This window comes from Lepisosteus oculatus, chromosome 14, assembly GCF_040954835.1.
Source record: "Lepisosteus oculatus isolate fLepOcu1 chromosome 14, fLepOcu1.hap2, whole genome shotgun sequence".
NCBI classification, from domain to species: Eukaryota; Metazoa; Chordata; class Actinopteri; order Semionotiformes; family Lepisosteidae; genus Lepisosteus; species Lepisosteus oculatus.
Window position 1 is genome coordinate 25,913,337 of NC_090709.1, and position 529,910 is coordinate 26,443,246.

A 529,910-nucleotide genomic window follows, 5' to 3' on the forward strand; every position below is an offset into this window, starting at 1 on the left:
AATCATTAAATAATATTTTGCATATTTTATTATAGTGTTGATATGTAGAAATATATTAATAATTCCTAATTTCATTTAATTTGGAAAATTCCCTTTCTTCCCAAAACCAGGCAACCTAACATAAGGTTAAATACATTGTTAAAGATCCAGAGTGAAAGTACAGTATATAGAATATTGTTTTACACAATCTCTTAGTGTTTCACAAATTATATTTATTTTACAGGTGGCACCGTGGTTAACATTGCTACCATGCAGTGCTGGAGCTCTGTGTTTCATTCCTGACCTGTGCGCTATCTGTGTGGAGTGTGTATGTTGTCCCCCATGTTTGCATAAGTTTTCTCCAGGTGCTCCAGTTTCCTCCTAAACTCCTAAAACATTCTGATATTATTTTAGGAAGTGAGCTTAAAAGGCTCGTTCTTTCATGATCATGAGTTTTGTAATGTCAGTTTGTCACACCTATCAAAGTGTGTATTGTTTGAGCAAACTTTTAACTCTCCTGTGTTCCTGTCATTTGAATCCAGATGCTTTAGTAGATGTCTGTAGTTTTAGATTCATTTCTGAAGTTTTAGATTTTGGGATTCTGTGCCTTCTTGTAGGGAAATTTTAATACCAGGTTGTCTCATGTTGTGTCTGGTTTTGTCTACAGTGTCCTTTGTGTAGATCAATTTATATGACTAAGTTGATAAACATTTACATTTCCTCTTCCTGTGAGGTGGATATTATCATTGTGAGTGGCCAAGGGCTCCTTAATTTTTTATTGATACTTTTAATATCATACATTAGAAATAACACGCAGATAAAAATGGTTTTAAAAAGTTTATTGCAAAACATCTTTTTAATAACATTTATAAAAAAAATGTTACCATCAAAAGTGGTACATTCAGAATTGTACATCAATGAATGGTTTTATTTCTAATTTCTAAAACATCAAAATATAAAAAGAAGAAAGACTGAGCAGAATTGGGATGTTCAAGCCTCCCTTTTCTAAAACACAAGCTGCAGGTGCTGTAGACACAGACACCGAGGACAGTGTGGAAACAGTGGAGTGAAGTGAACTCAGGTCACAGACAGTGTCAGTGTGGAAACAGTGGAGTGAAGTGGACTCAGGTCACAGACAGTGTCAGTGTAGAAACAGTGGAGTGAAGTGGACTCAGGTCACAGACAGTGTCAGACAGTCTCAGTGCTCAGAGCTGCTCAAAGACTGTGTGCCTCTGTTGGTGAAGCTCTTCTGTGTCTAGACCTGCAGGAGGAGCTTCTCCCAGACAGCCCTGTCAGTCTCACAGCACCCATCCTCTCCCTGAGACTCGTCCCCAACATCATCGTAGTCAGCCCTGTCAGGGGCAGAGACTCCTTCTTCAGAGGGCAGTGTGGGCAAGACCCTGTCCACTCCAGGGCCAGTGTGAGGGACACCTGAAACAGAGACACAGAGTCAGAGACAGGCAGTGGACAACTGATGGACAGGGACGACACTCTAAGCTGATATTTTTGGTTTAGCAAGTCATTAAAATTGGACCCATCAATTTTTAATCACGGGTACAGTATGCATTTTTTTTAATTGTATATGTGTGATTTTAAAATCTATAGGAATTAATTGCCTATAAACAATGCTAGAAATAGATAGTCAGAATATCAGAAATGACAGAGTAGATAAATTAATAATTAAAAAAATCAAAGCCCCCACTTTGTAAAAATTGTTAAAATTTTGCTAAGAATATACCCAAGCTTTTGGTATAGTTAAAGGCAGATTAGTTCTTTGTTCTTTGGTACAGCTTTGGGAAAACAAGTAATATTTCAGACACAATGAGTTAAATATTTGTTAACAATGACAATACTCCCACTAAACAACACACAGAATAAACGTACAGCACACATGAATTGTACAAATTTACTAACAAGGTGTTTTAGGCAACTACTTCCTAACCACCCAGAGAAACTACAAAGTGTCACCAAGTATTTATCTTTTACAGAACACCTACACAGGCCAAAAGAAGAGATATACAGTAGCCACTTTTTAAAAATCAAACAGAATATGACCTACAGTTAAATGTCTCTCTTTATGAACCTGGATGCTACAAAATCAATATACAGAACAGTTGTTACAATCATTTAGTCAAAAGCCTTGAATAGGACATTTTTTAAATCAAATTGTATTTTTTAGGAAGAGTTGATGGTTCAGTGCAGATTTCACTTATGCTTATGAAGTTCCAGTGCTCTAAAACCACAGTGAAGAAATACTTTGACAGTATTTTCTGGACTTCTTTTTGCAGTCAGAGAACAGAATTCCTGGTCTTGGGGAATCCAGAGCTTTGCTCTGCCCAGACCTCACTCTCTAATAATAGATCAGCAGCTGATCAAACTCAAACATCTGATTGGCTGGGTATGTCAGTATTTGGGTTTCAATGAGACTCTGATCTATGAAGTCTAACCTTGTACCAGTACAGTCTCTCAGCCTGTACTGGCGAATATTGATCCCAAAATGCCTGATGCCCCCTTATCTTGAATGAGAGTGGCACTGACATGGATTACTGGGAGTCACCTTCCCCATTCCTGAACCACCTTGCCCACACTGAGCCCCCTTGCTGTAGCCCCCTTTACCTGAAGCGGGGTCTCCCTCACTGTCCCCCACATGACTGTACCCAGATTGTGTATCATCAAAGAGGAGTCTCCCTGTGAACAGAAGAGCAGGTCAGTAATGTCTCTGTCATTCTGACACAGACTGGCCTGTCAGATACCTCTTCTCTTCCAGTTAGTGTTTATTTACAGATGTGAAATTAGGTTGAGACTCATTTCTAAAGACAAAGGTTAGTACAGGCTGGTACAGGGGGTACTCATGAATCTTATTTATAATAACTCACCTGACACAGTGTCTGGATTCTGGGGCACAGTGATGGCATCATCATAGTACCCTGGAGCCTCTTCTTTTACAAGGGACATCAACTCTCCTAAAACACACAGAGCACAGCGTCACTGTCACTCATCAGAACACTGACTCATCTAAAGCGCAGGACTGCTGGAGCTCATCAGAACACACTGTTTAATTAAACATCATGTTACAACTAACATGATTTCCTCTACTATTCATTTCTGCCATAAATTTAAAATTAATCCTAGATTTTGAATTAAGATGTTGAGGGACAATAGGGCAGTGACGTATGAATATATTTGGACAGAGAGCAGTGATGTGAGCCCTATAATCCAGACTCAGTGTGATGTGCTGTGCAGTGCACAGTGAGAGGAGAGAGTCAGACTCACTGGGATTGGTACAGGGTTTCTCTATGGGACTGGACTGAAATAACTCACCTGACAAGGCATCTGGGCTCTGAGGTACAGTTACAGCATCATCATAGTACTCTGGGGCCTCTTCTGTCACAGGGGACATCTTCTCTCCTGAACCACAAAGAGCACAGATTCAGTGACACATATCAGAGCACTGAGTCATCTAGAGCACCGGACTGCTGGAGCTCCTCAGAACACACTGATTAACTGAATATCACAAAGGAACTAAAACTCCAGACAAGTACAGGAGATCAGGGAACCTGATTTCTAATCCTGTTCACTTCAGTGATATATTTAAAACAATTCCTAAATTTTAAAATAAGATGTTGAAGGACAGCAGGGGAGAGAAAGGTTGGTTGTATTTGGAGAGAGTGGTGATGTGGACACTCTGAGCAACTGAAGAGGAGCTGGACACTGGCAGCACAGTGACCCAGACTGCGTGTGCAGGGCTGAGATCACAGAGAGAGAGAGAGATAGAGAGAGAGAGTCAGATTCATGAGACAGGTGCAGAATAACACAGACTCCATATTCAGTGGCTGAGATCAAAGAGAGAGTCAGACTCACTGAGATCGGTGCAGAGTTTCCCCATTTGACTGGACTGAAGTAACCCACCTGACAAAGCATCTGGGGTTTGAGGTACAGTTACTGCATCATCATAGTACTCTGGGATCTCTTCTTTCAGAGAGGGTATCGAGTCTCCTGAACCACACAGAGAGACAGAGAATTTACACTTCTGGACTCAGACTTACTTTGACCATAGAGCTGCAAAGTTACTGTAAAGTGTGATTTTAAATGTTTTGTGGTGTATAGTTAAGCCAAAACTCTAGGATTGCTGATTAATCTGATCTGAAAGGCAGTTTTTACAGCATGCTGTTCCCCAGTCTCCTTTTCTATCAAAACCAATTAGAGCAGCACCCTGTTTACCACCCCAGTATTGACCAGGTCTAGTTTTGCTCAGCATCTATGATTTGCTGAGATAAGGCTAGTGTGAGGCAACACTGAAGAGCTGGCTTTATAAGGTATCAAACACATGTGGTTATATTTATATAATTCAGGATTTTCTACATAAGTTCTCTAAATAGCATCCTGGTTTGAGGTGAGAGTGAGTACTGGACTGAAGACCTCCCACTCCCACACTGAGCACCCTGACTCCATTTCCCTTACCTGGTACTGGGTCTCCCTCACTGTCCTCCACATCATCATATCCAGAGGGCAGCTCATCAGAGAGGAATCTCCCTGTGAACAGATCAGTATTACCTGCAGTCAGACAGCAGCCTCACTGTCCTCTACTGGAAGAGAAGCCAGGGTGTGAGTTTGTGTTTATAAGGCAGATCCAGATTCATGCTGTGTTGATTTTCTTCACTTAGTTTGACACCAGTTGAGAAAAAACCCTACAGGTTTAAGACTAAAAAATACTCTTTTTGTCAGAAACCAGTTGAGTGAGATTTTCTACAAGTGTAAGTCCTCAGATTTTCCTCATAGGTTAGAGATCAATCATACCTGAAGACTCTCTCCACTCACCTCTCCTGGGGGCACTGTAGGTTCCCTCTCTGGCCAGTTTGTACTCTATTTCCTCCTAGACGGCATCATGATAGGGGGTGAGTGCTCCCTTAGATAGGGCTGTATGAGGAAAGAGACACTCAGGGTTAACATGCAGGGAGCAGAGTTCAAGATCAAACATTGACTACTAAACCTTCTTTGGACATTTGAGCACATAAATGTTATGCTTCTGGATCTGCAAATTTCCTCATATCTCCATCCTAAGTTGTTGATAATCTTTCTTGAACTTCAGCTGTATTTCCCTATTAAAGTTGTTCACATCCAACAAACCTTTAAATTAGACAGGTTCACCTTGGCAATTGTGATGTTAAAGCAGCTTTAATCCTCAAGTTAATTATCAGTTCCATGTGAGTGACAGAAATGACCACTAGAGGTCACTATGTGGATGGAGAGTTCCCTCCCTACCTTTCCTCAGCTTCCTGTTCTGGATCAGCTGCCCCACTAACAGGGCCAGCACCACGAAGAGCAGAGCCCCCAGCAGCAGGAGGACCAGGGGCGAGGCAGATAGACCTCCTAGTGGCTGTGTCTGGGGTGTTGTCCTGGTTCTGCCTGAGAGAGGGGGAGATAATGGATGAACAGGGATCAGGAGAGGTGCTCTTGGGCTCATATACACTTCAACACATATCCTGTTCTCCTCCTGTTCCCATATGGGGCTATCATGGCTTCAGGGTGAACCCACGATCAATGAAGAATAGTTAAGGATTCCCAATCTAACCCATCAGGACTGTCAGTAAATCAGTGAGGAAAGAGAGGACACTAGCACTAGATCTACACTGGGAAGCTGAAATTACTGATTTTCACCCTGATAGAGGAGAGGAGACACTACAGCTACACTGGGAATCTGAAAAGACTGATCTTCACACTTAGAGAGGAGAGGAGACACTACAGCTACAGTACACTCAGAATCTGAAGAGACATTGATCTTCACCCTGAGGGAGGAGAGGTGACACTACAGCTACACTGGGAATCTGAAGAGACTGAGCTTCACACTGAGGGAGGAGAGGTGACACTACAGCTACACTGGGAATCTGAAGAGACAGAAAGACAGGAGTTATCAATGACAAGGAGGATTTCTGTTCACCTGTAGCTGTTGTTGGACTGGCTGTTGTCTTTGACAAACCTGTAAAAGAGATAGGAGAACTGTCAATATGTACTCTTCTTCGCTTCCTACACTGGCTATGTCCCTGAACTCTACAAACCATATATTGATGACTGCGTCGGTGCCGCCACATGCTCCAACGATCAGCTTGACTTCTTCCTGCACCATTTCACCAAGTTCCACCCATCCCTCAAATATACAGTTAACATATCTTCCACCACTCTTCCGTTTCTAGACATCCACTTGTCTATCATCTACCCCCGACTGTCCACTTCAGTTTATTACAAACCCACGGATTCACACAGCTACCTCCTGTACAGCTCATTTCACCCCAACCACACTAAAAACTTTTTCACAGTTAACTTTTTTTTTTTTTCGCAGTTCTTTAGGTTACGACGATTATGCAGTGACGACATCGTCTTCGAGAACCAAGTCCTCGAAATGTACTCATTTTTCATCAACATAGGATACCCCAGCAGTGTGATTGACAGGGCCCTTGCCCGAGCCAAAAACACCCCCCAGACCATCAACCCGATCAGGAACTCCCGCCGTAACAACCGCATTCCTTTGGTGCTTCCTTACCACCCTAACACACTTCCTATCCCCAGGACCATTAACCACAACTTTTCCATCCTACAGGATGATCCCTCCATTGGGGCCCTCTTTTCTGATCGCCCTATCATCGCATATAGCCGACCACCTAATCTGCATAACCTCCTTGTTCACAGCTCCCTTGACCGCCCTCAACAACCATCCACACCAGGCACTTTCCCTTGCAACAGAGCTCGCTGTATCACCTGCAAATACACAGCCACCACCACACTCATTCACGGCCCCTCAGGACAATTCCGGATCACCCAGACAGCATCTTGTACCTCCAGCAACCTCATTTAATGTATCTCTTGCAGTAAATGCCCATCCATCCACATTGGAGAAACAGGAAGGAGACTCGGAGACCGCTTCAGAGAACACGTCAGGGCTGTGAAGATTAAAGATCTCTCCAAGCCCATTGTTTCTCATTTCACCTCTGACGGCCACGACCACTCTAATCTCTCTGTCTGTGTTCTCAAAGACGGTTTTCCAAACTCATACATCAGAAAGACCACCGAAACTAAAATTATTCTGCAGCTAGGATCACACATTCTCCCTTCCCTTAACGACAGACTACTGTTCTTTTAAATTTTCTCCATTCATTGGAAGTTTCATTTCACACCTCTCTGCACCCATTCTGACCTCACACCTCTTGATTGGCCTCTCTTTCTGTCCCCTGCTCCCGCCTCTCACTCCTCCTCCCTCCCAACCTTTGTTCTCCCGCTACTTTACCTTTGCCTACTGCCCTGTCTCTCTCACACCTGAAGAAGGCTCCACGGCCGAAACATTGTGTTCTCTTTCTTCTTTTTTTCAGCATGGAATAAACCTATTACTTGTTCCTTTGCGAACTGTCAATATATTGACTTTGGTTTTACAGCAGGTTGAATCCACAGTGGTCTTAATAAAAAAACTTTACATTTGTTCCTTGAGGTCAAATGTAGGATTGCAGGATGAAAGGTGTCTTGTTCGAATTAAAGACTAGTGTTCACATACACAGGGCTACAAAACATCCCAATCTTGTGACTGATGATCTTAGCTGGTTCAGTTAGATATTAAACAGTGATAAAATATGTGTAACAGTGTATATTCTCCATCGATCTGCTACTTTGTTCATCTACAGTTCTAAGACTCTCCTCACCTGTACAGGTAACCCCTGCATCCTCCTTGTGTCGACAGTCACTCTGATTCAGTCCAGAGTGACAGCAGTCCCACAGGTGAAGCTCACTGCCTGTGCAGTTCACTTCGTCCAGCCAGATGGTGCCACTCCCTGGTCCGAATGAGGCCTCTATTGCTGCACTCACTGCATCCCCACAGCCCAGCTGTCTGCAGACCACCTGGGCATCCTGCAGGTCCCAGGAGTCGTCACAGACTGTCCCCCAGGAGCCCTCATACCGCAGCTCCACCCGGCCAGAGCAGTTAGTGCCTCCAGCCAGGCGCTGAGCCAGGGGGACTGAAAGACAACAGAAAGGTTATCAAGTCTCATTAGATCTGTGACTGTAGATGAGGGCAGAGAGGTTACTGAGTGTCTTCAGCTCAGTGACTGTAGTAGTGTCAAGGATGTCAGAGAGGACGAACCGTGGAGAGACAGGAGAGCGAAAAGACCCTATGAGTAGCGGCGAGACGGGTGTAAGCTCGGGCTCAGCTGTTCAGGGAATGCCGTATAGAAACCTATGCCCTCAGGTAGCGGACATGGGGCGACCTGGTGCTAGGCGGGTCACAGGACATCCGAACGTCAATGCTGGGCAGAATGAAAGACCCGGAAATATATAGCCCCAGAGAGAGAGAAACACCGGAAGGAGAGCAAAGAACCAGAAATGAGAGACAGGACAGAGAAGGGGCGCCAGTAGAGGTTAGTGAGGTACTGAGCGACTCTAGAAGAGAGCTGCATGGTTAGTGTTCCTCAGCTCAGGGCTGCAGTGTCTCTGACTGTTTTACACACTGAACTCACCTGGGCAGTACAGCTGAGGCTGCTCTTCCTGAGGGGCTGGAGTGCTTCTGTCAGCTTCTTTTCTAGGACCTTCAATGATTAATAATAATTATTTAATTTTAGACATGTTTGGAGATAAATTAATAAGAATTCAGTTTAAAGCTTTTGTATGTTCTAAATATGGCAAAACACTAATCCACAGAGCTGCTCAAGATAAAGACAGCTCTTCCCTCTGTACCTGAGCAGGTGATGTTAGCCACTTCCTGGTCTGTGCAGTCATTCTGACCCCAGGGGGAGGAGGGACACTGCCACAGGGTGGAGTCGTGTTTGCGACAGGAGACAAAGTCCAGCCATTTGGGATCAGGGCTCAGCCTGGAGTTTGTCTCTCTGATGGTGCCCTTCTCTCCACAGCCCAGCTGTTTACAGATCACTGCAGCTGTAGTGTCTGTCATGCTGTTGGCACAGATGCTGCCCCAGGTGCCATTGTAGTAAACCTCTGCCTGTCCTGAACAGCCTGCAGACAGCCTCAGTAGAGTATGATCTGTCAAGACAGCAGGGAAAGTCAAAGGAAACAAACCCTGACAAGACAGACCAACGTTTCATTCTGAACTGGTAAGAAACAACCAGCAAACAATGTGAACAGCAACCAGTCTCATTTCCTGTAATAATCCAGTTATAACTGACTCACGTAATGAAACAAGGACAGCTGTGCAATAACACAGTTGACATGAAGGTGACAGGAGTGAGTGGTTCTGTTCATTCAGAATCTGGACAGTGCATCACACAGAGCTTTAAAATCTGACCCAAAATGTAATTCTGATCAACTTGGCTATTCAGCAGCAGCACAACTAAGAGACTGAGGCATGAAAGTAGAACGTGTGGCTCAGGGTGTGTGGTGCTGCGCTGTGAAAGGAAAAAATATGGCTCATATGGCTTGATTTCTGTTCAAGTGGTTCATCAGTATCTGACAGGAAGATTCTTTGAACAAATCAAAATGAAACATTTGAGGCAGAAAATCATGAAAGATATTGGCCAAGACAAATACACCCAAACAGACAACAGGTCTTATTGATGTGAGAAGTTTAAAGTTTGGACCCTAGATTTTACTGGAGGACTGAGATTAATATATCCCCATTCACTAGTGGAGGGGAATTTATCTTGAGTTTCTTTCTCTCTTTATTTATTTTTGCTGGGATGTGAATATGTGCATTCACAACTGTGTCATAAATATAAATATTTATTTAAAATTAATTCTGCATCCAGCTCAGTCTTTTCCTCAACAAGATGTATTTAAGCACTCCAGATGAAAACCATATCCACAATGTGGAATTCCAGTATGTGGATTATTTTATTTAGTTAATTTACTGAACACAAGATTCTCACATTCTCACAAGTCAAACATATCTAGGCACTCTAGATGTAAGCCATATCCACAATGTGGGATTAAATAATCTGAATCATTGTAATTTTAATTATCTCCCCTACCTGAACACAGGATTCTCACATCCTCCTTGTGTCCACAGTCATGCTGTCCCCACCCTGCTGAGGGACACTCCCACAGAGACGACTTGTTCCCCAGACAGCCCAACTCGTCCAGCCAGATGGGTCCAGTTCCCTGGCTGAAGGAGGCTGGCATTGGGGCACTGAGGGCCGTCCCACACTGGAGCTGCCTGCACACCACCTGAGAGTCTGCCAGGTCCCAGGAGTCATCGCAGACTGTCCCCCAGGAGCCAGTGTGATAAACCTCCAGCCTCCCAGCACAGTCGCCTCCTGCCCCTACCAGCCTGATTGAGCGCTGGGCTAGGAGAGAGGCAGGACCTAGTCATAAAGACACATTTCCATAAATATTGCTGAAACAATCACCACCTACCTCATCCGGTCTGAGGGAGTGCCAGGCTAGGAAAGAGAAATATATCATTATACCTTGGGGTTATGTCCAATTCTGGCTTAACATTTGACCCACGTGTGCAGCATACTGTCAAAACATATTTTTTTTCACCTCAGAAATATCGCTAGACTATGCCCTATGCTATCACTAACTGTGGCTGAAAAGCTGATCAACACATTTGTGTTCTCTCAAATAGACTACTGTAATGCTCTACTCGCTGGGGTATCTATATCTACTTTGAACAAACTGCAGTATGTCCAAAATTCAGCAGCCAGAATCCTGACCAGGTCTAGTGCAAATGATCACATTACTCCTATCCTGGAGTCCTTGCACTGGCTTCCAGTCAAATTCTGTGTAGACTTTAAAATCCTCATGCTCTATAAGGCTCTGCATGGCTTGACACCTCAGTACCTGTCTGAACTATTATCGCCCTACTCCCCACCTCGCAACCTTCGCTCTTCTAATTCTGGTCTCCTTACTGTCCCCCAAGTCCATCTACATTTTAAGATCAATTAAGAATATTTAAGGATTCCCAATCTATCCCATCAGGACTGTCAGTAAATCAGTGAGGAAAGAGAGGACACTAGCACAAGATCTACACTGGGAATCTGAATACACTGATATTCACCCTGAGAGAGGAGAGGAGACATAATAGCAACACTGGGAATCTGAAAAGATTGATCTTCACACTGAGAGAGGAGATGAGACACTACAGCTACAGTACACTGGGAATCTGAAGAGACATTGATCTTCACCCTGAGGGAGGAGAGGAAACACTACAGCTACACTGGGAATCTGAAGAGACACTGATCTTCACACTCAAGGAGGAGAGGAGACACTACAGCTACACTGGGAATCTGAAGAGACAGAAAGACAGGAGTTATCAATGACAAGGAGGATTTCTGTTCACCTGTAGCTGTTGCTGGACTGGCTGTTGTCTTTGACAAACCTGTAAAAGAGATAGGAGAACTGTCATTATTTTGCCTTTGGTTTTATAGCAGGTTGAATCCAGAGTGGTCTTAATAATAAAAAAAAATATTTACGTTTGTTCCTTGAGGTCAAATCTAGGATTGCAGGATGAATAGTGTCTTGTTCAGAATTAAAGCCTAGTGCTGTTCACACACACAGGACCACAAAACATCCCAATCTTGTGACTGATGATCTTAGTCGGTTCAGTTAGATATTAAGCAGTGAAAGAGTATTGGGTAACATCAGTCTAACTTCTCCATGATCTGCTACCTTGTTCATCTACAATTCTAAGACTCTCCTCACCTGTACAGGTAACCCCTGCATCCTCCTTGTGTCGACAGTCGCTCTGATTCAGTCCAGAGTGACAGCAGTCCCACAGGTGAAGCTCACTGCCTGTGCAGTTCACCTCGTCCAGCCAGATGGTGCCGTTTCATGGTCCGAATGAGGCCTCTATTGCTGCACTCACTGCGTCCCCACAGCCCAGCTGTCTGCAGACCACCTGGGCATCCTGCAGGTCCCAGGAGTCGTCACAGACTGTCCCCCAGGAGCCCTCATACCGCAGCTCCACCCTGCCTGAGCAGTTAGTGTCTCCTGCCAGGCGCAGAGCCAGTGGGACTGAAAGACAACAGAAAGGTTACTGAGTGTCTTCAGCTCAGTGACTGTAGTAGAGGTTAGTGAGGTATTGAGTGGCTCTAGAAGAGAGCTGTATGGTTACTGTTCCTCAGCTCAGGGCTGCAGTGTCTCTGACTGTTTTACACACTGAACTCACCAGGGCAGTACAGCTGAGGCTGCTGTTCCTGAGGGGCTGGAGTGCTTCTGTCAGCTTCTTTTCTAGAACCTTCAAAGATTAATAATCATATAAAAACATTATTATTATAAAATGAAGAACAATGACATTGATTTCATTTTTATACGTTTGGATATACATTGATAATAATTTAGTTGAAAGCTCTTATTCTGTTCTGAACATGGCAAAACACTAATCTGCTGAGCTTCTCAAGATATAGACATGTCGAGAATGCTCATGACCAGACAATCACTGCAGAGCTGCTCAAGAGGAAGATAGCATCACTCTTCACTTTCTACCTGAGCAGGTGATCTCAGCTACTTCCCTGTCTTCACACTCATTCTGACCCCAAGGGGAGGAGGGACACTGCCACAGGGTGGAGTCATGTTTGCGACAGGAGACAAAGTCCAGCCATCTGGGATCAGTGCTCAGCCTGGAGTTTGTCTCTCTGATGGTTCCCTTGTCTCCACAGCCCAGCTGTTTACAGATCACTGCAGCTGTGGAGTCAGTCATGCCGTTCTGACACACACTGCCCCAGGTGCCAGCCTGCAGACAGTCTCAGGAGAGTGTGATCTGTCAAGACAGCAGGGAAAGTCAAAGGAAACAAACCCTGACAAGACAGCCCAACGTTTCATTCTGAACTGGTAAGAAACAACTAGCTATGAAATGAAATGAACATGTAATGAAACAATGACAGCTGTACAATAACACAGTTGACATGAAGGTGACAGGCAGGACTGTGTGGTTCTGTTCATTCAGAATCTGGACAGTGCATCACACAGAGCTTTAAAATCCCATTACATGATCAGGTTCTGATCCAAAACGTCATTCTGATCAGCTTGGCTATTCAGCAGCAGCACAACTAAGAGACTGAGTATGAAAGTAGAACGCGAGGTTCAAGGTGAGCGGTGCAGCGCTGTGAGTGGAGAAAACGTGGCTCAGGGTGACATTTACACCAAGTGGTTCATCAGGATCTGACAGGAAGATTCTTGGAACAAATCAAAATGAAACATTTGAGGCAGAAAATCATGAAATATAATGGCCAAGACAAATACACCCAAACAGACAACAGGTCTTATTGATGTGAGAAGTTTAAAGTTTGGACCCAAGAGTTTACTGGAGGACTGAGATGAATATCTCCATTCACTAGTGGAGGGGAATTTATCTTGAGTGCCAGAGTTTCTTTCTCTCTTTATTTATTTTCGCTGGGATGTGAATATGTGCATTCCCAGCTGTATCATCAATATAAACACCTGAAGAAGGCTCCACCGCCGAAACGTTGTGTTTTCTCTCATCTTTTTTTCAGCATGGAATAAACCTATTACTTGTTCCTTTGCAGTCTACGCATGCTGACGCAGCTACCCACCTGAACTCATCAATATAAATATTTATTTTAAAATTAATTCTGCATCCAGCTCAGTCTTTTCCTCAACAAGATGTATTTAAGCACTCCAGATGCAAACCATATCCACAATGTGGAATTCCAGTATGTGGATTATTTTATTTGGTTAACTTACTGAACACAATATTCTCACATCCTCACAAGTCAAACACATCTAGGCACTCTAAATGAAAGCCTTATCCACAATGTGGGATTAAAGAATATGAATCATTGTAATTTTAATTATCTCCCCTACCTGAACACAGGATTCTCACATCCTCCTTGTGTCCACAGTCATGGTGTCCCCACCATGCTGAGGGACACTCCCCCAGGGACGACTCATTCCCCAGACAGCCCACCTCGTCCAGCCAGATGGGTCCAGTTCCCTGGCTGAAGGAGGCCGGCACTGGGGCACTGAGGACCGTCCCACACTGGAGCTGCCTGCACACCACCTGAGAGTCTGCCAGGTCCCAGGAGTCATCGCAGACTGTCCCCCAGGAGCCACTGTAATAAACCTCCAGCCTCCCAGCACAGTCGCCTCCTGCACCAACCAGCCTGAGGGACAGCTGATCTAGGAGCAGAGAATTAGAGGTTAGGGGTCAGAGGTCAGTGCAGTACTAAGAGATCACCATGACCTGCTGTTACATGTTGAAGATTATCTCGGTCAACTAGGCACAGCAGATACAGTTCAAGTACAATGTTTCTTGACTTTTGATTAATTTAATATATACTTATTGTAACAGATTGTTCATAAGCAGTATACCAGGTAAGTTACTTTTCTGACCCACTGCTGGGCACAGAGACAATAGCTCCACCGGTGACAAATTGCAGTATTCAGATAGATGCGTTTGCTGTAGATCCGAAAGACCCTAGTGTGTTTGTGACACACAGAAAAAACTGCACACACACAGCTGTTGCCTCACTGACTGATCTGGGATTCCACTGAGCAACAGAGACATCAACACACACTGAGAGCCCTGGAGATACAGAACAGGGGATAATTCATACCTGGTGTTTTGGAAAAGGGAACAGCTGAAGAAGGGAAACCTGTGAAACAAACAGAGAGAGAGAAAACAGACTGTGAACCGTGTGTGAGAGGTGCAGTTTAGCACCAGAAATGAAACTAGAATTAAAACAGCACTGATGTGATTAAGACAGTCTTCAATCTCTCTTTACCTGCTCCAGGTGTATCTCTGGTCATATTTGAGTCTGTAAAACAGAAGAAAGGAGCTCATTTCTGTCCACAGGAGTGATGTTTCACCAGTGCAGGGTCAGCTGTGTGTGGGGCTCAACTGTACATAACATCTGTAATTATTGACTTTCTGAGACTCACTTTTTTTTCAGCCTCCTGTTAAATAGGGCTCCATTAATTAAACTAATTAAACAGTTCAGGTGTTAATTACGGGATACTGAGATCCAATACTTTCTTTCATTTTTAGGACAGTGATCTCAATATAAATGTAAAACAGATTTTTGTCCACAGTGAATTGTTGTACCTAATCATCTGAAAAAAAATGACAATGAAAATGATTACCCCTTTAGTTAATATTTGAGTTATATATGATATGATTCAAATACGCTCACATGCTTTAAGGAATATATTTTTACTGGCAGCGTGTAACAGAGCAGGTATTCAGTAAATCATGAAGACAGTGTGCTGCTGTGTGTAAGCACATGATTTTTAAACATAATTCTTACCAGAGCAGATGACACCTGCATCCTGTCCATGAGAGCACACTGCTCTTTCCCATGTAGAGACAGCACAGTGTGAGAGACGGCTCTCATTGCCCCGGCACTCAAACACATCAGCCCTTACTGGTCCACTGCCCTGTCCAAACCAGGCCTGTCCTGGTGCTGCTACAGCCTCCACGCAGCCCAGCTGCTGGCAGAGAACACTGGCATCTCTCAGGTCCCAGTACAGGTCACACACTGTCCCCCAGTCCCTGAAGAGCCACTGTAACTCCACTCGGCCAGAGCAGGAGTCAGAGCCATTCACCAGCCTGAACCCTGTGTATCCTGCATACAGGACAGGGGAGAGAGCAGAGAGACAGCTTCACAACACAACAACCAGCAATAACCCTTCAAGTATCCTTACAATACTGAGCTTTAAATTACTGTCATATAAGTATCTCACTAACGTGTTACTGTTCGATCCAATTCAATCTGAAATACTTTCTTCATCAGCAAGGCTGGTAATTTATGGTTTAATTAAGTTACTGTTGATCAGAAGATCATCGTATTGAGTTTTCATGGTTAAACACCAATCCCCAGTATTGAATCAGAGCTATAGCAACACTTATTTGTTTCTCTTCTAAGCTTCAGTTTTGAGCTCCATTAAAAACAAAATGAAATGAATTATCCCCCTCTTACCAAAACACTCCAGTCCCACATCGTTCTCATGGGTGCAGCTCTGTGTCTTTGTGGAGGACTTTGGACAGAAGGACAGGTGCGATTCACTTCCCCGGCACTGAAACTCCTCTGTCCAGACCTGTCCCTCCCCCTTCCCGAAATGAGCCCCCTTCAGCACCTGTGAGGGAACCCCACAGTCCAGCTCTCGACAGACAACTTCTGCGTCCTGCCAGTCAAAGTCAGAGTCACACACTGAGCCCCAGGTCTCTCCGTGCTGCACTTCCAGTCTCCCAGAGCAGAGATCACTGCCTCCAACCACTCTGACCCCTCGATGAGCTGGAATTTCAGAATAGGAATAGAGAGTGAGTATTCATTATTTTAACAAAATATTGAGGAATTCTAAAGAATACTAAAACTATGCACTGTTTTGGAATTTTGGGAAATTGCTCAGCCAAAAATTAAGCTGTAAATTATCAAGCACACATTCACTGCAGATCATTCACTGCAGATCAAGTCACTGTCATAGAAACACTGAGAGATCAATGAAAAATAAGTAAAATGACCAGACCCTCTGGACACCCCACTGTGTCATAGGAGCTGAAATCCTAGAACTCTGGGCTTCAAAGTGGGAATTTGGTTGTGAAACACAAGTAATTGACCTGCAGATATCTGAGACCCTGAACCAAGATGAAGAACACATTCTACCCCAAAGCTTCCTGATAAACCAGGAGAAAACCTGGGAACTAAACAATGTCCTTCAATATAAAGCAGAAATGAACACTTACATAAAAAATAAAGTTGTTTTAGACGTCACGTCCAAAGTGGTGCAGAGGTTATAGAAAACCAAGCCTATCACACCCAGTCCAGCTACTGTTGCAGCTGGACTGCCTGACCTGCCCCCTGACAAAAACTGTGAACAGGACTGTCACAACCTGGCACTACTGGGGCAGGACTGTCTGACCTGGGCACTGGCACACACTCTGGATAAGACCACAGACAGGCACTGTGAGTTGTCACAGACTGGCATTGCTGGGACATCTGTCTGATCTGGAACTTGAAATAAATTGCCTTTACTTCTACAAAGACAGACATTCTGGACAAGACCAGGACTGTCACAGCCTGGCACTGCTGGAGCAGGACTGTCTGACCTGGGCACTGACAGACACTCTGGACAAGACCAGGACTGTCACAGCCTGGCACTGCTGGAGCAGGACTGTCTGACCTGGGCACTGACAGACACTCTGGACAAGACCAGGACTGTCACAGCCTGGCACTGCTGGAGCAGGACTGTTTGACCTGGGCACTGACACACACTCTGGACAAGACCACAGACAGGCACTGTGAGTTGTCACAGACTGGCATTGCTGGGACATCTGTCTGATCTGGAACTTGAAATAAATTGCCTTTACTTCTACAAAGACAGACACTCTGGACAAGACCAGGACTGTCACAGCCTGGCACTGCTGGAGCAGGACTGTCTGACCTGGGCACTGACAGACACTCTGGACACATCCAGGGTTGTGCTTCTCCACATGAAAGCAGATCTCAGAGAATGACACACTCTCATGGAGTTCAGCTCCACGTACACACAGCTGGGTCTAGCAGTCAGCTCCTGGCTATGTTAGGGATTCCGTAAGAGAAACCGAAACCAGTGAATGAGCCCACTTGGAGGAGCTGATAAAGCCTAGCCGTGGTCCGAAGAAAGCCGTAGTCGAAGAAACGAGCCGAGAGTCCAGGGGAACCCAGAGATCCAAACAGGGAACGAGTTGGCAAAGCCAAACCGTGATCTGAAACCATAGACAATAGAGCAATCCAGGAGTCCAGGGGAAGCCAAAGATTCAAAACAGAGAGTGAGTACCGAACCCAAGCCGTGATCCGAAAAACCGTCGTCAAAGGGGGAAAAAGCGTAATCCGAAAACCAAGAAAGACACAAAGCAGAAGAAGGAGTAGCGCAACTAGGAAGCTCGAAAGGAAAACCAATACTGAGCCAGGAGGTAGGAACAGACAGGTGTTTAAGTACAGGATGAGACGGGGGTGTGGTGGTGAATAAGTAAACTGATAGGTAGACGGATGAAGTAAGGCTACGCCTTCTTCTGCCTCCTCCGTTGCCGGGAGGCAGGGATCGTAACAGGCTACAGTGCATCACAAGAAAATACATGACCACCAGGGCCTTAAAGAAGTCAAAATATGGCAGAGCAGTTTAGATGTTAGAGGTCTAGTCTGAAATATCAAACCTGAAATCATTAATTTACATAAATGAGCCAACAGAACTGTTTCTTCTCTATTTATATCCAAAGCTGCATTGGTTTCTTGAATTCTTAAATTCTGGGCTCATCAGAATCAGACCGACAGTCACTCCACCACCAAGGATCAGCCCTTTGGACAGCTGGTAGTGCAGCTGAACTCCACTACAGCACTGAGCCCCACAAGACCATTTAAACACACCTGAGACTGACCAGATCCACTGACACTGACACCAACGTACCATTAAAACACCCCTGAGACTGACCAGATCCACTGACACTGACACCAACATACCATTAAAACACATCTGAGACTGACCAGATCCACTGACACTGACACCAACATACCATTAAAACACACCTGAGACTGACCAGATCCACTGACACTGACACCAACGTACCATTAAAACACACCTGAGACTGTCCAGATCCACTGACACTGACACCAACATACCATTAAAACACATCTGACACTGACCAGATCCACTGACACTGACACCAACGTACCATTAAAACACACCTGAGACTGACCAGATCCACTGACACTGACACCAACGTACCATTAAAACACACCTGAGACTGTCCAGATCCACTGACACTGACACCAACATACCATTAAAACACACCTGAGACTGACCAGATCCACTGACACTGACACCAACATACCATTTAAACAAACCTGAAACTGACCAGATCCACTGACACTGACACCAACGTACCATTAAAACACACCTGAGACTGACCAGATCCACTGACACTGACACCAACATACCATTTAAACATACCTGAGACTGACCAGATCCACTGACACTGACACCAACATACCATTTAAACACACCTGAAACTGACCAGATCCACTGACACTGACACCAACATACCATTAAAACACACCTGAAACTGACCAGATCCACTGACACTGACACCAACATACCATTTAAACACACCTGAGACTGACCAGATCCACTGACACTGACACCAACATACCATTTAAACACACCTGAAACGGACCAGATCCGCTGACACTTACACCAGCATACCATTTAAACACACCTGAAACTGACCAGATCCACTGACACTGACACCAACATACCATTTAAACACACCTGAAACTGACCAGATCCACTGACACTGACACCAACATACCATTTAAACACACCTGAAACTGACCAGATCCACTGACACTGACACCAAAATACCATTAAAACACCTGAAAATGAAAAGGCATTTCACCCAACAGCACAGTGGAACCACAGCAGATTGTCACTTCACCAGTGCTAAAACAGTAAAGACAAAGTGAAGTAGATACAGACTCACTGAGCACAGCCTGCCTGTTTAAACTGAACAACACTGAAGTGCCTGGAGACAGAGGATGAGCTACAGGCTCAGTGAGACTGCATAAACACAGAGGAAACACAGAAACAAGACACACCAATCAAATTAAATATATTATGTTTATAACGTATATTGCTTTGAATTATTATTATTATCATCATATTATCAATACTAGATTTTAATTAATTTAATTTTAATTTAATTGATCATGATGATGGACTCTAGATCAGTGGAGGAGTTTTCATTGTCCTCAAGCTGGAGACTGGAGAGAGTCTCTGTTTCTTACCTGAACACCTCACTCCAGCATCATAGGCATGAGAGTAGCCATTCTGTTTCACTCCACGTTTTCGACAGTCCCTCAGTGCAGACTCTGAGCTGCTGCAGGAAACTTCATCTAGCAGGACTGATCCAGACCCTGGTCCGAAGTAAGCATAACCTGGTGCTGAAACAGCAGATCCACAGCCCAGCTGTCTGCACACCACTGCAGCATCATTGAGATCCCAACCAAACTGGGTTACTGTCCCCCACTCTCCACCATGATACACCTCCACTGTGCCCTCACAGGGACTGGCTCCATTCACCAGCCTCACATCAGCACTGCCTGCAGAGAGAGAGAAACAATCCCTATCACCATGTCTACAGGATATTTGTATATTAATATATTTTAGAAATACACCTGGAATTTTTATTTTGTTTTACCTGTTTGATTGGATTGCTAGTCTCTCCCGTGGGGAACAAGAGACAGTGGAGTGACAGGAAGTCCACCAGCAGCCATCTTACCTCTCCCTCCACACACCTGTGTCCAGATCCTGTTATATATCTCTCTGTCCATATCACTGTGTGACTGCAGAGGGCTGTTCTGCTATGGTTACTACAGTGGACAGTGGCTGTAAAGACTGTGCTCATGTGTTTCTAAAAGCTGTGGTCAGTATAGTGGACAGTGGCTGTAATGACGGTGTTCCTGTGTTTCTAGAAAATGTGGTCTGTATAGTGGTCAGTGGCTGTAATGATGGTGTTCCTGTGTTTCTGGAAGCTGTGGTCAGTACAGTGGACAGTGGCTGTAATGACAGTGTTCCTTGGTTTCTGGGAGCTGTGGTCAGTACAGTGGTCAGTGGCTGTAATGATGGTGTTCCTGTCACGGACGTCCAAAGGGACTAACCGTGGGGAGCAGGGGAGCGGAAAAAGACCCATATGCGTAGCAGCGAGATGGGAAAAAGGCCTGGGCTCATTAGTGCAAAGAGTTCAGGAATGCCGTATAGAAACCTATGCCCTCAGGGAGCGGACGTGGGGCGCCCTGGTGCTAGGCCGGTCTCAGGACATCCGAATGTCAATGCTAAGCGAGGACAGAGTGCATGACCCGGAAATATATAGCCCAAGGGAAAGAGAGGGACAGGAAGGACAGCAGACCGGAAACTAGGGACAGGACAGAGAAGGAGCGCCCTCTGGCTGTAAAGGGCGTGACAGTTCCTGTGTTTCTGGAAGCTGTGGTCAGTATAGTGGTCAGTAGCTGTAATTACGGTGTTTCTGTGTTTCTGGAAAATGTGGTCAGGACAGTGGACAGTGGCTGTAATGAGTGTGTTCCTGTGTTTCTGGGAGTTGTGGTCAGTAGAGTGGACAGTGGCTGTAATGACTGAATTCCTGTGTTTCTGGAAGCTGTGGTCAGTACAGTGGCTGAAATGATTGTGCTCCTGTGTTTCTGGAAGTGGTCAGTTGGCTGTAATGATGGTCTTCCTGTGTTTGAGGAAGCTGTGGTCAGTACAGTGGACAGTGGGTGTAATGAGTGTGTTCCTGTGTTTCTGGAAGCTGTGGTCAGTATAGTGGTCAGTAGCTGTAATGACTGTGCTCCTGTGTTTCTAGAAGCTGTGGTCAGAGTGGACAGTGGTTGTAATGACGATGTTCCTGTGTTTCTGGGAGCTGTGGTCAGTACAGTGGTCAGTGGCTGTAATAACGGTCTTCCTGAATTTCTAGAAGCTGTGGTCAGTAAAGTGGTCAGTGGTTGCAATGACTGTGTTCCTGTGTTTCTAGAAGCTGTGGTCAGAGTGGACAGTGGTTGTAATGATGATGTTCCTGTGTTTCTGGGAGCTGTGGTCAGTACAGTGGTCAGTGGCTGTAATAACGGTCTTCCTGAATTTCTAGAAGCTGTGGTCAGTAAAGTGGTCAGTGGTTGCAATGACTGTGTTCCTGTGTTTCTAGAAGCTGTGGTCAGAGTGGACAGTGGTTGTAATGACGATGTTCCTGTGTTTCTGGGAGCTGTGGTCAGTACAGTGGTCAGTGGCTGTAATAACGGTCTTCCTGAATTTCTAGAAGCTGTGGTCAGTAAAGTGGTCAGTGGTTGCAATGACTGTGTTGCTGTGTTTCTAGAAGCTGTGGTCAGTACAGTGGACAGTGGGTGTAATGAGTGTGTTCCTGTGTTTCTGGAAGCTGTGGTCAGTATAGTGGTCAGTAGCTGTAATGACTGTGCTCCTGTGTTTCTAGAAGCTGTGGTCAGAGTGGACAGTGGTTGTAATGACGATGTTCCTGTGTTTCTGGGAGCTGTGGTCAGTACAGTGGTCAGTGGCTGTAATAACGGTCTTCCTGAATTTCTAGAAGCTGTGGTCAGTAAAGTGGTCAGTGGTTGCAATGACTGTGTTCCTGTGTTTCTAGAAGCTGTGGTCAGAGTGGACAGTGGTTGTAATGACGATGTTCCTGTGTTTCTGGGAGCTGTGGTCAGTACAGTGGTCAGTGGCTGTAATAACGGTCTTCCTGAATTTCTAGAAGCTGTGGTCAGTAAAGTGGTCAGTGGTTGCAATGACTGTGTTCCTGTGTTTCTAGAAGCTGTGGTCAGAGTGGACAGTGGTTGTAATGACGATGTTCCTGTGTTTCTGGGAGCTGTGGTCAGTACAGTGGTCAGTGGCTGTAATAACGGTCTTCCTGAATTTCTAGAAGCTGTGGTCAGTAAAGTGGTCAGTGGTTGCAATGACTGTGTTGCTGTGTTTCTAGAAGCTGTGTTTAGTACAGTGAACAGTGGCTGTAATGATGATGTTCCTGTGTTTCTGGGAGCTGTGGTCAGTATAGTGGACATTGACTGTACTGACGGTGTTCTGGGTGGTCAGTACAGTGGACAGTGGCTGTGGTGTCAGAAGGCTGAATGACTGAAATCAGGTTTGGTGTATCTGGTGTATCTGGGTCTCAGGCCCCACATGTACTTAGCAGTGCACACTGACCACACGTCTGTATCAGACACTGATTTAAACACTGATAAGTCTTTTTAATGGTCTACTTTGAAAATAAGTTATAAAATCCAAAACAGAATCAATAAAAATATTTTCTTAATAGATGGATGCTTCACAACTTGTGCTGAAATATGTGAAGTGTAATGCTGCAGAAAGATGGAAAATCTGCAGCAGGAGATATAATTGAAACCCAGGAGCGGGACTTTGAGCTCTTTCAGAGTTTGAATGATCAGGGAGTAACAGACCGAATGCAGGCTGCTGGGCTGAATGAAAAAGGTGAGCAGAAAGAAACAATAAAGAGGGACACCCGTCTCCCAGCTGAAATAAACAAAAGAAAGGCTGGAGAGTCAGCGAGGAAAAGGAAAGAATTAAAACAGAGAAAATATTTCAGGATTGAAGAGCAGGAGTAGTGAGAAATTAAAATAACCGAGTGATAAACTTGACTATGAGAGGAATGCGATCGCTAGGTTCACAAGGTTTAGCTCTAATGATGGAGATTCGGTGTTCTGAACAGTTTCAAATAAAGAGGTGATTAGTGAGACTGGGAGCCTGAATGAAAGACTGAAGGTTTAATTGAAAGACGTCCTGACCCAGTCTGAATGACAGGGTGAGCGCTCGAGGGAATGTTGCTGCTGACGCAAGTCAGTCCCAGCCCAGACTGTACGTGAAGTGTGTATACTTATTTTTCCAGGGCACATTTACATAAACTAGATTTGTTCTTTTTGATTAAATATTCAATCACCTTCAGTTTGGAGTGTGAAATATTTTTTTCCATCATATACTACAATTCATTGTAATACTACTTTTTATTCATATATGATTTTTACTATGATAACATGATATATATGTGAACAATGTGTTTTAGCTTTTACCTTTCAAGATCTTAATCCATAATTCACAGATTGAATTATAGTTGCATTTAATAATATATTCTAAAAGCACAGTGCACAGGTTATTTTTATTAATCATTCTTTTTTAAAATTCCATGATGTAAAAAAATGATCCCTATCATTAGTTATCTAAGACTTACAAACAACAATTCATTTAGCTGTGAAGTATCAGACAAATGCAGAATAAACATGGAACAAGAATTAAACCTTTATCTTTTCAAAATGAAGGACTTCCGGGTCAAATACGCATTTCTTCCAACATAATAGACTCCAGTCTGAACAGATCCCAAACTTTTGTTTAAAGTTGAAAAAACTACAAGATTTGCCTCAGGACTCCTGTGTTGTTACTGAAACTGGACACTGTTGTCTAAAAGCACCCAGTATGGATTCAGGTCAGAAAACTACAGCACACTGCAATACAAATACCTACCACCTGAATGTGACTGTTATAACAAATAAACACAACTATATGTCTTGTCCTCAATCGTGTTACAATGTTAGATCCTTCTGTAATATAATTACTATAGTATCTAAAACTACTGTAATCATTCTCAAAAATAACCATGGATCAAAAATATTTTAATACATTTACCTTCAGTACTCTTATTTGTATTAGCACATTCACCTGCAATAGTTACTAATATTATTTGTTAATCGGAAACGTGCCTTAAATATACTTTTATCTCTGATCACCTGTCTGTAATAGCTCTTTGCACTAAAATTGTCACCTTCTCTCAAAATACTCTATTTTAAATAACATTTCCATAATGTTATAATGTTATTATTATTAATGTTACTTTAATAATACAGTAAATACAAAATGTGTCAATAGTAATAATACTGGAGTCTCAATAATAGTCTAAAAATACTCCAGTGTTTAATAACACATATTAATTCATCAGTGTGTAAAATAAAATATCAGTCCGATCAATACAACAGTGTTTAAAAACACACTGATCTCTGTTAATACACTAGTCTGTTATTATACCTGTCAGAGAAGGCAGAATTGAGCACAATGAAATAAACAACCCCTGGTAAATATTTTGAAGACCTTGTATTAGTTAAAACATTTGTATTCCATTTTGTTTGCAAATGGGAAAATTTCCACAAGTCCTAGCACATGACCCAAATTACAACCAAAATTTTGTATTTTATTATTGTGGTAATCGATAAGGGATTGTCAAGTTGTACAACATTTGTGATAAGGTTGCTAAATATCTACAATATTAATAGTTATAATAATTATATGTTAGTACTTAAAAAACATTATCCTTAGTCTGTGTTGTGTGTAATAGTGTATAACTGCATATAAAACTATTAATACAGCATTAATAGAAAATAGTTTAAAAAACATATAAGCTGAATTAATATTATGATTAATTGTCGAGGTGAAATTCTTGTTAATACTGCAAATTGTTTATTATTTTTCCTTATTTATAGCACCAGAATAAAATCAATTATAATTTTAAGGAATATCCATAAAGCTGAGTTTTAAATTAAACAGAAAAGCGCTTCTGCGTGCTGTGGTCACTATGGCGGGCAGTGGCTGTAATGACTGTAGAACCTCAGATGGCTGGTCCTGGGTTCCAGGAGACTGTGGTCACTATACTGGACACTGTACTAACTCTGTGGCTTCCAAGTCCTGGGACCAGTGATTCTGTGTTAGTGGGACCTGTGGTCACTACAGTGGTCAGAGGCTGACAGGTACTTCACATGTTGTGCTGAAATGTGTGTGAGGTGTATATTCCCATTGTCTGTATGTGAATTGTTGACAATGATTTTCTAGCCTTTACCTGCCAACATCTAAACTTAACACATGATCATCAGATTAAATTATAATAAAGAACAACATTTTTAAAAAATACCAGACAGGTTTAAAATATAGGCACAGATACATTTATTGTGATGTTGTCCTGAGCAACTGCTCAAAAATCTAAACTTGAGTCCTGTGATTACGAATTAATTTTTACATATTGCATTTGTATGATAACATGTAATTAAATATTTAATTTGTATTACTCATACTTATATAATTGCATTTGATAATAATTTCAGATTTCTAATGTAGTCAAAAACAAGAAAGAATTCTTATTAAAACTTCACAATTTACAAAAAAACCCTGTCATTAGATAACTAACCTAAAAACACAAATTAAATTATTTAGCTGTTAAATAATAGACAAATCCTGTATAAACACAAAACACAACTACCATTTTTTAATTCCTCCTGTAATGCCACAATATCTTGTAGCTGTTAAATTATTAATGTTACACCTCAGTTTCTGATGAGACCCCAGTTAATAATAATACACCTACAATACTAAGAATTTCCACAATTTTGTAAATATTTTTCATTTTGTAGCTTATAAACCAATAATGAATGTAACTTTTATCAGCCTGTGCTTTTCAATGTGAAAACAAGCAAACCTGGGCTTTATGAACCAAGTAATACATATATCGATTTTATTTTCACAGTATAAAAATACAAGAGCTAATTGTCCTATAACTAAAAATGCTTTACATTTTCAAAATGTAATTTTATGCCTTTAAAATGAAGAATTCACACTCATGACTTCCTATCATTTTTTACTTGTTTTCACAGCAACTGAATATCACACAGCCTAACGATACAAACCTGGATTGTCTGAATACACCAAAGATATAATGGCAGCATTAAAACTCCAGTCTTAATTCTCTAGCATAAACACTTTAGGTGGTGACAACACTGGTGTATATCTATTAATACATCAGTCTGTAATAATTTAATATCAGTCTCAATAATAATTCACTATTTAAAAACACGTGTATCTCTATTAATGCACCAGTCTGTAATAATACAATACTGAGGAGTCAGAATTGAACACAATAAAACAATAAACAACCCAGGGTATTTCTGAATCATCCTGTATAATATGATATTATTCTAGAAACATTTTTTATTGCTCACACTTTTTTTGTTTTCGAGTAAATGAAGACTTTTTCACGTGTCACAGCATATCACTCAAATTATCACTTATATATAAAGTTTATTATTACAGTAACGAGTAAGTTAAATAACTTTTTAAAGATTTTATACACTCAATGTTTTCACAAATTATCAATAGAGGGTGATAATGGCCAGCTTCTGCTGTATCCATCTATAACATTATTATTATATAATGTTTAGAAATCTTAAGAATATTTAAAAAAAATCCAATAAAAATTAAAAGCAACTAATTATATTTAGACAGCTAATTTTATTTCCTTACTTACAAACCAAGATAAAATACAGTTATAATATTTTTGATGAATACCCACAAAGCTGAATGTAAAATAAACATTTAAAAAATGTTCAACCCACTTATTGCTCCATTTACATCAAAACTTTACTTAATTTAATTCCAGTTGTTGTCTGTCTGTCTGGACAGGAGAAGACTGGACACTTACTGGCTGAGCTGTGCAGCACCAGGACAGCGAGAGAGAAGATGGACAGGCAGCTCTCCATTGTCATCAGGACAGAGTGCAGCTGAGACCCCTGTCTTCACCCCTGAGCCCACAGGGCAACTGAGCTACTGCTCCGCATCCTGGACCCCCAGTAACAACACAGCCCCCCGCCCCGCCAATCACACACAGCACTGCCTTTTCAGACTGACAGCAGGAACCTCTCACACAGGCGGGACACCAATCACACAGGGCCCTTTCAGTCTTCTCCATATATATCAGAGACACATCACTGTTTCCTCTACCTGAAGACACTCCCAGCAGCGCGGAGGAGAGGAGAGACAGGAGCAGCTCTGTGTCTCACTGGAGGAAACACAGATACAGATACCGACGGCAGGGCTGCAGGTGCTGCAGGAGCAGGAAGAGATCAGATATTAAACTAAAAAAAATTGTAGACAAGTATTATATTTTTAAATCAGTATCAAGATAATCAATTTTGTATATATGGTCCTGTAATTCTTGCAGTCTGTATCAGGAAGTGTCTAGAATGAGGTCCTGTCTTTCTGTCTGTGTAAGGCAGTGTCCAGTGACTGGTGTCCTGAATATGGTCCTGTCTTGCTGTCTGTGTCAGGCAGTGTCCAATGACTGGTGTCCTGCAGTGACTCACAGAGTTGTTGTGTCTCCAGACAGTAATGTCTTCTGGTCCTGGTCAAGGGCAGTGTGAGGAGAGCCTGTGCTCAAGGTGGCAGTGAGGTCATTCAGGTCAGCACAGGAATACAGAGACAAGGTGGACTGAATAAGAACTGGCTGTCCTGTGACTGTGATCAATAATTTAAATGAAAAAAAAGAAAAGCCCAGCAGTGATTGTCCCCTCTGTACTGAGCCTGGTGGACAGCAGCTCTTCCAGTTGAGTCCCTCAGACCCTGTGTCTGTCTCTGTTCAGCTACAATCCACACAGATGTTCCAACCCCTCCAGTTGTGGCCCCAGTGTCTCTCTGTGTGGAGCTGACTGTGTGACTGAGACTCTCTAACAGCACAGTGGAGCTGAACTGATACTGATAGACTGATGCACCACTGGGCTGAACAGTGTGAGGGCACAGCTCAAATCCTCTTCCTTATTATTATAGGTAGTAGGAGCAGCAGTAGGAGCAGCAGTAAAATATTAGTAGTAGCAGTGGCAGCAGCAGTTGTGGTAGCAGTAGTAGTATTAGCAGTTATGCTGTATTTAAACTCTCCTGTTCAATATAGCAGAGTTCTTGTGTTACAGCTTCACCATAATAGCTGCAGCAGCAGGAGCCACAGAGCAGGAGTCAGTTTCAAATTTGAAAAAGCAACAAAATAATGAAAAAAAAAGCTCAGTCCTTGTTAATTCAGTGGTGATTTAAGGCAGAGCTGTACTGGAGCTACAGGTCAGGCTCTGCAGTGAGAATGTGGTTTGTGCTCCTCCGAGCTCTTCCAGCACAGGAAGCCAGGCTGTACTGTGAGGCTGTGGGTGTCAGTGTGATGAGGCAGCTGAGAGCTGAGCTGTACAGAGAGACACACAGGGAGTCCAGTGTTCAGAGCTCCAGTGCTGCACAGGGAGACACAGGGGAGCCCAGTGTTCAGAGCTCTAGTGCTGCACAGGGAGACACAGGAGAGTCCAGTGTTCAGAGCTCTACAGGGTGACAGGTCCTCTCCCCACACAGCTCTCTCATGGTGTCTCTCAGGGCTGAACAGGAGGGGCTGTTCCTGTCAGAATGGAGGCTGACTCTCAGAGCTCCAGTGTCAGTATGAGGAGATGCTCTCAGACCTGACTGCTGCCAGAGCCTCTGAGCCTGAGTGGCCATGAGCACTGAGCTCCTCAGCAGCTGAGAAAAGCCTCCTGTCTCCTGTGCTCACAGTGTGGTTGAACACCTGCACTGTCTTCCTGCTCCTTCTCTTCTCTCTCCCCTTTCCTATCTCTCACGCTGTGTGTGCTCTTGTCTGTCCATCTCTCTCTCCTCTTCTCTCACTCTGACAGTCTGTGCAGAGTATCTGAAGGGGATGTTACATTGCTTGGCAAAGGAAAAGACTCTCAGAGGCAGAATAAAACAAAAATATTTTCTCCTCTCAGTCAGATTCACAGCTCAGACTCACACACAGAGCTCTGAGTCCCTCAGTACTTTACCCAAACTCCTCCCTCCTGAACAGACAGAAGCTCATCTCCATCCTTCTCTTTATCCCGACAATTCAGAACCAGAGGACATTCAGACAATCAGTGCTGCTCCATGAATAATATCAGACAGAACAGCCTGGACTCAGGTCACATCTCCCCCTTTTCTCCTTCCTCACAGCCTCTTAGTGTCAGAAGTGTTTTACTGAAAATTGAGCAATATGTGTTTATCTCTTATTATTATTTTTACTGATTTAATGAACAGCAGTATTGCCACTCTTATAAGTGTAATATGATTATCAGCAGCAGCAGACTGATGATCTTGTCTACAATAGTGACCAGTTGACCAGTCTGTACCTCTGAGCAGTGGGACTCAGATCACACAGAAGACCTGTCTGTGTGTTATTCCACACCAGCCCTGGGATACAGCGTCTCCCACACGTCTCTCACGGAGTCGTATAAATATACAGTTAAACAGATAACAGTTATACAGTTAATTCAATTATCAAACTGGCTGAGGAACTGAGAGCTCGAGTGGAAATAAAACCAGGAGATGCTCTTCAACCTCCAGGATCAGGAGTCTGATCCTCCTGGCTTCTGTTCTGTGGAGATTCGTGTAAAACGCTTAAAAGCGCTCATTACAGGAACGTGTGCCCTTTCTCTTCTGCTGTACGGGAGTATGCTATACAACGCATTAGTCTGTGAAGTAAACTATTTTTTTGTTAATAAATTGTATTCCTCGTTTGTCGGTCTCCTTCTCCAGCTGTTATGAATCGCCTCTCTTCACAGCCTGGTGTTTTTTCTTTTGGAGATGTTACAGTATATCTGTAAGAAAAGCCCCCCGGGCTCCGGACAGGAGTCTCCTCCAGCGGAGACGCGCTCTGCTCTGTCAGAAAGAGCGCTGTGACGTCACAGACACCAGCCAGAGCGCCGGGATCAGAGCGCGAGACCGCGGGAGGCGCGCGGAGCGCACGGAGGAGACTTATTGATCACTTATCTATCGACAACCAATTAATTCAACTGAAGAACCGTAGAATAATCGATTAACTTCACTGATTGGTGAGTACTAATTCTTTTCCCGTTTTGACCCTGTTTTAAATATCTAGAAAACAGTCAATACAGCCTGTATCGATCAATTTCAATAGCGCCTTAGTGTTAATAATGTTCAATCCAAAATTAAAGAATTATTATTCAAATGATTGTTTAGGAATTGTATGCTAGAGCTTATAAATTATATTCCAAGTTGATAAATTCTTAAAAACTATATTCCAAGTTGATAAATTTGTGTAAGTAAAAGCTTAAATGCATTTTTCCACTGTTTACAAATCATATGTATGGTAACCACGGCGACAGGCGAAACGTCACTGTGCACTGCTAGGTGTCTCGCCTTCGTCACAAAGAGCGGTGTGACGTCACGGATAGCAACTAATACTAATATTGTATTCATGTTAATATTAGTGTGAGTACAATCGGTAGTTTTAACATTAATGCTAGTGTTCATGTGAGTATTAATGATGCTAGTGCTACTGATTGTTTTAATGCTAGTATTCCTGTTAATATTAGTGATAATTATAGAGATAAGGTTAGATTATTTACACTAGTAGTCATGTTAGTTTTATTGATAGCATTACTGTTATTATTAGTATTATAAGTGTAGTAGTATTTTGTGTCAGTGTTGGTGATGATGATAGTGTAAGTCTTAGTGATAGTGTTACTGTTGCGATATAATTGGTATTTGTATTAGTGTTATTTATAGTGTATTTGTAGTTATGAGCGTATGTGTTTGTGAGTGTGTGGTGTATGTGAGGAGTGTGTGGTGTCTATCAGTGTGTGAATTTGTGTTTGTGAGTGTGTGGATGTGTGTCTATAAGTATTCGTAGTGTCTATGTGTGTGTCTGTGAGTCTGTGTAGTGTCTCTGTGTGAGTGTTTGGATGTGTGTCTGTCAGTGTGTGATAATGTGTGTGATTGTGTGGGTGTATATCTGTGTGTGTGAGTGTGTGTGAAGTTGGGCTTGGGCTCCACTGGTGTGTCTGACAGAAGTGATCCATCAACAGGTGTTGAGGTCCAGAGCTGTTTGCGAATGGAACCACTTTCTAGAGTCCAGACCCACATCCACAGATCTGTGAGTGCCCTGTTTTTATCACTATTACTAGTAATGACAGCAGTAGTAGTAGCAGGAGTATTAGTATCAGAATTAGTATAAGAATCTGAAGTCATGGTGGTAGTAGTAGTAACAGTAGTAGTATTAGCAGCAGAAGCAGTAACAACAGTGGCAGTTGGATTATCCAAGCAGTTACTTCAGAAACTACGGTTTTACACATTTATACTCTACTTTTCTATGCATGTTTTGTAAAGTGCCTTGATGCTCTGGATTAATTAAATTAAATTTATTTTTATATAGCGCCTTTCACAATAACTAGGTTGCCCCATGGCGCTTAACAAAGGAAGTGACTGTACAGTGGATATAAAAAGTCTACACACCCTTATTGAAATTGCAGGTTTTTGTGATGTTAACCCAGAAATCAAGATAAATCATGTCAGATGTCTTTCCATCCTTAATGTGACCTTGCAACCAACAAAATTCAAGAGAAAAATTTTGGAAAAATAATTGAAACTAATAAACCTACAACACCCTGGTGAGCCCCCCCAACCAATACTTTGTGGAAGATCCTTTTGCATTTATTACAGCAGTAAGTGTTTGTGAATAAGTCTCCATGAGCTTTGCACACCTGGACTTTGCAATTTACTCTGTAGACAAGCAAATCTGTTCAAGGAAGAAACTCAGTTTAGTGAACTACTGGTGAATTCAGCACAGGTTTTGTCATCACTTGTCAGGATGGCTGAGTGGTCTAAGGTGTCAGACTTGAGAACTGATGTCTTTCATCTTGGTTGGGTGTTCTGGTCTCCAAATGGAAAAATGGGATTAAATCCCACTTCTAACAGCTACTTTTTTATTTTGTGTGTATTGTTCCTGTCTTATTGTGCTGACAATGACAATAGGAGGAAAACAGAGAAACCGCTTATCAAGAACATGATGGGCAGGAAAATGCTTCGTCAACACTAAAATGTGATTAGCAGAAAGGAACTTTTAGATGGGCTACAATTTCTGCCTTAAGAACTTTTTGAGCTGTCTGTAAGTAAAGAAAGATTTCCGGTAAGGCATGCATTCAAAAGTCAAAGACCGAAATATAAAAGCAGCAACACTGCGATTTGTGAGTGTTCTGTAGTAAGATCCACAGGTTTCCATGCTTCTTGGATTTCTTAGCCCAAGAAGTGATTCCTGTTTCATTTTCTATTCACCAGTTCGATTTGCATTACGCTCCTCAAACCTCAAAACCGAATAACAAACGCTAATCAAAGTTGCACAAGGCCTACACTACTTTGCCCCGTCTAAATACCATAATGTGAAATTAAGAAACAGCAGTATTTTGACAAAGTGCGGTCTTCAAACAGTAAACGCTCAAGTGTTTATATTTACTTGTGAGCAGACCAACCTTGATTTAGGAAAGCCTTTGCTCGCCCCTTGCTTTAACAACGATATCTGAATCGAGCCCCAAAGTGGTAAGAAAGCTGAATTACACAAAGCACATAAGACATTGGGTTGTCACTGTATGCTATCACGTCCTGCTTGCACTGTCCTACTAAAAGATTAGAGGGATCAGAAAGGACACAAATGACCCTTGAATCCACAATTCTGAACTTAAGGGTCACCAGCTCTACTGACTGCACCTCTCTTGCTCCTCTACTACAACAGTAATATTACTAGCGTTGGTTGAACATGGTATAGTAGGCTGACAGCTGAAACACATGGCTCACAAGCAGTGACAGAACCATTATCATATATCACTGCAGCATATTGGTTTGGGAGCAGGAGTAACTATCCCATGTAAACATGTATGCCTCCATTAACATCGTATAGTAGGTGGACTTTTGGGCTATGAGGGTTCAAACCCTGTCCATGCTTCTTCATTCTGCGCCACGTTTCTTTATCTAGGTCTTCAAATTACTTTGCAAAACATTGGTTCTTGTTACTCTTTCTCTTAAGCGGAAGATTGGTAGTTCAAGCCAACCTAGAGGAGCACGTCTTGTGATTCCCATGTAAGCATAATATCTGCTCAAACTCGATTATTGTTCTCAGTGACACCTTAAACATCTTGATATTTGCAAGAAATGCAAATATTGTGCACGTTTCAAGCTACAAGAAGTAATCAATTTAGTACTTAAGTGAATATGATCTGGAATGCTCAATAATGACCAACATCAGCAGCTTCCAAGAAATTAATTAGAATTTGATCTTCATACTCACCTTGCATTCTCAGCTATAATACTTCAAAATTACAGTGTAGATTTGGTGGAGAACTTCACAAGGATTATTAGGTTTGGACTGTACAATTGTATTTTAATATCTTGGTATATGTACCTTCATTTTAATATACATGTTACCATAAATGCTGTTTAGTATATTGTACTTTTGTTGTACTTTTTAAAACATTTTACCTGAGGACCCAAGGGGACTGTTATATCTTGTGATACATGCAAGACATCTGTAAAAGAAGGTGAAATTTTAATAAAATTGGTGATTAAAAGAAAACCACAACTTGTATGATATTATCCCTCGATATCGAAGATCAATTGAAGGATTTGAAGAAACTATCAAAGAAACAACAGCAATACCAGATGATTTGGGTTTTGAACCAATGATTACACCTCAATAATCAATTCATCCTCAAAAAAAAGAAGAGACAGGCATGTTTTGAGCCTCATAATGATCCTCTTCTGGATCCACAAGAAACGTGTTTTGGATGTACTTATAACTTCCATCAAAGAGAGATCTCATCAGTTGCATGCAATTGAAACTTTTGACTTTTTGGATGGTATTGAAAATATTTTTTAAAAATAAAATAAACAATTTTCCAAAGAAGATCTCATGAAGTATTGCCAGGATCTATTCTTAGCGTTTGGTAGTGATAACACTGCTGATATTAATGGAGTAGAAACGTACGATGCGTTGACAGGATTTCTGAAGCGAGAAGTCCTAGAATGCCGCCTATAAATGAGCTAGGATTCATACCAAGAAATACTTTTTGTTTTCCACCCAGAAGGCTGCTATTGCATTACACATCTTGTGAAGATTACCAGTCTTGGTAGCTTCTGGGTGTGATTTTCCAAAACCGAAACTAATAACAAAATTATTTAAGATGCACCATGTCCAAAAATTGTAAATCGAGACTAGTATTACTACAGAAGAAAATATTTAACTGAAATATTAATAAGACTATGTAAGTATAAAAAGTAGAACAATTCAATTTATATAACTTATTTTTTATTCTTATTAGAAATGGGCTCACACACCGGAAGACACTAACGTTTATCTTTGTTAGAGTATGTGAATAACAGTTTAACCCAAAATGTTTGTAATTTGTGTAAATTGTGATTTTGTTAAAATTCAATAAATCACCTATCAACAATAAGAAATTATTAAGAAAGTAAACATTATTTTATTTCATAAACTATAAAACATGAAGAGAGTTTACAGGTCATATCCTTCGCTTTGTCTTTTAACTTAAGCATTCAGGATCCAAGCCTCTGTGCGGATGGTTGTGTTTCTCTTGTAATATCTTGTAATCATCAAAAGTTGTTGTTTAGTCCTTCAAGAAATCCCGGGTGAGATTCAACAGGTGTCTTCTTCAATTAGTTCAAATCATTTGTTGTAGTTAACAGAACTAAATGCTTTGGAGGTACATTTAAAACAGCAGAGCAACACTGTAGCACTTCGTGTGTGACTGAACTTAATTGTGTAAACCTGGATCTCTATGAACATGAGCAAAGAGTTCTCACTCAGCAGATTTCGATGTGAGCACAGTAATATAAAGCACTTGGAGATGCCAGGGATTGAACCTGGGACCTCATACATGCAAAGCATGCACTCTACCACTGAGCTACATCACACACTGAGCTACAGGACACACGCACACATTTTTTGTACAACTCCAGTGATAAAGCTCTGTAAATATTGTAGAAGAACCTAAAGGGGTGAAACAACGCTCCAACCACAGTAATGGTAACAGGAAGGATCGTGTTCTTATTTAATGTCCTTTTGAGATGCCTTGTCGATGCACACAGGCGTTAGAGCTGAATAATGTATTTTTAGTGATGTTTGTAAAGTAAGATGGAACATGTTATTTCTATACCAGGAAGAAAGGAGCAGACTCTTAAACTTTAAGAGACAGAAATGACACCTTATCATAGCTAACATTAATTAAAACGACATCACAACAAAAGAGTCGAGCCTTGAGTGAATCAAATTAGTTTTCATTGGATGTCTGTGTCTTCATAAGTTTGTAGGTGAGAGAGAGGTTTGCGAAAATGTGCAGGTGCTTCTTAGAAGTGTGTTGGTGGAACAGGGGCCTTCCAAATAATTGAGCTGGGTTTGATCACGGCCAGTGCATCCCCAAATCTTTTCAAGATAATCTGTCATCCGGTAACATCTTTTGAAACTAGCATTCGAGGTAGGAAGCGTGTTCTTAAACACCAAAAAATCCAATAAGGAAAAAGCAGACCTCTGGACACAAGATGGCAGTGCGATATTAGAATTCCTGTGTTCTTGACGGATTCAGACTCCTTCTCAGATGTCCTTGCTCGACAACTAACTTTGTAGTTGAGGAAGAGCAGCTCGGAAAATACCCACTCAACAAGTGAGTGCATTGGTTGCAAGGAGCTGTTTTTTTTCCTCGCAGTAATCATTATTAACCAGAAACAGCAGCACAGGAAGGTCACATTTGTGATTATGTCACTTCTCTGCTTCAGCAAGGTCAATAAAAGACTCTGAAAGTAGTAAAGCAAAACTGAACTCAAAATCATATTAGGAATTCTGAGCGATATCTCCATACAGGTAATCCAACAGAACGTTGAAATATTTGAATATCATCTCTCTGTATATTGCGCTGCTTTTAACCCAGAGTAAAACTATTGGATTGAAGGAATGCTAACCGCTGGGTTAAAATGTATAGTTGTTATTTGGAGAAATCTGTAAACTCGTGATCTTATATGTTTTAAAAGACAGCACAGGAAAAAACAGTCCTGATTATTTTCCGGAGACGGAGCACTGATGACCTATCCGAGCTAATTGATAAAACCCACCCAGTGGATACTCTAGCAGAACATCAAAGAACATTCACCTTTGTATCCAAAGAAACCACAGGAACAACATCAGGAAGCACAATCAATTCCCCTTTTAAATCTTTCCTGTAAGGTATGCTATGTGAATTCATGAAGTTAATCCTCTGATCTCTTTTGATCATGAACAAAGTACTTCTAATGGAGCGCTATGTTCAAAGATTTAATAAGCTTTACCCCTGCCAACGATTCGGCGTGAAGACAGACAAAAGCAGCTCACCACCACAGCCAATATTAAATGTACTTGCCGGTACACTATCATGTGCACTGCCTCAAAAGTGATCTCGGCAGATGTTGTTCCCTACATAAAGCTGAACGTGCCAAAGAGAATTTCTGTTGAGAAAACAAAATATTTTTTCTGCCTTGATGTCAAGCCTGTCTTTTAGAAAGTCTATCTCTAAACACGTCCCGCAGCCTAACAAAAAGCGTTTTTACTGATCGTATTGCAGGTCTTAAAACATTAACATTTGGCAGCAGTGGGATTCAAACCCACGCCCCCAGAGAGACTGGAGCCCAAACTCTAGTGCCTTAGACTGCTCGGCTACACTACTGCACCTTCCTCCATATCCATCTTCCTCACATTGCTGACTTGGACTGGGGGTCTTCAGCTCTTGTCGTCGGATCTAATGATATCATGTGGAAGTGACTGCACCTTCATCTTCTGAGATGCTTTCAATAGCACAAACGCTACTTTCACCGGCCCAAACATAGCAATAACGAAGGAGGTGGGTTTCATCCTTTGTGCTGTTTGTAGGGGCGCAACTGTCACGGACGTCCAAAAGGACTAACCGTGGGGAGCAGGAGAGCGGAAAAAGACCGATATGCGTAGCGGCGAGACGGGAAAAAGGCCCGGGCTCATAGTGCAAAGAGTTCAGGATTGCCGTATAGAAACCTATGCCCTCAGGGAGCGGACGTGGGGCGCCCTGGTGCTAGGCGGGTCTCAGGACATCCGAACATCAATGCTGAGCGAGGACAGAGTGCAAGACCCGGAAATATATAGCCCAAGGGAAAGAGAGGGACAGGAAAGACAGCAGACCGGAAACTAGAGACAGGACAGAGAAGGAGCGCCCCCTGGCTGCAGAGGGCGTGACAGCAACTCTACGGTGATCTACTGACTTGAAGAGCAAAAATCAAAATCCTCTGCTACTACTATTGCTTTTTTCATAGTTTCTTCAAATCTTTCATTTGAACGTAGATTTTGAAGGATATTGATGATAATACCACATAAATTGTGGTTTTCTTGTGATCGCCAATTTTATTCAAATACCAGCCTTTTTTACAGTTCCTTGCGTGTTTCACAAGGTATAATAGCCCCCCTCGCATCCTCAGCTAACATTTTAAAATTACAATAGATTATACAGCATGCATGTTTACATTTATATTAAAATTAAAGTAAATATACAAGAATACATACAGTGCTAACCCAATAATTCTTGTCAGGTTCTCCAACAAATCTGCGTTGTTATTTTAACATGTTTCAGCTGAGGGTGCAACAGGAGTATAAATGAATTTTCACACCAGCCATTCAAAGACCAAATTCCATGAGTGAACATTATTTTCTCAGAAGTTACCGGCATTGGACTTTGCCGGTGGTATTGAATTATGTCCACAACTGTTGTAGTAGTTCCTTCTTGAAATTCGACACGTGCAAAGCACTCGTAATATCATAGGTGTTAAAGTTCGCTGAGTCTATTCGAGTCATGGTGTGTATCCCTGCCTATCATTGGGAGACGGGTAGCTTTTTTACACTCAGATTCCAATCTTCAATGCTTTGTGGGAGAGATTACATAACTTTCATTTTCTCACATTTTCTGACGACTGTTCCAAAGGGGCACCCTGTCAATTCCGAATACTTTTCAAAAATCTGCCTGCATGTTTGATTATTGTCATTTAATTTAGAAAAAGTTCAATATTGATCATAACTAAAGAAAATAATGATCACGAACAAAAAAGGGATAAAGATGCAAGTCGATCTTGAATCACAGCTGGGTGACATGGGCTTCTGTTCTGATATGGTTGTACGAGAAACAGGAGGAATCGCCAATCTCCTATAGAACATGAGTTGAATCAGGAGTGAGACATTTCATATACTCGTGCATATGTCAACGCCTGACCTACATCGTAAAACTAACATTAAGTTGTCAGAGACATTCATTTATGTACAAACAAGAGACAGACCAAGTAATAATTCTACATTAGTTCAGGTGGGTAAACCTTAACTAACTAACTAATAAACCTATTAATAATTCTACATTAACGTGTCCTACACTGATCAGACTAATTGACATGGTCTGATTCAGAGCCTGTGCAGTTCGTGCTAATTACAACAAGGACAGTTCTGAACCCTCATCACCGAACTGAGCACAAGTTCAGCTGTTCTCCAGTTTTGTTACGCATGGTTTTTCATTGCAATTGAGTTCAGAGCTGGAGCTGATCTCCAGACAGTACAGTGTTTTGGGTAAGTTGTCGAAATTCGCATGAGGCTGCAGACAACTTACCCAAAGTGTTTTCTATAGCTTTCAGGTGGAGTTCATTTATATAAAAGAATGTAAGTGGTATAAACGCAACAAGCCAGACGGCAGGCCAACCTATAATTTTCTGACGCGAGGCCTGACGCGTTATTCATTACGCCACTGACCCTGCTATTGCAGTACTAAAAAAAACACATTTTCTACATTTATGTCTGTTTAAAAATCACTCTAAAAAAGACAAAGGGTTTGTGTGTCGCGCTAAAAATCCTTCGGCTGAGACGTAAAACCGAGGTTCTGACTCTCTGTGATCATTCAGGAGAATGGTGGTGGTGGAGGGGAATCCCCATTACCTGTAAAGCGCATTGAGTGGAGTATCTAGAACAGCGCTATATAAGTGTAAGCAATAATGATTATTATAATGTAAAATGCAATAAAAAATAAAAAAATATCAAACTTTGATTCAAAATAGATTAATGTAAAAACTGATAAAGCTAATGCTTTTTTCAGGGCTATATCTACTTTTTTTTAAAAAGCTAAGTCTGTCGCGATCGTGAAAGTTAGAGAATGTGTTCCAGCGGGTGCCTTCATATCGTGAGCGTCAGTCTCGCCCGTAGCTGCGAGAAAGTTAAAAGCGCACAAGTGATCTGTCTTTCGTCAAAGTAATTGCCGGAGCAGTAAGACGCAGAGCACCATCCAGCAGCTGTAGACGATGTTCTGGGAAGAGCTAATTCTGTTTTTAGCACAGGGAGTGAGAATGAGCTCAGTCCGGCTCCCAGCAGAATCCATCCTGGTTTGGTTACAGTGCGTCTGAGGCTCTTTGGATCGCAACGTAAAAAAAACAATTGCTCACATCGTGTGACTTCCACGACAGGAAGGAAAGATATCACTTAAAAAAATCAGAACTGAAGATTTGGATCCTGGGCCTCAATTTGATCAAATTATTAAAATAATAATTATCAAAATATCAGATTGTGTTTCTGCAACATTTCGTGCACAGTACACCATTTAAATCTAAAACAGTCACAACGAGGGCTTTACACGCAGTCTGGGGTATTTTCCCCTTTTATATTTTTGCCACTTTATATCGAACCTGTTATACTCCCAGATGTGCACAGTAGCTTGTACTTAATAAAAATGTACAATTCACCACTGGTATAAACAGATGTGTGCCGTGTTTGCCTTTGTAAGCATTTGTTTAAAAAATAAGTTCACAATACGATAAAAAAACAGAAAGCACAAACTTTATAATACAACGATACAAAATCAATACCAAATCATTATGCCAATTAAGTACCTATCCTTTGAAAACAGAGAACACCTTTATATCTACAAAAAACTTGACATTGTATGTATTTTTGAATTACAAAGCAGACAGAGTAGTCCCTTAATTCAAAGATCAGATCTTGGCCAAAACAAGACAATCAGACGTGGGCTGAATTCGGAACAGGAACCTCTACTTCGTCGTTTATTGAGCTTTTGATCAATGTCTGAATGAAACAGATTCGCTTTTTTATCTCTTTGATTAAAGTACACAAAAATTGTAAATATTGATTACAATATTGTATATAATGTATAATTTGAACTACATATTGTTCAGGTGTGAATAATTGTATATTTTAAGAATACATTTCTAAAACAAATCATTGGCTTTATTTACTAGTTTCTACACCTATAAAAATCTTTCTTTGATGTATAATAGCCCTTTAACTATATATGTATAATAGTCCTCTAAATGTATCCGTATAATAGAACTCCAACCATTTATGTATAATAAACATATAATCATAGATGTCTAATTGACGTATAACAATATACGTATATTAGAATTTAATTCTAGACCAGTTACGGAGCAAATTTACACGTCTAAGGTATGCGTTTAATAGTCGTATATTCTACATCTTTTGCCCACTGGGATGTGCCGATTTTAATTTAACAAAGCTAGATACACAGACAGTTTGTTTCTTGAAAGCGTGTTATGTAAAAAAGAGAAAAACGAAAATATTTAGATGACAATCTTTCAAAGCTGAAGATTTTACTTTTGAAAAATTGAGATTTTATGTATGCAGATGCATTTGCTGGTTTTAGAACTTTGCTGTGCTTCCTGAATCATTTTCAGCGTTATAAAGTGGGTGTAGAGGGAGCGATCTCTTTGTAGAGCAGTTGACAGGCTGGAGATGTTCAGACTACTCTCGTTATTTCTCAAATGTTTACATCATTTTTCTTTCACGCTAGGACGCAACTGTGTACATGGGTTTGGTTTTCGTTTTACTGATTCTCATTGAAGATTTGGGAATTAACGACGAAAGATTCAGTTTGGCAGAAGGTTTGGTTCACAATGGTCTTGAAGACATGCCCATGTAGAGCAGCATGTGATGATTTGTACTATAAAAGACCAAGTGCTCAAAGTGACGTCTGCGTTTACCGTTGAAACTTTTCATCTCGGGCGCACTTTTAGAAAACAATGATAGAGTAGTTGTGTTGTATCACCCTAAGACATCTGTTAGCAGAGTGGCGCAGCGGACCTGTGCTGGGCTTGTAACTCAGAGACTGACTGATTGAAACCATCCTTAGCTATGTACATTTTATGCACGATTGATAAGCACACCATCAGTTTAATGAAGTACATTAAAACTGATTTTTATCTCGTGTGTGTGCAAGCTTCACACTTACAGTACTCTTTAATCTTTACCAATAGCAGATGCCCAAATGTATCTTTGGTTGTTCTGAGATCCTTGATAGTTTCCTCAAATCCTTCAAATGAACATCCATTTCAAAGCAATTATGTTTAATTTTATTACAATTAAGGTACATATACAAAATATCAACGCACATGTGTATAATGCTCATTTAATAATGATTGTCAAGGATTTTCAAGTTCTCCAACAAATCTGTGTTCTAATTTTAAAATATTTTAGGATACAACGGGTGTATAAATGAATTCTCCTGACAGCCAGTTGAAGATAAAATTCCACACGTGAAAATGGTTTCTTGGACATTGACAGGTACTTAATTGTTTACTTGTAGTTCCACACGAGTAAAATAGATATTTCCTGCAAATTTCAAGAGGGCTTGCGAAGAAATCCCATCAAGCTTTAGCAGAGATTATGGTTACAGCGGAACAGTCTGAAGCTCGTCCCTTAGTGGGTTTGAACCACCAGCCCTTCATTTAACAGCTGCACAGAGACACACTCCCGTTGCTTTTTGCCATTCACACATTTGTAGTTAAAGAATTATAAAATACTGACATTTTCCTGCCAGCCGGCAGTATTTCTTCTGCACTGACCATGAATAACCAATAACTTTATTTCATCTTTCGCAGTCTGTAATCCTTAGAAAAGGAAGTGAATACTTGTATTAAGCTAAATCAAGCCGACGGAGATGCACTGCCGTTGTTTTTCTCCACTTTTCGTTGAAAGGAGAAAAATCACTGACATTTTCTTGCGGTATTTCTTCTGTCCTGATTAGCAAGACTTATATTTTATCTTTCAGAAGTTGTATGAATTTCTTGAAGTTCAGAAACAACTTGTTCCACAAAGGAAATGAACACTTGGTTCAAAGTAAATCAAGACGTATGTATCTCTCGCCGCGTGTGCTCTTATCTGTCCATTTCTCTACTTTTCTCTCACTCTGACAGTCTGTGCAGAGTTTCTGAAGGGGATGTAACACCACTTGGCAAAGAGAAAAATTATCAGAGGCAGAATAAAAAATCATTATTCTCTTCTCAGTCAGATTCACAGCTCAGAGACAATCGGACAGAAGCTCCATACTTCTTTTTATCCGTCAATCCAGAACCAGAGGACATTCAGACAATCAGTGCTGTTACATGAATAATATCAGACAGAACAGCCTGGACTCAGGTCACATTTTCCCATTTTCTCCTTCCTCACAGCCACTTAGAGACAGAAGAGCTCCTGGTTCTCCTCTCTGTGAACTGGGCTCAAGACTCACTGATCTGTCAGCTGTGGACTCTGTTCCAGGTCAGAAGCAAGAAGCTTCTATTAACCCTTTCCAGGACCTCCAGCCCTTCAGTATTACTTTCTTTACTGTATGTCAGTCTCCAAACATGTTTTATAAATGTTTTATAACACACGTGAGTGTGGAATTATCTTTTTATGTAATAAACACAAGTAGTGACACTTTGGTCAGTACACTGTATATTGATTATTAGTAGCCGATGGGCCGATGGTCGTGTCTACAGTAGTGACCAGTTGACCAGTCTGTAGCTCTCAGCAGTGGGACTCAGATCACACAGAAGAAGACCTGTCTGTGTGTGATTCCACACCAGCCCAGGGAATCACCAGCTCTCATATGTCTCTCACAGGTGTCTCACAGTCTTATAAATTTACAATTAGATGAATTATTGTAACAGGTAATCAGACTACCTATGGAACTGAGAGCAGGCTGGAAATAAAACCAGGATACACATTTTAACCTCCAGGATCAGGTTCCTGATCCTCCTGGCTTCTATACTCTGATGATTCGTTTAAAACATTTAAAAGCACTTATTACAGGGACTTGTGCTCGTTCTCTACTGCTCCACACGGGTACGCCTTGTAACACATTAATCTGCGAAGTAAACTATTTCATTCCTTGGTTTGTCGCTCTCCTTTTACAACTGTTATGATTCGCTTCTCTTCACAGCCCGGTGTGTTGTTTTTTGGGGGGGATGTTATATCTGTAAGAAAAGCCCCCCAGGCTCCGGACAGGAGTCTCCTCCAGCGGAGACGCGCTCTGCTCTGTTACAAAGAGCGCTGTGATGTCACAGACACCAGCCTGAGCGCCTGGATCAGAGAGCAAGACCGCGGGAGGCACAGGGTGCGCACGGAGGAGAGTTATTGATCACTTATCTATCGAAAACCAATTAATTCAATTAAAAAACCGTAGAATAAACGATTAACTTCACCGATTGGTGAGTACTGATTCTTTTTCTGGTTTTGATCCTTTTTTAAATATCTAGAAAACAGTCAATAAAGACTGTATCGATCAATTACCGTAGTGCGTTTAATGTAAAAAATGTTCAAACTGAAATTAAACAATGATTATTCTTATTATTATTTAGGTAACTGTATCCTAGAGCTAAAAAAATATATTACAAGTTGATAAATGTATGTAAGTAACAGTTTACCTGTATTTTTTCCCGTGTTTATAAATCATAAGTATGGTAACCACGGGGACAGGCGCCATGTCACTGTGCGCGTCTAGGTGTATCGCGTTCGTCACAAAGAGCGATGTGACATCATGGGTAGCAACAAATACTAATACTAGTGTATTCATATTAATATTAATGAGAGTACAACTGGTTGTTTTAATGCTAGTGTTCATGTGAGTATTAATGATGATAGCGCTACTGATAGTTTTAGTTTTAATGTTCATATTCATGTTAATATTAAATATAATTATAGTGTTACTGTTAGAGAATTAACAGTAGTAGTAGTAGTTTTAATACTACTGTTATTCTAGCATTACTGTTATTCTCTTTGGGGGAATTAAAAGCACACGTGGCGAGTGACCTCGTGGCGCAACGGTAGCGCGTCTGACTCCAGATCAGAAGGTTGCGTGTTCAAATCACGTCGAGGTCAGCTGATGTGTTTGCAGGTGCTGCAGGTGCTGCTGGTGCCGAACCCGGAATTTACACCATGCAGTTGGGTTTTAGCTGTACACCACCTAGGTAATCCGAATGAAGTTACAGAACACCCAGTCAGGATCTTATGCAGCATTTCATCTTGAACACGACAAGAGAAAAGGCACACTGCACATCCGCGAAACATCACATCCAACTTTAGAGACAGTGACATCAGAGAATGGAAGTTTCAAACCGCTTTCCTGTTACAGGTTCAAGCAAACCTGAAAGTTAGGGAGTGTTTGGTCACTTTTGTATGAAAAAGTGTCTGAAGCCTGTAATTATAATTTGCCCTTCTTTTAATTGTGGTTGAAATCCACTCCCATGTACCAAGACCTTACAGTATATTCATGTTTACTTAAATGACTAACTATTGGACTATTGGACATTAGTTGGTGTTTTTTTTTTTTGTAACGATTTGCTATTTCATGCAGGAAAGAAAGGAACCCAGACCCAACGTTTGCTTTCAGGTGGGGTTCATTTACATAACAGACATCTATTTCTGAGGAGCCTGATTTGAATCACACAACCCCGGTAGAAGTCGAATCGACAATCTTATAAACCGAAATCAGACGCGTTATCCATTAAACCACTAGCCCGTCACGTAAATTAATTGCACCATGGTGAGTTCAGTGCCGCTACTAGTAATACCCCACCCCCATCTTAAATTTCTAAGTGAGAAACGTGTTTTCTACATTTTTTTTTAGTTTTAAAAAATCATCACTTTTAAGCAGACAAAGCCTTTATGTGTCGCTCTGAATTTCTAATTGATTTAGAATTCCAAGACAAAAGCGTTTCGTTCCACAGCGGCGTGAAATGATCACGTCTTTCACTCTACTTCTCTCTAGTAGTAAAGCAGATCTTGCTTGGTGAGCATTTGCTCCGGTAAATTAGGTCACTTTTCATGTTAACTCACTTCTTCTAAACACAACATTTCCCGGTGCATGTTTTCTCCATGAAAAAAAGACATGTGCATGTGCATGTTTTCCCTTACATGTTTTCCCTTACATGATTTCTCGTTTTCTTTCATCAAAATGTACAGAAAGAAGAAAGAAAGGAAAAGTGTCGTTAATGAACTCTGTCCCCCTTGGGAGATGTCAAGCGCATTGGACATGAAAAGTGCCCAATAAAAGCCATTTCTCTTACGGTCAGGGCTCCTGTTCCGTGTAAAGGAGGCAGCATGCTCAGCCGGCAGACTCAGGGCTTCGTGAACGCAGATGGCTCAGAGCGGTGTGTCCAAGCGGCTATAAAAGAGGAGAATTCTGCCGGCACCGTAGCTGAGTCGGTTTAAGTACCTGTCTCGTTAACTGGAGATCCGGGCTCCACATCCCAGCTGTGCCTTTCTTCCTGTCTTTTTGTGCAGAAACTACCATCTTGGACAACCGCATAGGGCTTGATTTAGTTTAAAGCATGAATGAATACATTTCCTTTCTGCAACAACTTGTTTTTCAAGAAATTCATACAGCTTGTGAAAAATGAAATGTAATTCTTGGCTATCAGAGCAGTAGGAATATTGCCGACTGGCAAGAAAATGCAAGCAATGTTTATTTTTTGACCGGAAAGGTGCGAATGGAGAAAAGCCTCTCTCATCAGTCTCTGTGGCGCAATTGGCGAGCGCGTTCGGCTGTTAACTGAAAGGTTGGTGGTTCAAACCCACCCAGGGACGATCTTCTTATTATTGTCAATGTAAACACTGTCTCCGCTTAAGCCGAAACCTTAACCCTCTTTATATTTGCAGAAAATGCGAGTCTTTTGCCCGTGTCCAACAACAACACTTGAGACCGGGGAAGTCCAATAGTGATCAACACCGCAACTCCCCAGAAATCCATATTCACCCTTGGAAAAGTATCTTTGAATGGCTGGCGGGAGATATCATTTATACTCCTGTTGCGTCCTCTGCTAAAAGAGTTTAGAAATACAACGCAGATTTGTTTGAGAATTTGACAAGCACTGTTACAGTACGTTAGCACTGTGAAGTTGGATGTTGATATTTTGATATATTTACCTTAATTTTAACATAAATGTAAACATACATGCTGTACAATCTATGCTGTACAATCAAACACAGGTATATTTTGAGTCTCATGCTGATCGTCCTGTGGATCCAAAAGAAAATGTTAAAGCTGATACATTTTCGATTGGAATTTGCATCTAGCTACAACGTCCCTGGATAAGAGATTTTATTAGGTGCGTGCAATCGGTATCTTTTACTTTATGTATGGTAGTGGAAATAGTTTTAAAAATGTTTTCTAAAGAAGATTGTATTGCCAGGACCTGCCTTTAGCGCTCAGTAGCGATGACGCTGTTGATATAGATGGAGAAGAAATGTAAGATGAATTGATGATCTAAGCTAAAATAGCCCTAACACGCCTCCTGTAACAGTGTTTGTATTCATAGCAAGTAATATATTTTTTCAAACCCGAACGTTGCTTTTGCATTAAGTGTTATGTAACCATTAGCGGTTTCGGTAGCTTCTGAAGAGCGCACTTTTCCAAACTGAAGCCTATAAGAACATTATTCAAGACACACCATGGCCCAGAATCGTGCATCGGGACAAAGATTAACATCCATTGAAAGTACTCCCAAATAAAAGATTTGACCGAAAAATTAAAAGAGTAGGCAAGTATTAAAACAAAACCATAACTTCTTGACTTCCAATCTCTTTCCTGGTTCAGGCCATGTAAAATGACATATTCAGTGGACTCATGCCGAGGTTGTGAGTTTAAGCCTCACCTGGAGCAGCCTGGTTTTCTGTCTTGACAGGTAAACAGTGTTTTGTGTTATTTGCTAAATGGAGAGAGGATTCTGTGTTAATTGTGCTCCTCCTGGGAGAGGTCAAGATGAGAAGTTCACCAGGCTGGTGGTAAATATCCTGTCCAGGAATATTGGGGCTGTAGGGGGTCAGATCTATAGATGTAGTAAACACATTAGTGGAGACGGTGTGTCTGCTCTCCGTGAGAGAGCCGGGCGGGAAGAATAATCTGTGGTCTGGGAAGAAGAGACCCTCGTTGGAAGAGCGGCGCTCCTCACAGGAGAGAATGAAAACAATCTTTTTCAGGGACGCTGATTTTTCTCTTTGGGTGCATTAAAAGCACTTGTCGCAAGTGACCTCGTGGCGCAACGGTAGCGTGTCTGACTCCAGATCAGAAGGTTGCGTGTTCAAATCACGTTGAGGTCAGTGTTTGCAGGTGCTGCTGGTGCCGAACCCGGAATTTACACCATGCAGTCGGGTTTTAGCTGTACACCACCTAGGTAATCCGAATGAAGTTACAGAACACCCAGTCAGGATCTTATGCAGCATTTCATCTTGAACACGACAAGAGAAAAGGCACACTGCACATCCGCGAAACATCACATCCAACTTTAGAGACAGTGACATCAGAGAATGGAAGTTTCAAACCGCTTTCCTGTTACAGGTTCAAGCAAACCTGAAAGTTAGGGAGTGTTTGGTCACTTTTGTATGAAAAAGTGTCTGAAGCCTGTAATTATAATTTGCCCTTCTTTTAATTGTGGTTGAAATCCACTCCCATGTACCAAGACCTTACAGTATATTCATGTTTACTTAAATGACTAACTATTGGACTATTGGACATTAGTTGGTGTTTTTTTTTTTTGTAACGATTTGCTATTTCATGCAGGAAAGAAAGGAACCCAGACCCAACGTTTGCTTTCAGGTGGGGTTCATTTACATAACAGACATCTATTTCTGAGGAGCCTGATTTGAATCACACAACCCCGGTAGAAGTCGAATCGACAATCTTATAAACCGAAATCAGACGCGTTATCCATTAAACCACTAGCCCGTCACGTAAATTAATTGCACCATGGTGAGTTCAGTGCCGCTACTAGTAATACCCCACCCCCATCTTAAATTTCTAAGTGAGAAACGTGTTTTCTACATTTTTTTTTAGTTTTAAAAAATCATCACTTTTAAGCAGACAAAGCCTTTATGTGTCGCTCTGAATTTCTAATTGATTTAGAATTCCAAGACAAAAGCGTTTCGTTCCACAGCGGCGTGAAATGATCACGTCTTTCACTCTACTTCTCTCTAGTAGTAAAGCAGATCTTGCTTGGTGAGCATTTGCTCCGGTAAATTAGGTCACTTTTCATGTTAACTCACTTCTTCTAAACACAACATTTCCCGGTGCATGTTTTCTCCATGAAAAAAAGACATGTGCATGTGCATGTTTTCCCTTACATGTTTTCCCTTACATGATTTCTCGTTTTCTTTCATCAAAATGTACAGAAAGAAGAAAGAAAGGAAAAGTGTCGTTAATGAACTCTGTCCCCCTTGGGAGATGTCAAGCGCATTGGACATGAAAAGTGCCCAATAAAAGCCATTTCTCTTACGGTCAGGGCTCCTGTTCCGTGTAAAGGAGGCAGCATGCTCAGCCGGCAGACTCAGGGCTTCGTGAACGCAGATGGCTCAGAGCGGTGTGTCCAAGCGGCTATAAAAGAGGAGAATTCTGCCGGCACCGTAGCTGAGTCGGTTTAAGTACCTGTCTCGTTAACTGGAGATCCGGGCTCCACATCCCAGCTGTGCCTTTCTTCCTGTCTTTTTGTGCAGAAACTACCATCTTGGACAACCGCATAGGGCTTGATTTAGTTTAAAGCATGAATGAATACATTTCCTTTCTGCAACAACTTGTTTTTCAAGAAATTCATACAGCTTGTGAAAAATGAAATGTAATTCTTGGCTATCAGAGCAGTAGGAATATTGCCGACTGGCAAGAAAATGCAAGCAATGTTTATTTTTTGACCGGAAAGGTGCGAATGGAGAAAAGCCTCTCTCATCAGTCTCTGTGGCGCAATCGGCGAGCGCGTTCGGCTGTTAACTGAAAGGTTGGTGGTTCAAACCCACCCAGGGACGATCTTCTTATTATTGTCAATGTAAACACTGTCTCCGCTTAAGCCGAAACCTTAACCCTCTTTATATTTGCAGAAAATGCGAGTCTTTTGCCCGTGTCCAACAACAACACTTGAGACCGGGGAAGTCCAATAGTGATCAACACCGCAACTCCCCAGAAATCCATATTCACCCTTGGAAAAGTATCTTTGAATGGCTGGCGGGAGATATCATTTATACTCCTGTTGCGTCCTCTGCTAAAAGAGTTTAGAAATACAACGCAGATTTGTTTGAGAATTTGACAAGCACTGTTACAGTACGTTAGCACTGTGAAGTTGGATGTTGATATTTTGATATATTTACCTTAATTTTAACATAAATGTAAACATACATGCTGTACAATCTATGCTGTACAATCAAACACAGGTATATTTTGAGTCTCATGCTGATCGTCCTGTGGATCCAAAAGAAAATGTTAAAGCTGATACATTTTCGATTGGAATTTGCATCTAGCTACAACGTCCCTGGATAAGAGATTTTATTAGGTGCGTGCAATCGGTATCTTTTACTTTATGTATGGTAGTGGAAATAGTTTTAAAAATGTTTTCTAAAGAAGATTGTATTGCCAGGACCTGCCTTTAGCGCTCAGTAGCGATGACGCTGTTGATATAGATGGAGAAGAAATGTAAGATGAATTGATGATCTAAGCTAAAATAGCCCTAACACGCCTCCTGTAACAGTGTTTGTATTCATAGCAAGTAATATATTTTTTCAAACCCGAACGTTGCTTTTGCATTAAGTGTTATGTAACCATTAGCGGTTTCGGTAGCTTCTGAAGAGCGCACTTTTCCAAACTGAAGCCTATAAGAACATTATTCAAGACACACCATGGCCCAGAATCGTGCATCGGGACAAAGATTAACATCCATTGAAAGTACTCCCAAATAAAAGATTTGACCGAAAAATTAAAAGAGTAGGCAAGTATTAAAACAAAACCATAACTTCTTGACTTCCAATCTCTTTCCTGGTTCAGGCCATGTAAAATGACATATTCAGTGGACTCATGCCGAGGTTGTGAGTTTAAGCCTCACCTGGAGCAGCCTGGTTTTCTGTCTTGACAGGTAAACAGTGTTTTGTGTTATTTGCTAAATGGAGAGAGGATTCTGTGTTAATTGTGCTCCTCCTGGGAGAGGTCAAGATGAGAAGTTCACCAGGCTGGTGGTAAATATCCTGTCCAGGAATATCGGGGCTGTAGGGGGTCAGATCTATAGATGTAGTAAACACATTAGTGGAGACGGTGTGTCTGCTCTCCGTGAGAGAGCCGGGCGGGAAGAATAATCTGTGGTCTGGGAAGAAGAGACCCTCGTTGGAAGAGCGGCGCTCCTCACAGGAGAGAATGAAAACAATCTTTTTCAGGGACGCTGATTTTTCTCTTTGGGTGCATTAAAAGCACTTGTCGCAAGTGACCTCGTGGCGCAACGGTAGCGTGTCTGACTCCAGATCAGAAGGTTGCGTGTTCAAATCACGTTGAGGTCAGTGTTTGCAGGTGCTGCTGGTGCCGAACCCGGAATTTACACCATGCAGTCGGGTTTTAGCTGTACACCACCTAGGTAATCCGAATGAAGTTACAGAACACCCAGTCAGGATCTTATGCAGCATTTCATCTTGAACACGACAAGAGAAAAGGCACACTGCACATCCGCGAAACATCACATCCAACTTTAGAGACAGTGACATCAGAGAATGGAAGTTTCAAACCGCTTTCCTGTTACAGGTTCAAGCAAACCTGAAAGTTAGGGAGTGTTTGGTCACTTTTGTATGAAAAAGTGTCTGAAGCCTGTAATTATAATTTGCCCTTCTTTTAATTGTGGTTGAAATCCACTCCCATGTACCAAGACCTTACAGTATATTCATGTTTACTTAAATGACTAACTATTGGACTATTGGACATTAGTTGGTGTTTTTTTTTTTGTAACGATTTGCTATTTCATGCAGGAAAGAAAGGAACCCAGACCCAACGTTTGCTTTCAGGTGGGGTTCATTTACATAACAGACATCTATTTCTGAGGAGCCTGATTTGAATCACACAACCCCGGTAGAAGTCGAATCGACAATCTTATAAACCGAAATCAGACGCGTTATCCATTAAACCACTAGCCCGTCACGTAAATTAATTGCACCATGGTGAGTTCAGTGCCGCTACTAGTAATACCCCACCCCCATCTTAAATTTCTAAGTGAGAAACGTGTTTTCTACATTTTTTTTTAGTTTTAAAAAATCATCACTTTTAAGCAGACAAAGCCTTTATGTGTCGCTCTGAATTTCTAATTGATTTAGAATTCCAAGACAAAAGCGTTTCGTTCCACAGCGGAGTGAAATGATCACGTCTTTCACTCTACTTCTCTCTAGTAGTAAAGCAGATCTTGCTTGGTGAGCATTTGCTCCGGTAAATTAGGTCACTTTTCATGTTAACTCACTTCTTCTAAACACAACATTTCCCGGTGCATGTTTTCTCCATGAAAAAAAGACATGTGCATGTGCATGTTTTCCCTTACATGTTTTCCCTTACATGATTTCTCGTTTTCTTTCATCAAAATGTACAGAAAGAAGAAAGAAAGGAAAAGTGTCGTTAATGAACTCTGTCCCCCTTGGGAGATGTCAAGCGCATTGGACATGAAAAGTGCCCAATAAAAGCCATTTCTCTTCATTTCTCTTACGGTCAGGGCTCCTGTTCCGTGTAAAGGAGGCAGCTTGCTCAGCCGGCAGACTCAGGGCTTCGTGAACGCAGATGGCTCAGAGCGGTGTGTCCAAGCGGCTATAAAAGAGGAGAATTCTGCCGGCACCGTAGCTGAGTCGGTTTAAGTACCTGTCTCGTTAACTGGAGATCCGGGCTCCACATCCCAGCTGTGCCTTTCTTCCTGTCTTTTTGTGCAGAAACTACAGTGCCTTGCGAAAGTATTCGGCCCCCTTGAACTTTTCAACCTTTTGCCACATTTCAGGCTTCAAACATAAAGATATATTTTTTTTTATTTTATGTGAAGAATCACCAACAAGTGGGACACAATTGTGAAGTGGAACGAAATCTATTGGATTTTTGAAACTTTTTTAACTAATAAAAAAATGAAAAGTGGGGCGTGCAAAATTATTCGGCCCCCTTGCGTTGATACTTTGTAGAGCCACCTTTTGCTGCGATTACAGCTGCAAGTCGCTTGGGGTATGTCTCTATCAGTTTTGCACATCGAGAGACTGAAATTCTTGCCCATTCTTCCTTGCAAAACAGCTCAAAACAGTTGAAAAGTTCAAGGGGGCCGAATACTTTCGCAAGGCACTGTACCATCTTGGACAACCGCATAGGGCTTGATTTAGTTTAAAGCATGAATGAATACATTTCCTTTCTGCAACAACTTGTTTTTCAAGAAATTCATACAGCTTGTGAAAAATGAAATGTAATTCTTGGCTATCAGAGCAGTAGGAATATTGCCGACTGGCAAGAAAATGCAAGCAATGTTTATTTTTTGACCGGAAAGGTGCGAATAGAGAAAAGCCTCTCTCATCAGTCTCTGTGGCGCAATCGGCGAGCGTGTTCAGCTGTTAACTGAAAGGTTGGTGGTTCAAACCCACCCAGGGACGATCTTCTTATTATTGTCAATGTAAACACTGTCTCCGCTGAAGCCGAAACCTTAACCCTCTTTATATTTGCAGAAAATGCGAGTCTTTTGCCCGTGTCCAACAACAACACTTGAGACCGGGGAAGTCCAATAGTGATCAACACCGCAACTCCCCAGAAATCCATATTCACCCTTGGAAAAGTATCTTTGAATGGCTGGCGGGAGATATCATTTATACTCCTGTTGCGTCCTCTGCTAAAAGAGTTTAGAAATACAACGCAGATTTGTTTAAAAATTTGACAAGCACTGTTACAGTACGTTAGCACTGTGAAGTTGGATGTTGATATTTTGATATATTTACCTTAATTTTAACATAAATGTAAGCATACATGCTGTACAATCTATGCTGTACAATCAAACACAGGTATATTTTGAGTCTCATGCTGATCGTCCTGTGGATCCAAAAGAAAATGTTAAAGCTGATACATTTTCGATTGGAATTTGCATCTAGCTACAACGTCCCTGGATAAGAGATTTTATTAGGTGCGTGCAATCGGTATCTTTTACTTTATGTATGGTAGTGGAAATAGTTTTAAAAATGTTTTCTAAAGAAGATTGTATTGCCAGGACCTGCCTTTAGCGCTCAGTAGCGATGACGCTGTTGATATAGATGGAGAAGAAATGTAAGATGAATTGATGATCTAAGCTAAAATAGCCCTAACACGCCTCCTGTAACAGTGTTTGTATTCATAGCAAGTAATATATTTTTTCAAACCCGAACGTTGCTTTTGCATTAAGTGTTATGTAACCATTAGCGGTTTCGGTAGCTTCTGAAGACCGCACTTTTCCAAACTGAAGCCTATAAGAACATTATTCAAGACTCACCATGGCCCAGAATCGTGCATCGGGACAAAGATTAACATCCATTGAAAGTACTCCCAAATAAAAGATTTGACCGAAAAATTAAAAGAGTAGGCAAGTATTAAAACAAAACCATAACTTCTTGACTTCCAATCTCTTTCCTGGTTCAGGCCATGTAAAATGACATATTCAGTGGACTCATGCCGAGGTTGTGAGTTTAAGCCTCACCTGGAGCAGCCTGGTTTTCTGTCTTGACAGGTAAACAGTGTTTTGTGTTATTTGCTAAATGGAGAGAGGATTCTGTGTTAATTGTGCTCCTCCTGGGAGAGGTCAAGATGAGAAGTTCACCAGGCTGGTGGTAAATATCCTGTCCAGGAATATCGGGGCTGTAGGGGGTCAGATCTATAGATGTAGTAAACACATTAGTGGAGACGGTGTGTCTGCTCTCCGTGAGAGAGCCGGGCGGGAAGAATAATCTGTGGTCTGGGAAGAAGAGACCCTCGTTGGAAGAGCGGCGCTCCTCACAGGAGAGAATGAAAACAATATTTTTCAGGGACGCTGATTTTTCTCTTTGGGTGAATTAAAAGCACTTGTCGCAAGTGACCTTGTGGTGCAACGGTAGTGCGTCTGATTCCAGATCAGAAGGTTGCGTGTTCAAATCACGTTGAGGTCAGCTGATGTGTTTGCAGGTGCTGCTGGTGTCGAACCCGGAATTTACAGCATGCAGTCGGGTTTTAGCTGTACACCACCTAGGTAATCCGAACGAAATAACAGAACAGTACAGAACACCCAGTCAGGAGCTTATGCAGCATTTCATCTTGAACACGACAAGAGAAAAGGCACACTGCACATCCGCGAAACATCACGTCCGACTTTAGAGACAGTGACATCAGAGAATGGAAGTTTCAAACCGCTTTTCTGTTACAGGTTCAAGCAAACCTGAAAGTTAGGGAGTGTTTGGTCACTTTTGTATGAAAAAGTGTCTGAAGCCTGTAATTATAATTTGCCCTTTTTTAATTGTGGTTGAAATCCACTCCCATGTACCAAGACCTTACAGTATATTCATGTTTACTTAAATGACTAACTATTGGACTATTGGACATTAGTTGGTGTTTTTTTTTGTAACGATTTGCTATTTCATGCAGGAAAGAAAGGAACCCAGACCCAACGTTTGCTTTCAGGTGGGGTTCATTTACATAACAGACATCTATTTCTGAGGAGCCTGATTTGAATCACACAGCCCCGGTAGAAGTCGAATCGACAATCTTATAAACCGAAATCAGACGCGTTATCCATTAAACCACTAGCCCGTCACGTAAATTAATTGCACCATGGTGAGTTCAGTGCCGCTACCAGTAATACCCCACCCCCATCTTAAATTTCTAAGTGAGAAACGTGTTTTCTACATTTTTTTTTAGTTTTAAAAAATCATCATTTTTAATCAGACAAAGCCTTTATGTGTCGCTCTGAATTTCTAATTGATTTAGAATTCCAAGACAAAAGCGTTTCGTTCCACAGCGGTGTGAAATGATCACGTCTTTCACTCTACTTCTCTCTTGTAGTAAAGCAGATCTTGCTAGGTGAGCATTTGCATCGTTTATTGTTATAGACAACATGCTTCTGCATTAAGTTTAATGGAGGTGTTTATTTCGTTTTTGGCACAACTTGTTTTTCAAGAACTCCACACATCGCGAAAGCTAAAATGCTTGTCTTTGTTATCAGTTCAAAAGAATTACTGCCAGCTGGCAAGAAAATGACAACGATTTTTTTTTTACTTTAGCCAAAAATCTGTGAATGTGGAAAAATATGACATGTGTCAGTTTCTATGGCACACTCAGTCAGGTTGTGCTTCAGTTAAACACAACGTTCGTAGATCAAATGCACCCAGAGACACACTTCGAATTAATCCGATCTAAACATTACCTTCTCTAAATGTGATTGAGTTTCTTTGCACGTCGTTAGCCATCTTGATGTTTTCAGAGATTTTCAACTTTTGACACTAGTCAAACTACAAGTAAATAGTTGAGTACCTATGTCAATATCACCGGGAATGTGAATATAAATGTAAACATCAATATTTCTGCCTTCTCCTGAGAAACACAAGTATAGAGTCAAAACACAATAAATAATGCTAGAAAATTATTCAGTTAACACCCAGATGTGACAAAACACATTTAAGACTTACATCCTCTTTAAATATGTATTTCCTTAATATCAGTTCTCTTCCCTCCCCAGGATACCTGCAAATTCACTATATCATATTAAAAGCTGTGTGTAAGTCTTACATGTGTTCTGTCACATCTGGGTGTTAAATTAATAGATGTGTTGTGTTATTTAATATGATTTGACTCCACGCTTGTGTTTCTCGGGAGAAAGCAGAAATATTGGGGATTTGCGGCTACAGAAAATAATGTGAACTTTACAGGCAAAAGTTAGGTTACGTTAAAGAAACAAAAACTTATTGTCACCCTTTTCAACTTGATTATTTAAGACATTTGTTCGGAATAGTATATCTTCTCGTGTCTGTGGCTGTTATCCTACAATAACGGTGGTGAAATAGCAGGAATGTGCGGAAAGAATCGGAGATAGAACAGAAGACTCATCTAGTCGATAGTAAGGTTGTGTAGGACCGCACACACTTCGATGTCAGTGTTGAGTAGTGTGGTTTAAAAGCTTCTTCACGAACCAGGAAGGAGTAGAAATCTAAAGTCTTCTGATCCGTAATCAGACACGTTATCCATTGTGCCATTGGCGTTTGTATTGCATTCCTATACAGCACCACATTGAGTTCAGAGCCGCTACTAGTAATACATCGCCCCGGTCAAAAGTTTCTTCAATTAGATTCATGTGTTTTGTACGTGTGTCTAATTACTACGTCTTTCATTATGTCTGGTTTAAAATAATGTATCTTAAAAACAGAGAAAGGGTTTATGAGTCTCCCTGAAATTCACACACGAAGAATAAAAAATATCGCGTTTAAAAAGAATACAGAGATGCCGGCGATAGAAAACTTAAGTGCGCGCTATCACTGAACTAAACTCCCGATCGATAAGTTTGCCGGAGGCTTTTTAATTGTGTTAGGAAGAGCAAATAGTCCACAGTGTACATTTTAAAGGTCTGAGCAAAACAATCAGACGTGAGGATTATTCAGAACAGGAGCCTCTACTTCTTTGTATACTGAGCTTTCGGGTGAACGTCAAAGTGAAAGACAAATTCGCAATTCACTTTTTGATTAAGGAACAAGAAAACACCATCCTTCAAACTGGATTCAGACCAGGGACATAAGACATACTCACTGCTTTTTCTACAGTTTTAAGAGCTAGCAACTGAGCTATCGAGAAGTCTAAAATAAACGTTTTGTCACACGCGTAGCCCAATGTAGTGTAGTGTTCCTCTTTATTTAAATCCCAGTTCGACATCAAAATACTCACTCCCATAGTCTCGTTTAGTAGAAGAAATGGACCAGGCTTCTACTCTATAAACGTCAATAGTTCTTATAAAACATTTGAAGGGATATCAGTGCAGGTGGAAATTGACTCTTTTTCTTTATGATTTGGTTTTGATTTTGAATCGTTATATTATTAAGTTTGTGCTTTCTCTGTTTTTATCATATTGTGAACTTATTTTTTAAACAAATGCTTACAAAGGCAAACAGGGCACACAGTACAAGCTACTGTGCACTTTTGGGAGTATACGAGGTTCGATATAAAATCGCAAAAATGTAAAAGGAGAAAATACCCCAGACTGCGTGTAAAGTCCTCCTTGAGGTATGCTTTCAAAATAGCTGCACCAGGCACTTGGAGACAGATAAATATAGGTATTTAAAATTCAGGAATATGAATGGTCAATTGCTTACAGTTGGGTTTTTACGTTTCGTATTTAGCGATTTGTGTATAAATCTTTTAACAATTCATTAAAATGCTAACAATATGTAAAATAAAAACAACAGCAACGTTAAATGGCGGGGAGACGGGCAGTTTTTTTTACAATCAGATTCCAATCTCTAATGCTGTGTTTGAGAGCTGTGTGTGAGAGCTTACTGTACATAACTTTCCTTTTCTCACATTTTCTGAAAACCATTCCAAAGGGGCACCTGTCACGGACGTCCAAAGGGACTAACCATGGGGAGTAGGAGAGCGGAAAAAGACCCATATGCGTAGCGGCGAGACGGGAAAAAGGCCCGGGCTCATTAGTGCAAAGAGTTCAGGAATGCCATATAGAAACCTATGCCCTCAGGGAGCGGACGTGGGGCGCCCTGGTGCTAGGCGGGTCTCAGGACATCCAAACGTCAATGCTGAGCAACGACAGAGTGCAAGACCCAGAAATATATAGCCCAAGGGAAAGAGAGGGACAGGAAGGACAGCAGGCTGGAAACTAGGGACAGGACAGAGAAGGAGCGCCCTCTGGCTGCAGAGGGCGTGACAGTACCCCCCCTTCATGCCAAGCACCCTGTCAAGATGTGAGTCGCTCTTGAATCAGAGCGGGGTGACACGGGCTTCTGTTCTGATACGGTTGTACGAGAAGCAGGAGGAATTGCTTCACTCGTATTGCTTCATGAGCTGAATCAGGAGTGAGACATTTCGTGTGTTTGTGCATATGTCAACGCCTGACCTACATCGTAAAACTAAATTAAAAACTAACATTAAGTTGTCAGAGACATTCATTTATATACAAACAAGAGACAGACAAAGTAATAATTCTTCATTAACTTGTCCTACACTGATCAGACTATTTGAAATTGTCTGATTCAGCCTGTGCAGTTCGTGCTAATTAGAACAACGCCAGTACTGAACCCTCATCACCGAACAGACTATTTAGCACAAGTTCAGCTGCTCGCCAGCTTTGTTACGCACAGTTTTGCATTGCTATTGAGCTCAGAGCAGGAGCTGATCTTCAGACAGTACCGTGTTAAGTAGTCTGCAGCTTCGTGCAAAACAGTTCGACAGTTCATTGCAATTTAGCCAACGTGTTTTCTATAGCTTTCAGCTGCAGTTAATTTACATAAAGAAAATCTACTACTGGTTTAAAAGCAACATGAGTCAGACAGGAGTCAAACCTACAATCTTCTGATCCAAAGTCAGATGCATTATACATTACACCACTGGCCCTAACCTTATGGTGCTCAACAGCACCATAGTGACCTCAGTGCCACTACTAGTAATGCATCACCCCCATCCAAAATTTCTAAGTAAAAAAAAAACTTTTTCTATACTTGTCTGTTTAAAAATATGATATCTTTAAAAAAGACAAAGGGCTTGTGTGTCACGCAAAAGTTTTGATTCATTTCGAATGCAAAGTAAAACCATTTTCTTCCAAGAAATCATAAATTTGTCTCATCCTCCATACTATAATCCTCTCTTGTAGTAGTAAAGCATTTTGAATTCAACCGAACAATATATTAAAGGAACAAGTAATAGGTTTATTCCATGCTGAAAGAGAAGAGAGAAAACACAACGTTTCAGCTATGAAAACTTCTTCAGGTTTGTTTTCTCTCTTCTCTTTTCAGCATGGAATAAACCTACAATATTACTTGTTTCTTTGCAGATATGCATGCTGGAGTAGCTATCCACCTGAATATATTAAACGATTCATCTATACGATTAACATAATGTTCTCCTGAATAACTACTCAAAAGAAGCCACATCTCAGGTTTTAGAGAGATTTGAAATCAGATCGATGGATTTAGAGTCCAGACTGCGAACCGACAGCTGACACAGGTCTTTTACAGAACCGTTCTGATTTTTTCTACTTTGTCCCCGTGACATCATTGTCCTGCTTGCAGCCGAGCCCGACACACAGTACCATCTGGTTTCTGTCGCTGGGCGCTCACCCTGTGGTCCATGTGGGTCCTAATGCCCCAGTATAATGACGGGGACACTAAACTGTAAACAGGTGCCGTCCGTCGGCTGATAAGTAAAACTGAGGTCCTGACTCTCTCTGGCCTTTAAAAATCCCAGGTCGTCTCTTGAAAGAGTAGGGGTGTAACCCCAGCATCCTGGCCCAATTTTCCAATGGCCCTTACCAGTCATGGCCTCCTAATAATCCCCATCTATGAACTGGCTTCATTACTCTGCTCTCCTCCCCACTGATTGTTGATGTGTGGTGAGCATTTTGGCACAGTATGGCTGCCGTTGCATCATCAAGGTGGGGCTGCACATTGGTGGCGGTAGTGGGATTCCCCATTACCTGTAAAGCACTTTGAGTGGAGTGTCCAGAAAAGCGCTATATAAGTGTAAGTGATGATGATAATAATAATAATTATTATTATTATGTAAATTGCAATAAAATATATAATATTTGTTTTAAAATCGATTAATGTAAAAACTGATAAAGCTAATGCTTTTTTCAGGGCTATATCTACTTTAAAAAAAAAGAGAAGTGAAATTTGGAGAAGATGCACCAGCGGGTGCCTTCACATCTCCAGCTTCAGTCTCGCCTGTAGCTGCGAGAAGGTTAAAAGCACACAAGTGATCTGTAGACGATGTTCGGGGAAGAGATAATTCTGTTTTCAACACAGGGAGTGAGAATGAGCTCAGTCCGGCTCCCAGCAGAATCCATTCTGGTTTGGTTACTGTTAGACTGTGCGTCTGAGGCTCTTTGGATCGCAATGTGAAAAAAAAAACAATTGCTCACATCGAGAGGAAGGGAAGATATCATGTTTAAAAAATCAGAACCGAAGATTTGGATCTGGGGCCTCATACTTATCAAGTTATTAAAATAACAGTTATTAAAATATTAGATTGTGTTTCTGCAACATTTCGTGCACACTACGCCATTTTTATCTAAAAATAAAACAACAGCCACAACAAGGGCTTTACACGCAGTCTGGGGTATTTTCCCCTTTTAGATTTTTGCCACTTTATATCGAATCTGTTATACTCCCAAAAATGCACAGTAGATTGTACTTAATAAAAATGTACAATTCACCGCTGGTATAAACAGATGTGTGCCGTGTCTGCCTTTGTAAGCATTTGTTTAAAAAATAAGTCCACAATACGATAAAAACACAGAAAGCACAAAGTTAATAATACAACGATACAAAATCAATACCAAATCATAAAGCCAATTAAGTACAGATGCAGCCATTCAAAATGCGCGGTAAAAACCCGCGGTACAGTAACCTACCCACAAGCCACCGCAGGGCACCGGAGGGCACCGCGGTAAGTGATTGGCTGGCCAAAATGACCGACAGGGGCACTCGTGGTGCATTGGTTGGTAGTGCAAAGATTTAATCATTTAATGTCTTTACTGTGCACATTTTAATCCGCTTAGTTTTGAATATTTATATGGATTTTACCACTAAAGGGAAATTTTAGTAGCTGAGCATAAAAAGAAGAGGAGCATAACGCATCTGAAGGTCATGAACGATATTAATTTAGGAACATAAACATTACTGTATGTATGTAAACTGTACTGTGTATGGCTGGTCTTGGTAGTTGAAAGAAAAAATACACACCAGTTTTCCATTTCTCCCTAAACATTTTAAGCATGAAAGTTTTATGAAACGGTACCCAAATATGCGATTGCTGTATGGAATGAATTTTAATTTAAAAAAATTATTTAACACGAACATAAAGCTGTTTACATCTTCCGCCTGAGAACAGTCACCCGTTGCTACCCAACGCAGAAACACAGCCACTAACTAGCAAAGAGAGGACATTAGCTACCCAATATGATAAAGAAATAAATGATTATTTTGTTTATTTCTTTTGCACATTTATTTTAACATTTCCATCGATTGTACAAGCACTTGGAAACTGTCCAATCCCTAGTTCATCAGGCATTTTACTGGTCTGGCGCCGGTCTGTGTCTTCCAGGATATAATGCCAGCGAACTCTTGTTTTTATGTCCGCTATAACAGACAATCTCCTTTGCTTTTAACCGAGCGTTTAATAATTTCCTAAAATGAAAATGATTTGCTTTATTTCCCTCATGGGATCAATAAAAGTATCTATCATCTGTCTAAACTATGGGACAGAATTCTGGGGTCTCCCCATACCAGAGATTATGGTAGGGCTTCAGAATGGTGATTGGCTGACACCATCTGACACCCCTCTGATTGGAGAAAAAAGACGTGCTGGTTTGCTATACATACTGTACCAGGAAGAGGATTTCTTTCTATTCAAAACGTGTATTTTAAAAGTTTAAGAAGTAAAAACCTTACAGCGTACACAGATTTCTAAACTGATCAGGATCGTTATCTTTGTCTTATGCATAATAATGTTCACCGCTCTGTCCAGCAAATTAATAATAAACTTTATTTTATATAGCGTTTTAAACGAATAAGTAATTAGATTGCTCATAAACCTAATCACTTGCTTTTTCTTTTTATTTAGGCTCAGATTTCAACTATAGATCGTATTATTAATAACCATAATAACAACCAACCAACAAAAACAACCATATAAACATAATACCAACCAAAAACATAGATAACAACCACAATACAAAATCAAATATATCAAACAATTTTACTCTCGCAAATTCCTCAAATTATCATAATCCCGCCCCTTATGCAAAACCAAACCTTCCTCCCATCCCAGTTTATCCTGTTTATCATAAACAAAATCCACCTCAATTTTCAACATAAAGCATTACACAAAATCAATACCTCAACACTCCATACTCAACAACGATAATTCACAAACAGCCAGAACATGTAACTACACATTCCCAAACAGACCAAATTCCCATAGCCCCGCCCCTTATGCAAAACCAACATCCCTCCCCTGTTCTCTCTCTTGTAATTGTTTTTATTTTCAAATAAATTTTAGCAAAGTCATGTATTTTAAAAATCTTAAGATTTTTATATTTATGTCTTTATTTAGTGGTTTCATTAGTGACAAAGGCTAAACTTTCTTGGAAAAATGTCTTTTATGTAAACCATGTTTGCTATTAATTCATTCAGGGCTAAAATATGTTCATTGTCTTCTAATGAAAGAAGGGTTCCTTTCGCCGTAGTCGGGTTGAAATTAGAGGCTTGCCACGCCCGGACTGTTACACCAACGCATTAGCATGTTAAAGCGATTTCATTGAGGAGCCTAGCCTTTAACTAGTAAGTACTGTACTTACTGGGTTTTTGAGGGGGGGGAGGTGTCTTTCGCTGGAAATCTCGCCTCCTACTTTGAAAATACCCGTGAAACCGGTTCAGTTCGTCACAGCCAGCACTCCTGCAGAGAGGGGGGTTGTACTTGCAGTGTATACAGTACACGCGTTATGCTTTTCGTTAATGTCTAAGCCGGAACATATCATTATATCTCATTTTGTATTTCTTAAAAAAAAAACGTTTTCCCAGCCTAACAGTATTGTTTTTAACCTGTAAAGCGCTTTGAGGAGCCACCTTTAAAGGCGCCATATACAATAAAGTTCATTATTATTACTATTGTAAATTTGCTGGACAGAGAGGTGAACATTATTACACAGAAGACAAAGATAGCGATTTACGTTGCATTGTGTATCGTGCTGCTTTAATACAGTTTTAAATAATTAAAAGTCTAAACAGTATCAGCTTTATTTATGGGTTTTAAATAAAGGTGATTTAAACGCGATTTAAATCAATATAAATGTTTATATTGTAACGCATAGGTGACTATTCATTGTTATTAAAATGACTTAAATTCGATCATGTTGTGGTATTTAGAAATATACATTTGTTTGGTGTGAGTGAAGTTTTATTTAATCTCTGAGCCATACTGATTCTTCTGGAAGCCAGTTTCCACCAGGGAGTAAAAAAAAAAAACACACTATGGTATTCTCTCCAATGCAGTGCAGTTAAAAACATACCTCTGATGCTGCTCCTAAATGAATATCGTTTATGACCATCAGAAGCTTTATGCTCCTTTTCTTTTTTCCAGTGGATTGAACAGGGAGAGGCATTTCATGATGTACTCTTCACTGATGAAACAACAGTGGCTCTGGAACAGTTTTCAACCATGTCGTTTTATAAAAAGGGGAGATATGTACACGTTACTGAAGCTAAAAGTTTAGCCTTTGTCACTAATGTAACCACTAAATAAAGACATATAGAAATCCCTACGTTACAGACTGTATATGGCTGGTATTGGTAGTTTAAAGAAAAAATACACACCAGTATTCCACTTTCTCCCTAAACATTTTAAGCATCAGTCTTACATGTGGTTATTTCGGAAACGTTTGTACGTGCTCCTTCTGACCATGTTACTGTTTACTGTTACTGACCATATTAAGTTTAAGTGCCTGTGGGCACTTTTCCTGTCCGTGGGGGGTGGACCGTCTTTCATTAGAAGGTTAGTCTGTTCTACTCTGAGAATGTAGAGGGGGTGGAAAGTGCCCGCGGTCATTTAATTAGTATTAAAATTCGCACTGATTCCCTTGTGAAGATACGGACATAGGAATATTCGTGCGTGGTCAAAAAATGGCATAAAAACGACAAAGTGAAGGCTGTGAAAACATTCACAATGTACTTTATACACAAAGCAAATATACCCCCCCCCCTCTCTCAATTCAATTCAAGCTGCTTTATTAGCATGACAGATGGGTACAATCAGTGTTGGGTATTTACTTTGCTTTGAGATGCCACTTTTAAAGGTGATATATAAAATCAAGGCTTTACTTGCTTTAACTCCGCAAGTCTAAGTTCTTGTGTCTGTCCTATTCGAACCCGAAAGTATTACAATATGTATCTTTATAGCAGGTGGTGTACAGCTTTTTAGTATAGATTACACTTTTCTAAAATGTATTTAAAAAATAAAAACGATTACAATCTAATCTTTCCACGTTTGATCCCAAAATAAATCTAAACGGGGAGAAAGCTATGCTGAAAGTTTATTAAGATACTTAGAAGACAAAGATATCAATTTATGTTGCATTTGTCTGATTGTGAATCAAAAAACACATATATTTAAACCCGCATTTGCGATTTAAATCAAAACGTTATTTAAATCAATATAAATGTTTATATTGTAACACCTAGGTGACTATTCATTGTTATTAAAATGACTTAAATTTGATCATGTTGTGATATTTAGAAATATAAATTTGTTTGGTGCGAGTGAGGTTTTATTTAATCTCTGACTCAGTGATGGCCTGGCATGGTGAGGTGCGCTGGCAGCTATGTGGTGTTACGCAGTGGTGGCCTGACACGGTGAGGTGCCCTGGCAGCTCTATGATGCAGTGGTGGCCTGGCACGGTGAGGTGCGCTTGCAGCTATGTGACGCAGTGGTGGCCTGGCACGGTGAGGTGCGCTGGCAGCTGTGTGATGCAGTGGTGGTCGGGTATGTAGAGGTGCACTGGCAGCTGTGTGTTGTGACGCAGTGGTGGCCTGGCACGGTGAGGTTCGCTGGCATATAATGAATATATTTCCATGGATATAATACAACTGTTATTATTGATCACCGAATTATTGTACTTGACATGACTTCATTCAGCCTTTCCTGAACGTCTATGACAGGCAGAGAGAGTGCTGTTTCTGGTGCGATCTTTTGCAGCTGACATTTCACTGTTTTAAACGAACAAGAAATTAGATTGCTCATAAATCACTTATTCTATATAAACACAGCGTAATTGCCCTCCGAAAATCCTCTTTTTCTTGTTCGTTTTAGAGACCTTGATCAAAACTGATTTTAGATGTCAGAAAGGATTTATTTTCTCTGTATTTCCTACATTGCTTTGTCGAGATTTTAACTTTATATCTAACTTTATATCTAGGCTCAGATTTCAACTATAAATCGTACAGTGATTAATAGCAGTAAATACTGATGTTTTGCACCCTACTACCACAAAAATATATGTTTAAAAAAATGTCATGTTCCCATATAAAAGACATGCCTTGGAGTATAGACCCCCAAAGGAATGCCATAGACTCAAACTGCAAAATAAACACATATAGAAAGAAAGTATTTGTATTGTAATTGCAAATCCTGGTACTGTATGAGTGATTGAAATGACTTTCCTCATTACAAATCTCTTATTAGAATTTAAATTTCTCTGTAACTCCAGGTCAGAACAGAGAAAATGTAACTGCCTTAAGGAGTTTACGATTATGAAAAATAGAAGGATAAGCATGATACGTCTTCTGTCATTTTCTAAGTCATGTTACTGAGCACCAAATCTTATTGAGAATATGAATCCATTTAAGGTTTATACCATTAAAGTAACGGTTTATTCCATGCTGAAAATGTTTGTACCAGACTTTTTTGAGGCCTGTTTAATTGTGTCTGAAGTCTGATGTTGTAAATTTTATTGTTAAAAAGATCAATGAAAATGTCACTACTAAAGTTAGCTGGTACTGTTGGTACTGTAAGTGGCAAGTAGAGCTCATATTTTAGATTTTGTGTAGTTGCTAGCGTTGAACTGTGTGTTGGATGCACATGAATTGAAGGAATGGGCAAACATAGCTGATGCGGATCCACAGAGCCAGCATATTAAGATGTTTATAATTAGAGGCAATTTGTTTAAATAACTAGGTATGGATACTGATGTGCAAGAGAGGTGGAAAGGCTGTTTCCTTAAGCCAGCACTATAAAATATTTTATTCTCAGTGAGATGCTGCCATTTCATAGTGGGTTTCTAACACCGTGTATAGTTCCATCAGCACAGTGCCTTTACTTCCATTTCTAATCTCTTTATCCAGTACAGAGGATTTGGAGCCTATCCCAGTAAGCAACGGACACAAGGCAGAATACACCCTGGACATAGCGCCAGTCCATCACAGGACAGACAGACACAAACACACACACCAGGGCCAGTTTTCCCATAAACCAATTAACTTACCAGTATGTTTTGGAGTGCGAGAGGGAGTCATATCACACATATGGAGAAAAACCAGAGAGAACATGTAAACCCCACACACACAGGATGGCAGGAATTGAACCTAGGACCCCAGTGCTGCAAAATAGCAATGCTAACCACTTTGCCACCATTATAAATGGATGGATATCTTAGTTATCTTTCTAGTTCACAGGTTTGCATGCATAATTTAATTTTGAAAGCCACTGAGACATCAGGTACTACTGTTGTATTTATGAAAAAGAAACAAAACAAAAAACATACTAACAACTGTGCCATCCTACTCCTTAGTTAATACATTTTATTATTCATAAACAGTTAACATTGTTAGCAAAATATTTAAAATTATATTTAACCCTATTTTTTCTTTAGTTTTGTATTTAACTTATTATATGATAGTCAGACTTAATGTATATTTGAACAATGAAAATATATTTTTACAAGATTTTACATTAAGCACTTAAAATTAATATGGTTAATAATAGTAAACTGTAACATGCTGTAACAAGATCGGTTAAACTGCGAAGAAAATGCTTTCAGAGAAAATGCTTTCAGAGAAAATGTTTCAGGTGTGAAGAACATAGATCTCCAATGCAATTTCAACCAAAGCTGTTCCCACACACCCTGCCCCCACTACCATTAGAATATAAACAAACATTTTAGCGTTTCATTCTGAGCAGAAGACCCTCACATCTGAAGAGTGCTGGCTGTGACGAATTAAACCGGTTTTACAGGTTTCAATCACAGACCATGGATTTTTAGAAACATCCCATCAGTGACATCACTGAAGTCAACTCCTAGGTACTGTAACTGTCGTGTGGGTAGTTTCACAAGAATCAGACAAAGGTTTAAGCATCGCTTGTTCTAGATAAAACTGCAAAAAAAACAACAACAACCAATAATGTACTTCTTTGCGTCTCTGTTTGCCCAAATCATATATTCACAACGTGAAATCTAGAAAATAATATTACGTAACCAAAATCCGCAATATGGAAACAGAACCTGTGTAATTGTTGATAGATGATGTACTCGTAACATTTTTTCAAGACGAACTACAACATTTAAAAAATGACTTGTATGTACTTGATATCTCTAATCAATCCACGGGTCCCAGCACAAAACGAAACTAAAACGCATACCGTTTCGCGCTTCTTATTAGTTGCTCAAAAGTAATTTGATCGTATGAAATGCATAATATAAACCTAGAAACATATACGTGAGCAGTACTTAAGCACTGTAGTATCGGTGTTAAGACATACCTCTCAAATACTGTAAATCAAGTTAAAAATATCTCAAGACCGATTCTAGTCATAATGAAACCATGTTTCGTGTATGTTTTCTTTAAAGTACCGAGACCAGCCATATACTGTATGTTTATGTTCCAAAATTAATATCGTTTATGGCCTTCACACGCGTTGCAGTATGCTCCTATTCTTTTTATGCTCAGCTACTAAGATTTCCCTTCAGTGGTAAAATTAGATATGAATATTCAATACTTAAACGGGCACAGTTAAGACATTAAATATACATATACATACTGTATACAGTACAGTTTTCATACAGTAATATGTTTATGTTCCTAAATCAATCTCTTTTATGAGCATGTGAAAGGCATGGTGAATCGATTCTCAAAAATTACTGTACTTTGCATGATTGGAAACAAATGCGTGATTGCGAAATGCTGTGGTGTTACTTTTACAAAGACGGTCAATGAAAAAAAGAATGTTGACCAGGGCAATACTTTGAGTTTACACTTACAGCTTGTCCAAAGTCATTCATTATTAATACTATTAGTAATATCTTCGTTAAAGACTTTGATGGCCACAGCTCAAACATGAGAGGTTGAGCTTTATTAGCTCCACCTTGCCGAAATTCCGGATACTATTATTTTGCTTGTCATATTATAGGAGAATTTACGGTAACTAGCAGTATTTACCGGTAACTCGCGGTATTTACCGGTAACTTGCGGTAGACTGCGTACAGCGTACCGGAAAATAATGCGGTATCGCCCACGCATTTTGAATGGCTGCATCTGTATGTCCCCCAGCTCTGAGCCCATTGGGCCTGCTGGTGTGACCAGAGCTGCAGCGTCGCCATGCTGGTGGGGGTCAGTTCGGCTTTTCTGTTGGAATGAACAGGGGGGTTACATGATGGTGCTGTCTGTGGTCTGGCTGTCCTGCTGGTCTGGATGAGGGGTGCGTAGTGTGGTGCAGGTTCTTGTCCCATCCTGCTCTTGGTCCAGGTTGGAGGGTTGCACCGATTCTGAGTCTTGTTAGCTGGTATGGATGGGTTTGGGGGTGTTGATACCAGAGTGGTCCGAGGGGGGTGCAGGTGTCTCAGGGGCATTCTTGTTTTTCTGTGAGTTCAGGTTGATTCTGTTGGTTTTGCCACGAATCTCCCTCACGCAGGCAAGTGCTCCCGCATTCCTACGAGCTCTCCCCGTACCAAACATGCACGTGTCAATCAGGCCTCTGCTTAAACCTTCATCTGCCCCCCAGTCATTGCTCACGATTGAGATTCTCTCCCGGAGCTTACGTACTAACTACACCTTTGCCTTACTACGACCTCTCCCCTGGACCTCGACCCCGCTTTTCCGACTACCGCTTTAGCCACTCGATTTTGTACCTTCGCCTGTTTTACGCTTTCTCGGATCCTGACCCCAGCCTGACTTTTCGTTTACGCCTCTGCCTTCTGAATCCACACCGACGCAACTTCTACGCCTTCCCGGACTCCGACCCCTGCCAGTCCCTTGACTACACTTTCGCCTGTCGATTCTGTGCCTACGCCTGTGCTACGTGTGGAAGACCGAGTCAAAAGGTCAGGACAGTGACTATGCATGGGAAAGGTTTTCTGTTCGCACCTAAGACCACTGTCTTAGGTGCAAACTAAAGCCTGTGATTCCTCACACCCATTCAACCAGAGAAAATTGAAACAGATTGTAGGATGCCAAATGGCACCCCCCTGTCCTGTTTGTTTGACTTCTGACACTGCCCCTTTCCCTGTATGTTCCTTTGATATGTTAAAGTATTGCCTACTTTTAATGTATAAAAAAGGACAGTATAACTTCAGTCCAGTGAGCATGTCTTGAGTGCTAGGGGAAACCCTTTCTCTGTGATATGCTCCCCTTCAGCTGATTGTATTAAAGATCTCTGTTGACAATCTCCCAACCTGAGTGAAGACTGAGTTTTCTTCGACATACGCCTTCCCGGACTCGGACCCCTGCCTGTTTACTCCGAGTATGCCTGCGTCTCGCGCCAACCCTACCAAGGGCACCGCATTGGATCCCTATCCTCAGCAGTCAGCCCCTGCGTGACAGGTTCTGAGTGTCTTGGTTACATCCGTTTGTGTGTATAGATGAAAAAGCTATTGAAGAGCACCCCGACACCCCCCACCCATCTCGGTGGAAGTTGCCATGTTCAAAAAATCCTAAAAAGATAATTAAAGTTTCACACAACAAAGCATGACTGTGAAAGGTCAGGAGGCCTGCCTAATGGTGGTGCTGGCCCCACTAGCACCTCTTCCAGCAGCAACCTTAGTTTTTCCCAGGAGGTCTCCCATCCAGGTACTGACCAGGCTCACACCTGCTTCAGTACTGAAGGCTGCTGATTATGGCCAGCAGCCATATCACCCTGCAACTCACAACTGGCAACCCACTGAAGCTAAGCAGGTGTGAGCCTGGTCAGTACCTGGATGGTAGACCTCCCGGGAAAAACTAAGGTTCCTTAGTTCCTTAGTGGGGCCAGCAGGGGGCGCTCACCCTGTGGTCCATGTGGGTCCTAATGCCCCAGTATAGTGATACTGACGATATCCCCAAATTTCCCCATTGGCCCTTACCAATCATGGCCTCCTAATAATTCCCCTCTTTGAATTGGCTACATTTCTCTTCTCTCCTCCTCACTGATAGTGGTGAGTGTTCTGGTGCACTATGGCTGCCGTCGCATCATCCAGGTGGATGCTGCACATTGGTGGTGGTGGAGGGGAGTCCCCATTACCTGTAAAGCGCTTTGAGTGGAGTGTCCAGAAAAGCGCTATATAAGTGTAAGCAATTATTATTATTATTATTATTAATGAGCACAACACTTGATTACAGTAAAAAAATCATTAAAAAATAAAGAAATGTTCCACATCTCAAAGCAAGGTTGTATAAGGTTAGGGGAGCTGTCTGATGTGTAAAACACCTGTTTGCAGCACTGTGGCTGTTGTGCTTGAAGAGCTATTGACTCGTGAATAGCACCCTCCTATCACCATGTACGGCCTGTCTAATGGTGCCATATTGAAAACATCATAAAAAAATAAAGAAAAGGGACACAGCCACAGCAAGATTGTATAAGGTTAGGGGGCCTGTCTGGTGTGTAAAACACCTGGTTGCAGCACTGTGGCTGTTGTGCTTGAAGAGCTATTGACTCGTGAATAGCACCCTCCTATCACCATGTACGGCCTGTCTAATGGTGCCATATTGAAAACATCATAAAAAAATAAAGAAAGGGGTCACAGCCACAGCAAGGTTGTATGAGGTTAGGGGGCCTGTCTGGTGTGTAAAACATATGGTTTCAGCAGTGTGGCTGTTGTATTTGAATTGCTATTGTAGCGGCAATGCTTGTTAATAAGACAGAATTAAGTGTTGGTATGCTGTCCTAAAGGAGGCCCCATCTCACCCTCCATCTCTGTGGTGCAGCCACAGAGAAAGTATTCATGCAGGCTGATTTAAGATGTTTTGTTTTGATAAGGAACAAGCTCCCAGACAGGGATGCACTTAGCTAAGCCTGGCTATCATGATCAATGGTCATTCATTGGCGCCTATCAGTCTAGGGAGTGCCGAATGGACATCTGGACTGCATTCCTAAGTGTCAAGAGTAAGTGACTTATATCTCATCTTGACCAACCAATCAGGGACTGGCAGGGCGTGGTAAAACCATGTGGGTCTCCAATGCCCGCCAAACTCTCAACCAATCAGCACACATCTGGGTCTTGGTCAAAAAGGGAGCGCAAGCTCAGATCTGGGCTCTCCTTGGCCATTTTCGCGCATCCTCAGAGACAATCACGTGACAACTCCTGTTGTCTGCAAAAGGACTTGGACTTTGTTCTAAGCGCGAGGCCTAGGATCCCGTACGTACTCAGAATTCTACCAACGTGAATGCTCCGCTTGCTCAACGGCAGCCTACAGTTGGACCCTCGTCGACAACCTGAATAGCTTATTCAGAAGCAGCGCTGGACCGGGAACGAACCAGCTTCTTCCCAGGCAAAAGAGTGACTTGTGAGGACTCGCGGTCACATCTGTGCATAGAGACTTTCTACTAGCCAGCCGGACTGCTGGTAGATCCCCTCGGAGCAACGACTGACCTGCGCGCCGCAGTCAGATTCCTCCGCCCGTCCTACTCCGAGCTGCACCTTGACTGGTTGGCCGGTAGCCAGAGAACGCCGACACAACGCCCATTGGACAACCGCTGCAACAGAGGCTGCAACAGAGCCTGTCAGCTGGTTTGGTGTTTGTGCCGGGAGATTCCAAAACCATACACAGTGGATAAGTAAACCCCATGTTCTACATTGCGGCTCGAGAATTCAATTGTACCTCAACACAAGTTGTTATCAATTTAATTCATGAGTAATGTATTTACTTCCGAGTTTAGAGTAACAGTGGGTAATAACACTGATTAGCGATTTGGTAACCGAACGATATATATTGACATATATTCTCTGTTGTGTATCTCTTTGTGTTTGCATCTCTTCGAGATTATATACCTTGTATATTGATAACCCTCACAGTAAGGTCTGCCACTCGTATCCTGGCAGACTAGTATATGTTTGGTGCACAGTTTATATTAATAAATGTATCCCGTGTATTGAACCCGCGTGTGTGCGTTGTTAGTTGTTCTGACGATTGATTTTCTAAAAGCCCCAACGAACAACCTCGTGATTACTGCTACAATTAATAATTGTCTCAGTAAACCCATCAAACCACTACAACATTCAGGTACATTCAGCTCCGGCGGGAACGAGTCATTTGTCGGTCTTTTCAAGTGCTGGGAGCCGAGTAATCCTTTGCTTGTATCGTTTCTCCCCGGTGACTAGATCTCAACCTGCGACTCTCGACTGGGCTCACCCATGGCAGCCCAGCAGGTGTGAGCCTAGCCGGCACAGGATGGGAGATTCACCCCGGAAAAGCTCAGGTTGCTGCTGCTCCTGCAAGAGGTGTGACTGGGAGTAGGGAGCGCTCACCCTGCGGTCTGTGTGGCTTTCCTGATGGAGACACTCTGCTGCACAAACAGGCGCCGTCCTTCGGGGGAGGCATAAAACCGAGGTCCCGACCCTCCTTGGCCATTAAGAAATCCCAGGGCGTCTCTCAAAAAGAGACGCCGGGGGTGTCACTCTGGTGTTAGTGTTCCCCTTTACCAATCAGTCGGGGTCTCTTTCTAATCCCCGTCTCATATGTAACAATCAATGACGAGGCCCCCCTGTCTCGCGATATTGTACTTGTCTCCTGGCCGCTGGCTGGCGCCGTGAGATTTAGTACTCGCGCAAGAGACCGGGGGCAGAGCGCGAACGCGGTCCCCCGCCCCCCACAAAGTGTGCGCTCCAGGTTCCCTCTCGGGGCTCTGCAACACAGCGGAAAGGCAGCGAGAAGGAGCCTCTCGCTCTGACGCCGCAAGGCCACAAGAGGGCGGAGGCGCCGCGCGCTGAAATAAACACGCGACAGCCCAGAAATGTTTTGAGTGCTGTGCACTGGAGGTTTTTGTCTTGTGAAGACTTGCCTTGTGCTCCTCCGAGCAGTTTGTTTGTTCTCCTCCAGTGCGGGACAAGCCAACACAAGGGAGCACATTCGCCAACATCCAGGTACGCAATGCTATTTGGAAAGAGGCTCCTTTCCAAAGAGTTGCACACGAACGATCCTTCAGTCCAACTCGGGGGGCACAGAGCCCCAGCCACACACAGCTTCAAGTAGCGAGTTAGGTGCCACGACTTTCGCTTGCGGCCGCACCACCCTGAATGTGCCCAATCTCGTCTGATCTTGGAAGCTAAGCAGGGTTGGGCCTGGTTAGTACTTGGATGGGAGACTTCCTGGGAATACCAGGTGCTGCAAGCTATTGCTTTCTCGGCCAGCAGGGGTCACCGTTGGTGCCGTAGGCTTTGGGAGAAAAACCTGGAGGATGGAAAGGTGATCTATAGCCTCATCTCTAGAGATGTTTTGTTGCTATGGCATGTGTGTGACCCATATAAAAAAAAAAACGTTTGTAAAACGAATATCGAAGCTGCCTCTAAATCTGCAAATGAAGATGAGTCGATAAACCACTTGTTTATCGTATAACTATACATATATTCATTTATTACTGATTTCATTCATTGAACACGGATACAATAGAGGTACAGCCATTCACTGTTTGACATGTCTGCACTGGTACAGAACCTAGCAATCAGAAAACGGGTGAAACTGTCTTGAGAATTAGCATACAGTACCGAGGCCCCCATGACCAAATAAAGGCTAACCTCGATAATCAGCCTAAATAATGCAGACTACAGCAAAACGACTGACTTTGAAAAGGGAATGAATGTCCGGAAGGAGTAGTGTAACCAGCTTGAAATGCTTCTCCAGACCTCTAACTAAAAGAAACCGGGAACCAGCAGTGGCTTTCGAAATGGGATCCTATCGCAGCACGTGGTGTCGTAACTCTTCCGTATCCGATATTGGACCAAGCACATCAGGGGAGAGCGCGAACGCAGTCCCCCACTACCAGAAATAATGCAGTCGAGATTCCCACATTTGGGGAATTCGCAGGGGTCAGCACAGCCGGAGTGCAATGGCCGAGCCTCGCCCTGGGTGAATCGATTTTTTAAGAACTTTATTTTCTTTTCACAAAAAAATACAGGACATCACAAATTAGAAAGGTTTACATTAATATACATACTTAAAACAGTATATATGATCACATCTCATTACATTTTGACACGGTACCAGTTACATAGCAACAATTTCTTTTTTTCTGGTGTAAATCACATTCTTTACTTAAACATGATAATGTTTTTCACAGTTTCTTGAGATATTGACCTATGCTCTCTATTTCCCACAGATTTTCTGCTTCCTCCCTCCTTTCTCTCCACAGATCTCTGAGGTAATAGTTCTCTTGGGTGATGAACAGGGCCAGGCTACCTGCTGCCTTGACTGGGACCTCGATGCCTTTGAACAGCCCCATGTTCCTCACTCTCCACAGGGCGTCTTTCCCACTGTTCACCACGGCCCAGATCCTGTCAAACAAGTCAGGAGGAAGTTTGACAGGAGAGATGCCGTTGTAGCGGCAATGCTTGTTAATAAGACAGAATTAAGCGGTGGTATGCTGTCCTAAATGAGGCCCCATCTCACCTTCCATCTCTGTGGTGCAGCCACAGAGAAAGTATTCATGCAGGCTGATTTAAGATGTTTTCTTTTGATAAGGGACAGCTCCCAGATGGGGATGCACTTAGCTGAGCCTGGCTATCATGATCAATGGTCATCCATTGGCGCCTATCTGTCTAGGGAGTGCCAAATGGACATCTGGACTGCATTCCAAAGTGTTAAGAGTAAGTGACTCATATCTCACGCAGGGCTCCAATGCCCGCCAAACTCTCAACCAATCAGCACACACCTGTGTCTTGGTCAAAAAGTGAGCGCAAGCTCAGATCGGGGCTCTCCTTGGCCATTGTCGCACATCCTCAGAGACAATCATGTGACAACTGCTGTTGTCTGCAAAGGGACTTGGACTTTGTTATAAGCGCAAGGCCGAGGATCCCGTACGTACTCAGAATTCAGAAAGCTTTTAAGCGCAGGAGGCGCCCTATCCCCGCTCGCTCGCTCATTCCCCTGTTCACACGTGCAGTGCGGCTTGTCCGTCTGTTTATTTGTCAGCTTTGGCGAAACACGGGTGCTTGTGTATTAGCGTGAGCGTTTTTTATTCTGATCAGGAACAGTTTTACAAGTCCGCAAAGGATCGAGGAAAGGTTTATCGCCAGCTGAAAAGAGACACAGCGCTTCGGCTGCGGAGACTTGTTTGGCTGGCGTTCGGAGAGTCGCGTTTTTCAGAATTGTATTGAGATCGTTTTCCACAGAGCTCAGATGTCAAAGCACAGCAGCAGCTCTCCACAGCGATCCTCTATAGCGCCCTTTCTCCCGCAGCTCCGTCCTCATTGGAAGGAAGCAAGAGTGAAAGGCTGAAGTGAAATAGAGCGGGGACGAAGGCAGTGAAGAGAGAGAACGTGGGAAGAAGAGAAAAACGCAAGGGAAAAAAGCAGCGTCGTAAAAGAGGTGACGGAGCTGTCCTCTCAATAAGAAGGGTGCCAGCGAGCCTTGCTCTCGCTTACGGCCACACCCCCTTGAGCACGCCTGATCTCATCTGATCTCGGAAGCTAAACAGGGATGGGCCTGGTTAGTACTTGGATGGGAGACCGCCTGGGAATACCAGGTGCTGTAAGCTTTTAAGCGCAGGAGGCGCCCTATCCCCGCTCGCTCATTCCCCTGTTCACACGTGCAGTGCGGCTTGTCCGTCTGTTTATTTGCCAGCTTTGGCGAGACACGGGTGCTTGTGTATTAGCGTGAGCGTTTTTTATTCTGATCAGGAACAGTTTTACAAGTCCGCAAAGGATCGAGGAAAGGTTTATCGCCAGCTGAAAAGAGACACAGCGCTTCGGCTGTGGAGACTTGTTCGGCTGGCGTTCGGAGAGTCGCGTTTTTCAGAATTGTATTGAGATCGTTTTCCACAGAGCTCAGATGTCAAAGCACAGCAGCAGCTCTCCACAGCGATCCTCTATAGCGCCCTTTCTCCCGCAGCTCCGTCCTCATTGGAAGGAAGCAAGAGTGAAAGGCTGAAGTGAAATAGAGCGGGGACGAAGGCAGTGAAGAGAGAGAACGTGGGAAGAAGAGAAAAACGCAAGGGAAAAAAAGCAGCTTCGTAAAAGAGGTGACGGAGCTGTCCTCTCAATAAGAAGGGTGACAGCGAGCATCGCTCTCGCTTGCGGCCACACCCCCTTGAGCACGTCTGATCTCGGAAGCTAAACAGGTGTGGTCCTGGTTAGTACTTGGATGGGAGACCGCCTGGGAATACCAGGTGCTGTAAGCTTTTAAGCGCAGGAGGCGCCCTATCCCCGCTTGCTCGCTCATTCCCCTGTTCACACTTGCAGTGCGGCTTATCCGTCTGTTTATTTGTCAGCTTTGGCGAGACACGGGTGCTTGTGTATTAGCGTGAGCGTTTTTTATTCTGATCAGGAACAGTTTTACAAGTCCGCAAAGGATCGAGGAAAGGTTTATCGCCAGCTGAAAAGAGACACAGCGCTTCGGCTGTGGAGACTTGTTCGGCTGGCGTTCGGAGAGTCGCGTTTTTCAGAATTGTATTGAGATCGTTTTCCACAGAGCACAGATGTCAAAGCACAGCAGCAGCTCTCCACAGCGATCCTCTATAGCGCCCTTTCTCCCGCAGCTCCGTCCTCATTGGAAGGAAGCAAGAGTGAAAGGCTGAAGTGAAAGAGAGCGGGGACGAAGGCAGTGAAGAGAGAGAACGTGGGAAGAAGAGAAAAACGCAAGGGAAAAAAAGCAGCGTCGTAAAAGAGGTGACGGAGCTGTCCTCTCAATAAGAAGGGTGCCAGCGAGCCTTGCTCTCGCTTACGGCCACACCCCCTTGAGCACGCCTGATCTCGTCTGATCTCGGAAGCTAAACAGGGATGGGCCTGGTTAGTACGTGGATGGGAGACCTCCCGGGAATACCAGGTGCTGTAAGCTTTTAAGCGCAGGAGGCGCCCTATCCCCGCTCGCTCGCTCATTCCCCTGTTCACCCGTGCAGTTCGGCTTGTCCGCCTGTGTATTTGTGAGCTTTGGCGAGACACGGGTGCTTGTGTATTAGCGTGAGCGTTTTTAATTCTGATAATGAACAGTTTTACAAGTCCGCAAAGGATCGAGGAAAGGTTTATCGCCAGCTGAAAAGAGACACAGCGCTTCGGCTGTGGAGACTTGTTCGGCTGGCGTTCGGAGAGTCGCGTTTTTCAGAATTGTATTGAGATCGTTTTCCACAGAGCTCAGATGTCAAAGCACAGCAGCAGCTCTCCACAGCGATCCTCTATAGCGCCCTTTCTCCCGCAGCCCCGTCCTCATTGGAAGGAAGCAAGAGTGAAAGGCTGAAGTGAAATAGAGCGGGGACGAAGGCAGTGAAGAGAGAGAACGTGGGAAGAAGAGAAAAACGCAAGGGAAAAAAAGCAGCGTCGTAAAAGAGGTGACGGAGCTGTCCTCTCAATAAGAAGGGTGCCAGCGAGCCTTGCTCTCGCTTACGGCCACACCCCCTTGAGCACGCCTGTTCTCGTCTGATCTTGGAAGCTAAACAGGGATGGGCCTGGTTAGTACTTGGATGGGAGACCGCCTGGGAATACCAGGTGCTGTAAGCTTTTAAGCGCAGGAGGCGCCCTATCCCCGCTCGCTCGCTCATTCCCCTGTTCACACGTGCAGTGCGGCTTGTCCGTCTGTTTATTTGTCAGCTTTGGCGAGATAAGGGTGCTTGTGTATTAGCGTGAGCGTTTTTTATTCTGATCAGGAACAGTTTAACAAGTCCGCAAAGGATCGAGGAAAGGTTTATCGCCAGCTGAAAAGAGACACAGCGCTTCGGCTGTGGAGACTTGTTCGGCTGGCGTTCGGAGAGTCGCGTTTTTCAGAATTGTATTGAGATCGTTTTCCACAGAGCTCAGATGTCAAAGCACAGCAGCAGCTCTCCACAGCGATCCTCTATAGCGCCCTTTCTCCCGCAGCTCCGTCCTCATTGGAAGGAAGCAAGAGTGAAAGGCTGAAGTGAAATAGAGCGGGGACGAAGGCAGGGAAGAGAGAGAACGTGGGAAGAAGAGAAAAACGCAAGGGAAAAAAAGCAGCGTCGTAAAAGAGGTGACGGAGCTGTCCTCTCAATAAGAAGGGTGCCAGCGAGCTGTGCTCTTGCTTATGGCCACACCCCCTTGAGCACGCCTGATCTCGTCTGACCTCGGAAGCTAAACAGGGATGGGCCTGGTTAGTACTTGGATGGGAGACCGCCTGGGAATACCAGGTGCTGTAAGCTTTTAAGCGCAGGAGGCGCCCTATCCCCGCTCGCTCGCTCATTCCCCTGTTCACACGTGCAGTGCGGCTTGTCCGTCTGTTCATTTGTCAGCTTTGGCGAGACACGGGTGCTTGTGTATTAGCGTGAGTGTTTTTTATTCTGATCAGGAACAGTTTTACAAGTCCGCAAAGGATCGAGGAAAGGTTTATCGCCAGCTGAAAAGAAACACAGCGCTTCGGCTGTGGAGACTTGTTCGGCTGGCGTTCGGAGAGTCGCGTTTTTCAGAATTGTATTGAGATCGTTTTCCACAGAGCACAGATGTCAAAGCACAGCAGCAGCTGTCCACAGCGATCCCCTATAGCGCCCTTTCTCCCGCAGCTCCGTCCTCATTGGAAGGAAGCAAGAGTGAAAGGCTGAAGTGAAATAGAGCGGGGACGAAGGCAGTGAAGAGAGAGAACGTGGGAAGAAGAGAAAAACGCAACGGAAAAAAAGCAGCGTCGTAAAAGAGGTGACGGAGCTGTCCTCTCAATAAGAAGGGTGCCAGCGAGCCTTGCTCTTGCTTATGGCTATACCCCCTTGAGCATGTCTGATCTTGGGAGCTAAACAGGGATGGGCCTGGTTAGTACTTGGATGGGAGACCGCCTGGGAATACCAGGTGCTGTAAGCTTTTAAGCGCAGGAGGCGCCCTATCCCCGCTCGCTCGCTCATTCCCCTGTTCACACGTGCAGTGCGGCTTGTCCGTCTGTTTATTTGTCAGCTTTGGCGAGACACGGGTGCTTGTGTATTAGCGTGAGCGTTTTTTATTCTGATCAGGAACAGTTTTACAAGTCCGCAAAGGATCGAGGAAAGGTTTATCGCCAGCTGAAAAGAGACACAGCGCTTCGGCTGTGGAGACTTGTTCGGCTGGCGTTCGGAGAGTCGCGTTTTTCAGAATTGTATTGAGATCGTTTTCCACAGAGCTCAGATGTCAAAGCACAGCAGCAGCTCTCCACAGCGATCCTCTATAGCGCCCTTTCTCCCGCAGCTCCGTCCTCATTGGAAGGAAGCAAGAGTGAAAGGCTGAAGTGAAATAGAGCGGGGACGAAGGCAGTGAAGAGAGAGAACGTGGGAAGAAGAGAAAAACGCAAGGGAAAAAAAGCAGCGTCGTAAAAGAGGTGACGGAGCTGTCCTCTCAATAAGAACTCTGTTATACCCATCTAGAAACATGCAATCAGCATGTTATTGCTGAAGCAATAGTCACAACATTATTCCACACCTGGGTGAGAGGCGGGTTATGATGACAGTCATGCTTTCTACACCTTATACTGAGCTCAGAAATGGCCCAAGCGGACATCCCACGAGCAGATCCCTCCGCGTATAAGAAAGGCAACTTGTCTCAGCAAAAATACCACGGATTCACATCCAAAATATGATAAAAAGGCAAAAACCCCACACTTGGAATGCAAACGTACCCTAAAAAGGAAACACGGTTTTAAAACCAACTTGATTTTCCCCTGGAGAAACCTTTTTATGGACACACATCGCATCTATTACACATGTAGAACTAAATATAAAGATAAAACTTAATATAAGAAGTCATGACATATCACACATGACGAAGTCTGGTCCAGAATAAACAGTTTACACTGACCCAGCTTTATTTACCCTGGTCACTCACTTCTATTAACTGTTTAACTGGGTAACAAATTAATATTTGTTTCAATTTGGGATCTACACTTGGGAGCCCTGAAATGTTGGCCAGAGGGGAGAAGCTGATATTCAGACGTGAGAATATATTTAAAAAAAGGATCTGATGTTGTTTTTCACCTGTCTAATCAAAGCTTGTTCAAAAATTATCTGATTATAGGACACACGAGTTTATAATCATACTCATTCCACTTTTTAACCCCGTATATATGCACAATATGAAACGTATATACACTAAATCTCACGTGTGAGTCACATAATATACATTTCTTTACGAAAATTAGGAACACTTACTACAATTATCAACCCCCCATGACGAGGCAATATTTCATACCTTTGTTTCTTTGTGGGTTCAAAGTTCTGTCCTGTCGTTTCACACGTAATGTTTTGGTAGTTATCTCAATTTTCCTTTGCAATTATCTCCAAGATCATCAACTTTTTGTAAAACGCTATGCACAACTGATATTTAAAGAAAGTCCTGTACCAAAACGTCTTCGTAGGGAAAGACAACTTTTTTTCCCTTACGTTAGTCGCTACACGGTTACTCAGAAAATCCATTCACCGCCTTTAAAAAAAAAGTTTCGTTTTTTATTGTGGTTCACTGACATTTCTGTCACAATTCTTAGGGACCCCAAATAAAATTCACTTGCCGGTATAAAGACTCCGGCGAGGATAAGACAGGTATCGAGCCACCTGCGTATCTAGCGGACGTTTGAAATAAAAAAATGGCGTGTAATGTTGCGAAGGGCTACTGTTTTTTTATAGTTTGTCGATTGTAAGGGACGTGGGCCGCGACAGAAATACTGGACGGGGTGGGAAAAGGTTTATTTATGGTTTATTGTACCGCAACGGTCACAATTGACTCACCAGCAAAGATGGCGCCAAGGCCACATCGACTCCCTCCCGCCCTGCCTCGCACCGAAGCTCGAGCTGCGGAGCGCGACGCCAAACCGCCGGTCCACGGTCGCGGGCGCCGGACATAGACGTCATAAACCCTTCCGAGGCGCAGGAATTATAGATCACTGTAGTTTCTTCTGGACCCGGGTTAGGGACAGTGTGCCCTCCGTGAGAGTCTTCTGAGGAAGCCAGTGTCTCATGGGTGTCCAGGCTTGGTACCATCTGTCCATCACAGGACACACAGACACACACACTCACTCACACACCCTGGACAGGACACCAGTCCATCACAGGACATACACACACCCTAGATAGGACACCAGTCCATCACAGGACACACACACACTCACACACCCTGGACAGGACACCAGTCCCTCACAGGACACACACACACAACCTGGATAGGACACCAGTCCCTCACAGGACACTCAGACACACACACTCACACAACCTGGACAGGAACCAGTCCATCACATGACAAACACACACACACTCACACACCCTGGACAGGACAGCACTCCATCACAGGACACACACACACCAGGGCCAGTTTTCCCAGAAGCCAATTAGCCCAAAAGCCTGTCTTTGGACCCGAAGAACACAGGGAGAACATGCAGACTCCACACAGACAGTCCCCACCCCCCCGGTCCAGACCCGAGCCCGGAGCCCCCCCGCGCTGAACCCCTCCGTACAGACGTCCGCACACAGCTCCGTTGTTCCCGATTCCCGAGGTGATCTGTTAAAAGAAGCCGGTGTGTTGCCTCCAGGTGACATTTCCTACTGGAGTCAGGACAGGAGGCTCTTCTGTACACAGAAGGGGGTGGGGGTGGGGAACAAGCCGCCCAGCCCTGTGGTTGAAGCCGATACCCCGGCTTCTCTCCAGACACAGCTGGGTGAGCTCCTCCAGTCAGTACAGGGGGCTCTACTGTACACAGAGGGTGGTGGGGGTGTGGAACAACTCCTTTGTTCGGGGCCTTGGGGCATTCTTGTTGTGAAAGGCGCTATATAAAAAAACTGAATTGAAATTGAATCTTACAGGTTTGGGTTTTTCGGAGATCTTGTCAGAGATCTTGTCTGACGTGCCATTTCAAAAACGTAACGACACTCCTCACGTCCGAGCGCCGCCGGTCTGTGATGTAACGTATGCTTACACAACCATGACGGTTTCATCATGGACAGCACGAAAGCCCGAAAAGTGGTTGACGTTTTAATTTGGCGATGGATCCCAGTTTTTTTTTATTTTGGAGGCCAAAGAGGACAAAAAAGGAAACGTCTGGAGGTGGATCGATGGTCATCTCTGCGGTTGTTCTGATGTTCTGGAAAAAACAAAACAAAAAAAAACGGCTCGCTTGCCCGGTCGTGTAGTGTTTCCACACCCCACGCAAATCAACTTCTCTTCGCCCCCGGGGGCTCGTCGCCCGCCGCACCCCTCTCACGTGATAGGGGCTTCCCCCGGCTGTGACGTACTTACCCTACCCCCTTTTCCGCCAACGTCATACTGAAGGTCGCGCTTCGGGCCGCGGCGATGTTGACAGACTGTCTTGTAGCGTGAGAAGGGTTTAAATTTTGACTTAAGGAGTTGGCCATCGTTATATTTCGCGAGGTATCATACGGGGGGAAAAAGAACATTTATATTTATCAACCTACTAGTAATACTGGGTGGATGTCACGTTCCCCAAAGTTCAGTGCCTCTCTCTAATAAAGTAGAAACGCGACATTAAACTCCGTTCGAAACGGGAGAAATCACCAGGACACGATACAACTGACGTCCGGAAAAGAAAAAAAGAACTCCTATTCCCATTTGTAATGACCCTGTCGTGTTTTTCCCGGTGTGCGCTTATCTTTCGGAGACCGTTTCTCTCTGGTGTTGTTTTGCTGTTGGAATAAATGCCGAGGTGACCCTTCTGTGTGGAGTCTGCGTGTTCTCACCAGCGGGTCGTTTCCTCCACCGCAGGGGCTGGTCGAACCGGGGTCTCCCAATCGTCACAGAAGTGTGTGTCATTTTGGGTGGTGGTGGGGGGGTGCATCGGGGATACTGCACCCCGAGGGGGTGACCTCTCACCTTACTCCGGACGAAGGGAGAAGACCTGTACCTTCACGAGTCCGGGTTGTGAAAACTTCTTCTGGCAGTTCAAAACGTTTCGAAGGGACTACAGCGCTACCCTGTTTTCCATTTGTATCGTGTATTATTAGACAGTCATAAGTATCTGTACTGATCACAGAGTCCCCCTCTCACTGCCAGGACTGAAGCCCAGTGCAGCACGAATAATAATAATAATAATTAATAAGTCTGGACTCTCCACTCAGAGCTCCTCCCAGGTCAGGGGGATCCCCTCCAGCCCCCCCAGTATGCAGCCCCTACCTAGATGATGCTCCAGTCCGCTCAGCACACAGCAGCTCTCAGTGGGGAGGAGAGCAGAGGGATGGAGCCAGTTCAGAGAGGGGGGTGATAAGGAGGCCATGATGGGTCAAGACCAGGGGGGGAATCAGGCCAGGACACTGGGGTAACACCCCTACTCTTCTCCAGAAACACCCCGGGATTGTTAACGAGCACAGAGAGTCAGGACCTCGGTTTTACGTCTCATCCGAAGGACGGCGCCTGTTTACAGTTCAGTGTCCCCCGTCACTATACTGGGGCATCAGGACCCACACAGACCGCAGGGTGAGAGCGCCCCCTGCTGGCCCCACTCACACCTCTCCCAGCAGCAACCTTGGGGGGGGGGGGGAGGGAAAAAAACAAAAGCTAAACAGATTTTTTTTTAAAAAAATTTATTGATGCTTAACAAAAGGTCATCAGTCCAGTCTGGGGCCCCTCAGCTTCAGTCCAGACCAGTCTGGGGCCCCTCAGCTTCAGTCCAGTCTGGGGCCCCTCAGCTTCAGTCCAGTGCAGTCTGGGGTCCCTCAGCTTCAGTCCAGACTGGGGTCCCTCAGCATCGGTCCAGCACAGTCTGGGGTCCCTCAGCTTCGGTCCAGTCTGGGGTCCCTCAGCTTCGGTCCAGCACAGACTGGGGTCCCTCAGCTTCGGTCCAGACTGGGGTCCCTAAGCTTCGGTCCAGCACAGTCTGGGGTCCCTCAGCTTCGGTATAGCACAGCCTGAGGTCCCTCAGCTTTGGTCCAGTCCAGTCTGGGGCCTCTCAGCTCCAGTCTAGTCCAGTCTGGGGCCCCTCAGCTCCAGTCCAGTCCAGTCTGGTGTCCCTCAGCTTCAGACCAGCACAGTCTGGGGTCCCTCAGCTTCGGCCCAGCACAGACTGGGGTCCCTCAGCTTCGGTCCAGCATAGACTGGGGTCCCTCAGCTTCGGTCCAGCACAGTCTGATGTCCCTCAGCTTCAGTCCAGACTGGGGTCCCTCAGCTTCGGTCCAGCACAGTCTGGTGTCCCTCAGCTCCTGTCCAGTCCAGTCTGGGGTCCCTCAGCTTCGGTCCAGCACAGTCTGGGGTCCCTCAGCTTCGGTCCAGTCTGGTGTCTCTCAGCTCCGGTCCAGTCCAGTCTGGTGTCCCTAGGCTGCAGTCCAGTCGTCTGGTGTCCCTCAGCTCCGGTCCAGTCCAATTCAGTCCAGTCCAGTCCAGTCCAGATCTTAGCAGGCATAGAACCAGGAAAGGAACCTGGAAAGAATATTGTTATTGCAGGTGTGAGGGACACAGACACAGACGTCACCATGACATCAAACAGCAAGAGGAGACTCCTCCTTGAATCACAGACACGACCGGGCGGCGCCCCCCTGTCTGCTCACCTGCACCTCCTCTTCCTCTTCTTGTCCTTCCCGGCAGCCTGCTCCTCCTCTCCCTCGCTCTTCCTCTCCTGAGCTACGGTCTCCGCCGCCTCCATCGGCTCGTCCTGATCTTCTGTCTCCACTGACACGCAGCTCAGGGACTTCAAAAAGATGCATCGGCGCTTCTGAAGCAGAGACAGGAGAGTCACGTTAAGAGTCGGACTGGACACTCCAGTACATGAACACTGCACTGAGAGAGAGAGGGGTTCATACAGACACACTGACTGGACACTCCAGGACATGAACACTGCACTGAGAGAGAGAGGGGTTCACACAGACACACTGACTGGACACTCCAGTACATGAACACTGCACTGAGAGAGAGAGGGGTTCATACAGACACACTGACTTGACACTGGACAGGAGTAAAGAGAGGATCAGAGCATTACCCACCTTCTTTTTCTTCTGTCTCACAGGAGGTGGTGATTGGACCTCCTCCAGCTGGAGTCCGTGGAGGGAGAGAGGGGGCAGGAGAGGGACAGCACAGGGAGAGAAAGAGAGAGACAGGTGAGTCAAGTGTCCCAAGAGCACAGAGACTCTGCTGAGATCACACTCGCAGTGAGTAAGCCTGGGTGTAGCCCACTAATACTGACCCACTGGACACCACAGGACAGAGAGGAGGAGGAGGAGAGAGACACACTGCCTGGACACCACAGGACAGAGAGGAGGAGAGAGACACACTGAGGACAGAGAGGAGGAGGAGAGAGACACTGACAGACAGGGCTGAAAGAGAGAGAGACAGAGAGGCAGGGACAGGCAGACAGCAGGCCGAGAGAGACACTGACAGACAGGGCTGAAAGAGAGAGAGACAATGAGACCCAGGGACAGACAAGACGGCAAAACTCCACCACAGACAGGACAGGGGGCAGGGTGGGACCAGCACTGACCTCCTTCCTCTCTCCTGCCGGTAGAGCTGTCTCCACCTCCTCTTCCTCCTGCAAGTCAAGAGACAGGCTGAGAGAGTGACGGGCTGGCGGGACATCGGCGAACAGAGCTGAAGGCAGAGAGCAGAGGAGACAGGCCCAGCTGGGACAACGCAGGACAGACAGAGAGACAGACAGGGAGACACACGGAGAGACACAGGGAGACAGGCCCAGCTGGGACAACGCAGGACAGACAGAGAGCAGGGAGACACAAGGAGAGACACAGGGAGAGAGACCCATTTGGGATAACGCAGGACAGACAGAGAGCAGGGAGACACATGGAGAGAAAGAGGAGGGAGGGAGACACAGCTGGGACAACGCAGGACAGACAGAGAGACAGGCAGGGAGACATACGGAGAGACACAGGGAGAGAGACCCAGCTGGGACAACGCAGGACAGACAGAGAGCAGGGAGACACACGGAGAGACACAGGGAGACAGGCCCAGCTGGGACAATGCAGGACAGACAGAGAGCAGGGAGACACACGGAGAGACACAGGGAGACAGGCCCAGCTGGGACAGGGAGCAGGGAGACATGGAGAGACTCAGACAGAAGGACAGAAAGACAAAAAGAGAGAAGTACAGACGGACAAAAAGACAGAGAAAAGGACAGATGGACTGATGGACAGAAAGGCAGAGAAAAGGACAGAAAGACAGATGGACAGATGGACAGAGAAAAGAACAGAATGACAGAGGGACAGATGGACAGAGGGACAGATGGACTGAAGGATAGATGGACAGAAGGACAGATGGACAGACAGACGGACAGACGGACAGACTCTGCCCCACTTGCCTCGTCAGACATCTCAGCCTCTCTCCTTGCCCTCTGCACTGGGGAGCCCCAGGCGGGGCCTGGCGGGGCCGGGCGGGCGATGGGGGGCAGGACGGGCGGGGGCAGGGGCAGGGGCACCGCCCCGGGCAGCAGGGGGGGCTCGAGGGGCATGGCGGGGAGGAAGGGGGGGCGGTGGGGCGGGGCGGTCAGGGGCCTGAGGGGGCCGGAGGGGGACACCGGGGCCGGGGAGCGGAGGGGGCTCTCGGGCGAGGAGGGGGGGGACACCGAGCCGAACGAGCTGGGCGAGCCCGAGCGGGACGAGCCGGGCGACCCCGGGAGCTCCAGCTGCAGCTCGGCCGCCCTCTCAAGCTTCTAGACGAGCTCGGGGAAACACGAAGACACCACGGGATTCTGTCCAGCAGGGAGAGGGGGAGACACAACGCAGGGGGGATGAGGAGCAGAGACTACGCCTGGACAGGTGAGTGTGTACAGTGTGTCCAGTAAGAGTCTGGACAGGTGAGTGTGTACAGTGTGTCCAGTAAGAGTCTGGACAGGTGAGTGTGTCCAGTGTGTCCAGTGAGAGTGTGGACAGGTGAGTGTGTACAGTGTGTCCAGTAAGAGTCTGGACAGGTGAGTGTGGACAGTGTGTCCAATAAGAGCCCAGACAGGTGAGTGTGGACAGTGTGTCCAGTGAGAGTCTGGACAGGTGGTTGTGTACAGTGTGTCCAGTAAGAGTCTGGAGAGGTGGATGTGTACAGTGTGTCCAGTAAGAGTCCGGACAAGCGAGTGTGTCCAGTGTGTCCAGTAAGAGTCCGGACAGGCGATTGTGTCCAGTGTGTCCAGAAAGAGTGTGGACAGGTGTGTCCAACAGTAAGAAGCTGTCTTACCCTGTAACCTAGCTCAGGGGTGTTAGGGGGTGCTCTGTCTCCTCCCCAGATCTCACCTTCAGCTCTGGTGAAATGACGGACCACTAGGAGACGCTGGAAACGAGGACACAAGACAGAGGTTAGGTCCACAGAGCTCACTCAATCACTACAGCAAGCAGAGACCTCTCGGCCATCAGGACTGTGGGGGTCAGTGTGGGGAGCTGTAGGGTATTGGGAGTTTAGGGGTCAGTGTGGGGAGCTGTAGGGTATCGGGAGTTTAGGGGTCAGTGGGGGGAGCTGTAGGGTATCGGGAGTTTAGGGGTCAGTGTGGGGAGCTGTAGGGTATTGGGAGTTTAGGGGCCAGAGTGGGGAGCTGTAGGGTATCGGGAGTTTAGGGGTCAGTGGGGGGAGCTGTAGGGTATCGGGAGTTTAGGGGTCAGTGGGGGAGCTGTAGGGTAGATGTGGGGCACCGGGCCCACCACAGGGCGGCCGGTCCAGTCTCGCGGAAGGCGACCGGGTCAGACTTACGGAAAAGCACCGGGACTTGGGCCAGGACCTCTCCCGCTGCCAGTCCGGGTTCGGCCTGACCGGTGTGACCTGTGAAGACGCCAAACAGCCCATCTCCGAGACAGCTCTGACCAAATAGCCCAGCCCAGTCGTGTCGAGACTAGGGGCCTTGGGCAGTCTCTACAGTGTGTCCAGTGAGAGTTTGGACAGGTGAGTCTCTACAGTGTGTCCAGTGAGAGTGTGGACAGGTGAGTCTCTACAGTGTGTCCAGTAAGAGTCTGGACAGGTGAGTGTGTACAGTGTGTCCAGTGAGAGTCCGGACAGGTGAGTCTCTACAGTGTGTCCAGGAAGAGTGTAGGACGTCCAGAGGCAATCTGTGCTCTCAGAAGGCCATAATGGACTTGCAGCTTGGTTTTCCTCGGACCCGCGACCCTGTCTCTTGAGCCGAGGCGTGTCCTCAGTCAAGATCACCACTGGAAGTGTCTCTCCTCGTCTGGAGGTGTTACCTTGAGACCTGGTCTGTCAAGCGCTTTGCGCTGCTATGTGTGTGAAAGGTGCTCTATCAGTGAAGTTTATTATTATTATTATAATACAGCGAGCACTGCTGGGGGCGGAGAGGCCAGTCGGAGGAGGGCTGGACGCTGGACGCTGGACGGCGGGCGGGAGGGGTGGACTTACGACGCCTCGCCGGGCCCGGGTCCTGCTGCGACCGCGCACGGCCATGCGGCATCTCTGTCGGTGCATCGTCCTGCCGAGACAAGCAGAGTCACAGTGGGGAGGGGAGGGGGCGGAGCCACACAGCTGGGCGGTTTGTTCCCCACCCCCGCCCCCCTCTGTGTACAGAAGAGCCTCCTGTCCTGACTGGAGGAGCTCACCCAGCTGTGTCTGGAGAGAAGCCAGGGTATCGGCTTCAACCACAGGGCTGGGCAGCTTGTTCCCCACCCCCACCACTCTCTGTGTAGAGGTGCACCTCCTCTCAATATCTTTTTACAGCACAATCACACCCATAAGAGTGGAGTAACGGGAAAAAAACAACAACTTATTTCTCAACTTATTTTGTTATTTCTCGACAGCGGCATTTTTAACTGACTTGCCGATTTCACGGGGATACTTCAGAGTGAATCTGAAGCTGGAACTATTATTTGATTGAAGTCGAAGTAACCCACGAATCTTTTTTGGAAGAAACACGTGTTTAGAAAGCGCTATATAGTCCTTTCCTCCTCCTCTCTCTTCACTCCTCTGAGCTCACGGGGCTCCAGCGCCGCCCCCCGCTAGATTCCGCCGCTCTGTGACGTCAGGCGGCTCATTGTGACGCCCCCGTTATGTCGCCCCCGACGCGCTCACGGCTCGGCCGCGAAACAAAAATGGCCGACATTTTTCGCGGTTGTTTTTTTTTTAGGTGGACATTTTATTTTTCCAACTCTCAGCGGCCAGCCGGGTGTCCCTGTACGACCCCGGTAGTCGCCACCTCGGACAGGCAGGGGAAACGGGTCCAGGTGTTTCCGGCCCAATGGTTACAAAAGCTGCACTTGAATTTAAAAACAAAATCACGTCGAGGGCGCATTCAGCACCCCCACGTCCAACACGGGTTTCCGTTAGGTATGGTTCAGTGAAATTAGCACCCCCCCTACCCCCAAGTCAAAGAAAGACCAACCTCCACCCCCCTCTAGCGGCCAAGGGCGGAAATTTCGGGCCACGCCACGTCCAAAAAACACGGGTTCCCCCCCCCGTCCTGCGGGGAAAAGAGACGGCATTTTCTTTTCCGAGCGCTGCGTGGGACCTCACGACCCCCCCAAAAAAAACGGGCTTCGGAGACGAGGAAAACCAGGCACGTCAACCTCTCTACAACACCACCCGGCCGTTTCTGTTTCAGACCGTGGGAAAAAAGAAAATTTCACCCCTCACCGACCGCCGCGCAAAAAAACACAACTTCACGCTACAGAAACGGCCTGTGTGAGGGGGGGCACGGGAAAAAAATAAAACCTGCGTGTTTTCGGCAGAGTAAGCTCAGCGGGGAAACTCCCTGAATCTCGGGGTTGCTTCTTGAACCCCGAAAACGACCTTTTTTCTCTCTCTCGTTTTCTTGGTGTCTGGGACGTTCACGAACTCCGCCGCGTCAGTGCGATTCCCAGCGGGACTTGAACATAACCCCCCCCCGTGGAGCCACAGTGCCCCCGTGTGGCCGAGAGGACCACCACCCGCAGGGCTGAGCTTTTACTGCCGTGTCCCGCTTTCACTCTGGCGATAAAGGAGGGAATCAAGGAGGAGAATTAATATTGTGATCCACCAGTCCATCACAGGACACACACACACCCTGGACAGGACACCAGTCCTTCACAGGATACCAGTCCATCACAGTACACACACACACCCTGGACAGGACACCAGTCCATCACAGGACACACACACACTCACACACCCTGGACAGGACAGCAGTCCATCACAGGACACACACACACTCACACACCCTGGACAGGACACCAGTCCATCACAGGATGTTCAGAGCCTCTCTCTAATAAAGTAGAAACGCGACATTAAACTCCGTTCAAAACGGGAGAAATCACCAGGACACCATACACTTTGCTCCGGACGATGGGAGAAGACCTGTACCTTCACGAGTCCGGGTTGTGAAAACTTCTTCTGGCAGTTCAAAACGTTTCGAAGAGACTACAGCGCTACCCTGTTTTCCATTTCTATCGTGTATTATTATACAGTCATAAGTATCTGTACTGATCACAGAGTCCCTCTCTCACTGCCAGAACTGAAGCCCAGTGCAGCACGAATAATAATAATTAATTCGTCTGGACTCTCCACTCAGAGCTCTTCCCAGGTCAGGGGGATCCAGTGGGGAGGAGAGCAGAGGGATGGAGCCAGTTCAGAGAGGGGGGTGATTAGGAGGCCATGATGGGTCAAGACCAGGGGGGGAATCAGGCCAGGATAGTGGGGTAACACCCCTACTCTTCTCCAGAAACACCCCGGGATTGTTAATGAGCACAGAGAGTCAGGACCTTGGTTTGACGTCTCATCCGAAGGACGGCGCCTGTTTACAGTCCACTGTCCCCCATCACTATACTGGGGCATCAGGACCCACACAGACCGCAGGGTGAGAGCGCCCCCTGCTGGCCCCACTCACACCTCTCCCAGCAGCAACTTTGGGGGGGGGGAAACCAAAAGCTAAACAGATTTTTTTTTAATTTTTTATTGATGCTTAACAAAAGAACAAAAATTACAAGCTTCAGTCCAGACTGGGGTCTGGGGTCCCTCAGCTTCAGTCCAGTCCAGTTTGGGGCCCCTCAGCTTCAGTCCAGTCCAGTCTGGGGCCCCTCAGCTTCAGTCCAGTCCAGTTTGGGGCCCCTCAGCTTCAGTCCAGTCCAGAATGGGGCCCCTCAGCTTTAGTCCAGTCCAGTCTGGGACCCCTCAGCTCCAGTCCAACCTGGTGTCCCTCAGCTCCAGTGCAGTCCAGACTGGGGTCCCTCAGCTTCGGTCCAGCACAGTCTGGTGTCCCTCAGCTTCGGCCCAGCACAGACTGGGGTCCCTCAGCTTCGGTCCAGCACAGTCTGGGGTCCCTCAGCTTCAGTCCAGACTGGGGTCCCTCAGCTTCAGTCCAGCACAGTCTGGGGTCCCTCAGCTCCAGTCCAGTCCAGTCTGGTGTCTCTCAGCTCCTGTCCAGTCCAGTCTGGGGCCCCTCAGCTCCAGTCCAGTCCAGTCTGGTGTCTCTTAGCTCCAGTGCAGTCAAGTCTGGTGTCTCTCAGCTCCGGTCCAGTCCAGTCTGGTGTCCCTAGGCTCCAGTCCAGTCCAGTCTGGTGTCCCTCAGCTCCTGTCCAGTCCAGTCTGGGGCCCCTCAGCTTCAGTGCAGTCCAGTCTGGCGTCCCTCAGCTCCAGTCCAGTCCAGTCCAGATCTTAGCTGGCACAGAACCAGGAAAGGAACCTGGAAAGAATATTGTTATTGCAGGTGTGAGGGACACAGACACAGACGTCACCATGACATCAAACAGCAAGAGGAGACTCCTCCTTGAATCACAGACACGACCGGGCGGCGCCCCCGTCTGCTCACCTGCACCTCCTCTTCCTCTTCTTGTCCTTCCCGGCAGCCTGCTCCTCCTCTCCCTCGCTCTTCCTCTCCTGACCCACGGTCTCCGCCGCCTCCATCGGCTCGTCCTGATCATCTGTCTCCACCGACACGCAGCTCAGGGAGTTTAAAAAGACGCACCAGCGCTTCTGAAGCAGAGACAGGAGAGTCACGTTAAGAGTCGGACTGGACACTCCAGGACATGAACACTGCACTGAGAGAGAGAGAGGGGTTCATACAGACACATGACTGGACACTCCAGTACATGAACACTGCACTGAGAGAGAGAGGGGTTCATACAGACACACTGACTGGACACTCCAGTACATGAACACTGCACTGAGAGAGAGAGGGGTTCATACAGACACACTGACTGGACACTCCAGTACATGAACACTGCACTGAGAGAGAGAGGGGTTCATACAGACACACTGACTGGACACTGACTGGACACTGGACAGGAGTAAAGAGAGGATCAGAGCATTACCCACCTTATTTTTCTTCTGTCTCACAGGAGGTGGTGATTGGACCTCCTCCAGCTGGAGTCTGAGGAGGGAGAGAGGGGGTAGGAGAGGGACAGCACAGGGAGAGAAAGAGAGAGACAGGTGAGTCAAGTGTCCCAAGAGTACAGAGACTCTGCTGAGATCACACTCGCAGTGAGTGACACCGACACTAACCAGCCTCAGGACAGCACTGCTAGAGCACCACAACCCAGACTCAACCACATCACAGCACAGATCAAACAGCAATATCTCACACACTGGGACACACACACACAAACACAACATAAACTGGAATGCTACAGAACCTTAAACAGACAATACACACTAGCTGAATATTTGACCAAAATAAAAAATAACAAACAGAAACAGACCCTGACGAAGTACAGGCTCAGTGACCACAACCTGGCCATAGAAACTGGGCAACACAGGCAGACCTGGCTGCCCAGAGAGGACAGGCTGTGCTCCCACTGCCAGCGGGGAGAAATAGAGACAGAGGTGCACTTCCTACTGCACTGTGACAGATACTCTGGGATTAGAGAAACATTCTTCCCGAAATTCAGAAATCTAATCCCAGAGTTCCCACACCTGCCAGAATCACAACGGGTCCCAATCCTACTGGGAGAGGGAGGAGGGAACTCAGTTGATCTGGCAGCCCAGTATGTGATCTCCTGTCACAGCCTGAGGAACAGTGAGTCTGTCTCCCAATAATGCTCCAGCCGCCTACAGTATATGTCAATATTTTATAATATGTCTTTGTTGTAAATGTCTGTAACATCTCTGCTTTACGCAGAGAGTGGCGGGGGTTGGATGTCAAGGCCCGACGATACCGCATTACGCAGAGAGTGGAGGGGTGGGATGTCAGGGCCTGACGACACTGCTTTATGCAGAGAATGGAGGGGTGGGTGTCAGGGCCATACGACACTTCTTTATTCAGAGAGTGGAGGGGGTGGGATGTCAGGGCTAGATGACACTGCTTTACACAGAGAGTGGAGAGGTGGGTGTCAAGGCTATACGACAGTGCTTACCGCAGAGAGTGGTGGGGGTGTGATGTCAGGGCCATACAACAGTGCTTTACACAGAGAGTGGTGGGGGTGGGATGTCAGGGCCATATGACACTGCTTTACACAGAGAGTGGCGGGGCTAGGATGTCAGGGCCATATGACACTGCTTTACACAGAGAGTGGTGGGGGTGGGATGTCAGGGCTTGATGACACTGCTTTACGCAGAGAGTGGAGGGGTGGGATGTCAGGGCCATACGACAGTGCTTTACACAGAGAGTGGCAGGGGAGGGATGTCAGGGCTTGACAACACTGCTTTATGTAGAGAGTGGAGGGGAGGGTTTCAGGGCCATAAGACACTGCTTTATGCAGAGAGTGGAGGGATTGGTGTCAGGGCCATATGACACTACTTTACACAGAGAGTGGCGGGAGTGGGATGTCAGGCCCTGACGATACTACTTTACGTAGACAGTGGCGGGGGTGGGATGTCAGGGCCTGACGACACTGCTTTATTCAAAGAGTGGAGGGGTGGGTGTCAGGGCTATACGACAGTGCTTAATGCAGAGAGTGGAGGGTTGGGTGTCAGGGCTATACGACAGTGCTTTCCGCAGAGAGTGGTAGGGGTGTGATGTCAGGGCCATACGACACTTATTTACGCAGGGAGTGGCAGGGGTGGGATGTCAGGGCCTGACGATACTTATTTACGCAGAGAGTGGCAGGGGTGGGATGTCAGGGCCTGAAGATACTGCTTTTCGCAGAGAGCGGAGGAGGTGGGATACGACCTCTCAGTGGGGCCAGCAGGGGGCACTCACCCAGCGGTCTGTGTGGGTCTTAATGCCCCAGTGTAGTGACGGGGGACACGATCTGGCCCACCAGCGACGAGCAGGTTACCAGATCTAGACAAAGGGGGCAACTCTTAGTCGTATGAGCTTAGTCACACATCGCAGCGATTAAAAAAACAAAACAAACATATTATGTCTGTTACTGACGACTTTTTTTTCCTACATTGAAAGTCTCTTTCCCGGGTGATTTTCTAGCGCGACTGGGGCTCTTCATTTCTCCTCGGTGTCTCATCGCGGGTGGATTTGAAACAGACCACAGAAGGTGGTCACACACTATATTATTATTGAGAGACAGGCTCACTGTACCTCAGGCTAGGACAGTAGATCACACTGTATTATTATTATTATTAATAATATTATTGAGAGTCTGGCTCACTGTTCCCCAGGCTGGGACAGGAGATCCCACACTGTATTATTATTATTGAGAGACAGGCTTACTCTCTGTTCCTCAAGCTGAGACAGGACATCACATACTGTATTATTATTGATTGACAGGCTCACTGTTCCTCAGGCTGGGACAGGAGATCACACACTGTATTATTATTATTTAGAGACAGGCTCACTGTCTGTTCCTCAGAGTTGGACAGGAGATCCCACACTGAATTATTATTATAGAGAGACAGGCTCACTGTATGTTCCCCAGGCTGGGTCAGGAGCTCACACAGTATTATTATAATTATTGAGAGACAGTCTCACTGTCTGTTCCTCAGTCTGGGACAGGAGATCACACACTGTATTATTATTATTGAGAGACAGGCTCACTGTCTGTTCCCCAGGCTGGGACAGGAGATAACACTGTATTATTATTATTGAGAGTCTGGCTCACTGTTCCCCAGGCTGGGACAGGAGATCACACACTGTATTATTATTATTGAGAGACAAACTCACTGTCTGTTCCTCAGGCTGGGACAGTAGATCACACTGTATTATTATTATTGAGAGTCTGGCACACTGTTCCCCAGGCTGGGACAGGAGATCCCACACTGTATTATTATTATTTTGAGACAGGCTCACTGTTTGTTCCTCAGGCTGGGACAGGAGATCACACACTGTATTATTATTATTGAGAGAGAGAGGCTCACTGTCTGTTCATCAGACTGGGACAGGAGATCCCACACTGAATTATTATTATTGAGAGACAGGCTTACTCTCTGTTCCTCAGGCGAAGACAGGACATCACATACTGTATTATTATTGATTGACAGGCTCATTGTTCCTCAGGCTGGGACAGGAGATCAGACACTGTATTATTATTATAGTCAGACAGGCTCACTGTATATTCCCCAGGCTGGGACAGGAGGTCATACATTATATTATTATTAAAGAGAGACAGGCTCACTGTATGTTCCACAAGCTGAGACAGGAATTCACACTGTATTATTATTATTGAGAGACAGGCTCACTGTCTGTTCCTCAGGCTGGGACAGAGGATCACACACTGTATTATTATTGAGAGACAGGCTCACTCTCTGTTCCTCAGGCTGGGACAGGAGATCACACGCTGTATTATTATTATTGAGAGACAGGCTCACTGTCTGTTCCTCAGGCTGGGACAGGAGATCACACGCTGTATTATTATTATTGAGAGACAGGCTCACTGTCTGTTTCTCAGGCTGGGACAGGAGATCACACACTGTATTATTATTATTGACAGATAGGCTGACTGTCTGTTCCTCAGAATGGGACAGGAGATCACACACTGTATTACTATTATTGACAGATAGGCTCACTGTGTCTTCGCTTGGGCTTGAACAGGAGATCACACACTGGATTATTATTATTGAGAGACAGGCTCACAGTCTGTTCCTCAGGCTGGGACAGGAAATCACACACTCTATTATTATTATTGAGAGACAGGCTCACTGTCTGTTCCTCAGGCTAGGGTAGGATATCACACACTGTATTATTAGTATTGAGAGAAAGCCTCAGTGTTCCCCAGGCCGGGAAAGGAGATAACACATTGTATTTTTATTATTGAGAGACAGGCTCACCCTTCCTCAGGCTGGGACAGGAGTTCAAACTGTATTATAATTATTATTGAGAGACAAGCTCACTGTTCCTCAGGCTGGGACAGGAAATGACACACTGTATTATTATTATTGAGAGACAGGCTCACTGTCTGTTCCTCAGGCTGGGACAGGATTTCACAAACTGTATTATTATTATAGAGAGACCTGCTCTTTCCTGACTGTTCCTTAGGCTGGGACAGCAGATCATAATCTGCTTTATTATTATTGAGAGACTGGCTCACTCCTGTCTGTTCCTCAGGTTGGGAAAGGAGATCACACACTGTATTATTATTATTGAGAGACGGGCTCACTGTCTGTTCCTCTGACTGGGGCAGGAAATGACACACTGTATAATTAGTATTGAGAGACAGGCTCAGTGTTCCCCAGGCTGAGACAGGAAATCACACACTGTATTATTATTATTGAGTATCTGGTTCACTGTTCCCCAGGCTGGGACAGGAAATCACACACTGTATTATTATTATTGAGAGACAGGCTCACTGTCTGTTCCTCAGGCTGGGGCAGGATATCACACACTGTATTATTAGTATTGAGAGACAGCCTCAGTGTTCCCCAGGCTTGGACAGGAGATCACACACTGTATTATTAGTATTGAGATACAGACTCACTGTCTGTTCCTCCTGCTGGGACTGGAGATCACACACTGTTCTATTATTACTGAGGGACATGCTCACTGTTTGTCCTTCAGACTGGGACAGGACATTCCACACTAGGTTATCATTATTGAGAGACAGGCTCGCTGTCTGTTCCTCAGGCTAGTACAGGAGATCACGCACTGTATTATTATTATTTAGATACAGGCTCACTGTGTGTTCCTCTGGCTGGGACAGTAGATCACACTGTATTATAATTATTGAGAGGCTGACTCACTGTTTCCCAGGCTGGGACAGGAGATCACACAGTGTATTATTATTGAGAGACAGGCTCACTGTCTGTTCCTCTGGCTGGGGCAGGGAATCACATACTGTATTATTAGTATTATTAAGAGACAGGCTCGCTGTCTGCTCCTCAGGCTGGGACAGGATATCACACACTGTTGTAGTGTTCTCTCACGAAGCACCAGTTCTGTAGGGGTTTGGGCATTTACTGGGACAATTATTTTTGTGGCAGTAAATCACAAAATTGATTATTTTAATGGTCTTAGAATCCAACCATGCGACATAACTCAAACAACGCACACACAGGTACTAATACACGAGGATACATTTGTTAATATATAGAATATGCATGCAAACCTAACAGATCTTATCGTAAGGGTTATCAGAATTCATTCAGTTACAAAGAGTTACACATATCAAGAGGACATAAGTTCGGTATATCATTCATTTAGACCGTTTCGTAATTGAACTTGTTTACAACTTCTACATGAGATACTCAAAACAAGTACATAAGCCTTAGGAATTAAATTGATATCAACTGGTTGGGAGCAGTAATGCAATAAGCTTGAATACTCCCTGCTGGTGGGCCCCTTTTCTCACCGTTTCCGTAGTGCAGCGGTTATCACGTTTGCCTCACACGCGAAAAATCCCCGGTTCGAAACCGGACGGGAACAGCCTCCTTTTGTACGCTCCTGTACTTCACAGAGTTCTTGAGCGACTGGTCACATGTTCCTTTCCTTCTGAGTGACGTTCCTGCAACACTCTCCCGCTCCTCTTGGTGCGCTCATGCCGCAACACAGAAAGGCTGGAGCAGGTGGGTGTGGGCTTGGCGCACTGCTGAAATAGCTCAGTTGGGAGAGCGTTAGACTGAAGATCTAAAGGTCCCTGGTTCGATCCCGGGTTTCGGCATTTTGTTTCATCGCGCCCTTTGTTCCTCTCTCCAGCGCCCCCTGCCTAAAGTGACGCGTCCCTTTCTCAGCCCGAAACGCAAGCGAGACACCAGCAGCAGTCCCTGCAGGTTTCCGTAGTGTAGCGGCTATCACGTTCGCCTAACATGCGAGCGGTCCCCGGTTCGAGACCGGGCAGAAACAGCCTCGTTTTGCACACTCCTGTACTTCACAGAGGTCTTGAGCGACGGTCATTTGTTCCCAATGTATTTCCGGTGCCTTCGTGCACTCTTGTACCAAACGCACGTTCCTTCTGTACGCGGAGCCGATCATTTGCAATTGGGCTGTGCCGACAGACCAGGACGAGCTCTGTCGGCTCAAAAGCAGCGCAGGACCTGCAAGAACAAGAGAAAGATTAGCATCCAGCGGGGGCCTCTTAGTGAGCCCAAGAGCTCATCAAGAATCGGCTCCAGCAACAGGGCTGGGCGCATTGTTCCATTCTCCGCCCACTCTTGGTGTAAACAAGTCCCTCCTGGTCTCTGCTTGAAATGCACTTTCCTGCGTTTGCTTTGGTGTAACTGGCTTCCCCTGCATGGGCGAATGTGAAGAAGATCCTTAGTAAGTCATTGAAGAAAACCGAGAAGAGGTCGGAGTGGCCTCTGTCGTTCATCAACGATCCAGTCAGGCAGTACTCCTCTGTAAAGCGCCGTTCGTTCACATCGATTGGCTTTTTTTTGCCTTCATTCGTGCGAGTAGTAAAAGCGGACGCCCCTATTCTGCCGTGACCCGGATTCAAACCGGGGTTGTTGCGGCCACAACGCAAAGTACTGACCACTATACGATCACAGCGAGTTAACGAGACACACGCGGCAGGGCGGAAAGGGCTGTGCTCTCTTCGTGTGACATAATTCGGAAAAGTCCTGACGTTGCATTTCAACTGAGCCCCAGTATACATCGACCCTTCGACACTCTGAGTGACAACTCTCTTGCGTGTTTTCTCATATTTATGTAGTTTGCTTGCATGATGCCGGGAACAGCATGCTTGTTCGCTGCCATATAGTCTAGCGGTTAGGGTTCCTGGTTTTCACCCAGGCGGTTCGACTCGGTTTTGCCTCCTGCTTTCCAAAAGATCAGCACCGTGTACGAAAGAGCCGCATTAAAACTACTCGAACGTGCAAAACGTGCGAGAAGAGGGGGCGCTTGTTTCCAACCGAAACTTCTCGCGTGTGAGACGAGCTGATCATCGCTGTGGGAGGGTTACTCTGGTAGACAGGGCTGACCTTCGGCAATAGGATATATAGTCTCCAAGATGATATTTGCACTTTCTGGAGAGGCGATTTTCTCCACTTCAGTAGCCCGATTTCGTCGATTGCGTGGAGAGGACTGTAGAATGTGGCGCCGCCTTTCCTGCTCCGTCCATGACAGGTGTGCTGGTCTCTGGAGAGAGAGCACGATCCATCAGCGCACTCCAATAAAGGCACTGGAAGCAGCTGAATCGCATTGGCGAAGCTCAGCGCTGGGCCGCTGGGCACGTCTTACCACCGTTTCCGTAGTGTAGTGGTTATCACGTTCGCCTCACACGCGAAAAGTCCCCGGCTCGAAACCGGGCGGGAGCAGACATCTTTTGTCGCCAGGCACAAAAGGGGATTGGGGATTCGCCTAGCGCTGTGATCGAACAGACCCACTCACCTCTTAGTGTGGCGGGATCTGCACAGTGCATGTCACAGCGCATCCTGCTTTCACTTCAATGTGCTTCCTGATGTCGAGTCGTGTGCCGTGCGGAGGCTCTGAAAGCGAGAGCAATGAAAAGGTGCACGACGCTGTGAAAGAAAACAGAGAAGTGAAAGGCAGTCATTTCTCTAAGGAGGTGAAAGAAAAGCTACTCCCCGTCGGGGAATCGAACCCCGGTCTCCCGCGTGACAGGCGGGGATACTTGCCACTATACTAATGTAGGGAAAACCGGCTCAGGGCCGCCAAATATGTAATCATAGTGGCTCTCTGAAGGCACCAGTTCTGTAGGGTTTGGGCATTTACTGAGACAATTATTAATTGTAGCAGTAAATCACAAAGTTGATTCTTTTGATGGCTTTAGAATCCAACCATGCGACATAACTCAAACAACGCGCACACACAGGTACTAATACACGAGGATACATTTATTAATACATAGAATATGCATATAAACCTAACAGATCTTATCGAGAGGGTTATCAGAATACAAAAGGTATATATATTCAGTCAGTTACAAAGAGTTACATATATCAAGAGGACATACGTTCAGTATATCATTCATTAAGACCGTTTCGTAAAGTGAACTTGGTTACAACTTCTACATTAGATACTCAAACAAGTACATAACTCTTAGGAATTAAATTGATATCAACTGGTTGGGATAACAATTGAATTCTCGAGCTGTAATGCATTGAAGTTGAATACTCATCCAATCTCTGGGGATTCAGATCTCCTGCGGGCACAAAGAAACAGTTGCAGGCTGTTGCTGTCCAATCCGCGCTCTCTGGCTCGGTGCCAGGCTGTGCTGTGCGGCTTGCGACGGTGCGCTGCTGATGCTCATTGTTGGCTTTAACTAGCACAGTTTGTGCACAGGAGAAAAGATGACTGTGGGTCCCAGCAATTCAGGAAGAGGACCGGTTCGTTCCTGATGAAGAGCTAGTTCTGAATAGTAATTCAGCTGTCCACAGTTCCGACCTGTTCACGAGGCCTGCTGCTGGTTACTCTCTGGCAACCTCCACTCTAGACTCTTAGAACAAAGGAAAGTTCTGGCACTCGGACACACTGGCCGTTCCGTGGTTGTCCGGGCTGAGTCTCAGGATGGTCAGGAGGCGCGCTGCGAGAATGTCCTGCCCTTGGGAGCCTTCTGCTCCTGGGCCGTCCTGCCCTGGAATTTTCCTTTGAATTCCCTTTAGAACAGTCCACAGAATCTTGTTGAATCTGAATCTGAATCTGAATCTCCATCTGAATCTCTCTGAATCTCCCAGGCTCTCTGTGTTGCCTGTTTTTACCTGGAGGAACTTCAGCTCATTGATTGTCTGAAAGTTCCATGGGCATCAGAGTCCCACGTGGGTTACTCGGCCCTACCAGTCCCTGATTGGTTGATCAAGGTGAGATATGAGTCACTTAGTCCTGACACTTGGATGACCATTGATCATGATAGCCAGGCTTAGCTAAGTGTATCCCCCTTTGGGAGCTGTCCTAGGACCTTAAATCACCTTGCATGGTTTCTCTGTGGCTGCACCACAGAGATGAACAAAGAAATTAGGCCTAATTAGGGAAAGCTCAGAAACACTTAATTCTGCCTTATTAATAAGCCTCACCGCTACACTAACGAGGAAGACATCGCTCTCTCCAACCCCCGGCATCGTGTCCTGACCCAGCACGCTGGAAGCCGACGCGTGCTGTGATTCCTTTACGGAGCAGAAATGACAACCGAGGAGCCGAGAGATCATTTCAGCATTTCGCGTCTGAACGGAAAACACAAACGACCAACTCGGAATGACTTGCCTTTGACGCTTTTCAAAGCGTTCTTTGTGCACGACGACTGCGCCGCCTAGCAGATACAAATGGGTTGTACAACTTTGAACTAGCAAATGGAAGAGGGCTAAGCCCCCTCTCTTTTAGCCCAGGTTCGATCTGTCTCCCAGAATCACCAGGGCGCACACACACACACCCGTGCCGTTGAAGTGCTCTGCTTCATTTCTAAGGGCAACTCAACATTCACTCCTACCCCGAGTGCAGAAAAGACAGCATCCACAGCAACAACAGCTCAGGTCTCTACACTCTACCCAGTGTAGGGATATGTAGCGGCGAGGCTTATTAATAAGAAAGAATTAAGTGTTCTGAGCCTTCCCAAATGAGGCCCCATTTCTCTGTTCATCTCTGTGGTGCAGCCACAGAGAAACTATTCATGCAAGATGTTTTCTTTTGATAAGGACAGCTCCCAAAGGGGGATGCACTTAGCTAAGCCTGGCTATCATGATCAATGGTCATCCATTGGCGCCTATCTGTCTAGGGAGTGCCAGTTGGACATCTGGACTGCATTACTAAGTGTCAGGAGTAAGTGACTCATATCTCACCTTGATCAACCAATCAGGGACTGGTAGGGCCGAGTAACCCACGTGGGACTCTGATGCCCATGGAACTTTCAGCCAATCAATGAGCTGAAGTTCCTCCAGGTAAAATCAGGCAACACAGAGAGCCTGATAGATTCAGAAGGGGAGATTCAACAAGATTCAGTAAGATTCTGGAGAGGATTCTGTGGACTTTTCTAAAGGGAATTCAAAGGAGAATTCCAGGGCAGGACGGCTCAGGAGCAGAAGGCTCCCAAGGGCAGGACATTCTCTCAGCGCGCCTCCTGACCATCCTGAGACTCAGCCCGGACAACCACGGAACGGCCAGTGTGTCCGAGTGCCAGAACTTTCCTTTGTTCTAAGAGTCTAGAGTGGAGGTTGCCAGAGAGTAACCAGCAGCAGGCCTCGTAAACAGGTCGGAACTGTGGACAGCTGAATCACTATTCAGAACTAGCTCTTCATCAGGAACGAACAGGTCTTCTTCCTGACTTGCTGGGATCCACAGTCATCTTTTCTCCTGTGCACAAACTTTGCTAGTTAAAGCCAACAGTGAACATCAGCAGCGCACCGTCGCAAGCCGCACAGCACAGCCTGGCACCGAGCCAGAGAGCGCGGATTGGACAGCAACAGCCTGCAACTGTTTCTTTGTGCCCACAGGAGATCTGAATCCCCAGAGATTGGATGAGTATTCAACTTCACTGCATTACAGCTAGAGAATTCAATTGTTATCCCAACCAGTTGATATCAATTTAATTCCTAAGAGTTATGTACTTGTTTTGAGTATCTGATGTAGAAGTTATAACCAAGTGCATTTACGAAACGGTCTTAATGAATGATATACTGAACGTATGTCCTCTTGATGTGTAACACTTCGTAACTGATTGAATATATATCTTTTGTATTCTGATAACCCTCTCGATAAGATCTGTTAGTTTAAGGCATATTCTATGTATTAATAAATGTATCCTCGTGTATTAGTACCTGTGTGTGTGCGTTGTTTGAGTTATGTCGCATGGTTGGACTCTAAAGCCATCAAAAGAATCAACTTTGTGATTTACTGCTACAATTAATAATTGTCTCAGTAAATGCCCAAACCCTACAGAACTGGTGCCTTCAGAGAGCCACTAACATTACATATTTGGCGTCCCTGAACGGCTATGAATCACTACAGAGCTAAGCTGCCCTCATCTCCTCTGCTCTGCGGCTCCTGCGGAGTGGAGTCCTGCCTGGAGCCGTGTTTGCAGGCGGCGGCTCCCCGCGCCCTGTCTGTGCGTCATGTCCAAGAGCTCCTGGGAGGAAGAGAGAGCGCTCCCACTCGGGGGCTTTTCCACGGTCTGTGTGAGGAGGGGCGGGTGTGTCCAGTAGCTTATCGAGCGGAAGCCTGGGGCGGCGGAGAGCTGTGATCGTGCAGACCTTGAGGTGTCACCTCTTTGTCTGCTTTCCCGCCCCCCCTCCGCCCAAGCTCTGCTCCAAAGTAGCCCGGCAACCCCTCACACCTGCACGTGTCACAACCTAAGGTGCGGTCATGAGACACCCATGGGGTGCCGTTCTGTTCTTGCTAATTGTTTCCTGCCCGTCGCAGGCAGGAGTCCATGCGAGGAAGATGCGCTGGACAGAGCTCAGAGGGCGCAGCTGGGTGGCTTTCCTTCTGAGTGACGTTCCTGCAACACTCTCCCGCTACTCTTGGTGCGCTCATGCCACAACACAGGAAGGCTGGAGCAGGTGGCTGTGGGCTTTGCGCACTGCCGAAATAGCTCAGTTGGGAGAGCGTTAGACTGAAGATCTAAAGGTCCCTGGTTCGATCCCGGGTTTTGGCATTTTGTTTCATCGCGCCCTTTGTTCCTCTCTCCAGCGCCCACTTCCTAAAGTGACGCGTCCCTTTCTCAGCCCGAAACGCAAGCGAGACACCAGCAGCAATCCCTGCAGGTTTCCGTAGTGTAGCGGCTATCACGTTCGCCTAACACGCGAAAGGTCCCCGGTTCGAGACCGGGCGGAAACAGCCTCGTTTTGCACGCTCCTGTACTTCACAGAGGTCTTGAGCGACGGTCATTTGTTCCCAATGTATTTCCGGTGCCTTCGTGCACTCTTGTACCAAACGCACGTTCCTTCTGTACGCGGAGCCGATCATTTGCAATTGGGCTGTGCCGACAGAGCAGGACGAGCTCTGTCAGCTCAAAAGCAGCGCAGGACCTGCAAGAACAACAGAAAGATTAGCATCCAGCGGGGGCCTCTCAGTGAGCCCAAGAGCTCATCAAGAATCGGCTCCAGCAACAGGGCTGGGCGCATTGTTCCATTCTCCGCCCACTCTCGGTGTAAACAAGTCCCTCCTGGTCTCTGCTTGAAATGCACTTTCCTGCGTTTGCTTTGGTGTAACTGGCTTCCCCTGCATGGGCGAATGTGAAGAAGATCCTTAGTAAGTCATTGAAGAAAACCGAGAAGAGGTCGGAGTGGCCTCTGTCGTTCATCAACGATCCAGTCAGGCAGTATTCCTCTGTAAAGCGCCGTCCGTTCACATCGATTGGCTTTTTTTTGCCTTCATTCGTGCGAGTAGTAAAAGCAGACGCCCCTATTCTGCCGTGACCCGGATTCGAACCGGGGTTGTTGCGGCCACAACGCAAAGTACTGACCACTATACGATCACAGCGAGTTACCGAGACACACGCGGCAGGGCGGAAAGGGCTGTGCTCTCTTCGTGTGTCATAATTCGGAAAAGTCCTGACGTTGCATTTCAACTGAGCCCCAGTATACATCGACCCTTCGACACTCTGAGTGACAACTCTCTTGCGTGTTTTCTCATATTTATGTAGTTTGCTTGCATGATGCCGGGAACCGCATGGTTGTTCGCTGCCATTTGGTCTAGCGGTTAGGGTTCCTGGTTTTCACCCAGGCGGTTCGACTCGGTTTTGCCTCCTGCTTTCCAAAAGATCAGCACCGTGTACGAAAGAGCCGCATTAAAACTACTCGAACGTGCAAAACGTGCGAGAAGAGGGGGCGCTTGTTTCCAACCGAAACTTCTCGCGTGTGAGACGAGCTGATCATCGCTGTGGGAGGGTTACTCTGGTAGACAGGGCTGACCTTCGGCAATAGGATTTATAGTCTCCAAGATGATATTTGCACTTTCTGGAGAGGCGATTTTCTCCACTTCAGTAGCCCGATTTCGTCAATTGCGTGGAGAGGGCTGTAGAATGTGGCGCCGCCTTTCCTGCTCCGTCCATGACAGGCGTGCTGGTCTCTGGAGAGAGAGCACGGTCCATCAGCGCACTCCAATAAAGGCACTGGAAGCAGCTGAATCGCATTGGCGAAGCTCAGCGCTGGGCCGCTGGGCACGTCTTACTACCGTTTCCGTAGTGTAGTGGTTATCACGTTCGCCTCACACGCGAAAGGTCCCCGGGTGGAAACAGACATCTTTTGTCGCCAGGCACAAAAGGGGATTGGGGATTCGCCTAGCGCTGTGATCGAACAGACCCACTCACCTCTTAGTGTGGCGGGATCTGCACAGTGCATGTCACAGCGCATCCTGCTTTCACTTCAATGCGCGTCCTGATGTACCCCAGTCTCCCGCAAGACAGGTGGGGACAGGTGACAGGTCCTATACTGACGAGGAAGACATCGCTCTCTCCGACCCCCGGCATCGTGTCCCGACCCACCGTGCTGGAAGCCGACGCGTGCTGTGATCCCTCCACGGAGCAGAAATGACAACCGAGGAGCCGAGAGATCATTTCAGCATTTCGCGTCTGAACGGAAAACACAAACGACCAACTCGGAATGACTTGCCTTTGACGCTTTTCAAAGCGTTCTTTGTGCATCGAACAGACCCACTCACCTCTTATTGTGGCGGGATCTGCACAGTGCATGTCGCAGCGCTTCCTGCTTTCACTTCAATGTGCTTCCTGATGTCGAGTCGTGTGCCGTGCGGAGGCTCTGAAAGCGAGAGCAATGAAAAGGTGCACGACGCTGTGAAAGAAAACAGAGAAGTGAAAGGCAGTCATTTCTCTAAGGAGGTGAAATAAAAGCTACTCCCCGTCGGGGAATCGAACCCCGGTCTCCCGCATGATAGGGGGGGGAAACTTGCCACTATACTAACGAGGAAGACATTGCTCTCTCCAACCCCCGGCATCGTGTCCCGACCCACCGTGCTGGAAGCCGACGCGTGCTGTGATCCCTTCACGGAGCAGAAATGACAACCGAGGAGCCGAGAGATCATTTCAGCTTTTCGCGTCTGAACGGAAAACACAAACGACCAACTCGCAATGACTTGCCTTTGACGCTTTTCAAAGCGTTCTTTGTGCACGACGACTGCGCCGCCTAGCAGATACAAATGGGTTGTACAACTTTGAACTAGCAAATGGAAGAGGGCTAAGCCCCCTCTCTTTTAGCCCCGGTTCGATCTGTCTCTCAGAATCACCAGGGCGCACACACACACACCCGTGCCGTTGAAGTGCTCTGCTTCATTTCTAAGGGCAACTCAACATTCACTCCTACCCCGAGTGCAGAAAAGACAGCATCCACAGCAACAACAGCTCAGGTCTCTGCACAGGAGCTAAGCTGCCCTCATCTCCTCTGCTCTGCGGCTCCTGCGGAGTGGAGTCCTGCCTGGAGCCGTGTTTGCAGGCGGCGGCTCCCCGCGCCCTGTCTGTGCGTCGTGTCCAAGAGCTCCTGGGAGGAAGAGAGAGCCCTCCCACTCGGGGGCTTTTCCACGGTCTGTGTGAGGAGGGGCGGGTGTGTCCAGTAGCTTATCGAGCGGAAGCCTGGGGCGGCGGAGAGCTGTGATCGTGCAGACCTTGAGGTGTCACCTCTTTGTCTGCTTTCCCGCCCCCCCTCCGCCCAAGCTCTGCTCCAAAGTAGCCCGGCAACCCCTCACACCTGCACGTGTCACAACCTAAGGTGAGGTCATGAGACACCCATGGGGTGTCGTTCTGTTCTTGCTAATTGTTTCCTGCCCGTCGCAGGCAGGAGTCCATGCGAGGAAGATGCGCTGGACAGAGCTCAAAGGGCGCAGCTGGGTGGCTTTCCTTCTGAGTGACGTTCCTGCAACACTCTCCCGCTACTCTTGGTGCGCTCATGCCACAACACAGGAAGGCTGGAGCAGGTGGCTGTAGGCTTTGCGCACCGCCGAAATAGCTCAGTTGGGAGAGCGTTAGACTGAAGATCTAAAGGTCCCTGGTTCGATCCCGGGTTTCGGCATTTTGTTTCATCGCGCCCTTTGTTCCTCTCTCCAGCGCCCACTTCCTAAAGTGACGCGTCCCTTTCTCAGCCCGAAACGCAAGCGAGACACCAGCAGCAGTCCCTGCAGGTTTCCGTAGTGTAGCGGCTATCACGTTCGCCTAACACGCGAAAGGTCCCCGGTTCGAGACCGGGCGGAAACAGCCTCGTTTTGCACGCTCCTGTACTTCACAGAGGTCTTGAGCGACCGGTCATTTGTTCCCAATGTATTTCCGGTGCCTTCGTGCACTCTTGTACCAAACGCACGTTCCTTCTGTACGCGGAGCCGATCATTTGCAATTGGGCTGTGCCGACAGAGCAGGACGAGCTCTGTCGGCTCAAAAGCAGCGCAGGACCTGCAAGAACAACAGAAAGATTAGCATCCAGCGGGGGCCTCTCAGTGAGCCCAAGAGCTCATCAAGAATCGGCTCCAGCAACAGGGCTGGGCGCATTGTTCCATTCTCCGCCCACTCTCGGTGTAAACAAGTCCCTCCTGGTCTCTGCTTGAAATGCACTTTCCTGCGTTTGCTTTGGTGTAACTGGCTTCCCCTGCATGGGCGAATGTGAAGAAGATCCTTAGTAAGTCATTGAAGAAAACCGAGAAGAGGTCGGAGTGGCCTCTGTCGTTCATCAACGATCCAGTCAGGCAGTACTCCTCTGTAAAGCACCGTTCGTTCACCGGGGTTGTTGCGGCCACAACGCAAAGTACTGACCACTTTACGATCACAGCGAGTTACCGAGACACACGCGGCAGGGCGGAAAGGGCTGTGCTCTCTTCGTGTGACATAATTCGGAAAAGTCCTGGCGTTGCATTTCAACTGAGCCCCAGTATACATCGACCCTTCGACACTGAGTGACAACTTTCTTGCGTGTTTTCTCATATTTATGTAGTTTGCTTGGTGGTGCAGTCGTCGTGCACAAAGAACGCTTTGAAAAGCGTCAAAAGCAAGTCATTCCAAGTTAGTCGTTTGTGTTTTCCGTTCAGACGCGAAATGCTGAAATAATCTCTCGGCTCCTCGGTTGTCATTTCTGCTACATAGAGGAATCACAGCACGCGTGTTAAAAGAGGACTGTGATATTCGGTGCGTCTTGGATTAGACGAGATTAAAGAGTGAGTAGTTTTGTTTTTCTGTGATGTAATGGGACCAATGAAGAATGTGGCATTCAGACTAATGTGGAGTATTTGTTTCCTTAGGGATATTGCCACTACCATATACTGGGGCATTAGGACCCATATGGACCGCAGGGTGAGCGCCCAGCGACAGAAACCAGACGGTACCGTGTGTCGGGCTCGGCCGCGTGCAGGACAATGACTTCACTTAAATGTTTAACTGATAAAACCCAAATGAACCAAACCTGTATAAATTAGTGGTGGAAAGGAGTCTTCTTATATAGCAAAAGGTCTCTGATCCTTTGGTAAGAACGATGGGTATATAACCCATTGTCCTCAATATTAGAAATGAATCCTTGAGCACTGCTGTTGTACCAACGGTCCATAAAAGCCTAACATTACCCTTTCTTGCATAAATTGTAGAACATGCCGTCACATTTCAGTTGCACCTCAGTAGCAGTTTGATCTATTATCACCCTACTCCCCACCTCAGAACCTTCGCTCCTCTTATTCTGGTCTCCTAACTGTCCCCCAAGCCCATCTACACTGTATGAGTGACAAGGCCTTCTCCTGTTATGCCCCCAAGCTCTGGAACTCTCTCCCCAAGGATACCAGAGTCACCTTCCCTAAACTCCTTCAAATTCAGACTCAACGCCTTGTTCTGTAGAAGAGCCTTTACTGAACTGGTTCCATTCTTTACCCCTCTGCTTCTACTTTCCTTAGTACCACCATCCATGGTCTCCTCTGTCTATTGGAATTGTTTTATCCTGTGTGTTCTTATTGTAATTATTTCAAGTGCTTTGCGAAGCCACCTTTGGAACCATTATATAAAATAGTTTAGCCTAAATCCTTGAAGCTTTAATAGGGCATTGCAGTAGGGCTAAAAATTAGCAGTGTTAGTGGGCCAGCAGGATTTGTGCAAATTATAGGTAGTCACAACGGGAGACCAGGATTCACTTGAAATTCATGACATGGGACACTGAAACAGGGGAGAGGCTTTGTGTAGTAAGCGTTCAGTCTCAATCTACACAGTCTGTGCTGCTGGTAGAGGTGGTTGTGAACACTTGTCTTCCCAGTTAAGTACTGGGATCTCCAATTTCAATCCTAATACTTCCCGTGACTGTCCAATACTGTGAAACCAACACCCATAAGACAAGACCTCCAAGATTCTAACTGTACCTTTATTCACTGATGTTTGGGCACCAGAATTGTTCCTCTGCTAAGGAAGGGAAGGCCTACTTTACACCAAGCCCCTGTTGACAATCCCTTCCTTGTGTTTCTTTTAGTCAGTTTGTGCAGCCTAGAATAGGACATCAGATCTCACTCTTACTGGGCACTACAGTAGCAACTGACACTCCATAAGCACTACCCCTCTAGGAAACAGGAGGACTGCCAGTATATTGAACACCTCTGTCTCTCCCCCAGTAAAAAAGTCACAATGACCTGCCCAAGGAATAGTGCGGCCATCTTCCCCCAGTACAACGCTTTATTACTCCAGCCATTTTCAGTCCTCATTGGCAGCAATATGGGAAGCATTCTTGAAAGGGGAACCCCCACAAATACTTCCCTTGAATTCCTCCACCCCATTCAAACCTATAAACCATAAAGAAACAAGGGCAGGCACACAGCTTTATTGAGATGTTGCCATTACAAGGCAAGTGGAGGCAGGAGAGTCACAAGGGCCAGGCTGGAGCCTTCATTCAGGCACCTGGGGAGGAAGGAGAACAATCCAGCTACACTGCAGGACACCACCCCTACAGGAGCTCCTCCTTCCAGACCCTACCTGTCCACTGGCCAACATCTCCAAAGTCCTCTGCTCCCTCCACATCCTCACTGGTGCTCTCAGCATCCTCACTGGAGCTCTGAGGGTCTCCCTCCTCATCCTCAGTCCAGTCAGCTCCCACATCCAGAGGAGCTTCTACTGGTGCCACAGCCACCCGACTGCTGGTCACCAGGCTCCTGGTACCTGTGGACAAGCAGCACCCAGGAGTGAGGGATCTGCTATACCCAGAGACCCACAGTCTACTCATCTAAACAGTCCCTTTGTCCAGCACGGGATCATTCCTCAGTTGTCCAAGCATGGTTGTCTCTTGGGCAGAGATGCATCCACAAGGGATAGAGAACCAGACCCACCTTCATTCCAACTGCCAGCACACCTGGACTCACAGCAGGCACAGACCTCATGGTCACCATACAGCTCCTCCCACCTGGAGGAGAGGAGGAGGACAGGTGAGGCCTAAACCTGGCATGTCCCAGAGCACCCTCAGCAGGCTCCTTGCAGAAGTACCTCTTAGCCTCCCTGTTGTAGGTGCAGGACTTGGTCCCTGGTGTTGCTTTAGCAGGAGCCACAGCCATGACACAGTGCATGTACAGCTCAGTCACTTCATGCTGCAAGAGGGAAAGTCACAGCATTAAGGGATCAAGGCCAATAGAGGGACAGAGAAGGACCTTCTGCCATCAGTGAAGGCAAGCTGGGAGCTCTAGGCACTAGAGCTGCCACAGTCTGGTTCACATCTAGATCATGGATGAAAAAGCAGACAATGGATCAGTAGAGCGAGAAGGCTGAGCAGCCTTTGAGAGCAGTACCTTCCTGGACAGCTTCTTCTGGAAGAGGAAGGCATCAATTGTGAAGCGGAGCACATCCTTCTGCTTGGAGGGGACAAACCTGGACAGGCAGCCATCTGCCTTGCTGTCCACCATGCACCTGGGGACAAGGACAAGGATGAACCCCTGCAGGCTCTCGGGGCTCCTGCCCACCTCCCCTCCCAGAAGGGGCCGTACCCCAAGTTGTCGATCACGGGGAAACGGGGCTGGGAGTGCTGGTCTGGTTTCTCCGTTACGTAACACGAGTGGATGTACAGCCTCTGCTCCGCTGTGGCAAAGTAGGCAGTGGCCTGGAAGTACATGGGCTGACCCAGGAAGTACTCATCCTTGGGAGAGAGCCGGACCCAGTGGGCTGGAGAGAGAGGCAGCATTACACCTGCACACAGCACCCCCTGCAGGCAGGTGGAGCCACTCGCTCAAGGAGCTTACAGTTGGTGGTGAGCAGGACAAAGCTGTGCTTGTTCTTCAGGTCCTTGAAGAAGGTCCTTCTCCTGGCCCACGTGGGGACATAGCCAACCTTGTAGGAGTAGTGGAACCTGCAGGACAGAGGGGATGAGGGGCTTCTGGACACTTTCCCAGCGGCTTCTCAGCAGCAGCAGAGCCCTGCCTACCTGTTGTAGGAGCACTTGACAGGCACAGAGAAGGGAATGAAGCGATGCACAGGCGCACTGGAGGAGGGCGGGGCATAGCGGAGAGTGTTGGAGTACACCAGGCGGCCCTGGACAACCTGCAAGGTCACAGAGGAAGGGATATTCCCAGGAAAGGCAACCCCGATACCGGCCCTACAGCTCACATCGATACACTGCCTGTAGATGAAGACCCGCTTACCGATCGCTCGGTGCCGCACTCGTGAAGCCCGTAGATGAAGTAGAAGTAACTGCGTGTGGTTCGGCTGACGCTGCAGTTTCCCAAGGTCACCTCCGATGGCCGACAGCTGAAGCCGAACAGGAGCCGACTGACCCTCACGTACATCCTGCTGGAGTCGCACCACACAGCCACTCCTCGGGTGCCCCCGATGGCCGGGCGAGCCGGCTGCCGCCCTCGCTGGGGAGGAAACAGGACGCTCTTGATGTAGGCGGGTAAGGGGCGGCTGCCGGCTTCGGGGTTCATCTTCTCCTTGTCGAAGTAGGGCGAGTACGCGTCTCTGGACACGGGAAGGCGGCGAAAGTCGGGAGCCAAGGACTGCGAGTCGTTCTCGCTTGCAGACAGGTCTTCGGAGGGCGCATCTGCCAGGTTCAAATCCTCCGACTGGGCTGCGTCTTCAGGAGCCGGGAGGTCGGCCTGGAGCGCTAATTCCCGAGAGTCCCAGCCAGCCGGTCCCGCGGAGATCAGTGCGGGGAGCCCGGCCCCTGCGCACAGGCACAGCACAAAGAGAAACGAGCGCATCGCCAAATTGACGTCCCGCTAAACTGCTACAGAAGTAAGACACTTAAACCACCAAACTGTGTTGAAGCAAGAGAGCATAAAGTGTGAACGCGGTGACTAGGTTTTTATACTAGCAGGACTATGCTACCACACACATGGTCGCACTGCCGCTCAATCAACACAATCAATTACACAAAGAGACCCGAATTGTCCTCAGCGTCTAATTAGAACCTGCTTCCAGTCTGAGGCGGGACTCCGTGAAGCCGCCTGAACACTTTCCCATGTGTATCTGACCCCAGCGGAGGAGTTCCACGTAATTTCGACAGAATGAAATCATCCACACGTGTAAAATTTGCTCAGATTAATTTATTGTTCAATTCGTTTCTAATTTCCAAGGACAGTGTGTTAAACTCGCTGTCAGACAGAGTACGGAACATGCGACACGTCCGTCCACACTTTCTTTTATCGAGGGGGCTGTTCTATCAACACGTAATTTTACAATAATAATTTTACTAATTTTCATGTGTAATTGCATGTCATATTAAAATGTGTAATACAAGCATTTCTTTGCTTCCCAGTAAAGAAATACTGATCAGCTTTTGGCATGTTCTGATAATAATTTGTCTGATTTCTCAGAGATTGCTTTTGCTTCGCAGCACTGAGAACCAATGGAAGCCCGTTTCCGCCAGGGAGTAAAAAAAAACGCACTATGGTATCTCAGAATTGTGACTTAGAATCTCAGAATTGCGACCTAAAAACTCAGAATTTTGACTTTATATCTCACATTTGCGACTTCGAAATAGCCCCTATTTCATTGTCTGTCCTTTTGTTATTGTAACGGATTCGGGTTCTAGGGCTTGTGCCCTCGCCGCTCCCACCCTACTTCGTGCCTCACTGTATTGGCTTGAATCCAGGCCTTGCTAGCTGAGCTAAAGAACATTTTAGATATAAAGTCGGAGTTCTGAGTTACCAAGTCGCAATTTTGAGTTACTTAGTTGGAATTCTGCGATACCATAGCGCGTTTTTTTAACTCCCTGGCAGAAACGGGCTTTCATACATTTCAATTAGTCTGATCAGTGTAGGACAAGTTAATGTAGAACCATTGCTATGTCTGTCTCTTGTTTGTATATAAATGAATGTCTTTGACAACTTAATGTTAGTTTTTAATTTAGTTTTACGATGTAGGTCATGCGTTAACATATGCACAAGCATACAAAATGTCTCCCTCCTGATTCAGCTCATGCTCCATAGGAGAGAAGCGATTCCTCCTGCTTCTCGTACAATCATATTAGAACAGAAGCCCGTGTCGCCCAGCTCTGATTCAAGAGTGACTCGCATCTTCAGCCCTTTTTTTATTCGTGATCCTAATTTTCTTTAGTTATGATCAATATTGAACTTTTTCTAAATAAAACGACAATAATCAAACATACAAAGTATTAGGAGTTGACAGGGTGCCCCTTTGGAATAGTCGTCAGAAAATGTGAGAAAAGGAAAGTTACCTAAGCTCTCACACACAGCATTGGAGATTGGAATCTGATTGTAAAAAAAAAAAAAACTACCTGTCTCCCCTTCATTTAACGTTGCTGTTGTTTTTATTTTACATGTTGTTAGCATTTTAATGAATTGTTAAAAGATTGATACACAAATCGCTAAGAAAACGTAAAAACCCAACTGTAAGCAATTGACCATTCATATTCCTGAATTTTAAATCCCTGTGTTTATCTGTGTCCAAGTGCCTGGTGCAGCTATTTTGAAAGCAGAGTCTATGATTTATTGCGGAAGCGCATTGTTGCCACCCAGGAAAAAAATCTTAATTAATAAATACCAAATTATCTCCTAATTACGAGATAGCAACGATGTCATTTGTGTGTATGAACAACCTGTTACATTTGCAATGGCAGTACCTACAGGCTATCGAAAGGTTTGCTGGCACTGTGGGTTTAGTTTTCCTGACAATGTGCATGCTGAGAAATGCGCACGGACTGACTTTCTTCTCGCAATGAAAATGTTACCGTTTGTACCTCATGTAAACACAGTTCTAACCATTACCACACTCATATATATCCTGAATCAAGAACGAATGTGACCTAGAATCCATTGTACCGCTTCAAACTGAAAGTCAGATATGTAGTCTCAAAACTACATAACTCAGGATTTTTTTTTCCCTTGATGGCAGCATTGGCTTCTGTTATTTAGATTCAACCACTGAAGAGGTTGGTTTTGTGTTTTTAGCTATTGAACATAACTGGTAAGTTTAAGTCAGTTCTTGTAACTCTTTCTGCTCGAAAGCGCTGCATTAATACCGGCGCACCTGTCTCCACAGGAAATTTATTGCTGTTCCAAAACCAATGTACTGCAGCTTGTGGCCACGTGTTCCTGCTGTCAGCATGTGATACCATGTTCTTCCACCGCTAGAAATATTACTGCTCTAGTACAGGAGTAAAAAAAGAAACAAATGCAAACACCGTTTAGAAAAAACACACACGTCTCAGGCCTTAACTATGACAAGGATGGGATTTGAACCTAGACGAGCAGAGCACAGTGGATTAGCAATCCAAAAAAAGACTCCTGTTTAATTTTCTTTTCGCTTGCTCGATTTGTAGTACGCACCTCAATCCTTACAACCGGCAAACAAAAGGGCTTCATGTGCCACAGCATTCTGCTGCAGGTACGGTTTGCACCATGTATTGGGCGAACCCGAATGAAATATTTCAAATATGTGAAGAATTTCATGAAACCTGAAAAAAGAAGATCACAGCCAATGTCAACAATTCGGAGCCTGTAGGTAGCTTCAACAGAACAAAACGATCTGAAGCCGCAATTCTTTCATAGAGTATTGTGACACTCTACGCTGTTGCTATTACTGCTATATCTGCTGCCGTTGCTTAAAACTCTACTCAGCGGGCAAGTTAGTTGTACAAGGAATAGACTACTTTGAGCCGTCCAAATTCCATTATGTGAATTTCAGCTTTTTTTTATTAATAACAGCATTAGTAATACAATGCGTGCTCAGAAACCTTACTTATTAGCTTATGAAGCAACAGTGTTTCGACAATTTGCGGTCTTCAAAAAGTAAACGCTGAAGTTTTTATACTTCCTTGTGAGCAGATCACCTTTGATTTAGAAAAGGAAAACTTACTCCCCTGTTGCTTTCATTGCAATATCTGAATCGAGACCCAAGCGCTAAGAAAGCTGAAAAACGCAGAAGTCATAAACCCGATTTTAATTTAGATACACATTTTCTAATGCAGCCTTCATTACAAGACAGTCTATTTCTCGAAAGCGTGTTATGTAAAAAAGAGAAAAACGAAAATATGTGGATGACAATATTTAAAAGCTGAAGATTTTACTTTTGAGAAATTGTCATTTTATGTATCTAGACGCTTTTCAACCACTGCTTTTAGAACTTTGCTGTGCTTCCTGAATCATTTTCAGTGTTATAAACTGGGTGTGGAAGTAGCGATCACTTTGTAGAGCAGTTGATAGACTGGAGCTGTTCAGACTACTCTTCTTATTTCTCAAATGCTTCCATCATTTTTCTTTCACACTAGGACGCGAGTGTGCACATGTGTTTGGTTTTCGTTTCACTGATTCTCATTGAAGATTTGTGAATTAAGGAGGAAAAATCAGTTGCTTGGGAAAGCAGAAGGTTTGGTTCTCAACGATCTTGAAGACACGCCCATGTAGTGCAGCGTGTGATATTTGTACTATAAAAGACAAAGTGCTCAAAGTGACGTCTGCGTTTACCGTTTAGACTTTTCATCTCGGGCGCACTTTTAGAAAGCAAAGATAGAGCAGTTGTGTTGAATCACACTATGACAGCTGTCAGCAGAGTGGCGCAGCGGAAGCGTGCTGGGCCCATAACCCAGAGGTCGATGGATCGAAACCATCCTCTGCTATACACACCGTCAGTCTAATGAAGTGAATTTAAACTGATTTTTTTCTCTCGTGTGTGTGCAAGCTTCACACTTACTGTATTCGTTAATCTTTACCAATAGCAGATGCCCAAATGTATCTTTGGTTGTTCTGCGATCCTTCATAGTTTCCTCAATTCCTTCAAATGAACATCCATATCAAAGCAATTACATATATATATTACAATTAAGGTACATATTAAAAATATCAATGCACATTTGTATAATGCTCATTTAATAATGATTGTCAAGGATTGTCAAGTTCTCCAACAAATCTGTGTTCTAATTTTAAAATATTTTTGCTAAGGATACAACGGGTGTATAAATGAATTCTCCCAACAGCCAGTTAAAGAAAAATTCCACACGTGAGGATGGTTTCTTGGACATTGACTTAGGTACTTAATTGTTTACTTGTTGTAGTTGCACACGAGTAAAACACGAAGATTTCCTGCAACATTCAAGAGGGTTTGCGAAGAAATCCCTTCAATTTTTAGCGGAGGTTATGTTTACATCATCACAATCTGAAGCGCGTCCCTGAGTGCGTTTGACCCAGCAGCCCTTTGTTTAACAGCTGCACAGGGACACATTCCCATTGCTTTTCACAAATCACTGGCATTTTTTGCAGCATTTCTTCTGTCCTGAGAAGCAAGATTTGTATTTTATCTTTCAGAAGTTGTATGAATTTCTTGAAGTTCAGAAACAAATTGTTCCAGAAAAGAAATGAACACTTGCTTCAAAGTAAATCAAGACGTATGTGTCTCTTGCTGTGTGTGCTCTTATCTGTCCATCTCTCGCTCCTCTTCTCTCTGGCAGTCTGTGTAGAGTATCTGAAGGGGATGTAACACCACTTGGAAAAGAAGAAAAATTCTCAGGAAAAATTCTCAGGCAGAATAAAAAATCATTATTCTCTTCTCAGTCAGATTCACAGCTCAGACTCACACTCAGACAGAAGCTCAACTCCGTACTGCTTTCTATCCTCACAATCCAGAACTAGAAGATATTCAGACAATCAGTGCTGCTACATGAACAATATCAGACAGAACAGCCTGGACTCATGTCACATTTCCCCCTTTTATCCTTCCTCCCAGCCCTCTTAGAGACATAAAAGACCTCCTGGTTCTCCTCTCTGTGAACTGGGCTCAGGGGTCACTGATCTGGCAGTTGTGGGCTCTGTTCCAGGTTGAAAGCAAGAAGGTTCTATTAACGCTTTCCAGGACTTCCAGCCCTTCAGTATTACTTTCTTTACTGTATGTCAGCCTCCCAAAATGTTTATAAATGTTTTATAACACATATGAGTGTGGAATTATCTTATTATTTATATATAGTATTTATGTAATAAACACCAGTAGTGACACTATGATCAGTATATTGATTATTTGTAGCCGATGGTCCGATGGTCGTGTCTACAATAGTGACCATTTGACCAGTCTGTAGCTCTGGGCAGTGGGACTCAGATCACACAGAAGACCCGTCTGTGTGTGATTCCATACGAGCCCTGGGATTCAGCTACTCTAACAAATGTCTCATAGACCGTCTTATAAATTTACAATTAGATGAAGTCATGTAACAGTTTTACAGATAATTTAAATAATCAGACAGCAGTTTTGGCAGTGGATACATCTCCACATGGGGGAAAGAAACTGAAATATATGTGCTCACTGTGAAGTAGGAAGAGGTGGTCAGACAAGCAAAACAACTTTGCAAATAATGTGAAGTGACATTGTTTTGTGTCAATCAGCTCACAGATTTCGCTTCATGTGCCTTAAGCTGTGCAATTTGTATGGTTGTTGAATGAGATTGGTTTCTTCACAAGCCCAGTCAATTGCCCAGCTTGCCGACGCACACCTTCATGAAGACTCTCTTTAAGATTTCATTGTCAAGTCGCCTCCTTTGCATACAATAGTAGCACCGACACTAAGAGAAAGGATGAGAAATGGCGTTTATCAAGCGATTGCAGTGTTTGTTTGACTGAGGATCCTTGTGTGCTGAACTGGCCTCTGGAAAAGTGTAGTGCAGTAAAACAGAAGGTTTGTGTCACTCAAGATTGTTACAGAACAGAACAATACAATTACAATACTTTTGTGAGAGTAAATATTACTGGTGCATCACAGTTCTTATAATGGTGAAAACAGGAGCACCTTCTCTACATTTTTGACTGAAGTATTTAAACGGAAAGAAATAATATCACTATGCAATTCATAAATGCAATTGAGCTCCTCTAAATGTTCTAGTCTGATGAAACAATGTATAGAATTAGGTGACAATATCGGAATTAATTCAAATGCACAAGATTAATTTTCAGCAACAAAAAAAGTGCTCGGAAATATTTTACAAGAATGAAACCTAACATTCACCTAAATAAACATTCACCCTCTACATAAGTAGAGAACAGTAGGACAGAAGGTTAGTGTCACTGGACACTGCGTCAGAGAGGCCGATCTCTTCTCCCTCATTATGCAGGCTTACCCACTCATGATGAACTGTCCTCCAGTGATACTCAGCTGCCATCATCGACTCAGACATGACGTTCATGTACATATTATACCTTAATATGGCACTGCGTTACAATAATTTGATCAAAACAACTGGTGAAAAAATAATAATCAAATATTTCTTTCCTTCTTTTAGTAAAGATAAAGACTTTGTCCAAAAAAGAAGCATTTATACCTTTCCTCTCCTACCAGCCCTTACAAGTCACCCAGTTTTTAATTTAGAGCTGGATTAAAGCTCTAGTCTCTTTGGGGGGTGTGAGTTGGAATCCCACTGCTGCCAAATATCTCCAACTATCTCAGTGTTAAGAAGCAAAAAACACACATTTGCTGCAGAAGTAACAGGAGAATTTGTGCCATTCAGCCTTATAGCGTGATGTCATTTTCTCATGTTCATTTTTAGATGCTTGTGATCGAATCTATGATTCTTATGAGTGTGCCCTCCATAAAGGTAGCAGATATAACGTGCCACGTTTTCAGAGAATCGCATTAAATACAGTTCAGAAGAAGGCGACAAAGTGTCCGCTAGGCAGTTCAGCGATTTCAACAGTGTTCTCTGTTGTTTAGGTCCAGAATGACACCCGTTACAACACACAGTGTCAGGCATCAAAAAGACTTCCCAAAACCCTGATCCTCTCCTTGATCCGGTGATGGCATCCAGACATTTCCTGCAACAAAGCCAGGATACGATCTTCAACAACACGAGTGAAAGGCTAATTCCCAACCTTTGCAATCCTTTGCAAAGAAGGACCGCATGTGCTCAGTGTTAAATGCACTGTTCATTATTATTAATCATAATAATAATAATCTTTACATTATATAGTGCCTTTAAAGGTGGCTTTCCAAAGCGCTTTACAGAATGAAACCAATAAAGTTAAAAAAATACACAAGATAAGCAGGATGAGAATACACAGTTAGAGGAGACAATAGATGGTGGTATTAAATACAGTAGGAACAGAGGGGTAAAGAATAGTTCATTAAAGGCTCTTCTTTGTCAATTCAATGAAATGTTTCAGAAATGCTGAACGATTGATGTGTTTCACGCGCAGCGCGGGCTCTCCTTTGCTTACAAATATTTTTTTTCCACCAATTTACTCAACTACGATTTTTGCTGAGCATTTTGTTTGATTGCTTCCTATTGTATACTGCACTGATTTCTGTATTGTTCAATTTCCCTGTTGATTTTAATTTCTTGTTTTCTAAGACAATCAGACCAGCTGTTCTGACCATACCTTGCACTGGAGCCACTCTTTTCTTTCCAAAGGCGTGGAGAGAGATGCTACTGCAGGTAACACCCCATGAGAAACATCATGAGCATCTGTAAAAGCTCTCTACCTGCCCGCTCCCCACACCGACGTGTGTGAGCAGGGATTTAAAGGGACATTTTTGTCACGCCCGACATCCCTCCCTAGAGGGCGCTTCACTGCTCTCATTATTGTTCGTGTCATTTAGCTCTCCAGGTGTACCCTTTTAGTGTTATTATTTAAAGACCAGCTCCTCCAGTCCTCGGGGCTCATCATTAGGGTAAGATGTTGCGAGGCCCGCCTAGTACCAGGAAACCCTACGTCCGTCTCCTGAGGGCATAGGCCTCATCCCCGACACCTCCCGCTTCCTGAGCCCGGGGTCTGGAGGATCTCGCCCCGTCACCCTTGGACCTCCATGTCTCGTCTGTCCGTGTGCTCCCCCCTCCCGGGGATTTTAACTTTGTCGCGTTCCAGGATGGATTTCCAGTTTATGGACTTTCGGACCGTGCTTTGACCTGCCCTTGGACCCGTTTGGATTTGGATGCCGTTTTGTCTTCCCCGTACACTGTCTCACAGACTGTCACTATTATTTTGTGCACTATTAAACCCCTGTGTGTTCCTTTTGACCACGCCTCCTGTTTACTCCAGCTCTTACCGCATCGCATAGGGTCTTCTACAAGATCCGACACGGATTCCAGTCCGTGTCCGTTACAATTTTGAAGTGTAGAAACATTTTATTGTTACATGCTTTTTCTGTGCAGTTAGTTCTCCTTCAACTCCGCCCAACAACAGAGGTCAGTTTTAATACAGGAGTAAAGGCACATTGCACATCTGCAAAACATCACATACAGGTTTAGGGAGAGCTACATCAGTGATTGGAAGGTAGGAAGTTTCGGGTCACTTTTTTATTATAGATTCAAGCAGCCCTGAATACCTTTTCAAGAAACATTTCAGAATCCCAGTCACGTCCAGTATGATTGCTACACAGGTCTACAGTATACAATCAGAATACTGTTTGTGCGTTATATAAAAGACACCGCCCAAAGTATTTCTAAAACAGGAATTACACGTTTCTGAATGCGCCCTCCTTTATAAATAAAATAAAAGGTCTGAAGCCTGCTCCAAAGAAGCACTATATTCAGAGCTGACAAAGAAGTGATAGGAAACATCTCGGAAAACGAAGGTGCAGTCATTTCCAAGCATCGCACAACAAGAGCTGAACCCACCCGACGTTCTCCAAAAGAGTAAGGTGTTGGGAGTGTGGCTGGGTGGTCTAAGTGCTGGGTTTGTGCTCCATTTTCTTCGCTGGGTTAGGTTTGAATCTTGCCGCTGCTAAGTGTTGGTGGGTTAAGACCTTCCTTCTATTGCGAGTTCAATGGGTAAAAGCTTTGCTTGACAGTCTGTCGAGAGACTGAACTAGGTGTTTCAAGATAGTCTTTGTCAGCTTAACATCAAGGCATAAAAAAGCCTCATTTTGTGTTCCCAACAGCAATGCTCTTTGGTCCCTTCAGCATTATGCAGGGAACAACATCTGCCGTGATCACTTTTGAGTCAGTGTGAATCGTAGTGTGCCGCAATTGTTTTTTAAATTGGTTTTGTAGGCATGGTGCATTTTTCTGTGAAACTTGAATGCTGTGCTTTTTCACGCAGAATCATCGGCAGGAGCAAAGCTTATTCAATCTTTGCGCACAGCAATCCATCAGAAATACTTTGTCCAAGTTTTGAAGAGATTGTGGGATTCTCTGCACACGTTCACATCGCGTACCTCAGACAACAACACCATTCGATGGGAAGTTGATTCTGCTTCTTGCAGTTGTCCCTGTGGTTGCAGTAGTTACAAAGTTGCACTTTCCTCCACCTTCTGATATAGTATTCACTGGGTGAGCTTCATCATTTGGCTCAGAAAGGTCAACTGTGCTTCGGAAAAAATCAGCTGCAGTGTCGTTATTTTGTCGGTGAGTATGGCTGTCTTTTAAAGCACATGAAAAACACGAGTTTGTGGATTTCTCCAAATAGCAACGAATTCAGTTGTGCAGTGCTTTACTGCTTTCAGAGGGTCTTTTATCAACGCTGCTATAGTAGAGAAGTGACATAATCACAAACACAACCATTTGTGCTGGCTGTTTCACTAAGTATTAAGCTTTTTCAATTATCACATGATTTTAACTAATTTATCATCATCTCCAGGAGAGCACCTCGCACTGCTCACTGAGCTGATGTACAGTATGTGCCCATTTCTCAAAAATTAAATATCATCTGAACTGATTTTTTCTATTTTAAATGCTTTCCTACTCTTTTAATATTTCAGTTAAATCTTGAAGTACTTTCCATTGATATTAATCCTAGTCCCGATGAACGATTCTGGGACATGGTGTACCTTGAATAATGTTCTTATAGGTTTCAGTTTGGAAAAGTGCGCTCTCCAGAAGCTACCGAAACCTCCAATGGTCGCACAAAGCTTAATGCAATAGCAACGTTTGGGGTTGAAAAAGAATATAACTTGCTATGAATACGAACACTGTTACAGGAGGCGCGTAAGGACTATTTTAGCTCAGATCATCAATTTATCTTACATTTCTACTCCATTAATATTGCTATTGAGTGCTAAAGGTAGGTCCTGGCAATACTTCATGAGATCTTCTTAAGAAAACTTAAAAAAATAGATTTCCAGTGATGAACAAAAAGTAAAAAATATCGATTATGTGCAACTGATAAAATCTCTCTTCCAGGGATGTTGTAGCCACATGCAAATTACTTTATCAGCTTTAAAAGTTTCTTTTGCATTTATAAGACGATCAGCATGACACTCAAAACATACCTGTATTCAGTAAGCACTGAGTCTGCTGGCTGAGCAAGTTGCCTCCTCTACACACAACAGCAGCCCTGAAGCTAAGATAAATGAAGAGAAATTGCTTTTATTGGGCACTTTTCATATCCGATGAGCTTGACATCTCCCAAGGGCGATGGAGTTTTTTTGCGACACTGCTTTTCCCTTTTTTCTTCTTTCTGTACTCTGATGGAAAAAAAAAACGAGAAATCATGTAAGGGAAAAATGTATTTTTTTTCATGGAGAAAACCTGCACCAGGAAATGTTTTGTTTTGAAGAAGTGATTTAACATGATACATGACCTAATTTACTGGAGTAAATGCTCACACTGCAAGGTCTGCTTTACTACAAGAGAGAAGTAGAGTGAAAGATGTCATAATTTCACTGCGTTGTTCAAGAAAACATCTTTTTCTTTGAATTCTAAATCAATCAGAATTTCAAAGTGACACACAAACCCTTTGTCTGTATTAAAGAGATGATATTTTAAAACTGATAAAAATGTAGAAAACACGTTTCTCACTTAGAAATTTTAGATGGGATGGTGTATTACTAGTTGCAGCGCTGAACTTACCATGGTGCAATTCAGTTACATGATTGGCCAGTGGTTTAATGGATAACGCGTCTGATTTTGCATCATGAGATTGTAGGTTCGACTTCTACCGGGTTCGTGTGTTTTTAAATCAGGCTACTCAGAAATAGATGTCCATTATGTGAATGAACCGCACCTGAAAGCAAACGTTGGTCAGGTTTCCTTCTTTCCAGCATGAAATAGCAAATCGTTACAAAAAGCACCAGCTAATGTCCAATAGCGTTAGTCATTTTAATTAACATGAATATACTGTAAGGTCTTGGTACATGGGATTGGATTTCATCCACAATTTAAAAAAGGGCAAATTATATTTACAGGCTTCAGACACTTTTTAATACAAAAGTGACCTAAAACTCTGTAACTTTCAGGTTAGTTTGAACCTGTAATGAAAAAGGGGCCTGAAACTTCCATTCTGTGATGTAACTGTCTCTAAAGTCGGACGTGATGTTTCACGGATGTGTTGTGTGCCCTTTCTCTTGTCGTGTTCAAAATGACTTGCTGTGTAATTTCCTGAATGCGTGTTCTGTACTGCTCTGTTATTTCATTTAGATTATCTATGTGGTGTACAGATAAAACCAAACTGCATGGTATAATTTCCGGGTTCGGCACCAGCTGAACCTGAACAATCTGCCAATCTCGACATGATTTGAACACACAACCTTCTGATGTGGTATCAGATGCACTACCGTTGCACCACAAGGTCACTCCCCGTAAGTGCTTTTAATTCCCCCAAGGAGAAAAATCAGCGTCCCTGAAAAAGATTTTTTTTTCATTCTCTCCTGTGAGAAGCGTCGCTCTTCCAACGAGGGTCTCTTCTTCCCAGACCACAGATTATTCTTCCTGTCCGGCTCTCATACAGAGAACAGACACACTGTCTCCACTAATGTGTTTACTACATCTATAGATCTGACCCCCTTACAGCCCTGATATTCCTGGACAGGATCCCATATTGAGCAGTATTTCTCGCGTTGTGAACTTACAGTGTGTACACAATGTACTTTATACATAAAGTAAGTGTTTTCGTAACTCTTGGACGTTTTGTGAAAATATTACTGGCATGTAAAAATCGCCCCCTCAACTGAACAGTTCCACCCCCCTCAGTTTTGGATAAAAGGTTTGGATAAAAAGTTTTTGAACACTTTCACTTACTTAACTTGAGCCGTAAAAAATAGTTGTACTTTGTCAATGGTCAGATAACTATACTAACCCCGAATTCACAGTTACTACATCAGACTGTTTGATGTGCAGGGGGCTATCCATCCAGGAACAGCACGTTACATAGTGTCTATGTTTTGGGGTGTCAACATTATTATGACCTTATTTGCTCAGGTGGACCAATGGCTTGCAGTAGTTTATCCTTATACTTACAATCGTTATATAACTAGGACTGTAGTTATAGAAGTTTGTACTTTCTGTTGGTTTTACAATGATTTCTTAATGATTCAGATCCTCGTTACCGTTGATGTTGTTGAAAAAATGAACACATATGGTTGATGCTCCAGGCAAAAATAATCACGTGAGTTCTGATGAACGTGGAACTGTTCTTTATCACTAAATACCAGATTGCTTGTCGTTATCTTCTAACATGAAATACTAATCAGTGGCATGCTTATGAGAATTCACTTGGATGGTTGCAACGGCTCCTTTTAAACCAAAATATCACTGCCCCCCTCAGGATTTCAGACCCCCCCCCTACAGATCATTCCCCTGGCGCCAGTCCTGGGTATAATGATGAACATAGCTGCCTTGCAAGCAGTGAATCCGGGTGTGATTCCCACCTGACCCATCGACAAACCTTTTCCAATGAATCTTTGATCGATTTAAAAAAGTCTTGAAGCTGGTAGGCTAGGGAAGAAGCACTGTTTGAGTGCACTGAGGAAAATGTGCTACTGTGCTGTGCTGCTCCAGTAGCGCAATTGGTCAGGTTGTGGTGCTTTTGTTGTGGAGTCATACCAAGGTTGTGAGCTCAATCATCACGTGGAGTAGGTTCCGTTTTCAGCTGCAGAAACGTGCTGTTGAATTTAAGTTGGTTCTTGTGTTACTTTTTCCTCTCAATGGAGCTGTATTAATGCAGGCACACCTGCTTCCATGTCAAGTTATTTTATCATTGCTCACAAACCAACACACTGCAGACACCTCTGATATTGTCACTGTTTGTGGGCCACATGTTCCTGCTGTCAGCCTACCATGATCATACACCTATAGAAATATTATTGCTGTAGTACAGGAGCGAAGAAACGAAACGAAAGCACACCAAGTTTAAAAAGGTCAAAATGTGTCAAAGCCCTTCCTCGAGGAGGATGGGGTTCAAACCTACTTGTGCAGAGTATCATGTACTAAGAGGAGAGTGCTTTAACCACTAGGCCACCTCCATACACACTTTATCCCCCTCCGGACATGAGTTGGCCTCTTTCCCCATACTCAAGGGTAATTTTCCTCTTCCACCTACAATTTCAACATTTACCTTGTGAGATGTCAAACCACAGAGCCTGTGCTGCGCTTCAGTGTTAGCTGTAGTGGACAGCCCATTGAACATAAAAAGCATATTGAACTCCTTTGACATAAGCCATTTCTCGTCACTTGCTCAGCGAGCAGGCTCAGCGCACACTGAATGCAGGTGTCTCAGAGCAATTGAGATGTGTCCAAGTGGCTGTAAAAGGGATATCTGATGCCAATGCCATGGCTTAGTTCTCTGGTTGGAGTATTCTCGGTCGCATTTAATGGCAACGTCATGGCAACGTCAGCTCAAACCACCAAATGGAGACGGGCGTGCCGACAAGCTGACCCTGCTGATGCAGGATTAACACTAGGATGCGAGAATGCTGTGGCTTAGTTGGTTAAAGCGCCTGCCTAGTAAACAGGAGATCCTGGGGTTGAGTCCCAGTGGTGCCTGTCTTGCCACACAGTTTATCATTATGGACAGCAACATGCTTCTACATTAAATTTAATGGAAGTGTTCATTTAATTATTGGAGCAACTTGTTTTTAAAAAAATCCATACGAATTGCAAAAGATAAAATACTCATCTGTTTTGTCAGTGCAGAGGAATTACTGCCAGCTGGCAAGGAAACGAAAAAGATTTTTTTGTCTTTAGCCAAAAACCTGTGAATGTAGAAGAAAGGTGATGTGCGTTAGTTTCTATGGCACAGTCAGTCAGCGTATCCTTCAGTTAAACATAACGTTGGTAAATCAAAAGTCCCCAGAGACGCATTTCAAATTAATCCGACCTCAACACCGTCTCCCCTAAATGTGATGGGGTTTCTTTGGATGTCCTTAAGCATCCTGATAGTTGCAGAGATTTCAAACTTTTGGCACAAGTCAAACTACAAGAAGTTAATAATTGAGCGCCTAAGTCAATATCACGGGAATGTGACTATGTAAACTTAAATAGTATTCAAAATATTGCAATTTTGTTGTAGTTTAAAAAGATATTTTAGCTGGGGATCCTCAAATGATGAGGGTAGAAAAGAGAACTATTCGACACCATCATGAGTGCTTAACGTGATAAAAGTGTTTTTTAATCACAAAGTGAAAATAGTGAATTTGTCTTTCACTTAGGCGTTCATTAAAAGCTCATTAAACAATGAAGGAGAGGCTCGTGTTCCGAATTCTCTTCGTGTCTCATTGTCTTGCTTTGATTTTTAAAATGTACACTGTTGGCTATTCACTCTTCCTAACACAATTAAAGAGCCGAGTTTAGTTCAGAGGTAAAGCATCTCATGCATCGTTTTCTATCACCAGCATCTCCACTCTGGATTTCTTTTTAAGCGCGATATCTTTTCTGTGATTTCTTTCGTTTGAATTCCCTCATGTGTGAATTTCAGCGCGACACATAAACTCGTTTGTCTGTTTTAAAGAGATGCAATTTTTAAAACAGACAAAATGAAAGACTGTTTAACTAAATACACATAGAAAACGTACACCTAATTGAGAAAATTTGGACTGGGGCGATTTATTATTGTAGCGGCGCAAGCTCATAGTGGTGCACTTGAGGAATGCGGTACAAGGGCCAGTGGTGCACTGGATAACGCATCTGATTACGGATCAGGAGACTGTAGGATCGTAATGCTCTTAAGCCCAATACCATAACTGTAGTGTGTTCAGTCCTATACAACCTTTCTATCGACTGAATAAGCCTCCTGTTCCATCTCCATCTTCTTCCCACACATTCCGGCTATTTCAGCACCGTTATTGTTGGACCACAGTCACAGATACGTAAGGGACACTATTCTGAAGAACCGTCTTAAATAAATAACGTTGCAAAAGGTAACAATAAGGGTTTCTTAATGTAACCTTACATTTGGCCGTACAATACAATTTTCTGTACCCTCAAAAAACTAAAAAAAAAATATTACTGCTTTCTCCTGAGAAACACAAGTTTAGTGTCAAATCACAATAAATAATACAACAAATATACTAAATTAACACCCAGATATGACAACACACAGCTATGACAGAACACATTGAAGACTTAAAAGCCCTTTAAATTTTTATTTCCTTAATTTCCATTCTCTTCCCTCCCCAGGATAACTGAAAACTAACTATAATAAAGACTGTATATGCATTACTTGTAATACAGCTACTAATAAAGATATACAGTGCCTTGCGAAAGTATTCGGCCCCCTTGAACTTTTCAACCTTTTGCCACATTTCAGGCTTCAAACATAAAGATATAAATTTTTTATTTTATGTGAAGAACCACCAACAAGTGGGACACAATTGTGAAGTGGAACGAAATCTATTGGATTTTTGAAACTTTTTTAACTAATAAAAAAATGAAAAGTGGGGCGTGCAAAATTATTCGGCCCCTTTACTTTCAGTGCAGCAAACTCACTCCAGAAGTTCAGCGAGGATGTCTGAATGATCCAATGTTGTCCTAAATGACTGATGGTGATAAATAGAATCCACCTGTGTGTAATCAAGTCTCTGTATAAATGCACCTGCTCTGTGATAGTCTCAAGGTTCTGTTGAAAGCGCAGAGAGCATCATGAAGACCAAGCAACACACCAGGCAGGTCCGTAATACTGTTGTGGAGAAGTTTAAAGCCGGATTTGGATACAAAAAGATTTCCCAAGCTTCAAACATCCCAAGGAGCACTGTGCAAGCGATCATCTTGAAATGGAAGGAGTATCAGACCACTGCAAATCTACCAAGACCTGGCCGTCCCTCTAAACTTTCAGCTCAGACAAGGAGAAGACTGATCAGAGATGCAGCCAAGAGGCCCATGATCACTCTGGATGAACTGCAGAGAACTACAGCTGAGGTGGGAGAGTCTGTCCATAGGACAACAATCAGTCTTACACTGCACAAATCTGGCCTTTATGGAAGAGTGGCAAGAAGAAAGCCATTTCTCAAAGATATCCATAAAAAGTCTCGTCTAAAGTTTGCCACAAGCCACCTGGGAGACACCCCAAACATGTGGAAGAAGGTGCTCTGGTCAGATGAAACCAAAATCGAACTTTTTGGCCACAATGCAAAACGATATGTTTGGCGTAAAAGCAACACAGCTCATCACCCCCAACACACCATCCCCACTGTCAAACATGGTGGTGGCAGCATCATGGTTTGGGCCTGCAGGGACAGGGAAGATGGTTAAAATTGAGGGGAAGATGGATGCAGCCAAATACAGGACCATTCTGGATGAAAACCTGTTGGAGTCTGCAAAAGACCTGAAACTGGGACGGAGATTTATCTTCCAACAAGACAATGATCCCAAACATACAGCAAAATCTACAAAGGAATGGTTCACAAATAAACGTATCCAGGTGTTTGAATGGCCAAGTCAAAGTCCAGACCTGAATCCAATCGAGAATCTGTGGAAAGAGCTGAAAACTGCTGTTCACAAACGCTCTCCATCCAACCTCACTGAGCTCGAGCTGTTTTGCAAGGAAGAATGGGCAAGAATTTCAGTCTCTCGATGTGCAAAACTGATAGAGACATACCCCAAGCGACTTGCAGCTGTAATCGCAGCAAAAGGTGGCTCTACAAAGTATTAACGCAAGGGGGCCGAATAATTTTGCACGCCCCACTTTTCATTTTTTTATTAGTTAAAAAAGTTTCAAAAATCCAATAGATTTCGTTCCACTTCACAATTGTGTCCCACTTGTTGGTGATTCTTCACATAAAATACAAAATTGATATCTTTATGTTTGAAGCCTGAAATGTGGCAAAAGGTTGAAAAGTTCAAGGAGGCCGAATACTTTCGCAAGGCACTGTAATGTAGACGAGAGCACAGGTAACAGTACAGGACAAGCAGTGAGGAGCTCACGTAGCTTTCAGCTCAGTGCGGAGTCCAGAGGGAGGGCTATCTCACTGAACGATCTCTCAAGAAACCCCGATTGAGATTCAACAGGTGTCTAATAATCATGTTCAAAAGGGTAATACATTTTTTTTAACATAACCTTACATTTGCCAGTACAGTACAACATATTTTTTGTACCCTCAAATCCCCAACGTTACTACTTTCTCCTGAGAAACACAAGTATAGAGTGAAATCACAATAAATTATACAACAAATCTATTCAAACTCCCAGATATGACAGAACACATTTAAGACATACACCCCCTTTAAATATGTATTTCCTTCATTTCAGTTTTCTTCCCTCCCCAGGATACCTGATAATTCACTATCGCATATTAAAGACTGTACATGTAATACAGTACAACTACTTATAAAGATGGACATTAAAGTTAATTATGAATAAATTACACGTTTCATTAAGACATGTATTGATAACATTCATTGTGAATAGTTGTGGTGTCTGGAAAGCAATTTTAGTTAAATATAACAATAATTTTCAAGTGAGTGGTGCATAAGCTCGTCTTTGAGTGACTTTATAATTTCCACTATATTCACAACAGTTCTAATGTGATTGCTTGTTCTGCTTAAAGCCTGTGAAGAGGCTACAGTAACACCTAATGGGCAGCAGCTGTTATTTTAGGTTTGTTGCAATTGAGAACAAGTTTAGTACACAGCTGCTGACCAATTTCAGTGGCCAAGTTTGTTGCAACTGACCGGTTGTAGATACCAATCAGCCGCAAGAAAAGAAAAACATCACTTGTGCTTTTTTTAAAAAAAACAACAACAGAGTAGTAGTTATTAAGGAGATTTCAGGAACAATGTAAGAACTAAAGTTAATTAGTCCCACAGTAATGCGTGGGGCCCTATCAATAAAAAAAAAAATTGGTTGTAACCCAAAAACACAACAAACACAAAACGAGAAGTCTTCCGGGAACCTAGGTAAATCACTGTAGTAGTCTAACAACTATAAAAAAAATATAAAAATGAAACAACTTCAAAACAAAAAGAAAAAGAACATTAAAAACATAGATGGGGAACAAGAAAAACACAGAAACTAACTGTGAAGGCTTTTTCACGTTTTTGGTTCTCCATCGTGCTCCTCTCATCTGAAGTAAGAGACAAGATGTAAAAAGAGTTAATAACTTAAGTCAGTTCTGCCTGAAAATTAGACTTCTAAGCAACAGGGGCTTATGGGAGGAAAGAGGGTTAACTGATAAGGATTCCAGATGTGAGCAAGGAACCCCCTGGGGGCATAATCTTAAACTGACCATTTGGCCAGGGCCTCTTAACTGGCCAAATACCATGACACCCCCCACTTACCATAACATCGAATGACGTCTGAAGCAGCAAGCAAGGACTATATAACCTAAAAGTTTGTACCGGCACATCGAACAATACTTCGGTTTTGTTGTTTCTTGCGGGAAACAAGACTTCGGCTTTATTGTTCCTTGCATGCAATAAACTCATCTGTTTTACTTCATCTCTGGATCAAGAACCTTATTCCTTCTGTAAAAACAGATTTGGCGTAGTCGGCGGATGCTCCAGAAGGCGCAGAACTTCCCATCGGCAGGAGAGATGGTCAGCGCTCACATTACTAAGAGGTAAGGACTCCTCTTTTTTAAAAAAAAAAGTCCCGACTCTCTCTGACCGATTGGGAAGTCTCTGCTCCCTGCGAGAATCCCCAGAGATGACAGAGTAAACGTGAGTTCCTGAATTCCTCTGGCCTGGGGAAGACACCGGTGTATGTAATGGGTTGTTTGCTGTAAGCCCAGAATTTGGTCTGGCAGGTGGTCCGCGGCATTGTGTACAGGCGTTCGAAGCTGGTGTATGCCTTAATTGCGCGTGGAGTTTTTGAACGGGTTTTGGACCTTTACCGCGAAGTTCAGGACTGGTGTGGGCCTTAATTGCGCCCGGAGTTCTGAAGTTCAGGACTGGTTTGGGCCTTAATTGCGCCCGGAGTTCTGAGGCTCAGGACTGGTTTGGGCCTTAATTGCGCCCGGAGTTCTGAGGCTCAGGATCAGTGTGGGCCTTAATTGCGCCCGGGGTTCTAGAGCAAGTTGTGCATTAAATGCACGTAATTCAGGACTTGTGTGGGCCTTAATTGCGCCCAGAGTTCTGAGGCTCAGGATCGGTGTGGGCCTTAATTGCGCCCGGGGTTCTGGAGCTGAGTGGTACATTAAATGCACGTATAATCCAGGATTGGTGTGGGCCTTAATTGCGCCTGGGGTCCTGAGATTAGCTACGCCTTAATCGTGCACAGATTGGCGTGGCGTGGTTTTTTGTTTTAAAGGAAACAGAAGTAGAAGAGGTATATATATATGTATGTATGTTTTTGGTGTTTTCCTTGTTTGTAAATAAATATACACATGCATGACAATAACATAAACACACATCATAATAAAAGAGCAAAGCATTAAGTAGCAGAATTTAAAGGACGGTGAGACCCGAGAATCGCCCTGATTGAGATCAGTGTGTAAGTCCACCCCGGGGCAAAAGCAGTGATGCTGGCGTTCTGGGGATGGTGAATTACTGATCAAGAAAGGGTGTTTTCGAGGTCTCGTTTCTTACCTGTGAACAGTGCGGTGTAAGTCCTCTCTAAAGTCTCGGAGAGGCATTTAGATCTGGAGGTAACAGACGCCCTTAGCTGAATGAGTGCAGTAATGCACAGGTTTTTCCAAGTGAAAACATCCCCCTACTGAATGAGCTGTTACCTCACACACGACAAAAGTAAATCTTAAAGAAACCAAACATGTGTGCTAATTGGGTGTTTGAGAAAGTGGTGGAAGTATCTGATTACATATCGGAAAAGTGTAAGTTAACTGAAAGGGAAGAAAAATATAGGAAGAAGCTGAGTCTGTCAGATGGAGTTTGGGGCGAAGATGCCTGTAAAAAAGCGTATGAACATTGGAACAAAAACAAAGATTTAGCTGCAGCCCTGGTGATCGGCCGACACCTGAGGTGGCAGATTAGCATGAAGGAGAAATCAGAATGGGATAAAAAAGAGAAGGAGTTCACAGAAAAAATAAAAGCGTTAAATGAGAGGAAAGATAATTTATTCGCGGCAAAAGAGGTACTAGAAAAAAAGCTAAAAGAGGCAGTACAGGAGAATGAGAAACTAAAGAAGGAATTAACTCCTGGTCATGCTGCACTGGTTGATGTGCTACAGCCGGCGACTAAGTTATATCCTGCTCTCCCACAGGGGAACAAACAGGCAGGAAACGAAAATAATTGGGATCAATTCCCACAGTGGCCATATGGAGAAGGGGGGTCTGATTGGGATAACACTTGGTATGAGTGTGATAAAGACGGATCAGGGTCTCCCCTGTTAGAGGGAGGGTGCCCGCAGATCTGTACTCTCACTCGAAGTGGGAAAGGATTTGATGTAGCAGGGGCTGGCGCCGTTGATGACAGGGCCACTCTAACTCCGTCTCGCACCCAGCCGAGGGGGTCCGTTCTTGCACCTTCCTTCCCTGAACCCCTAATACGATCAAACCCAAAACCGGAGGATATTGACCGGTGGGCTAGAGAAGTACCGCACCCAAAATTAGGGATGCAGCGAACCTGGAGTGCGCTTCAGGAATTAAAAGATACTTATGGTATCTCCCCCCTGACTGCCGCTATGATCCTCAGAAGGACAAGGGAAAAGCGTGTCGGAGAACTTAAACGATTGTGTGAGGATAACGGCAGGGGAGGGCGATGGGAATGGGTTTGGCGATGGCTTAAACAAAATTATCCACCAAAGACAGATTGGAAAAAGATATCTGCGTGTCAGCAAAACGAAAGCGAGGATGTGGCTGACTTCACTGACCACTTCGTCACACTCTGGCTGGAATGCTCAGGACTAAGTGACGAAGATGATGTGAATAGCGATGCCTCTGCTGTGATTAAACAAATTTATTTGGGCGGTCTTAAGCCTGACATAGCCAAAGCCCTTCAGTTAAAAGAGCCCGAAATAGGGCAAGATACGACCAAACAATTTGAGGAAATAGTTAAAAATGGCACAGCAAATCGAGAGAAATATGTATGCTAATGTGCGGGCAATACAAACAGGGTGGACACCCCCCATACTGAAGGGTGGAGCTGGCCCTGACACCCGACTAAATCCAAAAGGCGAAATTACAAGTCGGTGCCATTATTGTAAAAATTTCGGACATTGGCAAAAGAATTGCAAAAAGCAATTAGCCAGTGAGGGCAGGATTGGAAGATACGGAGATCCCCCTTTCAATCCCTCGAATCGAGAGGGGCAAAAAAACCTGTTGTCACAATTACAGGATTTGAGCGAAGCAGACAAACGCGCTATCAGGGAGCTTTTAAACTAGGACTCCCCCTAGTGGACTCCCTACGCCTATCTCAGGAACTGAGTGAAAAAGAGCTCAAATTACAATGCACGATTAATGGGATTCAAATGTCACTTTTATGGGACACTGGGGCTCAATTATCTTGTTTATCTGAACAGTCAGCCAAACGGTGTGGTGTCATGCTCACAGGGAGGGAGCTGGAGGCCACTGGTGTAGGGGGCAATCGAATAACACTCAGAGAAACTCAAGAACTCAAGATTAGACTAGGAGATGGGGAGGTAACATTTAATGCTGTCATGTGGGTAGGATCTACCCCAGATCTGTTGGGATGGGATGCTCTGAAATACCTACAAGGGGTTACATTAACCGTACATGAGGAGAGGGTGGAGGTAAACATCTGGTCCCTCCAAAAAGATGAACTAAAAGGGCATTCAATTTGGACAATTAGTACAGAGTTGCTGACAAATTTCAGCGGAGTTTATTGAATATAAGTTTATTGCAATTGACCCATTGTAGCTACCAATCAGCAGCAAGGAAAAACAAACTTCACTTGTGCCTGTCAAAAAAAAGGAAACAGAGTAGTAGTTTATGTGGTAATTTCAGGTACTGTACAATGTAAGAACTAATGTTAACTACTCCCATAGTAATGCGTGGGGTCCTATCAATAGAAAAAAACAATTGTTGTAACCCGAAAATACAACAAACACAAAACAAGAAGTCTTCCAGGAACCTAGGTAAATCCCGGTAGTTGTCTAACAACTACGAAAAAAAAAACGCAACAATTTCAAAAGAAAAAGAACATTAAAAACAAATCTGGGGAACAACAAAAACACAGAGTCTAATGCGAGAGCTTTTTCAAGTCTTCAGTGCTCCTCTCGTCTCAGTAGACCTCTCTCATATATTTGTGTACAGGTCAGCTGGAGATACACAGCTGATGGTAATTTAAGTAGGGAGCTGCGTCAGCATGCATGGGCTTCAAAGGAAAAAGTCAAGGTTTATTCCATGCTGAAAAGAGAAGGAAACACAATGTTTCAGCTGCGGAGCCTTATTTGATTGTGACTCGAAGTAAACCTTTACTTCTTCATTTGATGTTAATTTATCTTCATCAGATACCTGATAGTATCTAAACTTAACAGTTGCTTTCAGTAGCTAAAGACACTAGGTGAGGCTTGAACTCACAACCTCGGCATGACTCCGCTGTGCACTACTGTGTAAGTACCGCACGCTGACCGATTGCACCACTGGAACTGTGCAAGGTGTGCAGAAACACAGGGTGAAAACGGTTTCGGTTGTGGATCCATCTATACATGGGGAACACTAAAATAGCAAGGAAAATACAAGAAAAGAAACTGAAAGAATTGTGTTAACAGCAAAGGGGGACGGAGGGAGGTGGTCGGACAAGTAAATCAGCCTGGCAGATTATTTGTATCTACATTTTTTGAGTCAATCAGCAAACATTTCTCTTCATGTGCCTTAAACTGTGCAGTTTATATCTTCGTTGTAGATAGGTTTCTTCAGAAGTCCAGTAAACTGACAATAATGGAGAACTAGCTGACGCACCCCGTCGTGAAGACCCTCTGTAAGGTGATTACACGTTTCATTTTCAAGTCGCCTCCTTTACACGCAATTGCAGCCCGGACACTGAGAGAAAGCAGGAGAAATGGCTTCAATTTCAATGTGAAAGCGCAGTACAGGCTCGATGGCTTCACATCTCCCATCAATCAAATAAAATTGCAGTAAAGCGATCTAAATATGACCCTGAAGTACTGGGAAAGATGATTATTTTGAGCGTGCCTCCCAGGGTCTGCTACGAGGCTGAAGTTACAGTAGCTTCTTATTCACCAGCTTCTTATGCGTGTTTTTCGTTCCACCTTAAATGGTGCTGCTGTGATGTTATGTCACCTTTCGCCTGTAGATGGCTCTCTTCAATCAGTACTAATCCGGCTGGAATACTGTAGACATCTTCACTGAAAGGGAATATCCAAATAGCGACTGTCCAAATTATATTTTTGTATGGAATATATTTCAGAAAATCGCAAACCAATTTTAAAAACTCACCACAACACGGACTTACACTGGGAAAAGGTGATTGCACTTTCTGCTTATTGCTACAGCCTTCCCCCCGATTATGAAAATGTCTCACAGTTCTGACACCGCCGTGTGAAAGACAATGTAACAGACTATCAAAATCCTGAAGTACAAGAAATTTTAATGCACCAGTTTCTTTAAATATGACCCTCTGATCCTGGCATGTCAGAATACATTTCGAAAAAGTATGGCACGAATTGCACGAATTGCAATGGCACAAATTGTTGAGAATATCACTGACCTTGCCGAGGAGATACGAGTGTTTTGCACATGTTGAACTACGACACGTCAAAATTGAGCTCCTTAGTCAATATCACCGGGAATGTCCAATAATGACGAACATCAGTAGCTTCAAGGAAACTTAGACTCGCACATGGAGTTTTATCTTCGAATGGAGGTTGGGAGAATTAATTTATACTCTCGTTGCTCATTAGCTAAACTATTTAAAAATATATGACACAGATTTGTTCGAGAAAATTGTAATTGCCTTAAAGAGAGTCTTCTTGAAGATGTGCACCAGCTAGCTCTCCACTGTCAATTGACAGGACTTGAGAAGAAACTGTTCTCATACAACCAACATACAAATTACACATCTTAAGGAACATGAAGAGAAATCCGTGTACTAAATAACATAAAACTGTCGTTGCAAATTATCACCAAGCTGTTTTATGTGTCTGACCACCTCTTTCCTACTTTGCAGCGAACACAAATCTTTCTGTTTCTTCATCGCTATTTTACTGTCTCTTTCCCCCATGTGGAGATGGATCCACAGCCGAAACTTTAGGTCAGTTCCTGTTATTCTGTCTGATTGAAAGAGCTTTATTAAAGGCACTCCCATCTCTGCAGGAAAGTTATTGCTGCTCTCAACACAATATACTGCAACCAAATATAGCGATACTGTCACTGCCTGTGGGCCACGTGTTCCTGCTGTCAGTCTATTATGTCATGTTCATCCACACCCAGAAACATTACTGCTGGAGCACAAGAGTTATATAGGCGCAGTCTATAGAGCAAGAATCTCTTAATCTCAGAACTGTGGGTTCAGCCCCCACATTGGGTCCCTCTGTGTCAATTTCATCCCCCCAATCCTCCTAGCATGACCTGATGGCGTAACAGTGATACCCAGTACCCAGCGTAATTCAGCTTTCTTTCCACTTGATTCAGATTTTGATCTGAAATCATCGGCCGAACAAGAGTTTGTCTAAATCGAGGGAGATCTGCTCACAAGCAAGTATTAAACACTTCAGCATTTACTGTTCGAATACCACAGTTTGTCAAAACACTGCCGCTTCTTAAACTAATAAGTAACGGTTTTTGAGCACGCATTGTATTGTTAATGCTTATATTAAAAAAGCATAAATTCACATAGTGGAATTTGGACTGAACAAAGTAGTCCAGCCCCTTTACAACATTACATACCCACTGATTAAAGCTTAAAACTACAGCAGCAGGAGTAACAATAATGACAACAACATGTTTGGAGTTCGGCATTTCATTTATTCTGCGGAAACATCGTATCGGAATGAACTGCCCTCGATAAAAGAGTAATTGCGGCTTCAGATCGTTTTTACAGAGCATTGCGTTGTTCTGTTCATGCTGACTACAGGCTTTAGATTTGTCATTTACTGCAGGCGTTGCTTTTCCAGGTTTTTCTGAAATTCCTCGCATTTGAGCCAGCACTAAAACATTTCATTCCCGTCGCTGAATACATCGTGGAAACGGTATTTGCAACGGAATGCTGTCACACATGAAACCTTTTTGTTATTCGGTTCTGAAGTTTGAAAATGAAAATAAAACGGGGGTCAATTCATAGGCTTGAAAGAAGTCCAAGCAGCATAAAAACCCGCGAATTCTCACAAAGGCTGCACCTTTCTTCTGCTGCTTTTATAAATCTGCCTTAAACATTTGAATGCATACCTTACTGCTGCTAATCACATTCACGTGTTTACGAAGCTTTTTTCTGTCCGTTATGTTTTTGCTAAGCAGTTTCTCCGTTTTCCTCGTACTGTGATTGTCAGCGAGCACAACAAGACTGAAACAGTGTAAAGGCAGGTAAAAAAGACAGGGTAAAACGCCTGATTGTCGGGAGTGGGATTTGAACCCGTGCGTCTATTTGGAGAGTGAAACACAAAGCTTAAAAGACACGAAGTTGTGAATTTGCTGTTTTAAACTGCTCGACTGTCCTGAAAAAAATGTGTGCTGATTGCTTCTTTCTTACCAAAAACCCAAACACACATTGAAAATCTGCCTCTACCATACATGTCAAAAGCTCACTCCCCATCATTTCTATCCCTTTATTTCATTCTTTTGATGCATGTTTTTGCACATAACCTGTTACCTTTTTGTTGTTTTGCACACTGCCTGTTGTTGTTTTTTGCACATCGGCTGTTGTCTCTGTCTTTCTTTTGTTATACAATTGTATTGTTGTTGTGTTTTTTTTCTTTGTACTACTTATGTCCGAGAGCTAGCTAAATAGCATTTCGTTATACCTTATACCTGTGTATGAGTATAATGACAATAAACTTGAACTTGAACTTGACATAGTCTTGCAGGCAGTATATTATTTTATCGTTTACTCGTTTAAAAAAAACACGGTCTTCTCATTCCTAAGTCAGATTTTTAGTGCTTTCGAACGTTACTTCCAACCTGGACTGACAGCTCACCAGATCTGTTTGTGATCAGACCATGGAGTCAGGGGCTGTACCAAGCGCACGTTCCTTCCCAATGCTGAGGCGATCATTCAGAAGATGGGTGTGAAGAGAGACAAGCTTTGTCGACTGAAAAACAAGGCAGGATATGCACGGATACTAATCACTGGCGATAGTTATGTTCTCTTACTATTGAGACTCCTACATTGCAAGTTTTTTTGAAGACTTCGAAATAGGCACAGGTGGGGTTTGATAAAACGATCGTCGATTTACGAGACTGACGCCTTACCACTTGGCCACCGCACCTTCGAAAAAACATGGGAATAATGTTGTTCAAATTATTTTTTTTCTGAATCTGGTTTACATCGCCTGGAGGTAGCAACAACAATAAAAGGGATACTTAACAAGGCGATACACTGTAGCAGTGTGACTCCAACAGATGCTCCTGAAGAGGCTGGAGGTTTAAGCCAGCTCCTTAGAGCGCTCGGCCGTGTTACTCTCAACAGCGGCTCTTCAGCTCTTGTTGTTTGACCTAGTGGTTTTATTAGGCGTGGAAATGACCGCAACTTCGTTTTCTGAGATGCTTTCTCTCACGTGGTGAAATCTCGACCTCTTTGGCATCTCTGGCTATAGTTCTTCTGTAGAGCACCTCTGCTTATAGTGCCCTTGAAGTCATTTTATTTTTACAGGAAGACGCATTCCCTAACAATCTCTCCTGTTTTAGAAATGCTTCATAAGGCGTGTTTGATTCAACGGACAAACAGTATACTAATTGTACAATGCAGATCTATGCAGCATTCGTACTGGATTTGACTGGGATTCTGAAATACTTCTTGAAAAGGTATTCAGATTTGAGAACCTATAATAAAAACACAGACCTGAAACTCCCTAGCTTCCAATCCTTTACTCTTCCTTTACTCTCGTAGTTTTCAAAACGACCTCCGTTGTCGGGCGCAGTTAAAGTGGAACTGGCCTGACTGCACAGGAAAGTACGGAATGCTAAAATGTTTCTACGGCTCAAAATGTCCCTTTAGACCCTCGTCATGTCTCTGTGAGGAACGGGTAGGTAGAGAGGTTTAATAGATGCTCATGATGTTTCACACGGGGTGTTACCTGTTGTAGTGTTTCAAAAGATGTGTTAGCGGACCACAGATTATCTTGAAAAGATTTGGGTTTGCACTGGCTGGGATTAAAAAACTGACTCAATTATTTGGAAGGCGCCTGTACCACCAACGCACTCCCGAGAAGCACCTGCAAATTATCACAATCCTCTCTCTCACCTACAAAGTTATGGAGACACAGACATCCAATGAAAGCTCAAGGCTCCACTCAAGGCTTTATTCACTCAAGGCTCCACTCTTTTGTTGTGATGTCATTTTAATAAATATTAGCTTTGACAAGGTGTCATTTTTGCCTCTTAAAGTTAAAGTCTGCTCCTTTCTTCCTGGTATAGAAAGAACTAAAAGTAAATTATTCAGCTCTACCGCCTGTGTGCATTGACAAGACATCTCAAAAGGACATATTAAATAAGAACACGATCCTTCCTGTTACCATTCCTGTGGTTGGGGCGTTGTTTCACCCTTTTACGTTAAATCATCAGTACTGCTGTTTTTCTATGCATAGTTTAATCAAGAGCACTTAAAAGATGCAAATAGGTTTCAAATAAAATAGAATTGAAGGACAGTCGAGTAAGGAGGTAGAAAAAAAAGCACTCCCCCGTCTGGGAATCAACCACCGTCGCCCATGTAACTGGATGCAAAAATAACAGATTAATTTGTGCCCAGCCTCTTGAAGCTTCGATGCGATTATTTTTCCTTCCTTATTTTTTCATTCCTATGAATTTACTCTGTAGTAGAAGAAACGCGAAAGTGGGAAACTGCAGGCATTCTTCGTGAGTGGTGTGATCAGTGAGCATTTGCACATCTCTAAGTCTGTTCCATAAACTTTTTCATCGGGGATGTAGCTCAGTGGTAGAGCGCATGCTTCGCATGTATGAGGTCCCGGGTTCAATCCCTGGCATCTCCAGGTGCTTTATATTACAGTACTCACATCGCAATCTTCTGTTGAGTGAGAACTCTTTGCTCGTGTTCAGAGAGAGCCAGGTTTACACAATTAAATGCAGGCACACTCGACGTGCTGCAGAGTTGCGCTGCTGTTTTAAATGTACCTCATTTAGTTCTGTTAAATCCTAAATTATTTGAACTAATTTAGTTAAGGAAAATGCAAAAGAGCATGACAAGTATTGATCGTATAAAATATCCATGGCACAACTCGAGAAAGTACTGAAGGACTACACATCGACTTTTGATGATTACAAGAGATTCAAGAAACACAACCGTCCGCACCTGGGTTTGGATCCTGAACGCTAGAGTTAAAAGAACATAAGCGACGTTTATGACCTATAAACTCTCTAAATTGTCTTATAGTTTATGAAATAAAACAATTTCTTAATAATTACTTACTGATGATAGACGATTTATTAAATTTTAACAAAATCACAATTACAAACTTTTTCGGTTAAACTGTTATTCACATACTCTAACGTAAATAAACGTTAGTGTCTTCCGGTGTGTGAGCCAATTTCTCCCAAAAATATTCGTTAGTCTGTCGGGAGGCTGTGCAGGGTGTGAAGAAATAGAATTTCTAAAAGACAGGCTCCCTAAGCTTAACATCAAGGCAGAAAAAATGCTGTTTTCTCTACAGAAATGCTCTTTACATTTCAGCACTGTTGCAACTCCCTTTATAAAGGGTGTGCACACGTATACAACCAAGGCATTGAAAGATTTTTTTTTTAATTATTGTTCCAAAAAATGTTCCATTTGTTTTCTTTTTAATGTTGTTGATTAAAAGATTTTATTAAATGAGAAAAAAATCTGAATGTGAAAAAGGTCCAAATGCTATTGAAAAAAATCAGTAATGTGAGGAAAGATGGATTGTGGGAGCCCCTTAACTACCCATGTCATGCTGTATTTCTCACTCATTCTACTGGGAGTGGTGCCGTCGCTTCATGATAAAGTCTGTCAGTGGTCATTCCAGACGGGTCAGGTATGACTGCTCTTCGGAACAAGAGACACGTGACTTGCGAGGATCCCGACAGTGTCGATTTTCTTTCAGAGCCCGGATAGCTCAGTCGGTAGAGCATCAGACTTTTAATCTGAGGGCCCAGGGTTCAAGTCCCTGTTCGGGCGGATGTGCTGTTCTTAAATCTATTGTGAATGTCATTCTAAATAGTCTTTTATCTTTCACTGTTCTAGCTGTACTGTGGTTATTTTAAATGTCCATTACTTGTATTTACAGTAGTGTATTTAGTGTTTCATTTCACAAACCGAAAATGTTCAAGTAGATCTTGTCACTCTATTCCACGTAATCATCTAAATTAAATCACAGTAGAGTACAGAACACGCAGTGAGGAGCTCACACAGTGAGTACTCTTGAATACGACAAGAGGAAAGGCACACTGCAACTCTGCAGAACATCACGTCCGAGTTTACAGTGACAGCAGAGGTTGGAAGCGACGTAGTTTTTTAATACTCGCTCACTGAAGATCTCTCAAGAAACCTCGGTGGAGATTTAACGGGTGTCTAATAATCACGTTCAAAAAGATGACGATAAGTTTTTTTTTTAACTAGGTAGCCTTAATGGCAACACGGTGTGAGTAGATCTTAAAGCAGCTGCAGAGTACCCGTAATGGCAACACAGTGCTTTGAGTTCGGCTTTTCTTATTTCTTCTGCAGAACCAGTGGAATCGGAATATACTGATCCGCATAAGAAGCGCTTTCGGTTTCTGATCATTTTTATTGAGCGCTGCGCTTAGTACCACAGGCAAGATGGCTGGTGGTCTAAGGCGTTGCGTTCAGGTCGCAGTTAACCCTGGAGACGTTTGTTAAAATCTCACTTCTAATAAAGAGGTCTTTCTCGTTAGAGTAGAAACAATAGAAGCCTTAAGCGGGGAAAAAATCACAACATCTCGCATTTCACGTGTTTAATGTTAACTGTCTCAGTGGTTGCCTCGGTGATTGATGGCTCTTCTCCCTCGCAGGGTGACGGCAAACGTCTTCAGAGAGGGAGTCTCCCTCGCACGGCTTTTCTTTATCAAGAGCTGAGACAACAGAAACAGACTTCCAACTGACATGAATTACTTCTTGAGCGTTTATGACTGTCTTTAAAAGCTGAGAGCAGGTGAAAAAGTCTTTGGAAATGAGGCAATGACTGCTGACAATAAACAGAGCTGACGCTCAGCTGCAGACAAGCGCTCCTCGTTAGTACAGTGCTGAGTACCCCCGCTTGTTGCGCGGGAGACTGGGGTACATTTCTGTGACAGGGCGCTGGTTTAATTTTTTAACAACCTGACTTCACTTAAAAAAGTATGTACTGTGTACTACGTTTCGGACTAGATAGTGCGGTAGAATATGGAGATCATCTCCAGCTTTGAGCTCAACTGCAACAAGAAGTCATGCTAAATGTAGTATAGTGAGTAGACATCGCCAGACAACAGAACGAGAGAGTAGAAGGCAGGAATATATGGTGTATTTCGAACGTTACTTCCAACCTGGACTGACAGCTCACCAGATCTGTTTGTGATCAGACCATGGAGTCAGGGGCTGTACCAAGCGCACGTTCCTTCCCAATGCTGAGGCGATCATTCAGAAGATGGGTGTGAAGAGAAACAAGCTTTGTCGACTAAAAAACAAGGCAGGATATGCAAGAATGCTAATCACTGGCAACAGTTATGTTCTCTTACTATTGAGATCCCTACATTGCGATTTTTTTTAAGACTTTGAAACTAAAGGAAAGCGGTGACAAATGAAACTGGCACAGGTGGGGTTTGAACCCACGCTCTTCGGTTTACGAGACCGACGCCTTACCACTTGGCCACCGCGCCCTTCAAGTAAGCATGGGAATAAGGTTGTTCAAATTATTTTTTTCTGAATCTGGTTTACATCGCCAAATGTAAACCGGAGGCAGCAACAACAATAAAAGGGATACTTGTCCTTAAACTCGGACGTGATGTTCTGCAGACATGTGCACAATGTCCTGTTTTCTTGCAGTGTAGACATTTTGCTGTTCACGCTCCGCATTCATCTGCTTTGTGCATTGTTAGTCCGCACCTGTAACATGTAATGTCAGCCGTCCCCCGTTCTTCTATTTCTCTAGCATGACTGTGTCCTGCTGCTCGGCTTTTGTTTGTAAAGTTTGAGCGAGCGCCCCGTTCAGTGTCACTTTGTCACTGTGGTCAGAAAGCATTCTTGATTCTGCTTGAGCTGCTTCATGAATTCTAGCGACTGTAAGAGCTCTTTCTATAGTCAGCCCTTCCTCCTGCAGCAATTTATAGTCTCTTATGTGCACATTTTTCCACAAGTTGATCTCTTAACATGTCAGTTTCCAATACTCCAAAGTCACAAGATTTAGCCAGTTCTCTTAGTGCAGTCACAAAAGCATCAACAGATTCGTCCTGAGACTAAGTTCTCTGCCTAAATTTATGCCGTTCCAAAACCACATTTCTCCGCGGTGTAAAGGAAGCGTCTAAGGCAGCTACAGTCTTTTTCTCCAGGGAGGTTGGCGAAAATCCGCTTCACGGGAGCCCCGATACAGTGCAGTAATGTAGCACGTCTCACGGCATCCTGAGCTTCTGTAGATCCACTGGCTATTTAAAAAAAATCTGTACGACTCCATCCATATCTTGTATTCCGTATACAAATCCGGGGCTCTGAGGTTCAGTAGAAGCGGTGGAAAAAGCTGGGCATAAGCAAAGCTTCTCGGCGCGGCTACCATATCTTCCATGGCACAAGCTAAACGAAAAGTCCGAAAATTCAGAAGTTTGTTTCTAACAGCAAGAGAACTAAAATCTGCACTGCACTCGCTTTGAGTCCGTCAAGCACTCATCTCTCGTCGCCTTCAATGTTGTGTATCTTAATAAAGAGACGTTTTTATATTATTTTAACTATTTTATTAACTACACAGATCACGCCCTTACACCATATATTCCTGCCTTCTACTCTCTCGTTCTGTTGTCTGGCGATGTCTACTCACTATACTACATTTAGCATGACTTCTTGTTGCAGTTGAGCTCAAAGCTGGAGATGATCTCCATATTCTACCGCACTATCTAGTCCGAAACGTAGTACACAGTACATACTTTTTTAAGTGAAGTCAGGTTGTTAAAAAATTAAAACAGCGCCCTGTCACAGAAATGTACCCCAGTCTCCCGCGCAACAAGCGGGGGTACTCAGCACTGTACTAACGAGGAGCGCTTGTCTGCAGCTGAGCGTCAGCTCTGTTTATTGTCAGCAGTCATTGCCTCATTTCCAAAGACTTTTTCACCTGCTCTCAGCTTTTAAAGACAGTCATAAACGCTCAAGAAGTAATTCATGTCAGTTGGAAGTCTGTTTCTGTTGTCTCAGCTCTTGATAAAGAAAAGCCGTGCGAGGGAGACTCCCTCTCTGAAGACGTTTGCCGTCACCCTGCGAGGGAGAAGAGCCATCAATCACCGAGGCAACCACTGAGACAGTTAACATTAAACACGTGAAATGCGAGATGTTGTGATTTTTTCCCCGCTTAAGGCTTCTATTGTTTCTACTCTAACGAGAAAGACCTCTTTATTAGAAGTGAGATTTTAACAAACGTCTCCAGGGTTAACTGCTAACCATCTTGCCTGTGGTACTAAGCGCAGCGCTCAATAAAAATGATCAGAAACCGAAAGCGCTTCTTATGCGGATCAGTATATTCCGATTCCACTGGTTCTGCAGAAGAAATAAGAAAAGCCGAACTCAAAGCACTGTGTTGCCATTACGGGTACTCTGCAGCTGCTTTAAGATCTACTCACACCGTGTTGCCATTAAGGCTACCTAGTTAAAAAAAAAACTTATCGTCATCTTTTTGAACGTGATTATTAGACACCCGTTAAATCTCCACCGAGGTTTCTTGAGAGATCTTCAGTGAGCGAGTATTAAAAAACTACGTCGCTTCCAACCTCTGCTGTCACTGTAAACTCGGACGTGATGTTCTGCAGAGTTGCAGTGTGCCTTTCCTCTTGTCGTATTCAAGAGTACTCACTGTGTGAGCTCCTCACTGCGTGTTCTGTACTCTACTGTGATTTAATTTAGATGATTACGTGGAATAGAGTGACAAGATCTACTTGAACATTTTCGGTTTGTGAAATGAAACACTAAATACACTACTGTAAATACAAGTAATGGACATTTAAAATAACCACAGTACAGCTAGAACAGTGAAAGATAAAAGACTATTTAGAATGACATTCACAATAGATTTAAGAACAGCACATCCGCCCGAACAGGGACTTGAACCCTGGGCCCTCAGATTAAAAGTCTGATGCTCTACCGACTGAGCTATCCGGGCTCTGAAAGAAAATCGACACTGTCGGGATCCTCGCAAGTCACGTGTCTCTTGTTCCGAAGAGCAGTCATACCTGACCCGTCTGGAATGACCACTGACAGACTTTATCATGAAGCGACGGCACCACTCCCAGTAGAATGAGTGAGAAATACAGCATGACATGGGTAGTTAAGGGGCTCCCACAATCCATCTTTCCTCACATTACTGATTTTTTTCAATAGCATTTGGACCTTTTTCACATTCAGATTTTTTTCTCATTTAATAAAATCTTTTAATCAACAACATTAAAAAGAAAACAAATGGAACATTTTTTGGAACAATAATTAAAAAAAAAATCTTTCAATGCCTTGGTTGTATACGTGTGCACACCCTTTATAAAGGGAGTTGCAACAGTGCTGAAATGTAAAGAGCATTTCTGTAGAGAAAACAGCATTTTTTCTGCCTTGATGTTAAGCTTAGGGAGCCTGTCTTTTAGAAATTCTATTTCTTCACACCCTGCACAGCCTCCCGACAGACTAACGAATATTTTTGGGAGAAATTGGCTCACACACCGGAAGACACTAACGTTTATTTACGTTAGAGTATGTGAATAACAGTTTAACCGAAAAAGTTTGTAATTGTGATTTTGTTAAAATTTAATAAATCGTCTATCATCAGTAAGTAATTATTAAGAAATTGTTTTATTTCATAAACTATAAGACAATTTAGAGAGTTTATAGGTCATAAACGTCGCTTATGTTCTTTTAACTCTAGCGTTCAGGATCCAAACCCAGGTGCGGACGGTTGTGTTTCTTGAATCTCTTGTTATCATCAAAAGTCGATGTGTAGTCCTTCAGTACTTTCTCGAGTTGTGCCATGGATATTTTATACGATCAATACTTGTCATGCTCTTTTGCATTTTCCTTAACTAAATTAGTTCAAATAATTTAGGATTTAACAGAACTAAATGAGGTACATTTAAAACAGCAGCGCAACTCTGCAGCACGTCGAGTGTGCCTGCATTTAATTGTGTAAACCTGGCTCTCTCTGAACACGAGCAAAGAGTTCTCACTCAACAGAAGATTGCGATGTGAGTACTGTAATATAAAGCACCTGGAGATGCCAGGGATTGAACCCGGGACCTCATACATGCGAAGCATGCGCTCTACCACTGAGCTACATCCCCGATGAAAAAGTTTATGGAACAGACTTAGAGATGTGCAAATGCTCACTGATCACACCACTCACGAAGAATGCCTGCAGTTTCCCACTTTCGCGTTTCTTCTACTACAGAGTAAATTCATAGGAATGAAAAAATAAGGAAGGAAAAATAATCGCATCGAAGCTTCAAGAGGCTGGGCACAAATTAATCTGTTATTTTTGCATCCAGTTACATGGGCGACGGTGGTTGATTCCCAGACGGGGGAGTGCTTTTTTTTCTACCTCCTTACTCGACTGTCCTTCAATTCTATTTTATTTGAAACCTATTTGCATCTTTTAAGTGCTCTTGATTAAACTATGCATAGAAAAACAGCAGTACTGATGATTTAACGTAAAAGGGTGAAACAACGCCCCAACCACAGGAATGGTAACAGGAAGGATCGTGTTCTTATTTAATATGTCCTTTTGAGATGTCTTGTCAATGCACACAGGCGGTAGAGCTGAATAATTTACTTTTAGTTCTTTCTATACCAGGAAGAAAGGAGCAGACTTTAACTTTAAGAGGCAAAAATGACACCTTGTCAAAGCTAATATTTATTAAAATGACATCACAACAAAAGAGTGGAGCCTTGAGTGAATAAAGCCTTGAGTGGAGCCTTGAGCTTTCATTGGATGTCTGTGTCTCCATAACTTTGTAGGTGAGAGAGAGGATTGTGATAATTTGCAGGTGCTTCTCGGGAGTGCGTTGGTGGTACAGGCGCCTTCCAAATAATTGAGTCAGTTTTTTAATCCCAGCCAGTGCAAACCCAAATCTTTTCAAGATAATCTGTGGTCCGCTAACACATCTTTTGAAACACTACAACAGGTAACACCCCGTGTGAAACATCATGAGCATCTATTAAACCTCTCTACCTACCCGTTCCTCACAGAGACATGACGAGGGTCTAAAGGGACATTTTGAGCCGTAGAAACATTTTAGCATTCCGTACTTTCCTGTGCAGTCAGGCCAGTTCCACTTTAACTGCGCCCGACAACGGAGGTCGTTTTGAAAACTACGAGAGTAAAGGAAGAGTAAAGGATTGGAAGCTAGGGAGTTTCAGGTCTGTGTTTTTATTATAGGTTCTCAAATCTGAATACCTTTTCAAGAAGTATTTCAGAATCCCAGTCAAATCCAGTACGAATGCTGCATAGATCTGCATTGTACAATTAGTATACTGTTTGTCCGTTGAATCAAACACGCCTTATGAAGCATTTCTAAAACAGGAGAGATTGTTAGGGAATGCGTCTTCCTGTAAAAATAAAATGACTTCAAGGGCACTATAAGCAGAGGTGCTCTACAGAAGAACTATAGCCAGAGATGCCAAAGAGGTCGAGATTTCACCACGTGAGAGAAAGCATCTCAGAAAACGAAGTTGCGGTCATTTCCACGCCTAATAAAACCACTAGGTCAAACAACAAGAGCTGAAGAGCCGCTGTTGAGAGTAACACGGCCGAGCGCTCTAAGGAGCTGGCTTAAACCTCCAGCCTCTTCAGGAGCATCTGTTGGAGTCACACTGCTACAGTGTATCGCCTTGTTAAGTATCCCTTTTATTGTTGTTGCTACCTCCAGGCGATGTAAACCAGATTCAGAAAAAAAATAATTTGAACAACATTATTCCCATGTTTTTTCGAAGGTGCGGTGGCCAAGTGGTAAGGCGTCAGTCTCGTAAATCGACGATCGTTTTATCAAACCCCACCTGTGCCTATTTCGAAGTCTTCAAAAAAACTTGCAATGTAGGAGTCTCAATAGTAAGAGAACATAACTATCGCCAGTGATTAGTATCCGTGCATATCCTGCCTTGTTTTTCAGTCGACAAAGCTTGTCTCTCTTCACACCCATCTTCTGAATGATCGCCTCAGCATTGGGAAGGAACGTGCGCTTGGTACAGCCCCTGACTCCATGGTCTGATCACAAACAGATCTGGTGAGCTGTCAGTCCAGGTTGGAAGTAACGTTCGAAAGCACTAAAAATCTGACTTAGGAATGAGAAGACCGTGTTTTTTTTAAACGAGTAAACGATAAAATAATATACTGCCTGCAAGACTATGTCAAGTTCAAGTTCAAGTTTATTGTCATTATACTCATACACAGGTATAAGGTATAACGAAATGCTATTTAGCTAGCTCTCGGACATAAGTAGTACAAAGAAAAAAAACACAACAACAATACAATTGTATAACAAAAGAAAGACAGAGACAACAGCCGATGTGCAAAAAACAACAACAGGCAGTGTGCAAAACAACAAAAAGGTAACAGGTTATGTGCAAAAACATGCATCAAAAGAATGAAATAAAGGGATAGAAATGATGGGGAGTGAGCTTTTGACATGTATGGTAGAGGCAGATTTTCAATGTGTGTTTGGGTTTTTGGTAAGAAAGAAGCAATCAGCACACATTTTTTTCAGGACAGTCGAGCAGTTTAAAACAGCAAATTCACAACTTCGTGTCTTTTAAGCTTTGTGTTTCACTCTCCAAATAGACGCACGGGTTCAAATCCCACTCCCGACAATCAGGCGTTTTACCCTGTCTTTTTTACCTGCCTTTACACTGTTTCAGTCTTGTTGTGCTCGCTGACAATCACAGTACGAGGAAAACGGAGAAACTGCTTAGCAAAAACATAACGGACAGAAAAAAGCTTCGTAAACACGTGAATGTGATTAGCAGCAGTAAGGTATGCATTCAAATGTTTAAGGCAGATTTATAAAAGCAGCAGAAGAAAGGTGCAGCCTTTGTGAGAATTCGCGGGTTTTTATGCTGCTTGGACTTCTTTCAAGCCTATGAATTGACCCCCGTTTTATTTTCATTTTCAAACTTCAGAACCGAATAACAAAAAGGTTTCATGTGTGACAGCATTCCGTTGCAAATACCGTTTCCACGATGTATTCAGCGACGGGAATGAAATGTTTTAGTGCTGGCTCAAATGCGAGGAATTTCAGAAAAACCTGGAAAAGCAACGCCTGCAGTAAATGACAAATCTAAAGCCTGTAGTCAGCATGAACAGAACAACGCAATGCTCTGTAAAAACGATCTGAAGCCGCAATTACTCTTTCATCGAGGGCAGTTCATTCCGATACGATGTTTCCGCAGAATAAATGAAATGCCGAACTCCAAACATGTTGTTGTCATTATTGTTACTCCTGCTGCTGTAGTTTTAAGCTTTAATCAGTGGGTATGTAATGTTGTAAAGGGGCTGGACTACTTTGTTCAGTCCAAATTCCACTATGTGAATTTATGCTTTTTTAATATAAGCATTAACAATACAATGCGTGCTCAAAAACCGTTACTTATTAGTTTAAGAAGCGGCAGTGTTTTGACAAACTGTGGTATTCGAACAGTAAATGCTGAAGTGTTTAATACTTGCTTGTGAGCAGATCTCCCTCGATTTAGACAAACTCTTGTTCGGCCGATGATTTCAGATCAAAATCTGAATCAAGTGGAAAGAAAGCTGAATTACGCTGGGTACTGGGTATCACTGTTACGCCATCAGGTCATGCTAGGAGGATTGGGGGAATGAAATTGACACAGAGGGACCCAATGTGGGGGCTGAACCCACAGTTCTGAGATTAAGAGATTCTTGCTCTATGGACTGCGCCTATATAACTCTTGTGCTCCAGCAGTAATGTTTCTGGGTGTGGATGAACATGACATAATAGACTGACAGCAGGAACACGTGGCCCACAGGCAGTGACAGTATCGCTATATTTGGTTGCAGTATATTGTGTTGAGAGCAGCAATAACTTTCCTGCAGAGATGGGAGTGCCTTTAATAAAGCTCTTTCAATCAGACAGAATAACAGGAACTGACCTAAAGTTTCGGCTGTGGATCCATCTCCACATGGGGGAAAGAGACAGTAAAATAGCGATGAAGAAACAGAAAGATTTGTGCTCGCTGCAAAGTAGGAAAGAGGTGGTCAGACACATAAAACAGCTTGGTGATAATTTGCAGCGACAGTTTTATGTTATTTAGTACACGGATTTCTCTTCATGTTCCTTAAGATGTGTAATTTGTATGTTGGTTGTATGAGAACAGTTTCTTCTCAAGTCCTGTCAATTGACAGTGGAGAGCTAGCTGGTGCACATCTTCAAGAAGACTCTCTTTAAGGCAATTACAATTTTCTCGAACAAATCTGTGTCATATATTTTTTAAATAGTTTAGCTAATGAGCAACGAGAGTATAAATGAATTCTCCCAACCTCCATTCGAAGATAAAACTCCATGTGCGAGTCTAAGTTTCCTTGAAGCTACTGATGTTCGTCATTATTGGACATTCCCGGTGATATTGACTAAGGAGCTCAATTTTGACGTGTCGTAGTTCAACATGTGCAAAACACTCGTATCCCCTGCAAATATCGGCAAGGTCAGTGATATTCTCAACAATTTGTGCCATTGCAATTCGTGCAATTCGTGCCATACTTTTTCGAAATGTATTCTGACATGCCAGGATCAGAGGGTCATATTTAAAGAAACTGGTGCATTAAAATTTCTTGTACTTCAGGATTTTGATAGTCTGTTACATTGTCTTTCACACGGCGGTGTCAGAACTGTGAGACATTTTCATAATCGGGGGGAAGGCTGTAGCAATAAGCAGAAAGTGCAATCACCTTTTCCCAGTGTAAGTCCGTGTTGTGGTGAGTTTTTAAAATTGGTTTGCGATTTTCTGAAATATATTCCATACAAAAATATAATTTGGACAGTCGCTATTTGGATATTCCCTTTCAGTGAAGATGTCTACAGTATTCCAGCCGGATTAGTACTGATTGAAGAGAGCCATCTACAGGCGAAAGGTGACATAACATCACAGCAGCACCATTTAAGGTGGAACGAAAAACACGCATAAGAAGCTGGTGAATAAGAAGCTACTGTAACTTCAGCCTCGTAGCAGACCCTGGGAGGCATGCTCAAAATAATCATCTTTCCCAGTACTTCAGAGTCATATTTAGATCGCTTTACTGCAATTTTATTTGATTGATGGGAGATGTGAAGCCATCGAGCCTGTACTGCGCTTTCACATTGAAATTGAAGCCATTTCTCCTGCTTTCTCTCAGTGTCCGGGCTGCAATTGCGTGTAAAGGAGGCGACTTGAAAATGAAACGTGTAATCACCTTACAGAGGGTCTTCACGACGGGGTGCGTCAGCTAGTTCTCCATTATTGTCAGTTTACTGGACTTCTGAAGAAACCTATCTACAACGAAGATATAAACTGCACAGTTTAAGGCACATGAAGAGAAATCTGTTTGCTGATTGACTCAAAAAATGTAGATACAAATAATCTGCCAGGCTGATTTACTTGTCCGACCACCTCCCTCCGTCCCCCTTTGCTGTTAACACAATTCTTTCAGTTTCTTTTCTTGTATTTTCCTTGCTATTTTAGTGTTCCCCATGTATAGATGGATCCACAACCGAAACCGTTTTCACCCTGTGTTTCTGCACACCTTGCACAGTTCCAGTGGCGCAATCGGTCAGCGTGCGGTACTTACACAGTAGTGCACAGCGGAGTCATGCCGAGGTTGTGAGTTCAAGCCTCACCTAGTGTCTTTAGCTACTGAAAGCAACTGTTAAGTTTAGATACTATCAGGTATCTGATGAAGATAAATTAACATCAAACGAAGAAGTAAAGGTTTACTTCGAGTCACAATCAAATAAGGCTCCGCAGCTGAAACATTGTGTTTCCTTCTCTTTTCAGCATGGAATAAACCTTGACTTTTTCCTTTGAAGCCCATGCATGCTGACGCAGCTCCCTACTTAAATTACCATCAGCTGTGTATCTCCAGCTGACCTGTACACAAATATATGAGAGAGGTCTACTGAGACGAGAGGAGCACTGAAGACTTGAAAAAGCTCTCGCATTAGACTCTGTGTTTTTGTTGTTCCCCAGATTTGTTTTTAATGTTCTTTTTCTTTTGAAATTGTTGCGTTTTTTTTTTTTCGTAGTTGTTAGACAACTACCGGGATTTACCTAGGTTCCTGGAAGACTTCTTGTTTTGTGTTTGTTGTATTTTCGGGTTACAACAATTGTTTTTTTCTATTGATAGGACCCCACGCATTACTATGGGAGTAGTTAACATTAGTTCTTACATTGTACAGTACCTGAAATTACCACATAAACTACTACTCTGTTTCCTTTTTTTTGACAGGCACAAGTGAAGTTTGTTTTTCCTTGCTGCTGATTGGTAGCTACAATGGGTCAATTGCAATAAACTTATATTCAATAAACTCTGCTGAAATTTGTCAGCAACTCTGTACTAAACCCGTTCTCAATTGCAACAAACCTAAAATAACAGCTGCTGCCCGTTAGATGTTACTGCATTAGGAGTCTAGCTTAAACCACCTCTTCATAGGTTTTAAGCAACTCAGTAGCGGACTAAGCAGAACAATTGATCACATTAGAACTGTCTTGTAATGGAAATAATGTACTCATTAAGTAACAAGGTTATGCACCACTTGCTTGAAAATTATTATTATATTTAACTAAAATTGCTTTCCAGACACCACAAATATTCACAATGAATGTTATCATTACACGTATTTATTAATAAAAGTGTTATTTATTAATAATTAACTTCCATGTACAGTGATTCCATGTACACTTTTCATTTTTTTATTAGTTAAAAAAGTTTCAAAAATCCAATAGATTTCGTTCCACTTCACAATTGTGTCCCACTTGTTGGTGATTCTTCACATAAAATAAAAAATTTATATCTTTATGTTTGAAGCCTGAAATGTGGCAAAAGGTTGAAAAGTTCAAGGGGGCCGAATACTTTCGCAAGGCACTGTATATCTTTATTAGTAGCTGTATTACAAGTAATGCATATACAGTCTTTATTATAGTTAGTTTTCAGTTATCCTGGGGAGGGAAGAGAATGGAAATTAAGGAAATAAAAATTTAAAGGGCTTTTAAGTCTTCAATGTGTTCTGTCATAGCTGTGTGTTGTCATATCTGGGTGTTAATTTAGTATATTTGTTGTATTATTTATTGTGATTTGAAACTTGTGTTTCTCAGGAGAAAGCAGTAATATTTTTTTTTTAGTTTTTTGAGGGTACAGAAAATTGTATTGTACGGCCAAATGTAAGGTTACATTAAGAAACCCTTATTGTTACCTTTTGCAACGTTATTTATTTAAGACGGTTCTTCAGAATAGTGTCCCTTACGTATCTGTGACTGTGGTCCAACAATAACGGTGCTGAAATAGCCGGAATGTGTGGGAAGAAGATGGAGATGGAACAGGAGGCTTATTCAGTCGATAGAAAGGTTGTATAGGACTGAACACACTACAGTTATGGTATTGGGTTTAAGAGCATTACGATCCTACAGTCTCCTGATCCGTAATCAGATGCGTTATCCAATGCACCACTGGCCCTTGTACCGCATTCCTCAAGTGCACCACTATGAGCTTGCGCCGCTACAATAATAAATCGCCCCAGTCCAAATTTTCTCAATTAGGTGTACGTTTTCTATGTGTATTTAGTTAAACAGTCTTTCATTTTGTCTGTTTTAAAAATTGCATCTCTTTAAAACAGACAAACGAGTTTATGTGTCGCGCTGAAATTCACACATGAGGGAATTCAAACGAAAGAAATCACAGAAAAGATATCGCGCTTAAAAAGAAATCCAGAGTGGAGATGCTGGTGATAGAAAACGATGCATGAGATGCTTTACCTCTGAACTAAACTCGGCTCTTTAATTGTGTTAGGAAGAGTGAATAGCCAACAGTGTACATTTTAAAAATCAAAGCAAGACAATGAGACACGAAGAGAATTCGGAACACGAGCCTCTCCTTTATTGTTTAATGAGCTTTTAATGAACGCCTAAGTGAAAGACAAATTCACTATTTTCACTTTGTGATTAAAAAACACTTTTATCACGTTAAGCACTCCTGATGGTGTCGAATAGTTCTCTTTTCTACCCTCATCATTTGAGGATCCCCAGCTAAAATACCTTTTTAAACTACAACAAAATTGCAATATTTTGAATACTATTTAAGTTTACATAGTCACATTCCCGTGATATTGACTTAGGCGCTCAATTATTAACTTCTTGTAGTTTGACTTGTGCCAAAAGTTTGAAATCTCTGCAACTATCAGGATGCTTAAGGACATCCAAAGAAACCCCATCACATTTAGGGGAGACGGTGTTGAGGTCGGATTAATTTGAAATGCGTCTCTGGGGACTTTTGATTTACCAACGTTATGTTTAACTGAAGGATACGCTGACTGACTGTGCCATAGAAACTAACGCACATCACCTTTCTTCTACATTCACAGGTTTTTGGCTAAAGACAAAAAAATCTTTTTCGTTTCCTTGCCAGCTGGCAGTAATTCCTCTGCACTGACAAAACAGATGAGTATTTTATCTTTTGCAATTTGTATGGATTTTTTTAAAAACAAGTTGCTCCAAAAATTAAATGAACACTTCCATTAAATTTAATGTAGAAGCATGTTGCTGTCCATAATGATAAACTGTGTGGCAAGACAGGCACCACTGGGACTCAACCCCAGGATCTCCTGTTTACTAGGCAGGCGCTTTAACCAACTAAGCCACAGCATTCTCGCATCCTAGTGTTAATCCTGCATCAGCAGGGTCAGCTTGTCGGCACGCCCGTCTCCATTTGGTGGTTTGAGCTGACGTTGCCATGACGTTGCCATTAAATGCGACCGAGAATACTCCAACCAGAGAACTAAGCCATGGCATTGGCATCAGATATCCCTTTTACAGCCACTTGGACACATCTCAATTGCTCTGAGACACCTGCATTCAGTGTGCGCTGAGCCTGCTCGCTGAGCAAGTGACGAGAAATGGCTTATGTCCAAGGAGCTCAATATGCTTTTTATGTTCAACGGGGTGTCCACTACAGCCGGCACTGAAGCGCAGCACAGGCTCTGTGGTTTGACATCTCACAAGGTAAATGTTGAAATTGTAGGTGGAAGAGGAAAATTACCCTTGAGTATGGGGAAAGAAGGCAACTCATGTCCGGAGGGGGCTGAAGTGTGTATGGAGGTGGCCTAGTGGTTAAGGCAATCTCCTCTTAATACATGATACTCTGCACAAGTATTCTCCTCGAGGAAGGGCTTTGATACATTTTGACCTTTTTAAACTTGGTGTGCTTTCGTTTTGTTTCTTTGCTCCTGTACTACAGCAGTAATATTTCTATAGGTGTATGATCATTGTAGGCTGACAGCAGGAACACGTGGCCCACAAGCAGTGACAATATCAGAGGTGTCTGCAGTGTGTTGGTTTGTAAGCAACGATAAAATAACTTGACATGGAAGCAGGTGTGCCTGCATTAATACAGCTCCATCGAGAGGAAAAAGTAACACAAGAACCGACATAAATTCAACAGCACGTTTCTGCAGCTGAAAACGGAACCTACTCCACGTGATGATTGAGCTCACAACCTCGGTATAACTCCACTATAAAAGCACCACAACCTGACCAATTGCGCTACTGGAGCAGCACAGCACAGTAGCACATTTTCCTCAGTGCACTCAAACAGTGCTTCTTCCCTAGCCTACCAGCTTCAAGACTTTTTTAAATTGATCAAAGATTCATTGGAAAAGGTTTGTCGATGGGTCAGGTGGGAATCACACCCGGATTCACTGCTTGCAAGGCAGCTATGTTCATCATTATACCCAGGACTGGCGCCAGGGGAATGATCTGTAGGGGGGGGGGGGTCTGAAATCCTGAGGGGGGTAGTGATATTTCGGTTTAAACGGAGCCATTGCAACCATCCAAGTGAATTCTCGCAAGCATGCCACTGATTAGTATTTCATGTTAGAAGATAACGACAAGCAATCTGGTATTTAGTGATGAAGAACAGTTCCACGTTCATCAGAACTCACGTGATTATTTTTGCCTGGAGCATCAACCATATGTGTTCATTTTTGCAACAACATCAACGGTAACGAGGTTCTGAATCATTAAGAAATCATTGTAAAACCAACAGATAGTACAAACTTCTATAACTACAGTCCTAGTTATATAACGATTGTAAGTATGAGGATAAACTACTGCAAGGCAGTGGTCCACCTGAGCAAATAAGGTCATAATAATGTTGACACCCCAAAACATAGACACTATGTAATGTGCTGTTCCTGGACGGATAGCCCTCCTGCACATCAAACAGTCTGATGTAGTAACTGTGAATTCGGCGTTAGTGTAGTTATCTGACCATTGACAACTAAGTACAACTATTTTTTATGGCTCAAGTTAAGTAAGTGAAAGTGTTCAAAAACTTTTTATCCTAACCTTTTATCCAAAACTGAGGGGGGTGGGACTGTTCAGTTGAGGGGGCGATTTTGTAACATTTTCACAAAACGTCCAAGAGTTACAAAAACACTTACTTTGTGTATAAAGTACATTGTGTACACACTGTAAATTCAGAACACGAGAAATACTGCTCAATATGGGATCCTGTCCAGGAATATCAGGGCTGTAAGGGGGTCAGATCTATAGATGTAGTAAACACATTAGTGGAGACAGTGTGTCTGCTCTCTGTGTGAGAGCCGGACAGGAAGAATAATCTGTGGTCTGGGAAGAAGAGACCCTCATTGGAAGAGCGGCGCTTCTCACAGGAGAGAATGAAAAAAAAATATTTTTCAGGGACGCTGATTTTTCTCCTTGGGGGAATTAAAAGCACTTACGGGGTGTGACCTCGTAGTGCAACGGTAGTGCATCTGATACCACATCAAAAGGTTGTGTGTTCAAATCATGTCGAGATTGGCTGATGTATGTTCAGGTTCAGCTGGTGCCGAACCCAGAAATTAGACCATGCAGTTTGGTTTTATCTGTACACCACATAGATAATCTAAATGAAATAACAGAGCAGTACAGGACACGCATTCAGGAAATTACACAGCAAGTCATTTTGAACATGACAAGAGAAAAGGCACACTGCACATCCGTGAAACATCACGTCCGACTTTAGAGACAGTTACATCACAGAATGGAAGTTTCAGGCCCCTTTTTCATTACAGGTTCAAACTAACCTGAAAGTTACAGAGTTTTAGGTCACTTTTGTATTAAAAAGTGTCTGAAGCCTGTAAATATAATTTGCCCTTTTTTAAATTGTGGATGAAATCCACTCCCATGTACCAAGACCTTACAGTATATTCATGTTAATTAAAATGACTAACACTATTGGACATTAGCTGGTGCTTTTTGTAACGATTTGCTATTTCATCCTGGAAAGAAGGAAACCCGACCCAACGTTTGCTTTCAGGTGCGGTTCATTCACATAATGGACATCTATTTCTGAGTAGCCTGATTTAAAAACACACGAACCCGGTAGAAGTCGAACCTACAATCTCATGATGCAAAATCAGACGTGTTATCCATTAAACCACTGGCCAATCATGTAACTGAATTGCACCATGGTGAGTTCAGCGCTGCAACTAGTAATTACTAGTAATACACTATCCCATCTAAAATTTCTAAGTGAGAAACGTGTTTTCTACATTTTTATCAGTTTTAAAATATCATCTCTTTAATACAGACAAAGGGTTTGTGTGTCACTTTGAAATTCTGATTGATTTAGAAAAAGATGTTTTCTTCAACAACGCAGTGAAATTATGACATCTTTCACTCTACTTTTCTCTTGTAGTAAAGCAGACCTTGCAGTGTGAGCATTTACTCCAGTAAATTAGGTCATGTATCATGTTAAATCACTTCTTCAAAAAAAAACATTTCCTGGTGCACGTTTTCTCCATGAAAAAAAATACATTTTTCCCTTACATGATTTCTTGTTTTTTTTCCATCAGAGTACAGAAAGAAGAAAAATGGGAAAAGCAGTGTCACAAAAGAACTCCGTCACCCTTGGGAGATGTCAAGCTCATCGGATATGAAAAGTGCCCAATAAAAGCAATTTCTCTTCATTTATCTTAGCGTCTGGGCTGCTATTGTGTTTAGAGGAGGCAACTTGCTCAGCCAGCAGACTCAGTGCTTACTGAATACAGGTATGTTTTGAGTGTCATGCTGATCGTCTTATAAATGCAAAAGAAACTTTTAAAGCTGATAAAGTTTTCCATTGTAATTTGCATGTAGCTACAACGTCCCTGGAAGAGAGATTTTATCAGTTGCACATAATTTGTATTTTTTACTTTTTGTTTAGTACTGGAAATATATTTTTAAAAAAATTTCTAAAGAAGATCTCAAGAAGTATTGCCAGGACCTACCTTTAGAACTCAATAGCAATATTAATGGAGTAGAAATGTAAGATAAATTGGTGATCTGAGCTAAAATAGTCCTTACACGCCTTCTGGAACAGTGTTCATATTCATTGCAAGTTAAATTCTTTTTCAACCCCAAACTTTGCTATTGCATTAAGCTTTGTGTGACCATTAGAGGTTTTGGTAGCTTCTGGAGAGCGCACTTTTCCAAACTGAAACCTATAAGAACATTATTCAAGACGCACCATGTCCCAGAATCATTCATCGGGACTAGGATTAATATCAATGGAAAGTACTTAAAAATAAAATTTTTAACTGAAATATTAAAAGAGTAGGAAAGCATTTAAAGTAGAAAAAAATCAGTTCAGATGATATTTAATTTTTTGGCACATACATCAGCTCAGTGAGCAGTGCGAGGTGCTCTCCTGGGGATGATGTTAAATTAGTTAAAATCATGTGATAGTTAAAAAAGCTTAATACTTAGTGAAACAGCCAGCACAAATGGTTGCGTTTCTGATTATGTCACTTCTCTAATACAGCAGCGTCGGTAAAAGACCCTCTGAAAGCAGTAAAGCTCTGCACAACTGAATTCGTTGCTATTTGGAGAAATCCACAAACTCGTGTTTTTCATGTGCTTTAAAAGACAGCCATACTCACCGACAAAATAAAGACACTGCTGCTGATTTTTTCCGAAGCACAGTTGACCTTTCTGAGCCAATTGATGAAGCTCACCCAATGAATACTATAGCAGAAGGTGGAGGAAAGTGCAACTTTGTAACTATCACAACCACAGGAACAACTGCAAGAAGCAGAATCAATTTCCCATCGAATGGTGGTGTTGTCTGAGGTACAAGATGTGAACGTGTGCAGAGAATCCCACAATCTCTTCAAAACTTGGACAAAGTATTTCTGATGGAGCGCTGTGCGCAAAGATTGAATAAGCTTTGCTCCTGCCGATGATTCTGCGTGAAAAAGCACAGCATTCAAGTTTAACAGACAAATGCACCATGCCTACAGAACCAATTTTAAAAACAATTGCGGCACACTACGATACACACTGACTCAAAAGTGATCACGGCAGATGTTGTTCCCTGCATAACGCTGAAGGGACCAAAGAGCATTGCTGTTGGGAACACAAAATGAGGCTTTTTTATGCCTTGATGTTAAGCTGACAAAGACTATCTTGAAACACCTAGTTCAGTCTCTCGACAGACTGTCAAGCAAAGCTTTTACCCATTGAAGTTGCAATAGAAGGAAGGTCTTAACCCACCAACACTTAGCAGCGGCAAGATTCAAACCTAACCCAGCGAAGAAAATGGAGCACAACCCCAGCACTTAGACCACCCAGCCACACTCCCAACACCTTACTCATTTGGAGAACGTCGGGTGGGTTCAGCTCTTGTTGTGCGACCTGTGGAAATGACTGCATCTTTGTTTTCCGAGATGTTTCCTATCACATCTTTGTCAGCTCTGAATACAGTGCTTCTTTGGAGCAGGCTTCAGACCTTTTATTTTATTTATAAAGGAGGGCGCATTCAGAAACATGTAATTCCTGTTTTAGAAATGCTTTGGGCGGTGTGTTTTATATAATGCACAAACAGTATTCTGATTGTATACTGTAGACCTGTGTAGCAATCATACTGGACGTGACTGGGATTCTGAAATGTTTCTTGAAAAGGTATTCAGGGCTGCTTGAATCTATAATAAAAAAGTGACCCGAAACTTCCAACCTTCCAATCACTGATGTTGCTCTCCCTAAACCTGTACGTTATGTTTTGTTGATGTGCAATGTGCCTTAACTCCTGTATTAAAAACGACCTCTGTTGTTGGGCGGAGTTGATGGAGAACTAATTGCACAGAAAAAGTACGTAACGATAAAATATTTCTGCGCGTGAAACACATCAATCGTTCAGCATTTCTAAAATGTTTAATTGAATTGACAAAGAAATCCTCTCCTTAAAGTTCGAAAAGGATTATCTGTTGAGCCAGCAGGCGTAACACTGCAGTTGCCCGTTTCTCACAGGTGTTTGAAGTTGTGGATAACATTTAGCAGGTTTGGCACCGTGGTTTAGCTGGTTAAGACGCCTCACTAAAAACCAGGAGACCCTGGGTGTGAATCCCAGCGGTATCTATTCGTAGACAACAGGCCAATCATTGTCAATATTTATGGAGCTTAATTTAAAGACAACAGGAGAAGCATGAGTTACAGCTTTCTGTAGCTGTTTTATAGAGCTATGTATTGGTTGGCTCTGTGGCGCAATGGAGAGTGCATTGGACTTCTAGGCTTTGATAAAATGAAGTAATTCAAAGGTTGTGGGTTCGAGTCCCACCAGAGTCATGTATCATTTTGATTCAACCTTTCAAAATCCTCTAGGGATTAGTGTTGATCAAGTCAAATAAAGGACTTCTTAAGAGTCCACAGTTGAAAATGAACCAGCAGCCACAAGAAAGAAATTAGCACTGGACTGTGATCACATTACTCCTGTCCTGGACTCCTTGCACTGGCTTCCTGTCAACTTCAAAATCCTCATGCTCACCTATAAGGCTCTCCATGGCTTGGCACCTCAGTACCTGTCTGGGTTATCGCCCTACTCCCCACCTCACAACCTTCACTCTTCTAATTCTGGTCTCCTATCTGTCCCCCAGTCCATCTACACTCTATGGGTGACAGGGCCTTCTCCTGTTTTGCCCCAAAGCTCTGGATCTTTATTCCCAATGATATCAGAGAGTCACCTTCTCTAAGCTCCTTCAAATCCAGACTCAAAACCCTCTTCTTTAGAAGTGCCTTTAATGAACTATTCTTTACCCCTCTGTTCCTACTGTATTTAATACCACCATCTATTGTCTCCTCTAACTGTGTATTCTCATCCTGCTTATCTTGTGTATTTTTTAACTTTATTGGTTTCATTCTGTAAAGCACTTTGAAAAGCCACCTTTAAAGGCACTATATAATGTAAAGATTATTATTATTATTATTATTATTATTATTATTATTATTATTATTATTATTAATAATAATAATGAACAGTGCATTTAACACTGAGCACATGCGGTCCTTCTTTGCAAAGGATTGCAAAGGTTGGGAATTAGCCTTTCACTCGTGTTGTTGAAGACCGTATCCTGGCTTTGTTGCAGGAAATGTCTGGAAGCCATCACCGGATCAAGGAGAGGATCAGGGTTTTGGGAAGTCTTTTTGATGCCTGACACTGTGTGTTTCCTGGTTGTAACAGGTGTCATTCTGGACCTAAACAACAGAGAACACCGTTGAAATCGCTGAACTGCCTAGCGGACACTTTGTCGCCTTCTTCTGACCTGTATTTAATGCGATTCTCTGAAAACTTGGCACGTTATATCTGTGCTACCTTTATGGAGGGCACACTCATAAGAATCATAGATTCGATCACAAGCATCTAAAAATGAGCATGAGAAAATGACATCACGCTATAAGGCTGAATGGCACAAATTCTCCTGTTACTTCTGCAGCAAATGTGTGTTTTTTGCTTCTTAACACTGAGATAGTTGGAGATATTTGGCAGCAGTGGGATTCCAACTCACACCCCCAAAGAGACTAGAGCTTTAATCCAGCTCTAAATTAAAAACTGGGTGACTTGTAAGGGCTGGTAGGAGAGGAAAGGTATAAATGCTTCTTTTTTGGACAAAGTCTTTATCTTTACTAAAAGAAGGAAATAAATATTTGATTATTATTTTTTCACCAGTTGTTTTGATCAAATTATTGTAACGCAGTGCCATATTAAGGTATAATATGTACACGAACCTCATGTCTGAGTCGATGATGGCAGCTGAGTATCGCTGGAGGACAGTTCATCATGAGTGGGTAAGCCTGCATAATGAGGGAGAGGAGATCAGCCTCTCTGACACAGTGTCCAGTGACACTAACCTTCTGTCCTACTGTTCTCTGCTAATGTAGAGGGTGAATGTTTATTTAGGTGAATGTAAGGTTTCATTCTTGTAAAATATTTCCGAGCACTTTTTTTGTTGCTGAAAATTAATCCTGTGCATTTGAATGAATTCCGATATTGTCACCTAATTCCATACATTGTTTCATCAAACTAGAACATTTACAGGAGCTCAATTGCATTTATGAATTGCATAGTGATAGTATTTCTTTCCATTTAAATACTTCAGTCAAAAATGTAGAGAAGGTGCTCCTGTTTTCACCATTATAAGAACTGTGATCCACCAGTAATATTTACTCTCATAAAAGTATTGGAATTGTATTGTTCTGTTCTGTAACAATCTTGAGTGACACAAACCTTCTGTTTTACTGCACTACACTTCTCCAGAGGCCAGTTCAGCACACAAGGATCCTCAGTCAAACAAACACTGCAATCGCTTGATAAACGCCATTTCTCATCCTTTCTCTTAGTGTCAGTGCTACTATTGTATGCAAAGGATGCGACTTGACAATGAAATCTTAAAGAGAGTCTTCATGAAGGTGTGCGTCGGCAAGCTCTCCACTGGCAATTGACTGGGCTTGTGAAGAAATCAATCTTATTCAACAACCATACAAATTGCACAGCTTAAGGCACATGAAGTGAAATCTGTGAGCTGATTGACACAAAACAATGTCACTTCACATTATCTGCAAAGTTGTATTGCTTGTCTGACCACCTCTTCCTACTTTACAGTGAGCACATATATTTCAGTTTCTTTCCCCCATATGGAGATGTATCCACTGCCAAAACTGCTGTCTGATTATTTAAATTATCTGTAAAACTGTTACATGACTTCATCTAATTGTAAATTTATAAGACGGTCTGTGAGACATTTGTGAGAGTAGCTGAATCCCAGGGCTGGTATGGAATCACACACAGACAGGTCTTCTGTGTGATCTGAGTCCCACTGCTCAGAGCTACAGACTGGTCAAATGGTCACTATTGTTGACACTACCATCGGACAATCGGCTACAAATAATCAATATACTGATCATAGTGTCACTACTGGTGTTTATTACATAAATACTATATATAAATAATAAGATAATTCCACACTCATATGTGTTATAAAACATTTCTAAACATTTTGGGAGGCTGACATACAGTAAAGAAAGTAATACTGAAGGGCTGGAAGTCCTGGAAAGCGTTAATAGAACCTTCTTGCTTTTGACCTGGAACAGAGCCCACAACTGCCAGATCAGTGACCCCTGAGCCCAGTTCACAGAGAGGAGAACCAGGAGCTCTTTTATGTCTCTAAGAGGGCTGGGAGGAAGGATAAAAGGGGGAAATGTGACATGAGTCCAGGCTGTTCTATCTGATATTGTTCATGTAGCAGCACTGATTGTCTGAATATCTTCTGGTTCTGGATTGTGAGGATAGAGAGCAGTACAGAGTTGAGATCCTGTCTGAGTGTGAGTCTGAGCTGTGAATCTGACTGAGAAGAGAATAATGATTTTTTATTCTGCCTGAGAATTTTCCTGAGAATTTTTCCTGAGAATTTTTCTTCTTTTCCAAGTGGTGTTACATCTCCTTCAGAAACTCTGCACAGACTGCCAGAGTGAGAGAAGAGGAATGAGAGGTGGACAGATAAGAGCACACATAGCAAGAGACACATACATCTTGATTTACTTTGAAGCAAGTGTTCATTTCTTTTCTGGAACAAGTTGTTTCTGAACTTCAAGAAATTCATACAACTTCTGAAAGATAAAATACAAATCTTGCTTCTCAGGACAGAAGAAATGCTGCAAAAAAATGCCAGTGATTTTTGAAAAGCAACGGGAATGTGTCCCTGTGCAGCTGTTAAACAAAGGGCTGGTGGGTCAAACGCACTCAGGGACGTGCTTCAGATTGTGATGATGTAAACATAATCTGCGCTAATAATTGAAGTGATTTCTTCGCAAACCCTCTTGAATGTTGCAGGAAATCTTCGTGTTTTACTCGTGTGCAACTACAACAAGTAAACAAATAAGTACCTAAGTCAATGTCCAAGAAAACCATCTTCACGTGTGGAATTTTTCTTTAACTGCCTGTTGGGAGAATTCATTTATACACCCGTTGTGTCCTTAGCAAAAATATTTTAAAATTAGAACACAGATTTGTTGGAGAACTTGACAATCCTTGACAATCATTATTAAATGAGCATTATACAAATGTGCGTTGATATTTTTAATATGTACCTTAATTGTAATATATATATATATAATTGCTTTGATATGGATGTTCATTTGAAGGAATTGAGGAAACTATGAAGGATCGCAGAACAACCAAAGATACATTTGGGCATCTGCTATTGGTAAAGATGAAAGAGTACCTTAAGTGTGAAGCTTTCATACACACGAGAGAAAAAAAACAGTTCTAATGCACTTCATTAAACTGATGGTATGCTTATCAATCGTGCATAAAGTGTACATAGCAGAAGATGGTTTCGATCCATCGACCTCTGGGTTATGGGCCCAGCACGCTTCCGCTGCGACACTCTGCTAACAGCTGTCACAGCGTGATTCAACACAACTGCTCTATCTTTGCTTTCTAAAAGTGCGTCCAATATGAAAAGTCTAAACGGTAATCACAGACGTCACTTTGAGCACTTGGTCTTTTATAGCACAAATCATCACCCGCTGCTCTACATGGGCGTGTCTTCAATATCGTTGAGAACCAAACCTTCTGCTTTCCGAGGCAACTGATTCTTTCGTCGTTAATTCCCAAATCTTCAATGAGAATCAGTGAAACGAAAATCAAACACATGTACACACTCGCGTCCTAACCTGACAGAAAAATCTACACCCACTTTATAAAACTGAAAATGATTCAGGAAGTACAGCAAAGTTCTAAAACCAGCGAATGCATCTGCATACATAAAATGTCAATTTTTCAAAAGTAAAATCTTCAGCTTTGAAAGATTACCATCCATATATTTTCGTTTTTCTCTTTTTTTACATAACACGCTTTCGAGAAACAAACTGTCTTTTAATTAAGGCTTCATTAGAAAATGTGTATCTTGGTTTCCCAAGTTAAAATCGGCACATCCCAGTGGGCAAAAGATGTAGAATATATGACTATTAAACGCATACCAGACGTGTAAATGTGCTCCGTAACTGGTCTAGAATGAAATTCTAATATACGTTTATCGTTATACGTCAATTAGACATCTATGATTATATGATTATATGTTTATTATACATAAATGGTTGGAGTTCTATTATACGGATAAATGTAGAAGACTATTATACATATATAGTTAAAGGTCTATTATACATAAAAGAAAGATTTTTATAGGTGTAGAAACTAGTAAATAAACTAGTAAATAAAGCCAATGATTTATTTTAGAAATGTATTCTTAAAATATACAATTATTCACACCTGAAAAATATGTAGTTCGAATTATACATTATATACAATATTGTAATCAACAAATGTCTAACCATCATAAAAAACACAACTAGTAAACTACAGTTACAAATTCTAGTTACAAATTCTAGTAACATGGCAATATATATATATAGTAATGACAAACACAAACTAATTACAAACTAATTACATGAACACGCTAATATTTAACTCAAAACCACATTTCGATTCAAATATAAATTTAAAAATTTACAACTTCTTTATTTCCACGAATATTAATAATTATTAATTATTAATTAATGTAATAATTATTAATGTAGCACAAACGCTACTTTCTAATAAAGACAGAAAGAAACTGTTTGTTTTGTGTCTCATGGTGATCCTCCTCTCGATACTAATGAAATGTTTAATATTATCCCTCGAGAAAAAAAAGGAGTCCATTTCCGCCTGGAATGATTGATGCCCCGTCAAACATTTTGTAATATCCCTGGAAGTTTATACAGTAGAGTCCTGGTTCGTGGCTTAAATTCAAGGTAAACAAGACTAAGGAAACGAGTTGGAAACTTGATGTCGAAGTGGGATTTTAATCACCCGGAACATTTCACTACATTGGGCAGTATGTGCCAGAGAGCAGCTCCTGATAGTTCAGTTGGTCGAGCGGGGGAGTGTAGTGGAATCAGCAGGGAGTCCTTAGGTCGCTGGTTCGAAGGAAGGTGCTTTTTGTGTACTTTAATCAAAGAGTTAAAAAAGCGAATCTGTTTCATTCAGACATTGATCAAAAGCTCAATAAACGACGAAGTAGAGGTTCCTGTTCCGAATTCAGCCCACGTCTGATTGTCTTGTTTTGGCCAAGATCTGATCTTTGAATTAAGGGACTACTCTGTCTGCTTTGTAATTCAAAAATACATACAAATGTCAAGTTTTTTGTAGATATAAAGGTGTTCTCTGTTTTCAAAGGATAGGTACTTAATTGGCATAATGATTTGGTATTGATTTTGTATCGTTGTATTATAAAGTTTGTGCTTTCTGTGTTTTTATCGTATTGTGAACTTATTTTTTAAACAAATGCTTACAAAGGCAAACACGGCACACATCTGTTTATACCAGTGGTGAATTGTACATTTTTATTAAGTACAAGCTACTGTGCACTTCTGGGAGTATAACAGGTTCGATATAAAGTGGCAAAAATATAAAACGGGAAAATACCCCAGACTGCGTGTAAAGCCCTCGTTGTGACTGTTTTAGATTAAAATGGCGTACTGTGCACGAAATGTTGCAGAAACACAATCTGATATTTTGATAATTATTATTTTAATAATTTGATCAAATTGAGGCCCAGGATCCAAATCTTCAGTTCTGATTTTTTTAAGTGATATCTTTCCTTCCTGTCGTGGAAGTCACACGATGTGAGCAATTGGTTTTTTTTACATTGCGATCCAAAGAGCCTCAGGCGCACTGTAACCAAACCAGGATGGATTCTGCTGGGAGCTGGACTGAGCTCATTCTCACTCCCTGTGCTAAAAACAGAATTAGCTCTTCCCCGAACATCGTCTACAGCTGCTGGATGGTGCTCTGCGTCTATAGCCCTGAAAAAAGCATTAGCTTTATCAGTTTTTACATTAATCTATTTTTTTACTTTTTATTGCATTTTACATTACAATAAAATAATAATAATAATAATAATCATCATCATCATCATTATTGCGTACACTTATATAGCGCTGTTCTGGATACTCCACTCAATGCGCTTTACAGGTAATGGGGACTCCCCTCCCCCACCACCATTCTCCTGAATGATCAGAGAGTCAGGACCTCAGTTTTACGTCTCAGCCGAAGGACGGCACCTGTTTACAGTTTAGTGTCCCCGTCATTGTACTGGGGTATTAGGACCCGCATGGACCGCAGGGTGTGCGCCCAGCGACAAAAAACAGACGTGTGTCGGGCTCGGCTGCGAGCAGGACAATGACATCACAGGGACAAAGCAGAGGAAATCAAAACGGTTCTATAAAAGACCTGTGTCAGCTGTTGGTTTGCAGTCTGGACTCTAAATCCTCCGATCCGATTTTAAATCTCTCTAATACCTGAGCTGCGGCTTCTTCTGAGTATTTATTCGTATACTTATTATGTGTAAGTGTATAGATGAAACCTTTCATATATTGTTCAGTTTAAATCAAAATGCTTTACTAATACAAGAGAGAAGTATAGTATGAAGGATGTGACAAATTTATGATTTCTTGGAACAAAACGGTTTTTATTTGCATTCGAAATGAAGCGGAATTTTAGCGCGACACACAAACCCTTTGTCTTTTTTAGTTTTTAGAGTGAACAGATATAAATGTAGAAAACGTGTTTTTTTTAGTACTACAATTGGAGGGTCAGTGGCGTAATGAATAACGCGTCAGGCCTCGCGTCAGAACATTATAAGTTGGACTGCCATCTGGCTTGTTGCGTTTATACCACTTATGTTCTTTTATATAAATGAACTCCACCTGAAAGCTATAGAAAACACTTTGGGTAAGTTGTCTGCAGCCTCATGCGAATTTCGACAACTTACCCAAAACACTGTACTGTCTGGAGATCAGCTCCAGCTCTGAACTCAATTGCAATGAAAAACCATGCGTAACAAAACTGGAGAACAGCTGAACTTGTGCTCAGTTCGGTGATGAGGGATCAGAACTGTCCTTGTTGAAATTAGCACGAACTGCACAGGCTCTGAATCAGACCATTTCAATTAGTCTGATCAGTGTAGGACACGTTAATGTAGAATTATTAATAGGTTTGTTAGTTCAAGTTTACACACCTGAACTAATGTAGAATTATTACTTGGTCTGTCAATTGTTTGTATATAAATAAATGACTCTGACAACTTAATGTTAGATTTTAATTTAGTTTTACGATGTAGGTCAGACATTGACATATGCATTAGTATACAAAATGTCTCACTCCTGATTCAATTCATATTCTACAGGAGATTGGCGATTCCTCCTGTTTCTCATACAACCATATCAGAACAGAAGCCCGTATCACTCAGCTCTGATTCAAGAGCGACTCGCATCTTTATCACTTTTTGGTTGGAGATAATTATTTTCTTTAGGTATGATCAATATTGAAATTTTTCAAAATTAAATGACAATAATCAAACATGCAGGCAGATTTTTTAAAAGTATTCGGAATTGGTCTTTGAATGGCTGGCGGGAAAATTCACTTATACTTCTGTTGCACCCTCAGCTGAATCATGTTAAAATAACAACGCAGATTTGTTGGAGAACCTGACAAGAATTATTGGGTTAGCACTGTGTGTATTCTGGTATATTTACTTTAATTTTAATATAAATGTTTAATTGTAATATAAATACAACATGCCTGCTGTATAATATATTGTAATTTTAAAATATTTTAGCTGAGGATGCGAGGGGGGCTATTACACCTTGTGAAACACGCAAGGAACTGTAAAAAAGGCTGGTATTTGAATAAAATTGGCGATCACAAGAAAACCACAATTTATGTGGTATTATCATCAATATCCTTCAAAATTGACGTTCAAATGAAGGATTTGAAGAAACTATGAAAAAAGCAACAGTAATAGCAGAGGATTTTGATTTTTGCTCTTCAAGTCAGTAGATCAATGTAGAGTTGCACCCCTGCAAACAGCACAAAGGATGAATCCCACCTCCTTCGTTATTGCTATGTTTGTGCCGGTGAAAGTAACGTTTGTGCTATTGAAAGCATCTCGGAAGATGAAGGTGCAGTCACTTCCACATGTCATGATATCATTAGATCCGACGACAAGAGCTGAAGCCCCCGGCATTTTCCAAGCCAGCAATGTGAGTAAGATGGACATGGAGGAAGGTAGCGTGGCCGAGCGGTCTAAGGCGCTGGATTTAGGCTCCAGTCTCTCTGGGGGCGTGGGTTCGAATCCCACCGCTGCCAAATGTTAGTGTTTTAAGACCTGCAATACGATCAGTAAAAGCGCTTTTTGTTAGGCTGCAGGAGGCTGCAGGAGGTGTTTAGAGATAGACTTTCTAAAAGACAGGCTTAACATCAAGGCAGAAAAAATATTTTGTTTTCTCAACAGAAATTCTCTTTGGCACGTTCAGCTTTATGTAGGGAACATCTGCCGGTTCACTTTTGAGGCAGTACACATGATAGTGTACCGGCAAGTACATTTAATATTGGCGGTGGCGGTGGTGGTGAGCTGCTTTTGTCTGTGAAACTCTTAACTCTTAATTCTTCACGCCGAATCATTGGCAGGGGTAATAGCTTATCTTTGAACATAGCGCTCCATCAGAAATACTTTGTTCGTGCTCAAAAGAGATCAGAGGATTAACTTCATGAATTCACATAGCATACCTTACAGGAAAAAATTAAAAGGGGAATTGATTGTGCTTCCTGATGTTGTTCCTGTGGTTTCTTTGGATACAGAGGTGAATGTTCTTTGACGTTCTGCTAGAGTATCCACTGGGTGGGCTTTATCAATCAGCTCGGATAGGTCATCAGTGCTCCGTCTCCGGAAAATAATCAGCACTGTTGTTTTTTCCTGTGCTGTCTTTCAAAACATATAAGATCACGAGTTTACAGATTTCTCCAAATAACAACTATACATTTTAACCCAGCGGTTAGCATTCCTTCAATCCGATAGTTTTACTCCTGGTAAAAAGCAGCGAAATATATAGAGAAATGATATTCAAATATTTCAACATTCTTTTTGGATTACCTGTATGGATATATCGCTCAGAATTCCTAATATGATTTTGAGTTCAGTTTTGCTTTAATACTTTCAGAGTCTTTTATTGACCTTGCTGAAGCAGAGAAGTGACATAATCACAAATGCGACCTAAAGCGCTATATAAGTGTAAGCAATTATATAATTAATTAAATTACCTGTGCTGCTGTTTTTGGTTAATAATTATTAAAAAAACAGCTCTTGCATTAAGAGCAAGAGCAACCAACATGCTCGCTGGTTGTGTTTGGTATTTTTCAGGGTGCTCTTCCTCAGCTGCAAAAACCTCTGAGAAGGAGTCTGAATCCGTCAACAACACAGGAATTCTAAGATCGCACTGCCGTCTTGTGTACAGAGATCTGCTTTTTCCTTATAGAGTTTTTTGGTATTTAAGAACACGTATCCTACCTTGAATGCTAGTTTGAAAAGATATGTTACCGGATCACAGATTTTCTTGAAAAGATTTGGGGATGCACTTACCGGGATTCAAACCCGACTCGATTATTTAGAAGGCACCTATACCACCAATGCACTTCTGAGAAACACCGGCACATTTCCGCAATCCTCCCTCTCACCTACAAAGTTATGAAGAGACAGACGTCCAATGAAAACTAATTTGATTCACTCAAGGCTCCGCTCTTTTATTGTGATGTCATTGTAATTAATGTTAGCTGTGATAAGGTGTTGTTTCTGTCTCTTAAAGTTTTAGTCTGCTCCTTTCTTCCTGGTTTAGAAATAACATGTTTCATGATTGTTTACAAACACCACTATCAATTATTTGTCCAGCTCTAATGCCTGTGTGCGTTGACAAGGCATCTCCAAAGGACATATTAAATAACATGATCCTTCCTGTTACCATTCCTGTGGTTGGAGCGTTGTTTCACCCTTTTTCGTTCTTCTACAATATTTGCAGACAGGACTTTATCACTCGAGTTGTACAAAACAAGTCGGTCCATGAAAATCATCTGTACTGCTGTTGTTCTATGCGTAGTTTAATCAAGGTAGTCGAGTGAGGAGGTAAAAAAGCACTCCCCGTCGATAAATCAATCATCGTCGCCCGTGTGTCTGGATATAAAAATAACAGATTCATTTTAACCAATCTCTGGAAGCTTCGATGCGGTTATTTTTCCTTCCTTATTTCTTCATTCCTATGAATTTACTCTGTAGTAGAGGAAACACAAAAGTGGGAAACTGCAGGCATCCTTCGTTAGTGGTGGATTGTGTTCAGAGAGCATCAGCACATCTCAGTTCCGTTAATAAGTCTTTTGGGGATATACCTCAGTGGTAGAGCGCATGCTTTGCATGTATGAGGTCCCAGCATCTCCAGGTGCTTTATATTTCTGTGCTCACATTGCAATCTTCTGTTGAATGTGAACTCTTTGCTCATGTTCATAGAGAGCCAAGTTCACACACATTTAAACTCAGGCACACTCGAAGTGCTACGGTGTTGCTCTGCTGTTTTAAATGTACCTCTAAAGCATTTTGTTCTGTTAACTACCAAATGATTTAAACTAATTTTATTAGTCTTCAGATGTGTCGTGGCTGTTGAAGAAGACACCTTTTGAATCTCACCCGGGATTTCTTGAGAGATCATTCAGTGAGCGAGTCCTCCCTCTGGACTCCACACTGAGCTGAAAGCTGCGCGAATTCCATTGTACAACCGAGAAAAAAACTGATGGACCAAACAACGACATTTGATGATTACAAGAAATTCAAGAAACACAACAGTCCGAACACAGGTTTGAATCCCGAACGCTTAATTTAAAAGACAAAGCGAAGGATACGACCTGTAAACTCTCTTCGTGTCTTACAGTTTATGATATAAAAAAATCTTACTTTCAGAATAATTTCTTGCTGCTGATAGACTTTTTATTGAATTTTAACAAAATGTTTTTTAATTTTTAACAAAAAAGTGTGCACACTTATAGAACCAAGGCATTGAAAGTTTTTTAATTGTTGTTCCAAAAAATGTTCCATTTGTTTTCTTTCTTAATGTTTTTGATTAAAAGATCTTATTAAATGCGAAAAAATCTGAATGTGATAAAAGGTCAAAATGCTATTGAAAAAATCAGTAATGTGAGGAAAGATGAATTGTGGGAGCCCCTTACCTCCCCATGTTATGCTGTATTTCTCACTCATTCTACTGGGAGTGGTGCCGTCGCTTCTGGATAAAGTCTGTCAGTAGACATTCCAGACGGGTCAGGTACTGTATGACTGCGCTTCGGCACAAGAAGAGACATGTGACTTGCGAGGATCACAGCAGTATCATTCACTGTACAGAGCCCGGATAGCTCAGTCGGTAGAGCATCAGACTTTTAATCTGAGTGTCCAGGGTTCAAGTCCCTGTTTGGGCGTTTGTGTTTTCCTTAAGTGTATTGTGAATTTAATTATAAATCGTATTTTATCTTCCACTCTTCTAGCTGTACTGTCGATATTTTAAAAGTTAATCACTTGTATTTTCTTTAGTGTTTCCTTTCACAAACCGAAAATGTTCAAGACTATTTTGTCACCACACTCCACGTAGATAATCACAGGAAAAGAAAAGGAAACGCAGTGAGGAGCTCACACAGTGAGTACTCTTGAATACAACAAGAGGAAAGGCACACTGTACATCTGCGGAACATCACGTCCGAGTTTACAGTGACGGCTTCTATTTCCACTGATGAATGAGACAGATTCATGAGGAGATCCTACGCACAACTAAGCGAACACATCGCTATTTCGGTCTGATGTAGAGGCTCCATTTGTGTCAGCAGTACTATAAATGTAAGTCTTATACACTTTCAGGAGCTGCATCTGTAGCGCTTCATCTAAGAAGACTGTTTTACTTTACCACACGGTTATATTCACCCACCCAATTTATTCTCAGAATACCCAATGGCTCAATAACCCTGTTTTCCCCTGGGAACCACCAGTGTACAGTCCCATTCCATTCAAAAATATAACAAATATATTAAATTAATATATTCAATGAACAAATATATTCAATGAGCAATGTAACACAGAGCTGAAACCGTTTTTCAGGATGGCTGAGTGGTTAAGGTGTTGATCTTAAACCCAATAAGCAAATGTCTATGTGGGTTCAATCCCTGCTCCTGTAATTTGCTTTTGAAGTGACAGAACACTTTGAAGATTACACTATTGAAATATGTATTTACTAAATTTCAGTTCTCTTCACTCCCTGGGATAACTGAACTCTCACTATCACATACTTAAGGCTTTACATGCATTAGCTGTGATACAGCTCCTAATAAAGACAGAATGAAACTGTATCAATAATAAATGACATGTTTTAAACAAACATGTATTGATAAACTTCATTATTAATAAAAGTGGTGTGACGGGAAAGCAAATTAAATATTACAATGATATTCCAAGCAACTGATGTGTGCCGGAACCAAATGTCATCCACTGTGGGCTTTGTAAATTGTTTAAAAATTGTAAGTGAAGTTGAGATAATTAACAATTTGTTGAATCCTGCAGTTACAGATTAAAATGTGAGAAGATTTTCTCTGGGTTTATCTCTGTCCGAGTGCCTGATGTGAATATGCTGAACGCAGTGTCTTTGATTTATGTACTCAAACAACCAAAGAATCCCATTCTTGTCATCCTATGGTTTGTCAAACGTGATTTTTTCAAAGTGGGTGCGATTTCGTTTAGTCTTTCGCTCTTGTACTAGAGCAGTAATGTTTCTAGACACGCATGAGCATGGTATAGCAGGCTGACAGCAGGAACACATGGCCCACAAGCAGTGACAGTATCAGAGGTGTCTGCAGTGTGTTGGTTTGTGAGCAGCGATAAAATAAAATGCCGAGGAAGCAGGTGTGCCTGCATTAATAAAGCTCCATCGAGCGGAAAAAGTAACAGAAGAACCAAACTAAATCCAACAGAAAGTTTCTGCAGCTGAAATCACAGGCAAAACCACCGCAGGCTTGAATTCACAACCTCAGCATGACTCCACTACGTACTGCTATATACAGTGCCTTGCGAAAGTATTCGGCCCCCTTGAACTTTTCAACCTTTTGCCACATTTCAGGCTTCAAACATAAAGATATAAATTTTTTATTTTATGTGAAGAATCACCAACAAGTGGGACACAATTGTGAAGTGGAACGAAATCTATTGGATTTTTGAAACTTTTTTAACTAATAAAAAAATGAAAAGTGGGGCGTGCAAAATTATTCGGCCCCCTTGCGTTAATACTTTGTAGAGCCACCTTTTGCTGCGATTACAGCTGCAAGTCGCTTGGGGTATGTCTCTATCAGTTTTGCACATCGAGAGACTGAAATTCTTGCCCATTCTTCCTTGCAAAACAGCTCGAGCTCAGTGAGGTTGGATGGAGAGCGTTTGTGAACAGCAGTTTTCAGCTCTTTCCACAGATTCTCGATTGGATTCAGGTCTGGACTTTGACTTGGCCATTCAAACACCTGGATACGTTTATTTGTGAACCATTCCTTTGTAGATTTTGCTGTATGTTTGGGATCATTGTCTTGTTGGAAGATACATCTCCATCCCAGTTTCAGGTCTTTTGCAGACTCCAACAGGTTTTCATCCAGAATGGTCCTGTATTTGGCTGCATCCATCTTCCCCTCAATTTTAACCATCTTCCCTGTCCCTGCTGAAGAAAAGCAGGCCCAAACCATGATGCTGCCACCACCATGTTTGACAGTGGGGATGGTGTTTTGAGGGTGATGAGCTGTGTTGCTTTTACGCCAAACATATCGTTTTGCATTGTGGCCAAAAAGTTCGATTTTGGTTTCATCTGACCAGAGCACCTTCTTCTACATGTTTGGGGTGTCTCCCAGGTGGCTTGTGGCAAACTTTAGACGAGACTTTTTATGGATATCTTTGAGAAATGGCTTTCTTCTTGCCACTCTTCAGATTTGTGCAGTGTAAGACTGATTGTTGTCCTATGGACAGACTCTCCCACCTCAGCTGTAGTTCTCTGCAGTTCATCCAGAGTGATCATGGGCCTCTTGGCTGCATCTCTGATCAGTCTTCTCCTTGTCTGAGCTGAAAGTTTAGAGGGACGGCCAGGTCTTGGTAGATTTGCAGTGGTCTGATACTCCTTCCATTTCAAGATGATCGCTTGCACAGTGCTCCTTGGGATGTTTGAAGCTTGGGAAATCTTTTTGTATCCAAATCCGGCTTTAAACTTCTCCACAACAGTATTACGGACCTGCCTGGTGTGTTCCTTGGTCTTCATGATGCTCTCTGCGCTTTCAACAGAACCTTGAGACTATCACAGAGCAGGTGCATTTATACAGAGACTTGATTACACACAGGTGGATTCTATTTATCACCATCAGTCATTTAGGACAACATTGGATCATTCAGAGATCCTCGCTGAACTTCTGGAGTGAGTTTGCTGCACTGAAAGTAAAGGGGCCGAATAATTTTGCACGCCCCACTTTTCATTTTTTTATTAGTTAAAAAAGTTTCAAAAATCCAATAGATTTCGTTCCACTTCACAATTGTGTCCCACTTGTTGGTGATTCTTCACATAAAATAAAAAATTTATATCTTTATGTTTGAAGCCTGAAATGTGGCAAAAGGTTGAAAAGTTCAAGGGGGCCGAATACTTTCGCAAGGCACTGTAAGTATAATGTACTGACCAACTGTGCCACTGGAGCTGCACAATGGGTTTGTTACATGTCTTAGATGTATTTATTGGAAGGTTGCAGAAATCATAAATCACTGATTTCATTATCTGCATGTTTAATATCCAGGAGAGAGAACTCCTTCAGGTTCTACAGCTCATAAGTGCACTTTAAGAAATCTGCTTTTGTGAGATGGATCTCCGAGGTGCAGCTTTTTTCTTATTACTAAAGATACCTCTACATTGTAAACTATTTGAAGACCTAGAAAAAGGAACATGGCGTTAGTTGAAATAAGCACTGAATGGGTTAAAACCCATGCTCTTTGAATTGCTAAAGCGATGCCTTGAGGAGAATAAATCAACATACTGTATTCACACAGGTCACTCGGCCACGGACAAGAACGATCAGCTACCACCACTATTATTATCATTATTATTATTATTATTCAACCATTTGGGGAACAATACAGTTGAACAATCCCACTGTTCTTATGGCAAGAAAAATAACATGAGACCACTGTAAGAGGACGAGTGTTGTAATTGTTTGAACAATTGATTTCTATTTTTCCCTCTTATGGGCGACCCTGTGGTATTTCTTTTTCTCTTCGTTGTTGTGCACGGGCTAGTTCTGCAGCGATATTTGCCGCAGAAATTTCTGCGCAGCTCCGTATTAAATCTGTTCTCAACTGCAATGGACAGAAGACGACTCCAGTAGATAGCTGTGTAGTTCTGTAGGACCACACACAACACAGTGATAGTGCGGCTCTTAATGGACTGGTACACAGACCACATGAGAGGCAAGCAAAACGCTTTTAAAATTCCAAAGGCTCACCAAGTCAGAGGAACAGCAATGAACTGAAAAGATCTGTTACAGACGTCTATGTCAACCTCTTTAGAGCTATAAATGCCATTTGTTTAATTTATCTGTAGATTAACACTCCCAAGTAACAGCACTTTACAGTATATTAATGTTAATTCCGCTGGTGGACATTAGCTGGTGTTTTTTGTAACAATTTGTTTGCTCTGCTGTAAGGAATAATAATAATAACATCACTTTATTAACCCTTTACAATTTATTGCATTAGGAATGATCATTTTGCATACCCCAGCTTGCTCTCCATGAGACACACAGATAAGGAGAGAGCCTGGGGTCAGAGCACAGGATCTGCCATTGAATGGTGCTGTAGAGGCGAGGCTTATTAATAAGAAAGAATTAAGTGTTCTGAGCCTTCCCAAATGAGGCCTCATTTCTTTGTTCATCTCTGTGGTGCAGCCACAGAGAAACTATTCATGCAGGCTGAATTAGGGTTCCTTTGATAAGGACAGCTCCCAAAGGGGGATGCACTTAGCTAAGCCTGGCTATCATGATCAATGGTCATCCATTGGCACCTATCCGTCTAGGGAGTGCCAGATGGACATCTGGACTGCATTCCTAAGTGTCAGGAGTAAGTGACTCATATATCACCTTGATCAACCAATCAGGGACTGGTAGGGCCGAGTAACCCACGTGGGACTCTGATGCCCATGGAACTTTCAGCCAATCAACGAGCTGAAGTTCCTCCAGGTAAAAACAGGCAACACAGAGAGCCTGAGAGATTCAGAAGGGAAGATTCAGTGAGATTCAGTGGACAATTCAAAGGAGAATTCCAGGGCAGGACGGCCCAGGAGCAGAAGGCTCCCAAGGGTAGGACATTCTCGCAGCGCGCCTCCTGACCATCCTGAGACTCAGCCCGGACAACCACGGAACGGCCAGTGTGTCCAAGTGCCAGAACTTTCCTTTGTTCTAAGAGTCTAGAGTGGAGGTTGCCAGAGAGTAACCAGCAGCAGGCCTCGTGAACAGGTCGGAACTGTGGACAGCTGAATCACTATTCAGAACTAGCTCTTCATCAGGAACGAACCGGTCCTCTTCCTGACTTGCTGGGACCCACAGTCATCTTTTCTCCTGTGCACAAACTTTGCTAGTTAAAGCCAACACTAACTAGCCGGTCAGTGAGCATCAGCAGCGCACCGTCACAAGCCGCACAGCACAGCCTGGCACCGAGCCAGAGAGCGCGGATTGGACAGCAACAGCCTGCAACTGTTTCTTTGTGCCCGCAGGAGATCTGAATCCCCAGAGATTGGATGAGTATTCAACTTCAATGCATTACAGCTCGAGAATTCAATTGTTATCCCAACCAGTTGATATCAATTTAATTCCTAAGAGTTATGTACTTGTTTTGAGTATCTAATGTAGAAGTTGTAACCAAGTTCACTTTACGAAACGGTCTTAATGAATGATATACTGAACGTATGTCCTCTTGATATATGTAACTCTTTGTAACTGACTGAATATATACCTTTTGTATTCTGATAACCCTCTCGATAAGATCTGTTAGGTTTATATGCATATTCTATGTATTAATAAATGTATCCTCGTGTATTAGTACCTCTGTGTATGAGTTGTTTGAGTTAGGTCGCATGGTTGGACTCTAAAGCCATCAAAAGAATCAACTTTGTGATTTACTGCTACAATTAATAATTGTCTCAGTAAATGCCCAAACCCTACATAACTGGTGCCTTCAGAGAGCCACTACATTACATTTTGGCTATGGCAACGTTACATATTTGGCGTCCCTGAGCTGGGTTTCTTACATATTCGGCGTTCCTGAATGGCTATGAAACATTACATTGCCCTGGAGCAGTTGGGGTTAAGGGCCTTGCTCAGAAGCCCAGTGGAGTAGGATTCCAACCACAGGCGCAGATCCTTAGCCACAGAGCCACTGCTCCACCCCAAGTATGTAAAGTAAAGTATTGTTGTAACAGAAGAAATAAGGTTCTTGATCCCGAGATGAAGTAAAACAGATGAGTTTATTGCATGCAAGGAACAATAAAGCCGAAGTCTTGTTTCCCGCAAGAAACAACAAAACCGAAGTATTGTTCCCCGTACTGTTACAAACTTTTGGGTTATATAGTGTCTTCTTCTCCGTTTCTGACGTCACTCGGTCTGATGGTAAAGAGGGGGGTTCATGGTATTTGGCCAGTTTACGATGTTCTGGACAAATGGTCAGTTTAAGATTACACCCAGGGGGGTTCCTAGCTTGCATCTGCAATCCTTATCAGTTAACCCCCTTTCCTGCCATAAACCCCAGCTTGTGACTTAGAAGTCTAAACCTCATACAGAAAGGATTAAATTCAAACCCCCATCTTCACATCTTTCTTCAGTATAGTAAAGAATATACAGTATATAAAGCACGCAAACTTAAATGTTCAAAGTTTTCAGGCTCTTTACCATTTTCCTTCACATATGGAAAAAGTTCGATGTGTTCTTGTCACATTTCTCCAAGTAAATAATCTACACAAGAGCGCATGTAACAGTACAGGACATACAGTGAGGAATTCGCGCAGCTTTCAGCTCAGTGCAGAGTCCAGAGGGAGGAATCGCTCGCTGAACGATTTCTCAGGAAATATCGGTTGAGATTCAACAGGTGCTTCTTCAACAGCTACGACAAGTTGGAAGACTCATTGAAGTCTGAAGAGATCAGCCTCTGTGACAGAGTGTCCAGTGACACTAACTAACTGTCCTACTGTTCTCTGCTAACGTAGGGTGAATGTTGATTTAGGTGAATGTAAGGTTTCTTTCTTGTAAAATATTTTCGAGCGTATTTTTGCTGCTGAAAATTAATCTTGTGTATTTGAATGAATTCTGATATTGTCACCTAATTCTATACATTGTTTCATCAGACTAGAACATTTAGAGGAGCTCAATTGCATTAATTAATTGCATAGTGATATTATTTCTTGCAGTTTAAATACTTCAGTCAAAACTGTAGAGAAGTTGCTCCTGTTTTCACCATTATAAGAACTGTGATGCACCAGTATTATTTACTCTCATAAAACTATTGTAATTGTATTGTTCTGTTCCGTTACAGCCTTGAGTGACACAAATCTTCTCCTTTACTGCACTACACTTCTCCAGAGGCCAGTTCAGCACACAAGGATCCTCAGTCAAACAAACACTGCAATCATTTCATAAATGCCATTTCTCATCCTTTCTCTTAGTGTTGGTGCTACTATTGTATGCAAAGGAGGCGACTTGACAATGAAAGGTGTAATCATCTTAAAAAGAGTCTTCATGAAGGTGTGTGTAGGCAAGCTCTCCTCTGGCAATTGACCGGGCTTGTGAAGAAACCAATCTCATTCAACAACCATACAAATTGCACAGCTTAAGGCACATGAAGCACAATTCGTGGGCTAATTGACACAAAACAATGTCACTTCACATTATCCACAAAGCTGTTTTGCTTGTTGACCACCTCTTCCTACATTACAGTGAGCACATACTGTATATTTCAGTATCTTTTATTTACCTTACTATTTTACTGTCCCTTTCACCCATGTGGAGATGTATCCACAGCCAAAACCCCGTGTTTCGCCCTACGTTTGTGCCAGTTTTACAATCGGTGTAGGAGCCTGCCTTACAGAGGTCCAGTGGCACAGTTGGTCAGTGTGTGGTATGCATGTAGCTGTGCACAGTGGAGTTATAATGAGGTTGTGTGTTCAAATTTTCCCTGGAGCATTAAGTCTTTTGAACGTTTTCCACCCATAAAACATTCATTCGCCGTAGTAATTTCACTGTGACTTTGCAGGTAAAATATTCTTAATGAGAATAATATTTCATATGCGATAAATAACTGAACTAGAAAATATTGGAGAGAAATGGCTAGTCACACTATTTGCAGCAGGCACTCAGACAGAGAAATGTCCTGTCATTAAAGAAAATTCATGAAGAAGAGGAGTGACATCATTGCAAAGGCGATATTTTCTGATGTCTGTCTCGGTTAATAATCATTTGCGTGGGAATTACTTCTGTCATTATTACTAATACTGATAAAAACAGAGAAGTTACAGCTCTCTGGAAGTTGGCCTGGACTCTAGAAAGTGTTTTTATTTGCAAGCGGCTCTGGAACTCAACACCTGTTGATGGGTCACTTCTGTCAGACACATCAGTGGAACCCAAGCCCACCTACACACACATTCACACACACTGACAGATATACTGTACACCTACACTCTCACACACATTTACACTCACAGACACATCACACATTTATACACACAATAAGACACTCACACACTCACATATATACACTCACAGACTCACAGATACACAAATAGACACTATATACGCACATAGACACCTACATACACTCTTAGGTACAGACACACTATAACTAACACTAATGCAGATACTGCTAATATTACAACAGTAACACAATCACCAAAACTTACACTATCATTGTTACTAACACTGACAAAAACTACTACTAGACTAATAATACTTATAATAACAGTAATACTGTCATGAAAACTAACATGATGATGATGAGTGTTAATACTCTGACACTAACACTATAAGTATCACTAATATTACATAAATACTAGCATTAAAACTAAAACTATCAGTAATGCTATCATCATTAATACTCACATAGACACTACACACACTGACAGACATGCCCACACATACACTTACAAATATAAAACTACACACTGACAAACACCACACACTCACGGACACAAACCATACACACATTCTCAGGCATGCATTCACAGAAACAAATAGACACTATGCATACTCATAGACACACACTTATAGACACCAAACACTCAGAGACCCCACACGCTCACACACTAACAGACACAACAAGCTCACAGACACATACCTACACACTCACAGACACACAGCCCACACACACAGACACCACACACTTCCAGACACGCACCCACACACGCACAGATACTACAAACTCACTTACCTACAGATACACTATAACACAAATATAAATACTACTAATACTACAACAGTAACACTATAATTATAATTAATATTAACATGAATATGAACATTAAAACTAAAACAATCAGTAGTGCCACTGTCATTAATACTCACATGAACACTAGCATTAAAACTACCAGTTGTAATCTCAGTAATATTAACATGAAGACACTGATATTAGTATTAGTTGCTGCTCGTTGCTCGTGACGTCACACCGCTCTCTGTGACAAATGCGAGACACTTAGACGCGTGCAGTGACGAGGCGCCTGTCGCCGTGGTTACCATTCTTATGATTTATAAACACTGGAAAAATGCATTTAAACTGTTACATACATTTATGAACTTGAAATATCATTTTCTAGCTCTAGGATACAGTTACCTAAATAATAATATGAATAATCATTGTTTAATTTCGGATTGAACATTATTAACCCTAAACGCACTATGGTAATTGGTCGATACAGTCTTTATTAACTGTTCTCTAGATACTTAAACAGGGTCAAGAAAAGAATCAGTACTCACCAATCGGTGAAGTTAATCGATTTTTCTACGGTTCTTCTCCGTGCGCTCCGTGCGCCTCCCGCGCTCTTTCTCTCTCTGATCCCGGTGCTCTGGCTGGTGTCTGTGACATCACAGCGCTTATTCTGACAGAGCAGAGCGCGTCTCTGCTGCTTTTGTGTGTCTTTTTCATGAATGCCAGAGGTACTCGAAATGTTGCAAAAAGAAAAGCGTTTTTTTTTGTTTTGTAAAAAAGTGAGTGCTGATTTTTATTTTATACAGGAAACGCATGCATGTTGAAACACTATTTAAATTCTATAAATAACTGAGAAATAATAAAGCAAGGAAAACATGATATATGTAAAAATACAATTTGATCACATAATTTACTTCATTACCTCTGGTGGTTATATGTTTTTTTTCTGTTGTGTTTTTTTCTCTTGTACATGTTTCTTAATCTTCTGGTTGTAGTTAAATTTGTAAATTCTATACGTTTAATAAAAAAAGTTTTAAAAAATAGTGCATCTCTGCTGGAGGAGACTCCTGGTTTTCAGACAAATATAACATCTCCAAAAAACTAAACCGGGCTGTGAAGAGAGGCGATTTATAACAGTTGGAGAAGGAGAGCGACAAACCGAGGAATGAAAATCATTAAACAGAAAAAAAATAGTTTACTTCACAGATTAATGCGTTACAAAGCGTACCCGTGTGGAGCAGTAGAGAACGAGCACGAGTCCCTGAAATAAGCGCTTTTAAAGGTTTTACACGAATCTTCAGAGTAAAAGAGCCAGGAGGATCAGACTCCAGATCCTGGAGGTGTATACTGGTTTTATTTCCACCAAGCTCTCACTTCTATAGGTAGTCTGATGATTTCACTTAACTTTATAATTGTAACTAGACTTCACCTAATTGTACATTTATAAGACTGTCTGTGAGACACTTGTGAGAGCAGCTGAATCCCAGGGCTGGTGTGGAATCACACACAGACAGATCTTCTTCTGTGTGATCTGAGTCCCACTGCTCAGAGCTACAGACTGGTCAACTGGTCACTATTTTAGTCACGACCATCGGCCTTTGGCTACTAATAATCAATATACTGATCAGAGTGTCAATACTGGTGTTTATTACATAAATACAAAAATAATTCCACACTCACTTGTGTTATAAAACACTTAAAAAACATGTTTGGAGGCTGATATACATTAAAGAAAGTAATACTGAAGGGCTGGAAGTCCTGGAAAGGGTTTATTGAAGTTTCTTGCTTCTGCCCTGGAACAGAGCCCACAGCTGCCAGATCAGTGACCCCTGAGCCCAGTTCACAGAGAGGAGAATCAGGAGCTCTTTTATGTCTCTAAGAGGGCTGGGAGAAAGGGGAAAAGGGGGAAATGTGACTTGAGTCCAGGCTGTTCTGTCTGATATTGTTCATGTAGCAGCACTGATTGTCTGAATATCTTCTGGTTCTGGATTGTGAGGATAGAGAGCAGTACAGCATTGAGCTTCTGTCTGAGTGTGAGTCTGAGCTGTGAATCTGACTGAGAAGAGAATAATGATTTTTTATTCTGCCTCTGAGAATTTTTCTTCTTTGCCAAGTGGTGTTGCATCCCCTTCAGATACTCTGCACAGACTGCACAGAGTGAGAGAAGAGGAGAGAGAGATGGACAGATAAGAGCACACACAGCGAGACAGACATACGTCTTGATTTACTTTGAAGCAAGTTTCAAAGGTAAACGCAGACGTCACTTTGAGCACTTGGTCTTTTATAGTACAAATATCACACTGTGCTCTACATGGCCGTGTCTTCAAGATCGTTGTGAACCAACACAGTGGGCAAAAGACGTATAATATACGTCTATTAAACGCATACCTTAGACGTCTAAATGTGGTCTACAATTCGTCTAGAATGAAATTCTAATATACGTCTAAAGTTATACGTCAATTATACGTCTATGTTAAGACGTTCATTATACATAAATGGTTGGAGTTCTATTATACGGATAAATTTAGAGGACTGTACATTATATGGTTGGAGTTCCGGATAACTTTAGAGGACTATTATATGTATATGGTTAGAGGTCTATTATACGTATAACTTTAGAGGTCTATTATACGTATATGGTTAGAGGTCTATTATACGGATAACTTTAGACGTCTATTATACGTATATGGTTAGAGGTCTATTATATGTATATGGTTAGAGGTCTATTATACGGATAACATTAGAGGTCTATTATACGTATATGGTTAGAGGTCTATTATACATCAAAGATAGGTTTTATAGGTGTAGAAACAAGTAAACCAAGCCAATGATTAGGTTTAGAAATTTATTCTGAAAATACACATTCACACCTGAAACATATGTATTTCAAATTATACATTGTATACAATCAATCAACAATCAACATATGGGCAATAATCATAAAAAACACAACTAGTCTTAAACTTCAGCTACAAATTCTGGCAACATGGCAATATACAGTATAGTAATGACAAACACAAAACTAATTACATTAACACACTAACTCAAAACCACATTTTGATTCAAATATACATTTTAAAATGTACAACTTCTATATTTCCAAGAAAAAAAAATATTACAATGGAAGTTAAGACGATTTTTGTCCACTATTTGCAAACCCTGTCTAATTGTCCTAACAGTTAGAACCAAAAACCTATTATTTTCAGTGTCCAGATCTCCTGGCCCCCTGCCTTGCATATACATTCTTCACGTAACACATTGCGTGCTCCTTTATTTCTTTTTCCGTTGATGTAGGGTGGGACTTCAGCACCGCAGCTAGGAGAAAATTATATAATATTACTTCCCAAATAAATGATGATTAATATCTTCTTTAGTATAATCTAAAAAATGAACGGTTTACTAAGCTCAAAGCTGAAATAAATGTATAAAATTTGGCTTGCATCATAGCAGTTGAGCAATAAAGTCTGTCCTAATCAAAGAGTACCCAAAGTTTGAAAGTACAACATAGAATAAGAATAGAGAAATGGCAAAACGATTTTGTGTCATCTTCCCCATTCACACTATTTTTATGTGCCATTTTCTGCTTATTCACGTACTATTTTAATCAAAATAATATTAAGAAAGATCTGTATGTATTCAGATAGTATTATTATTGTTCATACTTACTCGTCAAAAGAGGATTGCTGAGATATTTGCGGATATACTTCTACGTTTGAAAAACGTGTCCAAAATGGTGACCAACGAATACTAGCAATGCATTGTGGTATATAACCGGAAAATATGCTGGGTTCGATATTTTCTCAACGTATGCGTTTTTTAATGCTGTCGATATTATGGTTGGAATTTAACATTGATAATACATCGCGGCTATGTGCCCCCTGCTATGAGCTGATGTGCAATTATAACGCATACAGTTAGTAAGGATCGGTCACTGTTGTATGGTATTATATATAATGACATTATGGAATAGGATGGGGACAGGCCTGGCATCACGGGGGGAGGGAGAAATGTTGCCCCTTCAGTTTTGGGCAAAAAGATTTACCTAACTTAATTTGCACCCTAAAAAAATAGTTGTACTTTGTCAATGGTCAGACAACACTAAATGACACGAATAGTCACTCAGTCTGTTTGATGGGCAGGAGGGCTATCCGTCCAGGAACTGCACATATCAGTGTCGTTATTGAGTGTCAACATTACGATCCTGTTTGCTCAGGTGGACCGATTCCTTGCAGTAGTTTATCATTATACTTAAAATCGTTATATAACTAGGACTAGTTATAGCAGTCTGTGCTTTCTGTTGGTTTTACAACATTTTTTTCTTAACGATTCAGAACGTCCATGTAGCTGCAAAAATGAACGCTTATGGTACTTTTCGCTCCAGGCAATACAAACCGTGAGAGTGACGAAAAATGTGAAACTGAACTTCATCGCAAATACCAGATTGCTAGTCGTAATCTTCTATCATGGCATAGCTGCGAGATTTCATTTGGGTAGCTGCACCATACAGCTCCGTTTCAACCGAAATATCACCCCCCCTCAGAATTTCAGACGCCCCCCTAAAGATTTTTCCCCGGGCACCGCGCACTGATGGGGGACGGGGTGTCCAGGAAATGGTATCAACTTTTGTCAAGAAAATAAAAATAGAAACTCTATAGGCACTCAAACATTTTACTGTTTTTTTTCAGGCAGGTGGCAAGACCCCCTCAGCAAAACCCTTGTATGCCAAGCTGTGGGCATTGATTCGTCGAATATACGTATATTCACGGCGAAAATACGGCTATACGTATATATACGTCGCCTCGACGTATAATCAACGTCGAATTGCAACCGTAAAATCGACGACATTAATAAACGCATATATAACGTCGAAAACACATCTAACACAGTGCCTGAGGCTTTTTACAGTATGTATCGTGTGTGCCGCAACTAGGAGTATACGGCACTCTGCACAGTGTACGAAGTAAATTATTTTCGCAGTAATTAATTTACACGTGTATAATAAATATAGTAATAAATACAATAAATTAATTACTGCGAAAAAGTAATTAATTTACACGTGTATAATAAATATAGTAATAAATATAATAAATTAACTTCGTACACTGTGCTTTGATATGGATGTTCATTGGAAGGATTTGAGGAAACTATCAAGGATCTCAGAACAACCAAAGATACATTTGGGCATCTGCTATTGGTAAAGATTAACGAATACAGTAAGTGTGAAGTTTGCACACACACGAGAGAAAAAAATCAGTTCTAATTCACTTCATTAAACTGACGGTGTGTATAGCAGAGGATGGTTTCGATCCATCGACCTCTGGGTTATGGGCCCAGCACGCTTCCGCTGCGCCACTCTGCTGACAGCTGCTGTAGCGTGATTCAACACAACTGCTCTATCTTTGCTTTCTAAAAGTGCGCCCGAGATGAAAAGTCTAAACGGTAAACGCAGACGTCACTTTGAGCACTTGGTCTTTTATAGTACAAATATCACACGCTGCACTACATGGGCGTGTCTTCAAGATCGTTGTGAACCAAAGCTTCTGCTTTCCAAGGCAACTGATTCTTTCGTCGTTAATTCCCAAATCTTCAATGAGAATCAGTGAAATGAAAACCAAACACATGTACACACTCGCGTCCTAGCGTGAAAGAAAAAAGATGGAAGCATTTGAGAAATAACGAGTAGTCTGAACAGCTCCAGCCTGTCAACTGCTCTTCAAAGTGATCGCTACCTCCACACCCAGTTTATAACACTGAAAATGATTCAGGAAGCATAGCAAAGGTCTAAAACCAGTGGTTGAAAAGCGTCTTGATACATAAAATGACAATTTCTCAAAAGTAATATCTTCATCTTTGAAATATTGTCATCCATATATTTTCGTTTTTCTCTTTTTTACATATCACGCTTTCGAGAAATAAACTGTCTTGTAATGAAGGCTGCATTAGAAAATGTGTATCTAGCTTTGTTCAAATAAAACTGGCACATCCCAGTGGGCAAAAGATGTAGAATATACGACTATTAAACCCATACCTTTTAAATTGTAATCAACAAATGGCTAATCATCATAAAAAAAACACAACTAGTAAACTTTAGTTACAAATTCTAGTAACATGGCAATATATATATAGTAATGACAAACACAAACTAATTACATGAACACGCTAATATTTGACTCAAAACCACATTTCGATTCAAATATAAATTTAAAAATTTACAACTTCTATATTTCCACGAAAATATTATTAATGTAGCACAAACGCTACTTTCTAATAAAGACAGAAAGAAACTGTTTGTTTTGTGTCTCATGGTGATCCTCCTCTCGATACTAATGACATGTTTAATATGATCCATCGAGAAAAAAAAAGAGTCAATTTCCGCCTGGAATGATTGATGCCCCATCAAACATTTTGTAATATCCCCGGAAGTTTATACAGTAGAATCCTGGTTCGTGGCTTAAATTCAAGGTAAACAAGACTAAGGAAACGAGTTGGAAACTTGATGTCGAACTGGGATTTAAATCACCCGGAACATTTCACTACATATGTGCCAAGGAGCATTTGACAACCCTTTGATAGCTCAGTTGGTAGCGCAGAGGACTGTAGTGGAGTCAGCAGGGAATCCTTAGGTCGCTGGTTCGGTTCCGGCTCGAAGGAAGGTGCTTTTTGTGTACTTTAATCAAAGAGTAAAAATAGCGAATCTTTTTCTCTCAGTCATTGATCAAAAGCTCAATAAACGACGAAGCAGAGGCTCCTGTTCCAAAGTCAGCCCACGTCTGATTGTCTTGTTTTGGCCAATATCTGATCTTTGAATTAAGGGAATACTCTGTTTGCTTTGTAATTAAAAAAAAACATACAGTACAAATTTCAATTTCATTTTGGTTTCAAGATCGCAATTTAGTGTGAAACATAAAAGCCAGCTGGATAAGCTTTATTAATTTCCCTCACGGGATCAATAAAGTATCTATCTATCTACGTCATTTACAATGGCCTTTCAACTAATAGCCCGTGCAGGGATCAAACCCTAGCTGTTGGTACACTACGAGTTGCGTAAGGCTCTGTAACGCGCAGATGAGAAACTAACTTCTGCTTCTTCATTATATACACAGTGAGCTATATATATGCGAGCTTACTGCCTCCTACGGGCTCTGTATTTGTTAGCGATACAAGACCGGCCGTGGAGAAATGAAGTGAGGAGGGTGTGTACGTTAAAAGGCTCGTAGCGTCCCTGGAAGGGCTCAAACCACCACCCTTTTGGTTAACAACTGAGCCACAAAGACGCATGTACAGCTTAACACTTCTCGGTCTCAGTGAAAGTGATACACTCCGTAAAATTTCCAGAGATTCATTTATTTTAAAAGGAAAATCACAAACAGCGGCCGAGATCTACTGGAGTTTTTTCATTCTATACTGCGATTTCTGAAGGGTACCCTGTGAAAATACGAGTTTTGACGAGAAGGGATGGACATATAAGGTCAAAAGGCTTGGGGAATTGAACTTTAAGGTGAAGACTGCGGGTTCAGTAGCAGCAGAACCTGATCAGTATCAGTTGACTCCGATATACTTTGAAAATGAACTTGGGGATTTAGAGTCAGACGTGCTACCGTTGCACCATGGGGTACTTAATTTAAAAAAATAGAAAAAACAATCAGTGTTCCTGGATCTGTAATTGAGAACAACACCTGCACAAGAGCTGCGCAGGAAGAATAAAATGTGGTAAGAAGAGACTCTCTTCGGAAGAGCTGCGCACTTCACATGAGATTTTTTTTTTGTGAAGCTGATTTGTCTCCTTTGGGGAATTCAAAGGCACAGACAGCCGTGACTTCGTGGCCCAACGGTAGCGCGTCTGACTCCAGATCAGAAGGCTGCGTGTTCAAATCACGTCGAGGTCAGCTGTTACTTTTTCAGGTTCTGCTGGTCCTGAACACGGAATTCACACCATGCAGTTGAGTTCTATCTGTACACCACATAGATTAGTACATAGAGCAGTACAGGACACGCAGTGTGGAGCTCACAGAGGCTTACAGTCTCCAGCATTGGAGTGAAGGGGAAAAAAAGAACTTTGTATTTTTTTAAGAGAAAAGGCACAGTTCACATCTGCTTAACATCACGTCCAACTTTAGAGACAGCTACATCAGATAATGGAATCCCGGAAGTTTCAGATAACTTTTTTTAATACAGGTTCAAGCAAACCTGAAAGTTAATGAGTTTCCGGACACTTTTGTTTTATTAAAAAGTGTCTGAAGCCTGAAAATGTAATTTGAAAAAAAAAACCGCTATTGGACATTAGCAGGTGCTTTTTGTAACGATTTGCTATTTCATGCTGGAAAACAAAGGAAACAGACCCAACGTTTGCTTTCAGGTGCGGTTCATTACATAATATACATCTATTACTGAGGAGCTTGAATAAAATTTACACAAGCCAGGTAGAAGTCGAACCTACAATCCTATGATCCGAAATCAGACGCGTTGTTTATTAAACCGCTGGGATTTCACATACCCTGAATTTCCCCATAGTGTGCTCAGCGCCGCTACTAGTAATGCACCGCTCCGTCTAAAATTTCAAAGTGAGAAACGTGTTTTCTGATTTTTTATGAGTTTTAAAATATAATCTCTTTAAATCAGACAAGGGGTTTATGTTTCGCACTGAAATTCCGATTGACTGAGAATTCAAAGAAATACTGTTTTCTTTCACAACACCGTATAATTATCACATCCACCAGACTCTCCAACCTCTCCAGACCTTGCTGGTTGAGCAATTGCTCCGATAAATTAGGTCACGTATCATGTTAAATCATTTCTTCTCAACACAACATTTCGTGGTGCACGTTTTATGAAAAAAATACATTTTTCCCTTGCACGATTTCTCGTTTTTTTATCAAAGCTAGTGTCGCAAAAGAACTCTGTCGCCCTTGGGAGATATCAAACGCATTGGGCATGAAAATGCCAGATAAAAGCCAGTTCTCTTCGTTTCTCAGTGTCGGGTCTGCTATGTAAAAGAGGCAATTTGTTCTGAGCGCAGGTTCAGCGCTTACTGAACGCAGATGTCTCAGAGCGGTGTGTCCAAGCGGCTGTAAAAGGGGATGGTTGTCCTGTCACCGTAGCCTAGTTGGTTAAAGCGCTTCTCTGTTAAACAAAAGAACCGGGATTCAAATCCCAGCCGTGTCTTTCTTCCTATCTTGTAGTACAGAACGTATCATTTCGGGCAATCACAAAGGGCTTGATTTCGTTAAATGCATGTGTTCATTTCCTTTCTGGAAAACTTGTTTTTGATTAAATTCACACAGCTTGCGAAAAATGAAATTCAATTCTTGGTTATCAGTGCAGAATAAATATTACCGTCTGGCAAAATAAACGGTAAGAGAGCTTTTTTTTTAACCAAAAACTTGGCGCAATCGGTTAGCGCATTTGGCTTTTAACTGAAAGGTTGGTGGTTCGAGTCCACCCAGGGATGGGATTCTTCTGCAGTATAAACGTTGTCTTAAGTCAATTGGATTTCTCAGCGAAACCATAACCATTGTAATATATGCAGGAAATGCGAGTGTTAAACACGTGTCAGGGTCACCGGGAAATGTCCAATAATGCCCAACATTGCAACTCCCCAGAAAAAATTATCGTCGAAACTTCATTTATACTCCAGTTGAATCCTCTGCTGAAATATTTTAAAAATACAATGCAGGTTTGTTTGATAACTTGACAAGCATTGTTACGATAGCACTGTGCAGTTGGATTTTGATATTTTGACATATTTACCTTAATTTTAAACATACATACTATACAGTCTATTGTAATTTTAAAATAAGTTAGCTGAGGATGTAAAGGGGTGAAAGGGAAAGGTCAGAGGGTATAGTAAAAACAAGGATTAGGTTAGGATTGGTGGAGGTGGTAGGGGTGTTGATGGTTTTTCTCTGTAGAGGATGATTGAGTTTTTTATCCTTCTCTGAAGTGAGAAATTGGAAGAGTTGGGAGTTGAGGGATCTGATGAGGTTAGTTATAAAAGGAAGTTGATGTGGAGCTGTTAGCCGTAAAACTTCCTAAAGTCTTTAAACTGCAGTAAGCAAAGATAAAGGAAATTATCTTTGCTTACAGCCCTGTCTTTCTCACACCTGAAGAAGGCTCCACAGCCAACACGTTATGTTTCCTTTCTTCTCTTTTCAGCATGGAATAATCCTTTACTTTTTCCTATGCAGCCTACGCATGCTGACACAGCTACCCACCTGATATATAACATTCCTATAATCACAACTATGAATGTCCACTGTGGGTATTTTTTCCATTATTATTTATTTTGGCATTGAAGCATATTTTATGTAATACTGAAGTGTCATAATCACTGAAAAACATATTTTTTCATTTAGAAAGAATTAAAAAAATATAAATCACTATGAATTACATTTAACCTGTTCTGATCTAGGTTTTCTATATACTTTAACATGCCATGTTCAGAATGTCACAACGCAGAAATGCAACAGTGAAGTTTTGTAATTACAAATGTTCGTGATGAGTGATTTTGTCTCTCTTACCTTAGTGTCAGAATACTAAGATGTTTTGGTAACGAGGAAGGAGGGAAAAAGTAATTCAGCAGAAGGGGTGCTATTTTGTTGACTATAAATCCTCACATGCCATGTTCAGAGGGTCATATTAAAAAAATGGTACAGTAAATTTTCTTATGCTTCATGATTTTCATAATTTGTTACATTGTGTCTCACACCTCAGTGGCAGAATTATGAGACGATTTTATAATCAGGAGGGAGGGTCATAGCAATAAGCAGAAAGTGTCATCACCCTTTGCTCATCCTCCGTTAACCATATATTCTCATATGCCATGCTCTAAATGTCCCATTTTAAACTGCTATAATAACATTTCTTGCAAAATGCAAGATTTTGAGACTTTGAGAATTCACGTTTTGCCTTTGTCTTATTTACTTGTTGTCTAACATGCCAGTTTGTGTTATTGTGAGTTTTGAAAATTGGTTTTCGATTTTCTGAAATGTGTTTCATACAAAAATGCAATTTGGATAATCATTACTTACATATTCCCCTTTACTGAGGATATGTGCAGTAATCAACTCGGACTAGTATTTTTAAAAATGACTATAGAGAGCCATCTACAGGCGAAAGGCGGCATAACATCACAGCAGCAGCACTTAAGGTGGAACGAAAAACGCGAATAAGAAGCTGGCGAATAAGCAGCCAACTTCAGCCTCGTTAATGCAGCAGGATTGGGTGAGGTAGAAAAATATTTCTTCCTCTGAATCCTAACATTTTTGTAGGTGTTCTAGGACTTCTCGCCTCAGATAAAGCTGCCAATACATCACTTATTTCTACTCCATCAATATCAGCAGTGTTATCAGTACTGAGCCCTAAGTGTAGGTCCTGTCATCATATAAAAACTTGAACGTATCGACTGCATTCACCTGAAAAAATCTGATAAAATTGAAAAATACATCGGAAACAAATTTGCACTGTTTTTTTTTTCAGATCCAGAAGAGAATCATCATGAGACTCAAAACAGACCTGTTTTTAATTCTTTCCAGGAGGAAAGATTATTCAGATGCAAACATGGGTCCAAAATCAATGTACTCACCTATCGCTGTTGCTTCTTCAAATCCTTCAACTGAACGTCGATATTGAGGGATGATTTCATACAAATTTTGGTTTTCTTTTAAAGTAAATTTTATTAAAATATGAGCCTCTATTATAGTTGTCTTGGATGTTTCGCAAGGTATAATAGACCCCCTTGTGCCCTCTGCTAAAATATTATAAAATACAACAATCTTTATATATATATAGAACAGCATTTATGGTTACATGTATATTAAAATTAAGATAAATATACAAAAGTATTGAAATACAAATGTACAGTCCTAACATAATCATGCTGTCCAACTGTCTTTTTTGCTTTTCAAGTTCTCCAACAAATCTGTGTTGTAATTTTAAATATTTTAACTAAGGGTGCAACGAGAGTATAAATGAATTCTCCCGCCAACCATTTGAAGGTCAAAGTCCGTGACTGAATACGATTCCCTTGAATGTTGGCCATGACTGGTCATTCCCAGTGATAATGACTAATGTACTCACTTGTTTACTTGTTGTAGTTCGTCACACAAAAAAACTGCATTTCCTGCAAATATCAAGTGGGTTAAGGTTTTACTAAGAAATCCAATTAAGTAGAATAATGAGAAATGGGCTCGAACCACTAACCTTTCAAGTAACAGCTCCCAGAGACTCACGTGCATCCCTTTTCTCCATTTGCAAGCTTTTTGTAAAAAAAAAATACTTTATTCTTGCCGGCCTGTGATATTTGTTTTGTACTGATAAGCAAGATCTGTGTTTCATCTTTCGCAAGCTGTATGAATTTTATGAAAAGCAAGTTGTTCTAGAAAGAAAATGAAAACTTGCATTTAACAAAATCAAGCCGCACGTGATCATCCATAGTGATACATTCTATAAGACAAGACAGGAAGAAAGACACCACTGGGATTTGAACTCAAGATCTCCTGTTTAATAGGAAAACACTTTAACCAAATCAGCCAAAGTGCTGTCAGAGTATTAACATCATGTCTGATGTCAGTGATTGCAGCTGACTATCGCTGGAGGACAGTTCACTGTGAACAACTCAGCCTGCATAATGAGGGGAAGAGACCGGCCTCTGTGATGCACTATAGAGTTACACTAGCCTTCTGCCCTACTGTTCTCTGCTGCATTCTACCCTAGCAGATAAATATTGGTTTCCATGCGTGTAAGGTTTCTTTTTTTTTGTCAAATATTTTCAAGCATATTTTTGCTGTTGAAAATAAGTGGTTTGTGGTTTTGAGTGTTGTGTTCCTCTTCCCTTAGTGTCACCCAAAGTGATACATTGTGCTTTGGCAATTCTTCAGGCTATAGTGTTAAGAGGAGCTCAGTTGAATTAGTTTGCATAGATACAGTATTTATTTTCCTTTTAATCCTTTAAAGCATATTACATTGTCAATACATTGTATCTTTCTTCTTACTAATTGTCATCATTTTTTTTCTGGCTTGATCTCGTAATCAGATATTTCAGAATCTTCCTTAAAAACTAGTAAAAGAAGTGGGACAGATTCATGCACATTAAAAAATATGAAAGGGTAGCAGGACACAGTAACCACCAAACATCTCGTAGATTATGAATGTGCCTAAAATATTTCAGTACTTTAGAGGGTTCTGCCATTTTTGATGTTGTACTGTGCCTGTCTGATTTATCAAATGTGTCATTTAAATCTCCCGTCATTTCTATATCAGTCTCGCAGTAAAGATTGCAATTCATCCCAAAATGCCAAGTTTCCCACTGATGATACGTACAAAGAAATTAATGTACATTTTCCCCTAAAATCAACCAATTTAAAATCAAATGCATCCCTCCTCATCTGCTGTTGGAGAGAAAAATGTCAGAATAAATACAGGTTTTAGAAGTCAGGAGCATTGATAGTCCTATTTTAAAATTATGCTAAAATGCTCAATATATTAAAAAAGTTCTATAAAATGCAAAAAAAATTAAAACATATTAAAACAAGGTAAAAAGAAATGATACACAGTTATAAAGATCAGGAATTATCAATTTGAAGTTACAATCCACTTACAATATGCCAAAAATGGCAAGGATATGTAAAACAGGTGTATACATTTTTTTTAAAATAAAAAAAGTTAAAAATAAATACTAAATACTTTTAAAATTCAGGAATGTGATTGGTCAGATGCTTATGATGAGTGTTGTTGGTGTTTCGTGTGATTTAGCGAAATGAAAAAATATTCAATTTTAAAACGGCAAGAGCTCGTATGAAAAAAATAGTTCGTAAGTATCTTTGTTGTAACAGCTGCGCCAGAACTAGTGTATTCATATACATCAGAAAAGTACCTGAACTTGACTGGTTTATATTCAGTTATGTGCATTGGGAACAAAAGGGAGACTTACATGGATTTTATTAGGTTTTAGGAATCAGAAAATGTATTTTTACACGTTTATGCCTACGAGCAGAAATAACTTCCTGCTTTCAGCGCTTTAATTGTTTCCGCTTATAATCTCGAACAGAGAAACCCAGTACTGACTCAGTTCCTGGGATTTAAGAGGGATGTATGAAGACAGTAAAGGGGAGTTTTTTTTCCCGCTGTAGAAGGCGGTGTGACGAGTCTGGAGGGAGGAGACGCGCATTCCGCACGGGGAGCGCAGAGCAATGAGTTTCACCTGCAGCTCGCCGAGTCCTGTCCTATATAACCGCTGAGCCCGGACACACACAGCGTCTTCAGCCAGTGTTGGGGATGTACTATATCAATATTTTTTTTTTATGCAGAAGCTGGGATTCTTTTGCTTTTATAATAATAATAATAATAATAATAATAATAATAATAATAATAATAATAATAATTAGTGGATTATTGGAGTTAGTGGTTACTATGCTAAACTGGCGCGAATGGCGCTTCTATTTCTTCTGTCTGCTCAAACACTGCTGGGCAAAGTTTAAATTAAAACCCTTTTTCTGAAACATTGAGTGTGAGGGGTAACAGGTGGAGTTTAAAGCCAAATAAAGGGCTGTATTGGATTAGGTAGTAGATTGCGTGAGTGACGAGTAACGAGCTCGATCAGACCCAAACTCCATACGTGCGGTAAAGAGAAGAGTACAGATGCAGCCATTCAAAATGGGTGGGGTATTCCGCAGCATACCCCGGTAGGCGTGTCGCGGTGTCACGCAGTATCACGCGGTTAATCGCGTCATTTGATGCCATGCCGGAAACTATCCGCGTCACCTTGTAAAACCGCCGGGGGGAGCTTAACCTCTCATGTACAGCATTTGAGCTTTTAATTTTGAACTGTGTATTACAGCATGTTAATCATCAGTCATTAAAATGTTCGTATATTTTATTAAAGCAAGATTGCTCAGTTGGACAAAAATACACAACCTACCTTTATCAGAAATATTTATGCATCAAAGCCTTTACCGAAGATGTTACTAATAGTATTAATAATGAATGATTTTGGACAAGCTATATACTCAAAGTATAATTTCTTTAGCACATTTGTACAAGCACTTGGAATCTGTCCAAGCCATACTTTGTCAGGCATTTTGTTTTACTTCAACGGGCATAAAAACTTCCTTGCTTTTAACAGGGCGTTTCATAATTTCTAACTACGAAAATGATTTAAAATGCGACGCCTATCATTCAACTAGAGCTCAAAATATCACAAGGATCCTCAAGAGCACAGCAAAGACTGTATTAAAAGATACTTGTATGTATCAACGCTTTCTTTTCCGTATACCAGATTTTATGGAATCACTTCAGAAGGGTGTCAGCCAGTCAGATTCCAGGAATCGGTACTTTAAAGGAAAAATACACACTGGTATTCCATTTCTCCCTAACGATTTTAAGCATCCAAGTATTTAACTAGCATGTGAAATAGCATGTGAAAAAGTGGTAGTTTTAAGCTTTTCTGCTAATATAATATGGAATCGCGTATCAAAAAAATTGAATAACGATATGATTATATTCGTGTACTGCGACAGGGCTGTGTAGGGCTGTTTCGCCTCTCTCTTCATGTGACTTCCCTTGTAGCCTACTGGTCTACGTGCCCGATTACCAACTCACGGGTTGTGTGTTCAAATCCAGCTGGTGCTGGACTTTTCTCTTAACAAACATTACTTCAAAAAAATAGAATAGCGATAGTATGGACAGTCAATTGACTTTTTTTTTATTTCAAAATATCACAACATGATCGATTCTAAGTCATTTTTGATAACAATGAATAGTCACCTTCTTGCCTTCTGACAACGGTCCCTGCTTCTGCTTCCTGCTTCTATTGTGTGTGTGTGTGTAATAGAGTAAATTTTTATAGAGAAATGGAGGCTGGACAGTATGCGTTACAATATAAACATTTATATTGATTTAAATCGCAAACGTGTGTTTAATTGTGTTTTTTTATCATAATCAGGCTAATGCAACATAAATTGATACAGTATCTTTGTCTTCTAAGTATCTTAATAAACTTTCAGCATAACTTTCTATCCATTTAGATTTATATCTCTTGGGATTTTGGGATCAAACGTGGAAGGATTAGATTGTAATCATTTTTATTTTTCAAGTACGTTTTAGAAAAGTGTAATCTATACCTGCCCAGACTGAACGCCTTCCTATACCCCGCCTTTCATTCCTGTAATGCTCTTCCCCACGCACCCCAGCCGGGCGCTCTTCGGCCTCTGCCTGGGACGAATGTATATTTTGATATTTACACCCGGCGCGGCACCGAGGGAGCGTCTGCATTTAAAACTTAGTTTTTAAAATTAGTCAAGCAATATGAAGCATCTCCTTTTACTTTTAAGTCCCTTAAATACATTGAGCACAGCTTTCTCACCACTTAAGATTGCTTTTTGATACCATCCTTACACAAAGCAGAAACTTTCCGATGACATACAGTACAAGTGGAAAGATTACAGACTTTAATCGTCTTTAATTTTGTTACGTTATACGTTTCATCTAAACAAACACCACAAAACTATTCTCGATTGTACGTCTGAATGTTATGTTACACCTACAGTAGTTCACTGCTTTAAATACATCGAATTAAGAAAGTTATGTGTAGCACTTTAGATCTTTTTTTCTGAACCAGGGAAAATCTGATCATGTTTCTCTATAACAATAATAAAAAACTTTATTTTACATATCACCTTTAAAAGTGGCATCTCAAAGCAATACAGTAGATCGAAAAACAGTTAAAAGGGACCAAAGTAAATACCAGGCAAACGCGTTTTTAATAAAATGCTTTTATTCATTCAGCAGAGAGAGACACACACACCGGTTTCCATTGACAAAATTGTTTTTTTTCAATTCCTCTTGTCTAACAGGAATGTTGAATCAAGTAACAGGTTTATTCCATGCTGAAAAAAAGAAGAAAGGAAACACATTCCATAAGAATTGACTGAGCTCCTATTCTTTTTATGCTCAGCTACTAAGATTTCCCTTCAGTGGTAAAATTCAATATCTACAACGGGCACAGTAAAGACGTTTACTGTACTGTAAGTCTTTCTACAACAGACCAACGGACTACGAGTGCCCCTGTCGGTCAACCAATCACATACCGCGGTACCCCGCATCATCATGCGTCACGATGCGCGACGCCGTAGCCAATTACTTCCGGTACGTGTCTGTACCGCGCACTTTGAATGGCTGCATCTGTACCTCCTTGTGATGCATCAAGAATACACAAAACTACGGAAGCCCGTTTCCACCAGGAAGTGGAAAAAAAACGCGCTATGGTATCTCATATTTGCGATTTCGAAATTAACCCCATTTAATTCTGTCCTTTTGTTATTGTAATGGATTCAGGTTCTAGGGCTTGTGCACTTGCCGCTCCCACCCTAGTTCGTGCCTCACTGTATAGGCTCGAACCCAGGTCTTGCCAACTAAGTTACGGCAGCGTGGGGAGTCTGGTGAGGGCCACAACTTCCCGGGGTGTGAGCGCCAGCCGCGGCCGGGTATCAGACTGGTTGTCCGGCCAGCTGGCTTATATTCTACACAAGCCAGCACGTGTGAGCTTTAAGAGAAGCAGGACGCTGGTACCTGAAATGGACTGGCAGTGGCAGGCCGACTTGGTGAACATGAGAGACTACAGTGAGTTCAACGATGGTTTCTGTTACATCTCCTCACATGTAGACATGTTATAAGTCTGGAGGTGTCGTGACAAGTGATTTCCGAAATATATTTCAAGAGGGTCGTACTCCTAAAATGCTACAAACTGATGACAGAAAAGAATTTCTTAACAGGACCTTCCAAAATTTTCTCAAATGTGAGAATATTGAACAATTCATTATGGCCAGTGATGTGAAGGTTAGTGTAATAGAGAGGTTTAACAGAACTTTTTCCACAGCACGTTTTATTTCATGTATGAGCTGATCGATGTTGCAGTAGTACCCTCTAGGTAAGGTACATGTTCATCAGCGATTAGACTATATGGACAGAAAATCTTCATCTTGATCAAACGTGTTTAGCGTATGCGGATAGTGCAGCTCGACCAGACCCACTTCCCAGCCCCTGTCCAGGTCAATCGCCTTTGCCAGATGCTCTGTGAAGCACGCGCTGGTGTTCTTTGGAAACATCTTTGAGGATGAATTACTGGCCAGCGTAACCTAGAAGACATTGGGGTTCATTTTTCAGCACCTCTATATTTCTTTGACCTCGGAAGCCTTTACCCAACTATTGAATTTATCGCTCTATCTGCGCCACTTTACCAAAATCTGTTTGTTTTTTTCACGCCCCCAGGCTGCTTTAATCTTTTGGATGCGAAAGACGCTCTCAGAATTGGGGTTTATCTTCTGTAGCTGTTCTGTGTAGAAAGAGCCCTTAATGTCATCGCCTGCATAGTCCTGCAGTTTGTAATAGAGTCTCAGAGCCGTGGTCCGCTCTTTGACAATGAAAATTTCATCTGTGAAGGTCTGTTCATACCCCTTCTCAAACATTCCCTTTTATTTTGGACACCCGCACATGATCACCTACATTAAATGAAAACTTTGACGGTTTTCGCTTAAAGTGTTCGCCATAGACGGTTCTCCACATCTCAAGGGAGTTATCAGTTGTAACAGAAGCCGTGGGTCGTTTAATAGTCATGTGGTAACTATGATTATAAAAGTAAATAAGATCAGACAGATCGATATATCGAAAGGTGTTTTTGTGTGTCGGGTACCTCCACATTTTTGTTTTAATAGTTTGGTTAAACCTCTCTATCACACTACTGCTCTGTGGGGGAAGGAGGGACATCCACCCTATAACAACACCATTGGTTGAAAAGGGGGTGGGACATGGGGTTTTAAAGTTTTGACAGACGCTGCACACCACAGTGGGGCAGACTTGAGTTTTAGTAGCTCTCAGTTACCAGCATTGGCTAGCAAGGTGCCCGGTACGTTGATTTCGGCCATTGCCCCTGTGAACACATCCCAATCTTTTAGCTTCTTACCGGCTTCAACTGATTGCTGTTGTGTGAGAGCCCTGACAAGATCAATCATGTGAGAGCCCTCAACGGGTGCCCCTTTGTACACAAATTTTATTTAATTCCCGGCTATTAACGGTTTATTGTGTGCCATAGTCTTTAACAATATCTCGGCATTTCTCTGGAACCACTGAGACGCACTGTCTAAAATATACCCAAAGTCAGCGTCGGTCGATGACGGCTGTTGTGGTAATGCGTGTGATAGATCGGCGGGTGCATTTTCGGGTCGTACAACAGTTAAAGTCCCCTCTTCAGAAACTTCCTGGCATACTAATGTCAAATACCGTTGTAACAGCTGATTATATAATTTCACGTTTTCATATTCAGGCAGATGCGAGTTCTGAAAAATGTCTCTCATTTCGTCATCCAACCTGCGGGTTGTTATTTTTCTCACATCGGTTTCTTTGCCGGACCAGTCTAGGAGTCGAGCTGTTTTTGAGGTACAAGGTACATTTTTTTTCAGTGTGGTCCATTATCGGTGTTGTAGAAGCTCCGTAATCAATGGTACTACAATACTCAACAGTGTCCCGATAAAACTGCCGGACTGGTTCACCAAGAGTCTCTTTCTTTTAAGAGAAAGACCCCTTTGACTCAAAGTCTTTAAAAGCTTATGCTTTCTCTTCAGGGTCCCAAACTGCTTAGCAGGCTTAGCTATTGCCTGTACAAGATCATCTGAAGCCCCACAGAGAATAGCTTTCCGGTGACTGGGGCTGGCTTTTACCAGAAAATGCAAGTGTCAGGTTTCTCCGAACGCGTGAAGACATGACGACGGCCCGAACGTGTTTTTTTGACTGAGTCTGTGGTTGCGAGATCACCGACTTTTAGATTCTTTAAATACATAAGCCACGGGTACATCTGGGGGGAAAAGACCTGTTCACAAGCGATAGTCATCTGGGGTGTCGGCATTTAAATCCACCAACAAGTAACCGAAAGGTTTTTTAGTAGTGTCATCAAACGCTTCCAAAAAAATCTGGCTTTACCGGGATACATATGCCGTGACAGGGTTGTAATCTGTAGTTTATCTCTAGGGTTTTTAAACAGCACCATGTACTTTGTATTTAACGCTATGGTTCTACTTTTCCGGCCTTGGCAAAACACATTTTGGACTATATACATGATGCTGAGGTTTCGGTGGTGTACGTATTTTGTAAAAGCTTTTTCTATCTCATTATTTTCACATGCAGACTCCATCAAATCATCAACTATAATCAAATTTACTCTATCCGGTGGCAGTAGCTGGTCATCGGAAAACGACGTCGGTAGCCCTTCTATAAACTGAATGTATGGAAATTTCACAAGCAACTTAGCGGATAGAGGTTGCCAGCAGCTGTAACACCAGACTATGTTTTCGGGTTTACGAGTCATAACGGTATCACTCTTCTCCAAGAGCTGTTTTATAAAATAACTTTGACCGCAATTCGAGGGTCAGGAAAAAATGCATGAAAAGGTGTTTTAACCTGACATCCATCGTGTTAATATCCGTAGGGCAACGATGTCAAATTTTCTTGCAGCACCCGCTTGTCGTACACCACCTTCTGGGTTTTCTTTAAGGTCCGGGTCTCACTGCGCCAATCCTTTTTAACACGCACGATCATCGGCTGTTGAATAGAAATGTGTTTAAATTCCCGGCACTCTGCATAAGGATTAATGCCATAGTCAAAAACCAAGTCCCGCAGACTCTCAAAGTTAACTTTTTCACAATTGTTCACATTGAGCGTAATGCCTTTCACCTTTAAACAGGCTTTCCCACCAGACAGCTTGTACCCGTACGACTTGGGTCCTGTTGATACAAACTCGGTGATGTGTTGTCCAGCATCGATTTCGCTGGTCAGCTCACCCAAATAGTCACCCAGCCCCGGATTCCACTCACCCTCCCGGCTCACAAAGATAACGGAATCTGTGTCGTGGTACAGACAGTGGCCTTGCAAAGCGTTTAGCAGATTGTATAACTCCCAGCGGGCATAGGCGGTTGTAAAGCTAGCGATGAAAATGTTAGTGTTTGAATGGCCTGTATAGTGGTGTTTAGTGTTTAGTGTGTTTCCACATAACACAGGCTGTGTTTTCATTGATAAACTTGCAGGCTGACACCTCATGATATGGCGTAAATAAGTACCTGAACAATTCATCGGGGTTTCTCACAATGGTGGTCTGTGGTAAATTGTCTCTTTGTCCATAATTCCCCCACAAACTGTTCAAGGCAATTTTTGAAAGCTGTCTTTTGGCCGGATTCTTTTTAATGTTGCCGGGGTCCAGCCGGACACCCTCTTTTTCATAATATTCGCTGATATATCTTTGTTGTTTCACGACATCTGTACACCCCTCTGGAAACCCCAAAGCTTCCTGTTTCCCTTTCAGATGCAGTTTGATGTAGTCGGTAAAAAGATTGTGTGAGGACTTTTCGAAATGTCAAATTTCATAAATTTTACCCACTCTATACCCCAGATCTAAGGCCATAATTCAGGGGCGCACCAGACACCAGTCAAGGCGCGATCTTCATCACCGTGCTCACAGGGAGTGGTCTGTTTTGTTTCACCACATGTACGACAGTGTTGACAGTTTTTTTGTCAATTTTGGTTGGAAGAACTGGAAAGTACAAACATCTGGGTGGGTGAACTTTCACCTTTGCTAAACCGAAATATTGTTTTAAATCTCCAAAGTTTTTATAAATTATTCGGGGGTGCCCCAGTGGGTATTTTTTAGTTTTGTTCACAAATGGATACAGACTGGTGAAATCATAGTAATGGATTTTTTCACCGGGCTGCGCTGTGTAATGCAAACAAATCTCATTTGTTCTCCCCCCAAAAAGCGACTCGCTGTTAGAAATTTACCCAAGTCTCCATTTTCAACAAGCATGTCTCTGAACTCGTGCTCCCACAAAACACGCACGTTAAAACCTCTCATTTTGAGAAAATTAATTTTCACCATCGTCTTTCTGTACAACCAACCAAAAGTAGTGTTTGTAAGCGGATTAAAATCGTTTAAAATCGTTTTTACAATAACAAACGCTACAACCGTGAAAAAAGCAACCGTTGAACTCAAAGGCTGTCGGCACTCCGTCAATTACAGCATAACCATCCAGAAAATATGGGCCAACCTTGAACTCACTGGCCGTGGTTAACGCGTGTTGGATTTTAACGGGCTCTGTGTGTTCGATGTACATAAGCCATTGAATGCTGGGTGTAGAAAATCGTTTTTGCTGGCGGTGGTAATTTTCATGGGGTAGCAACGCAATCGTCTCTTCCTGTAAAAACATAAGTCTGAACATGGCCATGCAGACACTAACGATGGTCACAAACTGAAAGGGGTCGATGCAGACAACACAGGCGGCCCCTAACTCAGTCACGCGTGTCTGTCTGGTCATATTCATGACCTCGTCCCGAAACCTGATACAGCCTTCTCTTAGAATTGCCACATCCAACTGGCAGTAACGTTTCAACTCTCTCTGTAAGTTAAACACACTTCCCCTGTATTCTTCATACCAAACCAAAAACCCGGCTTTCTCGCTCGGCAGCATGTAGTTAACGCCGTAAAGTTCTGGCAGCGGCAGCGAGCCGTCATAATTTTGGTTTTCTGAAGTGTTCATCAAGTGTGGAAAATTCCCCTTAGCCCCAGGGAACCCCATTGCGGCCGGCAGTTTGCTTAATTTCATAGGTAGAACGTTTAAAGAATCGATAAATCTGATGTTCAGAGCTTTTACAGTCATACACATTATCTTACCACCCTGATTAATTAGTTCAACGTCCATCTTTTCAGCTAACAACTGTCTGATTACTAGGTAATTGTCATATCCCTTGCCATTGTGCGATATGAACGTATGGTTTTTGAAACGTCTATCAATAAATTTACACACAAAATCCTTTAGACAAGTTTCACCATAAAATTCCCAGCTTCGTTTATTGTGAATATGAAGGGCGTGGACGTAATTTGGTATGTGTGTCCCCGTTTCTTGCATGCATTCAAAGTAAAAAAAAATGTACTTGTTTGAAATTTTGGGGTTGTCCAAAGGCGGTATGTAGCACAAATGTGTGTCAGGGGTGTCGATCACGTTGTTACAACGCGAGCACATTTTCTCTTTACATTTGTGACTTGCGAGGTTATAAACCCCACATTTCTCACAAAAGACCCTGCGCTCACACTTACTCACACCCGTCGCCGCATTCCGCAAGTGTCTCGCCAAACACTGAGAGCTACGACAAAAGACCTTACAGGCCGGGCAATTCTGAATTTCTGCATCAATTTTGCAACATTGGGGATCTAAACAGGTTTTACAAGCTTTAACACAGGCGTGTGCGTTCTTGTGGCTATACGCCACATGGCAGTTAGTGTAAAAATACGCCGCCCCCACAAAAGCTTTAATATTTAAAACCCCATAAAAATGCTCTTCATGCAGTAGAACAAAAAGTATTTTAGAATTTGGTGGTGTGGGCCCCGTTGTAAAATATTTCCAATCACCCTGATCGTGGTACAAAATTTTTATGTCTGACAAACTAATTTTCCGATTCTCTGGAAAACCCAACTCTTTGTGCATTCGTTTAGCGCTCTGTAACATTTCCCTATCGGTACAACCTTCATTCAACAAACCGTACACACACCCGTCGAAACACAGATTACCACCAGTGTAATGTAAGTCGATAAGGTGTGCTTTTTTCTGAGCAATTACCCGGCTGTACAGAACGGATTTAAATCTTCGGCGGGCACCCCCCTGCATATTCCTAACTATCGTCACCACTAAGCGGAGGCTGTCATCGGTGAGAACCTCGGTGTGGCTCTGTAAGAGGTCCGAGATGTGGCTTAAAAAATCGGCAGCATTTAATTCTCCGGGGTGTCTCCTGCGTGAGAACAAGGGTTTGTTAAAACCACCCGCAGTCAAATGCAGCTGTACAAAATCATTCGCCCCGATGTTTGGAGAAAATTCATCCAATATTCTCTGGATTGCACCATGCACAGCGTCTATAGCCTGTACATATGACATTCTTCATGGTGCTCTGTTGCTCTAAAATTATTATAAGTCCTGTTATAACTACGTATACGCTCCAGGAAAACTAAGGGGTCTCTATTCGCCCCTGCACTGCCACCAACCTGATTCAGATCGTTCAATACAACCGGTTCTCGGTTACCGACATCCTGTTCTGCTACAACAGCCTCGGGCCTTAAGTTATTTTCTACCACGGCATTCTCATTGCGTGGTTCGGGCGGCTCTTGGGAAATCTGATGCCTCTCTCTGAATCTTTGACGACACAACAAACATGCTTTTGCCAGTTTAATTCTTTTATTTATGTACAAAAGCTTGCGGTTGGCAAGCGGTCGGTCTTTTAAACACTTTTTAGACCGCATGTTTAGTCATTTATCGCCGGGGATTTGCACCAATGAAGCATGAAATATCATCATCGTGGTCTGAAATCCTGAGCTTAGAGCTGCATCTTCTGTAGAAATTATATCTAAGAGGTTAGCGGTGAAAACCTGGATCTGTTTTGGAAACAAGGTCTGTACACCGGCTAAAACCGCTCTTAGACACTCTAAAGCTCGTTTTTTGGACACCTCATTAGTGATCGCCGTTGATAGTGACTGTGTAATACCGCGCACTGAATCTAGCACATCACCCAACACCAAGTCTTTAGGCGCGTTATTATTTCTCTCCGCAGGCTTGACACGTCTGGCTTTGGTCAGTGTCTTAACAGCCGTCTCCGATGCAGTCACCACCTTAGGGTCCGACGTTTCCGCCACATTTGTTTCGCCGCTCGTAGATACAGCGGCTGTGTGAAAAAATAAAATACTTTTTATTACCACGCCAATGCTCCACATCTTAAAATCAGAAAACTACACTGTGATAAAAATAAGACTTTTCAACACAACAATCAATGAAATCTAAACTGTCAAAATCAGAAAACTACGATAACTATGATAAAAACGCCACACATGTGGCGCATCCTTACACACAGGGCTGCGGGTGAATGGAACAAGTTACCCGGACATGTTGTTACACTGGTTTCCTTTACGGGTGTGGTGGCGCTACTAGAGCGTGGTTAACGGCCTATAGACCCGCGGACAGACCAGTCGCTTTTAACTTTAAAAGCTAAGCAGTTTTAAAATAAGGTTTTTAACACTCCCAAACAGAAAACTACGCGAAGTAGGATCTTTCAGCGAATTAACATCCTAACAAAAGAAGTAACGTTTGCCGTAAGTGGATCATAACACATCTTGACCACGCTTAAATTATTGTAACGCTTACGGCCGACAAGCACTGTGTGTAAGAGCCGGCGTACCAGAGCGGGTGACGTCACCGCCCTTCCCTGTGATAGCAGGACCACAGCTACTGGGCTGTGGAGAGATCTCTCTTTAGCTCACGGGGCTAGGTCGCTGCAGAGAGACGCGGAAGTCCCAGGTTCGAGCCTCCAGTCGGGATGGGACCGACCAGATGCGGCAAGGGCGCCCGCTTGAGCCCCCGTTGCGTTACATTATATTAACCTTTGCTTTCTTGATTTCAGACGTTTTGAGCTCGTTGACCCAGTTAACGTGTTGGTGCGTCGCAGTTTATTTTTTGAAGGTCCGGGGTCTGCACGGAGTGGGAAAATACCATTAGTGAAAGAACTCACCGCAAATTAACAAAAAACGGTGGGGGTTTTTATTATAGACACGTTTAAATGGTTATGCTAAAAAAATGTTTTATATAATACCGACGTCTTCTCTCAGGCGGTCTGATAATATGCCCCGCACCCTCTGGTATGGCGTGAACATCTGTCTCCACAAGGTTTTGCGGTGGGATTGTAAACCCCAAACGAGGTTTTTTAAATGTGTAGCTACTTGTCCCTTCGCCCGCGTCTGTGGAATAGACACATACGAGTTTTGGTGTGGAGTATATACCCCGGTGTCTTTAAGACTCACATATATATATTTTTGAATGGAATGGGACTGTACACTGGTGGTTCCCAGGGGAAAACAGGGTTATTGAGCCATTGGGTATTCTGAGAATAAATTGGGTGGGTGAATGTAACCGTGTGGTAAAGTAAAACAGTCTTCTTAGATGAAGCGCTACAGATGCAGCCCCTGAAAGTGTATAAGACTTACATTTTATGGTACTGCTGACACAAATGGAGCCTCTACATCAGACCGAAATAGCGATGTGTTGGCTTAGTTGTGCGTAGGATCTCCTCATAAATCTGTCTCATTCATCAGTGGAAATAGAAGCCGTCACTGTAAACTCGGACGTGATGTTCCGCAGATGTACAGTGTGCCTTTCCTCTTGTTGTATTCAAGAGTACTCACTGTGTGAGCTCCTCACTGCGTTTCATTTTCTTTTCCTGTGATTATCTACGTGGAATGTGGTGACAAAATAGTCTTGAACATTTTCGGTTTGTGAAAGGAAACACTAAAGAAAATACAAGTGATTAACTTTTAAAATATCGACAGTACAGCTAGAAGAGTGGAAGATAAAATACGATTTATAATTAATTTCACAATACACTTAAGGAAAACACAAACACCCAAACAGGGACTCGAACCCTGGACTCTCAGATTAAAAATCTGATGCTCTACTGACTGAGCTATCCGGGCTCTTGACAGTGAATGACACTGTGGTGATCCTCGCAAGTCACATGTCTCTTCTTGTGCCGAAGTGCAGTCATACAGTACCTGACCCGTCTGGAATGTCTACTGACAGACTTTATCCAGAAGCGACGGCACCACTCCCAGTAGAATGAGTGAGAAATACAGCATGACATGGGGAGGTAATTCATCTTTCCTCACATTACTGATTTTTTCAATAGCATTTTGACCTTTTTTCACATTCAGATTTTTTCGCATTTAATAAGATCTTTTAATCAACAACATTAAGAACGAAAACAAATGGAACATTTTTTGGAACAACAATTAAAAAAACTTTCAATGCCTTGGTTCTATAAGTGTGCACACTTTTTTGTTTAAAATTAAAAAACATTTTGTTAAAATTCAATAAATAGTCTATCATCAGCAATAAATTATTCTGAAAGGAAGATTTTTTTATATCATAAACTGTAAGACACAAAGAGAGTTTACAGGTCGTATCCTTCGCTTTGTCTTTTAAATTAAGCGTTCGGGATTCAAACCTGTGTTCGGACTGTTGTGTTTCTTGAATTTCTTGTAATCATCAAATGTCGTTGTTTGGTCCATCAGTTTTTTTCTCGGTTGTACAATGGAATTCGCGCAGTTTTCAGCTCAGTGTGGAGTCCAGAGGGAGGACTCGCTCACTGAATGATCTCTCAAGAAATCCTGGTCGAGATTCAAAAGGTGTCTTTTTCAACAGCCACGACACGTCTGAAGACCTCTGGATTTCCTGAATATGACATAAAATTAGTTCAAATCATTTGGTAGTTAACAGAACTAAATGCTTTAGAGGTACATTTAAAACAGCAGAGCAACACCGTAGCACTTCGAGTGTGCCTGAGTTTAATTGTGTGAACTTGGCTCTCTATGAACATGAGCAAAGAGTTCACATTCAACAGAAGACTGCAATGTGAGCACAGAAATATAAAACACCTGGAGATGCCGGGACCTCATACATGCGAAGCATGCGCTCTACCACTGAGGTATATCCCCAACAGACTTATTAACAGAACTGATATGTGCTGATGCTCTCTGAACACAATCCACCACTAACGAAGGATGCCTGCAGTTTCCCACTTTTGTGTTTCCTCTACTACAGAGTAAATTCATTGGAATTAAGAAATAATGAAAGAAAAATAACCGCATCGAAGCTTCCAGAGATTGGTTAAAATGAATCCGTTATTTTTATTTATCGACGGGGAGTGCTTTTTTACCTCCTCACTCGACTACCTTGATTAAACTACGCATAGAACAACAGCAGTACAGATGATTTTCATGGACCGACTTGTTTTGTACAACTCGAGTGATAAAGTCCTGTCTGCAAATATTGTAGAAGAACGAAAAAGGGCAAAACAACGCTCCAACCACAGGAATGGCAACAGGAAGGATCATGTTATTTAATATGTCCTTTGGAGATGCCTTGTCAACGCACACAGGCGTTAGAGCTGGACAAATAATTGATAGTGCTGTTTGTTAACAATCATGAAACATGTTATTTCTAAACCAGGAAGAAAGGAGCAGACTTAAACTTTAAGAGACAGAAACGACACCTTATCACAGCTAACATTAATTAAAATGACATCACAATAAAAGAGCGGAGCCTTGAGTGAATCAAATTAATTTCCATTGGACGTCTGTCTCTTCATAACTTTGTAGGTGAGAGGGAGGATTACGGAAATGTGCCGGTGTTTCTCAGAAGTGCTTTGGTGGTATAGGTGCCTTCTAAATAATCGAGCCGGGTTTGAATCCTGGTAAGTGCATCCCCAAATCTTTTCAAGAAAATCTGTGATCCGGTAACATATCTTTTGAAACTAGCATTCAAGGTAGGATACGTGTTCTTAAATACCAAAAAACTCTATAAGGAAAAGGCACATCTCTGTACACAAGACGGCAGTGCGATCTTAGAATTCCTGTGTTGTTGACGGATTCAGACTCCTTCTCAGAGGTCTTTGCTCGCCAAATAACTTTGCAGCTGAGGAAGAGCATCCCAGAAAATACCAAACACAACCAGCAAGCGTGTTGGTTGCTCTTGCTCTTAATGCAAGGAGCTGTTTTTTTAATCATTATTAACCAAAAACAGCAGCACAGGTAGGTCGCATTTGTGATTATGTCACTTCTCTGCTTCAGCAAGGTCAATAAAAGACTCTGAAAGTAGTAAAGCAAAACTGAACTCAAAATCATATTAGGAATTCTGAGCGATATATCCATACAGGTAATCCAATAAGAATGTTGAAATATTTGAATATCATCTCTCTATATATTTCGCTGCATTTTACCAGGAGTAAAACTATTGGATTGAAGGAATGCTAACCGCTGGGTTAAAATGTATAGCTGTTATTTGGAGAAATCTGTAAACTCTTGATCTTATATGTTTTAAAAGACAGCACAGGAAAAAACGACAGTGCTGAATCAATTCCCCTTTTAATTTTTTCCTGTAAGGTATGCTATGTGAATTCATGAAGTTAATCCTCTGATCTCTTCTGAGCACGAACAAAGTATTTCTGATGGAGCGCTATGTTCAAAGATAAGCTATTACCCCTGCCAACGATTCGGCGTGAAGAATTAAAAGTTTCATAGACAAAAGCAGCTCACCACCACAGCCAATATTAAATGTACTTGCCGGCACACTATCATGTGCACTGCCTCAAAAGTGATCTCGGCAGATGTTGGTCCCTACATAAAGCTGAACGTGCCAAAAAGAATTTCTGTTGAGAAAACAAAATATTTTTTCTGCCTTGATGTTAAGCCTGTCTTTTAGAAAGTCTATCTCTAAACACCTCCCGCAGCCTAACAAAAAGCGCTTTTAATGATCGTATTGCAGGTCTTAAAACACTAACATTTGGCAACGGTGAGATTCGAACCCACACCCCCAGAGAGACTGGAGCCTAAAATCCAGCGCCTTAGTCCGCTCGGCCACGCTACCTACCTCCATGTTCATCTTCCTCACATTGCTGGCTTGGAAAATGCCGGGGGCTTCAGCTCTTGTCGTCGGATCTAATGATATCATGACCATGTGGAAGTGACTGCACCTTCATCTTCCGAGATGCTTTCAATAGCACAAATGCTACTTTCACCGGAACAAACATAGCAATAATGAAAGAGGTGGGTTTCATCCTTTGTGCTGTTTGTAGGGGCGCAACTCTACGTCGATCTACTGACTTGAAGAGCAAAAATCTAAATCCTCTGCTATTACTGTTGCTTTTTTCATAGTTTCTTCAAATCCTTCATTTGAACATAGATTTTGAAGGATATTGATGATAATACCACATAAAGTGTGGTTTTCTTGTGATCGCCAATTTTATTCAAATACCAGCCTTTTTTACAGTTCCTTGTGTGTTTCACAAGGTATAATAGCCCCCCTCGCATCCTCAGCTAACATATTTTAAAATTACAATAGATTATACAGCATGCATGTTTACATTTATATTAAAATTAAAGTAAATATACCAGAATACAAACAGTGCTAACCCAATAATTCTTGTCAGGTTCTCCAACAAATCTGCGTTGTTATTTTAACATGTTTCAGCTGAGGGTGCAACAGGAGTATAAATGAATTTTCCCGCCAGCTGTTCAAAGACCAAATTCCATGAGTGAACATTATTTTCTCAGAAGTTGCCGGCATTGGACTTTGCCGGTGGTAATGAATTATGTCCACAACTGTTGTAGTAGTTCCTTCTTGAAATTCGACACGTGCAAAGCACTCGTAATATCATAGGTGTTAAAGTTCGCTGAGTCTATTCGAGTCATGGTGTGTATCCCTGCCTATCATTGGGAGACGGGTATCTTTTTTACACTCAGATTCCAATCTTCAATGCTTTGTGTGAGAGCTTACATAACTTTCATTTTCTCACATTTTCTGACGACTGTTCCAAAGAGGCACCCTGTCAATTCTGAATACTTTTCAAAAATCTGCCTGCATGTTTGATTATTGTCATTTCATTTCGAAAAAGTTCAATATTGATCATAACTAAAGAAAATAATGATCACGAACAAAAAAGGGATAAAGATGCGAGTCGATCTTGAATCACAGCTGGGTGACACGGGCTTCTGTTCTGATATGGTTGTACAAGAAACAGGAGGAATCGCCAATCTCCTATAGAACATGAGTTGAATCAGGAGTGAGACATTTCGTATACTCGTGCATATGTCAACGCCTGACCTACATCATAAAACTAACATTAAGTTGTCAGAGACATTCATTTATGTACAAACAAGAGACAGACCAAGTAATAATTCTACATTAGTCCAGGTGGGTAAACCTGAACTAACTAACTAATAAACCTATTAATAATTCTACATTAACGTGTCCTACACTGATCAGACTAATTGACATGGTCTGATTCAGAGCCTGTGCAGTTCGTGCTAATTACAACAAGGACAGTTCTGAACCCTCATCACCGAACTGAGCACAAGTTCAGCTGTTCTCCAGTTTTGTTACGCATGGTTTTTCATTGCAATTGAGTTCAGAGCTGGAGCTGAACTCCAGACAGTACAGTGTTTTGGGTAAGTTGTCGAAATTCGCATGAGGCTGCAGAAAACTTACCCAAAGTGTTTTCTATAGCTTTCAGGTGCAGTTCATTTATATAAAAGAATGTAAGTGGTATAAACGCAACAAGCCAGACGGCAGTCGAACCTATAATTTTCTGACGCGAGGCCTGATGCGTTATTCATTACGTCACTGACCCTGCTATTGTAGGGCTAAAAAAACACGTTTTCTACATTTATGTCTGTTTAAAAATCACTCTAAAAAAGACAAAGGGTTTGTATGTCGCGCTAAAATTCCGCTTCATTTCGAACGCAAATAAAAACCGTTTTGTTCCAAGAAATCATACATTTGTCACATCCTTCATACTATACTTCTCTCTTGTAATAGTAAAGCATTTTGATTTAAACTGAACAATATATGAAAGGTTTCATCTATACACTTACACATAATAAGTATACGAATAAATACTCGGAAGAAGCCGCAGCTCAGGTATTAGAGAGATTTAAAATCGGATCGGAGGATTTAGAGTCCAGAGTGCAAACCAACAGCTGACAGCTGATTTCCTCTACTTTGTCCCCGTGACGTCATTGTCCTGCTCGCAGCCGAGCCCGACACACGTCTGGTTTTTGTCACTGGGCGCACACCCTGCAGTCCATGCGGGTCCTAATACCCCAGTACAATGACGGGGACACTAAACTGTAAACAGGTGCCGTCCTTCGGCTGAGACGTAAAACCGAGGTCCTGACTCTCTGTGATCATTCAGGAGAATGGTGGTGGTGGAGGGGAGTCCCCATTACCTGTAAAGCGCATTGAGTGGAGTATCCAGAACAGCGCTATATAAGTGTGAGCAATAATGATGATGATGATGATGATGATGATTATTATTATTATTATAATGTAAAATGCAATAAAAAAATCAAACTTTGATTCAAAATAGATTAATGTAAAAACTGATAAAGCTAATGTTTTTTTCAGGGCTATATCTACTTTTTTTGAAAAAGCGAAGTCTGTCGGGATTGTGAGAGTTAGAGAATGTGTTCCAGTGATCTGTAGACGATGTGCGGGGAAGAAATAATTTTGTTTTCAGCACAGGGAGTGAGAATGAGCTCAGCCCGGCTCCCAGCAGAATCCATTCTGGTTTGGTTACTGTTAGACTGTGCGTCTGAGGCTCTTTGGATCGCAACGTAAAAAAAACAATTGCTTACATCGTGTGACTTCCACGACAGGAAGGAAAGATATCACTTAAAAAAATCAGAACTGAAGATTTGGATCCTGGGCCTCAACTTAAAAATAAACAGAGTTTAATGACAGGAAATTGATTTCAGTTGTCAGATCACGTATACGCATACCTTAGCTTTGTGCAACAACCTGAAACTTTCAGGTACCATAAATAATATTATTGCTAAACATATGCCATTATAATCTGCAAGCGACCAGAATATAGAATACAAATTTTTGTATAAAAATGCATTAAGTCCTGTTCTACACCTGCATGCTTTGGAAGCACTGGCCTACCTGTATCAGATTGTGTTTCTGCAACATTTCGTGCATAGTACGCCATTTTATCTAAAACAGTCACAACGAGGGCTTTACATGCAGTCTGGGGTATTTTCCCCTTTTATATTTTTGCCACTTTATATCGAACCTGTTATACTCCCAGAAGTGCACAGTAGCTTGTACTTAATAAAAATGTACAATTCACCGCTGGTATAAACAGATGTGTGCCGTGTTTGCCTTTGTAAGCATTTGTTTAAAAAATAAGTTAATTAATAAGTTAAAAGTTAACAATACGATAAAAACACAGAAAGCACAAACTTTATAATACAATGATAAAAAATCAATACCGAATCATTATGCCAATTAAGTAGCTATCCTTTGAAAACAGAGAACACCTTTATATCTACAAAAAACTTGACATTTGTATGTTTTTTTGAATTACAAAGCAGACAGTGTAGTCCCTTAATTCAAAGATCAGATCTTGGCCAAAACAAGACAATCAGACGTGGGCTGAATTCGGAACAGGAGCCTTTGCTTCGTCGATTATTGAGCTTTTGATCAATGTCTGAATAAAACAGATTCACTTTTTTAACTCTTTGATTAAAGTACACGAAAAGCACCTTCCTTCAAGCTGGAATCAAACCAGCAACCTAAAGATTCCCTGCTGACTTCACTACAGTCTTCTGCGCTACCAACTGAGCTATCGAAGGGATGCTGCAGTGTTGCTCTCTGGCACATACTGCCCAATGAAGTAAAATGTGAAATGGGTGATTTAAATCCCACTTCGACATCAAGTTTCCAACTCGTTTCCTTAGTCTCATTTACCTTGAATTTAAGCTATGAACCAGGATTCTACTGTATAAACTTCCAGGGATATTACAAAATGTTTGATGGGGCATCAATCATTCCAGGCGGAAATTGATTCCTTTTTTTTCTCGAGGGATCATATTAAACATTTCATTAGTATCGAGAGGAGGATCACCAGTAGACACAAAACAAACAGTTTCTTTCTGTCTTTATTAGAATAAGCGTTTGTGCTACATTAATAATATTTTTGTGGAAATAAAGAAGTTGTAAATTTTAAAAATTTATATTTGAATCGAAATGTGGTTTTGAGTTAAATATTAGCGTGTTCATGTAATTAGTTTGTGTTTGTCATTACTATATATATTGCCATGTTACCAGAATTTGTAACTGAAGTTTACTAGTTGTGTTTTTTATGATGATTAGACATTTGAATATAATATTGTATATAATGTATAATTTGAACTACATATTGTTCAGGTATGAATAATTGTATATTTTAAGAATACATTTCTAAAACAAATCATTGGCTTTATTTACTAGTTTCTACACCTACAAAAATCTTTCTTTGATGTATAATAGACATGATAATGATAATGTTTCTTTATTAGCCCTATACAATTTCTTGCATTAGGAATGCGTCTTTTCACATACCCCAGCTTTTTCTCCATGGAGACACAGACACAGAGACAGGGAGAGAAGCTTGGGGTCAGAGCACAGGATCTGCCATTGTACGGCACTCCTGGAGCAGTTAAGATTAAGGGCCTTACTCAGGGGCCCAACAGAGTAGGATTCCTCTGCCAGCCGCGGGATTTGAACCAGCAACCTTCCAGTCATAGGCGCAGATCCTTAGCCACAGAGCCACTGCTCCTCCCTTTTTTTTTAACAATAATGATAATGCTAAAGAAAGATGTCTATTATACATCAAAGATGAGCAGTGTGTGTCGTGTTCACAGCTGATAACTAGAAGATGTCTGGAAGAGGCAAAGGCGGAAAGGGACTCGGGAAAGGAGGCGCAAAGCGTCACCGTAAGGTTCTTCGCGACAACATCCAGGGAATCACCAAGCCCACCATCCGCCGCCTGGCTCGCCGTGGGGGAGTGAAGCGGATCTCCGGGCTGAACTACGAGGAGACCCGCGGGGTGCTGAAGGTGTTCCTGGAGAACGCCAAGAGGAAGACCGTCACCGCCATGGATGTGGTGTACGCGCTGAAGCGCCAGGGCCGCACCCTGTACGGCTTCGGAGGCTAAACAGGAGCGGAGCTTCACTACCGGACCCCGACGTATAAACCCAAGTGACCCAGTGACATTTGTCACTGCTGAGGTTGCTTTATGGGTCTATTTTCTATACTGTGCTGATCAATTGGAAATCAAATTGCAAAAAAGACCCGTTCCCACACCTAAGGTCAAATATTAGGAATCAAAACTGCTCGAGTGTATGGAAGCACACAGCTTTATCACGATTTCCAAGTGCAAGATCTTTTTATTCATAAAAGACCCTATTTATGTTGTATGAGAAATATTAATATTAATACAGAATCTTTTTTCACCAAATAAATGGGCTTCCTGACTTCAGAAAGCCTTCTAGACAAATACTAAAAGAGCAAAAATTCAATTTGGGAAATGAAATGAAAGCACATACCCTACCAAACCTTGAGTACAGGCCATTCAGGATGATAATACAAAACCATTTATAATTCAACAAATAAAACCTGTCAACTGGTAATCACCACTTATCATAAAAAAATAAGTAGCAATACACAGTAGGGGACTCTTGGGTGCAAGTTAAATCCATGCAAGAAGGGGTTTAGTGTTATATTTCCAAATCAGATATGCAAATGAGAGATCTGGCCCAGCCAATCTCAAAGCTCCCTTGGTCTGGAATGGAGCTGCTCCCCTCTTCTAGTTATTCACACTGGAGTTAGGTTACATATTAGCACATTTCATCTAACAGTTGCTGCAGGAACAAAAACGTAAACAAATGACCTGGAATGTGACCACACCTATTAGAATGTAGTTCAACAGATAACTTGTAAACCTTGTCATAAGATTTTTTTTGTTCTACAAAATATACTTTATTCCGCAAAAAAAAACATCTCAAAAGGAACATCTCACACATATTAACACTCCATGTAATAAAAAACAACGGCGAAACGGAGATTGATTGTCCGTTATCAATCTTTGCAAGTGGGGGCAGATTTGTGCAATTAAGAGAGTCCCTCCAAACCTACCACTCGCTATTGTCCTTTAATCCCTGTATAGGGCCCAAAGTCCTTTCCAGAGCTCCCTCGCCGTGGGGACACCCCATTTGGCGACGTGGCCTTGTCCTCCTCCTGAGATCCACCAGGATCCTCTCCTGCATCTCCCTCGCCCCCCACTTTATGTTGTGCCGGATGAGAGTGTTCCTCACCTTCCACAGTCCTTGTTTTGTGAGGGACAGCAGCAGCCCCCGCAGGTCCTGTGTCCCCTTGTCCAGTCCGGTGGGTGCCAGCCCTCAGCAGAATGTACTGGTAACTGAGCACCGCACCCGTTCCCAGGAGTTGCATAATGTTGTCCATTCTGCCCCACACCGCCTTGGCGAAGGGGCAGCTCCAGAACACGTGTTCCTGAGTCTCCTCGTCAAAACACGTGTCCCGGGGGCAATGCGGATTCCTGGAGATCGAGTGTCTGTAGAGGACCTTTCTGGTAACCAGTCTCTTGTGTACAGCCATCCAGTTGAGGTCCTTCAGTTGGTTGTCAAGTTCTTTGGGCTGTGTCCTTTCCCAGACTTGTCTGGGAACCTGCAGCCTTTCGTCAGCGACCAAATGCCCCCTCACCTCTTTGTACAGGGCTCTGTGGTTAGTAGAGCTCTGGCTGTCTCGTGGCCTCGTACCTCCTGCTCCACTTGACAGCATGGATGTAGAACTCCAGTCGCATCTCTGCCTTGGGCCCAGTGTTTGACCACTGGACCAAGTGCCTCATTGGGACGGAGAGCCACAGCCTGACAAAGTACTGGTACTTGTGGCCGATGGGCTCCCGCAGCGCCCAACAGAGCCTGCAGTAGACGATGCAGTCGAGTTTCAGGGGGAAATGTGGGACATCTCGACCCCCTTCCTCGACCGGCTGACACATCCGGTTTCTCGTGATGTACTCGTACTTGCCGCCCCAGACGAAGCCAAAGATCATCCCTTGCACCGCTCGTCTGAGTCTGGCCGGCAGCGGGTACACCACCGCCAGGTAAACCCATGCCTACAGGATGTCTGCTTTCAACACCATCACTTTCCCTGTGTAGGACAGCGACCGCATTTTCCACAGACCCAGCTTTGCGTTCACCTTGGCGATCCTCTTGGTCCAGTTGTTGGTCTCGTTGTCCTGGCTCTGGAAGGAAACCCCCAGTATTTTGAGGGGCTCCGTGCAGAGCTCGAGACCCTCCGGCGCCGTTGTCCTGTGCTTCCAGGGCCCGAAGAACTTCAGTTTGCTCTTTCGGCGGTTGAGTTTTGACCCCGAGGCTCTGGAGTATTGCTCCATGACCTGCAGGGCCCTCCTCAACCCTCTGTCCGACCTCAGGAACAGCGTCGTGTCGTCAGCGTACTGGGAGATCTTCAGGGTTTCCCCCACGCCTCCCGGTATCTCCAGGGTCCCGTCTCACCGTCTCTGCTAAGGGCTCTTGAAAAGCAGGGAGATGATGCCCTCCCTCATGGTGTCTCCCAGTTTCCCCCGGCGGAAGATCTCCTGCGCCACTTCCACCAGATTTGCCGCCAGGGTGTCCCAGAAGCAGGTGTAGAATTCCTTGGGGAGTCCGTCCGGCCCCGGCACCTTGCCATTCTCCATGGACAAGAGCGCCGCCTTCAGCTCCTCGGCCGTGATCGGACCCTCCAAGTCCTCCCTCACCTCCTCTGGTACTCGTGCCTTCAGCTCCTCCAGAAAAGCATCGCCAGCCTCCACCTCCGTCTGCTTTTCTGAAAAGAGCTCCGTGTAGAAAGCGGTGGCCGCTTCTACCTTGTCTCTCTCGTCCAGCACTTCCTCTCCATCTCCCCGTCTCAGGCCGTGGATCACCCTCTTTTTCTGGGCTCCTCGGACCTGATTGAGTTTGCGGAGCCTCTCCTTCAGGTCCCGTGCCCGGACTGAATTGAAGGCTCCTCCCCCGTTAGCCGAGCTGTACTCCTCCTCTAGTTGTCTCTGGAGTCGTGCAGCTTCCTTCCTCTCCCTGGCCGCCTTCCGTCTGCAGTACGTCTGCGCCAGGGTTCGGATCCTGTCTTTCACCGACTCCCACCATTCCACCATGGAGCTGTAGCCATCTCTCAGATCGACCCAGCTCACGTAGTCTTTACGGAACAGTGCCTTGAAGTCGTCTTCCTCCAGTATTTCACGGTTCAGCTTCCAGTACCCACCACCGAATGCCGGCAGGTTGGTGTAAGCCACCACCGTCAAGCGCTCATGGTTGGAATACCACTCCGGGGACAACGTCGCCGACTCCAGGGAGCAGGTTGTGTGCAGAAAGATGTAGTCCAGGCGGCTGCACATTCCCCGGGAGTTTTTCCATGTCATTCCGGCGTCGTTAGGGTGGCACCATCTGAAGCCGTCTACCAGGGAGAACTGCTTGAGTAGCGACTCCAGCTCTGCCGAGCTAGCGTCGCTCCCCTTCTCCCGGTCGATGTTGAAGTCCCCGCCAAGCACCACCTGTCTGTTGGTGGTGCAGCAGCTGGCCAGGTCAGCAAACACTTCCTTCAGGATAGAGGGTTCTGTTGGAGCATAGACGTTAATTGCTCTCAACTTCTGCCACCTCCAGTCGATGTCTGCGACCAGGATCCGGCCCTGCACCACCGAGAAGGAGGAAACCAGCGTCATCTCTGGGTTTCCGAGGAGGATTCCCACTCCGGAAGAGTGGACCCCTCCTACGCTCCAGCATGATTCTCCCTTCGTCCATTCCCTGGTGAATGTCAGCTTGTCGCTTTCATCCTTCAGGTGGACTTCCTGTAAGAAACAAACTGAGAGGCCAGATCATGAAAGACTCCCCGTCTTTTCAACGGGTCTATTAGCCCTCTCAAGTTAGTTGTTAGAAAGGTAAGTTTCACAATCATGATTAAACAAGTGAAAGTTGAACCTCCTCTCTTTGTGCTTACAGTGGAAAACTTGGGAGTCTACATCTGGGCACTGTTTAGCCTAGATCTAACTCCTCTCGTTCGGGTCCTGGGGGGAATATGCTGGGCTCCCTCCAGGTCTCGCTGGGGACTGAAAGGTAAACATGCTGGACAGGTCCAGCCCTACCATCAGTCCCGGCTCCAGGGCGGCTTCAAAGTAATCCTCGTCTTCCTTGAGGATACTCTCCACCACCGCTTCGGGAAGGCTTTTTTCTTCCCTTTCTCCAGGAGTTTCGGGGACCTCCAGTTGCTCCTGGGCCTTGGGGGAGGGGGTTCTGACTTCCTGGGCTGCCTCTTCCTGTTGTCCGTGGGACTCGGGGGAGGGGGTTACCTATTCCTGGGCTGCCTCCTCCTGTTGTCCGTGGGACTCGGGAGAGATGGGGGTTCTGTTTCCTGGGCTGTCAGTTCCTGTCGTCTTTGGGCCTCGGGGGGGAGGGTTTCCATTTCCTGGGCTGCCTCCTCCGGTTGTTCCTGGGCCTCGGGGGAAGAAAGTTCCGTTTCCTCTAGGACTAGGAAACTGTTCTCCCTTACCACTCTTTTCTTTTGTCCTTACGAAGGTGGATCCGCCCTGCATCTCTTCTCCCGCTTTCTCTTTCCCTTCTTGCTGGGAGTTATTAGGGCCCTTTCTCCGGTCAGCCATTTTGTCCGTCGTCCTGGCAGCTATCTTGTGGCACTGGTGTGGCTGGGGGTGTGGCCTCGGCAGTTTCGGTTCTCTGCAGGGGAGGTGCGGGTTCTTTGTTCTCACCTCTCTCCCTTTGTCTTGAGACCGGTTTCTGCCGGCCGGCTTCCACCACCTTCACAAACGAAGGTTTGCTTACCTTGCATTGGTGAAGGAGGTGTCCCTCGGCGCCGCATCCGTTGCACTTTTTGGCTGCCCGGCAGGTTTTTGCCAGGTGCCCCTCTTTGTTACAGTTGTGACATCTGACGATGTCACATGTGTTCTCCTTGTGGCATCCTGGGGTAGTAAAGGTACCCCCTGTCGGCTCCGTTGTTGAAGCGGGCCGGGGAGTGCTGGAAACCGTCGACGCCCTCTGGGTCCTCTTTCAGGAGGACTCGGTACTGGCGTTTGCCGTACCAGACGCCGCAACTGTCCCTGATCTCCGTCGGTTTGCCCACCACAGTTACATACCTCCCTAGGTACGCTGTTACCAGTTCCATTGGTTAGTAGGGGTTGTATGTGAGGACTGTGATGGTCCTCTGGTTTGTCTTCCTCATAGGCTCTGGCCTGAAATCAGAGAAACCGGGGTGCTTACCTTTTTCTCTGATCATTTTCGTTGCCTTTTCATATGAGGCGTCCGTGGCCATGTAGGCCCCCATGTATCTCTCTGCCTTCTTGTCTTGCAGGCAGTAGAGATCTCTGGCCACCAACTGCAGGATCCCTCTCAGGAAGGTAATGAAAAAGGATTTCGCAGTTGGCATCGTCTCTGTTTTCTTGGTCCAGTGGAACCGGATCAGTGTCTTCTTGTCTGCCATCTGGAAAGGAGAAAAAAGAAAAAAGGAGAGAAAGAGAGAGAGCAAGGTCCTGTGGAGAGGAGGGTTTAGCTGCTAAAGGAGCAGCAAGGGAGCCCTGGCCTTTGTCCTTGTGGGCAAAGCCCAGCTAGGTGCAGGCGCAGGAGGAGAGAGAGGGAGCGGATAGTGCCTCCGAGTCTCGAGGAAGAAAGTCAGAACTGCGGGCAGGCCACGAGTACCTACTCCCCGCCAAGAGGCCAAGGAGGCAGAGAGAGAGAGGGAGCGGATAGCGCTTCCGAGTCTTGAGGAAGAAAGCAAGCACTGCGGGCAGGCCACGAGTACCTACTCCCAGCCAAGAGGCCAAGGAGGCGGAGCAAGAGAAAGGGGGAGGGGAGAGGAGAGAGCAGAGAGAGAGAACGTTGCTTCCGGATCCCACCCAGCTCAGCTGCTGCTTGGCCTTAACCCCCTAGGCTCAACCTAGGACGATACCAGCTCAAGCACTCTTCAGGATCTTCGATCGCCTTCTAGAACTTTGGAAAGACAGGAACTGCGGGCATGCCACTTGAACTTGATTTTAGCCAAAAGGCCGATAAAATTGGATTCCAGCTCACTGGCCCTGCAAAACTTAGTTCAAGACTTTAAACTCTCAGACACATATAGATGTATATATCCCACAACAGCAGGATATACATGGTCAGGGAGGAATAGCAGCTCCAGAATTGACTATTGCTTTGTCTCAGAGAGAGTGAAAGTTGTTGGGGTCACTCATCAGCCTGTCTTCTTCTCAGATCACCAAGCTTTAGGGTGTAGAGTGGAACTCCAGGGCGGGACTGTCTTTGGCCCAGGTCTCTGGAAACTCAACACAAAGCTGCTAGAGAACGACGGGATAGTATCCCACTACAAGGAGAAACTATCGATGTGCTCGATGATATCACCCTTTTAAAAAAGGACATCCGGAGCATAGCGGAAGAAAGTAGTCGAGGAGTGCTGTTAAGAAGCTGAGTGCAGTTCTTGGAAGAAAATGAGAAGTGTACTCGCTTCTTTTTCAGGAAAGTGGTAGGCTCCAAGTCTGTCATGGAAAGTGTAGTTGATGAGGAGGGACGAGAGAGAACAGAGCCGAGTGCTATCCTCTCCTGCACCGAGGCCTTCTACTCAAGACTGTACAGCTCTACAGAGGTAAAGGATGAAGAAATTCATTTTTTTACCTCAAAGCTAGAAAACATTTTGAGTGAAGAAGATAGGGAAGTACTTGAGAGGGATTTGACAGTAGAAGAGCTGAGACAGGCTATGGAGAGCTTACAAAAGGGGAAAACTCCGGGTGCTGACGGGCTCCCTAAAGAATTTTATTGCACCTTTTGGGATCTGCTTCAGGATCCGCTAATGCTCTTTTTCGAGGAAAGCTATAAGACAGAATTGCTGCCTGACTCCTTAAGAGAAGGCACTCTCTCTTGTTTAAGAAAGGAGCAAAGAATGACATAAAGAACTGGAGACCCCTCAGCCTGTTAGGCGTGGACACTAAGATCCTGTCCAAAGCCCTTTTCCTGCGCCTACAAAATGTAGTGGCCTCACTGGTAGGGAAAGAACAGACTTGTGGGATAGCAGGATGCCTGATGAGTGACAACCTGGCCTTGTTGAGGGATGTCTGTCTGTACTCAGAGGACCACTCCCTCCCTCTGTGCATTTTAGGTGTAGACCTAGAAAAGGCCTTTGACCGCCTAAACCGGCAGTACTTAACATCGGTACTTGAGCACATGAAGTTTGGCCCCATCATGAGAAAGTGGATTAACCTGCTGTACACAGGTAGCAACAGCAGAGTAATGGTTAATGGCAATAGATCACGCCCCTTTGAAGTCTGTTCAGGGGTGAGGCAGGGCTGCCCATTATCCCCCTTGTTATTCGTTTTGGCTATGGAGCCCTTAGCCTGTGCCTTGCGCCAGGATCAGGCCATTAATGGGATACCAGTGCCTGGAAGTGGGGGGGGAGAGGTAAAGACATCTCTATACATGGATGACGTCACCCTGCTCCTCTCTGACAATGCCTCAATTAGCAGAGCTCTGCAGTGCTGTGATTGTTTCTCTTTGGCTTCCTCTGCAAAAATTAACAAATCTAAGAGTGAGATTTTTTATCAGAACTGGAGGGAGCCAAAAGAAGGTCATGATCTCAGGCTGCAAGAGAAGAGAATTAAGGTCCTGGGGATGTATTTTGGAGAAGAGATGGGAACAGTAAATTGGCAGAACAAATTGCCAATCTTAAACAAAAAACTGATGCAATGGAAGGACCGAGACCTCACCATGACAGGGAAGGTGCTGGTCATCAAAGCCCAGCTCTTGCCTGTCTTGAATTTTCTGGCTTCTACCTTCCCAATCCCACACCGTGTTGCGGTGGTACTGAGGAGATTGATGTTTCAATTTCTATGGGGTGGGAAGCAGGAAAGACTCAGAAGGGAAATAATGTACAGGCCGCTACCCTCAGGGGGGAAGTCTGTCCCAGATATTGCTACGAAGCTGCTGTGCATTTTCCTGGCCTTTGTGCTGAGAGGCTTTGCAACAGCACCTGAAGCCCGTACCTGGACTTATTTTGCCAGGCTCTGGGTAGGTAGGGAGGTGTTCAGAGTGTGGGGTGTCAGACCCAAGCTGGATGTCCCAATCTCTGACACATGCCCTGCAATTTATGGGACAGTTAAAAGTATTCTAAGATCTCACCCAATTGGCCATATTCCCCTCCGAGATGTCAGCGTCCAAAAACTGGAAGATTTCGTTGCACCACAGAAGAATAGGCAGACCCCTGTGGGCATTTAAACATCAGCCCAAACAAGGAAGGTGTGAAAACACACATCCTCTAAGTTTCTGTGCAACATTCACAGAGATTTAGCCTGGTGTGTCGTTCACCAGTGCTTACCGGTACGAACTTTCTTGTACCATAGGGGCCTCACCACCAGCCCTCGCTGCGTTAGGGTGGGCTGCGGCGAGGAGGAGACTGTGACCCATCCCCTTTGGTCCTGCTTTCTTGCTAAGGCCTTCTTGGCACAGTTTGAAGATTGGTTGCAAGCTCTCTCGCTCCAATTTACCCTGACCGCTGCTTTCGTCATATACAGCATCTCTCCTGTCAAACGTCCTCCTGACGTGTTTGACAGGATCTGGGCCGTGGTGAACAGTGGGAAAGACGCCCTGTGGAGAGTGAGGAACATGGGGCTGTTCAAAGGCATCGAGGTCCCAGTCAAGGCAGCAGGTAGCCTGGCCCTGTTCATCACCCGAGAGAACTATTACTTCAGAGATCTGTGGAGAGAAGGGAGGGAGGAAGCAGAAAATCTGTGGGAAATAGAGAGCATAGGTCAATATCTCAAGAAACTGTGAAAAACATTATCATGTTTAAGTAAAGAATGTGATTTGCACCAGAAAAAAAGAAAATTGTTGCTATGTAACTGGTACAGTGTCAAAATGTAATAAGATGTGATCATATATACTGTTTTAAGTATGTATATTAATGTAAACCTTTCTAATTTGTGATGTCCTGTATTTTTTTGTGAAAAGAAAATAAAGTTCTTAAAAATCGAAATCAGTTCACCCAGAGCGAGGCTCGGCCATTGCACTCCGGTTGTGCTGACCCCTGCCAATTCTTCTAATGTGGGAATCTCGACTGCATAATTTCTGGTAGTGGGGGACTGCGTTAGCGCTCTCCCCTGATGTGCTTGGTCCAATATCAGATACGGAAGAGTTACGACACCATGAGCTGCGATAGGATCCCAGTTCGAAAGGAGTCGATGCCACTGCTGGTTCCCGGTTTCTTTTAGTTAGAGGTCCGGAGAAGCATTTCAAGCTGGTTACACTACTCCTTCCGGACATTCATTCCCTTTTCAAAGACAGTCGTTTTGCTGTAGTCTGCATTATTTAGGCTGATTATCGAGGTTAGCCTTTATTTGGTCATGGGGGCCTCGGTACTGTATGCTAATTCTAAAGACAGTTTCACCCATTTTCTGATTCCTAGGTTCTGTACCAGTGCAGACATGTCAAGCAGTGAATGGCTGTACCTCTATTGTATCCGTGCTCAATGAATGAAATCAGTTATAAATGAATATATGTATAGTTATACGAAAAACAAGTGGTTTATCGATTCATCTTCATTTGTAGATTTAGAGGCAACTTCGATATTCGTTTTACAAACGTTTTTTTTTTTATATGGGTCACACACATGCCATAGCAACAAAACATCTCTAGAGATGAGGCTATAGATCACCTTTCCATCCTACAGGTTTTCCTCCCAAAGCTTACGGTACCAACGGCGACCCCTGCTGGCCGAGAGAGCAAAAGCTTGCAGCACCTGGTATCCCCAGGCGGTCTCTCATCCAAGTACTAACCAGGCCTAACGCTGCTCAGCTTCTGAGATCAGACAAGATCAGGCACATTCAGGGTGGTGTGGCCACAAGCGAAAGCCATGGCGCCTGACTCGCTACTTGAAGCTGTGTGTGGCTGGGGCTCCGTGCCCCCCGAGTGGGACTGAAGGATCGTTCGTGTGCAACTCTTTGGAAAGGAGCCTCTTTCCAAATCGCATTGCGTACCTGGATGTTGGCGAATGTGCTCCCTTGTGTTGGCTTGTCCCGCACTGGAGGAGAACAAACAAACTGCTCGGAGGAGCACAAGGCAAGTCTTCACAAGACAAAAACCTCCAGTGCACAGCACTCAAAACATTTCTGGGCTGTCGCGTGTTTATTTCAGCACATAAAGCGCACCAGTCCAACACGTCGGCCCAGTCGAGAGTCGCAGGGTGAGATCTAGTCACCGGGGAGAAATGATACAAGCGAAGGATTACTCGGCTCCCAGCACTTGAAAAGACCGACAAATGACTCGTTCCCGCTGGAGCTGAATGTACCTGCATGTGTCGTGTCGTCTACTTCCCCCGCCCCGCTGTGTTTGCTGTATTGTCTTTGAAGCCGGCCCCTGAGACGAGGTGCGCGGTGAGGTGAGGTGCGACACGCCGGAACCCCGATGCTGCTAATGCGGAGCACTTGTTGAACTGGCAGTGAAAGGACGTGTGCGCACGGAGCGAGCCTTCCCTGCGGCGGAGCGTGGAAACTTTCACCCCACGCTGCAGGAGTTGTGTCCTCTGCAGCGGTGCTGAGAGAACAACACAGAAGGCAGCAGGCTCTGGAGAGCGGGTAAGAGACGGAGCCTTGTGGGCAGGCGAGCAGGCCCGTTTTTTGGAAAATGCTGAATGGGCTCCGGTGTTTGTTCGGTGTGTGGCAGGCGCATGACGCGAGCTTGTGTAGCGATCTGCCGGTCTGGTGTTATGCAAATGAGGCCGAATTGCATCCCGGGAAATGCTGCGAATGCACATTGGCGACTGCAGATGTGTAGGCAACGGCGCGCTCGTTTTCTCGTTTTGCCCACCCTTTTGAGTGTTAGTGTGGCGTGTGAGTGTGCGAAAGAGTGGGCCCAGCAGGAGGCGGTGGTGTGCGGGGTGAGGAGCAGGCCTAGGCTGCGCGCTTTGTGCTGTGGGTGCGGGGCACTTGCAGGGGCTTGTACAGCTTATACTTACCTGGCAGGGGAGATACCTTGATCAGCCTGTAGGTGGAGTAGTTGGATTGTTTTTCTTTTGTTGGAAGCAGTGTTCGATTTGCGGTTTTTGAAATGGCAACCTTTGGATCCCGTAAGAATGCTGTACGTTTTGAGCTCTTGGATGACCTCTTCATGGATCGTATGCAGTTCAGCAGAAAAGTGTTACAGAAGGAACTTGGCTTTGAACCTCGGCACTTGGATTTCATCTTCGCTCTCCCAGGTCAGAAAGCATTTGAGGTTGTATTTGCTACCTATCCTCTGTTTGAACAATGCGTGGATGTGTTTGAGGCAAAAAGAGGCAAAGTTCCTGCACTTGAGAAGATCAACTTGCAGCCTCTGACACAGAGAGAGAGGAAAACGGTGCATGTTGTTATGTTCTCGGAACTGGCAAAGACGGAGGACATTCACACCTGGCTTAACCAGTACTGCACCGTCCACCATGGAACTGAGGTTAGAGATGTTGATGGTATAAAAACAGGAGCAAGGAAATTCGAGGTTCGCTTGCTACCGGACAGCGTAAATGGAGGCTTAAGGCACCTGCCCTCTACAATCCGGCTGGGTGCCTGCAATGGCTATGTGTTTTATGTGGGACAACCAAAGGTGTGTCGGCGCTGTGGTGCTGTGGGACACCTGGCATCGTCCTGCACTGTGAAATGCTGCAAGACCTGTGGCAAACAGGGACATTTAGCCTCTGACTGTTCAATGCTGCCAAAGTGCAATTTATGTGGCTCGGAAGGACACGTTTTTAAGAACTGCCCTCACGCCTACGCCAATAAACTCAAAATGAGAAAGGATGAGGCAGTGCTTGTTTCAGCCAAACCGGCCCGAAAATCCAAAGCAAACAACAAGTCAAACAAAGAACCCTTGTTGGACAAAGACTCTCAGCCTCCAGCCAGGATCAGTCCTGCTGTGGCTCCGGGGCTGGTGGAAGAGAAATCCACTACCCCCCCACAACCGCAGACTGCACCAGACAAGCACGAGGGTTTGAAAACCCCCGAGAACAGCGAGGACCCCTCCCCCACTCCTGCTCCTCAGAACGAGGGCCAGTGTGGGGCCCCCCGGTGGAGCGGGTCCAGCGAGGATACCCAGGATTCAGCGGAGCTGCTTTTCTCAGACTCTGCAAGTGCTACAGATGCCCTCCTCTCCTCCATCCAGTCCATCACGGAGGATCTGCAGCAGCTGGTGGGTGAGGGGGAAGAGGAGACTGGTGCATCGGCTGCACCCCTTTCCCCTCAGTGCTCCCAGGAGCTGGACTTGAGGAAAAGGAAAAATGACTCTGTTTTCTCCCCGAGCGAGGAGGAAGGAGAGCATGGCGATGGGGACAGCTGGAACCTCTCCACCCCTCCCTCTACCCCCTTCCTTGAAATGGACTCTGTGAACGCTTTTACTGCTGCCACCCTGATGAAGGCTCATTCAGAGGATGGCTGGCAGGAAATTGGTAAGAAGAAAAAGAAAAAGAAAAAGGTAACAGGTGAGACCGAAGAGAAATGTGTTTTGTAAAGACTGGTTCCACTTTCTTATGTAATATGGCTCTTAACATAATTTCTCTTAACACAAGAGGTATCAATGACAGAGTTAAATGCCAGTCTGTCTTTGATTACCTCCAGCAGAGAGAGGGAGATGTGTTGATGTTGCAGGAGTGTGCTTTAGCCTATCAAGAGAGGTATAAAAGTTTTGAAGATAGGTGGGATAAAGGGCCTTCTGTTTGGTCAGGGGACAATAACAACAGAGCCTCTGGCGTGGCCATTCTTTTCAAAGGATGGGCATTCAAATTGAAAAGTATTCAGAGGGTCATAGATGGCAGGTTGCTGTGTGTGGATGTGGAATGGGGGACCGTTAACCTGCGGCTAATCAATGTGTATTGCCCTACTGACGTAGGAGGAAGGGTGGAGCTACTCAAGGCACTCTCCCCCCTATTGTTATGCAGCACAGACGTGATAGTGGGAGGGGATTTTAATTGTATCTTAGAGCACACAGACAGGCAGTCTAGCTCGCCGATAAAATTGGATTCCAGCTCACTGGCCCTGCAAAACTTAGTTCAAGACTTTAAACTCTCAGACACATATAGATGTATATATCCCACAACAGCAGGATATACATGGTCAGGGAGGAATAGCAGCTCCAGAATTGACTATTGCTTTGTCTCAGAGAGAGTGAAAGTTGTTGGGGTCACTCTTCAGCCTGTCTTCTTCTCAGATCATCAGGCTTTAGGGTGTAGAGTGGAACTCCAGGGCGGGACTGTCTTTGGCCCAGGCCTCTGGAAACTCAACACAAAGCTGCTAGAGAACGAGGGGGTAGTATCCCGCTACAAGGAGAAACTATCACAGTGGCTGTCCTTGCAGTGTCTGTACGGGTCAGTAGGAGAGTGGTGGGAGGAGGTGAAGGTGAGGACAAAGGCCTTTTTCATGGCTGAGGGAAGGAAGGCTGCTGCCAGACGGAGAGGAGTGCTAGCCAGGAAACAGAGGCAGCTGCAGCGTCTCTACACGATGCTGCACAGTGGCTTCGATGTGCTCGAGGATATCGCCCTTTTAAAAAAGGACATCCGGAGCATAGCCGAAGAAAGTAGTCGAGGAGTGCTGTTAAGAAGCAGAGTGCAGTTCTTGGAAGAAAATGAGAAGTGTACTCGCTTCTTTTTCAGGAAAGTGGTAGGCTCCAAGACTGTCATGGAAAGTGTAGTTGATGAGGAGGGACGAGAGAGAACAGAGCCGAGTGCTATCCTCTCCTGCACCGAGGCCTTCTACTCAAGACTGTACAGCTCTACAGAGGTAAAGGATGAAGATATTCATTTTTTTACCTCAAAGCTAGAAAACATTTTGAGTGAAGAAGATAAGGAAGTACTTGAGAGGGATTTGACAGTAGAAGAGCTGAGACAGGCTATGGAGAGCTTACAGAAGGGGAAAACTCCGGGTGCTGACGGGCTCCCTAAAGAATTTTATTGCACCTTTTGGGATCTGCTTCAGGATCCGCTACTGCTCCTATTCGAGGAAAGCTACAAGACAGAATTGCTGCCTGACTCCTTAAGAGAAGGCACTATCTCTCTCTTGTTTAAGAAAGGAGCAAAAAATGACATAAAGAACTGGAGACCCCTCAGCCTGTTAGGCGTGGACACTAAGATCCTGTCCAAAGCCCTTTTCCTGCGCCTACAAAATGTAGTGGCCTCACTGGTAGGGAAAGAACAGACTTGTGGGATAGCAGGACGCCTGATGAGCGACAACCCGGCCTTGTTGAGGGATGTCTGTCTGTACTCTGAGGATCGCTCCCTCCCTCTGTGCATTTTAGGTGTAGACCTAGAAAAGGCCTTTGACCGCCTAAACCGGCAGTACTTAACATCGGTACTTGAGCACATGAAGTTTGGCCCCATCATGAGAAAGTGGATTAACCTGCTGTACACAGGTAGCAACAGCAGAGTAATGGTTAATGGCAATAGATCACGCCCCTTTGAAGTCTGTTCAGGGGTGAGGCAGGGCTGCCCATTATCCCCCTTGTTATTCGTTTTGGCTATGGAGCCCTTAGCCTGTGCCTTGCGCCAGGATCAGGCCATTAATGGGATACCAGTGCCTGGAAGTGGGGGAGGAGAGGTAAAGACATCTCTATACATGGATGACGTCACCCTGCTCCTCTCTGACAATGCCTCAATTAGCAGAGCTCTGCAGTGCTGTGATCGGTTCTCTTTGGCTTCCTCCGCAAAAATTAACACATCTAAGAGTGAGATTTTTTATCAGAACTGGAGGGAGCCAAAAGAAGGACATGATCTCAGGCTGCAAGAGAAGAGAATTAAGGTCCTGGGGGTGTATTTTGGAGAAGAGATGGGAACAGTAAATTGGCAGAACAAATTGCCAATCTTAAACAAAAAACTGATGCAATGGAAGGACCGAGACCTCACCATGACAGGGAAGGTGCTGGTCATCAAAGCCGAGCTCTTGCCTGTCTTGAATTTTCTGGCTTCTACCTTCCCAATCCCACACCGTGTTGCGGCGGTGCTGAGGAGATTGATGTTTCAATTTCTATGGGGTGGGAAGCAGGAAAGACTCAGAAGGGAAATAATGTACAGGCCGCTACCCTCAGGGGGGAAGTCTGTCCCAGATATTGCTACGAAGCTGCTGTGCATTTTCCTGGCCTCTGTGCTGAGAGGCTTTGCAACAGCACCTGCAGCGCGTACCTGGACTTATTTTTCCAGGCTCTGGGTAGGTAGGGAGGTGTTCAGAGTGTGGGGTGTCAGACCCAAGCTGGACGTCCCACTCTCTGACACATGCCCTGCAATTTATGGGACAGTTAAAAGTTTTCTAAGATCTCACCCAATTGGCCATATTCCCCTCCGAGATGTCAGCGTCCAAAAACTGGAAGATTTCGTAGCACCCCAGAACAATAGGCAGACCCCTGTGGGCATTTTAACATCAGCCCAAACAAGGAAGGTGTGGAAACACACATCCTCTAAATTTCTGTGCAACATTCACAGAGATTTAGCCTGGAGTGTCGTCCACCAGTGCTTACCGGTACGAACTTTCTTGTACCGTAGGGGCCTCACCCCCAGCCCTCGCTGCGTTAGGGTGGGCTGCGGCGAGGAGGAGACTGTGACCCATCTCCTGTGGTCCTGCTTTTTTGCTAAGGCCTTCTGGGCACAGTTTGAAGATTGGCTGCAGGCTCTCTCGCCCCAATTTACCCTGACCGCTGCTTTCATCATATACGGCATCTCTCCTGTCAAACTTCCTCCTGACGTGTTTGACAGGATCTGGGCCGTGGTGAACAGTGGGAAAGACGCCCTGTGGAGAGTGAGGAACATGGGGCTGTTCAAAGGCATCGAGGTCCCAGTCAAGGCAGCAGGTAGCCTGGCCCTGTTCATCACCCGAGAGAACTATTACCTCAGAGATCTGTGGAGAGAAGGGAGGGAGGAAGCAGAAAATCTGTGGGAAATAGAGAGCATAGGTCAATATCTCAAGAAACTGTGAAAAACATTATCATGTTTAAATAAAGAATGTGATTTGCACCAGAAAAAAAGAAAATTGTTGCTATGTAACTGTTACCGTGTCAAAATGTAATGAGATGTGATCATATATACTGTTTTAAGTATGTATATTAATGTAAAGCTTTCTGATTTGTGATTTCCTGTATTTTTTTGTGAAAAGAAAATAAAAGGGTCTGCCTATTGTTCTGGAGTGCAACGAAATCTGCCAGTTTTTGGACACTGACATCTCAGAGGGGAATATGTCCAATTGGGTGAGATCTTAGAAAACTTTCAACTGTCCCATAAATTGCAGGGCATGTGTCAGAGAGTGGGACATCCAGCTTGGGTCTGACACCCCACACTCTGAACACCTCCCTACCTACCCAGAGCCTGGAAAAATAAGTCCAGGTGCGCGCTGCAGGTGCTGTTGCAAAGCCTCTCAGCACAGAGGCCAGGAAAATGCACAGCAGCTTAGTAGCAATATCTGGGACAGACTTACCCCCTCAGGGTAGCGGCCTGTACATTATTTCCCTTCTGAGTCTTTCCTGCTTCCCACCCCATAGAAATTTAAACATCAATCTCCTCAGCACCACCGCAACACGGTGTGGGATTGGGAAGGTAAAAGCCAGAAAATTCAAGACAGGCAAGAGCTGGGCTTTGATGACCAGCACCTTCCCTGTCATGGTGAGGTCTCGGTCCTTCCATTGCATCAGTTTTTTGTTTAAGATTGGCAATTTGTTCTGCCAATTTACTGTTCCCATCTCTTCTCCAAAATACACCCCCAGGACCTTAATTCTCTTCTCTTGCAGCCTGAGATCATGTCCTTCTTTTGGCTCCCTCCAGTTCTGATAAAAAATCTCACTCTTAGATTTGTTAATTTTTGCAGAGGAAGCCAAAGAGAAACGATCACAGCACTGCAGACCTCTGCTAATTGAGGCATTGTCAGAGAGTTAGCAGGGTGACGTCATCCATGTATACAGATGTCTTTACCTCTCCTCCCCCACTTCCAGGCACTGGTATCCCATTAATGGCCTGATCCTGGCGCAAGGCACAGGCTAAGGGCTCCATAGCCAAAACGAATAACAAGGGGGATAATGGGCAGCCCTGCCTCACCCCTGAACAGACTTCAAAGGGGCTAGATCTATTGCCATTAACCATTACTCTGCTGTTGCTACCTGTGTACAGCAGGTTAATCCACTTTCTCATGATGGGGCCAAACTTCATGTGCTCAAGTACCGATGTTAAGTACTTGCCGGTTTAGGCGGTCAAAGGCCTTTTCTAGGTCTACACCTAAAATGCACAGAGGGATGGAGTGGTCCTCTGAGTACAGACAGACATCCCTCAACAAGGCCAGGTTGTCGCTCATCAGGCGTCCTGCTATCCCACAAGTCTGTTCTTTCCCTACCAGTGAGGCCACTACATTTTGTAGGCGCAGGAAAAGGGCTTTGGACAGGATCTTAGTGTCCACGCCTAACAGGCTGAGGGGTCTCCAATTCTTTATGTCATTCTTTGCTCCTTTCTTAAACTAGAGAGAGATAGTGCCTTCTCTTAAGGAGTCAGGCAGCAATTCTGTCTTATAGCTTTCCTCGAATAGGAGCAGTAGCGGATCCTGAAGCAGATCCCAAAAGGTGCAATAAAATTCTTTAGGGAGCCCATCAGCACCCGGAGTTTTCCCCTTCTGTAAGCTCTCTATAGCCTGTCTCAGCTCTTCTACTGTCAAATCCCTCTCAAGTACTTCCCTATCTTCTTCACTCAAAACATTTTCTAGCTCTGAGGTAAAAAAATGAATTTCTTCATCCTTTACCTCTATAGAGCTGTACAGTCTTGAGTAGAAGGCCTCGGTGCAGGATAGCACTCGGCTCTGTTCTCTCTCGTCCCTCCTCATCAACTACACTTTCCATGACAGACTTGGAGCCTGCCACTTTCCTGAAAAAGAAGCGAGTACACTTCTCATTTTCTTCCAAGAACTGCACTCTGCTTCTTAACAGCACTCCTCGACTACTTTCTTTGGCTATGCTCCGGATGTCCTTTTTTAAAAGGGTGATATCATCGAGCACATCGAAGCCACTGTGCAGCATCGTGTAGTGACGCTGCAGCTGCCTCTGTTTCCTGGCTAGCACTCCTCTCCGTCTGGCAGCAGCCTTCCTTCCCTCAGCCATGAAAAAGGCCTTTGTCCTCACCTTCACCTCCTCCCACCACTCTCCTACTGACCCGTACAGACACTGCAAGGACAGCCACTGTGATAGTTTCTCCTTGTAGCGGGATACTACCCCCTCGTTCTCTAGCAGCTTTGTGTTGAGTTTCCAGAGGCCTGGGCCAAAGACAGTCCCGCCCTGGAGTTCCACTCTACACCCTAAAGCCTGATGATCTGAGAAGAAGACAGGCTGAAGAGTGACCCCAACAACTTTCACTCTCTCTGAGACAAAGCAATAGTCAATTCTGGAGCTGCTATTCCTCCCTGACCATGTATATCCTGCTGTTGTGGGATATATACAGATGCAGCCATTCAAAATGCGCGGTAAAAACCCGCGGTACGGTAACCTACCCACAAGCCACCGCGGGGCACCGGAGGGTACCGCAGGGCAAGTGATTGGCTGGCCAAAATGACCGCCAGGGGCACTCGTGGTGCATTGGTTGGTAGTGCATAGATTTAATCATTTAATGTCTTTACTGTGCACATTTTAATACGCTTAGTTTTGAATATTTATATGGATTTTACCACTAAAGGGAAATTTTAGTAGCTGAGCATAAAAAGAAGAGGAGCATAATGCATCTGAAGGTCCTCAACGATATTAAATTAAAACATTACTGTATGTATGTAAACTGTACTGTGTATGGCTGGTCTTGGTAGTTTAAAGAAAAAATACACACCAGTCTTCCATTTCTCCCTAAACATTTTAAGCATGAAAGTTTTATGAAACGGTACCCAAATATGCGATTGCTGCATAGAATGAATTTTAATTAAAAAAAAATATTTAACACGAACATTAAGCTGTTTACATCTTCCGCCTGAGAACAGTCACCCGTTGCTACCCAACGCAGAATGGTGATTGGCTGACACCATCTGACACCCCTCTGATTGGAGAAAAAAGACGTGCTGGTTTGCTATACCAGGAAGAGGATTTCTTTCTATTCAAAACGTGTATTTTAAAAGTTTAAGAAGTAAAAACCTTACAGCGTACACAGATTTCTAAACTGATCAGGATCGTTATCTTTGTCTTATGCATAATAATGTTCACCGCTCTGTCCAGCAAATTAATAATAAACTTTATTTTATATAGCTTTTTAAACGAATAAGTAATTAGATTGCTCATAAACCTAATCACTTGCTTTTTCTTTTTATTTAGGCTCAGATTTCAACTATAGATCGTATTATTAATAACCATAATAACAACCAACCAACAAAAACAACCATATAAACATAATACCAACCAAAAACATAGATAACAACCACAATACAAAATCAAATAATCAAACCATTTTACACTTGCAAAGTCCTCCAATTATCATAATCCCGCCCCTTATGCAAAACCAAACCTTCCTCCCATCCCAGTTTATCCTGTTTATCATAAACAAAATCCACCTCAATTATCAACATAAAGCATTACACAAAATCAATACCTCAACACTCCATACTCAACAACGATAATTCACAAACAGCCAGAACATGTAACTACACATTCCCAAACAGACCTACTTTCCATAGCCCCACCCCTTATGCAAAACCAACATCCCTCCCCTGTTCTCTCTCTCCCCTGGCGGTTGTAATTGTTTTTATTTTCAAATAAATTTTAGCAAAGTCATGTATTTTAAAAATCTTAAGATTTTTCTATTTATGTCTTTATTTAGTGGTTTCATTAGTGACAAAGGCTAAACTTTCTTGGAAAAATGTCTTTTATGTAAACCATGTTTGCTATTAATTCATTCAGGGCTAAAATATGTTCATTGTCTTCTAATGAAAGAAGGGTTCCTTTCGCCGTAGTCGGGAGCCTAGCCTTTAACTAGTAAGTACTGTATTTACTGGGTTTTTTTTGGGGGGGGGGTGTCTTTCGCTGGAAATCTCGCCTCCTACTTTGAAAATATCCGTGAAACCGGTTCAATTCGTCACAGCCAGCACTCCTGCAGAGAGTTGGGTTGTACTTGCAGTGTATACAGTACACGCGTTATGCTCTTCGTTAATGTCTGTGAAGTTTTATTTAATCTCTGAGCCATACTGATTCTTCTGGAAGCCAGTTTCCGCCAGGGAGAAAAAAAAAAAAAACACACTATGGTATTCTCTCCAATGCAGTGCAGTTAAAAACATACCTCTGATGCTGCTCCTAAATGAATATCGTTTATGACCATCAGAAGCTTTATGCTCCTTTTCTTTTTTCCAGTGGATTGAACAGGGAGAGGCATTTCATGATGTACTTTTCACTGATGAAACAACAGTGGCTCTGGAACAGTTTTCAACCAAGTCGTTTTATAAAAAGTGGAGATATGTACACGTTACTGAAGCTTTAGCCTTTGTCACTAATGTAAACACTAAATAAAGACATATAGAAATCCCTACGTTACAGGCTGTATATGGCTGGTATTGGTAGTTTAAAGAAAAAATACACACCAGTATTCCACTTTCTCCCTAAACATTTTTAGGATCAGAGTCTTACATGTGGTTATTTCGAAAACGTTTGTACGTGCTCCTTCTTACCATGTTACTGTTTTCCGTTACTGACCATATTAAGTTTAAGTGCCTGTGGGCACTTTTCCTGTCCGTGGGGGGTGGACCGTCTTTCATTAGAATGTTAGTCTGTTCTACTCTGAGAATGTAGAGGGGGTGGGAAGTGCCCGCGGTCATTTAATTAGTATTAAAATCTTAGTTATCTTTCTAGTTCACAGGTTTGCATGCATAATTTAATTTTGAAAGCCACTGAGACATCAGGTACTACTGTTGTATTTATGAAAAAGAAACAAAACAAAAAACATACTAACAACTGTGCCATCCTACTCCTTAGTTAATACATTTTATTATTCATAAACAGTTAACATTGTTAGCAAAATATTTTGAATTATATTTAACCCTATTTTTTCTTTAGTTTTGTATTTAACTTATTATATGATAGTCAGACTTAATGTATATTAATGTATATTTGAACAATGAAAATATATTTTTACAAGATTTTACATTAAGCACTTAAAATTAATATGGTTAATAATAGTAAACTGCAACATGCTGTAACAAGATCGGTTAAACTGCGAAGAAAATCCTTTCAGAGAAAATGTTTCAGGTGTGAAGAACAAACCTGTTCCCACACACCCTGCCCCCACTACCATTAGAATATACACAAACATTTTAGCGTTTCATTCTGAGCAGAAGACCCTCACACCTGAAGAGTGCTGGCTGTGACGAATTAAACCGGTTTTACAGGTTTCAATCACAGATTGGGACTCAGTAAAGTAACACACAGCGCCACTGGATTTGATAATACTGTACCTAACCAAAATCCGCAATATGGAAACAGAACCTGTGTAATTGTTGATAGATGATGTACTCGTAACATTTTTTCAAGACGAACTACAACATTTAAAAAATGACTTGTATGTACTTGATATGAAACCACGGGTTCCAGCAAAAAACGAAACTAAAACGCATACCGTTTAGCGCTTCTTATTAGTTGCTCAAAAGTAATTTGACCGTATGAAATGCATAATATAAACCTAAAAACATATACGTGAGCAGTACTTAAGCACTGTAGTATCGGTGTTAAGACATACCTCTCAAATACTGTAAATCAAGTTAAAAATATCTCAAGACCGATTCTGGTCGTAATGAAACCATGTTTCGTGTATGTTTTCTTTTTCATCTTGAAATAACTCATTTCTAAATACCTTTTTCACTGTTAACATCTTGTAGCAACTTTGCGACAAAATATACACTCTGAGAGTTCATCCTGCTACCAACATTAAATAAAACAAATCTTAAGATTTCTATATTTATGTCTTTATTTAGTGGTTTCATTCGAAGCTTACAATGTTTAGGGAGAAATGGAATACTGGTGTGTATTTTTTTCTTTAAAGTACCGAGACCAGCCATATACTGTTTATGTTAAGATTTCCCTTCAGTGGTAAAATTAGATATGAATATTCAATACTTAAACGGGCACAGTTAAGACATCAAATATACATATACATATTGTATACAGTACAGTTTGCATATGGTAATATGTTTATGTTACGCGATTAAAAAATAAATAAATAAAACTGAAAGGTCCAGCACCAGCTGGATTCAAACACACAACCTGCCAGTTGGTAGTCACGCACCTAGACCAGTAGGCTACAAGACAGCTCGCATAAGCAGGCAGGCGAAACAGCCCTCCCGCTGTACACGGATATAATCATACCGTTATTAAATTCTTGAGATACGCGATTCCATATTATATTCCCTTTAAATCAAATTCTAAAAGTATGCTTGTTGACTCCGGTATCACGTTAGTTAAAGACTTCGAAGCTTACAATGTTTAGGGAGAAATGGAATACTGGTGTGTATTTTTTTCTTTTCATGATAGGTGTCGCATTTTAAATCATTTTCGTAGCTAGAAATTATGAAACGCCCTGTTAAAAGCAAGGAAGTTTTTATGCCCGTTGAAGTAAAACAAAATGCCTGACAAAGTATGGCTTGGACAGATTCCAAGTGCTTGTACAAATGTGCTAAAGAAATTATACTTTGAGTATACAGCTTGTCCAAAGTCATCCATTATTAATACTATTAGTAATATCTTCAGTAAAGGCTTTGATGCATAAATATTTCTGATAAAGGTAGGTTGTGTACTTTTGTCCAACTGAGCAATCTTGCTTTCATAAAATATACCAACATTTGAATGACTGATGATTAACATGCTGTAATACACAGTTCAAAATTAAAGGCTCGAATGCTGTACATGAGAGGTTAAGCTCCCCCTGGCGGTTTTACAAGGCGACGCCGGATAGCTAGTCACGTGACACACGTGATACCGCGTGATACCCCGGTGGGCATGTCGCGGTATGCCGTGAAATACCTCACCCATTTTGAATGGCTGCATCTGTACGTCTATATGTGTCTGAGAGTTTAAAGTCTTGAACTAAGTTTTGCAGGGCCAGTGAGCTGGAATCCAATTTTATCAGAGAGCTAGACTGCCTGTCTGTGTGCTCTAAGATACAATTAAAATCCCCTCCCACTATCACGTCTGTGCTACATAGCAATAGGGGGGAGAGTGCCTTGAGTAGCTCCACCCTTCCTCCCACATCAGTAGGGCAATACACATTGATTAGCCACAGGTTAACGGTCCCCCATTCCACATCCACACACAGCAACCTGCCATCTATGACCCTCTGAATACTTTTCAATTTGAATGCCCATCCTTTGAAAAGAATGGCCACGCCAGAGGCTCTGTTATTATTGTCCCCTGACCAAACAGAAGGCCCTTTATCCCACCTATCTTCAAAGCTTTTAAACCTCTCTTGATAGGCTAAAGCACACTCCTGCAACATCAACACATCTCCCTCTCTCTGCTGGAGGTAATCAAAGACAGACTGACATTTAACTCTGTCATTGATACCTCTGGTGTTAAGAGAAATTATGTTTAGAGATATATTACATAAGAAAGTGGAACCAGTCTTTACAAAACACATTTCTCTTCTGTCTCACCTGTTACCTTCTTCTTTTCTTTTTCTTCTTACCAATTTCCTGCCAGCCATCCTCTGAATGAGCCTTCATCAGGGTGGCAGCAGTAAAAGCGTTCACGGAGTCCATTTCAAGGAATGGGGTAGAGAGAGGGGTGGAGGGGTTCCAGCTGTCCCCATCACCATGCTCTCCTTCCTCCTCGCTCGGGGAGAAAACAGAGTCATTTTTCCTTTTCCTCAAGTCCAGCTCCTGGGAGCACTGAGGGGAAAGGGGTGCAGCCGATGCACCAGTCTCCTCTTCCCCCTCACCCACCAGCTGCTGCAGATCCTCCGTGATGGACTGGATGGAGGAGAGGAGGGCATCTGTAGCCCTTGCAGAGTCTGAGAAAAGCAGCTCCGCTGAATCCTGGGTATCCTCGCTGGACCCGCTCCACCGGGGGGTCCCACACTGGCCCTCGTTCTGAGGAGCAGGAGTGGGGGAGGGGTCCTTGCTGTTCTCGGGGGTTTTCAAACCCTCGTGCTCGTCTGGTGCAGTCTGCGGTTGTGGGGGCGTAGTGGATTTCTCTTCCACCGGCCCCGGAGCCACAGCAGGACTGATCGTGGCTGGAGGCTGAGAGTCTTTGTCCAACAAGGGTTCTTTGTTTGACTTGTTGTTTGCTTTGGATTTTCGGGCCGGTTTGGCTGAAACAAGCACTGCCTCATCCTTTCTCATTTTGAGTTTATTGGCGTAGGCGTGAGGGCAGTTCTTAAAAATGTGTCCTTCCGAGCCACATAAATTGCACTTTGGCAGCATTGAACAGTCAGAGGCTAAATGTCCCTGTTTGCCACAGGTCTTGCAGCATTTCACAGTGCAGGATGATGCCAGGTGTCCCACAGCACCACAGCGCCGACACACCTTTGGTTGTCCCATATAAAACACATAGCCATTGCAGGCACCCAGCCGGATTGTAGACGGCAGGTGCCTTAAACCTCCATTTACGCTGTCCGGTAGCAAGTGAACCTCGAATTTCCTTGCTCCTGTTTTTATACCATCAACATCTCTAACCTCAGTTCCATGGTGGACGGTGCAGTACTGGTTAAGCCAGGTATGAATGTCCTCTGTCTTTGCCAGTTCTGAGAACATAACAACATGCACCGTTTTCCTAACTCTCTGTGTCAGAGGCTGCAAGTTGATCTTCTCAAGTGCAAGAACTTTCCCTCTTTTTGCCTCAAACACATCCACGCATTATTCAAACAGAAGATAGGTAGCAAACACAACCTCAAATGCTTTCTGACCTGGCAGAGCGAAGATGAAATCCAAGTGCCGAAGTTCAAAGCCAAGTTTCTTCTGCAACACTTTTCTGCTGAACTGCATACGATCCATGAAGAGATCATCCAAAAGCTCAAAACGTACAGCATTCCTGCGGGATCTAAAGGTTGCCATCTCATAAACTGCAAAACAAACACTGCTTCCACAAAACAAGAAAACAATCAAACTACTCCACCTACAGGATGATCAAGGTATCTCCCCTGCCAGGTAAGTATAAGATGTACAAGCCCCTGCAAGTGGCCCGCACCCACAGCACACATCGCGCAGCCTAGCCCAGCTCCTCGCCCCGCACGCCACCGCCTCCTGCTGGGCCCACTCTTTCGCACACTCACACGCCACACTAACACTCAAAAGTGTGGGCAAAACGAGAAAATGAGCGCGCCGTTTCCTACACATCTGCAGTCGCCATTGCGCATTCCGACATGTCCCAGGATGCAATCGGCCTCATTTGCATTACACCAGACCGGCAGCTCGCTACACAAGCTCGAGTCGTGCGCCTGGCACACACCGAACAAACACCGGAGCCTTTTCAGCAATTTCCAAAAAACGGGCCTGCTCGCCTGCCCACAAGGCTCGGTCTCTTACCCGCTTTCCAGAGCCTGCTGCCTTCTGTGCTGTTCTCTCGGCACCGCTGCAGGGGACACAACTCCTGCAGCGTGGGGTGAAAGTTTCCACGCTCCGCCGCAGGGAAGGCTCGCTCCGTGAGCACACGTCCTTTCAATGCCAGTTCAACAAGTGCTCCGCATTAGCAGCATCGGGGCTCCGGCATGTCGCACCTCACCTCACCTCGCACAGCCCCCTCCTTGAATGTCTGGCGCTGGGCGTGCCCCGCTCTCCTCCACCTTATCTTATCGCGTGTGACCACCGACAATGGCCACAATGCAGGGGAATGGCACCTGTAAAGTGTTAATTGGGGCACAGGAACAGCCCGTCTCATCTCGGGGGCCGGCTTCAAAGACAATACAGCAAACACAGCGGGGTGGGGGAATTCAGGTACATTCAGCTCCGGCGGGAATGAGTCATTTGTCGGTCTTTTCAAGTGCTGGGAGCCGAGTAATCCTTCGCTTGTATCGTTTCTCCCCGGTGACTAGATCTCACCCTGCGACTCTCGACTGGGCTCACCCACGGCAGCCCAGCAGGTGTGAGCCTAGCCGGCACCCGGATGGGAGATTCCCCCCGGAAAAGCTCAGGTTGCTGCTGCTCCTGCAGGAGGTGTGACTGGGACCAGTAGGGAGCGCTCACCCTGCGGTCTGTGTGGCTTTCTTATGCCCCAGCATCCTGATGGCGACACTCTGCTGCACAAACAGGCGCCGTCCTTCGGAGGAGGCATAAAACAGAGGTCCCGACCCTCCTTGGCCATTAAGAAATCCCAGGGCGTCTCTCAAAAAGAGACTCCGGGGGTGTCTCTCTGGTGTTAGTGTTCCCCTTTACCAATCAGTCGGGGTCTCCTCCTAATCCCCGTCTCATATGTAACAATCAATGACGAGGCCCCTCTGTCCCGCGATATTGTATTTGTCTCCTGGCCGCTGTCTGGCGCCGTGAGATTTAGTACTCGCGCAAGAGACCGGGGGCAGAGCGCGAACGCGGTTCCCCGCCCCCCACAAAGTGTGCGCTCCAGGTTCCCTCTCGGGGCTCTGCAACACAGCGGAAAGGCAGCGAGAAGGAGCCTCTTGCTCTGATGCCGCAAGGCCACAAGAGGGCGGAGGCACCGCGAGCCCGGCCGACGTGTTGGACTGGTGCGCTTTATGTGCTGAAATAAACACGCGACAGTCCAGAAATGTTTTCAGAGTGATGTGCACTGGACGTTTTTGTCTTCTGAAGACTTGCCTTGTGCTCCTCCGTGCAGTTTGTTTGTTCTCCTCCAGTGCGGGACAAGCCAACACAAGGGAGCACATTCGCCAACATCCAGGTACGCAATGCGATTTGGAAAGAGGCTCCTTTCCAAAGAGTTGCACACGAACGATCCTTCAGTCCCGCTCGGGGGACACAGAGCCCCAGCCACACATAGCTTCAAGTAGCTAGTTAGGCGCCATGGCTTTCGGTTGTGGCCACACCACCCTGAATGTGTTCAGTCTCGTCTGATCTTGCAAGCTAAACAGGGTTGGGCCTGGTTAGTAGTTGGATGGGAGACAGCCTGGGAATACCAGGTGCTGTAAGACTTTAAGCGCAGGAGGTGCCCTATCCCCGCTCGCTCGCTCATTCCCCTGTTCACACGTGCAGTGCAGCTTGTCCTTCTGTTTATTTGTCAGCTTTGGCGAGACACGGGTGCTTGTGTATTAGCGTGAGCGTTTTTTATTCTGATCATGAACAGTTTTACAAGTCCGCAAAGGATCGAGGAAAGGTTTATCGCCAGCTGAAAAGAGACACAGCGCTTCGGCTGTGGAGACTTGTTCGGCTGGCGTTCGGAGAGTCGCGTTTTTCAGAATTGTATTGAGATCGTTTTCCACAGAGCTCAGATGTCAAAGCACAGCAGCAGCTCTCCACAGCGATCCTCTATAGCGCCCTTTCTCCCGCAGCTCCGTCCTCATTGGAAGGAAGCAAGAGTGAAAGGCTGAAGTGAAATAGAGCGGGGACGAAGGCAGTGAAGAGAGAGAACGTGGGAAGAAGAGAAAAACGCAAGGGAAAAAAAGCAGCGTCGTAAAATAATAATTAATAATAATAATTGCTTACACTTATATAGCGCTTTTCTGGACACTCCACTCAAAGCGCTTTACAGGTAATGGGGTCTCCCCTCCACCACCACCAATGTGCAGCATCCACCTGGATGATGCGACGGCAGCCATAGTGCGCCAGAACGCTCACCACACATCAGCTATCAGTGGGGAGGAGAGCAGAGTAATGTAGCCAATTCATAGAGGGGGATTATTAGGAGGCCATGATGGGGTAAAGGCCAGGGGGGAAATTTTGGCCAGGACACCGGGGTTACACCCCTACTCAAAAGAGGTGACGGAGCTGTCCTCTCAATAAGAAGGGTGCCAGCGAGCCTTGCTCTTGCTTATGGCAACACCCCTTGAGCACGCCTGATCTCGTCTGATCTTGGAAGCTAAACAGGGATGGGCCTGGTTAGTACTTGGGTGGGAGACCGCCTGGGAATACCAGGTGCTGTAAGCTTTTAAGCGCAGGAGGCGCCCTATCCCCGCTCGCTCGCTCATTCCCCTGTTCACACCTGCAGTGCGGCTTGTCCGTCTGTTTATTTGTCAGCTTTGGCGAGACACGGGTGCTTGTGTATTAGCGTGAGCGTTTTTTATTCTGATCATGAACAGTTTTACAAGTCCGCAAAGGATCGAGGAAAGGTTTATCGCCAGCTGAAAAAAGACACAGCGCTTCGGCTGTGGAGACTTTATTAATAAGGCCCCTCAGTAGTTGAGATCTCTGTTATACCCATCTAGAAACATGCAATCAGCATGTTATTGCTGAAGCAATAGTCACAACATTATTCCACACCTGGGTGAGAGGCGGGTTATGATGACAGTCATGCTTTCTACACCTTATACTGAGCTCAGAAATGGACCAAGCGGACATCTCACGAGCAGATCCCTCCGCATATAAGAAAGGCAACTTGTCTCAGCAAAAATACCACGGATTCACATCCAAAATATGATAAAAAGGCAAAAACCCCACACTTGGAATGCAAACGTACCCTAAAAAGGAAACACGGTTTTAAAACGAACTTGATTTTCCCCTGGAGAAACCTTTTTATGGACACACATCGCATCTATTACACATGTAGAACTAAATATAAAGATAAAACTTAATATAAGAAGTCATGACATATCACACATGACGAAGTCTGGTCCAGAATAAACAGTTTACACTGACCCACCTTTATTTACCCTGGTCACTCACTTCTATTAACTGTTTAACTGGGTAACAAATTGATATTTGTTTCAATTTGGGATCTACACCTGGTAGCCCTGAAATGTTGGCCAGAGGGGAGAAGCTTATATTCAGACGTGAGAATATATTAAAAAAAGGATCTGATGTTGTTTTTCACCTGTCTAATCAAAGCTTGTTCAAAAATTATCTGATTATAGGACACACGAGTTTATAATCATACTCATTCCACTTTTTAACCCCGTATATATGCACAATATGAAACGTATATACACTAAATCTCACATGTGACTCCCATAATATACATTTCTTTACGAAAATTAGGAACACTTACTACAATTATCAACCCCCCATGACGAGGCAATATTTCATACCTTTGTTTCTTTGTGGGTTCAAAGTTCTGTCCTGTCGTTTCACACGTAACGTTTTGGTAGTTATCTCAATTTTCCTTTCCAATTATCTCCAAGATCATCATCAACTTTTTGTAAAACGCTATGCACAACTGATATTTAAAGAAAGTCCTGTACCAAAACGTCTTCGTAGGGAAAGACAACTTTTTTTCCTTACGTTAGTCGCTACACGGTTACTCAGAAAATCCATTCACCGCCTTTAAAAAAAAGTTTCGTTTTTTATTGTGTTTCACTGACATTTCTGTCACAATTCTGAGGGACCCCAAATAAAAAAGCTCGAGCTGCGGAGCGCGACGCCAAACCGCCGGTCCACGGTCGCGGGCGCTGGACATAGACGTCATAAACCCTTCCGAGGCGCAGGAATTATAGATCACTGTAGTTTCTTCTGGACCCGGGTTAGGGACAGTGTGCCCTCCGTGAGAGTCTTCTGAGGAAGCCAGTGTCTCATGGGTGTCCAGGCTTGGTACCATCTGTCCATCACAGGACACACAGACACACACACTCACACACCCTGGACAGGACACCAGTCCATCACAGGACACACACACACTCACTCACACACCCTGGACAGGGCACCAGTCCCTCACAGGACACACACACACAACCTGGATCGGACACCAGTCCCTCACAGGACACTCAGACACACACACTCACACACCCTGGACAGGAACCAGTCCATCACATGACAAACACACACTCACTCACACACCCTGGACAGGACAGCACTCCATCACAGGACACACACACACCAGGGCCAGTTTTCCCAGAAGCCAATTAGCCCAAAAGCCTGTCTTTGGACCCGGAGAACACAGGGAGAACATGCAGACTCCACACAGACAGCCCCCCCCCCCCCCCGGGTCCAGACCCGAGCCCGGAGCCCCCCCGCGCTGAACCCCTCCGTACAGACGGCCGCACACAGCTCCGTTGTTCCCGATTCCCGAGGTGATCTGTTAAAAGAAGCCGGTGTGTTGCCTCCAGGTGACATTTCCTACTGGAGTCAGGACAGGAAGCTCTTCTGTACACAGAAGGGGGTGGGGAACAAGCCGCCCAGCCCTGTGGTTGAAGCCGATACCCCAGCTTCTCTCCAGACACAGCTGGGTGAGCTCCTCCAGTCAGTATAGGGGGCTCTACTGTACACAGAGGGTGGTGGGGGTGTGGAACTACTCCTTTGTTCGGGGTCTTGGGGCATTCTTGTTGTGAAAGGCGCTATATAAAAAAACTGAATTGAAATTGAATCTTACAGGTTTGGGTTTTTCGGAGATCTTGTCAGAGATCTTGTCTGACGTGCCATTTCAAAAACATAATGACACTCCTCACGTCCGAGCGCCGCCGGTCTGTGACGTAACGTATGCTTACACAACCATGACGGTTTCATCATGGACAGCAAGAAAGCCCGAAAAGTGGTTGACGTTTTAATTTGGCGATGGATCCCAGTTTTTTTTTTTATTTTGGAGGCCAAAGAGGACAAAAAAGGAAACGTCTGGAGGTGGATCGATGGTCATCTCTGCGGTTGTTCTGATGTTCTGGAAAAAACAAAACAAAATAAAAAGGCTCGCTTGCCCGGTCGTGTAGTGTTTCCACACCCCACGCAAATCAACTTCTCTTCGCCCCCGGGGGCTCGTCGCCCGCAGCACCCCTCTCACGTGATAGGGGCTTCCCCCGGCTGTGACGTACTTACCCTACCCCCTTTTCCGCCAACGTCATACCGAAGGTCGCGCTTCGGGCCGCGGCGATGTTGACGGACTGTCTTGTAGCGTGAGAAGGGTTTAAATTTTGACTTAAGGAGTTGGCCATCGTTATATTTCGCGAGGTATCATACGGGGGGAAAAAGAACATTTATATTTATCAACCTACTGGTAATACTGGGTGGATGTCACGTTCCCCAAAGTTCAGTGCCTCTCTCTAATAAAGTAGAAACGCGACATTAAACTCCGTTCGAAATGGGAGAAATCACCAGGACACGATACAACTGACGTCCGGAAAAGAAAAAAAGAACTCCTATTCCCATTTGTAATGACCCTGTCGTGTTTTTCCCGGTGTGCGCTTATCTTTCGGAGACCGTTTCTCTCTGGTGTTGTTTTGCTGTTGGAATAAATGCCGAGGTGACCCTTCTGTGTGGAGTCTGCGTGTTCTCTCCAGCGGGTCGTTTCCTCCACCGCAGGGGCTTGTCGAACCGGGGTCTCCCAATCGTCACAGAAGTGTGTGTCGTTTTGGGTGGTGGTGGGGGGGTGCATCGGAGATACTGCGCCCCGAGGGGGTGACCTCTCACCTTGCTCCGGACAATGGGAGAAGACCTGTACCTTCACGAGTCCGGGTTGTGAAAACTTCTTCTGGCAGTTCAAAACGTTTCGAAGGGACTACAGCGCTACCCTGTTTTCCATTTGTATCGTGTATTATTAGACAGTCATAAGTATCTGTACTGATCACAGAGTCCCCCTCTCACTGCCAGGACTGAAGCCCAGTGCAGAACGAATAATAATAATCATTAATAAGTCTGGACTCTCCACTCAGAGCTCCTCCCAGGTCAGGGGGATCCCCTCCAGCCCCCCCAGTATGCAGCCCCTACCTGGATGATGCTCCAGTCCGCTCAGCACACAGCAGCTCTCAGTGGGGAGGAGAGCAGAGGGATGGAGCCAGTTCAGAGAGGGGGGTGATAAGGAGGCCATGATGGGTCAAGACCAGGGGGGGAATCAGGCCTGGACACTGGGGTAACACCCCTACTCTTCTCCAGAAACACCCCGGGATTGTTAACGAGCACAGAGAGTCAGGACCTCGGTTTTACGTCTCATCCGAAGGACGGCGCCTGTTTACAGTCCAGTGTCCCCCGTCACTATACTGGGGCATCAGGACCCACACAGACTGCAGGGTGAGAGCGCCCCCTGCTGGCCCCACTCACACCTCTCCCAGCAGCAACTTTAGGGGGGGGGGGGGGGAGGGAAAAAACCAAAAGCTAAACAGATTTTTTTTTAAAAAAAATTATTGATGCTTAACAAAAGGTCATCAGTCCAGTCTGGGGCCCCTCAGCTTCAGTCCAGACCAGTCTGGGGCCCCTCAGCTTCAGTCCAGACTGGGGTCCCTCAGCATCGGTCCAGCACAGTCTGGGGCCCCTCAGCTTCAGTCCAGTGCAGTCTGGGGTCCCTCAGCTTCAGTCCAGTCTGGGGTCCCTCAGCTTCGGTCCAGCACAGACTGGGGTCCCTCAGCTTCGGTCCAGTCTGGGGTCCCTCAGCTTCGGTCCAGCACAGACTGGGGTCCCTCAGCTTCGGTCCAGACTGGGGTCCCTAAGCTTCGGTCCAGCACAGTCTGGGGTCCCTCAGCTTCGGTATAGCACAGCCTGAGGTCCCTCAGCTTTGGTCCAGTCCAGTCTGGGGCCTCTCAGCTCCAGTCTAGTCCAGTCTGGGGCCCCTCAGCTCCAGTCCAGTCCAGTCTGGTGTCCCTCAGCTCCAGTGCTGTCCAGTCTGGGGTCCCTCAGCTTCAGACCAGCACAGTCTGGGGTCCCTCAACTTCGGTCCAGCACAGTCTGGTGTCCCTCAGCTTCGGCCCAGCACAGACTGGGGTCCCTCAGCTTCGGCCCAGCACAGTCTGGTGTCCCTCAGCTTCGGTCCAGCACAGTCTGATGTCCCTCAGCTTCAGTCCAGACTGGGGTCCCTCAGCTTCGGTCCAGCACAGTCTGGTGTCCCTCAGCTCCTGTCCAGTCCAGTCTGGTGTCTCTCAGCTCCGGTCCAGTCCTGTCTGGTGTCCCTAGGCTGCAGTCCAGTCGTCTGGTGTCCCTCAGCTCCGGTCCAGTCCAGTTCAGTCCAGTCCAGTCCAGTCCAGATCTTAGCAGGCATAGAACCAGGAAAGGAACCTGGAAAGAATATTGTTATTGCAGGTGTGAGGGACACAGACACATACGTCACCATGACATCAAACAGCAAGAGGAGACTCCTCCTTGAATCACAGACACGACCGGGCGGCGCCCTCCTGTCTGCTCACCTGCACCTCCTCTTCCTCTTCTTGTCCTTCCCGGCAGCCTGCTCCTCCTCTCCCTCGCTCTTCCTCTCCTGAGCTACGGTCTCCGCCGCCTCCATCGGCTCGTCCTGATCTTCTGTCTCCACTGACACGCAGCTCAGGGACTTCAAAAAGACGCATCGGCGCTTCTGAAGCAGAGACAGGAGAGTCACGTTAAGAGTCGGACTGGACACTCCAGTACATGAACACTGCACTGAGAGAGAGAGGGGTTGATACAGACACACTGACTGGACACTCCAGGACATGAACACTGCACTGAGAGAGAGAGGGGTTCATACAGACACACTGACTGGACACTCCAGTACATGAACACTGCACTGAGAGAGAGAGGGGTTCATACAGACACACTGACTGGACACTCCAGTACATGAACACTGCACTGAGAGAGAGAGGGGTTCATACAGACACACTGACTGGACACTGACTGGACACTGGACAGGAGTAAAGAGAGGATCAGAGCATTACCCTCCTTATTTTTCTTCTGTCTCACAGGAGGTGGTGATTGGACCTCCTCCAGCTGGAGTCCAAGGAGGGAGAGAGGGGGCAGGAGAGGGACAGCACAGGGAGAGAAAGAGAGAGACAGGTGAGTCAAGTGTCCCAAGAGCACAGAGACTCTGCTGAGATCACACTCGCAGTGAGTGAGCCTGGGTGTAGCCCACTAATACTGACCCACTGGACACCACAGGACAGAGAGGAGGAGGAGGAGAGAGACACACTGCCTGGACACCACAGGACAGAGAGGAGGAGAGAGACACACTGAGGACAGAGAGGAGGAGGAGAGAGACACTGACAGACAGGGCTGAAAGAGAGAGAGACAGAGAGGCAGGGACAGGCAGACAGCAGGCCAAGAGAGACACTGACAGACAGGGCTGAAAGAGAGAGAGACAATGAGACCCAGGGACAGACAAGACGGCAAAACTCCACCACAGACAGGACAGGGGGCAGGGTGGGACCAGCACTGACCTCCTTCCTCTCTCCTGCCGGTAGAGCTGTCTCCACCTCCTCTTCCTCCTGCAAGTCAAGAGACAGGCTGAGAGAGTGACGGGCTGGCGGGACATCAGCGAACAGAGCTGAAGGCAGAGAGCAGAGGAGACAGGCCCAGCTGGGACAACGCAGGACAGACAGAGAGACAGACAGGGAGACACACGGAGAGACACAGGGAGACAGGCCCAGCTGGGACAACGCAGGACAGACAGAGAGCAGGGAGACACAAGGAGGGACACAGGGAGAGAGACCCATTTGGGATAACGCAGGACAGACAGAGAGCAGGGAGACACATGGAGAGAGAGAGGAGGGAGGGAGACACAGCTGGGACAACGCAGGACAGACAGAGAGACAGGCAGGGAGACACACGGAGAGACACAGGGAGAGAGACCCAGCTGGGACAACGCAGGACAGACAGAGAGCAGGGAGACACACGGAGAGACACAGGGAGACAGGCCCAGCTGGGACAATGCAGGACAGACAGAGAGCAGGGAGACACACGGAGAGACACAGGGAGACAGGCCCAGCTGGGACAACGCAGGACAGACAGAGAGCAGGGAGACACACGGAGAGACACAGGGAGAGAGACCCAGCTGGGACAACGCAGGACAGACAGAGAGCAGGGAGACATGGAGAGACTCAGACAGAAGGACAGAAAGACAGAAAGAGAGAAGTACAGATGGACAAAAAGACAGAGAAAAGGACAGATGGACTGATGGACAGAAAGGCAGAGAAAAGGACAGAAAGACAGATGGACAGATGGACAGAGAAAAGAACAGAATGACAGAGGGACAGATGGACAGAGGGACAGATGGACTGAAGGATAGATGGACAGAAGGACAGATGGACAGACAGACGGACAGACGGACAGACTCTGCCCCACTTGCCTCGTCAGACATCTCAGCCTCTCTCCCTGCCCTCCGCACTGGGGAGCCCCAGGCGGGGCCTGGCGGGGCCGGGTGGGCGATGGGGGCAGGACGGGCGGGGGCAGGGGCAGGGGCACCGCCCCGGGCAGCAGGGGGGGCTCGAGGGGCATGGCGGGGAGGAAGGGGGGGCGGCGGGGTGGGACGGTCAGGGGCCTGAGGGGGCCGGGGAGCGGAGGGGGCTCTCGGGCGAGGAGGGGGGGGACACCGAGCCGAACGAGCTGGGCGAGCCCGAGCGGGACGAGCCGGAGCGGGACGAGCCGGGTGACCCCGGGAGCTCCAGCTGCAGCTCGGCCGCCCTCTCCAGCTTCTGGACGAACTCGGGGAAACACGAAGACACCACGGGATTCTGTCCAGCAGGGAGAGGGGGAGACACAACGCAGGGGGGATGAGGAGCAGAGACTACGCCTGGACAGGTGAGTGTGTACAGTGTGTCCAGTAAGAGTCTGGACAGGTGAGTGTGTACAGTGTGTCCAGTGAGAGTGTGGACAGGTGAGTGTGTACAGTGTGTCCAGTAAGAGTCTGGACAGGTGAGTGTGGACAGTGTGTCCAATAAGAGCCCAGACAGGTGTGTGGACAGTGTGTCCAGTGAGAGTCTGGACAGGTGGGTGTGTACAGTGTGTCCAGTAAGAGTCTGGACAGGTGGGTGTGTACAGTGTGTCCAGTAAGAGTCCGGACAGGCGAGTGTGTCCAGTGTGTCCAGTAAGAGTCCGGACAGGCAAGTGTGTCCAGTGTGTCCAGAAAGAGTGTGGACAGGTGTGTCCAACAGTAAGAAGCTGTCTTACCCTGTAACCTAGCTCAGGGGTGTTAGGGGGTGCTCTGTCTCCTCCCCAGATCTCACCTTCAGCTCTGGTGAAATGACGGACCACTAGGAGACGCTGGAAACGAGGACACAAGACAGAGGTTAGGTCCACAGAGCTCACTCAATCACTACAGCAAGCAGAGACCTCTCGGCCATCAGGACTGTGGGGGTCAGAGTGGGGAGCTGTAGGGTATCGGGAGTTTAGGGGTCAGAGTGTGGAGCTGTAGGGTATCGGGAGTTTAGGGGTCAGTGTGGGGAGCTGTAGGGTATTGGGAGTTTAGGGGCCAGAGTGGGGAGCTGTAGGGTATCGGGAGTTTAGGGGTCAGTGGGGGGAGCTGTAGGGTATCGGGAGTTTAGGGGTCAGTGGGGGAGCTGTAGGGTAGATGTGGGGCACCGGGCCCACCACAGGGCGGCCGGTCCAGTCTCGCGGAAGGCGACCTGGTCAGACTTACGGAAAAGCACCGGGACTTGGGCCAGGACCTCTCCCGCTGCCAGTCCGGGTTCGGCCTGACCGGTGTGACCTGTGAAGACGCCAAACAGCCCATCTCCGAGACAGCTCTGACCAAATAGCCCAGCCCAGTCGTGTCGAGACTAAGGGCCTTGGGCAGTCTCTACAGTGTGTCCAGTGAGAGTTTGGACAAGTGAGTCTCTACAGTGTGTCCAGTGAGAGTGTGGACAGGTGAGTGTGTACAGTGTGTCCAGTGAGAGTCTGGACAGGTGAGTCTGACCAGTGTGTCCAGTAAGAGTCTGGACAGGTGAGTCTCTACAGTGTATCCAGTAAGAGTCTGGACAGGTGAGTGTGTCCAGTGTGTCCAGTTAGAGTCTGGACAGGTGAGTCTCTACAGTGTGTCCAGTGAGAGTCTGGACAGGTGAGTGTGTACAGTGTGTCCAGTAAGAGTCTGGACAGGTGAGTCTCTACAGTGTGTCCAGTGAGAGTTCGGACAGGTGAGTCTCTACAGTGTGTCCAGGAAGAGTGTAGGACGTCCAGAGGCAATCTGTGCTCTCAGAAGGCCATAATGGACCTGCAGCTTGGTTTTCCTCGGACCCGCGACCCTGTCTCGAGCCGAGGCGTGTCCTCAGTCAAGATCACCACTGGAAGTGTCTCTCCTCGTCTGGAGGTGTTACCGTGAGACCTGGTCTGTCAAGCGCTTTGCGCTGCTATGTGTGTGAAAGGTGCTCTATCAGTGAAGTTTATTATTATTATTATAATACAGCGAGCGCTTCTGGGGGCGGAGAGGCCAGTCGGAGGAGGGCTGGATGCTGGACGCTGGACGGCGGGCGGGAGGGGTGGACTTACAACGCCTCGCCGGGCCCGGGTCCTGCTGCGACCGCGCACGGCCGTGCGGCATCTCTGTCGGTCCATCGCCCTGCCGAGACAAGCAGAGTCACAGAGGGGAGTGGAGGGGGCGGAGCCACACAGCTGGGCAGCTTGTTCCCCACCCCCGCCCCCCTCTGTGTATAGTAGAGCCTCCTGTCCTGACTGGAGGAGCTCACCCAGCTGTGTCTGGAGAGAAGCCAGGGTATCGGCTTCAACCACAGGGCTGGGCAGCTTGTTCCCCACCCCCACCACTCTCTGTGTAGAGGTGCACCTCCTCTCAATATCTTTTTACAGCACGATCACACCCATAAGAGTGGAGTAACGGGAAAAAAACAACAACTTATTTCTCAACTTATTTTGTTATTTCTCGACAGCGGCATTTTTAACTGACTTACCGATTTCACGGGGATACTTCAGAGTGAATCTGAAGCTGGAACTATTATTTGATTGAAGTCGAAGTAACCCACGAATCTTTTTTGGAAGAAACACGTGTTTAGAAAGCGCTATATAGTCCTTTCCTCCTCCTCTCTCTTCACTCCTCTGAGCTCACGAGGCTCCGGCGCCGCCCCCCCGCTAGAATCCGCCGCTCTGTGACGTCAGGCGGCTCATTGTGACACCCCCGTGACGTCGCCCCCGACGCGCTCATGGCTTGGCCGCGAAACAAAAATGGCCGACATTTTTCGCGGTTGTTTTTTTTTTTAGGTGGACATTTTATTTTTCCAACTCTCAGCGGCCAGCCGGGTGTCCCTGTACAACCCCGGTAGTCGCCACCTCGGACAGGAAGGGGAAACGGGTCCAGCTGTTTCCGACCCAAGGGTTACAAAAGCTGCACTTGAATTTAAAAACAAAATCATGTGGAGGGCGCATTCAGCACCCCCACGTCCAACACGGGTTTCCGTGGGGTTTGGTTAAGTGAAATTAGCACCCCCCCCGACCCCCAAGTCAAAGAAAGACCAACCTCCACCCCCCTCTAGCGGCCAAGGGCGGAAATTTCGGGCCACGCCACGTCCAAAAAACACGGGATCCCCCCCGTCATGCGGGGAAAAGAAACACCATTTTCTTTTCCGAGCGCTGCGTGGGACCTCACAACCCCCCCCCCCCCCCCCAAAAAAAAAAAAACGGGCTTCGCAGACGAGGAAAACCAGGCACGTCGACCTCTCTACAACACCACCCGGCCGTTTCTGTTTCAGACCGTGGAAAAAAATAAATACAATTTCGCCCCTCACGGACCGCCGCGCAAAAAAACACAACTTCACGCTACAGAAACGGCCTGTGTGAGGGGGGGAACGGGAAAAAAATAAAACCTGCGTGTTCTCGGCAGAGTAAGCTCAGCGGGGAAACTCCCTGAATCTCGGGGTTGCTTCTTGAACCCCGAAAACGACCTTTTTTCTCTCTCTCGTTTTCTTGGTGTCTGGGACGTTCACGAACTCCGCCGCGTCGGTGCGATTCCCAGCGGGACTTGAACATAACCCCCCCCCGTGGAGCCACAGCGCCCCCGTGTGGCCAAGAGGACCACCAGCCGCAGGGCTGAGCTTTTACTGCCGTGTCCCGCTTTCACTCTGGCGATGAAGGAGGGAATCAAGGAGGAGAATTAATATTGTGATCCACCAGTCCATCACAGGACACACACACACCCTGGACAGGACACCAGTCCTTCACAGGATACCAGTCCATCACAGTACACACACACCCTGGACAGGACAGCAGTCCATCACAGGACACACACACACTCACACACCCTGGACAGGACAGCAGTCCATCACAGGACACACACACACTCACACACCCTGGACAGGACAGCAGTCCATCACAGGATGTTCAGTGCCTCTCTCTAATAAAGTAGAAACGCGACATTAAACTCCGTTCAAAACGGGAGAAATCACCAGGACACCATACACCTTGCTCCGGACAATGGGAGAAGACCTGTACCTTCACGAGTCCGGGTTGTGAAAACTTCTTCTGGCAGTTCAAAACGTTTCGAAGAGACTACAGCGCTACCCTGTTTTCCATTTCTATCGTGTATTATTATACAGTCATAAGTATCTGTACTGATCACAGAGTCCCCCTCTCACTGCCAGAACTGAAGCCCAGTGCAGCACGAATAATAATAATAATTAATTCGTCTGGACTCTCCACTCAGAGCCATTCCCAGGTCAGGGGGATCCAGTGGGGAGGAGAGCAGAGGGATGGAGCCAGTTCAGAGAGGGGGGTGATTAGGAGGCCATGATGGGTCAAGACCAGGGGGGGAATCAGGCCAGGATAGTGGGGTAACACCCCTACTCTTCTCCAGAAACACCCCGTGATTGTTAATGAGCACAGAGAGTCAGGACCTTGGTTTGACGTCTCATCCGAAGGACGGCGCCTGTTTACAGTCCACTGTCCCCTGTCACTATACTGGGGCATCAGGACCCACACAGACCGCAGGGTGAGAGCGCCCCCTGCTGGCCCCACTCACACCTCTCCCAGCAGCAACTTTGGGGGGGGGGGAGGGAAAAAACCAAAAGCTAAACAGATTTTTTTAAAAAAAATTTTATTGATGCTTAACAAAAGAACAAAAATTACAAGCTTCAGCTTAAGTCCAGTCCAGTTTGGGGCCCCTCAGCTTCAGTCCAGTCCAGTCTGGGGTCTCTCAGCTTCAGTCCAGACTGGGGTCCCTCAGCTTCGGTCCAGCACAGACTGGGTTCCCTCAGCTTCGGTCCAGCACAGTCTGGTGTCCCTCAGCTTCAGTCCAGACTGGGGTCCCTCAGCTTCGGTCCAGCACAGTCTGGGGCCCCTCAGCTCCAGTCCAGTCCAGTCTGGTGTCTCTCAGCTCCGGTCCAGTCCAGTCTGGTGTCCCTAGGCTCCAGTCCAGTCCAGTCTGGTGTCCCTCAGCTCCTGTCCAGTCCAGTCTGGGGCCCCTCAGCCTCAGTGCAGTCCAGTCTGGCGTCCCTCAACTCCAGTCCAGTCCAGTCCAGTCCAGTTCTTAGCTGGCACAGAACCAGGAAAGGAACCTGGAAAGAATATTGTTATTGCAGGTGTGAGGGACACAGACACAGACATCACCATGACATCAAACAGCAAGAGGAGACTCCTCCTTGAATCACAGACACGACCGGGCGGCGCCCCCCTGTCTGCTCACCTGCACCTCCTCTTCCTCTTCTTGTTCTTCCCGGCAGCCTGCTCCTCCTCTCCCTCGCTCTTCCTCTCCTGAGCTACGGTCTCCGCCGCCTCCATCGGCTCGTCCTGATCATCTGTCTCCAACGACACGCAGCTCAGGGAGTTTAAAAAGACCCACCAGCGCTTCTGAAGCAGAGACAGGAGAGTCACGTTAAGAGTCGGACTGGACACTCCAGGACATGAACACTGCACTGAGAGAGAGAGGGGTTGATACAGACACACTGACTGGACACTCCAGGACATGAACACTGCACTGAGAGAGAGAGGGGTTCATACAGACACACTGACTGGACACTCCAGTACATGAACACTGCACTGAGAGAGAGAGGGGTTCATACAGACACATGACTGGACACTCCAGGACATGAACACTGCACTGAGAGAGAGAGGGGTTCATACAGACACACTGACTGGACACTCCAGTACATGAACACTGCACTGAGAGAGAGAGGGGTTCATACAGACACATGACTGGACACTCCAGTACATGAACACTGCACTGAGAGAGAGAGGGGTTCATACAGACACACTGACTGGACACTGACTGGACACTGGACAGGAGTAAAGAGAGGATCAGAGCATTACCCACCTTATTTTTCTTCTGTCTCACAGGAGGTGGTGATTGGACCTCCTCCAGCTGGAGTCCGAAGAGGGAGAGAGGGGGCAGGAGAGGGACAGTACAGGGAGAGAAAGAGAGAGACAGGTGAGTCAAGTGTCCCAAGAGTACAGAGACTCTGCTGAGATCACACTCGCAGTGAGTGACACCGACACTAACCAGCCTCAGGACAGCACTGCTAGGGCACCACAACCCAGACTCAACCACATCACAGCACAGATCAAACAGCAATATCTCACACACTGGGACACACACACACAAACACAACATAAACTGGAATGCTACTGGAATGCTACTGGAATGCTACAGAACCTTAAACAGACAATACACACTAGCTGAATATTTGACCAAAATAAAAAATAACAAACAGAAACAAACCCTGACGAAGTACAGGCTCAGTGACCACAACCTGGCCATAGAAACTGGGCGACACAGGCAGACCTGGCTGCCCAGAGAGGACAGGCTGTGCTCCCACTGCCAGCGGGGAGAAATAGAGACACTTCCTACTGCACTGTGACATATACTCTGGGATTAGAGAAACATTCTTCCCGAAATTCAGAAATCTAATCCCAGAGTTCCCACACCTGCCAGAATCACAACGGGTCCCAATCCTACTGGGAGAGGGAGGAGGGAACTCAGTTGATCTGGCAGCCCAGTATGTGATCTCCTGTCACAGCCTGAGGAACAGTGAGTCTGTCTCCCAATAATGCTCCAGCCGCCTACAGTATATGTCAATATTTTATAATATGTCTTTGTTGTAAATGTCTGTAACATGTCTGCTTTACGCAGAGAGTGGCGGGGGTTGGATGTCAAGGCCTGACGATACCGCATTACGCAGAGAGTGGAGGGGTGGGATGTCAGGACCTGACGACACTGCTTTATGCAGAGAATGGAGGGGTGGGTGTCAGGGCCATAAGACACTTCTTTATTCAGAGAGTGGAGGGGGTGGGATGTCAGGGCTAGATGACACTGCTTTACACAGAGAGTGGAGAGGTGGGTGTCAAGGCTATACGACAGTGCTTTCCGCAGAGAGTGGTGGGGGTGTGATGTCAGGGCCATACAACAGTGCTTTACAAAGAGAGTGGTGGGGGTGAGATGTCAGGGCCATATGACACTGCTTTACACAGAGAGTGGTGGGGCTAGGATGTCAGGGCCATATGACACTGCTTTACACAGAGAGTGGTGGGGGTGGGATGTCAGGGCTTGACGACACTGCTTTATGCAGAGAGTGGAGGGGTGGGATGTCAGGGCTATACGACAGTGCTTTCGGCAGAGTGTGGAGGGGTGGGTGTCAGGGTTATACGGCAGTCCTTTACGCGGAGAGTGGTGGGGGTGTGATGTCAGGGCCATACGACAGTGCTTTACACAGAGAGTGGCGGGGGAGGGATGTCAGGGCTTGACAACACTGCTTTATGCAGAGAGTGGCGGAAGTGGGATGTCAGGCACTGACGACACTACTTTACGTAGACAGTGGCGGGGGTGGGATGTCAGGGCCTGACGACACTGCTTTATTCAAAGAGTGGAGGGGTGGGTGTCAGGGCTATACGACAGTGCTTAATGCAGAGAGTGGAGGGTTGGGTGTCAGGGCTATACGGCAGTGCTTTCCGCAGAGAGTGGTGGGGGTGTGATGTCAAGGCCATACGACACTTCTTTACGCAGGGAGTGGCAGGGGTGGGATGTCAGGGCTGATGATACTTATTTACGCAGAGAGTGGCAGGGGTGGGATGTCAGGGCCTGAAGATACTCCTTTTCGCAGAGAGCGGAGGAGGTGGGATACCACCTCTCAGTGGGGCCAGCAGGGGGCACTCACCCTGCGGTCTGTGTGGGTCTTAATGCCCCAGTGTAGTGACGGGGGACACGATCTGGCCCACCAGCGACGAGCAGGTTACCAGATCTAGACAAAGGGGGCAACTCTTAGTCCTATGAGCTTAGTCACACATCGCAGGGATTAAAAAAACAAAACAAACATATTATGTCTGTTACTAACGACTTTTCTTTCCTACATTGAAAGTCTCTTTCCCGGGTGATTTTCTAGCGCGACTAGGGCTCTCCATTTCTCCTCGGTGTCTCATCGCGGGCAGATTTGAAACAGACCACAGAAGGTGGTCACACACTATTTTATTATTGAGAGACAGGCTTACTCTCTGTTCCTCAGGCGAAGACAGGACATCACATACTGTATTATTATTGATTGACAGGCTCATTGTTCCTCAGGCTGGGACAGGAGATCCCACACTGTATTATTATTATAGTGAGACAGGCTCACTGTATATTCCCCAGGCTGGGACAGGAGGTCATACATTATATTATTATTATAGAGAGACAGGCTCACTGTATGTTCCACAAGCTGAGACAGGAATTCACACTGTATTATTATTGAGAGACAGGCTCACTGTCTGTTCCTCAGGTTGGGACAGAGGATCACACACTGTATTATTATTATTGAGAGAAAGCCTCAGTGTTCCCCAGGCCGGGAAAGGAGATAACACATTGTATTTTTATTATTGAGAGACAGGCTCACTGTTCCTCAGGCTGGGACAGGAAATGACACACTGTATTATTATTATTGAGAGACAAGCTCACTGTTCCCCAGGCTGGGACAGGAGGTCATACTCTGTATTATTATTATTGAGAGACGGGCTCACTGTCTGTTCCTCTGACTGGGGCAGGAAATGACACACTGTATAATTAGTATTGAGAGACAGGCTCAGTGTTCCCCAGGCTGAGACAGGAGATCACACACTGTATTATTATTATTGAGTATCTGGTTCACTGTTCCCCAGGCTGGGACAGGAAATCACACACTGTATTATTATTATTGAGAGACAGGCTCAGTGTTCCCCAGGCTTGGACAGGAGATCACACACTGTATTATTAGTATTGAGATACAGACTCACTGTCTGTTCCTCCTGCTGGGACTGGAGATCACACACTGTTCTATTATTACTGAGGGACATGCTCACTGTTTGTCCTTCAGACTGGGACAGGACATTCCACACTAGGTTATCATTATTGAGAGACAGGCTCGCTGTCTGTTCCTCAGGCTAGTACAGGAGATCACGCACTGTATTATTATTATTTAGATACAGGCTCACTGTGTGTTCCTCTGGCTGGGACAGTAGATCACACTGTATTATAATTATTGAGAGGCTGACTCACTGTTTCCCAGGCTGGGACAGGAGATCACACACTGTATTATTATTGAGAGACAGGCTCACTGTCTGTTACTCTGGCTGGGGGAGGGAATTGCACACTGTATTATTAGTATTATTAAGAGACAGGCTTGCTGTCTGCTCCTCAGGCTGGGACAGGATATCACACACTGTTGTAGTGTTCTCTCACGAGGCACCAGTTCTGTAGGGGTTTGGGCATTTACTGGGACAATTATTTTTGTGGCAGTAAATCACAAAATTGATTATTTTAATGGTCTTAGAATCCAACCATGCGACATAACTCAAACAACGCACACACAGGTACTAATACACGAGGATACATTTGTTAATATATAGAATATGCATACAAACCTAACAGATCTTATCATAAGGGTTATCAGAATACAAAAGATATAAATTCATTCAGTTACAAAGAGTTACACATATCAAGAGGACATAAGTATATCATTCATTTAGACCGTTTCGTAATTGAACTTGTTTACAACTTCTACATGAGATACTCAAAACATGTACATAACCCTTAGGAATTAAATTGATATCAACTGGTTGGGAGCAGTAATGCAATAAGGTTGAATACTCACTGCCGGTGGCCCCCTTTTCTCACCGTTTCCGTAGTGCAGCGGTTATCACGTTTGCCTCCCACGTGAAAAATCCCCGGTTCGAAACCGGACGGGAACAGCCTCTTTTTGTACGCTCCTGTACTTCACAGAGGTCTTGAGCGACCGGTCACATGTTCCTTTCCTTTTGAGTGACGTTCCTGCAACACTCTCCCGCTCCTCTTGGTGCGCTCATGCCGCAACACAGGAAGGCTGGAGCAGGTGGCTGTGGGCTTTGCACACCGCCGAAATAGCTCAGTTGGGAGAGCGTTAGACTGAAGATCTAAAGCTCCCTGATTCAATCCCGGGTTTCGGCATTCTGTTTCATCGCGCCCTTTGTTCCTCTCTCCAGCGCCCCCTGCCTAAAGTGTCGCCTCCCTTTCTCAGCCCGAAACGCAAGTGAGACACCAGCAGCAGTCCCTGCAGGTTTCCGTAGTATAGCGGCTATCACGTTCGCCTAACACGCGAAAGGTCCTCGGTTCGAGACCGGGTTGAAACAGCCTTGTTTTGCACGCTCCTGTACTTCATCGAGGTCTTGAGCGACTGGTCATTTGTTCTCAATGTATTTCCGGTGCCTTCGTGCACTCTTGTACCAAATGCACGTTCCTTCTGTACGCGGAGCCGATCATTTGCAATTGGGCTGTGCCGACAGACCAGGACGAGCTCTGTAGGCTCAAAAGCAGCGCAGGACCTGCAAGAACAACAGAAAGATTAGCATCCAGCGGGGGCCTCTTAGTGAGCCCAAGATCTCATCAAGAATCGGCTCCAGCAACAGGGCTGGGCGCATTGTTCCATTCTCCGACCACTCTCGGTGTAAACAAGTCCCTCCTGGTCTCTGCTTGAAATGCCCTTTCCTGCGTTTGCTTTGGTGTAACTGGCTTCCCCTGCATGGGCGAATGTGAAGAAGATCCTTAGTAAGTCATTGAAGAAAACTGAGAAGAGGTCAGAGTGGCCTCTGTCGTTCATTAACGATCCAGTCAGGCAGTACTCCTCTGTAAAGCGCCGTTCGTTCACATCGATTGGCTTTTTTTTGCCTTAATTCGTGCAAGTAGTAAAAGCAGACGCCCCTATTCTGCCGTGACCCGGATTGTTGCGGCCACAACACAAAGTACTGACCACTATACGATCACGGCGAGTTACCAAGTTACATGTGGCAGGGTGGAAAAGGCTGTGCTCTCTTTGTGTGACATAATTCGGAAAAGTCCTGACGTTGTATTTCAACTGAGCCCCAGTATACATCGACCCTTCGACACTCTGAGTGACAACTCTCTTGCGTGTTTTCTCATATTTATGTAGTTTGCTTGGTGGCGCAGTTGTCGTGCACAAAGAACGCTTTGAAAAGTGTCAAAAGCAAGTCATTCCAAGTTGGTCGTTTGTGTTTTCCGTTCAGACGCGAAATGCTGAAATGATCTCTTGGCTCCTCGGTTGTCATTTCTGCTACATAGAGGAATCACAGCACGCGTGTTAAAAGAAGACTGTGATATTTGGTGTGTCTTGGATTAGACGAGATTAAAGAGTGAGTAGTTTTGTTTTTATATTTCTGTGATGTTATGGGACCAATGAAGAATGTGGCATTCAGACTAATGTGGAGTATTTGTTTCCTTAGGGAAATTGCCACTGCCGTATACTGGGGCATTAGGACCCATATGGACCGCAGGGTGAGCGCCCAGCGACAGAAACCAGACTGTACCGTGTGTCGGGCTCGGCTGCGAGCAGGACAATGACTTCACTTAAATGTTTAAATGATAAAACCCAAATGAACCAAACCTGTATAAATTAGTGGTGGAAAGGAGTCTTTTTATATAGCAAAAGGTCTCTGATCCTTTGGTAAGAACGATGGGTATATAACCCATTGTCCTCAATATTAGAAATGAATCCTTGAACACTGCTGTTGTACCAACGGTCCATAAAAGCCTAACATTACCCTTTCTTGCATAAATTGTAGAACATGCCGTCACATTTCAGTTGCACCTCAGTAGCAGTTTGATCTATTATCACCCTACTCCCCACATCATAACCTTCGCTCTTCTAATTCTAGTCTCCTAACTGTCCCCCAAGCCTGTCTAGACTGTATGGGTGACAGGGCCTTCTGCTGTTATGCCCCCAAGCTCTGGAACTCTCTCCCCAAGGATACCAGAGTCACCTTCCCTAAAATCCTTCAAATTCAGACTCAACACCTTCTTCTGTAGAAGAGCCTTTACTGAACTGGTTCCATTCTTTACCCCTCTGCTTCTACTTTCCTTAGTACCACCATCCATGGTCTCCTCTGTCTATTGGAACTGTTTTATCCTGTGTATTCTAATTGTAATTATGTCAAGTACTTTGAGAAGCCACCTTTGGAACCATTTTATAAAATAGTTTATCCTAAAACCTTGAAGCTTTAATAGGGCAGTGCAGTAGGGCTAAAAATTGACATTGTTAGTGGGCCATCATGATTTGTGCAAATTATAGGTAGTCACAAAGGGAGACTAGGATTCACTTGAAATTCATGACATGGGACACTGAAACAGGGGAGAGGCTTTGTGTAGTAAGCGTTCAGTCTCAATCTACACAGTCTGTGCTGCTGGTACAGGTGGTCGTGAACACCTGTCTTCCGGATCAAGTGCTGGGATCTCCAGTCTCAATCCTAATACTTCCCCATGACTGTCCACTACCACTGCTGTGAAACCAACGCCCATAAGACAAGACCTCCGAGATTCTAACTGCACCATTATTCACTGATGTTTGTGCACCAGTATTGTTCCTTTGCTAAGGAAGGGAAGGCCTACTTTACACCAAGCCCCTGTTGACAATTCCTTCCTTGTGTTTATTTTAGACAGTTTGTGCAGCCTAGAATAGGACACCAGATCTCACTCTTACTGGGCACTACAGTGGCAACTCACACTCCATAAGCACTACCCCTCTCGGAAACGGGAGGATTTCCAGTATCTTGAACACCTCTGTCTCTCCCCCAGTAAATAAAAAAAAAAAGTCACACTGCCCTGCCCAAGGAATAATGCAGCCATCTTCCCCCACTACAATGCTTTATTACTCCAGCCATTTTCAGTCCTCATTGGCAGCAATACAAGAAGCATTCCTGAAAGGGGAACCCCCCCACAAATACTTCCATTGGTTAATGGGTCTCACTTCCCTTGAATCTCTCCACCCCATTCAAACCTATAAACCATAAAGAAACAAGGGCAGGCAGAAGGGTCTTTCACAGCTTTATTGAGATGTTGCCATTACAAGGCAAGTGGAGGCAGGAGAGTCACAAGGGCCAGGCTGGAGCCTTCATTCAGGCACCTGGGGAGGAAAAAGGAGAACAATCCAGCTACACTGCAGGACACCCACCCCTACAGGAGCTCCTCCTGCCAGACCCTACCTGTCCACTGGCCAATATCTCCAAAGTCCTCTGCTCCCTCCACATCCTCACTGGAGCTCTGAGGGTCTCCCTCCTCATCCTCAGTCCAGTCAGCTCCCACATCCAGAGGAGCTTCTACTGGTGCCACAGCCACCCGACTGCTGGTCACCAGGCTCCTGGTACCTGTGGACAAGCAGCACCCAGGAGTGAGGGATCTGCTATACCCAGAGACCCACAGTCTACTCATCTACACAGTCCTTTTGTCCAGCACAGGATCATTCCTCAGTTGTCCAAGCATGGTTGTCTCTTGGGCAGAGATGCATCCACAAGGGATAGAGAACCAGACCCACCTTCATTCCGGCTGCCAGCACACCTGGACTCACAGCAGGCACAGACCTCATGGTCACCATACAGCTCCTCCCACCTGGAGGAGAGGAGGACAGGTGAGGCCTCCACCTGGCATGTTCCAGAGCACCCTCAGCAGGCTCCTTGCAGAAGTACCTCTTCGCCTCCCTGTTGTAGGTGCAGGACTTGGTCCCTGGTGTTGCTTTAGCAGGAGCCACAGCCATGGCACAGTGCATGTACAGCTCAGTCACTTCATGCTACAAGAGGGAAGGTCACAGCATTAAGGGATCAAGGCCAATAGAGGGACAGAGAAGGACCTTCTGCCATCAGTGAAGGCAAGCTGGCAGCTCTAGGCACTACAGCTGCCACAGTCTGGTTCACATCTAGATCATGGATGTGAAAGCAGACCATGGATCAGTAGAGCAAGAAGGCTGAGCAGCCTTTGAGAGCAGTACCTTCCTGGACAGCTTCTTCTGGAAGAGGAAGGCATCAATCGTGAAGCGGAGCACATCCTTCTGCTTGGAGGGGACAAACCTGGACAGGCAGCCATCTGCCTTGCTGTCCACCATGCACCTGGGGACAACGACAAGGATGAACCCCTGCAGGCTCTCAGGGCTCCTGCCCACCTCTCCTCCCAGAAGGGGCCATACCCCAAGTTGTCGATCACGGGGAAACGGGGCTGGGAGTGCTGGTCCGGTTTCTCCGTTACGTAACACGAGTGGATGTACAGCCTCTGCTCTACTGTGGCAAAGTAGGCAGTGGCCTGGAAGTACTCATCCTTAGGAGAGAGCCGGACCCAGCGGGCTGGAGAGAGGGAGAGAGAGAAGGCAGGAGGAGCCACTCACTCAAGGAGCTTACAGTTGGTGGTGAGCAGCACAAAGCTGTGCTTGTTCTTCAGGTCCTTGAAGAAAGTCCTTCTCCTGGCCCACGTGGGAACATAGCCAACCTTGTAGGAGTAGTGGAACCTGCAGGACAGAGGGGATGAGGGGCATCTGGACACTTTCCCCAGCAGCTTCTCCGCAGCAGCAGAGCCCTGCCTACCTGTTGTAGGAGCACTTGACAGGCACAGAGAAGGGAATGAAGCGATGCACAGGTGCACTGGAGGAGGGCGGGGCATAGCGGAGAGTGTTGGAGTACACCAGGCGGCCCTGGACAACCTGCAGGGTCACAGAGGAAGGGATATTCCCAGAAAAGGCAACCCCGACACTGGCCCTACTGCTCACATCGATACACTTCCTGTAGATGAAGACCCGCTTACCGATCGCTCGGTGCCGCACTCGTGAAGCCCGTAGATGAAGTAGAAGTAACTGCGTGTGGTTCGGCTGACGCTGCAGTTGCCCAAGGTCACCTCCGATGGCCGACAGCTGAAGCCGAACAGGAGCCGACTGACCCTCACGTACATCCTGCTGGAGTCGCACCACACAGCCACTCCTCGGGTGCCCCCGATGGCCGGGCGAGCCAGCTGCCGCCCTCGCTGGGGAGGAAACAGGATGCTCTTGATGTAGGCGGGTAAGGGGCGGCTGCCGGCTTCGGGCTTCATCTTCTCCTTGTCGAAGTAGGGCGAGTACGGGTCTCTGGACACGGGAAGGCGGCGAAAGTCGGGAGCCAAGGACTGCGAGTCGTTCTCGCTTGCAGACAGGTCTTCGGAGGGCGCATCTGCCAGGCTCGTCCTCCGACTGGGCTGCGTCTTCAGGAGCCGGGAGGTCGGCCTGGAGCGCTAATTTCCGAGAGTCCCAGCCAGCCGGCCCGGCGGAGATCAGTGCGGGGAGCCCGGCCCCTGCGCACAGGCACAGCACAGAGAAACGAGCGCATTGCCAAATTGACGTCCCGCTAAACTGCTACAGAAGTAAGACACGTAAACCACCAAACTGTGTTGAAGCAAGAGAGCATAAAATGTGAACGCGGTGACTAGGTTTTTATACTAACAGGACTATGCTACCACACACATGGTCGCACTACCGCTCAATCAACACAATCAATTACACACAGAGACCCGGATTGTTCTCAGCGTCTAATTAGAACCTGCTTCCAGTCTGAGGCGGGACTCCGTGAAGCCGCCTGAACACTTTCCCGTGTGTATCTGACCCCAGCGGAGGAGTTCCACGTAATTTCGACAGAATTAAATCACCCACGCGTGTAAAATTTGCTCAGATTAATTTATTGTTCAATTAGTTTCTAATTTCCAAGGACAGTGTGTTAAACTCGCTGTCAGACAGAGTACGGAACATGCGACACGTCCGTCCACACTTTCTTTTATCGAGGGGGCTGTTCTATCAACATGTACCGCAATGAAAATAATTTTACTAATTTTCATGTGTAATTGCATGTCATATTAAAATGTGTAATACAAGCATTTCTTTGCTTCCCAGTAAAGAAATACTGATCAGCTTTTGACATGTTCTGATAATAATTTGTCTGATTTCTCAGAGATTGCTTTTGCTTCGCAGCACTGAGAACCAATGGAAGCCCGTTTCCGCCAGGGAGTAAAAGAAAACGCACTATGGTATCTCAGACTTGTGACTTAGAATCTCAGAATTGCGACCTAAAAACTCAGAATTTTGACTTTATATCTCACATTTGCGACTTCGAAATAGCCCATATTTCATTGTCTGTCCTTTTGTTATCGTAACGGATTCGGGTTCTAGGGCTTGTGCCCTCGCCGCTCCCACCCTACTTCGTGCCTCACTGTATTGGCTTGAATCTAGACAGCAGGTTAACTGGTAAGTTTAAGTCAGTTCTTGTTACTCTTTCCGCTCGAAAGAGCTGTATTAATACCGGCGCACCTGTCTCCACAGGAAAGTTATTGCTGTTCCAAAACCAATGTACTGCAGCTTCTGGCCACGTGTTCCTGCCGTCAGCCTGTGATACCATGTTCTTCCACCGCTAGAAATATTACTGCTCTAGTACAGTAGTAAAAGAGGAAACAAATGCAAACACCGTTTAGAAAAAACACACACGTCTCAGGCCTTAACCATGACAAGGATGGGATTTGAACCTCGACGAGCAGAGCACAATGGATTAGCAATCCAAAAAGTGACTCCTGTTTAATTTTCTTTTCGCTTGCTCGATTTGTAGTACGCTCCTCAATCCTTACAACCGCTAAACAAAACGGCTTAATGTGCCACAGCATTCTGCTGCAGGTACGGTTTGCACCGTGTATTAGGCGAACCCGAATGAAATATTTCAAATATGTGAAGAATTTCATGAAACCTGAAAAAAGATCACAGCCAATGTCAACAATTTAGAGCCTGTAGGCAGCTTCAACAGAACAAAACGATCTGAAGCCGCAATTCTTTCATAGAGTGTATTGTGACACTCTAACCACGTTGTTGCTATTACTGCTACATCTGCTGTCGTTGGTTAAAACTCTACTCAGCGGGCAAGTAAAGTTGTACAAGGAATAGACTACTTTGAGCCGTCCAAATTCCATTATGTGAATTTAAGCTTTTTTTAATAATAGCATTAGTAATACAATGCGTGCTCAGAAATGTTACTTATTAGCTTATGAAGCAACAGTGTTTCGACCATTTGCGGTCTTCAAAAAGTAAACGCTGAAGTTTTTATACTTCCTTGTGAGCAGACCACCTTTGATTTAGAAAAGGAAAACTTACTCCCCTGTTGCTTTCATTGCAATATCTGAATCGAGACCCAAGCGCTAAGAAAGCTGAATAACGCAAAAGACATATTCCCGATTTTAATTTAGATACACATTTTCTAATGCAGCTTTCATTACAAGACAGTCTATTTCTCGAAAGCGTGTTATGTAAAAAAGAGAAAAACGAAAATATATGGATGACAATATTTAAAAGATTAAGATTTTACTTTTGAGAAATTGTTATCTTACGTATCTAGACGCTTTTCAACCGCTGGTTTTAGAACTTTGCTGTGCTTCCTGCATCATTTTCAGTGTTATAAAGTGGGTGTAGAGGGAGCGATCACTGTAGAACAGTTGATAGGTTGGAGATGTTCAGACTACTCTTGTTATTTCTCAAATGCTTCCATAATTTTTCTTTCACGGTACGACGCGAGTGTGTACATGTGTTTGGTTTTCGTTTCACTGATTCTCATTGAAGCTTTGGGAATTAACGACGAAAGAATCAGTTGCCTCGGAAAGCAGAAGCTTTGGTTCACAACGATCTTGAAGACACGCCCATGTAGTGCAGCGTGTGATATTTGTACTATAAAAGACCAAGTGCTCAAAGTGACGTCTGCGTTTACCGTTTAGACTTTTCATCTCGGGCGCACTTTTAGAAAGCAAAGATAGAGCAGTTGTGTTGAATCACGCTGCGACAGCTGTCAGCATAGTGGCGCAGCGGGAGTGTGCTGGGCCCATAATCCCGAGGTCGATGGATCGAAACCATCCTCTGCTATACACACCATCAGTTTAATGATGATGATTTTTGATTTTTTTCTCTCGTGTGTGTGCAAGCTTCACACTTACTGTATTCGTTAATCTTTACCAATAGCAGATGCCGAAATGTACAGATGCAGCCATTCAAAATGCGCGGTAAAAACCCGCGGTACAGTAACCTACCCACAAGCCACCGCAGGGCACCGTAGGGCACCGCGGTAAGTGATTGGCTGGCCAAAATGACCGACAGGGGCACTCGTGGTGCATTGGTTGGTAATGCAAAGATTTAATCATTTAATGTCTTTACTGTGCACGTTTCAATCCGCTTAGTTTTGAATATTTATATGGATTTTACCACTAAAGGGAAATTTTAGTAGCTGAGCATAAAAAGAAGAGGAGCATAACGCATCTGAAGGTCATAAACGATATTAATTTAGGAACATAAACATTACTGTATGTATGTAAACTGTACTGTGTATGGCTGGTCTTGGTAGTTTAAAGAAAAAATACACACCAGTCTTCCATTTCTCCCTAAACATTTTAAGCATGAAAGTTTTATGAAACGGTACCCAAATATGCGATTGCTGTATAGAATGAATTTTAATTAAAAAAAAATATTTAACACGAACATTAAGCTGTTTACATCTTCCGCCTGAGAACAGTCACCCGTCGCTACCCAACGCAGAATGGTGATTGGCTGACACCATCTGACACCCCTCTGATTGGAGAAAAAAGACGTGCTGGTTTGCTATACATACTGTACCAGGAAGAGGATTTCTTTCTATTCAAAACGTGTATTTTAAAAGTTTAAGAAGTAAAAACCTAACAGCGTACACAGATTTCTAAACTGATCAGGATCGTTATCATTGTCTTATGCATAATAATGTTCACCGCTCTGTCCAGCAAATTAATAATAAACTTTATTTTATATAGCGTTTTAAACGAATAAGTAATTAGATTGCTCATAAACCTAATCACTTGCTTTTTCTTTTTATTTAGGCTCAGATTTCAACTATAGATCGTATTATTAATAACCATAATAACAACCAACCAACAAAAACAACCATATAAACATAATACCAACCAAAAACATAGATAACAACCACAATACAAAAATAATCAAACAAATCAAATAATCAGACCATTTTACTCTCGCAAAGTCCTCCAATTATCATAATCCCGCCCCTTATGCAAAACCAAACCTTCCTCCCATCCCAGTTTATCCTGTTTATCATAAACAAAATCCACCTCAATTTTCAACATAAAGCATTAAACAAAATCAATACCTCAACACTCCATACTCAACAACGATAATTCACAAACAGCCAGAACATGTAACTACACATTCCCAAACAGACCTAATTTCCATAGCCCCGCCCCTTATGCAAAACCAACATCCCTCCCCTGTTCTCTCTCTCCCCTGGTGGTTGTAATTGTTTTTATTTTCAAATAAATTTTAGCAAAGTCATGTATTTTAAAAATCTTAAGATTTTTATATTTATGTCTTTATTTAGTGGTTTCATTAGTGACAAAGGCTAAACTTTCTTGGAAAAATGTCTTTTATGTAAACCATTTTTGCTATTAATTCATTCAGGGCTAAAATATGTTCATTGTCTTCTAATGAAAGAAGGGTTCCTTTCGCCATAGTCGGGAGCCTAGCCTTTAAGTACTGTATTTACTGAGTTTTTGAGGGGGGGGTCTTTTGCTGGAAATCTCGCCTCCTACTTTGAAAATACCCGTGAAACCGGTTCAATTCGTCACAGCCAGCACTCCTGCAGAGAGTTGGGTTGTACTTGCAGTGTATACAGTACACGCGTTATGCTCTTCGTTAATGTCTGTGAAGTTTTATTTAATCTCTGAGCCATACTGATTCTTCTGGAAGCCAGTTTCCGCCAGGGAATAAAAAAAAAAAAACACACTATGGTATTCTCTCCAATGCAGTGCAGTTAAAAACATACCTCTGATGCTGCTCCTAAATGAATATCGTTTATGACCATCAGAAGCTTTATGCTCCTTTTCTTTTTTCCAGTGGATTGAACAGGGAGAGGCATTTCATGATGTACTTTTCACTGATGAAACAACAGTGGCTCTGGAACAGTTTTCAACCAAGTCGTTTTATAAAAAGGGGAGATATGTACACGTTACTGAAGCTAAAAGTTTAGCCTTTGTCACTAATGTAACCACTAAATAAAGACATATAGAAATCCCTACGTTACAGACTGTATATGGCTGGTATTGGTAGTTTAAAGAAAAAATACACACCAGTATTCCACTTTCTCCCTAAACATTTTAAGCATCAGAGTCTTACATGTGGTTATTTCGAAAACGTTTGTACGTGCTCCTTCTTACCATGTTACTGTTTACTGTTACTGACCATATTAAGTTTAAGTGCCTGTGGGCACTTTTCCTGTCCGTGGGGGGTGGACCGTCTTTCATTAGAAGGTTAGTCTGTTCTACTCTGAGAATGTAGAGGGGGTGGAAAGTGCCCGCGGTCATTTAATTAGTATTAAAATCTTAGTTATCTTTCTAGTTCACAGGTTTGCATGCATAATTTAATTTTGAAAGCCACTGAGACATCAGGTACTACTGTTGTATTTATGAAAAAGAAACAAAACAAAAAACATACTAACAACTGTGCCATCCTACTCCTTAGTTAATACATTTTATTATTCATAAACAGTTAACATTGTTAGCAAAATATTTTGAATTATATTTAACCCTATTTTTTCTTTAGTTTTGTATTTAACTTATTATATGATAATCAGACTTAATGTATATTAATGTATATTTGAACAATGAAAATATATTTTTACAAGATTTTACATTAAGCACTTAAAATTAACATGGTTAATAATAGTAAACTGTAACATGCTGTAACAAAATCGGTTAAACTGCGAAGAAAATCCTTTCAGAGAAAATGTTTCAGGTGTGAAGAACATAGATCTCCAATGCAATTTCAACCAAACCTGTTCCCACACACCCTGCCCCCACTACCATTAGAATATACACAAACATTTTAGCGTTTCATTCTGAGCAGAAGACCCTCACACCTGAAGAGTGCTGGCTGTGACGAATTAAACCGGTTTTACAGGTTTCAATCACAGACCATGTGACATGGGACTCAGTAAAGTAACACACAGCGCCACTGGATTTGATAATACCTAACCAAAATCCGCAATATGGAAACAGAACCTGTGTAATTGTTGATAGATGATGTACTCGTAACATTTTTTCAAGACGAACTACAACATTTAAAAAATGACTTGTATGTACTTGATATCTCTAATCAATCCACGGGTTCCAGCACAAAACGAAACTAAAACGCATACCGTTTCGCGCTTCTTATTAGTTGCTCAAAAGTAATTTGACCGTATGAAATGCATAATATAAACCTAGAAACATATACGTGAGCAGTACTTAAGCACTTTAGTATCGGTGTTAAGACATACCTCTCAAATACTGTAAATCAAGTTAAAAATATCTCAAGACCGATTCTGGTCGTAATGAAACCATGTTTCGTGTATGTTTTCTTTTTCATCTTGAAATAACTCATTTCTAAATACCTTTTTCACTGTTAACATCTTGTAGCAACTTTGCGACAAAATATATACTCTGACAGTTCATCCTGCTACCAACATTAAATAAAACAAATCTTAAGATTTCTATATTTATGTCTTTATTTAGTGGTTTCATTCGAAGCTTACAATGTTTAGGGAGAAATGGAATACTGGTGTGTATTTTTTTCTTTAAAGTACCGAGACCAGCCATATACTGTATGTTTATGTTAAGATTTCCCTTCAGTGGTAAAATTAGATATGAATATTCAATACTTAAACGGGCACAGTTAAGACATTAAATATACATATACATATTGTATACAGTACAGTTTGCATACAGTAATATGTTTATGTTACGCGATTAAAAAATAAATAAATAAAACTGGAAGGTCCAGCACCAGCTGGATTCAAACACACAACCTGCCAGTTGGTAGTCATGCACCTAGACCAGTAGGCTACAAGACAGCTCACATAAACAGGCAGGCGAAACAGCCTTACACAGCCCTGCCGCAGTACACGGATATAATCATACCGTTATTAAATTCTTGAGATACGCGATTCCATATTATATTCCCTTTTAATCAAATTCTAAAAGTATGCTTGTTGACTCCGGTATCACGTTAGTTAAAGACTTCGAAGCTTACAATGTTTAGGGAGAAATGGAATACTGGTGTGTATTTTTTTCTTTTCATGATAGGTGTCGCATTTTAAATCATTTTCGTAGTTAGAAATTATGAAACGCCCTGTTAAAAGCAAGGAAGTTTTTATGCCCGTTGAAGTAAAACAAAATGCCTGACAAAGTATGGCTTGGACAGATTCCAAGTGCTTGTACAAATGTGCTAAAGAAATTATACTTTGAGTATACAGCTTGTCCAAAGTCATCCATTATTAATACTATGAGTAATATCTTCAGTAAAGGCTTTGATGCATAAATATTTCTGATAAAAGTAGGTTGTGTACTTTTGTCCAACTGAGCAATCTTGCTTTCATAAAATATACCAACATTTGAATGACTGATGATTAACATGCTGTAATATACAGTTCAAAATTAAAGGCTCAAATGCCATACATGAGAGGTTAAGCTCCCCCTGGCGGTTTTACAAGGCGACGCTGGATAGTTAGTCACGTGACACACGTGAACCGCGTGATACCCCGGTGGGCGTGTCGCGGTATGCCGCGAAATACCTCACCCATTTTGAATGGCTGCATCTGTATCTTTGGTTGTTCTGAGATCCTTGATAGTTTCCTCAAATCCTTCAAATGAACATCCATATCAAATCAATTATGTTTATTTTTATTACAATTAAGGTACATACACAAAATATCAACGCACATTTGTATAATGCTCATTTAATGATTGTCAAGGATTGTCAAGTTCTCCAACAAATCTGTGATCTAATTTTAAAATATTTTTGCTAAGGATACAACGGGTGTATGAATGAATTCTCCTGACAGCCAGTTGAAGATAAAATTCCACACGTGAAAATGGTTCTCTTGAACATTGACTTAGGTACTTAATTGTTTACATGTAGTTCCACACGAGTAAAATGCACATTTCCTGCAAAGATCAAGAGGGTTTGCAAAGAAATCCCATCAAGTTTAAACAGAGAGCGGAACAATCTGAAGCGCATCCCTGAGTGGGTTTGAACCACCAGCCCTTTGTTTAATAGCTGCACAGAAACACACTCCCGTTGTTTTTTGACATTCACACATTTGTAGCTAAAATAAAATACTGACATTTTCCTGCCAGCCAGCAGTATTTCTCCTGCACTGACCATGAATAACCAATAACTTTATTTCATCTTTCGCAGGCTGTAATCTACAGAAAAGGAAGTGAATACTTGTATTAAGCTAAATCAAGCCGAAGGAAATGCACTGCCATTGTTTTTCTCCACTTTTCGTTAAAAGGAGAAAAATCACTGGAATTTTCCTGCGGTATTTCTTCGGTCCTGATAAGCAAGACTTGTATTTTATCTTTCATAAGTTGTTTGAATTTCTTGAAGTTTAGAAACAACTTGTTCCAGAAAAGAAATGAACACTTGATTCAAAGTAAATCAAGACGTATGTCTCTCTCGCTGCGTGTGCTCTTATCTGTCCATCTCTCTCTCCTCTTCTCTCTGGCAGTCTGTGCAGAGTTTCTGAAGGGGATGTAACACCCCTTGGCAAATAAGAAAAATTCTGAGGCAGAATAAAAAAAAACATTATTCTCTTCTCAGTCAGATTCACAGCTTAGACTCACACTCAGACAGAAGCTCAACTCCGTACTGCTCTCTATCCTCACAATCCAGAACCAGAAGATATTCAGACAATCAGTGCTGCTACATGAACAATATCAGACAGAACAGCCTGGACTCAAGTCACATCTCCCCCTTTTCTCCTTTCTCCCAGTCCTCTTAGAAACACAGAAGAGCTCCTGGTTCTCCTCTCTGTGAACTGGGCTCAGGGGTCACTGATCTGGCAGCTGTGGGCTCTGTTCCAGGGCAGAAGCAAGAAGCTTCTATTAACCCTTTCCAGGACTTCCAGCCCTTCAGTATTACTTTCTTTACTGTATATCAGCCTCCAAACATGTTTTTAAGTGTTTTATAACACAAGTGAGTGTGGAATTATATTAGTATTTATGTAATAAACAGCAGTATTGACACTCTGATCAGTATATTGATTATTAGTAGCCAATGGGCCGATGGTCGTGACTACAATAGTGACCAGTTGACCAGTCTGTATCTCTGAGCAGTGCTCTGGTGATTCTACACCAGACCTGGGAATCAGCTGCTCTCACAATTGCACATTTATAAATGTGCAATTAGATGAAGTCTTGTAACAGTTATACAGTTAATTTAAATCATCAGACTACCTATAGAGCTGAGAGCTGGGTGGAAATGAAACCAGGATACACATTTTAACCTCCAGGAACATGAGTCTGATCCTCCTAGGTTCTATACTCTGATGATTCGTGTAAAACCCTTAAAAGCGCTTATTTCAGGGACTCGTGCTCGTTCTCTACTGCTCCACGTGGGTATGCTTTGTAACGCATTAATCTGTGAAGTAAACTTTTTTCTTTCTGTTTAATGAATTTCATTCCTCGGTTTGTCGCTCTCCTCCTCCAACTGTTATAAATCGCCTCTCTTCACAGCCCATTTTTTTTGGGGGGGAGATGTTATATTTGTATGAAAAGCCCTCCGGGCTCCGGACAGGAGTCTCCTCCAGCAGAGACGCGCTCTTTTTTTAATTAAACATATGGAATTTACAAATATAACTACAACCAGAGGATCAGAAACAGGTACAAGAGAAAAAACACAACAGAAAAAAACATTTAACCACCAGAGGTAATGAAGTAAATTATGTGATCAAATTGTATTTTTACATATATGTTTTCCTGGCTTTATTATTTCTCAATTATTTATAGAATTTAGTGTTTCAACATGCATGCATTTCCTGTTTAAAATAAAAATCAGCACTCACTTTTTTACAAAACGAAAAAGACGCTTTTCTATTTGCAACATTTCGAGTACTTCTGGTATTCCTGAAAAAGACACACAAAAGCAGCAGAGACGCACTCTGCTCTGTCAGAATAAGCGCTGTGACGTCACAGACACCAGCCAGAGAGCCGGGATCAGAGAGAGAAAGAGCGCGGGAGGAGCACGGAGAAGAGTTATTGATCACTTATCTATCGACAACCAATTATTTCAACTGAAGAACCGTAGAAAAATCGATTAACTTCACCGATTGGTGAGTACTGATTCTTTTCTTGATCCTGTTTAAATATCTAAAAAACAGTTAATAAATAATAATAATAATAATAATTGCTTACACTTATATAGCGCTTTCTTGACACTCCACTCAAAGCGCTTTACAGGTAATGGGGATCCCCTCCACCACCACCAATGTGCAGCATCCACCTGGATGATGCGACGGCAGCCATAGTGCGCCAGAACGCTCACCACACATCAGCTATCAGTGGGGAGGAGAGCAGAGTAATGTAGCCAATTCATAGATAGATAGGGTTAATAATGTTCAATCTGAAAATAAACAATGATTATTCATATTATTATTTAGGTAACTGTATCCTAGAGCTAGAAAATTATATTTCAAGTTCATAAATGTATGTAAGTAACAGTTTAAATGCATTTTTCCGGTGTTTATAAATCATAAGAATGGTATACAAGGCGACAGGCGCTCCGTCGCTGCACGCGTTTAAGTGTCTCGCATTTGTCACAGAGAGCGATGTGACGTCACGGGCAGCAACTAATACTAATATCAGTGTCTTCATGTTAATATTAGTGAGAGTACAACTGGTAGTTTTAATGCTAGTGTTCATGTGAGTATTAATGACAGTGGCACTACTGATTGTTTTAGTTTTAATGTTCATATTCATGTTAATATTAATTATAATTATCGTGTTACTGTTAGAGTATTAACACTAGTAGTAATGTTAGTTTTAGTAACAACATTACTGTTATTATTAGTAGTTTGTGTCAGTTTTAGTGATAGTGTTACTGTTGTAGTATTAGTAGTATTTATATTTGTTTTAGTTATTGTGTATCTGTGGATAAGTGTGTTTGTGGTATCTGTGCGTGTGTGGGTGCATGTCTGTGCATGTGTGGTGTCTATGCGTGTGTGGGCTGTTAGTGTGTGAGCGTGTGAGGTCTCTGAGTGTTTGGTGTCTATAAGTGTGTGTCTGTGTGTCTGTGAGTATGCGTAGTGTCTGTTTCTGTGAATGCATGCCTGTGAATGTGTGTGTATGGTGTGTGTCTGTGAGTGTGTGGTGTCTGTCAGTGTGTAGTTTTATATTTGTAAGTGTATGTGTTGGTATGTCTGTTAGTGTGTGTAGTGCCTGCGTCTATGTGAGTATTAATGATGATAGCATGTGTGAGTGTATATATGTGAGTGTGTAAGTGTCTTATTGTGTGTATAAAGGTGTGATGTGTCTGTGAATGTAAATGTGTGTGAGAGTGTAGGTGTACAGTGTATCTATCAGTGTGTGTGAATGTGTGTGTAGGTGGGCTTGGGTTCCACTGATGTGTCTGACAGAAGTGACCCATCAACAGGTGTTGAGTTCCAGAGCCGCTTGCAAATAAAAACACTTTCTAGAGTCATGACCAACATCCAGAGAGCTGTGAGTTCTCTGTTTTTATCAGTATTAGTAATAATGACAGAAGTAATTCCCACGCAAATGATTATTAACCAAGACAGACATCAGAAAATATCGCCTTTGCAATGATGTCACACCTCTTCTTCATAACTTTTCTTTAATGACAAGACATTTCTGTGTCTGAGTGTCTGCTGAAAATAGCGCGACAAGCCATTTCTCTCCAATATTTTCTGGTGCGGTTATTTATCGCATACAAAATATTATTCTCATTAAGAATATTTTACCTGCAAAGTCACAGTGAAACTGCTACGGCGAATGAACTTTTTATGAGTGAAAAACATTCAGAAGACTTAATGGCTCCAGGGGAGGCTTGAACTTATAACCTCAGCATGACTCCACTCTACACAGCTATATAAGTAACCCAGACTGACTGATTGTACCACTAGACCTGTGTAAGGCAGGCTTTTACACAGATTGTAAAACTGGCACAAATGCAGGGTGAAACATGGGGTTTTGGATGTGGATTAATCTCCACATGGGGGAAAGGGATAGTAAAATATCAAGGAAAATATAAGAGAAGAAAATAAAATATATGTGCTCACTGCAAAGTAGGAAGAGGTGGTTAGACAAGCAAAACAGCTTTGCAAATAATGTGAAGCGACATTGTTTTGTGTCTATCTGCTCACGAATTTCGCTTCATGTGCCTTAAGCTATGCAATTTGTATGGTTGTTGAATGAGATTGGTTTCTTCAAAAGCCCGGTCAATTGCCAGTGGAGAGGTTGCCATTAACACCTTCATGAAGACTCCTTTAATTGTCAAGGCACCTCCTTTGCATAGAATAGTAGCACCAACACTAAGAGAAAGGATGAGAAGTGTATTTTATCAAGCTATTGCAGTGTTTGTTTGACTGAGGATCCTCGTGTGCTGAACTGGCTCCTGGAGAAGTGTAGTGCAGTAAAAGAGAAGGACACTCAAGACTGTCACAGAACAGAACAATACAATTACAATACTTTTATGAGAGTAAATATTACTGGTGAAACAGTTTTTATAATGGTGAAAACAGGAGCACCTTCTCTACATTTTTGACTGAAATATTTAAACGACAAGAAATACTATCACTATGCAATTCATGAATGCAATTGAGCTCCTCTAAATGTTCTAGTCTGATGAAACAATGTATAGAATTAGGTGACAATATTGGAATTAATTCAAATGCACAAGATAAAGTTTCAGCAACAAAAATGTGCTCGAAAATATTTTACAAAAAAGAAACCTTACATTCACCTTAAACAACATTCACCCTCTACGTTAGCAGAGAACAGTAGGACAGATAGTTAGTGTCACTGGACACTGCATCACAGAGGCCAATCTCTTCTCCCTCATTATGCAGGCTTACCCACTCATGATGAACTGTCCTCCAGTGATAGTCAGTTGCCATCACCAACTCAGATTTCAGACTCAGTTCATGTACATATTATACCTTAATTGTACCTGCCACTGCATTACAATAATTTGATCAAAACAACTGCTAGACAATTATCAAATATTTCCTTTCTTCTTTTAGCAGATAAAAAATAAATATTTATTCCTTTCCTCTCCTACCAGTCTTTGCAAGCCACCCAGTTTTCTCTGAGCCAGTGTGAGGTATGAGGCAGTCAGGGCTAACGCAGCCGAGCACTCTAAAGAGCTGGATTAAAGGTCCAGACTCTTTGGGGACGTAAATTGGAATCCCACTGCTGCCAAATATCTCCAACTATCTCTGTGTTAAGAAGCACTTAATTTTTTGTTGTTACATTCCTTTGATTTAAACCAATTTTATACCAATACATTTAAATAACCACACTGTTCTTACGGCATGGCTTTGTCTGGCAAAAAAATAACATGACATCTCCTTTAAAACACACATTTTCTACAGAGGGAAAAGGAGAACTCGTGCCATTCAACCTTATAGCGTGATGTCATTTTCTCACGCTAATTTTTGGATGCTTGTGATCGAATCTATGATCCTTATGAGTGCGCTCACCCTCCATAAAGGTACCACAGATATAATGTGCCACGTTTTTAGAGAATTGCTTTAAATACAGGTCAGAAGAAGGCAAAAAAAGTCCGCTAGGCAGTTCAGCGATGTCAACTGTGTTCTCTGTTGTTTAGGTGTAGAGTGTCAGCCGTTACAACCAGGAACCACACAGTTTCAGGCATCAAAAAGACTTCCCCAAACCCTGATCCTGTCCTTACTCCGATGATGGCATTCAGACATTTCCTGCAACAAAGCGATTATATGGTCTTCAACAACACACATGAAAAGCTTGTTCCCTACCCCTGCAGTCCTTCTCAAAGAAGGACCAAGTGTGCTCAGAGTTAAATGCACTGTTCATTATTAATAATAATAATAATAATAATAAACTTTACTTTATATAACACCTTTAAAGGTGGCTTCTCAAAGCACTTTGCAGAATGAGAACAATACAATGAAAAAATACACAAGATAAGCAGGATGAGAATACACAGTTAAAGGAGACAGTAGATGGTGGTACTAAATACAGTAGGAGCAAAGGGGTAAAGAATAGTTAATTAAAGGCTCTTCTAAAGAAGGAGGCTCTGAGTCTGGATTTGAAGGAGTTTAGACAAGGTGACTCTCTGATATCCTTGGGGATAGAGATCCAGAGGTTGGGGGAATAACCGGAGAAGGCCCTGTCACCCATAGAGCGTAGACGGGCTTGGGGGACAGATAGGAGACCAGAATTAGAAGAGCCAAGGTTGCGATTAGGGGAGTAGGGCAATAAGAGCTCAGACAGGTACTGAGGTGCCAAGCCATGGAGAGGCTCATAGGTGAGCATGAGGATTTTAAAGTCGACATGAAACTTGACAGGGAACCAGTGCATGGACTACAGGATAGGAATAATGCGATCACCGACCAGGTCCAGTGCTAATTTCTCCCTTGTGGCCGCTTGTTCATTTTCGACTGTCGACTCATAAGAAGTCCTCTATTTGACTTGATCAACACCAATCCCTAGAGGATTTCGAAAGTCTGAATCAAAATAACATGTGACTCTGGGTGGACTCCAACCCACAACCTTTGAATGACTTAATTCTATTAACATCTAGAAGTCCAACACGCCCTCCATTGTGCAACAGAGCCAACACTTGTGCTAAAACATAAAACACCTGCAGAAAGCTGTAACACATGCATATCCTTTCATCCTTAAATTGAGCTCCATAAATATTGGCAGTGATTGGCCTGCTGTTTATGAATAGTTACCACTGGGATTCACACCCAGGATCTCTTGTTTTTTTAGTCAGGCACACTAATCAGCTAAGCCAATGCACCAACAAGCAAAACTTTATCTACAGCTTCAAACATCTGCGAGAAACAGGCAGCTTTGCAGTGTTACACCTGCTGGCTCAAAAGGTTAACCTTTTCAAAGATGAAGATCGGGAGAGGATTTCTTTGTCAATTCAATCAAACGTTTCAGAAATGCTGAAAGATTGGTGTGATTCATGCCCAGCGTGGGTTCTCGTTTGCTTACATATAGAATTAATTTCTTACTCCAATCTACTCAACTTCAATTTTTGCTAATCTTTTGTTTAATTGCTTCCTAATGTATACTGTGCTGATTACTGCACTGTTCAATTTACCAGTTGATTTTCATTTCTTGTTTTGTAAGACAAAGAGGCTGTTCAAAACGTTACCTCACACTTCAGCCGCAGAGGCGCAGAGAGAGATACTACAACAGGTAACACCCCATGAGAAATATCATGAGCATCTGTAAAACGTCTCTACCTGCCCACTCCCCACACCGACGTGTGTGAGGAGGGTTTTAAAGGGACATTTTGAAGTGTAGAAACATTTTATCGTTCTGTAATTTTCTGTGCAGTTTGTTCCCCTTCAACTCTGCCCAACAACAGAGGTAATGTTTAATACGACAAGAGTAAAGGCACACTGCACATCTGCAAAAGACCACATCTGAGTTTAGTTACAGCAACATCAGAGATTGGAAGGTACAGTAGGTAGTTTCAGATCACTTTTTTATTCAAGTTTTAAGCAACCCTGAATACCTTCTTAAGAAAAATTTGAGAATCCCAGCTAAATCCAGTACGATAGCTGCACTGATCTACAGTATACAGTTAGAACACTGTTTGTGCGTTAAAAGAAGACACACCGCCCAGAGCTTTTCTAAAACAGGAATTACACATTTTGGAATGCGCCCTCCTTTATAAATTAAATAAAAGGTTTGAAATCTGCTCCAAAGAAGAACTATATTCAGAGCTGCCAAAGAAGTTGAGATTTCACCAAGTGACAGTCGTTTCCATGTTGGACAAGAGCTAAAGCCCAGTGTTCTTTAATTGAGTAATGTGAGGAAGGAATGTGCTGCAGAAGGTAGTGTGGCTGAGCGGTCTAAGGTGTTGGGTTTTAGGCTACAGTCTTTTTGGGGTTCAAATTCCGCTGCTGCCAGTTTCTTCTATGTTAAGACCTTGCTTCCGATGAGAATTTGATCAGTTAAGAATTTATTCGACAGTCTGTCGAGAGATTGTGATATCTTTCAAGATAGTCTTTGTCAGCTCAACATCAAGGGAGAAAAAAGCTTTAATTTGTCTTCTCAACAGAAATGCTCATTGACCCTTTCAGCTTCATGCGGGGAACAACAGCTGCCGAGATAACTTTTCAGTCAGTGCGAATCGTAGTGTGCTGTCAATACCATTTAATTTTGCTTTTGGCTTGCATTCAGCTTTTGTCAGTGAAACTCGAATGCTCTGCTTTTTCACACCGAATTGTCAGCAGGAGTACAGTTTATGAAATCTTTGCACACAGCGCTCCATCAGGAATACTTTATCAAGTTTAGAAGAAATTGTGGGATTCTCTGCATGCGTTCACAACGCATACCTCAAACAACAGCACCATTCAATGAGAAATTGATTCTGCTTCTTGCTGTTGTTCCTGTGGTTGCGGTAGTTATAAAGTTGAACGCTCTTCCACCTTCTGCCATAGTATTCACTGGGTCGGCTTCATCAATTGGCTCAAAAAGGTCAACTGTGATTCGGCTCCAGAAAAAATCAGCAGCAGTGTCGTTATTTTGTCAGTGGGTATGGCTGTCTTTTAAAACACAAGAAAAACACGAGTTTGTGGATTTCTCCAAATAGCAACAGCAAGTTTTAAACCTGCGATAAACATTCTTCCAGTTGAATAGTTTTCCTTCAAGGAAAAGGCAGCACAACAGGGAGAGTCAATATTTAAAGACTTCAGCATCTGTATTGGATTGCTTGTATGCAGACATCGCTCAGAATCCCTAATATTATTCTCCCGAATTCAGTTGTGCAGTGCTTTAGTGGTTTCAGAGTTTCTTTTATCGACACTGCTGTAGTAGAGAAGTGACATAATCACAAACGCAACCATTTGTGCTGGCTGTTTCACTATTTAGCTTTGTTAACTATCACATGATTTTAACTAGTTTTACGTCATCTTCAGGAAGGCAAGAGAGCGCTGCACACTGAGCTGAAAGCTGTGTGAGCTCCTAACTGGGTGTCCTGTGCTGTTACATGCGCTCTCATATAGATTGCCACCTTTAAAGGTGCAATATAAAATAAAGTTATTTATTATAATTATTATATAACAAGCTCAACCCCTGCCAACGATTCGGTGTGAAGAAGCAGAACATTCAAGTTTCACAGACAGAAGCAGCACGCAACCACAACCAACATTAAAATGGAAAGCATTAAAACTGAGTTTCTCGAGAGACTGAGAAAAAACAATTCATTCCCTTTCATATGAAGTCAGCTGAAAACAACAAAACTACATACAATACAAACAAGAACACATATAAAATATCAATAACATCGGCAGGGGCACATGCTATAATACAATTACACTTTTTGGAAAATGATTACACAAGGTAAATAAAGATAAGGTCCGCACAGCTTGTTCTTACATTTCGAAAGAGTCCGTAAATACCCCTTTACGTCTATTTTGAACTGTTCAAACGAAGGACTCTTCCCAGACCATTTCACTTTATACCACGTTCCTAAACGAGGATGCATCTCCTGTTTTAGAACTCTTTTGGGCGGTATGGCTTATACAACACACCCACAGTATTCTAATGGTGGACTGCAGATCTGTGCTATAGTTCAGTCGAATTCGAAGGATCCAGCAATCGTACTGGATTTGACTGGGATACTGAAATGTCTCTTGCAAAACTATTTGGGTTTGCTTGAACCTTTGATAAAAAAGTGATCTGATCTGAAACTACCCAGCTTCCAATCTCTGAGGTAGTTGTCACTAAACTCGGACGTGATGTGGCACACATCTGCCGTGGGCCTTTACTTTTGTAAAAAACTGGTATGGGGAAAAGTTTCTTAATATTTCTTTTGATTAGCATGCAAGAAAATGTGATCATTACCTATGGAATTTCCCGTCAGCGTGGAGCTTGAATTCACAATCTTGAGATTCAGTGTTCAAGAGTCACAGAAGAGGTCGGCCTGGTCTTCAGTTTGCCAACCATAAGCTCCGGCAGTGCTCCTCTGTAAAGCAGATTGTTCGGATCGGTTATGTGGGACGGCACTTCGATACTAAGATCGTTTGCAGCACACGCATGGGTCCCCCCTCCACGCAAAAAACATAGACGAAGGAAGCTCTCTTGTCTTGGGCTGCTGACTCCCGGATTTAAAGCGCTCTGGGTGCCAGCTAAGTCTCTAACAAGCACATTATAAAGACAGGAATTACACTTTGCTCACATCACGCATGGAATGGCGAGGCTACTTGTTCCAATATTATCTAGTCTCACCTCATATGGTGCCGATTCCTGGTTTTCATTTAAGAAAGAGCACTGCAAACACCGTAAACAGTGCAAAACGTGTGATGAAAGAAGTCTATTCCCCCCTTTTGTCTAAAGCAGAACACAGCGGAGTCATGCCGAGGGTTGTGAGATCAAGATTTCAGTGGAGCACTGTCGTCTACATCTTTAGCTACATGAGTTGGACATCCTCTTGTACACGGAAAGCAGATTGAGATCCTCTGACATGAAAAGTGCCAGATAAAAGCCATTTCTCATCCTTTCTCTTAGTGGTGGAGCTATCCCATGTAAATGAGGCAACTTGCAAGGCGAGCAGGCTCGGTGCACACCGAACGCAGATGTCTCAGAGCAGTTGAGACGTGTCCAAGTGGCTGTCAAAGGACAGCACTTTGCTGGCGCCGTGGCTTAGTTGGCTAAAGCGCCTGCCTAGTAAACAGGAGATCCTGGGTCCGATTCCCAGCGGTGCCTTTCTTCCTGTCTTACTGTACAGAATGTATCCTTATGGGCAAATCCCATGCCTTTTAATCCAGGTGAATGCAAGTGTTCGTTTCCTTTCTGGAACAACTTGTATTGAAAGAAATCTATACAGCTTGCGAAAGATGAAACACAAATCTTGCTTATCAGTGAAGAAGAGGTGCTCCCAGCAGGCCAGCTAATACCAGCAAAGTTTTTTTTTCAACCTGACCCAGAGAATGGAGAAAAGCGAGGCGCCTGTGGCTCTGCAGTGTAATCAGTTTGCGAGTTCGGCGGTTAGCTGAAAGAGTGGTAAATGGAGCTTGCCCAAGCCCGTCCTTATTCTTTTAAAGCGGATAAAAAATTAACTTCGCCGCCATTACTACCAGCTTTAAAAGACTGCCATGGGCACGGAAAAAAACACACTACTGATGAGTTTTCTGGAACCGAAGCAGAGATTCCTTTTCGAACCAACTGATGAAGCTCAGCCAGTGAATACAGAATTTAACAGAATGTGAAAGCACGATCAACTTTGTAACTGCAACCACAGGAAAAACACCAAGAAGCAGACTCCATTCCCCATTTAAATCTGTCGTGCGAGGCATGCTTTTTGAACGCATGAAGTAAATCCCACGATCGCTTTTGAACTTGGACAAAGTACTTCCAAGGAGCGCTATGCGCAAAGATTTAACAAGCTCAACCCCCGCCAACGATTTGGTGTGAAGAAGCAGAACATTCAAGTTTCACAGACAGAAGTAGCACGCCAGTACAACCAACATTAAAGCGGAGGGCACACTACGATTTGCATTGACACAAAAGTGATCTCGGCAGACGTTGTTCCCTGCATAACGCAAAAAGTGGCAAAACGCATTTAGGTTGAGAGGACGCAAGAAGGATTTTGGTTTGTGCCTTGATGTCAAACTGAGAAAGTATCTTTAAACACTTTACTTAGTTTCTCGAGAGACTGCCAAAAAGCAGCTCCCTCCCTTTCGTCTGAAGTCAGCTGAAAGGAGGTCTCGACAGAAGCACTTGGCAGCGGTGGGATTCGAACCCACACCCCTGCAGAGACTGGAGCCTTAATCCAGCGCCTTAGACTGCTCGGCCACGCTACCCGCTGTGCCCTCTCTCTTTGTCTCACTACTTGCCTGGAGGAAGCCAGTTGGGTTTTGCTCTTGTTGCCCGACTTAGTGGCGTTATGACCGTGGAATCGACTGCACCTGCTTTTTCTGAGATGGTTCCCCTCTCATGGCGAGATCTCGACTTCTTTAACACCTCTGGATAAAGATCTTCTGCGAAGCAGGTTTCAGACCTCTGTGTACAGCACCCTTGATGTCATTTTATTTTTACAGCAGCCGCATCCGGAAAGTTGTGTCTTTTATTTTTTATTTGAACAACAAAACTACATACAATACAAACAAGAGCACATATAAGGTATCAAGAAAATCATCAGGGGCACATGCTATAATACAATTACACTTTTTGGAAAACGATTACACAAGGTAAATAAAGATAAGGTCCGCACAGCTTGTTCTTACATTTCGAAAGAGTCCGTAAATACCCCTTTACGTCTATTTTGAACTGTTCAAACGGAGGACTCTTCCCAAACCTTTTTACTTTATACCACGTTCCTAAACGAGGATGCATCTCCTGTTTTAGAACTCTTTTGGGCGGTATGGCTTATACAACACACCCACAGTATTCTAATGGTGGACTGCAGATCTGTGCTATACTGTAGGTACTGTAAGTGTCGTGTGGATAGTTTCACAAGAATCAGACAAAGGTTTAAGCATCGCTTGTTCTAGATAAAACTGCAAAAAAAAAACAACAACCCATAATGTACTTCTTTGCGGCTCTGTTTGCCCAAATCATATATTCACAACGTGAAATCTAGAAAATAATATTACGTAACCAAAATCCGCAATATGGAAACAGAACCTGTGTAATTGTTGATAGATGATGTACTCGTAACATTTTTACAAGACGAACTACAACATTTAAAAAATGACTTGTATGTACTTGATATCTCTAATCAATCCACGGGTCCCAGCACAAAACGATACTAAAACGCATACCGTTTCGCACTTCTTATTAGTTCCTCAAAAGTAATTTGACTGTATGAAATGTATAATATAAACCTAGAAACATATACGTGAGCAGTATTTACGCACTGAAGTATCGGTGTTAAGACTGTAGCGGCGAGGCTTATTAATAAGAAAGAATTAAGTGTTTCTGAGCTTTCCCAAATTAGGCCTCATCTCTCTGTTCATCTCTGTGGTGCAGCCACAGAGAAACTATTCATGCAGGTTGATTTAAGGTTTCCTTTGATTTAAGGTTTCCTAAACAGCTCCCAAATGGGGATGCACTTAGCTAAGCTTGGCTATCATGGTCAATGGTCATCCATTGGTGCCTATCTGTCTAGGGAGTGCCAGTTGGGCATCTGGACTGCATTCCTAAGTGTCAGGAGTAAGTGACTCATATCTCACCTTGATCAACCAATCAGGGACTGGTAGGGCCGAGTAACCCACGTGGGACTCTGATGCCCATGGAACTTTCAGCCAATGAATGAGCTGAAGTTCCTCCAGGTAAAAACAGGCAACACAGAGAGCCTGTGAGATTCAGTAAGATTCAGTAGGATTCAGTGGAGAATTCTGTGGACAATTCTAAAGGGAATTCAAAGGAGAATTCCAGGGCAGGACGGCCCAGGAGCAGAAGGCTCCCAAGGGCAGGACATTCTCGCAGAGCGCCTCCTGACCATCCTGAGACTCAGCCCGGACAACCACGGAACGGTCAGTGTGTCCGAGTGCCAGAACTTTCCTTTGTTCTAAGAGTCGAGAGCAGAGGTCGCCACGAGTAACCAAAGGATCCACCCAAGGTTAGCATCAGCAGCAAGCCTCGTGAACAGATCGGAACTATGGACAGCTTAATCATTATTCAGAACTAGCACTTCATCAGGAATGAACCGGTCCTCTTCCTGACTTGCTGGGTCCCACAGTCATCTTTTCTCCTGTGCACAACTGTGCTAGTTAAAGCCAACACTAACTAGCCGGTCTTCAGAGAGCATCAGCAGCGCACCGTCGCAAGCCGCACAGCACAGCCTGGCACGGAGCCAGAGAGTGCTGATTGGACAGCAACAGCCTGCAACTGTTTCTTTGTGCCCGCAGGAGATCTGAATCCCCAGAAATTGGATGAGTATTCAACTTCAATGCATTACAGCTCGAGAATTCAATTGTTATCCCAACCAGTTGATATCAATTTAATTCCTTAGAGTTATGTACTTGTTTTGAGTATCTAATGTAGAAGTTATAACAAAGTTCATTTACGAAACGGTCTAAATGAATGATATACTGAAGGTATGTCCTCTTGATATGTGTAACACTTTGTAACTGATTGAATATATATCTTTTGTATTCTGATAACCCTCTCGATAAGATCTGTTAGTTTTACATGCATATTCTATGTATTAATAAATGTATCCTCGTGTATTAGTACCTGTGTGTGTGCGTTGTTTAAGTTATGTCGCATGGTTGGATTCTAAAGCCATCAAAATAATTAATTTTGTGATTTACTGCTACATTTAATAATTGTTCCAGTAAATGCCCAAACCCTACAGAACTGGTGCCTTCAGAGAGCTACATTACATTTAATTTGGCTATGGCAACATTACATATGCTCCTATTCTTTTTATGCTCAGCTACTAAGATTTCCCTTCAGTGGTAAAATTAGATATGAATATTCAATACTTAAACGGGCACAGTTAAGACATTAAATATACATATACATACTGTATACAGTACAGTTTTCATACGGTAATATGTTTATGTTCCTAAATCAATCTCTTTTATGAGCATGTGAAAGGCATGGTGAATCGATTCTCAAAAATTACTGTACTTTGCATGATTGGAAACAAATGCGTGATTGCGAAAAGCTGTGGTGTTACTTTTACAAAGACGGTCAATGAAAAAAAGAATGTTGACCAGGGCAATACTTTGAGTTTACACTTACAGCTTGTCCAAGGTCATTCATTATTAATACTATTAGTAATATCTTCGTTAAAGACTTTGATGGCCACAGCTCAAACATGAGAGGTTGAGCTTTATTAGCTCAAATTCCGGATACTATTATTTTGCTTGTCGTATTATAGGAGAATTTACGGTAACTAGCGGTATTTACCAGTAACTCGCGGTATTTACTGGTAGCTTGCAGTAGACTGCGTACAGCTTACCGTAAAATAATGCGGTATCGCCCGCACATTTTGAATGGCTGCATCTGTACAAGCACTTGGAATCTGTCCAAGCCATACTTTAAATTTTTATAGAGAAATGGAGGCTGGACAGTATGCGTTACAATATAAACATTTATATTGATTTAAATCGTCAGGCATTTTGTTTTACTTCAACGGGCATAAAAACTCCCTTGCTTTTAACAGGGCGTTTCATAATTTCTAACTACGAAAATGATTTAAAATGCGACACTTATCATTCAACTAGAGCTCAAAATATCACAAGGATACTCAAGAGCACAGCAAAGACTGTATTAAAAGATACTTGTATGAGATACATGAGAATCCAGGCTTTTTTATCAATGCTTTCTTTTCCGTATACCAGATTTTATGGAACCACTTCAGAAGGGTGTCAGCGAGTCATTCCAGGAATCGGTACTTTAAAGGAAAAATACACACCGGTATTCCATTTCTACCTAACGATTTTAAGCATCGAAGTACTTAACTAGTGTGTGAAATAGCGTGTGAAAAAGTGGTAGTTTTAAGCTTTTCTGCTAATATAATATGGAATCGCGTATCTAAAGAATTTAATAATGATATGATTATATTCGTGTACTGCGACAGGGCTGTGTAGGGCTGTTTCGCCTTTCTCTTCATGCGACTTCCCTTGTAGCCTACTGGTCTACGTGCCTGATTACCAACTCATGGGTTGTGTGTTCAAATCCAGCTGGTCGAAAAAATAGAATAGCGATGTTATGGACAATCAATTGACTTTTATATTTCAAAATATCACAACATGATCGATTCTAAGTCATTTTTGATAACAATGAATAGTCACCTTCTTCCCTTCTGACAATGGTCCCTGCTTCTGCTTCCTGCTTCTGTTGTGTGTGTGTGTAATAGAGTAAATTTTTATAGAGAAATGGAGGCTGGACAGTATGCGTTACAATATAAACATTTATATTGATTTAAATCGTGTTTTGATTTAAATCGCAAACGTGTGTTTAATTATATGTGTTTTTTATCATAATCAGGCTAATGCAACATAAATTGATACAGTATCTTTGTCTTCTAAGTATCTTAATAAACTTTCAGCATAGCTTTCTACCCGTTTAGATTTATATTTCTTGGGATTTTGGGATCAAACGTGGAAGGATTAGATTGTAATCGTTTTTATTTTTCAAATACGTTTTAGAAAAGTGTAATCTATACCTGCCCAGACTGTATGCCTTCCTAAACCTCGCCTTTCAATACTGTCCTGCTCTTCCCCACGCACCCCAGCTGGGTGCTCTTCGGCCTCTGCCCAGGACGAATGTATATTTTGATATTTACACCTGGCGCGGCACCGAGGGAGCGTCTGCATTTATAACTTAGTTTTTAAAATTAGTCAAGCAATATGAAGCATCTCCTTTTACTTTTAAGTCCCTTAAATACGTTGAGCACAGCTTTCTCACCACTTAAGATTGCTTTTTGATACCATCCTTACACAAAGCAGAAACTTTCACATGACATACAGTACAAGTGGAAAGATTACAGATTTTAATCGTCTTTAATTTTGTTACGTTATATGTTTTAGGAACGTTTCATCTAAACAAACACCACAAAACTATTCTCGATTGTATTTCTGAATGTTATGTTACACCTACAGTAGTTCACTGCTTTAAATACATCGAATTAAGAAAGTTAGGTTTAGCACTTTAGATCTTTTTTTCTGAACCAGGGAAAATCTGATCATGTTTCTCTATAACAATAATAAAAAACTTTAATTCACATATCACCTTTAAAAGTGGTTGTACTATATTTTTGTATTATATTCCCTATTAATCAAACTCTAAGAGTATGTATCGGCTTGTCCCCTCCTCCCGCCCCTCTCTGTGTACAGTAGAGCCTCCTGTCCAGCCAGCACATGTCCAAAGACATTCACAACAGTGACATATCATAAAACGTTTGCACGTATAGTTAAATTATTAGTTGTTTTTCAGGAAGTTAAAAAAAAACACTTGAATTACTTATCCAGTCTCTCGAAATAAAGTTATTTTTCAAGCAATGCAACAAACGTCGGGTAATGTGTTTTTTTTAATCCAACATTGACAGCCACATCTTAAATCTTGTCAGTCAGGTCTTTTTTCTCTATTTGAATTGTGGCTTACACATCGCACGACTTTAAAAGCTAGAAAGACAGGTTATGATTCACATTAGCTGGCGAGCCTTGTTAACAACAAAACAGACAATACCCATGGAGGGGGAGGTCAAGCCAGAGAGAGTTTTTTACCCTCTGTCTAAAAACCCAAATAACCCGGGGGAGAGACTCCGGGGGGATCATTGCGTGGTACAGAGCGGAGCTCAGTCAATTCTTATGGAATGTGTTTTCTTTCTTCTTTTTTTCAGCATGGAATAAACCTATTACTTGATTCATGGATGCCCGGTTCCGCCAGGGATTCAAAACATTTTTTTTTAATTGGGTATCAAAGGGAATAGGCAGTAAAACCCTGTTCATGCACAAACTCTGGCATGTTACATTGATTTGGGTGTCTCCTCTTGCCAGAAAGCTCTAAATTGCATTTTGAGTGCGGTTTTTGACTTTTTTTAAATTGCATTTTGGGCGCGGACAGCACATACAAGGGTTAATGAACTGCGCCAAGAAATTTAAAATATTATTCTTTAGGTGTGAGGGTAGGAGTGGACCGCAGCAGGCATAATCAGCAAACCAGGAAAACAAAGAACAGGACAGGTGAGACGTGTATCCAGAAAGCGAGTGATCAGAAAAAGGAAATGGTGTTACGCAAAGGTTTTCGACCCAATTGTTTTAACTTGCTAATGCATCAGACACATTTCCTGGCGTATTGTGTTTTAAATAAAATAGGAGTGTCTTTCCCTGGTATTAGCTCATCGGTATGGTGTAAGTTTTATCTGTACCATACCATACAGTATATAGGTACAGAATTCAAGCTGCACCACTGTATCGCTTTGGTAAGGAGACAGACAATGACCAAAATCACGAAGACTCTCTCACACCACATAAAGAAGATGAAAAGAAACGGGAAGTCGACACGGGACATTGTACAGCAGTTGGCTTCGATGGACATCTTTGTTTCTGAAAGCACAGTGAGACGGCATTATAAAGGGGAGAGGAGGCAAAGAGAATCTAAACCGAGGACGATTCAAAGGTAAATAAATTTCTAAAAATACCTTTCTTGCATGTAAATACAACTACGCACATTATTTTTAAAACTAACTGTTGATCTCTTTTTTTTCAAGTCCTATTGTGCGAGCTATCGACAAACTAAATGATGAAAATGATGAGCTACCGGTGATGCAAGTCCAAAGACGGCTATGGGCTGACCTCGGTGCGACCATTAGCCCGACATCGATAAGAAGAGTACGCAGGAGGCTTGGATGGAGATACAGAAAAACCAACACATGCCCCATGATAAGGCTAAAAAACAAAGAGGAAAGACTCAAGCAAGCGTTCCAATGGACTGAACAGCGGGAGGCATTTCAGGATGTACTTTTCACCGACGAAACAACAGTGGCTCTGGAACAGTTTTCAACAATGGCATTTTGCAAAAAGGGGAGATATGTGGACAAGCCAAAGCCCAAACATCCACTGAAGGTTCACGTCTGGGGGGGTATATCTAGAAGAGGCCCGGGACCACTTCTTATTTTCAAAGGAATTATGGACCGTGTATTCTTCGAGGAAGTCGTGGTCACACACCATGCTGCCCCATATATCAGGGAGCAGTCTGGATCAAGGCACCGTCTCTTTCAAGACAACGATCCGAAACACACAGCAGCAAGGGCGAGGCTTGTAGCAGAAGGAGTGAACTGGGTGAAAACTCCAGCCGAATCCCCAGATCTAAATCCGATAGAGATGGTTTGAAAGACTACGTTCGGAAAACTGCTAAGCCCGTCACAAAGCAGGAACTGATCGATGCGATCTATAAATTCTGGGAGGAAGAACTGACCGAACAAAATTGTAACAATTTTATTAACAGGCTGTTTCGTGTTCTTCCTAGGATTGTTGACCGGGGCGGGGGACATTCGGGAATGTAAGTCTGAGAAAGACAGTCTCACGTTTGTGGACAGTCTGTCCACAAACAAAACATGTAAACAAAATGTTAAAAAAAAAATACTTTTTGACAATGAAAACCGGTGTGTGTGTCTCTCTCTGCTGAATGTCCCTCTCACTCTCTGCTGAATGAATAAAAGCATTTTATTAAAAACGCGTTTGCGTTTGTCTGGTATTTACTTTGGTCACTTTTAACTGTTTTTCAGTCTACTGTATTGCTTTGAGATGCCACTTTTAAAGGTGATATGTAAAATAAAGTTTTTTATTATTGTTATAGAGAAACATGATCAGATTTTCCCTGGTTCAGAAAAAAGACGATTTAAATCTGTAATCTTTGCACTTGTATGTCATCGGAAAATACAATCAGTTTCTGTTTTGTGTAAGGATGGTGTGGTGAGAAAGTGGTGAGAAAGCTGTGCTCCTCAAAGCGCTTTACAGGATAAAAACAATAACAACAATAGTGGCTGGGCAAACAATTTTTTAAATCGAAATACAAAATGAGATACTGTATAATGATGTGCATGAACAAAGTTATACTGCAATTTTCCTTAGATACACGATTACAAAAAAATAATTTTTTTGAATCCCCGGCGGAACGCGTTCCATAAGAATCAGCGCTTTACTTCGCGCTTTACAACCCTTACTTCGTGCGACTGGAAAAGAATTCATGATCGGATCTACGAAATGCTTTGTAGAAGGAGGCGCTCTTTTCCTCTAGTCTAACAGTCTGTCCACAAACAAAACATTCCAATTTTGTCAATGGAAACTGGTGTGTGTGTCTCTCTCTGCTGGATGTCCCTCTCACTCTCTGCTGAATGAATAAAAGCATTTTTATGAAAAACGCATTTGCGTTTGTCTGGTATTTACTTTGGTCCCTTTTAACTGTTTTTCGATCTACTGTATTGCTTTGAGATGCCACTTTTAAAGGTGATATGTGAATTAAAGTTTTTTATTATTGTTATAGAGAAACATGATCAGATTTTCCCTGGTTCAGAAAAAAAGATCTAAAGTGCTAAACCTAACTTTCTTAATTCGATGTATTTAAAGCAGTGAACTACTGTAGGTGTAACATAACATTCAGAAATACAATCGAGAATAGTTTTGTGGTGTTTGTTTAGATGAAACGTTCCTAAAACATATAACGTAACAAAATTAAAGATGATTAAAATCTGTAATCTTTCCACTTGTACTGTATGTCATCGGAAAGTTTCTGCTTTGTGTAAGGATGGTATTGAAAAGCAATCTTAAGTGGTGAGAAAGCTGTGCTCAATGTATTTAAGGGACTTAAAAGTAAAAGGAGATGCTTCATATTGCTTGACTAATTTTAAAAACTAAGTTATAAATGCAGGCTCTCCCTCGGTGCCGCGCCGGGTGTAAATATCAAAATATACATTCGTCCCAGGCAGAGGCCGAAGAGCGCCCGGCTGGGGTGCGCGGGGAAGAGCAGGACAGGAATGAAAGGCGGTGTATAGGAAGGCGTAAAGTCTGGGCAGGTATAGATTACACTTGTCTAAAACGTATTTAAAAAATAAAAACGATTACAATCTAATCCTTCCACGTTTGATCCCAAAATCCCAAGAAATATAAATTTAAACGGGTAGAAAGCTATGCTGAAAGTTTATTAAGATACTTAGAAGACAAAGATACTGTATCAATTTATGTTGCATTAGCCTGATTATGATAAAAAAAACACATATAATTAAACACGCGTTTGCGATTTAAATCAAAACACGATTTAAATCAATATAAATGTTTATATTGTAACACATACTGTCCAGCCTCCATTCCTCTATAAAAATTTACTCACACATACACACAATAGAAGCAGGAAGCAGAAGCAGGGACCGTTGTCAGAAGGGAAGAAGGTGACTATTCATTGTTATCAAAAATGACTTAGAATTGATCATGTTGTGATATTTTGAAATATAAAAGTCAATTGATTGTCCATAACATCGCTATTCTATTTTTTCGAAGAAATGTTTGTTAAAAGAAAAGTCCAGCACCAACTGGACTTGAACATACAACCCATGAGTTGGTAATCAGGCACATAGACCAGTAGGCTACAAGGGAAGTCACATGAAGAGGGAGGCGAAACAGCCCTACACAGCCCTGTCGCAGTACACGAATATAATCATATCGTTATTAAATTCTTTTGATATGCGATTTCCATATTATATTCCCTATTAATCAAATTCTAAAAGTATGCTTGTTGACTCCGGTATCTCTTTAGTTAAAGACTTCGATGCTCAAAATGACATTTACTGTACTGTAAGTCTTTCTACGACAGACCAACGGACCACGAGTGCCCCTGTCGGTCAACCAATCACGTACCGCTGTACCCCGCGTCATCTTGCGCCACGATGCGCGACTCCGTAGCCAATTACCTCCGGTACGTGTCTGTACCACTCACTTTGAATGGCTGCATCTGTAGCGGTTTCTGGCCTCGGCCCAAAACGTCCACCCCCACCCGCTCCATAGGAGCCCCTACCTGGTGTTGTTGGAGAGGGGACCTTTCTGCGCCATGCACACGTTCGGCAGTACCGCTCCACGTCCCAGTGGCAAAGACCCCAATAAAAATGGCCTCGGACACGCTGCAGGTTTTTTTACAGCCGAAATGCCCCACGCCCGGCTGGCCATGCACCACTCTGAGCACAGCCGCGCGGAGCGACTGTGGCACCACCAGCTGTTACTGTATCTTGCCACTTGGGGGTGCCTGCCACCCCCGGCGCAGCACCCCATCCTTTACCTCCAAGGCCTCCCACAGGGTGCAGAGGGCCTTGACGGACTTTGGGTGAGGGGCGAGCTCCTTTTGCATAGGCCGCGCCCCTGCTGCCTTCCAGCGGAGCACCGGCCCCACATCTGGATCAGCTGCACCACGTCTGACAGACCCACCCCCAGCGGCCCCTCCAGGGCCGTGGCCACAGCGCTCGACTCCACCACGGTGCGGACGGCCCCCTCACACTGCTCCCGCTGGGCGCAGTAGCAGCAATCCGCGGCCTCACAGGGGCGCTGCGAGAGAGCGTCGGCATTGAGATGGCGAGATCCGGCACAGTGTACGACAGTGAAGTCATACTCCTGCAAGACCTCTATCCATCTCACCATCTGCACCTCCGGCTCCTTAAAGTGGAGCAGCCAGGTGAGGGACGCATGGACGCATGGTCGGTCCTCAACCGGAACCGGGTCCCGAACAGGTACGGCCTGAAGTGGCGGACCGCCGCCATCACCGCCAGCAGCTCTCGACGGGTTCCGCTCAGCCTTATTCAAAGCCCGATTCTAGTAGGCAACTACCCGCTCCCCATCTGGCCCCTCCTGTGCCAACACCGCGCCCACCTCCGAGACACTCACGTCGGTAACTAGGATATACTGTAACCACGGATCGGGGTAGTCTAGCACGGGGGCCCCCACCAGAGCTTCACATAACCGACCGAAAGCCATCTCGCAGTCCGAGTCAAAACAGCGGCCCTTGTCTGTGAGGCAGTGCAGCGGGGGAGAGATGCTGGCAAAATCCCGGACGAACCTCAGATAATACAAAGCCAACCCCAGAAACCTGCACAGCTCTGCGACGGTGCGGGGAGTCGGCCATCCCCTCACTGCAGCAACCTTACCTGGGTCTGTAGCCACCCCTTGCGGTCCAACAACATGTCCCAGGAAGGTTCCTTCCCGCCGCAGGAGCTTTCACTTGTGGTGGTTGAGCCTCAGGCCAGCACGGCGGATGCAGGCCAGCACTGCCTGGAGGTTCGCCAAGGCCTGGTCGAAACCCTGGGCATGAACCAGCAGGTCGTCCAGATACAGCACGGTTTCCACGGGACCGATGCCAGCACCCTCTCCATCAGCCTCTTGAAAATCGCCGGGGCATTGCACAGGCCAACGGGAATGACAGTAAAGTGCATGAGGCCATGGCAGATGGAAAAGGCCATCTTCGAGTGAGCAGTACCTGCCAGTAGCCGGTGGTCCAGGGAGCTGAACCAGGTCGACCCGGTGATCCAAGGCGTCGTCTATCCTCGGCATTGGGTAGGAATCCTTCCGGGTGACCTCGTTCAGTTTGCGGTAGTTAACAAAGAACCTCCACGAGTCGTCTTTTTTTTGGACCACTACAGCCGGCGTCGTGGGCTCGCGGAGGGCTCAATCACCCCTGCTGCGGCCATCTCCCAGATCTTTTCCTTGGTGGTGGTCCGCTTGATGTGAGCCATGCGTCCAGGTGGGATGCGGATGGCTCGAGCGTCGCCAGTCTCGATGTCGTGTTGAACCAGGGCAGTGCGGGTGCAGTCCTCATCTCTCGCCACAAAGAGGTCCTCGTTTTGGGCGAGTAGCACCTGGAGCTGCTGCCACTTGTCCGGATCAAGGCCCTTGCAGCTTCGCTGGTAGAGGTCCTCAACGGAGCATCTCGCTTCCACGCAACGCTTGGCCCCCGCCGCCTTGTCTGGCCCCCCGGGTGACTCAGGGGCAGGAACCGGCACGCCTGCGCTCCGGCTCGCAGGCCCAGTCCGCCCCCGCGACTGCTGCTGCTGCTCTCTACCTGCTCCGCGGTACTATGAGTGCCTAGGTGCTCTTCCTCCTCACCATTGGGCGAGGGCATTACAATACTTACGAGGAAGACATCGCTCTCTCCGACCCCCGACATCGTGTCCCGAAACACCATGCTGGAAGCCGACGTGTGCTGTGATTCCTTTACGGAGCAGAAATGACCACCGAGGAGCCAAGAGATCATTTCAGCATTTCTCGTCTGAACAGAAAACACAAACAACCAATCCGGAATGACTTGCTTTTGACACTTTTCAAAGCGTTCTTTGTGCACGACGACTGCGCCGCCTAGCAGATACAAATGGGTTGTACAACTTTGAACTAGCAAATGTAAGAGGGCTAAGCCCTGTAGTGTGCTCTCACGAGGCACCAGTTCTGTAGGGTTTGGGCATTTACTGGGACAATTATTAATTGTAGCAGTAAATCACGAAATTGATTCTTTTAATGGCCTTAGAGTCCAACCATGCGATATAACTCAAACAATGCACACACACAGGTACTAATACACGAGGATACATTTATTAATACATAGAATATGCATGTAAACCTAACAGATCTTATCGAGAGGGTATCAGAATACAAAAGGTATATATTCAATCAGTAACGAAGAGTTACACATATTAAGAGACCATACGTTGAGTATATCATTCATTTAGACCGTTTCGGAAATGAACTTGGTTATAACTTCTACATTGGATACTCAAAACAAGTACATAACTCTTAAGAACTAAATTGATATCAACTGGTTGGGATAACAATTGAATTCTCGAGCTGTAATATATTGAAGTTGAATACTCATCCAATCTCTGGGGATTCAGATCTCCTGCGGGCTTTCTGGCTCCGTGCCAGGCTGTGCTGTGCGGCTTGCGATGGTGCGCTGCTGATGCTCACTGACCAACTAGTTAGTGTTGGCTTTAACTAGCAAAGTTTGTGCACAGGAGAAAGATGACTGTGGGTCCCAGCAAGTCAGGAAGAGGACCGGTTCGTTCCTGATGAAGCGCTAGGTATGAATAGTGATTCAGCTGTCCAAAGTTCTGACCTGTTCACGAGGCTTGCTGCTGATGCTAACCTCGGGTGGATCCTCTGGTTACACTCTGGCAACCTCCACTCTAGACTCTTAGAACAGAGGAAAGTTCTGGCACTCGGACACACTGGCCGTTCCATGGTTGTCTGGGCTGAGTCTCAGGATGGTCAGAAGGCGCGCTGCGAGAATGTCCTGCCCTTGGGAGCCTTTCTGCTCCTGGGCCATCCTGCCCTGGAATTGTCTCACACCCCTGGAATTCTCCTTTGAATTCTCTTTAGAAAAGTCCTTTGAATAGTCTTGGAGCTCTGTGTTGCCTGTTTTTACCTGGAGGAACTCATTCATTGGTTGAAAGTTTCATGGGCATCAGAGACCCACGTGGGTTACTCGGCCCTACCACTCCCTGATTGGTTGATCAAGGTGAGATATGAGTCACTTACTCCTGACACCTAGGAATGCAGTCCAGATGTCCATCTGGCACTCCCTAGACAGATAGGCGCCAATGGATGACCATTGATCATGATAGCCAGGCTTAGCTAAGTGCCATGAGAGAGATGGGACCTCATTTGGGAAAGAACAGCAACACTTTATTCTGACTTATTAACAAGCATTGCCACTACAACGCGACTCCCAGAACGCCAGCTGAACAAGTCTCCACAACCGAAGCGCTGTGTCTCTTTTCAGCTGGCAATAAACCTTTCCTCGATCCTTTGCAGACTTGTAAAACTGTTCATGATCAGAATAAAAAACGCTCACACTAATACACAAGCACTTGTGTCTCGCAAAAACTGACAAATAAACAGACGGAAAAGCCGCACTGCACGTGTGAACAGGGGAATAAGCAAGCGAGCGGGGATAGGGCGCCTCCTGCGCTTAAAAGCTTAAAAGCTTGGTATTCCCAGGCAGTCTCCTGACCATCCTAAAACTCAGCCCGGACAACCACGTAACAGCCAGTGCGTTCGAGTGCCTGAACTTTGCTTTGTTCTAAGAGTCGAGAGCAGAGGTCGCCACGAGTAACCAAAGGATCCACCCAAGGTTAGCATCAGCCGCAAGCCTCGTGAACAGATCGGAACTATGTACAGCTTAATCATTATTCAGAACTAGCACTTCATCAGGAATGAACCGGTCCTCTTCCTGACTTGCTGGGTCCCACAGTCATCTTTTCTCCTGTGCACAACTGTGCTAGTTAAAGCCAACACTAACTAGCTGGTCTTCAGAGAGCATCAGCAGCGCACCGTTGCAAGCCGCACAGCACAGCCTGGCACGGAGCCAGAGAGCGCGGATTGGACAGCAACAGCCTGCAACTGTTTCTTTGTGCCCGCAGGAGATCTGAATCCCCAGAAATTGGATGAGTATTAAACTTCACTGCATTACTGCTCGAGAATTCAATTGTTATCCCAACCAGTTGATATCAATTTAATTCCTAAGTGTTATGTACTTGTTTTGAATATCTAATGTAGAAGTTGTAACCAAGTTCAATTACGAAACGGTCTAAATGAATGATATACCGAACATATGTCCTCTTGATATGTGTAACTCTTCGTAACTGACTGAATATACACCTTTTGTATTCTGATAACCCTCACGATAAGATCTGTTAGGTTTACATGCATTTTATGTATTAATAAATGTATCCTCATGTTCTAGTACCTGAAAAGAATCATTTTGTGATTTACTGCTACAATTAATAATTGTCCCAGTAAATGCCCAAACCCTACAGAACTGGTGCCTTCAGAGAGCACATTACAGAGGTTAGAATTTGACCTCCACCTAAACTTATCTGAATAACATTATATACAGATGCAGCCACTCAGAACACACAGTATTTCCTCCAGTAAAAGTTGTGCGGTGCCTTATGCAATTCAATGGCCAAAGACGATCTATAGGTTGCACTTAGATGTTAGTGAAACAATTACTTCTTTATTCCGTTTCTCTACTGTGCATGTTTGAATCCACTTAATATTGAATATTAATATGGAATTTTACAACTAAGACTAAATTTTGGTACCTGAAAATAAAAACAGAAGTACTGTATATCACAATTTTGTTTTGATTTGAACCAATGTTTGCATCTCAATAATCCATTCATCCTTGAAAGAAGCAAAGATAGATGTGTTTTGAATCTCACCATGATCCTGTTCTCAATCCAAAAGAAAGGTTTAATGTGATCCCACTAGAACAAAAGTCAATTTCCATCTGAAATGATGTCCCTTCAAACAATTTGTAATATCTCTAGAAGTTTATACAGTAGAAGCCTGGTTAATTGCTTAAATTTAAACTAATCAGGACTATGGCAATGAGATTTGATTTTGAACTGGGATTTAAATAAATAGGAACACTTCACTACATTGTGCTTTTTGTATTATGAATCTGGCTGAAAGAAAGGTGTTTTTTATTTTCTTTAATCAAAAAGTGAAAATTTGTCATTCACTTAGACGTCCAACAAAAGCCGGTGAAAGGTGAAGAGCCTCCTGTTCTGAATTCTCCTCACATTTTCTGGACTTGTAGACTCCTCACTCTTCCTAAAAGTGCTGCAGATAAAGGTAGTTGTCGGGAGTTCAGTTCAGTGGTAGAGCACATGCCACTCATGTATGAGGCTGTTTCCATTCACCGGGGTGAATAAACGCGATATCTTTCCTTACTCGTGTGCCTTCCCTCATGTGTGAATTTCAGCGCGACACATACACATTTATCTGTTTTATAGAGATTCTATTTTAAATCAGTTAAAAGGAAAGAATCACTAATTAACATGTAGTAAAACACATCTATCTAATTGACAAAAAGGGCGATGTATTACTAGTAGTGGAGCTGAGCTCTCAGTAGTGCAGTTGAGGTTGTTAAATAAATTATTATGTTTTTAAACTACTATACTAAGCACTGGCATGGTGGTGTGTGCAATCCTACCCAACCTTTCTATCGACTGTATGAGTCTCCTGTTCCATCTCCAAATCTTTCCACACATTCGCCTGTTTCACCACCATTATCATTAGACTATAGCCACTAACATGAGAATACTGTTCTGAAAGACTGTCTTAAACAATAACGTTGAAAAGGGTAATGATAACAGTTTCTTCATTAAGGTAACCATACATTTGCCTGTATAGTACAACTTATTATCTGTATCTGCAAATCCCCAATATTATCTCATAAGAAACACAAGTGTAGAGTCAAATCAAATTAAATAATACAACAAATCTATTCAATTAACACCCAGATGTGACAGAACACATTTAAGACTTACACCCCTTTAAATATGTATTTCCTTAATTTCAGTTCTCTCCACCAGGATACCTGGAAATTCCCAAAAGCATAATACAGCTACTAAAGTACTAATGTTAAAGATAACATTAAACTTTATTATTAAGATATCACGCTTTTATTAATAAAATATGTATTGATAAAATTCCTTGTGAATAATTGTAGTGTCTGGAAAGCACTTTTAGTTAAATATAAAAATAATTTTCAAACAAGTGGTGCATCAGTTCATTACTTAATGACGATATTATTTCCACTACATTCAGGACAGTTCCAATGTAATCTATTGTTTCGCTTAGTCTGCTACTTCAGTAACATCTAATGGGCAGCAGCTGTTATTTTAGGTTTGTTGCAATTGAGAACAGGTTCAGTAAAGAGCTGCTGAAAAATTTCAGAGGCCAAGTTTGTTGCAACTGACCCGTTGTAGCTACCAATCAGCAACAAGGAGAAACAAACATCAGTTTTGCCTTTTTTTAAAAAAAGGGAAACAGAGTAGTAGTTATTGAGGTCATTTCAGGTACAATGTAAGAACTAAAATTAACTAGTCCCACAGTAATGCGTGGGGTCCTATTAACAGAAAAAAAATAGTTGTAACCCGAAAACACAACAAACACAAAACGAGAAGTCTTCCGGGAACCTCGGTAAATCCCTGTAGTTGTCTAACAACTATAAAAAAACAACCAAATGCAACAACTTCAAAAGAAAAAGAACATTTAAAAACAAATCTGGGGAACAACAAAAACACAGAGTCTAATTCGAGAGCTTTTTCAAGTCTTCAGTGCTCCTCTCGTCTCAGTAGACCTCTCTCATATATTTGTGTACAGGTCAGCTGGAGATACACAGCTGATGGTAATTTAAGTAGGGAGCTGCGTCAGCATGGGTGGGCTTCAAAGGAAAAAGTATAGGTTTATTCCATGCTGAAAAGAGAAGGAAACACAATGTTTCAGCTGTGGAGCCTTCTTTGATTGTGACTCGAAGTAAACCTTTAAAAGTAAGGTTTTACCTTTACTTGTTCGTTTGATGTTAATTTATCTCCATCAGATACCTAAGAGTATCTAAACTCGACAGTTGCTTTCAGTAGCTAAAGACACTGCTTTACTTGTTCCTTTGATGTTAATTTATCTCCATCAGATACCTAAGAGTTTCTAAACTCGACAGTTGCTTTCAGTAGCTAAAGACACTGCTCCAGGTGAGGCTTGAACTCACAACCTCGGCATGACTCCGCTGTGCACTGCTGTATAAGTACCGTGCGCTGACCGATTGCGCCACTGGAGCTGTACAAAATATGCTCCTCATACAGACTGACGTTACACAGACAGGGTGAAAACAGTTTCAGTTGTGGATCCATCTCCTCATGGGGAAAAGCAACAGTAAAATAGCAAGGAAAATACAAGAAAAGAAACTGAAAGAATTGTGCTAACAGCAAAGGGGGACGGAGGGAGGTGGTCGGACAAGTAAATTAACCCGGCGGATTTTTTGTAGCGACATTTTCAAGTCGCCTCCTTTACACGCAATTGCAGCCCCGACACTGAGAGAAGCATGAGAAATGGCTTCAATTTCAATGTGAAAGCGCAGTACAGGCTCGATGGCTTCACATCTCCCATCAATCAAATAAAATTGCAGTAAAGCGATCTAAATATGACTCTTAAGTACTGGGAAAGATGATTATTTTGAGCGTGCCTCCCAGGGTCTGCTACGAGGCTGAAGTTGGCTTCTTATTCGCGTTTTTCGTTCCACCTTAAATGGTGCTGCTGTAATGTTATATCTCTTCTTGTGCCGAAGAGCAGTCATACCTGACCCGTCTGAAATGACCACTGACAGACTTTATCCAGAAGCGACGGCACCACTCCCAGTAGAATGAGTGAGAACTACAGCATGACATGGGTAGTTAAGGGGCTCCCATAATCCATCTTTCCTCACATTACTGATTTTTTTCAATAGCATTTTGACCTTTTTTCACATTCAGATTTTTTTCACATTTAATAAAATCTTTTAATCAACAACATTAAGAAAACAAATGGAACATTTTTTGGAACAATAATTTAAAAAAAAACTTTCAATGCCTTGGTTGTATACGTGTGCACACCCTTTATAAAGGGAGTTGCAACAGTGCTGAAATTTAAAGAGCATTTCTGTAGAGAAAACAGCATTTTTTCTGCCTTGATGTTAAGCTTAGGGAGCCTGTCTTTTAGAAATTCTATTTCTAAAGACCTTGCACAGCCTCCCGACAGACTAACAAATATTTTTTGGAGAAATTGGCTCACACACTGGAAGACACTAACGTTTATCTACGTTAGAATATGTGAATAACAGTTTAACAGAAAAAGTTTGTAATTGTGATTTTGTTAAAATTCAATAAATCGTCTATCAACAGTAAGAAATTATTAAGAAATTGTTTTATTTCATAAACTATAAGACAATTAAGAGAGTTTATAGGTCATATCCATCACTTATGTTCTTTTAACTCTAGCGTTCAGGATCCAAACCCAGGTGCGGACGGTTGTGTTTCTTGAATCTCTTGTAATCATCAAGAGTCGATGTGTAGTCCTTCAGTACTTTCTCGAGTTGTGCCATGGATATTTTATACGATCAATACTTGTCATGCTCTTTTGCATTTACCTTAACAAACGGAAAAAGTTCAAAGTGTGTTTATGGCTGTGCTTCACATTTACACGAGAGCAGTACAGGACACGGAGTGAGGAGTTCGTGAAGCTTTCAGTTTAGTGCGGTTCAGAAGGAGGATTCGCTCGCTGAATGATCTCTCAAAAAATCCCGGGTGAGATTCAACAGGTGTTTTCTGCAACAGCCACGACAAGTGTGAAGCAATCTCTGGATTTCCTGAATTTGAACTAAATTATTAGTTCAAATAATTTAAGATTAAACAGAACTAAATGAGGTACATTTAAAACAGCAGCGCAACTCTGCAGCACGTCGAGTGTGCCTGCATTTAGTTGTGTAAACCTGGCTCTCTCTGAACACGAGCAAAGAGTTCTCACTCAACAGAAGATTGCGATGTGAGTACTATAACATAAAGTACCTGGAGATGCCAGGGATTGAACCCGGGACCTCATACATGCGAAGCATGTGCTCTACTACTGAGCTACATCCCCGATGAAAATTTATGGAACAGACTTAGAGATGTGCAAATGCTCACTGATCACACTCCACCACTCACGAAGAATGCCTGCAGTTTCCCACTTTCGCGTTTCTTCTACTACAGAGTAAATTCATAGGAATGAAGAAATAAGGAAGGAAAAATAATCGCATCGAAGCTTCAAGAGACTGGGCACAAATTAATCTGTTATTTTTGTATCCAGTTACATGGGCGACGGTGGTTGATTCCCAGACGGGGGAGTGCTTTTTTTCTACGTCCTTACTCGACTGTCTTTCAATTCTATTTTATTTGAAAGGTTTTTGCATCTTTTAAGTGCTCTTGATTAAACTATGCATAGAAAAACAGCAGTACTGATGATTTAACGTAAAAGGGTGAAACAACGCCCCGGCACAGGAATGGTAACAGGAAGGATCGTGTTCTTATTTAATATGTCCTTTTGAGATGTCTTGTCAATGCACACAGGCGGTAGAGCTGAATAATTTACTTTTAGTGGTGTTTTTAAACAAAGATGGAACACGTTCTTTCTATACCAGGAAGAAAGGAGCAGACTTTACCTTTAAGAGGCAAAAATGACACCTTATCAAAGCTAATATTAATTAAAATGACATCACAACAAAAGAGTGGAGCCTTGAGTGAATAAAGCCTTGAGTGGAGCCTTGAGTTTTCATTGGACGTCTGTGTCTCCATAACTTTGTAGGTGAGAGAGAGGATTGTGATAATTTGCAGGTGCTTCTCGGAAGTGCATTGGTGGTACAGGGGCCTTCCAAATAATTGAGACGTGTTTGAATCCCAGCCAGTACAAACACAAATCTATTCAAGATAATCTGTGGTCCGCTAACACATCTTTGGAAACACTACAACAGGTAACACCCCGTGTGAAACACCATGAACATCTGTTAAAGCCTGAGTTTTACATACTCTCACATAAATAAACGTTAGTGTTTTCCGGTGTGTGAGCCAATTTCTCCAAAAAATATTTGTTAGTCAGTCGGGAGGCTGTGCAAGGTGTTAAGAAATATAATTTCTAAAAGACAGACTCTCTAAGCTTAACATCAAGGCAGAAAAAATGCTGTTTTCTCTACAGAAATGCTCTTTACATTTTCAGCAATGTTGCAACTCCCTTTATAAACGTATACAACCAAGGCATTGAAAGTTTTTTTTTAATTTTTGTTCCAAAAAATGTTCCATTTGTTTTCTTTTTAATGTTGTTGATTAAAAGATTTTATTAAATGTGAAAAAAATCTGAATGTGAAAAAAGGTCAAAATGCTATTGAAAAAAATCAGTAATGTGAGGAAAGATGGATTGTGGGAGCCCCTTAACTACCCATGTCATGCTGTATTTCTCACTCATTCTACTGGGAGTGGTGCCGGCGCTTCTGGATAAAGTCTGTCAGTGGTCATTCCAGACGGGTCAGGTAATGACTGCTCTTCCGCACAAGAGACACGTGACTTGCGAGGATCCCGACAGTGTCAACATTCTTTCAGAACCTGGATAACTCAGTCGGTAGCGCATCAAACTTTTAATCTGAGGGCCCAGGGTTCAAGTCCCTATTCGGGCGGTTGAACTGTTCTTAAGTCTATTGCGAATGTCATTCTAAATAGTCTTTTATCTTTCACTCTTCTAGCTGTACTGTGGTTATTTTAAATGTCCATTACCTGTATTTACAGTAGTGTATTTAGTGTTTCATTTCACAAACCAAAAATGTTCAAGTAGATCTTGTCACTCTACTCCACGTAATCATCTAAATTAAATCACAGTAGAGTACAGAACACGCAGTGAGGAGCTCACACAGTGAGTACTCTTGAATATGACAAGAGGAAAGGCACACTGCACATCAGTAGTATAAAGCGACACCTTTCGTCAAACTTTTGACAGGTACCACGCCCCCCTTTTCCAGCCAATGGTCGTCCGCGGTGTTTGGTTGTCCCGCCCCTTGCCATCCAATGGCGTGTTGTTATTTGTGCATGTCCCACCCCCTCAGGAGCCAATGGTGTCGGTCGGAACCCCCGCCTCCCCCCGGCCGGTCGGTCCGGCGCCTCAGGGTCCCAAAGCCCCAAGGCGGCGCATCCCTCGCTTTAGGTGTGTGCAAGTGTGTATTGGTTTGGAAGGGGACCATGTCTGCCGCGGGGTTGAGTGCGCTCTATTATAACCCTAGGAAATCGGGTAGTTACGGCGGCATGGGGAGTCTGTTGCAGGCCGCGAGATCCCGGGGTGTGAGCGGCGCCAGCCGCGGCCGGGTGGCCGAGTGGTTGTCCGGCTACACAAGTCGTGTCTCCAAAGCAGCAGGGGTGCAAGCACACACACACACTGACTGCGTAAAGTCTCACGGAAAGAATTCACAGGACAAACACCATGTGAAATGTGAACCGCTTTATTTCAACAGTGGGTTTTCAAACACCGAAACAGCGCAGCAGCACTTTTTACACATGTTACAGACTCCAGTTTGCAAGTATGTGAAATATGAACCGCTTTATTTCAACAGGGGGTTTTCAAACAGTGAAACAACGCAGCACACATGCGTTACCGGCTCCTGTTTGCATTCAACAATTAAATGTTGGTGCGGAAAAATTTGCCTGCGTAATCAGCGGGATGGTGTTACCACAGGTTCTGTGCAAAACACGCTGTATTTTGGAATACACACTGTAGAACCCCCCAGGCTTCCTTTTCTGATCTGAAAACATCAGATCCGCAATAATTTCACTCAAGTTCTTGACATACACATCTATCTCTTTAACAAATTTAAGGACATTAGCATTCGACTCTTTGTTTTGCATATCAAGCTTTGTAGAGAGAAGTGTGTAAAGCACTCTTAGTAAGAATTCAGACATTCGAAATTCTTCATTCTTCGGACTATGGCACACCCGGGTCTGTAAAACAGAGTGAAATCTGTATTCACATTTTACATAGATCTTTTTTTTTGCATCTGTAAAAATAAGAATAGTGTTTCTTTTGCAACTCATCAAAAGTCACGTCTACTAATTTTCCATCCAGCTGTTCAACTGTGGTGTGTACATGCTCGTATGGGGAGCGGTCCTCAATTATATTTTTTAGCAACTGTTTTATGCGCCGCTCAGTGTCATTTGTAATGGTGTACGAACCCAGACACCGGGCGGTGTACAGAACAGCTGATAAAATTCGGGCTAAACTGAGAGACTTATAAATTTCTAAAGCGGCAAACGTCACGTCTTCAGACCCATCTGTGTAGCCGCCAGACAGGCATGTGTGACCCCGCTGCCCGGGATGGTCAATCAGACAGGCCGGGCAGTCATCAACCAGGACCCCCTTTAAACAGTGTTTGAAGATGCAATAAACTACTGCTTTCACAATCTGGGGCATAACATCGGGCTCATTAGGGACATAGGCATCAGCTTTATTAACATTTGGGCAAACACACTAGCATAGACACGAGACAGTCACATGTGCCGGTAGGCTGAAGATTGACCCGTCCACATCCTCTTTATTCTATTAAAGGAAAAAGAAAAGGAAGGCTTAACAAAATAGACATGCTTTGTACCTAAAATATCGAGCATTTAACGCGCTTGTGAGCTAAGGTTTTTCGTTAATATTTACCATTTGTAGCGTGGCATCATCGCTAGCACCCGGCAGTTCTTCAACATCTGGTACCCCAGCTGAACTCACACCCCTGCCGCTGTCACAGGGTGCAGAGGGTGGGGTCGGGTTTTGCTAAAAAGAAGATCAAGTATTAAAATGACATAGGCTAAGCACCGATACAAGCACGATCAGAAAAATATTTTAGCCGCCTACCTCTTTGCAGAGTAGCGGACCCCGTTGTTTCTTCACACAAAGAAGCCATCTCAGCACCTCTGCGGTGTCTGACAGCTCCAAGCACGCACTGCGACCCTGTCAGGCCAGAGCATTTAAGAATATGCGCCAATGGTGTAACACGCCTACATAACACAAGACATTTTTCAATTGGTTGTGATGACCCCCCCCGATTTATCGAGCGCGAAAAGTATTCACACATCTGTTTATAAGTTTTAAAGTATTAACACGCAACGCAAACACAAATGTTGTGTTTCCCCAGAAAATACATTTTAAGTTTTCTCATTTACAAGCACACCATGTATTTCACGCAAAAATGTTCTTAACATTATTAAAAAATAAAACCTCAAAACGTCAAGCTTGTTTTGTGAACACGTCCCTATAAAGAACAGATAAGTTTTCTTATAGCGTTAATAAAAAACATTTTGTTTGATAATATTCTTAGCGGTCTGTTGGTGAATCAAACACAGACACCGCGGCACATTTACACCACGTTTAACAGCTATGAAATTTAGAAATCGTTGTATGTCTTAAAATAATATAGATTTTAACATTATAACGGTCTATATTCACTTATCAGTTTATAAGTTTTAAAGTATTAACACGCAACGCAAACACAAATGATGTGTTTCCCCAGAAAATAAATTTTAAACATGCAGGGGTTGGTCTTTAAGTTTTTAAAATAACGTAATAAGACACAGTTTATTTTTAATAACACATTCGCGCCACAGCTTTTTTGAACGTTTGAGATAAATTTCCACACAGCGCAAGCGTAAAAGTCTTTAAGGTATTAACAGACAAAAAATGATGGGGTGTTGTTTTTCATACTTTAACGGATTGGTCCTAATGTTCTAAAATTGTTTCCCAGTAGAGATAATTTGTGATGTTGTTGGAGACGGTCGGTGTGTAGGGGTTACTTAAAGGCTCTGGAATGCAGAGTAGTGGGAGAAACCCCCAGGGAAAAGTTTACAAACATTTTAAATTCATGTAAAGTTTTCTAATTTACAAGCACACCATGTATTTCACGCAAAAATGTTCTTAACATTATTAAAAAATAAAACCTCAAAACGTCAAGCTTGGTTTGTGAACAAGTGCCTATAAAGAACAGATACATTTTCTTATAGCGTTAATAAAAAACATTTTGTTTGATAATATTCTTAGCGGTCTGTTGGTGAATCAAACACAGACACCGCGACACATTTTCACCACGTTTAACAGCTATGAAATTTAGACACCGTTGTATGTCTTAAAATAATATAGATTTTAACATTATAACGGACTAAAACGTTTTCTAAAATGTTTCTTAATTTCTACAGCCCAGTACGTGCACACCCAACGATACCGAAGATTAATGGTTTATGTGGGGGGGTTTCTTAGAAGAGTTTATCGGTTTGTGTATAAGTACCAGCGGTTTAACAGGCGAAGTTTTGGCTGCATTCCATTTCTTACAGTCTCACGTTATCGCCTAACTCGTCAGAATGGATCACGCCGATCAATTTCAACAGTCTGAAGATATTCTATTTACAGACTTAACACTGCTCGACTTGGTAGACGAAGGCCAGGACTCCACGAATTTCAGCGGTATGTATATCCGGCTTTTTGTGAGACAATTACAACGTCACGGTGCATGTCTCATGTTTGATATAGTTACAAAACGTTGTATAATATTTGTATACTAGACAATATTGAATTATTATAATGGAATTACCAGGGAGTTGCTCCATAATGTGGTCGTGACTGTGTGTATCCATTCATTTCCATTAGCCCCAAAAACCACAGCTGTAAAAAGGCCAGTTACCGCACAGCCCAACACTGGTGAGTATTTACGACAATGTTTTGAATAACGCTTTACAACCATGTGAGTCTTAAAGACACCGGGGTATATACTCCACACCAAAACTCGTATGTGTCTATTCCACAGACGCGGGCGAAGGGACAAGTAGCTACACATTTAAAAAACCTCGTTTGGGGTTTACAATCCCACCGCAAAACCTTGTGGAGACAGATGTTCACGCCATACCAGAGGGTGCGGGGCATATTATCAGACCGCCTGAGAGAAGAGGTCGGTATTATATAAAACATTCTTTTAGCATGGCCATTTAAACGTGTCTATAATAAAAACCCCCACCGTTTTTTGGTAATTTGCGGTGTTGAGTTCTTTCACTAATGGCATTTTCCCACTCCGTGCAGACCCCGGACCTTCAAAAAATAAACTGCGACGCGCCAACACGTTAACTGGGTCAACGAGCTCAAAACGTCTGAAATCAACAAGCAAAGGTTAATATAATTTAAGCGTGGTCAAGATGTGTTATGATCCACTTACGGCAAACGTTACTTCTTTTGTTAGGATGTTAATTCGCTGAAAGATCCTACTTCGCGTAGTTTTCTGTTTGGGAGTGTTAAAAACCGTATTTTAAAACTGCTGATGTACCCCGGTAAAACCAAATTTTTTTTGGAAGCGTTCGATGACGCTACTAAAAAACCTTTCGGTTAGTTGTTGGTGGATTTAAATGACGACACCCCAGATGACTATTGTTTGCGAACAGGTCTTTTCCCCCCAGATGTACCCACGGCTTATGTATTTAAAAAATCTAAAAGTCGGTGATCTCGCAACCACAGACTCAGTCGAAAAAACATGTTCAGGGCGTTGTCATGTCGTTCGGAGAAACCTGACTCTCTTACATTTTCCGGTGAAAGCCAGCCCCAGTCAGCGGAAAGCTATTCTCTGCAGGGCTACAAATGATCTTGTACAGGCCATAGCTGAAATCGCCTTGAATACCTTGAAAGGGAACATACCGTTATCTGCTAAGCAGTTTGGGACTCTGAAGAGAAAGCGTAAGCTTATAAAGACTGAGTCGAAAGGGTCTTTCTCTTAAAAGAAAGAGACTCTTGGTGAACCAGTCCGGCGGTTTTATCGGGACCCTGTTGAGTATTGCAGTACCATTGATTACGGGGCTTGTACAATGTCAATAATGGAGCACGCTGAAAAATGTACCTGGTACCTCAGAAACAGCTCGATCGACTCCGAGAGCGGTCTGGGCTCGAAAGCGATGTAAGAAAAAGAACAACCCGTCAGTTGGATGATGAAATGAGAGACATTCTTCAGAACTCATATCTGGCAGAATATGAAAAAGTGAAATTGTACAGTGAGGTGTTACAACCGTATTTGACATTAGTACGCCAGGGGACTTCCGAAAAAGGGGACTTTAACTGTTGTACTACCGGAAAATGCACCCGCCGAGCTATCACGCACATTAGCACAACCACCGTCATCGAGCGACGCTGACTTTGGGTATATTTTGGACAGCGTGTCTCAGCGGTTCCGGAGAAATGCCGAGATATTGTTAAAGACCATGGCCCGCAATGAACCATTAATAGCCTGGAATGAAAAGGGGGAATTTGTGTACAAGGGGGCACCCGTTGAGGGCTCTCACATGATTGGTCTTGTCAGGGCTCTCACGCAGCAGCAAGCAGTTGTGGTCGGTAAGAAGCCAAAAGGTTGGGATGTGTTCATGGAGGCTATGGCAGAAATCAATATGCTGGGCACCTTGCTAGCCAACGCTGATAGCCGAGAGCTACTTGAAAAACTCAAGGCCGCCCATTGGGGTGTGCAGCATCGGTCAAAACGCCCGACCCGGTCTCTAAGATAACCGCAGAAAGGAGATGATCATTAATACCTAGACCCACATGGTTGACTTTGTAACATTTTTTCTGTGGGTATGTGTGTTTGTGATAAATGACTTGAAATGTATATTAAAAAGCGTGAGCAATGTAGTTAAAAATGTTTGTAATAAAATGGCTTGAATGTAACGTATTAAAAAAAGCTTGAGCAATATAACCGCGAATGTATAATAAAAATATTGTATTGATTTTAAATAATATTTTGCGTTCTTTTTTGAATAATAACCACACAGACAATAAAATGTTTCGATTTCATTTTTATTTTAGACGGTCGATTAACATTTATGATGTAATGTAGTGTGCTCTCTGAGGGCACCAGTTCTGTAGGGTTTGGGCATTTACTGGGACAATTATTAATTGTAGCAGTAAATCACAAAGTTGATTCTTTTGATGGCTTTAGAATCCAACCATGCGATATAACTCAAACAACGCACACACACAGGTACTAATACGCGAGGATACATTTATTAATACATAGAATATGCATATAAACCTAACAGATCTTATCGAGAGGGTTATCAGAATACAAAAGGTGTATATTCAGTCAGTTACAAAGTGTTACACATATCAAGAGGACATACGTTCAGTATATCATTCATTTAGATAGGTTCGTAATTGAACTTGGTTAAAACTTCTACATTAGATACTCAAAACAAGTACATAACTCTTAGGAATTAAATTGATATCAACTGGTTGGGATAACAATTGAATTCTCGAGCAGAAATGTAGTGAAGTTGAATACTCATCCAATCTTTGGGGATTTAGATCTCCTGCGGGCACAAAGAAGCAGTTGCAGGCTTGTTGCTGTCCAATCCGCGGTCTCTGGCTCGGTGCCAGGCTGTGCTGTGCGGTTTGCGACGGTGCGCTGCTGATGCTCACTGACCAGCTAGTTAGTGTTGGCTTTAACTAGCACAGTTTGTGCACAGGAGAAAAGATGACTGTGGGTCCCAGCAAGTCAGGAAGAGGACCAGTTCGTTCCTGATGAAGAGCTAGTTCTGAATAGTGATTCAGCTGTCCACAGTTCCGACCTGTTCACGAGGCCTGCTGCTGGTGCTAACCTCGGGTGGATCCTCTGGTTACTCTCTGGCAACCTCCGCTCTAGACTCTTAGAACAAAGGAAAGTTCTGGCACTCAGACACACTGGCCGTTCCGTGGTTGTCCTGGCTGAGTCTCAGGATGGTCAGGAGGCGTGCTGCGAGAATGTCCTGCCCTTGGGAGCCTTCTGCTCCTGGGCCGTCCTGCCCTGGAATTCACTTTGAATTCCCTTTAGAATTGTCCACAGAATTCTCCAGAAATCCCTCAGGCTCTCTGTGTTGCCTGTTTTTACCTGGAGGAACTTCAGCTCGTTCATTGGCTGAAAGTTCCATGGGCATCAGAGTCCCACGTGGGTTACTCGGCCCTACCAGTCCCTGATTGGTTGATCAAGGTGAGATATGAGTCATTTACTCCTGACACTTAGGAATGCAGTCCAGATGTCCATCTGGCACTCCCTAGACAGATAGGCGAATGGATGACCATTGATCATGATAGCCAGGCTTAGCTAAGTGCATCCCCCTTTGGGAGCTGTCCTAGGAAACCTTATCAAAGGAACCTTAAATCAGCCTGCATGAATAGTTTCTCTGTGGCTGCACCACAGAGATGAACAGAGATGGGACCATTTGGGAAAGCTCAGAACACTTAATTCTTTCTTATTAATAAGCCTCAGCGCTACAATGACATGTTTTAAATTGGCGTAAACACCCGCATAATTGAACATTCCCAGTGGGCAGTGATTCGTCGAATATACGTATATTCTCGTCGCCGCGACGTAAAATCAACGTCGAATTGCAACCGTAAAATCGACGACATTAATAAACGCATATATGCACTCTGCACAGTGTACGAAGTAAATTATTTTCGCAGTAATTAATTAATGTATTATATTTATTACTATATTTATTATACATGTGTAAATAAATTAATTACTGCTAAAATAATTTACTTCGTACACTGTGCAGAGTGCCGTATACTCCTAGTTGCGGCACACACGATATATACAGTAAAAAGCCTCAGGCACTGTGTTAGATGTGTTTTCGACGTTATATATGCGTTTATTGATGTCGTCGATTTCACGGTTGCAATTCGACGTTGATTATACGTCGCGGCAATGTATATATACGTATAGCTATATTTTCGACTAGAATATACGTATATTCGACCAATCACTGCCCACAGCTTGGCATACAAGGGTTTTGCGGAGGGGGTCTTGCCACCTGCCTGAAAAAAACAGTAAAATGTTTGAGTGCCTATAGAGTTTCTATTTTTATTTTCTTGAGAAAAGTTGATACCATTGATAAATATGATATTTTGGTTGAAACGGAGCTGTACGGTGCAGCTACCCAAATCAAATCTCGCAGCTATGCCATTGATTAGTGCTTCATGATAGAAGATAACGACTAGCAATCTGGTATTTGCGATGAAGTTCAGTTTCACATTTTTTGTCACTCTCGTGGTTTGTATTGCCTGGAGCGAAAAGTACCATAAGCGTTCATTTTTGCAGCTACATGGAGGTTCTGAATCGTTAAGAAAACATTGTTGTTAAACCAACAGAAAGCACAGACTGCTATAACTAGTCCTAGTTATATAACGATTTTAAGTATAATGATAAACTACTGCAAGGAATCTGTCCACCTGAGCAAACAGGATCGTAATGTTGACGCTCAATAACGACACTGATATGTGCAGTTCCTAGACGGCGAGCCCTCCTGCACATCAAACAATCCGAGTGACTGTTAGTGTCAATTAGTGTTGTCTGACCATTGACAAACTACAACTATTTTTTTAGGGCGCAAGTTAAGTTAAGTAAATCCTTTTGCCCAAAACTGAAGGGGCGACACTCCTCCCTCACCCTGTGACGCCAGGCCTTTCCCCATCCTATTCCATAATGTCATTATACTGTATATAATACAACAGTGACCGATCCTTACTAACTGTATGCGTTAAAATTGCACATCAGCACATAGCAGGGGGCACATAGCCGCGATGTATTATCAATGTTAAATTTCAACCATAATATCGACAACATTAATAAATGCATACGTTGAGAAAATATCTAACCCAGCATATTTTCCAGTTATATACCACAATGCATTGCTAGTATTCGTTGGTCGCCATTTTGGCCACGTTTTTCAATCGTAGAAGAAGTCCACGAATATCTCAGCAATCCTCTTTTGACGAGTAAGTATAAATAATAATAATAATACTATCTGAACACATACAGATCTTACTTAATATTATTTTGATTAAAATAGTATGTTAATAAGCAAAAAATGGCACATAAAAATAGTGTGAAGGGGAAGATTACACAAAATCGTTTTGCTGTTTCTCTAATTTGAGAATCAGAAAAAACAGCACATGTTCAACGGGTCATTGAAAATAAGTATGTAACATGTACCATTAACAACGTCAATGCTAAATAACCCTTAATGTTATAGTACCCCATGGATTTGTAAAGTATGTGATGATAATTTTCTCTGATTCTCCCAAAAATATATGGATATTCTTAGAAATTAGAATTGCCTCAGCAAGATAACGATATGTTTTTATGGGAAAGGTGTTATACTCCTTTCTGTGTGATTTCTGAAGTAATGTTATTGTTCTAAATTTAACTAGGCAATGATACAAGGGAAATACCTGCGTAGTGTGACCTTTCTTACTCACCCTTTTAAAGTTAACAATGTTTTTATCGCAGTCATTTTGTTCTTTTAATCAAATTAGATTATATAAATGTAAACAGTAGAAAATCTCTGTTAAAATCCCAAAAATAAAACTGATGACAGGAATTGCGGGAAATTACCGAGCGTACGGTACGGTCTAAAACGTGCACAGCTTTGCATACAGGGGTTTCGAGAGGGGGTCTTGCCACCTGCCTGAAAAAAATGTAATTATATGTTGATTTCTTTGAATGACAATATTTCTATTTTTATTTTCTTAAGAAAAGTTGATACCATTTCCTTTTATATTCCATCGTCCTTACAGTACCTTACATACAACAGTCACTGTTTATTTACTGTTTATTTGCATGTGTTACAATTATCTGTGGGTGCACATCAGCACGCAGGGGACACACCAAATCAGACTTTATGTCAAAGGACTATTTATCCCGATGGAGGAAGCGACGTGCAGAGCTAAATGCTCTTGCAGAATCCAGCAGATGATCAAGATGACAGTTTTCACATAGATGACACCAAGGACGAGAATGTGGAACAGTCGTCTGGTGATATGGGTGCTTGTGTCAGTGATGACATTACACATCAGGATTCAAATGACTATGGGTACACTGAAGAAGTTATTACTTCTGAAGAAGAAATCTTGAATGAGGTTGAAAAGTCTGACTCTGATGAATCTGATGTAACTGACCCCAGTTCTGAATCTACTGACCTTGTAGATGAGGCACAGACTGACCCAGCAAGGCCAAATCTATCTACCGAACTTGTAGCTTGGTCTGCAAAGCATGGTTGTAAAAGACAGTGTTTCAATGATTTATTGGAGATATTGAGACGTCCAGGACTCTCCTACAAACACCTAATAAAGTGCAAATCAGTGATAAATGCGGTGTTCAGTACATTTACTTTGGATTAAAGAAAGGAATCCTGAAAAACAACTTCTAAAACATTCCAAGAAGGCATGCATTCTGTAGACCTGTGTATCAATGTTGATGGAGTTCCTCTCTTCAAATCTACATCTGTGCAATTTTGGCCTATTTTGTGCTCTTTTCACCTATTCCAGCCTTTCATAATGGCATTATTTTGTGGAGGGTCCAAGCCTGATCCAGTTGATGATTATGTGAGTGACTTTTTAGAGGAGTTAAAGTTACTCACCAATAATGGCATTCACTTTGAAGATAGAGTATTTAATGTTACTGTGAAGGCTTTTATATGTGATGCCCCTGCACACTCATATCTGAAATGCTGCAAAGGACACAATTCGTACTTTGGCTGCAAAAGATGCAAAATTTAAGGGAGCTGGGAGGGAAGAGTTGTTTTCACAGGGGAAGAGGCATGTAATGATCATACAGATGAACAATTCAAGAACTTTGAGTACAAGGAACACCAACAAAGACTTTCTCCCTTAGCTGTTGCTGGAATTGGGTGCATAAGCCAATTCTCCCTTGACTACCTGCATCTAGCTTGTCTTGGTGTTGGCAAAATAATTCTTATTTTCTTAAAGGAAGGACCAGCTAAATGTCGACTGTCTGTCAGGCAGAGGAAAGAAATTTCTGATAATTTGGAAATTCTTAGCGGAAAGATGCCTGGGGAATTTACTAGACAGCCAAGATCCCTCTCAGAGCTTGACAGATGGAAGGCTACAGAGTTCCGCCAGTTCCTTTTGTATACAGGCCCCATTGTGCTTTGTAATGTTGTATCAAAGGAACTATACACCCATTTTCTGACTCGGACGAAAGAAAGAGAAATGCCTATCTCAACTATGCCCAAAAGCTGCTTGATACCTTTGTTGACAATGCTCAGCATTTGTATGGACCAACATTTGTTGTATATAATGTGCACAGTTTGAGATATCTACATCAGGATGTGGTACAATTTAATTATCTGTATTCCCATTTGAAAACTTTTTACAGTCCTTGAAGAAACTAGTGCGGAACAGTCATAACCCTATAGCTCAAGTAGTAAAGAGAATGAAGGAGAAGGAAAGAGTTCAGAGCAACTGTGATGCATCTGGTTGACGGATGTATATTTCGTCAAGACAAAAAGACTGTTGTTTCCTGTTGGATAATGAGGACTTTGCATTTGTGAAGGAGAAAAGAGCAGACAGAAGTCTTCTATGTGTTGTTGTACGACAGACTCAGACTTGTAACTTCTTCACTGAACCCTGTGAGTCAAAACTGCTCAATATTGTATATGTTAATAGTCTGGAGGCGCATGCAAGGGAGAAATTCCTCTCTGTAAAAGAGCTGCACAGAAAAGTAGTGTGTCTCCCATATGGTGCTGGTTATGTCCTTTTCCCTCTTCTACATGGCATAGAACTTTGATTGACACAGGATGCTTCTGTCTGCTCTTTTTTCATGGTTAAGTTTAAATTTTAAAGTTTGTGAGGAATTGCATGTAGTGAATACCATCTAACTACAAATGTATAAATAAAGCAGAATGTTTATTATTGAATTATGTGTTTCATTGAGTATAATCATTATAAGCAAACACAAGTGTAGTAATCAGCACCGCAATCTGAATTAAGACTCAAAATTAAAATGTGTATGTCTGTTTCAGGTGATGTGGACACGTGCTGTTTGGATAGAGCAGGAGGGGGAGGTTGAGGGAGTCCTGCCCTCAAACTGGGTGGATGCCCGAAGAGAGTTTGTGTGGTGGCCGAATGATCCAAAGCAGGCCACAAAACTATACAAAGAGAAGGCCAACCCTAATAAAGATACTTGGGTTACCTTCAAGCTCGTTCAAGTTAAACATACATCAGGTATAGCTTTCTTTGAAAATAAGAGAAAATTCCTGTTAATTATTATAAATTCCGATTGAATATTTACAGTAACTGTCTATGTACATGCATCAGTGCAACAATACCTTTTTCATATTTGATCATACGTAATGTAAATATAATTATTTGTAGACAAGAAATCAGAGTGTGATCACTTTGATTTAACCACCTCTGTTACGGATGCTGAAGACGAGGAGGAGACACCCAATCCAAAACGCAAAAGTAAGAAGCGGGTGTTCTCCGATTACGTTGATGGTATGTAAAAGTAACAATCTCAATAGCTATATTTTTAACCAGTTATTAATAACAACTGATGCCTCATTTAGCTTGTACCTTGTTATTGATTTTTTTACAACCCTTTTAAATAAGTCATTTTGAAAGGTGCTCTGTATGAAAATGTTAAAAATCTTATCAGATTTGTTGATCATGGAAATTGCTAAGAATTTTGGTTAGCTTATTCTATGTTAAACTAATTTCCAGTATTATATTGAAATATGATAATTTTCTATTATATTACAGACTTTGATTCTGATGCTGCTACTCCAAGTAAGTCCATTTCTCTGCCTTTAAAGTTCCCAAAATAAAGGAAATAAATTTATTGTAAAAAGTTACAGATCAAGTTGATTAAATAATTTAATTTGATATGAAATATTTTACTGCCATATCTTTTCTGTTTAGAAAAGAAGAAGCCATTGAAGCTGCCAGTGCCACCCCCAAAACTGAGGTTCTCTCCTAGGAAGAGTGTCTCCCAGACCTCACTCAGCTGTTCAAGTACGCTTAAAGGTAGGTTATTGCAATCAAAGTTAAAATGTTTTCTTAATGTCCTTAGAAGATAACCATTATCAATCATATTTAAAGACAAGTTAACACCATTCTTTATGTTATTGAAGCCCAACCATCAAAGGTGAGAACTTGCCCAAGGAAAAAAAACGGTGCTGAGTTCTGGCTTCAACATTCCTGAAGTTATTACTACATTTTTTGCCTACATCTAATAACTCTATGAAATTGAGATGAAATTCACAAGTTAATTTTTTTTTTATTACGTCTGAGGTTATGTCACTGTAGTCTGGAGAACAGTCTACCATAAGCGAATTATATTCAAAGATTATTGGACTGGTGAACATTTTACGTCCATACTTAAATATTAAATTAATCTGCAATATTATATTAACAGCCCAGGTAGTCCAAACTGGGACCTCACCACGCAAAGTTCGAAGCCCTAAGCAAGTTATAATACCAAAGTCTTCAACCGAACCCCAGAGTCACCATGCCTCCTCAGTACTTAGTACATTACTTGTATCATATTAATTAAATTATTAAATTTAAGAATAGTTGCTTATCCTTTAATGGCAAAATAAAGTGTTTTCATGTTCTAAAAAGTTACTACAATTTTTTTTACTTTGAAAAATGGTCACTTTGTATTTATAGACTGAGAAAATACTGCAAAAAAGTGCAGTTAATATGTGAAAATGTGTTTGTTCCATTGAATGTGTAAATGGGTATGTCTGATTAGTTGATTAATGAAGATCTAGTAGCTTCTAATATTATTTCTAATATAATATTATTTCCAGATAAACCAACTTCGGAGAGTAGGTGGCAGTGATGTCAGAGTGTGTTCACAGTCTTGTCAAGGTATTGCTTATTGATTTTTTAAACATGTTTTTACATTACATTTTTACTTTGATCAAGTTAAAATATCCACAGAATTGAGCTTATAGATACCTATGTGTTAACCACTGAATGTGCAAGGTGTAAAACTGCAAAATTGTCTTTTAAAATATAAGGGTTACAGTACTACATTTGATCCTAAATATTTGAGTAAATAAATGTTGAGTGAAAACTCACTTGAAAAAATGTCTAAACTCAGTGAAAATTTGGTTTTCAGACTTATGACAAATGAACCGATGACAGAATTCAACTTCGTTGGCACAAACCGAAAAGATAAACAACAAAAGAGGGGCCTGGGAGACACAAATCTTTATAGAGTAATTAAAGGTACTCTTATTCTATGTTGTACTTTCAAACTTTGGGTACTCTTTAATTAGGACAGACTTTATTGCTCAACTGCTATGATGCAAGCCAAATTTTATCCGTTTATTTCAGCTTTGAGCTTAGTAAACCTTAATGGTTCATTTTTGAGATTATACTCAAGAAGATAATAATCATCATTTATTTGAGTAGTAATATTATATAATTTTCTCCTAGCTGCAGTGCTGAAGTCCCACCCTACATCAACAGAAAAAGAAATAAAGGAGCATGCAATGTGTTACTTGAAGAATGCATATGCAAGGCAGGGAGTCAGGAGATCTGGACACTGAAAATAATAGGTTTCTGGTTCTGTTAGGACAATTAGACAGGGTTTGCAAATGGTGGACAAAAATCGTCTTAACTTCCACAGTAATATTTTTTTTTCTTGGAAATATAGAAGTTGTACATTTTAAAATTTATATTTGAATCAAAATGTGGTTTGATTGATTGTATACAATGTATAATTTTAAATACATATTTTTCAGCTGTGAATGTGTATTTTCAGAATACATTTCTAAGCCAAATCATTGGCTTGGTTTACTAGTTTCTACACCTATAAAACCTATCTTTGATGTATAATAGACCTCTACCCATATACGTATAATAGTCCTCTTAAGTTATCTGTATAATAGACCTCTAACCATATATGTATAATAGTCTTCTAACCATATATGTATAACAGTCCTCTAAATTTATCCGTATACTAGAACTCCAACCATTTATGTATAATGAACATATAATCATAGATGTATAATTGACGTATAACGATAGACGTATATTTAATTCTAGACGAATTGCGGACCACATTTAGACGTCTAAAGTATGCGTTTAATAGACGTATATTATACATCTTTTGCCCACTGGGTCACTCGTATTTAATACAGTCTCATTTTAATAAATTCCCCCGTTTCTCTGGTAAGTCCAGGTTTTACTGCTTGTTTCAATGTGTTTTCATTCTTTACATTTCATTAGTGTGAAAGATGTGACCCTGTACTGGATACAGCGCATAGAAACTGGACGGACCTCTGTTCACGACTGAAGACACTCAGGATAAAGAGTTAATTAATTGTAATTAATGTCATGAGCTGTAATGAGTCCCGGTGTCGGAGTAAGTGTAACTGATAACAACACAGACAGTATTATATTAGTGAGAGTAACAGTCAGGAGATCAAATCTCTTTCTAATAAAATGGGACATCACCCGACTAATCAATTTCTGGAAATTTTAAATAGTTTTCTTGAGATTGAAGTAACGGGACACTTTAATCAGAAAGTGTGGTTATAAAAAGCGAAGTTCCGGTTTTTATACTCGTCCAGAGACTCTCCCTGCTCTGACCTCTCCTCCAGGTCGTTTCTAATGTGTCTGTTCTGGCGGGTTTCTGTCTAAAAACATGTTACAGGACTCCCATCTCCTGTGGAGACACATGTAGGGTCGTGTCAGTGCAGAAATCCCACATTGTAAACCAGTTTAAACTGGGATGGGGTACAACTTGGATCAAGACAAGAACTGAGAGATTCATCAATCAGCCTCAGGACTCTCTCCCACTGGTGTCCTTTCCTCTCTCTCTGTGCTGTTTCCTAAAAACCCCTCTAAAACCCCATGTACAAAAGAAGACTCGCTCGTCACTCCTGTTCTGTCCTGGTGTCGCAGTAACTGGGACTGAAGCAGACGGAGAGGAGATGCGCACTTCCAGAACTTTCCTTCCCGCTCGGTTCTTCCAGCTGAGCCCCAGACAGACTTTTCCCCTCCTGAGGAAAGAGCATCTTCCCACACAAACAGCCCGTTTCTCTCGGAAACACCAGCAGCCCACAACACACACAGCACAGGGAGCGTTTTTACCAGCTGCACCGCCACACGGACACCAGGACTCCCCTCGTCTGTGTCAGGGAACCTATAGGTAGAATTGGAGGATCCTTATGCGTGACCGGAATCCTACAGAACGCAAAGTAGCAAAGGGACGATCCAAAGACGAAATCCAAAGGCTGGGTCGATAAGGGAGGCAAAGGGTCTGGTAACGAGAGATATCCAAAAACAATCCAAAATAAAAAATCAAGAAGGCGAGGTCAAAAGGCATGACGTGAGAGAAGGAGAAGGAGGCAGAAGATTTGTAACAGGAGATCAGTCAAAAGGCTTGGAAACACGCACTGGAGAATACTACAAGAGGCTTCTCAATAGTGAGCGTGGGGATTTGTGTGTGAGGGGAGTTTAAATACTGAAAGGAAAGGGGTGTGATTGGATAATTGGTTAGGGAGTGAGAATTTGAGGAATCTGATGGGTTCAATCAGGGATGAGATTATGAAACAGTGGTTCTGGGAATGCAACGGCGTTTGCGAGGGAGAGTGTGGGGTGTGACTGGGATAGAACGGCGTTTCGGAGGTAGAGTGTGGGGCATGACACCACAGAAATTAAATATATTATTCTGCTTACTTCTCATGCAGTCTTCTCAAGTCTTTGGAAGGACTATGAATTGGCTTTCCCGCAGATTAAATGAAAAACTTCTCCGTCTCCCTTCACAGCTGCTGACCTGGGCATTACAGCTTAGTTTAAGATTAAACATCTGATAAAACACAAATAAAATGCAAGAAAGGTACATTCCAGATTTTCTCAAAATACTGTAAAACATGGAAGCTATGGAGGTGGAGGTCTGTTGTTCTGTATTGACATGGATTTTAATGGGCTTCTATGAAAATTGGCCATGGTGTGAGTGAGTCCTGTGATGGACTGGTGTCACATTATCTGCGATAGTGCTTTGCACCCACTGCTTGCCAGGATTGTTCCAGTTTCACCACAACCCTGAATCGAGTGGATGGGTATATTAATGTATATTAATCATCTTACATGTTCTTATTCTTCACTCTATAGGCATCCTCTCACGAGGCACCAGTAAATGTAGGGGTTTTGCGCTTAACTGGGACAATTATTAATTGTAGCAGCAAGTCAGAAAAATTATTCTTCTGATGGCTATTAGAAACAACCTTGCAGGATAACTCAAACAACGCACACACGCGGATACTAATACACGACAATACATTTATTAATACAAAAAATGTGCGAAAACATAACAGATCTTATAGTGAGAGTTAGCAGTATACAAAAGGTATATATTCAATCACGAAGAGTTACAAACCAAGAGGGACATACATTTCGTTATATCATTCATTTAGACCGTTTTGTAATTGAACTTTGTCACAACTTGTACATTAGATACTCAAAAGCAAGTACATGATTCATAGGAATTAAATTGATATCAACTCAGGTTGAGGTAACAATTTAATTCTTGAGCTGTAATGCAGAATGTTGAATACTCATCCCCTCTGTGGGGATTCAGATCTCCCGCGGATGCAAAGAAGCAGTAGCAGGCTGTTGCCGTGTCCAATCGGCGCTCTCTTGCCCGGTGCCAGGCAGTGCTGGTTCGACATGAGAGAAGGAGAAGGAGGGAGAGATTTCTGCTGCGGTGCGCTGCTGATGCTCTCTGAAGACCTGCTAGTTAGTGTTGGCTGAAACTAGCAGAGTTTGCACGCAGAAAAGTCACAATCTTTAGACAGGAAGAAGACCGGTTCGTTCCCGATGTAGCACGAGTCCTGAATACTGATATTCAGCTGTCCACAGTTCCAACCATAGTTTACTCGTTGATCAGGTGAGCGTTTGCGGTGGGTTCACGAGGCTTGCTGCTGGGCTAACCTCGGGTGGATCCTTTGGTTACACGCTGGCAACCTTCGTTCTCAACTCTTAGAACAAGGGAAAGTCCTGGCACTGGGACACACTGGCCGTTACGTGACTGTCTGAGCCGAGTCTGAGGATGTCCAAGAGGAGCTGGAGTTGTACCTGGAGGAACTACGGTTGCTCATTGGTTGAAAGATCCATGGGCATTCGAGAATCATTTTGTGACTTACTGCTACAATTAACAATTGTCCCAGTAAATGCACAAACCCCAGTTATTGGTGCCTCGTGAGAGGATGCCTACATTTATTGGTGCCCTGTGTGAGGATGAGTAACCATGAACTCTGACCTTGGGGTTGTAAACCACTTGGGAAGAGACTCTCCCTTGGAATCTCCCAGACAGTGAGGCACCAAAGATGACCATTCATTAGGGTGGTTGATGTGTCTCAGCTTAGGGAGTTGTTCCTTATCAGAACACTCTATCAGCTAGAAAAACACCTTAAATGTGAACCAAATGGAATGGCCTCTCTATATCAAGCACCACTTGAAATGAGGGAGAGAGAGACTGGCAAGGGAGCAGCAAACTTAATTCCTGTATTTTAATAAACCTTGCCACTACAATGGTCTCTCTCCTGTGTGTATGCGCTGGTGGGTTTTTAAGTCACTTGACCGACTAAAACTCTTCCCACACTGACTGCAGCTGAATGGTCTCTCTCCTGTGTGATTGCGCTGGTGGGATATTAAGTTACCTGAGTGACTAAAACTCTTCCCACACAGACTGCAGCTGAAAGGTCTCTCTCCTGTGTGAATGTGCTGGTGGGATATTAAGCTACTTGACTGACTAAAACTTTTCCCACACTGACTGCAGCTGAATGGTCTCTCTCCTGTGTGATTGCGCTGGTGGGATATTAAGTTACCTGAGTGACTAAAACTCTTCCCACACAGACTGCAGCTGAAAGGTCTCTCTCCTGTGTGAATGCGCTGGTGGGTTTTTAAGTGACTTGACTTAATAAAACTCTTCCCACACTGACTGCAGCTGAATGGTCTCTCTCCTGTGTGAATGCGCTGGTGGGTTTTTAAGTGACTTGATTTACTAAAACTCTTCCCACACTGACTGCAGCTAAAAGGTCTCTCTCCTGTGTGAATGTGCTGGTGGGTTTTTAAGTCACCTGACCGACTAAAACTCTTCCCACACTGACTACAGCTGTACGGTCTCTCTCCTGTGTGTATGTGCTGATGCCTTTTTAAGTTACTTGACTGACTAAAACTCTTCCCACACTGACTGCAGCTGAATGGTCTCTCTCCTGTGTGAAGGTGCTGGTAGGGTTTTGAAATGCTAGACTGACAGAAACGCTGCTCCTCCCTGTGCCATAATGGCAGTTTGTCCACTCCATCTGAGCAAGGCCTTGAGTGATTCTTCCTCATCCTCTGATCGTGCTGGGGTCTCTTATTCTGCAAATGCTCCATGGAATGGTCTTGCTCTGTGTGCTGAAACTGAGATTTGTTTTCTCCACCGTGACCTTCAGTGTGCTGCTCAGCAGTGTGAATCATCTGGGGCTCCTTCTCCAGCTCTCTGAGACTTAAACCGTCCAGTTCATTCAGTTGTTCCTCTCTTTGCCCAAGAACAGACATACTCTCCAGTTCATTAAAACTTTCAACAATTTTCTCAGTAACCAGATTATTAAACCTGTTTGTTAAGTCATCAGATGCTAAGGGATTACATGATTGTTTGAGACTGTGCAATGACAGTCTCTCCACTTGAACAGAACAAGGCCTAATTATCAAGCCCTGTAGGAGCTGCTGTTGCTCCTCCCTGTACTGACTCTCCTCTTGGTGCTGTATCTCAACACTGTTCTCTTCACCAGGTACATCAGTCTGCTGCTCTGCACAGTCAATCAACTGGGGCTCCGTGTCCTGCTCTGTAAGATTAAAGACATCCAGTTCTTCACTGTGCTCTTGTACAGAGACACAGCCCAGTTCATTACAACCTTGTGTAATATTGTTCGAGTCCAGATTATTCATCTTCTCTGTAAAATCATCACATACTAAGAGCCCAGGTGTCTCACTCTCAGGGTCTGTCTTCATCGTGGGCACAGAGTCCAGATCCTTGACACTCTGTCTGCTCTCTGTGTGCTGCTCCCCGAGTTTCTCTTTCTCTTGTGCGGCAGTGAGCACTGTCTCCTGCATCAGACTGGAGCCCCACTCCTCCTCACTGTGCTGCTGTTCAAGAGCCCTTTCCCCAGCTTCAGAGAGAGTACTGGCCTCTGAGCCTGTAAACACAGGACAAGAAAACAAGACCTTTATAATAATAATAAAAAAAACTATTTTATATAGCACCTTTAAAGGTGGCTTCTCAAAGCGTTTTATAGAATGACAACAAAAAATACACAATATAAGCACGATGAGAATACACAGTTAGAGGAGACAGTAGATGGTGGTACTAAGTACAGTAGGAACAGAGGGGTAAAGAACAGTTAAATAAAGGCTCTTCTGAAGAAGAAGGTTTTGAGTCTGGATTTGAAGGAGTTTAGAGAAGGTGACTCTCCGATATCCTTAGGGAGAGAGTTCCACAGCTTGGGGGGGATAACAGGTGAAGGCCATGTCACTTATACAATGTAGACGGGCTTGGGGGACAGTAAGGAGACCAGAATTAGAAGAGCGAAGGTTGTGAGGTAGGGAGTAGGGTGATAACTCAGACAGGTACCGAGCCATGGAGAGCCTTATAGGTGAGCAGGAGGACTGTTAAGTCGACAGGAAACTTGACAGGAAGCCAGTGCAAGGACTCCAGGAGAGGAGTAATGTGAACACTTGCACTAGACCTGGTCAGGATTCTGGCTGCCGAATTGTGGACATACTGGAGTTTGTTCAATGGGGATTTTGAAACCCCAGAGAGTAGAGCATTACATTAGTCGATTCAAGATTAGACAACACTTTTCAGCCACAGTTAGTGATAACATAGGGTGTAGTCGAGGAATATTTCTGAAGTGAATGAAAGATGTTTTGACAACATTCTGCGCATGTGGGTTGAACGTCAAATATCATCCCCAAGTTTTTCAATTTAGACTGAAGCTCAAGTACAAGACCATCTACAGATAGGGTTTCACACTGATTTTACAAAGTTGATGGGTGGTGCCAATAAGCATGGCTTCAGTCTTGTCACAGTTAAGATGAAGGACATTTTGAGTCATCCAAGTTCTTATGTCAGAGATGCAATTAGAATAGAGACAGCCACATCTGCGTTGGGACTGGTATGGATGTATATACGAGTAACAATAGCATATTAATGATAGCTGAGGCGATGTGATCTTAAAAGCTTCAAGGTAAAGCTGTAAGCTTTACGCTACACAAACACACGTCTAGTATACTCGCAATCAATTTGGGTTGTTTAAGCATAGAGGAATAAGAGGGTTTAAGGGGGTTTCTGATAATACGTAATTTTAGATATACAAGCTTTGTCAGAAACCTAACTACCATGTAAAAAGTAAGACTACAGAAATAAAATTAATACATTACATTTACATAATACAGACACACTGACTGCACACAACAGTACATTTACACTACACTGAGAGTGAGGGATTCATACAGACACACTGACTGGACACTCCAGTACATGAACACTGCACTGAGAGAGAGGGGGGTTCATACAGACACACTGACCAAACGCTACAGTACATTATCACTGCACTGAGAGAGTGGGGTTAATTGGCTCCGTGAAGTTGGCCCCTCTACAAACAGCACAAATGATTAAACTCACCTCATTCGTTAGTGTTACGTTTGTGGCGTTAAAAGTAGCATTTGTGCTGCTTTCAATTCCGAGATATAGAGCCTTGTTTTTTCGGGGTCGTGACATCTCTCAGCCCCCCTACAAGATCGTAGCGGAACCAGACTGGTCTCATTCATTAGTGCTGCTTTTGTGCCGGTTTGTGCCGTTGAAAGTAACTTCCCAGCTACTTTCGTTCCTTAGATATAACATCTTCTTTTTCAGAGGGTGACGTAGCGTTTGTGCTGCTTTCATTCCCGAGATAGAGCGCCTTGTTTTTCCGGTGATCACATGACCATGCACGGTGACTTGGACCTCCAGTAACACCGTCTGCCGAGTTCAAGCACTCTGTTACCAGCACGAGAGTAACAATTCTGCAACTCTGTTCCTCTGTTTGCCCAGGTGAGGGTACGGATTTTGCATTTAATATCATTATCTTCTATGCGTTTGTGTGAACAGGAAAATTAAAATTGTTTCCAATATCATACCCGTATCAGAAGAGTTGCAGGTGTAGCCTTAAAAAGTGAACATTAGCAAAATTGTATATTCTTACAAAGAGGCTTTAACAAACAAGTCTTAATACCTCGTAGCGGTGACCTTTTTTAAAAATCATAAGAAGTACTCAGTTTCGCATTGTCTCCTTCTTAAATAAACAGGCATCAAGGGACGTGTGAACATTCGACCTGTCCGTCGAGCCACGTATTTAAAAAGACTTGAATTTGCAATTTTCTGGACCACTGTTGCTCTTTTTTATGCAAAGCACATTCGCCAACGTGAAAAGGAACCAGGACTTCAGGACTTTTATTTTTAAGGGGCAGTATGTACAAAGTTTACACAAGTTCATAACACATCCTAGAAACAAGAGTCTATCATCTCACACATGAACACCGTGGCAATATTGGAAAATATTTATTTTCATAGAACAGAAGTGAACATATATCTAGGTTCTTTGAAAAATTGGCATTATCCACGTGTTTGTATTAACAAGGGTCTTATGCGCAAACATGAAACGATTAGCTCAGTCCTTTTATCTGTATTTCTGGTCAGTCCTTGGTGTAGAAAACAGCATGAGGGCACACCTTGAGCTCTGAAGACACAGATATGACTACAAGGACGTTTACAAGTACCAACACACTCGGTACTTAAATTACTGGATGTGATGAAAACAATGAATGCAATTTGTTTTCCGACTCTGTCTGGTCGGGTGGGGGTGGATGTTTTACATTTTAATATAGTGCCTTCTTTTTCTGGCCGTGACGTCACTCTGTGCCGTCGGCACCATACAAAAACCACAAGTTCAAGACCACCAGATCTTTCAATTGTGATCTCTTGATCAGCTGACCCCAGCCTTTGCAGTTGATGTTTGATTTATTATCTGCATCTCTGGCGAAGACCTCTTCTTCCAAATCGTAAGTTTCTTTACAAACTAGAAATGCTATACTGTAATTATGATGCTACATTGACGTCCCCACAAATTTATTTTAAAGTAAAGATATTTGAGAAACTTATTTTGTTTTATATCATGGGGAATACCACAAAAAATTAGTAAGCTTTATTTGTTGTTATCATGATATTTCTACACATGCAAGTGAAACTTGAAATGACTTGTCACACTTCTGAATTTAAATTATAATGTTTTGTTTCTGTACATGTTACAAGGAGAATTGAACCCCAAAAAATCTCTGACATGTTACAAATTGCGGATGTGAAAGCTGAAATGAAAGAAGTGGTGATGGGCCTTGGTATTGCAGTTAAAGTGAGTAGGTGGGTCTAAAAAATATTAATTTATCAATTTCTATCTACATATACGGAAACATTTTGATGTGCACTTAAACTGTAATCCATAACAATGTAAAAAACTTAGTTATATTTTCATTTACACAGTGGAGGGAAGTCCCCATTATCTGTAGGGCACTTTCACTGGGGTTTCCAGAGAAGCACTTGTAGCGGTGAGGCTTATTAATAAGGCAGAATTAAGTGTTTCTGTGCTTTCCCAAATTAGGCCTCATCAAACTATTCATGCAGGCTGATTTAAAGATGTTTTCTTTTGATAAGGGACAGATCCCAAAGGGGGATGCACTTAGCTAAGCCTGGCTATCATGATCAATGGTCATCCATTGGCGTCTATCTGTCTAGGGAGTGCCAGATGGACATCTGGACTGCATTCCTAAGTGTCAGGAGTAAGTGACTCATATCTCACCTTGATCAACCAATCAGGGACTGGTAGGGCTGAGTAACCCACGTGGGACTCTGATGCCCATGGAACTTTCAGCCAATGAACGAGCTGAAGTTCCTCCAGGTAAAAACAGGCAACACAGAGGGCCAGAGTGGAATTCTGTGGACTTTTCTAAAGGGAATTCAAAGGAGAATTCCAGGGCAGGACGGCCCAGGAGCAGAAGGCTCCCAAGGGCAGGACATTCTCGCAGCGCGCCTCCTGACCATCCTGCGACCCAGCCCGGACAACCACGGAATGGCCAGTGTGTCCGAGTGCCAGAAGTTTCCTTTGTCTAAGAGTCTAGAGCGGAGGTTGCCAGAAAGTAACCAGAGGATCCACCTGAGGTTAGCATCAGCAGCAAGCCTCATGAACAGGTCAGAACTGTGGACAGCTGAATCACTATTCAGAACTAGCTCTTCATCAGGAACGAACTCTTCCTGACCTGCTGGGACCCACAGTCATCTTTTCTCCTGTGCGCAAACTTTGCTAGTTAAAGCCAACACTAACTAGCCGGTCAATGAGCATCAGCAGCGCACCGTCACAAGCCGCACAGCACAGCCTGGCACCGAGCCAGAGAGCGCGAATTGGACAGCAACAGCCTGAAACTGTTTTTTTGTGCCCGCAGGAGATCTGAATCCCCAGAGATTGGATGAGTATTCAACTTCACTGCATTACAGCTCGATAATTTAATTGTTATCCCAACCAGTTGATATCAATTTAATTCCTAAGAGTTATGTACTTGTTTTGAGTATCTAATGTAGAAGTTATAACCAAGTTCATTTACAAAACGGTCTAAATGAATGATATACTGAACGTATGTCCTCTTGATAAATGTAACTCTTTGTAACTGACTGAATATATACCTTTTGTATTCTGATAACCCTCTCGATAAGATCTGTTAGGTTTATATGCATATTCTATGTATTAATAAATGTATCCTCATGTATTAGTACCTGTGTGTGTGCGTTGTTTGAGTTATATCGCATGGTTGGATTCTAAAGCCATCAAAAGAATAAATTTTGTGATTTACTGCTACAATTAATAATTGTCCCAGTAAATGCCCAAACCCTATAGAACTGGTGCCTTCAGAGAGCACACTACACACTATATAACTGAAAGGATATTATTAATCACTTGAAAATTTGGAAGAAGAACAGTTGAAGCCAGGTTTGGTGAAATTCATTTTTTGTTACATTTTTGAGTGTTAATCAGACTTCTCTATACTTTGCATTAAACATTTCTCATAATACCCGGGCCATGGGTCTAGCTTGGGATTCAGCCATCACATGAACGCTGAGATTAAAGGGTGACATCACGGAGCTAACAAAAGAGTAGTGTAAATTTGTTGTTTGAGACTTCAGTTCTAACCAATATACAGTGTTTTGCATTCATCCTTATTTCTTTCTGGGGATTTAAACTACTCATCAATTGTTTGATTTTTTTTAAACCTTGAGCTTTTCAATTCCATGTACTGCACTACATATTTGTAATTTTTGATTGTTAATTCTTAATTGTGTATGAAAGTAGATATCAGACCTACTGCATGCAATAGCTTATTGAGGAGCTGTTGCCATTCTATTGTTCCATTACCTGTAGAGAGGGGTTTATAATGTACGTTGAAGTACCTGCCTCTTTGAAGTTCTGAGCATCTTTGGGAATGTTTGCATGGTTTACATTGATTGTATCATGTCCCAGAAGCAACAGGCATGAAACTGGTGATTCCACTATTGTAGTAAATGTAGTAGAGTTAACCATTTGACAATAGATTATGGTCTGCCTTCACAGAGCATAGAACAGGATAAAATGAGTTTTGTGTGAGCTTTATTAAGTTATACCCTCACACAACAGAGTATATTAAGGAAGAACCGAGTTGGTATAAAATTACATCATCTGGTGTGTTACACTGTTACCACACTTAAGAGACCAAGTAAATGTACTGGATTAAAGCTCTGCATTGTTCATTGTTATTGTTATTCTGACATTGTTAAACATTTTACACATTGTTTGGTTACGAAAGTCGATGTGAGGACAGGATTTGTTTTTTTGTATTTTAAACAATGTATGTTGTTGCACCATAGTACTCATTCTACATATTTGCCCTTCATTCCAGGATTCATCACCTACAGGCACTGTTAGGAGGGTAGGAACTTAACAGTACTAGCATTCAGGCTGTGCTGCCAGACATAACCTGACAAAAGAATATACCCAAGTGCTGCAGGGCTGCAAAGGTAACAAAGAATCAATATGTACATGCATAACAGTGTAACTGCAAACTATAAAATCACACATAAAACATCACACTTAGACCAAAAAAAAAAGAAGGATACAATGCTTTTTCTTCTGAAGAAGTTCTAGAAGAAATAGGTGAAGCAGGGGACCAAGAGCCAAGCTGGACCCTTGATGCATGCCCGACAGCATTGAAAGACTGGGTAACAGAAATCTGTGAAGTTGCTTGCTGTGGACAGTGGTGATAGACATAACCTGCATTTCCTACCGGAGATTGTTCCTCATCTCACCAGGCTTGCTTGATATCTCCCACTCTGGACTGGCTTAATGGTTCCACTTTTCAAAAGTGTGAACATCACTGCAAGCTCAGCCAGTGTGGAGGTGGATTTCAAAATCCTAAAACGATCAGTGCTGAAGCATGAGTTGACAGGTTCCTTATGAAGCACCTAGCACCCATAGAAGGTATGAGAATATCAATGGGTGTTCATGGTGTTTACCAGCAGTGTGAGAGGGCCATTTTCAGTGCTACCACATCCAGCTCTCTAGAACAGCAGAGCGGAACACTTGTTATGAGTTCTGAAAAACAAACAGAGCTCAAAAAGGACAAAGAACTGGTGTATACATAAAATCTGAGTTGTTTGGAAAATTGGAGAGGGCTTGCTGCACCACCTAAAAAACGGAAACCATCTTTTTATCTTGTGCCTCATTCTGAGTGGTTACACATAGATTATTCTGTTCTGTGAAAAAAGCTGTAGTGGCTCTGGTGAGGAACTGAAGCAGCAGAGACCTGCCCCCAGTAAAGGTGAGTGGAGACACTGTGAGTGTACTGAAAACTTGTGCCTTTGATGTCAGTGCCTATGCAGTGCCTATTGTGACAGCAGGACTTCTAGCAGCTATGTTAATAAGTGCACAGAAAGGTGTGCACAAAGATGTTTATGTTCTAAGAGCTAAAATTTTGAGGGACATTTTTGGTGCAACGAAAATAGTCAGGGCTACAACAAGTGAGGGCTGAATGTAACATTTCAGAAATCATAGCAAAAGTGTTCTTAACAGTGCCTAGTGTGGTAGCACTGAGTCGGCGCTCATCGCCAAGTTGCCCCCTCCATTGTGGAGTCACGCAATATCCCATTTGTTTCTGTAGATTTGAATACGCTGAGAGCAAGAGGAGTAAAAGGGCTATAGGAGGCTGTACAGAAACAAATTAAATTAAGCCAATCCAAATGTCTCTCTCAAATTGGTGACATGGGAGATTGGCTGAGTCATGAAGAAAACACTGTGCAGTCTCAAAATATCTTTGAGAGTCAACTTTCAGATTTTCCACATAACCTGGAATTAAACTGGAAGACCTTCAAATTAAGAGGTGTCACTGCGGTCTGCCCACCTGCCAGCAAACATGTCCTAGGTCATTACATTGCATACTGCAAAAGACACGACTTCATCTGGGATAAATTTGATGATCTAACAAAGACAATCAAATCTGTGTCTTCAGTGGTCAAGGTGTGCCCTCACGCTGTATTCTATACCAAGGTCTGACCAGAAACACAGAAAAAAATCTTCACACATCCCTTGATGCCTATGTTTATTTAAGAAGGAGACAATACGAAACTGAATACTTCTTCAGATTTTTAAAAAAGGTCAATGCTATGAGGTATTAAGACTTGTTCGTTAAAGCCTCTTTGTAAGAACATACAATTGTTTGCTAATGTCGCTTTTTAAGGCTACACCTGAAACTCTTCTGATATGGGTATGATATTGGAGACAAATTTAATTTTCCTATTCACACAAACACATAGAAGATAATGATATTAAATGCAAAATCCACCGCCGCCCCCTACCTGGGCAAACAGAGGAAAAGAGTTGCGGAACTGTTACTCTCGTGCCGGTAACAGAGCGCTTGAACTTGGCAGACAGGGTTACTGGAGGTCAAAGTCACTGTGCATGGTCACGTGATCACCGGAAAAACAAGGCGCTATATATCGGGAACGAAAGCAGCAAAAACGCTATTTTCAACGGCACAAACCGGCACAATCCCAGTACTAAAGAATGAGGTGAGTTTCATTGTTTGTGCTGTCTGTAGGGGGGGCAAATTCACGGAGCTTACTATTCAAATGAAGAATTTCTTTCTGCTTGTTTGTTTATGTGTTTAGAGAAACTTCCCACTACACTACTCAAAACTCTGCCCCTCTACTGAGCATATACTTTATTTTCCCAATATAGGAAACAGAGGAAATAAAAGAATTACCATTTAACTACATGCAATACCAGATGCAATCTCTTACCATCTTAAGAGCAAGAGTTCACATGATAGTAAATCAAAACCTGATATTTTCCACAAAAAAGTGTCTCTTGCGAGATAAATATTCAAGAAGCCGCTACAAATTATCATCTGGTACCTATTTTCCTATGTATATCACCATTCTCTCTTGTGTGTTAGACTTTCAGCAAGGAAAAGTATTTTTTGTACGATCCAGAACCTTGAATTGCAACAGAAAATGGTTTTATATATATACACTATGTAGCAAGATCTCCCAGTAACAAAAACAAAACCACAATAATTATTATAAGAAGGAGACATATTCTCCTGGTTCTGTGGCTGAACTATATATATACATACAACAAAGAATATGCAAAATCTTTGTTTTAATCTGAATTTTTTTATACAAATGTATAATGCAATCACTTTTTCACACAGGGCCATGTAGGTTTGGATTTGTTTTCCCTTAATAATAAAAACCTTCATTTAAAAACTGAATTTTGTGTTTACTTGTGCTATCTTTGTCTAATATTTCAATTTGTTTGATGATCTGAAACATTTCAGTGTGACAAACATGCAAAAAAATAAGAAATCAGGAAGGGGGCAAACACTTTTTCACACCACTGTACATATCACAACCTGTTAAATATTCACTTTAAATTCATGAGCTCTTAAGCCCTATCTGGTAGTGAGGATGATTCAGATGTTAAATTGAGGAACAGTAGCTTGAGCCCCACCCCCCAGACAGACTGAAAAAGGGTTCACTGTCACACAGATGAGCACATTTGAAAATGCAAGGCTCCGAACCGCAGAAGCCACAAATCCTGCTCTTGTGTCAATGTTAGAGGGTTTAAAAGACATTCAACACATTTTTTTATTGATCCATGGCATAACTTGTCCTCCCTATTCACTAACATTATAAGACCATGTCCCAGTTTTCAAACTGTACCCTAAGCCCTTCCTCCAGGTCCACACCTCCACGACACAGCATAAGAAGTGTGGACTTCAAGTACATAAGGATTTGAGAGGCACCGTTACAAAAAGGGGGGCATGGGACACCCCCCAAGTGACGTCACCGGTTTGTTACGCGGGTCAAAACGCTTCCTGTGGTTGCTGCTGCTTTTGCAGTGACTGAGTGCATGTGGACAGAATTTCTTAAATATGTTTTTTATCCTTTTTCCATTCGCAGGCTGATGAACTTGAATCTCACCGCGTCTATCCCTGAACCAAAAGGGAGTGACGCGTTGTGTTCATTCGTGTTGAGCAGACTCGACTCCAAACAGGCAAAGTAAACAAGGGAAAACTTGGTGATACCGCCCTGTTTATCCGCGGCTTTGTGTTACTAAAGACATTTCAACTCGACTATCCCAGTACACAAATGACAGTAGGAGGAAAATCATTCATTCGCTTTCTTTCAATGCAAACTAGGCTGAACCTCAAAGCTTTGTACTATTGAATACGTCTACTATTAAATATTCCATCTACAAAATATACTGCAGGTTAACCAATATTATATTCACCAAAATGGGGTGGCGAAATCAAATCTGTACGTCAAAACATTGTACCTAGAACACAAACAGGATGAATCTGAAAGTATTACATAATCTACAGATATAAATAATACATACAGCATGAATACTTAAAGTAGTTCAAGTAGGGAGCTGCATCAGTATGCGTAGGCTGCAAAGGAACAAGTAGAGGTATATTCATGTGCTGAAAAGAGAAGAAAAGAAACAACATTTCAGCTGTGGAGCCTTCTTCAGGCGTCAAAACCTTCTTCCACAGCTGAAATGTTGTATCTTCTCTTTCCGGCAGGGAATAAACCTTTACTTGTTCCCGAACCGAAGGTAGTCGAATTTATGTAATTTTGTTTTACATAAAATATGCCAGTTTTAAAACCGTAAAAAATAATATTTTACTTTTACTAGTGGTTCTACAATAATTAAGCCTGCTTTACTACACCAGCTACAGATGCAGCCATTCAAAATGCGCGGTAAAAACCCGCGGTACGGTAACCTACCCACTAGCCACCGCGGGGCACCGGAGCATACCGCAGGGCAAGTGATTGGCTGGCCAAAATGACCGACAGGGGCACTCGTGGTGCATTGGTTGGTAGTGCAAAGATTTAATCATTTAATGTCTTTACTGTGCACATTTTAATCCGCTTAGTTTTGAATATTTATATGGATTTTACCACTAAAGGGAAATTTTAGTAGCTGAGCATAAAAAGAAGAGGAGCATAACGCATCTGAAGGTCATAAACGATATTAATTTAAAACATTACTGTATGTATGTAAACTGTGTATGGCTGATCTTGGTAGTTTAAAGAAAAAATACACACCAGTATTCCATTTCTCCCTAAACATTTTAAGCATGAAAGTTTTATGAAACGGTACCCAAATATGCGATTGCTGTATAGAATGAATTTTAATTAAAAAAAAATATTTAACACGAACATTAAGCTGTTTACATGTTCCGCCTGAGAACAGTCACCCGTTGCTACCCAACACAGAATGGTGATTGGCTGACACCATCTGACACCCCTCTGATTGGAGAAAAAAGACGTGCTGGTTTGCTATACCAGGAAGAGGATTTCTTTCAATTCTAAACGTGTATTTTAAAAGTTTAAGAAGTAAAAACCTTACAGCGTACACAGATTTCTAAACTGATCAGGATCGTTATCTTTGTCTTATGCATAATAATGTTCACCGCTCTGTCCAGCAAATTAATAATAAACTTTATTTTATATAGCTTTTTAAACGAATAAGTAATTAGATTGCTCATAAACCTAATCACTTGCTTTTTCTTTTTGTTTAGGCTCAGATTTCAACTATAGATCGTATTATTAATAACCATAATAACAACCAACCAACAAAAACAACCATATAAACATAATACTAACCAAAAACATAGATAACAACCACAATACAAAATCAAATAATCAAACCATTTTACACTCGCAAAGTCCTCCAATTATCATAATCCCGCCCCTTATGCAAAACCAAACCTTCCTCCCATCCCAGTTTATCCTGTTTATCATAAACAAAATCCACCTCAATTTTCAACATAAAGCATTACACAAAATCAATACCTCAACACTCCATACTCAACAACGATAATTCACAAACAGCCAGAACATGTAACTACACATTCCCAAACATACCCAAACATAGCCCCGCCCCTTATGCAAAACCAACATCCCTCCCCTGTTCTCTCTCTCCCCTGGCGGTTGTAATTGTTTTTATTTTCAAATAAATTTTAGCAAAGTCATGTATTTTAAAAATCTTAAGATTTTTCTATTTATGTCTTTATTTAGTGGTTTCATTAGTGACAAAGGCTAAACTTTCTTGGAAAAATGTCTTTTATGTAAACCATGTTTGCTATTAATTCATTCAGGGCTAAAATATGTTCATTGTCTTCTAATGAAAGAAGGGTTCCTTTCGCCGTAGTCGGGAGCCTAGCCTTTAACTAGTAAGTACTGTATTTACTGGGTTTTTGAGGGGGGGTGTCTTTCGCTGGAAATCTCGCCTCCTACTTTGAAAATACCCGTGAAACCGGTTCAATTCGTCACAGCCAGCACTCCTGCAGAGAGTTGGGTTGTACTTGCAGTGCATACAGTACACGCGTTATGCTCTTCGTTAATGTCTGTGAAGTTTTATTTAATCTCTGAGCCATACTGATTCTTCTGGAAGCCAGTTTCCGCCAGGGAGTAAAAAAAAAAACACACTATGGTATTCTCTCCAATGCAGTGCAGTTAAAAACATACCTCTGATGCTGCTCCTAAATGAATATCGATTATGACCATCAGAAGCTTTATGCTCCTTTTCTTTTTTCCAGTGGATTGAACAGGGAGAGGCATTTCATGATGTACTTTTCACTGATGAAACAACAGTGGCTCTGGAACAGTTTTCAACCAAGTCGTTTTATAAAAAGGGGAGATATGTACACGTTACTGAAGCTAAAAGTTTAGCCTTTGTCACTAATGTAAACACTAAATAAAGACATATAGAAATCCCATTTTTAGGATCAGAGTCTTACATGTGGTTATTTCGAAAACGTTTGTACGTGCTCCTTCTTACCATGTTACTGTTTACCGTTACTGACCATATTAAGTTTAAGTGCCTGTGGGCACTTTTCCTGTCCGTGGGGGGTGGACCGTCTTTCATTAGAAGGTTAGTCTGTTCTACTCTGAGAATGTAGAGGGGGTGGAAAGTGCCCGCGGTCATTTAATTAGTATTAAAATCTTAGTTATGTTTCTAGTTCACAGGTTTGCATGCATAATTTAATTTTGAAAGCCACTGAGACATCAGGTACTTATGAAAAAGAAACAAAACAAAAAACATACTAACAACTGTGCCATCCTACTCCTTAGTTAATACATTTTATTCATAAACAGTTAACATTGTTAGCAAAATATTTTGAATTATATTTAACCCTATTTTTTCTTTAGTTTTGTATTTAACTTATTATATGATAGTCAGACTTAATGTATATTAATGTATATTTGAACAATGAAAATATATTAGAATATACACAAACATTTTAGCGTTTCATTCTGAGCAGAAGACCCTCACACCTGAAGAGTGCTGGCTGTGACGAATTAAACCGGTTTTACAGGTTTCAATCACAGATTGGGACTCAGTAAAGTAACACACAGCACCACTGGATTTGATAATACTGTACCTAACCAAAATCCGCAATATGGAAACAGAACCTAATTGTTGATAGATGATGTACTCGTAACATTTTTTCAAGACGAACTACAACATTTAAAAAATGACTTGTATGTACTTGATATCTCTAATCAATCCACGGGTTCCAGCACAAAACAAAACTAAAACGCATACCGTTTCGCGCTTCTTATTAGTTGCTCAAAAGTAATTTGACCGTATGAAATGCATAATATAAACCTAGAAACATATACGTGAACAGTACTTAAGCACTGTAGTATCGGTGTTAAGACATACCTCTCAAATACTGTAAATCAAGTTAAAAATATCTCAAGACCGATTCTGGTCGTAATGAAACCATGTTTCGTGTATGTTTTCTTTTTCATCTTGAAATAACTCATTTCTAAATACCTTTTTCACTGTTAACATCTTGTAGCAACTTTGCGACAAAATATATACTCTGACAGTTCATCCTGCTACCAACATTAAATAAAACAAATCTTAAGATTTCTATATTTATGTCTTTATTTAGTGGTTTCATTCGAAGCTTACAATGTTTAGGGAGAAATGGAATACTGGTGTGTATTTTTTTCTTTAAAGTACCGAGACCAGCCATATACTGTATGTTTATGTTAAGATTTCCCTTCAGTGGTAAAATTAGATATGAATATTCAATACTTAAACGGGCACAGTTAAGACATTAAATAAACATATACATATTGTATACAGTACAGTTTGCATACGGTAATATGTTTATGTTACGCGATTAAAAAATAAATAAATAAAACTGAAAGGTCCAGCACTAGCTGGATTCGAACAAACAACCTGCCAGTTGGTAGTCACACACATAGACCAGTAGGCTACAAGACAGCTCGCATAAGCAGGCAGGCGAAACAGCCCTGCCGCAGTACACGGATATAATCATACCGTTATTAAATTCTTGAGATACGCGATTCCATATTATATTCCCTTTTAATCAAATTCTAAAAGTATGCTTGTTGACTCCGGTATCACGTTAGTTAAAGACTTCAAAGCTTACAATGTTTAGGGAGAAATGGAATACTGGTGTGTATTTTTTTCTTTTCATGATAGGTGTCGCATTTTAAATCATTTTCGTAGTTAGAAATTATGAAACACCCTGTTAAAAGCAAGGAAGTTTTTATGCCCGTTGAAGTAAAACAAAATGCCTGACAAAGTATGGCTTGGACAGATTCCAAGTGCTTGCACAAATGTGCTAAAGAAATTATACTTTGAGTATACAGCTTGTCCAAAGTCATCCATTATTAATACTATTAGTAATATCTTCAGTAAAGGCTTTGATGCATAAATATTTCTGATAAAGGTAGGTTGTGTACTTTTGTCCAACTGAGCAATCTTGCTTTCATAAAATATACCAACATTTGAATGACTGATGATTAACATGCTGTAATACACAGTTCAAAATTAAAGGCTCGAATGCTGTACATGAGAGGTTAAGCTCCCCCTGGCGGTTTTACAAGGCGACGCCGGATAGCTAGTCACGTGACACACGTGATACCGCGTGATACCCCGGTGGGCGTGTCGCGGTATGCCGTGAAATACCTCACCCATTTTGAATGGCTGCATCTGTACATCACTTCTTCGTTGGGTATTCCTCAGGCTATATTCAGAAGACGGCAAAACAGAGCACAAAGCAACTTATCGTAGCAATTAACAGGGTCTAGGAGGAGAAGCTGACCGAACAAAGTTGTAATAATTTTCGTAAGACTCTTTTGTGCTCTCCAGAAGATTGAAAAGGGCAGCGGAGGACAGTCGGGGATGTAATTTCGCGAAAACTTTTGTTCTGTCTAAATTGCCAGTATTTAACACTGCACTGGAGGGGGGTTAATACAGACACACTGACTGACTGGACACTCTAGTACATTAACAATGCACTGAGAGAGAGAGGGGTTCATACAGACACACTGACTGGACACTTCAGTACATGAACACTGCACTGAGAGAGAGGGGTTCATACAGACACACTGACTGGACACTCCAGTACATTAACACTGCACTGAGAGAGAGGGGTTCATACAGACACACTGACTGGACACTCCAGTACATTAACACTGCACTGAGAGAGAGGGGTTCATACAGACACACTGGCTGACTGGACACTGCTGTACAATGCAGTACATTAACACTGCACAGAAGATATAGTTACCGCCACGTCGATAAATAATCTGCCCACAAACATATTTCCAAGACTCCAAAGTCTCCTAAATTGGCTTTCACATGGAGAAAGTGTATCAATTGACGACATATTTCTGTCCACATTTAAAGAACAGCAATAACATTAATGAGAATATAACACGACCACAACTAGTTTAGTTCGCAGAAAAGAATCCCTCGGCAACATCACAAACCTTTCCTACTTCGCTCTGCATCTCTCCAACAGTGAGGAAGTTAAAAACACCGTTTTTAAACACAAACGTTACTAATTAAAAGTCACTGCACTTACCCGACGGCTCCGTTTCTTCATTTGTTTCTGCAGTGATTTCACAGGGAGGCATGAGTCCAACATGATCTGTCCCTCCCTGATCTCCTCCTGCTCCCGACTCCTTCTCCCACAGCTGCAGTCGCACTTTAAAGGTCTCGTTTTCCTTCATTCGCGTTATTTCTGTCCCGAAACTGTCCTCCACACACTGTATGATATTAATCACGGCCCGACTCACCAGGATCTGGGAGACGCTGCGGAGTTTGTCTTGAAACTCGTTCTCAGAGTCAGACATCCTGTTTCGGAAAACTTCTGAAACTTCATACACGAACGATTTGAGCAAAACCTCCACGAAACAGTGAAGCTCGTTTTCCTGTTTCATTTGCGCGATTTCGGCACCGAAAACATTGTCGACAGACATGATTTTAATCAAGACCCGTCTCCCCAGAACCTGGGAGATCCGGCGGAGTTTTTCTTCAATCGACTTCCCGGAATCATCTGTCCGGTTTCGGAAAACTTCCGAAACTTCATGCACGATCGATTTAAGCACAATCTCCACGAAAGAGTGCGCCTCAGTTTCCATATTAAGCAACAGATTCTCCATTTTTTTCAGAGTCGATCTGAAAAACACAAACAATTCCTGCAGCTGCAGTGGCTGTAAACACGTAGGTTTGAACACAGAAAGCGAAACGTGGTCAAACAGAGGACTTCCGGGTTATCAGATGAACTTCCTTAGTGACCGTTGCTATAAACCACAAAAATATTATTCGAATAATAAAAATCTGAAAAAAAAAATAGTCCAGAATAGATGTTTGCGTTATATTATAGTGTAACGTATACGGTCGACATTTTTTTATTTTTATTAAATGTGTAAAGAATTTACAAATACAACTAGAGGAGCAGAAACAGATACAAGAGAAAAAAAATACGAACAGAAAAAATAATTAACTGGCAGAGGTAACGAAGTAAATTATATTTTTTACATATATCAAATGTTTTCCTTGCTTAAGCATTTTTTTCATTTTTATAGAATTTAAATAATATTTCAACTCCATCTGAAAAGTACTAAAAAGGGGAGTATTATTGGACCATTTTGATTTATGAATGTGAAATTTACTCAGAATGACTAATAAATTTGCTATAAATAAATTCTTTTTAAAAAAAGTTATCTTACACAGTACAATATCAAAGTCCTTAAACCTAAAAAAAAAACACCTTTAAATGCCTACAAACAAAACTCTGCAAGTCCGTCCAAAACAACTTCACAAACACACACCTCACAAGTAAATGTACCAAAGATTCCCTTTCAACCCGACAAAAAACGCACAAATCATCCTGCTCATGCTTAAATAAGTACTTTAGAGAGTACTTATTTAACTGGATAAAACCTATGAACAATTTTAAATGATATCTTTTTAACTTTATTTGTAATACAATATCCATCAGGAGTTATCCAAACTAACTTCCAATTTATATTTTCAAATGGTGCGTTCCAAAAAGATCAACTTGACACGCATGCCTTTCCTGTATAAAATAAAAATCATCTCTCATGTTTTTACAAAACAAATCGCTTTTCTTTTTACAACATTTCGAATACCGTTAATTTAATAGAAACATCTACCTTAATTTCTTATTTATTCCGCACGTCTGCAGTCACTGTTTACATGTCTGCATTGTTTACTTGTACGTTGTCTACTGTTTGTACAGTATATTGTCTTGATGCACTGTCTGTACTTTGTGTAAAGTATCTATATCTATGCTCTCGCAGTCTCCTTCCTCACCGCTCCTGCTCGCTCGACACTCAGTCTCTATGCCTGGGATCGTTGAATCTCTGTCCAAGTCTTTTGGATCTTAATGACTATATGAACAAAAAATAATTTCAGGTTTACAAATTTGACACCCACTCAATTCAGAGTGCACATGTTTCTTGTTACAGAGGGGAAAAAATGCACATGAAATTTCTCATGCTCACCTATAAGGCTCTGCATGGCTTGGCACCTCAGTACCTGTCTGAACTATTATCGCCCTACTCCCCACCTCGCAACCTTCTCTCTTCTAATTCTGCTCTCCTAACTGTTCCCCAAGCCCATCTACATTCTGTGGGTGACAGGACCTTCTCCTGTTTTGCCCCCAAGCTCTGGAACTCTCTCCCCAAGGATATCACAGAGTCACCTTCTCTAAATTGCTTCAAATCCAGATTCAAAACCCTCTTCTTCAGAAAAGCCTTTACTGAACTGGTTCCATTCTTCACCCCTCTGCTTTTCTTAGTACCACCATCCATGGTCTCCTCTATATATTGTAATTGTGTTTTATCTTGTGTATTTTTATTGTTGTTGTCATTCTGTAAAGAGCTTTGAGAAGCCACCTTTTAAGGCGCTATCCCCATGTACCCCATGTATTAAGAAGACCCCCCTATTCCAGTATATTACCTGTAGTGTTATATTCAAAAAATCATAAAAAAATAAAGAACACTTTCACAACCCAAAGCAAGGTTGTATGAGGTGAGGGGGGCTGTCTGCTGTGTAAAACACTTGGTTGTAGCATTGTGAATGTTGTGCTTCAAATGCTATTGAGTCATGAAGAGGACCTCCCTATCCCAGTGTATTGCGTGTCTAATAGGTGCCGTATTGAAAAAATCATAACAAAAACTGAAAGAGGTTTCACAACCCAAAGCAAGGCTGGGAAAGGTCAGAGGACCTGCTTAGTGTGTAAAACACTTACTTGCAGCATTGTGGGTGCTGTGGTTTAAATGCTATTGGCTTGTGAACAGCATCCCCCTATCCTAGTGCACAGTGCCACATTCAATAAAACCATGAGAAAAAGAGATTCACAACCCATAGCTCTCCCAGTCTTCTGTGTAAACAATCATGGACATCATGATTTGAACATCATGGGTGCTATTTTTAAAAAGCTGTTGAGTAAAGAATAGGAATTGTCCTGTAGAATGAAAACAGGAAATAAAGAAAAGGTTTCAGAAATAAAACAAAGCTTTATTCCCGTGCTGACAGTCTGGGTAATTGGAAACTGCTTGTAATGGACACGGACTGGAATCCGTGTCAGATATTGTAGAAGACCCTATGCGATGCGGTAGGAGCTGGAGAAAACAGGAGGCGTGGTAAAAGGAACACAGAGGGGTTTAATAGTGCACAAAATAATAGTGACAGTCCGTGAGACAGTGTACGGGGAAGACAAAACGGCATCCAAATCCAAACGAGTCCAAGGGCAGGTCAAAGCACAGTCCGAAAGTCCATCAACTGGAAATCCATCCTGGAACGCGACAAAGTTAAAATCCCCGAGAGAGGGGAGCACACAGACGAACGAAACATGGAGGTCCAAGGGTGACGGGGCGAGATCCTCCAGACCCCGGGCTCAGGAAGCGGGAGGTGTCGGGGATGAGGCCTATGCCCTCAGGAGACAGACGTAGGATTTCCTGGTGGTAGGCGGGCCTCGCGACATCTTACCCTAATGATGAGCCCCGAGGACTGGAGGAGCTGGTCTTTAAATAATAACGCTAAAAGGGTACACCTGGAGAGCTAAAACACACGAACAATAATGAGAGCAGTGGAGCGCCCTCTAGGGAGGGATGTCGGGCGTGACACTGCTGTTCTGCTTCCTATGGTCATATATTGGTTTTTCGCATGAAACTCTATTGAGCAGTATTTCTGCGTTGTGAACGTATGTATGTATACAGCGGTCCCCCAGTGTTCCAGATGGTGCGTAATTGCGCATCAATCAAAACCCTGACTGTCAGAAAAGAATAATGAGCTCACTGATATGTTTATGGAGGGGTTGTGAAAATTTTCAAAGTCGTGGTCTTTAAAATGCATTTGGTTTGAAGGCGTTCTGTGTTATATGATATGTGATATGGACACAAGAATATTCGTGTGTGGAATAAAAAGACAAACTGAAGGCTGTGAGAACATTCACAATGTACTTTATACACAGAGCAATTGTATATACAAAGCAATTGTTTCATAAAAACTCTACAGGCGTGCCAAAATCGTTTTTGAACTTCAAGCTTACTTTACCCAAAAGTGATGAAGACACAGACATGTTAATTAATGTTAGCTGTGATTAGGTGTCGTTTTTGTCTCTTTTAACTTAAGAGTTAAAGAGTTTAAGAGTCTGCTCCTTTCTTCCTGGTATAGAAACAACATGTTCCATGTTTACAACCACCACTATAAATTATTTGTTCAGCTCTAACACCTGTCTGCGTTGACAAGGCATCTCAAAATGACATATTAAATTAGAACACGATCCTTCTGGTTACCATTCCTGTGGTTGGAGCGTTGTTTCACCCTTTTTCGTTCTTCTACAATATTTACAGACAGGGCTTTATCACTGGAGTTGTACAGAAGAAGTGTGCATCGGTCCATGAAAATCATCAGTACTGCTGTTGTCCTATGCATAGTTTAACCGAGAGCACTTAAAAGATGCAAAAAGCTTTCAAAGAAAACAGAATTAAAAGACAGCAGAGTAAGGAGGTAAAAAAGCACTCCCCCGTCGAGGAATTAACCACTGTCGCCCGTGTGACTGGATATAAAAATAACTGATTCGTTTTTGCCCAGTCTCTGGAAGCTTCAATGCGATTATTTTTCCTTCCTTATTTCTTCATTCCCATGAATTTACTCTGTAGTAGAGGAAACACGAAAGTGGGAAATTGCAGGCATTCTCCCTGAGCATACACCAGTGGGGATGTAGCTCAGTGGTAGAGCGCATGCTTTGCATGTATGAGGTCCCGGGTTCAATCCCTGGCAACTCCATTTGCTTTACATTATTGTGCTCACATCGCAATCTTCTGTTGAGTGAGAACTCTTTGTCAGTGTTCATAGAGAGCCAGGTTTACACAATTAAGTTCAGTCACACACAAAGTGCTACAGTGTTGCTCTGCTGTTTTAAATGTACCTCCAAAGCATTTAGTTCTGTTAACTACCAAATGATTTGAACTAATTTAACGTCATATTCAGGAAATCCAGAGAACGTCTCCACACTTGTCGTGGCTGTTGAAGAAATCACCTGTTAAATCTCACCCGGGATTTCTTGAGAAATCATTCAGCGAGTGAGTCCTCCCTCTGGACTCCGCACTAAACGGAAAGCTGCGCGAATTCCTCACTGCGTGTCCTGTACTGTTACAGGTGCTGTTGTGTAGATGTGGAGCACAGCCATAAGGACACTTTGAACTTTTTCCATATGTGAAGGAAAAGGCAAAAGAGCATGAATAGTATTAATCGTATAAAATATCCATGGTACAACTCGAGAAAGTACTGAAGGACTAAACAACGACTTTTGATGATTACAAGAGATTCAAGAAACACAACCGTCCACACACGGGCTTGGATCCTGAACGCTTAAATTAAGACAAAGCGAAGGATACGAACTGTAAACTCTCTTCACGTCTTACAGTTTGTGAAATAAAAAAAAAATCTTACTTTCTTAATAATTTCTTACTGCTGATAGGCGATTTATTGCATTTCAACAAAATCACAATTACAAACATTTTGGGTTAAACTGTTATTCACACACTCTAACGAAGATAAACGTTAGTGTCTTCCGGTGTGTGATCCCATTTCTAATAAGAATAAAAAATAAGTTATATAAATTGAATTGTTCTACTGTTTATACTTTCATAGTCTTATTTATATTTCAGTTAAATATTTTCTTCTGTAGTAATACTAGTCTCGATTTACAATTTTTGGACATTGTGCATCTTAAATAATTTTGTTATTAGTTTCGGTTTTGGAAAATCGCGCCCAGAAGCTACCAAAACTGATAATGTTCACAAGATATGTGATGCAATAGCAGCCTTCTGGGTGGAATACAAAAAGTATTTCTTGGTATGAATCCTAGCTCATTTATAGGCGGCATTCTAGGACTTCTCGCTTCAGAAATCCTGTCAACGCATCGTACGTTTCTACTCCATCAATATCAGCAGTGTTATCACTACCAAACGCTAAGAATAGATCCTGGCAATACTTCATGAGATCTTCCTTGGAAAATTGTTTATTTTATTTTTTTTAAAATATTTTCAATACCATCCAAAAAGTCGAAAGTTTCAATTGCATGCAACTGATGAGATCTCTCTTCGATGGAAGTTATAAGTACATCCAAAACACGTTTCTTGTGGATCCAGAAGAGGATCATTATGAGGCTCAAAACATGCCTGTCTCTTCTTTTTTGAGGACGAATTGATTATTGATGTGTAATCATTGGTTCAAAACCCAAATCATCTGCTATTGCTGTTGTTTCTTTGATAGTTTCTTCAAATCCTTCAATTGATCTTCGATATCGAGGGATAATATCATACAAATTGTGGTTTTCTTTTACTCACCAATTTTATTAAACTTTCACCTTCTTTTACTGATGTCTTGCATGTATCACAAGATATAACAGTCCCCTTGCGTCCTCAGGTAAAATGTTTTAAAAAGTACAACAAAAGTACAATATACTGAATAGCATTTATGGTTAAAATGAAAGTACATACCAAGATATTAAAATACAATTGTACAGATTTGTGAAGTTTTCCACCAAATCTGCACTGTAATTTTGAATTATTATAGCTGAGAATGCAAGGTGAGTATGAAGATCAAATTCAATGAGTGAAAATGATTTTCTTGGAAGTTGCCAATGTTGGTCATTATTGATCATTCCAGGTGATATTGACTTAGGTCCTCAAATGTTTACTTGTTGTAGCTTGAAATGTGCAAAACACTCACATTTCTTTCAAATATGAAGATGTTTTACTGTATCTAGTGCTCTGTACTGGTCAATCTGGGTGCTATAAAATGCCTATGGTTTGAGGTGTAGTATAAAGTGAATATTGGGGTGTCTCTAGTGCTGTGGGATGCTGCGTTTTAAATTGAGCAGCTCCTGATGGCAGGACAAGGAGTCTTAGATAGATAGATGCAATTTCTTTTCATGGGATCAATAAAGTATCTATCTTAACCTTTTGATTTGAAGGGAATGTAAATAACAGCCAGGTTGTCTCTTTGGTAGTGTTGTATCTGGCTCTGTCAACAGTGCCTTTTGCTCCTTGTGTGGATAAAATCATACTTATGAATTGATCACAAACATTTAGGCATTCTCTCCTTCTGGGGTTGATTTTATCATTGTGACTGGCCAAAGGTTCCTTATATATTTAATTAAAAGTCTTTAATTGTACAAAATTAAGAAATTACAAATGAATGACAAAATGGTTTTAAAAAGTTTATTTTTAAAAAGGAAATGTTAAGAAAATGTCTATACATTTCTGCACATCAGAAATGTTACATTCAGAATTCTATATCAATTAATAGTTTTATTTCAGAAACATATTGTACAAGAAAAAAGACTGAGTGGAATAGGGAACTTTAAAGTCTCCCTGTTTTAAAACACAAACTGCAGGTCCTGTAGACAAAGTCAATGAGGACAGTGACTCACTGGTCAGAGCTCTCAGGTGACAGACAGTGTCAGTGTGGAAGCAGTGGAGTGAAGTGGACTCAGGTCACAGACAGTCTCAGTGCTCAGAACTGTTGTAAGACTGTGTGACTCTGTTGGTGAAGCTCTTCTGTGTCTAGACCTGCTGGAGGAGGTTCTCCCAGACAGCTCTGTCAGTCTCACAGCGCCCATCCTCTCCCTGAGAGTCATCCCCAACATCATCGTAGTCAGTCCTGTCAGGGGCAGGGGCTCCTTCTTCAGAGGGCAGTGTGGGCAGGACCCTGTCCACTCCAGGGCCAGGCTGGAGGACACCTGACAGAGAGACAGACTTGTCATGATTTGTCAAATGAGGCAGTTATTGAAATAATATTGTTACATATTAGAATTATGAAAATTGTGAATATCAAAAATGACTGAGTAGATAAATTAAAAAATAAATTAATCATAACCCCCAACTTTTAAAGATTTTGCCAACAATATTCCCAAGCATTTGGTATAGTTAAAGGCACATAAGAGATTTGTTCTTTGGAACAGCTTTATTGAAAAAAGTACAATTAGTTAAATATTTGTTATTAACAACACTACACACACGAAATTACACACAACATAAATATACAGCACGCAATTACAAATTTGCTAACAAGGTGTTTTAGACACCTACATCCTAACCACCCAGAAAATCGTCAAACTGCTACCAAGTATTCAGCTTTTACAGAAACACCTATATAAAAGAAAGAGAAACCAAACCTTCTAAACCTAAGACATTACAACCTACAGTAAAATCTCTCTTTGTGAACCCAATTGTTACAAAATGAATGGGAACCTATCTCCCTGTTCTAAAGATGCTCCCACTAGCCAGGAGAGGCACTCTTTAACTAAGGGATTCTCTAAAAAAGAAATAAAAGTTTCTAAAAACAACAGAAATGCAAGCTCTCTTTATGAGGGTCAAAGACTAAACTCCAGTCTGATCTTTCCAGTTGATCTGGACAAGTAGTAGAAGCAAGAAGTAGCTCTCGCCTTCTACCAGTCCTGGACAGTTGATTGACAATCATTTACCCAGAACTTTATGGTTGCTTTGATCTCTGAATCTCACACCTCAGCAAACATCTCCTTGCTTTGCAGCCACTAGTCATGTACTGTAATTGGAATTGGAATTGATGACATTACCCAGGTGTACCTAGATTTTTTAAAACACTTACATAGTCACAATAGTGTAGTGAATGGGGATTTTAATTTTCTGTAACAATAAGAAATTATAGCAGTATATTTTGAGAGTACTTGTAGACTTTTAGAAACTAATCAAACATAATAATCTATAGTCTCACACATGTATTCTAACCAGACAATATACAATTTATTTATATAATCATAATTTGCATAACAAACAATAAGCATAATAGAACATACTGGATCTGAGAAGTACTCTGCTTTGATATCAATGGCTATTAGTGGACTAACAGTTATAGTATACAGAATAGATGTAACAATATTGTACTCAAAAGCGTTTAATAAGTTTTTTTAATTAAATTGTATCTTTTTGGGAGAATTGATGATTCAGTGTAGAATTCACTTATACTTATGAAGTATCAATGCTCTAAAACCACAGTGAGGAAGACCTAGTAATTTCTGAGCCTAGTAATTCTCTCTGCAGTCAGAGAACAGAATTCCTGGTCTTGCGGAATCTAAAGCTTTGTTCTGCCCAGACCTCATTCACTCATCATTAATCAGCTGCTGATCAATTTAAATCAATTTAAATCTGATTGGCTAGGTGTGTCAGTAGGTGGGTTTCAGTGACACTGATCTTTGTGATCTAACTTTGTACAATTCAGGTCACTCAGCCTTTATTGGCTGTTATTGATCCTTGTAGGACACGATAGAGTGAAGCTACCGCTACTGCAAAATGCCTGATTCCCCCCTGTCTTGGATGACAGTGCAACAGAGATGGATTACTGGAGGTTATCTCTCTCATCCCTGAACTACCTAACCCACACCGAGCCCCCTGGCTGTAGCCCCTTTTACCTGAAGTGGGGTCTTCCTCACTGCTGAACACATCACTGTACCCAGAGGGTGTCTCATCAGAGAGGAGTCTCCCTGTGAACAGAAGAGCAGGTCAGTAATGGCTCTGTCATTCTGACAGACTGGCCTGTCAGAGACCTTTTCTCTTCTAGGTAGTGTTTATTTGCAGATATGAAATTAGGTTGAGACTAATTTCTAATGACAAAGGCTACTGTGGGCTGGTACAGGGGGTACTCCTTAGTCTTATTTATAATAACTCACCTGACACAGTGTCTGGACTCTGGGGCACAGTGATGGCATCATCATAGTACTCAGGGGCCTCTTCTTTCACAGAGAACATCAGCTTTCCTAAAGCACACAGAGCACAGCTTCACTGTCACACATCAGCACACTGAGTTATCTAGAGCACAGGACTGCTGGAGCTCATCAGAACACACTGATTAACTGAACATCACACAGGATCTAAAACTCCAGGCTCTAAGTACAGGAGATCAGGGGGAACCTGATTTCCAGTCCTATTCACAACTGTAATAAATGTAAAACAATTCCTAGATTTTCAAATAAGATGTTGAAGGAAAACAGGGCAGAGAAAGTTTGGCTGTATTTGTACAGTGAGGGTGGTGATGTGAACCCTATGAGATACTGAAGAGGAGCCGGACACTGGCAGAAGTGACCCAGACTGAGTGTGCAGGGCTGAGATCACAGAGAGAGAGTCAGATTCATGTAACTGGTACAGAATAGTACAGACTCCGTATTCAGAGGCTTAGATCCAAGAAAGAGTAGAGAGATTCAGACTCTGTGGGATTGGTGCAGAGTTTCCCCATGTGATTGGACTGAAATAACCCACCTGACAAGGCATCTGGACTCTGAGGTACAGCATCATCATAGTACTCTGGGATCTCTTCTTTCAGAGAGGTTATCGAGTCTCCTGAACCACACAGAGAGACAGAGAATTTACACTTCAGGACTCAGACTTACTTTGACCATAGAGCTGCAAAGTAATTGGAAAGTGTGATTTTAAATGTTTTGTGGTGTATAGTTAAGCCAAAACTCTAGGGTCGCTGATTTATCTGATCTGAAAGGCAGCATGCTGTTCCGCAGTCTCCTTTTCTATCAAAACCAATGAGAGCAGCACCCTGTTTACCACCCCAGTATTGACCAGGTCTAGTTTTGCTCAGCATCTATGATTTGCTGAGATAATGCTAGTGTGAGGCAACACTGAAAAACAGACTTTATAAAGTATCAAACACGTGTGGTTATATTTATATAATTCAGGATTTTCTACATAAGTTCTCTAAATGTCAGCGTGGTTTGAGGTGAGAGTGAGTACTGAACTGAAGACCTCCTCACTCCCACACTGAGCCCCCTTACTTAACCTCCCCTCACCTGGTACTGGGTCTCCCTCACTGTCCTCCACATCATCATATCCAGAGGGCAGCTCATCAGAGAGGAATCTCCCTGTGAACAGGAGGACAGATCAGTATTACCTGCAGTCAGACAGCAGCCTCACTGTCCTCTACTGGAAGAGAAGCCAGTGTGTGAGTTTGTGTTTATAAGGCAGATCCAGAATCGTGCGGTGTTGATTTTCTTCACTTAGTTTGACACCAGTTGAGAAAAAACCCTACAGGTTTAAAACTAAAAAATACCCTTTTTGTCAGAAACCAGTTGAGTGAGATTTTCTACAAGTGTAAGTCCTCAGATTTTCCTTAGAGGGTGGAGACTAATCACACCTGAAGACTGTCTCCACTCACCTCTCCTGGGGGCGCTGTAGGTTCCCTCTCTGGCCAGTTTGTACTCTATTTCCTCGTAGACGGCATCATGATAGGGGGCGAGTGCTCCCTTAGATAGGGCTGTGTGAGGAAACAGACACTCAGGGTTAACATGCAGGGAGAGGAGTACAAGATAAAAAATGTCACTCCTAAACCTATTTTGGACATTTGAGCACACAAATGTTATGATTCTGGATTTGCAAATTTCCTGATATCTCCACCTGTAATTGTTGCTAATCTTTTTCAAATAATCTTTCTTAAACTTCAAATGGATTTCTCTACACTATTAAAATTTCTCACATCCAGCACACCTTTAAATTAGACAGGTTTTACCTCAGGCAATTGTGATTTTAAAGCAGGTTTATTCCTCAAGGTAATTATGTAAATATAAGTTCCATGTGAGTGACAGAACTGACCACTAGAGGTCACTATGTGGATGGAGAGTTCCCTCCCTACCTTTCCTCAGATTCCTGTTCTGGATCAGCTGCCCCACTAACAGGGCCAGCACCACGAAGAGCAGAGCCCCCAGCAGCAGGAGGACCAGGGGCGAGGCAGACAGGCCTCCCAGTGGCTGTGTCTGGGGTGTTGTCCTGGTTCTGCCTGAGAGAGGGGGAGACAATGGATGAACAGGGATCAGGAGAGGTGCTCTTGGGCTCATATACACTTCGACACATGTCCTGTTCTCCTCCTGTTCCGATATGTGGCTCTCATGGCTTCAGGGTGAACCCAAGATCAATGAAGAACAGTTAAGGATTCCCAATCTAACCCATCAGGACTGTCACTAAATCAGTGTGGAAAGAGAGGACACTAGCACAAGATCTACACTGGAAATCTGAAAACACTGATCTTCACTCTGAGAGAGGAGAGGAGACACTACAACAACACTGGGAATCTGAAGAGACACTGATCTTCACACTTAAGGAGGAGAGGAGACACTACAGCTACACTGGGAATCTGAAGAGACAGAAAGACAGGAGTTATCAATGACAAGGAAGATTTCTGTTCACCTGTAGCTGTTGCTGGACTGGCTGTTGTCTCTGACAAACCTGTAAAAGAGATAGGAGAACTGTCATTATTTTGCCTTTGGTTTTACAGCAGGTTGAATCCACAGTGGTCTTAAAAAGAAAATCTTTACATTTGTTCCTTGAGGTCAAATCTAGGATTGCTGGATGAATGGTGTCTTGCTCAGAATTAAAGCCTAGTGTTGTTCACATACACAGGGCTACAAAACATCCCAATCTTGTGACTGATGATCTTAGTTGGTTCAGTTAGATATTAAGCAGTGATAGAGTATGGGTAACATCAGTCTAACTTCTCCATTGATCTGCTACCTTGTTCATCTACAGTTCTAAGACTCTCCTCACCTGTACAGGTTACCCCTGCATCCTCCTTGTGTCGACAGTCGCTCTGATTCAGTCTAGAGTGACAGCAGTCCCACAGGTGAAGTTCACTGCCTGTGCAGTTCACCTCGTCCAGCCAGATGGTGCCAATCCCTGGTCCGAATGAGGCCTCTATTGCTGCACTCACTGCGTCCCCACAGCCCAGCTGTCTGCAGACCACCTGGGCATCCTGCAGGTCCCAGGAGTCGTCACAGACTGTCCCCCAGGAGCCCTCGTACCGCAGCTCCACCCTGCCTGAGCAGTTAGTGTCTCCTGCCAGGCGCAGAGCCAGTGGGACTGAAAGTCAACAGAAAGTTTACCGAGTGTCATCAGATCTGTGACTGTAGAAGAGAGCAGTGAGGTTACTGAGTGTCATTAGATCTGTGACTGTAGACGAGAGCAGAGAGCTTACTGAGTGTCTTCAGCTCAGTGACTGTAGTAGAGATCAGTGAGGTACTGAGTGGCTCTAGAAGAGAGCTGTATGGTTACTGTTCCTCAGCTCAGGGCTGCAGTGTCTCTGACTGTTTTACACACTGAACTCACCTGGGCAGTACAGCTGAGGCTGCTCTTCCTGAGGGGCTGGAGTGCTTCTGTCAGCTTCTTTTCTAGGACCTTCAAAGATTAATAATAATTATTTAATTTTATACATGTTTGGATATAAATTACTAAGAATTCAGTTTAAAGATTTTGTCTGTTCTAAATATGGCAAAACACTAATTTACAGAGCATTACTCTTCCCTCTGTACCTGAGCAGGTGATATAAGCCACTTCTCGGTCTGTGCAGTCATTCTGACCCCAGGGGGAGGAGGGACACTGCCACAGGGTGGAGTCGTGTTTGCGACAGGAGACAAAGTCCAGCCATCTGGGATCAGGGCTCAGCCTGGAGTTTGTCTCTCTGACGGTGCCCTTGTCTCCACAGCCCAGCTGTTTACAGACCAGTGCAGCTGTAGTGTCTGTCATGCTGTTGGCACAGATGCTGCCCCAGGTGCCATTGTAGTAAACCTCTGCCTGTCCTGAACAGCCTGCAGACAGTCTCAGGAGAGTGTGATCTGTCAAGACAGCAGGGAAAGTCAAAGGAAACAAACCCTGACAAGACAGCCCAACGTTTCAATCTGAACTGGTAAGAAACAACCAGCAAACAATGTGAACAGCAACCAGTCTCATTTCCCGTACTAATCCAGTTATAACTGACTCACGTAATGAAACAAGGACAGCTGTACAATAACACAGTTGACATGAAGGTGACAGGCAGGACTGTGTGGTTCTGTTCATTCAGAACCTGGACAGTGCATCACACAGAACTTTAAAATCCCATTACATGATCAGGTTCTGACCCAAAACATCATTCTGATCAGCTTGGCTATTCAGCAGCAGCACAACTAAGAGACTGAGGCATGAAAGTAGAACTCTTGGCTCAGGATGAGCGGTGCAGCGTTATGAATGGAGAAAACGTGGCTCAGGGTGACATTTAACACTGTGTGGGTCATCAGGATCTGACCAGAAGCCATTCTTGGAACAAATCAAAATGAAACATTTGAGGCAGAAAATCATGAAAGATAATGGCCAAGACAAATACACCCAAACAGACAACAGGTCTTATTGATGTGAGAAGTTTAAAGTTTGGACCCTAGATTTTACTGGAGGACTGAGATGAATATATCCCCATTCTCTAGTGGAGGGGAATTTCTCTTGAGTTTCTTTCTCTCTTTATTTATTTTTGCTGGGATGTGAATATGTGCATTCACAACTGTATCATAAATATAAATATTTATTTTAAAATTAATTCTGCATCCAGCTCAGTCTTTTCCTCAACAAGATGCATTTAAGCACTCCAGATGCAAACCATATCCACAATGTGGAATTCCAGTATGTGGATTATTTTATTTAGTTAACTTACTGAACACAAGATTCTCACATTCTCACAAGTCAAACATATTTAGGCACTCTAGACGCAAGCCATATCCACAATGTGGGATTAAAGAATCTGAATCATTGTAATTTTAATTATCTCCCCTACCTGAACACAGGATTCTCACATCCTCCTTGTGTCCACAGTCATGCCGTCCCCACCCTGCTGAGGGACACTCCCACAGAGACGACTCGTTCCCCAGACAGCCCACCTCGTCCAGCCAGATGGGTCCAGTTCCCTGGCTGAAGGAGGCCGGAACTGGGGCACTGAGGGCAGTCCCACACTGGAGCTGTCTGCACACCACCTGAGAGTCTGCCAGGTCCCAGGAGTCATCGCAGACTGTCCCCCAGGAACCATTGTGATATACCTCCAGCCTCCCAGCACAGTCACCTCCTGCACCAGCCTGAGGGACAGCTGATCTAGGAGCAGAGAATTAGAGGTTAGGGGTCCGGAGGTCAGTGCAGTACTAAGAGATCACCATGACCTGCTGTTACAAGTTGAAGATTATCTCGGCCCACTAGGCACAGCAGATACAGTTCAAGTACAATGTTTCTTGACTTTTGATTAATTTAATATATACTTATTGTAACAGATTGTTCATAAGCAGTATACCAGATAAGTTACTTTTCTGACCCACTGCTGGGCACAGAGACAATAGCTCCACCGGTGACAAATTGCAGTATTCAGATAGATGCGTTTGCTGTAGATCCCAAAGACCCTAGTGTGTTTGTGACACACAGAAAAAACTGCACACACACAGCTGTTGCCTCACTGACTGATCTGGGATTCCACTGAGCAACAGAGACATCAACACACACTGAGAGCCCTGGAGATACAGAACAGGGGCTAATTCATACCTGGTGTTTTGGAAAAGGGAACAGCTGAAGAAGGGAAACCTGTGAAACAAACAGAGAGAGAGAAAACAGACTGTGAACCATGTGTGAGAGGTTCAGTTTAGCACCAGAAATGAAACTAGAATTAAAACAGCACTGATGTGATTAAGACAGTTTTCAATCTCTCTTTACCTGCTCCAGGTGAATCTCTGGTCATATTTGAGTCTGTAAAACAGAAGAAAGGAGCTCATTTCTATCCACAGGAGTGATGTTTCACCAGTGCAGGGTCAGCTGTGTGTGGGGCTCAACTGTACATAACATCTGTAATTATTGACTTTCTGAGACTCACTTTCTTTTCAGCCTCCTGTTAAATAGGGCTCCATTAATTAAACTAATTAAACAGTTCAGGTGTTAATTACGGGATACTGAGATCCAATACTTTCTTTCATTTTTAGGACAGTGATCTCAATATAAATGTAAAACAGATTTTTGTCCACAGTGAATTGTTGTACCTAATCATCTGAAAAAAAATGACAATGAAAATGATTACCCCTTTAGTTAATATTTGAGTTATATATGATATGATTCAAATACGCTCACATGCTTTAAGGAATATATTTTTACTGGCAGCATGTAACAGAGCAGGTATTCAGTAAATCATGAAGACAGTGTGCTGCTGTGTGTAAGCACATGATTTTTAAACATAATTCTCACCAGAGCAGATGACTCCTGCGTCCTGTCCATGAGAGCACACTGCTCTCCCCCATGTAGAGACAGCACAGTGTGAGAGACGGCTCTCATTGCCCCGGCACTCAAACACATCAGCCCTTACTGGTCCACTGCCCTGTCCAAACCAGGCCTGTCCTGGAGCTGCTACAGCCTCCCCACAGCCCAGCTGCTGGCAGAGAACAGTGGCGTCTCTCAGGTCCCAGTACAGGTCACACACTGTCCCCCAGTCCTTGAAGAGCCACTGTAACTCCACTCGGCCAGAGCAGGAGTCAGAGCCATTCACCAGCCTGAACCCTGTGTATCCTGCAGATAGGACAGGGGAGAGAGCAGAGGCCCAGCTTCACAACATAACAACCCGCAATTACCCTCAATGGCATCTTCAAGTATACTTACAATACTAAGCTTTAAATTACTGTCATATAAGTATCTCACTAATGTGTTACTGTTCAATCCAATTCAATCTGAAATACGTTATTCATCAGCAAGGCTGGTAATATATGGTTTAATTAAGTTACTGTTGATCAGAAGATCATCGTATTGAGTTTTCATGGTTAAACACCAACCCCCAGTATTGAATCAGAGTTATAACAACACTTATCTGTTTCTCTTCTAAGCTTCAGTTTTGAGCTCCATTAAAAACAAAATGAAATGAATTATCCCCCTCTTACCAAAACACTCCAGTCCCACATCGTTCTCATGGGTGCAGCTCTGTGTCTTTGTGGAGGACTTTGGACAGAAGGACAGGTGAGATTCACTTCCCTGGCACTGGAGCTCCTCTGTCCAGACCTGTCCCTCCCCCTTCCCGAAATGAGCCCCCTTCAGCACCTGTGAGGGAACCCCACAGTCCAGCTCTCGACAGACAACTTCTGCGTCCTGCCAGTCAAAGTCAGAGTCACACACTGAGCCCCAGGTCTCTCCGTGCTGCACTTCCAGTCTCCCAGAGCAGAGATCACTGCCTCCAACCAGCCTGACCCCTCGATGAGCTGGAATATCAGAACAATAACAGAGATCACTGTCCCTAACCAATGTGACCCTTAGATGAGCTGGAATATCAGAACAATAACAGAGATCACTGTCCCAGACCACTCAATATGTTTGAATATCAGAACAGATATGAGAGCAGTAATATTCATTATTTAAACAAAATACTGAGGAATTCTAAAGAATACTAATGCTATTCACTGTGCTGGAATCTTAGAAAATTACTGAGCAAAAATTAATTAATACATTCAACACATTCACTGCAGATCAAGTCACTGTCACAGAAACACTGAGAGATCTAAGAAAAAGAATCAAAATGACCAGTACATTTGGACCCTCCACATTGTGACAGGACTCTGGGCTTCGTCACAAAATATGAGCATAATACTTCTCACAGACAATATCCTAGTGTATCCTAGTTTAAGATGATAGAAAAGAGGGAAACAGATGTATACATTTAGTAATTCAATTTAAACCTAGTTGGAAATAAATTAACGTAAATTTACGTAAACATAAACGTAAAATAACATAAACTATCCTACCAGAGCACAGCACACCGGCATCCTCATCATGGCCACAGTCTTCCACTCTCCAACCTGCTGATCTACAGTCCCTGAGTGCTGACTCCTGCCCGGTGCAGGAAACGTCATCCAGCCAGGTTGGTTCAGCTCCTGGTCCAAAGTGAGCCCTTAGTGGTGCTGAAACAGCAGATCCACAACCCAGCTGTCTACACACCACTGCAGCATCATCAAGATCCCATTCATCATCACACACTGTCCCCCACTGTCCCTCATGATAAATTTCCACTCTCCCCTCACAGGGACTGGCACCATTCACCAGCCTCACATCAGCACTGCCTGCAGAAAGAGAAACAATACAGTACATCCATTATACAATGTTATACAGTACAATGTATACAGTACAATGTACAGACTTATATCCAAATCTACAGGATATTTTATATTTACACATATTAGAATCAAACCTGGTATTTATATTTTTATTTTGTTTTTCCTGTTTGACTTGACTGTGTGAAAGATATTGAAGGGTCAACCAGCACAGTGACTGTGTGTGAGATATTGAAGAGTCTAGCAGCACAGTGACTGTGTGTGAGATACTGGAGAGTCTAGCAGCACAGTGACTGTGTGTGAGATACTGGAGAGTCTAGCAGCACAGTGACTCTGTGTGAGATACTGGAGAGTCTAGCACACAGTGACTGTGTGTGAGATACTGGAGAGTCTAGCAGCACAGAGACTGTGTGTGAGATACTGGAGAGTCTAGCAGCACAGAGACCGTGTGTGAGATACTGGAGAGTCAAGCAGCACAGTGACTGTGTGAGAGATTCTGGAGAGTCTAGTAGCACATTGACTGTGTGTGAGATACTGGAGAGTCTAGCAGCACAGTGACTGTGTGTGAGATACTGGAGAGTCTAGCAGCACAGTGACTGTGTGTGAGATACTGGAGAGTCTAGCAGCACAGTGACTGTGTGTGAGATACTGGAGAGGCTCTCTGCATTTACACATTTATGAATCTCTTTAAAAATGTTGTTTTTGAAAGTATGATTTATGAAAATACAAACTGAAAAAAATAAAATGTGTATTTATAGACAAGAATATAACATATCATTTCCATCATTATCCCAATTATTTTTAATATTTTTTCATTTATATAATTTATTTTTCTCTTGAAACATTAAATATGTAAACAGTGTATTTTTATTTTAGAGTTGACCTTTAAAGACCTTAATTAATGCTTGATTCACAGATTGAATTATATTTATTTAAAATCATATATAACATTATAATTTTAATAAATATACATAAAGCTGAATTTAAATCGGAACAAAAACTCTTAAAATACAATTATTCTGGGTGCTGTGTCAATGCAGTGGATAATGTCTGTAATGACTGTATGGCTTCAGTGGGCTTTGTCTTGAGTTCCTGTTTATTTTCTAGGGCATATGGCCACTACAGTGGACAGCTGTTGTAATGGCGGTGTTCCTGTGTTATTGTGAGTTGTGGTCACTACAGTGGACAGTGACTGTGATGAGTGCATGACTTTAGAGAGCTGGGACTTGTGTTCTTGTGTTTCTGGGAACTGGGGTCAGTGGCTGCCAGGTGCTTCAATGCTGTGCTGCTGTGGTGCTGAGATGCATTTGAGGCATACAGTATATCCTCATGCTCTGTGTGAACTGTGAACAATGTTGTTCTTGCCTTTACCTCTCAACATCTATATTGAACACATGATTGTCTGATTAAATTATATTAAAGCACAACATTTTTCAACAATACCAGATAGGTTTAACACGGACAGGCATACTGTGACTATTTATATTATTGTGATGTTGTCTTAAAAAACTGCTAAAAAACAAGTCCTGTGGTTATAAATCTCTAAGTGAAATCCTGTTTAATATTTATATTTTATAGTCATATGATTTAGAATCATATGATATCATGTATTAATATTATATAATATAATATAAAGACCTGTCACCCTGTCTTTACATAGCTAAGATACATCTAAAACAAATTAAATTATTTAGCTGTGAAATAATAATTTTTAAATTCTTGTTGTAATATGAGATAGTCCAGCAACTGTTATATTATTGCTTTTACCCATCAGTTTGTAATACGACCCCTGTTGCTTATAATACACCAGCAATACTAAGTTTTCACAACTTATATTAAATCTGCATTTTCTAACTTCTACACCAATAAAGAATGTGACCTTTACAGTACAGTATGTCTCTCCAAAGTCTTAACACAGCAAACCTTGTCTGCATGAAGCAGATAATACTAATATCAATTTTATTTTAACCCTTTAAAAACTATAATAGCCAATTGTCCTAGGATTCCACTATTTTATGTTTTCAGCATTTTATAATTTCCATTATAATATCTCTGTATAAGGAAGAATACATACTAATAACTTTATATCACAATGGAACACAAGTTTTTATAAAACCTAGAGGAAATACTTGTTTTTACAGCAACTGAATGTCACACAGCTTAAAGACAGAATCCTGGTCTGTCTGAACACACAGAGACATAACTCTAGTCTTAATTCTCTAGCATAAACACTTTAATCTTTGATGACACATTTACTGTATGTATATCTGTTAATATATGATAAAATATCAGCAACTTAAAAGTACTCCAGCCTTTAAGAATAAACTGATTTCTATTAATGCATCTGTCTGTAATTTATACAATATCTGTGTCTCAATAATACTCCAGTCTTCCCTAACACACTAATTTCTCTTAATACATCAGTCTCTAATAATACCATATAGAGAAGACAAAGTTGAGCACAATAAAGCCACAAACAATCCAGGCTACATATTTCTGAATCAGCCTGTATACTATTATATTATTATGGAATCATGTTTTTCATTTGTCACATGTTCTAGCATATCACTCACACCGCTGCTAACATATGAAGAATTTTATTATTATTATTATTATTATTATTAGTGCAACAGATTAGGATTTGTAAACAACTTTTTAAATAGATTTTATATACTAATTTGTATATAACATTTATACATAAAATCACAAATTATCAAGAGAGTGATAATGACCAGTGTCTACTGTAGATGATTAACAAAAAAAAAACCTGCTCGACCCAGCCTGACATAGATGTTTTATACAGCATAGTTTCTAAATGTGTATAAATTATGTATTAATAACATGTTAATTAACCAACAGGTATACTGGACAGATGAGTGTAGTACATTAAGCATCAATCAATATTATGAATTCTGATTTATTTAATAAAATTACCATAGATTGTATTTTTTTTAACTTGCAAACCCAGACAAAAATAATTTTGAACAATTTTTGATAAATTCCCGCAAAGCGTCATTTAAAATAAAAATCTCTCTACCACAGTACTCTTTGCTCCTTTTCTATCGAAAACTATAACCTTATGATTAAATGTACGTTGATGGATGTGGAATTATTATTAATATGGGTGATTAAAAAAAACAAAGTGGTTCTAGGCAATTGATTATTTTTCCTGAGTTATAGAACCTGAATGAAATTAATAAAATTAATAAATTTAATGAAAAATATTTAAAATACTTTTAATAATATTTTAGTAATATTCTGTAGAGGATTAATAAAATACAAAGATCTCAAACTAAAACTATTCTAAGCAGCTATTATGCTTCCTCACTCACACACTCAGAAAAAAAGTGATAATAATTAGTATAGTTATTTTAATTTTTAATAATTTGAATAACCTGCAAAGGTGATTTTCAAATAAACATGAGAAATTCTTCAACCCACTTTTTTCTCCTTTTCCATCTAAACTTTAATTTCAGTTAATCTTAAATTTCAGACATGACAGGAAAAGACAGGACACTTACTGGCTGAGCTGTGCAGCACCAGGACAGCGAGAGAGAAGATAGACAGGCAGCTCTCCATTGTCATCAGTACAGAGCGCAGCCGAGACCCCTGTTTTCACCCCTGAGCCCACAGGGCAACTGAGCTGCTGCTCCACACCCTGGACCCCCAGTAACAACACAGCCCCCCGCCCCACCAATCACACACGGCACTGCCTTTTCAGACTGACAGCAGGAACCTCTCACACAGGCGGGACGGCCAATCACACAGGGCTCTTTCAGTCTTCTCCATATATATCAGAGACACATCACTGTTTCCTCTCCCTGAAGACACTCCCAGCAGTGCGCAGAAGAGGAGAGACAGGAGCAGCTCTGTGTCTCACTGGAGGAAACACAGATACAGATACAGACAGCAGGGCTGCAGGTGCTGCAGGGGCAGGAAGAGATCAGATATAAACACGAAAAAAATCTCTTCAGTTCTAGACAAGTATTATAATTGTAAATCAGTATCAAGATAATCAATTATGTATATATAGTCCTGTGATGCTTGTTGTCTGTATCAGTGACTGGTTTCCTGAATATGGTCCTGTGTCTCTTGCTGTCTGTGTTCCTTGTTCTTTGGTGCTGTGGTCATTATAGTGGACAGTGACTGTAATGACTGTTTTCCCTTGTTTCTTGGTGCTGTGGTCACTATAGTGGATAGTGGCTACACTGAATGTGTTCATGTGAACTGTAGTCACTGCAGTGGACAGTAGATATAATGACAGTGCTCCTGTGTTTTTGGGAGCTGGCTGTACTGCAGTGGACAATGGCTTTAATTACTATATTTCTGGCTTTCTATGTGTTATGTTCACTAAAGTGGACAATGGCTGTAATGACTTTGTTCCTGAGATTCTGCACCTATGGTCACTATGGTCACTGCAGTGGACAGTGGTTTTAAAGACCGTGTGCCTTCAGATCAGAGATTTGGATATTTGTGTCCTGAGAGCTGTGGTCTCTATAGTGTACAGTGACCACAATGACTGTAGAATTGTGCTGACCCTATTTCTTCCTGTGGGTTCCTGTGTCATTGTGATCTGTGATCCACGCAGTGGACAGTGGTTTCAATGGCTGTGTGAGTATCCAGTGACTGGTGTCCTGAATAAAGTCCTGTGTGTCTTGCTGTCTGTGTTAGGCAGGGTCCAGTGACTGGTGTCCTGCAGTGAGTCACAGAGAAGTTGTTGTATCTCCAGACAGCAGTGCCCTCTGGTCCTGTTCAAGGACAGTGTGAGGAGAGCCTGTCCTCTAGGGGGTAGTGAGGTCACTCAGGTCAGCACAAGAATACAGAAACAAGGTGGATAAAGTATGAACTGTCTGTCCAGTGGCTATCATTGGAGACCAATAATTTAAATGAAAAAGAAAGAAAAGCCCAGCAGTGATTGTCCCCTCTATACTGAGTCTGGTGGACAGCAGCTCTTCCAGCTGAGTGCCTCAGACCCTGAGTCTGTCCCTGTGCAGCTCCAGTTCACACAGATGTTCCAGCCCTCTAGTTGTTGCCTCAGTGTCTCTCTGTGTGGAGCTGACTGTGTGATTGAGACTCTCAAATAGCACAGTGGAGCTGAACTGATACTGATACCCTGATACAACCCCAGGCTGAACAGAGTGAGGACATGGCTCACCTCCTCCTTATTATTAGTAGTGTTAGTAGCTGTAGTGATAGCAGTATTTGTAGCAATAACAATAGTTCTTGCAGCACTAATTATATTAGTAATACTAGCTTTAGTAACATTAGTAGTAGCAGTAGGAGTAGCAGTAAAATCTTCTTAGTTGCTGTTGTATCAGTGGCAGCAGTAGTAGTAGCTGTAGTAGCAGTAGTAATAGTAGTAGTATTAGTAGTTATTCTATATTTTTACTCTTCAGTTCAACAATATAGCAGAGCTGTGTTGCAGCTTCACTATAATAACTGCAGCAGGAACAGAAGAGCAGGAGTCAGTTTCAAAGTCAGAAAAACAGCATAATGAAAATTCAGTCCTTGTTAAGACACCCAGTGAGAACACAACTCATTTCCTCCTTATTAATCATAGCAGCAGTAGTGTCAGTGGCAGCAGTAGCAGCAGTAACGGTAGTACCCGCAGCAGTAGGAACAGTAATAGCTTTAGTAGCATTAGTAGTAACAGAAGGAGTATCAGTAGTACTTTTTGCAGCTTCACCATAATAACTGCAGAAGCAGAAGAGCAGGAGTCAGGTTCAAAGTATAAAACAACAACAAAATTATTAATAAGAAACAATCAGTCCTTGTTAATACAGCCTAACAGCTGTAATTAAACACATCAATCCCTGATAGGCCAGGATGAAACATTTTCATATAATGACATGACAACATATATGTCCTTCTGTAAAAGTTGTTTTCAGCAAACCTGCATTTTCTCTTCACTCCCCTGTCTTTAGGAAATGGGCCTGTTTCCTCAGAGCTGTACTGGAGCTACAGGTCAGACTGCAGTGAGTCTGTGGTTTGTGCTCCTCTGAGCTCTTCCAGCACAGGAAGCCAGGCTGTACTGTGAAGCTATGGGTATCAGTGTGATGAGGCAGCTGAGAGCTGAGCTGTACAGGGAGACACGCAGGAGAGCCCAGTGTTCAGAGCTCCAGTGCTGTATAGGGAGACACACAGGAAAGTCCAGTGTTTAGATAGATAGATACTTTATTGATCCCGTGAGGGAAATTGCAGTGCAACAGCAGCTTAACACACACAACACAGCCACAGTGTAACGAATTATACACTAATAGTACAGTACATACAATACAATACAAGAGTTACTCACAGTCCGGACACACAAGAGGAAACTAGAACAGAACAGTACACAGAAAATCGTATCACACGTATGAATATAAATATAGATGTAACCATAGATATAAATATAAATATAAATGTATTGCACAGGTCCCTGGCATATATTGCACAAAAGTGGTTGTAAACGGGAAAAAGAAAAAGAAAAAGAAAGAGAACAGATGTAGCAGTATATGTGTATATGCGTTTAGTCCAGAAACAGGTCACTGTCGCTGTTGCCTCTGCCAAGACGCAAGGTGGATGCGTTGTACAGTCTTATGGCAGACGGCAAGAATGACCTCCTGTAGCGCTCCCTGTCGCACCGTGGATGAAGCAGTCTATTGCTGAACGTGCTCTTCATTCCTGCAAGCCTGTCATAGAGGGGATGGGAGAAGTTGTCCATGATGGCCTCCAGTTTGGACATCATTCTCCTCTCAGCCACTACCTCCAAGGGGTCCAGGTCAGACCCAATGACAGAGCTCGCTCTCCTGATGAGCTTGTTCAGCCGTTTGGAATCTACTGCTCTAATCCCAGAGCCCCAGCACACCACTGCGTAGAAAATGGCACTCGCTACCACCGACTGATAAAACATGTGTAGCATCTTACTACACACATTGAAGGACCTGAGCCTCCTCAAGAAGTAAAGTCGGCTCTCTCCGTTCTTATAGATGGCCTCGATGTTCTTAGACCATTCCAGTCTATCGTCGATGTGCACTCCCAGGTACTTGTACGAGTCCACCATCTCCACGCCACTCCCATGGATGTAGACAGGAGTAGGTTTGACCTTTTTCCTCCTGAAATCTACCACCAGTTCCTTTGTCTTTGTAACATTCAGTTCCAAGTGGTTCACCCCACACCACTCCACAAAGCTGCTGACCAGTCCTCTGTACTCCTCCTCCTGCTCACCCTTGATACATCCCACAATTGCAGAGTCATCTGAGAACTTTTGCAGGTGGCATGACTTTGAGTTGTACTTAAAGTCCGAAGTATAGAGGGTGAAGAGGAATGGAGAAAGAACTGTCCCTTGAGGTGCCCCTGTGTTACTCACTACCAGTTCAGACACGCAGTTCTGAAGTCTCACAGACTGTGGTCTGCCCGTCAGGTAGTCAGTGATCCACGAGGTCATGGAGGCATCGACTTGCATCTCATCCAGCTTCCTCCTTAGAAGTAAGGGCTGGATGGTATTGAAGGCACTGGAGAAGTCGAAAAACATGATCCTTACAGTGTTGCCAGCCCTGTCCAGGTGTGAGTAGGCCCTTTGCAGCATGTAGATGATCGCATCCTCCACACCAACACTGGGCTGGTAGGCAAACTGTAGGGTGTCCAGTGATGAGCTGACCATGGGTCTCAGGTGGGATAAGACCAGCCTCTCCAGTGTCTTCATGATGTGAGAAGTCAGTGCAACTGGTCTGTAGTCGTTGAGGACAGAGGGGTGCCCTTTCTTTGGTACCGGGACCAGGCATGATGTCTTCCAGAGCACCGGGACTCTCTCCAAGCGCAGGCTCAGGTTGAACAGTCGCTGGAGCACTCCGCTCAGCTGATCAGCACAGGCCCTCAGAACTCTGGGACAGATGTTATCTGGTCCTGTGGCCTTACCCCCGTGCAGCCTCTTCAGTTCCTTCTTCACCTGGTCAGCTGTGATGGTCAGCCTGGCCCGGGGGATGATGCTCATAGTGCTCCTGTTACCCTAGAGCTCCAATGCTGTATAGGGAGACACACAGGGATGCCAAGTATTCAGAGCTCCAGTGCTGCACAGGGAGACACAGGAGAGTCCAGTGTTCAGAGCTCCAGTGCTGTACAGGACAGTCCAGTGTTCAGAGCTCAAGTGCTGCACAGGGAGACACAGGAGAGTCCAGTGTTCAGAGCTCCAGTGCTGTACAGGAAAGTCCAGTGTTCAGAGCTCCAGTGCTCCACAGGGAGACACAGGAGAGTCCAGTGTTCAGAGCCGCGTGCTGCACAGGGAGACACAGGAGAGTCCAGTGTTCAGAACTCTAGTGCTGTACAGGGTAACAGGTTCTATCCTCACACAGCTCTCTCAGGGTCTCTCACAGGGCTGAACAGGACGGAATGTTCCTGTCAATATAGAGGCTGACTCTCAGAGCTCCAGCTTAGAAAAGCCTCCTGTCTCCTGTGGTCACAGTGTGGTTGAACACCTGCACTGTCTTCCTGCTCCTTCTCCTCTCTCTCCCCCATCCTGTCTCTCTCGCTGCGTGTGCTCTTATCTGTCCATCTCTCTCTCCTCTTCTCTCACTCTGACAGTCTGTGCAGAGTATCTGAAGGGGATGTAACACCACTTGGCAAAAATCTCAGAAGCAGAATAAAAAAAACTCCTCTCAGTCAGATTCACAGCTCAGACTCACACACAGAGCTCTGGGTCCCTCAGTACTATACACAAACTCCTCAGTCCTGAACAGACAGAAGCTCATCTTCATACTTTTCTCTGTCCTGACAATCCAGAACCAGAGGACATTCAGACAATCAGTGCTGCTACATGAATAATATCAGACAGAACAGCCTGGACTCAGATCACATCTCCCCCTTTTCTCCTTCCTCACAGCCTCTTAGAGACAGAGCAGAGCTCCTGGTTCTCCTCTCTGTGAACTGGGCTCAGGGGTCACTGATCTGGCAGCTGTGGGCTCTGTTCCAGGTCAGAAGCAAGAAGTTTCTATTAACCCTTTCCAGGACATCCAGCCCTTCAGTATTACTGCCCTGATTCATTGTGTGTACTGTAAGTCAGCCTCCAATCATCTTTCAGAAACATTTTGACAAATAATTGAACAGCAGTCTGATTATGTGATTATTGTGACTATTTTGACTTATTATTACTTATTTAATTCAACCTCCAAACATCTGTCAGAAATGTTCTGACTCACAATTGAGCGATTATTATTACTTATGTAATGAACAACAGTATTTATACTCTTATCAGTGTATTATGATTCTCAGCAGCAGCAGACCGATGGTCGTGTCTACAATAGTGACTACTGTAGTTGACCAATCTTTAGCTCTGAGCAGTGGGACTCAGATCACACAGAAGACCTGTCTGTGTGTGATTCCACACAAACCCTGGGATTCAGCAGCTCCCACATGTCTTTCACAGAGAGTCTTATAAATCTACAGTTAAACAGAGTCTGATAACAATTATACAGTTTATTCAATAATTAGTCCAGCTGTGGAGTGCTGGGAGGAAATAAAACCAGGAGATGCACTTGAACCTCCAGGATTAGGAGTCTGATCCTCCAGGCTTCTATTCTGTGGAGATTCGTGTAAAACCCTTAAAAGCGCTTATTATAGAGACCTGTGCTCTTTCTCTTCTGCTCCACAGGAGTATGCTTTATAACGCATTAATCTGTGAAGTAAACTGTTTTTTTCTGTTTAATGCATTTCATTCCTCGGGTTGTCGCTCTCTTTCTCAAGCTGTTATAAATCGCTTCTCTTCACAGCCTGGTGTGTTTTTTTTTTTTACAGATGTTATATGTGTAAGAAAAGCCCCCCGGGCTCTGGACAGGAGTCTCCTCCAGTGGAGACGCTCTCTGCTCTGTCAGAAAGAGCGCTGTGACGTCACAGACACCAGCCAGAGCGTCGGGATCAGAGCGAGACTGAGGGAGGCACGCTGAGCGCACAGAGGAGAGTTATTGATCACTAATCTATCGACAACCAATTAATTCAACTGAAGAACCGTAGAATAAACGATTAACTTCACCGATTGGTGAGTATTGATTATTTTCCTGTTCTTGACCCTGTTTTAAATATCTAGAAAACAGTCAATACCGCCTGTATCGATCAATTACAGTACCATAGTGCGTTTAGTGTTAATAATGTTCAATCCGAAATTAAAGAATGATTTTTCAAATTATTATTTAGGAATTGAATCCTAGAACTAGATAAATTTGTGTAGGTAACAGTTCCATTTGTTTACAAATCATAAGTATGGCAACCACGACAACACGCGACAAGTTACTGTGCCCGCTGGGTGTCTCGCCTTCGTCACAAAGAGCGGCGTGACGTCACGGACAGCTACTAATACTAATGCTAGTGTATTCCTGTTAATATTAGTGAGAGTACAACTGGTAGTTTTAATATTAATGCTAGTATTCATGTTAATATTAGTGCTTATTATAGATTTACTGTTAGACTATTTACACTAGTAGTCATGTTAGTCATAGTGATAGTGTTACTGTCGTAATATTAGTGGTATTTTTTGTTAGTGTTTGTTATAGTGTAACTGTAGAGTGTATGTGATGTCCATCAGTGTGTGAGTTTGTGTCTGTGAGTATGTGTACTGTTTATGTGTGATTCTGTAAATGTGTGTGTATCAGTGTGTGGGTGTGTATCTCTGAGTGTAGTGTCTACAGTATGTGTGTGTCTGTGAATGTGTGCTAGTTTGTATTTGTGCATGTATGTGTCTGATTGTGTGTATAAATGTGTATGGTGTCAGTCAGTATGTATAGTGTCTGTGTGTGTGAATGTGTGTGAGTGTGTGGGTGTACTGTACATTGGGTTGCTGTAAGTGGAGCACTAATAACCCCAAAGCTCTACTTATTATTTTACAAGAGAATGCACCTGACCAGCTGGACAGTATGCTTCTCAAAACGCTTTACAGGATAACAACAACAATAACAACTTACAAGTTCTGGGAGAAAAAATATTATCAATATTAATAATAATAATAAAAAACGTTATTTTATATAGCGCCTTTAAAGGTAGCTTCTCAAAGCGCTTTACAGGATAACAACTGATGAAACAACAGTGGCTGGGGGTTGAAAATACCTGTGAAACCGGTTTGTTCACAAACAATGTACTGTAGGCACAGAGACTCAGTAGCAATAGCAATTACTGTAGCAATAGCAAAATAGCAATATTATGGACACACAACTGACTTTTTAAAAAAAAAAAACTTTTTTTTGACAGCTGTTTTTTGTTGACAGCTTAACACAAGTTTATCAGTGAAAAGACCACGAGAATTCTTCCTCCCCGCTACAATCTCAGAGTAGAATAGAATTTATTATTAGCACAATTTATTACAGTGCTAAATTTATATTATATTATTGATTACTAATAATTTATGCCAACACCTAGCTTTCTTAACACGAGAAGTACTACTGTAAGTAAGGGAACAAGTAATAGGAAGGAGACTCGGAGACCGCTTCAGAGAACACGTCAGGGCTGTGAAGATTAAAGATCTCTCCAAGCCCATTGTTTCTCATTTCACCTCTGATGGCTACGACCACTCTAATCTCTCCGTCTGTGTTCTCAAAGATGGTTCTCCGAACTCATACATCAGAAAGACCACCGAAACTAAAATTATTCTGCAGCTAGGATCACACATTCTCCCTTCCCTTAATGACAGACTACTGTTCTTTTAAATTTTCTCCATTCATTTCACACCTCTCTGCACCCATTCTGACTTTAAACCTCTTGATTGGCCTCTCTTTCTGTCCCCTGCTCCCGCCTCTCACTCCTCCTCCCTCCCAACCTTTGTTCTCCCGCTACTTTACCTTTGCCTACTGCCCTGTCTCTCTCACACCTGAAGAAGGCTCCATGGCCGAAACGTTGTGTTCTCTTTCTTCTTTTTTTCAGTATGGAATAAACCTATTACTTGTTCCTTTGCAGCCTACGCATGCTGACGCAGCTACCCACCTGAACTACTACTGTAAGTAAGTACTGTAAGTACTTACTGTACTGTACTAAAGTACTACTGTAAGCAAAAAAAAGGGGTTTTGGAGGGGGGGAGGTGTCTTTCGCTGGAAGACTCACCCCCTTCTACTTTGAAAATACCTGTGAAACCGGTTTAATTCGTCACAGCCAGCACTCCCGCAGAGAGTGATGAAAACCGCGCAGACCCAGGAGAATGAACATTAATATGTTGGGCTTTTGGGCTCAGGTGGATTTGTGCCCTACAGTTCAACCTGCGGTACTGCTGTGTACTGTACATGCAGTACGAACATGTGTTATTTTGAAATATAAAAAATGTCAATATACTGTAGTGTCTATAATATTTGCTATTTTAGTTTTTCAAATAAATGTTTCTGTTTAAAGAAAACTCATAGCAATGGATTAATTGCTGGATTTGAAAACCCAACCTCAAGCTTATATTGTAAATCTGTCTCTTAAGCCATGACACCACTGAGGCAAGTCATGTGACACACACTGAAACAGCAATACAGATATTACAGTAATATGGTCGGACGGTCAACCACATGTAAGACTTTGGTGCTTAAAATGTTTAGGGAGAAATGGAGTATTGGTGTGTATTTTTTCTTTAAAATACCAATAACAGCAACATACAGTTTACATAATATGTTTATGTTCCTAAATTTATATAGTTTATGACCTTTATGACCTTCGTTGTGCTCCTCTGCGTTTTATGCTTAGCTACTAAAATTTCCTTTAGTGGTAAAATTCCATATAAATATTCAATACTAAGTCGATTAAAATGTGCACAGTAAAGAGATTAAATGATTAAATCTTTTCAATAACGACCAATACACTACATTATCTTCCATGTCGCATTAACATTGGAATGTTTTTTTTACAAGTATCAAAAGAAGCGATACGCAACCTGTCTCCTCTATAACTCTTCAGCTTACAGAGAAATTCCGCCAGAGCCTCACAACATTGTCCAATAATACTCTTCTCGTGTCTAATTTTTAGTTAAGCAGGATTTGAGCTGCAGACCATAACAGACCAAAAAACAGAATCCACCTGCGATTCGGGTGTTAACAAAATGTGTTTACAAAGAAAGTGAAATACAGTAATACTACCAGCTATATAGATACATAGATTTAGATATATAGATCCTTAAATTAATATCATTATTAATTTCTTTAGATACGTGATTACATATTATATTCTCGATTATAAAACAGATAATTCTGGTCCTGGAATCTGACTGGCTGACACCCTTCTGAAGTGGTACCATAATCTCTGGTATACGGACATTCCAGAAATATAACTTTTTACTGTGTGATAAATTTTTAAGACTACTTCTTAGCGTAGATAAGAAAGCGTAGATAAAAAGCTTGGATTCTCATGTATCTGATACAAATATCTTTTAATACAGTCTTTGTTGTGCTCTTGAGGATCCTTGTGATATTTTGAGCTCTGGTTGAATGATAAGTGTTGCAGTTTAAATAATTTTCGTTGTTAGAAATTATGAAATGCTCTGTTAAAAGCAAGGGAATTTTTATGTCCGTTATAGTAAAAGAAAATGCCTGACAAAGTAGGGCTTGGACAGTTTCCAGGTGCTTGTACAAGTGTGCTAAAGAAATTAACAAAAAAAGTAATTTATTCCTTTATCATATTGGCTAGCTAATGTCCTGTCCTCGTTAGTTAGATCAACGAAATACTATGGTGTTTGTCAAAGAAAAAAATAAAAGTATTTTTGTTTAAAATGACGGTTAGAAAGAATGTGGACCAGTGTAATACTTTGAGTTTACAGCTTGTCCAAAGTCATTCATTATTAATACTATTAGTAATATCTTCGGGAAAGGCTTTGATGCATAAAATATTTCTGCATAATTAAAATATTTATGATAAAGGTAGGTTGTGTACTTTTGTCCATCTGAGCAATCTTGCTTTCATAAAATGTACCAGCTTTTTAATGACTGATGATTAACATGCTGTAATACACAGTTTAAATTTAAAAGGTCAAATGCTGTACATGAGAGGTTAAGCTCCCCCTGGCGGTTTTACAAGGTGATTCCGGATACTTTCCGGTATGACGTCAAATGATGCGTTACACCGCGTGATACTGCGTGAAACTGCGTTTTGATGAGACACGCCCACCTTGGTGTACCACCAAATACCCCACCCATTTTGAATGGCTGCATCTGTATGTCGGTGCTGTGGGACACCTGGCATCATCTTGCACAATGAAATTTCGCAAGACCTGCAGCAATCAGGGACATTTTCCCTCTGATTGTTTAATGTCTCCCATGTGGTTACCACTATGAACCTTCTTGTACCACAGGTGCCTCACTCCCAGCTCTTGCTTTGTGACAGCAGTCGGATGTGAACAGGAGACTGGGCTTTCTGAGCCCAGTTGGAGGGCTGGTTACAGGCCCTTTCACCTCAGCCTGACCGCTGCTTGATTTGGGCTGTGGTGAACAGTGGGAAGGATACCCTGTGGAGATTGAGGAACATGGAGGTGTTTATAGACATCGAGGTTCCAGTGAAGCGAGCAAGTAGCCTGGCCCTGTTCATTATTAGAGACAGCTACAGTGGTGTGAAAAAGTGTTTGCCCCCTTCCTGACTTCTTATTTTTTTGCATGTAGGTTTGGATTTTTTTTCCTTAATAATAAAAACCTTCATTTAAAAACTGCATTTTGTGTTTACTTGTGTTATCTTTGTCTAATATTTCAATTTGTTTAATGATCTGAAACATTCCAGTGTGACAAACGTGCAAAAAAATAAAAAAATCAGGAAGGGGGCAAACACTTTTTCACACCACTGTATAACCTAATGAGATGGTTTCATTTATATTGTTTTGGGTATATTTATTAAAGTTTCCTACTTTGTGAATATTTGTATTTGTTTGTGAAATTAAAATAAAGTTCTTAAAAATAAATAATAAATAAATGGAAGGTTTTCTGAAGTCAGAAAGCCAATTTATTTGGTGGAAAAACAGATTGGTGAAGCTCCTCCTCTTCCTTACCTTACAAGGAGAATTCCAAGGTCATCTCCAGAGCTACAATCTAACAGTTGCAGTCACTATCCAGTGTATTTGTTTACATTTTTTGTTTCTGGCGTAGCTGTTATATTAATTATGCTAATATGTAACTTAACTCCAGCATGAATAACTAGAAGAGGAGATCAGCTCCATTCCAGACCATGAGTCTTGTGATTGGCTTGGCCAGATCTCTCATTTGCATATTGGATTTGGAAATATAACACTAAACCCTCTTCTTGCATGGATTTAATTTACACCAAGAGTCACCTTCTGTGTATTGCCACTTCAGTTTTTTATGAGTAGTTGGGATTAACAGTTGACAGGCTTTATTTGTTGAATTTTAAATCGTCTTGTATTATCACCCTGACTGGCCTGTACTCAAAGTTTGGTAAGGTACATGTGTTTTCATTTCCTTTACCAAGTGGAATTTTTGCTCTTTTAGTTTAGTCTAGAAGGCTTTCTGAAGTCAGGAAGCCCATTTTTGGTGAAAAAAGGTATTGCACTTGGATATCATGATAAAGCTGTGTGTTTCCATACAATCTAGCAGTTATGATTCCTGGTATTTGACTGTGATTCCCTGGGTTTAACCTTAGGTGTGGGAACGTGTCTTTTTTGCCTTTTCGTTTTCAATTGATCAGCACAGTATAGAAAATAGACCCATAAAGCAACATCAGCAATGAAAAATGTGAGAAAAGTGATCACTTGTTTTAGCTTGCTTTCAAAAACAAACCCTTTGATGTGATCAGATAGTCAGATAGTCTTTCAGATAGTCATTCTTCTGCTTCCTAAATTTCCTAGAGACAGGTCTTTACAGCAGAACTGACAAACGTGGCAAAGCAACCTGATAAGACCAGGTCCTAGAAGTCACTACTCAGTCAGTTACTACTGCCGAAATGCAAGCCCTTCCTCCAGCCTGAAGAAGTTGATCCTACATTACTCGTGAAGAAGATGTATCTACCAAACCTCAGAGAGCTGAGCTGGATCACTCCCCTTCTGAATGACGTTGCAGTAACACTCTACCACTCCTCTTCGTGCACTCATGCTGGAACTTTGGGAGGCTACTGCAGACAGCAGAGGTTGGATCGTACACAGAGGTTGAAATAGCTCAGCTGAGAAAGCCTTAGACCGATGCTCTAAAGGTCCCTGGTTCAATCTGGGGTTTTGGCATTTTGTTTCTCTCTGCAATGCCCTGTGTCCAAAGTCACACTTCCCTTTCTCAGCCTGAATCCCAAACTAGAGTCTTTGTGTCCTTGAGTCCCTCTTTTACCGACACTGATGAAGTACAGAAATAACTTAACATAATTTGCACTCCTTATGGTGTTTTATGGTGGGACCTGTATTTCTCTATGAATTTCCTTAGTGACAGCCCATTTGATTTCAATATATTTCTGGTGACGTTATTACATCGGTCTCCCCTGGTGGCTTGTTTTCATATCCCACTTCTGACAATGACTTTTCTTATGTCACTTTGATGGGAGTACAATTGGAAAAAAAACTAAAATGTGTGTAGTTGTTTCCATATCAAACCTGTCTTCCATTTTATACAGTATTCCACAGGAGTGAATCAATTCCTTGTTTAATTTTGCAAATGACCCTGCTGTCAAAAAAACTAAATTCCCATGTAGCCAAGGAGTTGCTGAAAAGCAACTTCACTTTGATGTTTTGTGTTGTTATAACTAATTCATCTCCTTTAAAAACAATAGATTTCTGTAGAAGAAAGGTGTCTTACACTACAGTTTAAATTGTAAACAGGTCATAGAAAATGCTCCTTAGCTCCCTGTCAGGAATCAAACCCCACTCTCCTGTATGACAGGCAGGGATTCTCACCATGGTTAAATTGCAACCGTAATAATATTGACAACATTAATAAATGCATATATAATTGAAATTGAAAACATGTCTAACACAGCATCTTTTCTGGTTATTTACCACAATGCATTGCTGATATTTGTTGTTTGCCATTTAGGTTAAATACTGTCATGTTTTACTCAGCAATCGTCTTTTGATGCGTAAGTATAAATAATGATAATACTATTTGAATACATACAGGTCTTAATATTATTTTGATTAAAATAGGAACAAGTTATAGGTTTATTCCATGCTGAAAAAAAGAAGAAAGAGAACACAACGTTTCGGCCGTGTAGCCTTCTTCAGGTGTGAGAGAGACAGGGCAGTAGGCAAAGGTAAAGTAGCGGGAGAACAAAGGTTGGGAGGGAGGAGGAGTGAGAGGCGGGAGCAGGGGACAGAAAGAGAGGCCAATCAAGAGGTGTTAAGTCAGAATGGGTGCAGAGGGGTGTGAAATGAAACTTCCAATGAATGGAGAAAATTTAAAAGAACAGTAGTCTGTCGTTAAGGGAAGGGAGAATGTGTGATCCTAGCTGCAGAATAATTTTAGTTTCGGTGGTCTTTCTGATGTATGAGTTCGGAAAACCGTCTTTGAGAGCACAGATGGAGAGATTAGAGTGGTCGTGGCCGTCAGAGGTGAAATGAGAAACAATGGGCTTGGAGAGATCTTTAATCTTCACAGCCCTGATGTGTTCTCTGAAGTGGTCTCCGGGTCTCCTTCCTGTTTCTCCAATGTAGATGGCTGGACATTTACTGCAAGAGATACAGTAAATAAGGTTGCTGGAGGTACAAGATGCTGTCTGGGTGATCCGGAATTGTCCTGAGGGGCCTTGAATGAGTGTGGTGGTGGCTGTGTACATGCAGGTGATACAGCGAGCTCTGTTGCAAGGGAAAGTGCCTGGTGTGGATGGTTGTTGAGGGCGGTCAAGGGAGCTGTGAACAAGGAGGTTACGCAGATTAGGTGGTCGGCGATATGAGATGATAGGGCGATCAGAAAAGAGGGCCCCAATGGAGGGATCATCCTGTAGGATGGAAAAGTTCTGGTTAATGGTCCTGGGGATAGGAAGTGTGTAAGGGTGGTAAGGAAGCACCAAAGGAATGCGGTTGTTACGGCGGGAGTTCCTGATCGGGTTGATGGTCCTGGGGGTGTTTTTGGCTCGGGCAAGGGCCCTGTCAATCACACTGCTGGGGTATCCTCTGTTGATGAAAAATGAGTACATTTCAAGGGCTTGGTTCTCGAAGTCAATGTCGTCGCTGCATAATCGTCGTAACCTAAGGAACTGTGAAAAAGGAAGAGAGTTTTTAGTATGGTTGGGGTGAAATGAGCTGTACAGGAGGTAGCTGTGTGAATCCGTGGGTTTGTAATAAACTGAAGTGGACAGTCGGGGGTAGTTGATAGACAAGTCAATGTCTAGATTTCTACATCATTCTACATCATGAATTCTACATCAAATGACCTTTAACAGTCCTTTGATGTAGAATTAAGAAAATGGGGAATTATTTGATCCCATTCTCAATCCAGTAGTTTATGGACAGGCGCTCTCAGCTGACTGTGTGCAGGAGTGATGGGTGATTTGGAATTCTATGGGCTCAGTGGGACTCTGGGAGTCAACTCAGGGCTCTGCTGTAGATTCCTGTAGAACCGGTGTGAAATGATAATGTATCGTTGGCTGGTATTGTTAATGTAAAGTTTACTGGTACGTTTCGGCCAAAACATTTTCTTTCTTCTTTTTTTCAGCATGGAATAAACCTATTACTTGTTCCTTTGCAGCTTACGCATGCTGACGCAGCTACCCACCTGAACTACAAATTGTATGTTGGCCATTCTGTTACACTATATTGATGAATCGTACAAGATCATAGGATCTATAAGCCTGAAGACTTGTCTTGTACAGTGCCCTGATAAAAATCAAATTAATTACACTAATTTTTATGGAATCCCATTTCCGGTAGTGAGGCTTCCAGAGTACACGGATGGAATAGTGGATGGTGGGCTTTTAAATTTGTTTTTTATTTAAACACCAGAAATACAAAAACGAAGACAGAATATGAAATAAGATACAGAAATAGACACTTCACATCCAGAAGAATTCACAATTATAAAAGCTGAAACTTATACTTTTTAAATATTTCCATTGTCTGTCCTTTTTTACTTAAAAAAGAAACTCTTCTTTAGCTCAGCTGGCAAGGCCTGGGTTCAAGCCAATGCAGTGAGGCACGAACTAGGGTGGGAGCGGCGAGGGCACAAGCCCTGGAACCCGAATCCGTTACAATAACAAAAGGGCAGACAATGAAAAATGGATTATTTCGAAGTCCCAAATGTGAGATAAAGTCGCAATTATGAGATATAAAGTCGGAATTCTGAGTTTTTAAGTCGCAATTCTCAGTTACTAAGTCGGAATTCTGAGATACCATAGCGCGTTTTTATTTTTACTCCCTCGCGGAAACGGGCTTCCATAGAAATGGTCAGATTCAGAGCCATTGCAGTTCATGCTAATTAGAACAACGCCAGTACTGAAGCCTCAGCACCGTACTGACTACTGAGCACAAGTTCAGCTGCTCGCCAGCTTTGTTACGCACAGTTTTGCATTGCTATTGAGCTCAGAGCAGGAGCTGATCTTCAGACAGTACCGTGTTAAAAAAGCAACATGAGCCAGGCAGGAGTCAAACCTACAATCTTCTGTTCCGAAGTCAGATGTGTTATACATTACGTCACTGGCCCTAATCTTACGGTGCTCAACTGCACCATAGTGACCTCAGCTCATGTTTTTTATCAAGTTTTATCTATATCTATATCTAGTTTTTCAAAGGTCTTAAAAAAATGTTTATCGCGATTGTGAAAGTTAGAGAAGGTGTACCAGCGCGTGCCTTTATATCGCCAGCTTCAGTCTCGCCTGTAGCTGCGAGAAGGTTAAAAGCGCACAAGTGATCTGTCTTTCGTCAAAATAATTGCTGGAGCAGCAGGACGTAGAGTACCATCCAGCAGCTGTAGATGGTGCTCGGGGAAGAGCTAATTCTGTTTTCAGCACAGGGAGCAAGAATGAGCTCAGTCCTGCTTCCAGCAGAATCCATTCTGGTTTGGTTGCTGTCAGACTGTGCATCTGAGGCTTTTTGGATCGCAACGTGAAAAAAAAATAACAAAAAACAATTGCTCACATCGTGTTACTTCCACCAGAGGAAGGGAAGATATCACTTTAAAAAAATCAGAACTAAATATTTGGATCCGGGGCCTCATACTTATCAAATTATTAAAATAATAATTATTTAACTATCAGATTGTGTTTCTGCAACATTTTGTGCACAGTATGCCATATTCAACAATAAAACAACAGTCACAACGATGCCTTTACACCCAGTCTGGGGTATTTTCCCCTTTTATATTTTTGCCACTTTATATCGAACCTGTTATACTCCCAGAAGTGCGCAGTAGCTTCTACTTAATACAAATATACAATGCACCGCTGGTATAAACAGATGTGTGCCATGTCTGCCTTTGTAAGCATTTGTTTAAAAAATAAGTTCACAATATGTTAAAAACACAAAAAGCACAAACTTAATAATACAACGATACAAAATCAAATCCAAATCTTAAAGCCAATTAAGTACCTATCCTTTGAAAACAGAGAACACCTTTATATCTAAAATAAAAATGTGACATTTGTATCTACTTTTGAATTACTGTACAAAGCAGACAGAGTAGTCCCTGAATTCAAAGATCAGATCTTGGCCAAAACAAGACAATCGGACGTGAGCTGAATTCGGAACAAGAGCCTCTGCTTCGTCGTTTATTGAGCTTTTGATCAAAGTCTGAGTGAAAAAAGATCGGCTATTTTAACTGTTTGAATGAAATACACAAAGGGCACCTGCCTTCAAGCCAGAGTCAAACCAGCGACCTAAGGATTCCCTCTAGTTTCAACTACAGTCCTCCACTCTACCAACTGAGCTATCAACAGATGTCAGGAGCTGCTCTCTGGCACATACTGCCCAATGTAATGAAATGTTCCGGATGATTTAAATCCCAGATCGACATCGTTTCCAACTCGTTTCCTTAGTCTTGTTTACCTTGAATTTAAGCCACAAACCAGGATTCTACTGTATAAACTTCCGGAGATATTACAAAATGTTTGATGGAGCATCAATCATTCCAGGCGGAAATTGACTCCTTTTTCTTTCTCGAGGGATCATATTAAACATTTAATTTGGATCGAGAAGAGGATCACCATGAGACACAAAACAAACAGTTTCATTCTGTCTTTATTAGAATCTGTATCACAGCTAATGCATGTAAAGCCTTTAGTATGCGAGAGTGAGAGTTCAGTTATGCCAGGGAGTGTGAGAAAAGAGAACTGAAATTTAGTAAATTAATATTTAAATAGAGTGTAAATCTTCAAAGTGTCACTGCAAAATTATTACAGGGGTCTACAAGCTGCCGGACATACTTGTTTTGGGACTATTTCCAATAAGTACTGCATTAGTAGTTGTGTGTCCTTACTGGTATCTTTTAAACATTTGTCTATATACAAACGGGACAGAGACACAGTAATAATCCGATTTTAACGTGTCCTGCATTTTAACTTACTGAACAGATAAATTGAAATGTTCTGATTCAGAGCCCCTGCAGTTCGTGCTAATTAGAACCACAACAATACTCCTGAGTCCTGAGCACCACACTGAACAAAGGTTCAGCTGAACTCTGACTTTGTTCAGCACGACTTGTTGTTGCAGTTGAGCTCAGAGCTGGAGATGATCTCCATATTCTACCACACTAACTAGTCCTAAACGTAGTACACAGTACACACTTTTTCAAAACAATTTAAAATATTACACAAAGGCTGTAAAGCACACTCTAAATCGATCCAAATATTTGATTTCCGCGATCCGTTTAGGCAACATTAGGCAACGTGGCGCTTCTCCAGCAAAGCATTTCTCAGTTTTGTGAACTACTGGTGCTTTTAACACACCAACTTACGTATCTCGTCAGGATGGCCGAGTGGTCTAAGGCGCCAGACTCAAGCACTTCTGTCTTTCTATTGCTTGGGTGTTCTGGTCTCTGAATAGAGGTGTGGGTTCAAATCCCGCTCCTGACAGCTAGCTTTTCCCTCTCTTGCGTTTTTCCTGTCTTCTTGTGCTCGCTGACAACGACAGAAAGAAGAAAACGGAGAAACCGGCTTGCGGGCACATGATGGGCAGGGAAATGCTTCGTGAACACTTCAATGTGATTAGCAGAAAGTCAAATAGGCTTCGATTTCTCCCTTAAGAACTGTTTGGGGTGCCTGTAATCGAGTAAAGATTTACGGTCAAGGTATGCATTCAAAGGTGAAAGACCAAAATATAAATCCAGAAGAAGATGTATTAAAACATATTGTAACGCTTACGGCCGACAGGCACTGTGTAAGAGCCGGCGTACCAGAGCAGGTGATGTCACCGCCCTTCCCTGTGATAGCAGGACTACAGCTACCGGGCTGTAGAGAGATCTCTCTTTAGCTCACAGGGCTGGGTCGCTGCAGAGAGATGCGGGAGTCCCGCGTTCGAGCCTCAGTCGGGATGGGGCGGTTTCCCCTGTATTTCATTAAATGTGGCATTGTGAAATCAGCCTGTAGCCCTACGGAATGCAGCCACTCTCCCGGTGACAGCGGCAGGAGCCGAGAGGATTAAATCAGAGCTCGAACAGAGAGTTAAAAAAATATGGGCAACTAGAACATAGATCATAGAACATTTTTATTAAACTTTCCTATCTGCTCGGCCTTACTGAAGTATTTTAGCTGCATTCTGGCTTCTATTTATATACTTTACAGTAGATAGTGTTTAGTAAGAGAAGAGAGATACAAGCGCTAAACCCCCACAATAACCAAACCTTAACTAAAACAGGAGGATCAGTTTCTGCTCGAGACAGCCGTTTTCTGAACTGTAAACCTTCAACACTGGCTGGAGACGCTGTGTCCGGACTCAGAGGTTGTATAAGAAAAGACTCGGAGAGCTGCAGGCGCGACTCATTGCTCTGCGCTCCCCGTGCGGAATGCGCGTGTCCTCCCTCCTTCATTACCTTCATACACTCCTCTCAAACCACATCAAACTCCTGGAATATTTCGGTGAACAGATACTGGATCTTTCTTTCCGAGATCATAGGCAGAAACAATAAACACGGTGAAAACAGGAAGGTATTCTGATTGTATAGAGAAATGCGCAAAAATACATTTCCTAAAATCCAATAAAATCTAGTTACATTCTGATGTATCTGAATAGTTTTGGCACAGTTGTTACAGCAAAGAGACAAATAAACTTTTCTTTAAAATTTCATTCGAGCTGTAGTTTTGAAAATGTTTTTTCAATTCTCTAAATAATACAAACACAAACACCCGTTGTAAGCGTCTGACCATTGATATTCTTGAATTACAGTATAAGCCCGTACACACGCTGGCAGGCAGTTCAGCGAATATGATGCCCCTGCAGGAGGCGAATATTAGACAGACGTATACATACAGTCATCGTGTGGAGTTTATTCCTCCTCTGCCGCAGTCTTTGCCTCTTGTCACATTTGCGCTTAATTGTCGATTTTTTGTATAGAACACCGAATATCTTGAGGAAGCCTGTCAAGCGAAGACTGATGGATTATTGAGGTGCAAACACTGGTTCAAAATCAACACCCTCTGCTATTGCCGTTGTTTCTTTGATAGTTTCTTCAAATTCCTCATCTGACCTTCAATATCGAGGGATATTGAGCATAATACCATACAAATTGTAACTTTCTTTTGATTGCCAGTTTTATTAAAATGCCATCCCCTTTTACAGTTATTTTAGATGTTTGGCAAGGCGTAATATCCCCCCTCTCACCCTCAGCTAAAATATTTTAAAAGTACAACAACATTTCATTATATTGAACAGCGTTTATGTTAACATTTATATTCAAATTAAGGAAAATATACGAAAATATTAAAATAGAACTCCGGCGATCTGTTGTTTTTGCTTGTCAAGTTCTCGAACAATTTTGCATTGTTTTTTAAATTACTTTAGCTGAAGATGCAACGGGTGCATAAGTGAATTCTCCCGCGACTCACTGGAACATATAATTCCATGGGTGAATACTAACTGCTTGCAAGTTGCCATTGTCGGTAATTATTGGAAATTCCCGGGAATGTTGACTCTGGTACTCAATTGTTTACTACTGCAAATATCAAAATAGTTCAGGTTTTGCGGAACAATTAAATTTTTGCAGTGATGATGTTTACTATAGGAAGAAGTGCGTCCCTGGGTGGGATCAAAAAACCCACCTGGGGGTTAATAGCCGAAAACGCAAACCGATTGCACCACAGAAATGCTTACACCTTACTTTTTTCATTTACATACTTTTGGTGAACAAAAAAATTCGCTCGCATTTCATCTTTCGCAAGCTGTATGATTTAAAAAAAAAACAAGTTCTTCTGCAAAGGAAATGAATAAACGCATTAAACCAAATTAAGACCTCTTTGAGTGTCCCAAATTACATATTCTGTAAAACAAGACAGGAAAAAAAAGGTACCGCTGGAATTTGGATCCAGGATTTCCTCTTTATGAAACAAGTGTTTTAACCAGCTTTACCACAGCACCGGCAGAATACTTTTCTTATACAGGTGGGTAACCACCCTCAAACCTTTGTTCTCTCGCTATTTTACCTTTGCCTACTGCCCTGTCTCTCTCAAACCTGAAGAAGGCTCCACGGGCGAAACGTTGTGTTCTCGTTCTTCTTTTTTTCGGCATGGAATAAACCTATTACCTATTCTTATACAGCCGCTTGGACACACCGCTCTGAGACATCTGAGGTCGATGTGCGCTGAGCCTGGTCGCCGAGCAAAATCATGCCCAAGGAGAGAGGCTCTCGTGACGAGGTGGCCGAGTGGTTAAGGCGATGGACTGCTAATCCATTGTGCTTTGCACGCATGGGTTCGAATCCCATCCTCGTCGGTTTATGTTTTCGACTTGTGATCCGTTTCTAAGTCGGACTTGCTTTCTTTAGCTACTGTAGTAGAGCAGTAATATTTCTAGCGTTGGCTGACATGCTTACAGCAGTAGCTGACAGATATAGTCTCTTAATATTTAGGTTAAATGTATGCTTTGTACTGCTTTCACCTGATATTAATAGTAGTCCTGATGACCGATTTAGGGACATGGCGCATCTTGAAAATGTTCTTGTTAATTTCAGTTTGGAAAAGATGCACTCACCAGAAGCAGAAATTGGTCGCATCTGCAAAATGCGCAATGCAATAGCAATGTCTTGCTATGAGTCCTTACCTATTTCAGGAGGCGTTGTAGGACTTTTTTAGTTCAGAAAAAGCTATCAATTCATCTTACATTTCTACTCCATCAATATTAGCAATGCTATCTTTACTAAGCTCTAAATATAGCTCTAAATAAATGCTAATTTTAAAATACTTTTTAAAATAAATGTTATTCCATATGTTGTAACTTTGTGGTATTTAGAAATTTTATCTGAGGATGCAAGGGAAAGTATTATACAACTGTGAAAGAGGCTTGTATTTTAATACAATTTTCGATCAAAAGAAAACCAAAGTCCCTATGATATTACCGTCAATATCCCTTGATATCAACGTTCAGTTGAAAGATTTGAAGAAACTCTCAAACAAGCAACTGCAGTAGCAGAGAGTTTTGATTTAAACCGATGCTTGCAGCTCAATACTCCATTCATTCTTGAAAGAAGCAACGACAGGGATATTTTGAGTGTCTCCATGATCCTCTTCTCAATCCAATAGAAAGGTTTTATATGATCCTGATCCCACTAGAAAAAGGGCCAATTTCAGCCTGCACTGATGTCCCTTCAAACGTTTTATAAGAACTCTGGACGTTTATACAGTGGAAGCCTGGTCCATTTCTTCTTCTGAACGAGACTATGAGAGTGAGTATTTTGACGTCGAACTGGGATTTAAATAGAGGAACACTACACTACATTGGGCTACACGTGTGACAAAGCGTTTCCTTTCCGACATCTCGATAGCTCAATTGCTAGATCTTAAGACTATAGACAAAAACAGTGGGCATTTCTTATGTCCCTGGTTTGAATCCAGCTCGAAGGATGGTGTTTTCTTGTTCCTTAATCTTCTTCTTCTTCTTTTTCACAGCCTTAGTCCCAGACTGTCCTGGGGTCAGCTGCTTTGGTTGCTCTTCTCCATTTGTCTCTGTCGAGCACATCTTCCTCACTCACTTCACATACCTCCATATCTTTTCTCACACAATCTATCCATCTCTTTCTAGGCCTGCCTCTTCCTCTGTTACCTTCCACCTCAAATTCCATTACCCTCTTTGTTACTTCCTCAACGTCCCTCCTCATGATATGTCCATACCACCGTAACCTCGCCTCTCGCATCTTCTCAACCACATCCACCACCCTACATCGTCTACGGATTTCTTCATTTCTGATCTTATCCTTCATTGAAATCTGCAGAATCCATCTCAACATCCTCATTTCAGTTCTTCTCATCAAGTACTCTTCCCTCTTTCCAACTGCCAAGCATTCAGCTCCATATAGTAGTACAGGTCTAATCACAGTCTTGTACATTTTGCACTTTAATTTTCTGGGAATTTTCCTGTCACAGATTATTCCAGTTATTTCTCTCCACTTGTTCCATCCAGCTTTCACTCTTTGTTTTACTGCCTCCAGTGTTTCTCCTCCCTTTACCAGTTTTAATCCAAGGTATTTAAAGTCATCAACTTGTTTCAGTTTTCCTCCATTTGTCTCCTCAACATTGGTCATAGTATCTCCTCTTCTCTCCATTACCATTATTTCAGATTTTTCTGCATTCATTTTCAGTCCACCCTTTTCCAGACTCCTCTGCCATTTGAACACTTTCTCCTGTAGTTCTACTTCTGAGTCTGCCATCAGTGCCACATCATCAGCAAAGATGAGTTCCCAAGGCACTTCTGTTCTTACCTCCTCTGTCAGTGTGTCAATAATGTTTATGAAAAGGAAAGGACTTAGTGCTGATCCTTGGTGTACTCCAACTGTGATTTCAAACTCTTTTGTCTCTCCCTGTTGTGTTATCATCTTCGTAGTTGCATCTCTATAGGTTGCTTGAACTAACTTCACCATGCTTTCTGGTACTCCTTTCTTCCTCAAGCACCAATACACCACCTCTCTGGGCACACGGTCATATGCCTTCTCCAAGTCCAGAAAGGCCACATACAGCTTTTTCCCTTTCTCTAGTGTCTTCTCCTGTAACTGTCTCATCACAAAAATGGCATCTGTTGTGCTTTTCCCCGCTGAGAATCCAAATTGTGAGTTGTGGATCCTGATTATCTTCCTGAGTCTCTTGTCCAGAATTTTTTCCAGGATTTTCAATCCATGTTCCAGAAGTTTTATTCCTCTATAGTTTTTACACTCCATTGGGTCTCCTTTCTCCTTGTAGATGGTAACCATACTGCTTTTTGTCCATTCTTCTGGAATTCTCTCTTCCTTTGCAATATTGTTTAGCAATCTCGTCAGCCACTGAATCCCCTCTTCATCGAGGTTCTTAAAGTGTTCTGCTGCTATTCCTGATGGTCCAGTTGCTTTGCCCACTTTCATCTCTTTGATAGCTTCTGTCACTTCCTTTACTGAAATTTCTTGGATTGGTCCACACACTACGTCTGCCTCCACTAGGTTCTCCCTCTCATTTTCTACATTTAACAGATTTTTGAAGTACTCCAGCCATCTTTGCTTGATCTGTTCTTCTTTAATCAAGACTCTGCCTTCTCCATCCTTGAGTACCGCCACCCGGATAATATCTTTTTTCTGTCTCGCTCTATGTTTAGCAATCTTGTAGATTTGGTCCTCTCCTTCCTTTGTTTCAAGTTTCTCATACCATTCTTTCCAGGCTCTTTCCTTTGCTCTTGCTACACTTCTTTTTGCTACCTTCTTTAGTCTCTTATATTCTTGTAATTCTCCAGTGCCATCTTTCAGTGCCTTGTATGCTTTTTTCTTTTCCTTCAGTGTTTCCTGAACTTCCATATCCCACCACCACTCTTCATTTTCCCTCGGTCTGCCTCCTCTTGTCTTTCCACAAACCCTGGTAGCAGCCTCTTCTAGGATGTGGCTCATCTCAGTCCACTCTTCTTCAACTGAAGGCTCCTCTGTTTCCTCTGTGTTGTTTTTCATTTCTTTCACCAGCCTGTTGAAATCTACTTTGTTTTCTCTCAGTTTCCACACTTTTGTTCGTGCTGGGTGTTTCCTCTGCCTTATTCTTCGCTCCTTCAATATTGTGATGTCCATCACCAGTAGCCTGTGTTGTCTGGTAACAGCCTCATAGGGCAGGACTTTAGCATCTTGGACTTTCGCTCTATCAATTCTTCTCACTAATATGTAATCTATTTGGGTATCATGGCCTCCACTCCTGTATATCACCTTTTGCTCATAATTCTTCGTGAACCCTGTGTTCACTGCAAACAATTCAAGAGCTTGGAGTGTTTCTAGTAGCCTTCCTCCTTCTTCATTTCTCTCTCCTAGCCCTCTCTGACCATGTTCATCTGGATAATCTGGGCATTTCTCTCCTAAATGTGCATTGAAGTCTCCTCCAATTACCACCATTTCATTTCCTGGGATTCTGCTAACCACTTCTTCGAGATCTTCCAAAAAGCTATCCTTTTCCTCCTGTGGTCTTCCTACCTGTGGTGCATATACAGAGATGATATTCCATAACCCACTCTCAAAAGCCACCTGTACATTGATAATCCTGTCTGAGTGTCTAACCACCCTCACTATCTTGTCTGCTAGGTCTTTGCACACTATCACACCCACTCCATTCATTTTGGTACTCTTTCCAGCATATATAATCTTGTATCCCTCTCCTAGGTGTCTTGAGCTGTTTCCTTTCCACTTGGTTTCTTGCACACACAAGATCTCCACTTTTCTCCTTGCCATGGTTTCAACCAATTCTCTCCCTCTCCCTGTCATGGTGCCAACATTCCAACTCCCCACTCTCATTGACTTAACATTCCTTCCAGGCCCCTTCACCTTGTTTCTTTTCTGTAGCCCCCACTCTACAGTTTTCCCCACAGTAGCATAATTTCCATTAGTACCCTGTTGGGAAACAGCACTAATGGCGGACGTTGTTAACCCGGGCCCCGGCCGATCCGGTATGTGCTTTGTGTTCTTTGCAACCATGGTTTTGGCAAGATGGTTTTACGTCGGATGCCCTTCCTGACACAACCCTTTTAGTCGCCTCTTACGACAGGCAGGGATACCCAGGAGGTATTCTGATCCCCCTCCCGAGGGATATTCTTGTTCCTTAATCAAAAAGTGAAAATTGCGAATTTGTCTTTCACTTTGACGTTCACCCGAAAGCTCAGTATATAAAGAAGTAAAGGCTCCTGTTCTGGATCCTAATCCCAATCCTCACGTCTGATTGTTTTGCTTAGACCTTTAAAATGTACACTGTGGACTGTTTGTTCTTCCTAACACAATTAAAAAGCCGCCGACAAACTTACCGATCGGGAGTTTAGTTCAGTGATTGCGCGCACTTAAGACGCTCCGTTTTCTTTCGCCGGCATCTCTTTATTCTTTTTAAACGCGATATTTTTTATTCTTCGTGTGTGAATTTCAGGGAGACTCATAAACCCTTTGTCTGTTTTAAAGATACATTATTTTAAACCAGACATAATGAAAGACGTAGTAACTAGACACACTTACAAGACACATGAATAGTAGCGGCTCTGAATGCAATACAAATGCCAATGGCGCAATGGATAACGTGTCTGATTACGGATCAGAAGACTTTAGGTTTGTACTCCTTCCTGGTTCGTGAAGAAGCTTTTAAACCTCACTACTCAACACTGACATCGTAGGGTGTGCGGTCCTACACAACCTTACTATCGACTGTATGAGTCTTCTGTTCAATCTCCGATTCTTTCCGCACATTCCTGCTATTTCACCACCGTTATTGTAGGATAACAGCCATAGACACGAGAAGATATACTATTCCGAACAAATGTCTTAAAAAATCACGTTGAAAAAGATGACAATACGTTTTTGTTTCTTTAACGTAACCTTACTTTTGCCTGTAAAGTTCAGATTATTTTCTGTAGCCGCAAATCCCCAATATTTCTGCTGTCTCCCGAGAAACACAAGCGTGGAGTCAAATCATATAAAATAACACAACACATCTATTAATTTAACACCCAGATGTGACAGAACACATGTAAGACTTACACACAGCTTTTAATATGCTCAAGTGAATTTGCAGGTGTCCTGGGGAGGGAAGACAACTGATATTAAGGAAATACATATTTAAAGGGGATGTAAGTCTTAAATGTGTTTTGTCACATCTGGGTGTTAACTGAATAATTTTTTAGCATTATTTCTTGTGTTTTGACTCTATACTTGTGTTTCTCAGGAGACAGCAGAAATATTGATGTTTACATTTCTATTCACATTCCCGGTGATATTGACTGAGGTAATACAGAAGCATGTTCTCTATAACAATAAACGGTGCGAGAAGACAGGAAAAAAAGTCACCGCTGGGATTTGAACCCAGGATCTCCTGTTTATTAGACAGGCGCTTTAACCAACTAAGCCACGATGCCGGCAGAATTCCCCTCTTTTACTGCCGCTTGGACACACCGCTCTGAGACACCTGCGTTCAGTAAGCGCTGAGTCGGCTTGCTGAGCACGTTGCCTCCTTTACTTTCAATAGGAGCCCCGACTGTAAGAGAAACGAAGAGAAATGGGTTTTATCCGGCACTTTTCATGTCCAATGCACTTGACATCTCCCACGGGCGACAAAGTTCATTTACGACACCTTTGTTTCTTTCTTCTTTCAGCAGGAGTACAATAATGGCAACAACATGTTTGGAGTTCGGCATTTCATTTAGTCTGTGGAAACATCGTATCGGAATGAACTGCCCGAGATAAAAGAGTAATTGCGGCTTCAGATCGTTTTTACAGAGCATTGCGTTGTTCTGTTCATGCTGACTACACGCTTTAGATATGTCATTTACTGCAAGCGTTGCTTTTCCAGGTTTTTCTGAAATTCCTCGCATTTGAACCAGCACTAAAATATTTCATTCCCGTCGCTGAATACATCGTGGAAACGGTATTTGCAACGGAATGCTGTCACACATGAAACCTTTTTGTTATTCGGTTCTGAAGTTTGAAAATGAAAATAAAACAGGGGTCACCTCATAGGCCTGAAAGAAGTCCAAGCAGCATAAAAACCCGTGAATTCTCACAAAATGCATTGTGCTGCACCTTTCTTCTGCTGCTGTTATAAATCAGCCTTAAACATTTGAATGCATACCTTACTGCTGCTAATCACATTCACATGTTTATGAAGCTTTTTTCTGTCCGTTATGTTTTTGCTAAGCAGTTTCTCCGTTTTCCTCGTACTGTGATTGTCAGCGAGCACAACAAGACTGAAACAGTGTAAAAGCAGGCAAAAAAGACAGGGTAAAACGCCTGACTGTCGGGAGTGGGATTTGAACCCGTGCCTCTATTTGGAGAGTGAAACACAAAGCTTAAAAGACACGAAGCTGTGAATTTGCTGTTTTAAACCGCTCGACTATCCTGAAAAAATGTGTGCTGATTGCACCAGTCGCATCGGATTTTCTGTAACTTTAGGACGATTGATACGACTGGACAAACACAATTTGTGGCGTTTAGCATGACATGGAAAACGGTACCGGAGCATTCGGGCCCGGACCACCAGACTCAGAGACAGTTTTAACCCCCACACTATCAAACTATTAAACTCCCAGCCTCTCTCACTCTCTCCTCACCTCTCACCTATGATCTGAACCTCACGGTGCCTTCTTTCTTACCAAAAACCCAAACACATTGAAAATCTGCCTCTACCATACATGTCAAAAGCTCACTCCCCATCATTTCTATCCCTTTATTTCATTCTTTTGATGCATGTTTTTGCACATAACCTGTTACCTTTTTGTTGTTTTGCACACTACCTGTTGTTGTTTTTCGCACATCGGCTGTTGTCTCTGTCTTTCTTTTGTTATACAATTGTATTGTTGTTGTGTTTTTTTCTTTGTACTACTTATGTCCGAGAGCTAGCTAAATAGCATTTCGTTATACCATATACCTGCGTATGAGTATGACAGTAAACTTGAACTTGAACTTGATCGTTTACTCGTTTAAAAAAACATGGTCTTCTCGTTCCTAAGTCAGATTTTTAGTGCTTTCGAATGTTACTTCCAACATGGACTGACAGCTCACCAGATCTGTTTGTGATCAGACCATGGAGTGGGGGGCTGTACCAAGCACACGTTCCTTTCCAATGCTGAGGCGATCATTCGGAAGATGGTGTGAAAGACAAGCTTTGTCGAATAAAAAGCAAGGCAGGATATGCACAAATACTAATCACTGGCGACAGTTATGTTCTCGTACTATTGAGACTCCTACACTGCAAGTTTTTTTTTGAAGACTTTGAAACAAGCATGGGTGGGGTTTGAAACCACCACCTTTGATTTACAAGACCGACGCCTTACCACTTGGCCACTGCGCTTTTGAGCAAATGTGGGAATAATGTTGTCCAAATTATTTTTTTTCTGAATCTGGTTTACATCGCCTGGAGGTAGCAACAACAATAAAAGGGATACTTAACAAGGAGATACGCTGTAGCAGTGCGACTCCAACAGATGCTCCTGAAGAGGCTGGAGGTTTAAGCCAGCTCCTTAGAGCACTCGGCCGCGTTACTATCAACAGCGGCTCTTCAGCTCTTGTTGTTTGACCTAGTGGTTTTATAAGGCGTGGAAACGACCGCAACTTCGTTTTCTGAGATGCTTTCTCTCACGTGGTGAAATCTCGACCTCTTTGGCATCTCTGACTATAGTTCTTCTGTAGAGCACCTCTGCTTATAGTGACCTTGAAGTCATTTTATTTTTACAGGAAGATGCATCCCCTAACGATCTCTCCTGTTTTAGAAATGCTTCATAAGGCGTGTTTGATTCAACGGACAAACAGTATACTAATTGTACAATGCAGATCTATGCGGCATTCATACTGGATTTGACTGGGATTCTGAAATACTTCTTGAAAAGGTATTCAGATTTTCTTGAACCTATAATAAAAACACAGACCTGAAACTCCCTAGCTTCCAATCTCTGATGTTGCTGTCCTTAAACTCGGACGTGATGTTCTGCAGACGTGCAGTGTCCCTTTACTGTCGTTGTTTTCAAAACGACCTCCGTTGTCGGGCACAGTTAAAGTGGAACTGGACTGACTGCACAGGAAAGTACAGAATGATAAAATGTTTCTACGGCTCAAAATGTCCCTTTAGACCCTCGTCATGTCTCTGTGAGGAACGGGTAGGTAGAGAGGTTTAACAGATGCTCATGATGTTTCACACGGGGTGTTACCTGTTGTAGTGTTTCAAAAGATGTGTTAGCAGACCACAGATTATCTTGAATAGATTTGGGTTTGCACTGGCTGGGATTCAAACCTGACTCAATTATTTGGAAGGCGCCTGTACTACCAACGCACTTCCGAGAAGCACCTGCAAATTATCACAATCCTCTCTCTCACCTACAAAGTTATGGAGACACAGACGTCCAATGAAAGCTCAAGGCTCCACTCAAGGCTTTATTCACTCAAGCCTCCACTCTTTTGTTGTGATGTCATTTTAATAAATATTAGCTTTGATAAGGTGTCATTTTTGCCTCTTGAAGGTGAAGTCTGCTCCTTTCTTCCTGGTATAGAAAGAACGTGTTCCATCTTTGTTTAAAAACGCCACTAAAAGTAAATTATTCAGCTCTACCGCCTGTGTGCATTGACAAGACATCTCAAAAGGACATATTAAATAAGAACACGATCCTTCCTGTTACCATTCCTGTGGTTGGGGCGTCATTTCACCCTTTTACGTTAAATCATCAGCACTGCTGTTTTTCTATGCATAGTTTAATCAAGAGCACTTAAAAGATGCAAAAAGCTTTCAAATAAAATAGAATTGAAAGACAGTCGAGTAAGGAGGTAGACAAAAATCACTCCCCCATCTGGGAATCAACCACCGTCGCCCATGTAACTGGATGCAAAAATAACAGATTAATTTGTGCCCAGTCTCTTGAAGCTTCGATGCGATTATTTTTCCTTCCTTATTTTTTCATTCCTATGAATTTACTCTGTAGTAGAAGAAACGCGAAAGTGGGAAACTGCAGGCATTCTTCATGAGTGGTGTGATCAATGAGCATTTGCACATCTCTAAGTCTGTTCCATAGCCTTTTTCATTGGGGATGTAGCTCAGTGGTAGAGTGCATGCTTTGCATGTATGAGGTCCCGGGTTCAATCCCTGGCATCTCCAGGTGCTTTATCTTACAGTACTCACATCGCAATCTTCTGTTGAGTGAGAACTCTTTGCTTGTGTTCAGAGAGAGCAAGGTTTACACAATTAAATGCAGGCACACTCGACATGCTGCAGAGTTGCGCTGCTGTTTTAAATGTACCTCATTTAGTTCTGTTAAATCCTAAATTATTTGAACTAATAATTTAGTTCAAATTCAGGAAATCCTGAGATTGCTTCACACTTGTCATGGCTGTTGCAGAAAACACCTGTTGAATCTCACCCAGGATTTCATGTTAGATCATTCAGCGAGTGAATCCTCCTTCTAAACTCCGCTCTAAACTGAAAGCTTCACGAACTCCTCACTGCGTGTCCTGTACTGTTACAAGTGCTTTCGTGTAGATGTGAAACACTGCCATAAACACACTTTGAACTTTTTCCGTTTGTTAAGGAAAATGCAAAAGAGCATGACAAGTATTGAACGTATAAAATATCCATGGCACAACTCGAGAAAGTACTGAAGGACTACATATCGACTTTTGATGATTACAAGAGATTCAAGAAACACAATCGTCCGCAGCTGGGTTTGGATCCTGAACTCTAGAGTTAAAAGAACATAAGCGACGGATATGACCTATAAACTCTCTGAATTGTCTTATAGTTTATGAAATAAAACAATTTCTTAATAAATTCTAACTGTTGATAGACGATTTATTGAATTTTAACAAAATCACAATTACAAACTTTTTCGGTTAAACTGTTATTCACATACTCTATCGTAAATAAACGTTAGTGTCTTCCGGTGTGTGAGCCAATTTCTCCAACAAATATTTGTTAGTCTGTCGGGAGGCTGTGCAAGGTGTCAAGAAATAGAATTTCGAAAAGACAGGCTCCCTAAGCTTAACATCAAGGCTGTTTTCTCTACAGAAATGCTCTTTAAATTTCAGCACTGTTGCAACTCCCTTTATAAAGGGTGTGCACACGTATACAACCAAGGCATTGAAATATTTTTTTAATTATTGTTCCAAAAAACGTTCCATTTGTTTTCTTTTTAATGTTGTTGATTAAAAGATTTTATTAAATGAGAAAAAAATCTGAATGTGAAAAAAGGTCCAAATGCTATTGAAAAAAATCAGTAATGTGAGGAAAGATGGATTGTGGGAGCCCCTTAACTACCCATGTCATGCTGTATTTCTCACTCATTCTACTGGGAGTGGTGCCGTCGCTTCATGATAAAGTCTGTCAGTGGTCATTCCAGACGGGTCAGGTATGACTGCTCTTCAGCACAAGAGACACGTGACTTGCGAGGATCCCGACAGTGTCAACTTTCTTTCAGAGCCCAGATAGCTCAGTCGGTAGAGCATCTGAAATTTAATCTGAGGGCCCAGGGTTCAAGTTCCTGTTTGGGTGGTTGTGCTGTTCTTAAGTCTATTGTGAATGTCATTCTAAATAGTATTTTATCTTTCACTCTTCTAGCTTTACTGTGGTTATTTTAAATGTCCATTACTTGTATTTACAATAGTGAATTTAGTGTTTCATTTCACAAACCGAAAGTGTTCAAGTAGATCTTGTCACTCTACTCCACGTAATCATCTAAATTACATCACAGTAGAGTACAGAACACGCAGTGAGGAGCTCACACAGAAAGTACTCTTGAATACGACAATAGGAAAGGCACACTGCAACTCTGCAGAACATCACGTCCGAGTTTACAGTGACAGCAGAGGTTGGAAGCGACGTAGTTTTTTATTACTCGCTCACTGAAGATCTCTCAAGAAACCTCGGTGGAGATTTAACGGGTGTCTAATAATCACGTTCAAAAAGATGACGATAAGTTTTTTTTTAACTAGGTAGCCTTAATGGCAACACGGTGTGAGTAGATCTTAAAGCAGCTGCAGGGTACCCGTAATGGCAACACAGTGCTTTGAGTTCGGCTTTTCTTATTTCTTCTGCAGAACCAGTGGAATCGGAATATACTGATCCGCATAAGAAGCGCTTCTGATCATTTTTATTGAGCGCTGCTCTAAGTACCACAGGCAAGATGGCTGGTGGTCTTAGGCGTTGCGTTCAGGTCGCAGTTAACCCTGGAGACGTTTGTTAAAATCTCACTTCTAATAAAGAGGTCTTTCTCGTTAGAGTAGAAACGATAGAAGCCTTAAGCTGGAAAAAAAATCACAACATCTCGCATTTCACGTGTTTAATGTTAACTGTCTCAGTGGTTGCCTCGGTGATTGATGGCTCTTCTCACTCGCAGGGTGACGGCAAACTTCTTCAGAGAGGGAGTCTCCCACGCACGGCTTTTCTTTACCAAGAGCTGAGACAGCAGAAACAGACTTCCAACTGACATGAATTACTTTTTGAGCGTTTATGACTGTCTTTAAAAGCTGAGAGCAGGTGAAAAAGTCTTTGGAAATGAGGCAATGACTGCTGACAGTAAACAGAGCTGACGCTCAGCTGCAGACAAGCGCTCCTCGTTAGTATAGTGCTGAGTACCCCCGCTTGTTGCGCGGGAGACTGGGGTACGTTTCTGTGACAGGTCGCTGGTTTAATTTTTTAACAACCTGACTTCACTTAAAAAGTGTGTACTGTGTCCTACGTTTCGGACTTGTTACAGCGGTAGAATATGGAGATCATCTCCAGTTTTGAGCTCAACTGCAACAAGAAGTCATGCTAAATGTAGTATAGTGAGCAGACATCGCGAGACAACAAAACGAGAGAGTAGAAGGCTGGAATATATGGTGTAAGGGCGTGATCTGTGTAGTTTACAAAATAGTTAAAATAATATAAAAACGTATTTTTATTAAGATACAAAACATTTATGGCAACGAGAGATGAGTGCTCAAAGCGGGCAGACTCAAAGCGGGCAGAACACTGCAGATTTTAGTTCTCTTGCTGGTAGAAACGAACTTTTGAATTTTAGGACTATTCGTTTAGCTTGCGCCATGGAAGATATGGCAGCCGCGCCGAGAAGCTTTGCTTATGCCCAGCTTTTTCCACCGCTTGCACTGAACCTCGGAGCTCCAGATTTGTGTACGGAATACAAGATATGGATGGAGTCGTACAGATTTTTTTTAAATAGCCAGTGGATCTACAGAAGCTCAGGATGTTGTGAGACGTGCTACATTACTGCACTGTATCGGGGCTCCCGTGCAGCGGATTTTTGCCAACCTCCCTGGAGAAAAAGACTGTAGCTGCCTTAGACGCTTCCTTTACACCGCGGAGAAAAGTGGTTTTAGAACGGCATAAATTTAGGCAGAGAACTTAGTCTCAGGACGAATCTGTTGATGCTTTTGTGACTGCACTAAGAGAACTGGCTAAATCTTGTGACTTTGGAGTATTGGAAACTGACATGTTAAGAGATCAACTTGTGGAAAAATGTGCACATACTGTAAGAGACTATAAATTGCTGCAGGAGGAAGGGCTGACATTTTAAAGAGCTCTTACAGTCGCTAGAATTCATGAAGCAGCTCAAGCAGAATCAAGAATGCTTTCTGACCACAGTGACAAAGTGACACTGAACTTTACAAACAAAGTTTACAAACAAAAGCCGAGCAGCAGGACGCAGTCATGCCAGAGATATAGAAGAACAGGGGACGGCTGACATTACTTGTTACAGGTGCGGACTAACAATGCACAAAGCAGATGAATGCGGCGCGTGAACAGCAAAATGTCTACACTGTAAGAAAACAGGACATTATGCACACGTCTGCAGAACATCACGTCCGAGTTTAAGGACAGCAACATCAGAGATTGGAAGCTAGGGAGATCAGGGCTGTGTTTTTATTATAGGTTCAAGAAAGTCTGAATACCTTTGCAAGAAGTATTTCAGAATCCCTCAAATCCAATACGAATGCCGCATAAATCAGCATTGTACAATTATTATACTGTTTGTCCGTTGAATCAAACACGCCTTATGAAGCATTTCTAAAATAGGAGAGATTGTTAGGGAATGCGTCTTCCTGTAAAAATAAAATGACTTCAAGGGCACTATAAGCAGAGGTGTGAAAGCCTGCTCTACAGAAGAACTATAGCCAGAGATGCCAAAGAGGTCGAGATTTCACCACGTGAGAGAAAGCATCTCAGAAAAGGAAGTTTCGGTCGTTTCCAGGCGTTATAAAACCACTAGGTCAAACAACAAGAGCTGAAGAGCCACTGTTGAGAGTAACGCAGCCGAGCGCTCTAAGGAGCTGGCTTAAACCTCCAGTCTCTTCAGGAGCATCTGTTGGAGTCGCACTGCTACAGCGTATCTCCTTGTTAAGTATCCCTTTTAAAGCTTGTCTCTCTTCACACCCATCTTCTGAATGATCGCCTCAGCATTGGGAAGGAACGTGCGCTTGGTACAGCCCCCCACTCCATGGTCTGATCACAAACAGATCGGGTGAGCTGTCAGTCCAGGTTGGAAGTAACATTCGAAAGCACTAAAAATCTGACTTAGGAACGAGAAGACCATGTTTTTTTAAACGAGTAAACGATAAAATAATATACTGCCTGCAAGACTATGTCAAGTTCAAGTTGAAGTCCAAGTTTATTGTCATTATACTCATACACAGGTATATGGTTTAACGAAATGCTATTTAGCTAGCTCTCGGACATAAGTAGTACAAAGAAAAAAACACAACAACAATACAATTGTATAACAAAAGAAAGACAGAGACAACAGCCGATGTGCAAAAAACAACAGGCAGCATGCAAAACAACAAAAAGGTAACAGGTTATGTGCAAAAACATGCATCAAAAGAATGAAATAAAGGGATAGAAATGATGGGGAGTGAGCTTTTGACATGTATGGTAGAGGCAGATTTTCAATGTGTGTTTAGGTTTTTGGTAAGAAAGAAGGCACCGTGAGGTTCAGATCATAGGTGAGAGGTGAGGAGAGAGTGAGAGAGGCTGTGAGTTTAATAGTTTGATAGTGCGGGGGTAAAAACTGTTTCTGAGTCTGGTAGTCCGGACCCGAATGCTCCGGTACCGTTTTCCATGTCATGCTAAACGCCACAAATTGTGTTTGTCCAGTCGTATCAATCATCCTAAAGTTACAGAAAATCGGATGCGACTGGTGCAATCAGCACACATTTTTTTCAGGATAGTCGAGCGGTTTAAAACAGCAAATTCACAGCTTCGTGTCTTTTAAGCTTTGTGTTTCACTCTCCAAATAGAGGCACGGGTTCAAATCCCACTCCCGACAGTCAGGCGTTTTACCCTGTCTTTTTTGCCTGCTTTTACACTGTTTCAGTCTTGTTGTGCTCGCTGACAATCACAGTACGAGGAAAACGGAGAAACTGCTTAGCAAAAACATAACGGACAGAAAAAAGCTTCATAAACATGTGAATGTGATTAGCAGCAGTAAGGTATGCATTCAAATGTTTAAGGCTGGTTTATAACAGCAGCAGAAGAAAGGTGCAGCACAATGCAATTTGTGAGAATTCACGGGTTTTTATGCTGCTTGGACTTCTTTCAAGCCTATGAGGTGACCCCCGTTTTATTTTCATTTTCAAACTTCAGAACCGAATAACAAAAAGGTTTCATGTGTGACAGCATTCCGTTGCAAATACCGTTTCCACGATGTATTCAGCGACGGGAATGAAATATTTTAGTGCTGGCTCAAATGCGAGGCATTTCAGAAAAACCTGGAAAAGCAACGCTTACAGTAAATGACATATCTAAAGCGTGTAGTCAGCATGAACAGAACAACGCAATGCTCTGTAAAAACGATCTGAAGCCGCAATTACTCTTTTATCTCGGGCAGTTCATTCCGATACGATGTTTCCGCAGACTAAATGAAATGCCGAACTCCAAACATGTTGTTGCCATTATTGTACTCCTGCTGAAAGAAGAAAGAAAGAAAGGTGTCGTAAATGAACTTTGTCGCCCGTGGGAGATGTCAAGTGCGTTGGACATGAAAAGTTCCCGATAAAACCCATTTCCGTACGTTTCTCTTAGTGTCGGGACTCCTATTGAATGTAAAGGAGGCAACATGCTCAGCCAGCCGACTCGCGCTAACTTAACGCAGGTGTCTCAGAGCGGTTTTATTCAGAACAGGAGCCTCTACTTCTTTGTATACTGAGCTCTCGGGTGAACGTCAAAGTGAAAGACAAATTCGCAATTTTCACTTTTTGATTAAGGAACAAGAAAACACCATCCTTCAAACTGGATTCAGACCAGGGACATAAGACATACTCGCTGTTTTTTCTACAGTTTTAAGAGCTAGCAACTGAGCTATCGAGAGGTCTAAAATAAACGTTTTGTCACACGCGTAGCCCAATGTAGTGTAGTGTTCCTCTTTATTTAAATCCCAGTTCGACATCAAAATACTCACTCCCCATAGTCTCGTTTAGTAGAAGAAATGCAGGCTTCTACTCTATAAACGTCAAGAGTTCTTCTAAAACATTTGAAGGGATATCAGTGCAGGCGGAAATTGACTCTTTTTCTTTATGATTTGGTCATATGATTTTTCTTCATATGATTTGGTTTTGATTTTGAATCGTTATATTATTAAGTTTGTGCTTTCTCTGTTTTTATCGTATTGTGAACTTATTGTTTAAACAAATGCTTACAAAGGCAAACAGGGCACACAGTACAAGCTAAATACCCCAGACTGCGTGTAAAGTCCTCCTTGAGGTATGCTTTCAAAATAGCTACACCAGGCACTTGGACACAGATAAACACAGGGATTTAAAATTCAGGAATATGAATGGTCAATTGCATACAGTTGGGTTTTTTACGTTTTGTATTTAGCGATTTGTGTATAAATCTTTTAACAATTCATTAAAATGCTAACAATATGTAAAATAAAAACAACAGCAACGTTAAATGCCGGGGAGATGGGCAGTTTTTTTTACAATCAGATTCCAATCTCTAATGCTGTGTTTGAGAGCTGTGTGTGAGAGCTTACTGAACATAACTTTCCTTTTCTCACATTTTCTGAAAACTATTCCAAAGGGGCACCTGTCACGGACGTCCAAAGGGACTAGCCATGGGGAGTAGGAGAGCGGAAAAAGACCCATATGCGTAGCGGCGAGACGGGAAAAAGGCCCGGGCTCATTAGTGCAAAGAGTTCAGGAATGCCGTATAGAAACCTATGCCTTCTCGGCCTTTTGGCTAAGATCAAGTTCAAGTGGCATGCCCGCAGTTCTTGTCTTTCCAAAGGTCTAGAAGGCGATCGAAGATTCTGAAGAGTGCTTGGGCTGGTATCGCTCTAGGTTGAGCCTAGGGGGTTAAGGCCAAGCAGCAGCAGAGCTGGGTGGGATCCGGCAGCAACATTCTCTCTCTCTGCTCTCTCCTCTCCTCTCCCCCTTTCTCTTGCTCCGCCTCCTTGGCCTCTTGGCTGGAAGTGGGTACACGTGGCCTGCCCGCGGTGCTTGCTTTCTTCCTCCAGACTCGGAAGCGCTATCCGCTCCCTCTCTCTCTCGCTCTCTCTGCCTCCTTGGCCTCTTGGCTGGGAGCAGGTACACGTGGCCTGCCCGCGGTGCTTGCTTTCCACCTCGAGACTCGGAAGCGCTATCCGCTCCCTCTCTCTCTCGCTCTCTCTCTCTCTGCCTCCTTGGCCTCTTGGCTGGGAGCAGGTATACGTGGCCTGCCCGTGGTGCTTGCTTTCTTCCTTGAGACCCGAAGAGCACTTTTCGCTCTCCTCTCTCGCTCTCTCCTCCTGCGCCTGCACCTAGCTGGGCTTTGCCCACAAGGACAAAGGCCAGGGCTCCCTCGCTGCTCCTTTTGCTCTCTCTCTTTCCCCTCCTTTTTTTTTTCTCCCTCAGAGATGGCAGACAAGAGGACATTGATCCGGTTCCACTGGACAAAGAAGACGGAGCCGATGCCGACTGCAAAGGCCTTCTTTATGACCTTCCTGCGAGGGATCTTGCAGTTGGTGGCCGGAGATCTCTACTGCCTCCAGGACAACAAGGCAGAGAGATACATGGAGGCCTACATGGCTACGGACGCATCGTACGAAAAGGCAACGAGACTGATCAGGGAGAAAGGTAAGCACCCTGGTTTCTCTGATTACAGGCCGGAGCCGATGAGGAAGACGAATCAGAGGACCATCACGGTTTGCACATACAATCCCTACGTACCAGTGGAACGGGTAACAGCGTACCTAGGGAGGTATGTAACCGTGGGGGGAAAACCGACAGAGGTCAGGGACGAAGGCGTCTGGTACGGCAAACACCAGTACCGAGTCCTCCTGAAGGAGGACCCAGAGGGCGTTGACGGTTTCCAGCACCCCCCGGCTCGCTTCAACATCGGAGCCGACAGGGGGTACCTCTACTACCCCAGGATGCCGGATTTTTGCAGCAAGTGCAGACAGTCCGGCCACAAGACAAACACATGTGACATCGTCAGATGTCACAACTGCAATGAGGACGGGCACCTGGCAAAAACCTGCCGGGCAGCCAAAAAGTGCGACGGATGCGGCGCAGAGGGACACCTCCTTCGCCAATGCAAGGTAAGCAAACCTTCGTTTGCGCAGGTGGTGGAAGCCGGCAGGCAGAAACCGGTCTCCAGACAAAGGGAGAGGGCTGAGAACAAAGAACCCGCACCTCCCCCGCTGAGAACCGAGGCCACAGCCCCAGCCGCATCGGTGCCACAAGATGGCCGCCAGGAAGAGGGACAAGATGGCTGACCGGAGGAAGGGCCCTGGATAACTCCCAGCAAAAAGGGAAAGCCATAGCGGGAGAAGAGACCCAGGGCGGACCCACTTTCGGAAGGACAGAAAAAAAGAGTGGTAAGGGAAAACCGTTTCCTCGTCCTAGAGGAAATGGAACTTTCTTCCCTCGAGGCCCAGGAACAACCGGAGGAGGCTCCCCAGGAAACGGAACCCCCCTCCCCCGAGTCCCACGGACAAAAGGAGGAGGCATCACAGGAAGTGGAGCCCCCCTCCCCCAAGGTCCAGGAGAAACTGGAGGCCCCCGAAACTCCCGGAGAAAGGGAAGAAAGGAGCCTTCCCGAAGCGGTGGCGGAGAGTATCCTCGAGGACGACGAGGATTATTTCGAAGCCGCCCTGGAGCCCGGACTGATGGTAGGGCTGGACCTGTCCAGCATGTTTACATTTCAGTCCCCAGCGAAACCTGGAGGGAGCCCAGCATATTCCCCCCAGGACCTGAACGAGAGGAGTTACATCTAGGCTAAACAGTGCCCAGATGTAGACTCCCAAGTTTCAACTGTAAGTACAGAGAGGAGGTTTAACTTTCACTAGTTTAACCATGACTGTGAAACTAACCTTCCTAACAACTAACGTGAGAGAGCTGAGAGACCCGGTGAAAAGACGGGGAGTCTTTCATGATCTGGCCTCAAAGTCTTTCTCAGTTTGTTTCTTACAGGAGGTCCACCTGAAGGATGAAAGCGACAAGCTGACATTCACCAGGGAATGGACGAAGGGAGAATCATGCTGGAGCATAGGAGGGGTCCACTCTTCCAGAGTGGGAATCCTCCTTGGAAACCCAGAGATGACGCTGGTTTCCTCCTTCTCGGTGGTGCAGGGCTGGATCCTGGTCGCAGACATTGACTGGAGGGGGCAGAAGTTGAGAGCGATTAACGTCTATGCTCCAACAGAACCCTCTATCCTGAAGGAAGTGTTTGCTGACCTGGCCAGCTGCTGCACCACCAACAGACAGGTGGTGCTTGGCAGGGACTTCAACGTCGACCGGGAGAAGGAGAGCCACGCTAGCTCGGCAGAGCTGGAGTCACTACTCAAGACGGCTTCAGACGGTGCCGCCCTAACGACGCCGGAACGACCTGGAAAAACTCCCGGGGAGTGTGCAGCCGCCTGGACTACATCTTCCTGCACACGACCTGCTCCCTGGAGTCGGCGACGGTGTCCCCGGCGTGGTATTCCGACCACGGTCGCTTGACGGTGGTGGCTAACACCAGCCTGCTGGCATTCGGTCGTGGGTACTGGAAGCTAAACTGGGAGATACTGGAGGAAGACGACTTCAGGGCACTGTTCCGGAAAGACTACGCGAGCTGGGTTGATCTGAGAGACGGCTACAGCTCCGTGGTGGAATGGTGGGAGTCGGTGAAGGACGGGACCCGAACCCTGGCGCAGACGTACTGCAGACGGAAGGCGGCCAGGGAGAGGAAGGAAGCTGCACGTCTCCAGAGGCAACTCGAGGAGGAGTACAGCTCGGCTAACGGGGGAGGAGCCTTCAATTCAGCCCGGGCACGGGACCTGAAGGAGAGGCTCCGCAAACTGCACACCGAGAAAGCCAAGGCTTTCCTGGTTAAGGCACAAAGGGAGCATTATGAAAATAATGAAACCTGTTCCTCCTATTTCTTCAACCAGGTCCGAGGAGCCCAGAAAAAGAGGGTGATCCACAGCCTGAGACGGGGAGATGGAGTGGAAGTGCTGGACGAGAGCGACAAAGTAGAAGCGGCCACCGCTTTCTACACGGAGCTCTTTTCAGAAAAGCAGACGGAGGTGGAGGCAGGCGATGCTTTTCTGGAGGGGCTGAAGGCACGAGTACCGGAGGAGGTGAGGGAGGACTTGGAGGGTCCGATAACGGCCGAGGAGCTGAAGGCGGCGTGCTTGTCCATGGAGAATGGCAAGGTGCCGGGGCCGGACGGACTCCCCAAGGAATTCTACACCTGCTTCTGGGACACCCTGGCGGCAGATCTGGTGGAAGTGGTGCAGGAGATCTTCCGCCGGGGGAAACTCGGAGACACCATGAGGGAGGGCGTCATCTCCCTGCTCTTCAAGGGAGGAGACGCCGCCGACCTCAAAAACTGGAGGCCGATCACGATGCTCTGCGTGGACGTAAAGATCCTGTCCAAGCTCCTGACCGGCAGACTGAGAACCACCCTCCCCCACATCATCCACAGCGACCAGACGTGTGGAGGGGCGATCCGTCAGCTGGAACCTCCAGCTGACCAGAGACGCCATCGCCTGGGCCGAGGACCGGAACGTGCCCATGATGGTGGTCAGCCTGGACCAGGAGAAAGCCTTCGACAGAGTGAACCACAGCTTTCTGTTCAGGGTGCTGGAACGCTTCGGTTTCGGAGAGAGTTTCAGCCGCTGGATTCAGATTCTGTACTCTGACGTGGGCAGCAGAGTGAACGTGAACGGAATCCTGGGGGATTTCATTCCCCAGGAATCCAGAGTACGACAGGGCTGCCCCCTTTCACCCCTTCTCTATGTTCTCTTCACAGAGCCCTTAGCAGAGGCGGTGAAACGGGACCCCATCATCGACGGCCTGGAGATACCTGGAGGCGCGGGGGAAACCCTGAAGATCTCCCAGTACGCCGACGACACAACGCTGTTCCTGATGTCAGACAGGGGGTTGAGGAGGGCCCTGCAGGTCATGGAGCAATACTCCAGAGCCTCGGTGTCGAAGCTCTACCGCCGAAAGAGCAAACTGAAGTTCTTCGGGCCCTGGAAGCACAGGACGATGGCGCCGGAGGGTCTCGAGCTCTGCACGGAGCCCCTCAGAATACTGGGGGTTTCCTTCCAGAGCCGGGACAACGAGACCAACAACTGGACCGAGAGGATCGCCAGGGTGGCTTCGTCTGGGGCGGCAGGTACGAGTTCATCACGAGAAACCGGATGTGTCAGCCTGTCGAGGAAGGGGGTCGAGATGTCCCACATTTCCCCCTGAAACTCGACTGCATCTTTTACTGCAACCTCTGCCGGGCGCTGCGGGAGCCCATCGGCCACAAGTACCAGTACTTTGTCAGGCTGTGGCTCTCCATCCCGATGAGGCACTTGGTCCAGTGGTCAAACACTGGGCCCAAGGCAGAGAGGCTACCAAAGTTCTACACCCACGCTGTCAAGTGGAGCTCTGTACAAAGAGGTGAGGGGGCATCTGGTCACTGACGAAAGGCTGCAAGTTCCCAGACAAGTCTGGGAAAGGATGCAGCCTAAAGAACTGGACAACGAACTGAAGGACCTCAACTGGATGGCCGTACACAAGAGACTGGCTACCAGAGAGGTCCTCTACAGACACTTGCTTACCAGGAACCCGCATTGCCCCCGGGACACGTGTTTCGTCGAGGAGACTCAGGAGCACGTGTTCTGGAGCTGCCCCTTCGCCAAGGCGGTGTGGGGCAGAATGGACAGCACCATGCAACTCCTGGGGACGGGTTGCGGTGCTCAGTTACCAGTATATTCTGCTGGGGCTGGCACCTACCGGACTGGACAGAGGGACGCAGTTCCTGATATGGCTTCTGCTGACCCTCACAAAAAAAGGCCTGTGGGACGCAAGGAACAATCTCATCCGGCACAACATCGAGTGGGGAGCGAGAGAGCTGGAGGAGAGGATCCTGGCGGACCTCAGGAGAAGGATGAAGCGCGACGTTGCTAAATGGGGTTTCCCCACGGCAAAGGAGCGCTGGAAAGGCCTATGGACCCTGTACAGGGATTAATGGTTTACAGCAAACGGTAGGGTTTGGAGGGACTCTCATAATAGCGCAAATCCGCCCACCCTTGCAAAGATTGATAACGGACAATCACCGCCGTTCCGCCGTTGTTTTAATTATGTGAAGTGATGATGTGTGAGATGTTTTCTTTTTGAGATGTGTTTTTTTCAGAATAAAGTATATTTTATAAGAAAAAAAATATGCGAGCTTACTGCCTCCTACGGGCTCTGTATTTGTTAGCGATACAAGACCGGCCGTGGAGAAATGAAGTGAGGAGGGTGTGTACATTAAAAGGCTCATAGCGTCCCTGGAAGGGCTCAAACCACCACCCTTTTTGTTAACAACTGAGCCACAAAGACGCATGTACAGCTTAACACTTCCCGGTCTCAGTGAAAGTGATACACTCCGTAAAATTTCCAGAGATTCATTTATTTTAAAAGGAAAATCACTAACAGCGGCCGAGATCTACTGGAGTTTTTTTCATTCTATACTGCGATTTCTGAAGGGTACCCTGTGAAAATACGAGTTTTGACGAGAAGGGATGGACATATAAGGTCAAAAGGCTTGGGGAATTGAACTTTAAGGTGAAGACTGCGGGTTCAGTAGCAGCAGAACCTGATCAGTATCAATTGACTCCGATATACTTTGAAAATGAACTTGGGGATTTAGAGTCAGACGTGCTACCGTTGCACCATGGGGTACTTAATTTAAAAAAATAGAAAAAACAATCAGTGTTCCTGGATCTGTAATTGAGAACAACACCTACACAAGAGCTGCGCATGAAGAATAAAATGTGGTCTGGGAAGAAAAGACTCTTTGGAAGAGCTGCGCTCTTCACAGATTTTTCTTTGTGAAGCTGATTTGTCTCCTTTGGGGAATTCAAAGGCACAGACAGCCGTGACTTCATGGCCCAATGGTAGCGTGTCTGATGCCAGATCAGGAGGCTGTGTGTTCAAATCATGTCGAGGTCAGCTGTTACTTTTTCAGGTTCTGCTGGTCCTGAACACGGAATTCACACCATGCAGTTGAGTTCTATCTGTACACCACATAGATAATCTAAACAAAATAGAGCAGTACAGGACACGCAGTGTGGAGCTCACACAGGCTTACAGTCTCCAGCATTGGAGTGAAGGGGGAAAAAAAAGAACTTTGTTTGTTTTTTTTTTTAAGTGAAAAGGCACAGTTCACATCTGCTTAACATCACGTCCAACTTTAGAGACAGCTACATCAGATAATGGAATCCCGGAAGTTTCAGATAACTTTTTTTAATACAGGTTCAAGCAAACCTGAAAGTTAATGTGTTTCCGGACACCTTTGTTTTATTAAAAAGTGTCTGAAGCCTGAAAATGTAATTTGAAAAAAAAAAACCGCTATTGGACATTAGCAGCTGCTTTTAGTAACGATTTGCTATTTCATGCTGGAAAACAAAGGAAACAGACCCAACGTTTGCTTTCAGGTGCGGTTCATTACATAATATACATTATTACTGAGGAGCTTGAATAAAATTTACACGAGCCAGGTAGAAGTCGAACCTACAATCTTATGATCCGAAACCAGACGCGTTGTTTATTAAACCGCTGGCATTTCACATGACCTGAATTCCCCCATAGGGTGCTCAGCGTCGCTACTAGTTATGCACCGCTCCGTCTAAAATTTCAAAGTGAGAAACATGTGTTTTCTGATTTTTTATGAGTTTTAAAATATAATCTCTTTAAATCAGACAAGGGGTTTATGTTTCGCACTGAAATTCCGATTGACTGAGAATTCAAAGAAAGACTGTTTTCTTCCACAACACCGTATAATTATCACATCCACCAAACTCTCCAAACTCTCCAGACCTTGCTGGTTGAGCAATTGCTCCGATAAATTAGGTCACGTATCATGTTAAATCATTTCTTCTCAACAGAACATTTCCTGGTGCACGTTTTCTCCATGAAAAAAAAGACATTTTTCCCTTGCACGATTTCTCGTTTTTTATCAAAGCGTACAGAAATAAAAAAGAAGAAGAAATAGTGTCGCAAAAGAACTCTGTCGCCCTTGGGAGATGTCAAACGCATTGGACATGAAAAATGCCGGATAAAAGCCAGTTCTCTTCGTTTCTCAGTGTCGGGGCTGCTATGTAAAAGAGGCAATTTGGTCTGAGAGCAGGCTCAGCGCTTACTGAACGCAGATGTCTCAGAGCGGTGTGTCCAAGTGGCTGTAAAAGGTGATGGGTGTCCTGTCACCGTAGCCTAGTTGGTTAAAGCGCTTCTCTATTAAACAAAAGAACCGAGATTCAAATCCCAGCCGTGTCTTTCTTCCTATCTTGTAGTACAGAACGTACCATTTCGGGCAATCACAAAGGGCTTGATTTCGTTAAATGCATGTGTTCATTTCCTTTCTGGAAAACTTGTTTTTTTTTAAATTCACACAGCTTGCGATAAATGAAATTCAATTCTTGGTTAACAGTGCAGAAGAAATATTACCATCTGGAAAAATAAAAGGTAAGAGATTTTTTGTAACCAAAAACTTCTGATTCGAGAAAAGACCACACCAGTCAGTCTCTGTGGCGCAATCGGTTAGCGCGTTCGGCTGTTAACCGAAAGGTTGGTGGTTCGAGTCCACCCAGGGACGGGGTTCTTTTGCGATGTAAACGTTGTCTTTAGTCGATTGGATTTTTCAGCGAAACCATAACCATTTTAATATTTGCAGGAAATGCGAGTGTTTAACACGTGTCAGGGTCACCGAGAAATGTCCAATAATGCCCAACATTGCAACTCCCCAGAAAACCATATTCACCCAAAACAAATTATCGTCGAATCTTCATTTATACTCCAGTTGAATCCTCTGCTGAAATATTTTAAAAATACAATGCAGGTTTGTTTGAGACTTGACAAGCATTGTTAAGATAGCACTGTGCAGTTGGATTTTGATATTTTGACATATTTACCTTAATTTAAAACAAATACTATACAGTCTATTGTAATTTTAAAATATGTGAGCCGAGGATGCAAAAGGGTGAAAGGGAAAGGTCAGAGGGTATAGTAAAAACGAGGTTAGGATTGGTGGAGGTGGTAGGGGTGTTGATGGTTTTTCTCTGTAGAGGATGATTGAGTTTTTTATCCTTCTCTGAAGTGAGAAATTGGAAGAGTTGGGAGTTGAAGGATCTGATGAGGTTAGTTATAAAAGGAAGTTGATGTGGAGCTGTTAGCTGTAAAACTTCCTAACATCTTTGATGTTGTCATCATAGATAAACTGCAGTAAGCAAAGATAAAGAAAATTATCTTTGTTTACTGACCTGTCTTTCTCACACCTGAAGAAGGCTCCACGGCCAACATGTTATGTTTCCTTTCTTCTCTTTTCAGCATGGAATAACCTTTTACTTGTTCATTTGCAGCCTACGCATGCTGACACAGCTACTCACCTGATATATAACATTCCTATAATCGCAACTATGAATGTCCACTGTGGGTATTTTTTCCATTATTATTTATTTTGGCATTGAAGCATATTTTATGTAATACCGAAGTGTCATAATCACTGAAAAACATTTTTTCATTTAGAAAGAATTTAAAAAATATAAATCACTATGAATTACATTTAACCTGTTCTGATCTAGGTTTTCTATATACTTTACCATGCCATGTTCAGAATGTCACAACGCAGAAATGCAACAGAAGTTTTGTAATTACAAATCTTCTCTTACCTTAGTGTCAGAATACTAAGATGTTTTGGTAACGAGTAAGGAGGGAAAAAGTAATTCAGCAGAAGGGGTGCTATTTTGTTGACTATAAATCCTCACATGCCATGTTCAGAGGGTCATATTAAAAAAAGGTACAGTAAATTTTCTTATACTTCATGATTTTCATAATTTGTTACATTGTGTCTCACACCTTTGTGTCAGAATTCTGAGATGTTTTTTTCTAAACAGGGGCCATCGCAATACAACAGAAAGAGCAATTAGCTTTTCCCTATGAATTCTCTCATACCATATTCAGAGGGTCATATTTTAAAAATGGTACAGCAACATTTCCTGAAGTTCAGGATTTTGAGAGTCTGTTACATTGTGTCTCACACCTCAGTGGCAGAATTGTGAGACGATTTTATAATCAGGAGGGAGGGTCATAGCAATAAGCAGAAAGTGTCATCACCCTTTGCTCATCCTCCGTTAACCATATATTCTCATATGCCATGTTCTAAATGTCCCATTGTAAACTGCTATAATAACATTTCTTGCAAAATGCAAGATTTTGAGACTTCACGTTTTGCCTTTGTCTTATTTACTTGTTGTCTAACATGCCAGTTTGTGTTATTGTGAGTTTTGAAAATTGGTTTTCGATTTTCTGAAATGTGTTTCATCTAAAAATGCAATTTGGATAATCATTACTTACATATTCCCCTTTACTGAGGATATGTGCAGTAATCCACTCGGATTAGTATTTTTAAAAATTACTATAGAGAGCCATCTACAGGCGAAAGGCGGCATAACATCACAGCAGCAGCATTTAAGGTGGAACAAAAAACGCGAATAAGAAGCTGGCGAATAAGCAGCCAACTTCAGCCTCGGTAATGCAATAGGATTGGGTGAGGTAGAAAAATATTTCTTCCTCTGAATCCAAACATTTTTGTAGGTGTTCTAGGACTTCTCGCCTCAGATAAAGCTGCCAATACATCACTTATTTCGACTCTATCAATATCAGCAGTGTTATCAGTACTGAGCCCTAAGTGTAGGTCCTGTCATCATATAAAAACTTGAATGTATCGACTGCATTCACCTGAAAAAATCTGATAAAATTGAAAAATACATCGGAAACAAATTTGCTTGTTTTTTTTCAGATCCAGAAGAGAATCATCATGAGACTCAAAACAGACCTGTTAGTAGTATAAAGCGACACCTTTCGTCAAACTTTTGACAGGTACCACGCCCCCTTTTCCAGCCAATGGTAGTCTGCGGTGGTTGGCTGTCCCGCCCCCTTGCCAGCCAATGGCGTGTTGTTATTTGTGCATGTCCCACCCCCTCAGGAGCCAATGGTGTGTCGTTGTTGGAACTCCCGCCTCCCCCCCAGCCGGTCGGTCCGGAGCCTCAGGGTCCCAAAGCCCCAAGGCAGTGCATCCCTCGCTTTAGGTGTGTGAAAGTGTGTATTGGTTTGTAAGGGGACCATGTCTGCCGTGGGGTTGAGTGCGCTCTATTATAACCCTAGGAAATCGGGTAGTTACGGCGGCGCAGGGAGTCTGGTGCGGGCCGCGAGATCCCGGGGTGTGAGCGGCGCTAGCTAGCCGTGGCCGGGTGGCCGAGTGGTTGTCCGGCCAGGCTGCTTATACGCTGCACAAGCTGAGTCTCAAAAGCAGCAGGGGTGCAAGCACACACACACACACTGACTGCGTAAAGTCTCACGGAAAGAATTCGCAGGACAAACACCATGTGAAATGTGAACCGCTTTATTTCAACAGGGGGTTTTCAAACACAGAAACAGCGCAGCAGCACTTTTTACACAAGTTACAGACTCCAGTTTGCAAGTATGTGAAATGTGAACCGCTTTATTTCACGTGGGGGTTTTCAAACACTGAAACAACGCAGCACACACGCGTTACTGGCTCCTGTTTGCATTCAACAATTAAATGTTGGTGCGGAAAATTAGTTCGGTACACGTAACCACCACCCCAACATTGCTGAGAAACTTTGCGGCATCTGAAAAAGCATTCATAAACCCCTTCCGCTCCCCGTGTCTAAAGCCATGCGAACCACACTGGGCGATCTGATCTAGCAGGGCAAAAAAATTTGCCTGCGTAATCAGCGGGATGGTGTTACCACAGGTTCTGTGCAAAAGACGCTGTATTTTGGAATACACACTGTAGAACCCCCCAGTGTTGTTTTCTGTTTGGGAGTGTTAAAAAACCTTATTTTAAAACTGCTTAGCTTTTAAAGTTAAAAGCGACTGGTCTGTGCCCGGGTCTATAGGCCGTTAACCACGCCGCTTGACCCAGTAGCGCCACCACAGCCGTAAAGGAAACCGGTGTAACAACATGTCCGTGTAACTTGTTCCGTTCACCTGCAGCCCTGTGTGTAAGGATGCACCACATGTGTGGCGTTTTTATCATAGTTATCGTAGTTTTCTGATTTTAACAGTTTAGATTTCATTGATTGTTGTGTTGAAAAGTCTTTTATTTTTAACACCGTGTAGTTTTCTGATTTTGAGATGTGGATTATTGGCGTGGTAATAAAAAATCTTTTATTTTTTCACACAGCCGCTGTATCGACGAGCGGCGAAACAAATGTGGCGGAAACGTTGGACCCTAAGGTGGTGACTGCATCGGAGACGGCTGTTAAGACCCTGACCAAAGCCAGACGTGTCAAGCCTGCGGAGAAAAATCATAACGCGCCTAAAGACTTGGTGTTGGGTGATGTGCTAGATTCAGTGCGCGGTATTACACAGTCACTATCAACGGCGATCAGTAATGAGGTTGCCAAAAAACTAGCTTTAGAGCATCTAAGAGCGGTTTTAGCCGGTGTACAGACCTTGTTTCCAAAACAGATCCAGGTTTTCATCGCTAACCTCTTAGATATAATTTCTACAGAAGATGCCGCTCTAAGCTCAGGATTTCAGACCATGATGATGATATTTCATGCTTCATTGGTGCAAAACCCCGGTGATAAATGACTAAACATGCGGTCTAAAAAGTGTTTAAAAGACCGAGCACTTGCCAACAGCAAGCGTTTGTACATAAATAAAAGAATTAAACTGGCAAAAGCATGTTTGTTGCGTCGTCAAAGATTCAGAGAGAGGCATCAGATTTCCCAAGGGCCGCCCGAACCACACAATGAGAATGCCGTGGTAGAAAATAACTTAAGGCCCGAGGTTGTTGTAGCAGAACAGGATGTCGGTAACCGAGAACCGGTTGTACTGAACGATCTGAATCAGGTTAGTGGCGGTGCAGGGGCGAATAGAGACCCCTTAGTTTTCCTGGAGCGTATACATAGTTATAACAGGTCTTATAATAATTTTAGAGCAACAGAGCACCATGAAGAATTTCGTTTTGTTAATCTCGACAGAATAACCTCGTATGTACAGGCTATAGACGCTGTGCATGGTGCAGTCCAGAGAATATTGGATGAACTTTCTCCAAACATCGGGGCAAATGATTTTGTATAGCTGCGTTTGACTGCGGGTGGTTTTAACAAGCCCTTGTTCTCACGCAGGAGACATCCCGGAGAATTAAATGCTGCCGATTTTTTAAGCCACATCTCGGACCTCTTACAGAGCCACACAGAGGTTCTCACCAATGATAGCCACCGCTTAGTGGTGACGATAGTTAGGAATATGCAGGGGGGTGCCCGCCGAAGATTTAAATCCGTTCTGTACAGCCGGGTAATTGCTCAGAAAAAAGCGCACCTTATCGACTTACATTACACGGACGGTAATCTGTGTTTCGCCGGGTGTGTGTACGGTTTGTTGAATGAGGGTTGTACCGATGGGGAAATGTTACAGGGCGCTAAACGAATGCACAAAGAGTTGGGTTTTCCAGAGAATCGGAAAATTAGTTTGTCAGACATTACCGCTTTTGAAAAACATTTAAAGGTGGTCATTAAAATTTTGTACCACGACCAGGGTGATTGGAAATATTTTACAACGGGGCCCACACCACCAAATTTCTAAAATACTTTTTGTTCTACTGCATGAAGAGCATTTTTATGGGGTTTTAAATATTAAAGCTTTTGTGGGGGCGGCGTATTTTTGCACTAACTGCCATGCGGCGTATAGCCACAAGAACGCACATGCCTGTGTTAAAGCTTGTAAAACCTGTTTAGATCCCCACTGTTGCAAAATTGATGCCGAAATTCAGAATTGCCCGGCCTGTAAGGTCTTTTGTCGTAGCTCTCAGTGTTTGGCGAGACACTTGCGGAATGCGGCGACGGGTGTGAGTAAGTGTGAGCGCAGGGTCTTTTGTGAGAAATGTGGGGTTTATAACCTCGCAAGTCCCAAATGTAAAGAGAAACTGCTCGCGTTGTAACAACGTGATCGACACCCCAGACACAGATTTGTGCTACATACCGCCTTTGGACAACCCCTAAATTTCAAACAAGTACATTTTTTTCGACTTTGAATGCAAGCAAGAAACGGGGACACACATACCAAATTACGTCCACGCCCTTCATATTGACAATAAACGAAGCTGGGAATTTTATGGTGAAACTTGTCTAAAGGATTTTGTGTGTAAATTTATTGATAGACGTTTTGAAAACCATACGTTCATATCGCACAATGGCAAGGGATATGACAATTACCTAGTAATCAGACAGTTGTTAGCTGAAAAGATGGACGTTGAACTAATTAATCAGGGTGGCAAGATAATGTGTATGACTGTAAAAGCTCTGAACATCAGATTTATCGATTCTTTAAACGTTCTACCTATGAAATTAAGCAAACTGCCGGCCGCCATGGGGTTCCCTGGGGCTAAGGGGAATTTTCCACACTTGATGAACACTTCAGAAAACCAAAATTATGTCGGACCGATGCCGCCGCCAGAACTTTACGGCGTTAACTACATGCTGCCGAGCGAGAAAGCCGAGTTTTTGGTTTGGTAAGAACAATGCAGGGGAAGTGTGTTTAACTTACAGAGAGTTGAAACGTTACTGCCAGTTGGATGTGGCAATTCTAAGAGAAGGCTGTATCAGGTTTCGGGACGAGGTCATGAATATGACCAGACAGACACGCGTGACTGAGTCAGGGGCCGCCTGCGTTGTGTGCATCGACCCCTTTCAGTTTGTGACCATCGCTAGTGTCTGCATGGCTATGTTCAGACTTATGTTTTTACAGGAAGAGACGATTGCGTTGCTACCCCATGAAAATTACCACCGGCAGCAAAAATGATTTTCTACACCCAGCATTCAATGGCTTATGTACATCGAACACACAGAGCCCGTTAAAATCCAACACGCGTTAACCACGGCCGGTGAGTTCAAGGTTGGCCCATATTTTGTGGATGGTTATGCTGTAATTGACGGAGTGCCGACAGCCTTTGAGTTCAACGGTTGTTTTTTTCACGGTTGTAGCATTTGTTATTGTGAAAACGATTTTAATCCGCTGACAAACACTACTTTTGGCTGGTTGTACAGAAAGACGATGGTTAAAATTAATTTTCTCAAAATGAGGTTTTAACGTGCGTGTTTCGTGGGAGCAAGAGTTCAGAGACATGCTTGTTGAAAATGGAGACTTGGGTAAATTTCTAACAGCTGCGCAGTTACCAGAGCCTCTGCAACCGCATGAGTCGCTTTTTGGGGGGAGAACAAATGCGATTTGTTTGTATTACACAGCGCAGCCCGGTGAAAAAATTCATTACTATGATTTCACCAGTCTGTATCCGTTTGTGAACAAAACTAAAAAATAAAAAATACCCACTGGGGCACCCCCGAATAATATATAACAACTTTGGAGATTTAAAACGGTATTTCGGTTTAGTGAAGGTGAAAGTTTACCCACCCAGACGTTTGTACTTTCCAGTTCTTCCAACCAAAATTGACAAAAAACTGTCAACACTGTCGTACATGTGGTGAAACAAAACAGACCACCCCCTGTGAGCACAGTGATGAAGATCGCGCCTTGACTGGTGTCTGGTGCACCCCGGAATTACAGATGGCCTTAGATCTGGGGTATAGAGTGTGTAAAATGTACGAAATTAGGCATTTCGAAAAGGCCTCACACGATCTTTTTACCGACTACATCAAACTGCATCTGAAAGGGAAACAGGGAGCTTCGGGGTTTCCAGAGTGGTGTACGGATGTTGCGAAACAACAAAGATATATCAGCGAATATTATGAAAAAGAGGGTGTCCGGCTGGACCCCGGCAACATTAAAAAGAATCCGGCCAAAAGACAGCTTTCAAAAATTGCCTTGAACAGTTTGTGGGGGGAAGTACAGACAAAGAGACAATTTACCACAGACCACCATTGTGAGAAACCCCGATTAATTGTTCAGGTACTTATTTACGCCATATCATGAGCTGACCAGCGAAATCGATGCTGGACAACACATCAAGTTTGTATCAACAGGGCCCAAGTCGTATGGGTACAAGCTGTCTGGTGGGAAAGCCTGTTCACATTGAGCGTAATAATGGTGAAAATGTTAACTTTGAGAGTCTGCGGGACTTGGTTTTTGACTATGGCGTTAACCCTTATGCTGAGTGCCGGGAATTTAAACATTTCTATTCAACAGCCGATGATCGTGCGTGTTAAAAAGGATTGGCACATTGAGAGCCGGACCTTAAAGAAAACCCAAAAGGTGGTGTACGACAAGCGGGTGCTGCAAGAAAATTTGACATCATTGCCCTACGGATATTAACACGATGGATGTCAGGTTAAAACACCCTTTTTCAAGCATTTTGTCCAGACCCTCGAATTGCGGTAAAAGTTATTTTATAAAACAGCTCTTGGAGAACGGTGATACCGTTATGACTCGTAAACCCGAAAACATAGTCTGGTGTTACAGCTGCTGGCAACCTCTATCCGCTGAGTTGCTTGTGAAATTTCCATACATTCAGTTTATAGAAGGACTACCGACGTCGTTTTCCGACGACCAGCTACTGCCACCGGGTAGAGTAAATTTGATTATAGTTGATGATTTGATGGAGTCTGCGTGTGAAAATAATGAGATAGAAAAAGCTTTAACCAAATACGTACACCACCGAAACCTCAGCATCATGTATATGATCATGTATATCATCCAAAATGTGTTTTGTCAAAGCCGGAAAAGTAGAACCGTAGCGTTAGATACAAATTCCATGGTGCTGTTTAAAAACCCTAGAGATAAACTACAGATTATAACCCTGTCCCGGCAGATGTACCCTGGTAAAGCCAAATTTTATTTGGAAGCGTTCAATGACGCTACTAAAAAACCTTTCGGTTACTTGTTGGTGGATTTAAATGCCGACACCCCAGAAGACTATCGCTTGCGAACAAGTCTTTCCCCCCCAGATGTACCCACGTCTTATGTATTTAAAAAAAAAAATTAAAGTCAGTGATCTTGCAACCATAGACTCAGTAAAAAAAAAACACATTCGGTCCGTCGACATGTCTTCACGAGTTCAGTGAAACCTGACTCTTACATTTTCTGGTGAAAGCCAGCCCCAGTCAGCGGAAACCTATTCTCTGTGGGGCTTCAGGTGATCTTGTACAGGCAATAGCTAAAATCACCTTGAACACCTTGAAAGGGAACATACCGTTATCTGCTTAGCAGTTTGGGACCCTGAAGAGAAAGCATAAGCTTTTAAAGACTGTCAAAAGGGTCTTCCCAGTGGGCATTGATTCGTCGAATATACGTATATTTACGGCGAAATTACGTCTATACGTATATATACGTCGCCAAACCATCGTTGAACTCACTGTAGTCTCTCATGTTCACCAAGTCGGCCTGCCACTGCCAGTCCATTTCAGGTACCAGCATCCTGTTTCTCTTAAAGCTCACACGCCGCCACACGTGGCGCTCACACCTGGGGAAGTCATGGCCCTCAACAGACTCCCCACGCTGCCGTAACTCCCCGCTTCCTTAGGGTTATAATAGAGCGCGCTCAACCCCGTGGCAGACATGATCGCCTTCCAACCCTCGTCACTAATATGTGCTTTTTCGAGGGGAATGCGGTGGCGGGTATTTGGACCTTGAGGCTCAGGACTGCTCAGTGGGGGAAGGCGGGACATCCGCTCCACAATGACACACCATTGGCTCGGGTGGAGGGAGGGACAGCTGACCATAACAACACACCATTGGTTGAAAAGGGGGCTGGACATCCGCCCACCACAGCCTCCCATTGGCTGAAAAAGGGGGCATGGTATCTGTCAAAAAGTTTGACGAAAGGCGTCGCTTTATACTACTTACAGGTCTTACTTAATATTATTTTGATTAAAAATAGTATTTTAATAAGCAATAAATGGCACATAAAATAGTTTGAAAGAGAAGACCACATAAAATCAACTACAAATGTGGGAACTTGTAAGATTATAAATTGCATGTAGCACATTAGCAACACTACAGTAATGCTAATATAACAATAGTATAAGAAAATCCTGATCCAATTCCTTTCAAATGTTGATACAAAATGTGAATGACTTCAGAAGTGGGTATTGGGTCTCCTGATGGAGATCAGAGATGAACTGAGATGTGTGGGAAGGTGTACAGAACCGTTAGACTCCCAGTTCCACATCAAGAGGCTGAGCACAATGGATGAGTTCTGTACACACGAGTGAGTCCTTGCTGCTGGTATGATATTACTGTATATTCTCTCTGGTGTAGAAAATATTCACTAGTATTCTAGGTTACAGATGGGTCATAATTTGACAGCCTACATTTGATTAATAGGATCCATCTCTGGCATACTTTCTTATTTTTAGTTTATAATGTATAATATTACTTATCTTTTAATGCCAAAATAAAGTGTTTTACATAATGTTCTATGTTCTAAAACGTTACTACAATTTAACTTTGAAATATGGTGACTTTGTATTCTAAGCAAATACTGCAGAAAAGTGCAGTTAATATGTAAAAATGTGTTAGTTCCATTGAGTAGTCATGGGTAATGTGTATGTCTGATTAGTTGATTGATGAAGATCCAGTAGTAAAAAAACTTCTAATATTATTTCAAATATATTATTTCCAAATAAACCAACTTTGGAGAGTAGGTGGCAGTGATGTCAGAGGGAGTGTTCACAGTGTTGTCAAGGTATTGCTTATTGATTTTTAAGATGTTTTTACATTACATTTTTACTTTGATCAAGTTAAAATATGCACAAAATTTAGTTTATAGATACCTATGTGCTAAGCACTGAATTTGCAAGGTGTAAAGCTGCAAAACTGTCTTTTAAAGTATAAGGATTACAGTAGTACATTTGATCCTAAATATTTGAGTAAAAAAACATTGACTGGAAACTCACTTGAAAAACATCTAAGCTCAGTGAGAATTTGTTTTTCAGACAAATGACAAATGAACTGATGATGGAATTCAACTTCGCTGGCATAAACTGGAAAGATCAACGACAAAAGAGGGGCCTGGGAGAGACAAATCTTTATAGAGTAATTAAAGGTACTCTTATTTTATGTTGTACTTTCAAACTTTGGGTACTCTTTAATTAGGACAGACTATTGGTCCATTATTATGATGCAAGCTAAACTTAATACACTGATTAAGCTTTGAGCTTAGTAAACCTTAATGGTTCTTTCTTGAGATTAATCATAATTTATTTGAGTACTAATATTATAAAATTTTCTCCTAGCTGCAGTGCTGAAGTCCCACCCAACAACAACAGAAAATGAAATAAAGGAGCACAAAATGCTTTGTTTGAAGATTGCGTACGCAAGGCAGGGGGCCTGGAAGTATGGACACTGAAAATGATAAGTTGCTGGTTCTAACTGTTAGGACAATAAGAGAGGGCTTTGCAAATGGTGAACAGTAAAAATTGGTCTTAACTTCACATTGTAATCATATTTTCTTGGAAATATAGAAGTTATACGTTTCAAAATTTACATCTGAATTGAAATGTGTTTTTGACTTAAATATTAGCATGTTCAGGTAATTAGTTTGTGTTTGTCTTTACTATTTATATTGCCATGTTACAAGAATTTGTAGCTAAAGTTCACTAGTTGTGTCTTTTTATAATTAGCCTTTGTTGATTACAATATTGTATATCATGTATAATTTGAACTACATATTTTTCAGGTGTTTGATTATTCTGAAAATTAACAAATTCCTACACTAAGTCATTGGCTTGATTTATGCCTTGATTTAAAATCTCTTTGATGTATAATAGTCCTCTAAAGTTATCTGTATAATAGAACTCCAACCATTTATATATAATGAACATATAATCATAGATGTATAATTGACGTATAACAATATACGTATATTAGAATTTCATTCTAGACAAATTACGGACCACATTTATACGTCTAAGGTATTCGTTTAATAGACTTATATTCTACATCTTTTGCCCTCTGGGCCAATTGCTGTTCATGAGCTCCTAGATCCACTTGTTCCCAGTGGAACCAGCCTGGAGCAGCAGAACAGAGGTTTTGTTTCATTATATTGTCTGCCATTGTAAAACAAGTTATCCCTTAGGGATAAAAACTCTCTCTCGAGTCATGTGTATCTCCTGTATTTGCCCCATATTCCCAGGGCTCATCTCTCAGCTGAGTGATCAATAGCTGAACTCCACATTGGGGTACAACAGAGCCTGCTGTGGAATTGGGCAGGGGAGGGCCGGTTGTGCTCCTGAACTAGTCCCCTCCTCTCCTACTCTCGTATTTGAATCACAGTCTATAAACTCCAGCCCTATTGCTTTTTTATTTATTTTGTTTAAAAAACAGCTCTGGTGAGTTATGTATTTAACAATAACATTTCACAAATCTATCCAAAACAATTCTGGTACAATTCTTTTTTTACTCGAAGGTCTTTAGCTTAGTGGGCAAGACCTGGGTTCGAGCCTATACAGTGAGGCATGAACTAGGGTGGGAGTGGCAGGGGTACAAGCCCTAGAAACCAAATCCCTTACAATAAGAGAAGGGCAGACAGTTAAATGGGGATAATTTCGAAGTTGCAAATATGAGATACCATAGCACGGTTTTTTTCACTCCCTGGTGAGACGGGCTTCCATAGTTATGTGTATTCTTGATATATCAGAAGGGGGCACTCTTCTCTTTACCGCACGTAGTCCCGAATACCGTGTATGGAGTTTGCGTGAGTGAGGTCAGTAACGAGCTTGATCAGACCCAATCTACTGCTTTCATCCAAAACAGCCCTTTATTTGGGCTTCAAACACTTAACAACATTGACATATTTAGACAATGTCTGCCTGGAATTTCCTCCCCCTTAAACATTTGTTATATCTCTGCAGCAGAACATAGCAGGAGCCTGGTTCAGGTCTTAAATTGAAGCTAGCCCCCTTGGCTTTGAGTGTGAATAGTCAAATTTCTTAATGTGCCCACTCAGCAGACAAACATATGAAAAAAAAACAGCTGGTGAACATGTTTTTTTGGTCTTCAGAGGTCATATTTTTCAACTATATGCATGTCAAGGGCCTGGGAATGATTTGAAAACCTTGTTCTAGGTAACTACTAGATTGGATAAAAATCTGGGACAAATTGATCAATTAGAAAAAATTCTACATCATGTTTTGTGAAGACTGGACCTGGAATGACATTAATAAATTAATACAAAATCATGAAAATAAGAATAAAAACCATTGCAATTGCTATAAAAACCTTTAGACACTGCTAGAGAGCCTTTATCTGCTGTTATGCAATGAAAACAAAACCTCAGTTAACTTCTGGTGTGGAAAAAAAGGAGCACTGATAAGAAACTGATACTGACACGCTGGGCTGGCCAGGTGTTTTTATTGGGATTCTGCTAGTTCATTAATTTATTGGTTTATTGCATAGTAGTGTCATGTCTGTGGAAACAAACTTTATGGTTTTGTTGTGGTGATATTGGAGAATACGTGCATGTGAGAAAATTTGTAGAGCGGTTTCAAACAAACGTTATCTCAAATATAAAAAGTGTCACCTGGGGAGACAGGAGTACCTCCCCCGGTGACCTCGATACGGACTACCTCCACCTGTTACCCCTCACACTCAATGTTTCAGAAAAAGGGTTTTAATTTAAGCTTTGCCCAGCAGTGTTTGAGCAGAGAAAAGAAACAGAAGCGGTATTCGCGCCGGTCTAGCACAGTAACCACTAACTCAAATAATTCAATAATAATAATAACAATTATAATACTAATAATAGCGAAAGAACACCGACTTCTTCTTAAAAAAAAACTATTAACATAGTGCGTCTCCAACACTGGCTGGAGACTCTGTGTGTCCGGGCTCAGCGGTTATATAGGACAGGACTCGGCGAGCTGCAGGTGAAACTCATTGCTCTGCGCTCCCCGTGCGGAATGCGCGTCTCCTCCCTCCAGACTCGTCACACCGCCTTCATACTCTTCAGCGGGGGAAAAAAAACAACAAACTCACCTTTACTGTCTTCATACATGCCTCTTAAATCCCAGAGTCAGTACTGGGTTTCTCTGTTCGAGGTTACAAGCAGAAACAATAAAAGTGCTGAAAGCAGGAAGTTATTTTTGCTCGTAGGCATAAACGTGTAAAAATACATTTTCTGATTCCTAAAACCTAATAAAATCCACGTACAGTAAGTCTCCCTTTTGTTCCCAACGCACATAACTGAATATAAACCAGTCAAGTTCAGGTATTTTTCTGCTGAATATGAATACACTAGTTCTGGCGCAGCTGTTACAACAAAGATACTTACGAACTATTTTTTTCATACGAGCTACTGCCGTTTTAAAATGGAATATTTTTTCAATTCGCTAAATCACACGAAACACCAACAACACTCATCGTAAGCATCTGACCAATCACATTCCTGAATTTTAAAAGTATTTAGTATTTATTTTAACTTGTTTTTTTAAAAAATATACACCTGTTTTACATATTCTTGCCATTTTTGGCATATTGTAAGTGGTTTGTAACTTCAAATTGATAATTCCTGATCTTTATAACTGTATCATTTCTTTTTACCTTGTTTTAATATGTTTTAATTATTTTTGCATTTTATAGAACTTTTTAATATATTGTGAGCATTTTAGCAAAATTTTTAAATAGGACTATCAATGCTCCTGACTTTTAAACCTGTATTTATTCTGACATTATTCTCTCCAACTGCAGATGAGGAGGGATGCATTTGATTTTTAAATTGGTTGATTTTGGGGGAAAATGTACATTAATTTCTTTGTACGTATCAACAGTGGGAAACTTGGCATTTTGGGATGAATTGCAATCTTTACTGCAAGGCCCTGAGACTGATATAGAAATGATGTGAGATTTAAATGACACGTTTGATAAATCAGACAGGCACAGTACAACATCTAAAATGGCAGAACCCTCTAAAGTACTGAAATATTTTAGGCACATTCATAATCTACAAGATGTTTTGTGGTTACTGTGTCCTGCTACCCTTTCATATTTTTTAGTGTGCATGAATGTGTCCCACTTCTTTTACTAGTTTTTAAGGAAGATTCTGAAATATCTGATTACGAGATCAAGCCAGAAAAAAAATGATGACAATTAGTAGGAAGAAAGATACAATGTATTGACAATGTAATATGCTTTAAAGGATTAAAAGGAAAATAAATACTTTATCTATGCAAACTAATTCAACTGAACTCCTCTAAACACTATAGCCCGAAGAATTGCCGAAGCACAATGTATCACTTTGGGTGACACTAAAGGAAGAGGAACACAACACTCAAAACCACAAACAACTTATTTTCAACAGCAAAAATATGCTTGAAAATATTTGACAAAAAAAAGAAACCTTACACGCATGGAAACCAATATTTATCTGCTAGGGTAGAATGCAGCAGAGAACAGTAGGGCAGAAGGTTAGTGTAACTCTATAGTGCATCACAGAGGCTGGTCTCTTCCCCTCATTATGCAGGCTGACTTGTTCACAGTGAACTGTCCTCCAGCGATCCTCCTCGTCAGCTGCAATCACTGACATCAGACATGATGTTAATACTCTGACAGCACTTTGGCTGATTTAGTTAATGCGTTTTCCTATTAAACAGGAGATCTTGAGTTCAAATCCCAGTGGTGCCTCTCTTCCTGTCTTGTCTTATAGAATGTATCACTATGGATGATCACGTGCGGCTTGATTTTGTTAAATGCAAGTTTTCATTTTCTTTCTAGAACAACTTGCTTTTCATGAAATTCATACAGCTTGCGAAAGATGAAACACAGATCTTGCTTATCAGTGCAAAACAAATATTACAGGCCGGCAAGAATAAAGTCTTTTTTTTTTACCAAAAGCTTGCAAATGGAGAAAAGGGTTGCACGTGAGTCTCTGGGAGCTGTTAATTGAAAGGTTAGTGGTTCGAGCCCATTTCTCATTATTCTACTTAATTGGATTCCTTAGTAAAACCTTAATCCACTTGATATTTGCAGGAAATGCAGTTGTTTTGTGTGTCAAACTACAACAAGTAAACAAGTGAGTACATTAGTCATTATCACTGGGAATGACCAGTCATGGCCAGCATTCAAGGGAATCATATTCAGCCATGGACTTTGACCTTCAAATGGCTGGCGGGAGAATTCATTTATACTCTCGTTGCACCCTTAGTTAAAATATTTAAAATTACAATACAGATTTGTTGGAGAACTTGAAAAGCAAAAAAGACAGTTGGACAGCATGATTATGTTAGGACTGTACATTTGTATTTCAATACTTTTGTATATTTATCTTAATTTTAATATAGATGTAACCATAAATGCTGTTCTATATATATATAAAGATTGTTGTATTTTATAATATTTTAGCAGAGGGCACAAGGGGGTCTATTATACCTTGCGAAACATCCAAGACAACTATAATAGAGGCTCATATTTTTTTTAAAAAGTGCTTTAAAAGAAAACCAAAATTTGTATGATATCATCCCTTAATACCGACGTTCAGTTGAAGGATTTGAAGAAGCAACACAGATAGGTGAGTACATTGATTTTGGACCCATGTTTGCATCTGAATAATCTTTCCTCCTGGAAAGAATTAAAAACAGGTCTGTTTTGAGTCTCATGATGAGTCTCTTCTGGATCTGTAAATTTGTTTCCGATGTATTTTTCAATTTTATCAGATTTTTTCAGGTGAATGCAGTTGATACGTTCAAGTTTTTCTATGATGACAGGACCCACACTTAGGGCTCAGTACTGATAACACTGCTGATATTGATGGAGTAGAAATAAGTGATGTATTGGCAGCTTTATCTGAAACGAGAAGTCCTAGAACACCTACAAAAATGTTAGGATTCAGAGGAAGAAATATTTTTCTACCTCACCCAATCCTATTGTATTAACGAGGCTGAAGTTGGCTGCTTATTCGCCAGCTTCTTATTCGCGTTTTTCGTTCCAGTGCTGCTGCTGTGATGTTATGCCGCCTTTCGCCTGTAGATGGCTCTCTATAGTCATTTTTAAAAATACTAATCCGAGTGGATTACTGCACATATCCTCAGTAAAGGGGAATATGTAAGTAATGATTATCCAAATTGCATTTTTGTATGAAACACATTTCAGAAAATCGAAAACCAATTTTCAAAACTCACAATAACACAAACTGGCATGTTAGACAACAAGTAAATAAGACAAAGGCAAAACGTGAATTCTCAAAGTCTTAAAATCTTGCATTTTGCAAGAAATGTTATTATAGCAGTTTACAATGGGACATTTAGAACATGGCATATGAGAATATATGGTTAACGGAGGATGAGCAAAGGGTGATGACACTTTCTGCGTATTGCTATGACCCTCCCTCCTGATTATAAAATTGTCTCACAATTCTGCCAATGAGGTGTGAGACACAATGTAACAGACTCTCAAAATCCTGAACTTCAGGAAATGTTGCTGTACCATTTTTAAGATATGACCTTCTGAATATGGCATGAGAGAATTCATAGGGAAAAGCTAATTGCTCTTTCTGTTGTATTGCGATGGCCCCTGTTTAAAAAAAAAACATCTCAGTATTCTGACACAAAGGTGTGAGACACAATGTAACAAATTATGAAAATCATGAACTATAAGAAAATTTACTGTACCTTTTTTTAATATGACCCTCTGAACATGGCATGTGAGGATTTATAGTCAACAAAATAGCACCCCTTCTGCTGAATTACTTTTTCCCTCCTTCCTCATTACCAAAACACTGACACTAAGGTAAGAGAGACAAAATCACTCACCACGAACATTTGTAATGACAAAACTTCACTGTTGCATTTCTGCGTTGTGACATTCTGAACATGGCATGTTAAAGTATATAGAAAACCTAGATCAGAACAGGCTAAATGTAATTCATAGTGATTTATATTTTTTTAATTCTTTCTAAATGAAAAAATATGTTTTTCAGTGATTATGACACTTCTGTATTACATAAAATATGCTTCAATGCCAAAATAAATAATAATGGAAAAAATACCCACATTGGACATTCATAGTTGTGATTATAGGAATGTTATATATCAGGTGGGTAGCTGTGTCAGCATGCGTAGGCTGCAAAGGAAAAAGTAAAGGATTATTCCATGCTGAAAAGAGAAGAAAGGAAACATAACGTGTTGGCCGTGGAGCCTTCTTCAGGTGTGAGAAAGACAGGGCAGTAAGCAAAGATAATTTCCTTTATCTTTGCTTACTGCAGTTTAAAGACGTTAGGAAGTTTTACGGCTAACAGCTCCACATCAACTTCCTTTTATAACTAACCTCATCAGATCCCTCAACTCCCAACTCTTCCAATTTCTCACTTCAGAGAAGGATAAAAAACTCAATCATCCTCTACAGAGAAAAACGATCAACACCCCTACCACCTCCACCAATCCTAACCTTGTTTTTACTATACCTTCTGACCTTTCCCTTTCACCCCTTTGCATCCTCGGCTAACTTATTTTAAAAATACAATAGACTGTATAGTATTTATGTTTAAAATTAAGGTAAATATGTCAAAATATCAAAATCCAACTGCACAGTGCTATCGTAACAATGCTTGTCAAGTTCTCAAACAAACCTGCATTGTATTTTTAAAATATTTCAGCAGAGGATTCAACTGGAGTATAAATGAAGATTCAACGATAATTTTTTTTGAGTGAATATGGTTTTCTGGGGAGTTGCAATGTTGGGCATTATTGGACATTTCCCGGTGACCCTGACACGTGTTAAACACTCGCATTTCCTGCAAATATTAAAATGGTTATGGTTTCGCCGAGAAATCCAATTGATTTCAGACAACATTTACATTGCAGAAGAATCCCATTGCTGGGTGGACTCGAACCACCAACCTTTCAGTTAACAGCCGAACGCGCTAACCGATTGCGCCACAGAGACTGACTGGCGGATTCTTCTATCGAATCACAAGTTTTCGGTTAAAAAATAATAATCTTACCGTTTATTTTGCCAGCCGGTAATATTTCTTCTGCACTGATAACCAAGAATTGAATTTCATTTTTCGCAAGCTGTGTGAATTTCATCAAAAACGGAAAAAAAGTTTTCCAGAAAGAAAATGAACACCTGCATTTAACGAAATTAAGCCCTTTGTGATTGCCCGAAATGATACGTTCTGTACTACAAGATAGGAAGAAAGACACGGCTGGGATTTGAATCTCGGTTCTTTTGGTTAATAGAGAAGCGCTTTATCCAACTAGGCTACGGTGACAGGACAACCATCACCTTTTACAGCCACTTGGACACACCGCTCTGAGACATCTGCGTTCAGTAAGCGCTGAACCTGCGCTCAGAGCAAATTGCCTCTTTTACATAGCAGCCCCGACACTGAGAAACGAAGAGAACTGGCTTTTATCTGGCATTTTCATGTCCAATGCGTTTGACATCTCCCAAGGGCGATAGAGTTCTTTTGCGACACTATTTCTTCTTCTTTTTTATTTCTGTACGCTTTGATAAAAAACGAGAAATCGTGCAAGGGAAAAATGTCTTTTTTTTTTCATAGAGAAAACGTGCACCAGGAAATGTTGTGTTGAGAAGAAATGATTTAACATGGTACGTGACCTAATTTATCAGAGCAATTGCTCACCCAGCAAGGTCTGGAGAGGTTGGGGAGTCTGGTGGATGTGATAATTATACGGTGTTGTGGAAGAAAACAGTCTTTCTTTGAATTCTCAGTCAATCGGAATTTCAGTGCGAAACATAAACCCCTTGTCTGATTTAAAGAGATTATATTTTAAAACTCATAAAAAATCAGAAAACACATGTTTCTCACTTTGAAATTTTAGACGGAGCGGTGCATTACTAGTAGAGGCGCTGAGCACACTATGGGGAAATTCAAGTCATGTGAAATGCCAGCGGTTTAATAAACAACGCGTCTGATTTCGGATCATAAGATTATAGGTTCGACTTCTACCTGGCTCGTGTAAATTTTATTATAGCTCCTCAGTAATAGATGTATATTATGTAATGAACCGCACCTGAAAGCAAACGTTGGGTCTGTTTCCTTTGTTTTCCAGCATGAAATAGCAAATCGTTACAAAAAGCACCTGCTAATGTCCAACAGCGGTTTTTTTTTTCAAATTACATTTTCAGGCTTCAGACACTTTTTAATAAAACAAAAGTGTCCGGAAACTCATTAACTTTCAGGTTTGCTTGAACCTGTATAAAAAAAAAAGTTATCTGAAACTTCTGTGATTCCATTATCTGATGTAGCTGTCTCTAAAGTTGGACGTGATGTTAAGCAGATGTGAACTGTGCCTTTTCTCTTAAAAAAAAAACAAAGTTCTTTTTTTCCTCCTCACTCCAATGCTGGGGACTGTAAGCCTGTGTGAGCTCCACACTGCGTGTCCTGTACTGCTCTATTTTGTTTAGATTATCTATGTGGTGTACAGATAGAACTCAACTGCATTGTGTGAATTCCGTGTTCAGGACCAGCAGAACCTGAAAAAGTAACAGCTGACCTCGACGTGATTTGAACACGCAGCCTTCTGATCTGGAGTCAGACGCGCTACCGTTGCGCCACGAAGTCACGGCTGTCCATACCTTTGAATTCCCCAAAGGAGACAAATCAGCTTCACAAAAAAAAAATCTCCTATGAAGAGCGCAGCTCTTCCAAAGAGAGTCTCTTCTTCCCAGACCACATTTTATTCTTCCTGCGCAGCTCTTGTGCAGGTGTTGTTCTCAATTACAGATCCAGGAACACTGATTGTTTTTTCTATTTTTTTAAATTAAGTACCCCAAGGTGCAACGGTAGCACGTCTGACTCTAAATCCCCAAGTTCATTTTCAAAGTATATCGGAGTCAACTGATACTGATCAGGTTCTGCTGCTACTGAACCCGCAGTCTTCACCTTAAAGTTCAATTCCCCAAGCTTTTTGACCTTATATGTCCATCCCGTCTCGTCAAAACTCGTATTTTCACAGGGTACCCTTCATAAATCGCAGTATAGAATGAAAAAACTCCAGTAGATCTCGGCCGCTGTTGGTGATTTTCCTTTAAAAATAAATGAATCTCTGGAAATTTTACGGAGTATCACTTTCACTGAGACCGAGAAGTGTTAAGCTGTACATGCGTCTTTGTGGTTTGGTTGTTAACCAAAAGGGTGGTGGTTTGAGCCCTTCCAGGGACGATATGAGCCTTTTAATGTACACACCCTCCTCACTTCATTTCTCCACGTCCGGTCTTGTACCGCTAACAAATACAGAGCCCGTAGGTTCGCATATATAGCTCTCTGTGTATATAATGAAGAAGCAGAGGTTAGTTTCTCATCTGCGCGTTACAGAGCCTTACGCAACTCGTAGTGTACCACGGGGCATCAATCATTCCAGGCGGAAATGGACTCCTTTTTGTTTCTCGAGGGATCATATTAAACATTTCATTAGTATCGAGAGGAGGATCACCATGAAACACAAAAACAAACAGTTTCATTCTGTCTTTTTTAGAAAGTAGCGTTTGTGCTGCATTAATTATATTTTCGTGGAAATATAGAAGTTGTAAATGTTAAAATTTATATTTGAATCGAAATGTGGTTTTGAGTTAAATTTTAGCGGGATCATGTGATTAGTTTGTTTGTCATTACTATATATATTGCCATGTTACTAGAATTTGTAACTGAAGTTTACTAGTTGTGTTTTTATGATGATTAGCCATTTGTTGATTACAATATTGTATATAATGTATAATTTGAACTACATATTTTTCAGGTGTGAATAATTGTATATTTTAAGAATACATTTCTAAAACAAATCATTGGCTTTATTTACTAGTTTCTACACCTATAAAATATTTATTTGATGTATAATAGGCCTTTAACTATATATGTATATTAGTCCTCTAAATTTATCCGTATAATATAACTCCAGCCATTTATGTATAATAAACATATAATCATAGATGTCTAATTGACGTAGAATGATATATGTATATTTGAATTTCATTCTAGACCAGTTACAGAGCACATTTATACGTCTAAAGTATGCGTTTAATAGCCATATATTCTACATCTTTTGTCCACTGGGATGTGCCGATTTTAATTTAACAAAGCTAGATACACATTTTCTAATGCAGCCTTCATTACAAGACAGTTTGTTTCTCGAAAGCGTGTTATGTAAAAAAGAGAAAAACGAAAATATATAGATGACAATCTTTCAAAGCTGAAGATTTTACTTTTGAAAAATTGACATTTTATGTATGCAGATGCATTCGCTGGTTCTAGAACTTTGCTGTGCTTCCTGAATCATTTTCAGCGTTATAAAGTGGGTGTAGAGGGAGCGATCTCTTTGTAGAGCAGTTGACAGGCTGGAGATGTTCAGACTACTCTCGTTATTTCTCAAATGCTTACATCATTTTTCTTTCACGCTAGGACGCGAGTGTGTACATGGGCTTGGTTTTCGTTTCACTGATTCTCATTGAAGATTTGGGAATTAACGACGAAAGATTCAGTTTGGCAGAAGGTTTGGTTCACAACGATCTTGAAGACACGCCATGTAAGGCAGCGTGTGATGATTTGTACTATAAAAGACCAAGAGCTCAAAGTGACGTCTGCGTTTACCATTTAGACTTTTCCATCTCGGGCACACTTTTAGAAAGCAAAGATAGAGTAGTTGTGTTGAATCACACTAAGACATCTGTTAGCAGAGTGGTGCAGCGGAACCGTGCTGGGCCCTTAATCCAGAAATCGACTGATTGAAACCATCCTCAGCTATGTACATTTTATGCACGATTGATAAGCACACCATCAGTTTAATGAAGTACATTAAAACTGATTTTTCTCTCGTGTGTGTGCAAGCTTCACACTTACAGTACTCTTTAATCTTTACCAATAGCAGATGCCCAAATGTATCTTTGGTTGTTCTGAGATCCTTGATAGTTTCCTCAAATCCTTCAAATGAACATCCATATCAAAGCAATTATGTTTAATTTTATTACAATTAAGGTACATATACAAAATATCAACACACAATTGTATAATGCTCATTTAATAATGATTGTCAAGGATTGTCAAGTTCTCCAACAAATCTGTGTTTTAATTTTAAAATATTTTTGCTAAGGATACAACGGGTGTATAAATGAATTCTCCTGACAGCCAGTTGAAGATAAAATTCCACACGTGAAAATGGTTTTCTTGGACATTGACAGGTACTTAATTGTTTACTTGTAGTTCCACACGAGTAAAATCCATATTTCCTGCAAATTTCAGGAGGGCTTGCGAAGAAATCCCATCAAGTTTTAGCAGAGGTTATGGTTACAGCGGAACAGTCTGAAGCTCGTCCCTTAGTGGGTTTGAACCACCAGCCCTTCATTTAATAGCTGCAGAGAGACACACTCCCGTTGCTTTTTGCCATTCACACGTTTGTAATTAAAGAATTATAAAATACTGACATTTTCCTGCCAGCCGGCAGTATATCTTCTGCACTGACCATGAATAACCAATAACTTTATTTCATCTTTCGCAGTCTGTAATCCACAGAAAAGGAAGTGAATACTTGTATTAAGCTAAATTAAGATGACGGAGATGCACTGCCGTTGTTTTTCTCCACTTTTCGTTAAAAGGAGAAAAATCACTGATATTTTCTTGCGGTATTTCTTCTGTCCTGATTAGCAAGACTTATATTTTATCTTTCAGAAGTTGTATGAATTTCTTGAAGTTCAGAAACAACTTGTTCCACAAAGGAAATGAACACTTGGTTCAAAGTAAATCAAGACATATGTATCTCTCACCGCGTGTGCTCTTATCTGTCCATCTCTCTACTTTTCTCTCACTCTGACAGTCTGTGCAGAGTTTCTGAAGGGGATGTAACACCACTTGGCAAACAGAAAAATTATCAGAGGCAGAATAATAAATCATTATTCTCTTCTCAGTCTGATTCACAGCTCAGAGACAATCGGACAGAAGCTCCATACTTCTTTTTATCCGTCAATCCAGAACCAGAGGACGTTCAGACAATCCTGGAACAGCCTGGACTCAGGTCACATCTCCCCATTTTCTCCTTCCTCACAGCCACTTAGAGACAGAGAAGAGCTCCTGGTTCTCCTCTCTGTGAACTGGGCTCAAGACTCACTGATCTGTCAGCTGTGGACTCTGTTCCAGGTCAGAAGCAAGAAGCTTCTATTAACCCTTTCCAGGACCTCCAGCCCTTCAGTATTACTTTCTTTACTGTATGTCAATCTCCAAACATGTTTTATAAATGTTTTCTAACACACGTGAGTGTGGAATTATCTTTTAATGTAATAAACACAAGTAGTGACACTCTGGTCAGTACACTGTATATTGATTATTAGTAGCCGATGGGCCAATGACCGTGTCTACAGTAGTGACCAGTTGACCAGTCTGTAGCTCTCAGCAGTGGGACTCAGATCACACAGAAGAAGACCTGTCTGTGTGTGATTCCACACCAGCCCAGGGAATCACCAGCTCTCATATGTCTCTCACAGGTGTCTCACAGTCTTATAAATTTACAATTAGATGAATTATTGTAACAGTTATACATTTAATTTAAATAATCAGACTACCTATGGAACTGAGAGCAGGCTGGAAATAAAACCAGGATACACATTTTAACCTCCAGGATCAGGTTCCTGATCCTCCTGGCTTCTATACTCTGATGATTCGTTTAAAACATTTAAATGCACTTATTACAGGGACTTGTACTCGTTCTCTACTGCTCCACACAGGTACGCCTTGTAACACATTCATCTGCGAAGTAAACTATTTTTTTTCCTGTTTAATGAATTTCATTCCTTGGTTTGTCACTCTCCTTTTACAACTGTTATGATTTGCTTCTCTTCACAGCCCGGTGTATTCTTTTTTGGGGGGGATGTTATATCTGTAAGAAAAGCCCCCCAGGCTCCGGACAGGAGTCTCCTCCAGCGGAGACGCGCTCTGCTCTGTTAGAAAGAGCGCTGTAATGTCACAGACACCAGCCTGAGCACCTGGATCAGAGAGCAAGACCGCGGGAGGGTGCGCACGGAGGAGAGTTATTGATCATTTATCTATCGAAAACCAATTAATTCAATTGAAAAACCGTAGAATAAACGATTAACTTCACCGATTGGTGAGTACTGGTTCTTTTTCTGTTTTTGATCCTGTTTTAAATATCTAGAAAACAGTCAATAAAGACTGTATCGATCAATTACCACAGTGTGTTTAGTGTAAAAAATGTTCAAACCGAAATTAAACAATGATTATTCTTATTATTATTTAGGTAACTGTATCCTAGAGCTAAAAAAATATATTCCAAGTTGATAAATGTATGTACAGTGCCTTGCGAAAGTATTCGCCCCCCTTGAACTTTTCAACCTTTTGCCACATTTCAAGCTTCAAACATAAAGATATAAATTTTTTATTTTATGTGAAGAATCACCAACAAGTGGGACACAATTGTGAAGTGGAACGAAATCTATTGGATTTTTGAAACTTTTTTAACTAATAAAAAAATGAAAAGTGGGGCGTGCAAAATTATTCGGCCCCTTTACTTTCAGTGCAGCAAACTCACTCCAGAAGTTCAGCGAGGATCTCTGAATGATCCAATGTTTTCCTAAATGACTGATGGTGATAAATAGAATCCACCTGTGTGTAATCAAGTCTCTGTATAAATGCACCTGCTCTGTGATAGTCTCAAGGTTCTGTTGAAAGCGCAGAGAGCATCATGAAGACCAAGGAACACACCAGGCAGGTCCGTAATACTGTTGTGGAGAAGTTTAAAGCCGGATTTGGATACAAAAAGATTTCCCAAGCTTCAAACATCCCAAGGAGCACTGTGCAAGCGATCATCTTGAAATGGAAGGAGTATCAGACCACTGCAAATCTACCAAGACCTGGCCGTCCCTCTAAACTTTCAGCTCAGACAAGGAGAAGACTGATCAGAGATGCAGCCAAGAGGCCCATGATCACTCTGGATGAACTGCAGAGAACTACAGCTGAGGTCGGAGAGTCTGTCCATAGGACAACAATCAGTCTTACACTGCACAAATCTGGCTTTTATGGAAGAGTGGCAAGAAGAAAGCCATTTCTCAAAGATATCCATAAAAAGTCTCGTCTAAAGTTTGCCACAAGCCACCTGGGAGACACCCCAAACATGTGGAAGAAGGTGCTCTGGTCAGATGAAACCAAAATCGAACTTTTTGGCCACAATGCAAAACGATATGTTTGGCGTAAAAGCAACACAGCTCATCACCCTCAAAACACCATCCCCACTGTCAAACATGGTGGTGGCAGCATCATGGTTTGGGCCTGCTTTTCTTCAGCAGGGACAGGGAAGATGGTTAAAATTGAGGGGAAGATGGATGCAGCCAAATACAGGACCATTCTGAATGAAAACCTGTTGGAGTCTGCAAGACCTGAAACTGGGACGGAGATTTATCTTCCAACAAGACAATGATCCCAAACATACAGCAAAATCTACAAAGGAATGGTTCACAAATAAACGTATCCAGGTGTTTGAATGGCCAAGTCAAAGTCCAGACCTGAATCCAATCGAGAATCTGTGGAAAGAGCTGAAAACTGCTGTTCACAAACGCTCTCCATCCAACCTCACTGAGCTCGAGCTGTTTTGCAAGGAAGAATGGGCAAGAATTTCAGTCTCTCGATGTGCAAAACTGATAGAGACATACCCCAAGCGACTTGCAGCTGTAATCGCAGCAAAAGGTGGCTCTACAAAGTATTAACGCAAGGGGGCCGAATAATTTTGCACGCCCCACTTTTCATTTTTTTATTAGTTAAAAAAGTTTCAAAAATCCAATAGATTTCGTTCCACTTCACAATTGTGTCCCACTTGTTGGTGATTCTTCACATAAAATAAAAAATTTATATCTTTATGTTTGAAGCCTGAAATGTGGCAAAAGGTTAAAAAGTTCAAGGGGGCCGAATACTTTCGCAAGGCACTGTAAGTAACAGTTTACATGTATTTTTTCCCGTGTTTATAAATCATAAGTATGGTAACCACGGGGACAGGCGCCACGTCACTGTGCGCGTCTAGGTGTATCTCGTTCATCACAAAGAGCGATGTAACGTCATGGGTAGCAACAAATACTAATACTAGTGTATTCATATCAATATTAATGAGAGTACAACTGGTTGTTTTAATGCTAGTGTTCATGTGAGTATTAATGATGATAGCGCTACTGATAGTTTTAGTTTTAATGTTAATATTCATGTAAATATTATTTATAATTATAGTGTTACTGTTAGAGAATTAACAGTAGTATTATTAGTTTTAATACTAGTTATTCTAGCATTACTGTTATTCTCTTTGGGGGAATTAAAAGGACTTGTCACGAGTGACCGCGTGGCGCAACGGTAGCGCGTCTGACTCCAGATCAGAAGGTTGTGTGTTCAAATCACATCAAGGTCAGCTGGTGTGTTTGCAGGTGCTGCTGGTGCTGAACCTGGAAATTATACCATGCAGTCAGGTTTTCTCTGTACACCACATAGGTAATCTGAATGAAATAACAGTGCAGTACAGAACACCCAGATAGGCGCAACGGTAGCGCGTCTGACTCCAGATCAGAAGGTCGCGTGTTCAAATCATGTCGAGGTCAGCTGATGTGTTTGCAGGTGCTGCTGGTGCCAAACCTGGAATTCACACCATGCAGTTGGGTTTTAGCTGTACACCACCTAGGTAATCTGAACAGTACAGAACACCCAGTCAGGAGCTTATGCAGCATTTCATCTTGAACACGACAAGAGAAAAGGCACACTGCACATCCGCGAAACATCACGTCCGACTTTAGAGACAGTGACATCAGAGAATGGAAGTTTCAAACCGCTTTTCTGTTACAGGTTCAAGCAAACCTGAAAGTTAGGGAGTGTTTGGTCACTTTTGTATGAAAAAGTGTCTGAAGCCTGTAATTATAATTTGCCCTTCTTTTAATTGTGGTTGAAATCCACTCCCATGTACCAAGACCTTACAGTATATTCATGTTTACTTAAATGACTAACTTTTGGACTATTGGACATTAGTTGGTGTTTTTTTTTTGTAACGATTTGCTATTTCATGCAGGAAAGAAAGGAACCCAGACCCAACGTTTGCTTTCAGGTGCGGTTCATTTACATAACGTACATCTATTTCTGAGGAGCCTGATTTGAATCACAAAACCCCGGTAGAAGTCGAATCGACAATCTTATAAACCGAAATCAGACGCGTTATCCATTAAACCACTAGCCCATCACGTAAATTAATTGCACCATGGTGAGTTCAGTTCCGCTACTAGTAATACCCCACCCCCATCTTAAATTTCTAAGTGAGAAACGTGTTTTCTACATTTTTTTTTTAGTTTTAAAAAATCATCACTTTTAAGCAGACAAAGCCTTTATGTGTCGCTCTGAATTTCTAATTGATTTAGAATTCCAAGACAAAAGCGTTTCGTTCCACAACGGCGTGAAATGATCACGTCTTTCACTCTACTTCTCTCTAGTGGTAAAGCAGATCTTGCTAGGTGAGCATTTGCTCCAGTAACTTAGGTCATTTTTCATGTTAACTCACTTCTTCTAAACACAACATTTCCCGGTGCATGTTTTCTCCATGAAAAAAGACATTTTTCCTTACATGATTTCTCGTTTTGTTTCATCAAAGTGTACAGAAAGAAGAAAGAAAGGAAAAGTGTCGTTAATGAACTCTGTCCTCCTTGGAAGATGTCAAGCGCATTGGACATGAAAAGTGCCCAATAAAAGCCATTTCTCTTCATTTCTCTTACGGTCAGGGCTCCTGTTCCGTGTAAAGGAGGCAGCTTGCTCAGCCGGCGGACTCAGTGCTTACTAAACGCAGGTGTCTCAGAGCGGTATGTCCAAGCGGCTATAAAAGAGGAGAATTCTGCCGGCACCGTAGCTGAGTTGGTTTAAGTACCTGTCTCGTTGACTGGAGATCCTAGCTCCACATCCCAGCTGTGCCTTTCTTCCTGTCTTTTTGTGCAGAAACTACCATCTTGGACAACCACATAGGGCTTGATTTAGTTTAAAGCATGAATTTATTTCCTTTCTGCAACAACTTGTTTTTCAAGAAATTCATACAGCTTGTGAAAAATGAAATGTAATTCTTTGCTATCAGAGCAGTAGGAATATTGCCAACTGGCAAGAAAATGCAAGCAATGTTTATTTTTTGACCGGAAAGGTGCGAATGGAGAAAAGCTTCTCTCATCAGTCTCTGTGGCGCAATTGGCGAGCGCGTTCGGCTGTTAACTGAAAGGTTGGTGGTTTAAACCCACCCAGGGACGATCTTCTTATTATTGTCAATGTAAACACTGTCTCCGCTAAAGCTGAAACCTTAACCCTCTTTATATTTGCAGAAAATGCGAGTCTTTTGCCCGTGTCCAACAACAACACTTGAGACCGGGGAAGTCCAATAGTGATCAACACCGCAACTCCCCAGAAATCCATATTCACTCTTGGAAAAGTATCTTTGAATGGCTTGCAGGAGATATCATTTATACTCCTGTTGCGTCCTCTGCTAAAAGAGTTTAGAAATACAACGCAGATTTGTTTGAGAATTTGACAAGCACTGTTACAGTACCTTAGCACTGTGAAGTTGGATGTTGATATTTTGATATATTTACCTTAATTGTAACATAAATGTAAACATAAATGCTGTACAATCTATGCTGTACAATCAAACACAGGTATATTTTGAGTCTCATGCTGATCGTCCTGTGGATCCAAAAGAAAATTTTAAAGCTGATACATTTTCGATTGGAATTTGCATCTAGCTACAACGTCCCTGGAAAAGAGATTTTATGAGTTGTGTGCAATCGGTATCTTTTACTTTATGTATGGTAGTGGAAATAGTTTTAAAAATGTTTTCTAAAGAAGATTGTATTGCCAGGACCTGCCTTTAGCGCTCAGTAGCGATGACGCTGTTGATATAGATGGAGAAGAAATGTAAGATGAATTGATGATCTAAGCTAAAATAGCCCTAACACGCCTCCTGTAACAGTGTTTGTATTCATAGCAAGAAATATTATTTTTCAAACCCGAACGTTGCTTTTGCATTAAGTGTTATGAAACCATTAGCGGTTTCAGTAGCTTCTGAAGACCGCACTTTTCCAAACTGAAGCCTATAAGAACATTATTCAAGATACACCATGGCCCAGAATCGTGCATTGGGACAAAGATTAACATCCATTTAAAGTACTCCCAAATAAAAGATTTGACCGAAAAATTAAAAGAGTAGGCAAGTATTAAAACAAAACCATAACTTCTTGACTTCCAATCTCTTTCCTGGTTCAGGCCATGTAAAATGACATATTCAGTGGACTCATGCCGAGGTTGTGAGTTTAAGCCTCACCTGGAGCAGCCTGGTTTTCTGTCTTGACAGGTAAACAGTTTTTTGTGTTATTTGCTAAATGGAGAGAGGATTCTGTGTTAATTGTGCTCCTCCTGGGAGAGGTCAAGATGAGAAGTTCACCAGGCTGGTGGTAAATATCCTGTCCAGGAATATCGGGGCTGTAGGGGGTCAGATCTATAGATGTAGTAAACACATTAGTGGAGACAGTGTGTCTGCTCTCCGTGAGAGAGCCGGGCGGGAGGAATAATCTGTAGTCTGGGATGAAGAGACCCTCGTTGGAAGAGCGGCGCTCCTCACAGGAGAGAATGAAAACAATCTTTTTCAGGGACGCTGATATTTCTCTTTGGGTGAATTAAAAGCACGTGTCGCAAGTGACCTCGTGGCGCAACGGTAGCGCGTCTGACTCCAGATCAGAAGGTCGCGTGTTCAAATCATGTCGAGGTCAGCTGATGTGTTTGCAGGTGCTGCTGGTGCCAAACCTGGAATTCACACCATGCAGTTGGGTTTTAGCTGTACACCACCTAGGTAATCTGAACAGTACAGAACACCCAGTCAGGAGCTTATGCAGCATTTCATCTTGAACACGACAAGAGAAAAGGCACACTGCACATCCGCGAAACATCACGTCCGACTTTAGAGACAGTGACATCAGAGAATGGAAGTTTCAAACCGCTTTTCTGTTACAGGTTCAAGCAAACCTGAAAGTTAGGGAGTGTTTGGTCACTTTTGTATGAAAAAGTGTCTGAAGCCTGTAATTATAATTTGCCCTTCTTTTAATTGTGGTTGAAATCCACTCCCATGTACCAAGACCTTACAGTATATTCATGTTTACTTAAATGACTAACTATTGGACTATTGGACATTAGTTGGTGTTTTTGTTTTTGTAACGATTTGCTATTTCATGCAGGAAAGAAAGGAACCCAGACCCAACGTTTGCTTTCAGGTGGGGTTCATTTACATAACAGACATCTATTTCTGAGGAGCCTGATTTGAATCACACAACCCCGGTAGAAGTCGAATCGACAATCTTATAAACCGAAATCAGACGCGTTATCCATTAAACCACTAGCCCGTCACGTAAATTAATTGCACCATGGTGAGTTCAGTGCCGTTACTAGTAATACCCCACCCCCATCTTAAATTTCTAAGTGAGAAACGTGTTTTCTACATTTTTTTTAGTTTTAAAAAATCATCACTTTTAAGCAGACAAAGCCTTTATGTGTCGCTCTGAATTTCTAATTGATTTAGAATTCCAAGACAAAAGCGTTTCGTTCCACAGCGGCGTGAAATGATCACGTCTTTCACTCTACTTCTCTCTAGTAGTAAAGCAGATCTTGCTTGGTGAGCATTTGCTCTGGTAAATTAGGTCACTTTTCATGTTAACTCACTTCTTCTAAACACAACATTTCTTGGTGCATGTTTTCTCCATGAAAAAAGACATTTTCCCTTACATGATTTCTCGTTTTGTTTCATCAAAGTTTACAGAAAGAAGAAAGAAAGGAAAAGTGTCGTTAATGAACTCTGTCCCCCTTGGGAGATGTCAAGTGCATTGGACATGAAAAGTGCCCGATAAAAGCCATTTCTCTTCATTTCTCTTACGGTCAGGGCTCCTGTTCCGTGTAAAGGAGGCAGCTTGCTCAGCCGGCGGACTCAGTGCTTACTAAACGCAGGTGTCTCAGAGCGGTGTGTCCAAGTGGCAGTAAAAGAAGAGAGTTCTGCCGGTGTCGTGGCTTAGATGGTTAAAGCGCCTCTTTAGTAAACAGGAGATCCTGGGTTTAAATCCCAGCGGTGCCTTTCTTCCTGTCTTCTTGCATCGTTTACTGTTATAGACAACATGCTTCTGCATTAAGTTTAATGGAGGTGTTTATTTCGTTTTTGGCACAACTTGTTTTTCAAGAACTCCACACATTGCGAAAGCTAAAATGCTTATCTTTGTTATCAGTGCAAAAGAATTACTGCCAGCTGGGAAGAAAATGACAACGATTTTTTTTTACTTTAGCCAAAAATCTGTGAATGTAGAAAAATACGACATGTGTCAGTTTCTATGGCACACTCAGTCAGGGTGTGCTTCAGTTAAACACAACGTTCATAGATCAAACGCACCCAGAGACACACTTCGAATTAATCCGATCTAAACATTACCTTCTCTAAATGTGATTGAGTTTCTTTGCACGTCCTTAGCCATCTTGATGTTTGCAGAGATTTTCAACTTTTGACACGAGTCAAACTACAAGTAAATAGTTGAGTACCTAAGTCAATATCAACGGGAATGTGAATATAAATGTAAACATCAATATTTCTGCTGTCTCCTGAGAAACACAAGTATAGAGTCAAAACACAACAAATAATGCTAAAAAAATATTCAGTTAACACCCAGATGTGACAAAACACATTTAAGACGTATATCCCCTTTAAATATGTATTTCCTTAATATCAGTTCTCTTCCCTCCCCAGGATACCTGCAAATTCACTATCGCAAAATAAAGGCTGTGTGTAAGTCTTACATGTGTTCTGTCACATCTGGGTATTAAATTAATAGATGTGTTGTGTTATTTAATATGATTTGACTCCATGCTTGTGTTTCTCAGGAGACAGCAGAAATATTGGGGATTTGCGGCTACAGAAAATAATGTGAACTTTACAGGCAAAAGTAAGGTTACCTTAAAGAAACAAAAAACGTATTGTCAACGTGATTTTTTAAGACATTTGTTCGGAATAGTGTATCTTCTCGTGTCTGTGGCTGTTGTCCTACAATAACGGTGGTGAAATAGCAGGAATGTGCGGAAAGAATCGGAGATTGAACAGAAGACTCATCCAGTCGATAGTAAGGTTGTGTAGGACCGCACACCCTACGATGTCAGTGTTGAGTAGTGTGGTTTAAAAGCTTTTTCACGAACCAGGAAGGAGTACAAACCTACAGTCTTCTGATCCGTAATCAGACACATTATCCATTGTGCCATTGGCGTTTGTATTGCATTCCCATCCAGCACCACATTGAGTTCAGAGCCGCTACTATTCATGTGTTTTGTAGGTGTGTCTAGTTACTACGTCTTTCATTATGTCTGGTTTAAAATAATGTATCAAGGGATATTGACGGTAATATCATACGGATTTTGGTTTTCTTTTGATGGAAAATTGTATTAAAATACAACCCTCTTTCACATTTGTATAATACTTTCCCTTGCATCCTCAGATAAAAATTCTAAATACCAAAAAGTTACAATATATGGAATAGCATTTATTTTAAAATGTATTTTAAAATTTGCATTTATTTAGAGCTTAGTAAAGATAACATTGCTAATATTGATGGAGTAGAAATGTAAGATGAATTGATAGCTTTTTCTGAGCTTAAAAAGTCCTACAACGCCTCCTGTAACAGATAAGGACTCATAGCAAGACAGGACATGCTATTGCATTGCGCATTTTGCAGATACGACCAGTTTCTGGTTCTGGTGAGTGCATTTTTTCCAAACTGAAATTAACAAGAACATTTTCAAGATGCGCCATGTCCCTAAATCGTTCATCAGGACTACTATTAATATCAGGTGAAAGCAGTACAAAGCATAAATTTAACCTAAATATTAAGAGACTATATCTGTCAGCTACTGCTGTTATCACGACCACCAGGCAGTCAAGACCAAAGCGTAAGCGAGCTAATCAGCCCCAGCAGCGGGTGATTATTAACAAACACCGCCGTACGAGTTAAACCACCTGCGCACACTCACTGTGCGGTGCGCACTGCTATTTAAACCATCTTCACCTGCTTCCCTCTGCTCAGTATTGAGTCTACTCCTTGAGAGCTCTACCTGGCGTTTTTCCCCGTACCTCGTTTATTCTGGATTTTGGATTCCCCTTCTGCCTTTTCGACTTTGCACCTCGCCTCTCGCCTCGGACTGCCTGCTACCGGAGAACTTCCTGGATTACGACTTGCCTTTCGCCTTTTGACTACGACCTTGCCTCTCGTTTTGGTTTGTTCGCCTGCCTCATCTATCACCCGTGCCTGCGTCTGCACAGGATCCGTGTATCTTCCCACCAGGGATTCCTAACAGCTGTAAGCCATGTTCAGCCAATGCTAGAAATATTACTGCTCTACTACAGTAGCTAAAGAAAGCAAGTACAACTTAGAAACAGATCACAAGTCGAAGACATAAACCGACAAGGATGGGATTCGAACCCACGCGTACAAAGCACAACGGATTAGCAGTCCATCACCTTAACCACTCGGCAACCACATCATGAAAGCTGCCCCCCCCGGGCATGATTTTGCTCGGCGACCAGGCTCAGCACATCGACCTCAGATGTCTCAGAGCGGTGTGTCCAAGCGGCTGTATAAGAATAGGTAATAGGTTTATTCCATGCTGAAAAAAAGAAGAAAGAGAACACAACGTTTCGGCCGTGGAGCCTTCTTCAGGTGTGAGAGAGACAGGGCAGTATTCAAAGGTAAAGTAGCGGGAGAACAAAGGTTTGAGGGTGGGTACCCACCTGTATAAGAATAGTGTTCTGCCGGTGCTGTGGTAAAGCTGGTTAAAACACCTATTTCATAAAGAGGAGATCCTGGATCCGAATTCCAGCGGTACCTTTTTTTCCTGTCTTGTTTTACAGAACATGTAATTTGGGACACTCAAAGAGGTCTTGATTTGGTTTAATGCGTTTATTCATTTCCTTTGAAGAACAACTTGTTTTTTTTAAATCATATAGCTTGCGAAAGATGAAATGCGAGTGAATTTTTTTGTTCACCAAAAGTATGTAAATGAAAAAAATCAAGGTGTAAGCATTTCTGTGGTGCAATCGGTTAGCGTGTTTAGCTATTAACCCCAAGGTGGGTTTTTTGATCCCACCCAGGGACGCACTTCTTCCTATAGTAAACATCATCACCGCAAAAATTTAATTGTTCCGCAAAACCTGAACTATTTTGATATTTGTAGTAGTAAACAATTGAGTACCAGAGTCAACATTACCGGGAATTTCCAATAATTTCCGATATTGGCAACTTGCGAGAAAGTTAGTATTCACCCATGGAATTATATGTTCCAGTGGGTGGCGGGAGAATTCACTTATGCTCCCGTTGCATCTTCAGCTAAAGTAATTTAAAATACAACGCAAAATTGTTTGAGAACTTGACAAGCAAAAACGACAGATCGCCGAAGTTGTATTTTAATATTTTCGTATATTTACTTTAATTTGAATATAAATGTTAACATAAATGCTGTTCAATATAATGTAATTTTGTTGTACTTTTGAAATATTTTAGCTGAGGATGCGAGGGGGGCTATTACACCTTGCCAAACATCTAAATAATTGTAAAAGAGGCTGGCATTTTAATAAAACGGGTGATCAAAAGAAAGCTACAAATAGTACGGTATTATGCTCAATATCCCTCAATATTGAAGGTCAAATGAAGAACTTGAAGAAACTCTCAAAGAATCAACGGCAATAGCAGAGGATGTTGATTTTGAACCAATGTTTTCACCTCAATTATCCAGCAGTCATTGCTTGACAGACTTCCTCAAGATATTCGGTGTTCTATACAGAAAATCGAAAATTAAAGGGCTAATGTGCCAAGAGGGGTGGTCCGAGGCAAAGACTGCGTTAGAGGAAGACTAAGCTCCGCACGATAACACGTGTCTAATACTCGGCCCCTGAAAAGCATCATATTCGTTGAACTGCCTACCAGCTGTGACTCTTGCACGAATTTCGCAGTACGTGGGTACGAGCTTATAATTCAGGAATAACAATGGTCAGACGTTTATGGTGGGTTTGTGTTTTGTATTATTTAATGAATGGAAAAAAACATTTTCAAAACTACAGCTCGAATGGAATAATAAAAAAAGTTTATTTGCCTGTTTGTTGTAACAGCTGTGCCAAAAATATTCATCTACAGATGCAGCCATTCAAAGTGCGCGGTACAGACACGTACTGGAGGTAATTGGCTACGGCATCGCGCATCGTGACACAAGATGACGCGGGGTACCGCGGTATGTGATTGGTTGACTGACAGGGGCACTCGTGGTCCGTTGGTCTGTCGTAGAAAGATTTACAGTAAACGTCTTTACTGTGTCCATTGTAGTATTTAATATTTATATGGAATTTTACCTCTGAAGGGAAATCTTAGTGCCTGAGCATAAAAAGAATAGGAGCATATTGCAACGCGTGTGAAGTCCATAAACGATATTAATTTTGGAACTTAAACATACAGTATATGGCTGGTCTCGGTACTTTAAAGAAGACATACACACCAGTATTCCATTTCTCCCTAAACATTTTAAGCATCGAAGACTTTAACTAACGTGATACCGGAGACAACAAGCATACTTTTAGAATTTGATTAAAAGGGAATATAATATGGAATCGCGTATCTCAAGAAATTAATAACGATATAATTATATTCATGTTGCAAAAAAACTGCAGCGGACATAAAAACTCCCTTGCTTTTAACAGAGCGTTCCATAATTTCTAATTACGAAAATGATTTAAACTGCGACACTTATCATTCACCAAGAGCTCGAAATATCACAAGGATCCTCTAGAGCACAGCAAAGACTGTATCAAAAGAATCACGTATCTCAAGAAATTAATAAGATATAATTATATTTGTGTACTGCGACAGGGCTGTTTCACCTCTGTCTTCATGTGACTCGATTCAAAAGCCATTTAGCAAAGAGGGGATGAGAAGAGTGACAAACTAGTATACAGTACAATACTTCAGATCTTTTTTTCTGAACCGGGGAAAATCTGATCATGTTTCTCTATAACAATAATAAAAAAACATTGCCACACCCGGACTGTTAAACCAACGCATTAGCACGTCAAAGCCCATTGAGGAGCCGGGCGCAATAACTGTTTTGTCGTCCCCTGATTTACTGATCGGCATTAATTACAGAAATCGAGTTCCTCCTCTTTGCAGAGGAACTGGTCCTGCTGTCGCCCACAGAACAGAGGCTGGAGCAGCACTGTCAGACCTGGGCGCTGACAGTCAATCTGGACAAGACCAGAGTTATGGTTTTCCAGAAAAAAAGCCAGACCCCCATTAGTCTTCCTGAGATCGTCGGATTATGAACGAATAAAAGCATCTTATTAAAAACGTGTTTGCTTTTGTCTGGGTATTTACTTTGTAATCTGTGGTTTACATCTACTGTATTATTTTGAGATGCCACTTTTAAAGGTGATATGTAAAATAAAGTTTTTTATTATTGTTATAGAGAAACATGATCAGATTTTCCCTGGTTCAGAAAAAAGACGATTAAAATCTGTAATCTTTCCAAGAAGTTTCTGCTTTGTGCTAAGACATTAACAAGTACAACCCCCCTCTCTGCGGGAGGGCTGGCTGTGATGAATTAAACCGGTTTCACAGGTATTTTCAAAGTAGGAAGTACAGTAGGACAGCACAAAAAAAACAGACATTGTGTGGTACAGCACGGAGCTCAGTCAATTCAAACAAGTTCAGTTTCAAAAGAACTGCAACGGACATAAAAACTCCTTTGCTTTTAACAGAGTGTTTCATAATTGCCAACTACAAAATTTATTTAAACTGCGACACTTATCATTCAACTAGAGCTCGACTATCACAAGGATCCTCTAGAGCACAGCAAAGACTGTATTAAAAGAATCGCGTATCTCAAGAAATTAATAAGATATAATTATATTTGTGTAATTCGCATAATTATATAATGCCAGCAAACTCTTGTTTTTATGTCCACTATAACTACGCTGGGCAAACGTTCCGAGGTCAAATTCTTCCAGCAAGGGGGTACCTTTAAAGCGGAGACGACGGCACCAATATTTTTTGGTGCGCCTTCTCTTTAAAGCCCTGGCCAAATATGAAGACAGTACGTACAGTTATAATTCAAACGGAATTAAAAACTATACATCTCAGTTACCATGGTGGTGCTTGTGATCATTGCGTTTGACCAACGAAACAGGGCGAAAAATCAGTCACATGACTTTGGGGCAGAGTTTCGAAATCTTAACCTATCAGCAACAAAGCGAAATTTACACGATAGGCTACCTCAAACTGTCAGTTACTGTGTATGTCGACATTATGAAAAAAATGTTTCAGGCATTGATGTGAAGGACAAGAGAGCTTTCACTGGCCGATTATCATTATTATCATTATAATCATTATTATTAATAATGATATTAATTTAAGGGTCTAAATATCTAAACATATGTATCTGTATAGCAGGTAGTATCACTGTATTCCACTTTCTTTGGAAAAACAGATTCACAACGCAAAGCTGTATTGCTGTGTAAAAAAACCCGGTTTGTAATGAGCTGCTGAGCTAAGAATAGGAATGTTCCTGCTGGCAGAGGGGGTGGAAAGTGCCTGCGGTCATTTAATTAGTATTGCAATTCGCACTGATTCCCTTGCAAAGATATGGACTTAAGAATATTCGTGCCTGGTCAAAAAATGGCATTAAGCACTTAAAATTAATATGGTTAATAATAGTAAACTGTAACATGCTGTAACAAGATCGGCTAAACTGCGAAGAAAATGCTTTCAGAGAAAATGTTTCAGGTGTGAAGAACATAGATCTCCAATGCAATTTCAACCAAACCTGTTCCCACACACCCTGCCCCCACTACCATTAGAATATACACAAAGCACTCAAATCTTTCGAGCTAATGATCAGGTGACCCGAGAGAGAGCGAGAGAAACACCAAGGGGTGCAGAACCAGGGAACTATTTACATGGAAAACGGGCGATCTCCCCAGACTGTCTGCCCGTTTCACTGTTACCTGGATACCTCTTTATTTAACTCACTAACACTGATTTTTAGTTTAGAAGGATTCAAGTAGGGTTTTAGATGAAAGGCAGCGACCTTAATCTCTGACCAAGGTAAACGTTTCATTTTTTCAAAGAAATGTTTGTTAAAAAATAAAGTCATAGTTCCAAGGGATTCAATCACAGACCATGTGACATGGGAGTCAGGAAACTAACACACAGCGCCACCGGATTTAATAACGCTATAAAAACACTATAAAATAATGTGACTAGGCACAAAACAAGTTTACAGCACAGTACAATAATAAATGCTGACCATGACTTCAGAAGCATAAATTGCCTTACACTCAATTTAAACACAAGCTGTCTTTAGCCCTCTAAGCTGGTTCATACAGAAATGTAGAGATCCAGGCTCAGAACACACAGCTTCATTAGCGAATACATATGCAGGACAACTAGAGAAGACGCTTTACAGAGTTTTAGAAACATCCCATCAGTGACATCACTGAAGTCAACTCCTAGGTACTGTAACTGTCGTGTGGATAGTTTCACAAGAATCAGACAAAGGTTTAAGCATCGCTTGTTCTAGATAAAACTGCAAAAAAAAAACAACAACCCATAATGTACTTCTTTGCGGCTCTGTTTGCCCAAATCATATATTCACAACGTGAAATCTAAAATCCGCAAAATCCGCAATATGGAAACAGAACCTGTGTAATTGTTGATAGATGATGTACTCGTAACATTTTTACAAGACGAACTACAACATTTAAAAAATGACTTGTATGTACTTGATATCTCTAATCAATGCACGGCGACATTGTTAAAAGCAGAGTCCCAGCACAAAATGAAACTAAAATGCATACCGTTTTGCGCTTCTTATTAGTTGCTCAAAAGTAATTTGACCGTATGAAATACATAATATAAACCTAGAAACATATACGTGAGCAGTATTTACGCACTGTAGTATCGGTGTTAAGACATACCTCTCAAATACTGTAAATCAAGTTAAAAATATCTCAAGACCGATTCTGGTCATAATGAAACCATGTTTCGTGAATGTTTTCTTTAAAGTACCGAGACCAGCCATGTACTGTATGTTTATGTTCCAAAATTAATATTGTTTATGGCCTTCACACGCGTTGCAGTATGCTCCTATTCTTTTTATGCTCAGCTACTAAGATTTCCCTTCAGTGGTAAAATTAGATATGAATATTCAATACTTAAACGGCCACAGTTAAGACATTAAATATACATATACATACTGTATACAGTACAGTTTTCATACTGTAATATGTTTACGTTCCTAAATCAATCTCTTTTATGAGCATGTGAAAGGCATGGTGAATCGGAGATTCTCAAAAATTACTGTACTTTGCATGATTGGAAACAAATGCGTGATTGCGAAATGCTGTGGTGTTACTTTTAACAAGACGGTCAATGAAAAAAAGAACGTTGACCAGGGCAATACTTTGAGTTTACACTTACAGCTTGTCCAAGGTCATTCATTATTAATACTATTAGTAATATCTTCTTTAAAGACTTTAATGGCCACAGCTCAAACATGAGAGGTTGAGCTTTATTAGCTCCACCTTGCCGAAATTCCGGATACTATTATTTTGCTTGTCATATTATAGGAGAATTTACGGTAACTCGTGGTATTTACCAGTAGCTTGCGGTAGACTGCGTACAGCGTACCGCAAAATAATGCAGTATCCCCCGCGCATTTTGAATGGCTGCATCTGTACATGCAAAGCATGCGCTCTACCACTGAGCTACATCCCCGATGGAAAAGGTAATGGAACAGACTTGTCCAGATGCTCACTGATCACAATCCACCACTCACGAAGAATGCCTGCAGTTTCCCACTTTCGCGTTTCCTCTACTACAGAGTAAATTCATGGGAATGAAGAAATAAGGAAGGAAAAATAATCGCATTAAAGCTTCAAGAGACTGGGAACAAATTAATCTATTATTTTTGTATCCAGTCACACGTGCGACGGTGGTTAATTCCCAGACGGGGAAGTGCTTTTTTTCTACCTCCTTACTCGACTGTCTTTCAATTCTGTTTTATTTGAAAGCTTTTTGCATCTTTTAAGTGCTCTTGATTAAACTATGCATAGAAAAACAGCACTACTGATGATTTTCATGGACCGATGCACACTTGTTCTGTACAACTCGAGTGATAAAGCCCTGTCTGCAAGTAATGTAGAAGAAAATAAAAGGGTGAAACAATGCCCCAGCCACAGGAATGGTAACGGGAAGGATCGTGTTCTTATTTGATAAGTCCTTTTGAGATGTCTTGTCAATGCACACAGGCGTTAGAGCTGAATAATTTACTTTTAGTGGTGTTTTTAAACAAAGATGGAACATGTTATTTCTATACCAGGAAGAAAGGAGCAGACTTTAACTTTAAGAGGCAAAAACGACACCTTATCAAAGCTAATATTAATTAAAATGACATCACAACAAAAGTGGAGCCTTGAGTGAATAAAATTAGTTTTCATTAGTTGTGTCTCCATAACTTTGTAGGTGAGAGAGAGGATTGTGATAATTTGCAGGTGCTTCTCGGAAGTGCGTTGGTGGTACAGGCGCCTTCCAAATAATTGAGTCGGGTTTGAATCCCAGCCAGTACAAACCCAAATCTTTTCAAGATAATTTGTGGTCCGCTAACACATCTTTTGAAACACTACAACAGGTAACACCCCGTGTGAAACATCATGAACATCTGTTAAAGCCTGAGTTTTACATACTCTAACGTAAATAAACGTGCAAGGTGTTATAAAATAGAATTTCCAAAAGACAGGCTCCCTAAGCTTAACATCAAGGCAGAAAAAATGCTGTTTTCTCTACAGAAATGCTCTTTACATTTCAGCAATGTTGCAACTCCCTTTATAAACGTATACAACCAAGGCATTGAAAGTTTTTTTTTTAATTATTGTTCCAAAAAATGTTCCATTTGTTTTCTTTTTAATGTTGTTGATTAAAAGATTTTATTAAATGTGAAAAAAATCTGAATGTGAAAAAAGGTCAAAATGCTATTGAAAAAAATCAGTAATGTGAGGAAAGATGGATTGTGGGAGCCCCTTAACTACCCATGTCATGCTGTATTTCTCACTCATTCTACTGGGAGTGGTGCCGTCGCTTCATGATAAAGTCTGTCAGTGGTCATTCCAGACGGGTCAGGTATGACTGCTCTTCGGCACAAGAGACACGTGACTTCCGAGGATCCCGACAGTGTCGGCGTCTTTTCAGAGCCCGGATAGCTCAGTCGGTAGAGCATCAGACTTTTAATCTGAGGGCCCAGGGTTCAAGTCCCTGTTCGGGCGGCTGTGCCGTTTTTAATTCTATTGTGAATGTCATTCTAAATAGTCTTTTATCTTTCACTCTTCTAGCTTTACTGTGGTTATTTTAAATGTCCATTACTTGTATTTACAGTAGTGTATTTAGTGTTTCATTTCACAAACCGAAAATGTTCAAGTAGATCTTGTCACTCTACTCCACGTAATCATCTAAATTAAATCACAGTAGAGCACAGAACACGCAGTGAGGAACTCACACAGTGAGTACTCTTGAATACGACAAGAGGAAAGGCACACTGCACATCTGCAGAACATCACGTCCGAGTTTACAGTGACAGCAGAGGTTGGAAGCGACGTAGTGTTTTAATACTCGCTCGCTGAACGATCTCTCAAGAAACCTCGGTGGAGATTTAAAGGGTGTCTAATAATCACGTTCAAAAAGATGACGATAAGTTTTTTTTTTAACTAGGTAGCCTTAATGGCAACACGGTGTGAGTAGATCTTAAAGCAGCTGCAGACAGAATACCCGTAATGGCAACACACTGCTTTGAGTTCGGCTTTTCTTATTTCTTCTGCAGAACCAGTGGTATCGGAATATACTGATCCGCATAAGAAGCGCTTTCGGTTTCTGATCATTTTTAATGAGCGCTGCTCTAAGTACCACAGGCAAGATGGCTGGTGGTCTAAGGCGTTGCGTTCAGGTCGCAGTTAACCCTGGAGACGTTTGTTAAAATCTCACTTCTAATAAAGAGGTCTTTCTCGTTAGAGTAGAAACGATAGAAGCCTTAAGCTGGAAAAAAAATCACAACATCTCGCATTTCACGTGTTTAATGTTAACTGTCTCAGTGGTTGCCTCGGTGATTGATGGCTCTTCTCCCTTGCAGGGTGACGGCAAACTTCTTCAGAGAGGGAGTCTCCCACGCACGGCTTTTCTTTATCAAGAGCTGAGACAACAGAAACAGACTTCAAACTGACATGAATTACTTCTTGAGCGTTTATGACCGTCTTTAAAAGCTGAGAGCAGGTGAAAAAGTATTTGGAAATGAGGAAATGACTGCTGACAGTAAACCGAGCTGATGCTCAGCTGCAGACAAGCGCTCCTCGTTAGTATAGTGCTGAGTACCCCCGCTTGTTGCGCGGGAGACTGGGGTACGTTTCTGTGACAGGGCACTGGTTTAATTTTTTAACAACCTGAGTTCACTTAAAAAGTGTGTACTGTGTACTACGTTTCGGACTAGTTACTGCGGTAAAATATGGAGATCATCTCCAGCTTTGAGCTCAACTGCAACAAGAAGTCATGCTAAATGTAGTATAGTGAGTAGACATCGCGAGACAACAGAACGAGAGAGTAGAAGGCGGGAATATATGGTGTAAGGGCGTGATCTGTGTAGTTAACAAAATAGTTAAAATAATATAAAAACATCTCTTTATTAAGATACACAACATTTATGGCGACGAGAGATGAGTGCTTGACGGACTCAAAGCGAGCAGAACACTGCAGATTTTAGTTCTCTTGCTGGTAGAAACGAACTTCTGAATTTTCGGACTTTTCGTTTAGCTTGCGCATTGGAAGATATGGCCGCCGCGCCGAGAAGCTTTGCTTATGCCCGGCTTTTTCCACCGCTTCTACTGAACCTCGGAGCTCCGGATTTGTATACGGAATACAAGATATGGATGGAGTCGTACAGATTTTTTTTAAATAGCCGGTGGATCTACAGAAGCTGAGGATGCCGTGAGACGTGCTACATTACTGCACTGTATCGGGGCTTCCGTGCAGCGGATTTTTGCCAACCTCCCTGGAGAAAAAGACTGTAGCTGCCTTAGACGCTTCCTTTACACCGCGGAGAAATGTGGTTTTGGAACGGCATAAATTTAGGCAGAGAACTTAGTCTCAGGACGAATCTGTTGATGCTTTTGTGACTGCACTAAGAGAACTGGCTAAATTTGTGACTTTGGAGTATTGGAAACTGACATGTTAAGAGATCAACTTGTGGAAAAATGTGCACATAAGAGACTATAAATTGCTGCAGGAGGAAGGGCTGACTTTAAAAAGAGCTCTTACAGTCGCTAGAATTCATGAAGCAGCTCAAGCAGAATCAAGAATGCTTTCTGACCACAGTGACAAAGTGACACTGAACGGGGCGCTCGCTCAAACTTTACAAACAAAAGCCGAGCAGCAGGACACAGTCATGCTAGAGAAATAGAAGAACAGGGGATGGCTGACATTACATGTTACAGGTGCGGACTAACAACGCACAAAGCAGATGAATGCGGATCGTGAACAGCAAAATGTCTACACTGCAAGAAAACAGGATATTGTGCACATGTCTGCAGAACATCACGTCCAAGTTTAAGGACAAGTATCCTTTTTATTGTTGTTGCTGCCTCCGGTTTACATTTGGCGATGTAAACCAGATTCAGAAAAAAATAATTTGAACAACCTTATTCCCATGCTTACTCGAAGGCGCGGTGGCCAAGTGGTAAGGCGTCGGTCTCGTAAACCAAAGAGCGTGGGTTCAAACCCCACCCGTGCCTGTTTCATTTGTCACCGCTTTTCTTTAGTTTCAAAGTCTTAAAAAAACTCGCAATGTAGGGATCTCAATAGTAAGAGAACATAACTTTCGCCAGTGATTAGTATTCTTGCATATCCTGCCTTGTTTTTTAGTCGACAAAGCTTGTTTCTCTTCACACCCATCTTCTGAATGATCGCCTCAGCATTGGGAAGGAACGTGCGCTTTGTACAGCCCCCGACTCCATGGTCTGATCACAAACAGATCGGGTGAGCTGTCAGTCCAGGTTGGAAGGAACGTTCGAAAGCACTAAAAATCTGACTTAGAAACGAGAAGACCGTGTTTTTTTAAACGAGTAAATGATAAAATAATATACTGCCTGCAAGACTATGTCAAGTTCAAGTTCAAGTTTAAAGTTCAAGTTCAAGTTTATTTTCATTATACTCATACACAGGTATATGGTATAACGAAATGCTATTTAGCAAGCTCTCGGACATAAGTAGTACAAAGAAGAAAACACAACAACAATACAATTGTATAACAAAAGAAAGACAGAGACAACAGCCGATGTGCAAAAAACAACAGGCAGCGTGCAAAACAACAAAAAGGTAACAGGTTATGTGCAAAAACATGCATCAAAAGAATGAAATAAAGGGATAGAAATGATGGGGAGTGAGCTTTTGACATGTATGGTAGAGGTAGATTTTAAATGTGTGTTTGGGTTTTTGGTAAGAAAGAAGGCACCGTGAGGTTCAGATCATAGGTGAGAAGTGAGGAGAGAGTGAGAGAGGCTGGGAGTTTAATAGTTTGATAGTGCGGGGTAAAAACTGTTTCTGAGTTTGGTAGTCCGGACCTGAATGCTCTGGTACCGTTTTCCATGTCATGCTAAACGCCACAAATTGTGTTTGTCCAGTCGTATCAATCATCCTAAAGTTACAGAAAATTGGATGCGACTGGTGCAATCAGCACACATTTTTTCAGGATAGTCGAGCAGTTTAAAACAGCAAATTCACAGCTTCGTGTCTTTTAAGCTTTGTGTTTCACTCTCCAAATAGAGGCAGGGGTTCAAATCCCACTCCCGACAGTCAGGCTTTTTACCCTGTCTTTTTTGCCTGCTTTTACACTGTTTCAGTCTTGTTGTGCTCGCTGACAATCACAGTACGAGGAAAACGGAAAAACTGCTTAGCAAAAACATAACGGACAGAAAAAAGCTTCATAAACATGTGAATGTGATTAGCAGCAGTAAGGTATGCATTCAAATGTTTAAGGCTGATTTATAACAGCAGCAGAAGAAAGTTGCAGCACAATGCAATTTGTGAGAATTCATGGGTTTTTATGCTGCTTGGACTTCTTTCAAGCCTATGAGGTGACCCCCGTTTTATTTTCATTTTCAAACTTCAGAACCGAATAACAAAAAGGTTTCATGTGTGACAGCATTCCGTTGCAAATACCGTTTCCACGATGTATTCAGCGACGGGAATGAAATATTTTAGTGCTGGCTCAAATGCGAGGAATTTCAGAAAAACCTGGAAAAGCAACGCTTGCAGTAAATGACATATCTAAAGCGTGTAGTCAGCATGAACAGAACAACGCAATGCTCTGTAAAAACGATCTGAAGCCGCAATTACTCTTTTATCTCAGGTAGTTCATTCCGATACGATGTTTCCGCAGACTAAATGAAATGCCGAACTCCAAACATGTTGTTGCCATTATTGTACTCCTGCTGAAAGAAGAAAGAAAGAAAGGTGTCCTAAATGAACTTTGTCGCCCGTGGGAGATGTCAAGTGCATTGGACATGAAAAGTTCACGATAAAACCCATTTCTGTACGTTTCTCTTAGTGTCGGGGCTCCTATTGAATGTAAAGGAGGCAACATGCTCAGCCAGCCGACTGAGCGCTAACTTAACGCAGGTGTCTCAGAGCGGAACTATTCAGAACAGGAGCCTCTACTTCTTTGTATACTGAGCTTTCGGGTGAACGTCAAAGTGAAAGACAAATTCGCAATTTTTACTTTTTGATTAAGGAACAAGAAAACACCATCCTTCAAACTGGATTCAGACCAGGGACATAAGACATACTCGCTGTTTTTTCTACAGTTTTAAGAGCTAGCAACTGAGCTATCGAGAGGTCTAAAATAAACGTTTTGTCACACGCGTAGCCCAATGTAGTGTAGTGTTCCTCTTTATTTAAATCCCAGTTCGACATCAAAATACTCACTCCCCATAGTCTCGTTTAGTAGAAGAAATGCAGGCTTCTACTCTATTAACGTCAAGAGTTCTTCTAAAACATTTGAAGGGATATCAGTGCAGGCGGAATTGACTCTTTTTCTTTATGATTTGGTCATATGATTTTTCTTCATATGATTTGGTTTTGATTTTGAATCATTATATTATTAAGTTTGTGCTTTCTCTGTTTTTATCGTATTGTGAACTTATTTTTTAAACAAATGCTTACAAAGGCAAACAGGGCACACAGTACAAGCTAAATACCCCAGACTGCGTGTAAAGTCCTCCTTGAGGTATGCTTTCAAAATAGCTGCACCAGGCACTTGGACACAGATAAACACAGGGATTTAAAATTCAGGAATATGAATGGTCAATTGCATACAGTTGGGTTTTTTACGTTTTGTATTTAGCGATTTGTGTATAAATCTTTTAACAATTCATTAAAATGCTAACAATATGTAAAATAAAAACAACAGCAACGTTAAATGCCGGGGAGACGGGCAGTTTTTTTTTACAATCAGATTCCAATCTCTAATGCTGTGTTTGAGAGCTGTGTGTGAGAGCTTACTGTACATAACTTTCCTTTTCTCACATTTTCTGAAAACTATTCCAAAGGGGCACCTGTCATGGACGTCCAAAGGGACTAGCCATGGGGAGTAGGAGAGTGGAAAAAGACCCATATGCGTAGCGGCGAGACGGGAAAAAGGCCCGGGCTCATTAGTGCAAAGAGTTCAGGAATGCCGTAAAGAAACCTATGCCTTCTCGGCCTTTTGGCTAAGATCAAGTTCAAGTGGCATGCCCGCAGTTCTTGTCTTTCCAAAGGTCTAGAAGGCGATCGAAGATTCTGAAGAGTGCTTGAGCTGGTATCGCTCTAGGTTGAGCCTAGGGGGTTAAGGCCAAGCAGCAGCTGAGCTGGGTGGAATCCGGCATCAACGTTCTCTCTCTCTGCTCTCTCCTCTCCTCTCCCCTCCCCCTTTCTCTTGCTCCGCCTCCTTGGCCTCTTGCCTGGAAGTGGGTACACGTGGCCTGCCCGCGGTGCTTGCTTTCTTCCTCGAGACTCGGAAGCGCTATCCGCTCCCTCTCTCTCTCGCTCTCTCTCTCTCCCTCTCTCTCTGCCTCTCTCTCTGCCTCTCTCTCTGCCTCCTTGGCCTCTTGGCTGGGAGTAGGTACACGTGGCCTGCCCGCGGTGCTTGCTTTCCACCTCGAGGCTCGGAAGCGCTATCCGCTCCCTCTCTCTCTCGCTCTCTCTCTCTCTGCCTCCTTGGCCTCTTGGCTGGGAGCAGGTACACGTGGCCTGCCCGCGGTGCTTGCTTTCCACCTCGAGGCTCGGAAGCGCTATCCGCTCCCTCTCTCTCTCGCTCTCTCTCTCTCTGCCTCCTTGGCCTCTTGGCTGGGAGCAGGTACACGTGGCCTGCCCGCGGTGCTTGCTTTCTTCCTTGAGACCCGGAAGCACTTTCCGCTCTCCTCTCTCTCTCTCCTCCTGCGCCTGCACCTAGCTGGGCTTTGCCCACAAGGACAAAGGCCAGGGCTCCCTCGCTGCTCCCTTTGCTCTCTCTCTTTCCCTCCTTTTTTTTTTCTCCCTCAAAGATGGCAGACAAGAGGACATTGATCCGGTTCCACTGGACAAAGAAGACGGAGCCGATGCCGACTGCAAAGGCCTTCTTTATGACCTTCCTGCGAGGAATCTTGCAGTTGGTGGCCGGAGATCTCTACTGCCTCCAGGACAACAAGGCAGAGAGATACATGGAGGCCTAAATGGCTACGGATGCATCGTACGAAAAGGCAACGAGACTGATCAGGGAGAAAGGTAAGCACCCTGGTTTCTCTGATTACAGGCCGGAGCCGATGAGGAAGACGAATCAGAGGACCATCACGGTTTGCACATACAATCCCTACGTACCAGCGGAACGGGTAACAGCGTACCTAGGGAGGTATGTAACTGTGGTGGGAATACCGACAGAGATCAGGGACAAAGGCGTCTGGTACGGCAAACGCCAGTACCGAGTCCTCCTGAAGGAGGACCCAGAGGGCGTTGACGGTTTCCAGCACCCCCCGGCTCGCTTCAACATCGGAGCCGACAGGGGGTACCTCTACTACCCCAAGATGCCGGATTTTTGCAGCAAGTGCAGACAGTCCGGCCACAAGACAAACACATGTGACATCATCAGATGTCACAACTGCAATGAGGACGGGCACCTGGCAAAAACCTGCCGGGCAGCCAAAAAGTGCGACGGATGCGGCGCCGAGGGACACCTCCTTCGCCAATGTAAGGTAAGCAAACCTTCGTTTGCGCAGGTGGTGGAAGCCGGCAGGCAGAAACCGGTCTCCAGACAAAGGGAGAGGGCTGAGAACAAAGAACCCGCACCTCCCCCGCTGAGAACCGAAACTGCCGAGGCCACACCCCCAGCCGCATCGGTGCCATAAGATGGCCGCCAGGAAGAGGGACAAGACGGCCGACCGGAGTAAGGGTCCTGGATAACTCCCAGCAAAAAGGGAAAGCGATAGCGGGAGAAGAGACCCAGGGTGGACCCACTTTCGGAAGGACAGAAAAAAAGAGTGGTAAGGGAAAACCGTTTCCTCGTCCTAGAGGAAACGGAACTTTCTTCCCTCGAGGCCCAGGAACAACCGGAGGAGGCTCCCCAGGAAACGGAACCCCCCTCCCCCGAGTCCCACGGACAAAAGGAGGAGGCAGCCCAGGAAGAGGTAACCCCCTCCCCCGAGGCCCAGGGACAACAGGAAGAGGCATCACAGGAAGTTGGAACCCCCTCCCCCGAGGCCCAGGAACAACAGGAAGAGGCAGCCCAGAAATTGGAGCCCCCTTCCCCCGAGGCCCAGGAGAAACTTGAGGCCCCCGAAACTCCCGGAGAAAGGGAAGAAAGGAGCCTTCCCGAAGCGGTGGCGGAGAGTATTTTTCGAGGACGACGAGGATTATTTCGAAGCCGGCCTGGAGCCCGGACTGATGGTAGGGCTGGACCTGTCCAGCATGTTTACATTTCAGTCCCCAGCGAAACCTGGAGGGAGCCCAGCATATTCCCCCCAGGACCCGAACGAGAGGAGTTACATCTAGGCTAAACAGTGCCCAGATGTAGACTCCCAAGTTTCAACTGTAAGTACAGAGAGGAGGTTTAACTTTCACTAGTTTAACCATGACTGTGAAACTAACCTTCCTAACAACTAACGTGAGAGGGCTGAGAGACCCCGTGAAAAGACGGGGAGTCTTTCATGATCTGGCCTCAAAGTCTTTCTCAGTTTGTTTCTTACAGGAGGTCCACCTGAAGGATGAAAGCGACAAGCTGACATTCACCAGGGAATGGACGAAGGGAGAATCATGCTGGAGCGTAGGAGGGGTCCACTCTTCCGGAGTGGGAATTCTCCTCGGAAACCCAGAGATGACGCTGGTTTCCTCCTTCTCGGTGGTGCAGGGCCAGATCCTGGTCGCAGACATCGACTGGAGGGGGCAGAAGTTGAGAGCAATTAATGTCTATGCTCCAACAGAACCCTCTATCCTGAAGGAAGTGTTTGCTGACCTGGCCAGCTGCTGCACCACCAACAGACAGATGGTGCTCGGCGGGGACTTCAACGTCGACCGGGAGAAGGGGAGCGACGCTAGCTCGGCAGAGCTGGAGTCGCTACTCAAGCAGTTCTCCCTGGTAGACGGCTTCAGACGGTGCTGCCCTAACGACGCCGGAACGACCTGGAAAAACTCCCGGGGAGTGTGCAGCCGCCTGGACTACATCTTCCTGCACACGACCTGCTCCCTGGAATCGGCGACGGTGTCCCCGGCGTGGTATTCCGACCACGGTCGCTTGACGGTGGTGGCTAACACCAGCCTGCCGGCATTCGGTCGTGGGTACTGGAAGCTGAACTGGGAGATACTGGAGGAAGACGACTTCAGGGCACTGTTCCGGAAAGACTACGTGAGCTGGGTTGATCTGAGAGACGGCTACAGCTCCGTGGTGGAATGGTGGGAGTCGGTGAAGGACGGGACCCGAACCCTGGCGCAGATGTACTGCAGACGGAAGGCGGCCAGGGAGAGGAAGGAAGCTGCACGTCTCCAGAGGCAACTCGAGGAGGAGTACAGCTCGGCTAACGGGGGAGGAGCCTTCAATTCAGCCCGGGCACGGGACCTGAAGGAGAGGCTCCGCAAACTGCACACCGAGAAAGCCAAGGCTTTCCTGGTCAAGGCACAAAGGGAGCATTATGAAAATAATGAAACCTGTTCCTCCTATTTCTTCAACCAGGTCCGGGGAGCCCAGAAAAAGAGGGTGATCCACAGCCTGAGACGGGGAGATGGAGAGGAAGTGCTGGACGAGAGCGACAAAGTAGAAGCAGCCACCGCTTTCTACACGGAGCTCTTTTCAGAAAAGCAGACGGAGGTGGAGGCAGGCAATGCTTTTCTGGAGGGGCTGAAGGCACGAGTACCGGAGGAGGTGAGGGAGGACTTGGAGGGTCCGATAACGGCCGAGGAGCTGAAGGCGGCGTTCTTGTCCATGGAGAATGGCAAGGTGCCGGGGCCGGACGGACTCCCCAAGGAATTCTACACCTGCTTCTGGGACACCCTGGCGGCAGATCTGGTGGAAGTGGTGCAGGAGATCTTCCGCCGGGGGAAACTCGGAGACACCATGAGGGAGGGCGTCATCTCCCTGCTCTTCAAGGGAGGAGACGCCGCCGACCTCAAAAATTGGAGGCCGATCACGATGCTCTGCGTGGACGTAAAGATCCTGTCCAAGCTCCTGACCGGCAGACTGAGAACCACCCTCCCCCACATCATCCACAGCGACCAGACGTGTGGAGGGGCGATCCGTCAGCTGGAACCTCCAGCTGACCAGAGACGCCATCGCCTGGGCCGAGGACCGGAACGTGCCCATGATGGTGGTCAGCCTGGACCAGGAGAAAGCCTTCGACAGAGTGAACCACAGCTATCTGTTCAGGGTGCTGGAATGCTTCGGTTTCGGAGAGAGTTTCAGCCGCTGGATTCAGATTCTGTACTCTGACGTGGGCAGCAGAGTGAACGTGAACGGAATCCTGGGGGATTTCATTCCCCAGGAATCCAGAGTACGACAGGGCTGCCCCCTTTCACCCCTTCTCTGTGTTCTCTTCACAGAGCCCTTAGCAGAGGCGGTGAAACGGGACCCCATCATCGACGGCCTGGAGATACCGGGAGGCGCGGGGGAAACCCTGAAGATCTCCCAGTACGCCGACGACACAACGCTGTTCCTGATGTCAGACAGGGGGTTGAGGAGGGCCCTGCAGGTCATGGAGCAATACTCCAGAGCCTCGGTGTCGAAGCTCTACCGCCGAAAGAGCAAACTGAAGTTCTTCGGGCCCTGGAAGCACAGGACGATGGCGCCGGAGGGTCTCGAGCTCTGCACGGAGCCCCTCAGAATACTGGGGGTTTCCTTCCAGAGCCGGGACAACGAGACCAACAACTGGACCGAGAGGATCTCCAGGGTGAACGCCAAGCTGGGTCTGTGGAAAACGCGGTCGCTGTCCTACACAGGGAAAGTGATGGTGTTGAAAGCAGACGTCCTGCCGGCTTTGGTTTACCTGGCGGTGGTGTACCCGCTGCCGGCTAGACTCAGACGAGCGCTGCAAGGGATGATCTTCGACTTCGTCTGGGGCGGCAGGTACGAGTACATCACGAGAAACCGGATGTGTCAGCCGGTCGAGGAAGGGGGTCGAGATGTCCCACATTTCCCCCTGAAACTCGACTGCATCTTTTACTGCAACCTCTGTCGGGCGCTGCGGGAGCCCATCGGCCACAAGTACCAGTACTTTGTCAGGCTGTGGCTCTCCATCCCGATGAGGCACTTGGTCCAGTGGTCAAACACTGGGCCCAAGGCAGAGAGGCGACCAAAGTTCTACACCCACGCTGTCAAGTGGAGCAGGAGGTACGAGGCCACGAGACAGCCAGAGCTCTGCACCAACCACAGAGCTCTGTACAAAGAGGTGAGGGGGCATCTGGTCGCCGACGAAAGGCTGCAAGTTCCCAGACAAGTCTGGGAAAGGACGCAGCCTAAAGAACTGGACAACGAACTGAAGGACCTCAACTGGATGGCCGTACACAAGAGACTGGCTACCAGAGAGGTCCTCTACAGACACTCGCTTACCAGGAACCCGCATTGCCCCCGGGACACGTGTTTCGTCGAGGAGACTCAGGAGCACGTGTTCTGGAGCTGCCCCTTCGCCAAGGCGGTGTGGGGCAGAATGGACATGTGTGAGATGTTTTCTTTTTGAGATGTGTTTTTTTCGGAATAAAGTATATTTTATAAGAAAAAAAATATGCGAGCTTATACAAGACCAGCCATGGAGAAATGAAGTGAGGAGGGTGTGTACATTAAAAGGCTCATAGCGTCCCTGGAGGGGCTCAAACCACCACCCTTTTTGTTAACAACTGAGCCACAAAGACGCATGTACAGCTTAATACTTCTCGGTCTCAGTGAAAGTGATACACTCCGTAAAATTTCCAGAGATTCATTTATTTTAAAAGGAAAATCACCAACAGCGGCCGAGATCTACTGGAGTTTTTTCATTCTATACTGCGATTTCTGAAGGGTACCCTGTGAAAATACGAGTTTTGACGAGAAGGGATGGACATATAAGGTCAAAAGACTTGGGGAATTGAACTTTAAGGTGAAGACTGCGGGTTCAGTAGCAGCAGAACCTGATCAGTATCAGTTGACTCCGATATACTTTGAAAATGAACTTGGGGATTTAGAGTCAGACGTGCTACCGTTGCACCATGGGGTACTTAATTTAAAAAAATAGAAAAAACAATCAGTGTTCCTGGATCTGTAATTGAGAACAACACCTACACAAGAGCTGCGCAGGAAGAATAAAATGTGGTCTGGGAAGAAAAGACTCTCTTCGGAAGAGCTGCGCTCTTCACAGATTTTTCTTTGTGAAGCTCATTTGTCTCCTTTGGGGAATTCAAAGGCACAGACAGCCGTGACTTCATGGCCCAATGGTAGCGTGTCTGACGCCAGATCAGGAGGCTGTGTGTTCAAATCATGTCGAGGTCAGCTGTTACTTTTTCAGGTTCTGCTGGTCCTGAACACGGAATTCACACCATGCAGTTGAGTTCTATCTGTACACCACATAGATAATCTAAACAAAATAGAGCAGTACAGGACACGCAGTGTGGAGCTCACACAGGCTTACAGTCTCCAGCATTGGAGTGAAGGGGAAAAAAAGAACTTTGTTTTTTTTTTTAAGTGAAAAGGCACAGTTCACATCTGCTTAACATCACGTCCAACTTTAGAGACAGCTACATCAGATAATGGAATCCCGGAAGTTTCAGATAACTTTTTTTAATACAGGTTCAAGCAAACCTGAAAGTTAATGTGTTTCCGGACACTTTTGTTTTATTAAAAAGTGTCTGAAGCCTGAAAATGTAATTTGAAAAAAAAAAAACGCTATTGGACATTAGCAGCTGCTTTTTGTAACGATTTGCTATTTCATGCTGGAAAACAAAGGAAACAGACCCAACGTTTGCTTTCAGGTGCGGTTCATTACATAATATACATTATTACTGAGGAGCTTGAAAAAAATTTACACGAGCCAGGTAGAAGTCGAACCTACAATCTTATGATCCGAAACCAGACGCGTTGTTTATTAAACCGCTGGCATTTCACATGACCTGAATTCCCCCATAGGATGCTCAGCGTCGCTACTAGTAATGCACCGCTCCGTCTAAAATTTCAAAGTGAGAAACGTGTTTTCTGATTTTTTATGAGTTTTAAAATATAATCTCTTTAAATCAGACAAGGGGTTTATGTTTCGCACTGAAATTCCGATTGACTGAGAATTCAAAGAAAGACTGTTTTCTTTCACAACACCGTATAATTATCACATCCACCAGACTCTCCAACCTCTCCAGACCTTGCTGGTTGAGCAATTGCTCCGATAAATTAGGTCACGTATCATGTTAAATCATTTCTTCTCAACACAACATTTCCTGGTGCACGTTTTCTCTATGAAAAAAAAGACATTTTTCCCTTGCATGATTTCTCGTTTTTTATCAAAGCGTACAGAAATAAAAAAGAAGAAGAAATAGTGTGGCAAAAGAACTCTGTCGCCCTTGGGAGATGTCAAACGCATTGGACATGGAAATGCCAGATAAAAGCCAGTTCTCTTCGTTTCTCAGTGTCGGGGCTGCTATGTAAAAGAGGCAATTTGCTCTGAGCTCAGGTTAAACGCTTACTGAACGCAGATGTCTCAGAGCGGTGTGTCCAAGCGGCTGCAAAAGGTGATGGGTGTCCTGTCACCGTAGCCTAGTTGGTTAAAGCGCTTCTCTATTACACAAAAGAACCGAGATTCAAATCCCAGCCGTGTCTTTCTTCCTATCTTGTAGTACAGAACGTACCATTTCGGGCAATCACAAAGGGCTTGATTTCGTTAAATGCATGTGTTCATTTCCTTTCTGGAAAACTTGTTTTTGATGAAATTCACACAGCTTGCGAAAAATGAAATTCAATTATTGGTTAACAGTGCAGAAGAAATATTACCATATATTACCAAAATAAACGGTAAGAGATTTTGTTTTAACCGAAAACCTCTGATTCGAGAAAAGAACACACCAGTCTCTGTGGCGCAATCGGTTAGCGCGTTCGGCTGTTAACCGAAAGGTTGGTGGTTCGAGTCCACCCAGGGACGGGATTCTTTTGCGATGTAAACGTTGTCTTTAGTCGATTGGATTTTTCAGCGAAACCATAACCATTTTAATATTTGCAGGAAATGCGAGTGTGTAACACGTGTCAGGGTCACCGAGAAATGTCCAATAATGCCCAACATTGCAACTCCCCAGAAAACCATATTCACCCAAAACAAATTATCGTCGAATCTTCATTTATACTCCAGTTGAATCCTCTGCTGAAATATTTTAAAAATACTGTGCAGGTTTGTTTGAGACTTGACAAGCATTGTTAAGATAGCACTGTGCAGTTGGATTTTGATATTTTGACATATTTACCTTAATTTTAAACATAAATACTATACAGTCTATTGTAATTTTAAAATATGTTAGCTGAGGATGCAAAGGGGTGAAAGGGAAAGGTCAGAGGGTATAGTAAAAACAAGGTTAGGATTGGTGGAGGTGGCAGGGGTGTTGATGGTTTTTCTCTGTAGAGGATGATTGAGTTTTTTATCCTTCTCTGAAGTGAGAAATTGGAAGAGTTGGGAGTTGAGGGATCTGATGAGGTTAGTTATAAAAGGAAGTTGATGTGGAGCTGTTAGCTGTAAAACTTCCTAACATCTTTGATGTTGTCATCAAAGATAAACTGCAGTAAGCAAAGATAAAGAAAATTATCTTTGCTTACTGACCTGTCTTTCTCACACCTGAAGAAGGCTCCACAGCCAACATGTTATGTTTCCTTTCTTCTCTTTTCAGCATGGAATAATCCTTTACTTTTTCCTTTGCAGCCTACGCATGCTGACACAGCTACTCACCTGATATATAACATTCCTATAATCGCAACTATGAATGTCCACTGTGGGTATTTTTTCCATTATTATTTATTTTGGCATTGAAGCATATTTTATGTAATAGCGAAGTGTCATAATCACTGAAAAACATATTTTTTTCATTTAGAAAGAATTAAAAAAATATAAATCACTATGAATTACATTTAACCTGTTCTGATCTAGGTTTTCTATATACTTTAACATGCCATGTTCAGAATGTCACAACGCAGAAATGCAACAGAGAAGTTTTGTAATTACAAATCTTCTCTTACCTTAGTGTCAGAATACTAAGATGTTTTGGTAACGAGGAAGGAGGGAAAAAGTAAATCAGCAGAAAAGGTGCTATTTTGTTGACTATAAATCCTCACATGCCATGTTCAGAGGGTCATATTAAAAAAATGGTACAGTAAATTTTCTTATACTTCATGATTTTCATAATTTGTTACATTGTGTCTCACACCTTTGTGTCAGAATTCTGAGATGTTTTTTTCTAAACAGGGGCCATCGCAATACAACAGAAAGAGCAATTAGCTTTTCCCTATGAATTCTCTCATGCCATATTCAGAGGGTCATATTTTAAAAATGGTACAGCAACATTTCCTGAAGTTCAGGATTTTGAGAGTCTGTTACATTGTGTCTCACACCTCAGTGGCAGAATTGTGAGACGATTTTATAATCAGGAGGGAGGGTCATAGCAATAAGCAGAAAGTGTCATCACCTTTTGCTCATCCTCCGTTAACCATATATTCACATATGCCATGTTCTAAATGTCCCATTGTAAACTGCTATAATAACATTTCTTGCAAAATGCAAGATTTTGAGACTTCACGTTTTGCCTTTGTCTTATTTACTTGTTGTCTAACATGCCAGTTTGTGTTATTGTGAGTTTTGAAAATTGGTTTTCGATTTTCTGAAATGTGTTTCATACAAAAATGCAATTTGGATAATCATTACTTACATATTCCCCTTTACTGGGGATATGTGCAGTAATCAACTCGGATTAGTATTATTAAAATTACTATAGAGAGCCATCTACAGGCGAAAGGCGGCATAACATCACAGCAGCAGCATTTAAGGTGGAACAAAAACGCGAATAAGAAGCTGGCGAATAAGCAGCCAACTTCAGCCTCGTTAATGCAATAGGATTGGGTGAGGTAGAAAAATATTTCTTCCTCTGAATCCTAACATTTTTGTAGGTGTTCTAGGACTTCTCGCCTCAGATAAAGCTGCCAATACATCACTTATTTCGACTCTATCAATATCAGCAGTGTTATCAGTACTGAGCCCTAAGTGTAGGTCCTGTCATCATATAAAAATTTGAATGTATCGACTGCATTCACCTGAAAAAATCTGATAAAATTGAAAAATACATCGGAAACAAATTTGCACTGTTTTTTTTTTCAGATCCAGAAGAGAATCATCATGAGACTCAAAACAGACCTGTTAGTAGTATAAAGCGACACCTTTCGTCAAACTTTTGACAGGTACCACGCCCCCTTTTCCAGCCAATGGTAGTCTGCGGTGGTTGGCTGTCCCGCCCCCTTGCCAGCCAATGGCGTGTTGTTATTTGTGCATGTCCCACCCCCTCAGGAGCCAATGGTGTGTCGTTGTTGGAACTCCCGCCTCCCCCCCAGCCGGTCGGTCCGGAGCCTCAGGGTCCCAAAGCCCCAAGGCAGTGCATCCCTCGCTTTAGGTGTGTGAAAGTGTGTATTGGTTTGTAAGGGGACCATGTCTGCCGTGGGGTTGAGTGCGCTCTATTATAACCCTAGGAAATCGGGTAGTTACGGCGGCGCAGGGAGTCTGGTGCGGGCCGCGAGATCCCGGGGTGTGAGCGGCGCTAGCTAGCCGTGGCCGGGTGGCCGAGTGGTTGTCCGGCCAGGCTGCTTATACGCTGCACAAGCTGAGTCTCAAAAGCAGCAGGGGTGCAAGCACACACACACACACTGACTGCGTAAAGTCTCACGGAAAGAATTCGCAGGACAAACACCATGTGAAATGTGAACCGCTTTATTTCAACAGGGGGTTTTCAAACACAGAAACAGCGCAGCAGCACTTTTTACACAAGTTACAGACTCCAGTTTGCAAGTATGTGAAATGTGAACCGCTTTATTTCAAGTGGGGGTTTTCAAACACTGAAACAACGCAGCACACACGCGTTACTGGCTCCTGTTTGCATTCAACAATTAAATGTTGGTGCGGAAAATTAGTTCGGTACACGTAACCACCACCCCAACATTGCTGAGAAACTTTGCGGCATCTGAAAAAGCATTCATAAACCCCTTCCGCTCCCCGTGTCTAAAGCCATGCGAACCACACTGGGCGATCTGATCTAGCAGGGCAAAAAAATTTGCCTGCGTAATCAGCGGGATGGTGTTACCACAGGTTCTGAGCAAAAGACGCTGTATTTTGGAATACACACTGTAGAACCCCCCAGTGTTTTTTCTGTTTGGGAGTGTTAAAAAACCTTATTTTAAAACTGCTTAGCTTTTAAAGTTAAAAGCGACTGGTCTGTGCGTGGGTCTATAGGCCGTTAACCACGCCGCTTGACCCAGTAGCGCCACCACAGCCGTAAAGGAAACCGGTGTAACAACATGTCCGTGTAACTTGTTCCATTCACCTGCAGCCCTGTGTGTAAGGATGCGCCACATGTGTGGCGTTTTTATCATAGTTATCGTAGTTTTCTGATTTTGACAGTTTAGATTTCATTGATTGTTGTGTTGAAAAGTCTTTTATTTTTAACACCGTGTAGTTTTCTGATTTTGAGATGTGGAGCATTGGCGTGGTAATAAAAAGTCTTTTTTTTTCACACAGCCGCTGTATCGACGAGCGGCGAAACAAATGTGGCGGAAACGTCGGACCCTAAGGTGGTGACTGCATCGGAGACGGCTGTTAAGACCCTGACCAAAGCCAGACGTGTCAAGCCTGCGGAGAGAAATCATAACGCCCCTAAAGACTTAGTGTTGGGTGATGTGCTAGATTCAGTGCGCGGTATTACACAGTCACTATCAACGGCGATCAGTAATGAGGTGGCCAAAAAACGAGCTTTAGAGCATCTAAGAGCGGTTTTAGCCGGTGTACAAACCTTGTTTCCAAAACAGATCCAGGTTTTCACCGCTAACCTCTTAGATATAATTTCTACAGAAGATGCAGCTCTAAGCTCAGGATTTCAGACCATGATGATGATTTTTCATGCTTCATTGGTGCAAAACCCCGGTGATAAATGACTAAACATGCGGTCTAAAAAGTGTTTAAAAGACCGAGCGCTTGCCAACAGCAAGCGTTTGTACATAAATAAAAGAATTAAACTGGCAAAAGCATGTTTGTTGCGTCGTCAAAGATTCAGAGAGAGGCATCAGATTTCCCAAGGGCCGCCCGAACCACGCAATGAGAATGCCGTGGTAGAAAATAACTTAAGGCCCGAGGTTGTTGTAGCAAAACAGGATGTCGGTAACCGAGAACCGGTTGTACTGAACGATCTGAATCAGGTTGGTAGCGGTGCAGGGGCGAATAGAGACCCCTTAGTTTTCCTGGACCGTATACGTAGTTATAACAGGTCTTATAATAATTTTAGAGCAACAGAGCACCATGAAGAATTTCGTTTTGTTAATCTCGACAGAATAACCTCGTATGTACAGGCTATAGACGCTGTGCATGGTGCAGTCCAGAGAATATTGGATGAACTTTCTCCAAACATCGGGGCGAATGATTTTGTACAGCTGCGTTTGACTGCGGGTGGTTTTAACAAGCCCTTGTTCTCACGCAGGAGACACCCCGGAGAATTAAATGCTGCCGATTTTTTAAGCCACATCTCGGACCTCTTACAGAGCCACACAGAGGTTCTCACCAATGACAGCCACCGCTTAGTGGTGACGATAGTTAGGAATATGCAGGGGGGTGCCCGCTAAACGAATGCACAAAGAGTTGGGTTTTCCAGAGAATCGGAAAATTAGTTTGTCAGACATTACCGCTTTTGAAAAACATTTAAAGGTGGTCATTAAAATTTTGTACCACGACCAGGGTGATTGGAAATATTTTACAACGGGACCCACACCACCAAATTTCTAAAATACTTTTTGTTCTACTGCATGAAGAGCATTTTTATGGGGTTTTAAATATTAAAGCTTTTGTGGGGGCGGCGTATTTTTGCACTAACTGCCATGTGGCGTATAGCCACAAGAACGCACACGCCTGTGTTAAAGCTTGTAAAACCTGTTTAGATCCCCAGTGTTGCAAAATTGATGCCGAAATTCAGAATTGCCCGGCCTGTAAGGTCTTTTGTCGTAGCTCTCAGGGGTTGGCAAGACACTTGCGGAATGCAGCGACGGGTGTGAGTAAGTGTGAGCGCAGGGTCTTTTGTGAGAAATGTCGGGTTTATAACCTCGCAAGTCACAAATGTAAAGAGAAACTGCTCGCGTTGTAACAACGTGATCGACACCCCAGACACAGATTTGTGCTACATACCGCCTTTGGACAACCCCAAAATTTCAAACAAGTACATTTTTTTCGACTTTGAATGCATGCAAGAAACAGGGACACACATACCAAATTACGTCCATGCCCTTCATATTGACAAACGAAGCTGGGAATTTTATGGTGAAACTTGTCTAAAGGATTTTGTGTGTAAATTTATCGATAGACGTTTTAAAAACCATACGTTCATATTGCACAATGGCAAGGGATATGACAATTACCTAGTGATCAGACAGTTGTTAGCTGAAAAGATGGACGTTGAACTAATTAATCAGGGTGGCAAGATAATGTGTATGACTGTAAAAGCTCTGAACATCAGATTTATCGATTCTTTAAACGTTCTACCTATGAAATTAAGCAAACTGCCGGCCGCCATGGGGTTCCCTGGGGCTAAGGGGAATTTTCCACACTTGATGAACACTTCAGAAAACCAAAATTATGTCGGACCGATGCCGCCGCCAGAACTTTACGGCGTTAACTACGTGCTGCCGAGCAAGAAAGCCGAGTTTTTGGTTTGGTAAGAAGAATGCAGGGGAAGTGTATTTAACTTACAGAGAGAGTTGAAACGTTACTGCCAGTTGGATGTGGCAATTCTAAGAGAAGGCTGTATCAGGTTTCGGGACGAGGTCATGAATATGACCAGACAGACACGCGTGACTGAGTCAGGGGCCGCCTGCGTTGTCTGCATCGACCCCTTTCAGTTTGTGACCATCGCTAGTGTCTGCATGGCCATGTTCAGACTTATGTTTTTACAGGAAGAGACGATTGCGTTGCTACCCCATGAAAATTACCACCGCCAGCAAAAACGATTTTCTACACCCAGCATTCAATGGCTTATGTATATCGAACACACAGAGCCCATTAAAATCCAACACGCGTTAACCACGGCCGGTGAGTTCAAGGTTGGCCCATATTTTCTGGATGGTTATGCTGTAATTGACGGAGTGCCGACAGCCTTTGAGTTCAACGGTTGCTTTTTTCACGGTTGTAGCGTTTGTTATTGTAAAAACGATTTTAATCCGCTGACAAACACTACTTTTGGTTGGTTGTACAGAAAGACGATGGTGAAAATTAATTTTCTCAAAATGAGAGGTTTTAACGTGCGTGTTTTGTGGGAGCACGAGTTCAGAGACATGCTTGTTGAAAATGGAGACTTGGGTAAATTTCTAACAGCTGCGCAGTTACCAGAGGCCTCTGCAACCGCGCGAGTCGCTTTTTGGGGGGGAGAACAAATGAGATTTGTTTGCATTACACAGCGCAGCCCGGTGAAAAAATCCATTACTATGATTTCACCAGTCTGTATCCATTTGTGAACAAAACTAAAAAATACCCACTGGGGCACCCCCGAATAATTTATAAAAACTTAAATTATTTAAAACAATATTTCGGTTTAGCAAAGGTGAAAGTTTACCCACCCAGATGTTTGTACTTTCCAGTTCTTCCAACCAAAATTGACAAAAAAACTGTCAACACTGTCGTACATGTGGTGAAACAAAACAGACCACCCCCTGTGAGCACGGTGATGAAGATCGCGCCTTGACTGGTGTCTGGTGCGCCCCTGAATTATGGCCTTAGATCTGGGGTATAGAGTGGGTAAAATTTATGAAATTAGGCATTTCGAAAAGGCCTCACACGATCTTTTTACAGACTACATCAAACTGCATCTGAAAGGGAAACAGGAAGCTTCGGGGTTTCCAGAGGGGTGTACAGATGTCGCGAAACAACAAAGATATATCAGCGAATATTATGAAAAAGAGGGTGTCCGGCTGGACCCCAGCAACATTAAAAAGAATCCGGCCAAAAGACAGCTTTCAAAAATTGCCTTGAACAGTTTGTGGGGGAAGTATGGACAAAGAGACAATTTACCACAGACCACCATTGTGAGAAACCCCGATGAATTGTTCAGGTACTTATTTACGCCATATCATGAGGTGTCAGCCTGCAAGTTTATCAATGAAAACACAGCCTGTGTTATGTGGAAACACACTAAACACTAAACACCACTATATAGGCCATTCAAACACTAACATTTTCATCGCTAGCTTTACAACCGCCTTTGCCCGCTGGGAGTTATACAATCTGCTAAATGCTTTGCAAGGCCGCTGTCTGTACCACGACACAGATTCCGTTATCTTTGTGAGCCGGGAGGGTGAGTGGAATCCGGGGCTGGGTGACTATTTGGGTGAGCTGACCAGCGAAATCGATGCTGGACAACACATCACCGAGTTTGTATCAACAGGACCCAAGTCGTACGGGTACAAGCTGTCTGGTGGGAAAGCCTGTTTAAAGGTGAAAGGCATTACGCTCAATGTGAACAATTGTGAAAAAGTTAACTTTGAGAGTCTGCGGGACTTGGTTTTTGACTATGGCGTTAACCCTTTTGCAGAGTGCCGGGAATTTAAACACATTTCTATTCAACAGCCGATGATCGTGCGTGTTAAAAAGGATTGGCGCAGTGAGACCCGGACCTTAAAGAAAACCCAGAAGGTGGTGTACGACAAGCGGGTGCTGCAAGAAAATTTGACATTGTTGCCCTACGGATATTAACACGATGGATGTCAGGTTAAAACACCCTTTTTCATGCATTTTGTCCAGACCCTCGAATTGCGGTAAAAGTTATTTTATAAAACAGCTCTTGGAGAACAGTGATGCCGTTATGACTCGTAAACCCGAAAACATAGTCTGGTGTTACAGCTGCTGGCAACCTCTATACGCTGAGTTGCTTGTGAAATTTCCATACATTCAGTTTATAGAAGGGCTACCGACGTCGTTTTCCGACGACCAGCTACTGCCACCGGATAGAGTAAATTTGATTATAGTTGATGATTTGATGGAGTCTGCGTGTGAAAATAATGAGATAGAAAAAGCTTTTACAAAATACGTACACCACCGAAACCTCAGCATCATGTATATCGTCCAAAATGTGTTTTGTCAAGGGCGGAAAAGTAGAACCATAGCGTTAAATACAAAGTACATGGTGCTGTTTAAAAACCCTAGAGATAAACTACAGATTCCAACCCTGTCACGGCATATGTATCCCGGTAAAGCCCGATTTTTTTGGAAGCGTTTGATGACGCTACTAAAAAACCTTTCGGTTACTTGTTGGTGGATTTAAATGCCGACACCCCAGATGACTATCGCTTGTGAACAGGTCTTTTCCCCCCAGATGTACCCGTGGCTTATGTATTTAAAGAATCTAAAAGTCGGTGATCTCGCAACCACAGACTCAGTCAAAAAAACACGTTCGGGCCGTCGTCATGTCTTCACGCATTCGGAGAAACCTGACACTTACATTTTCTGGTAAAAGCCAGCCCCAGTCACCGGAAAGCTATTCTCTGTGGGGCTTCAGATGATCTTGTACAGGGAATAGCTAAGCCTGCTAAGCAGTTTGGGACCCTGAAGAGAAAGCATAAGCTTTTAAAGACTTTGAGTCAAAGGGGTCTTTCTCTTAAAAGAAAGAGACTCTTGGTGAACTAGTCCGGCAGTTTTATCGGGACACTGTTGAGTATTGTAGTACCATTGATTACGGAGCTTCTACAACACCGATAATGGACCACAATGAAAAAAAATGTACCTTGTACCTCAAAAACAGCTCGATCGACTCCTAGACTGGTCCGGCAAAGAAACCGATGTGAGAAAAATAACAACCCGCAGGTTGGATGACGAAATGAGAGACATTTTTTAGAACTCGCATCTGCCTGAATATGAAAACGTGAAATTATATAATCAGCTGTTACAACAGTATTTGACATTAGTATGCCAGGAAGTTTCTGAAGAGGGGACTTTAACTGTTGTACGACCCGAAAATGCACCCGCCGATCTATCACACGCATTACCACAACAGCCGTCATCGACCGACGCTGACTTTGGGTATATTTTAGACAGTGCATCTCAGTGGTTCCAGAGAAATGCCGAGATATTGTTAAAGACTGTGGCACACAATAAACCGTTAATAGCCGGGAATTAAAGAAAATTTGTGTACAAGGGGGCACCCGTTGAGGGCTCTCACATGATTGATCTTGTCAGGGCTCTCACACAACAGCAATCAGTTGAGGCCGGTAAGAAGCTAAAAGATTGGGATGTGTTCACAGGGGCAATGGCCGAAATCAACGTACCGGGCACCTTGCTAGCCAATGCTGGTAACTGAGAGCTACTAAAACTCAAGTCTGCCCCACTGTGGTGTGCAGCGTCTGTCAAAACTTTAAAACCCCATGTCCCACCCCCTTTTCAACCAATGGTGTTGTTATAGGGTGGATGTCCCTCCTTCCCCCACAGAGCAGTAGTGTGATAGAGAGGTTTAACCAAACTATTAAAACAAAAATGTGGAGGTACCTGACACACAAAAACACCTTTCGATATATCGATCTGTCTGATCTTATTTACTTTTATAATCATAGTTACCACATGACTATTAAACGACCCACGGCTTCTGTTACGACTGATAACTCCCTTGAGATGTGGAGAACCGTCTATGGCGAACACTTTAAGCGAAAACCGACAAAGTTTTCATTTAATGTAGGTGATCATGTGCGGGTGTCCAAAATAAAAGGGAATGTTTGAGAAGGGGTATGAACAGACCTTCACAGATGAAATTTTCATTGTCAAAGAGCGGACCACGGCTCTGAGACTCTATTACAAACTGCAGGACTACGCAGGCGATGACATTAAGGGCTCTTTCTACACAGAACAGCTACAGAAGATAAACCCCAATTCTGAGAGCGTCTTTCGCATCCAAAAGATTAAAGCAGCCAGGGGGCATGAAAAAAACAAACAGATTTTGGTAAAGTGGCGCAGATAGAGCGATAAATTCAATAGTTGGGTAAAGGCTTCCGAGGTCAAAGAAATATAGAGGTGCTGAAAAATGAACCCCAATGTCTTCTAGGTTACGCTGGCCAGTAATTCATCCTCAAAGATGTTTCCAAAGAACACCAGCGCGTGCTTCACAGAGCATCTGGCAAAGGCGATTGACCTGGACAGGGGCTGGGAAGTGGGTCTGGTCGAGCTGCACTATCCGCATACGCTAAACACGTTTGATCAAGATGAAGATTTTCTGTCCATATAGTCTAATCGCTGATGAACATGTACCTTACCTAGAGGGTACTACTGCAACATCGATCAGCTCATACATGAAATAAAACGTGCTGTGGAAAAAGTTCTGTTAAACCTCTCTATTACACTAACCTTCACATCACTGGCCATAATGAATTGTTCAATATTCTCACATTTGAGAAAATTTTGGAAGGTCCTGTTAAGAAATTCTTTTCTGTCATCAGTTTGTAGCATTTTAGGAGTACGACCCTCTTGAAATATATTTCGGAAATCACTTGTCACGACACCTCCAGACTTATAACATGTCTATATGTGAGGAGATGTAACAGAAACCATCGTTGAACTCACTGTAGTCTCTCATGTTCACCAAGTCAGCCTGCCACTGCCAGTCCATTTCAGGTACCAGCGTCCTGCTTCTCTTAAAGCTCACACGTGCTGGCTTGTGTAGAATATAAGCCAGCTGGCCGGACAACCAGTCTGATACCCGGCCGCGGCTGGCGCTCACACCCCGGGAAGTTGTGGCCCTCACCAGACTCCCCACGCTGCCGTAACTTAGTTGGCAAGACCTGGGTTCAAGCCTATACAGTGAGGCACGAACTAGGGCGGGAGCGGCAAGTGCACAAGCCCTAGAACCTGAATCCATTACAATAACAAAAGGACAGAATTAAATGGGGTTAATTTCGAAATCGCAAATATGAGATACCATAGCGTGTTTTTTTTCCACTTCCTGGCGGAAACGGGCTTCCGTAGTTTTGTGTATTCTTGATGCATCACAAGGAGGTACAGATGCAGCCATTCAAAGTGCGCGGTACAGACACGTACCGGAAGTAATTGGCTACGGCGTCGCGCATCGTGACGCATGATGATGCGGGGTACCGCGGTATGTGATTGGTTGACCGACAGGGGCACTCGTAGTCCGTTGGTCTGTCGTAGAAAGACTTACAGTACAGTAAACGTCTTTACTGTGCCCGTTGTAGATATTGAATTTTACCACTGAAGGGAAATCTTAGTAGCTGAGCATAAAAAAAATAGGAGCTCAGTCAATTCTTATGGAATGTGTTTCCTTTCTTCTTTTTTTCAGCATGGAATAAACCTGTTACTTGATTCATATGGATGCCTGGTTCTGCCGGGGATTCAAAACATTTTTTATTTTATTTTTTTAAATCGGGTATCAAAGGGAATAGGCAGTATAACCCTGTTCATGCACAAACTGTGGCATGTTACATTGATTTGGGTGTCTCCTCTTGCCAGAGAGCTCTAAATTGCATTTTGAGCGCGGTTTTTGACTTTTTTTAAAATTGCATTTTGGGCACAGACAGCACATACAATGGTTAATGAACTGCGCCAAGAAATTTAAAATAGTATTCTTTAGGTGTGAGGGTAGGAGTGGACCGCAGCAGGCTTAATCAGCAAACCAGGAAAACAAAGAACAGGACAGGTGAGACGTGTATCCAGAAAGCGAGTGATCAGAAAAAGGAAATGGTGTTACGCCCAGGTTTTCGACCCAATTGTTTTAACTTGCTAATGCATCAGACACATTTCCTGGCGTATTGTGTTTTAAATAAAATAGGAGTGTCTTTCCCTGGCATTAGCTCATCGGTATAGTGTAAGTTTTATCTGTACCATATCATACAGTATATAGGTACAGAATTCAAGCTGCACCACTGTATCGCTTTGGTAAGGAGATGGACAATGACCAAAATCACGAAGACTCTCTCACACCAAATAATGAAGATGAAAAGAAACGGGAAGTCAACACGGGACATTGTACAGCAGTTGACTTTGATGGACATCTTCGTTTCTGAAAGCACAGTGAGAAGGCATTATAAAGGGGAGAGGAGGCAAAGAGAATCTAAACCGAGGACGATTCAAAGGTAAATACATTTCTAAAAATACCTTTCTTGCATGTAAATACAACTACGCACATTATTTTTAAAACTAACTGTTGATCTCTTTTTTTTCAAGTCCTATTGTGCGAGCTATCGACAAACTGACTGATGAAAATGATGAGCTACCGGCGATGCAAGTCCAAAGACGGCTCTGGGCTGACCTCGGTGCGACCATTAGCCCGACATCGATAAGAAGAGTACGCAGGAGGCTTGGATGGAGATACAGAAAAACCAACACATGCCCCATGATAAGACTAAAAAACAAAGAGGAAAGACTCAAGCAAGCGCTCCAATGGATTGAACAGGGGGAGGCATTTCAGGATGTACTTTTTACCGACGAAACAACAGTGGCTCTGGAACAGTTTTCAACAATGGCATTTTGCAAAAAGGGGAGACATGTGGACAAGCCAAAGCCCAAACATCCACTGAAGGTTCACGTCTGGGGGGGTATATCTAGAAGAGGCCCGGGACCACTTATTTTCGAAGGAATTATGGACCGTGTATTCTTCGAGGAAGTCGTGGTCACACACCATGCCGCCCCATATATCAGGGAGCAGTTTGGATCAAGGCACCGTCTCTTTCAAGACAACGATCCGAAACACACAGCAGCAAGGGCGAGGCTTATAGCAGAAGGAGTGAACTGGGTGAAAACTCCAGCCGAATCACCAGATCTAAATCCGATAGAGATGGTTTGGCATTCGTTGAAAGACTACGTTCGGAAAACTGCTAAGCCCGTCACAAAGCAGGAACTGATCGATGCGATCTATAAATTCTGTGAGGAAGAACTGACCGAACAAAATTGTAACAATTTCATTAACAGGCTGTTTCGTGTTCTTCCTAGGATTGTTGACCAGGGCGGAGGACATTCGGGAATGTAAGTCTGAGAAAGAGTCTCACATTTGTGGACAGTCTGTCCACAAACAAAACATGTAAAAAAAATGTAAAAAAAACAATTACTTTTTGTCAATGAAAACCGGTGTGTGTGTGTCTCTCTCTGCTGGATGTCCCTCTCACTCTCTGCTGAATGAATAAAAGCATTTTATTAAAAACGCATTTGCGTTTGTCTGGTATTTACTTTGGTCCCTTTTAACTGTTTTTCCATCTACTTTATTGCTTTGAGATGCCACTTTTAAAGGTGAAATGTTAAATAAAGTTTATTATTGTTATAGAGAAACATGATCAGATTTTCCCTGGTTCAGAAAAAAAGATCTAAAGTGCTACACATAACTTTCTTAATTCGATGTATTTAAAGCAGTGAACTACTGTAGGTGTAACATAACATTCAGACGTACAATCGAGAATAGTTTTGTGGTGTTTGTTTAGATGAAACGTATAACGTAACAAAATTAAAGACGATTAAAGTCTGTAATCTTTCCACTTGTACTGTATGTCATCGGAAAGTTTCTGCTTTGTGTAAGGATGGTATCAAAAAGCAATCTTAAGTGGTGAGAAAGCTGTGCTCAATGTATTTAAGGGACTTAAAAGTAAAAGGAGATGCTTCATATTGCTTGACTAATTTTAAAAACTAAGTTTTAAATGCAGACGCTCCCTCGGTGCCGCGCCGGGTGTAAATATCAAAATATACATTCGCCCCAGGCAGAGGCCGAAGAGCGCCCGGCTGGGGTGCGTGGGGAAGAGCATTACAGGAATGAAAGGCGGGGTATAGGAAGGCGTTCAGTCTGGGCAGGTATAGATTACACTTTTCTAAAACGTACTTGAAAAATAAAAATGATTACAATCTAATCCTTCCACGTTTGATCCCAAAATCCCAAGAGATATAAATCTAAATGGGTAGAAAGTTATGCTGAAAGTTTATTAAGATACTTAGAAGACAAAGATACTGTATCAATTTATGTTGCATTAGCCTGATTATGATAAAAAAAAACACAATTAAACACACGTTTGCGATTTAAATCAATATAAATGTTTATATTGTAACGCATACTGTCCAGCCTCCATTTCTCTATAAAAATTTACTCTATTACACACACACACAATAGAAGCAGGAAGCAGAAGCAGGGACCGTTGTCAGAAGGCAAGAAGATGACTATTCATTGTTATCAAAAATGACTTAGAATCGATCATGTTGTGATATTTTGAAATAAAAAAAAAGTCAATTGACTGTCCATACTATCGCTATTCTATTTTTTTGAAGTAATGTTTGTTAAGAGAAAAGTCCAGCACCAGCTGGATTTGAACACACAACCCGTGAGTTGGTAATCGGGCACGTAGACCAGTAGGCTACAAGGGAAGTCACATGAAGAGAGAGGCGAAACAGCCCTACACAGCCCTGTCGCAGTACACGAATATAATCATATCGTTATTCAATTTTTTTGATACGCGATTCCATATTATATTTGCAGAGAAGCTTAAAACTACCACTTTTTCACATGCTATTTCACATGCTAGTTAAATACTTGGATGCTTAAAATCGTTAGGGAGAAATGGAATACCAGTGTGTATTTTTCCTTTAAAGTACCGATTCCTGGAATCTGACTGGCTGACACCCTTCTGAAGTGATTCCATAAAATCTGGTATACGGAAAAGAAAGCGTTGATACATACAAGTATCTTTTAATACAGTCTTTGCTGTGCTCTTGAGGATCCTTGTGATATTTTGAGCTCTAGTTGAATGATAGGTGTCGCATTTTAAATCATTTTCGTAGTTAGAAATTATGAAACGCCCTGTTAAAAGCAAGGGAGTTTTTATGCCCGTTGAAGTAAAACAAAATGCCTGACAAAGTATGGCTAGGACAGATTCCAAGTGCTTGTACAAATGTGCTAAAGAAATTATACTTTGAGTATACAGCTTGTCCAAAATCATTCATTATTAATACTATTAGTAACATCTTCGGTAAAGGCTTTGATGCATAAATATTTCTGATAAAGGTAGGTTGTGTATTTTTGTCCAACTGAGCAATCTTGCTTTAATAAAATATACGAACATTTTAATGACTGATGATTAACATGCTGTAATACACAGTTCAAAATTAAAAGCTCAAATGCTGTACATGAGAGGTTAAGCTCCCCCCGGCGGTTTTACAAGGTGACGCGGATAGTTTCCGGCATGGCATCAAATGACGCGATTAACCGCGTGATACTGCGTGACACCGCGACACGCCTACCGGGGTATGCTGCGGAATACCCCACCCATTTTGAATGGCTGCATCTGTACTCTTCTCTTTACCGCACGTATGGAGTTTGGGTCTGATCGAGCTCGTTACTCGTCACTCACGCAATCTACTACCTAATCCAATATAGCCCTTTATTTGGCTTTAAACTCCACCTGTTACCCCTCACACTCAATGTTTCAGAAAAAGGGTTTTAATTTAAACTTTGCCCAGCAGTGTTTGAGCAGACAGAAGAAATAGAAGCGCCATTCGCGCCAGTTTAGCATAGTAACCACTAACTCCAATAATCCACTAATTATTATTATTATTATTATTATTATTATTATTATTATTATTATTATTATAAAAGCAAAAGAATCCCAGCTTCTGCATAAAAAAAGAAAACTATTGATATAGTGCATCCCCAACACTGGCTGAAGACGCTGTGTGTGTCAGCGGTTATATAGGACAGGACTCGGCGAGCTGCAGGTGAAACTCATTGCTCTGCGCTCCCCGTGCGGAATGCGCGTCTCCTCCCTCCAGACTCGTCACACCGCCTTCTACAGCGGGAAAAAAAACTCCCCTTTACTGTCTTCATACATCCCTCTTAAATCCCAGGAACTGAGTCAGTACTGGGTTTCTCTGTTCGAGATTACAAGCGGAAACAATTAAAGCGCTGAAAGCAGGAAGTTATTTCTGCTCGTAGGCATAAACGTGTAAAAATACATTTTCTGATTCCTAAAACCTAATAAAATCCATGTAAGTCTCCCTTTTGTTCCCAATGCACATAACTGAATATAAACCAGTCAAGTTCAGGTACTTTTCTGATGTATATGAATACACTAGTTCTGGCGCAGCTGTTACAACAAAGATACTTACGAACTATTTTTTTCATACGAGCTCTTGCCGTTTTAAAATTGAATATTTTTTCATTTCGCTAAATCACACGAAACACCAACAACACTCATCATAAGCATCTGACCAATCACATTCCTGAATTTTAAAAGTATTTAGTATTTATTTTTAACTTGTTTTATTTTTAAAAAAAAATGTATACACCTGTTTTACATATCCTTGCCATTTTTGGCATATTGTAAGTGGATTGTAACTTCAAATTGATAATTCCTGATCTTTATAACTGTGTATCATTTCTTTTTACCTTGTTTTAATATGTTTTATTTTTTTTTTGCATTTTATAGAACTTTTTTAATATATTGAGCATTTTAGCATAATTTTAAAATAGGACTATCAATGCTCCTGACTTCTAAAATCTGTATTTATTCTGACATTTTTCTCTCCAACAGCAGATGAGGAGGGATGCATTTGATTTTAAATTGGTTGATTTTAGGGGAAAATGTACATTAATTTCTTTGTACGTATCATCAGTGGGAAACTTGGCATTTTGGGATGAATTGCAATCTTTACTGCGAGACTGATATAGAAATGACGGGAGATTTAAATGACACATTTGATAAATCAGACAGGCACAGTACAACATCTAAACTGGCAGAACCCTCTAAAGTACTGAAATATTTTAGGCACATTCATAATCTACGAGATGTTTGGTGGTTACTGTGTCCTGCTACCCTTTCATATTTTTTAATGTGCATGAATCTGTCCCACTTCTTTTACTAGTTTTTAAGGAAGATTCTGAAATATCTGATTACGAGATCAAGCCAGAAAAAAAATGATGACAATTAGTAAGAAGAAAGATACAATGTATTGACAATGTAATATGCTTTAAAGGATTAAAAGGAAAATAAATACTTTATCTATGCAAACTAATTCAACTGAGCTCCTCTTAACACTATAGCCTGAAGAATTGCCAAAGCACAATGTATCACTTTGGGTGACACTAAGGGAAGAGGAACACAACACTCAAAACCACAAACCACTTATTTTCAACAGCAAAAATATGCTTGAAAATATTTGACAAAAAAAAAGAAACCTTACACGCATGGAAACCAATATTTATCTGCTAGGGTAGAATGCAGCAGAGAACAGTAGGGCAGAAGGTTAGTGTAACTCTATAGTGCATCACAGAGGCCGGTCTCTTCCCCTCATTATGCAGGCTGAGTTGTTCACAGTGAACTGTCCTCCAGCGATAGTCAGCTGCAATCACTGACATCAGACATGATGTTAATACTCTGACAGCACTTTGGCTGATTTGGTTAATGCGTTTTCCTATTAAACAGGAGATCTTGAGTTCAAATCCCAGTGGTGTCTTTCTTCCTGTCTTGTCTTATAGAATGTATCACTATGGATGATCACGTGCGGCTTGATTTTGTTAAATGCAAGTTTTCATTTTCTTTCTAGAACAACTTGCTTTTCATGAAATTCATACAGCTTGCGAAAGATGAAACACAGATCTTGCTTATCAGTGCAAAACAAATATCACAGGCCGGCAAGAATAAAGTATTTTTTTTTACAAAAAGCTTGCAAATGGAGAAAAGGGATGCACGTGAGTCTCTGGGAGCTGTTAATTGAAAGGTTAGTGGTTCGAGCCCATTTCTCATTATTCTACTTAATTGGATTTCTTAGTAAAACCTTAACCCACTTGATATTTGCAGGAAATGCAGTTTTTTTGTGTGACGAACTACAACAAGTAAACAAGTGAGTACATTAGTCATTATCACTGGGAATGACCAGTCATGGCCAACATTCAAGGGAATCGTATTCAGTCACGGACTTTGACCTTCAAATGGTTGGCGGGAGAATTCATTTATACTCTCGTTGCACCCTTAGTTAAAATATTTAAAATTACAACACAGATTTGTTGGAGAACTTGAAAAGCAAAAAAGACAGTTGGACAGCATGATTATGTTAGGACTGTACATTTGTATTTCAATACTTTTGTATATTTATCTTAATTTTAATATAGATGTAACCATAAATGCTGTTCTATATATATATAAAGATTGTTGTATTTTATAATATTTTAGCAGAGGGCACAAGGGGGTCTATTATACCTTGCGAAACATCCAAGACAACTATAATAGAGGCTCATATTTTAATAAAATTTGCTTTAAAAGAAAACCAAAATTTGTATGAAATCATCCCTCAATATCGACGTTCAGTTGAAGGATTTGAAGAAGCAACAGCGATAGGTGAGTACATTGATTTTGGACCCATGTTTGCATCTGAATAATCTTTCCTCCTGGAAAGAATTAAAAACAGGTCTGTTTTGAGTCTCATGATGATTCTCTTCTGGATCTGAAAAAAAAAAACAGTGCAAATTTGTTTCCGATGTATTTTTCAATTTTATCAGATTTTTTCAGGTGAATGCAGTCGATACGTTCAAGTTTTTATATGATGACAGGACCTACACTTAGGGCTCAGTACTGATAACACTGCTGATATTGATGGAGTAGAAATAAGTGATGTATTGGCAGCTTTATCTGAGGCGAGAAGTCCTAGAACACCTACAAAAATGTTAGGATTCAGAGGAAGAAATATTTTTCTACCTCACCCAATCCTGCTGCATTAACGAGGCTGAAGTTGGCTGCTTATTCGCCAGCTTCTTATTCGCGTTTTTCGTTCCACCTTAAGTGCTGCTGCTGTGATGTTATGCCGCCTTTCGCCTGTAGATGGCTCTCTATAGTCATTTTTAAAAATACTAATCCGAGTTGATTACTGCACATATCCTCAGTAAAGGGGAATATGTAAGTAATGATTATCCAATGCATTTTTGCATTTTTGTATGAAACACATTTCAGAAAATCGAAAACCAATTTTCAAAACTCACAATAACACAAACTGGCATGTTAGACAACAAGTAAATAAGACAAAGGCAAAACGTGAATTCTCAAAGTCTCAAAATCTTGCATTTTGCAAGAAATGTTATTATAGCAGTTTAAAATGGGACATTTAGAACATGGCATATGAGAATATATGGTTAACGGAGGATGAGCAAAGGGTGATGACACTTTCTGCTTATTGCTATGACCCTCCCTCCTGATTATAAAATCGTCTCATAATTCTGCCACTGAGGTGTGAGACACAGTGTAACAGACTCTCAAAATCCTGAACTTCAGGAAATGTTGCTGTACCATTTTTAAAATATGACCCTCTGAATGTGGCATGAGAGAATTTATAGGGAAAAGCTAATTGCTCTTTCTGTTGTATTGCGATGGCCCCTGTTTAGAAAAAAACATCTCAGAATTCTGACACAAAGGTGTGAGACACAATGTAACAAATTATGAAAATCATGAAGCATAAGAAAATTTACTGTACCATTTTTTTAATATGACCCTCTGAACATGGCATGTGAGGATTTATAGTCAACAAAATAGCACCCCTTCTGCTGAATTACTTTTTCCCTCCTTCCTCGTTACCAAAACATCTTAGTATTCTGACACTAAGGTAAGAGAGACAAAATCACTCATCACGAACATTTGTAATTACAAAACTTCACTGTTGCATTTCTGCGTTGTGACATTCTGAACATGGCATGTTAAAGTATATAGAAAACCTAGATCAGAACAGGTTAAATGTAATTCATAGTGATTTATATTTTTTTAATTCTTTCTAAATGAAAAAATATGTTTTTCAGTGATTATGACACTTCAGTATTACATAAAATATGCTTCAATGCCAAAATAAATAATAATGGAAAAAATACCCACAGTGGACATTCATAGTTGTGATAATAGGAATGTTATATATCAGGTGGGTAGCTGTGTCAGCATGCGTAGGCTGCATAGGAAAACGTAAAGGATTATTCCATGCTGAAAAGAGAAGAAAGGAAACATAACGTGTTGGCCGTGGAGCCTTCTTCAGGTGTGAGAAAGACAGGGCTGTAAGCAAAGATAATTTCCTTTATCTTTGCTTACTGCAGTTTAAAGACTTTAGGAAGTTTTACGGCTAACAGCTCCACATCAACTTCCTTTTATAACTAACCTCATCAGATCCCTCAACTCCCAACTCTTCCAATTTCTCACTTCAGAGAAGGATAAAAAACTCAATCATCCTCTACAGAGAAAAACCATCAACACCCCTACCACCTCCACCAATCCTAACCTAATCCTTGTTTTTACTATACCCTCTGACCTTTCCCTTTCACCCCTTTACATCCTCAGCTAACTTATTTTAAAATTACAATAGACTGTATAGTATGTATGTTTAAAATTAAGGTAAATATGTCAAAATATCAAAATCCAACTGCACAGTGCTATCGTAACAATGCTTGTCAAGTTATCAAACAAACCTGCATTGTATTTTTAAAATATTTCAGCAGAGGATTCAACTGGAGTTTAAATGAAGATTCGACGATAATTTTTTCTGGGGAGTTGCAATGTTGGGCATTATTGGACATTTCCCGGTGACCCTGACACGTGTTAAACACTCGCATTTCCATGGTTATGGTTTCGCTGAGAAATCCAATTGACTTAAGACAACGTTTATACTGCAGAAGAATCCCAGCCCTGGGTGGACTCGAACCACCAACCTTTCAGTTAAAAGCCAAATGCGCTAACCGATTGCGCCAAGTTTTCGGTTAAAAAAAAAGCTCTCTTACCGTTTATTTTGCCAGACGGTAATATTTCTTCTGCACTGATAACCAAGAATTGAATTTCAGTTTTCGCAAGCTGTGTGAATTTAATCAAAAACAAGTTTTCCAGAAAGGAAATGAACACATGCATTTAACGAAATCAAGCCCTTTGTGATTGCCCGAAATGATACGTTCTGTACTACAAGATAGGAAGAAAGACACGGCTGGGATTTGAATCCCGGTTCTTTTGTTTAACAGAGAAGCGCTTTAACCAACTAGGCTACGGTGACAGGACAACCATCCCCTTTTACAGCCGCTTGGACACACCGCTCTGAGACATCTGCGTTCAGTAAGCGCTGAACCTGCGCTCAGAACAAATTGCCTCTTTTACATAGCAGCCCCGACACTGAGAAACGAAGAGAACTGGCTTTTATCTGGCATTTTCATGCCCAATGCGTTTGATATCTCCCAAGGGCGACAGAGTTCTTTTGCGACACTAGCTTTGATAAAAAAACGAGAAATCGTGCAAGGGAAAAATGTCTTTTTTTCATAGAGAAAACGTGCACCAGGAAATGTTGTGTTGAGAAGAAATGATTTAACATGATACGTGACCTAATTTATCGGAGCAATTGCTCAACCAGCAAGGTCTGGAGAGGTTGGAGAGTCTGGTGGATGTGATAATTATACGGTGTTGTGAAAGAAAACAGTATTTCTTTGAATTCTCAGTCAATCGGAATTTCAGTGCGAAACATAAACCCCTTGTCTGATTTAAAGAGATTATATTTTAAAACTCATAAAAAATCAGAAAACACATGTTTCTCACCTTGAAATTTTAGACGGAGCGGTGCATTACTAGTAGCGGCGCTGAGCACACTATGGGGAAATTCAGGGTATGTGAAATCCCAGCGGTTTAATAAACAACGCGTCTGATTTCGGATCATAGGATTGTAGGTTCGACTTCTACCTGGCTTGTGTAAATTTTATTCAAGCTCCTCAGTAATAGATGTATATTATGTAATGAACCGCACCTGAAAGCAAACGTTGGGTCTGTTTCCTTTGTTTTCCAGCATGAAATAGCAAATCGTTACAAAAAGCACCTGCTAATGTCCAATAGCGGTTTTTTTTTTCAAATTACATTTTCAGGCTTCAGACACTTTTTAATAAAACAAAAGTGTCCGGAAACTCATTAACTTTCAGGTTTGCTTGAACCTGTATTAAAAAAAGTTATCTGAAACTTCCGGGATTCCATTATCTGATGTAGCTGTCTCTAAAGTTGGACGTGATGTTAAGCAGATGTGAACTGTGCCTTTTCTCTTAAAAAAATACAAAGTTCTTTTTTTCCCCTTCACTCCAATGCTGGAGACTGTAAGCCTCTGTGAGCTCCACACTGCGTGTCCTGTACTGCTCTATGTACTAATCTATGTGGTGTACAGATAGAACTCAACTGCATGGTGTGAATTCCGTGTTCAGGACCAGCAGAACCTGAAAAAGTAACAGCTGACCTCGACGTGATTTGAACACGCAGCCTTCTGATCTGGAGTCAGACGCGCTACCGTTGCGCCACGAAGTCACGGCTGTCCGTGCCTTTGAATTCCCCAAAGGAGACAAATCAGCTTCACAAAAAAAAAATCTCATGTGAAGTGCGCAGCTCTTCCGAAGAGAGTCTTTTCTTCCCAGACCACATTTTATTCTTCCTGCGCAGCTCTTGTGCAGGTGTTGTTCTCAATTACAGATCCAGGAACACTGATTGTTTTTTCTATTTTTTTAAATTAAGTACCCCATGGTGCAACGGTAGCACGTCTGACTCTAAATCCCCAAGTTCATTTTCAAAGTATATCGGAGTCAACTGATACTGATCAGGTTCTGCTGCTACTGAACCCGCAGTCTTCACCTTAAAGTTCAATTCCCCAAGCCTTTTGACCTTATATGTCCATCCCTTCTCGTCAAAACTCGTATTTTCACAGGGTACCCTTCAGAAATCGCAGTATAGAATGAAAAAACTCCAGTAGATCTCGGCCGCTGTTGGTGATTTTCCTTTTAAAATAAATTAATCTCTGGAAATTTTACGGAGTGTATCACTTTCACTGAGACCGAGAAGTGTTAAGCTGTACATGCGTCTTTGTGGCTCAGTTGTTAACCAAAAGGGTGGTGGTTTGAGCCCTTCCAGGGACGCTACGAGCCTTTTAACGTACACACCCTCCTCACTTCATTTCTCCACGGCCGGTCTTGTATCGCTAACAAATACAGAGCCCGTAGGAGGCAGTAAGCTCGCATATATATAGCTCACTGTGTATATAATGAAGAAGCAGAAGTTAGTTTCTCATCTGCGCGTTACAGAGCCTTACGCATCTCGTAGTGTACCAACAGCTAGGGTTTGATCCCTGCACGGGCTATTAGTTGAAAGGCCATTGTAAATGACGTAGATAGATAGATACTTTATTGATCCCGTGAGGGAAATTAATAAAGCTTATCCAGCTGGCTTTTATGTTTCACACTAAATTGCGATCTTGAAACCAAAATGAAATTGACATTTGTACTGTATGTTTTTTTTAATTACAAAGCAAACAGAGTATTCCCTTAATTCAAAGATCAGATATTGGCCAAAACAAGACAATCAGACGTGGGCTGACTTTGGAACAGGAGCCTCTGCTTCGTCGTTTATTGAGCTTTTGATCAATGTCTGAGAGAAAAAGATTCGCTCTTTTTACTCTTTGATTAAAGTACACAAAAAGCAACTTCCTTCGAGCCGGAACCGAACCAGCGACCTAAGGATTCCCTGCTGACTCCACTACAGTCCTCCGCTCTACCAACTGAGCTATCAAAGGGTTGTCAAATGCTCCTTGGCACATACTGCCCAATGTAGTGAAATGTTCCGGGTGATTTAAATCCCAGTTCGACATCAAGTTTCCAACTCGTTTCCTTAGTCTTGTTTACCTTGAATTTAAGCCACGAACCAGGATTCTACTGTATAAACTTCCGGGAATATTACAAAATGTTTGATGGGGCATCAATCATTCCAGGCGGAAATGGACTCCTTTTTGTTTCTCGAGGGATCATATTAAACATTGCATTAGTATCGAGAGGAGGATCACCATGAAACACAAAACAAACAGTTTCATTCTGTCTTTTTTAGAAAGTAGCGTTTGTGCTACATTAATTATATTTTCGTGGAAATATAGAAGTTGTAAATGTTAAAATTTATATTTGAATCGAAATGTGGTTTTGAGTTAAATATTAGCGGGATCATGTGATTAGTTTGTTTGTCATTACAATATATATTGCCATTTTACTAGAATTTGTAACTGAAATTTACTAGTTGTGTTTTTATGATGATTAGCCATTTGTTGATTACAATATTGTATATAATGTATAATTTGAACTACATATTTTTCAGGTGTGAATAATTGTATATTTTAAGAATAAATTTCTAAAACAAATCATTGGCTTTATTTACTAGTTTCTACACCTATAAAACATTTATTTGATGTATAATAGACCTTTAACTATATATGTATATTAGTCCTCTAAATTTATCCGTATAATAGAACTCCAACCATTTATATATAATCATAGATGTCTAATTGACATATAACAATATACGTATACTAGAATTTCATTGTAGACCAGTTACGGAGCACATTTATACGTCTAAAGTATGCGTTTAATAGTCGTATATTCTACTTCTTTTGCCAACTGGGATGTGCCGATTTTAATTTAACAAAGCTAGATACACAGTTTGTTTCTCGAAAGCGTGTTATGTAAAAAAGATACTTTGCTAAGGATACAACGGGTGTATAAATGAATTCTCCTGACAGCCAGTTGAAGATAAAATTCCACACGTGAAAATGGTTTTCTTGGACATTGACAGGTACTTAATTGTTTACTTGTAGTTCCACATGAGTAAAATAGATATTTCCTGCAAATTTCAAGAGGGCTTGCGAAGAAATCCCATCAAGCTTTAGCAGAGATTATGGTTACAGCGGAACAGTCTGAAGCTCGTCCCTTAGTGGGTTTGAACCACCAGCCCTTCATTTAACAGCTGCACAGAGACACACTCCCGTTGCTTTTTGCTGTTCACACGTTTGTAGTTAAAGAATTATAAAATACTGACATTTTCCTGCCAGCCGGCAGTATTTCTTCTGCACTGACCATGAATAACCAATAACTTTATTTCATCTTTCGCAGTCTGTAATCCACAGAAAATGAAGTGAATACTTGTATTAAGCTAAATCAAGCCGACGGAGATGCACTGCCATTGTTTTTCTCCACTTTTCGTTAAAAGGAGAAAAATCACTGACATTTTCTTGCGGTATTTCTTCTGTCCTGATTTGCAAGACTTATATTTTATATAAGTTGTATGAATTTCTTGAAGTTCAGAAACAACTTGTTCCACAAAGGAAATGAACACTTGGTTCAAAGTAAATCAAGACGTATGTATCTCTCGCTGCGTGTGCTCTTATCTGTCCATCTCTCTACTTTTCTCTCACTCTGACAGTCTGTGCAGAGTTTCTGAAGGGGATGTAACACCACTTGGCAAACAGAAAAATTATCAGAGGCAGAATAAAAAATCATTATTCTCTTTTCAGTCAGATTCACAGCTCAGAGACAATCGGACAGAAGCTCCATACTTCTTTTTATCCGTCAATCCAGAACCAGAGGACATTCAGACAATCAGTGCTGTTACATGAATAATATCAGGCAGAACAGCCTGGACTCAGGTTACATCTCCCCATTTTCTCCTTCCTCACAGCCACTTAGAGACAGAGAAGAGCTCCTGGTTCTCCTCTCTGTGAACTGGGCTCAAGACTCACTGATCTGTCAGCTGTGGACTCTGTTCCAGGTCAGAAGCAAGAAGCTTCTATTAACCCTTTCCAGGACCTCCAGCCCTTCAGTATTACTTTCTTTACTGTATGTCAGTCTCCAAACATGTTTTATAAATGTTTTATAACACACGTGAGTGTGGAATTATCTTTTTATGTAATAAACACAAGTAGTGACACTTTGGTCAGTACACTGTATATTGATTATTAGTAGCCAATGGGCCGATGGTCGTGTCTACAGTAGTGACCAGTTGACCAGTCTGTAGCTCTCAGCAGTGGGACTCAGATCACACAGAAGAAGGCCTGTCTGTGTGTGATTCCACACCAGCCCAGGGAATCACCAGCTCTCATATGTCTCTCACAGGTGTCTCACAGTCTTATAAATTTACAATTAGATGAATTATTGTAACAGGTAATCAGACTACCTATGGAACTGAGAGCAGGCTGGAAATAAAACCTCCTGGCTTCTATACTCTGATGATTCGTTTAAAACATTTAAAAGCACTTATTACAGGGACTTGTGCTCGTTCTCTACTGCTCCACACGGGTACGCCTTGTAACACATTAATCTGTGAAGTAAACTATTTTTTTTCCTGTTTAATGAATTTCATTCCTTGGTTTGTCGCTCTCCTTTTACAACTGTTATGATTCGCTTCTCTTCACAGCCCGGTGTGTTCTTTTTTGGGGGGGATGTTATATCTGTAAGAAAAGCCCCCCAGGCTCCGGACAGGAGTCTCCTCCAGCGGAGACGCGCTCTGCTCTGTTACAAAGAGCGCTGTGACATCACAGACACCAGCCTGAGCGCCTGGATCAGAGAGCAAGACCGCGGGAGGCACAGGGTGCGCACGGAGGAGAGTTATTGATCACTTATCTATCGAAAACCAATTAATTCAATTAAAAAACCGTAGAATAAACAATTAGCTTCACCGATTGGTGAGTACTGATTCTTTTTCTGGTTTTGATCCTGTTCTAAATATCTAGAAAACAGTCAATAAAGACTGTATCGATCAATTACTGTAGTGCGTTTAGTGTAAAAAATGTTCAAACCGAAATTAAACAATGATTATTCTTATTATTATTTAGGTAACTGTATCCTAGAGCTAAAAAAATATATTCCAAGTTGATAAATGTATGTAAGTAACAGTTTACATGTATTTTTTCCAGTGTTTATAAATCATAAGTATGGTAACCACGGGGACAGGCGCCATGTCACTGTGCGCGTCTAGGTGTATCGCGTTCGTCACAAAGAGCGATGTGACGTCATGGGTAGCAACAAATACTAATACTAGTGTATTCATATTAATATTAATGAGAGTACAACTGGTTGTTTTAATGCTAGTGTTCATGTGAGTATTAATGATGATAGCGCTACTGATAGTTTTAGTTTTAATGTTCATATTCATGTTAATATTAAATATAATTATAGTGTTACTGTTAGAGAATTAACAGTAGTAGTAGTAGTTTTAATACTACTGTTATTCTAGCATTACTGTTATTCTCTTTGGGGGAATTAAAAGCACATGTGGCGAGTGACCTCGTGGTGCAACGGTAGCGACATCATGTCCGACTTTAGAGACAGTGATATCAGAGAATGGAAGTTTCAGACCTTGTTTTTTTTTACAGGTTCAAGCAAACCTGAAAGTTAGAAAGTGTTTGGTCACTTTTGTATGAAAAAGTGTCTGAAGCCTGTAATTATAATTTGCCCTTTTTTAATTGTGGTTGAAATCCACTCCCATGTACCAAGACCTTACAGTATATTCATGTTTACTTAAATGACTAACTATTGGACTATTGGACATTAGTTGGTGTTTTTTTTTTTTGTAACTATTTGCTATTTCATGCAGGAAAGAAAGGAACCCAGACCCAACGTTTGCTTTCAGGTGGGGTTCATTTACATAACGGACATCTATTTCTGAGGAGCCTGATTTGAATCACACAACCCCCGGTAGAAGTCGAATCGACAATCTTATAAACCGAAATCAGACGCGTTATCCATTAAACCACTAGCCCGTCACGTAAATTAATTGCACCATGGTGAGTTCAGTGCCGCTACTAGTAATACCCCACCCCCATCTTAAATTTCTAAGTGAGAAACGTGTTTTCTACATTTTTTTTTAGTTTTAAAAAATCATCACTTTTAAGCAGACAAAGCCTTTATGTATCGCTCTGAATTTCTAATTGATTTAGAATTCCAAGACAAAAGCGTTTCATTCCACAGCGGCGTGAAATGATCACGTCTTTCACTCTACTTCTCTCTAGTAGTAAAGCAGATCTTGCTTGGTGAGCATTTCCTCCGGTAAATTAGGTCACTTTTCATGTTAACTCACTTCTTCTAAACACAACATTTCCCGGTGCATGTTTTCTCCATGAAAAAAGACATTTTCCCTTACATGATTTCTCGTTTTGTTTCATCAAAGTGTACAGAAAGAAGAAAGAAAGGAAAAGTGTCGTTAATGAACTCTGTCCCCCTTGGGAGATGTCAAGCGCATTGGACATGAAAAGTGCCCAATAAAAGCCATTTCTCTTCGTTTCTCTTATGGTCAGGGCTCCTGTTCCGTGTAAAGGAGGCAGCTTGCTCAGCCGGCAGACTCAGGGCTTCGTGAATGCAGATGGCTCAGAGCGGTGTGTCCAAGCGGCTATAAAAGAGGAGAATTCTGCCGGCACCGTAGCTGAGTCGGTTTAAGTACCTGTCTCGTTAACTGGAGATCCTGGCTCCACATCCCAGCTGTGCCTTTCTTCCTGTCTTTTTGTGCAGAAACTACCATCTTGGACAACCGCATAGGGCTTGATTTAGTTTAAAGCATGAATGCATTTCCTTTCTGCAACAACTTGTTTTTCAAGAAATTCATACAGCTTGTGAAAAATGAAATGTAATTCTTGGCTATCAGAGCAGTAGGAATATTGCCGACTGGCAAGAAAATGCAAGCAATGTTTATTTTTTGACCGGAAAGGTGCGAATGGAGAAAAGCCTCTCTCATCAGTCTCTGTGGCGCAATCGGCGAGCATGTTTGGCTGTTAACTGAAAGGTTGGTGTTTCAAACCCACCCAGGGACGATCTTCTTATTATTGTCAATGTAAACACTGTCTCCGCTAAAGCCGAAACCTTAACCCTCTTCATATTTGCAGAAAATGCGAGTCTTTTGCCCGTGTCCAACAACAACACTTGAGACCGGGGAAGTCCAATAGTGATCAACACCGCAACTCCCCAGAAATCCATATTCACCCTTGAAAAAGTATCTTTGAATGGCTGGCGGGAGATATCATTTATACTCCTGTTGCGTCCTCTGCTAAAAGAGTTTAGAAATATAACGCAGATTTGTTTGAGAATTTGACAAGCACTGTTACAGTACGTTAGCACTGTGAAGTTGGATGTTGATATTTTGATATATTTACCTTAATTTTAACATAAATGTAAACATACATGCTGTACAATCTATGCTGTACAATCAAACACAGGTATATTTTGAGACTCATGCTGATCGTCCTGTGGATCCAAAAGAAAATTTTAAAGCTGATACATTTTCGATTGGAATTTGCATCTAGCTACAACGTCCCTGGATAAGAGATTTTATTAGTTGCGTGCAATCGGTATCGTTTACTTTATGTATGGTAGTGGAAATAGTTTTAAAAATGTTTTCTAAAGAAGATTGTATTGCCAGGACCTGCCTTTAGTGCTCAGTAGCGATGACGCTGTTGATATAGATGGAGAAGAAATGTAAGATGAATTGATGATCTAAGCTAAAATAGCCCTAACACGCCTCCTGTAACAGTGTTTGTATTCATAGCAAGTAATATTTTTTTTCAAACCCGAACGTTGCTTTTGCATTAAGTGTTATGTAACCATTAGCGGTTTCGGTAGCTTCTGAAGACCGCACTTTTCCAAACTGAAGCCTATAAGAACATTATTCAAGACACACCATGGCCCAGAATCATGCATCGGGACAAAGATTAACATCCACTGAAAGTACTCCCAAATAAAAGATTTGACCAAAAAATTAAAAGAGTAGGCAAGTATTAAAACAAAACCATAACTTCTTGACTTCCAACCTCTTTCCTGGTTCAGGCCATGTAAAATGACATATTCAGTGGACTCATGCCGAGGTTGTGAGTTTAAGCCTCACCTGGAGCAGCCTGGTTTTCTGTCTTGACAGGTAAACAGTGTTTTGTGTTATTTGCTAAATGGAGAGAGGATTCTGTGTTAATTGTGCTCCTCCTGGGAGAGGTCAAGATGAGAAGTTCACCAGGCTGGTGGTAAATATCCTGTCCAGGAATATCGGGGCTGTAGGGGGTCAGATCTATAGATGTAGTAAACACATTAGTGGAGACGGTGTGTCTGCTCTCTGTGAGAGAGCCAGGCGGGATGAATAATCTGTGGTCTGGGAAGAAGAGACCCTCGTTGGAAGAGCGGCGCTCCTCACAGGAGAGAATGAAAACAATATTTTTCAGGGACGCTGATTTTTCTCTTTGGGTGAATTAAAAGCACTTGTCGCAAGTGACCTTGTGGTGCAATGGTAGTGCGTCTGATTCCAGATCAGAAGGTTGCGTGTTCAAATCACGTTGAGGTCAGCTGATGTGTTTGCAGGTGCTGCTGGTGTCGAACTCGGAATTTACACCATGCAGTCGGGTTTTAGCTGTACACCACCTAGGTAATCCGAATGAAATAACAGAACAGTACAGAACACCCAGTCAGGAGCTTATGCAGCATTTCATCTTGAACACGACAAGAGAAAAGGCACACTGCACATCCGCGAAACATCACGTCCGACTTTAGAGACAGTGACATCAGAGAATGGAAGTTTCAAACCGCTTTTCTGTTACAGGTTCAAGCAAACCTGAAAGTTAGGGAGTGTTTGGTCACTTTTGTATGAAAAAGTGTCTGAAGCCTGTAATTATAATTTGCCCTTCTTTTAATTGTGGTTGAAATCCACTCCCATGTACCAAGACCTTACAGTATATTCATGTTTACTTAAATGACTAACTATTGGACTATTGGACATTAGTTGGTGTTTTTTTTTTTTTGTAACGATTTGCTATTTCATGCAGGAAAGAAAGGAACCCAGACCCAACGTTTGCTTTCAGGTTGGCTTCATTTACATAACAGACATCTATTTCTGAGGAGCCTGATTTGAATCACACAGCCCCGGTAGAAGTCGAATCGACAATCTTATAAACCGAAATCAGACGCGTTATCCATTAAACCACTAGCCCGTCACGTAAATTAATTGCACCATGGTGAGTTCAGTGCCGCTACCAGTAATACCCCACCCCCATCTTAAATTTCTAAGTGAGAAACGTGTTTTCTACATTTTTTTTTAGTTTTAAAAAATCATCATTTTTAAGCAGACAAAGCCTTTATGTGTCGCTCTGAATTTCTAATTGATTTAGAATTCCAAGACAAAAGCGTTTCGTTCCACAACGGCATGAAATGATCACGTCTTTCACTCTACGTCTCTCTTGTAGTAAAGCAGATCTTGCTAGGTGAGCATTTGCTCCGGTAAATTAGGTCACTTTTCATGTTAACTCACTTCTTCTAAACACATTTCCTTGTGCATGTTTTCTCCATGAAAAAAAGACATTTTCCCTTACATGATTTCTCGTTTTGTTTCATCAAAGAGTACAGAAAGAAGAAAGAAAGGAAAAGTGTGGTAAATGAACTCTGCCGCCCTTGGGAGATGTCAAGAGCATTGGACATGAAAAGTGCCCAATAAAAGCCATTTCTCTTCATTTCTCTTACAGTCGGGGCTCCTGTTCCGTGGAAAGGAGGCAGCTTTGCTCAGCCAGCAGACTCAGGGCTTACTGAACGCAGGTGTCTCAGAGCGGTGTGTCCAAGTGGCAGTAAAAGAAGAGAGTTCTGCTGGTGTCGTGGCTTAGATGGTTAAAGCGCCTCTTTAATAAACAGGAGATCCTGGGTTTAAATCCCAGCGGTGCCTTTCTTCCTGTCTTGCATCGTTTATTGTTATAGACAACATGCTTCTGCATTAAGTTTAATGGAGGTGTTTATTTCGTTTTTGGCACAACTTGTTTTTCAAGAACTCCACACATCGCGAAAGCTAAAATGCTTGTCTTTGTTATCAGTTCAAAAGAATTACTGCCAGCTGGCAAGAAAATGACAACGATTTTTTTTTTACTTTAGCCAAAAATCTGTGAATGTGGAAAAATATGACATGTGTCAGTTTCTATGGCACACTCAGTCAGGGTGTGCTTCAGTTAAACACAACGTTCGTAGATCAAATGCACCCAGAGACACACTTCGAATTAATCCGATCTAAACATTACCTTCTCTAAATGTGATTGAGTTTCTTTGCACGTCGTTAGCCATCTTGATGTTTTCAGAGATTTTCAACTTTTGACACTAGTCAAACTACAAGTAAATAGTTGAGTACCTATGTCAATATCACCGGGAATGTGAATATAAATGTAAACATCAATATTTCTGCCTTCTCCTGAGAAACACAAGTATAGAGTCAAAACACAATAAATAATGCTAGAAAATTATTCAGTTAACACCCAGATGTGACAAAACACATTTAAGACTTACATCCCCTTTAAATATGTATTTCCTTAATATCAGTTCTCTTCCCTCCCCAGGATACCTGCAAATTCACTATATCATATTAAAAGCTGTGTGTAAGTCTTACATGTGTTCTGTCACATCTGGGTGTTAAATTAATAGATGTGTTGTGTTATTTAATATGATTTGACTCCATGCTTGTGTTTCTCGGGAGAAAGCAGAAATATTAGGGATTTGCGGCTACAGAAAATAATGTGAACTTTACAGGCAAAAGTTAGGTTACGTTAAAGAAACAAAAACTTTTTGTCACCCTTTTCAACTTGATTATTTAAGACATTTGTTCGGAATAGTATATCTTCTCGTGTCTGTGGCTGTTATCCTACAATAACGGTGGTGAAATAGCAGGAATGTGCGGAAAGAATCGGAGATAGAACAGAAGACTCATCTAGTCGATAGTAAGGTTGTGTAGGACCGCACACACTTCGATGTCAGTGTTGAGTAGTGTGGTTTAAAAGCTTCTTCACGAACCAGGAAGGAGTAGAAATCTAAAGTCTTCTGATCCGTAATCAGACACGTTATCCATTGTGCCATTGGCGTTTGTATTGCATTCCTATACAGCACCACATTGAGTTCAGAGCCGCTACTAGTAATACATCGCCCCGGTCAAAAGTTTCTTCAATTAGATTCATGTGTTTTGTACGTGTGTCTAATTACTACGTCTTTCATTATGTCTGGTTTAAAATAATGTATCTTAAAAACAGAGAAAGGGTTTATGAGTCTCCCTGAAATTCACACACGAAGAATAAAAAATATCGCATTTAAAAAGAATACAGAGATGCCGGCGATAGAAAACTTAAGCGCGCGCTATCACTGAACTAAACTCCCGATCGATAAGTTTGCCGGCGGCTTTTTAATTGTGTTAGGAAGAGCAAATAGTCCACAGTGTACATTTTAAAGGTCTGAGCAAAACAATCAGACGTGAGGATTATTCAGAACAGGAGCCTCTACCTCTTTGTATACTGAGCTTTCGGGTGAACGTCAAAGTGAAAGACAAATTCGCAATTCACTTTTTGATTAAGGAACAAGAAAACACCACCCTTCAAACTGGATTCAGACCAGGGACATAAGACATACTCACTGCTTTTTCTACAGTTTTAAGAGCTAGCAACTGAGCTATCGAGAAGTCTAAAATAAACGTTTTGTCACACGCGTAGCCCAATGTAGTGTAGTGTTCCTCTTTATTTAAATCCCAGTTCGACATCAAAATACTCACTCCCATAGTCTCGTTTAGTAGAAGAAATGGACCAGGCTTCTACTCTATAAACGTCAATAGTTCTTATAAAACATTTGAAGGGATATCAGTGCAGGTGGAAATTGACTCTTTTTCTTTATGATTTGGTTTTGATTTTGAATCGTTATATTATTAAGTTTGTGCTTTCTCTGTTTTTATCATATTGTGAACTTATTTTTTAAACAAATGCTTACAAAGGCAAACAGGGCACACAGTACAAGCTACTGTGCACTTTTGGGAGTATACGAGGTTCGATATAAAATCGCAAAAATGTAAAAGGAGAAAATACCCCAGACTGCGTGTAAAGTCCTCCTTGAGGTATGCTTTCAAAATAGCTGCACCAGGCACTTGGAGACAGATAAACATAGGTATTTAAAATTCAGGAATATGAATGGTCAATTGCTTACAGTTGGGTTTTTACGTTTCGTATTTAGCGATTTGTGTATAAATCTTTTAACAATTCATTAAAATGCTAACAATATGTAAAATAAAAACAACAGCAACGTTAAATGGCGGGGAGACGGGCAGTTTTTTTTACAATCAGATTCCAATCTCTAATGCTGTGTTTGAGAGCTGTGTGTGAGAGCTTACTGTACATAACTTTCCTTTTCTCACATTTTCTGAAAACCATTCCAAAGGGGCACCTGTCACGGACGTCCTAAGGGACTAACCATGGGGAGTAGGAGAGTGGAAAAAGACCCATATGCGTAGCGGCGAGACGGGAAAAAGGCCCGGGCTCATTAGTGCAAAGAGTTCAGGAATGCCATATAGAAACCTATGCCCTCAGGGAGCGGACGTGGGGCGCCCTGGTGCTAGGCGGGTCTCAGGACATCCAAACGTCAATGCTGAGCAACGACAGAGTGCAAGACCCGGAAATATATAGCCCAAGGGAAAGAGAGGGACAGGAAGGACAGCAGGCTGGAAACTAGGGACAGGACAGAGAAGGAGCGCCCTCTGGCTGCAGAGGGCGTGACAGTACCCCCCCTTCATGCCAAGCACCCTGTCAAGATGTGAGTCGCTCTTGAATCAGAGCGGGGTGACACGGGCTTCTGTTCTGATATGGTTGTACGAGAAGCAGGAGGAATTGCTTCACTCGTATTGCTTCATGAGCTGAATCAGGAGTGAGACATTTCGTGTGTTTGTGCATATGTCAACGCCTGACCAACATCGTAAAACTAAATTAAAAACTAACATTAAGTTGTCAGAGACATTCATTTATATACAAACAAGAGACAGAGACAAAGTAATAATTCTTCATTAACTTGTCCTACACTGATCAGACTATTTGAAATTGTCTGATTCAGCCTGTGCAGTTCGTGCTAATTAGAACAACGCCAGTACTGAACCCTCATCACCGAACAGACTATTTAGCACAAGTTCAGCTGCTCGCCAGCTTTGTTACGCACAGTTTTGCATTGCTATTGAGCTCAGAGCAGGAGCTGATCTTCAGACAGTACCGTGTTAAGTAGTCTGCAGCTTCGTGCAAAACAGTTCGACAGTTCATTGCAATTTAGCCAATGTGTTTTCTATAGCTTTCAGCTGCAGTTAATTTACATAAAGAAAATCTACTACTGGTTTAAAAGCAACATGAGTCAGACCTACAATCTTCTGATCCAAAGTCAGATGCATTATACATTACACCACTGGCCCTAACCTTATGGTGCTCAACAGCACCATAGTGACCTCAGTGCCACTACTAGTAATGCATCACCCCCATCCAAAATTTCTAAGTAAAAAAAAAAACTTTTTCTATACTTGTCTGTTTAAAAATATGATATCTTTAAAAAAGACAAAGGGCTTGTGTGTCACGCAAAAGTTTTGATTCATTTCGAATGCAAAGTAAAACCATTTTCTTCCAAGAAATCATAAATTTGTCTCATCCTCCATACTATAATCCTCTCTTGTAGTAGTAAAGCATTTTGAATTCAACCGAACAATATATTAAAGGAACAAGTAATAGGTTTATTCCATGCTGAAAGAGAAGAGAGAAAACACAACGTTTCAGCTATGAAAACTTCTTCAGGTTTGTTTTCTCTCTTCTCTTTTCAGCATGGAATAAACCTACAATATTACTTGTTTCTTTGCAGATATGCATGCTGAAGTAGCTATCCACCTGAATATATTAAACGATTCATCTATACGATTAACATAATGTTCTCCTGAATAACTACTCAAAAGAAGCCACAGCTCAGGTGTTAGAGAGATTTGAAATCAGATCGATGGATTTAGAGTCCAGACTGCGAACCGACAGCTGACACAGGTCTTTTACAGAACCGTTCTGATTTTTTCTACTTTGTCCCCGTGACATCATTGTCCTGCTTGCAGCCGAGCCCGACACACAGTACCATCTGGTTTCTGTCGCTGGGCGCTCACCCTGTGGTCCATGTGGGTCCTAATGCCCCAGTATAATGACGGGGACACTAAACTGTAAACAGGTGCCGTCCGTCGGCTGATAAGTAAAACTGAGGTCCTGACTCTCTCTGGCCTTTAAAAATCCCAGGTCATCTCTTGAAAGAGTAGGGGTGTAACCCCAGCATCCTGGCCCAATTTTCCAATGGCCCTTACCAGTCATGGCCTCCTAATAATCCCCATCTATGGACTGGCTTCATTACTCTGCTCTCCTCCCCACTGATTGTTGATGTGTGGTGAGCATTTTGGCACAGTATGGCTGCCGTTGCATCATCAAGGTGGGGCTGCACATTGGTGGCGGTAGTGGGATTCCCCATTACCTGTAAAGCACTTTGAGTGGAGTATCCAGAAAAGCGCTATATAAGTGTAAGTGATGATGATAATAATAATAATTATTATTATTATGTAAATTGCAATAAAAATATAATATTTGTTTCAAAATCGATTAATGTAAAAACTGATAAAGCTAATGCTTTTTTCAGGGCTATATCTACTTTAAAAAAAAAGAGAAGTGAAATTTGGAGAAGATGCACCAGCGGGTGCCTTCACATCTCCAGCTTCAGTCTCGCCTGTAGCTGCGAGAAGGTTAAAAGCACACAAGTGATCTGTAGACGATGTTCGGGGAAGAGATAATTCTGTTTTCAACACAGGGAGTGAGAATGAGCTCAGTCCGGCTCCCAGCAGAATCCATTCTGGTTTGGTTACTGTTAGACTGTGCGTCTGAGGCTCTTTGGATCGCAATGTGAAAAAAAAACAATTGCTCACATCGAGAGGAAGGGAAGATATCATGTTTAAAAAATCAGAACCGAAGATTTGGATCTGGGGCCTCATACTTATCAAATTATTAAAATAACAGTTATTAAAATATTAGATTGTGTTTCTGCAACATTTCGTGCACACTACGCCATTTTTATCTAAAAATAAAACAACAGCCACAACAAGGGCTTTACACGCAGTCTTGGGTATTTTCCCCTTTTAGATTTTTGCCACTTTATATCGAATCTGTTATACTCCCAAAAATGCACAGTAGATTGTACTTAATAAAAATGTACAATTCACCGCTGGTATAAACAGATGTGTGCCGTGTCTGCCTTTGTAAGCATTTGTTTAAAAAATAAGTCCACAATACGATAAAAACACAGAAAGCACAAAGTTAATAATACAACAATACAAAATCAATACCAAATCATAAAGCCAATTAAGTACAGATGCAGCCATTCAAAATGCGCGGTAAAAACCCGCGGTACAGTAACCTACCCACAAGCCACCGCAGGGCACCGGAGGGCACCGCGGTAAGTGATTGGCTGGCCAAAATGACCGACAGGGGCACTCGTGGTGCATTGGTTGGTAGTGCAAAGATTTAATCATTTAATGTCTTTACTGTGCACATTTTAATCCGCTTAGTTTTGAATATTTATATGGATTTTACCACTAAAGGGAAATTTTAGTAGCTGAGCATAAAAAGAAGAGGAGCATAACGCATCTGAAGGTCATGAATGATATTAATTTAGGAACATAAACATTACTGTATGTATGTAAACTGTACTGTGTATGGCTGGTCTTGGTAGTTGAAAGAAAAAATACACACCAGTTTTCCATTTCTCCCTAAACATTTTAAGCATGAAAGTTTTATGAAACGGTACCCAAATATGCGATTGCTGTATGGAATGAATTTTAATTTAAAAAAATTATTTAACACGAACATAAAGCTGTTTACATCTTCCGCCTGAGAACAGTCACCCGTTGCTACCCAACGCAGAAACACAGCCACTAACTAGCAAAGAGAGGACATTAGCTACCCAATATGATAAAGAAATAAATGATTATTTTGTTTCTTTCTTTTGCACATTTATTTGAACATTTCCATCGATTGTACAAGCAACTGTCCAATTGTACTTGGAAACTGTCCAATCCCTAGTTCATCAGGCATTTTACTGGTCTGGCACCGGTCTGTGTCTTCCAGGATATAATGCCAGCGAACTCTTGTTTTTATGTCCACTATAACAGACAATCTCCTTTGCTTTTAACCGAGCGTTTAATAATTTCCTAAAATGAAAATGATTTACTTTATTTCCCTCACGGGATCAATAAAAGTATCTATCATCTGTCTAAACTATGGGACAGAATTCTGGGGTCTCCCCATACCAGAGATTATGGTAGGGCTTCAGAATGGTGATTGGCTGACACCATCTGACACCCCTCTGATTGGAGAAAAAAAGACGTGCTGGTTTGCTATACATACTGTACCAGGAAGAGGATTTCTTTCTATTCAAAACGTGTATTTTAAAAGTTTAAGAAGTAAAAACCTTACAGTGTACACAGATTTCTAAACTGATCAGGATCGTTATCTTTGTCTTATGCATAATAATGTTCACCGCTCTGTCCAGCAAATTAATAATAAACTTTATTTTATATAGCGTTTTAAACGAATAAGTAATTAGATTGCTCATAAACCTAATCACTTGCTTTTTCTTTTTATTTAGGCTCAGATTTCAACTATAGATCGTATTATTAATAACCATAATAACAACCAACCAACAAAAACAACCATATAAACATAATACCAACCAAAAACATAGATAACAACCACAATACAAAATCAAATATATCAAACAATTTTACTCTCGCAAATTCCTCAAATTATCATAATCCCGCCCCTTATGCAAAACCAAACCTTCCTCCCATCCCAGTTTATCCTGTTTATCATAAACAAAATCCACCTCAATTTTCAACATAAAGCATTACACAAAATCAATACCTCAACACTCCATACTCAACAACGATAATTCACAAACAGCCAGAACATGTAACTACACATTCCCAAACAGACCAAATTCCCATAGCCCCGCCCCTTATGCAAAACCAACATCCCTCCCCTGTTCTCTCTCTCCCCTGGCGGTTGTAATTGTTTTTATTTTCAAAAAAATTTTAGCAAAGTCATGTATTTTAAAAATCTTAAGATTTTTATATTTATGTCTTTATTTAGTGGTTTCATTAGTGACAAAGGCTAAACTTTCTTGGAAAAATGTCTTTTATGTAAACCATGTTTGCTATTAATTCATTCAGGGCTAAAATATGTTCATTGTCTTCTAATGAAAGAAGGGTTCCTTTCGCCGTAGTCGGGTTGAAATTAGAGGCTTGCCACGCCCGGACTGTTACAGCAACGCATTAGCATGTTAAAGCGATTTCATTGAGGAGCCTAGCCTTTAACTAGTAAGTACTGTACTTACTGGGTTTTTGAGGGGGGGGAGGTGTCTTTCGCTGGAAATCTCGCCTCCTACTTTGAAAATACCCGTGAAACCGGTTCACTTCGTCACAGCCAGCACTCCTGCAGAGAGGGGGGTTGTACTTGCAGTGTATACAGTACACGCGTTATGCTCTTCGTTAATGTCTAAGCCGGAACATATCATTATATCTCATTTTGTATTTCTTAAAAAAAAACGTTTTCCCAGCCTAACAGTATTGTTTTTAACCTGTAAAGCGCTTTGAGGAGCCACCTTTAAAGGCGCCATATACAATAAAGTTCATTATTATTACTATTGTAAATTTGCTGGACAGAGAGGTGAACATTATTACACAGAAGACAAAGATAGCGATTTACGTTGCATTGTGTATCGTGCTGCTTTAATACAGTTTTAAATAATTAAAAGTCTAAACAGTATCAGCTTTATTTATGGGTTTTAAATAAAGGTGATTTAAACGCGATTTAAATCAATATAAATGTTTATATTGTAACGCATAGGTGACTATTCATTGTTATTAAAATGACTTAAATTCGATCATGTTGTGGTATTTAGAAATATACATTTGTTTGGTGTGAGTGAAGTTTTATTTAATCTCTGAGCCATACTGATTCTTCTGGAAGCCAGTTTCCACCAGGGAGTAAAAAAAAAAAACACACTATGGTATTCTCTCCAATGCAGTGCAGTTAAAAACATACCTCTGATGCTGCTCCTAAATGAATATCGTTTATGACCATCAGAAGCTTTATGCTCCTTTTCTTTTTTCCAGTGGATTGAACAGGGAGAGGCATTTCATGATGTACTTTTCACTGAAGAAACAACAGTGGCTCTGGAACAGTTTTCAACCATGTCGTTTTATAAAAAGGGGAGATATGTACACGTTACTGAAGCTAAAAGTTTAGCCTTTGTCACTAATGTAACCACTAAATAAAGACATATAGAAATCCCTACGTTACAGACTGTATATGGCTGGTATTGGTAGTTTAAAGAAAAAATACACACCAGTATTCCACTTTCTCCCTAAACATTTTAAGCATCAGTCTTACATGTGGTTATTTCGGAAACGTTTGTACGTGCTCCTTCTGACCATGTTACTGTTTACTGTTACTGACCATATTAAGTTTAAGTGCCTGTGGGCACTTTTCCTGTCCGTGGGGGGTGGACCGTCTTTCATTAGAAGGTTAGTCTGTTCTACTCTGAGAATGTAGAGGGGGTGGAAAGTGCCCGCGGTCATTTAATTAGTATTAAAATTCGCACTGATTCCCTTGTGAAGATACGGACATAGGAATATTCGTGCGTGGTCAAAAAATGGCATAAAAACGACAAAGTGAAGGCTGTGAAAACATTCACAATGTACTTTATACACAAAGCAAATATACCCCCCCCCCCTCTCAATTCAATTCAAGCTGCTTTATTAGCATGACAGATGGGTACAATCAGTGTTGGGTATTTACTTTGCTTTGAGATGCCACTTTTAAAGGTGATATATAAAATCAAGGCTTTACTTGCTTTAACTCCGCAAGTCTAAGTTCTTGTGTCTGTCCTATTCGAACCCGAAAGTATTACAATATGTATCTTTATAGCAGGTGGTGTACAGCTTTTTAGTATAGATTACACTTTTCTAAAATGTATTTAAAAAATAAAAACGATTACAATCTAATCTTTCCACGTTTGATCCCAAAATAAATCTAAACGGGGAGAAAGCTATGCTGAAAGTTTATTAAGATACTTAGAAGACAAAGATATCAATTTATGTTGCATTTGTCTGATTGTGAATCAAAAAACACATATATTTAAACCCGCATTTGCGATTTAAATCAAAACGTTATTTAAATCAATATAAATTTTTATATTGTAACGCCTAGGTGACTATTCATTGTTATTAAAATGACTTAAATTCGATCATGTTGTGATATTTAGAAATATAAATTTATTTGGTGCGAGTGAGGTTTTATTTAATCTCTGACTCAGTGATGGCCTGGCATGGTGAGGTGCGCTGGCAGCTATGTGGTGTTACGCAGTGGTGGCCTGACACGGTGAGGTGCCCTGGCAGCTCTATGATGCAGTGGTGGCCTGGCATGGTGAGGTGCGCTTGCAGCTATGTGACGCAGTGGTGGCCTGGCACGGTGAGGTGCGCTGGCAGCTGTGTGATGCAGTGGTGGTCGGGTATGTAGAGGTGCACTGGCAGCTGTGTGTTGTGACGCAGTGGTGGCCTGGCACGGTGAGGTTCGCTGGCATATAATGAATATATTTCCATGGATATAATACAACTGTTATTATTGATCACCGAATTATTGTACTTGACATGACTTCATTCAGCCTTTCCTGAACGTCTATGACAGGCAGAGAGAGTGCTGTTTCTGGTGCGATCTTTTGCAGCTGACATTTCACTGTTTTAAACGAACAAGAAATTAGATTGCTCATAAATCACTTATTCTATATAAACACAGCGTAATTGCCCTCCGAAAATCCTCTTTTTCTTGTTCGTTTTAGAGACCTTGATCGAAACTGATTTTAGATGTCAGAAAGGATTTATTTTCTCTGTATTTCCTACATTGCTTTGTCGAGATTTTAACTTTATATCTAACTTTATATCTAGGCTCAGATTTCAACTATAAATCGTACAGTGATTAATAGCAGTAAATACTGATGTTTTGCGCCCTACTACCACAAAAATATATGTTTAAAAAAATGTCATGTTCCCATAAAAAAGTCATGCCTTGGAGTATAGACCCCCAAAGGAATGCCATAGACTCAAACTGCAAAATAAACACATATAGAAAGAAAGTATTTGTATTGTAATTGCAAATCCTGGTACTGTATGAGTGATTGATATGACTTTCCTCATTACAAATCTCTTATTAGAATTTAAATTTCTCTGTAACTCCAGGTCAGAACAGAGAAAATGTAACTGCCTTAAGGAGTTTACGATTATGAAAAATAGAAGGATAAGCATGATACGTATGTCTTCTGTCATTTTCTAAGTCATGTTACTGAGCACCAAATCTTATTGAGAATATGAATCCATTTAAGGTTTATACCATTAAAGTAACGGTTTATTCCATGCTGAAAATGTTTGTACCAGACTTTTTTGAGGCCTGTTTAATTGTGTCTGAAGTCTGATGTTGTAAATTTTATTGTTAAAAAGATCCATGAAAATGTCACTACTAAAGTTAGCTGGTACTGTTGGTATTGTAAGTGGCAAGTAGAGCTCATATTTTAGATTTTGTGTAGTTGCTAGCGTTGAACTGTGTGTTGGATGCACATGAATTGAAGGAATGGGCAAACATAGCTGATGCGGATCCACAGAGCCAGCATATTAAGATGTTTATAATTAGAGGCAATTTGTTTAAATAACTAGGTATGGATACTGATGTGCAAGAGAGGTGGAAAGGCTGTTTCCTTAAGCCAGCACTATAAAATATTTTATTCTCAGTGAGATGCTGCCATTTCATAGTGGGTTTCTAACACCGTGTATAGTTCCATCAGCACAGTGCCTTTACTTCCATTTCTAATCTCTTTATCCAGTACAGAGGATTTGGAGCCTATCCCAGTAAGCAACGGACACAAGGCAGAATACACCCTGGACATAGCGCCAGTCCATCACAGGACAGACAGACACAAACACACACACACCAGGGCCAGTTTTCCCATAAACCAATTAACTTACCAGTATGTTTTGGAGTGCGAGAGGGAGTCATATCACACATATGGAGAAAAACCAGAGAGAACATGTAAACCCCACACACACAGGATGGCAGGAATTGAACCTAGGACCCCAGTGCTGCAAGATAGCAATGCTAACCACTTTGCCACCATTATAAATGGATGGATATCTTAGTTATCTTTCTAGTTCACAGGTTTGCATGCATAATTTAATTTTGAAAGCCACTGAGACATCAGGTACTACTGTTGTATTTATGAAAAAGAAACAAAACAAAAAACATACTAACAACTGTGCCATCCTACTCCTTAGTTAATACATTTTATTATTCATAAACAGTTAACATTGTTAGCAAAATATTTAAAATTATATTTAACCCTATTTTTTCTTTAGTTTTGTATTTAACTTATTATATGATAGTCAGACTTAATGTATATTTGAACAATGAAAATATATTTTTACAAGATTTTACATTAAGCACTTAAAATTAATATGGTTAATAATAGTAAACTGTAACATGCTGTAACAAGATCGGTTAAACTGCGAAGAAAATGCTTTCAGAGAAAATGCTTTCAGAGAAAATGTTTCAGGTGTGAAGAACATAGATCTCCAATGCAATTTCAACCAAAGCTGTTCCCACACACCCTGCCCCCACTACCATTAGAATATACACAAACATTTTAGCGTTTCATTCTGAGCAGAAGACCCTCACACCTGAAGAGTGCTGGCTGTGACGAATTAAACCGGTTTTACAGGTTTCAATCACAGACCATGGATTTTTAGAAACATCCCATCAGTGACATCACTGAAGTCAACTCCTAGGTACTGTAACTGTCGTGTGGGTAGTTTCACAAGAATCAGACAAAGGTTTAAGCATCGCTTGTTCTAGATAAAACTGCAAAAAAAAAAACAACAACCAATAATGTACTTCTTTGCGTCTCTGTTTGCCCAAATCATATATTCACAACGTGAAATCTAGAAAATAATATTACGTAACCAAAATCCGCAATATGGAAACAGAACCTGTGTAATTGTTGATAGATGATGTACTCGTAACATTTTTTCAAGACGAACTACAACATTTAAAAAATGACTTGTATGTACTTGATATCTCTAATCAATCCACGGGTCCCAGCACAAAACGAAACTAAAACGCATACCGTTTCGCGCTTCTTATTAGTTGCTCAAAAGTAATTTGATCGTATGAAATGCATAATATAAACCTAGAAACATATACGTGAGCAGTACTTAAGCACTGTAGTATCGGTGTTAAGACATACCTCTCAAATACTGTAAATCAAGTTAAAAATATCTCAAGACCGATTCTGGTCATAATGAAACCATGTTTCGTGTATGTTTTCTTTAAAGTACTGAGACCAGCCATATACTGTATGTTTATGTTCCAAAATTAATATCGTTTATGGCCTTCACACGCGTTGCAGTATGCTCCTATTCTTTTTATGCTCAGCTACTAAGATTTCCCTTCAGTGGTAAAATTAGATATGAATATTCAATACTTAAACGGGCACAGTTAAGACATTAAATATACATATACATACTGTATACAGTACAGTTTTCATACAGTAATATGTTTATGTTCCTAAATCAATCTCTTTTATGAGCATGTGAAAGGCATGGTGAATCGATTCTCAAAAATTACTGTACTTTGCATGATTGGAAACAAATGCGTGATTGCGAAATGCTGTGGTGTTACTTTTACAAAGACGGTCAATGAAAAAAAGAATGTTGACCAGGGCAATACTTTGAGTTTACACTTACAGCTTGTCCAAAGTCATTCATTATTAATACTATTAGTAATATCTTCGTTAAAGACTTTGATGGCCACAGCTCAAACATGAGAGGTTGAGCTTTATTAGCTCCACCTTGCCGAAATTCCGGATACTATTATTTTGCTTGTCATATTATAGGAGAATTTACGGTAACTAGCAGTATTTACCGGTAACTCACGGTATTTACCGGTAACTTGCGGTAGACTGCGTACAGCGTACCGGAAAATAATGCGGTATCGCCCACGCATTTTGAATGGCTGCATCTGTATGTCCCCCAGCTCTGAGCCCATTGGGCCTGCTGGTGTGACCAGAGCTGCAGCGTCGCCATGCTGGTGGGGGTCAGTTCGGCTTTTCTGTTGGAATGAACAGGGGGGTTACATGATGGTGCTGTCTGTGGTCTGGCTGTCCTGCTGGTCTGGATGAGGGGTGCGTAGTGTGGTGCAGGTTCTTGTCCCATCCTGCTCTTGGTCCAGGTTGGAGGGTTGCACCGATTCTGAGTCTTGTTAGCTGGTATGGATGGGTTTGGGGGTGTTGATACCAGAGTGGTCCGAGGGGGGTGCAGGTGTCTCGGGGGCATTCTTGTTTTTCTGTGAGTTCAGGTTGATTCTGTTGGTTTTGCCACGAATCTCCCTCACGCAGGCAAGTGCTCCCGCATTCCTACGAGCTCTCCCCGTACCAAACGTGCACGTGTCAATCAGGCCTCTGCTTAAACCTTCATCTGCCCCCCGGTCATTGCTCACGATTGAGATTCTCTCCCGGAGCTTACGTACTAACTACACCTTTGCCTTACTACGACTTCTCCCCTGGACCTCGACCCCGCTTTAGCCACTCGATTTTGTACCTTCGCCTGTTTTACGCTTTCTCGGATCCTGACCCCAGCCTGACTTTTCGTTTACGCCTCTGCCTTCTGAATCCACACCGACGCAACTTCTACGCCTTCCCGGACTCCGACCCCTGCCAGTCCCTCGACTACACTTTCGCCTGTCGATTCTGTGCCTACGCCTGTGCTACGTGTGGAAGACCGAGTCAAAAGGTCAGGACAGTGACTATGCGTGGGAAAGGTTTTCTGTTCGCACCTAAGACCACTGTCTTAGGTGCAAACTAAAGCCTGTGATTCCTCACACCCATTCAACCAGAGAAAATTGAAACAGATTGTAGGATGCCAAATGGCACCCCCCTGTCCTGTTTGTTTGACTTCTGACACTGCCCCTTTCCCTGTATGTTCCTTTGATATGTTAAAGTATTGCCTACTTTTAATGTATAAAAAAGGACAGTATAACTTCAGTCCAGTGAACATGTCTTGAGTGCTAGGGGAAACCCTTTCTCTGTGATATGCTCCCCTTCAGCTGATTGTATTAAAGATCTCTGTTGACAATCTCCCAACCTGAGTGAAGACTGAGTTTTCTTCGACATACGCCTTCCCGGACTCGGACCCCTGCCTGTTTACTCCGACTATGCCTGCGTCTCGCGCCAACCCTACCAAGGGCACCGCATTGGATCCCTATCCTCAGCAGTCAGCCCCTGCGTGACAGGTTCTGAGTGTCTTGGTTACATCCGTTTGTGTGTATAGATGAAAAAGCTATTGAAGAGCACCCCGACACCCCCCACCCATCTCGGTGGAAGTTGCCATGTTCAAAAAATCCTAAAAAGATAATTAAAGTTTCACACAACAAAGCATGACTGTGAAAGGTCAGGAGGCCTGCCTAATGGTTGTGCTGGCCCCACTAGCACCTCTTCCAGAAGCAACCTTAGTTTTTCCCAGGAGGTCTCCCATCCAGGTACTGACCAGGCTCACACCTGCTTCAGTACTGAAGGCTGCTGATTATGGCCAGCAGCCATATCACCCTGCAACTCACAACTGGCAACCCACTGAAGCTAAGCAGGTGTGAGCCTGGTCAGTACCTGGATGGTAGACCTCCCGGGAAAAACTAAGGTTCCTTAGTTCCTTAGTGGGGCCAGCAGGGGGCGCTCACCCTGTGGTCCATGTGGGTCCTAATGCCCCAGTATAGTGATACTGACGATATCCCCAAATTTCCCCATTGGCCCTTACCAATCATGGCCTCCTAATAATTCCCCTCTTTGAATTGGCTACATTTCTCTTCTCTCCTCCTCACTGATAGTGGTGAGTGTTCTGGCGCACTATGGCTGCCGTCGCATCATCCAGGTGGATGCTGCACATTGGTGGTGGTGGAGGGGAGTCCCCATTACCTGTAAAGCGCTTTGAGTGGAGTGTCCAGAAAAGCGCTATATAAGTGTAAGCAATTATTATTATTATTATTATTAATGAGCACAACACTTGATTACAGTAAAAAAATCATTAAAAAATAAAGAAATGTTCCACATCTCAAAGCAAGGTTGTATAAGGTTAGGGGAGCTGTCTGATGTGTAAAACACCTGTTTGCAGCACTGTGGCTGTTGTGCTTGAAGAGCTATTGACTCGTGAATAGCACCCTCCTATCACCATGTACGGCCTGTCTAATGGTGCCATATTGAAAACATCATAAAAAAATAAAGAAAAGGGACACAGCCACAGCAAGATTGTATAAGGTTAGGGGGCCTGTCTGGTGTGTAAAACACCTGGTTGCAGCACTGTGGCTGTTGTGCTTGAAGAGCTATTGACTCGTGAATAGCACCCTCCTATCACCATGTACGGCCTGTCTAATGGTGCCATATTGAAAACATCATAAAAAAATAAAGAAAGGGGTCACAGCCACAGCAAGGTTGTATGAGGTTAGGGGGCCTGTCTGGTGTGTAAAACATATGGTTTCAGCAGTGTGGCTGTTGTATTTGAATTGCTATTGTAGCGGCAATGCTTGTTAATAAGACAGAATTAAGTGTTGGTATGCTGTCCTAAAGGAGGCCCCATCTCACCCTCCATCTCTGTGGTGCAGCCACAGAGAAAGTATTCATGCAGGCTGATTTAAGATGTTTTGTTTTGATAAGGAACAAGCTCCCAGACAGGGATGCACTTAGCTAAGCCTGGCTATCATGATCAATGGTCATTCATTGGCGCCTATCAGTCTAGGGAGTGCCGAATGGACATCTGGACTGCATTCCTAAGTGTCAAGAGTAAGTGACTTATATCTCATCTTGACCAACCAATCAGGGACTGGCAGGGCGTGGTAAAACCATGTGGGTCTCCAATGCCCGCCAAACTCTCAACCAATCAGCACACATCTGGGTCTTGGTCAAAAAGGGAGCGCAAGCTCAGATCTGGGCTCTCCTTGGCCATTTTCGCGCATCCTCAGAGACAATCACGTGACAACTGCTGTTGTCTGCAAAAGGACTTGGACTTTGTTCTAAGCGCGAGGCCTAGGATCCCGTACGTACTCAGAATTCTACCAACGTGAATGCTCCGCTTGCTCAACGGCAGCCTACAGTTGGACCCTCGTCGACAACCTGAATAGCTTATTCAGAAGCAGCGCTGGACCGGGAACTAACCAGCTTCTTCCCAGGCAAAAGAGTGACTTGTGAGGACTCGCGGTCACATCTGTGCATAGAGACTTTCTACTAGCCAGCCGGACTGCTGGTAGATCCCCTCGGAGCAACGACTGCCCTGCGCGCCGCAGTCAGATTCCTCCGCCCGTCCTACTCCGAGCTGCACCTTGACTGGTTGGCCGGTAGCCAGAGAACGCCGACACAACGCCCATTGGACAACAGCTGCAACAGAGGCTGCAACAGAGCCTGTCAGCTGGTTTGGTGTTCGTGCCGGGAGATTCCAAAACCATACACAGTGGATAAGTAAACCCCATGTTCTACATTGCGGCTCGAGAATTCAGTTGTACCTCAACACAAGTTGTTATCAATTTAATTCATGAGTAATGTATTTACTTCCGAGTTTAGAGTAACAGTGGGTAATAACACTGATTAGCGATTTGGTAACCGAACGATATATATTGACATATATTCTCTGTTGTGTATCTCTTTGTGTTTGCATCTCTTCGAGATTATATACCTTGTATATTGATAACCCTCACAGTAAGGTCTGCCACTCGTATCCTGGCAGACTAGTATATGTTTGGTGCACAGTTTATATTAATAAATGTATCCCGTGTATTGAACCCGCGTGTGTGCGTTGTTAGTTGTTCTGACGATTGATTTTCTAAAAGCCCCAACGAACAACCTCGTGATTACTGCTACAATTAATAATTGTCTCAGTAAGCCCATCAAACCACTACAACATTCAGGTACATTCAGCTCCGGCGGGAACAAGTCATTTGTCGGTCTTTTCAAGTGCTGGGAGCCGAGTAATCCTTTGCTTGTATCGTTTCTCCCCGGTGACTAGATCTCAACCTGCGACTCTCGACTGGGCTCACCCATGGCAGCCCAGCAGGTGTGAGCCTAGCCGGCACCCGGATGGGAGATTCACCCCGGAAAAGCTCAGGTTGCTGCTGCTCCTGCAAGAGGTGTGACTGGGAGTAGGGAGCGCTCACCCTGCGGTCTGTGTGGCTTTCCTGATGGCGACACTCTGCTGCACAAACAGGCGCCGTCCTTCGGGGGAGGCATAAAACCGAGGTCCCGACCCTCCTTGGCCATTAAGAAATCCCAGGGCGTCTCTCAAAAAGAGACGCCGGGGGTGTCACTCTGGTGTTAGTGTTCCCCTTTACCAATCAGTCGGGGTCTCCTCCTAATCCCCGTCTCATATGTAACAATCAATGACGAGGCCCCCCTGTCCCGCGATATTGTACTTGTCTCCTGGCCGCTGGCTGGCGCCGTGAGATTTAGTACTCGCGCAAGAGACCGGGGGCAGAGCGCGAACGCGGTCCCCCGCCCCCCACAAAGTGTGCGCTCCAGGTTCCCTCTCGGGGCTCTGCAACACAGCGGAAAGGCAGCGAGAAGGAGCCTCTCGCTCTGACGCCGCAAGGCCACAAGAGGGCGGAGGCGCCGCGCGCCCGGCCGACGTGTTGGACTGGTGCGCTTTATGTGCTGAAATAAACACGCGACAGCCCAGAAATGTTTTGAGTGCTGTGCACTGGAGGTTTTTGTCTTGTGAAGACTTGCCTTGTGCTCCTCCGAGCAGTTTGTTTGTTCTCCTCCAGTGCGGGACAAGCCAACACAAGGGAGCACATTCGCCAACATCCAGGTACGCAATGCGATTTGGAAAGAGGCTCCTTTCCAAAGAGTTGCACAAGAACGATCCTTCAGTCCAACTCGGGGGGCACAGAGCCCCAGCCACACACAGCTTCAAGTAGCGAGTTAGGCGCCACGACTTTCGCTTGCGGCCACACCACCCTGAATGTGCCCAATCTTGTCTGATCTTGGAAGCTAAGCAGGGTTGGGCCTGGTTAGTACTTGGATGGGAGACTTCCTGGGAATACCAGGTGCTGCAAGCTTTCTCGGCCAGCAGGGGTCACCGTTGGTGCCGTAGGCTTTGGGAGGAAAACCTGGAGGATGGAAAGGTGATCTATAGCCTCATCTCTAGAGATGTTTTGTTGCTATGGCATGTGTGTGACCCATATAAAAAAAAAAAACGTTTGTTAAACGAATATCGAAGCTGCCTCTAAATCTGCAAATGAAGATGAGTCGATAAACCACTTGTTTATCGTATAACTATACATATATTCATTTATTACTGATTTCATTCAATGAGCACGGATACAATAGAGGTACAGCCATTCACTGTTTGACATGTCTGCACTGGTACAGAACCTAGCAATCAGAAAACGGGTGAAACTGTCTTGAGAATTAGCATACAGTACCGAGGCCCCCATGACCAAATAAAGGCTAACCTCGATAATCAGCCTAAATAATGCAGACTACAGCAAAACGACTGACTTTGAAAAGGGAATGAATGTCCGGAAGGAGTAGTGTAACCAGCTTGAAATGCTTCTCCAGACCTCTAACTAAAAGAAACCGGGAACCAGCAGTGGCATCGACTCCTTTCGAACTGGGATCCTATCGCAGCACGTGGTGTCGTAACTCTTCCGTATCCGATATTGGACCAAGCACATCAGGGGAGAGCGCGAACGCAGTCCCCCACTACCAGAAATAATGCAGTCGAGATTCCCACATTTGGGGAATTCGCAGGGGTCAGCACAGCCGGAGTGCAATGGCCGAGCCTCGCCCTGGGTGAATCGATTTTTTAAGAACTTTATTTTCTTTTCACAAAAAAATACAGGACATCACAAATTAGAAAGCTTTACATTAATATACATACTTAAAACAGTATATATGATCACATCTCATTACATTTTGACACGGTACCAGTTACATAGCAACAATTTCTTTTTTTCTGGTGTAAATCACATTCTTTACTTAAACATGATAATGTTTTTCACAGTTTCTTGAGATATTGACCTATGCTCTCTATTTCCCACAGATTTTCTGCTTCCTCCCTCCTTTCTCTCCACAGATCTCTGAGGTAATAGTTCTCTTGGGTGATGAACAGGGCCAGGCTACCTGCTGCCTTGACTGGGACCTCGATGCCTTTGAACAGCCCCATGTTCCTCACTCTCCACAGGGCGTCTTTCCCACTGTTCACCACGGCCCAGATCCTGTCAAACAAGTCAGGAGGAAGTTTGACAGGAAAGATGCCGTTGTAGCGGCAATGCTTGTTAATAAGACAGAATTAAGCGGTGGTATGCTGTCCTAAATGAGGCCCCATCTCACCTTCCATCTCTGTGGTGCAGCCACAGAGAAAGTATTCATGCAGGCTGATTTAAGATGTTTTCTTTTGATAAGGGACAGCTCCCAGATGGGGATGCACTTAGCTAAGCCTGGCTATCATGATCAATGGTCATCCATTGGCGCCTATCTGTCTAGGGAGTGCCAAATGGACATCTGGACTGCATTCCAAAGTGTTAAGAGTAAGTGACTCATATCTCACGCAGGGCGTGGTAATACCACGTGGGTCTCCAATGCCCGCCAAACTCTCAACCAATCAGCACACACCTGTGTCTTGGTCAAAAAGTGAGCGCAAGCTCAGATCGGGGCTCTCCTTGGCCATTGTCGCACATCCTCAGAGACAATCATGTGACAACTGCTGTTGTCTGCAAAGGGACTTGGACTTTGTTATAAGCGCAAGGCCGAGGATCCCGTACGTACTCAGAATTCAGAAAGCTTTTAAGCGCAGGAGGCGCCCTATCCCCGCTCGCTCGCTCGCTCACTCCCCTGTTCACACGTGCAGTGCGGCTTGTCCGTCTGTTTATTTGTCAGCTTTGGCGAGACAGGGGTGCTTGTGTATTAGCGTGAGCGTTTTTTATTCTGATCATGAACAGTTTTACAAGTCCGCAAAGGATCGAGGAAAGGTTTATCGCCAGCTGAAAAGAGACACAGCGCTTCGGCTGTGGAGACTTGTTCGGCTGGCGTTCGGAGAGTCGCGTTTTTCAGAATTGTATTGAGATCGTTTTCCACAGAGCTCAGATGTCAAAGCACAGCAGCAGCTCTCTACAGCGATCCTCTATAGCGCCCTTTCTCCCGCAGCTCCGTCCTCATTGGAAGGAAGCAAGAGTGAAAGGCTGAAGTGAAATAGAGCGGGGACGAAGGCAATGAAGAGAGAGAACGTGGGAAGAAAAGAAAAACGCAAGGGAAAAAAAGCAGCGTCGTAAAAGAGGTAACGGAGCTGTCCTATCAATAAGAAGGGTGCCAGCGAGCCTTGCTCTTGCTTATGGCCACACCCCCTTGAGCACGCCTAATCTCGTCTGATCTCGGAAGCTAAACAGGGATGGGCCTGGTTAGTACTTGGATGGGAGACCGCCTGGGAATACCAGGTGCTGTAAGCTTTTAAGCGCAGGAGGCGCCCTATCCCCGCTCGCTCGCTCATTCCCCTGTTCACACGTGCAGTGCGGCTTGTCCGTCTGTTTATTTGTCAGCTTTGGCGAGACACGGGTGCTCGTGTATTAGTGTAGATTAAGCCGGTTCAGGGACGCCAAATATGTAATCATAGTGGCTCTCTGAAGGCACCAGTTCTGTAGGGTTTGGGCATTTACTGAGACAATTATTAATTGTAGCAGTAAATCACAAAGTTGATTCTTTTGATGGCTTTAGAATCCAACCATGCGACATAACTCAAACAACGCACACACACAGGTACTAATACACGAGGATACATTTATTAATACATAGAATATGCATGTAAACCTAACAGATCTTATCGAGAGGGTTATCAGAATACAAAAGGTATATATTCAATCAGTTACAAAGTGTTACACATATCAAGAGGACATACGTTCAGTATATCATTCATTTAGACCGTTTCGTAAAGTGAACTTGGTTACAACTTCTACATTAGATACTCAAAACAAGTACATAACTCTTAGGAATTAAATTGATATCAACTGGTTGGGATAACAATTGAATTCTCGAGCTGTAATGCATTGAAGTTGAATACTCATCCAATCTTTGGGGATTCAGATCTCCTGCGGGCACAAAGAAACAGTTGCAGGCTGTTGCTGTCCAATCCGCGCTCTCTGGCTCCGTGCCAGGCTGTGCTGTGCGGCTTGCGACGGTGCGCTGCTGATGCTCACTGTCCGGCTAGTTGGCAAAGTTTGTGCACAGGAGAAAAGATGACTGTGGGTCCCAGCAAGTCAGGAAGAGGACCGGTTCGTTCCTGATGAAGAGCTAGTTCTGAATAGTGATTCAGCTGTCCACAGTTCCGACCTGTTCACGAGGCCTGCTGCTGGTTACTCTCTGGCAACCTCCACTCTAGACTCTTAGAACAAAGGAAAGTTCTGGCACTCGGACACACTGGCCGTTCCGTGGTTGTCCGGGCTGAGTCTCAGGATGGTCAGGAGGCGCGCTGTGAGAATGTCCTGCCCTTGGGAGCCTTCTGCTCCTGGGCCATGCTGCCCTGGAATTCTCCTTTGAATTCCCTTTAGAACAGTCCACAGAATCCTCTCCAGAATCTTACTGAATCTTGTTGAATCTCCCTTCTGAAACTCACAGGCTCTCTGTGTTGCCTGTTTTACCTGGAGGAACTTCAGCTCATTGATTAGCTGAAAGTTCATGGGCATCAGAGTCCCACGTGGGTTACTCGGCCCTACCAGTCCCTGATTGGTTGATCAAGGTGAGATATGAGTCACTTAGTCCTAACACTTAGTAATGCAGTCCAGATGTCCAACTGGCACTCCCTAGACAGATAGGCGCCAATGGATGACCATTGATCATGATAGCCAGGCTTAGCTAAGTGCATCCCCCTTTGGGAGCTGGTTTCTTATCACAAGAAAAAATCTTAAATCAGCTTGCATGAATTCTTTCTCTGTGGCTGCACCACAGAGATGGAGGGTGAGATGGGGCCTCTTTTGGGAAGGCTCAGAACACTTAATTCTTTCTTATTATGAAGCCTCGCCGCTTCATTAGCGTGAGCGTTTTTTATTCTGATCAGGAACAGTTTTACAAGTCCGCAAAGGATCGAGGAAAGGTTTATCGCCAGCTGAAAAGAGACACAGCGCTTCGGCTGTGGAGACTTGTTCAGCTGGCGTTCGGAGAGTCGCGTTTTTCAGAATTGTATTGAGATCGTTTTCCACAGAGCTCAGATGTCAAAGCACAGCAGCAGCTCTCTACAGCGATCCTCTATAGCGCCCTTTCTCCCGCAGCTCCGTCCTCATTGGAAGGAAGCAAGAGTGAAAGGCTGAAGTGAAATAGAGCGGGGACGAAGGCAATGAAGAGAGAGAACGTGGGAAGAAGAGAAAAACGCAAGGGGAAAAAAGCAGCGTCGTAAAAGAGGTGACGGAGCTGTCCTCTCAATAAGAAGGGTGCCAGCGAGCCTTGCTCTTGCTTATGGCCACACCCCCTTGAGCACGCCTGATCTCGTCTGATCTCGGAAGCTAAACAGGGATGGGCCTGGTTAGTACTTGGATGGGAGACCGCCTGGGAATACCAGGTGCTGTAAGCTTTTAAGCGCAGGAGGCGCCCTATCCCCGCTCGCTCGCTCATTCCCCTGTTCACACGTGCAGTGCGGCTTGTCCGTCTGTTTATTTGTCAGCTTTGGCGAGACACGGGTGCTTGTGTATTAGCGTGAGCGTTTTTTATTCTGATCAGGAACAGTTTTACAAGTCCGCAAAGGATCGAGGAAAGGTTTATCGCCAGCTGAAAAGAGACACAGCGCTTCGGCTGTGGAGACTTGTTCGGCTGGCGTTCGGAGAGTCGCGTTTTTCAGAATTGTATTGAGATCGTTTTCCACAGAGCTCAGATGTCAAAGCACAGCAGCAGCTCTCTACAGCGATCCTCTATAGCGCCCTTTCTCCCGCAGCTCCGTCCTCATTGGAAGGAAGCAAGAGTGAAAGGCTGAAGTGAAATAGAGCGGGGACGAAGGCAATGAAGAGAGAGAACGTGGGAAGAAGAGAAAAACGCAAGGGGAAAAAAGCAGCGTCGTAAAAGAGGTGACGGAGCTGTCCTCTCAATAAGAAGGGTGCCAGCGAGCCTTGCTCTCGCTTACGGCCACACCCCTTGAGCACGCCTGATCTCGTCTGATCTCAGAAGCTAAACAGGGATGGGCCTGGTTAGTACTTGGATGGGAGACCGCCTGAGAATACCAGGTGCTGTAAGCTTTTAAGCGCAGGAGGCGCCCTATCCCCGCTCGCTCGCTCATTCCCCTGTTCACACGTGCAGTGCGGCTTGTCCGTCTGTTTATTTGTCAGCTTTGGCGAGACACGGGTGCTCGTGTATTAGTGTAGATTAAGCCGGTTCAGGGACGCCAAATATGTAATCATAGTGGCTCTCTGAAGGCACCAGTTCTGTAGGGTTTGGGCATTTACTGAGACAATTATTAATTGTAGCAGTAAATCACAAAGTTGATTCTTTTGATGGCTTTAGAATCCAACCATGCGACATAACTCAAACAACGCACACACACAGGTACTAATACATGAGGATACATTTATTAATACATAGAATATGCATGTAAACCTAACAGATCTTATCGAGAGGGTTATCAGAATACAAAAGGTATATATTCAATCAGTTACAAAGTGTTACACATATCAAGAGGACATACGTTCAGTATATCATTCATTTAGACCGTTTCGTAAAGTGAACTTGGTTACAACTTCTACATTGGATACTCAAAACAAGTACATAACTCTTAGGAATTAAATTGATATCAACTGGTTGGGATAACAATTGAATTCTCGAGCTGTAATGCATTGAAGTTGAATACTCATCCAATCTTTGGGGATTCAGATCTCCTGCGGGCACAAAGAAACAGTTGCAGGCTGTTGCTGTCCAATCCGCGCTCTCTGGCTCCGTGCCAGGCTGTGCTGTGCGGCTTGCGACGGTGCGCTGCTGATGCTCACTGTCCGGCTAGTTGGCAAAGTTTGTGCACAGGAGAAAAGATGACTGTGGGTCCCAGCAAGTCAGGAAGAGGACCGGTTCGTTCCTGATGAAGAGCTAGTTCTGAATAGTGATTCAGCTGTCCACAGTTCCGACCTGTTCACGAGGCCTGCTGCTGGTTACTCTCTGGCAACCTCCACTCTAGACTCTTAGAACAAAGGAAAGTTCTGGCACTCGGACACACTGGCCGTTCCGTGGTTGTCCGGGCTGAGTCTCAGGATGGTCAGGAGGCGCGCTGTGAGAATGTCCTGCCCTTGGGAGCCTTCTGCTCCTGGGCCGTCCTGCCCTGGAATTCTCCTTTGAATTCCCTTTAGAACAGTCCACAGAATCCTCTCCAGAATCTTACTGAATCTTGTTGAATCTCCCTTCTGAAACTCACAGGCTCTCTGTGTTGCCTGTTTTACCTGGAGGAACTTCAGCTCATTGATTGGCTGAAAGTTCATGGGCATCAGAGTCCCACGTGGGTTACTCGGCCCTACCAGTCCCTGATTGGTTGATCAAGGTGAGATATGAGTCACTTAGTCCTGACACTTAGTAATGCAGTCCAGATGTCCAACTGGCACTCCCTAGACAGATAGGCGCCAATGGGTGACCATTGATCATGATAGCCAGGCTTAGCTAAGTGCATCCCCCTTTGGGAGCTGGTTTCTTATCACAAGAAAAAATCTTAAATCAGCTTGCATGAATTCTTTCTCTGTGGCTGCACCACAGAGATGGAGGGTGAGATGGGGCCTCTTTTGGGAAGGCTCAGAACACTTAATTCTTTCTTATTATGAAGCCTCGCCGCTACATTAGCGTGAGCGTTTTTTATTCTGATCAGGAACAGTTTTACAAGTCCGCAAAGGATCGAGGAAAGGTTTATCGCCAGCTGAAAAGAGACACAGCGCTTCGGCTGTGGAGACTTGTTCGGCTGGCGTTCGGAGAGTCGCGTTTTTCAGAATTGTATTGAGATCGTTTTCCACAGAGCTCAGATGTCAAAGCACAGCAGCAGCTCTCCACAGCGATCCTCTATAGCGCCCTTTCTCCCGCAGCTCCGTCCTCATTGGAAGGAAGCAAGAGTGAAAGGCTGAAGTGAAATAGAGCGGGGACGAAGGCAGTGAAGAGAGAGAACGTGGGAAGAAGAGAAAAACGCAAGGGAAAAAAAGCAGCGTCGTAAAAGAGGTGACGGAGCTGTCCTCTCAATAAGAAGGGTGCCAGCGAGCCTTGCTCTCGCTTACGGCTACACCCCCTTGAGCACGCCTGATCTCGTCTGATCTCGGAAGTTAAACAGGGATGGGCCTGGTTAGTACTTGGATGGGAGACCGCCTGGGAATACCAGGTACTGTAAGCTTTTAAGCGCAGGAGGCGCCCTATCCCCGCTCACTCGCTCATTCCCCTGTTCACACGTGCAGTGCGGCTTGTCTGTCTGTTTATTTGTCAGCTTTGGCGAGACACGGGTGCTTGTATATTAGCGTGAGCGTTTTTTATTCTGATCAGGAACAGTTTTACAAGTCCGCAAAGGATCGAGGAAAGGTTTATCGCCAGCTGAAAAGAGACACAGCGCTTCGGCTGTGGAGACTTGTTCGGCTGGCGTTCGGAGAGTCGCGTTTTTCAGAATTGTATTGAGATCGTTTTCCACAGAGCTCAGATGTCAAAGCACAGCAGCAGCTCTCTACAGCGATCCTCTATAGCGCCCTTTCTCCCGCAGCTCCGTCCTCATTGGAAGGAAGCAAGAGTGAAAGGCTGAAGTGAAATAGAGCGGGGACGAAGGCAATGAAGAGAGAGAACGTGGGAAGAAGAGAAAAACGCAAGGGGAAAAAAGCAGCGTCGTAAAAGAGGTGACGGAGCTGTCCTCTCAATAAGAAGGGTGCCAGCGAGCCTTGCTCTCGCTTACGGCCACACCCCTTGAGCACGCCTGATCTCGTCTGATCTCAGAAGCTAAACAGGGATGGGCCTGGTTAGTACTTGGATGGGAGACCGCCTGAGAATACCAGGTGCTGTAAGCTTTTAAGCGCAGGAGGCGCCCTATCCCCGCTCGCTCGCTCATTCCCCTGTTCACACGTGCAGTGCGGCTTGTCCGTCTGTTTATTTGTCAGCTTTGGCGAGACACGGGTGCTCGTGTATTAGTGTAGATTAAGCCGGTTCAGGGACGCCAAATATGTAATCATAGTGGCTCTCTGAAGGCACCAGTTCTGTAGGGTTTGGGCATTTACTGAGACAATTATTAATTGTAGCAGTAAATCACAAAGTTGATTCTTTTGATGGCTTTAGAATCCAACCATGCGACATAACTCAAACAACGCACACACACAGGTACTAATACATGAGGATACATTTATTAATACATAGAATATGCATGTAAACCTAACAGATCTTATCGAGAGGGTTATCAGAATACAAAAGGTATATATTCAATCAGTTACAAAGTGTTACACATATCAAGAGGACATACGTTCAGTATATCATTCATTTAGACCGTTTCGTAAAGTGAACTTGGTTACAACTTCTACATTGGATACTCAAAACAAGTACATAACTCTTAGGAATTAAATTGATATCAACTGGTTGGGATAACAATTGAATTCTCGAGCTGTAATGCATTGAAGTTGAATACTCATCCAATCTTTGGGGATTCAGATCTCCTGCGGGCACAAAGAAACAGTTGCAGGCTGTTGCTGTCCAATCCGCGCTCTCTGGCTCCGTGCCAGGCTGTGCTGTGCGGCTTGCGACGGTGCGCTGCTGATGCTCACTGTCCGGCTAGTTGGCAAAGTTTGTGCACAGGAGAAAAGATGACTGTGGGTCCCAGCAAGTCAGGAAGAGGACCGGTTCGTTCCTGATGAAGAGCTAGTTCTGAATAGTGATTCAGCTGTCCACAGTTCCGACCTGTTCACGAGGCCTGCTGCTGGTTACTCTCTGGCAACCTCCACTCTAGACTCTTAGAACAAAGGAAAGTTCTGGCACTCGGACACACTGGCCGTTCCGTGGTTGTCCGGGCTGAGTCTCAGGATGGTCAGGAGGCGCGCTGTGAGAATGTCCTGCCCTTGGGAGCCTTCTGCTCCTGGGCCGTCCTGCCCTGGAATTCTCCTTTGAATTCCCTTTAGAACAGTCCACAGAATCCTCTCCAGAATCTTACTGAATCTTGTTGAATCTCCCTTCTGAAACTCACAGGCTCTCTGTGTTGCCTGTTTTACCTGGAGGAACTTCAGCTCATTGATTGGCTGAAAGTTCATGGGCATCAGAGTCCCACGTGGGTTACTCGGCCCTACCAGTCCCTGATTGGTTGATCAAGGTGAGATATGAGTCACTTAGTCCTGACACTTAGTAATGCAGTCCAGATGTCCAACTGGCACTCCCTAAACAGATAGGCGCCAATGGGTGACCATTGATCATGATAGCCAGGCTTAGCTAAGTGCATCCCCCTTTGGGAGCTGGTTTCTTATCACAAGAAAAAATCTTAAATCAGCTTGCATGAATTCTTTCTCTGTGGCTGCACCACAGAGATGGAGGGTGAGATGGGGCCTCTTTTGGGAAGGCTCAGAACACTTAATTCTTTCTTATTATGAAGCCTCGCCGCTACATTAGCGTGAGCGTTTTTTATTCTGATCAGGAACAGTTTTACAAGTCCGCAAAGGATCGAGGAAAGGTTTATCGCCAGCTGAAAAGAGACACAGCGCTTCGGCTGTGGAGACTTGTTCGGCTGGCGTTCGGAGAGTCGCGTTTTTCAGAATTGTATTGAGATCGTTTTCCACAGAGCTCAGATGTCAAAGCACAGCAGCAGCTCTCCACAGCGATCCTCTATAGCGCCCTTTCTCCCGCAGCTCCGTCCTCATTGGAAGGAAGCAAGAGTGAAAGGCTGAAGTGAAATAGAGCGGGGACGAAGGCAGTGAAGAGAGAGAACGTGGGAAGAAGAGAAAAACGCAAGGGAAAAAAAGCAGCGTCGTAAAAGAGGTGACGGAGCTGTCCTCTCAATAAGAAGGGTGCCAGCGAGCCTTGCTCTCCCTTACGGCCACACCCCCTTGAGCACGCCTGATCTCGTCTGATCTCGGAAGCTAAACAGGGATGGGCCTGGTTAGTACTTGGCTGGGAGAACGCCTGGGAATACCAGGTGCTGTAAGCTTTTAAGCGCAGGAGGCGCCCTATCCCCGCTCGCTCGCTCATTCCCCTGTTCACACGTGCAGTGCGGCTTGTCCGTCTGTTTATTTGTCAGCGTTGGCGAGACACGGGTGCTTGTGTATTAGCGTGAGCGTTTTTTATTCTGATCAGGAACAGTTTTACAAGTCCGCAAAGGATCGAGGAAAGGTTTATCGCCAGCTGAAAAGAGACACAGCGCTTCGGCTGTGGAGACTTGTTCGGCTGGCGTTCGGAGAGTCGCGTTTTTCAGAATTGTATTGAGATCGTTTTCCACAGAGCTCAGATGTCAAAGCACAGCAGCAGCTCTCCACAGCGATCCTCTATAGCGCCCTTTCTCCCGCAGCTCCGTCCTCATTGGAAGGAAGCAAGAGTGAAAGGCTGAAGTGAAAAAGAGCTGGAACGAAGGCAGTGAAGAGAGAGAACGTGGGAAGAAGAGAAAAACGCAAGGGAAAAAAAGCAGCGTCGTAAAAGAGGTGACGGAGCTGTCCTCTCAATAAGAAGGGTGCCAGCGAGCCTTGCTCTCGCTTACGGCCACACCCCCTTGAGCACGCCTGATCTCGTCTGATCTCAGAAGCTAAACAGGGATGGGCCTGGTTAGTACTTGGATGGGAGACCGCCTGGGAATACCAGGTGCTGTAAGCTTTTAAGCGCAGGAGGCGCCCTATCCCCGCTCGCTCGCTCATTCCCCTGTTCACACGTGCAGTGCGGCTTGTCCGTCTGTTTATTTGTCAGCTTTGGCGAGACACGGGTGCTTGTGTATTAGCGTGAGCGTTTTTTATTCTGATCAGGAACAGTTTTACAAGTCCGCAAAGGATCGAGGAAAGGTTTATCGCCAGCTGAAAAGAGACACAGCGCTTCGGCTGTGGAGACTTGTTCGGCTGGCGTTCGGAGAGTCGCGTTTTTCAGAATTGTATTGAGATCGTTTTCCACAGAGCTCAGATGTGAAAGCACAGCAGCAGCTCTCCACAGCGATCCTCTATAGCGCCCTTTCTCCCGCAGCTCCGTCCTCATTGGAAGGAAGCAAGAGTGAAAGGCTGAAGTGAAATAGAGCGGGGACGAAGGCAGTGAAGAGAGAGAACGTGGGACGAAGAGGAAAACGCAAGGGAAAAAAAGCAGCGTCGTAAAAGAGGTGACGGAGCTGTCCTCTCAATAAGAAGGGTGCCAGCGAGCCTTGCTCTCGCTTATGGCCACACCCCCTTGAGCACACCTGATCTCGTCTGATCTCGGAAGCTAAACAGGGATGGGCCTGGTTAGTACTTGGATGGGAGACCGCCTGGGAATACCAGGTGCTGTAAGCTTTTAAGCGCAGGAGGCGCCCTATCCCCGCTCGCTTGCTCATTCCCCTGTTCACACGTGCAGTGCGGCTTCTCCGTCTGTTTATTTGTCAGCTTTGGCGAGACACGGGTGCTTGTGTATTAGCGTGAGCGTTTTTTATTCTGATCAGGAACAGTTTTACAAGTCCGCAAAGGATCGAGGAAAGGTTTATCGCCAGCTGAACAGAGACACAGCGCTTCGGCTGTGGAGACTTGTTCGGCTGGCGTTCGGAGAGTCGCGTTTTTCAGAATTGTATTGAGATCGTTTTCCACAGAGCTCAGATGTCAAAGCACAGCAGCAGCTCTCCACAGCGATCCTCTATAGCGCCCTTTCTCCCGCAGCTCCGTCCTCATTGGAAGGAAGCAAGAGTGAAAGGCTGAAGTGAAATAGAGCGGGGACGAAGGCAGTGAAGAGAGAGAACGTGGGAAGAAGAGAAAAACGCAAGGGAAAAAAAGCAGCGTCGTAAAAGAGGTGACGTAGCTGTCCTCTCAATAAGAAGGGTGCCAGCGAGCCCTGCTCTTGCTTACGGTCACACCCCCTTGAGCACGCCTGATCTCGTCTGATCTCAGAAGCTAAACAGGGATGGGCCTGGTTAGTACTTGGATGGGAGACCGCCTGGGAATACCAGGTGCTGTAAGCTTTTAAGCGCAGGAGGCGCCCTATCCCCGCTCGCTCGCTCATTCCCCTGTTCACACGTGCAGTGCAGCTTGTCCGTCTCCTTATTTGTCAGCTTTGGCGAGAAACGGGTGCTTGTGTATTAGCGTGAGCGTTTTTTATTCTGATCAGGAACAGTTTTACAAGTCCGCAAAGGATCGAGGAAAGGTTTATCGCCGGCTGAAAAGAGACACAGCGCTTCGGCTGTGGAGACTTGTTCGGCTGGCGTTCGGAGAGTCGCGTTTTTCAGAATTGTATTGAGATCGTTTTCCACAGAGCTCAGATGTCAAAGCACAGCAGCAGCTCTCCACAGCGATCCTCTATAACGCCCTTTCTCCCGCAGCTCCGTCCTCATTGGAAGGAAGCAAGAGTGAAAGGCTGAAGTGAAAAAGAGTGGGGACGAAGGCAGTGAAGAGAGAGAACGTGGGAAGAAGAGAAAAACGTAAGGGAAAAAAAGCAGCGTCGTAAAAGAGGTGACGGAGCTGTCCTCTCAATAAGAAGGGTGCCAGCGAGCCTTGCTCTCGCTTACGGCCACACCCCCTTGAGCACGCCTGATCTCGTCTGATCTCGGAAGCTAAACAGGGATGGGCCTGGTTAGTACTTGGATGGGAGACCGCCTGGGAATACCAGGTGCTGTAAGCTTTTAAGCGCAGGAGGCGCCCTATCCCCGCTCGCTCGCTCATTCCCCTGTTCACACGTGCAGTGCGGCTTGTCCGTCTGTTTATTTGTCAGCTTTGGCGAGACACGGGTGCTTGTGTATTAGCGTGAGCGTTTTTTATTCTGATCAGGAACAGTTTTACAAGTCCGCAAAGGATCGAGGAAAGGTTTATCGCCAGCTGAAAAGAGACACAGCGCTTCGGCTGTGGAGACTTGTTCGGCTGGCGTTCGGAGAGTCGCGTTTTTCAGAATTGTATTGAGATCGTTTTCCACAGAGCTCAGATGTGAAAGCACAGCAGCAGCTCTCCACAGCGATCCTCTATAGCGCCCTTTCTCCCGCAGCTCCGTCCTCATTGGAAGGAAGCAAGAGTGAAAGGCTGAAGTGAAATAGAGCGGGGACGAAGGCAGTGAAGAGAGAGAACGTGGGAAGAAGAGGAAAACGCAAGGGAAAAAAAGCAGCGTCGTAAAAGAGGTGACGGAGCTGTCCTCTCAATAAGAAGGGTGCCAGCGAGCCTTGCTCTCGCTTATGGCCACACCCCCTTGAGCACACCTGATCTCGTCTGATCTCGGAAGCTAAACAGGGATGGGCCTGGTTAGTACTTGGATGGGAGACCGCCTGGGAATACCAGGTGCTGTAAGCTTTTAAGCGCAGGAGGCGCCCTATCCCCGCTCGCTTGCTCATTCCCCTGTTCACACGTGCAGTGCGGCTTCTCCGTCTGTTTATTTGTCAGCTTTGGCGAGACACGGGTGCTTGTGTATTAGCGTGAGCGTTTTTTATTCTGATCAGGAACAGTTTTACAAGTCCGCAAAGGATCGAGGAAAGGTTTATCGCCAGCTGAACAGAGACACAGCGCTTCGGCTGTGGAGACTTGTTCGGCTGGCGTTCGGAGAGTCGCGTTTTTCAGAATTGTATTGAGATCGTTTTCCACAGAGCTCAGATGTCAAAGCACAGCAGCAGCTCTCCACAGCGATCCTCTATAGCGCCCTTTCTCCCGCAGCTCCGTCCTCATTGGAAGGAAGCAAGAGTGAAAGGCTGAAGTGAAATAGAGCGGGGACGAAGGCAGTGAAGAGAGAGAACGTGGGAAGAAGAGAAAAACGCAAGGGAAAAAAAGCAGCGTCGTAAAAGAGGTGACGTAGCTGTCCTCTCAATAAGAAGGGTGCCAGCGAGCCTTGCTCTTGCTTACGGTCACACCCCCTTGAGCACGCCTGATCTCGTCTGATCTCAGAAGCTAAACAGGGATGGGCCTGGTTAGTACTTGGATGGGAGACCGCCTGGGAATACCAGGTGCTGTAAGCTTTTAAGCGCAGGAGGCGCCCTATCCCCGCTCGCTCGCTCATTCCCCTGTTCACACGTGCAGTGCAGCTTGTCCGTCTCTTTATTTGTCAGCTTTGGCGAGAAACGGGTGCTTGTGTATTAGCGTGAGCGTTTTTTATTCTGATCAGGAACAGTTTTACAAGTCCGCAAAGGATCGAGGAAAGGTTTATCGCCGGCTGAAAAGAGACACAGCGCTTCGGCTGTGGAGACTTGTTCGGCTGGCGTTCGGAGAGTCGCGTTTTTCAGAATTGTATTGAGATCGTTTTCCACAGAGCTCAGATGTCAAAGCACAGCAGCAGCTCTCCACAGCGATCCTCTATAGCGCCCTTTCTCCCGCAGCTCCGTCCTCATTGGAAGGAAGCAAGAGTGAAAGGCTGAAGTGAAAAAGAGTGGGGACGAAGGCAGTGAAGAGAGAGAACGTGGGAAGAAGAGAAAAACGCAAGGGAAAAAAAGCAGCGTCGTAAAAGAGGTGACGGAGCTGTCCTCTCAATAAGAAGGGTGCCAGCGAGCCTTGCTCTCGCTTACGGCCACACCCCCTTGAGCACGCCTGATCTCGTCTGATCTCGGAAGCTAAACAGGGATGGGCCTGGTTAGTACTTGGATGGGAGACCGCCTGGGAATACCAGGTGCTGTAAGCTTTTAAGCGCA

At 42.8% G+C, this 529,910-nt stretch overlaps 5 protein-coding genes, 2 long non-coding RNA genes, 67 other non-coding genes and 7 pseudogenes across 75 annotated transcripts; 58 read left to right on the forward strand and 23 right to left on the reverse strand.

Moving 5' to 3' along the window:
- Positions 1 to 1,234: 1,234 nt before the first annotated feature.
- Positions 1,235 to 360,045, reverse strand: LOC138242535 (scavenger receptor cysteine-rich type 1 protein M130-like). Its single transcript, XM_069198068.1, has 19 exons — positions 360,012 to 360,045; positions 359,600 to 359,799; positions 358,043 to 358,337; positions 356,772 to 357,074; positions 356,011 to 356,322; positions 15,849 to 16,154; positions 15,295 to 15,494; positions 14,402 to 14,420; positions 13,735 to 14,049; positions 11,777 to 11,925; positions 9,939 to 10,134; positions 8,692 to 8,994; positions 7,665 to 7,976; positions 5,242 to 5,385; positions 4,441 to 4,512; positions 3,889 to 3,975; positions 3,301 to 3,387; positions 2,856 to 2,942; positions 1,235 to 1,410 (listed from the first exon to the last, which is right to left on the reverse strand). Exons 1-19 carry the CDS (start codon positions 360,043 to 360,045, stop codon positions 1,235 to 1,237), a joined length of 3,597 nt encoding a protein of 1,198 aa, XP_069054169.1.
- On the reverse strand, positions 34,933 to 35,003 carry trnaa-ugc (transfer RNA alanine (anticodon UGC)). The gene has a single exon. It is a non-coding gene; the product is annotated as a tRNA-Ala (tRNA).
- trnaw-cca (transfer RNA tryptophan (anticodon CCA)) lies at positions 44,210 to 44,281 on the forward strand. Its single transcript has one exon. It is a non-coding gene; the product is annotated as a tRNA-Trp (tRNA).
- Positions 45,915 to 45,988, forward strand: trnan-guu (transfer RNA asparagine (anticodon GUU)). Its single transcript has one exon. It is a non-coding gene; the product is annotated as a tRNA-Asn (tRNA).
- On the forward strand, positions 47,429 to 47,500 carry trnaw-cca (transfer RNA tryptophan (anticodon CCA)). Its single transcript has one exon. It is a non-coding gene; the product is annotated as a tRNA-Trp (tRNA).
- trnan-guu (transfer RNA asparagine (anticodon GUU)) lies at positions 49,119 to 49,192 on the forward strand. The gene has a single exon. It is a non-coding gene; the product is annotated as a tRNA-Asn (tRNA).
- Positions 50,633 to 50,704, forward strand: trnaw-cca (transfer RNA tryptophan (anticodon CCA)). Its single transcript has one exon. It is a non-coding gene; the product is annotated as a tRNA-Trp (tRNA).
- On the forward strand, positions 52,725 to 52,798 carry trnan-guu (transfer RNA asparagine (anticodon GUU)). The gene has a single exon. It is a non-coding gene; the product is annotated as a tRNA-Asn (tRNA).
- Positions 54,239 to 54,310, forward strand: trnaw-cca (transfer RNA tryptophan (anticodon CCA)). Its single transcript has one exon. It is a non-coding gene; the product is annotated as a tRNA-Trp (tRNA).
- LOC138244469 (5S ribosomal RNA) lies at positions 73,365 to 73,483 on the forward strand. Its single transcript, XR_011193084.1, has one exon. It is a non-coding gene; the product is annotated as a 5S ribosomal RNA (ribosomal RNA).
- On the reverse strand, positions 74,098 to 74,262 carry LOC138243575 (U1 spliceosomal RNA). Its single transcript, XR_011192230.1, has one exon. It is a non-coding gene; the product is annotated as a U1 spliceosomal RNA (small nuclear RNA).
- Positions 75,724 to 75,842, forward strand: LOC138216741 (5S ribosomal RNA). Its single transcript, XR_011180453.1, has one exon. It is a non-coding gene; the product is annotated as a 5S ribosomal RNA (ribosomal RNA).
- LOC138217111 (5S ribosomal RNA) lies at positions 77,022 to 77,140 on the forward strand. The gene has a single exon (XR_011180824.1). It is a non-coding gene; the product is annotated as a 5S ribosomal RNA (ribosomal RNA).
- Positions 77,678 to 77,796, forward strand: LOC138218091 (5S ribosomal RNA; annotated as a pseudogene).
- Positions 78,334 to 78,452, forward strand: LOC138216263 (5S ribosomal RNA). Its single transcript, XR_011179975.1, has one exon. It is a non-coding gene; the product is annotated as a 5S ribosomal RNA (ribosomal RNA).
- On the forward strand, positions 78,990 to 79,098 carry LOC138219258 (5S ribosomal RNA; annotated as a pseudogene).
- On the forward strand, positions 98,006 to 98,078 carry trnaf-gaa (transfer RNA phenylalanine (anticodon GAA)). Its single transcript has one exon. It is a non-coding gene; the product is annotated as a tRNA-Phe (tRNA).
- trnaf-gaa (transfer RNA phenylalanine (anticodon GAA)) lies at positions 103,886 to 103,958 on the forward strand. Its single transcript has one exon. It is a non-coding gene; the product is annotated as a tRNA-Phe (tRNA).
- Positions 104,068 to 104,140, forward strand: trnav-aac (transfer RNA valine (anticodon AAC)). Its single transcript has one exon. It is a non-coding gene; the product is annotated as a tRNA-Val (tRNA).
- Positions 104,714 to 104,785, reverse strand: trnah-gug (transfer RNA histidin (anticodon GUG)). The gene has a single exon. It is a non-coding gene; the product is annotated as a tRNA-His (tRNA).
- trnaf-gaa (transfer RNA phenylalanine (anticodon GAA)) lies at positions 107,253 to 107,325 on the forward strand. Its single transcript has one exon. It is a non-coding gene; the product is annotated as a tRNA-Phe (tRNA).
- Positions 107,435 to 107,507, forward strand: trnav-aac (transfer RNA valine (anticodon AAC)). Its single transcript has one exon. It is a non-coding gene; the product is annotated as a tRNA-Val (tRNA).
- Positions 109,585 to 112,495, reverse strand: LOC138242486 (zona pellucida sperm-binding protein 3-like). 2 transcript variants are annotated; one of them, XM_069198026.1, is made up of 9 exons: positions 111,887 to 112,495; positions 111,670 to 111,785; positions 111,488 to 111,594; positions 111,236 to 111,410; positions 111,041 to 111,158; positions 110,742 to 110,842; positions 110,588 to 110,661; positions 110,238 to 110,420; positions 109,585 to 110,162 (listed from the first exon to the last, which is right to left on the reverse strand). In XM_069198026.1, the coding sequence occupies exons 1-9, from the start codon at positions 112,442 to 112,444 to the stop codon at positions 110,155 to 110,157; spliced, it is 1,440 nt and encodes a 479-aa protein (XP_069054127.1). In that variant the 5' UTR covers positions 112,445 to 112,495; the 3' UTR covers positions 109,585 to 110,154. The 2 variants fall into 2 exon arrangements, with proteins under 2 accessions (XP_069054127.1, XP_069054126.1); XM_069198025.1 differs by having other exon boundaries at positions 109,585 to 110,420.
- On the forward strand, positions 140,774 to 140,845 carry trnaa-cgc (transfer RNA alanine (anticodon CGC)). Its single transcript has one exon. It is a non-coding gene; the product is annotated as a tRNA-Ala (tRNA).
- On the forward strand, positions 141,936 to 142,008 carry trnak-uuu (transfer RNA lysine (anticodon UUU)). Its single transcript has one exon. It is a non-coding gene; the product is annotated as a tRNA-Lys (tRNA).
- On the reverse strand, positions 143,631 to 143,702 carry trnat-cgu (transfer RNA threonine (anticodon CGU)). The gene has a single exon. It is a non-coding gene; the product is annotated as a tRNA-Thr (tRNA).
- Positions 146,107 to 146,179, reverse strand: trnak-uuu (transfer RNA lysine (anticodon UUU)). Its single transcript has one exon. It is a non-coding gene; the product is annotated as a tRNA-Lys (tRNA).
- trnaa-cgc (transfer RNA alanine (anticodon CGC)) lies at positions 147,270 to 147,341 on the reverse strand. Its single transcript has one exon. It is a non-coding gene; the product is annotated as a tRNA-Ala (tRNA).
- On the forward strand, positions 161,761 to 161,853 carry trnar-ucu (transfer RNA arginine (anticodon UCU)). The gene is made up of 2 exons: positions 161,761 to 161,797; positions 161,818 to 161,853. It is a non-coding gene; the product is annotated as a tRNA-Arg (tRNA).
- trnal-uag (transfer RNA leucine (anticodon UAG)) lies at positions 170,668 to 170,749 on the forward strand. Its single transcript has one exon. It is a non-coding gene; the product is annotated as a tRNA-Leu (tRNA).
- Positions 173,821 to 173,893, forward strand: trnak-uuu (transfer RNA lysine (anticodon UUU)). The gene has a single exon. It is a non-coding gene; the product is annotated as a tRNA-Lys (tRNA).
- Positions 189,491 to 189,578, forward strand: trnay-gua (transfer RNA tyrosine (anticodon GUA)). The gene is given in 2 exon segments: positions 189,491 to 189,527; positions 189,543 to 189,578. It is a non-coding gene; the product is annotated as a tRNA-Tyr (tRNA).
- On the forward strand, positions 190,742 to 190,813 carry trnaw-cca (transfer RNA tryptophan (anticodon CCA)). The gene has a single exon. It is a non-coding gene; the product is annotated as a tRNA-Trp (tRNA).
- trnak-uuu (transfer RNA lysine (anticodon UUU)) lies at positions 209,391 to 209,463 on the reverse strand. The gene has a single exon. It is a non-coding gene; the product is annotated as a tRNA-Lys (tRNA).
- Positions 216,096 to 216,183, reverse strand: trnay-gua (transfer RNA tyrosine (anticodon GUA)). The gene is given in 2 exon segments: positions 216,096 to 216,131; positions 216,147 to 216,183. It is a non-coding gene; the product is annotated as a tRNA-Tyr (tRNA).
- On the forward strand, positions 217,248 to 217,526 carry LOC138242490 (histone H4-like). The gene has a single exon (XM_069198032.1). It carries the CDS (start codon positions 217,248 to 217,250, stop codon positions 217,524 to 217,526), a length of 279 nt encoding a protein of 92 aa, XP_069054133.1.
- LOC138243782 (U7 small nuclear RNA) lies at positions 217,833 to 217,888 on the reverse strand. The gene has a single exon (XR_011192400.1). It is a non-coding gene; the product is annotated as a U7 small nuclear RNA (small nuclear RNA).
- LOC138243716 (U1 spliceosomal RNA) lies at positions 226,357 to 226,526 on the forward strand. The gene has a single exon (XR_011192337.1). It is a non-coding gene; the product is annotated as a U1 spliceosomal RNA (small nuclear RNA).
- On the reverse strand, positions 227,150 to 227,268 carry LOC138218999 (5S ribosomal RNA; annotated as a pseudogene).
- On the forward strand, positions 244,326 to 244,444 carry LOC138219196 (5S ribosomal RNA; annotated as a pseudogene).
- LOC138218722 (5S ribosomal RNA) lies at positions 245,279 to 245,396 on the forward strand (annotated as a pseudogene).
- Positions 252,764 to 253,767, reverse strand: LOC138242494 (uncharacterized). Its single transcript, XR_011191625.1, has 3 exons — positions 253,699 to 253,767; positions 253,230 to 253,322; positions 252,764 to 252,793 (listed from the first exon to the last, which is right to left on the reverse strand). It is a non-coding gene; the product is annotated as an uncharacterized lncRNA (long non-coding RNA).
- Positions 262,350 to 262,422, forward strand: trnaf-gaa (transfer RNA phenylalanine (anticodon GAA)). The gene has a single exon. It is a non-coding gene; the product is annotated as a tRNA-Phe (tRNA).
- On the reverse strand, positions 265,296 to 265,620 carry LOC138242495 (uncharacterized). Its single transcript, XR_011191626.1, has 2 exons — positions 265,467 to 265,620; positions 265,296 to 265,387 (listed from the first exon to the last, which is right to left on the reverse strand). It is a non-coding gene; the product is annotated as an uncharacterized lncRNA (long non-coding RNA).
- On the reverse strand, positions 265,794 to 267,645 carry LOC138242489 (zona pellucida sperm-binding protein 3-like). Its single transcript, XM_069198031.1, has 6 exons — positions 267,049 to 267,645; positions 266,832 to 266,947; positions 266,441 to 266,755; positions 266,246 to 266,363; positions 265,947 to 266,047; positions 265,794 to 265,869 (listed from the first exon to the last, which is right to left on the reverse strand). The coding sequence occupies exons 1-3, from the start codon at positions 267,328 to 267,330 to the stop codon at positions 266,632 to 266,634; spliced, it is 522 nt and encodes a 173-aa protein (XP_069054132.1). The 5' UTR covers positions 267,331 to 267,645; the 3' UTR covers positions 265,794 to 265,869; positions 265,947 to 266,047; positions 266,246 to 266,363; positions 266,441 to 266,631.
- trnat-agu (transfer RNA threonine (anticodon AGU)) lies at positions 285,968 to 286,041 on the forward strand. The gene has a single exon. It is a non-coding gene; the product is annotated as a tRNA-Thr (tRNA).
- On the reverse strand, positions 287,057 to 287,138 carry trnal-aag (transfer RNA leucine (anticodon AAG)). The gene has a single exon. It is a non-coding gene; the product is annotated as a tRNA-Leu (tRNA).
- On the reverse strand, positions 304,293 to 304,386 carry trnai-uau (transfer RNA isoleucine (anticodon UAU)). Its single transcript has 2 exons — positions 304,349 to 304,386; positions 304,293 to 304,328 (listed from the first exon to the last, which is right to left on the reverse strand). It is a non-coding gene; the product is annotated as a tRNA-Ile (tRNA).
- trnaa-cgc (transfer RNA alanine (anticodon CGC)) lies at positions 306,150 to 306,221 on the reverse strand. The gene has a single exon. It is a non-coding gene; the product is annotated as a tRNA-Ala (tRNA).
- LOC138242484 (zinc finger protein 583-like) lies at positions 324,675 to 344,132 on the reverse strand. The gene is made up of 2 exons (XM_069198023.1): positions 343,473 to 344,132; positions 324,675 to 328,132 (listed from the first exon to the last, which is right to left on the reverse strand). The coding sequence occupies exons 1-2, from the start codon at positions 344,050 to 344,052 to the stop codon at positions 326,478 to 326,480; spliced, it is 2,235 nt and encodes a 744-aa protein (XP_069054124.1). The 5' UTR covers positions 344,053 to 344,132; the 3' UTR covers positions 324,675 to 326,477.
- trnaa-ugc (transfer RNA alanine (anticodon UGC)) lies at positions 348,140 to 348,211 on the forward strand. Its single transcript has one exon. It is a non-coding gene; the product is annotated as a tRNA-Ala (tRNA).
- Positions 360,046 to 376,718: 16,673 nt separating the features above from the next.
- Positions 376,719 to 376,775, forward strand: LOC138243904 (U7 small nuclear RNA). The gene has a single exon (XR_011192522.1). It is a non-coding gene; the product is annotated as a U7 small nuclear RNA (small nuclear RNA).
- Positions 376,776 to 383,117: 6,342 nt separating this feature from the next.
- trnal-caa (transfer RNA leucine (anticodon CAA)) lies at positions 383,118 to 383,228 on the forward strand. The gene is made up of 2 exons: positions 383,118 to 383,155; positions 383,183 to 383,228. It is a non-coding gene; the product is annotated as a tRNA-Leu (tRNA).
- Positions 383,229 to 385,997: 2,769 nt separating this feature from the next.
- On the forward strand, positions 385,998 to 386,079 carry trnas-gcu (transfer RNA serine (anticodon GCU)). The gene has a single exon. It is a non-coding gene; the product is annotated as a tRNA-Ser (tRNA).
- A 9,257-nt stretch (positions 386,080 to 395,336) lies between these two features.
- On the forward strand, positions 395,337 to 395,408 carry trnaa-ugc (transfer RNA alanine (anticodon UGC)). Its single transcript has one exon. It is a non-coding gene; the product is annotated as a tRNA-Ala (tRNA).
- Positions 395,409 to 410,265: 14,857 nt separating this feature from the next.
- On the forward strand, positions 410,266 to 410,339 carry trnan-guu (transfer RNA asparagine (anticodon GUU)). The gene has a single exon. It is a non-coding gene; the product is annotated as a tRNA-Asn (tRNA).
- A 19,833-nt stretch (positions 410,340 to 430,172) lies between these two features.
- trnaw-cca (transfer RNA tryptophan (anticodon CCA)) lies at positions 430,173 to 430,244 on the reverse strand. Its single transcript has one exon. It is a non-coding gene; the product is annotated as a tRNA-Trp (tRNA).
- A 6,751-nt stretch (positions 430,245 to 436,995) lies between these two features.
- Positions 436,996 to 437,067, forward strand: trnaw-cca (transfer RNA tryptophan (anticodon CCA)). The gene has a single exon. It is a non-coding gene; the product is annotated as a tRNA-Trp (tRNA).
- A 1,784-nt stretch (positions 437,068 to 438,851) lies between these two features.
- On the forward strand, positions 438,852 to 438,925 carry trnan-guu (transfer RNA asparagine (anticodon GUU)). Its single transcript has one exon. It is a non-coding gene; the product is annotated as a tRNA-Asn (tRNA).
- Positions 438,926 to 440,365: 1,440 nt separating this feature from the next.
- Positions 440,366 to 440,437, forward strand: trnaw-cca (transfer RNA tryptophan (anticodon CCA)). Its single transcript has one exon. It is a non-coding gene; the product is annotated as a tRNA-Trp (tRNA).
- An 11,533-nt stretch (positions 440,438 to 451,970) lies between these two features.
- Positions 451,971 to 452,043, forward strand: trnak-uuu (transfer RNA lysine (anticodon UUU)). Its single transcript has one exon. It is a non-coding gene; the product is annotated as a tRNA-Lys (tRNA).
- Positions 452,044 to 454,479: 2,436 nt separating this feature from the next.
- trnat-cgu (transfer RNA threonine (anticodon CGU)) lies at positions 454,480 to 454,551 on the forward strand. The gene has a single exon. It is a non-coding gene; the product is annotated as a tRNA-Thr (tRNA).
- A 10,780-nt stretch (positions 454,552 to 465,331) lies between these two features.
- On the forward strand, positions 465,332 to 465,405 carry trnan-guu (transfer RNA asparagine (anticodon GUU)). Its single transcript has one exon. It is a non-coding gene; the product is annotated as a tRNA-Asn (tRNA).
- A 22,310-nt stretch (positions 465,406 to 487,715) lies between these two features.
- On the reverse strand, positions 487,716 to 487,787 carry trnaw-cca (transfer RNA tryptophan (anticodon CCA)). Its single transcript has one exon. It is a non-coding gene; the product is annotated as a tRNA-Trp (tRNA).
- A 1,167-nt stretch (positions 487,788 to 488,954) lies between these two features.
- On the reverse strand, positions 488,955 to 489,042 carry trnay-gua (transfer RNA tyrosine (anticodon GUA)). The gene is given in 2 exon segments: positions 488,955 to 488,990; positions 489,006 to 489,042. It is a non-coding gene; the product is annotated as a tRNA-Tyr (tRNA).
- Positions 489,043 to 495,531: 6,489 nt separating this feature from the next.
- On the forward strand, positions 495,532 to 495,603 carry trnaw-cca (transfer RNA tryptophan (anticodon CCA)). Its single transcript has one exon. It is a non-coding gene; the product is annotated as a tRNA-Trp (tRNA).
- Positions 495,604 to 515,158: 19,555 nt separating this feature from the next.
- LOC138217682 (5S ribosomal RNA) lies at positions 515,159 to 515,277 on the forward strand. The gene has a single exon (XR_011181394.1). It is a non-coding gene; the product is annotated as a 5S ribosomal RNA (ribosomal RNA).
- Positions 515,278 to 515,895: 618 nt separating this feature from the next.
- LOC138243594 (U1 spliceosomal RNA) lies at positions 515,896 to 516,060 on the reverse strand. Its single transcript, XR_011192249.1, has one exon. It is a non-coding gene; the product is annotated as a U1 spliceosomal RNA (small nuclear RNA).
- Positions 516,061 to 517,546: 1,486 nt separating this feature from the next.
- On the forward strand, positions 517,547 to 517,665 carry LOC138217803 (5S ribosomal RNA; annotated as a pseudogene).
- Positions 517,666 to 519,657: 1,992 nt separating this feature from the next.
- Positions 519,658 to 519,776, forward strand: LOC138245222 (5S ribosomal RNA). Its single transcript, XR_011193835.1, has one exon. It is a non-coding gene; the product is annotated as a 5S ribosomal RNA (ribosomal RNA).
- A 537-nt stretch (positions 519,777 to 520,313) lies between these two features.
- LOC138217061 (5S ribosomal RNA) lies at positions 520,314 to 520,431 on the forward strand. Its single transcript, XR_011180774.1, has one exon. It is a non-coding gene; the product is annotated as a 5S ribosomal RNA (ribosomal RNA).
- A 1,992-nt stretch (positions 520,432 to 522,423) lies between these two features.
- LOC138216359 (5S ribosomal RNA) lies at positions 522,424 to 522,542 on the forward strand. The gene has a single exon (XR_011180071.1). It is a non-coding gene; the product is annotated as a 5S ribosomal RNA (ribosomal RNA).
- A 537-nt stretch (positions 522,543 to 523,079) lies between these two features.
- LOC138217062 (5S ribosomal RNA) lies at positions 523,080 to 523,197 on the forward strand. Its single transcript, XR_011180775.1, has one exon. It is a non-coding gene; the product is annotated as a 5S ribosomal RNA (ribosomal RNA).
- A 1,992-nt stretch (positions 523,198 to 525,189) lies between these two features.
- Positions 525,190 to 525,308, forward strand: LOC138218581 (5S ribosomal RNA; annotated as a pseudogene).
- A 537-nt stretch (positions 525,309 to 525,845) lies between these two features.
- LOC138244274 (5S ribosomal RNA) lies at positions 525,846 to 525,964 on the forward strand. The gene has a single exon (XR_011192887.1). It is a non-coding gene; the product is annotated as a 5S ribosomal RNA (ribosomal RNA).
- A 537-nt stretch (positions 525,965 to 526,501) lies between these two features.
- LOC138218845 (5S ribosomal RNA) lies at positions 526,502 to 526,620 on the forward strand. Its single transcript, XR_011181545.1, has one exon. It is a non-coding gene; the product is annotated as a 5S ribosomal RNA (ribosomal RNA).
- A 537-nt stretch (positions 526,621 to 527,157) lies between these two features.
- LOC138217878 (5S ribosomal RNA) lies at positions 527,158 to 527,276 on the forward strand. The gene has a single exon (XR_011181449.1). It is a non-coding gene; the product is annotated as a 5S ribosomal RNA (ribosomal RNA).
- A 537-nt stretch (positions 527,277 to 527,813) lies between these two features.
- LOC138244199 (5S ribosomal RNA) lies at positions 527,814 to 527,932 on the forward strand. Its single transcript, XR_011192812.1, has one exon. It is a non-coding gene; the product is annotated as a 5S ribosomal RNA (ribosomal RNA).
- Positions 527,933 to 528,469: 537 nt separating this feature from the next.
- On the forward strand, positions 528,470 to 528,588 carry LOC138218857 (5S ribosomal RNA). Its single transcript, XR_011181547.1, has one exon. It is a non-coding gene; the product is annotated as a 5S ribosomal RNA (ribosomal RNA).
- A 537-nt stretch (positions 528,589 to 529,125) lies between these two features.
- On the forward strand, positions 529,126 to 529,244 carry LOC138217889 (5S ribosomal RNA). Its single transcript, XR_011181450.1, has one exon. It is a non-coding gene; the product is annotated as a 5S ribosomal RNA (ribosomal RNA).
- A 537-nt stretch (positions 529,245 to 529,781) lies between these two features.
- Positions 529,782 to 529,900, forward strand: LOC138244200 (5S ribosomal RNA). Its single transcript, XR_011192813.1, has one exon. It is a non-coding gene; the product is annotated as a 5S ribosomal RNA (ribosomal RNA).
- Positions 529,901 to 529,910: the final 10 nt, after the last annotated feature.

What these genes read in the sequence shown, in the direction of transcription:
- LOC138242486 (XM_069198025.1), bottom strand. Translation starts at nt 112,444, where the DNA reads ATGCGCTCGTTTCTCTTTGTGCTGTGCCTGTGCGCAGGGGCCGGGCTC. An exon ending in AGTGCGGCACCGAGCGATCG is followed by an intron (nt 111,786 to 111,886) that starts GTAAGCGGGTCT and finishes GTGACCTTGCAG; the next exon opens with GTTGTCCAGGGCCGCCTGGT. An exon ending in AGAAGAAGCTGTCCAGGAAG is followed by an intron (nt 110,843 to 111,040) that starts GTACTGCTCTCA and finishes TCCCTCTTGCAG; the next exon opens with CATGAAGTGACTGAGCTGTA.
- LOC138242490 (XM_069198032.1), top strand. Translation starts at nt 217,248, where the DNA reads ATGTCTGGAAGAGGCAAAGGCGGAAAGGGACTCGGGAAAGGAGGCGCA.
- LOC138242489 (XM_069198031.1), bottom strand. Translation starts at nt 267,330, where the DNA reads ATGAAGCCCGAAGCCGGCAGCCGCCCCTTACCCGCCTACATCAAGAGC. An exon ending in AGTGCGGCACCGAGCGATCG is followed by an intron (nt 266,948 to 267,048) that starts GTAAGCGGGTCT and finishes GTGACCCTGCAG; the next exon opens with GTTGTCCAGGGCCGCCTGGT. An exon ending in GTCAAGTGCTCCTACAACAG is followed by an intron (nt 266,756 to 266,831) that starts GTAGGCAGGGCT and finishes TCTGTCCTGCAG; the next exon opens with GTTCCACTACTCCTACAAGG.
- LOC138242484 (XM_069198023.1), bottom strand. Translation starts at nt 344,052, where the DNA reads ATGGAGAATCTGTTGCTTAATATGGAAACTGAGGCGCACTCTTTCGTG. An exon ending in TGAAGAAACGGAGCCGTCGG is followed by an intron (nt 328,133 to 343,472) that starts GTAAGTGCAGTG and finishes CTGTGTTTACAG; the next exon opens with GCTCAGAGGCCAGTACTCTC.
- LOC138242535 (XM_069198068.1), bottom strand. Translation starts at nt 360,045, where the DNA reads ATGAAAACTCAATACGATGATCTTCTGATCAACA. An exon ending in TGCAGGGGTTACCTGTACAG is followed by an intron (nt 5,386 to 7,664) that starts GTGAGGAGAGTC and finishes CCCCTCTCTCAG; the next exon opens with GCAGAACCAGGACAACACCC. An exon ending in GAACAGGAAGCTGAGGAAAG is followed by an intron (nt 4,513 to 5,241) that starts GTAGGGAGGGAA and finishes ATCTGTTCACAG; the next exon opens with GGAGATTCCTCTCTGATGAG.